Below are 521,688 nucleotides of genomic sequence, written 5' to 3'. Positions count from 1 at the left end.
TTCTGTGGCCCTGTTGTTTGCTTAGGTCCAAGTGAGTGTTTTGTCATGGCTGAACTCCACAGGGGACAAAAAATAGGGTGGGTTAATCTAAGAAACTCGTTTTTAAATAGCATTCTGTTTAAATACATTTACTAGGAAGCCAAGCGTCCATTCCTGATGTGGAAGCTTGGGAATCTGTGGCTTTCTCTGTGCACAGCTCTCTAAATGTTACTTATCTCTCATGTTACCTTCATTATAATATAGAATAGTTGACGAACAAGAATAAATCGTATAAAGCTGCTGCTACTTCAGGTCTAAAAGAAATGATTAATCCCTAGTTTTTAGAACAGATTATGTTAAATTAAAACTTTTATGTTGTTCCTGTGTAGCTTTGAAAAACAAGTTGTCTTTTTAATCTCAGACTGCTGCTGCCTGGTTCATGTCTTCGTGGGACACAGGAAACCAGGAATATCTTGTTTAAGGTAAAGCATACCCCTCCATTGACTTCTTTGGGGTGTATTTTATTACTTTCTTTTGCTCACCTTTGTGACTGGTGATGAAGAACAACACTCACGTGCCTCTCTGTACCTTTATGTGCCACTGACCAGTAAGCAGTCACAGACTGTGCCAAGCTGAGGCCTGACTGCAGTAAGCACTGTGAAAAATTAACCTTAGGGGGGAAATAACTGTGGAAAAGTTCCATTTCCTGGGTCAGAACCAGAGCAACTTGTGCGTGTTCAAGGGGAGGGAGCTGCTGGCAGCAGAGATGGGATGAGTTCTCCCTCTTCTGTTGGAACCCTCAGGGAAATGCAGCCATTTCCACGCAGGAGGCTCCTCAGCTTCAGCTCTGACCCAGAAATGCCAACCCATGGTGAAAACCGGTAATGCTGGAGTCACTAATTTGATGCCATTTAAAATGTCTGAACACCAGCTGAAGGCTCTGCTGTTTGCTTTGTGACAGGGACACAGATCCCCATTTTCAGCCATCTGAGCAGTGCCCCATTGGCTGTGCTGACGTGAGGCTTTTGCCCAAGTGTCTCTGAATACACTTTGCCTCACAATACAGACAACTTCTGTTGTCTCAGCAACTGACCTTTCAGAAATGCTTGAGGCTTTAAGCCAACAGCAGCCCTTCAAGGGTATGAGGTGTTGTCCACACTGGCCCTCTACTGACTTTAAGACCATCTGCTACATGTGCTTAAGAGGTCACTGCTTGCACTCCCCTGGTTTCCTGCTGTATTGCTCAGGAGCCATTTCAGACTGAGTTCTTAGCTGAACTGCCAAGTTAGTACAAATGGCTTCACAGCATTAACTTCCTATATCAAATTTCACCATCAAATTGTTTTTGCTCAAAGCCTTTGCAACACAATTTAATTATGAACAAAAATGGGATTCAGCAGCAGCTCCATAACTCAGAAGAGACGTACCTTAATCCCTCACACCACTGCCCTTACCCAGCCTTGGCACATCCCCTGAGGGCAATGCCTGAAGGCAGGAGTTAAAACTATCTGCTCCTGACTGAAATAGCTTACACTGTATACTTCTATCTGTAAGGATCACTGAAAATGTAGTTACTTAACTCGGGCTACTTCAGTGAAAGGCATCAAGGGTTCCAGGTTAAAGACATTTGAAGTAGTTAGACTGAACAACACTGTCACTATTGCTGTTGCCACTGTTACTGCACCTAACTCCTTCCTCTCACCAGTGTTTCCAGAATCCAGGTTATGCTGCAGGCTCAATTTCGCTGTCTGTTGTGACTCTGGCACTGCTCCGAGTTTACTCTGAACTCTGGGTACTACTTTGAGGTATAACGTATTAGTTCTTAAATCTCCTTTTTAAGGAAGAGAAAGCTTTGCTAACCATTATTCCCAGTGGGGTTTTGTACATACACAGTTGATTTAGTGTGAAAACCAAAACCAATACAAGCTAAACCCTCCTTAAATTGATTTAGCAACAGTTTTTAACAGCTTAAGTTTTAAAAGGTAAGGGAGGAGCTGTATTTACACTGCCACTCAGCTCCCAGGAGAGCATCTCTTAGGCCAAAGAGAAAACCCTCTTGGGTTGAAGGGATTCTGTTTCCCATGCAATCAATTCATCTTTTTGAAATATATTTTGGTATTTTTGGTGCCACACAAAACCAATCTGAAAGCCTCACTGGGACTGCACGAATCCACCACAGGGCACACTCCTCCTAACTGTGCTGTATAAAGTCAGAGCAGCACTAAATAAACAGCTGGATCGCCACAGGCAGAAGCACCTCCCGTCCTCTTTATTGAGAAGTAGCAGAGTCCTCATCGGCCCCTGAGAGGTGCATGAACAGTTCTCCCAGTTCAGTGACGTCGGTGTCCGTGCTGGGCACACTCCTGCTCTCTCTGTCTTCAATGAAGTCCCACAGGCGAACAGAATTGAAGAACTGCAACAGAAGAAGCTCTTGTCACAGTTCCATCAAATATTGTCCCTTCTCAGTCTTATTTCTTCATTAAAACAAGCCCAAAGTTGACCCTCAAGAGCTGAGTCTGCACTAAGGCTCCTGGCACCGCTGGCAGTGAAACCCAGTGACACCCCCTCTAGCACAAAGGTGACACAGAGCGAGGCAAACCAGCTGCACCAGCCTGCTGGAGCATGGCCCTGCCACCACCCTGCACCATGAGCTCCTCAGGTGGCTTTCACCTGAGGCAGGCAAGCAAGGCCTTTAACACTGCAGGGGAAAGCTTTAAAGGGCAGGACTCCTTTGGAGAAAGGTTTGCCACGAGGACTGCAATAGTAAACGTGAAATCAGAGGTGTCTTCTCCTTCCCTACTGCCAGGCCTTTGCTTCAGGGAAGACCCAGGGCTGCTGTCCTCGCTTCCCTACAGCCCTGTGGCATCCGACACACATCTATGCAGTAAGCTTCACACACACGCCATGGTTTAACCACCCCTGGGGAGTCCTCTCTTACCCGCACAGTGCCCTCGGAGCTGAGCTGCTTCCTTGGCTTTTCAGGCTCGGCTCGCGTCCCATCTGGGTAAGCGTGAAGGTAAAGACATTTCCCTCCGAAAGGGCACGTTCCCTTCCCTTGTTCAAAGTACTTGCAGGGCTTTTTCCTGGTGTAATTGGAAGAGAGGGTTATTGTCTGCAGGTAGGAAGGAAGCAGTGACTGTTCAGTCCTCAGGGCTGCTGCTTGCATCCTCAGTGGTGCAAAGTGAGAACCCAGCTGACAGCAGTCAAAGCAGAGGGGAAGGATTATTAAAAGCAAACCAATAGGTAAATGAACAGCATCAGAACTCAGAGGAATTAAACCATCTTAAGACACAGGAAGTGAAGAACGGTCCAAGCCTGTCACTGATCCTGCACACGTGTTTTCACCACACCCAACAAACCCACTATTCTTTCCTACCAACATTCCTCTCCTGTGCTTTCTAGCACTATGCTTTTATTGAGCCAGCTCCTCACCACCTCCTCTGGAGGGTCTGCAACACTGGCGTAGTTCAAGTGCCCACCAGCGTTGTCACTCATCTGCAGTGGAAACTACAAAGCAAATGCAGCTGACCCTGTAAACCTGATCTGCAGTGATGAAAGCAGGCAGACACGTCCTGGGCATTCCCAGGATATACAAGCCCAACAGTAACAAAAGCCAAACCCCAGCCAGGCAGCGCATTAGGAGCAGAAGGGGTTTGTCTGTGACTTCCAGGCTTCTAGGGCTGACTTTTTTCCCCTTGCTAGCACATGACTGGATTTGTGCTGGCCTGACCCTGCTCTTAGATTAGGCTTGGCTTTATTAGTGCCCTATTACCATGTTTTCATTCCATGTAATGTTAACCCTTACGTTAAACTGACTGCCAGGAGATCTGTCCATAGACTGCACCAACGCCGTTTCCTTCCAGGCAGTTCTAAGGGACCAGCTGAAACAGCATGAAGCTGATTTTGGCAAGTGAACTGAGATCACAGAGCACCGTGAGTCTGAACGATTTCTGAGCTATAATTACATGACAAACGCTTCTGTGGCAGGCCCCAAGTGACATCAAAGTGTTAGCAGAGATGATGAGCTTGCTGTGGGGCAGGTTTGGACCTCCAGAAAGCTAAAAGCACAGGCACCCCAGCTGACTTAAGGCCAGTGCAAACAGTGTGTGGCTGCTCCTGGACTTACTTACCCCACTCCCTGCTTAAATGCTTCAATCAGTTCGTTTTTCTTCTCCTGGTCTTCTACCCAGTACGTGCTGGGAATGACGAACTCGGAGATCACACGGCACTCGGGGCAAGACCTGAAGGCAAAGCACCAACGCTCTGTTATTTCCCAAGGGACACTCCTCAACAAACGTGCAGGAACAGCCACCTCCTGAGGGGCAGGGAGCTGATGCAGGCACCGCCTCACTACCGGCACATGTGCACCGCTGCCATGAGCATCAACTGAAATAACCTGATTCGGTGCAGCCAGAGCTTGTGCTTCCTTCTGCTTGTTTCTAGGCTCAGACAAACGTCCCAGCTATCTCCTCAGTACATCAGCACACGCTAATCCCAACACACAGCCATGAACCATCCCTGTTACCTGAGCGCTGCAGCCCCCACGCAGCAGAAAGCCAAAACAGCTGGGAAAAGGTCAAAGCCTTTGAGATGGCACCTGACATCCACCAGCAGCAATGAGCTGTCCCTTCAGTGGCTTTACTGGATGGATTTCTACATGAGGAACCAGTAAGATCAAGGATCAAACATGCAACTTCAGGTCCCTCAACAAGCCTAGGAAAGGCTTTATGACCCTGCCTGTCCCACAGCTGCTGGGTGTCCCCGCAGGCTGAGCCAAGTCCCTCCTTTAGCTTAACTCTGCAACCACCAGTACATTCACTGCAACCACCAGTACATTCAGTGTTATGGAGAAGGGTGAAAAACCATGTCAGAAGCATCTGGGTCAGGATTTAATCCATGTTAGAAGCATCTGTGCCAGGATTTAATCCATGTTAGAAGCATCTGTGCCAGGATTTAATCCATGTTAGAAGCATCTGTGTCAGGATTTAATCCACGTTAGAAAGAATCTGTGTCAGGATTTAAACCATGTCAGAAGAATCTGTGCCAGGATTTAATCCTTGCTCCAAATGGGAGCTGAAAACCCCCAGTTTTTCAGTGAAACCCTCCCCGAACACTGTGGTACCTGGCTGGGAACAGCTCAGCTCCAGCACAGGTTATGTCATGCCCTAAGGAGCCAACGTTCACTTCCATGAAATGGATAACATTGTGCAGAAACGTCTGTGCTAGCAGGAGACTGAAGAGAGTTCCCACCTTTCCCTCACCATGGCTGTGACTTGGGAGAGGTTTCCAAGAGGTGCTCAAAAAAGGGAACAGCCCCAATTCAGTGTCTGAAATTCTCTCCTCTGAGGAGGAGCGTGTTTGGAATACAGCTTTTACAGAGCTGGAGGATAAAGCATTTGCTCAGATACTGATAAATGTGTGGTTAGTGGGACATTTAACCTTGAGTAAGTTACAGTATGGAACAAACCCCAGTAATTCAGCAGATGCACAGCCAAAAGGAGGCACTGCTCCTGCACACAGGTTACTGCGAAGGGTGCAGGTTCACCAGGTCTCAGTTGCTCACAGTCCACGTGTCTACACTTTGCCCCCCATCAACACAAGACAGGGCTGTCACCAAGGGCAAGCTCTTCCATACAGGACCACAGTGAGAAAGCAGACTCTCACCAAGAGACATCCCACGTGTCCTGCTGGTCTTGAACACTGCTCTCCCAGCCCCACTCCCATGTCCTGGAATTGGCCAGCACTTGGACCAGGATTTTCTGAGCTCAGAACTTATTAATGGCTATGCTAACATTTACAGCAACACAGTCCCTAGTCACCAGTCATATTTCTCTAGGAGTCAAAGCACACCAGAGAGCCCATCTCACTGACCCAGCCACGGAAAGGAGACTCCGGTTAACATCCACTTACTTTATGATGGGATTCTCAAACTGCTTGGCACACCTCCACTGCCGGATGCAGGACAAGCAGTACGTGTGGTTGCAGTTGGAAAGGATCCCAAACCTCCTCTCGGAGGCCGATGGCTTCTCATACACCACTTCCATGCAGATACTGCACACTTTGTCCTGACTTGCCTGAAAGGCAAAGGCCTTCTCCATGTCGTGCTCAAATGTCGCCATGCACATCTGTCATGGGAGAGACATCCCTGGTTACTGCAGTCCACACATTGCCTGTTCCTCAACAGTGTCTATGGAAGGGACCTGCTGCAGGGAGAACAAGGCACGCTCGCTAACAGCATCATCCCTAACCTTCATCAGCAGAATTTAGTTTGAAGAACACCACATTCAATCCCAGATGTCAGCCCTTCAACGTCCTCTGCAGCTTCAGCAGTATCAGAAGGAACGGGCCCTAGTGCTTGTCCTTTACCCCTTTCTGTATCTCTGTCATGGCACATGCATTGCACCAGGAGATGCTCCACATCCCCTAAACCCATTGCATCCAGGGTCCAGCACAGGTGCCACACTCAAGGTGTTACTCTGCTGATCCTGAAGACCACACTCATTCACCACAGTAAGCTCTACACCAGCTAGGAATTCATCTCTTATTACAGGCTTTCCTACAGCCCCTCTCATCCTCTGTCCAGGAGGGACAGCCACTGCCAGTCCACTCACACACCACTACAAGGTGAGTTGGTGCTTACACCTGTGTACGTTCAACTCTTACAAGAGACCCAGAACTTGACAAGTAAAGGAAATCTAAAGGACTTTAAATCACACTACTACTGAACAAGGACACAGACTAATTCTACGTTGGTATCAGCACTGTGGCTGCTGCACCTTCTCAGTCCCACGCACCCTGCTGCTGCCAGAGCTGAGCCACGGTGGCAGGACACTGCCAGGTCCCGACAGGCTCTGGAGAGGAGCGAGCTCTCCACAGCAGCATCAGGGACATCCAAGCACCCAACACCAGAGAGCTTTAACCCCTCAGGTCCTGCCCCAGGCTCATGATTCAGTAACCACTGACGCTGCCCGTCTTGCTCCTCCTCAGCCTTGAGAACTGTTCCTGACTTGAACCTGGAAGCCAGGCAGGGAAAAGAGTAGCTCCTTCAGCCCACCATTACCTGACCAGTTCCTCATGTGGCCCCTCCAGCTCAGCTCCAAACCCTCCGCACTCAGTTCAGTCTGTCTCTACTTGACCCTGTCCTGACACCAGCCACAGCCAGGAGGAGACACCCGAGGAGCTGACTCAGGTGGTGAGCTCAGAACACACCAGCAGCCCACAATTCCTCTCCCCCACCATACATAGCACCGTGGAGATGTCATGGGAGCTGCAGAAGACATTGTCCTGAGGGAGCTTTTCCATGCTCTGGGAGACGCTGCAGGCAAGCGTCCGATAAGGATGAAATGGGAAAAGAAGTTGCTGTAAGAGGCTGTCTGCATCAGCATCACCAATTAAGCCCCAGATGCTTGAACAGAGCACTCTTAGCATCACTTTATAATGAGACAGCTCTTTGGACCAACAGGCTCCTACAAAACACACCTTTGGGTCTTAGAGCAAACCAACCAAACCTTGCACTGAGCAAAGCAAATCCCACATGGATCTCACGTCACTCTTACCATCTCGTGAGCCTTCCTCTGCTCCTGGTTGAAGGGGTGCAGGACTTGCAGCCCACATATCTCACACACGTCCCCGTGGATGTAGAGGCAGCGCTCTCCGAAGTGGCAGGCGCCCGCTGCAGCGTAGGGACACAACTGCTCTGCATCAGCACAGGAGCCTGCAGCCACCGGGTCCTCCAGCCCGCTGCAAATAGCTTCCAGGTAGGAATGGGGCTTCACTTCCACACTGTCGTTTTGGTCACTGCAGCACACCACGTCTCCCGTGCCACTGGGTTTGTGCTTCTCTTCAGTCAAGCCACACAGATCTTAAGGAAGAGAAATGTATGAGCCACACGAGACACGCCACGAGAGGCTCCTTGCCAATGCTAGCCTTTCTTTTTAAGAAAAAAGCCCTTTTCTTCTCAAGGCAGCCTCATCTCTGAGCACCTCTGACTCACAAACCACAAGAGCTGTCACCAGCTACCTCCTGAAAAGGTCGATTGCAAGATTCCATCAGTGAGAAGAGGCAGAAGCAGCGTGCAGGCGGCGGGGGCTCCCTGCCACCACGATGGGTGATGGAAGCACGATGGGTGCCTCCGTGCTTGTGTTCCTGAGAGCTGGCACAACCTCCACCAAGCACAAGCCAGGCACCATGGCCCTGCTTCCCAGCATTTCAAATGCCCTCACAGTGACAGCAAAACACGGTTTGTTGTGAGCAAAACCCCAGCCTGGTTTGGGTTGAAGGGACCTTAAAGCTCCTCCAGCTCCAACCCCTGCCACGGGCAGGGACCCCTTCCACTAGAGCAGCTTGCTCCAAGCCCCTGTGTCCAACCTGGCCTTGAACACTGCCAGGGATGGGGCAGCCATAGGCCCCAGACAAAAGCAACCCCTCAGGAACACCAGGTCAAAACCCAGCCAGCCAGAGAGAGCCATTACAGTACTGACAGGCAGAAGTGTTCCCAGGAACCCATCCAGGACTACATCCCCCTGCTCCTCTCAGCGAGCCTCAAGCAATAAAAGGAGCAGCACAACCCAGCAGCCCTCACAGCGTGAGGGCGAGCCCAAGCGCCACTCCCACTCACTTCTGTCCCTCAGCACCAGCGTCTTCTTCTCCCTCTTGCCAGCCTCGTGCCGTTTGCTCCTGGTGACCGGGGCGCCAGGCTCGGGTGGGTGCCGGGGGCCCTGCGGGGCAGCCAGCGGGGCAGGGGGTGCAGGGGCTGCTGCTCCCCCCGGCGGAGGGAGCCGGGTGTGATCATACCTGCCAGGGAGAGACAGAGCAGTGAGAGAGCTGAACCTGTGTGACTGTACCTGCCAGGGAGAGACAGAGCAGTGAGAGAGCTGAACCTGTGTGACTGTACCTGCCAGGGAGAGACAGAGCACTGACAGCTGAACCTGTGTGACTGTACCTGCCAGGGAGAGACAGAGCAGTGAGAGAGCTGAACCTGTGTGACTGTACCTGCCTAACAGAGACAGAGCAGTGAGAGAGCTGAACCTGTGTGGCTGTACCTGCCTAACAGAGAGCAGTGAGAGAGCTGAACCTGTGTGACTGTACCTGCCTAACAGAGAGCAGTGAGAGCGCTTAACCTGTGTGACTGTACCTGCCCGAGAGACAGAGCAGTGAGAGAGCTGAACCTGTGTGACTGTACCTGCCTGAGACAGAGCAGTGAGAGCTGAACCTGTGTGACTGTACCTGCCCGAGAGACAGAGCAGTGAGAGAGCTGAACCTGTGTGACTGTACCTGCCTAACAGAGAGCAGTGAGAGCTGAACCTGTGTGACTGTACCTGCCTAACAGAGAGCAGTGAGAGAGCTGAACCTGTGTGACTGTACCTGCCTAACAGAGAGCAGTGAGAGCGCTGAACCTGTGTGACTGTACCTGCCTAACAGAGAGCAGTGACAGAGCTGAACCTGTGTGACTGTACCTGCCAGGGAGAGACAGAGCAGTGAGAGAGCTGAACCTGTGTGACTGTACCTGCCTAACAGAGACAGAGCAGTGAGAGAGCTGAACCTGTGTGACTGTACCTGCCTAACAGAGAGCGGTGAGAGCGCTGAACCTGTGTGACTGTACCTGCCTAACAGAGAGCAGTGAGAGAGCTGAACCTGTGTGACTGTACCTGCCTAACAGAGAGCAGTGAGAGCGCTGAACCTGTGTGACTGTACCTGCCTAACAGAGAGCAGTGAGAGAGCTGAACCTGTGTGACTGTACCTGCCTAACAGAGAGCAGTGAGAGCGCTGAACCTGTGTGACTGTACCTGCCCAAGAGAGACAGAGCAGTGAGAGAGCTGAACCTGTGTGACTGTACCTGCCTAACAGAGAGCAGTGAGAGAGCTGAACCTGTGTGACTGTACCTGCCTAACAGAGAGCAGTGAGAGAGCTGAACCTGTGTGGCTGTACCTGCCTAACAGAGAGCAGTGAGAGAGCTGAACCTGTGTGACTGTACCTGCCTAACAGAGAGCAGTGAGAGAGCTGAACCTGTGTGACTGTACCTGCCTAACAGAGAGCAGTGAGAGAGCTGAACCTGTGTGACTGTACCTGCCTAACAGAGACAGAGCAGTGAGAGAGCTGAACCTGTGTGACTGTACCTGCCAGGGAGAGACAGAGCAGTGAGAGAGCTGAACCTGTGTGACTGTACCTGCCTAACAGAGACAGAGCAGTGACCTGCCTAACAGAGAGCAGTGAGAGAGCTGAACCTGTGTGACTGTACCTGCCTAACAGAGAGCAGTGAGAGAGCTGAACCTGTGTGGCTGTACCTGCCTAGAGAGCAGTGAGAGAGCTGAACCTGTGTGACTGTACCTGCCTAACAGAGAGCAGTGACAGAGCTGAACCTGTGTGACTGTACCTGCCAGGGAGAGACAGAGCAGTGAGAGAGCTGAACCTGTGTGACTGTACCTGCCTAACAGAGAGCAGTGAGAGAGCTGAACCTGTGTGACTGTACCTGCCTAACAGAGAGCAGTGAGAGAGCTGAACCTGTGTGACTGTACCTGCCTAACAGAGAGCAGTGAGAGAGCTGAACCTGTGTGACTGTACCTGCCTAACAGAGAGCAGTGACAGAGCTGAACCTGTGTGACTGTACCTGCCAGGGAGAGACAGAGCAGTGAGAGAGCTGAACCTGTGTGACTGTACCTGCCTAAGAGCAGTGTGACACAGCCTGGACCTGATGTCAGGACAAATGGAACTGACCTGAAAAGCTGCTTTTGTTTTTAAAGGGCTGTTCTGACAAGTCACCTGAACTGCTCAGCCCCTTTGGAAGCCACACTGAAAGGCTCCTCAGCCTCCAAAAGCAGATGCCTCCGAAAGCACCCCTTTATTTCTCTCTCCAGAGACACCCAGCACAGCTGGAAGAACACTATTTATGTGCACATTCAGTTCAGTCTTGTCACCCCTCTCACACCCAGGTTTCTGGCATCTCTCACATTGAAATTCCACGTGGGAGCAGTGGCATTTCGTGATCTGGGTTTTCCCCTGCAAGCACCAGCACTGGGACTTCATGCTCTGCCAGCAGAGCACACACAGCAGGTGACGCTGCTAGGAAAGGGCTCAGAACAGCTCAGGAAACACTCTCCTGCGGCAGAGCAGAGCCATGGGGCGGTGAAGGGGCCGGTTCAGCAAAGCCAGGGGCATACCCCAACACTGATGGGAACAAAACCACCCTCCGCATCTGTCTACAGCCCTGCACCCAGGACCTGCAGTGCCCACAGCCGTGCCGTGCACCTGAACCACCGCTGTGACCCCAGTGCCCCAACCTCCAGCCAAGCAGCTCGAGTACAACAACAGCGACCACCTGGCACCATCGCTAGGGTCCGGTCTGCACCCGCCTCATCCCGCGGCAGGACCACGCATCCCTGGCGCAGGGCTGTAACCGGGGCTCCTGCAGCGACAGCACTGCCCCATCAGCACCAGCTCCTCATCCGTGACCCACGTTGCCCCCCAGCATAGGCTGTAACAACACGAACTAACGGGGGGTCCTTGCTAAAGCCTTTCCCGAGAAGTTTTAACCACCAGAGCTCAGGGGAAGTTTCAGCTTCCCACCGGGAGCGCACGAAACCCCCTTTGCTCTAAGGCAGACGGGGCGGTTCTCAGAACCGTGCGCTGGATGGAACCTGCGCTGCAGCGCTGGCTGCGCAAGCCGGGTTTGGTACTGCGAGGAAAAGCGCGTATCCAACACACCGCTTCACTCCCTTTGCCGTCCTGCCGCGGGCGCTGGTTCCTGGCGCACCAACCTCACTGTTACACCCGGTTCTCCCCGTGCCGGGGCTGGGAAGGCGCGGGCTCCTACCTGCAGCGGGCTCCGTAGGCGCACTGCCCCTTCTGGTAGTACTTGCAGACGGTGGAGGACTTGCTGCTGGACAGATCGTGCGAGAACAGGCACTTGCTCCCCTCGCGGCACACTCCCTGCACGTAGTACCTGCGGGGAGCGCGGGGTCAGCGCTTCCGGGCCCGCTCCGGCCCCCGCGCCCCGTGGCACCCCCGGCCCGCACCCGGGCCCCGCTCTCCCACCCGCCTGGAGCGGAGCGCGCTCCGCTGCGCTGCCGGGTCCCGCACGGGGGAGGACGGGCCCGGAGGGGCCTCCGCGGCCGAGTGCACCGCGGGAGGCAGGCCGCGGCCCGAGCGGCGGCGCTCACCTGCACGTCACCTGCTTCGTGCTCATCCTGCCCGCTCCGCCCCGCGGCCCAGCGCCGCCCGCCGCGTTCCGCTCCGCCGGGGCGGAAGGGCGAAGGAAGGGCGGAGCCAAGAGGCCGCGGCGCCGCGCCCCCGCCCGGACGCTATTCAGCGGCGCACAGCACCACCGAGGCGCGGAGGAGCCGGGCAGGCTAGAGCGCCGCTCGGCCGCACCATAGAGAGGCGGCGGCGGGGCAGGCTAGAGCGCCGCTCGGCCGCACCATAGAGAGGCGGCGGCGGGGCAGGCTAGAGCGCCGCTCGGCCGCGCCATAGAGAGGCGGCGGCGGGGCAGGCTAGAGCGCCGCTCGGCCGCACCATAGAGAGGCGGCGGGCGGGGCGGAGCGGCGCCATGGCGGAGGCCGCCATTCTGCGGGTGGTGCACTGCGGCTCCGCCATCTTCTGCCGGCGCGCGCCCCCGCGCTGCCCCGTGTGCGGCCGCCCCCTGCCGGGCGGGCTGAGGGGCGCCCCCCTGCGCCTGCCCGCCCCCTTCCGGCACGGGCACCGCCAGCCCCGGAGCTTCCTGCTGCGGCCCGCGGCGCCCAGAGGCGGCTTCCGGTACCGGGCGGAGGGAGCGGGAGCGGGGCCGTAAGGGGAGAGCTGAGAGCAGCTCCAGTGCCTGAGGGGGCTGCAGGAAACCTGGGGAGGGGCTGGGGACAAGGGATGTAGGGACAGGCCAAGGGGAATGGCTTGAACCTGCCAGAGGGGAGACTGAGATGAGCTCTTAGGCAGAAGCTCTTCCCTGTGAGGGTGCTGAGGCGCTGGCACAGGGTGCCCAGAGAAGCTGTGGCTGCCCCATCCCTGGCAGTGTTCAAGGCCAGGTTGGACACAGGGCTTGGAGCAAGCTGCTCTAGTGGAAGGGGTCCCTGCCCGTGGCAGGGGTTGGAGCTGGATGCGCTTTAAGGGCCCTTCCACCCCAAACCAGGCTGGGATCCCACGGTTCTCCGATTCTTGGCCCTCGCAGCGTAAGCACTGGTACCAGCTCTGTGACACAGGCTGTCCCGGGACCTCCCACCTGTCACTAACATCCCTGTGTCTGCCTTTCAGAGGCTACGATGGGAACTCTGATCTTCACGTTGGAATAACCAATAGTAACGGTAAAAACTCTGTGGTTGCCTTACAAACAATGCCCTTGCCTATTCCCTGTGTTTAGTCCAGGTGCCCAGCTCTGCCTTAACTGCTCCCCCAAGGTGGGCCACACGGTGTGACAGTCATGTCAGAGCCATAACCCTAATGCTAACCCATTGCTCTTGTTACAGGAAACACAGTTGTTGCTATTTTCTTAACACCCCCCACACACACACTTTAACAAGCCCCATTAAAAACCAGACCAGGTTCTCCCAGAGCAGGCCCACCCTGCAGCACCTTACTTCAGAGGGTTATTTCATAGAAACATGGCCTGATTTGGGGGCTTAGGAAAAAAGCTTGGTTGGCCTGAAGTTCTTTTCGGTATCAGAAGACATCCAAAAAGACATTGTAAGATTGAGAACAGGTTTTGATGAGGGCAAGGACTGCATTTTCTATTCTCTAGCCTCAGAACACCACTGGTAGGAAGCTGTGGAATACTCTGGGAAAGAATGGGCAGATGGAAAAGTAGCAGCAGGTTCCATAACTTAATACAAGAAGTCAGATGATGGCTCTGATTCTCCTGACAGTGCTGCTTTGTACTTTCAGGGGTGGTGTATAATTATGATGAAGAGGGCATCCACAGAGATGAAGCTGGATGGGAAGAGTGCATCAGTATCCCACTGGTCCAGCCGGACATGTTTGAGCTTCTTGAGCAGTGGGATAAGCTCCTAGAGGAGTTTTCAGTGCGAGAGGCCTGGCTTCCTCACAGGTGTGCCGTGGTAAAGCCAATGCAATGGGGGTGTCGGTCTGGGACCATAAATTGGGCTGTTCTGCTTTGGGCCCTGGGAGGCTTGTGGTTCCTTGCTCCTTTAGGACACACGCTGCTAACAAAGCAGCCTCAACGATGCTGCCTTGACATTCAGCAGAAGGGCAGTATTTTTAAGCTGTAAGTAACAACTCATTTGCTGGAATTCCAAAGCTCTAAAATCAGAGATCCTTTCAGGGGAGCTTGCTTCAGTAACAAAGGCATTTTTCATGAACACCCCTCTCCCCACCAGACCGAAAGGAGTTCAGTGAGGCGTCACCTTGAGGAGGGTGCTGCTGAGGAGAGAAGCAGAGAAGTCCAGGCAAAACTCTATTTCTTCTAGGTTTCAACAGCATTGGATGTATTTGCATTTCTGACCACACTGATGGGATTCTTGCCCAGCTCTTAAATCCAGATGACTTCATGGTTGTCAGTGACGATCAGCGCTGGGAACCGAGCTCAGGCTCATTGCCAGCTCTTCCAAGCTGGTTCCTAACATTGCCTTGGAGAGAGTTAAATACAGAGGAACTTCCCCATCTTTGAATGGAACCAAGAGTTCCAATGAGAATGGTCACCCTGCAGCTCTCCTTGAAGTTCATGCCTGGTGACAGTGTTCCCAGCTCCACAGCCCTGCTCACACACACACTGCCACATCACCAAGGGCTCCCCAAGAAAACACCAGCCCTCGACCCTTTCATCAGGAACAGCGCACGTAACACACAGCCCACCCGAGCACAGCTCTGTGAGGGGTTCAAGTCAATAAACATAGATGGCATCTCATAGAAAAAAGCCCCCATCAAATTAAAAGCATTTTTTTAGCAATTTAGTATGTGCTTGACTATCCCATTTCAGAGTTAACGTATTATCTCCTTAGTACCAGGTGAAAGAATTTGACACAGACTTTTTAAAGGCTTACAGACCTTGTCTCTGATCCCTGTGCAATCCCAGCACTGGGACATTACTACTACAATTACCTTGCTGTCCAAAAAGCACTGGTAGAAGGTGGATGGATGTGTGCCTGCCACCTCCTGACAAAGTGACCTACTTCTCCCACAAACAGACCAGCCACCACTGAACTGATGTTAAATTCTCTCCTCCATTTGTTTTCAATGCATAGGAACTACACGAAACTAATCCTGTAATTCCTTTAGGTTCAGGCCAAGCCTAATTCTGATGTTCTGGACTGCTTTTCATTTCCTGGATGGTAGATGCTCCAAGGTTAGGGTAGCAGGAGGGAAAACAAGGCAAGGGTATTTTAACTGGCTACTCCTCCTATTCAGTTAGTGTGTCTGTCCCTGTGTGACTGGCACACTGTATAGCAACTGTATCAACATCTGAGTGACAGAATTCACTTGATTTTGAGTAAGTAAGTTTCCAAGTTAATGCCATGCTAAAGGAAGTGCACATGGTGGCACACAATTAACGTGACTGCTGCCGGAAGACGTGTTCAAGATAACAGTGACAATACATGGGAGAGCCAAGGTTAACACGGTAAATGCCAAGCAAGTATGAAAAATAACAACTCATTCCTGTACAGTCTGCAGCTCTCTCTCTGTTAGAGGTTTTATGCTTACAGTTGCTAGTGTCCCTGGCTGGAAAGTACAACCTACAACTTGCAACCAAGAGAAGAGAAGCCCCTGCATTAAAGGAAAGCGGCAGCAGTTCTTGGAAAAGCATGTGCTTATTTCACTCAGTAAAACATCCCTCCACGTGCAGCAATTAATGGATAGTGCTAAGTTACTAATGAGGTTTTTTCCCTAGGTATGATGAAAAAGCCCACAACTGCTACACATACGCACTGGCATTCATTAACAGCATCCTGACCACCCTTGGGAAACAGCAAATGAGCAAGAGTGAATTCACAGAGAGATTTGTGATCCCCCACACAAAGAGAGCTTCCAGATACATCACTCTGCATCAGGAGCTGACAGCTAAGGAGTTCTACATCGTACCCCTTCCTGAGCAAGAAAAGCAGTGCTCAAAATGACAAGCTGCTCTAGTCAAACTTTGCAACATGCAATAGGAAAAGAAGTCTTAAAACTCCACAACTCAGGGTTTCAGATGGATGGTGGATTAATGCGTTTACATGGTAAGCTGCACATCATGAAGGACTGGGAAACAACTGGTGCATTTGAATGAAATAGACACACACACACACACACAAAATATATAAATGCTATAGAATATTCCTATAGGAACTATCCATATGGAAAACCATCTTCCTGTCTGCAGTCATGACATGCTGTCTTCTGCCAAGACACTTAATACCAGAAATCACAACTGCTGTGTAATCGAGGGGTTTGACAAATGAACTGTAGTAATTTAAGACATAGCAAACCAAAGTGTTGGGTTTTTTCCTGTCAGAGTTGTTTACTGGGGAGTGAAAACAAGGGAATTAATGCTTGCATGCTGCTGGAATCCAAAGTCCATGATTTAATGCAGATTCACTGCCTGCAAAGTTATTTTTCCTTAATCGCTAACAAATATAACAAATAAATCCACCCTCTTTGCCAGATGTATTTCTCTTCCAATTCTTTACATTGTGCACATTTATTGCTCAAACCAAGGCAGATGCTTAGTATAAAAGATAATTTACTGCCTGCATCTCTTAGTGTCTGTAACAAGCAACAAACTGCTCAGGATTTAGCTCAAACTCTGTAACGTAACAAAAAGAAACATAAGAAATTAAATATCCTCCAACAGCACTTCCACCTGTTGTACATTACACACAAACGTATGCTGAGGCCAGAATTGTGCAGTTCAGAATCACAGAATGATTTGGGTTGGAAAGGACCCTAAGATCATCCAGTTCCAACCCCGTGCCATGGGCAGGGACACCTCACACTAGAGCAGGTCACCCAAGGCTCTGCCTAACCTGGCCTTGAACAGTGCTAGGGATAGAGCATTTACCATGCAGCCTTCTCTTCTCCAGACAAGTTTTTTAGCTCATCTTCATATGGGAGATTGTACAATTTTACTTTGTTTCCTTATATGCTAGTTTAAGAAAATAATTCCATCTTTTCTTCTACTAATATCTGCAAAGCCAGCTGGTGTTAGTCTAGGTGTAAGTCCTATTTTCTCAAAGATGGAGGAGTAATCATAAATGATGGGGGTTTTCTCCACATCCAGTTTGTGCTTTTTTATACACCAACTGCGTTAACCTTGCCCCTCCAATACTCTCTAGCTGCACACACATTTCACAGACTTTCCTCTGTGTTCTTCCACTTCTTGCTAAAGTCTAGGTGGTATTTCCTTTAAAAGGATATTTAAAAAGCACAACACTATTAGCCAGGACAATGAGCCCCAGATGTGCAGTTCTGCTGCTAGAGACCTCCCGTTCACTTACTCCATGATCAGATTTCTTCAGCTAGGATTTGGCTTACAGAAAGAAACGATGGTGTGCTATTTCTGAGTGACTCCAAATCCCCACTTCGTTGAAGTACTGCATTTGAATTGGCAGAATACAAGTACAATGGTAAGTACTATGGTGCAACTATTAATGTGAGGTACTTGGTAGAACAGAACTGAAATATGAAGTACCATCATCTACAGCTAGAAATAAAACACCTTGCCATATAGTCAACACATACATACCTGTTCAGCTTGAAAAAGCTATTGTGCAATTAACATTTTCACTTTACATCCTTCCAAAGTATTAAATGAAAGCAAAGATTAGAAGATCCTCCACTTTGAGGTGCACATAGCTTCCTGAATTCATGGCATGGCTTTACAACTAATACTGCCTCAGTAAATGACATTGTGGTTTGGTAGAAACAGCCTGCGTTGACAGAACTTCCACCATCCCTGGAAAGTTTCCTGTACCCAGGAGGCAACCCCCCTTTTATAGTGAATGAAAAGAGCACAGAATCCAGAACTGTGTCACTCTGAGCAGCTGTCATTTATCCTTACTGCTGTAGCAAATGTGTTCTTTCAAAACACAGTGTGTATGTGTGTGGAAGAAAAATCCTAACAGCATGGTGAAGCAAGGAAGCCAAGATGGAATTGAAATGCCTGAATCTAAAGCAGCAATACTTACAATGCAGTGTAGCTGATGCTTACTTCTTGGCTTTTCTTGAAAGACAGCTGAGTACCTGCTGGGTGGGTGGCTGGTTTGTTTTACAGAGGTAGCTTAGCAATAGGAAATACCACATTTGCACTCCAGATGATTTAAGTCTTACAAAAAGGTAGGAAAGACCTCAGTGCTGCTCCACACCTCCCTTGGTACAAAACACAGCAGTGCCTCCTAGTATGTGCTACAACAAATGACAGGCCAGGGCACAGAGAGCTACGAGTGCACTATGAAAATAAACTTACAGACTGCTGCAGCTGCTGGATGAAAGGGAAAAAGGCAGTGATGAAACTGCCAGGCTAGAGAGACTGACTTCCTCTCACTCACTCTGCAAACCTTCACTGTTTTCTGCATAGCATCAAAAGAAAAGGGCACGAACTTGTGGCTGGGGCATCTTGCTGTCACGGGGAAGGTCACGTCCTTACTTTCATGGAGGAATCTTACCCTGCAAATCCCAAAGAGAGACAAATACCTTACCACATGGGGAAAGGTGCCTAACACCTAACTTTTGCCCCAGAATTAGTTTAAATCCTTGCACATTCTGGGAAGACTTCCTCAATTCTGAGCACTGTCTGTGAAAAGAAGCCACTAATCCCAGCACTTTGGCATATAAGAGCAACGTGTGACAATGTTCACTACTGTGACAACCGTGCCTCTCCCCACATCTAAGTTTGTGCAACTTCATCAAGGCTGTGAAGTCAGGTTCTGGTTGGAGAACCAGAGGTATCCCAAAAGGTTATGTGGCTCACTGTAATTACCAACCAAAAACCAGCATTAAACTTGGAGACTCAAGTTGAAGCTCTCATTTGTGAAGACATGCCGGAGCCTGTGCTGAGCTGCAGAACGAAGTTAGCCTTCCAATTCCCAAGTTGAACTCTGACGAATCTGTGAGGTACTCCCAGAAAACTGTTTGAGCCCTCATTGCTTAGGCTTTGAGGCAGACATCTGGATTTGGGACTTCAGTGGCTCTGCAGGCTGTAGTGCCTGTTCAGCATTAACGTCAGAGTACTTCCAATACCACTACTAATCACTGCAGTGTAGCCAGCACTCAAACATACACTCTGGAAGTTTTAAGGAAACAAACAAGTTGTTTGATTTGGGACACAGCTTTAATATTTTCCCCTTCATATGTTCAGTTATTCAATACAACATCCTCTCCGGTAAACAGAATATACCCCATTTTAAATAGCATTTATACATACCAACTGGCTGTTTACAGAAACTCTCCTGAGGCAATGGTTCATCATGAGAAGATCAGGTAAAAAAATAAGAAGTGGCTTTAAGAAAAGAAGTTTTTCCTATCCTGTCAGTTAAAGTTCCTCTTTCTCACAGCGCTCACGGGAAGAAACCCAACGAGTTACAATCAGCTCCTGAAATAAAACCCAGCAGTTATTATGGGAGGGGGAAAGAAAAGAAAAAGCTACAGCTCTTCAGTGAGGGATGGGGATGAAGCCTTCAGCAAACTGATGTGTATTATGTGAGCCCTGAGAAACTCCAGTAGATGACTAATTTGTTTCTAAGTGCGCTGGTCTCTCACACATTTTTCTCCATTTTTAAACATGCATTAACTTCACAGTCTCCAGAAACATCCCTGTATGCCCATGCAAATGCTTACATTCACACAAGCAGCAACATTCTAATTTAGATGAGATCATCTTCAGTCTCTTAAAAGCCTGCAAGGCACTTCTCATGCCTTGGGGCACAAAGCAATTTAGTTATTTCATTGCAGCTGTGTGCAAAAAACAAAGCATGCTAAAAAGCAAGCAACAGTTCCAGGGGGCTCATAGGAGCAGCTGGACAGTCAACTCTAAGCAAAGCTACACAGCCAAAGGAGAGAAGTGGTTTCTCACCTGAACCTTAATTCTTTTCATACATTCTGGTGTTGACATGTCTTTTTCAGTCATGTCAGAAGGTTTAATCAAATAGCACAACATCAGTTCCTGTTGGTAAACAGAAAACATGAATACACAAGCTTCAACTGATTTCTTTCTATACAAGTTTTCACAGGCTGAGTTGGACTTGGGGGAGACCTTAGAGCAGCTCCAGTGCCTAAAGGGCCTACAGGAAACCTGGAGAGGGGCTTTGGACAAGGGCCTCTAGGAACAGGATAAGGGGGAAAGGCTTTAACCTGCCAGAGGGGGGACTGAGATGAGCTCTTAGGCAGAAGCTCTTCCCTGTGAGGGTGCTGAGGCGCTGGCACAGGGTGCCCAGAGAAGCTGTGGCTGCCCCATCCCTGGCAGTGTTCAAGGCCAGGTTGGACACAGGGGCTTGGAGCAAGCTGCTCTAGTGGAAGGGGTCCCTGCCCGTGGCAGGGGCTGGAGCTGGATGAGCTTTAAGTGCCCTTCCAACCCAAACTGTTCTAGGATTCTATGCACTTTTAGGTTAATTAGAAATGCAGATTCCAAGTTTCCTGTAAGATGTCTTCTGCAAGACCTGTATAATAATCATCTCTCCTTTTCCTTAGCAAAGCATAAACTAGAATTACAACACCTGAGCACCATGGCTGCAAGTATGGAAGCACTATATTTGAGGTTCCAGAGAGAAAATCTTTTGGAGACTTTCAGCATCACTGTTCAAAAGAAAGTCCTTATAGATGGAGAAGGTTTTAAAAACTTCAGTAGCAAACAGGAAACAAATGCCCCTTCATCTTTCTCCTGTTCATGACACAGCTTTTAACTTTCCTGCAGATGACAGAACTTTAATAAGCCTCCTCCAGAATTCATCTGGATATTGTCAAAAGGAAGCTTGTTTGCCTACTGGCAACTCCACGTGTTCTTCAGCAGACCAGAAACAGAAGGCTTCTCTATCCAGCCCCACTCGAACTCCCTGCTCTTCAGAACTAAACTGAACTTTTATCATTCTAAAGCTATTTTAAAACTAGCATCTGACACTTACCTTAGAAGCATTAGCAGTTGTTCTGTTCAACCCAGACAAGGTCTTCCAGCTGAGCGGTCTGCGAAGAGAGCCTTCAAAATTATCATCAACTAATTCAGCAATGACAGAATAACTGGAAAACAAGGAAAATTCACTGAAATAAAATTACCGTTTTAGGAAGATCACTAAACTTAAGAATTAAAGCCTAAAAACTGGTGTTAAACAATATGCTAGCATGCAAGAAACTTAAGTATCTTTCTACGAGGAAAAGAGAAGAGATAAAGCTGTGAATATGCTCACTGGAACTTTCCATTTGCACCCTTCTGCTGATGTTTGTAGCATTCTCTTACAGACACCATTCTGAGGTTTATAACCAGTTCACTATCTAGTTCAACCTGACTAGCTAACAAATAAAGACAAATGTCATCCCTTAAAAGGCTTTTTTCTTCCAAATTATATTAATGATCCCTGCCATGTATTTTCAAAGGTATTACTAAATCACTTTCCTGAGTGCATTCATCATATGAGTGCTAAATATGCTCATTGCAACTTTGCATTTTTAACATCTTGCTACTGCTACATAAGTTCAAGGAAACTGCATCATTTAGTACCTCTGCTAAAAGAACTTTTTCATTTCCAGTATGAATGCATCTGGCAAAGTATTGTGAGTGAAGAGTATGTGTTTAGCCAGGCAAGATACTAAGTTTGTGTGAAAGACTTTTATTCATTTGAAATTAAGAAAGTAGACAGAAACATGAGCTTCAAACCTTGCATGATAGAAGGGGGGGCCCTTTCGATACAGCACTGAAAGGAAAGAGAAACAACTCAGTTAGATAACCACAGAGTTCCCATCTGAGTTTAATGCTCCATAAATATTTTCAAATGCTTTGCAAGTTTTAACCACACACAATCTTTAACACCTGAATGCTGAGGGAGTGGGGGGGAAGGGGGGGAAGAGACAAAAAAACCCTGGGAGCAGCACAGGGGAGTAGCAGGCAAAAGATAAAGTAGAAGAGCCAAAGGACAGTCAGCAACTGCCACAGGAAGAAGTTTAGGATGCCTTTTTCCTTCAAGAGATTCATACTTTTAATACTGTATTTGCAACAGAAGTTGAGCCACTGGAGTCCAAGTAAAATATCACAACAGGCCATTGAATTTCTGTTCCAAGCAAGCATTTTCCACAAGTTTTAGGAGAGGCGCAGGGCACATGTTCTTAGACACTGCACCCCAGAACCACTAAAAGTTCCTTCTTATGGATATACAAGATTCATTGCAGCTGGACTGCTGTAACTGAGCTAAATGGTTACTTTTTCCATCTTCCCTTTGTCATGAGCACGTAAGAGGGGATTTTCTTTAACTATCACAGCTTTTCTTACGCAGCTGGCTAGCACAGACCTCTCAGGAAGAGAACAAGCAGCTCTTTGCCCCAGTGACAACCATGATTTGCAAAGTATCCATTATAAACAACTGCAGTAACATTGACTCTAAGCACGAGAAGTTAGCGGAGCTCAGGGTAAGGCAGAACTCCTGTCAGCCTTAAACTAATCCTTTGTCCGGCACAAATCTGAAAGGCAGTGATACACTAAACAACAAATTCATGCCAGAACACAAATGAATGGTGAGGAAGCTAGTATCATTTCATCATTCAACAGCAAAACCCCATCTACAACCCACGGTACTAAGAACAGTGGTGATGAATTCAGGCAAATCTACACACTGATCTGAATGACTAGCTCAGCGCAACCTAGACAGTCTCAAATACACAAACCCCCAAATGACAGAACCTTGTCAGCAGTATTAAAACACCCGCTGGTTTGCATGCATACATTAAAAACTATCCCCCTTTATGCACATTTTCCTGTAACAACAGGCATTACTGTACTAGGGCGGGTTTTTTTTGATGTAAGCTTAATGGAGCTCTTGAATTACTTAGCAAGGGATTAAAGACACTACTAATTATTTATGTAAGATTAGAAACTCTACCCTTAAGAAACAAGCAAGTACTTTCCCCCACCCTCCCCTGCAAAAAACAACCATACCATACAGAAACAGCCTTAGCTCTATGTTAAGCAGAAGTCCAGCTTCCATTAAATGTGATCAACACTGAGATGCATGGACTTTGATATGAATTGGGATCTAGATGCAAACCTGCTGTTCCAAAGACTGTACGTTAACAATGCAGATGTGTTCAGAAGGGGACAGAAAAACTTGGGAATTCCAGTATAACCCTCTATTAATTATTAACCTCATGAAGCAAAACAACCTTTCAAGCTATCTTTTCAGCTACTGGATACGTGATGTTGTCTTCCACTTACATCCCAACTCCTGCTGAAACACAGTCCAGCCAAGAATGCCTTTTTACAACTGCAAGTAGCAAAGCCAGCTCCTTATTGTTGAATTCAGCTTTGGCACTGGAGTCTTGCACTGCCTGAAAAGAAGTCAGCTGCAAATGATTCCGTGTTTTCTAAGGAAGCTACTCACAGAGATCAGTTCCATACTTGAGGCCGACCTTGGGGACCCAGCCCTTGCTGCGGAAGTAGTGATAGGCCATGTAGGTTGTTTTAAAATCAGGCTTCACTTCGCTGAAAACTTCCCATAGCTTCAAAATAGTGAGGGGCTCCTAAAAGGCATTAATATTAATATGTATTAATATGCATTAATATCAATCAGATCAATGTATTAATATGTATTAACATGTATTAATATTAATCAGATTATATGTATTAATATTAATCAGCTAGAGAATACTGTGTGTAGTAGAGCCAAATAACCAAATATCAAATATCACAGTCAACTGCAGAGAGCATGAGCTTCAAGCTATAAAATATGGAAATCCCTGGATACAAGACAGAAACCTGTTGCTGCATTTAGTGGGTGGTTTAGAGTTTCTTTAGCATTTCACTATCAGTCTCATAATGCCCTTGTTTAAATGAAAATCTAAATCTTAAACTAGAAGCATAGGTTTCAATTATTTGTCATTACATTAACAGTAGCTTGATATAGATTAATACTTAAAATGCCAAGGAATCTTTCTGTTTCAGGAAAGAGAGACTATTCGCCATATTACTCCTCCCAAACTTGCTTTCCCCTTATTTTCTGCCTAAGGTACAATCAAACCCCTTCTCTATAAAAGCTGTGCTTAAAAGCTTTCAGACCAGTATTTCATAAACAGAAATGCCATTATAGGAAGCTCCTAATTACTCTGTTGGGTATTTCCTCCTTCAGAATTAACAGCATAAAATATGTCGTAGTAGGTAAAAATTTCATATTAAAACATACTCAGACTAATGGTATCACTGGCAATCCAAAATTAACCCCATCTCTTACCTCACCATAATAAATGCTTAAACATCCCAGAGCATACACCAAGAAAAAAGCCTGAAAAAATAAACAGAGTAAGTTTAACTGACAGCTAGACTCTTCCTGTAACTTATATTCCATGCAAGAGCAAAGTCTCAAATTAATTTTACACAAGAATCCTAATGACATCAAGACAAACGATTTGCCTAAAAGTTTACTTTGAGATTTGTCTCCATGCCCTTTACATTTCAACAGAAGCATGGGCTGCAGACTCCTGAAGGCAGTGTATAAACTAGCACACGTGGGTGTATTTAGAGACAGCACAACTGAAACATGATGCATAAAATGGCATTCCTATACTGAAGCCCTACCCCTGGTGTCTGACACGTGGGATTATTCATGTAAAGCAAATGGGATTGGACCCAACTTTTCTTTATTTTTAAACCAGATCATGTAATTATCACATTTAAAATAAGTTTAATGACCAAGACAATCTAAATACTTAGGAGACACAGAAGAATCCCGTACCTTAGAAACAGGTATTAAATTACCTTTAACATAGATTAATGTTTCATTTTCAGATTAAAAGGGAAACAAGTTGTACTGTACTTGAATCACTGAAACATACCTCTTCCAAGCTGAGCTGTAAGTATTCAAAAATCCTAAATGGATTTCTTCGGCACACTAGTTTTTCCTTCTTGACAAGCTACAAGAAAATAAACAAAACCCAAAACCCCAAAACTCAATCAGTATTACATTAACCTGGAAAAAATACTGAATTCTGAAAGTGGTGCTGATATCACTCTTCTAAAAGATTAGGATACTCTTTATCCTTACGCTTTCTTGCCCATGAGCAGTCTCATCTTCAGGACATACACTGCATTCTTCTTCCTCTTGCACCAATACATATTCTGGAGCACATTCTTTTGACTTCATCATTGCACAAGACTTTTGCTCAGTGCTCTCTTCTGCCTTGCAGCCACAGTGTGCAAGAAAACCATGCTCCTGGCAAGACACTTCAGCTTTCTCTTTCAAGTCACTTTGTTCCTGTTTAGGGCCACATACAGGATCAAATGCTGGATCTCCTTCCAAACACGCTTTCTTGCAGCCGTTGTCCTCATCCTCAGCACTTGGGTCTACTACATTTCCAGTATCTGCAGAAAGCTGCCTGGAGAGTTCTGTGTTTTCTGTACTTGGGCCCATTCTGTTGCAACTAGCAGCGGTTCGTTTAGCTCCATCCTCTTCCAACAGTGGCAGCTCAAGAGGCTTAGTGTAATTTTCAAGAATTTTGGTAACTGAGCAGCCATCAAGTCCTTGCTCTTGCAAAACGCTTTTAGCCCACTGAACATGATACTGGTACCTAGCAAACAAGTAACATAAATGAGACAGTCTAGGGAATTGCATCCTTTAATTAACATCTTAAAAACAAGCATCTTAAAAAAAAACCCCAAGATTCAGCACTGTTCACAAACCAAATCTAAACGCACACCCCAGTAACTGCTATGCAAAATACAGGCATGCACAATGGAACAGGAATCCAGTCTTCAGGAAACTCTGCTATCTCTTCAAGACTCTGCTATCTTCTTTGGCTTTATTTTGCCTTTTAAGTTCCTGAAGTAACAAACACTGTTACTGACCTCATCGCTGCACAAGAACCACGCACTGAGTTTCACAAAACAAAACCCTCACCAGGCAAAAAGCTCCCTTCTCCCATGAAAGCATTAAGCCTTAATTCCCTGCAAAAGCATCTTGTTACCAGAACTTGCATGACTAAAACAGACAAGACTTTGCATATAGAGCTCTTGCACACTTCATCTATCATACAGTTAACTACTAAGAACAGTATCTTCAAAGCTCTGTTTTAGCTACCTTTGCAACAGCAATGGCATAGCGAAAACACCAGTGTAAAAAAATCTTCAACACAAACTACCTTCAGTTTTAAACAAAACCCTCCCATCCCTAAGAAACAACAAAAAACCTATTGGTGAGATAATGACTGAAAGCTGTAAATATTTCTAATATATTTCAGTTATGATAGGAGTTTTTCTTTTTATTTCTCCTTGGAAGTCAACATCAATGTCCAGCTGAAGGCATTAATCTTCATCCTGTAAAAGCTGCAGGCAGATGAATGCAGCTGTCCTTACCCAAACCTGGACAACTTTAGTATATTCTTTACTTCCCAAACCAAAATCCTAACATGGCAATTACAGACCATGTAATGAAGAATTACAAATGACAATTAAATGCAAATTTCATGCGTCAATATAAAATGTAAGTCCCTCTGAAGTCTCATAAGAAAGCTATATGATTCAGTACTGTACTTTGTGTTACAAAAAGTAGTTAGACTCCTCTTTCTCATGTGATTTAATTACCATATAATTTGCACTTACAGTTCTTTACCAAGATGGATCATGTTGCATTTTCTGCACCAATGTAATTACACTGCCATTGATGCTCAGCTGCATTTGCAGGCACATAAAACAGTCACAGAGTAGACTACTACTGCAGTAATATCGCTACTCTTTGTCTTACATAAAGTTGAGGACTGAAGGAGAATAACTTTTACATTTAAATAAAGTAAAATTTTTAGCATTATCGTAAGATTAAAGCAGAATATCTGACTGGCGCACTCTTAACACTTCATATGCTATTGAAGTGGAATGAAATAAAGATGTGCTCCAACAGTGCTTTGATAAGTGTTAAAAGAGACTCCTTTTTAAAACAAGGTAAAACGTTTATGTATCACAAATGTCCAAGAACTACTTCAGCTCACACTATAGTAATTCAGTAAGGAAATCAGAGTTACTTTAAATAACGTGCCCCAGAAACTCCTTTTGCCTCCTCAGCTGAGGAACAACTTTATTATGCTTGATATTATCATGAATTACTTACCCATACTACTATGTGTGCACTCAGTCTTGGCTTCTATTCAGCAATTAATATCTGCAAGCTTACATGAAAAGCCATGCTGAGTATCCCCTACTCTATTTCTAGTTTTAATAATGTGATTATAAATGAAGTAAAAAGAAATAGAAGTCATCATCATTTATACATCCCACAATCTGAAAGCCAGGAAGATGAAATATAAACCAGAATATTTTCTAAAACAACCAACCCCAAACCACCAAGAATAAATTAATGTAAATTAACTTACTTTTTAGCTGTAATTATAGGCATGTTTATGTTAGCACCTGTAGAAAGAAAAAAATCATACATTATTTCATCAATATAAAAGGTTTCCATGTGATTTTGATCACCAAGGTAAGCTGTAGCTAATAACTACTCCCATTCTCAATTCTTGATGCCATTTTGGTCCCACTTGTACTGAAGGACACAGCAGAAACAGAAAAAGCACAGAGGTAGCAGCCTGCACACAAGGAACAATTAAATGCACTATCTTTCTCCTGCCCGTAAAAAGACAATTATGGAGGGATATGATAACATCCAGATATGTCTACTGAGGCAGAACTGTCATGGAAAAGATGAATGAAGACTTTCATTACAAAATAATGTAATAAAGTAAATGACTACAGAATAAAGTCTGTCAAATCCAAAAGCAGACTAGATGCAATTGGCTATAAGCAGATTAAATTTTACATACCCTTGCCTCATAACTCCATGACACTAAAATCTACAGTAAACCCAAGAAAAAGTGGACAGCTACAGGAAGAAAAGTTCAAGGATGACAACTTCACTTACATAATTCCTAAGCAACAAACCAGTGAACACCAGGAGAATGCATTAAGGGTCTAGTGACATGAGTTTCCTGCTCCTGTGTTGTTCCTAAGCATCTTGTACTGGCTGTCATCAGGTATGAGGAGAGAGATCCTTAATCTGACCCAGTAGAGGTATTATTTTTCTATGTGCAACCTAAACATACATCTTCAATGACTGGAGAAAAATGGAAAGCACTATTGGAAGAGGATGGAAGAACAAATGGGCACAATTTACCTTGCCACTTGGAAACCAGTGAAGGATCTGAAATGCTGTACACTGGCCGACTTCTTGAAAGAATGCCTTTGCCAAAATAGCCCTTCAAAGAAAAGGAAAAATCCTGATTATGTCATGACACAAAAACTAACTTCTTTCCAAATTGTAAGACATTGCCTGCCAAGATCAGCTGAAAAAAACCCAACCCTGAAATTCTGCAGCATTTAAGCTTTGCCTAACACTTGCTGCTTAGGGTCTGGTACCTAGTTCAGTATTAAACACCTGCACTCAAAGACTTAACCAGTGGAGGGTGGTGAGACTTTCTCCTCCATCCTAAATATTTGTCAACCACCACCTCCAAGGAGACTTCTGAAAGCAGATGCAGAAGAAAACACCCATGTATCAACATGATGACAATGCACAACAGAAAACAAAGAGATGGCCAAAGCTATTGCCTAAGAGCAGTGGTGAAAGGGTACTCACAACATAAAAGGCTTCATTTAGGTTGATTTACCCCGGAAGAAATCACTCTGAAATTAAAAGAATCCTACAAGCATTTCTAAAACATTAATATTCCAACCTCCTAGGCTTTAAAAACAAGAAAATGCTTTTGCAAGGTTGAATAAAATGTTGGAAAAGAGAATTAAACATAACAAGCACAAAGTCCTGCAGGTGTTTTTCAGCTCACAATGTCACTTCATTCCCAAATGTATTTGCTGGGATAAGCATGAAATACTCTTCACATTTGATACAGAATATGTATTTTATAGCGATTTCAGGAGAGAAGGGAGATATGGACAGTTACAGGAGGCTGAAGGGGATTGAAGGCAAAAAGGCAGGCAGATTTTAACAAGCACTACGCTTTACCTATGTTTAAAACACCAAGAATACTTTGGAAACAGGGTACGGACCTTGTTATAAAGCTGCTTGATATCTTCAGGGTTCGTCACAATAACATTGTTAAGAAGGATTTCAGCCCGGCACATTCTGAAATCCTTCCCACCGACTTCCACGGGAAAGGGAGATTCATAGGACTCAAAAACTCTTCTTTTCCTTCTTGGGGGATGAAAAGCTGCTGCTGCCATTACCTAATATGGATGTTTCCTCCTATGAAGCAGAAACAAAACAGTTACTGTTGAGGAGTTAAAATTCACCCATTTTTATGCTTCAGCAATATTCATCTGTATCTATCTAATCTATCTCTCTACGTGTTTTTCCTCCTGGGCACTGCAGTGCCCCAGTTCTCAGCCAAGAGCACACTGAAGGTGAAAGGCGAGCCCTAGAACTGCTGAAAACGCTTCAAAAGAGCAGACGAATGCGCCGAGAAGCAAAAACCACGGCACGCGCGTGCCTCAGTATAACCTGTTCTGAGTAATGACGGCAACGAACCCCAAGGAAAGCGCCGCGGCCTGGCTGTTTCTCTTCCTTCCAGACGGAACCCGTTTCACAGGGAAGCCGAACCAGCCCCGGGATCTCCGGGACAGGAGCACTGCTAAACCCCCTCCCGCAGGCCGCGGCTCCAAGCGCCACCCCCACCGCACCCGCCTCAGGAGGCCGGACCCCGGCGTCGGAAGCGCGGCGCCTCACGGCCACACGGAGCCCGGCCCGGCCCGGCGCCAGCGACCCCGACCGCGGCGAGGTTCGGGGTGACCGGGAGCGGAGCCCCGCTCACCAGTCCGCGCCGCGAGGCTCCTCCCCGCGCATGCGCAGTGCAGGCCCCGCCCCCTCAGCGCCGTGAGGGCCTGGGTCCTGCTGCCCGCCTTGGGTCAGAGCGCGGGGTGACGGCGGGCTCCTCGGCGGGACCCGCGCGGGCGCTGAGGGAAAGGTACAAAAATAACGTGATAAATGAGAGCAAACTTCGCTTCTTCTCGTTTGATGCGCTGGGAACTTGTTACCGGTGTGAGCGTCGCTCGTTGGAGTTGTAATCATACGTGCAAATATGATGCAGCTACTCTTTTACTCCTGTTTTGAGGTGATACTATTGACGTACCGACATGTTTTGGCTTCAGGGAGGCTGACTCTAAGCAGAGAATTCACAGAATCCCGGCCTGGTTTGTGTTGGAAGGGCCCTTAAAGCCCATCCAGTTCCAACCCCTGCCACGGGCAGGGACCCCTTCCACTAGAGCAGCTTGCTCCAAGCCCTGTGTCCAACCTGGCCTTGAGCACTGCACCCTGTGCCAGCGCCTCAGCACCCTCACATCTCCTCATGTCTAATCCAGAGGTCAGTGAATTCACTGGTGAAAACCTGTAAAAACACCTCATTTTTATGAGGTATTTTACCTTTTATTCCCATTTTACAGACATCATGAGTCATGGGGATCAGCGTTATAAGGCCACACAGGAAATGTAGCACAACACATGAGAATGCTGAGGTGGTGTTCCTGCAGTTCTTTCCTATAGAGGTCACTTCATATTGCATCTGATGAGTATTAATTGAGTTTGGACATAACTCGCACACAAAGTGCTGGAGGTAAACCACAGAGGACCCTGCTGTGCTCCTGTCAGCAAAGCACACAGCAAATCCTCTGAGATGGTTCATGGAGCTCTGCTGCTAAAATACTTAAAGTGCTCCAGGTCAAAACATGAAAGCAAACCAGCATCAAAGATGTCGCCCTGTTTCAAAATTCCTTCTAAATTTGTCAAATCAAGTCCCATTTAAATGGCGTTTATTTATGCTAGATATACCTATGTTTTGTTATTGTGCAGACACATTACCATTAGGCTTAATGTTACAGCGAGAAGTAGACAAAACACACAAAACCTTTAGGTCAGTTGCTTTCCTTCACATCTCATTATCTTCATACAGCCTTGAGGGGGAAACCACAGCATACGCCACTCAGCCACTGCCCTGAGTCACGCACAGATTTCTTCAACCCCGTATCTGCTCCCATTGCTGTGAGCCCAGTCTGTGCTTCAGCCAGAAATGCTGCTATCTGAAGGACAAGCTTGCTCTATGATGAGTTGTTTTGTAGGCTGTCAGTCATTGTACAGACACTTTCACAGATACCTGCATTTCCCTTTTTGTGATGAGACAGCAAACGGCCAGGCAGCAGCTAAATGACTAAACCATAGCTCTGAAAAGCAAACCCTCCAGGCTGTAGTAAATCACGAACTGGGAATGAGTCAGAAATGTCATACTGCTGTCCGGAGTTGAGAAGAGATGAGACAAGAGTGACCTGTGAGGAAAGGCGGCAGTAGCTCAGTCTGGAAAAGGTAAAATGGGCAAAACAGACCATTGTGAAGAGGCAGGCACACTGCATTTAGAAGTAATGTTGTGCCTGTGAGGTGAGTTGCATTGCAACTCCTGAAGATCCCTTTCATGGAAGTTTACAGGTCTCTGCAGCTCAGCAGAAAATGTAGTACTGCCCTTGAGATGCTTTTGTTAAGTCATCTCTCAGCTTTCCATTTCTATGTTACAGCCTCTCGGCTCAGGAATGTCACTTTGAGAATAAACTGCTTCATGTTCTCTCTGCCTGATTCATTGCTTCTAGCACAGAGTACTTGATTGCACACTATTTCTTGATACTCAGCGGGGTTATTCCACTGCTCTTTTATACACCAATGTCAGACCAATGTCAGCTTTCTGAAAAGACCCTATTTTCTAAAGAGTGATGAGAACGACTTGGTTGCAACCCCTCAGTTCCAGAAATGCATTGCCTTAAACTTTGACACACTTGCCTTTGCTGCACAGTTTCCAGATATCTGTAGCCTGATCCTCCATGCCGTGTTGTTTCCACTGCCATCCCCAGAATTCCCTATAGAGGCGCTTCTGCTTGGGGACGCTGCTGCATGCCCAGTAGTGCATGTACCAGCAATATGCCTTGCCAGGGGGAAGTAGCTTCTGCTCTGTGTTGTTACAGTGTTTCTCGGTGGTGGAGGAGTAGAACTGAAAAACACTAACAGTGGAAACTGTCAGGCTTATTAAACTCTTTCTGTGCCCACATAACTGGTAATACCCTTTAAAATTTGCATAAGCATTTGCAGTCATGTAGTCTCAGCCTTTCTGTGGTTTACTGTGTCCTTCCACAATGACTGTTACATTACAGAGTACATCTGGAATCATTTCAATGAAACATTCTGTTTATAAAGAGCTCATTTAATATTTTATTAATGAATATTTTAAATCTAATAATAACTAATTTTCATGCTATAAAGATTCTGCTGCCAGTAAAATTAAGTTGCCGTGTGCAGGAAAGTGCCAGGGAGTTTGATTATCCAAGGTGGTTGTTTTCTGGATGTTTGGGGACTTTTATAGGGAGTTGGGAAGTTAATTCCCAGTCCTATCCCAGCCAAAGCATACAGGCCAGGTACTCCTTAAATACATATTTTACATTCTTAAGCTTATTAAAAGAAACAGAAATGTCAGCCTGTAAAACTATTTGCCTGTGTAGCACTCTCAAGGAAGTTAGTCATAAAATCATGAAAGAATGCCCTATTCTTGTAACGTCTTTAGGTAATTTTGGATTGCATGCCAAAAAAAAAAAAAAAGTCCTGGCTCTTCACGAGATACATTTCTGTCTCTGTTTTCCATGGAATTTTCCTGTAAAATGTTCTTATCCCAAACTGGTGGTAGTCCACAAAAAGGAACGTTGTGACACTTCCTTTTAACTGCAGCCTGTTCCCTTCTCTCAAGGTGATGTGAGGATGGGCTCACACAGCTGCTGGAGGATGGGCTATAGTTATTTACATTAGCCTGTTCCAGCTTCCACCGACTGACAGAAATTCCCATGGAAATTCTGGTTCCATTAACTTTGACAGAGATATGGGACTGTTTGGGGAAACTTTTTTAAAAAAAAAAACAACTAGGGAATACTTTTCATTTTTATTAATATTCAGTATCTTAATTTTGTTTATTAAAGAAATAAATCAAGGTTAGTTTCTGCTTAGTTTCAGATGGTTTCCACAGGAGACAAAAAAAAAGAAAAGTCAGACAAATATTGGCCAAGTATCAACCCAGTAAGAAATCCCATAAGAGCTGAAATCCCGAGGTGGGTGGCAATAAATTGGATAGCATGAGAAAAGAGAACATTGAAAATGAGTATCTAGTGCGCAGACTTACTTCAGACATGGAAAGTGATTTTGTGTTTTTGGAGATTAAATACACTTTTAGGGAGCCATCTGATCCAGGTGACATCTTACCACTCTTCTGCACGAGGTGAGCGAGCACTCTGCAGGCGTCGCAGTGCACAGCGTCCCTTTTCTGCCCTCATCACTGGCACTCAGTGTCTGTTACAGACTATATGCACTTGAAAATTATGTGAACATTAATTTTCTCTGCATCAAGCCTTTCAGCATCCCCACAGTTCTACCCTTGGAAATGAAGGCGAAAGATCTGAGCTTGCAATTTCAGGGGAAATTAAGGGCACTTACAACCTCTGGGTTTTGCCCATCCCTTGAGCTCCAGTATCAGATTTATTTACCTTTTGTTGAAGAAACATTTGTTCCTTCATGGGTCATTAGTTTTTTATGCTTCATCAATCACTCAGGTAAATTGTTAAATGACGCACAGCTTCTGTTTTGCAAAATTCTGACACTTTCACCTTCACCTTGTGCAACTTAAGCAATGGGCCAGGCAATGAAAAGCAAGGACAAAACTCCAGCAAGATAATCAGCAAAAGGCCATTTATTTTATTTCAGTGGAAAAGAAAACTGTAATAATGATAGATCCCCACTAGATGTCCATATTTCATCAATTTTCAATTACAACCTCAGTGAACACAGCAGCCCCGTGCAAACTGCCTGCGAACTTCTGTGCTCCATCGGAAGATGTGACTACACTATGGATTTCCATGTTAGAGAAGCTGTGCACCTGGTTTTTTGTCCAGAAAGGCACTGAACCTAGCGCCAAACACTTAACCCCACCTTTCACATGGTACGTCTCCTGCTCTCAAAAGGCAGCTGGCAGACTTTTCAGATACACTCTCCCTGGTTGTTTACAACCTTGCTTTTCTTATTCTTTTCAAATTATTATGTGCTTTTTATTAACTTGTAGGAATAAATAGTTGGAAAAAGCTTTCAAGCTTTTTAGTTTGGTTTTCTGTTTGGTTTCCTGTTTTTCACTGCATAGTTCCTTTTTGCATTCAGTTGTGTGCAGAATCCTAAACCACTGGCTCAGATTTTTAGATACACCTGCATAATCGTTAAATAATTTCTTTGCTCATTATATTTCTCTCCAAATATTGATGTCTAATATTTACCTGCTTTTTCTGGGTATCTAATGGGTGTTGGAGAGCACAGTTACGCTCATGTGCATGTAGGTACAGTAACTGAGCACACAATTTTAAACAAACTGGATGCAGACAGCTTTTTGGCCCTGCTGTTCATTTACAGAAGATGCTGCTCAGCAAATCTAGAGCATCATTATTATCATGCCAAATCAGTGTCATTCTTACTGCTTTCCTTGATGACCTGTAACACTGCAAACTGAGATGCTACTTTATGCTTAATATACCCATGATGTTTTTGCTATTGGTGTACCAGTTCATTAACAAGAGGTCAGAGACCAGAAATGAGGTCAAATGTTAGCCAATTCCAAGGGCTTGAAATGAAGGCCTTATTTAAGATTACTGAATTCCATGCTAGGAATAACCCAGAAGAAAGTCTTTTTTTCACTGTTTTTCTTCTGGTTTCCCAGACATTTTCAGTTTGATTAAATGTAAGGATGGAATAGATTTTAGAGAATGCTATGTACCAGACAGCTTCCAGGACCAGATGCAAACTAGGCCCTAGTGATTTATAACTCCCATAGATGTGAGTATAACTTCTAAAGCTGAATCTTTCTCTGACACTTTTGCCTTATTTACAATATTAAGGAAACAGAATAGGTTCCTTTTATTATAGAACAAAATGAAAATTTGGTGTCACTCCATTTAATCTAGACCATGCCCGATCCAGGAATGAGCTTTCACATTTAGCTGTCTCTAAGCACATAAACAATCCTGCTGGATTCAGCTATTATCTGAAATGTGTCTCAAAGCTCATCCTAAATGCTGTCTAGGTTCATGTGTCATAACTGACAAAAGGACAAAATAACAAGCAAATCAAGATAAATCCCTACATCATCACATTCTAAGAATGGAAATAAACCAAATAAATCAATTTGCTGCCAAAACTATATACATTTTTGAACACAAAAAGAAACCCAGAACATCCTCTTATGGAATATATCCCAATCTTGAATATTTACTTTCCGTTTGTTTAATAACAGGAAAAGGTTTGTAGGTCTTTTGTTGAGTTTTACTTGTCAGCATCTTAATATTCCTATGGTATTCTTCTTAAAACTATTAACAGGAAAAAAAAAACAGTGCCATGGCCTATACTAGGAAATGTTCTGTTTATTTTAAATGCATTTATGAGCACACAAAGACAAACAATTACCGATCATAAACCAAGTGAGCAACTTATAATGGCTTGGTGTCTCATTTGTACTTCTTTATATAGTTCCTTGGCTCATTTGTCCCTGCCCTTCCTGTGTTCTGTGTGTTACCTCTCCCTGTACCTTCTGAACTTGAGTGTGGATTAAATCCTTTTTTTTCATTTCCCCCTTACCTGCTGGGCTCTGCTTCTTTTGGTGTTGCAGCCATAACAACCATTGGGCTAAGGTTTATAACACAACTACAACGGGGTCAAGGGATTGTCACTAGCATGAATCCTAAAACTGAAGGGCTTCTTTTTAAGTACATAGCCCTTAGACTAGACTCTGACAGAAAGTATGACAAACAGCTTTCAATGATCATTGGACTTCTTACAGAAGTACTTCAAAATGTTTTGGCCTCGCCTGTTCCATTGTGGCAACTGCAGTAACCACAACCACTGCACCGAAAACTAATCATGTTAAAAAAGTAGGATAGTTCTGCTACTGCAGGATAGACCAAGCTATATCTGATGGGCTAGTTCTCTTCACATAGCTGTAATGTGATGTGGGCTTGTTTAAACAGTGAGTAAGGTACAAACAGTGACTGGATTCCCTAGGATCATAACTGTGGGCACAGTAGTGTTTGAAATTCATGCTTCAGATAAAAAAAAAAAAAAGACAAATAACTAATAAAAGGAAGTGCAAACAGTAGGGAAATCTTGTTTCCATCTGTCAAGCTGTATAAAAGACAGTTGTACTGGAAAGAATAGTTGGCATTGTGGAGGCTACTGGGGCTCAGGCTTTGAGGACATCTTACATACTTGAAGTAGTTGGGGGAGGATGCATGATCTTCACCCAGTTCATCTTCACTGACTTAGCTATACAACAGATCTTTGGCGCAGAGACCAAGTTTTCAGTGATAAACATCAGGCTCAGAGACCCAGGCTTTGTTGATCATATCTATTTCCTGATTATTGTCATTAAAATGAGATTTAGCAGGAAACTAGGATCATTACTACTCCTTTAAAAATGTCTGGTTTCTCAGCCATTGGATAAAAAAGCAATGCTGTTGAATTGAGATAGTTCACCAGTAGTTAATCTGGGAAACACCTCTCATTACTCAGGTGACTGTGACCAGTTATCGCTAGAATGGGTAGGTCAAGCACAACCTTTTAAAACTGTGTGCTAGTATGGGCATGCTGCTTCAGCTAATGTAGTCTTTACAGGAAGTTACTAGATCTTTCAAATGGAATTTAAACATTATTTGTTGTGAGAGCTCTGTAAGCAAGACATGATTAAGAAATCTGTGGGCAAAAAAGGAGATGGTCCAGAAAGACTTTTTATAGACTTTTTTAAAGGCTTCTTTTTGTTATGCTAAGAATTGAAAAACAAAATCGTATTAACCCTGATCATGAGCATGGTCACTGAAAAAAGATGGCTGTGTTAGTATGAACATATTTATAAGATCATATTAACAGCATGAGCGAATTAAAGAGAACTGCTTGGTCAGGACTTTTCTGAACCAGTCAAAAATGCTTCAAATCTCAAAGGGTACACTGTAGGTTGAAAATTACTTCTGTCAACCCATTGAAAGAGTGGCATTTTCTGTTGCACTTGACTTGGAAATGGATGAACTATACAGAAGCTATCATATCGCAGAAGGCTTTGTTTTCATTGCTCAAACAATGCTGGCTTTTACACCCTAGGATAAGTAACTGTTGGGACTGCTCTCAAGTATGAAGAGAAGACTAAACACTTCAGCATTACCATGATGGAAGTGTGCTATTATCCAAACCCACACTTGGAGTTGACCTCGGTGTGTGTAACTCAGTGCTAAACTGAAGTGCTTGGTCTTTTCTGTGCTTTGACCTCAGGGCTGCTTCTGCACGTTAGTTGCCACAAAGCAAAAGTCATAGCTTTTTTTTAGCACCTAAGTCAAGCCCTTACTGTATCTTTCTGCAAGGTTATTTTCACATGTGATACAATTTACAAGCTACAATTCTTTTGCTTCTTATACAAATCCACAGCAGAGGCATGGGGCCAAGCAATATGGGTGGCTGTATTTGGATGCAAAGAATCCTGTCATCACATTGCAGCGTGTTATGAAACCTACTGTGCAATGTATGACATGACTGGATTTCATATTGCAAGGGAAGAAACTGATTAACAGTCAAATGACTACTAGATATTGGTATTCAGGTTTGTAAAAGAACAGATAAAAACATGCAACTCATACATGTATAATAATAAGCAAAACTACACATAAACACCCCATTTCTCACATCCTTTCCCTGACTGTAGCAGGTGGAAAGCACACATGTAATCTACTGATCTAAAATGTATTGGCTTTCAACATTTATTATATTTCATATAAGTGTCCTGAAATATTAGAGAAAATTAGGAATATTTGAATTGTTTAATGCCTTCAACCCATCACAGATGGAAGAGTCCATCTATAGATGAACATCTTCCATTCATTGCATTAGATCCGCAAAGCCCCATAGGAGAATCACAGTTCTGCAAGATGCCATTAGGGCACTAGATTATGCGTTTGGGCCTTGGATTAGGAAAATTGCCTGTAACCAGAGAGCAACCTGATGAATACACCTCTGTGAAGGCTCACATGCATGCACTTAAAGTGTTTAAGGTCTGGAACAACTTAGATTTACGCAATGTTCTAGATAGAATTGCATCAGTTCAATATATAGGCTGCCTAGAACGATGGGATGAAACTTCCTGGTTTAGCACACCATTGCCTATCTGGGTTGAGCAGGGAATCATGGCGTGCTGGTACCTAGAACTTAATTATCTGGGAAATGGTAATACAATAATGGTGTGAACAGATAGTATGCAAGACACACCGATTTCATATCTCCATTTTGCATACATTCATATGACGTGCAAGTTGCTGTCAGGTGCCCCTTGTCAGCTGCAATTTGGGAGCCTGATTCTGCTATTGTATAAGGGGACATTACAACATTTAACAGACCTCAACCATACAATGACATCTGAACTTCACTACTTACATTACTGATGGCTGAAAGCTTAATTCTCTGTAGCTTTCAGATACAAATTTCTGTGTTTACTTCTAAAGAGTGTTACAGTTTAAACCATACATGCTTTACTTACTTTTTTACCAGATCCCAGCGGTCTGTGATACCTTTCTCCTGAAAACTGCTTCTTTATCTTTCTTTTCACTTCAAGGTACCTGTTTTCCAATTGGTATTGCTTACTGATGCAGGCCTTTAGAGATACCTACCATTGTAAAAATGTTTTCTGCAATGCAAGTATTCTCATTCCTAATGTTCTTCATTGCCTCACCTTGTAACAGCTACTTGTGCCTTGCCTTAACCTTTCCTAAGGCAGGGACTGTTTTCAAATGTAGCCATAGAGCAGCAGAGTAAAACCTTGTTCCTGCTTGAATCCCTAACACTGCTTTAATGCAAGTATTGTGGCAGTGTGTGTGTAATTCCTTAAAGCTAAAGTTACTCAGTGAAAAGTCTCAGGGGTTCAAAATGAGCAAAACTTTTGCAAAATTCCTATTGCTAATCTACGGAATTTCTAACAAAGGTGTTGAAATCACTTACGCTTTTGCTGACTCATTTCCCCCACGCGATAGGTGGTGACCTCAGAAATACCCTCACAGAAGTTCAGGGCGCATAGTTGCCATCTGTACCATAAAGAACACACTGAACTCTCAACTCCAGTTCATCCTAAAACTTTTGCTTCATATACTTTACTGCACGGCAAACCTGAGTCTGATTTCAAATGTAATTTCCTTTTATAATCTGTTCTGACTCAGATGCTAAGTAAGAGTGGTATTTACAAAATATCTGTATCACCATGCATTTATCTTGCCAAGAGAAGTTAAATGGTTACATATTAAAAAGATTTTATAAGCATGATATGCCACAGTAAACATCAGTAAAAGCTGTTCTAAAACTATTTCTGTCTTTTGTTGGGAAACAAATTATTGAGGCTTGAAGGGGAAGACTGCTTAGTTAAAAGGAAGGAGAATTAAACATACTGAGGTTTTAAAGGAACTCTGGTTTGCTGATTAAGTACTTTCTACAGAAATGCAGCTAATATTTCCTTCTTTTTTAATTTTTAAGTCAGGCCCAACTGCCAGTAAATTACTTTCTTTACTGTGGCTGGAGGTTTATTTTTAGTCACAAAACCAGTATAGATCAAGACAGGAGGCTGAAAAGCAAGATGTCTGCATGCTAAACAAACTGCTACTCTTGGTGTCAACTCATGCATCTCACTGTGGCTCAGCCTAACTTTCTGTTGGGAAGCAGCCATCTGCTACGGCCATAAAGCTGACTTATGCCAGAGTCCCTTTCCTTATCTTTCAGCTTTTAGGCTCCATGCCTTTGGTTTTATTGTGGTTGAATTTTGCAGTACTTTGAGACTCACGGTGGTGCTGGAATTTTGTCTTCTTGTCTATGAACTTTTGGTGGGCACTATGACAGCATTGCCTTTTAGAAACAAAATCTCAGTCTCCATATGTGATAATAAATAGTTCAAAACAAGTCTCCCACCAAATGTTTAACATCACCAGATGACAGCCTGCTAACCCACTGGAAAATGATAGATGTTTTAGATGTCTGCTGGGCTGTTTGTGCAGCTTCTCTGAGCAGGTTGTCACCTTATTCTAAATTGAGAGATCCAAGGCATCCAGCTTTTAAATGAATGCTTTTCCTTTGCTCTTGAAGGTCTCTATGTCCACCAGTGCTGTTTACCACACTGTAGTTTATGCTGAGTTACTACTTTTCCCTCCTGTTCCCTTGTGTTGATTCAACACATCAATAGAGAAATTAATTCTGATCAGCATAAAGTCAGCATATTTCATTACATTAGAACATTCTCTATCATGTCTCCTAGCTTTCAGAAGTATTGAAAGACTAAATCGGTTTATGCTTGAGAAGCTCCTTGAGATCCATACATAATCCATGGGAAATACGCTGTTTGGTTTAAATTAAGTGCAACTCTACTCTGAGAATAAGCCTGCACACAGTGCTGCTGCTTCAGTAGAGTTGTACTTTGTTCATAACAGCTGACCAGTTAAAAAACTTGCTTTTTCCGCTCCTCATACTGTAGAGTTAATACAGCTCCAAGTGAGTGAACTGCAGATTACAGTTCATGTTCTGAAACTTCAAACAGAATTGTTTACTGAGTTTCAATCAATTACACCTATACAAAGTCATTGTAAGTGACAGGTGGGTCAATGAGGGCATAGTTTGCTGATGTGGGGCATAGCATGGATAAATTTGAGGCTCTAACTTGATCTCTAGAAATTTACACTTTTGGACACATGCAAAACGAATCTGAAAGGCTCTTCTCTTGTGTTCCAGAATCTAAGCTAAATTTGCCAGGTTTGTAGCTGGCAAAAAACTGTTTCTGCAATGTCTATAGTCAGTATAACTTCTTATACACATAAATCTCGGACACATGATGTCATATGCATGGATCAGTCCTTGTTGCTTGGTGCAGAACTCATACAAGTAAATACCCATGGATTCTTGCAAAAATCAGGATTTGAGAGTGCTGGATCCTGTGTATATTAATGGCATGGTTATCCAGTGACAGCCTGATGTCAGTAACATATATTGAAGGAAAGTCTTGGGACTACAAACTAATAACACAACTCATTGCAAGACTGTAACACGATTGCATCAATTCCTGCAATGGGTGTATGAATCCCTTGAGTGAGCACTGTCTGATTAAAAACTGACTCGTGGTTGGATTTGAATACTTGGAATAAATAAACCAGCAATTGACTGTTATGCAAGGGCTATATACTTTCCCCATAGACTTTCACAAAATGCCACATTTCTGACACCTTTCCAGCAGGCTATTTAAAGGCACCATGGTCTAGGCAGTTAGGATGCTAGACTGCAAATATGTATACTGGGTCATGTTCCCCATTCTGACATGCACTTGGCAAATAACACCTCAGTTACTCAGTACCCTATTTGCAAAACAGAATGAAGCCACTTACATGCCACTTACTTTGCTATTAATAGAGCATGGGACTTATTTAAGACCTATTAGTTCTTATAATTCCTTTTAAAAAATCCTTTAAAAGTAATTATTTTACAAAAATTCATTTCAAAATGATTATGTATTCATTGGAATAGTAACATCTATCTAAATGCAAATGTACTGCTTCATCCTATTAAGTATCTATAATGCATATTTAAAATCTCAATAAACCTCCTTACCCCATAAGGAATATTCTGGTCTCATAGGTAAGCAGCAGGAATTTGAGGCAGCTTTCTGAGGCACCCTCATGGTCTGTATGAGGTTGCAGCAAATTGAAAAAACCCACAAAATGTGGATTAAAGTAACACTGCTCTTAAGGACAGAATTTAACTGTTCCTGCACCTCTACAACTCCTAAACAGCAGTAATGGCAGAAGTGCAGACTCTGAACTACAGACAAGCCCACTCCGTGGCATCTGATAAAATGGGAGTCTTGTATTTGTTTATCCACATCAGTTCTTGGGGTGTGTGTGTGTGTGTGTGTGTGTGTGTGTGTGTGTGTCTGAGGACCACCACTTGTTTACATTGCTGAGAAATTACTGTGTCAATTTAAACATGACAGGTATTCACACTGCATTAATTCCTTGCTTCTGCTTCTATTGTTTCTCCTTTTGCATAGCCAAGTGACACAGACTCAGAAGGGAGATAAAATAAGCCCATGCTCTGTTAATCAAAATCTTCCCATGAAACCCCATGCATACTTTTATAGATGGCAAATTTAAGCAGAAGTATCCCCTAAAACGCCAGGAAAACAGGTAGGAATTGCTAAACAGTACCAGGTCTTTATTATCAGGGAAAATTCCAGTGTGACCCTTCCTCCTGCTTCAGAAGGTGTGAAAAACGAATGTAAAATGTTGCATTTCTGCAAAAGCCACTGCCTTTGCTGGAATGATAACTGTGGTTGTGGAAAAAAATACGTGTGGTATGCTTAGCAAAGACCTAAACTTCATGGGTTTGAGCTCCCTCTCAGGAGGTAATCTCTTTCTCAGCACACAACTGAAACAGCCAGGCTACATTAGGTTTCAGAGGAAAGGAGTCCTTCTGTTGGTTCCAGTTCTGAGGCCATGGGTGCAGCAGAGCAATGTCTCCCCTTCAGACAGTGTTGCACCAGCTGGGATGGGGTTTGCATCTATTGTCTAGGCACCCAGTGCCAGCCCTGTTTCCCTACTGCTTGCACAGTCTTCTCAGAGGTGTGCAAAAGAACCACACATGTGACAAATGCTGAAAGGCTGAGTGGTATTGAGGCTATTACCTTCTCTCAGCTTTTAAATAAGAGGTTCAGGATTAGAAAAGCTCTGGAGCTCATCATTGTAATTTAGACTTCTGCATAAAATGTCCTTGTAGATAATGGTACTGGTGTTTCTTCCACATATCAGGACTTCAAGGCAAACTCAACTGTTTAGTCTGTCACACTGCTGCAAAGTTAAATAACGTCAATGTACATAAATAACAAATATACGGACTTACTATCTACAAAATAACAACTTTTATTTGCACCACAGGGTACCTAAATTCAGGCTGCTAACTGCTATTTGAAAAGATCTGTTAAGAGGTGTGATCTATATTACATTTCTGTGAGGCAATATGTATTCAGAATGAGCAGATTCTACTTAGCACTGAAGAAAGGAGGTAGTGGATAGCAATTTACTTCATGAGACAACCAGGAGTCTGCTATACTTACCACTGTGTAGCCAAAACAAAAAAGAGGTGCCAAAGTACTAGCTTTCTTTAGAGATACTCCACTGCTATCTGTCTAGTGCCATTGAACACAAGGATCCAGCGTCACTTGGGACAGACTGTGGTATACAATATTTTGGTTACATTATCAAGGCATGTAACACTGTGGAAGCCAAGGGAGTTCGTAGTCTACTACCTGTTTGCAGCCACTCTGGGGAGAAGAATTTCCAGTAGCACTCAGTTCGTACTGGCAGTGAAACAAAGCAAGTCTTCCAGGAAGAAAGGAAGCTCCCCTGCATTGACTGCAATGGAAAATAAAGGCAGACACAGTACAATGAGTACTTTAAAACTGGCTAGGAACAATGTTACTGTCATTCATTCCAGGAGGGTTTTTTTTTTTCATGCAAGTGGACAGAATCTTCATTTTATTAAATAAGTATTTACAACCATAAAAAGATGTGAAAGGGGGGAAATGGACTGTTAGCCCACACAGAGTTCTGCAGTAGAATTGCTAGCATTTCATTAAATTTGTCTTCAGGTCTGCACTGGTTATTTAATAGTTAGTATGTCCTCAGCCTAAACTCTCTGATGAGCCTAAAGAAAATTCCTCAATTCTGTTAGAATTGAAAAAAAATCATAAAGAACTTCAGGTTTGAATGCTGATGCTCTCTGAATCATCTCCCAGTCTGCCTTCATGCCATGTTTTTAAGCTTCTTTCAAGGCTAGAAAGTCTGCATGAATTGCTGAACTTCCCATAAAGCACCAACAATCATCTGTAAAATAAATCCTAGAAGAGCTCCTCATCATCAGGAGACAATCAACAACTCAGTGTTTCTCCAGCTTTGTGGAAGTTGTTCCCTTCTTTCCTGTAACAATACGACCCAGGCAGGCAGTCATGACTATGTGTTGTCCAAGCTTGCAGCCTGTGGTCTCCTTCACCCTTCCTGGCTCAGAGACATTGATTCACACTTCACGTAGCTGCCAGAATGGAGAGAATTTTCAGGGGGAAGAGAAATGGGCAGAGAAAGAAGAAGGAGGGGAGGCAAACATCAGGAATTTCTGCAGTTTACCACATAAGTACAGGATATTATCCTTACTCCTCCAGTAGCATCTGCCCTAGTTTTGCAAAACTCCCATATAAGAGTGAGAAAGAGGTGTCTCAGGAAGATTAAGGTGACTTTAAGGTTCACCATAACTACTAGGGTAAATTTGCTTTTTAAGATCCCAAGAAATGGAATTTAGCATGGAAAAAATATTCTTAATTTATGGTCTTTCAGATTTCCTTATTTTTTTAGCCAAAGTTCTTTTCCTTAATGGTGTTCCATTATTTCCAGTTGCATTTGCAAACACACTACCTTGTCTCCCTCCCCATAGGGATGCTCACTAACAACATAGCATATTGGTCACCATACTTCATTGCTGTCCCTTTGCAGGCAAGTGAGGGGCACCGAAGGCAAACAGAAAACAGCAGCTCTTCCTGTTCTGGAGTTGCACCAGACGTCTGCTACTCATGAAGTTCACGTAGCTTCCTCTGCTGCTGAGATGAGGTGAAACTCTTGTTGCCTTTTTCAAACACAGTCTATTGCAGCACTGCAGGGTCCTATTGCATCAAAATCGGGTTTCAAAATATAGTAAAACCAACTTGTCCCTAAGTTATTTATGTATTTGATACTGATATCTAAGAGAGCAGCAGCATTACTGACAGCAAGAGGATTCCAAGCATCTGTCCTTAGCTTTTCAGCGACCCTAGGGAAGCAATATATAATCCACATATTTTAATTGCCACAGGGGTTTGTGGGCTGTGGAGGGGTGGGAATGTAGACAAGCATATTTCTGGATCCTACTTGTATGTGTGTGATTTATATGACAGCCTCATCACTGTGGAAATAAAGGAGTTGTTATAGAGATGTGGAGGTATATTCTTTGAAGGAAGAGGTATATGTAAGGAATTTCACTGTCCTTAATGAACCATGCATATTGGAAGGGTTCTCTTAAAATACCGTAGCATACTGCCAAGAATTATCCTTTAGTTTTCTACGGCTTGAGGAATATTCCAAGAGTATCTCTAGAGTTTTTTTGGCTACAGATATCGGGATTCACCAAGAATTTCAATGGAAGGCTGCAGGAGAAGTAAGAGCTTGCACACATCTCAGTGTGTGTAAGGTGCCTCCAGCTGTTCTGACAGCAGAGGCAATTGAAGCACACGATTCCCTGCTCAGCTCTACTCCTTCCCTGAAGCACCCTGCCACCAGTGTTTGCCCCATTCTTCCAAAGGAGCACAGAAAGAAGGGAATGAGCCATCCTGCCACAACTTCTGTTACACTTTGGCATAAGGAGACAGGATGTAACCTGGCTATGATTTCATTTCAATCTCTTTTGAAACTTGCTCATCTTTTAAACAAAGTATTGGATATTTTATATTTTTCTTGTGCAAACACTGCAGCTTCATCCAGGATGATCTCCATTAACACAGAGTGTGCATCTTGTTTCAGAGTCAGTTACAGCACTGAGAAAAATGATCATACCAGGAGCATTCTTTTGTCATTAAATGTTTATGTACGTGCTGAGCCACATGTTTTGTGTGACCAAAAGCAAATGCTTCTACAGAAATATGTCATCTGAAATCTTTCTGCCCCCACCGCTTCCTCTTTTGACACACTGATGCTGAGGTGAGGCCATGCTGAGTCACCCACATAGTGACACAGCATATTTTTAGTAAACTTACATAAGTGCTTGTGAAAGATTAATTTCAGTTTCTAGGTACACTGCTTGACGAGGACCAGTTGCAAGAAACAGTCCGTTTTTATGGCTAGTCAGAATTTCTTTGCCTGTATTGTTCAGAAGAATAAGATGACTTCCATTCTCTGTATTGGAACTGCTGCCTAACATGCAAGGGAAAGAGATTTGTCATTTTGCTCCCTCAGTTAGCATCCTGGCATCCCTGCATATTGCCTCATCAGTCAGGCTGTATTCAAGTTACTAATTTGGATGCGAAGCTACACTTAACACAGTTGCATACAAATAGATATCATTTGCTCAGAGAAGAAATTATTCCATTTCTTCTCCTGTGAAAGCTTAAAAATTGCTATAGAAATTATCTGGCCAATATATAATTTTCTCTGATTAGCAGCAGCTCAGCTATGGCATTAGCTGCAGCTTCTAATATACAACATTACAGGGTCCAAATTCAGTGCTAGTGCAAATGTGTATAGTTTTCCTGGGAGTGTGGTGAGCTAGTACATGCAATACTGGCTGTGCTCTTTTACAGAAAGATTTCAGAATAGTACTGTGTTAAATTACAGTAATTCCAGAACTTAATCCTAATGTTAGAAAATATGCTAATGCTGGCACTGGGGAACCTCACATTGTGAAGCAGCCCCTTGTTTGCTTTATACAAATGCTGTGCTTCTTGAAGAATATTCTTTATTGAGCACAAACCAAAAGATCTTCCATAGACATCAATAAAATCACTGAATAGTGCAAAGGTGATGGAATATGAACAGCAGATATGTGTGTTGCATAGCACTTTGCGGGAAACAAATTGGTTTGAGTCCTGTTCACCTAGAAAAGAGCCCAGTCAACCAGTAACCCCTCTTGTGAATTATCTAGCAAAGACAAGGAGTGAATGGTTACAGATGCTACATTGACATGCACCCCTAGCAGTGGCTTTCCAGGATAGCCTGTAGCCATGAGTGACTCCACAAACAGGTACTCAGAGTCATGTTACTGGAATCACACCATTCTGTACGTAAATGGAGTTTAAGTTATCTCATATGTATAAACAGAGGAGGAAATAAGTAGCTAAAACAAAACCCTCGTAGGATTCCACAAATCCAGCCATTCTTTTTAAAACCTTGGAGGAACATGACAGAAGCAGCAGAGGATCCAGGCTGTTGATCCATTACAATTCATAGAGCTACTACTACTTAGAAAAATAGAGTAAAAATTATTTCTATCTAATATTCCAAGCTACTGGGTGGTTGTGAGGTAGAGTCAAGGTATTAAATCTGGTATATTTGATATCTAAAATCCCTCTGTCAAAGATGTGGCTGCCAGGAAAACAAGAAAACTCTGCATGTACACTGTTATGATGCATGTGTAGCCATTTCCAGAGCTAGGCTGAAAATCCACCCTGTCTCTCATTTCAGAAAGGATGCTTATCAATGCAGGCTCAGACTGAGGGCTAAAAGACACATTCTTTAACACGAAGGACCCTGTGGTCTCCTACCTTAGAGCACTGACTGCAGGAAAGGGTGCCAGCTCAGAGGCAGTATGGATGACATAAGAAATTTCAAATTAGTCATAATTTTCTTTGAATCAGGAAAAATAGCAAATACTCCATGAAGTAAATAATACTGTTCTTGTCTTCATGATCAGAACAACTTATATATAGCCATAAATTCAATGGTGCTCACTTTTCAGTATCTGGAGAGGCTTTTCCTGTTTGGAGGAGACCATAAAACAAAGTGAAACTTAAAGATCAGCCACCAAAATCTGACAGGCCTGCAAGACAGGGAGGCAGGAATAGAAGTCCCAGGAACAGAGCAGCTTAGCCCATTTAAGATGTTTAGATATCATCGAGCTGCTTGCTGAAACTGAGAGTGCAGTTTAGCAGTCAGAAGCCAGGACAGGTAGCTGCAGAGTTGGTCAGAAATGTGAGTCCAAACACTTACTTATTCAGTATTTTTAAAGCCAGTTTATCTGAATATTGCTGAGATTTCACACTGCGATTCTCCTTACAGATCTGTCTTAAACCAATCCAGCCTGTGGGATTTCCATCCCTTTCTTCCCTCTGGCTGGCATGCTGCCTCTCCTGTGTGCGAGCACAGGCTCTGCCATCCCTTCTGCTGGTGACAGGGGAGCTTTTCTTCTTAGTGTGAAGAAACAGGCAAGGGCACTGCCCCACTGGGCTTCTCTGCCTAATGTGTGGGGAAAGGAGGTGCTCAAGTCACCTCTCTGTACACAGAAAGCATGATGGGGATTCTTCTGTGTGGCTATGTTTGAGGGCATTCCCCTCACCCTGACTGGCTTAGGAACGTGAGCAGTGTAGCTTCTCATCCTCGGAGAGTGACTCAGGATGACTTCTGCTGGCATCTGAAGATGTTCAGGCAGAACGATTAACACATGACCTGAGGCCAACTACAGCTGAGATTTTGGATTAAAAATGTAAGAGGAACATTTGTCACGGAATACTCCATCCTTCAAGGAGCAGAACATTGTCTAACAGGGAATAAAAGCAGCATTTATTTTTCTTTAGAGTGCTTCTGTTTCACTAGTTTTTTCTGACCCTAAGAACAATCATATTTGGATGGAGTGCAATTCTCCCTCACAAGTTTGGCTTAGGGAAGCAGTCTGTGAAGCAACACAACGTATGTTCTTTCTCAGACTGGGAAAAGCTGCACCTTGCACTTCTGAGCAAAGTGGAATAAAGCAATTGGATTGAGATTCTTTACAGTAGATACACATGGGGTTGATATCCTAATGCCAAACAGGGTCAGAGCAAGGAGAAACATTTACACACTTGTCTTTGGAACAAATGCTCGGGGAGTGTCCAAGCTCAGTTTTATAAGGAGATTATCTACTTGGAGTTAATTGTCAGTCAGTTAACCAGAGATAAAATACTTTTGTGTGAATACAGGGCCCAAGCAGTGTTTTGCTCTGAGTGTTCACCTTATTTTCTGTAGAACTACTAATGAGGGAAGCTATGTTACGTGTGGGTGACAGGAGTGTGCACACAGTAGCTTATTCTTGGAAACAATCATCAGGTCGTGGAGGTTTTTGTTCAGGATCTGTTTTTGGGGGTGTTGTTTTTGTTGTGTATTTTTTGGATGATACCCATTTCTGCATTGCTTATTTCAGAATACTCACGGCACCATGACTGACCTTAGTAAATCTTGAGCTGCACAGTGTGGTCAAAAGCATAGGCAGAGGGCATGCTGTTCACTCCGTGCTATCTGCTTCAGTACAGCATTTGCTCTTCAGTTAATCAGTCACCTACTCCTTCTAGATGGCAGCTTCTCCAGGCCAGCGCCAAGGGGTTTGCTTTGATTCTGCTGGAGTTACACATTTACCTAGTTCTGTATTCCCCAGCTGGAGTCATAATCAGACATCAGTACAGTGTGTAAGTCACAAAGTTCTCCTGCTGATAATGTCGTCATTGCTTTATCATCTGGCAGTGGAGCACTGCTATCAGTTTAGTGAAAATCGAAGCAGTGGTATTCTGCTTACAGATTGTCACCCCAGTGTTTTGTCTATATGCCCAATCCTACACAAGCAAGCCAAGGAATTTTGCTAACTCAGCTACAGCACTTAAGCTTTGCAAAGCTCTGTAAGCACAAGTTCCCAGAGAAGAAATCCAAGAACACGTTGTGGGAGGGGGAAAAGTGTGTTTTAAATACATTTAGTGAGAATTACTTAAACAGGTCATCAATCAAGTGACAAACAAAAAGTAAGATCTTATTTATAATCCTTCTTTGCATTGGGTTTAGTAAAAGGTTAGTATATGGCAGGAAATTAAAATTGTATTTAATTTTTCCACCTGCTTCTTTCTATTATACCTTGGCCAACAGTGTGTAGTCTTAGTACATTCCGTAACAGACCTCAGGGCAATGTGGGAGCAATAATGAAACACCAGTATATTTTCTGGGAGCAACTGCAAAAGCTGTTGGCAAGACTGGAGGCTCACTTCAGCTATAGGTTATTGCACACATTTCTCAGACAGCTGCTAACAGGCAAAATAGCTCTGCTGGAGAATAAACAAACAGTGATTTCTCTGATTTGCTTCAGGAATGATTTCCAATTGAGTCAGAAGAATGATTTCTTTCTTATTGTTGTATTTTCTTTCTTAAGTGTTGAAATCTATCATCTAAATCAAAGAAAACCTATGGTGATTAATAGGCTGAAACCTTTAGTCTTGCTAAACTAGGCCAGTGTATTTTTTTGTCATATTTTCTGCTACTCTAAACCAGAAATGACATGGAAAACTCAGTAAAATAAAGGATTTGAGGCAAGAATGTGGTGTCCACTTTTACTCCATATAAAATGAATAATCAAGCTCTGAAGAACTGGAATTCAAAGAAGCAGTAAGGAGCACTTGGAATGTCAGGGTTAGATGTTGCCATTTAAGGAAAGTGGCCTGGAGGGGTTGGAGAAAGACCAGTTTGAAACAGAGAGAACAACAGTGCTAGAAGGGGTGGAAAGGTCTTCTAATCCATTCTCCTGTTCCAAGGCAGGAACTTGAACTGCTTGAACTGAGTCTTGAACTGCTCCTGACAGAGTGAAGGGACCAAGTAGAAGTTGGTGGTAGAGGTTGCTGCCGTAGATGAACCTTTCTGGAGTTTCCCTTTTTTTTGACTTAGGCTTGTTTGAGGTTAGATATACAAAACTTTGTGGAACAAGACACTGTTGTACAAGAGCAGCAGTAGCCTGTGCTTCTGCATCACCTCTTGCTTTCTATGAGCAAACCTGTGAATTGCACATTCCTGCGGGTAGTTAAGCATGCGGTTAATCTATTTGTTCTTCCAAATGTGGGGGATTTGCAGACTTTGTTGGCAGCTCCAGATCTAGAAATACTGTTACCAGTGAAATGGAAAAACCCAACACATTTAAGCTAATGAAAGGAAACACTTTGCTGAAGCACAATTAACTTGCAGCTCCTGTTATCACAGGACGTAGGTGAGGACATTTACATAGTAAGCTGTTTCTTTCAGTGGATAAGCCTTTGCTAATGAGAACAGTATGGACATAGAAGATGAACTTGGACCTGCTCGAGTGAATCCAAAGGAGGCCACGGAGATGCTGTGAAGGCTGGAGCAGCTCTGCTCTGCAGACAGGCTGAGAGAGCTGGGCTGGGTCAGCCTGGAGAAGGCTCCTTAAGGGGAGAGCCTTAGAGCAGCTCCAGTGCCTAAAAGGGTCTACAAGAAACCTGGAGAGGGGCTTGGGACAAGGGCCTGTAGGGACAGGCCAAGGGGAATGGCTTTAACCTGCCAGAGGGGAGACTGAGATGAGCTCTTAGGCAGAAGCTCTTCCGTGTGGGGGTGCTGAGGCGCTGGCACAGGGTGCCCAGAGAAGCTGCGGCTGCCCCATCCCTGGCAGTGTTCAAGGCCAGGTTGGACAGGGTTTGGAGCAAGCTGCTCTAGTGGAAGGGGTCCCTTCCATGTCAGGGGGTTGGACCTGGATGAACTTTAAGGTCCTTTCCAACCCAAACTGTTCTAGGATTCTATGATATGTATAGAACAAGTATTTTTCTCTTTGAAAGTAGTAACTAGCTCGTTTATAGGGATAAGCATAGTAGCACTATTTCCATTAGCAACAGCAGCTGATCTTGTATCATCTGTTGCTCTATTCTACCTGCTAAAGGTGTTTTGTGGTTTCTGCTAAAGGAGCAATTTCCCACATTTGAAAACTTGGACCATACCATAATAAGAAGTCTGCCTTGTGGCCTCTTCTCCACCTGTTCTTGGATGTACCCACCAAAAATCTTCACCTCACCCATCCATGGTTTGCCAACATTGCTGCTTTTTCCAGCCCTGATTGCATATTATCCCCATGGCAAATACAATTGCCTAATAGCAACAGACATTAAGAAAGCATTTAATGTATTGTTGCTTGTCCTGTAATAAGAAATGCAATAGCTGAAAATGAAGAGAACTGTCACCCAGAACAGCCAGTTCTAAGCAGCCAAGACTTTGGGAGAAGCTCCAATAACGTGCACGATACATTCTGAAATGAGCTCCCAGGCAAGACTGGATTATTTTTTGGAGAAGGCAAATTTGAACCCTTTCTTTTGAATATTAAGAGAAATATTACCATCAGATCACACCTGTATTACAAGCTCAATCTGATCCTCTTACGATGATTTCCAGGTGAATGGATTCATATTGGGAGTTCTAAATGTAAACTTAAGAGGGTGTTTGAGAACTTGATCCTGCAGTTAATTATTTTGCTTTCTGAAACTGCTGAATTCCTTTTACCATCTTCTTTTGCACATAGCACAAATGAGTGACACAGATCCCCCTCAGAGAAGCTCAGCACTGTGCAGGATGGAACATACATTACATAAAGCAAATCTCTCAACTATTTCATCAAGGTCCCTAAGAAAAGCCAGGGACAACTGACTTCTGTGATGTGAAATCACTGCAGGACTTGGGCACCCTGAAGACTTGGACATGATCTCCACTATGGGGAGAAGTATGTGCAATCACATGAAATTATCCTTATAGTACAGTATCATCTTAGATCCTTTCAGTCAGACCCAAAATTTCTTGTGCCTTGGGTTTCCTCTGTCTGACACAAAGTGATTGTGTCCTGGTTATTTTACAAGTCTTATGAATGTGAACATGAGAAGGAAAGAGGATACCAGAGGAGGAAGAGGAAGATAAGAGTTAACTAATGACATCAGCTTTGCTGGTTCCATGGACGTATGATATTATTTAGCTATAGTAGCAGCCTCCTTTAAAATTTTATATATTATATGAGAGAAAGAAGCCTTCTGTATAAGACTGGAAAGAAGATAAAGGGTGTCACATTATTGTGGAATAAACTCTGATTTGTGTCATTTTTATTTAGTCATTGAAAATTTACATCCATAGCCTGTAGAAGGAGCAGCATCTCCAGAGTGCAAGCCACATCACAGCCTGAAACATCCATCTTTGCAGGAGATTAATGCCATGCCAGACTCCTCCCTTTGGAGAAGGAAACTACTTGGATGCTTGGCTTTTAAACAGTCTTAATTTAAGTAATATGAAGTCAAGCCATAATATACATGTACATTATTGCCTTGTACATAACAGCATAGCTCGGGGAGAAGACCTAGAGGGGACCTAGAAATCCATTGCTGACAAAAAAGATCTGAGACTCTTTGGTATAACTTAAATGTCCTTTTTTTCCTACAGAAATGAAGCCCCGACAATTAACCAGGATATCTTTCCACTGCCTTGTGCCATAGGTTTTCTCTGCAGTTTTTAAATCATTAACTCCTGAAATATCAGAGAGAATGTTAAAAAAATTCTATTACTGCTCTAAAAGGAAAAGAATGTTATGAAAACAAACTGCGGCTTTTTAGGACTTTTTGCAATTTCCTGAGGCTTTTTCTTGAACTGGGGAACATCAAGTCCTCACTCTCCAGCAATTCGTGGGAACAGTGGACTATGCACAAGAGACTGGTTAGTGTAAGTCTGTTAGAGAGGGGGAGACATTAATACAACTGTGTGGTTTCAAAATGTCTTTCGAAAGAGGACTGCTGTCTCTAAAGTATACCCTGGATTTGAAGCATGGATTGTCAGCCAGTGTTGACATAGATATATTTGAAATGCCATCAAGAAAAGACTGGAGTGAATGTACTAGGAGCTGGTTTACTACTGACTTGGGAGGATGGTTTTCCTCACCAAGAAACAAAGTCTTCCTAGGGAAGTAAATTCACATTCTACATAAGAAATGAAATAAGGTGCTGGGGTTTATGTATTTCCCTGTTCTCCTTCCCTGTCTCCTTTTCAGGCACCTTAGGACTGTGCCATCTAACTGAAGGCAAGGACAACAATCATGGGTGGTGGTAAGAGTCAGTTGTCAGCCAAACAGATGTTTTGGCTACCAAACAGCGCCTGCCTTTTTTTAGCAACAGAATACTGCTGTGTATTGGGATCATGATTTGCTTCATCCAGATACAGTGTTACATTGCCAATTACTATACAGTTTGTAATGGCATATTGGAGTTTTCCTTGTACAGGTAAGGCTTCACATTTATGTTGGCTGAACTTCACTGTATTGATTCCAGACACTTATCCCAATAGCTCAAGACCAGGTCGGATTAAAATCTTTTACTCCAGAATGCTTAAGTCACTGTGATGCGATTTAGAGATGTTCTAACTGCACTGTGTATTTTGTCATGAAGCAGAACTTCAAAGCAGATAGGACCCAGAAAAGCTCTAGTCCAGGTGGTATGACAGCAGGCTATTGAGAAATGCCTTTTCATCTATTTTTGCACCTCTAATAGCTTCATCTTTCAATGCTGCACTAGCTTCTATAAATGGATGTTACACTCAACTGAGCAGAGTCATGTCATAGCACATCTACTGCTTTCCCCTTATTCGTAAGGCCAATTATTCTGTCAGAAAAAGGAAATTAAATTAATGTGGCATCATTTTAACTCTTGACAGAAATATGTGGACTGCTTATTATCTTGCTATTGGCTAGATAGTTACTTGAACAAATCAATAACCAGCCTCGTATCTGAAGCTACACTAACTGGTAATTCCCCTCGTCCTTTCTGTTTCCTTTAAGAAAAGGGGTGGGGAGAAGAAAGGAAAAAAAGAAATTTGTCCTTCTGAAGTCCTTTAAGCCCTCACTTTTCCATGATCCATGAGTCCTTAAAGATAATCATTTAATGGTTCAGATCGTTTCAGCTATTTCCCTAAATACTCCAGGGTAAATTTCCTTACAGCTTACTAATTTGAATGCATCTAACCCAGCTGAACATACTTAACCTATTCTTTCCCTACTCTCTGTACTCCACTTTGGTTAATTTTAATTATTCTAAGCATTTGGTAGGAATTAACCTTTTACTGTGAAGACTTAAGTAAAGAAAATATTAACCAATTAATCTTTATTCTTCTGTTATTTCCTCATCTTCCCTTGGTAGTAGTGCAGTTTCTAGCTTTTTGATATTTTTATTTTAATGTACGCAGTCCTTTCTCATCTCCTTCAATGCCTTTTGCAAACTGTAGTTTTTCATTTGAACATTACATCAATGGACATTTCCCATCATGGGTAGCTTTAATAAGTCTGCACCAACAAAAAAGAAACAATTTTAGAGCCAGTGTATAGGAGGGAAAAAGCTGTCCTATCGAAGAGAGCCCTGGTGATATGCTCTAGGCCAGTAAGTGGATGCATTACAGTGGGTAGAAAACATGTAATTACCTGGTTTCATTTTGGTTTGCTGTTTATTCAGCAGCTATACTGACCTGAGGTGGAGTGGTGCTGCTTCACAGGTTATCCGGGTACCCCTGCTCTTCTGTGAGAGCTGAGACAGTAGCAGGGGAAAAGAAGAGTTGCTCTCTTGCAAACAAACACACAACTGGGGAAATGGAATTTTAAAGGAACAGCCTGTGCTTAGCTTTCTTGTTTGTAAATGAAAACCTTTCTGGTGGTGTTTTATAGACAGCCAGTGGATTTTTCCTCCGAAAAAGAAACAATTTTAGGAACACTTCAGAAGATACCTAACAGGAGAGTAAGAATGAGGCTTTCTAGGGGAGCTCAGGCTAATCACTTACCTGCAGCCCCAGTGCTCCAGCTTCCCCATTAGCAAACTGAATCTAGCTGCTACTGGTTGCTGCAAAGCATTTTGAGCCATTGGCTGATGGACCACACCTGAATTAACTTTCTCCATTGGGTTTGTCATGCATGGTGGTGTAAAAGCAGAGAGCTGAGAGTGGTCTGAGCAGAGCAACATGTTTTCTTTGGTAAAGGCGCAGTGTGGAGGCTGAGATTTTTATCTTTGAAACCACATTTGAAAGACACGTTAAAATGCCCAATAAAACATGTTGGATTCTTAATCCGTTGAGCAATTATTCATTTCAAATTATAGCAGCAGCATTAAAACGCAGCTGGGGCAATTTCTAAGAAAATCAGAAGATATAATCATATGACAACATTCTTGTGCCCTGCAGTCCTCATATATGCAAAGCACCTTCTGAGCTTGACGTCCCATGTGTCTGGGCATAATGGAATAGGTTTATTTGGAAGAAGAAGTTCTTTACCATGCAGCTGTCTAAGCGAATTTCTGTTCCTTTGGATGACAAGCAGAATGTACCCACTGTCTGTGATTTAAGACTTACCAGGCATGCCAAGAATATGTTAGCTTACTCTTGGCAGTGGGAGTTGCATTTGTGTAACAAGAAGCTTTAAAACCCTGTTAAGAAACACTGTCTGATCTGTAACATGGGACTCATTCATTTTGTTGTTGTTGTAATTTTACTGAAAATCAAAAAAAGTGTGCACAAGACATTTCTCCCCAAATCTGTAGGGTACTTTGGAATCTCTTTTAGAAAACCCCAAAACCCAAACCAAACCACCAAACACCACAATAGATTGGGTAATAGCCATATCTGCTACTTAGTTGAGGCCTGCTTGTAATGTAAAGAAGAATGTTTGTTGTGTCTCCTGGACACACTACTGTCCATAAACTATCTCACAATATGAATTGCACAAGAATTTCAAAACCAGTGCCTAAAGTTAGACTCTTAAATCTATATTTAAGTATTCAGAGTCCAGTTGCTTATTGTTCAGCAGATATGAATACCAGCCCTTATATTCCTTTGACTAAATGCAGATCAGAGAAAGATCAGACAAGGGACAAGGAAAGGCCAACGTGTTAAAGCAGTCACCTGTAAGTGAGGAGCAAAGGTTTTAAGTCTCTGAAGTGTAACAACTGTCCTGTTTATTTCTGCAAAGCAAAAGAGGTCCATCAGAAAAAAAATGGAGAAGAAACCGACTGCAATGGGTAAGATACCTGCCCGAGCTCAGAACTAGATTCCAGTACTGTGGCTCAAGAATAGGAGTCTGAAGCTGGGTTTTCACAGTGGCTTTCCTCAGTACTCCATGAGAAGTTTTGAACTGTCTCATTTTTGTCCCAGTGCAGGCTAGAAGCTTATTTTGTGGGTTACATTTGTGTTGGCTTTTGCAGAAGTGCAGTCCTGTTTTCAGCCCCACTGCGCTGCTGTTAAAAACTCCATCAGGCACTCACACTCAGCAGGAAAACTGCCTGCAAGCTCTCACTTAGTCCTCCCCCAAGCAGAGCTGCTGGGGAGGAGATTTGCTGTCTCATGGAAATGGTGAGATGTTGCTTTCCGAGATGCCTTAAGGTTGCCATTGACCTCAGGATAGCTGCAGAAGGCAGGAGCAGCTGGGTCTGCGTAGCTCCCATCCCCTGGCACAATGGTTTCTGGGGAAGGAAATGCTGTTCAAATTTGTATCCTCAGCCCCTTGGCTGCTAACCAAACTATCATAACTCTGAGCAAGACAGACACTCACACCCAGCAAGGGCACAGGCAGGATGCAGGGAACAGGAACTGGGGACAATGGGAAGAATCTGGGGTGCAGCAGCAGCAGCCACAAGCTTTGCATTGAGAGTCAGCTCCTTGTGCAGCTACCTCTTTATGGAAAGGTGGGAATGAAGAAAGCCAGACACACTGCTTTGTGTGCAACAATTCTCCTTCTGGTTTGAGTAATGCCCACAACTGACTATTAATGTTCCTGCAAGTGGAAATTAGAGGATTCTTGCTGGTACAGAAGGAAATTTCTCAGTCAGGCTTTAGCCCAGGGCAAAGATAACTGAGTGCTGGCAAGAGATTCGTGTGGTGCTTGTTACAGAGCATGGGTATGTTGCTCCTAAGCAGGTGGTAATGGCACTGACAATCCCTTTCCTCTATTCTTAATGTCTATTTTCCTCTTAAAAAATACTCTGTCTTTCCTGTTCTTTGCAAACATCTTTTCTGCAGATTTGGGACAGGTGTCCTCAGTCTTCCATTTAGGATGGAATCCTGCTCACCTGGGGCACTAACACTACCCAGACAGTACCCACACTCCTTACTCTGACAACATAGTGAGGAGTTCAGTTTGTGAGTGATCAGTGTCTGTGATGGGTTGTGGTGCAGTTTGGGAGGCATTGCACAGTATGCAAAAGCAACACGGACGTTAAAGAATGCTGCTGACATGAGTTGGGATTTGCTCTCCAAACCACTCTGTCCTGCTTGCACAGGATGTATTTCTTTATACATGACTGAAGAGTGAATGCTACATTTCATTCTTGTTACTACATTCCATTCTCTGGAGGCTAATTCTGCAAGTAGTCCAGGTTCTAAGGTGATTTCATTAGGGCTGTGCACTGCCAGAAGCACTTTTGTGAGCAGAAGCATGGTAGAAATGGGCAGAGACAGGAATAATTTAAGAAGTATTATACCTGGAGTTCTTTTGTACTGTGTCTTCTCCTTTGCTAGCAGACCCTTTCCAATACTCAGCAGAGCTATCTTGCATGGAGAGTCAAATGGATGTGAGGTAAGGAAACATCCAAATGAGACTGAAGGTGTGATTACACTAGTGAGCTGAATGTGCCCAACTCCTAGGCACTGAAGCCAACTGGCATGAAACAGCCCATGCCTGTCCCACCAAACTCAGACTCTTGTCTGATTGAGAGCTGCCAGAATCCAAACCATGAGCACACAGGTCATGCCATGTCTAACACAAATGTGATTTTTCTCTGAATGAAATATACTTCCTTCTAGGCTTGATCCCAGATTTGGAGATTTTTCCTTGGATTCAGAAGGGTTTTAGTCAAAAATAACATTCCAGGCTTGGTATTAGTTAACGTATACAGTGTTACTGTGTACACAGAAGTGTTGGGTAGAGCGAGCATCAGTGAAATATTGCCTGTAAACATCTTAAGTGGGTGCTTTACAGCCCGTTGTTTCCTCCCTCATAATATATGTATTAAACTGTATAACCTCCAGTAATGACAATTTATTATGGTAGCACAAGGTACAAACACACCACACATATATTGTACTTTGCAGGTAAGCACCTCACAGTCTTCTATAAAGAGAAAATTTAAGGTTATGGAAGTCCAAAAATAGCTTACACCTGAAAATACCCACTTGATGAGTACAGGATTTTTATTGGGAAGTTCAGAACCTGGGCTGCCCAAATAACTCCTATATATCACCTTCACAACACTGCTGTGCTTTCAAAACCTGGTTTCTAGTAGGTTTTCATTTGGGTATAATGCCACTGCCTTTAACAACGTTATACCAGACTTGAATTATACTTGCAAGCAGGCTCTGCACCTTTGCATTGCAGTGGTAAATGTGACGATCATTTCCTGTGATCTTCTTCACTTCTGGAGGTCACCCAGAAATGAAGGTGGTAACTCCCAGTGACTTCAGTTTTCATCATCTTCTACACTTGAATTTTTCTCAATAGCAGATGCCAAGTGAAAAAATATATTCCTCTACTAAACATTTAATATGTTTCAATTTTAATAATAAAAAACTGCTCCTGATAGTCATTTGAATTATCTTTTTTCCACTCGATTGCAAGTTCAAGCTTAACAATAAGAATTGGGGAATTTTAATTCTTAAAAAAGGAAGCACCTTGAAAATCCAATTTTCCTTGAAGCTGGCTTTATTATTACCCTGGTTTCCATTGGATTGTAAAAATGCATAGACTACAAACACCTCATGTTTGTGCCTGAAAGCGCACGTGCAGGGTCTGGCTGCGTAGCACCGGATCTCGCTTGTGAGAGCTCAGCTATTACGTGTGTGATGGCCTCTGCCTAGGATTAATCTAGCAAAACCAAAAGCTGTTGTAAAATGTGGAAGAATGTGCCACCTAAACAAAAAGACAGTGTAAGAGATCTTCATCTAAATAGATCTTTTGATTGAAGTTCAGCTAAGAGACAGTAAATACAACCTGGATTCAGACCCACCGCAGCAAAACTGTTCTTTGATTCCCTGCACATTAGGGTGGACTCTTGCAATGGGCAATATCAGAACACATCAGAATCCACCACATTGCACGACTCTAATCATTCCTTTCCTTTTGGTTTAGTCTGTTTGGAGGCTGAACTGCGAAGGACTTCTGTGAGACAATGTTCTTTGTGAAAGAGCCTCCCCATGCAAATGGGCCACAACTGCAATTCCAGATTTGAACAGCTTTGAGTTTTCTTCTCTGTGTGTCTGCACAAATGTTTGGAACTCTGCATGCAGATTTGCCCCCGTGGTTTTGGATCTGGGTCATATGCATATAAAGAAGGAAACCTAGCAACCAGAGTTTCACCCGCGCAGCTGATTTGGAGAGCTTCCATTGAACAGTTTCAGATATTATCCTGTTATCAAAGAAAGGCCCAAATCCTTCTGTTTGATCTCAACCCCAAACCTTTGAGAGCCACCTCCGTTGCTCTGCCGGGATTTGTGTCGAGTACGACAGGAAGAAGAGAGCTCTCCTTTGCCAGCAAACAGCTGTCCACCAAACAGATTTTGCTAACTGATCAATTGCAAAATCCCTCCCTGCAATCCTTTATAAAATAAGATGCCCTCTGTCCTTCCTCCCACCCCAAGCTTAGTTGCCAAAACTTACATACAAAATTATTACTGTAATGTTTTATAGTCACTGGGAAAAAAATATCCATTTGGTCTTAGAGAATGATGTGAAATGAATCTCTGGCCTCAAAAGAAAAAAAAAGTCTATTAAAAGTAGTTCTTTTCCCTCCCTCCTCCCTCTCCCAGGCCCCTTTTGCTCCCCTCCCCCAACAATAAAGGATGTTTTGGAACAGCCTTTTCAGGAAACATTTCCACAGCAAAATGCAGCATCATTTATAATATTTAAAGCTACATTTTTGTTGAGATGGCTTGGCAGGCTTCGCTTGCAAATCTGGCAGGATATGGCCAGCTGAGAGTTAGCACTAACAAACTGAGGATATGCTGACACAACAGAACGCTTTAATCATCATTGCAGCAAGCAGGACAAGATCTTCTCCTGCACTGCCAGCTCTTCCCAGTGTGAGAACCAATGGTGCTCCGTATTTCTCCTTCCCTCCCCTGCCTCTGGAGACTGCAGTTTTCCCTTGCTGTTTCCACTGAACTAAAAAAACCTCGTTGGGTAACAGCATATAATATAATGAGCAATGGCTATTCCTCTTGGCCAATGCCGTTATGAAAATGCTACCCATTTCCAGCACAATAAGGAAGCTTCATCATTAAAAAGAAAGTCCTTAATCAGTATTGTGTCTCAGTGGAAGGGCTATTTTCATTTGCAGCTAAAGCTCTACTTCTGCTTTACCGTTCGTGCCCTTTTCTAAAGCAGGGCTGAAAGTTAGATTCAGTTTGCAAAATCTTAATTAGAAGCTTGTCCCATTTGCGAGCTGAGAACTGATTCCAGCTGTCTGCAGAAATCCATTCAAGTAAATCCATTTCTCGTTTAAAAGAAGTCCCGAAGAATTTAACTCTGAAGATCTGAGAGTTACTGCTTTGAGTAAGGCTTGCCCAGAGTAAGGCTTGCCCAGAGAATTCCCACTCTATGGGCTAGATAAGCTACAGCATGGAGACTATGTTCCTGCAGTAATTTAGCACATGATTTGATCCATCAAATGCCAGAGGCCTGTGCCATGAAGAAGACTGTGAATTGAACTAACCATTCGTAGTTTGGGGGCATGTTAATACATAGATGCTGTTTACTGGCTTTGTTGCACTAAAATTTCTCGCAAACACAATGACTAAGTAAAAATGGGAAGACCTATGAGAGGCAGCCCCAGCAGTCAGGCCGGGTGCTAAGCTGGGTGTTGTTCCTTCTCTGTGGATCCTGGTTAGGACAACATCAAATTCCCTTACTGCTCCCTCCCTTTGCCTGCCTTGTCTGGTGTTCCTTGGAGCAGTGCTGGTGTCTATAAGGCCAAGTACAGCAGGACTCCCTAATCTTGTTTAGGAACTTCAGGCGCCTTGCATACAGATACGTATGATTAGTATACATCCCCAAGATTACACATTACACGGGATACGTTCCCAACATGCAACTGTGCACGTTGGGAAGAACGATTGATATCGTTGCAAGTGTGCAGCTTTTATCCAGTACACGAAGGCCCAGACACTGGGGTATCGTAAACAGGGATACTCCGTGCAGTCCTTGAAACAGAGTGTGCCAGGTCTGGTGGATGGGCAGACGCAGTGAAACTGCACTGTCTGCATATCTGGAGCTGCTGTCGCTCATACCCATCTCCAGCTCAACAGCCAGGCTTGAGGATACGTGCATCAAACAGCTCACATACCAAGGAGGAATTGTTGCATCTTCAAAGCAGGGGTTTAGCAAAAGAGGGCTGATGAAACAGAGGGCCAGGTGGCAACGCAGGTTGATCAGAGGCAAAAATGCTTCTACCTAAATACTCTTTTTATCCTGGAGATACAGCGGGCTGTGTTTTGAGGCAGCTCTTAGAATGTATGAGCAAAAAGGTAACAAGCTGCAGTTATTTTTCACTGTCTGAAGTTCTTCCACCCACAGATTACTAGCAGGGGTGTCTGGCTGGGAGCTGTACTGTAAATGAGTGTTGGGTATGTCCTTGCTTATGTGCACATGTACACATGTATCATAGTACCGTATCGCATTTGGAATCCTTTCCTTACTTCCTGTTGTTGTTCGGTCTTTGTCTACTGCTTGTTTACTTGACGGCAGTGAGCAGTACTTGAGATGTGCTGCTCTAATTCCCTGTCTATACCCTGCATAACACAGTGAAATTCAGAAACCGTTTTCCCTACAGTTATCAGCATTTTCAGGGCTAGTTTGTGCTAATAAAGGTGAAGGCACAGTGTTCATATATACAGTATTGATATATACAGCTGCACTCCCGTAGCTGGAGACACAGCTATGCAGCTGGTTGTTAACCACCATAGGCAAGGCAGTTGGAATGGGATTTAAGATGAGGCACATAAGAAAACCTGAAGCATTTGGCAGGTGTATGGCTGAGCTGCTGACCCAGCTGGGTTGCTTTGACCCTCATTTTTGTTTTGCTTCTCTAAATCTCTAGCTGCAGCTTTGTGTTGCTTGTGTTTACAAAGTTGATGTTAAGGGAGAGATATTACCTCTTACTTAAAAGGAAGAATCCCCATTAAGATGTACTCAGCTTCAGGAGAGAGTTTACAATTGCTGATCAAATATTAAGCCCTGATCCCCCAGGGCTTAACTGTACCGCTGGTGAGCTGAAGCCTGGAGCACGTATGCTGAAGGGAAGGGGCAGGGAAGGCCTGTGGCACTTCCACAGCTTGGAAACACGAGTCATGGCAACAGTTATCAGGAAGGCCATTTTCTAGGCTTCGTTATTTCAGAGTACTGAAGGGCTGTCTGTGTTGGGAAAAGGTTATGGTAGGAACATGCAACCCCACTGCTTCCTGTCATGCAGTGCTGAAAGGCAGTGAGATACCTGCAGGTGTAGGGTAAACAGGTTTTCTTCACTGTTATGGAAACAGTGATTAAAATGGTCTCGGCTGCCTTTGCTATAATAATGGTGCTGTTTTTCTCTTAAGTTTTCATTTTTAGGCCACTCACAGCAATATTTACCGTAGAAATGGTCACCAATGAACTTTGCCTGAAGAAGGTAATTTCTCCTGTTACATAGAGACCCTGGAGCTTCCACAAGGAACAGTTTGATGACTGGCTGGTGCTGGGCACGGTGGGGGAAATGGGCAGAGTTGAGGATAGGTGTAGCTATACCAGCTGCCATTCTTTGAACAGGATCTACTTCCAGCATTTTTCTGCTGGAAAGCAGACGAGTGTAAAACCTAAGACAGAATAACAGCTCAGCTTTAAAGCCTGTGGGAACATACCAGTATTGAACTGAGCACATCAACTCTGAAGATGTTGCGCTGTAGGGAACAGATGGGTAAGGAAGGACAGTAAAACACAAGGCGAATGAAGTTCTTCAAAGGCAGGCATGTACCAGCTGTTTCTATTTTTGAGTTGTGAAATGGTTTTAGTAGCACTGGAGATCAAAAAACAAACTGTTCATTTATGGCATAGCCCATTCTAACCAAAACTCCAGAGAGCCTGGAAATATTACAGCCTACTTAGAAACTCCCATTAGCAAGTTCTTTTGTTTTTAATAAATAATGTCCCATAGAAACAGAAAGTATTTACAATTAGATCAAAATTCTGAATGTAATTCACAAGAGAAAATGCTATTTTTTGAGAAAATGTTTTCGTATCCTCATAACAGTCATTTGTTCTAAATTAGTACATAGCGATTGCCCATGAAATGAACATTTTTCCCTTAAGACCGATTTTTGTAGAGAAGTATTTTAGGCCAAACTTCCTAAGCATGATGTAACCGTTTTAAATCAGAACATTTCTGTGATTAGTAATTCACATGAAAATTAACATTTTCCATCACTTGAGGAAAACATGATGCATAATTATCAAAATGTAAGAGAAGACATGATGTGGGAAGAACAATAGTTTATTAGAGCCGCTTATACAGTTGAAAGAAAAGTATAGGCTTTGGGGCAGTCAGGGCCTTCATCCTAATAGAGGATAACACCTCTTCCAGCAAAACTGTCTTCTCTTTTATCCTATGAATATGATCATGCTGCCACTCTCAGAATATATGGATTGCATATGTCCATGTTGGATAGAATGGCTTAAACCCTAGCGCTGCCAAACTGCTACTGTCAAAAATACTACTACTTGCACTAAAGTGGGATTAAGCTCTTTGAGTTAATGTGCTTCTTGGTTACACAGTTTCTTTCTGTAACAATGTAATGGGCTTAATTTCGTTGTCAGTGCATCTCTTCCACTGTCCTTTGCAAACAAGTTTTAATATTACCTACACAAGAACGTGCCCTAGAGTTCTTCTTTATTTAAAACTAATTCTGAAGTCTCATTTCTAGTGAAGCCAACGAACGTGAAACTGGATTTTATTGCTGTGTGGTACTATTACAGGAATGCAGTGTTGGAGCTGTGGTCCATCTCAGAGCCAGTTAATTGTTGGTATGTCCTCCTACAGGGGCGGATGAACTCTGCAGTTAAGTAGAAGCTCTTCCACTAAGGGATAGATGGCAAAGTTTCAAATGTCCAGTGGAAAACAGCTTAAAATGAGAAGAGAGAACATATGTTCCCCTCAGAATCTGATGCTCTGCTAGCACGTGTCTAGCTTGAAATGTGCAGGAAACATGCAGTCTTGAGCATTAACATGCAATATTCCATTTGCTTTAGGCAACCCTTTCTAAGTTACCTGGAATGATCTCATTGTGAACTTGGTGAAGATCAAAGCTGTTCACTTTAGCCTTACAGTGACTTCATCTCAGTGCAATTTCACCTGTGGGTTTTAAACCTTGAGGCTGCATGATCCAATTCTCCACACTTCCTGGTGGACATAACTCCTACTACTGACCATGGGCCCGGAGGTTATCTGAAATTAGGAGGAAACGCTTCTAGGTGCAGAAGGCATGAGCTCAAGGATTTATTTTACTATTTGACTCTGTCAGCCTGTTTATTGCACAGTTTGCACCAACGCAGAACTTCAAGGTCTGCATCGGGGTTAAGGCCAATTTATCATCCCTGAAAATCCAGTCTGCTCACATCTACACTTACATTACCTCTTGGTCCAGTTACGTAGCACCACTGAAATTGTCTCACTAAGTTTAAGGCACACTTCTTGCTACATAAATAAAATGTGGGCATGGGGAGGAAACTAATGATATTAAACTGAGGATGGCTCCTTACTTCAATATAAACATTACAATTAGTGGCTTTTCCCCCCCAACATTCCCTCTTCCGGTCCACCAGCGTGGCTCACACCTGTGACTTTGTCAGGGGAACATTCACAAACAGCAGATGTGGGCATGCTAGACGTGAATCTAAGGGAACCCCACACCAGTCCTGAGAATACCCAACGAAGATAGTGTAAGTAAATTCACCTTCTGCTCCATTTATTCATTTCCTTGTGCTTTGCTGCCAGTGGAAACCTTGGTGACATTATAGGGCAACATATACAAAGAAATTAACAGTCTTAACAGCAGTGGACACCTCAAAGCATTCTCCTTGCCAGTGATAAGCAATGATGGCTCAAGTTAAACTATCACAGTAGGGTTTCCATTACAGGTGTATGTTTTGAAGAATGAATTTAAACCTTCCTTTAGTTTAGGAGGAGTCATGCAATTCCAATTCTCCTTGACATTTGGGGCTGAATATGCTGTTCAATGATAGGTCGGTCATCAAATAATCTGGGAAGGTCTCAGGCCAAGTGCTTTGCACAAACCAGCTGCAGACTCAACCAAGTGACTGAAAGCTGCATTAATACTGCCTGCTGGGGCATGGGCCTTGGGAAAAGACTCTGCTTCCCAAGAGCCATGAGCAGAGCACATGAATGAGTTCTTGAAATGGGATCTAGTTTTGGGGCTTGCCCACAGCTGATGGGCCTGTTCTTACACACAAACCTCTTCACAGAGCTCTCTCTCAGTGTAGGAATTACATTTGGGTAGGCACTTTTGCCCCTGAAACTCTCCTAGGCAGTTACACTCACTGTGATTCCATTTCATTGCTGCTGCCTTGGGAGCACAAAATCAAACATACTACTTCAAACATTTCCCTAGCAATGTTTAAGGAGATGTTTATTTCTCAGTTGCAAATGGAACTGCATGCTGAACCAACCCGTGAAGCATCAATCATACTGCACAAGCAATTGTAAGAAATAAGATATTTAAAAAATTACTTCTGAAAATACTGCCAACAATTTTATGATATAGATATTTTTAATATTAAAAGTAAATTGTAAATGTATCTTTATAAACAATATGCATAAAATAGATCTACTATACTAAGCTCTCTCTTTTTAAATGCTGCTTCACAGTAATTTCTTAGGTATGCAAAGTTTTTCCTCCAAGAAATAGTGCAATCTGAAGAACATACATTATGTCAGCGGATCAGAACTACTGTGGTCATTAATACAAGTCTTTGTAGATCTCTTGTAGGAGTGGATGAAGGCTCATGTCTGTCTCCGTTTTCTTTATGATTTGCAAGAGCTGCACGTGTTCCGTTACAATCTGTCTGAGGTCCGTCATTTTCTGCAGCAGCTTTGCAAAGAGCTGTGAGGATTCGGGGTGATTCAGCTTCAGCTGGAGCTCCAAAGCTTGCAACAGATTGTCTTGTATATCTTCAATGGGCTTCACATTTAACAAACCTGGGCGGTCTAGGGGGAAAGAGGGGAGTTGTAAGTTTATGAAGAATGTGGAAACATCGATCTCATCCCTTGGTTTCTTAAAGATTTCTTAGTGTATTGAGCACTTACACACAGCACTTCCTGACAACTCTTTGACAAACGGGTTTATCTGTAAGATTTTACTAGAATTTGCTCAAAGACATTTTAGAAGTAATCTCAGAAACAATCTGAGCATTTGTGCGGTGCAGATCCAGAGGCAGGTTCGTGCAACACAACAATGCATATTCCACAGCAACCTGGGAGTGTTTATGGAAAGGAAGAGTGATTTACAGTTGGGGCATAAACAGTCTGTGTCGATTAATTCACTTACCTGGCACATGAACATATCCTCAGATGGATTTGCATGTAGTTACTACCATTAAAAATCTCTCCTGCTAAGGGGGATGCTAACCTATCAAATGAAAATAGGCATAAATTCAACTTGTGCTGTCACACTGACTTGGGGGATTTAAAAACCACAGGCTCAGTTCTTCTCCACACCCGAGTTCCAGGTGCCATTAAGAAGTCTCACAGTAGCTTTCAGCATCAGCTCCTCAGCTCAGCCCCGAAGGCTTACGGAAGTGGAGGACGGAGAGATGTGGCTTGCACAGAAAATGCCTTTTCTGGGCTCATGCCAACAGGGAGTTCTCTCTCCTCCATAAGGATGTTTACAGCCCGGGTCAGCTACTTGCACTGCCACAGCTGCGAGGTCCAGGATTATCTTTGATGTATCTTATTCTTCAGCAACAAGCAAAATCTTTCCCTTTTAACCAGTAGTATCTTTCATCATAACAGCTATCCTGTTATTTCTGTCTGTCCCCAAATACCTTCTGAAGTGCTTGCAATTATTAGTTAACATCGTTTGTAACATTTGTTACAATGAATTACTTGATTCTACACCCATGAAAGTTGATAAAGTTGCTTAACATTACTAAATCCTCACAGATGACAATGAACACCAGCAATGTGTTATTGCTGAAGTAACTTCATACTGGGTAATGCATCCTGATCATCAGAATGGAAGAACAGTCAATGATTTCAATGACATTTGCTGTGAAGCTATATAGTCAATTTAGAATCAATAAAAAGCAGTGCCTGAAATCACTTCCCTAAGGCAATATTTCCAAATTTGAGCTATATTAAACCAGTGAAAAATAGGCTGTTATTTCCTGTGATCTCAGTAACCTTTCTGTGCATCCAGTTCTACTAACTCGGCCTGGCTTGTGCTGCATACTAGGAGCAAGGCTGAGAGAAAACAAAGCTCTTTATAAACACATTGGGGTTTTACTCCACAGACCAAAAACTGCAGTGTGAACTAAAACTGAAACCAAATGAGTATCCCAGCCATGAAGACACGCAGGTCAGCCATTAGGAAAGGACAGTTAGCTCTCAAAGAGGTGAAGCTGGGGAGAGCTTTTCAGAAGCTGGAATAATTGCAAGTTTAAATATGGAGCTTGACATCCGATGGTGGGTTTACGAAGTGACCGTGTTCAGTGGTAGGTGAGGGGACTCACTGAGCCATTTGGCCGCTGTCTCCATTTGGGGTTTCATGCTAATAGGCTGTGCTTGTCTTGCAGAGATCACCTCTTTGTGCCATGCCATGGCTAGTACCATAAAGCATGGCTCAGAAAGTCTGTGAGTAAATATCCTGCAAGCAGAAAATCGTCTCCAAACAAACAGCTACTTTACTAATGCCCTTTGGCAAGATTATCCAGTCATTTTTAGAGAAACTTACGAGAGTTTTTGGGAAATCTGAGGTGTTTCCTATTACCTCCATTGACTGGATGTGCTGGAAAACCACTGCCTTCTTTCTGCCTTTCAGAAAGTTCCCAGTTTCCAGGACGTCAAAGCTGTTAATGATTTTGGCTTTGGGGTGCGATAGCTTTAAATTTGACTTCTGTGCTGCAGCTGAACTCTGAACTACGTATGACTCAGTGCTCAGTGCTAGAAAAAATCAGAAAGCTCAAAGCCTGTGGCCTTGATTTCCTCTGAGATTAATCCCCCTTTGCCCCCTGCTCCTTTTATGATGGGAATTTTTAGGGTGTGAGGTTTGCAGCAGTGAAACCCAGCTCAAGCATTGTGCTCCCCAGCACAGCCCAGGAGGCAAACCCAGGAGATCAGTGCTGAGGCTGGGACTCGCCAAGGAGCCCCCAGATTGGGGTGCCCAAGGTCAGTTGAAGTTCAGTGAGACTTAAGCAACTAAAAGCCCTAAGCTCCTTTGAAAACCCCAGTCTAATGGGTTTATAATGACCCAGTGGGACTAGGGTCAGAAAAGATGACTATGACAAAAACCTAGGAGATAATCAGATGTTATTTTTAAATAAGCCAATTTGAGAGGAAGGAAAATTCCCATTGAAGGCAAGAGAGATTTTTCATGAATGAGAACTTTGGGATATGGACATTAGTTTTTGGGTGTTGACAGTTTGTTATACTTTCTCAGTAAAAACTTCTTACAGAGGAAAATACTGTTTCTCTTCCAAGAAACTTATCTAAATTGGGGGGGAAGGGAAGAAGGAAATAAGAGGCAAAAGCTTTAATATACAGATATTATGGTATATTTCACGTTGTTAAGATGCTCTTAACTATATATGCTCTAGATTAATTGGGCTGCTGCACCAAAACATGTACCAGAAATGGGGGTAAACAAGATGTGACACTGGTGGAGGCATTTGGAGAGGCTAAGAAAGAGAATTGCTGTTTGACAGCTCACAGAGAAGTGTGCAAGGGGGAAGCGCTGAGAGGAATGAAAGCAAGCCCCAGTGAGTGGCAGTAGGACTTTCTTACTATACAGTGACATTAGGCTGCAGAAGGCCAAAGGAAAGAGGGTTGAAATGATGATGGTGAGACAACTAAAAGCAAATTGAACACCACTGTTAAACCTCTCTGATACAGAAGACTGCTGATGGAAATTTAACCTTTTTATGTGCTATTTGTGACCTGCCTTTTATCCATTCAGACTATGCCAAGACAGTACCACATTTCTCTTTTCATTACTACTTGTCTTTATGAATTTTGTATCATTCATCATCATATGGCTGTTTCATTTGGTTTGGAAATTCTGCAGGAAGCTGTTCTAAGGAAGAAAATGGTCACAGAAGTGACCATTAGCCCCTTAGCTTTGAGTGCCAGCAATATGACTGCCTGAATTGATGTTCTATTCTGGGTCAGGGAAAAATATGTTGTTTATTTCCTTACAGATTTGGGTGCTTCTTTCCTGTCCCTAACAGTAATTACAATTTGATTTCTGTTCCTCACATGTGAAACTGCCATCTGCATGCCTTTCCCCCTACCTTTATATTTTAGTACCTGTGATCAAGTGCATTTTGCATTCAAATACACAATCTGCAATCTTAATACGATAAAACAGGCAAAGAGACGGGTGACTGCACAAGTGTGCTACTTCTTTTGCTGAGGCAGATATGACTCAGCAGTCCGAGGTTTTTCTTCGGGACTGTAACGTGTAGTGTAGTCCCCAGGACCGTGGTTCAAAGCCCACAGTGGTTATCTGCAGTTCTTGGTGTGATTATGAAATGCTTCTTTGCTCTTTGTGCTTTGCCAGAGCAGGATTTGTGTAGCAGTCAAATATGAGCTGTTCCTTGGTACTGTTCAGTGATAAAACTTCCGATTTTGCTGATCTCAGATTGTAGCAGAATGACCGAATGCAATGTTTAAGCAAGAGCAGTGGCTGCTGTGAAGAACACACCCAGAAACAGAAGTGAATGAACATTACTCAGCTCAGGTACCAGCCTGACTGCACCTCTGCGTAACAGAGTAAGAGTCTGAGCCTTCACAGGTATTCCCTACTACAGTTCCCAACCACCACTGTAGCCTAAACGCTGCAGCAGATCATATACAAAAGTTCAAGTCTATGTGGACATGCTACAAAATCACCTTTTGAGCTTTTCCTTTATTTAACAACAACCTGCTTGAGTGAGTTGCTGGTTGTAAATGTAGATTATCCTAATAGCTTGGACTACCCTCTTTCCTGCCCAAACACAGACATCCAGCTTGTTCTCCTTACACCTTCTTATGACAGACTTCATTTTCAGCTCTGGTGTATACCATGTTTTTAAAGATACTTCAAGTTCTTCAACGTTTATACCATGGCAGTAGCTACTGGCTGAGGGTATGCCCCAGTGGAATACAACAGGAAGGAAGAGTATCTACTTGAAAGAAGTTTTCCAAATCCCATCTTACCAAATGTACGTACTTATCAAAGTTACCATAAGTAAAAGGACATTGTAATGAGAATTTGGCATTGCTGTAAATGCCGTAAAGCATTTCTTGGGTAAAACCAAGCTAATATCCTATAATATCCTACCACTCACACACACAGTCTCTGTCTCATCAGCATTAAATTCAGGATACTAGAATTCATTGGCCATTTACACTTGTTTTAAAGCACAGTGAACCAACGTTAAGAATAACTCTTCAGCTTTGTAATGACGTGTTCAGAGTGACATTTGGAATCACTGAGCAGCTCAGGAACAGTCAAATGATTGACACTGGAAGCAGGAATACTTTCATTCTGTTGATGTTACAGTTAATTTGTCAGCCTATTATTGGCAGAGAAGTATTTTGCCTCTTCACATATAAGGCAAAACAACTGGTTCGCTGTCAAAAGGCTGAACTGTTTTATAGGATTTGTGGCAAAGTCCAAACACACTTCACAATGAAAAGCTTTCTACATGTCATGTTCCAGCTGGAATCATTATCTTTCTCTTTTCCTTCCCTCTGCTCTTCAGAGCTGCATAAGAGAGCGTGCCGTGGAGCTGCAGAACGGACATCATTTCACAAGGCAATGACAGACTCACTTCGAATCAGAGCTTTTGGTGAGGATCTTTCTGCGTGTCACAAACTGCTTTGCTTTTTAAGATCTTTGTGCACAGGATCTCTTGAAGTGACTTAAGAATGAGAGTATTCCTGCAGCCAGTAAAGGCCTTGAGGTGATATCATATGGCTTTGAAAACCAGTTTGCAATGAAATCATCCTGGCTCAATATTCCTACAGCTCTTGCAGAAACAAGAGCATCTGAGCCCCCTGAGGAATCAGATTTCAGTTCCATACCACACATTATAGTCCCCCAGAATGCATACAGGTCAGTCAATATACATCATACTTGACTGTAAGTTCTATGATAAAAGCCATTCTTTAATTCCCTGCCAAGCTTAATTGTTTTCAGAAGAGAAACTCAGTTTTTGCAAATAACTATCATGTTTTGGGTTTTTTTTTGGGGGGGAGGAATAAAAAGAGTTCTGAATAAAGACAGTGAGTGAGAGATCTTGGCTATCAAGAAATTAAGGGATTTTCCAAGAAAGGGGTGGTTGATTTTTATATGGATTTATATTTTTATCTGGCTTTGCTTCAGGGTTATTTAAGAACTATTAAAATTGAGTAGTTCTTTATGGACCTCTGTTTGCAAACTATCCTTTAAAAAGAGACTTGCTGATAAACCTGCTTTGACAGAGTCATTTTTTCCTGTAGATCACTGTCCTCCTGAGATCCAACACGTGAGATCAGTTCCATGATACCTGTTCCCTTTAATGCCAACCAGGCATCACCAAAGACCGAGCTTTGCAGGCTGCAAGGTCCCTTTTCTCACTTAGGAGTGGATTTTGAGAGGTCTGTTCCTCATCTGGTAGATTTCATTCTATTAGCAAATGCAAAATATCAGCATGTTTTGGGGGATGCCCCAAGAGGTTTAGATAATTTCTCCTCCCCCATCAAAGCCAACCAAAAATACACCAATAGCATATTTTCCCTTCCTGAATTAATTCAGAGTCCTCAGGGATCATTGTGTTCAAAGGTTTGCACAAGGGAATGGCTCCTGGGAAGCGCACTTGTTTGAAGTGGATTTTAGTTAGTCTAATAAACCAGGTTGTGATACCACATTTTTACTGAGTGAAACACAGTGCCAGGAGTAATTGTGTGTGATTTTACATGAAGGTATAGGTAACAATGCACGCTCAACATGTTTGGTTTCAGAACAATAGCAAGTGGTGGTTGTGTTTGATTGCTTAATCATAATGTAGTAACAACATACTCTGCATTTCTCTGTGGAGGATCTGAATTCAGAGCATTCAGCACATTCCTCCCATTGATAGCTGCAGAATCATTCTAAGCCAAAATACACACAAATCAGTGAGGTAAAATGTTCTTTGTGCGACATCACTAACTCAATGGTATTGGCTGAAGTAAGACCTTCAGTACGACCTGAACTGTGTGTCTTATACCTCAAATTCTCAATGGAGAGGTTTCATACGTGAACTAAAATTCGTTGGCAGTCAGTAATTCACAAAAGATAATAGCTACATCACCTCGAATCAGACAGAACACACTGACTGTCTTCAAACAAGCTGAAAATTCAGTGCCTTGTTTAATGAAGTGTTAGAATGCATGTAGTCTGAGACCTGGACCTGCAAGTTCATGTTTGCTAAAGCATAATGCATAAAGATTAATGCAGACAGAGCATCTTAGGAAATATGACCAGAGCAGACACACGATGCCTGCTTTTCTCAGCCATTAAGACAGCATAGTTTTCCTGAGGAATGCATTCTTCCCCTCTTTTATAGGCAAACCAAACCTTGCACGAATGAAAAAAACAACCATCAAAAACCCCATAACAATCCTGGAAGCCAAATTCCCCATCTATTTTGAAATAGTTATGGAGTCAAAGCTATTTGTGTACAATTAGCAAGCCACACAAGCTAATTGCAGGTTAAAACTCTCATGCAGAACTTTTTAACTTTCAGAAGCTCTTGCCAGTGAAATTCCACGCTTCCTGTTTTCAGGGAGGCAGGCCTGATTTTGTTTCCTAACTGAATGCACTGCTGACTCAGCAGGCATTTCTAGCTCCAGCATTAATAGCAGGTCATTTACATTCTCAGGTTCTACCTGAAACTGAAAAAAGGGCAAACAACATCATGAAAGCTGAAAAGGAATCAAAAGCTATATGTAAATCCAGTCCCATCCTGCAGCACCGAGCATTTTCCTGTTTGCACAGGAACGAAAAGTGTCAATTCGGTTATATAAAATATCATATCAAACAGGACAGCACTTACCTCCACTCAGTATAATGACAGCTATAAATATTGCCAGGTCACTGTCATCTAATTCCAGTGCATTGAACTTCACAGCAAACTCAAACTTGGGTTCCATAAAGTCACAAAAAGGTTTTCTCAGGCTCTTCAGAAACTCCCGTGTCATGAATCCTTGTCCGTCAGATACAAGAACTCCATCTTTATTCATCAGAGAAGCCAGGAGAGTATATATGATCTCATGGACCCCGTATTTCAGGAGAGTTACTTGATCATTCAGGTCAAGATTCACAAAACCTGGAATGTTCTTGGCAAATTCCGTGATCTCCTGCACTGCCTCCACTGAGCGGAACTGGCATCGCTGGAAGATGCGGATCGCTACCTCTTTGTTCTCCTCCTGCAGTGGGGACACGTGCTTGCACTTGATCTGATCTTCTCCCATCATTAAAGAGTTCATGTCATAAATAACAAATGGCTACAAATAAAAAGAAAAGACAATTTACTTTCAAATGTCCTTCCCATGAGCATTTGCCTCCTGAGAAACTGCAGCAGCACATAGAGGTGTCCCTCAGCCAAAACCACTGGGAAGTCTATGAGGAATATAGCAAGAGTAGCTGACCCCAAAGGCTCAAACCTTCATAAGGCTATTAAAATAAATATCCTCACAGTGTTAAAATGATTTACAGAAAGGCCAAATAGTTCTTAGGGCCTTCTCACGTGTTCCGTGAATCCAAGTTCTAAACCCAGGGCTTTGGCTGGTACTTTCTCACTAGTTGTGGGAGGGAAGTAAAGGACACGGTTTCAAAATAGCTGTTTTCTTTTCCCTTTCTTTTCATTGGTTTTCTTGTTTGTGTGTTTGTTTGACAGAAATTCTGTAACATCTGAATTTGAATTTGGAGTTTGGAACAAGGTTAAAATGTTCCTCCTTTTACCTGAATTTTAATGGCTTCTATAGGCCAGAATCTACCCAGAGAACAGGGCCATGTTTGCACTTCAGATGATACAACTTCTTTTCTATAGAAAGACAGAGTGTATTCACTCTTTGATTACTTCCTATACTGTCATGTTCTTTGGAAGTTCTATCCATCTAGAAGATGCTGCAACTAATATCAACTTTATAGTATTGGTTATCTGATAAATTTAACCTTTTGCTGTTAACTCCTTTAACAAGAACGAAGTTGGGATATATTTAAACTCAAACAAGCCGGCAGTGGGAAAGAAAACAACCAACGCGATACAAACTACAGGAGCACAATTCAGAGCACAGGAATGAGTCTGACTGTGAAATAAACTCAACTGCAATAAATCAATTTTGAGAGCAGACCAGGAAAAGTAGTGCCAGGAAAACTTTTGTTAGGATCTGGAAACAATCTGTTTCTGAATGTGCAGAAGAAGCTCCTGGTTTTAAAGGAATGGGTAAGTGGGGAATTCCTGAATTCATCTGAAGAATCCTTTCCTTGGAGGATAAATGACTAAACAGCTCATTGCTGCACTGAGAACTCTCACTGATGTGGATAGCTTTGTTAACATAGCTGATTAATTAATTTAAATACAATGAGTTATTCAACAAATGGACTAGAGAAATGCATTTTTTAACTTAAGATCCCTTGTGATTACATATCTAATTCATTCACGAGTGCTCTCTCTCCTGCTTTTGTGGTCACTATATACTGAAGAACAAGATTCCAAACCAGCCCAATCCTTCCTAACTGTAGTCAGCAGTCCTCTCCCACAGCATCACCTCCTGGAAGCTCCTACAGTTCTGTTCCTATTGGATGAAACCAGTTTTAAAGTCTTTTCAGTGCTAAATTACTATGGGACTCTTAGAACTGAAATCAGGTACTTTCTTTAGAGCCTGGGGATGCCTTTTGCCACCTGAGGTTACTACTCCCACAGTTCTGCCAATGGAGACTGTGGAAGTGTTTGCTCATCTGCCTCAGGCTAAATCAAACAGAAAGCTCCGACTGCTTTCACTGGGCAGGAGGGAGGGCTGGAAGCCGGCAGTGCTTCCCTAACCAGGAGAGCTGACTGGAAAACAGAGCTCTGGCTGTGAACTGGACCAATAGCATCTGCACAGGATGATTTCAGCTTTCAAAACAGGTTGGTTGAATCAATACTCCACTGCTTACAGGACCAAGGAAAGTAGTGCTGTGACTTTCCCAGTGATGACAGGCAAACATAGCTCCAGCCCCTGAGATCCAGTTGAACAGAGGGTGAGGTGTGACACTGTTTTCCTACTTGCACTAGGATTTCAGTGTGAAACTGAACAAATAAATATACAGCACTGAGAAAAGCCAGGAGGAGGAGGTGTCTTTCAAGATGCAGTGCTATTTTGGCATCAGAAAAAGCATTTTATACAGCTCTGTATATATGTGTATGCACACATATGTAAACTAGTGGAATAAAAAGACAAGAGGAAGCTTTTAAAATGCATGTTTCAGTACTAGTAGGTCGTTCCTTTGTTTTCTTTCTAGAAACTCCTAAATTGGGGCACCAAGTACAACCAAGTCATTAATTTTGTGCATGAACATGTCCTTTAGAAAGAATGTTTCCCAGTGCAGGTACATAGTTATTAGGATCACACTTAAAACCCCTGAACTGCTAAGTTAATTCTTTCCCCTGTTTCTGATATAGAGAGGGAACTGAGAAAAGAGTTGGAAAAGGCAGTGCCGCTCAAGTGGACCTACCACAGCAGCTTTCTGCAGAGTAAAGAAACTATGCTGGTTAAACCTTCATATACTCCATGATGAAAGGCTACTCAAATTGTAAGTGTCCACCACATCTGCATTTTGATGCGAGGAGTGCAACCAAATTAGAGACAATATTTGAATTATTATTTTAGCCACCTTTAAAGCCTAAAACGCCTCCGAATTCTTGTCTTTGAAATTATTAAAGAAAATAAACCCCAGTGTCTGTTGTAAAACTGACAATTAAAGATAAACCAAAGCAAGAGTTACCAAACTTGGAAAACTGGTTTTCTTCTTCAGTATTAAAAGAGTGACAAAAATAGAAACCTCCCATAATTATCAGTTATCCTTCTCACTGCTAGAAAAGATTGTTACATATTGTCGGTGAAGTTTCCAAACATATATATCCCTATCCCTTACTTTTCAAAGATTTTCCTGTATGTTCTCCTCAAATCGAAATTGCACCAGCACAGGATGCTGATCTGATCCAAGATAACCCCCTTAAATGCAGGAAGTCATCAAAGCTTCATAAGAATAAGCATCATATTTAAGGCTAGTAATGCTGTTGGCACTGGGAATCGTTTGACACTTAGGAAAAGAGCATTCCTTTGGGAACAGGTAGTACTGATAATAAGCTGTGATAATATGCTGTGATACAGATGTTTGAATTGCATAGCTGCCAATTCCTGAGCGAGATAGCCACCTTAACAGATGATGTGGCAGATAACCTTTGGGGGAAGAGAAGGAAAACGGGAAGAGAGGCTCAGAGAATACAAAAAGGTTAAGGTGACCTTCACATTCTTGTACTGGTTTCAAGTATTTTATTAGGTGAACTTGGAGTTTTTTCAAATAATGTTTACTTATCCTATCTAAAAACATTTCCTGTGTTTCAGACACAGCTTGAAATATGGAACTGCCAACAGCAAAGGGGGGGGGGGGGTTTCAAAGATGTGCTGTCTATGTAGTAAATAATTCACTCAAAAGAAAGGCAGAAAAAACCCAAAACAAAACAGAGGGAACTAACTGATTTGTCTGTCGTCTTTCCTGTCAAGATCGCCCTCGCCTTGGCTTTGGTCAGAGGGAAGGACTTTATGTATGAGTCATACAAATGCTTGGCAAGTGCTCGTAGATCAGCAGATTCGGGGTTTAACTGGTCGATGTCGCTGGAAATCTCTGCCAAGAGCTTCTCCTTCTCCGCTTGTGGCATTCGCCCAAACCTGATGGCTGAAGAAGATGACAAGCGATTACTACAGCTATAGTTGCACCTGAAAAAGCACACTTGAATTGCTTTTTATGTCACCTTTTGTTAGGAGCTCTTGAAGCCTTTATTAAAACAGTACTTAGGCAAGCAAGAAAAAGATGATTTTCCCCAGTAATATAGGCAAAACAGCGGAAGTGCTTTAAAGAAATACAAACAAACACATCCCAAAGAGGAAATCGTCTGTGTGCCCAAACAGTAAGGTTACAATATCTTGCTTGGAAATGTAAACCTGAGAGAGTTGCTGAAAACCACTGGTTCTACCTCCAATCTAAATAAACCAGAAAGAATCTTTAAGATATAAAAATCATGCTGGCTGAGGCTGGGAACCACTTTTCAGCCTTGTATTATTTTGGGCAAATCACTGTATGGAGCTCAGGTTCTTCATTTGTTTAGAAACAAAACACTGCCATGCCTTGCAGGAACAAATTCCTAAATAGTTCAGCACAACTTAGCGTGGCAAGTGCTATGAAATGTTACTAAATGAATTAAGGAATGAGAAAGAAGTCGTAAAGGGAATACAAAAACCAGAAAAAAAGTTCTTGAGTTCTTCATGTAACTCTATGTGCATGCAGTATTGAGAGAACAGGAAATGGTTCTACCTACTCATATGGGCTCACAATTGCTCAATACTGACCAAGGCAGGCTGTAAACCTCCCACTGTGACCCATAAGCCTCCTCCCCAAGACACTCTTCATTCATATGGGGACTGACTTGGAAAATATTTCACATGAGCTGTCAAGATGAAGCCTGATTTATTGCATGATAGTTCAGGAAACAGAATTTGGTTTATTTTACAGAAACAAAACAAAAGAGCATCCAAACAAACAACAGGAGGAAGAGATAAAGGTTTGCATTTTGGCCTTAGAAAGAGAAATATTCTAAATATTTTTGCAGTGATTAGTGTCTTCCTTGGCTAAAGCAAAAGTGCTGTTAAGATCATACATAGGGATGATCATACAGGGAACGTTTCATCTGGAAACAACCAGCCACTTTCCTTTCATGTGTTTGCTTGCAGTGTGCTGATGGACAAAAATGACACTTCTATTCAAGAGTAATTAGCTGTGCTAAGAAACAACCCCCAAACCCTACTTGTCAGATATACTTATTGATCAGTTCTCTTATTTCATGCCTCTAGAAACAAGGTGGGTTGTTTTTACAACTGCATTACAGCTCTCTGACAGCAGACTCTGTCTCTGAGTGCTGCATGCTCTGTATTTCATATCTGCTCACGTATTCTGTGAGTGTTCAGATGTCAGAATAAAAAGCTAATGGGTAGAAATTGAGATATTCTTTTTACAGACATTTCCAAGAGCAAAATATTTAAAGAGAAGTTATTAACTTCAGCTTAGTTTCTATGAGGTACTAGAATGGCTCAGACTGACCCCACCCTGAAAAGAAGCAGTGTGAAGGGGTGAGCGTATGGTGACATTAGTGATGCACAAAAAACTGATCTCAAACAAAAGGAGAGTTCATATTTGTACTGAGGGTAACTGAAATAAAAGAATGAAAAGATTCAGCATAGCTAGAAAGGAATTAAGTCAGCTCCATCTGCTGCCATGAGCACTGTGGCTCAACACTCCTTCGGTAGTTTCATTTTGCAGTTCAAATGGATTCTCTCACTAGTAACAATTCTTACTTGTAGTTAACACAAATCCTTTCAGTTTGTTTTTAAAAGCCATGCTCTGGAGGTTGGCAGCACTGAACCTTGCTGTGATCTCTGCATTTAGACATTCCTGAAGATGTAAAATGAACCAAGTCTGAGTGTTCTATGAATTAAATAGAACAAAAACTCACCGAGAATATTTTATAGCATTTACAGATCTTTTTTCTGATACTTAAGGACTGAGTCAATAAAAAGAATCAAACTGGCATCACCATAATAAAGCCAAAATACAGTATTACATAAATATAGTAAGAAGTTGTTACAGGGACAACATGCAGAAATAAAATGTGGGGTCAGGAAGGTGTTAACAATATGGCTAATAAAGGTGTTAAAGGTGAATTAGAAGTCCAGGTCAAACAGTGTGGCCCAGCAATTTGTGACTTCACATCTTCATTAAAAGCTCTTATGTTCTTCACTAAACCTGGTTTCAGATGTAACGTTCCTTTCATATTACATTTGTGGAATTCACAAGATGATGTTTTATGATCAATGTATCCACTTTTCAAATGTGCATTTTGCAATAGCTTCATCAGTGTAAAAAAATCCTGTTCTACTTTGATGATTCTGATTGGCATCTTGACAACAAAGTCAACTCCTCAACATCTGGTTTTGAGGAAGAATTGGCAAACTGGAGACCTAAGTGAAGCCTTAGCAAGACTTCTCACACTGTTACTCTTAATCTGGAAAGAAAGCAAGGCAAATATTAGCCTCATGTAAAGAACTTCATAGAAAAGGAAAATCAGAGTTGCCCATGTCTAAAACGTTCATCACTTCCAGAAACCTATGAAGTGCAATTTATTATGACCTGAAGTCCTAACACACAGTAAGAAGTCCTGAGGAGCTCTGAGGATCTATAAGTCCTTGAAGAGATTTCACAATCGGGTCAGGAACGAGGCGCTTTGGGCCAGAAAAATGTTTTGTTATGATAAATCCTACTTGTAAACTATTTTGGTATTGTAGGTGGAATGCATTCATAAAAATATTAAATATAATGTTATAATATGCATTTTCAACAGCCTGATGTCAACCCTATATGCTCAGTCTGTAAGCACACCAGAAGTATTATGGAAAGAGATGTTGACTGGACACCAGGGTGAGACATGATTCTGGAGAGCTGGGCTTTGCAGAAGCACATTTATAACCTGGAATCTCTCTGGCACAAGAGCCCCTGTCATCAAGGTTATTTTTACAAAGGGGATTAAAAAATGTAGCACAGTATATTCAGTATATTGCTTCCCCTTCCATAGTAATGTTTTAATATTAATTTAGCTCTAAAATAATTCATGCATTTCCCCGAGGCATTAAAAACAATAGGAATATATTTGTTTTTTTCTCTACACCTGCCCCATGTCAAATATCTACTGAAACATTCACAGTGCATATACCAGCTATGACACTGCCTAGGAAATAGAACTGTTGAATGGAGAGATTTGATGGCGAAGATAAAGGATTCTCAAACCAGAGATTGTTCTGTCAGTAGAGAGTAACTCAGCTGTGCAATTGTGTTCCTTCAAGGAACAGAAACTGGACTGATGGCAGACACCTTGCTAGAAACTCACATCAGGGGAACAGGCTGGTGCCTGCTTTCTCAAGTAGGTTTGCCAGGATTGAGTGGGATAGTTCCTGGTTTAAAACTTACGGCTGTTTTCCCCTAGCTGTTTCTATCTACCATTGCACTGATACTCCCAGCATCAAATAAGCTTAGTTCTGAGTATGAAACAACAGCATAGTACGTACACGATGTTTTCTGACTATGCTCCTATGTGCCTGCATGTCTCATCTCCTGTCCAAGAGTCTCTTGGGAAGTAAATGACAGTATTTGTGCTAGAAATTTGGTATTGCTAAAGGACATATTGTTGTCTATTCAAAGTTTTCAATAGCTCTAGTGTAGAATTTATAGTAGATGGCAACTCGCTCTGTCTTCATTTTTTTTAATGGAAAATAACATGGAGTACAGGTGTTTGGGAATCCTGTTTTTGGTGTGCTGATCTATCCTGACCAAAGGATACCAAATTGCCTTAGCACAGTAGGCATGGATTACAAAGCCTAGTGCTTCTAACATTTAGACTGCACTGGAGTTCATCATACTATTAGTAGTTCATTTACTGTGAAGAGTCCTAGAGTAAATGCCCTCTTAGCATTCAGTTTTGGTTTGGCTGTGATGGTGACACTTGTTTTCCTGCAAAGGGCTTTGAGAACTGTATGAAAAATGCTATAACCCCCAAATACTATTTATTCCTTTGCTGTTTCTTTCAGAGCTCTGCCTTGTTGGAATCAATTGGATTTTTTGTTTATGTGTCTTTATGCATAAATCTTATATATACATTCAACCCCCTGGGAACATCAGTGTGAAATCAGAGCATTGCCTTCACTGTGCTAAATTCTATGACTGCAAACACCCTTATTTATAATCTATTTTGGACTCAAAGCCCAAAGTTGCAGAGGAAGACGGTATCAAATGAAAAAGAAACAAAAAGAAACCACAAGGAAACACCAGCACAACTGCCAAAGAGAACCCTGAATTCTATAGCAGGTGTGTTAAAATGCTGCTATTACATTGAAAGAAAATTCACACATGTATCACTGTACAGTCAACTGGGTTCTAAGCACTAACTTCCATTCTGGAATGCTTGTGTGCTGCACTCCGAGTGCAGTCAGATACAGCAAACACTGCTCACAGCACACACAGCTCTCACAGCAGTGTCAGGGCAGTGCCAACCCGCTGCTATCGCTGCGTGCAGGGGCTGATAGCTAATCCCATCAGTGTAACAGGGTTATCTCTTACTGGCCTAAACCACCCAGCACTGGTTTGTCAGCACAAAGGATTGCCAGCTATCAGATCAGGGGTGGTGTTCAGCAAGACACCAGTGCTGGCAGCTTGCATCCTGCAGATAGGACCAAGTCTTCTGCTAAACATGTGAATTGACTGCACTAAGAATGGAAAGGAGCTCTTGCTGTTTTCAGCACTACATAAACCATTAGGGTGCACCTTGCTGCCTGCCATCGTAACGTCAGACTTCTACATAATGTAGCTCAGTAACACTGGAGCCCCTCAGGAATCTCAGCATTCTTTCTAGTGTTTAGTGTGTGAAAACTGTGCCTGGGGGAAGGCTTGTTCCACCTCTCTGGTTCTGTATGGATGGTATGATTATTGGCAATCTCTCTTTCCACATGTGTTTGTTTCTTTCTAAATGGGTGATCCATGCTTAAACATGGATCATCCTTATATCATGAACACCTGTGCCCTGGAAGGCTTCTGCTGTAAGTCAGGAATTCTGAGCATACTTTCCTAAAAAAAAAGGTGATCAAGACCCAAAGGTCTATGTTGTCAAATGTTATATTTATAATTAACTTTGTTAGTGACTAGTTATGAATCAAACATTTTTATCCTATAATTTGATGGGCAAAAGGATAGTTATCATTTGGTTTTAATGTTTAGAATGTGTTTTATAAAGATGCTATTAGTTGCAGCAGGTACTGTTCAATGTTTGCTAGCATTGTAGGCAAAATGTGGGGCAAAATTCAGTTTGTGGTACTGACCTGATAGCTTCCTGTTGGAGAAGTCACTCTCATTTTCAGGGACTGAGACTAAAGTCAGGGAGAGGTCAGGCACCAGGAGGGTTACAGAAGGAATTTGGAACATGGGATGTTGGGCGAGAGCAGAGGTAGGACACACTGACTGTACTTAGAGAGGTCAGGGTGGAAGAAGGAGAGTTCACAGGCTGGATAAGAATTCACAGCATTTCTGGTGGCTGAGGAAGATTTCAAGGATGGGTGGAATCCTTTTCTGCTTCTCTCTCAATCTCCCTCCTGTGACCCTGGTCTCATCTTCCATTTCCTGGCCCACTCATCCTCCTTGTTACTCTTATCTTCTCTCTCCTCCATCTACTCTCACAGCGGGCCCAGCTTCCTTATCTCCAGGGAGCCTGGGAAGTGAATCAAGGCAGGATCTGTAGGAGGGGGAAGAGCATGGACAAGCCAGCAAGCTGGTATAAGAGACCTGGAAGCGCGGCTTGCTGCTCTCACTGCAGGGGTGGAAGGGCTTCAGATGGCAATTGCTTCCACAGTAATAGCAGATCCTGAAAGTTTAGGCACGTGCTGGAACACGAGATCTCACTCTTCCCTTTGCCAGTTATTTCCTTTACTTGTGTTTAGAGTATTCTCCAAATGTCAGTGCCATAAAGCCAACAGTGAACATAGTAAGACACTACACACTACCTTATACCCTTTGCCTTTCTGTGGAAAAACTGGAATATTTATCCTTACACCACATTTTACAGCTTGCAGAAGTCTCTGTACCTACTCACAGACTGTTCTGTATAGCACTTGGTTCCTCTGATTGACCAAATTACTTCTGAGCTCAAATAAGTCCCCAAATAGACTGTAAGCACAGCTTCCTGCACTAGAAACATGAGGTAAAGCCTGGGTGCATGCCTGTCTGGGTTCACTGGAGGCATGTGCCCAGACTGAGCAGTTCATTGCTCCCAGCACTGATGATAAAGCCCTATTGCCATGTGTGCTCTTCTTTACAGTAGTTGCTTTTGTATAAATAGCGGCTTTGAGGAGAAGAGAAATGAATGAGTTTTCTAACATACAAGCCCCAAGCTTCTGCTTAGTGGTACTTCAGCACACAATGTGAGCAACTAAGGGTTAAACACAGAGCAGCACTGTGGCTGGAGAAGGAAAGGAAAACAATATTCAAGGCATGAGAACTCTACTGTCTTCTTTAACCTTCAGCCAAGTGGTATGTGGCGTTCCTACGTGAAAAAATGTGGCTGTAGCTGCTAAGGTCTCCCTGCATTCCCTGCTTCTCTAAGTCCCTCTTCATGTTGCAATAGTGTATCTATGCACAGACAGGCATAGGTTGGAACCCTCAGGCACAAATAATCCACATTCTCGTTTGAAATGCAGCTAATTTCACTACTCAAATGGGTGAAGAAGTGTAACGTAAAATGTGTTTGTGTGTCATCGGCAACACCCAGTGTTGTGTTTCTGGATGCTTCTTTATGCAGCACTGGGTCTTCAAAGGTGAAATTCAGTTCTTTTGTAAGCCTGATTGTTTATAAATGATGGAGGAACGAGGGTGTTTCATGCTATGCCATGAAACCAGAGCGGGTAGAAAAGGCAACAATACTTGACTACAAACACTCTTGACTCCCTGTTAGGTGAGGGCAAACAGCAGCATTCCTTTAAGCCCTGGGACACATGGCTTTGCCCCTTCCCAGACCCACACCCCACTGGTGCCGCAGCTCCTGCCTTGGCAGTGGCTGAGCAGAAGAACTGGGAGGGGAAGCGTTAGTTTGAAAAGTATTTCTTGGGGCCTTTATGTTACAAAGCCAGAGGGAACGGTCCCGTTCCCCTTCTTGGTAGGGCTGCACATGGCTCCCATTGACAGAACTGGGAGCTGTGTTGCTAGGTTGTAAATTTGGCATGCACCTTGAAAAGCATCATAATAAACTCTGCTGAATTACTATAAGAATACCCACAGTAGCATTTCAAAATTAGATTTATGTTAAAGTGTTGCTGTTGCACCCCAGGAACTTGAAAGGAAAACATTTCCCATACGCGTTATTCCCATACAATGCATTCAGTGCCTGTATTAACTTTGCAAACCACAGTTAAGCTTTCCTCTTGGGGACAGTACGCTCATTTTTTATATTGAAAATAATGAAAGGTCTAAAAAACCACAGAGAAGTTATTTTCCCAGTCATGTTTGCCATTTTTTACCCTTAGAATTACATAAGTCTCTGTTATGACATTTAATTCCTGTTTTTACTCCACTTTGCCAAAGCAAGGCAGCAAAGAATCTTCATTATGTGTTCCTTTGCAAACATTCATAACTATTTCCACATGAACTGATTTGTTAATTTTAAAGTTCAGGAGGACTTTCTTCTGAATTCTATGCAAGAGAGCAGGATCGTGATACACTTCATGCTATTTGCTTACCTACTCTAAAGAAGGCAATCACAGTCCCATACCCAATGGCAAACACCTTTGCTATGTAAGACTGTGACATATTCAGAACGGAAATGCTGCTCACAGTTCACAGATGGGGGGGGGGGATGTTCACCTCCGGGTGGGGGAGAGGGCAGAGAGCATGTATTGCACAGGAATCACAGCCAGACACACTATGCGATGGGAGGCTGACAGCTGAATGGGCATGCTCAGAAACACTGCACTCCTGCTTACCACACATTGGAATCTATGCCCAGATGTGGGTATCCTAGGAAGGAGGAGGAGGAGAGGGGTTTGTAAAAAAGTACAGAGTCTGGCCCATTCATCTAAAGTATGTTGTGTCCTAGTATGAGGAAGTGTTAACTTAGTGATGCTGACAGTCCTCAGTAAGTGTCCTATGCATCAAATTCAAGTTGTTATTCACAATGTTTCAGTAAAGTCTCTAGTCCATTTTTTCATGTTTAGGTTGAGCTCCAGGATGCCAAACAGTCTCGTCAGAAAACAAGACAATGGACTGAAAAACAGCAATAACACTAGGAATACAGTCAGGAAGAACAACCAGCAGTGTAACGGGCAAGAATAGTGCAGGGTAAAACCAGCTCATGTGTTGTATTATGTATTATATTGAGAAGTGCGGATCTCTACCCATCTGATTTCTATATTGAAAGCAATCTTCAGTCTTACACAATCCTGGACTCAGAGTCAGTCTCTGTGATATGCATTTCTAAACTGCCTCATGTAAAGATACAGGAGACTGCAGATGTCACAGCAGCACCCTCAGTGACCGTATTAACGTTTCATGTTATTTTTCAGTTGAAACATCATTAACGCACGCTGCGTGCACTTACCGTTATGTGACATTCCAACGGCAAGGCATTTCTGGAACCTGCAGTATTGACATTTATTCCTGCTTTTTTTGTGGATGCGGCAGTTCAGGTCACACCTGTCATAGATCAGCTTTAACCTGATGGTTCTTCGAAAAAAGCCCTGCAATCAACACAGAAGCACGTAAGAGGACACCAGAAACTGCAGTGTCATCACCTCACCTCCCCTGTGAGGATAAACCCAAAGCACCTTTCAGGACACACACTGAAGCTAACTTCAGTTTGGGCAGCTTTCCAAAGGAAGCAAGGCTCATGGGATCTGTGTCTGCTCCTCCGTGTGCTCCTGTTCGGATCTCATTAGCCATTTGCAACCTAGTTGGATGGAGGGGAACTGGGGAAGCTCATGGGGATCGGCGGGGTTTAAAGGACACAAGCTGGGAGCTCTACAGAACACTGTACCAAAGGAAGCCAAGCTCCATTTGTTCCACTGCTCATGGACAACTTGTTATGAAGTGACATTTTAGATTCACTAACAGGGGAGGAAGCTTTTCATAAATCACTGCCAACCAGAAATTCTGCCGACAGCAATCCGAGCTCAGGTGAACTGGTCACATTATGGGGTATTGTCTCCTGACAGTTTTAAGATGCTTTCCCACATCACTCAGAATCGATTAATAAATTTTACCCAAATTTACCTGCATTTGTCCCTTGTAACAATGAAGGTTTTCCTCACAATAAATGATATCAATAAATAAGTCACTGTAATTTAATTAATTAACAACGTACTTATTGCTTTATGTGTTCCTAATTCAGAGCTACGTGTTTTATTTCAGCTCTGCACTGGGTCTTTCCTATTAGTTCATTTCCTCTAGATATTGAAAACAGAGAAGATGAGAATTTGATGTTAAACTCTGTAATATTTTTCTTTGAGCTGAATGAATTATTATTCATTTCTTTCTCTGGCATTTCTTCTCTCATTCTTGAGGAAGGTTGAATCTTTACACCATTCATTTGGCCTTTTTGTGTTACAAACACTAAATGCCATTGACATAAAAAAAAAGCTGGTGGAGTTTTAAAGTGGAAAACCACATTCTTCCATTGAATTAGACTTTTCCATAGTCATCTAGAAATGTGTGAATTGGGTGAGGAAACCCTAATCAATCGGAATAACAGTCTGAAGTTTAAATTGTTCAGAGGACTGAGCTTTGGAGTTCGGCACGAGTCTGCTTTTGCTGCATGCTATGAATTCAGATTCTGCAATTGATCTCCAAGACAGCAGGAATTAACTAGAATTGCACAATTGCCAAAAGTAGAAGAAATGCACAAGAAATTACAATAGATCAGTAACATAATAAAAAAGGCAAATTATATTTAAAACCCCTCCTCCTACGAAGTCATAAAGTATCTGCAGTCTGTGGGGAACAGGCGGTCCTTTCCAACCCGAACTGTTCTGTGATTCTATGACTGTACTTCAAGAACTAAAGCTGTTCATAAAAGCACAGACCTCTGATTTTATCGAGGGATTATTCAGTATCCAGTCTTCCTTCAGAAGAGCCACTTTTGTGACAACTCACCTTGCAACCTTCGCAGGCATGCACACCATAATGAAACCCCGAGGCCTTGTCCCCGCACACACGGCATTCAATGGCCATAAGGGAGTTGGAAGTCTCCTCCTGAGGCTTGTTGTACAGCTGAACCTTTTCTGAAAAATAGGGTGGGGAAGGAGGCTCCATTTTGATTGCACCTGTGTGTAAAGAAGAGAGAAACTCAAATTATAATTAAACATATATAGGAAGAAACAAGGAATAATCCCAAGCAATCACAGTGAACATACCAGAGTCATAGCTCTGCTTCATAATACAAAATGAGTAGTAAACAGAGGACGTAAAGGGATGTAAACTGGAAGCCACTGTGTCAGGGGCAGTACATAGGCTGAAAAACCTGGAAGAGGCAGATTCTGATGTTGAATGTGCATTACAGATCCAGTTTTCAGCTCTGGAGGGTGGAACGATTGGAAGAAAGGGATATAAAAACGTATCTATGGAGACCTCATACTTGAAGGGCCTTCCAGTATCTAACCTGGTTGCATTACTTTGAGGTATTCAGAGCTACTGCAGGGAGATGGGCTGGAGTTGCTAATCTTGTCAAAAAAAATCATGTAAGTACCTACACACTGAATAATAGATAATTGGATAATATTGGATATTTAAAGAAATTGAGCTGTCCTGGGGAACACTTTGGATGCAGTTTAGAGATACATCTTCTCTTCTGAACGCTTCTCATTGAGAGAGCAATTGAATATCAAACAAGCTCAAACAACCAAATATTAGGTCCTTAAATCAGTTACTGGTCATAGAAGCCTCAGAAGTGATCTAAGTGCCACAGTGTTACAAAAGGATGAATGTTTTTCTCTTCCAGACTGGCTACATGGTACAAACTAGAAACTTTTCTTTCATACCCAAACTAGGAAGAAAGAAGAAAAGAGGAAATTTAATTAAAGATGACAAGGATTTATCCTACCTCGGCTCTACCGTACCCTACCTTGTTATTGGAGTGTTATGGACAGTTCTAACTGAACAAAAGGAAAAGAAATGCTTAGCTGGGAAAATGTCTTAATGTATTACATACGCAACCAAGAGGTACCCAGCACCTGCTTCCCTGTGCAGCCAGAATTAAACAGCACAGGATCGCTAGCACGAATACCCTTGAAGAATTCCTGGACGGATTGCTACAAGCAAAAGCAAAAGCGATGTCAAATCCAAGTAGGCTGAATGGATCTTTCAGACAGTTCCAGGCGCAGCAACCTCACGTCCCTCCTTGGAGCAGGGATGTGCAGTGACAGCTCACTTAAAAACGGTACACTTCTTAAAAGGAGCGTTCCCTCTTAGTTTTTTACTGTAACTGGCAAAGAGCAGCACTGTTCCTAGTCCATAACTAGTCCTAGCCTATGGAGCCTCAAGCATTAGGGACACTGATAAAAGTTAGACCAAAGCTGTGACTCAGGTGTAGCCAATAGCTCTACTCCAACACTTTCTTAGGCCGGTTGGCATTTCAAAGCTACACATATGAATTAGTAATATGCTGTGTAGGCTGGGGCATTTTTTAACATCCAGGATACTTATTCTGCACCATGTGCATAGAGCTTCAAAGAACAATTTACACATAAGCTACTTTAATAGGAAACTGGAAGCTTAAGAAAAAAATGGTGGGGTTCATGTGGCTAATAAAAAACATTTAATGTCATTTTAGCTACCTTATGATACTCTACCCAACCTCCAACTGCTGCTCTGGAAGGGTGAAGGGCTGCTGTATGCATTCTCTCTTTCCTATCTGCCTAAGGTGACACAGGATACAGCAGTTAAGTCACCTGAATACTTCTACAGCCTTTGGCTGGCAGGACACTTTCCAGAGAATGGAGCAGATATGAGCATGAAGGAAATACAGATTTTAAAACCAAAAGCATACTTTGGCAATCCTGGAGCTTGATATCGTATTTATAATCCATGCTTGTCTGATCGCTTCTTGCAAGAGGAATATCTTCATAGTGTGGTGAAGAAATGCTTGAAAAATCAACGGTGGTAAACGGCTTTATGTCGAAGGAATGTGTGTGATCTTCCATTGCAGACAGATCCACGGGGCTAATTCCAAAATTCATGGGCCAAAACGGCATTTCTGTGTCAACCATTGTAGCCCCTGAAAACAGAAAGACAGACATTTTGAAAGAGACTAGTTATCTCTGTGACAAGTTCAGGTCCAAAGGGGTGAGGTTCAAACCCTCAATCAGGTGCAGGTTTAGGCCCCATCTATCATTTGCCATGGGTTTGGCACCATACAACGTACTAGGGCTTATAGAAACATTGCATGGCTAACACTGAGCAGTTAACCCGGCTTTGAGGTGGCTCTTAGGGAGGCTCTGCCAGCACAAGCCATAAGAGCAAATGAGATGTTCTGACATCCCGGCCTCAAGCTAACCTTAGAACAGAACAACCGGAGAAGAGAAGGCTCAGGGGGGGCCTTATTGCTCTCTAAAACTACCTGAAATGGAGCCAGGAGGGGGCTGGTCTCTGCTCCCAAGGAACAGGGGATGGGACAAGAGGAAATGGCCTCAAGCTGTGTCAGGCAGGTTTAGATGGGGCTGAGGAACAATCCTTCCCCAAAGGGTGCTCAGGCCCAGGGCAGTCCTGGAGTCACTGTCCTTGGAAGTGTTCACAAACTGTGTAAATAAAGCCCTCCGTGCCATGGGTTAGTGGTGGCCTTGGCAGTGCTTGGGAACAGTTGGACTGGATGAGCTTAAAGGTCTTTTCCAACCTGGGTGATTGTATGGCTGTCTTCAGCATCCTGCTGGGCTGGACTGAACTGATCTGTTCTTCAGAAGGCAGCACAGATAGTTAGTGGGCTCACAGAACTGTGCTTAGGTGAATAACTCACAAAACCAGAGGGGAAAAATAACCAACTCACTAAGTGTGAATGGGCAGATGAAATACAGTTTTACCTGGCTATTTTGTACAATATGTATGTGCTTTAGTAAGCATGCAAGTCATTTAAAACAAAAACACCCCCCCCCAAACCCAAAGACAGATACCACTGATTTTAACTGCATCTCTCAATGGTGTGCAGATGAACAGAATCAGAAGTCTTCTACAGCTAGTTTTGCAGCTTTTTAAATTCTAATCACTCTCCCCAAGTGCCTGAAAACCTGAGGGATTTCTACACTAAGAAAAAATTAAAAAGGAGTTGGTGGTTTTCCTCCAAATAACCAGAAAAGTTTGAAATCTTCCCTCATTCAAGTGTGTCAAAAGCTTTATCCCAGAGTCTTCAACCCAAGCCTCAAGGAACTTCCATTTCTGACTTCCCACATTCTAGATCTCCTTGTGTACATCTTGAAAGCAGTAAACAAACCAAAAGCTTCCACCTGCAAAAATGGTCAGCAAATCAAGTGCAATGAGACTGAGATTTAAAGAGTTTTTCTGAGTCCTCTTCTGACACTTGGATGACCAAAATCCTTGATTCAGATGTATTTCAGCTGTAAAGGCTGTAAGTAACAGCAAGTGTAAACCACTGTTTTATAACCAGGGTTTGTCTTTCGCTTTCCATCATTTATAAAAAGAACATTCTGATCTAAAAATAGAGTTGATGTGAAGGAACTTCATTGACTTGGTCCCTTTGGCTGTTTAATTTGGACTTTAGACCCAATCAGGTAAATAGCCTTTAACCTCTAGATAACAGGAACTTTGATTTGATCCACTTTGAATCAAAACTACTTTGTCACACTGCCACAACTGTTGCAAAATGAGTATCATGGGACAGACCTGCTCTGTAACACTGAGATCATCCTCTGTTTTGACAGGCTTGCAGGTAAGTAAATCCATGACTGTCCTCCCCATCAACTGCACTGAGGTGCTAAGGTAGTAATGGCTAGAAAGGGTTACAGTTCTCTTGATCTTCCCTCAGGGAAGTCACCCTCATTCTTCCACCTTAAGGACTCACAGCACAACCTTTTCATCCTACCTTGGCCACAACAAAGGTTGTAAAATACCTTTCTTATTTTTACATTTCAATTCAGAAATTCTCACTGCAGTACTTACAAAAGGGATGCTACTCTATCCCATGCTGTGCAACATATGTGTTGCCTCTAGGAGAACAAAATGGGACCCTGTAGCTCCATACTGCCACTCCTACTACTATGTGACTGATGAAGTAGTCCTGTAGAGCAAAGTGTTGAGGGCTCACCATTGGCAAGGTTAGCCCAACGCTCAGCAGCTGTTTGCCTTCCCAAAGGCGTCAGCCATCGGATGGGAAGTGCAGGCTCACGTCACCCCTAATGAAAGCAAGACCTGCCCACAAGAAAAAATCAGAACTTCTAAGTGCCACGAGGGAAAGTTACCCTGTGAGAGTACGTGACAGGTTGTCAGAGTACCTTGGAGTTACACAGTCTGCTCCAAACAGTCAAGTGTTCTGGAAGCATGACGTGCAAATCCCTGGCCATCAACACTGGGAGCTGTCCTCATTAAACACACTTGCAAATAAAGCAGTAAAATAGAACAGACTCCTTCCTAAGAGGCCTTTAAAACAATTAAATCAAATCAACAAACATCTACATTTAAGCATCGGCTTATAGTCCTTTAAACATTGAGAGCTATGTCCACTGTGTATGTGGAGGGCTGCCTCAAGGGTGGATGAAGAAGAATGCCTGCAGGCCTGGCCCCAGTTATAGCCCCAGTTCATCCTGTGCAGCCCACAGGACTCAATACACCCAGGTGCACCCATGAGGTTCCTGTGAGGCCAAGACACAAGTGCAGGCATCCTCAAGAGGCAGAAGGACTCCTACTGACACCTGCCCTTGCACGGACACCTCCCCTGCACTAAAGGAGCTGAGGAGGTTTCAGTACGAGCCTGAAGGCAAGTGCAAGCTGAAGTCAGTCACCCACTGAATGATACACTGAATGACTGCCATTGAGCTCCATTGTTCTATTACACACAAAGCAGATGTTAAAATGAGTGTTCCTGCATCATCCATAAAACCTCTGTGAAGGCATCCTCACAGCCCTGAGGCATTATCACTTTGTATTCTCAATCTGCAAACCACTGCCAGCTAAACAGCAGGTTAAAGTTGGTCTATATTTCACTTTATAACACAGGGAACAACTGGGATGTTTTGGAGAAATTGATGATGTACAATGTGATTAATCCCGTGAAGCTCCCGAACCATTAGAAGACAATGTGTGCTTGACATTCACTATGTACAGATAGACACACCACAGCTTGGAAAGACTCCAAGAAGCATGTAAGCCCAGAGGTCTGGCTTGCAGGGCACAGGCTCTGAAAGGTGAGAGGGGACAGTAACTCCTTAGCATGTTGTGCTTTCACAGCACAGCCTGCTTGTTTCAGCAAAGTCTACCCATAACCAGAGGAGTTTCAGGGGAAAGGTATTTCTAGCACAGAACTGTAGATTTTTACTAGGTTTTAGGAGAAGTAAAACAAAATACATAACAAGTAACCTTGTTTTAACACTCAGTATGAGCGGCTGTGTTTCGTGCATGCTGTTTTTTCTCTACTAACTGTTGTTTGTTTCTCCTGTGCATCTGTTCACATCACACACACGCTCTGTGAGCTGGGGATAGAGGAAATACAAATGCCTAAAGTAAACTGAAGGGCAAACCAGGACATTTGGGTGCACCCATCAGCTGCCACAGGGCGCAAAGTAATTCCACTTTATGCTACTCATATTTCCAATCTAAGGTCATAAAATCTGGACTCAGAAGCCATTTACAGCCCTTCAAGGAAAAGCCTATAAACTCCACCCCTTCCAGAGGTGAACATCCCATGCACAACCAGTAATAGCAGCTTTTCTGATCTGCAGGCAACTAAAAAAGATTTGCTAAATTGTTCCATACCAAGAAATGTCTACTTAGAGGTTTGAAAAATCATTATGTTCAGAGAATCCAGCCTGGTTTGGGTTGGGTTGGAAGGGACCTTAAAGCTCATCCAGTCCCACAGGCAGGGACCCCTTCCACTAGAGCAGCTTGCTCCAAGCCCCTGTGTCCAACCTGGCCTTGAACACTGCCAGGGATGGGGCAGCCACAGCTTCTCTGGGCACCCTGTGCCAGCGCCTCAGCACCCTCACAGGGAAGAGCTTCTGCCTTAGATCTAACCTGAAATTATTCTGTTGTCCATATTATAATTCTGTCTACAGTATCCTCAAAGACAGGTAACAATGATACTGTGCATGTGCACATGCACAGAAGTGTGTGCATACCTGAAGCCTCCCATTGAAGTATAAGGTTCTGACATGATAAAATGCCTTGAGTAGATAGGATTGACTCAACACGAAGAAGGGTTTGCCTGTACCTGAGCTGCTTTCCTTACACTGGAAACAGTTACCTTTGGCTGTACTGTAAATCCCACTTGACAAGGCCTTAGCTCTGCTCAATTTACATGAATTTCATTCCCACTCCCAGTCCAGCATCAACCTGGGAGGGCTCACAAACACAGAACTTTTAATCTAACCACAGGGAAACATTCTGCCTCTCAGGCCTTGCAGATCAGGGGAGTACCTCTCTTGTGAGGGCCACAGCATTCTCCAGCAGCAGCACCACAAGACAGGACGAGACGGTGTTTATAGGCATGCATGTCTACATGGGCAGAAGTGGAGAACGTGTGGCTTCTACCTCGTCTTGGCTTCCCCACTGCTATATAACATAAAGCAGATTGGGTGCTCTACCCAGCGGCAGGGAGGATATTTCTACTACTTACTATGACACCTGTGCAAAGAGGTGGTAAAGGTTTATTGTCTTACTCGATTTCATGCAACAAAAAGACTAAAATGTTTGGCTTTCTCTCATTATGCACATATTTCTGATGTGTTTTGCTCAAGAAAAAGAAATGTATAAAGCAGCAATGTGACCTGGCATACAGATACACCACTCACTGCCTGTTTCTCGAAGACACCAGTAAATCCAAAGTTGCTAAAGGAATCCTGAAGCTGTCAGTGCAATAGGTTCTGTACTGTGAGTATATCTGTGGTCAAACTAAGCACAAGACAGTTGTTTTGTGTTTCTCCATTTCTGGACAACAAGATGCATATTATAGCATTTCTTTAGACAATAAAACAATGCTCCCAGATAAATACTATTCATAATAATTTCTGAATGATGAGAGTTTCAGGTTTGCTGTGTTGGGTATGAAAATCAAGGTGTTTCATTGCAGTTATAAAGTTCAAATCCTCACATGTAACAGCTAAGTCTTAGATTATGCAGACCTTGTTCAATTTACTGAAACCTTCTATTACACTGGAAACAAAATGGATTTTACTATTCAGACTAACTTAGATTGTGAATACTACAATGAAGTGCTGATTTTATTCCTGCGTTACTGAAAACTAAAGTGAAAACTGTGCCTATGTTTAAGAGTTTACAAATATTTCTATTCTGCGTATAACTTTACTTGATTTCTGCTGTGATTCTGTCTTTTTCCCTCCCCATAAAATGCGAATGCCAACATTGCCCTCTGGAAAACCTAAAAGTTAACATAAATAATGGTAGTCTTCTCATGGCTTTTTGGGAAAATGAAACCAACACCCAAACAGGCAAGCACCAAAACACCTAAAGCAGAACTCGAATCCCCAGACTACTCCAGAATCCTTTCCTAATGCTCACACACGCTCATGTGAGATCCAAGTAATAAAAAGATAACCTATATTGATCAAAATGATTTTCATGTGCAAAAATCATTCTCAGCTAGCCAAAGGCGACACAGATAGGCAGCAGAGATGTTATTCACATGAAGTCAGATGAATATGCTTTAGTGTTTAAATCATCAAAAAGAGTAGAAGTGGAAGAGAGAATCTGTTGAGATAATGTTACACAAGATATGAAACCAGTCTTTTAACTCCCTTGACTTGCATTTAATCTCAGGTAGCCAACTGCTAACTATTATCTACAAGGAAGCAAAGGAAGGCATATGAACTCATGCGACCCATCTGTATTGACTGCCAGCCCCAGCAACAGCTTACACTTGATTAATATGGTGCTGACTGTGAGAAGCAGCATCTCATTCAGCTGCTTCATGCAGGAGCAAATTATTTCCAGTTCATAAGAAAGTTATTTGGTGCATTTGTCATCTTAGGAAAACATGAAGTATAACATAAGAGATTATCATGGTATGAAAAACATCTTGGATCACAAGCTCCTCTCTACCATAAACACTGCCTGTGCTCAGTTAACCTGAAGGGCCTGTTGCACTACATTCTAGACACGCTCTTTCCAGACAAAACTACCAAAATATGACCCTAGAGGTATTTAATGAAGCAACCAGAACATCCTAACCTCGGATGAGATGCAGAAAATCAGAGGGGAAAAAAAAACAGTTGAAGCTTTGAAACATTACTGAAATCAAAGCAATGGCATAACTACACTACCCCGACAGGTATAAATATGGACAAATACATACATGGTGTAAATCTATTTTTATTTTTTAAATTAAAACATATTTCATGGAATAGTTTGGAAACAGTTTGATCCGCTGAATCACAAACCTTCATTTGTCTTTCAGGAGAGAATGCTGCAAAAGGGCTCTAAGAAGAGAAGGGACAGTCTCATGACAAAACTGTTGCATTCCCTTTCAATAACTCAGTTCTTTCATTGCCTCTGACACAGAAATTTGATGTGGCAATGGACAAGTAGCTCAAGCCAACATTTTCATCAGTGCTGTTTTCAGGTCCTCAATGTGAGGCATAGGGTCTGGCGATACACTGTGTTCAGAAAGTGATGAACTGGTGTCTCTGGAAGGTGGAGAGAGTCACCGATTGGAGTAAGACTTGGAAAAACAGCATCACTTTGTCCTATTCTTCTGGTTATTTAGAGAAAGTTGCATCATTTTACTGCATTTACTTTTTCCTGGAGAAAAACAAATGCCGCTGACTTTTGTCTCAGTTCTCCACTTGTGCAGGGAAAGAATATTACCTTTCCCCTCCCGTTCTCTGTGTTACCATTAAAACAGCCATCTTCTTCAGCAGGGATGGTATTACTCTACAAAGTTTTGATATTCCTGAGTATGTCTGAGTACAATGAAGCTTTAAGCTTACCTGCTTCAATCGCAAAAATGATATATTGTTCATTCATAGCATCTGTTGTTATAGTGGACTTTATCCGATAGCATTTGCATAAAATAAACTAATTTTATTTTAGATAAACCAAAGTATGTGCTTTTTTTTTTGCTGTCTTTCAATGACTCAAAGCACCTGGACATAGTCCTTTTAATACATTAAAACAACTACTGCATGGTCTCAGGTTCTTAAATCTAACGCAGGACCTGGCATACTTGTGTTCTGTTGCTGCAGAGTCAGCAGAGGGAGCACAACATAACTGAAAAACCAAACCTTCTTTCCAAGAACTCTGCCGACACAACCAGCGATGCTCTTCTACAAACAAACAAGCAGCAAATAAAGTACATAAAAAGAGCCGTGTTGACTGATCCACCCCCCCCCCAATTCAGTGTTTGATAAAATCAGTAAGCTTTAAATTGCAGTAAGAAAACCCAAGTAACAGCAACAAGCTATAAAGACTTGCTTTAATAACTCCAGTACAGAATTTTCTATGTTGTGTTTGCATTACCAAGACACAGAGATAGAGGATTTTTCCTTTTCATTCATCCACCTATTCTAAACACTAGCATAATTCAAGGCAGCAGTTGTTTCATTTCTGTGATGACGCACGCACTGAACAGCAATGTCTTGGTAGGAGTTATCCAAAGCAGTCTTTCCAAGCAAATGACAAACTAGAAAGCACTATGAGTGCAAGAAAAAGACCCAGGCTTCCTTGGGCAACCTTCAGGACACCAGGGCTAACTGGCTGTTGATGTCATCCGCCCCACTGCTCGACCACCCGCATCCACGAGCTCCTTCTGACAACTCGGTATTGCCTTTCAGTTTTCTTTTCAAGTATGATTCTATTCAAAGTATGTGCAGGAATGAAAATGGAGCTCACTGCAGAGGAACTAAACTTCTATGGATCTGTTTTGAGAACTCTAAAGCCCCCCTCAGTTTACCTGCAAAACCAAAGAAAATCCCTGGTGGCCTCTAGCGAATGTTGAGCATCAAACAAGTGACTTAATGAAGGAGTAAGCTGATGGAGCTTTTGGTGCGCTGCTTTTAACATCAGGCCTGACTCCAAGCACAAGTTCAAGACAGTGGATAACATTTTCTTCTCCGTTCCACAGAGCCAAACTTCAAGCTGAAAACAAACATGTCCTTTAGGAAAGATACCCCACAATACCATAAAGATGCAACATGGCCAATGTACTATTGAAGGAATGGGAATAAACAAGCCTGGTGGTTCTAGCCAAAATGAGTTTGTGAATCCTCAAGGAGAGGAGGAGATATGTATCACCCCTGTCACAGGGTGCAGCCACACCTCAGGGGTTAATCATGGAGTGGGAGGGGTATGAGCCCTGTACAGTCTACTGTACTAACCTGCATAACCAGCATGGGACCAAAATTCTGATAGCAAGAAGGAAAGCAATGAGCTGGGGCTGAGTGTAATGTTAAAGGTGTGACAGCCAACCCGATACTCCCAGGAACATCTTGAAGCACTGCCACTAGATGCAAGTGTCTGTCACATCTCCACAGTGTGAACCATGGAGGAGCACTGATGACTCCATGGCTTAAGAACCAGGCTGAGAAAACCAAGCAGTGCACCATCCATGGGCTGCAGAGAACAGCAACACCAAGATCCTTCAGGAAGCCAAATACAAAGTGGGGGGGGGGGGGGGTCAACCCTCTCAGCAAGGCTGCACAGTAAAACATCAGAAGAAGCTTGAGAAATGGGGTAAAGCCAAACACTTGAAAAGGCCAAAAGCAAGCAACTCATAAATCAGTAGGAAATGTATTTTACGCCTGTAACTGAATTACAGCTACAAGCTGTAATTACTAAAAGCAGAGTCCATAAAATTTACTACAATGTTTAGGAGGTAGCTGCTAATAGAAACAGCCCGTTCAGAGGACAACAGAGCTGTTTAAATGAAATATATGCTTTCTATTCTGTGCCTATGGAAGTCACACAAAATGGTAGCTGATCTGAGTTCTTACTTGGAATAGTAGCATTTTATGCCATTGCAGGGTCACAAATCATTGTAAATGTAAGTGCAGGTGAGAAGCAAGCTCAAAAATGCCAAGGGCTACTCAGATATGCTACAAATTCTACCTCCTATTTTAATTATTTAATGCAGGGTTTGCTGCATTCTGATACTGGAGAGATACTGATGAAACTTTAAGTTATTTCAGGATATAAAAGAAACTGATTGCAAGGCTGTGCTCAAATAATAGCTTAAATAGAAATTGAGAATATTGGAAAATTATAGCTGTATAAGAAGTCCTGATTTACATATCTGAAACACTTTGCGGACAAAGGTAGCTCAGATTTAAGGGGAACAGTACTTCAAACCCATGGAAAATAGAAGCACAAGATTCTGGAAGTGGCACGGTGTTGGACTCCTGGTGGTAAAAGAAGGACTAGAATAGAAATGAAAGGCTCTACTACAGCCACCAGACTGACAGAACGCTGAGCTGTAGACGTAATTTCTGCCCTGTTAACTCAGATCCAGAGTTTGTGGGAAAGGACCCTCAAATTGTTCTTACAAATACCTGAGCAGCAAAACTGCAGTTTTGTGGTTACAGGCAGCTGCAATCCATGCTTTGTGCGGTGCTGTGTATTGAAACTCGGCTGAACCCTGATAAGAGGCTTATCTTCCCAGGCCTTTTGTTCAAAAATGTCTTAAAAATACCTTCCACCCTTCATTCTGTTGGACAAAAACACCCAACACCCCCAGAAGCACAAAAATCAGACAAATAAGGTCTCATCTGATTGTTAATATAAAAATCAGAATGAATGTGTGCCGATTCTGTTGGGCAAAGATCGTATGTACAATACACCTACTTGCCTTAGGAGAGCTCCAATCTGGATCATTTTGGTTTTGAGGGATTTGAGGAAACCAGAAACACACAACATGTCTCCAACTTGCACTGGCAGTATTGTAAAACTACCTCATGATATAAAATGTAGGCGTTACTCTCTATGAATCATTGTGATTTAAAAAGGATACTGATAGATAGGCAATGAATCACATTCAATTTTGTAATCAGAAAAAGCTGGCTTCTTAAGAGAGACCTTTGCCCCTTTTGGCAAAGCAGAACAACTAAATGTGCCAAGCTACTGAGGAGGAGGTTGTTCTTGTCATGGAAGTGGCCTCGTAAGAGTGAAGGAAGTAATTGATTTTAAAGCAGACCAAAAATGCTGTGTTGTATACAAGATAGCAAAGCTTTATCAACGTGAAAGTCACAACATAATTCCATCGACGAGAGTGTTAATGTTCTCAGCCTGTGCTTGGCTCCAAGACTCAGTGTACCTTGTAGAACTGGCATTGATTTATAGTGGGCAGTCTTCACATTACTCAGGGCTAGTGAAAGTTTTACTGACTACAGGAAACGCAGACAGTTCAGAAAGTGTACATTTGTGCAGCTTAACCTACGCTGCTTTTTTTGCCACTGACTCATTAGGAGAGAAAAATCTACTTCCAGATTCTATGAAACTGACTTCTTGCTGTGCTAAAGAACTAAGTGTTCCGGAAGCCTTTCCATATATCCCAAAGATGCACAATAAGATAATATAATTGAATTAATTTTAAAATAGAATGTCATCTAATGGATATATAAGCCCTTTTTATTAACAGCAACAAAAAGAGAAATTACCAAGGAGATAAGAAGCCTTTTCATTCTCAAAGTTTTCAGTCAGATTTATAAGTTCAGTGCATGTCATGAAAAGGATTTTAAGGGGAAATTCCACATTTGGAAGTTTCATATACAGACTTAAGCAAAAGCTGTGACTGTGCTTTCAGGTGTCAAACTTGTTTTGAAATCAATAGAAGGCTTTATAGCTTCAATATAAATGCAGTGTTTAGGCCACAGTTGAGCAAAACACTCATATGTTTTATTTTGAATATTGTGTTATTGCTAATGGTATTAAACACCTCCTTAAAATGTGAACACTTTTAAAAACCCAGTTCCTGGCTAAGGAAGGACTTCTTTAGCCAGGATATATCAAATTCCGTATCATACACGTGTGCACACAAATAAACCAATAGATGTAATACAGATCTACAAGAAATTAGGATTTCATAAAGTGCCATATTTTTATGTAAAACTGCTGTTTCTCACTAACCACAGTGACAAAACTGCTCACAGTTCATCAAATAAACTCGACAGCTACCATGAAACACTGATCACAATGCTCAGCCAGATGCCTGCTGTATGGTTAGATAGGAAACAGCACTGTCCCAAGGTGCTCAAGTCTAGCAGGAAAGCTATCTAGCAAACTGATACTCTGCTCACACACCACTCATTATATGAGAACTTGCAAATTCCTCTGTGGCTTCATAAGCCTTCCCCAGATTATCAAAGATTGAAGCAATGTAGTATGGCAAAATGGGCAAGAAGACGTGTAAGAACTGCAATTCTTTACAAGACAACCTTCTGCTGCACTGTTTAGCTGGGTTCACTGGGTCATTACCACTGTGTCTTTTCATGCATTTTAATATACTAATCATGGCCCTTATTCTTTATAAATGGTGCTTAGTGAATAGTTATTAACTAAGGGACTAATTTAGCAAGAAATTTTAGACTATATGTACTCCCTTTTGGGATTCAAATCTGAATATGAAGTTTGTATTCCTTTTTGAAGTGTTAATATACAATAATCACTATGAAAGTTAATATGTGCACAATATACAGTTAATTTTTTTCTTCTAAGGCATCTTCAGTGCAATAAATGTTATACTAAGAGTGACGAATTTTTGTAATATGAATACTTAAATAGCCACATAACGCTTCCTCAATTGATTTGGTGTCTTAGACAAGTTGGTGGGATCTTTTCACAGAGGCATAATACTGTTGGTAAGGAGCTTGGGATTGTTTTCTTTCCTCAGCCCCTGCCATGTCAGTGCTTTTTAATGTTCACAAGACAGTAAACTGAAGTGTTGGTTCCAACAGATGAGCTAATAAGGCATCCAACTGTAACAGGGTAAAGTATACTTACTAATATCCTCAATGCAGTTCCCTGCCATGCAGAATACTGAATACTCCCACAGGAAGAGGAGGAGGAGAAACAAACGCAACATATGAGTTTAAACTCATTCCTTGAATTAAATCCCACTTCTACAGTTTTTCCTGGCAGTCAAAGACATTGCAAATTATCCATAAAAATGCTTCTCTCATACTGGGACGAGCTGTTTTCATCGCAAAGCTGTCATCTCTAAAATACTAACACTGTAATATGTATTTTAATATGGTCAAGCTATACATCGGGCCCGTATAATTCCCTGGTTTTTATATAATATCACTTCAAATATTTTAAGTGTTGGACAATCACTAAGTCCTAAAAGTTAAAAAGCCCCATGTTGCAAAACTGGTTCATTAATGCAGCCTGACGTTATTTGTGCATTAAATACAGAAAATATCTCAGCATAACAGGGAACGCACTTCCCTAGGTATAATTATTCTTATTTATAATTATATATAATTTCTGACACATGCCAACTATAAGATAATACTCTCTGCATACATGTGTGTACTGCCACTAAACTCAGTTGTGTCAAGCTAGATCACACACTTCAAAGCGTGAGAAAGCAGTATATAGTACCAAAGAAGGCTTAACATTTAGCATTCTGCTCTTCTAGATGCCCCCCAAAATTAATCTAGCACAGAAATATGTTCAAACCTTGTGTGGAATACACCTCTTTACACACTGTTACCGAAGTGTATTTTCATTAGCTGCTGAAACTCTTCTATCGGACATTTCTAAACGTGGAAGAGTACCACCAGGGATACGCATACCACTTCAAAGTGTAGTGTTGCCCAACACAGTGCTGAAGGACCCTACTTTTTACTCCATCTCAGTTGCTGCCATTACTTTGAGCAGATAAACACCAGGCAAAAGAAAAATGGGCACCCCACTTTGATTAGGTGTAACAGCAGGCTTTGTACCAGCCTACAGCGCCAGTGCTCAACTGAAATAATTCATTCCTAAAGACAGATGAACTTTTGTGCATCTATCATCTCTTGCACAAATGTATCTCTTTCATCTTTTAAATTAGCAAAGAAAAATTAACCTTCTCAACTGTACCGAGCGGCACATAACCTGCTCAGCCACTTTTCAGCAATAGAGCAATCTCTTGTCATCTGACTACTGTACTTTTGACCCTCCAAAATATTCCCAACTGAAATATGTTGACATGTTTTTACATGTGATTCAGTAATTATTGTTCTCAGTAGTGTGGGATACTTATCATATATTTGGATCGATGCTCTTTGCATCTCTTGTACTCCATCTTTCTAAATATTCACTTTTCCAAATGACTTTAAAACTATTCCATCAAGATGACTTCAGGCTGCCTACGCCAGGAGTGTAGAATCAGGTTATAAGTAGGTAAGCTTGCTTTTGTAACTGAAATTGCAGCATTGAGCAACACTGGGAGAAGTATTAATAAATACCAGTAAATTAACTATGAATTGTGTTCAAAATTTAAGTTACCTTGAACAGTTCCACTTCTGAACCCTCTATTGGACCACAAGGCAATGGCATCAAGACAGCCTTCCCCATTCTTGGTTTTTGGGGCGTCAGTATAAAATACAACTTCATAAAACTTTGTAGTTTGTATTTTATTCCAGAAGAAAAATAGGTGGAAACTTTCTGAAGGAAATTTAGCACTGAAAACAGACTATCATAGAGCTAGATATAAAACAGTAATTTTAAAACCTGCATATGACTAAACAATAGCAATTGGAGAAAAAGAATACTAGAGTACCATCTCTAAAATGTTAGGCATAAATTAGCACCAACTTACCTCCTTTCATGTTATGGTATTCCTTACTTTCCACAGAAATTATAGGAATTTTGTTAGGAATTGTCCATTTGATGCACTTCAGAAAAACTTTTTGTATACTGGAACTTAAAACTATCGTAACTGCTGAACCAAAAAAAAACCACCCACAAAGCAAACAGCCCAGGATTTGAGTTACTGGGATATAGATGATACTGAGAAGACCTAGAACAGAATAGATTATCTGGAGTTCCAAGCTAAATATAATGGGTCCCAAATATCAGTTTCTGGGCTAACAGTACCCCTGGCAAACTCTGTAGTCCTGGATGTCAGTGTGGGCAAATGGAACTATTTTAAATTATGACATTACTGTTCCTACCATCAAATGCTACTAAGCAAAACTCCCCTTACCACTCAGAAAGCAAATCTCACAGTACATGCAATCAGGTCATGGATTATCAGCACAATATTCTAGGCTAATTCAAAACAGGGTACATGCTCAGTTGTGACATGAGATCATTGAAGCCTTCCATTACCCACCCCTCAGGAGTTTTCCAGGAAAAGGCCCCTGTCACAAATATTTCTGAGAACGTGACACGAGTCCTTGGGAGTGGCACAGAATTTGATGGAGATATTTAACTTTTAAAAGCACTTTTCAGGGGGGAAACAACCCCAAGATACTTCTATATCCTTAAGAGAAAGATAACTTACTAAAACACAAAGGGTAAGTGCTGTTTGAACCTGAATAAAAAGACGAATATTCCCCTGCAGCCTTTTGATTTGAAAAAAGTAGACAAAATATTGGTGGGGAAAGAACACGATCTCATCTTTCATTTCAATATCATCAATGCACATCAAAATGAACTTAAACATAACCTGGATAATGATACATTAATGCAAAATTCCACAAGGTCCTGACTTTGTTACTGATGCAGAGACTTACTGGATTTTCTAATACCAGATCTGGCAAGGGTTGGATTTTACAGTGTGATTGAAAATTTAAAAGGAATTTCTTTGATCTTGTTTTCTGTTGGGTCATTCTTCCTCTATGCTATTAATAACCTAAGAATATGTCTGCTGTGAGTGGCCCTACTTGTGTCAAGCTTTCTATTTGGAAGTAATTTTTTTTCCAATTTGTTCATTGAAATTGCCTTGCTTTCCCCATGAAAGAATAAATGTTTTTACCTGGCAAAGTACGGAACATTATTTCACACAACTCCCTTGTCCCTTCATGTGAACTGTATGTCACTCCTGCATTTCCTGGGAGTGGCACTCACCCACAAAGCAGGGTATATTTATATTAACATTTAAGCAAACATATATGTCTGGCAATAAACTGCACTGGTTTAGTAGCTCCATGGCTTTTGCTACTGTTCTTTGCTTCTGCAATAAACTAACATTTTAAAACCTGTGTTTGATGTTATTCTTCAGTTCTTAGTGTTGGGGATCTTTAACCCAGAGAGCCCACGCACGGCAGCTCTCCCTCTTGTCACACACTTCGGCACTGCGAGTCAGCAGAGTTTAGCACAGTGACTGACTAAGTCATTCTATTAAAGGAAGATGGGAACTGGTGCTGCTATTTTTGACAAAAAATTTTCAAGCGTTCAAATGTCATCATTTTAGGACACCAAACAGAAAGTATCCACAGCTAAAAACAGTTCACTCTTAGGAAGAAATTAATTTCTAGTTTAAGAATTTTGTTATTTTTAACATCTAATGCTAAACAAATAAATAACCTAATGCTAAACAGTCACTTTTGTAGATTTCTTTGTTTCCAGCTGTAAAGAATCTACCACTACTTGACTTTATCAGTAAAGATTCTGAGTGCACTCTATTTTGTATATAAATATGCGGAGAGCGTGAAGTGTCTTTCAGCTCTAAGCTAGAAAAACTCCGTGAGTCCCACTCACCTATCTTCATCTGGATTTCATATTCTAGGAAGCTTTGTATCAGAGAGCGAGAATTGCATATAGGGATCCCAGTTCATGTAAACTTGCCTGCTTTCTTTAAAGATATCAACTGCCATTCCATTTGTAGCTTTGACAGCATCTGCTAGTTTCAGCTAAAGCAAGAAGTGTATAACCAATTCTAACAGTTTCAGGAAGATTAATAATTATAGGGTTATGCAACATTAACAATACTGCTACGAGCAAAGCAGAGATGTTAAATTTTAACAGCATTTAAAAGAGGGGAAGAAAGACTGAGAGAATTTCAGTTCCTTTCTGCGTCATGTGTTCTTGTCATCATCTTGGTTTTTCTATATTTAAAATACTTTAAGAATTTCTTCTGCAAGCACTCTAAGAGGACAGCTAGCAGCAAGTCTTTCAGATTCGTGTTATGGTAAGTCAATGCACACACCCCAATTCAAGATGACAATGTATATTTACATACTTACATTTATCGCTAACTTGTTGCATATTTTTCTAAAACATTTATGGAGTAAGTTAGTATACTGAAAAAAAACAACCAACATACTGGAAAGTGTTATTTTGAATAACTGCATGCAACTGTATTTCTTTAATCTAAATGTGCATGCCATTTTCACACACAAACCACAGATCATGCACTGGAGTTTTGCCCATGCTCTGGGATACTTGATAACTCGATGGGTTTGTTTTCAATTCAGCTATTCATCTGCAATTTGGACAGAATTTGGAGCAATATTTAACCTTGCAATAAATTAGATTGTCAGACCCTATTATTCTTTTAAGGGGATTCGTTTTCTAGGCAAGTGAGTTTAGTGTGAGGAACTAGAAGTTATTGCCATGACTCTTTGTAACCCCTAAAGCAGGCTTGTGAACAACTAAATGTCACGTGGCTCTGATACACACCGAGGATAAGTTACTGAGACTTTTTACTGTTCTAATGCTTTTTAGTTGCTAAAGAAAAAAAAATCATTTGCAAATTTCTAGATGCTGAATTTGAAGCATGATCACAATACAGATGGTTGATCTCGTCAAAGATTCCGTGGTATTTAAAAAAGAGTCACATTAAAATACTATTGGGATTATCACCAAAAATATCAATTCTTAAGGGACATCTGGATTACCTCCAGTGCAATGTACTGTCATACAGAGCTAAGTGTCAGGATATGACACTTCTTGCTTTCATGCTACATGTGAAACTCCCACTGAAACCTTTGGAAGAAGCATTAAAACAAGGGGCCAGAAGTGGTCTTCAATAGTACACTGCTTCCCACACCTTTTACTTCCTGTTCTTTGTGTAACAAGGTGTGAACATCTGCTGTAAACCTTATTTCTCTACTCTATACAAAATAAGAAATTATTCTGCAGCAGCTTAGCAATGATAGACTTGGTTTAGAGGAATATGACAAGGATGAAAATAAGGACAACAATAATCTAATTCCATTACACCCACCTAAACTGGGAGAGCTTGGGAATTTAGATCCTGGTTTGGATTTCTCACCTTCATTTTCTTCTGCCAATATATCAGCACAAAATACATTAAACGGCAAACTAGTGGCAAAGCAGAACCTGGTTTTCATTGGGTTACAAGAAAACAGTATTCACCTCACAGCTTTACACAGGCACACCTTTCCTACGTAAGGACGGGCTTGTAAATACGTGGGGAATACTGTGGAAAATTAATATATCTTGCACCTCGAGAATACCTAAACTCTTTCAGATGTAAACTGATACTGGACTTGGTTCATTGTTTGGAACTATGGAACATTTTGTCCAACTCTATCTGCTCACCAAGTCAGGCAAGATAATTTGGGGTCAAATACTGGCTCCCTTAAAATTGACTGTAAAATTTCTCTCGGTTTACTTAGTTTACCTTTTGTGGGATGCGACTGACTGCATGGGCTTTTGAAAAGGAATTCTGCCCCTCTTGGTCAATATTTGAACATAACATCTTCAAAATTGCTGCCAACATGAGCACATACCATACTAAACAGGCTCTCAAACTGAACCTCCCTCCTTCCTCAGACACTGGTCTATAACCCTAGGTTATGAAAAGTAGAAACTATTGATACTGAGACCACAATAATACATAAACTGATCAATAAATAGCTTCCTCACAAGATTTACATCTCGGTGAAAGCAGAAAAAGTTGCTGATTTCATTGTTTGTCAGATACTAAGGCCCCAGTTTCTCAATGGGCTGTGTTCTGTGAATTGCAGAGCTCAAGTGGATCTTGTATCTTGCTAGTTGTATCTGTATTTTACTATTTGCTCTCCGATGTTAAAACCACTATCGTACGCAGTTCAAAAATACATTGTTGGAGAATCGTTAATGCCCTAGTCATACAATGTCATTCTGAGGCTCCCTGGGAATTTCGATTCGCACAGCTTATTAGGATATGACCTTTCCCTTGATTTTTTATTTTAAGAGCAAGTTAACATGATATTTCCCCAGTGGGAGTTGCTGTGTTTCCTTCACAGATAAGGAAAAGAGCAATGGCAACTCCGTATAGAGACAACTTTCATACATTTCCACAGTACGGACGACTCTGTGGTCTTGACAGACATCCAAAGCATTCCTAGAGATTGAGAGGAAAGTCACGCGGCATCGTAACTAAAAAAAAAAACCAGGAACATAACAAAGGTATTTCCCTGGATCTTTCACCTGCTTTTTTTTTTTTTCCTCTTCCTGGTTTGGTTTTGTTTTTTTTTTCCAATGTGATTTGAGATTGAGCTTTGAGGAATTTTAAGTCCTGTGGACTCCCCGCATTCAGACAATCAGGGTAGCACTGCCTGAGATAATGGCTTGTTTGTGAAACACATTCATATTCCTTTGGATGTGCAATTACTAACTCTACAGCACTCTTTTTTCTTCATGATACAGATTTTGTCTCTCAAATGCACACACTTCAGCATTTCCATGCTTATTATATTAGCATATTTTTTTGTGGAGCTGATCTAAAAGCAGGAGGCTGGAAAAGCAGCTCTCAATGTTTTTCAATGTGACTTCCTTGGTGGTCAGTGAGAGAGGTTTCTCTAGAGATGGATTCAGAAGATCTAAGGTTGTCTCTTGCTCTAAATTATCTTGTAAAGGAGAGATCTTTCTTGTGATACGGGCTGATTATCAACTACCAAGAACAGTGTTTAAACACTTATATCTAATAAACATTTTTAATAGCTTAAGACAGGTATATTCAATGTTTCTCCACCCTTATCTTGACGAAGCCCATTTGAAGCTGAATGATGCTGCTTACACTCAAAAATATACGAATGGTCAAGATGGCAAGAGCTAACAACTGTTACTCAGGTTTCATTCAAGAAAGAATAACTTTCTCGCTAACAGTGGGTCAATAAAGAGCTTCTACAAGAAATTAAGTATTTTGCTTTTTGGATATTCAGGGAAAGGCTTCATACATTAAGCCTTTGCTATGCAAACAACATTTTTCCTTAACTACAGATACCAAAAGAAGAAAAGGAACTTATAATGAATTAAAATATATTACTTCTGTTTTTTAAGTTTTCATAGAAGTAGTTTGTTGACTTGGTACTCTGGGTAGGCATCCTTCATAGAAGGTCCTTATACTGATGCCACATTGTAATATAAAGTACTGCAGTATGATATAAATTCATTGTGATCATATTTGAATGTCATAGCAGTGACACATCAAACAAAACCATATAAAGGTTCAAATGATTCCTGAAAGAACTTCAGATGATTCCTAATCCAACTTGAGCCAATTTTCTGTTTCATTGGTCTGCAGTTCTTCTCACAGTAGCAAGGCACATTTTCTCCTGTAATCTGGTCATGATAAAAAATGCCCTTTAAATTTTCCTGCAACAGCTGTTAACAGGGGGATGTCCCCGCTTAATTACATCTGTTTCCAGAAACAGCCATTCCTCTTTCAACGACTGACAAGAGACACAGATTTACTACTCTAACAAAGAAGAGGCAGACAGTGTTAAAACCAATTTAGATTATAGGCAGACTGTAGGAGTTAGCTTGCAATTGATCTGAGGCTAATCTGTCTCTCTTGGGTAAGTAACCTACATCACCAGTTAAAGACCTCTATGACACTTACGTATCTAACAAAGGAGTAAACAAATCCAAACTGATACCATTTACTGCATATCACTGTAGAGTACACTGATGTCATATATACTTAACTTTTCTGCAAACACATCTACCAAGATTCTAGAAAAATACTAATAATATAGAAGGAAATAATTACAAACTGAATACTACAAACTTACAGGCAGAAGTCTATTGGCTAACATCATCCTGATGGAAGAGTGTATCAGCAGGCATGTTTGAGAAGTGATTCAACAGAAATGTGTATCTTTGTCTACTCTGGTGACACAGACTCTCAATGCAGATGCATAGTGTAAGCACTAAAAGTTTATTTACAGAGGGCAGGACGGAACATTGCATGTGAACTCACTCAGACCATGATAAAGAGCAAAAGAGGTTTGTCTCCCATTAGTAATTTAAAGAATTGTGATTTGGTACTCCCAACACACCTATAATTGAATTCCTCAGTCATAAAATCACTGGTGCCAAACAAGTTCTGATATCTTTTATCAAGCCTCTTTTTTCTTGTCATTTGTTAACATATTTCTTATGGAGCTTTTCTTCTTTTTTATAGATACATTTGCTTTAGTTATAAATTAACCCTGGAATTTACTCTCCCAGAGGCCACAAACTGCTTTTTAAATTCTCTTGAAAAACTTTCCATATGAATTTATGATTTTGAACAATTTTGAATAACAGTTGGTGGTTCAAATATAGAGTAAGGGAAATGTCAAAAGATTGACAAAGTAATTATGAATAAACTGAAAATGTTTAGATGTTTTTCTGTGCCTTCTGCTCCACAAGCCCTGATTAAGTTACCAAAAGGGGACATATTTGCCTGTGGGATTTCTGGTGCTTCCGGTTCCTTGTAGTGATATTAACTAAGGTACAGGCTCATTCTGAAAGGTCTTTTTAAGAAGTTCCATATTTCAGTAGGTCCTAAAAATGGCCAACACATGGCAAAGGTATGTAGAATACTTTAAAGTTTAAACTCAAGTGCAATTTGAACCATATCATTAAATCACCAATATTTTTTATCAGGGTGGTTCAAATAATGACCATTAATAGCCTGATTTTTCAGTTGATAAATCCTAAAGAAAAAGGCTTACAATATTTGCTGGCTCCTATTGTGAGTCTTTGTTGGCCTCTTTCTCTTTATCCCCAGTAGCTTTGGAAAATATTGGCTTGGTTCAGCCAGAATAAACTACAGTGTAGAAGAATTTTAACACAAGATGTCTAAATTGCTAGTGTCACCACTGAAAAAAGCAACAGTTTGAGCTCATCCTGTAATAAATATCAGAAAATCCAAATGAAAAATTCCTAAACGATATATCCATAAGAAACTAACTTTATTGGTTCTACTGTTCAAAGAGCAATTTGTGTAAGGACAGAAGAGCACTTTTTAACAGCCAGGATAATACACACAGTTTCTTCTACTGGTCCTTTTGTGCTACTCTTCGCTTCATCACAAATCAGGTAAGTTAGAAAAATGTGATTTGATTTGAAATAAGGACACCAGAAATCCATGGTTTAATGGATAAATTCCCGGTTTAGTTAAGACTTCCCAAGGTGAAGCAATTTGAAAAAAAATATGCCTTAAAGATTCAGAAAACAGGAAACGATCTTACGGAACTTTGCGTTCCTGGATTCCTCTTCCTGATCCAGTTCAGACTAGCTGTTGCTGTGCTGCTGCGTGCACTGCCTGTAACAGCGTGCTGACCTAATCCAGGGGGTGGTGGGTTACAAATGGCCCTGGTTTGGTTTTAACAAAATGCTTTCAAAATGACTCTTTAATTCAGAGTAACAGAAAGGATTGAGGAGCCTTGGGGCACTTTTTCCCCATCTCTGGTTTTCCATATTCAAGACAATGTCATTCCTGCTAAGGAAAACAGAACTTCCTTCTCTAGATGCTGTTTCTCAGATTGCCAGTCAGTTATTTGAAGTTAAAATAGCAAATTTTGTGTCTCACATTGTGCTTTGGGTCTCTGATTTGTTACATTTCTACTAGTGAGGGAGTACCACATCCTCTTGAAAAATGTTAGAACTTGCTTGATATTTCTTCTTGAATGTTTAAATCTATGTAGTTACCTATAGGAGGTTCTTGCCATATCTTTGTTAAGTCTAACAAAACATGGTATTTTCTGCTCCTTTAACTGAATCAATAATGACAGAGCTGAAAAGATTTTAACAGTCAAAATATTTATCAGTTTTTACAACAGAAATGGAGTTTAAAATAGTGGCCACACTGTAAAATATTTTAACTCTCAGCTCTTCAAGCTTTAAAATACACATCCATCTGTCTAAATTTTATAATTCTGTGCTTTCTAATTAAAAAAATTAAAATATCCATGACTTTTTCTGTTGACAGTAGTTGGGGAACATCACTCAGTCCGCTTTGGCCCTCCTATACCTGTGTTGTCCCATTAAAATCAATGAGATGGTGAGCGTAAAGGTCAGATTGCACCAACTACCCTGAAGGCTCAGCACCATAAATTATACACCGGTATAACCATCTCCTCTCACACCTTGTGTACACATTTCATAACTTTGTTTGCCCTGTGTACTTTCACTTGAGCCAAAAGGAATTTTCAGAGCAAACAAGTTGTAATGTATTCTTTAAAGGTGAGTTACAATGCTGGTTATCTATAGTTGTTGGATCAGACAGTAGGACATCAATAATTTCAATATTTCATATCTTTTTGAAAAATGACAGTGCTACATATATGTATTTTACTAATGTCTGCTCAGATCATGGAGAAATAGACAGCCAGTTTTGCCATCATGCAACACAAGCTCTGGTAACAACTTGATCCGTCACCAGGGGTTACAAAAAATTTCAGGAGTATTTTTAAAGATTTTAGGCTTTGTGATATATGCCCTTATATTAATTTACATGACAGCCAAATGGGTGAACAATATGGACTAAAATGACTTACATATATTTTTCTTTTCATAAAATGCCAACCAAATACAGCCTCTGCTTTGCCAGATACACAACTTCCATTACTTTCTTGCATGCCATAAGCTTCCAAACTTACAAATATCTCCAAGTTATGAATCATTAATTTTTTGCAGCTAAAAATCTATGAATGGAACATCAAGCATAGCTTGTCTGGGCCCATAGGCAGGGAGAAACTTATAAAGGAAATTATAACAAATCTGAGAGGCATTGAAGCTAATTCAGTTTCAGCTATACCAATAAACTAAAGCCTACCAGGACTCTCACTCTGGGCATCTTTGTTCTACTTGCATTATCAAACTCTCCTAGTCATAAAAACTGAGTGGCAATACCTAAATGGCCCATTGGAAATGGTCCACGGCCCTTGCTAAGTCCCAGAGTATTGCTGGACAGCGTTTGCATGGGTCTTAGTCGCCTGAGCTAAAACTGAACCAGGGACAATTCTAAGAATTTAACCACTTACCAGTCCAGTCCCTGAGCCTGTGCCCAAGTTACGGCACTTTTTAATTTCCTAGTATGGATCAAGCCTTTAAATTCAATTGGACTTCTCTGAAACAAGGGAATATAATTGCTTTGGGGTTTTGTTTTGTTTGTCCTTAAATTCAACACGATATTTAATTGTGTATTAGGTTTTTTTTTCTTCCTAATTTTGGTCCCACTTTCTGCCTGCAAGCTGACAATACCTGTAGCAGGTGCTCTTAGCTTTCAGAAAGCGAAGCACGCAACTCTGAAGACATCAGCATCAGTGAGAATGTGAGTAAAGCTCTAGAACTCCATAAGCCTCAGGGAACATACTTTTCCTTTGTACATCGTTTTATTGAGCACTAATATAAAATCTACTAAACCATTTTTCCCAAACTTGCACTTCATTTCAGCAAAATGAAATATTAGAATTATCTGTGCAAAAAGAAACTGCAGAGATGGAAAACTCAAAGACACAAGTTACATTCTTGATAATCAGACAGACAAACAAGTAAAATGATCAAATTCCAGTAATGGTCATGTAAGATTTACCTGTTTATCTTTGTACCACATGAAAACGGAAGAAATTTTGCTGCTTCAAAAGCCCACCAAAAAATGGCAATACTATAGCAAACTGGAAAGTGCTTCCTATTTATCTCATCACCTACTCTGAGAATAGGTAACACATACTGGATACAATTAGCACCTCAGAATCACCCTAGCTTCAAGGGGCTAAAACAACCTTGTAGAAGGCTTGTAGAAGAAAACTGACTATTCCTCAGACTGTAGAGCATCAAAGTGAATAAGGGAACATGTTGTGAATAATGGCTCATAGACAAAGGCAAGAAAATCCTGTGGGGTGGCAGTATCTTTTCCCAACGCATCACTCATCTCTGCAGTAGATTTCCTTTTTTTTCCCTCTCAAATTTAATTTCAGGAATTCTTCAGGAAGTCAGAAGATGCTTTCTTTGAGGAGCTCTGCAACAGTTTATATGAGCTACTCAAATTAGCAAATAGTGCCGTTCAGTATTTAGCCTGCATTGCCTTTCATTTCCATACTCGTAGCTAAGTGAGCACTCTCACCATTTTGAACTCCAAAGAATTCCTTTCTCCCACAGTGTAACTGCCAGGTATAATTACTACATTCATTAGCCCTTCCTGGAGTAACTGTCAGGAAAGCACAACCAAAGTGCACCAATTCCTTCTTCCTCCTTGCTTCTTTAATCTGCTTTACTTCCAGGACAATTAGTTTCTCCCTACTTTGTTTCTCCCCTTTACACTGGGTCTATCACCTTATTCACCTCAAATTCTTTCCTCCCTTTATTCCTCCCTTCAAAATGCAGATTTGAGGAGGAGGGGGAAAGATTGTCCTACTGTTTCTCGCTGTTTTCACGCCTACCAATTTGTTGTGGGTTTGCCTTTTTTGTGGGGGTTAGGTATTTTTTAATCTATTCATTTTGACAAAGGAGCCTCATCGTGGAGTTATTTCAGCAGTGACAACAAAAGAGTTACTCTGCTGTCTAAGGGTCAAGCTGCAGCAGAAATTTAAAATTGCCACATGCTGCATAACATTGTGCTGTGCCTTCCTGTTAGTGCAGGGGGGAGGAGACAGGAATCCACTGCACAGCCTGCGTCAGAGAATGTAGTCACACTACAGAGTAGCAACGTTAGTGTATGTACAAGTTATTGTTATTCTAAACTTACCTCAGACTTCAGCAATATTCACTGTCTGTTCTCCTGTCCTTAGTGACAGGAAAGCTGTCACTTGTTGTTAGCATATCAGACAGTTCCTGTTCTCAAAGGAGTAATAAATAAAGCTAGATTTAAAAAACAGAGCAAACTTGGGCAGAGAAAGAACAATGAGCAGGAATGCCAAAATACAGTGAGAGACCACGTTATGGCATTGTCAGCATATCTTAAACCAAGAAAAGCTGAAAAATCTCATAAGAGACCAGACAGAAGAATTCAAAATCAAGAAGGTTCCAACAATAAATGTTAAACTTCGAGAAAGAAATTCAAGCATCTGTGTTTTTAAAGAATTTCCCTGGGTTTTTTTAATACCTTCTTTGGCAAAGATTAAAAGGGATAAATGAATAAAAACAACAGTCTCAGCAAACCTTCCCATTGCCTTATTTACAAATGTCTTTCAATTAATTAATTTCCTTTCCTGATATTCACTGTAGACAACTTTGTTACTTTTTCCCAGCTCTCTTCTCCGCTGGGGCTCCGAAGTCCCACATTGACCTTAGAACCCTGTCTTAATCCACCACTGCATTTAATCTAATCATACTGAACACCAGTAGCCTCTATTCAGATTAAAGATATTCTAGTTATTTCCCAATATTTTAAAGCCAGAGCCTATCTTAATATCACACGTTACTCCACCTATTCTGCACAAATTTTGCTGCATGGCTATTTTTGTGTGTAAAGCAGCAAAACACTGTTGCTAATGGTTTTCTTTTTAAAAAACAGAACTGATAAAATCTACAGAAAGCAGTTTTCTGGGTTTTCGTTTGATCTCTCACCTACTCAGAACTGGCACCCTGGTGACCCAGAAGAAGAATGGAAAGAAATGCACATGACTTCCCCATCCTCAGTATTACATCATGAAGGATGAAACAGCATATTGTGTACAGCTCAGAGGGCTGCTGGCCTGCGTGTGACTCTTCTCTTGCATAAAAAAATGCCTTTCTTAACAAAACTGTGACTCATTAAAAATTTGACAGATACCATATTCCAATGCACAGACCAGGGAAAACAACGATAGACCATTAGACACATCATTTCACGATGGGCTCGGCTCTGCAAACTCTGACGTTAGCATCTGAAGGGGTTTTCTGTATAAATTAAAACATGAAGTCTGTGGGAAAAAATATCTTTAATATTCTATTTTTGGATTAAGTTTTTCATTGCCAAACATTTTCAAGAAAATATCTTTCTTGGAGGAAAAATGGGCTCTTGATGGTGAAGTACTTCAAGCACTGTCATAAATTCCTGCCTATGCCAACGGTGCTGTAGTAACTATTTCTTAATTAGTAATCCTGATCTAAGAAAAATAATTCCTCAAATGTCAGTACCTATGTCAGAAAGTAACTTGCATAACCTGACATTTTATCCCATCTAGGCTGAGTAAAACCTAAAGCAGTGTGATGATTTCGAGCGTGTATTTTATATGAGGTATAGGGGTATTTGATTACTGTAAACCCCCCCAAACTAAACAAGATCTTGTGAACATAACAAATATCCACCACACCCAGTTTAACTGGGTAAAGTTAGCCAGCCTGATCACATGAGGCAGACCCAAAGAACAAGTCTTTGGGCAGTGCCCAAAGGAAACTGTGCGAGGAACCCTCTTGGGTCTCTTATTCATCATGCCATAATGTTCTTCTCTGCATCACAAAAACAATTAACCAGTTCAAGACAATTGGCAAGCTCACATCATAGTTAACACTCCAAGAAGCTTGCAAAACAGAACCAAGATCAATTGGCAAGCTAATCATAGAAAGAAAGTGTGGAATTTGCTTGCAATAGCATTTCTGAAGTGTGAACATCCAAATAATTAAAAGAAAGGCAAGCTAGGAATTCCTAATTGAGCTTCCACGGGACTTTTGGAAATTATTTTGCACTGCCTTCATAAATACTTTAAAACCATTGTTACAAACCTGAACCTTTCAAAGTAATTCTTCAATGCTTGCTTATTTCCGATTTTAAATTCAAGAGCTGTCATACTAAACTTTTGGATTCCTGATTTTGAAACTTAGTTTGGAGTTAATTGTAACAATTCATACTTAGCTGAGATCTTTACTAAAATAATCTCTTCCAGGCCAGTTTAGCAATTCTGGCAATAGCTCTAGTGTAAATGTAAAAATAAAAGAAAGAAATCCAGGAAAAGAAAGCTCTCTAATGATGCTTATTTTATTCAGAGAAGTGTTTTCACATGGAATCTTTTTTGTTCTAGATAAAGCTTAAAGCTTCATCTTGTTTATCATCTCAAAGCATCTTCAGCAACAGCTGGGAATTCTGAAAGTGAAAGCATATTTGCACACCTTCTGTTTCCACACTCTTCAAACCATATTCTAGGCAAACCTCAAAATCCTACACCCTGCAATAGGCAGGCATTTGTCAAACACTTTTTCCGTTTCCAGTTCCTATGGGATATTTAAAATAAATCGAACACTACCCTGCTTTTCTTAACAATTCTGTTCATTTTTAAAATAAAATACACTAACATGCCTTGATGTACAAATGAGGCATCTCAGACATGCAGTTTAAGCGTAAATGATGGCATCCAGGAATGCTGATAGAGAAGTACAGTAAAAACCCCACAGAACTTTAGTGACTCAGTGAAGCAAATCCACCCTCAGTGGCTAACTTCAGGAGGATCGGAGGAAGAGCTAAATCACTAGGGCAGTGCAAGAACTCTGCTTCAGACATACTACAAGCTAGAAAGCAACTAAATAAAGTATGTTTTTCCTGGTCTGGGAGGGAATGAGAGCCTCAGCCTGTGGCCATTCCTCACGATTCCATTAAATATGGTCTGGAATAAGGTTAGAGAATACAGATAAAATTCTGTATAAATAAAGCAACCTTTTGTCCTCACGTACTTCTGTACTTGCTTATCTGTAGATTTCTCTGGGTGTAAGTGAAAATAAAATTGGCTTTATATTTTTCTTTACATTCTTAGATAGGATTAAAAATGAGTTTAGCAATATACCACATAATAACATACTTCTATTAAGTTTAAAAGCTGAGATTCAGCATAAAATTTTGTAGCTGAAATACCACTGTAGTGAACAGTGAACAGTAACTCCAAGTAAAACATATTCAAGATGAAACGATAAACTCTTCTTACTGTAGACATAAAAAGGCAGTACCTAAACCTATCAGGAGGAAATATGTACATTATGAAAGGCAGTAAATAGAAGTGGCCGCATTTTTCCACAAGCCCCCATATTAGATAGCACCACAAAGCACCAGGTCGAGGTAGTAAAACCTGTTTTTCTGACCACCCCTACTAGAAGATCTTGGTGTGAATGTTAAAGCCTGTAATTAACATTTTTCTTTTCATAGTTCTTTTTTTGGTGTAGCAGAGTGACTCTTTTGGTAGTCTGACATATGTTTCAAACCACCATGGTTGAGAACTGATTTCACAGAGGTATTAAAATATTCTCCTAGCTTAAATATTGAAAAAGTACATCATTCTGTTCATATACAGACAGCAACTTAAGTTCAAAGCCTCTCAAACTTCAAAATTGCTACTACACAACCATGAATAGTTACAGCAGTTACACAACATCACTGTTCAATAAATCTAAACAAACACACAAGTACTATGGACTTATAATGCAATATTATAACATAAAATCCTATTTGATGCAATGCAGTGTAATCACATATTGTGTAAAAAGTTTAAGACAAGATCATAATTCTGGGCAGGGCTACTTTGTTCAAATACAAAATTCTCTTAAAAGCAATTTGTTCAAACTCAGAGGAAAAACACAGGACAGTGAGAAAACTTCCATCACTCTTACTTATTCCCTATGCCTGTTCAGCTGAAAGTGTTTGTATGAAAATAACATATTGAGAATTTTAGAGACACACGGGTAAGTCAGAGGAATTGTAGCTGGAGGTCTCCTATAAAAGTACTATAGGATACTTGCAAAAGGGAATCTAAACCACCTCACAATCAGACTTGTGATACAGAGGAAAGCCATGAGTCCCCATGGAGCTCATGAAATTCCAATAACGCATAAAACAGCAAGAAGTATAAAATTTTCCTCCAGTAATAGCTGTTATAAAGGCAAACCTAGAACACTCCTCTAACTTGAAGGTCTGGAATAAACTAACACCAACTGCAGTGTCTGTATCAAAATGTTAGTGTTTCATTTAGAGCTAAAATACGTTAAGAAATTGATCACATAAATTCCAGAACAAAAGGCAGATAAATATACTACTCCTGTTACACTGGCGTTTCTTGAAGACTTTACAGAATAATATGTAGGACTTTTGCTGTAATATATATTCATGATTATTTAATTTCAGGCATTTAGTCTCACTGAGCAAACAGCAATTCATTTAGAGTCAGACCCTGTATTTTCAGTATAAGAAAACCAGAGTAAGTAGTAAGGAACGAGAAGCAAGTGTATACAGGACAGAATTTCTAAGCTGCACATAGCTTGCAGACCTAACCCTACTGAAACAGCAGAACTGCCACTGACCTGGATGAAGCTGGCACTGGCACTGCTAGACTCTATGCATCTTCCAATAAACCATCATCATCTTTCTTTGATACCGTGGAATGTTCTGTGTATTTTTCTGTTGGAATATTACCCAATATTTATTATACTGTTATCAGATGCTATATATAGCCTTTCAGCATTACTGAGATAAGCCATTCTATAACATAGGGTTAATATATTACCTGCACACACATACCCCCACAACAACACACATAACCATACATACATGTTCATCTCAGCAGCCATCAAGCGTACCTGTGCCTGAACATACATCCACAAAGCTACGTAAGCTTTGTGTTTTTTAAATTGCTAATTATCAACCAGCAGAGTAGACTTTGGGATTCATAGACTTGAATTCATAGACTTTGTCCTGAGTGTGCAGACCGCATGGCAAGGAGGTGATCTGCTTAGTCATGAGGGAAGAGGGTTGCTTATGCAAGTCCACGAAGCATCATCTGTGTGGCGATTCCAGAAATTCACAACCTGCCTTTTGAGGTAATTACCTATCTTCCCCTTTGTAAGCAGAATAATTTTTCTATTTGCAGTGAAATCTAGTGAAACTGCAAACTAAAACCAGCTTATATTTAGAGAATAGGTGCTGCTTAAAAGTTTAGGGTTGTTTTTTTTTTCTATAAGTTTGAGGATTTGACGTCATACACAAACCTAACTTTTTGTATTTGTTATGACACAGACTAGAATCTATTAACTTTGTAAGAATCCGTTACTGTTGTAAGCATAAATCAACACATTGAAATTTTAAATTAAAAGTTTTGCATCAATCTCACTACTGCAATGTGTCTCTCTTGTAAATCTGTAACTATACGCATTCTCATGCCATAGATAATGTAGTATCATGGATAGGTACAACATTGTCATCTGAGTGAGTAACAAGACGGCCCCAGTCTTGACTAGGCTGCTAGGTACTAATGCAACACAGGTAATTAAAAATATTTATATAGTTCATGTATCATGAATTTTAATTAGAGAATGATGTAATTCTTTAGTTCAGTTCTATAGAGAGGTTTAGGAGAGGACAAACAGGCCAAGAAATATAATGGAAGGTGTGGGTGGAGTGGGAGAAAAATGTGAACCTCATCAAACTGGCTTAAGGTCTGCAAAAATTCTTAAATATGAAGACTGCAGAATAGGCCTTGCTGCTGCTTTCCCCCCACCTCCAAACTAAAAGAATAAAAGCCTACAATAGGTTTAGTTGTATATTTCACAGAATGGTCTGGGTTGGAAAGGACCTTAAGATCAACTAGTTCCAGCCCCCTGCCATGCGCAGGGGCACCTCACACTAGTATGTTTCTAGGTTTTCTCTTTAAGAAAGCCTTGGCTTAACCTCTGCAGCAGCTCAGGTGGTGTGGGCTCTGCTCCACGTGCAGATCCAGCCCAGTGCCAATCCCTGCCTGAGTACATGAGCTTTGCCAGAAGAGGGGCAGGATCACACAGGTAACCAAGAAGAGCTGTTACTGTATGTATCTTCACATGAGCTGGGCATCGTGGTACATTCAGAAACATGATAGACTTTTTTCCCCTCCACTTTAATAACAAAGAATAAATATAAGCAAATATTTGCCTTGTGGTGTGAGAGGAGCTGACATCTTTGTAGTAACAGGCAAAAGAGAAGTCCGTATTGCAGTAAAAGACCTGATGCTGAAGTAGAAATGTAGTCTTTCCTATGGTTGCCACATGTATTTTCTCCTTCATGTCTCCTTATGCCTGCAAGATGTGAAAGCATCCCAAGCCCCACTCACCTGCATTTTCTACATGCTTTGACACTGGAACCTGACAGAAAACACAACCGAAAAAAAGATGGACTGTCCTTCCTTAAAAAAAAAAAAGGCAAAAAAAAAAAAAGCAGGTGTGTGTGGGGGAACAGACAAAAGAAGTGCAAGAGCGTTGCCATTGAATGTAGGACTCCATCTGCATTTCACAGCCCTGGGAATCTAAATATCTGACAACCAAATCTTACGGCTCTTTCATTTCTCGTTCTGCCTTGGAAAAGCCTCCCCCCCCCAAAAAAAAAAGGGGGGTGTGTGTGTGATGGGGAGCTTTTTCCAAGTGATCTGTAAGAGTTAAATGAAAACCTTCAGACCAGTTAACGGAAACCCCAACGTTTTCTTGTGGCATGGGTATGTAGGACCTGAGTTTACGACAATGTTCTCTTGCTTTGGATTGTTTCTAACTTTTTCTTTTGTTAGTTCACAGAAAGTTAAGTAATATAAAAAGAGCATTTGGTATGAAATAGATATAGGTATAGATTAGGTATGAAAAATAGATCCCTGCTGTTAAAGAAATACACAGCATTATGGAAATACAGCATGGAATTATTAGCACTCATCATGCAGTATCATGCTAAATTCAATAAGCCTATAAGTGATTAATAAATAAAACTAATAGCAATAACCAATGGGAAGGATTGTATCCATAACTTCAAAAGAACCTAGCATGGGGAGTTTCTAATTGTGTTTTAATTTTGCTTGAATAATTGCACTGGAAACTGTTTTACTGCATGCCAGAGGAGAATCCAGCAATAATCCTTGTGACAAAAGCTAGTAAAAGAAACTCAAATTTTGAATACCATAGGTGCACAACAAGCGATTTACGATTAGGCTATCAAAAACTGGCTAGAAAATATATTCAACACCAATCTTAACAGATTATATGTTAAAAAATAAATCCAAAAGAGAGCCTCAGCAATCAAGGTGGGGAAAAAAAATCATTAAGTATACTTTCATTATTTAGTCCAGCTTTGTTAAAGACAGTTTTTTTGTCCTACTTTTAAACTTTTCCTTGTTTTTACACTATAACTTTTTGTGAACTTCATTTAATTAGCCACTGGTATAAGTAGAAATATTGTACTGCGAGTAATTGAAGCTGAGCCTTAATTTATGTTATTGACTTTAAATTGGACATCTGGTTGTTCCAAAAAGCTCACAGAAGAGTCAGATTTAGAGGCAATGTTGAGAGCGGGTGTTTTTGTCAGTGCCATAAGGAAGGTTAAAAAGCACAGCTCCAATATTCTTCAATTAAATTCTAACATTTTGCCACCTTCATTCTTAGTGATAATGGAATTTGCATTGAATGCTGGTGTTTAACAAATTATATTATTCAGGAATTTGACATTTGAGGCATTTCTAAGAAATACATCCTCTCTTAAGGCTGTTTAGAAGTATATAATCTCTGAACCACTAAAAGTTAATAGCTATTTTATGAGACCGATGCCTAAGAATATTCAAATTCAAAAGTGACCTGTGTAAATATACCTTTAAATTGTATTTGATTGGTTATCATTCAAAGTCCATGCCAACTATTTTTTCAGCTGTGTCCCCTTGACAAGTCCATGCTTATACCACATGACTGAACACACCGCTGAGTGATTTCTTATAATCTCATAGTTAAATCTCTAAGCAATTTTTGCAGCAAGTTTTTTTTCTGTGACAGCCAAAGAGAATAATGATGTCAAACATGTGACTTCATGCAGCAAATTCTGATATTAATGGGAGCACAACATAGGAAACTTCTCTCCAAAGGAGAGCACTGAGTATCATGTGTCATAGTGTCCTGGGTTCAGCTTAAACCGTGACACAGTTACTTGGTGTACACTGGGAATTTTTAGTTAACTAGTAACAAATCATAGTAACCTGTTAAAAGGTAAATTACTGATTAAATTACAGACTAATTGGTACCAGATTTATTTTCATTTTTTAATGGCGCATTTCAAGCATGTTCCAGAGCAAAAACTTGTCAGAGATGGGGCAGCAGGTGACAAATACAAGGCTAGCCCACAACCCTAGATATTTCAAGGATAATTATAATCAATCCTTCTGATTTAAAGGAATCTAGACTCCACAGTGTATGAAGAAATTGATAAGTTCCTGGGCTTTTCATCAGAATAAATACGAGTCTTACATCACCGATATTAATAAATACATCACTGTTAACTCAGCCCTGTATTGTCATGTCCTGGGCTTTTCATCAGAATAAATACGAGTCTTACATCACTGATATTAATAAATACATCACTGTTAAGTCAGCGCTGTATTGTCGTGTGTACACAGTGCCCCAAAGTTACAACACCACAGGAACTTGCACTCTCCAGTTGTAGAATACCCTGGAGAGAAATGACACCAAGAAGATTACAAAATGCTCCTGCAAACCTGAGGCATGCCATCAAGACATACTATATTTCAACACAGCAACTCAGCTGTTGCAGGCTCAGAAAGGCTCCCCGGCTTTCTGCGGTTGAGAAATTTAAGTGTGTGAGGGGAACCAAAAAGATGGCTGTTCATTCATTGAGTGAGCCAGGTGAGCACCAGCGCTTCCCTCTGCGCTCTTTCCCCCGAGCGTAGCAGGAACAGGCGCCCTGCGGTGTGCCCCGAGTGCCTCCCTCCATCCCCGCCGCCTCCACCTCGGCGGCAGGTTATCCACCCGCTCCGCCGGTCGCAGGACCCCGCTCCCCTCCCGAGCCTCGCTCCCTGCCCGAGTGCAGCACCATGGACACAGCGCCCGGCTCCCGCCGCTCGGGGGAGGCCGCCGGGCCGGGCCGGGCCGGGCCGGGCAGCGCCGCGGGGCGCACCTGGAGGAGCCCGGGCCGCGGGGTCCTCCCGCCGCCTCGTCGACGGCCGCCGCGGGGCAGCCCCGGCCGCTCTCTCCCCGCCCACACGGACGCCGGCAGCCCGTGTCCCCTCAGGGCCGTGCCCCGCACGCCCCGGTTATCCCCGTCGCTCCGGGAAAAGCGCCTTAACCCCGCACCCTTCCCTCCCGCCACTCCGAGCATCCACAGCACCACAGCCTCTTACCCGGCGCGGGGCGCAGCTCCTGCCCGCGCACGCCTCCCCTCACCGCCGGCAGCCCCTCCGAGCTCCGCCACCCCTCTCCAGACAGAGGCGCCCCTCACGATGCACCCCCCCCCCCCCCCCCATGTCTCCCTCAGCGCGGGGCTCTGCCCCCTCACCTCAGGGGAAGGTCCCCCGCAGCCCGCACTGACCCGGCGCTGTCAAAGCCTCAGCGGGAGAAACTGTTCCCTTCTAGTGGGATAAACTCCCCCGCTCGGCCCGTCCTACCGGGCAGGCACCGCCCCTGCCGCCCGGCACCGCCTCCTCCGTCCCACACGGCCGGCGCTGAGGGGCGAGCCGCTGGCGGGAGCGGGGCGGGGGCTGAGGCTGAGGTAACCGCGCGGAGGGACCCGGGCTGAGGTACGGGCGGCGGCCGCCGGGTATGGCACCGAGAGGGACGGGGCGAAGCTGGCCCCGGAGCGCGACCCGGAGGAGGACGAGGACGAGGAGGAGGCGGCTGCGCTGCTCCTGCCTCTCCTCTTTACACCGCGACCGTTCTCCCGAGCCACTTCCCTCCGGGTCCGTGCTCGCTGAGCGACACCGCAGGAGTGTACCTGAGGGCAGCCCGCGGGCCGCTGAGCGGGTCTGGAATTTGATCTCTGCTCTCTGTAATCTCCTGTTAACTGAAAATGCAGGGGTTTGGTTTTTTTTTCCGGCTGCTAACTGCTTTCCTTTCGCATTCCCGTTCTGCAGCTAACTCCTCTGCGCTGCCTGTAGTTGGCTTGGTCACCTCACGGCAGCCTGTACCCCACTATGGCAGGAGTAAAGGCTTTTCTGAAACGATTCTTAGCAGTGACAGAGGTAAATGGCATTTATTTTTCCCTTCACTTTCTTATAGCTACAGATTATCTCCCCACCACCACCATTATCCCCCTTTCCCTCCTCCCTCCAGGAATGCAGAGAGAAATGGTACAGGCAGAGCTCGGTAAGGCTCAGTGGAGAGCAAGTTCCAACAAGCATGTAGCCTCCCTCTATTTCACCTCAGAATCTCTTAAAAAGAAGTTAGATGTGGAAAAAAAAGTCATAAGATCAACAGGCTTTAGGGAGTCATCTTGTAAGCCGAGATGCCCCAGGATACAACAGTTTATCTTTAAAAACTGTTGATCTCTTGGACATCACAAGGAGATTCAGAGGATCCGAACTTTACCTCATTATCGTTCTTAGTCATCAAGCATTTTGAAAGAGAGCCTACATTTGCTTCATTATTTGTATACTGAAGGCAATTTATAGATTAGAGTTGAATACGTCAAAATACCTGCTCTACTTATAGATACTAACATCGCCTACAGCTTTTTGTTTATGAGAACAGTCTTTCTGTCTGTAGAGGCTTGAAGCCTCGTGCTAATTTTGTTGAGAATTAGCTGTCTATTTGTATAGGCTTGAAGTAAGTGTTACTTCTGCCTTGACATATCAAGGGTTGGGTTGTTCTTTTTTTTTTTTTAATCCATGCTTTTCTCCCCATCCAAAATTTTTAGCCTGGAAATCCTTTGTAAACTGTTTGTTTGTTTGTTTAGCATACATCAGTAATACCTGTTCAGTAATACCCTGGCTCAGAATTAGGAGCCAGGTACTAGAAACAAGTAAAACAACACCTCAGAATTAGTACAAGATGCTATGGATGGATAAACAGGCAAATGTGGGTGAAATAACAACAGCACAGGGTTAAATACCAGAATTATGACTGTTTCTAATCATTTTACAGCAATGCCTCAGGTAGTTTCAATACAATGTTAAAAGAAGAAGGATCTTAGCTGGACACCTCCACAGAATCTGGGTCTAGCTCTGCTGAGAACAGAAACAACACTGTTCTCTGTGCAAACTGCTGAGGAATATACCCGTTTAGTTTCAGTGTCTGACTAACAGAGGAGCCCTCCCAAAAATCTGGGCTTTAACATGCAAATTTTTTAAAACTACATGAAACTGGGAGCATTCCAAAGCCTAACATATACTAATGGATATCCGACTGTGACCATAAACTCATACTTTGAGCCTAGACTCGAAATAAGTTCAGAAGTAAAGCAGAAATGCAAAGCATAGTTTAGATTTTAATTAAATTGCAAATAGGGGTATATCATTCAGTGAAGAGAAATCAGCCAAACAGAGCTTTCAGAGAAGTATTACAAATACCATATCATTTTATTTGTTATAAGCATTATGTTCTCTTAGCAAGTTCATCCTTTGTACGGAACTAATAAAATACAAAGCAGAAACAGTAATATTGACATATATACAAATTAGATTTTGTAAATGTATGTTTTAACAGATTGAGATAGAAAAGGAAAAATTACATTGATTTCCTGCTTAACATGGATTTTTAGGTAGTATTTGGTGCCTCATTAAATATCTCTTTTAGAAAGACAACTAATCTTAATTTGAAGAATCAAGAGATGAAGAGCCCATAAATTTTCTTTGGAAGTTAAAAATGTGCTTTATTATAGCTTGCGTTAATCCGGTTTTCTGTATTAACAGAGAGTGGGGGTTTTTCACACATGGAACACAGAAAGCCAATCATTTCATATGGGTAAAGAAATAAAACAGGCTACAAATATATTATCTATTCTATAATTAATTCTAGAGTTTCATTACACAGTATTGAAACGGTGATAATAAAGAAATTATTAATTTCTCATACAGCTTTTGTTTGCATTATTTCAATGCCTGGTTTTGCATTATGCAGAATTTCTCACCTACTTATCTGAGAGAATTCCTAAATTTGACTGGGATCTTCAAGCATTATGAAACAATAATAAAATGTCAGGGTTAGGCCTTCATGAGCATGAGCAATTCTTCCCTAAATTCAAAGACAAGCAGAAGGGCCTCTAAGCATCAGTTCTAGTTTTAAAATTAGAGGATAACTTGTCTTCACAGAAGATTAGTTATACTTGGAGTATTTTATTGACTATAAAATCCTTAGTTATCTCTTTCCATGTAAAAGAATCACATTTTATATTACTTTTAATAATTCAGTTTTTCATGGTAAGTCTTTTTGAAGAGTTTGTTGCCTCTGAAAAAGAAACCCTTATTTCTACATATACTTATTACTATTCATTATTAATTTCAATTATTCAGAAAATTTGAAGCAGGTTATATTGAATCATATGGCAAAAATAGTCTCACTGAAATGAGAAAGGATACATTGTGGAATCTCAAGGTGGATAAGGGTACTAGTATGGACCATACAATCTCTCTTAAATTTCTGTGCAACAGGTTCTAAGGTGTGCTAGGTAGGGTTTTATGGTTTGATCTGAGGTTAGAACAATCAATCTATCAGAGACTCTGTCTGTGATACTGTGATTTTTAAGATGACTTGAGAAGGACAGAAATCGTAAAAGCTAATAGAGGTGAAAGATTTATGCCTCCTTCTCTCTTTGCAAAAATATGCTAGTTCCAACTTTTGCTTAGTTATTTTGATGTTTCCACTGTGTCTATGCTCCAAGTCTCTAGATGCCTTACAGAGGTTTAAAATCACAAATCACACAGCACGTCCCATCTCAGTATTCTGGATGGAAAGAAAAATTATCTAGCCAAACTTAACATCTAGAGGGCAATCTCATGCACTAGCATGAGACTATCAGTGTGACTGTAAATCTAGCAGTCAGAAGAACAAGTTTTGATTGTGGAAATTGCATTGCTTTAAAGAAAGGGAGTTTAAGTAAGCTAGAATACTGTTACATTGCTGCCTTTTTTTGAAAGTAACTGTGTATTTTCTCTTGTGTTATGTAGTTTTTAGATTTATATATCTGGTGGTCTTTTACTAATAACAAGAACTTTGTCTTAGCATATCTTATTCTGTCTTTATTGGCAGGTTCACTTTGGGAAGATATGTTTGTTAAAGGTATTTTTGAATATTCCACTGTACTTCTGTCTTCAATTTTCACATTCTCTATATACATAATTTTACTTGAAGAAAATCAGAAGTTTAAACTATTGGTGGTGTTTTATACATGTGTGTAGCAAAGCCTATAGTATAAACCACATTTCTTGAAGTGATGTCAGAGATCTACCCCTTGGTATGATTCCAAACTCTTTGGAGATTGCACTCCGGTATTGTTATACTGCATTTAGCATGCTGTGCCTTGGATCCAGCAAAACTGATAGGACTAGGCGTAATACAGATTTTTCATAGATAACTGTAGAGCGGGTCAAAACAAGAACCCTGCCAACTAAACATAATCCTCTTTTTCCCAAACTTTGAGGCTTAGACAAAAAAAGAACAAAATCCAATCGTGCCTGCTTTAAATTCAGTAAAGCCATGATCATACCAGGCTTCCTACCTCTAATTATAATGGATTTTATCCTTCAGCTTGGGCTCAAGGATATCCCAAATTCTTAACTTCATTGATTTCATACTGTCTTGAAGATAATAATTTCCTCTCTAGGATTGTCTGGTTATTCTATGATTGGATATTACCTTCATGTGCTAGTCCCATTCTGATCAAACAGGTCCAAATTGCGTATCACGCACAGGTAGCAGGCAAAAGAATATACAGGAATGAAGAGCTCAAGTATATACTGCTGTCAGATTCGTTAATCCATCTGAAATTTATTTCTGAAGGAAAAACTTTAAAGTAACCGAAAGTTTATGACCATTTTGAGTCTCATTTAAAGACAGTTTATCCTGATTTCTCGGGTGATTAAGTTCAAACAGATTTATGAATGTGGGTTGCTCAACTTCATAATGTCAGATTTCTACAACAGTACATGCTTAGACATCTTAAATTAGCAGCTGATGCAACCAAGACTTAGAGTTGTGCTAATATGAGATAGGAAGGAGGTGGCTGCTCTTGTGGTTAAAGCATGGGACTAGCTGCTGAGAGGTCTAGGTTCTATTCCTGGTTGTGTCACTGACTTCCTGTGGGTCACTGAGCCACTTAGCTGTGTCTCTTTTACTTGTATATAAAATGGAAATAATGCTTACATTGCCAAAGTACCATGAGGCTGAACTTGTTAGTGTTCATGTAATTATTTTATGCTCATAAAAGGACTTATGTATAACTGTACCAGCAGGTCAAACCCTATATTCCTAATGTAATTCCTTTCATGTAATTTGCTATGTCTTTCTCACACAGCAACTCATTGATTCCATTGATTAAGACTAAAAACTCAAAAGTGCAAATTTTAAATTAGAACATCTAGAGAACTTTGCTTCCAGGTTCCGATCAAACATTTGTTAATGAAGAAAATGGAGTTATCTTTGTAAAACTGTGAGAAAGGTAGTTTTGTGGTGTTTACTCCCCCATAATTGTTAAAAAAGAATTAATTCTCTCCTCATACCATTGTTTTTTTTGGAGGATTGTGTGAAGATCTCTTGTTACTTCCATTTCCTATAACCTTTGTCCTGCTTTATAGTTTCTTACACATTGTTGTGATGGGATTAATTTGAAATACTATTTTTAAAATCCCTGCTTTTTACATATTTTACCCTAATCTCCAGGGTGCTCTAGATAGATGTAGGAAATAGTGTTGGTCAACTGATTCTGTAGAAAAGCAGTAGTAGTATACACTGCAGCTACTAAACCCCCGTGAAAGGCACAGGATCAAGAGCATCTCCTGGTATCCTGCCTAGCCCTAGGGATTAGTTCCTCAGCATTTCAGCCACAGTGGCATGGATCTCAAATTCATGCTATTTCTATTGCAGAGGGGGAAATCTGGAAGGGTTTAAACCAAGGAGATTGATGTGTCTTTCAAATAAATGGTAAATTAGGTTCATACATTTAGAGTCATAGAATAAGTTGAGTTGGATGGGACCTTCAAAGCTCAACCGCCTGCAGTGAGTAGGGACATCTTCAACTAGAGCAGATTGCCCAGAATCACATTCAGCGTGGCCTTGAACATCTCCAGGGGTGGTGCATCTACCACCCCTCTGGGCAATCTGTGCCAGGATTTTACTACCCTCATTGTAAACAGCTCTTGTCTCACAGCCAGCCTGAATCTCCCTCTTTCAGTTTAAAACCATAACCCCTCGTTCGATTGCAACAGGCCCTGCTGAAAAAGTCTCTCCCCATTTTTCTTATAGGCCCACCTTTTTTTTTTTACTTGCATATACTTATAAGCATTTTAAATATTTTGTGATTCTTTAGGACAGATATAGTTGTTACAGGCTGAAGAAAAATTAGTTGGCATGCAGACTATGCTATAGATTTAATTATGAAATACCTTCATTAGTCTTTGCGGCAGATGGGTTGCATGGCTTTCAATAACGAGTTAAGACTAAATAAAGCAGTTGGACTGCTAAAACCTCTTTTGTCTTTGTATATATTTTTTTATTATAATGCTATATAATGAACATATATTATTATAATACTACACATCCTAAACTAATGTCATTTGAGGAAGGTTCTGAAAGAATCACGAGGAGCAGTGGCATAACAATGACATGGAAGCATCCCTTCCTTACATCTCACAAACTGTATTGCTTCCTTTCCATGGAAGTTGTGACCACTGAGGTACACCCCAACAAAATGCACACAAAATTATTGACTTCTATGCCTGGATTCACAGGTAGCTGTGTGAGACTACTGACAGCAGCACAGTGAAAAAGTACATTAATATTTGTAGTGTTAGGGCATAATATTTTTCAAATGCTGTTTTGTGTAAATGTACACAGATGCTGAACTCAGAGGCCTCAGATGACAGTTTCTACTGCGTAAACAGTATCTGCTTACTCTGTGATTAAATCTTCATCATAAAAATGTTCTGCCAACATGCGTGGAATTTTGCTGGGTAGAGAAGCAGTAGCTTTAATCCTTACTGACTGTTGAATTTTGTTTTGCAGAAGCACAAGGAAATAAAATATGGTCAGGCAATACAGCTTGAAATAGCTGTTATTTTAAAGTCATCGTGCTTCATTCATGCAAATAGTTCCATTGGTTTGTGGGCTGCCCTTCTGACTCTTCTTAGTCGTTCAAGTAAATCATTATTTTGATCTACGATCTTAAAACTCTTAAAAAATAAAGTTTGGCTTTTAGTCTGTGCTAGCCATTTGAGGATGCCAGGTAATGTTAGGAGTGAATCAGGGGCTATTTTGGGAGAAAAATATTACAATAATTTGCAGGAAATAACCTTTTTGTTCCAAAACAGCTGTCATTGAACACTATTATATCTACAACAATTAAAATTATCTTTGGTAACTTTTAGTATTTGGCATTGCTCCATTATTGTTCAGTTAAATATTTTTCAAGTATGTTAGGACTTCTGCCCACTGTGTGCTTGAAACCCTCTATTATCAATACAGAAGCTCTCTCACTTTTGTCACATTGTAGCTTCTCATGGCAGGACATGCGATCTCTTCTGGGCAGATTCTTTGCCATTCTATAGAACAGCAGCAGGACTTCTACAGAGCACTGATGACTCAACATTTACAGTCGAGAATTTGCATTTTAATATGAAGTGTTGAATGCCAAAAGAAAAAAAAAATAATTAAAAAGAATGTGCTAGCACATATAAAGTGAATTAGGAAACGTGCGAACATCCTGGTGAATTTAAATAGCTGGTTGGATCAGAACTGGAGGAAAAATAACACTGGGTCAGGAACAAAACACAAAGCAGGCAGAAACCTTGTATTTGTAATTTAGGTTATAAATACTCACTGCTAAAAAATTCTGTGTTACAAAATGGAATTGATTAAAAAAAAAGGCAGGTTTTGAGGGTGCTGCTGATTGATGGCTTTAATAGGCTTCAAATAATAATTGAGAATATTTCCAGTGCTGAGACTTTGTGTTCACTCAGATCATAAGTAGTGACATAGTTTGTGAACTGTTCTTCAGAATGAAATCTGTATTATTTGTTTTGTAATAGCACTTGTGGGTCCTACTCATGGCTTTGAGTCCTCAGGATTAGCAGAGCAGAACTTTTCAGAGTCCTATGTTGTATGTGTGTAACATATAGTAATGTTTCATTAATAGCACATTTGCATGCTGTGATATGCTTACTTGCATTTGCATCACTATAAGATACTATAGAAGCATCCCTTCAATGGAACATGTATCAGGTGCCATCAAACTGATTTTTCTACATAAGATTTTACTCTGCAAACTTAATTATTTGTATTTTCTTACCCTATTCATTGTTGTGTTTGCAAAAAAAATGGGAACAGGCAGAGGACATTGTGCCAATTTTTGGTATTTGAGTTTGGTATATACCATCAAATAATAAAACGTAGCAGTTTAGTACACTGTGGACTGTAGCCTGGCAACCCACAGTTGTTTCAGTGAACTAAAGTAGACTGAATCTGAACTCTCCTGCTTGCTGTTGAAAATATCTGGCATTTGGGCCAGATCACCCCTTTGTGTGTTTGCTTCTGTGGACCTTTCATTATGCTGTGTACAGTTCTTTGGTCCAGCAGCTGAACCTGAAGCAGTAAACTAAAGCAGTTGAACCGAAGTACAGAAAATAGAGGTAAAATGGTACAATAGAAAATCTGATCAAACTGGAAAGCTGTAATTTACATTGATATTGTGTTTCACTTATTCCAGCTCAGATACGCTTAGTTATAAAGCATCCACATATAAAAAGGAATTTTGTTGTGTGGAGTTAGGCTCTGCTATTTTCTTTAAATAGACATTATAGGTAATTCAACTTGTGTCACTGAAAATCACTGAAAACCTAATCTTTTTAATAATAACATACAGATAATAAAGTGTATCAGAAAACAGAATTTTCTCTCTTAAGAGAGAAATTCTCTCTTAAGGAGAGCATAGCCCCTCTCCTTAAAGTATAACAGCACAAACTCAGTCATAATTAAAGTCACATTTTCAGTAACAGCTGTTTTTCCATAATTTGTTTTGTCAATGATCATTTACACGTTTTCAAATGACCACAGAGTGAGCAAACATCATTTGAAATGGGAGGGAAAAACATTGACAGCTACTTCTTCCAGATAGGCCACAAAGGTGTCAGCTCACTGGGGAATAGCCCTGATAATTTCACTCCTAGAAATAGATGGAGAGACACTGACAGAGCATGGAATTGGCAACAAAAAAGGTTTTGGGGGAAAAAATGGCTTGTTTGTACACTGCAAATTGGACAGCTTTGTCCTTTTCGCTGGCAGGATAGAACTACTTATCAAATTGTGCATGTATATAAGCAAAAAGCATAACAACAAATGTTCAAGATGTGAAAAGCAAAACTTAAAATTTTATATTCTATATCGTCATGCTAGATGCAGAGGTGGGGGGTTGTATGGTTTCATCTTTCATTGTGATTATTGGGAGAAAAAAAAAGATAGAAAAATTACTTTTATCTCTAGATATATGTCCAGAAGATTACTGTAGTGTTCTTGCTTGTGAGAATGTAGCCCATGCCTCAGAATTAAGTTATTAAAACTCCTAATCTTAGCTCAGAACCAAGAAGTGATTTAGGGTAACTGCTCTCACATAGGGCAGCAAACTCCTTCCATTCTATCTTTTCTGTCTCCAGTTTCCTGTTTACTCATCATGCAGTTCCAGCCTCTTTCTGTCAGGAGTTCTTTACTTGTGAGTGTACCTTTTTGGGGGTTGGAAACCTCAGCTCCATTTGTACAGGGTTTTACCTCAGTTTTTTTGTTATATAGTGTTCCCATTTTTTAAATTGTATGGTGTGATCTCTTATGGTCTGACCCATTTATAAGCTCAGGTTTTTAAATGTTCTCAAGCCTTTCTTTTATTTAAGGTTTCTACTTCTGAGAAGCAGTCCTTGTTCAAATATATGCATTTCTCTTACTGGCAGTAGTTTCTGAAACAGACAGCAGTAGATCTTATTGCCCAGTTATGTTCTTTTTCTTCCCTAACACTCTGAAACCATTTAAACTGGGAAAATAATGACTTCCAGTAGCCAGGTGAAATTAGGACTGTGGAAAAGAAACCCAGCCAATCTGCTGTGGATTTGAGGGAATGCCAGCAAAGCCAGAAGTTAAATTCCCCTCTTTCTGACTTCATTATCTTTCTGTCTTTTAAGAATTATTATCAAAATATTTCCTATTAGTGTTTCTGGAAGATCTGGTAGTGTTATTCGTAGGACTGTATTTGTGTATTCCTTCACACATCAAAAATTAATTATATAGTTAGTTATTCTCAACATTTTCAGTAGTGCTGACTTCCAGCTACACTTCTACTCTACACTTTTGTACTATACACTTTTACACTGTACTGCTTTTCCATATGTCAGTTATCTATCACCCTTAAACTTAAATAACATCAGCTGAAAAAAAAAGATAGAAAAAGGACTATCATCTCTAGATAAATGCCCAGAAGATTACTGAGATGTTCTTGGTTATAATTCCTCAGAATTAAGTTATTGAAACTTCTAATCTTAGCTCAGAAAACTTTATTAAATAACAGCAATTGAGCTAATTTTTTCCCATAACTAATTTCAAATTGAAATGTGTCCCTCAACCCATGTTAGAAGTAGAGAGTTGCCCTGGACATGAGCCAGTCTTTTAAAATCCTTTTTGAATGAGAAAGGACTAAAATTGTCTTAGTATCTTTGGTTTGCTTAACCTGTGTCTTTTAACCATTGGGTGTCATTTGGAGCAGCATTACCAGTCTGCCTGTGCCCCCAAGCTTTGGAAAAATCATTTCTTTCCACTTTTGCTTCTATTAAAAAGGCAGCCACACCACTCTTGCTGATGCGTTAAGACAGAGCACAAGTGGGCATATCCTGCTGTCAGAAATGTGCACACATGTGACTTACAACAGGAATTGTGTGGGTGTCTGAGATCAGAGCTTGGTCTGACGCGTGCTCTGTCTGAATTAGCATCCCCTTATGCTGTAGGGTAGTGAAAAACTTCACCCAAGGTCCAGAAAAGGAAGAAGCACATCGTGCTCTGTAAGTGTGCAGCAGGGGTCCCGGGGGCTGGCTGAAGCCCTGCGCTTCCCGAGAGGAGAAGAGGGAAAGGAGGGAATCTTTCTAATGAGGCTGATAAATTGTGTGTATGGTAGGGGTGGGATCAGAGCTGAAAGTAAAAAAAGGTTTCTTCTAACAAGGAGCAGATTTTCTGTGTTCTCCTGACCTCGTTGTTCCATTCACTGAAACACTGTCTTGATTTTCTTTCTGTGCTTGGGGAAGCAAGGAACTAGGAGGGCTTTTTGATCTCTCCTGGGTACTTCGGAGCAGGGATTCCAGGTGTATGCTTCAAAACACATCTTTTGGAGAAAAGGGCATTAACAAGAACCAGTTGTCTGTTTCCCCTGCTGGTTCTATCTATTGTTTCAATTAGACACTTCTGCTGTTCTCAACCATTGCTAAATGCCACTAAAAGGGGTTTCAGACTAACACAAACTTTCTGGATCTAGAAATGTATGTAGGGCACAACAATAACACCAAAAATCCCAAACATCAAACCAAAAGCAGAATAACTGTCAGAATCATGATTAAAAGGTCTATCTGGAGTCTTCAGATTGATTCACATCATAGAAAACCTTAAGCATAACCAAAATTCAATTTAAGAAGCATTGACTTCCTAGGTCTGCATTCACTTGTTTTCAACACAGATCTCTCTTTAGTTTCACATCCCTTAGACAGACCTATACTTCTATCCCAGAGGCACAACAGAAAGACACCTGGGTACACACCACAGGCTGCAGTTTGCCTGAGCTGAGGGAAATGAATCTGCTGGAATGCTGGAACTTTCTTCCCTGCCTGAACAATGCATCCTGACCCCCAGCATCCCACTTGTCCTAGGAAGAAACTGGCCAATCTAACAGTGGGAAATGAAATGCAGAGGAATAATTCCCTTAAAAAAAATGAGGACAGCAGTTAGTGGAAGAAGGATAGCTACAGTTTGATCAATTGCCTGCTAGCCAGTGATGTCTCAAAGACAGACTGCAGGTGGGGAAAACAGAGAGGAGGACCTTTCCAAGACAAGCATGTTCCTGGGTTTATGTCCTAATATTGTGCATCTAAAACCATTCACATCAGACCTTTTGGTGAGTGGTTTTTCAGCTATAGAATCTCTGGTTTCTTTGTAAAAGGTTTTTGTTTGCAGGTTTTTTTTGGTGGTGGTGTAGTTTTCTTTTTTGGTGCTAAAATTTTTAAGTCTGCTTTAAGCTTTCTTACAAGGACTGCATTTCTTTCCTATGTGATGTTACCTGTCCTGTGGCTAGGAAAACTGGCATTAGGGAGTCCTGTTGAAGAGAAACATACCTGACCTGCCTTTCGTGTTCCCTTAAGTGAATGTCTTTCCCTGGCAGTTTATGGGCAGAAACGTTAAACATTAAAAATCTGCTCAATTGTGTAGAAGATTCTTTGAGTAGATAAATGACCCTGTAATAACTTCAACTCTCCAAGCAGATGTTAATTAGGCTGTGAGTAATTTCTAAAGCATTGCCATAGTGATAGTTTCCAGAATGTTCTCTGCTCAAAGTAGAATTTGGGAAATTCCTTTTATAAAGGGGTTTTAGTTATTCCTGGAATATAAGAGAACAAAAATGTTTCCAAAGATTATTACTTTTTAATGTTATTTTATTCACTTAAACCAGTGAGGTGATTTGACCTGTTTATGGACTTCCTTACAGGATAGAGCTGTATTCTGAATGATACAAGAGTTGAGGAAGTTTTCTGTGTTACTGAAGATCTTGTGGATTAAAAGTGGCATTGTAGTACCAGCACTTCGACCACAACTCCACATTTGTACATGTCACTACCATGAAACAACTTCCATTAATGTCATTATTTGTATGTGTGTATCAATGAGTGCAGGAATCAAGACTTCATTTTAATGTCTGACAGTGAGATGAGCAGAATATAATCTCTTGCTCATTTTCTCACAACTATGGGTAGCCTCTGAGGGGTGCTTTGCCCCATCTCTGTTTCGGTTAGTGGTCTGCAGTGCATTATGGAAAACAGACAAGTTCTTGTCTGCAACTTTGTTTCCCAACTCTGGAAAGCTGTTTCAGACTCCTATGGAACTATAGGTGCCTGCCTGAAAGCTAGAAGCAGACAGAACTGAAACTTAAAACGTACATCTCACACCTTCAAAAATGGCAATGATGAGTGACAACTTTTGCTTGGACTTCTAAGCACACACTTCCTAACTGTGAGGGAGGGGAAGATGCTAGGAAATGGCAAACTCAAGAAGTAAGAGAAGTAGCTTCTCTAAAGATATTAAGTTCCGATACAATTGCTTTGCTCATGTGTTAATTTGTGTCTGAAAATGACCCTCAACTTGTCCTTCTTATGGACAATTTTTTCTCCAAACCTTCTCCTTTTCTGTGCACACTGAGGTGTTCTTATCGTTTCCCCTGGATAACTGCGTGTCAGGTATTTTTGCCTGCTTTCTTTGTTGGTGGCTTATGATAAAGTGTTAAGGCTGAGAAAAGGTCCTGGCATCTTTCTGTACAGAAGCAGAAAGATTTTGTTGAGGTAGTATTCTGTTTTGGCTGTGTGTGCCAGAGTGGATTTATAGACATAAAGGAGCATTTAGACATAAAAGGAGCACCTTTATGCTTGATTTCAACACCACCAAAGAATTACCAATGAGATAAGAAAAGATGGAGTACTAGTAAAAATAAGTGATGTTTTCTAAATTACTTAACAATTTAAATGGGCTCCTCCGTTGCAAAGACCACTGGAGGACTATTGATAACAGTTTAAGTGTAATGGTATGTAGGAAGCTCTGTTAGGAGACAGTAAGAGAGCTGCACTACACTTTACAGCATTGTTACGACTTGTAGATATGAGGGACTTGGACCAACCTGTAAAAGGCAAAGGTCACTTGACTCAGTAACTATGTATGCAGGGAGGGCTCTTCTAGCACTGGAAACTGGAGAAAGAGGTAAAAGATGTAATATTTAATTCAGAGTAAGAACGTAATTGGAACCAGTCATCCAGAGAGTGATGTATGACTACCCAGAGCCTGCAAACCAAGTTTTAATAGATATCTAGAAGATATGGTTGATTATCAAGAAATAGTTAAAGGCTTGCTAGAGCAATACCTGGGGAGGTTTCTATGTCTTTGTATTATGTGGGAGATCAAATCAGATAATAATGCTTTCTGTCTTTAACATCCACAATATCTTTCTTTATGTGCCTGAATTTTTGAAGATTCGTAGTACCAAGCAATTATTTGACTTTGTCTGGAGTTGCTTTGATGCATTCTTTCCACTATGTTAAATAGTATATTGAATAGTAAAATCCATGTAACCTTTCTCTTAACATCACCTTTATCATCTGGGTTGGTTGGTTGGTTTTTTTTTCTCCCCTGTACATTTCCTTCATTCCTTCCATAATCTAAATGAAAGACCATCAATGCCTCCAGAGCTGTTCACAGCAACACTTTGTCTTTATAGTTTAATTCTGTGAAACTCTGTATTTAATCTTAGCTTTCTAAATGTTTAGATTTGCCACTTTCTGGTTCTTCTCTAGTTTTATATAAATGGGAACCATTTGGCATGTCTGACATCACATGTTCTGCCAAGCAGCAGAGAAGCTAATTGAAATACTCTGAGTATTTCAATTGCAATCTGTTGGCCAAATTCTCAGTTGTCAGCAACTCAGTTGTCGTAATCATGGAGCTCCACAACAGTACATGGAAATATGCCGACACAAATTGAGCCCACAGCCCATCTCTGTGACTGAGATCCGTTGTTTCATATACTGATGGAAAGGAAATTTTTTTTACATCCTGACACTGTTTTCTCCAGCAACATGGTTTCTCAGGAATTGCCACCTTTGTCCTCCTCATTATGGAATGTGCTATATCTAGCAGCTAAGATGAACTGTTGTACCATCCAGGATTGAATGGGGCAGCGGTCACATCCACTCTTGGCAAATAGTTTCAGCCTTGGATCCTGTTTCTTGTATCCTGATGCTGAGAGTTCTGTTTACTACAGTTTTCACAATAGGCTTTGAGAACGAGTACTCTGGGAACACAATAGTGTACCTCCCGAAGAGTTGCCAAGAGGGGAAAAAAATAGACTTCCTTCTTTGGCAGTGGCAGAATATAGGTAAGGCTAAGCAGCATTCTTAGCCAGCAAGAATGGCATAACAATATATTTTGACTCCAATAGCTCAAATGAAGGTTCCTTTGAGAAAATGCATTTTTCTTGGGCAAGGGGAGTCTACAATGGCTTTTCTTGTGAAAGAAGAATGCATATGGAGGTAAAGGAGAGGAGGATGGAATTCAAACATTGGAGGAGAAAGGGAACTATGAACATCTCGATTCTCAACCTGCTATAGGCCATAGGTAGCAAGAAATGCAATTTAAAGTAGAGGATACCGTGAGTGTCTACGAAAAATAGTAGGACATCCTGATTATAGGCAGTGAATCACAACTGCTTAAAGTCATCAAGAGGCATTCTAATATGAAAAATAGACTGTGATATCATGAATACCCATGAGATGTTTCTGGAAATATAGGAACAGTGACAGAAGGAACCAAAATGCACAGGACTGCTTCTCATCATCAGGCAGACTGATGCTTGATCTACTTCCCAGGAGTTGTTTTCTTGTATGGGAGAAGGACAGAAGGGTTGTGGTAAGAAGGAAAGAGAATATCCATCCTGCTTTTTTTCCTCATCTTCCCTGGAGAAGGAATAGTGTACCTGCCACTGAGGCTGGGCCTGGCCATCAACCACAACTCCTGTCAGAAGCAACGTGGCAGAGATAATGGTACTAAAGGACTGGGAATGCTCTTATACTGTAAGGGAGAGTGTACCAGTAAGGAGCTGGAAGCATAAAATCTAAATGAGGATACTTCACTGGGAAGGGGAAACAGAAGAGACAGACAGAGAATAAGGAAAGAAATAGGAAGAGCAAATAGATGAGTAGAGAAACTCCAGCTTCTGGATTTCTAGTCATTATGATTTCCTTACAGACTGTTACAGATTTTAGCTGTATGGGTGCTGATTTTGGGTCACCTAACAAAAAGGGGAGCTATAGCCTCATAACTGAGGCTCTAGCCTGATTGTGCCTCTTGTTTATACATGAGGCTTTTTTCCCTTTTTTCCTCAATCATAGTGTCAGTTTTGCTCATCTTCAGCAGCATTCACAACAGAATTAGTCAGACTTCCACTCAAAAGACATGTTTTTTAAATTAAGCTTTGACCAAAGAACAAATGGATTTAAAACCCAGGAAAAAAACATTTCATAGAACTTTGAGAAGTTCAGTAAAGCCCCAAACTTATAAATTCCACAGGTGTGATGAACCCCCCTTACTCTTGCCTGATATTTTCCTCGTCTCAGCCAGCGAAGGACTTCAGTGCCCCTGCTTTAATTCCCAATGCCTTTAAAATCAGACAGGACTTGTGCCTTAAACACACCTAATCTTCCCATAGCTCACCCCTTCTTTATTCAGAGCTTTTAATGTCTGTTTCAGTAATCACACAGAGGGTTCTGTAAACTGTGACAGTACCAACACAGTACAGTTGGGATGTCCACGGGTCATCCGCAGGGCAGGTGTACCCTGGGAAGACACACTGCGAACTCCCCCCGTTCCCCTGGCCAGATGCAGGATTGCTCTGGGGAAGGGGAGGATGAGCGCTGCTGTGGGTGGTGCACCGCAGCTTGCGCTGGTTGGCTGCAGCTCCCCTCGCACTGGAATATGCTGACTTTTGTATGTATGTGATAAATGTGTTTTAAGAATAGCAGTGATTTCTTAATCCAGTTTTGCAAGTACAAACAATTACAATGCCTTGTAAAAGAGTTGCTTAGATTCCATAGTCCCAATGTAACAAAGATCAAACTGCCTTGCAGCTTCTGTTGATCGCTTTTCTTCCTGCTCGAAGGAGGAGGGAAAGCAATACCAGAGTTTGAAATCTATATCTTAATTTCTTTATATGAACTTCTAGGGAAGAATATCAGAAATAGATCCTACAATTTTATTCTTTATTAATAGATGGTAGTAAGAATTGGTGGCTTTAAACACAATTGCTGTTTTGTGCTAGCAGTTCAATATGAATTTTCTAACAACCCAGTGTATATTGAAGAAATGAAAAAAAAAGCATTTTAGTTCCTCAGAACAGAGCAAACCAGTTTTTTTCTTAACACTTTCTACATTAGTGATGGGATTTCTGAATTATGCTGTTCTTTTAAGACACATGGGAGATTAAATATTTTATTGCTGTATGTGTGCAGCTATATTTCAGTTTTGAAAGGAAAGCCTAGAATGACATTTAAGCTCTATATGCCCAAAAGAACCCAAATCTGGATCTTCAGTTAAAACAAGAAATATGCGTTAGTGGGGTATTCTCTTTTTAAACCCAGTCCCTCATGTGCAATGCTGCAGTGGCATATGAAAACACACAGAAAATAAATCAGCACAATGTGACACTGTTGGCAGGAATACCTTTTTGCGTGTAGAAGATAATCCCAGGACTGATCTGGCATATGCTGTCTGAATTGTCTTGCGTCCCGAGGGTGAGTTATTCTTCTAACACAAGGCTCAACATGGAAGGTGTTTACCCTTTTAAATTAGGGATTACAGAATCTACATACAAAACTACAGGGTAAAAAAGTGATGAAAATGTGTTTTGGTTTGTTTTTTTTTTCAACTGGGATGCTATAATGTTATGAGTTTAGATGAAATTGTATCTTTCCTATAGGTAGCGTAGCCAAGATCTGTTTCAGAGCCCACGGGTGGAAAAAAACCAAGCCCTGTTTCTCTTCTTTCTCTGTTCCCTTATTTCCCTCCCTTCTCCCTATTGTCAACTGGGGGAAATTGGCAATGAGGTTGCATGTGCGTGCACTTGGGTTGGGGCCAGAGGAACAACCCCAAAAGCCTCCTTCCTGCAGCTGCAATAAACAAGAAAGTGAAATGTAGTGTGTGCATACACTCAGCCAAAGAACTTGACTTGAACATTTTAATTGTGGGGGTGCATTTTTACCTTTTTTCTTCTTTTCTAGAGTGCTATCTAAGATTTTTCCGTTACAGCAAGCTTTTAAAATCCTGCATTGATTTTTAAAAGGATTTTTCTATCATAAGCAAAATATAGGACATGATTTGGCTGTATTTTTGTCAGCCATTCAGTTATTTGTAGCCTACTGTCTCTCTATTACTCAGATTATTTCCTTTTTTTACCAACCCTTTTCATAAGACTTCTCATTGTCTGAAGGCGGAAGTTTCCAAGCTAGTGCTGCCCAAGCTGCGTTTCACAAGAGTAAAAATGAGGAAATGATTAAATGTATTTGAATTTTATCATGCTTTCAGTTTTAATAGCATTGGGACTCTTGTCGCTGTACCACATTTAGTCATAACCTCGAATTTCCTTATGGCTCTGGGCAGTAGAATTTGTCTGATGGAGAAGCGTGTCCTGCCAGTGCTCCCTGAGGAGCGAATCCCCTGCCGCTGCGAAGCGCCGGGCTCATGGCGTGGGATAAAGCAGTTGTATGTGCCATTGCCCCCTGCTGGAAAGCGCCTGGAATACTGATTTCTACGTAAAACACACTGCGCGACAATGTTTTCTCGGTTACTCAGGGATTCCTGTCGTGGTAGACATGTTCTTCATCGAAATTGATGGGCCGTTTCTGTTTCCAAGATCGAAACTGCACTTAGTAAATACATTCAATGGCAGTATCTCAAAACATGGTATTAAGACAAAGGAAGCTTAATTTTAAAACTAGAAGAGAACTGGAAACTGCCTGATTGAGATTTGTTTCATATATCCACAGTGGTGATCTTCTAAAAAGCATTTATTTGGCTTTTTCTTTACAATTCTCCATTTTGACATAATAATAAGCACTCTATCAGGCAATAGGAGTTCAAATTCAAAACAGAGGTGTAAAGGTGCAAAACTCTTACGAATAGTTACAAATGAACTAAGATTAATTGGCAGCCATCTCAAAAAATCAATGAGATTGATCTCCTGCGTGTTTGCATCACACAGAAATGGTATCAGATGTCTGATGTTGGTCCAACTGGGTGTGGTAGTGGTTGCTGAACTGGTGCAATGCCTTAGCTTTTAGTGATTAGTGTAAAAGCAAGGAACTTGAAACACGTGAACATTGGATTAACAGCAGCTCAGCCAACAGTGAATGACTGAAAGGCATTGAATGGCAAATCATTAATTCAGAACATAAGTACTACTTTCAGGATCTCTGTGCATTGCAGAAGGGATAAGGGATAAGATAGCAGACAACTTAATGTATCCTAATAATTTTCATTTTTTTTTTTTTTATAATATTGTAAATGGTTCAGTATCTTTACAGAAATTTTCACTGTAAGTTTTGGTTTGGTTTTTTTTCCTTCCAAAATATGGTAATTATATTAATATCAGGAAGACAACAGCTGAAGAACAGCTACGGAGTATCCCTAGTGAGAAGATGTCACTAGACTTGAAAATCCATTCTAACCAAAGAGAGGGGAGAGGATAGGCCTTTTATGCTGAAGTGAGTTTTTGGCATACAGATTCTGTACACTGTTACAAAAGCTGATGTGCTCAGAGTAAGAAATAATACAGGTCTCTGAGTGCAATCACTTATGAATTACAGATACTGTGTGCTTTGTGAAGCAAGAGGCTGATGTGAGCTGTCTTTTCTCTTGGTAATTGAAAAGCAAGTATTTGGAGTAAGAGACACAGAGCTAGTAAACATCCATAAATACATGCATAAGGTTGAAAACTATTCCACTGTTCAGAGGCAGGAAAGATGTGCTGGGACCTGGGGCCCCTTCTGTTCTTCTAGATAGAAGATGGTACAGAAGGACCAAGTGCAAGTGCACTCACATGCCTCTCTGGCCTTTTGCCACTGCAGCTGGCCCCACAGAACCTGCAGTGCCCCAGGGCCCTGCCATGGAACAGCTCACCTACTGCTCTTCAGTGGGTTTCTTGAAAGGGTCCTACAGCCGATTGGTCTCTGTTAGGGACCTACGTTAGGTCCCTGTGGTTTCTCTTTCACAATGGAACATGTATATGAGTGTTCTGGTATGCTGTTTCTTTCACTGCCACTTTTCCTGTAATGCAGCATAACTGGTGATGTTTACCTGGCAGTTACCTGCTTTACAGGATTTTTTGGTAAAATAACTCTTTGAGAAGACAGGTGATGCTTTGGCCAGAAAGGAGACTTCTGTTTTTTTTTTAAGCAACATCTTTCTACCCCTCTTTAGCCCTGAAATTCATATTGGTATGTTGAAAATGATGGAGCACAGTATTTGCATTTGGGTAGCAAGTATTTCCTCCACTAAGAATATACTGACATGCATGCTAATGCACACTTCCAGCTGCTTAAAATGTAAATGGACCTTGTGCTGGGTTAGCAATCAATTTTGCAGCATTATGGCCTTTACTGGCTTAAATCCTCCTTATAGAACACACCTGATTTTTAGCCTCCCTTGATATTAAAGTAAGTGCAATTGCCTTGTAAACACCTTGGACTCCTTTTGGTGTGGGTTTCATGAATAGAACATGCTTACCGTAGCAGCAGATCAGGTGCCAGTATTTCGCATAGAAAACCAGTCTCCTCGAAGCCCAGCCTAAATCAGCTTGTTGTAAACCAGCTTTCAAGCTGTTGCAGCAAGATCAGCTAAATAAGCAGAAAGTCATTTAGCCTTTTGTGTGTGTATCAGAAGCTAAGTAACTGGGGTTCTGATCAGTTGTGCTGGTAAATCACTTTCGATGCTAATTCAACACAGCATGTTGCTGAAAACCAGAGCTGGCATTACGATACTTTTCTGCATTAGATGATGGATTGTGTTTTAGAACTGTATTGTGCAAACTGGGCACAAAAGTTAGTCTTGACTTCATCATTATTTCATCACCTATTTCAGACTTACTGAACTTGATGCAAATGAAATGGCAGACTTCAAACACAGGTTTTAGAGTTCCTTTCAAACTTCATGGATAAAACCTGGAATATGCAAGGTCTTATTTCAGGAGGATGAACAGGCTTTCTGGAACACGGTTGTATATTTGACAATGATTGATTGATTGAAATGAATGTTTTTTTCTTGTCTGTGTCAGTTTTATCCCCATATGTTTGTAGCTGTTAGGTATCTTTTCCGAGTTCTTTTTCAAGAGCAAGCCTTACTGGAAATGTAGCTTTTAGATTTTTCCAGTTCTTGAAGACCAGTTTTTGAATGTAGCATAGCTCAAAGGAAATGGTTGGTCTGTGATTGTCTGATGGTGAAATTTAGTCAGTGAAGGTCTTGTGATACCTTGTCGAAGTGTGCACAGATTGTAATTGCTTCCTGGCAGTGGTCAAGGAAGTGATTTATATATTAGAAAGCATCGACAGAATGGAAAGGGAGATGTGGTGGCCTGAGCTGTAGTAAAGGGTCCTGTAGTTTTGAGAGCAGAGGTGCCAAGCTCGGCTGATGCTGAATGGTGAGGCAGAAGTGTAGATAAAAGGCCGGATACAAAGTGCCTGTAGCTGGATGTTGACTCTTGTACTCAATGACAAGCCAAACAAACAGCAGAAGTCTCAGGAACAGAGACACGATTTCCTGATTCTACTCTAAAACAAACTGACTGATTCTCTGCAGGCCAGGATCAAATATCTGGGTAGATTCCCTCAGTTTTCACAAGCCTTTCTTGTGAGGAAAGAACGTAATTGTGCATTTTCACAGGTAACTTGCACAGTTGCTGCCAAATTCACTTTAACTTGGCTGGCTTCATGTTATGGGTGCATTGCTTAGAGGGGAGAAAGACCACAAGAACTGTCCAGCTGGGTTAAACCAATGGTCAATATAATTCTCTCGCTGAGTAATGGCAATATGAGAGGATAATAAGAAAAAGATGTTTTATAGAGTGAATTTTGACTAGTGAGTAATGAGAATTTCCTGAGATGTTCTATTTTTTTCTCTCTGAAATTCCACAGAATGGGAAAAAAGTCTGGTTCGAGAGGGCCACAATCACAGAAAAAAGGACAAATCATCAGACCTACCAGAAATGTTTGCTCTCACCATTAAATCTTAACTCCAAATTTGAATTTCCTCTGCTATGTGTTGTACTAACTTGCAGAAATGAGCTGGAAACTCACTGGGGAACGGCTGCTGAGCTGCTGAACAAATTTCCTTCTCCTACTGCACAGAAAGCATGTGCTACAATGGTATGAGTGGACTTTGTATGGCTCCTGTACTTGAATAAAGGCTGTTAAAGCTATTTCTGACAAATCTAACCCCCACTTTGCCTCTTTCATGGCATTTTAAGAGAAAATATTAGTGAAGGTTCCCCATCTTCCAACCGGAAAGAAAATAGAAACACATTCTTCTGAATTGCTGAGTCACTCTGACACTCGGAGCCAAAAGCTGATGCAATTCATCTTTTATCACCGGAAGATCTCTTTGGTAATCACAGACACACCTCTTCTTTCAATAGCTTCTGTAAGGGACTGCTGATTCCTCAGACTTAACCCAGCGTGTACAAATCACAGTTCTGTTTTCTAGTCCCATTCTCTAAGAATAAAGGTTTAAACTTCAGAGACTGCAGCTAAGGAAATTTCAGTCTTTCGCCATGGAATTGCAAGGTGGCTTATGCACAGAAATCCAGAGCAAAAGCACTTGTAAAACATGGAACGCTATTCTAGTGTTTTAATATGTATTTAATTCTTAACACTGGTTAAAAGTCTTACTTTTGTGCTGTTTGCCACGATGGTCTGTTTTTAATTGTAGCAGGAATTGTTTGAGCTTTGACTGAGTGGAAATACAACCAACAAGTTCTCCATTTTCAGTCACTTCTCTGATGTCATACATAATACCAGACTGCATCATCACAACTAAGCAATTTCTGTAGGTGACTAACGCAATGTTTCATTACCAATGGAAGGAGGACCAGCAATGCTGTTCCATTCACTTTCTGTCACCAGCTTGATTAAGGAGAGGTGATGCTGTCCTAAGAATTTCAAGCTTGACCTGGTAAGAATTGTAATACAAATTTTGCTAACTTCTGCATCAAATGAACAAGCCCAATGTTAGAAAAATGTTCAGCTGGCATTCCAGTTGTCTATAATATTAATTTAAATGAAAAATTACAGGCACTTGCAGGAGAGTGAGAGAAAGAAGAGATCAATGTATTGCTTCTTTTACTGTTAGCAGCTCTCCAGTTGAAGAAATAATTGATATTCCTTCTTCCACACCCTTCTGCCATAATTATGTAAAGAATCTGGATTATGCTTCCGACTTGATTTAACTGTTTTATAATAAGTCACAAGCATACCTTGCCTACTTGATGATATTCCTTTAAGGCTGTGCCAGTCTTTCCATTATTAAATCATGTTTAGTGTTATATACTGGTTGCTTAAAAAAAACCCAAACTCACTTCAAGCTTGAACTTGCTATGCATTCTCAGCTAGCCATATGTGTGAGGGAGCAAAAAAACCATCAGTGCTACTCAGCAACTTAACACACTATTTTTCATTTAACGGGAATTTTGGCTTTTCTTTAAAAATATGGAAAAAAAAAATCCTAATGAGGGCTTCAGCGTGTTAGTGGGGAGAATAAGCATAAAAATGCTGAAGATCTGCATGTTGTGTATATGGTCTACGGGCTGCCCCTACACGTTCCTTCCTTCCCACTCCCCATCATAAATCTGACCCATCTGTAGAAACTTCAACTTTTGGTTTGAACAGGAAGCAGGCGACTAAGAAGGAAGATGTGTGTTGAGAGTAGGAAGCAGTGTAGTTTTAAACACAGCAGTTCCGATACACACAGGGGTACAGGAGGCCCAGTCAGCACCCTGCTACTCTCCTGTCTTGTTTATCTGAAGTTCAGGATTTGAGGAGAACTGAAAACAACACTGGGGCTTTTTGTAACCTTTTAGTTACCGATTTCCCCTGCACACCACCCATCCCCTATATCCCAGAGAAACCCAAAGACTTTGCCACTTGGTATGACTTGAGCAGTCCACGGAAATTTTTAGTATGGAATGCTGTTTGTGTTGTAGAACAGGGTAGAGACTTCTAATAGCTGAATTCATTTTTGTGGAGCGTCCAGACTGAAACACAAAGTCCCTAAAGGGTCACTGCGGAGAGGTCATAGCTGGTTAGGGTATTCGCTCCCCTCCAAGTTTTATGCATTATCTACTGAAGGTCAAAAAGAAATGTTGATCTGAAATGCTGATGCCTCAAGATGATACACTAAAATGTATCGGAAAGAGTTACTGTAAGGACAGTAAAATTCCTCTTCCTGGCTTTGTCCTGAATACCAGGTAACTTCATCCAGCAGCTCCATTTCCCAGTATACTTCTGCTGACTCTAGTAGCATTCCAACTCTAGTAACATACAGTCCAAGTGACCTGGTCTGTAGTCTTTCTTGGACAGAATTACCATTTACTCCCCATTTTCCAGAACAGAGGATTGAATTCAAGTCTTTTCCTTCATTCAGTTTTTATTATCTGCTATACATAAAGAGAACTCAGCCTACTTATGCCTCCAGTTTGGGGGGTTCTTTTTCCATGAGGGAGAGGAAGGGCAGCTTTGGGGGTTTTTTTAAAACCTGTTCTAAGCTTTTTCTGCAGACAGAGGATAATAAAAAGGATAAAAGGATAATAAACTCATCCTAATATCTCTTTGGAAGGTGCATTTATTCTATTGGTAAGTCTGATACTCTGAACACCACCCTCGCATCCAAGCTCTCAACCACGAACGCATCCTGTACCGATTGCTGCTATGTGCAACTGCCAAGTGGGCTCTTATCTCAATACTTACTAGGCTGGGGACTGCTTAATCTCCGAGATCAGGGAGACTTATTCTGATGTGGCTGCAGACTCTAGACAGCTAAATTTGCAGAAATCCACTGAAGGCAGTTTGCTTTTCAGAAGTTGCTGAGGGCATAATTTGGCTTTTTGCAGTTTGAGGGTGGGCTGTTTAACCTGAACAAGTTCCAGCTTGCTCAATTGCAATTTAGCAATATATTTTCCCTATACTCGCTGTGTTCCTCCCAAGAGATGCTTGCACCTCCTTGATGCATGAAAGGATACTTGTATTTAATGTGCATATTAAATACGTCTGTAAAGTAAATTCTCACATAATTTTACATTTAAAAGTACTATTTGAGGTGTGTGTGTATATATAATTGTTAGATGCATGTATAGAAATAAAACAGTCTTTGCTCTTCCCTTTTGTACCTCCTCAAGACATGTAATCTACAAAGCAGGAGAATTGCATGATAAAATGTGCCAGAGTGGAATGCATAATTATTCCAGAGGAGGGTAAGTCAGTTCAGAACTTGTACTAACATTCTTAAGGGCAGCAGGAGTCTTCTTGCCATGAAATTACATCAGCTCTCTATGGCCCAGAGTCAATGCACATGCTTTCCCTTTCTAGTAAAAAAAAAAAAGGTGTGAAAAATGCTAATGTCTTCAGAAATGTACCGTAGAACAAAGCTGAGTAAACGAATATGTATTCTAGTGTGATGCTCACCTGTAAGTGAACTTGAGTTGGAGAGATTGAGACACTGTACTTTTAAAACAACCCTTTCTCTTTTCATAGATTAAGCCATGACTTGCAAACAGACAAAAACCATCTAAATAAGAAAAAGAATGCTTCCTTGATCCTAGTTCAGAGACATTCCCCTAACAGGTGGGGCATAGGCCTTTAAATTACAGGTCTCCTCTATATACCCAAATTTGTTACAATGCCATCAAGCAATGAGAAAAGCCATTTCACAGTAAATAGCAGTGGATGCGGCCAGCAACACCTATTTTCAGGGCTGTTAGAAGATGAATAATGGTCTGGTTGGGATTGTGTAGACACAGTATCAGAAGGAGAATCTGTTCATCTATATGAAAACACTTCTCAGTTTCCTAGGAGTCTTAGGATGAAGCATAGAGCACTTACTGCTACCTAATGCACCTAAAGTGTCACCAAGGCAAACAGTCAACAAATGCAGCTCAGCACAGTTCTGACCTACTGTCATTTCCATTAGGCCTGGTTCAGCAAGTGGATAGGAAGTGCTAATTTCCATTTCCTCACAAGGAGAGGAGAGGAAAGGAGCATTTCCTTTTTCTTGAGCAAGAATATCTGTCACTTAGATCTGTTTGGTGCATCCATTGTGTGAGACAAACCATATACATAGACTGCAAGCTGATATGGTGCCTTGGCAGCAGAATTTGTTTGCACGCTACATTCTAGTGTCAGTCTCTTTAGTAGCACCCCATGTTTCTTTCTGCATGAGACCAGTGGAGTATGTGGTCTCAGAATAAGTATGACTGCAGGAAAAAAAGTGTATGTGGGGAAAACATGCCTAAAGATCTATCCATGCTCATGACACTACTGTTAGTGAAGGTTGCAAAGAAAAATGTGCAAAAAGCAGAGACTCCAGCAGTTTGGCTTGAACCAGCCAAAACTATGAAGTATTCAGTGATGATAGATATAGTCAGGATAGTAATCTACTGTTTAAAGGGCCCATCTGGAAGATTTACATAATCATCAGTTGGAGAGATCTGTACATTAGATCTCAAGTCAGAGCACACTTGGCAAGTGAAGTGTTAGCTTATGGCATTCTGCACTTAGTGAAAGGATGCTTCACCCCATCTTCTTTCTTTGTGTTAAAAATTCCCCCTAACTTTAAGGGAGGAGGCATCTTAAGAGTGAAGCTGCAAGATGATCACGTTTTATTACAGCGGGTGGCAGTGAAATACATGTATCTTTCTCTCACACCGACACCTTTTTCTGACTGTCTGAAAAAGTTTTGCTCACCAGCTCTGGTTTCCACAAACAAAATTCCAGGAAATGTAAGTGGCAGAATTTTAAGTGAAAAACTTGAGGGGTAGAGGAAAAGCAGCATCATCTTCCCCTGGTTTTTCTTAGCAGCAGCACTACTGAAAGCCTAACCTGCATAGTAGTTCTGTGGGTGACCGTCTTCACTGTTCCGAGTTACAGTAAAATCAGACCCACACATTAGGTTCAGCTCCAGCCTCCAAAGGGCACATGGCATGCTAATGAGGAACAGCTCTTGTCAATTTTAGTCTTATGCATCTAAAGTACTGTCTAGAGCTTCATCAGTACTGCAGTAATTCTGTAAGTGATGGAGCAGACCTAGCTGTAAATCCCTACACTAGATCACCTCTTAAACCAAACACTTGTAACAGGCTTCTGAGAAACAGCTCACAGCTTTCAAAGTGGTCAAGTACCAGCCCACATGCACTACTACTTCTTGCTTTCATTTCTCACCTGCACAGACACAAGCTCTTTTTTGCCTGTCTTGGTGCTTTTAAAATCTACACAATCTTTTACAAGTTCATTCTTGGTTAAGAACAGTCAACCTTCAGTTTTGTGCTACTTACTGTAACTGTTGTCATGGTGTTAGAAGGCATATAGGAGCGCAGTGCAATCATGGCAACTCTCAATCTTGCTTTCAAACAAAAACCTAGCTGCTTCTCCAAGCTTATAAATCCTTAAAGTAGCATTTGGCTGATAGGGATTGGCCAGAAAAACAGGCACATGTGAGAAAAGTAGAGATAGTTAGGAGGAGAGCAAAAATGCAAACAGAAATCATGTGTAAAGAGTTAAGCTCCCAATTAATCCCTTCTCATTTTGCCAGGTTAGCTTACATTTTGCCCAGTTTCTGTTACCATCCATCACTCCTATAGAACAAAGATTTAGTTATAAAGCCAGGTACCTTCTCCTCCATAATACATATGCTGTAGTGGGAAACTTGAACATCAAGTAATGTGAAGTGGATTGCTTTTTAAACACCGCAACCACCTTTGGAAGTGCTGAGCAATGCCACTGCTAATGGAAGTCAAAACTCCAGCCCTGGTAATCCTAGCAAAAAATACAGAATCTGTTGATTCCCCTTTCCTCCCCCCAAGTGATCCCGTTTCTAATTCTTTGTAGCATGATCTGTGGGGGAAAAAAACAGTTTCTCTTTTACTCCTGGGCTATCTTCAAGTGAACCAGGGGGATAGTCTCCCTGTTGTTTTGTATTTAAAGAACTCACTTGATACTTCAGACATTATTTGCATTCTTTCTTGAGGTAAATTTTGAGCTGCAAGACTGTAACTACAGAGGAGCAAATCAGGGTTTCATGACACTTAATTGAAACTAGCATCTCGAGGCAGGATATTCTTCCACAGAAAATGAGGATGAATTAGAGGAAACAAACCCCAACATTGTGCAGATTTGGCCGCTTATTTACATGGCTGAATATGCACTTGGAAAACTAATTCTGAGCTTTAGGTACCTATTTTGAAACTCCTGAGATTTTAAAAACTCCTTAAAAGAAGGAAAAATTTGCTTGTTTATAAATGTATGTCTAATAAAAAAGCAAAGCAGAGCTCAACGAAGTTGCCTCTTAGTCCATGCTGTAATGGTTACAGAAAAGGAAACTCAGTCCCAACTACTGGCACCTGGTGCCACTGTAGATCACCTTTGTATTCCCTGCCTTGCTTCCAGCTGCCATTTTGGCATAGCCCGGCTCACCCACAGATCCCATATCATATCTGCCAACCCTTGTGTGGCTATCTTGGTTACCAGGATAGGCATCATGATACCAGATCTAAAAAGGCACTAGACAGCAGTTAGGACTTACTCAGCCACCTGCATCCTTCCCAGCCTTGCTGGAAGCTGCTGTTGATGGAAAACTTGCTAGGAAATTTACTTGTAGCATTCATCCAAATACTGGCAAGAACCAAGTCAGTGCACAACAATATGCACTGACATTTTCCCTTTTGGAAACAGGAGCTTTATTGTATGTGATCTGCTCACTGAGACAACATTGGCTCGGAGAAGTGACTTTGTTCTTGTGGAGTAGGAAGTATACAAAGTACACACAATATTTACAAAGTACCTTAGTACTATTTTGACTAATTTTGACTGGAGAGTTAGTGGTTGTTTCAAAGCTAGATTAGTCACTCTGTCCATAATTACAACCTCTTGAAATCTGCTTCGGTGTTTTGAATTGGCTTCAGGGCTAATAATGGTCAGAAAATGGTTCCATCTCAGTCTTAAGACTGAACTTACATGACTTCATATTTTCCTGATTTTTAAGTGAAAGATGAAAAAGAAATGGAGTGCTGTGCATAGAAACCTGTGGCATCCTAAGATGCATCTGCAAGGAAAAGGTGCACATGAATACAGACCTGATGTTCCTAGGCTTATGCTCCTGAAAAGGAACAGGAACAGACACTCCAATTATTTCAGTAACTATTTGTGCAACCTGAGAGAGCGCTGTATTGGATAACTGGGTATTTAGGGTTTGCACCTGAACTCCAAGTACAACAATCTATCTAACGAAGTACGACAAAATGGACAATAAAACTTCAGAACAGACTTTTTAGAAAACCTCGTTTTTCCTCATTAGTATTGTGAAGATATGTTATAGATTGCTTAGAAACGTCTTAACCATGAAACGCTGCATAAGGAACACAAGCGTGCATCAGCTTGCGTGTGACACGCTTTAGCACGCTTGGAGGTATAAAGAAGTCTTGGCATTGTGGAGAGGCAATGTGTTATGTACATTGTGTGGGAGGATACACCATGCAGATTTGGTTGCATCATCTTGCTCTCTTTTTTTTCTCCTTCTTTCTTTCTTTTTTCTGTTCCAGATGGTAAAACAAAGGCTGTAGTGAAACCCGTCCTCTCCCAGGAAGAGGTGGGAGGGAATTTTATATGAGCGAGAAACTTTGCCTCAAGTCGAAATCTGGGGCCTGGACTAATGAACTACCTGTAATTCATATTGTACTCAATATTGCTGAAACTAGGCATGTACTAATCCTGAACCATGCCAAACTATGCATAATTACCATGCTTTCTCTGTGGCAGTAATTAATTTGCGTTAGCAACTTTGATTAATCTTTCTAATCTAAAAGTAAAGTGCTTCTCAGACATGAAAGGCTCCGTAACTGCTCAGGGTTGTTATTGTAGCCCAGTGAAGGGTGTTTCGAGCCGATGGGGGGCAGGAGGGGAACAACACTTAAAAAAATTAAAGTATAGCTGATATTTATGAACTCAGGACTATTATTAACAGTTAATGCATTCCGTTTTGCCACAGAATTCACTGTCTGAAATACAGGCTTCTGTACACAGTACACTCCTCCTGGAAGAGAATTGTCATTAATTCGTTAAGAAGGCTTCTCTGAGGGCTGTTCCACAAAGATGAGGTTACATGCCAAACAGAGGGACTGAGATTCCATCTTTAGAGGGCAAGGTTACGTATTTAAAGTTTGTAACGTTGCAGAGCAAACTTACGCATATATTCATTTTAGTCTTAACCTGGAGGACAGCATTGTTCTAGGCATGGTTGTTCAACTGACTCAGTCTTCATTGCCAGGCCAGAAAGGGTGTCAGCTGGGGAGTGATTTGGACATGCCTGCTTTTCAGGAAATATGGATGCTAACATCATTAACTTAGTCTATGTTGACAAACAGAGAGCTATCAGATGCTAACCTACAAACTAAATTCTGACATCACTGGAGATCTAAGTTTCCATCCTTCATTGTCAACCTCTTGGCCCAAGCCACGCTCTTCACCCAAAGAATCCAAAGCTGCTGAAAGGGCTTATGTCATCAAGTGGTGACTGTGATTTACCTAGACTTCATAAACTGTCGCATCTACCAAAGGTAAAATTGCTGAGGCAAATAGATGTGGCTCTACAAACCCATTACAAATACTACAGGGGTTTTAAGTTAACATTGTGTTGCTTGTTTTCTCCCTCAGACATGCTAACATTACAGTTATTTTACTCTGGTTCCCCTGTGAGCACTGTTTCCTGGCAAGGAATACTGCTGCATGTAATTCATGATAGGCAGAATGACATGATAATCGTTTGGAAAGTGATAATCTAGAGATTAGTAATGAATTTCACTTTGATTTAGATGAGTTTAAAAGATTTGCTGCTATTACCTTCAAGTCTGGGATCAATTCTGTTTCAACAAGTGAGAGAAGCATTTTTAAAATACGTAACTTATTAGAAAATGTAAATGTGACTCCTGGAATTTTTATATATATATTTCGTGCTGATTCAAAAAGGGAATTATTTGTGATAGTTTATTTTCTTATAGTTGTGGTTTGTGTCCAAATATTTTATAATCATAAAGCTACCCTTTGGCACCAGTCAAAATAGACAATATATAGTGGTGTTGAAACAAGCTTTGTAGAAGACATATTTTTAAATCAGGCATGGGACTTTACATTTATTAGAAGGTGTTCACAAAAATAAGGGTAACATCATGCATATTCTTTGCAACTAAACCCAGTTATGGTTACAATTTGGAAATAAATTTAAATAGACATATGGCGATACAGTAGTACATATACACTCTATTTAAGACATTAAGTTAGTGTACTGGTAACTCTCAGCAATACATCAGAAGTCTACAACCAGCTGATGGAAAGATTGTATAAGGAGGAAGAAACTGCTTCAATTTCTCACATTATTTCTGTGGCTTGACAAGAATGTCAGTGTGAATTGCCTCCTAAATTTGGGAGGCAAGAACAAGTCAAGACTATCCTTTAGCAGTACAAAACATTTACACACAAAATACACATGCATTGCAATGCATTGGGAATGGTTAAAGCAAGGAGAACCCCATCACTCAGTGCTTTATTAACACAGTTCTACAAAGGAGTCTCAAATAGGATTATATAGTCACAGTAAGGCCACAATATTACAATGGATAAGGACCTTAGAATTCAGCATTCTGTGTTAGCAATAGAACCCTTCCTTCTTTCTATACCTTTCTACATGTTCCTGAATGGTATCTCATCAGTCCTTCTTCTATTTTTTAACTTGTTTTTTCCTGTAAGTTTAACATATTGCTTAATACAACAGTTAGCACAGTAGAGAAAGTACTGCCACAGGGAAAACAAAACCTAGGCAACATCCACAGAGTTTTGAGACTATATGCTGGCTGCGTTCAGGTGGAGCTGGCTAATCAGAAAAAAGGCTAGCAAAGGATTTCCTCAAGTTTCGAATAGTTTCAGCTTTTGCTTCATCTTCATTCACAGACGACCGGAAGAAGGATGATTCTGTGAAACTGAAGGCATTTGTCAAAGACTGCGACTTGCTGCAAGACAAAAACGCAACAAGTTTTGCATGGTCATATTGTCTATGTCCACCCACATGTAACTCGTATAAGCGATGAGAAAAGGAGCAATGCCCGTAAGATGTAGACAGTGTGCATATGAACAAAGTGCATGTCCAGCACAAGCAGTATAGTGAGCAGTATACTAGCAGTATAGCACACAGAGCTGCTGCCACACAGCACCTTCCCTCCACATTTGATCTAAGAGGATAACCTTTTCTTTAGGCAACACGCTGCTTTTCTTACACACCTGAAACACTGTATGCCAGTAAATTGGATGACGTGGATTAGTACTTGAGGAAAACGTGGGCCTGCCTGCTAAATCCAAATCACCACCCAACACGGGATGATTAACAACTGTGTTCATTGAGGCTGCAAACAGTTATAGCCACAGAAAAATTATATATGCATTGGCAAGAGTTTGAAAAATGAATCCTGAAGTTGTCATGTGCTCTGTCTGTATATGTGTTTGATAGCTGAACCTTCATGGAGACTTAATGACACTTTATGCCTTTAAGAAAACACCCCAAATCAGATACAATTTTGCTTGTCTATGAGCAGCTAGTCTAGCAATGCTATTCGGGTTTTTAGTGCTAGCATGTAACTATGGTCTAAGTTTCTGTAAGCATGAACCAAACAAGAAACAAGAAAGAAAATATCTGAAGCTTAAAACCTTAACTCCTGACTTGTCAGATAAAACAATATTTAAAAAGTAGGCTTGAATTTAAATAGAAAACATTAATGAGTTGTAATCTTTTTACCAAGGCACCCATGCATTAGTAAAACTAATGTGATTTTGGTTTTATCTCAGTTCTATAATAGGATTTGAGTTTTGGCTATAGTAAAACCGACACATTTATTCAGATTCTTACACTCTTCATGGTTTGCAGCTTCTCTCCCTCTAAACTAATAATGTACAGCAAACAGTGCTGCAGGCGGTTTAGGTTTTTCATAAATTATAGTTGTGCTAATGAGAATAGACTGATAAATGTTTGTTTGTGCTCCCTGAAAGAGGGAGGGTGGGAAGCAGCACTTGACTTGATTAGTAACACAATAAGTAGCCTAATTAAATATTTATTCACAGATTAATAACATGTACATACAGGTTAGGCAACAGCATGTGGGTGAATACAAAGCATACACATGCAAATAGATAGAGTTAATCCTACAGGCAGGAGATCTGAGTCTTGAAAGTTAGGAAAACTACTCCTATTATGGCTTGCATCTTAAAAACTTTCATTTCTCCTTTTTTATTTCATTTTAAATAGAGAGTATTCTCTCCTGTTTGAAGAAGAGAAAAAGGAATCCAGATTTGAACTAGGAATTAAAGGAAAGGGACAAAGCTGAGAAGCAGTTTGTGCTACAATTCATTCTTAACTGGTTTTCTTAAATGCCAAAAGTTCACAAGTTAAATTTCAAACTATAATGTAGTCTCCATCTTGCTTAAGAAAACCGACCTTCCTGTTTTCTACCTATACTTAAATAATGGATGAATTGAGTTTTAGGATCATAAAACAGAATAAAGAAGTACACTGTCCTGGGAAGGCAAGGAAAACAGAATCATCTTTGCATACTGATCCCTAATACATCTTTTCCACTGAATTATGCTCAGGTGAGGACTCAGAAGTGGTTCACACAGGTATAAGCATGTGAGTGGGTGGAAAAAGGGGATCTGTGTTACCTGGCTAAAACAAAGACTGCACACCAGCCTTTGTACTTACCATAGGAGGTAGAATGTGTCTGTGACTCTACCAGCAATAGCATGTGTCAGGATTGCTATGTTGAAAGACAACAAATCACTGCTAACACCTCCCCATGTTTTCTGTTGGCTGGGTTTAGGCTGTTAAGAGGAGATACAGCTCCAGATCCTTCCCATACTCTTTACTGCAGTATGCGACTGGTGAGATACAGCAACAACAGGATGCTGTGCTTTAAGGATTCTTCCAGTAAGTGAGAGAACTACAGGCAGCTTCCTGTGGAAGGGCTGAAAAGGGCGGGTGTGAACTGCTTGTGCCGGGCACTCAGTGGCAGTGTACAGCCACAAGCAACGTGTGACCATGAGCAAGCACAGTTCGGCAGCCAGCGTCCAGCGTGTGCACTTGGATTGTTTCTGAGACAGGCCTTTGAAACTGGAATCTGTTGTCTCAGCGACTGCAGGGTTAAAAGTTTACATAGATAAGACTTCCTTTTTTTCTGTGCAGGCTTACAGCACACCCAGATTGTGAGTCAGTGACATGAAAAGAGGACAACAAATATGAGAAAGATGATGAGTTTTGAGACCCAGTTGGGGCAGAAACTGCGCTACTAATAAATGAACTCTTGTGTGGTGCTTAGGATATAACTAATGATGCTGTCTTACTAATCACACACAGAGAATAAGCTTTCTGGAATGTTTTAACCTCATTTTTGACTTGGGAACACCTGTACATTTTATCCTGAATACAAGACCAACTCCCAAATTACAGCTACGGCAACAGAATCTGTGTTATTAGAAAAAAAAAGAAAATGGATAAAGTGAATCTTACTTCAGCTGGGGATGAGACTGAGGCTTCTGTTGTGGAGCAGGCTGTGGAGCAGGCTGTGGAGCAGGAGGTGGAGCTGGCTGTGGCTGTGGCTCTGCTTCCTTTGATAACCGGGTGCTGGCAGGACCTTGAGCCTGGGGACGTGGCTGCTGAGTTGTAGGTCCGGGCGGACGCTGGGGCTGGGAAGCCGAGGGTTTTGCTGCCTGCCCAGGGGGGTACATGCGCTGGGGCTGCAATGGCTCCTGGCTTTGTGATTGCATTCCTTGGGGTTGCACTGGGCCCCCTAGGTTCAGTACAAGAAAAACTTCATAATGTTATAGTATCAAAGAGTCCTTATTAGATCTCATATCCAACACTTTAAAATAATCCTCACTAGAGTGATTAACTCTACTTTTGAGTTCGATTCTATTCTAAATTCTAGTAACATGGACTGCAGTTTCATGTAGGCAATACAACTAATCACAGTCGGTACATTAGTAACTTGTTTGGAGCCCCTATGATTCACTCTTAACATCACTAAGAAGCACCAAATTATCCCAGCAGTGGTGGTACTGACTTAAAATCAATGGAGTTACACCCCGTATAACTTTGTCTCAGTACAAGGAGAAGCCATGAGATAATCGAATATACTAGGTAATACCTATTTCAGCAATACAGCTCCTATTTTCTGTGTAGTTATTGCAGTTTTGTTCCTCCAAAGATTCAAAATCATTTGTTTTGCTCCCCTTAGGTTCACTCTTATAGCAGTAAAAGAACTTTATACTGACATTTTCCTGCTAACTTAAACTTATTTAACCCCTTAGTGAAATACGTTAACAGCATTACAAGAAAGTCATTACTAATTCTTTACCAAGGAGATCTTGCCCCTGAGAAGGACATATATTGGCAAAATACTGTATTAAGTGTGAAACTACAGCATGTAGTAGAGATTTAGGTTGTGAAACCCACAGCTGAAAGATGCTAAATCATCATACAGGGTGGTTTTTGCTGCTCTCTGACTGAGATAGTGCTGTGTCAGATATCAGCGGGCATGCTGCTCTTAGATCAGATGTCTGCATGTGGTTTTGGGGGCTGACAGCTGTTCTAACTGAATATTCTCGCGTGTGACAAAGCACACAGGACATCTGAGTCAAGGGGTAAAAAAGGACAAGGTGAAATCCTGAGCAGTTTGTTTGGATAACTTTTCACAGAATCACAGTTTTCAGTCGGGGCAAGAGCTTTGCTGAACAGTAAATATTATAGAGGACAACTGATCTAGATGTTCTGAACAGTGGGGAATATTTAGTCTTACGCAGATATTTAGTGCAAGTAAAAGACATCTCTAAAAGAAACCCTTCATCTCTGAAAGTCCGGCTGCAATACGTGATCATTATTAGGGTTTGGGTTTTGGAAATTGCTATTATAGTTTGCTCTCCACTTGCTAGAGGAGATTCCAGTGTGTATGTCTGGGAACAGCACGTACTAATGCTTCAATCAGTTTTAATACAGTTGTAGCAGTGTGTTGTGGTGTAGAAAGATAAATAGCACGTACTGTATGTTAAGGAATGTGCCTTCATTGTTTATTAATTTGAACCGCTTTTGTAGGAAATATTTGAAGGTGATAACATGGTCTTGCAACATCTTAATAAAGATCACTTTCTTATTAGTCTCCTTTCACTCAGTATTGAAACCCAGAAAGGTTTCTTTCCCCCACTTGTACATACAGGCTTGAATGCCAGAAACTTTACACTGAAGACAGATATAACTTTCTTTTATTGCACATTAAGCTGTACAAGATATTTCACATAAAAGATATACTGCTGTCACATTTCCAGCATTTGCTCACTTTCTTGCAGCTGGGTTGTACAAAAGGCAACAATCATGAAAGAAACTTTTACCAAAAATAACTCAACAAAACTGAACATTAAGCCTACACTGTAAAACATCTGTTCCCTGTTACCCACAATATTGCACCTAAGCATGCTTACATGCAGAGAGACATTTTGGCTTGCTTCTCGTCTGTGGTATGTAGTAATCGTGTGTGCCCTTGTAAATCCTTTACAGTCAACAAGCTGAAATCCTATCTGAAACACACATCTCTTCTTTGCACACACAACTCACCAGTGTCGTGTGAAAAGCACTTGTGAATACTTGTACTACTACATGCAAAAAATACCAACTGCTTTAAATGAAAATCAATCATCAGATTCATTTCTCCACCCCAGGGCAGTATGGTTTATTCCTTCTTACGGTGTCTGGAGGTAAGGATTTGTGAACCTGATTCTAAGTGGATTTTTCTTAATATAGACCAAAATAGCCAATGCCATCATTGGAATGATCACTGACCCAGACAAATGCTGATCACTAAAGCAAAATATTCATGTAATTTACTGATAGGTAGTAAACAGTAGCACTCACCACAAACATTTAAATAGCTAATAATTAATTCTCATCTTACCAGCCAGCTTGTACAAATGAAAGAAACACTACGAATGATGAGTCTCACTGATAATTTTTTCCAGTGTTTGTAGGGAAAACAGAAGTCCAACATAAGGCTGTTTTCCCTTTAAACAAAATTGTTTGCACTAAACTCATGGCCACTACTCATCTTTGTACATATTCAAGATTCAAATTATAGTTCTGTGGCTCACTTGCAACTAAGCTTTCTGGTATGCTAGCGGTGTGCAGCTTGTGAGCCTAGGCCAGACTTCTCACAGCAGATCAACTGCCTGCCTGTGCACTTTTCATAATGCTACAGTTCAAATCTGTTATGCAAAAAGCAGAAATCATTTACCTACAGAAAATCCAGCAGTCGTCAGGCATCTCGAGTCTTTTGCCATGTTTCTTGTCAAGCAATGACTATAAACCCTGTTTATGTGGATAACATTGGGACTGAATTTTCTTTCTCGCTATCTGGATATTTCTAGGTTTAAAGTAAGAGACCTGAGTTGATAAAGAAAACCACTGACGTTTTTGTCTTGCATTCCAACCAAAGGGCAAGATCCCCAGCTGGTTAAAGGAACCTTGGTTGGTCTGCCATCTCCTAACATCTCAGTGCTTGAAACAAAAAGAGCTCTTACAGGAAGTTTAACAGTCCTTGAGGTACTTCCCACCAAATAATCTGGGATTTAACACTTAGGTAAGCATCAGATTTTTGAAAGTCTTTGCATTAGTTTTCATTAAAAATCTCCATTGATTACTAATTCAGAATAACAACAAAAGGTACTACTTAATCAAAATAGGATACATAAAATACTCACACTTTCACTGAGATATTGCACATAGGTGGCCCATTTACATAGCTTTGTAGCTAATAATTTAATGTAGAATACTAAAAATATGAATACCAGTATGTAAAATAGAAGCTATTTTAAATATTCCTTGGGAAGAACTGTATCTTACGGAGTCACTAAAATATTAGACTTCCAGTTGCGCCTAACTCAAATGTTAATAAACTTTATAAAATTATAAATAAAAAGCCTCACCAGCAAATTCGACTCTAGACTTTTAAAAATATCTCTGGATCACCTATCTATTAGGTCATGCACACGCACAAAAAAATAAAGGCTATGAGTACAGTGTGCACACACTCACAGAGTAAGCAAAAGTATTTCGATTTGAACCTGGTGGCATTTTACTTAACGATATAGAATACTCAAAAATACTGTCTAACCATCCATAACGTCAGTTGCACTGGGCTCTAAAGAGGCACATTCTTTGTACACTGTTGACAACAGCCCTGAAATCACAGATTTTACAGAGAAAGGTAGGTAAGCATTACACGCACAGACATGAACAAGTAAACAACCAGACGGTATAGTTGACACTGCATAGAAAAAACACAGTCCAGGTCAGCACTGAAACAATGCGAAAATCGAACAAAACTGGTACGTTTGCTTTTAAGATTGGGTGTTTGATTCTTTTTTCATTCTGGTTTTTTTTTTTGCTTTAACCCTTGCTTTTAGTCTCAATTATTTAAGTAGCCTGGACTTGTTTTGGTCCTACTGCAACGCCATTACAGTCGAGAATGTACTGTAAACAACCTTGAGGTGGTGGTCGCTGAGGTGGGATTTTGTTTGGCTCTGGCTCCTTCAGTGATCCACTCTGGAAAACACATTGGAAAACAGAAGAGAAGAAAATGAAAAAAAATTAGAGTAGCTTAGTTCCAATTCCCTGCTAATTTGTCTTTATTTCCATTAGAAATCTCTTTATTGGTTGAGGCTCAACATATACTTTTAATTTATTCCAGATAACATTTTCTAATTTAGTTGCTGTCTGACATGATATATGAATCCTGGACTAATCCAAAGCCAAGTTCTTCAAACCCCCTTGTTTTTCCCTTTGCAGCATATGATCATGATCTAAGGAGTGCCTTCTCAAATCTTACCTCATTTGTGTACAGTCTTTCTTCAGTTCCTAGCACCTTGAACAACTTTCCTGTCTCTTACTGCTTCTGCTTGCTTTCTTTGGATAGACTGAAGAGAAAATGGACTTCGACAAATGCTTTTGTGTAATTTAAGGAATAATTTCTTTTTAATTGCATTCACTCTCATCTGGAAGCACTAGCACAGATTTGTTTGCTAGTGCTAGTTTCGCTTTGATTCACTGACTGTAAATGGGCAGGGAGATGGACTACTGTAGGTTGGCTGTTTTGCTAAGCAAAATGAAAGAAGGAAGCAAAACCCATAGACAAATAACAAAAATAATTGAAGTTACTTCATGCTACTCCATCTGACACGCTATTAGAAACACATGGAATACTTAACTTTTCAAACCAGGAGATTTATTTGGCAGTATCCTTTTCAAATGTGTACTTGTCGAGAGGAAAAGATGGGCCTGAACCAAAACCCTGGAGCAGAACACCCTCTGGGAACATCGCTATTTGAATCCAAACTTTGTCTTAAGCCCATCTCTAATAGTTTGAAAAGTGAAATATGTTAACTCATTGGAGAGCTTGGGGTATTTTTAAGGATTCAGAAATTAAATTGCCATCTGTCAAGAGGGAAAAAATCCCAGAATGTATTAAACAGTAAATGTAAAATTAATTAAGCGTGTTTCTTGCAAAGCTCACTGGGCTTTTTTTCCTGGTATATTTGTATTTGATCTTAGAACTATAGAAATGAAACTTACAGCGATGTGAACTCCTGCACAGCGCCTAGAAGTTGCACTTTATAAATGCCACAAGACAACACCACTATCCTATGCAGCTGTCCCAAAGCGCTTTGCTTTAACTACACAAATAAAAGGACATAGGGTAGGTCCAAAACTCGTATTATTCAGTTACCAACCTTCTTAAGACTAAATGAGGAGTAGAAGTGACAACTATAAAATGAATGAGGTGAAATCTGATCCTTACATTAACTGGCCTTGATAAGCATCACTGTAAGGATGAAGATATGTAGAAGAAAATTTCATAAGGAAAAGACACAGCCATTAGAAAATTTCAAAGTGCTTTAGTGTGGGTCAAAGTCTGCTCTGTTTTGTTTCTCTCCTTCCTCTAATTTTCTGAGCCACATGTAAAGGTGCCATTCTATCCTATGCATGTTTCAGGCTGAGTGTTTGTGGTATCTGTTCTGTATAATGCAGTTGTGGCACGCTGAAACAATACGCATTTACATCAGTAACTCCTTGGATACTGGGGGAATTAACCCAGATTCTTCCAAACCTTGAAAAGTTGCCCTGGAGGAGATAACTCCTTTCATATTCTAGTACCATTGTTCTGAGGCTCCTGGCAGCCTCCACACAGCCTTCAGGGCATCTGAGTGCTCATCTCTGGTGGTGGAGTGTGACACATGGAGCCTGCCCTTAAAGGGAAAGCGTTAATACCTCGGCCTAAGGACATCCAAGCGTTTCTTTCTGGAGGACCAAACAGATCATGTAACTTCTGTTAGAAAGCATGCCTAATTTCATATGGAGCATTACTCTGATCCCCATGTGACAGACTTCCTACCCTTGCAAAAGGCTGTAAACCCTTTGCAGGGCTCTCTGTGCTGCCACAGGGTGACTAGGGCGAATCCGAGTGTTGCTATTCTTCTACTAAAACAAAACTAAAGGATTCTGTAGGTAAAACGCATTATTTATTCAGACACTGAAACCAGAGGGAAGCAGTTTAAATTCACATCTCCTTTAACAGTAAAACAACATCTGCAGGGCCTCCATCTCCTCCATGCCTTGAGGCTGAAGCAAACCTGCCATTTGCTCTCGCCCTGGTCTTGGGGTTTATCGCACACGCCACGTCGCTGACTTGACACGGCAACATCATGCAACCTGCATATCTCTCCATCTTACACAGAAATCATCTTCTCCTAAATGAAGCCTTCGATCACCCTCACAGAGCCACTCCTTACCTCCCCACTCGGAAGGCGCTGCTGAAGATGTGCTTCCCCTCACCAGCCACTCACTGCAGCTGTCCTGATTTACCACCCACACATCCCTTTTTTTCACCATCTATCACCTGGTGCTTCCAGGAACCTCACCCACACTCCAGGCCAATCACATGGGTATACTGCTTTGGCTAATTAGCCAACCCACCCAGGCTGACCCAAAAAGACTCATTAGCATTACATTCCTAATTGAGAACTCTTACTCATGGTTGCTCAGTGGTCTGGAGTAATCCAGGCCTTTTCAAGAGTCCCTCTTTCAGACAGTCAGAAACCTTGATACTTGATATTAAAGACAGGCTTTGAACCAGTCTTGTTTGCTGCCCTGAGCCAAGGCCTTTAATAAAATCCAGGCTTCTTCTAAAACACCAGCTGTTGGCAAATTAACTACAGACTGTTACTTCTCACCTCTCCAAGATGGTGTGCCAATGTAATTGTAAGAGCTGCTAACTCCTTATAGGCAACACAATCTCTCTGAACAGAGATGCTGGACTAGACCTGTCCTGCAGATGTATTCACCCCTCGTGGGTTTTTTTCTTTCCTTTTTTCCCTTTGTTGCCCAGCCTAGAAGCTCACCCTCCTCCCTCTTTCTTTTAGCACAAACATGTTTTCCTGTAGTGCAGTTCTGATCTACGAACTTGCCTATTGCTTAGTTCAAACACTGCAGGAATTAAGGATTAGAATGCAGCATCTATCATGGGAAATGACCCTGAACAGATTCTTATTCGGATGCTGAAGAACAGAATTAGTAACACAGGAGACAGAAATGACAGTGTTTAGTATGTTTAGGATTACCTAAGTGAGGTGTGGTAACTGCTGTTGTAAGGAGTCCTTTTGGTTTTCATTTTATGCAACACAACTTTCATATCACATCCAAATTCCCCAACAAGAAGGGATTGCTGATGTTGATAGTAACACTATATAGAACTGATTATGGAAGCTCTCCTTTACCAAGGGGATTTACTGTTTATACAGCTGTTCTAAAAGAGAAATACAACCTTACTTATGGAAACCTCTAAGCCACTGCTGCAAGTATACCATAGTGATTTCTCAGCTCTGGGTATAACAATTGATGCTTTGGTTGCATAATGGTCTTTGAGAATATCAGCCAAGTTAATTATAGCCAAAGCAGAAACCCCACTACTTATCTAGAAGATAGATGTCTCCAGATGTCTCCGTGGCACTTCCTTCCTTTCCACACTTACCTCAGTCTCCTTTAAATTTTAGGGGTAGAGCTGGAGGAAAGAACTGTTTGTTCTTCAAAGCGTGTTGTATTAGAATCTCATCAGTGGCATTACTTCTTTTTCTACCTTGTATATTTATATAAATGCAGACTGCATTCATATATACTTGAGTTTTGAATAGTCTGAAGAATGTGGAAATGGGTGGGAGCAAAAGCAGCAACTTGGCAGAAAAACAGCCCCTGGGCAAAAGAGATGCTAAACTGAGTCCCGCAAAAATGGATTTTGATTTGGCTGAATGTGAAGATTTTGTGGGCTGTAGTTGGAGCCTGTATCATTGGTTCGGGGTTCTGTTTAGTTTTCTTTGCAATGCCATGATAGAAGCTTTTCGTAGGTATTTCAATATTTGAAGGGAAAGTCATGCTTTTCAGGTTAAGAAGTAGAGGGATTCACTAAGAATTGCCAAAAGATGAACTGAGTTACAACTCATAAAGGAACCAGAATAAATAGGGAAACAATTAAGTAACAGGAGAAGTAAGAAAAAACGTGATTGCTCAGGAGAGAGGTAATTCAGATAATTTAAGTAGGGTGTCAATAGTAAATGAATGTTTGAAGTGTCAGAGATTATGATAAATACAGGAGCAAGGGCAAGGTGCCAGGTGGGATAAAAGCTAAAAATGAGATGGAGGCAAAAATCAAAGCTCTTCCTGGGCTCATATTGGTCCAACAAGATATTCTTCATCTCAGAAATCAAAACCAGCTGACTCATGACATGCAGGATTCCACAGCAGGTATCTGTAACAACTGGAAATGTACGAGTTACACTGGAGAAGCTTAAGCACTAATACTACGGGAATTACACTGTGGGTAAGGAAATAACTACTGAGGAGATACACAGTTATTGAAGGAAAAGTAATGAGAAGGATATAACTGAACTCAAGCTGGCACAGAAAAACCAGGTGTGCGCTACTAAAAGCTGTAGATGATACAGAGTTGGAAGACTGCAGGACGAAAATATCCTAAAGAAACAATGAAATCATTGATCAGCAGAGTTTAAAAATGAAGAAACCAGCAAATTAAATGCTATGTCCAAAATAATTTATTTATGGCCCAGTAAAATGCATCTGTCAGAAATGCAGAGCTCACCAACTGAAAGCTAACGGGAAAGACTGAAAAACCCCAGCACTTTATCACACATTCAGTGAAATATTTCCAGGAGATGTTAGGCATGATGCTGTGTGTCACTGACATCACCCCTCCTCAAAAGCCGAAGGTAAGCTGACCAGGCAGATGGAAGAGCCTATCCCTACAGCATTTGGAAACATATGTCTTGCTCGGTCTAGCAAAATGAAGGCTTGACTGCAGAACAGTTGCTTTTTATAAATATACTGTCGTGGTGAAGAACTGGACAAAATAAGTTAGACTAAAGGACAACATGAACCAAGGGGGAAGGGGTAGAAACTGAGTAAAACTGGAAATGAGCAAATGCTGTATAATTTAGCAAAGCAGTGAGATGTTGAAGTGGCTTTCTGATAGGAAATATCCAAAAATAAGAAACTCCTTGGCACCTTGTTGCTTACTGCTTTATCCATCTAATGTGTAGTGAGTACAGCAGCCGTACCTAGCAGCCGGGTGAATAGGTGATCACATAGGTGATGTATCTGCTTCGCTGTGTTGCAGTGGTGCTGAGCAGGACTACAGAGGTTTTGCTACTTATTGCATTATATATTCCCTATGGACTAGGGAAGGCAGTGAATCAGACCCAGTTACAGTTACAGTGGAGAGAGGTGGTAAGGAACACCTTCAAAGAAGTCACCTTCACCTTATGCAAAGGGGCAGGCAGAGAGCAGATGGCTTCTGCTTTTTATGGGTTTTTTTGGAGTACCAGTGTTCAGCTTTGCCCTTCTCCACTGAGGAAATCTGCATGGAAAAGATACTCTCAGAAAAACAGATGCCAGCCTAAGGTTTCTTCATGTTGAAGTCGTGATAAAGAACCTGCAAATTTAGAGCAGCTTCAACCATGGCTCTAGCAACTTCCCAAACTACCTGTGCAAAACCTATCAAGATCTGCCTCTGAGTAAGAAGGGAAATGGCTGCAAAGAGCAGACACAGTGGCATTTTCACTTGGAATAGTACTTACAAAATGCACTGAAAAAGGCCACCAAAAAGTATTTTAACTTAGATTCTGCAGACTGTTTTCCATTGCCAGATAACTGACTACTTCCTAGAAGCAGCTTCCTTCTTGAATATTCTTACATACGGTATCAATATGAGTACCCTGGTATGGACTCACGGCTCCAGTACTGTCCCTGAGATACCCACACAGGCGACCTCCCTTTGTCCATTTCAGCCCTAATTTCTATTATGCTGCTGAATAACAATAATCCCACCGCGCAGAGATGAGCCTTCTAGAGAAGCAGGATGTCGACTTTTAGGGAAAAGGAATTTCTTAAGTAGCATCTCCTGCTGAACCTAGGTCCCTTTCACAACCAGTCAGGAATTCTAATGGACAAGGATGCAGCCGTATTTTATTGCAGTTCTTGCTTGAAGAAGCCAGATTTCAACTTCTGTTTTTGCAAAGGAAGCATTAAAAGCATGCAGCTGCTCAGCAGCTCTCGAGCAGCTCTTTCCAACAGGCAAGGAAGGAATGCGTGGGCTATGTGATAGGAGAGAGCTCCCCCTGTGTGCTAAAGCAGCGGACACCACACGGACAGGCAAATGCAAGTGGCACAAGGGATCTAGAAGTGTGCAGCTACCTTACACCTTTCTCAGTGTGCACAGACACCTCTCTGTAACTGGACCATAAGGGACCCCTTGGGGCTTGACAGCATCAAAATCCCGTGCTGCTGCTTGAAGTTGTAAGGAATGTTTTGATCCTTGAATGCAGGGACTTTGAGGCTGGCTGATGCTAATGCTGCATCTGCTCCTCCAGTCGTAAAGCAAAGCGCAACAGATTTTGCTTGTCTGGTTTTTGGGGGTTTGTTTGTACATACGGGATGGATGGCAAGTGATCTTTGCATGAACACGAACAGATTAAGAGCCACACAACTTCACCTTGAGCCACAAGGATCCAGTACTGATCTGGAAATTCCTGCTTTGAAACAAGGGAGTCTGGAAAAAAGCTGGAAGAAGCTGACTCAAGCGCAGTCTTATAATCCCTGATTTATCTTAATAGCACTGCACCACTGTGGCAGAACAGTGGAATTCTAACACATATTTATGTGCGGGAGGAACTACAATGCACCGAGTTCTGTCTGGGGACAGATGATGAGCGAGTTGAGAGTCTGTGGGTGAGAATTAAGGGGCAGGCTGGCAGGGGGGATACTGTTGTAGGTGTCTGTTACAGACCACCAGATCAGGGTGAGGAAGTTGACGAGGCCTTCTACAGGCAGCTAAGAGAGGCCTCACAGTCACAGGCCGTGGTCGTCATGGGGGATTTTAACTTCCCTGATGTTTGCTGGAAGGACCACTCACCAACCCAGCCGCAGTCCAGGAGGTTCCTCCAGTGTATGGATGATAACTTCCTCCTGCAAATGGTGGATGAGCCGACCAGGAGAGGAGCACTGCTGGATCTCATCCTCACTAACAAGGAGGGTCTGGTTGAAGCAGTAAGGGTAGAGGGCTGCCTTGGTTGCAGCGACCACGAGATGGTGAAGTTCAGGATCTTGTGTGGTAGGACTAGTAGAATACCAAGTAGAATTGCAACCCTGGACTTTAGCAGGGCAAACTTCGGCCTTTTCAAGCAATTGCTAGGGGAAATCCCATGGGCAAGGCTGCTTGAAGGAAAAGGGGCCCAAGATAGTTGGTTGACATTCAAGGACTGCTTTTTCCGTGCTCAAGATCGGAGCATCCCGACACGTAGGAAGTCAAGGAAGAGGGCCAAGAGACCTGTGTGGCTAAATAGGGAATTGCTGGGTATGCTCAAGTGGAAGAGGAGAGTTTACAGGTCATGGAAGGAGGGGCTGGCCACTTGGGAGGAATATAAGGCTGCTGCTAGGGGATGTAGGAAGGCAGCTAGGAGGACTAAGGCTTCCTTAGAATTAAACCTGGCAAGAAGGGTCAAGGACAGCAAAAAGAGCTTTTTCAAGTACATGGCAGACAAAACTAACACCAGAGGCAATGTAGGCCCACTGATGAACGGGATGGGTGCCCTGGTGACAGAAGATGCAGAGATGGCAGAGTTACTGAATGCCTTCTTTGTCTCTGTCTACTCTGCTGCAGGCAGTCCTGAAGAGCCCTATACCCCTGAGACCTTAGATGAAGTCAGGTCGACGGAGCGGTTTGCCTTAGTCGATGAGGAATGGGTTAGAGATCAGTTGAGCAATCTGGACGTCCATAAATCCATGGGTCCAGATGGGATGCACCCGCGGGTGCTGAGGGAACTGGCGGAAGTCATTGCTAGACCACTCGCCATCATCTTTACCAAGTCCTGGGAAACGGGAGAGGTGCCTGAGGACTGGAGGAAGGCAAATGTCACTCCGGTCTTCAAAAAGGGCAAGAAGGAGGACCCGGGTAACTATAGACCGGTCAGCCTCACCTCCATCCCTGGGAAAGTGATGGAACACCTTGTCCTTGGTGCCATCTTAAGGCATATCAAGGATAAGAGGGTTATGAGGGGCAGTCAACATGGCTTCACCAGGGGGAAATCATGTTTGACCAATCTCTTAGCCTTTTATGAGGAAATAACACGGTGGATGGATGATGGCAGAGCGGTGGATGTGGTCTACCTTGACTTCAGCAAAGCCTTTGACACAGTCTCCCACAGCATCCTCACGGCTAAATTGAGGAAGTGTGGACTGGATGATCAGGTAGTGAGGTGGACTGTGAACTGGCTGAAGGAGAGAAGCCAGAGAGTTGTAGTCTATGGGGCTGAGTCTAGTTGGAGGCCTGTAACTAGTGGAGTGCCTCAAGGGTCAGTACTGGGACCGGTATTATTTAATATATTCATCAATGATTTAGATGAGGGAATTGAGTGTACTATCAGCAAGTTTGCTGATGACACTAAGCTGGGAGGAGTGGCTGACATGCCAGAAGGCTGTGCTGCCATCCAGCGAGACCTGGACAGGCTGGAGAGTTGGGCAGGGAATAACTGGATGAAATATAACAAGGGAAAGTGTAGAGTCCTGCATCTGGGCAGGAACAACCCCAGGTTCCAGTATAGGTTGGGGAACGACCTGCTAGAGAGCAGTGTAGGGGAGAGGGACCTGGGGGTCCTAGTGGACGACAGGACGACCATGAGCCAACACTGTGCCCTTGTGGCTAAGAAGGCCAATGGCATCCTGGGATGTATTAGAAGGGCGGTGGTTAGTAGGTCGAGAGAGGTCCTCCTTCCCCTCTACTCTGCCCTGGTGAGACCCCATCTGGAATATTGTGTCCAGTTCTGGGCCCCTCAGTTCAAGAAGGACAGGGAGCTGCTGGAGAGAGTCCAGCGCAGGGCAACCAAGATGATTAAGGGAGTGGAGCATCTCCCTTATGAGGAAAGACTGAGGGAGCTGGGTCTTTATAGTTTAGAGAAGAGGAGACTGAGGGGTGACCTTATAAGTGTCTATAAATATATAAAGGGGGAGTGTCACGAGGATGGAGCCAGGCTCTACTCAGTGGCAAACAATGATAGGACAAGGGGTAATGGGTACAAACTGGAACACAAGAGGTTCCACTTAAACTTGAGAAGGAACTTCTTCTCAGTGAGGGTGACGGAACACTGGAACAGGCTGCCCAGGGAGGTTGTGGAGTCTCCTTCCCTGGAGACATTCAAAGCCCGCCTGGACACATTCCTGTGTAACGTTATCTAGGTGTTCCTGCTCCGGCAGGGGGATTGCACTAGATGATCTTTTGAGGTCCCTTCCAATCTCCAGCATACTGTGATACTGTGATACTGTGATATTTAGCACATGGTCCTTCCCCAGAATAAACGGTGGCAACGACTGCTGGGGAACAGGACAGAATCCTTTCAGGTTAAACATGGAGTAAAGCCTAACAGCTTTGCTTAACAGGTTAGGATTTTAAGGTCAGAGAAATCAAATTTAAGAGTCAAGTAGGGACAGAGAATGATAACAAAAAATAGAGAGGAAACCCCCAGCCCCGTGGGAAAGGAAAGGAGGGCAAGGAAAAGCCTCCAAACAGTAAAAGGTATTTCTGTTAGGTTCAGCTGAAATAAACAGTATCAGAGAGTATAAACAGGTGGAAAACAAGATCAAATAAAAAAGTCAAAATTCTGTTATATGGTTTTAAAGACAAAAGCAGAGAGGTCTAAGGTAGACCCTTCCTTTTCTATTTGTGTACGTGGCAGCCGCTGCCTGTTCTGAAAGGATGGGATTACTTTTTTTCCCTTGTTTCGGTTTTGCAAAGGCTGGGTTTGCTCTGCAATGGGACAAGGACATGTTTTGAAGTCTTCCAAAAAATGCCTGTGGGACAAAAAGCTATTTCTCACCCAAGTCTACTAGAAACATACAGGCTACTCGCTAGCGGTGGGCTCATGATGACTTAAACATTACATGTTCTGTTTGTTCTTTGTACTACTTTGAGGGTAGTCACCATGGAGTTTCAGACTTCCCAAAGATAGTGTCTGCTTCTGCCAATACAACTGGTACACTGGGAGGTGGTGAGAAGGTCATCTGACAGAAGATAATACAAAAGTTAACAAAAGCATCATTTATTGTGTGAATGAAGACAAGAAGTGCTGTTGTTGTGTTTATAATAAATGGGGAAAAGTATCTATTAACCACTAACAATTGTTCTGTTCTTCAGTTTTAGCTAGCATTTTGTTACCTTCTGTATCATACCATTATTAGCACTGAGGCTAAAGCACTGCAGGATGCTACAGGAGACCAAAGCCACCCTAATCACCCTGGTCCTGAAGCTTGACTCTGTCAGCTTGCTGGTGGAGCTTTTCCTTTGGGCTTCTCTTCTAAAGAGCACTTCTGTGAGCAGCTCTTTCTCTTACCAAGTTTTGCTTGGCTTGTCCACAGGGACAAATTCCTGTTGATGTCAGGAGAAATTCTGCCTAATAATCCTAAACCTTTATTAATGCCCCTTAGTTGATTCTCTCCTACAGTCTAAATAGCATCAGACCCCTTCAAAAAGGGCATTGTAAAGGCACACTTGTTTAGATCTTGGTGCATTATTGAAAACAAGCTAAGAGAGATAAGCAGTTACTAGTGTTTTGATTTAACCATCTTCAGTGAGCGGATACATTCACAGCTAACAACCAGAACCGTTTATGTAGGCATTTATCACAAGCAAATATCCATCAAGCTATTTAGCTTACGTCTGTAAGACTAAATAAGCAACAGAATTGAGCAATACCTATGTACCTCCCTTAGTAATGACTCCATCTACTGGTACAGGATCCCAGTAAGTGTTTTAGAATAGGTTATCTTAACTTTCACGATCAACTTGTTAGTAAAATCTCTGCTCAACATCTGTGTGCTTGTCCCACTGTTTTTTAGTTACTGTCAGCATTAAAAGTCTCAGGATGTATTCCCCTACATGAACTCTAGTTTTAATATAATACTTGAATGTTAAGTTCAAATACTTCAAATAAATCAAGCTTTGTGTCATGAAATAGCCACTGTTTTAAATATATGGCCATCCTTCATCCAGCAGTTCAAGTCTGAGTCTCTGTTGTGATCTCTGTCATGTACATGAAGAACATCTGCCCTGAATAGGTGTCTCTCACTCAAAAGGTGGACAAAACATCCTTGGTGTAGAAAAACCCCAACCCCTCCATCATTATATACTTGTGATAAACTTGACTGGTGTAAGTCCTCCTGGAACGGAGCGTGCCTCCACTGTGGCCTGCTGCCGGGATGTGGTGAGCTCAGGGTCCATATGTGTTTATTTAATTCTGCTTTCCTTAATTCCATACATTTATATGAGGATCTAAAAGGATAACAGCTGTTGCATTTTCACAAACAGAAAATAACTAAAAGGTTAAAACCCCACTTTGACTACAATAAGCATCTCCTCTTCCAAATAGAAACAGCTAAACACTGTGTGTATATCTGTATACACTGATATATTTGTCCACGTTAAGGCAGCACATTAAAATTATTCCATATTGAAATAATGCAGATAAATGAAATAAATGCATAACATGATTTTAAAACAGGGAGCACGTAATATTTGTTAACAGTATGCCCAATTCCTTGTTGAATGTGCCGCACCTTCTGGAGTATGCTGGAATACGTTGCAATGCGAAATAATCCGGAACTCTCAAAATCAGGACTCCCACAAGAGAGGAAGCCACAAGATGTCGCTGGGCTTCACATAACCAACGCTCGCTGCAGTAAAAGGGGTCAAGAGAATCCCTTCAGTATTCCCAAACCTCTTCAAGGTGACAGCTTTCAGAAGGGCTGGTGGCTTCTAGAACCTTCGAAAGGTATTGCGGTTGTGTTCTGGGCTGTGTGCACGTCCCAGCAATATTCATTATTCCCTATGAGTTTTGATTATGATGTTTTAGATTCATCTTGCTGCTGCCTGCCTAATTTTCCTTTAAGTCACAACAATAACTCCATGAGCATTTTAATATGGAAAGTACTTTGGCTACTAGGGACTGTGATTTAAAAGAACTTTTAGGCTGATGGATCATGTAAATGGCAAACAATAACGACTTTCATTTTGTTTGTAGGCACTGGTCACTGGCAAAATGCTTACAGACATTCTGAGGCAAACAATGAACAGAAAAAACCTGACTGATTGCTAATGCAGACTACAGAAGATGCTCAGTTAGTATCTACAGAGATCTGACAAGATATAGTGCCCTGTTTCTATAGGGTAAACCAATGTGTTTGGAAAGGTAAACAGTTAAAGAGGCACATAGCAATACAGTAAAATCCTGTCAGACTTTTTCCAGGGTCTTTGTGCTCCCCTGCCCAGAGGACAGAGAAAGTCAGGTTAATCCCTGGGCTCTATTCAGGATCTTGGCTTCCATCAGGCATTATGCCACACAGATCTGGGTATGTCAGCTTTACAGTATCTGAAGGGGGCTTATAGGGATGCTGGGGAGGGACTCTTCATTAGGGACTGTAGTGACAGGACAAGGGGTAACGGGTTAAAACTTAGGGGAAGTTTAGATTGCATATAAGGAAGAAATTCTTTCCTGTTAGGGCACTGAGGCACTGGAATGGGTTGCCCAGGGAAGCTGTGAATGCTCCATCCCTGGCAGTGGTCAAGGCCAGGCTGGACAGAGCCTTGGGTGCCATGGTTGTTGGAACTGGATGATCTTAAGGTCCTTTCCAACCCAAACTATTCTATGATTCTATGTGATGCCATAGCTGCTGTTTATCTCCTATTTATGTGTCATCCTAAAAGAAAGAAATATACCATATATGATTTTAGGGATCATGAAATCATTTAGCAATCTTCTTAAGGCAAGCTGTTCTTAAATTACTCCTGCTGCCTGTATAGATCTATAGATGTAACTACACCAGGGAACGATTTGCTTTGCACCAGTTCAGCAGGATGCTCAGATGCCAATACTGAAACTCTGTATTTACCCTCATCCATGCAGAATGCTTTAGTGTGGTCTGTTTATTTGTTAGGCAGTCTCTCCTTCCAGACATGAGGAAGAAAAATATGTTCCTGCAAGTAAGTGCCAAGGGAGCATGACAGAAAGAAAAGTGTCGAGGAGGATGTTAACTGGTGGTATGAACATGGTCTGGTTAAAGCACGTAGACTGAGCACAGACTGAGAAGGATCACACAAAGCAAACCTACACGTCATGGCCTTGTTCCTTTTGCCCTAATTAATGGTTCCAGGTATTGGGCAGAAGCTCTTCCCTGTGAGGGTGCTGAGGCGCTGGCACAGGGTGCCCAGAGAAGCTGTGGCTGCCCCATCCCTGGCAGTGTTCAAGGCCAGGTTGGACACAGGGGCTTGGAGCAAGCTGCTCTAGTGGAAGGGGTCCCTGCCCATGGCAGGGGTTGGAACTGGATGAGCTTTAAGGTTCCTTCCAACACAAACCAGGCTGGGATTCTATGAAACAAATTGCTACTCACTGTAAGTAGCTTTCCATATATATATATATTAAAAAACAAGTAAATCCAAGAGGTGGAAGGTAATAGAACTGTGACTACTCTTATGGAAGCCCAAGAACAGGTAATTTGACAACGGTCTGCTTTTCTCTCTGGAGGTAATACTTTTTGTTATCTCCACAATGCTCACATTCAGTTCAATTTTCTCTCTGAACATTGAAAAATAAAACTGGAGAAAACTGTGGCTCAGGTCGTGTAAGGGGTCAGGGAATGAAGAATGAGTAAGAAAAGAGAAAAACAGGGAAAACGTAACTAAATCAAACCAGCTCTTTAGAGCTGAAGATAGCTGAGTAAGGGCTCCTTGACCCTCGTCTCTACTGAACGTGGTGCAATCGTACTGAACTTCCCTGCGGGTGAGGAGTGAGAAGGTATTAACACATTCTAGACAAGAGTGTTAGGAAATTAAACTGAAGTGTTTAATTCTGCTTTTCTAGGCTCGAAACGATTAAAGTACCGTCCTCTCTGCTTCTGCCTTGTGCATTGGTTTAGTGCTGGGGTGCTACTCCTTTCGCTTAAATCAGCCAGAACCAGGATGTAGCTGGGAGTGCTGTGCTCTTTGTGATCTTATGTCATGAGGGATATTGTGTGCACAGATTTCCTCCTTCCATTAAGTATAACAAATTCCTTGTCCTTTTGTGGATAATGCAACATGGTCTCAACAGAGCTGTACTGGAACAGCATTTTCCTCAGGTGATTTTCCTTAGCTTCAATTGCTAACATGACCCTAACCATTTGCATTTTATGGTAATACTCATGCACAATGTAATGTTCTACAGAGAATTCAGTTCAACACAATTCACTTCATGACCTGATACGCAGCTCTGAAGAGATGTTTTACTATCATTGCTTAGATGCTTTACTAATCTTTTCTTATATACAAGCATGAAACACCCTGCACTGAGCAACCACCTGCAGGGTTTTGCGCATCCGGGCAGCAGAAGTTTTGGCAGTGATCTTTCCTATCAACAGATGGAGACAGAGATAAGGGGTTCCGCTGGCTACAACACTTCACTGGGTAGTTGCACCTACTGGTTGGCTTTTTGGGGGAAAAGTCTGAAAAAGGCCTCTCAAAAGATCTGTCAGAGCATGCAAAGAGGTTACAAAAGATGGAAATTCAGATTTCCCCCATTTTATTGCCTGCAAGCACAGCAGGCTTGTCTCATGGAAAACTCGTATGAGAATCATATTCCCACATAAAGTCCTACCATATTTTTTCATCGTGGTTGTGAGTAAAACAAGTTGTCATGGTTTCAAATGAAACAGAAACAACTTCTTTGACCGTATGTAGTTCTATCAGGTAGAACTTCTCCAGAAGTGCCCAGGGACTCTCACTTTTCTTTGTGGTGGGAGCACTTGTAAAGTAGCTGATGAGAGCAAAACTGGCAAGCTTTGAATCCTGTCGTTAAGAGCCCTTTCTGCCCCAACACAGTTCAGTCCTGCTGTCAAAGGCACACAGTGATCTGTAGTGTGGGACCACCGGGGGGAAGCTGAGACACAGTTTGCTGGCTGCGGGTGGTGAGAGGTGCAGAACCCCAAGCTGCAAAGCACAGCTTCCCTCCTGCACAGGCTCTCTGGGTACCAGCAGAGTCTGTGCGAGCGTTTACAGATAAATCAGTAAAAATGTCATGTTCAAAATACCTATTTAAATAACCTCAATGTATCTGATAGCACAGATCATAGATCTAATGGGTTTAAGAATCACAGGATCTGCACTTCCAAGGTTTCAACATAAGCAAGCCTGTTGTCCGAGGTCCCTGCCTTTGGCATTTGCTCCCTCTGGAACTCTGACAGAGAGAACTTTGCTGGCCTTCAGAACACATTGCAAGGCCAATCATTTCCATCAAGATTTGGCTTCCTTGCTCTAAACAAAGCCTTATTTTCCTAATCACTGATTTGTTTTCTGATGGATAGTTAATTGGAATAGTGCTGCCCACTGTGGGCAGTCATAAACTGAAGCATTCTCTTAGACAGGGTGCACCCAGTGCCACAGCAGTGTGGAGATGATGAATGATTTTTAAACTCCACACAGATAATAAGGGAATTCAAGCCATGGCACACCTACAGCTGTACTATTGACTGTAAACTGTTCCTTTAAAAGCAGAAGTAGCAAAACACACAGATTACTCTTTGATATTTATATTACTTTGGTTTCTAAGACCACACGTACATATGCACATAGTTGATTTGGGATAAATTACTGGCTTTGCATTTTATGTGACCTGTAGAAATATGCAGTATCCCCCTGCCCCACAGATGAATGGACTGTATTTCCCAAGCAAAAGAACTGATTTCTCAGATTAGAAAAGGAAAAGGCTGTTCAAAGATGAAAAGCACAGCTTGTTTTAACAGGCTGGTCTTGTTCTTGGGAAAACAACCCAGCTGAAAATTAAGTGCACATGGGAAGATACCTGATTTAAAGACTACAGATCTGTTTCATAGTTGTCATTTAAAGCTAGGAAGATTGATGGGTATTTGCAAACTTATCTTCTGCAGAAACTCGGATCCCCTTTGTCTGTTGTAAACTGGTAGATAATAGAACAGGGAAAAATTTAAGGAAGCACAGTCTGGTTAACTGAGAGGACAACTACTAAATACTGCATGTATTCCAAAGGGATATCCTGGGATATCTTTGATCAACTGCAATCCAGAACTTAAGGATAGGATAAGGAAAAGAGGATTAGTGTTGAATAACATCCTTTTGCCATTAGCAAAGGCTGATTTCTTCAGAAACCTAAACTAGCAATCCAATAGACACTCAGAAGCCGGGGGAAAATAATTTGGGGTCATCCCCAACTTTTTTCTTTAAGAGTGAAAAGCCCTTTTCATGGACATGATGAGTGACAGCAATGACTGAGGAATTCAGAACTTGCTTAAGATGTCTTTATGTCTTATTTTCATCCTGGACTTACATAGGCAGTTTTTTTCTTTGGCAACTAGTAAAGCCTTCATTTACACACAACACTGCTTTTGATAGCACCAGTAGTCACAAACATCCCTGCTCCCTTGCCACCTTTAAAATCCAGGAATCAGACATCCTCAAGGGATTGTATTTTTATCCTCAGAATGTGAACTATCAAGCTCTCCAAATGACTTCCAAATGAACCGACGAATGTTACAATAATGTCTATTACTGTTTTAAATTCAGATTTATGTTAACTTGTATGCTCTAGGCAACTCTAAATTTGACTCTTTGCTTCATTTTAATATACAGCTCATTTACTAGCCCCAAAAGAAACTGTAATTTGGTATAAGGTGATTTATTTTTTTCCCCTCTAGACTTTCTTTTTCAGTGCCCTTTACAATGGACTTGAGTCATGTTGGATGGAAACTTCTCCATTGTATGTGGTTCGGTGGCTGAAACAATTTTGTGCTTAGTTTCAAGTGGCTGTAATATAAATAGAAGCCACACCACTTTTTTATGTGGGATGGTGTATTTTTATAACTTAAAGCCTGATGATATATTTGAAGAACAAATTAGTCATTCTGCCTCAAGAACTAGTCTGTCTGAGGTATGCCACAAAATTGGTTTCAAATTGTTTACCTGCTGTGGAGCCTACTGGGAGTAAAAAAAGATTCTTGATTTAGGCTTGGTAATTCCTGTATTACAGTTTGGCTCCTTCTGTTCCTTAACTGATTACCATGGAGCTGCACTGGTACAGAGGAGCAATACAGTCCTTAATAGTTTCTTCTCAGAATGCATTGTCATGGTTTGTCCCTTCAGTATATTAGAAGTAGCTGATAATGCTGCTCTTTGATCAGACCTGCTGCCCAGCTATGAAAATATAAAAGATGCTACTTAGCATTTATATAGCACTTTTCAAAGAATCATAGAATGGCAGAATGCTTTGGTTAGAACAGAACTTTAGGTCTAGACTAGATCTAACAGACTAAATCATCTAGTCTGACCTCGGACCCTTCTCTTCTCCAGGCTGCCCCAGCCCAGCTCTCTCAGCCTGCCTCCAGAGCAGAGCTGCTCCAGCCCTCGCAGCAGCTCCGTGGCCTCCTCTGGCCTCGCTCCAGCAGCTCCACGTCCCTCTTGTGCTGCTGCCCCAGAGCTGGACCAGGACTGCAGGGGGGGTCTCCCCAGAGCGCAGCAGAGGGGCAGAATGGACAGCAGCCCTTTCCTCCAGCATGTCAACCGCATCACTCAGCTTGGTGTCCTCTGCAGACTTGCTGAGGGTGCACTCAATGCCGCTACGTATGTCATTAATGAAGATGTTAAACAGGACTGGTCTCACTACTGACCCTTGAGGGACACTGCTTGTTCCTGGTTTCCATTTGAACACTGAGCCATTGACTCTAACTGGACAAAGTCATCTGGCCAGTTCCGTAACCATCTAATAGTCCACCCATCAAATCCTGTCTCTCCAATTCCGAGGCAAAACTTTCACTTTTTAGAGCCTTTTACAAAAATACCACACTCTCAGAAGTTATTTAAAGGACCAATAAAATAAACTTCACATTTCCCAAGCATGGAAATGGAAACACAAAGATGATTTCCAAAGTCTGAAAGCCAGCTGGTAGCAAGGCTAGGGCAGAATTCTGCATCCCCACACTTTAACTATCAGGCCATGTAAGATAAAACAAGTGAAATCCATCTCTTTTCAACCTTAGACACTAGTTTTCCAGTATGCTAAACATATTTCAGGAAGTTCCTAGGTCTGTAAGGTATTTCTGTGAATTGCAGCACACAAAAGTTTATCATGTAATTCATTTCTTACAAGAACAGTAACTATTGCCTTAGTATTCTTTCTGACATCGTCGGGGCAGAGATTGTCTATGACAGTGCTTCTTATTATTTCCATTACAGATGTAACTGGAACGAAACAGTACAAAGCCTGGCAATTCACTGAATCCAGTTATCATTTTACTGGTAAAAACACACCAACACTTCCAATTCTTGATTATATCTGGAGATGATCTCATTTAATACGACAAACCTATAAAACATGTCGAGAAGTTCTTTAATCCTTGTAGTTGAAGGTATGTCTGCACAGTTTTCCAGCCAAATTCTTTGAGGAGAACTTTGAGCTTAAAATTATGGAATAAGATGCCCTATTTTACAATCAAAAGTTTCCTACCTGGGGCTGCTGCGTGGCAGTGGGTCTCTGAGGAGATGGTATAGGAGTTTTGGACAACATTTGGTTCATTTTGCTTACGACTAGTTCAGTTATATGTTGCCGGTCTTCAGTCTGGTGCTCACCGATCAGAGGCATTGCACAGTCCATGACCTGCAAAATAAGGTCATACGTCAGCTATTGGGAAGGCACCACAGTAAACTTATCCCACATGTCCTTCAATAGGTGTCAGGTCACCTATTTGCACAGCTGTTTTTAACACAAGTCAAACAGGTCTGTAGGAATGCTGTATGTTACATCAGAAAAGCAAAAGCCCGAGCGCAGGATGTGGGTCAGCAGAGCAGGAGAACAGCAACATTACAGTGTCATCCCTTCCCAATCTCTAGGCAACAGACAGGTTCAGGATGACACGTGGGCATACACGCTCTGTGGGAAGCACAGAGCAGGTAAGGAACATGAGATTTCTTGGGCTATTCCGTGCTCTGCTGAACAACTGAAGGAATTGCGTGTGCTCCAAGTGACAGCTCTGGAAATCTTCTCTCTTAGGTATTTCTGTGGCTCATACCATGTTCATCAGCTGATTAGAACGTGAAAATGCAAACTAAAACTTCATCTTCCCAGCTAGTGTTGGATTTCTGCTAGGGAAGACTGGATCCGTACTGATAAGGATAAAAATTGACATAAGACCTTGTTATTATTGATATGCCATCCTGAAAAGCAATGTGGCTGCAGTGCAGCTGATGCAAAAAAAGAGGTATTTCTACAAAGAAAGCAGGATATCAGAGAGGCAAAGAAAAACGGGCAAATTTCCATTCTAAATGTGCAGGCTACTGGTGTTCAGCAAGTATTTAATTCAGCTGTTCAGATAAGTAAAACTCATCCTGAATTCAGTCCCTTCAGTGGGCTATAAGCATTTGTTATTTCTACAGAACACTTGTTGCTTCTGCAGTGCACCTGCCTGGGGAGCATCTGTGTTTGTTTCAGGGGAAATAAAAGCATAACCACCACAGCTATTATTCACAATGGCACTGGCCATTTTTGTTTCAACAATAAGAGGAGTTAATTCACTCTTGCGAAGCCGCAATCCCTCTGCAGTACGTGTCAAGGCTATTAAGGCAAGGCACCTGCAGCCCTGCATGCTGGTGTTTCTCATAGCTATGGATCACAAGTGACAATAAAAATGATAGTATTAATAATTAAGAAGGAGCTGCCAGGCATACAGCAGTTGGACTACATTAGCAGTAACACACTGCATGGATGTGCTTGTATCTGACCCAGTAGGAGTCTTTGTACGAACTGGGTTGTGCCCATCTTTCAGGCTGTGGAAAGCTGCCTACCTGCCAAACCTCACCCAAGGTTTCTCCCCAGTGTAGCAAATTCTGCAGCAGACACCCATCAGCTGTGCTGGTAAGAGAGAAGGCGGTGGGTGAAGAAGGCAAGAATCAATAGCAAGGGATCCTCCTGCCTTCTGCCCAGCTGCACAAGGACCAGTGAGTTTTACGAAGGTGTTTCGGTACTTGCAAAATGCACAATCCCTATCTCTTTGGCTTCGGAAGTTCCTTCTTTATTGCAGGTAAATGGGACCTGAAAAGGTCCAACAGAGTCAAAAAAGTGCTGGAGGACTCTTGCAGCCTCAAGCTACTTACATGTAAGTACTAATGGCCAGTGAAAACTTTAAACTTCTCTCACTCCCATCCAATCCCTAGCAAAAGGACCGGAAATAGAGCCCTGCTTTGGGAACTGGCAGGGCTATTTTGGCTAGAGAGGGTGACCCTCAGCTCCTCAGTTGGGCATTCTGCTGTAGGCTGGTGCCTTGGCTATTTGTGTTAGCTCCCCAGCTTGTGTAGTTGAAGGGAAGATGTTGAAATCGTGTGGCAAGACCCGATTTCAGGGTGTTATTAATGACTGACTGTTAGAATGCGTTGATGGCAGTGTGACGGGCATCGGATGTTTGGTTGTCCAGTACAAAACATATGATTTTCAGAGAGGAGTTTTTCCCCCTCTCACTATATTAACCTTCCCACCCCTTACCCAACCACAGAAGCAACAGTTCTGTGCTTCACAATTGTGTGAAGAAAACCTCACTTTGCTCACCTTCCACTTACATTAAAATCATTATTTGGAATGCCTGTGAAACAAATTGCCTCAAGCAAGGTCCTGCCAAAGGATTAGACAGGATTAAGGTCTGCAGGACGGGGTTCTGACCAGATTGCTAGGTTTAAATACTTCTATGACTCCAAGTTTATATATAAACTTTCTTTAGGAGGCACTGCTGTGTTCAGCAGAACATGTGGGGGAAGCACAGTTCTATGGCTAGGGATAAAAAGAAGCAGCTTTGAGAGCTCAGAACTTCATGTCCGCTTCAGTAGAGGAGATGCTCTGTTTCTTGAAGACAGTATTTTCAAGCATAGCTGCCCTTTTCACACCCTGAGGCGGATTCAAATGCTCATGGCATTAAAAACCACAGCCATGTTCCCTTGATGACCTTCTGTCACTTGGCCAGGTTTTGATGTTGTTGAAATCCCCTGACTGCCAGACTTGAACAAATACTGTTGGCCAAAGGTACACGGAACCTAACAGTGAACAAGTGCTGAGTCAGGTGCCATGTCTGGAATGACAGGAAGTTATGGTGTGTTTTGGTGTTTTACTGAGTAGAGGATAGGAGCCAATGTGTATAAAGAGAAAGGAAGGCACCAGGTCATCAAGATCACTGCTGCTCCCAAAGTGAAATGTCACAAATAGATGAGTAAAAGATCAGGAAGGCTTAAAAGCGGTTCCACTGCAGGACATTGTTGGTCAGTTCAATACCTGACCGGACCTGGGAGACAGCCTGGTGGAGTGGAAGTCATGGGTTGCTGGAGCTGGAGGGGCTCTTACCACTGGGAGTGCTGGGAGGAAGCAGAGCACCAGTTCACACCCAGCACTGCATGGGCTCAGCCTCCCCTCCTGCTACTGCTGCTGGGACTCTCGGAGAGACCTGAACCTGCTATTCCTTGGCAAAGATGCTAACAAGGTGACTGTTCCACATTGGGAGGGTTTTGTTGTCTTTTTGTCTTTAAGAGAATGCAGTCCAATTTCCTTCCTGGTAAAACAGGTAATGACAGTTAGCAGCGACCACTAATGTTTTATGTAAGAATTAAAACATACTTTGGGTAACACCACCCGTTTTTAAAAGCTGTGAGTGACTAACAGGAGTGTCAAACTGCCAGCTCCCCCACTTCAGAGGACTTGACAAAGTTTAAACATGCACAGAGCATCCTGTTTACAAACAGTCTATTTACAGTCTGTCCTAGTTTTAAAATACCATTTTAAAGCAGGCAGGTTTTATATTTCTCTCAGCACCTCGTTCAGCTCTTCAAAATCCTGCAGTTTCCACTAGGAAGGTGTCATAGAAAAAAGACATCTGTAATTCATAAAATCAAATACGTTACTTTTGCAGATGCCAGTAAAACCATGGGGCACTCTAATGACGCTCACTTAATTCACAGCGCTTCTATCTTTCATTGATAACACACTTCGGTAACCAATCCTATGGAATTAATTCCTCTTACCACCCAAAAACTGTATTTTGAGATGCACTTAACACATATTTGCATGAAACTATGAGACTGATTATATATATCAGCAGTACTAACAGAAACTACATGTTCAGTTCAACACAACACTGTGACAAAACAGAACACCTTTCAGTGATAGGGCCCTTTAATGAGTGCCCTCTGCTGCTACTGTGGCTAAGGCAAATACTTGAAATTTGGGCTGCAAGAATGAGAGATGCTGTTTAACTCTGATGAATACGAAAGGCAATGGGATGGGATTACTAAAGGAGCCAGGGTAATTATAAGATACCAGTAACTGCAAAGAGATCATCATGTTTGAAGGAGAAACTACTCTGCCATTGCCCAGACACAGTTCTCTTACACAGTATGTTTGATACTGTAAGTATTCAGAATGATCCCTTGCTTAGACCTTTATGAAGACCCAGCCTAAACGGTGCTGGGAAAGACAGAGTTGGGGCAGCTGAAGGAAGGGTAAAGAAAGGTAAGGAACTCTTGTCATGCAGTGGAAGAAAAAGGGTTTGTCAGGATGCTGCAGTACGAGAGGATCACATTGGGCAGACAGAGGGCTTGCAAGTCACAGTGCCCAAGGAGTCTGAGAGAATAGTGATACATGGGTTCCATATGGAAAAGAAAAATGAAATACAGAAGATATGATAATGACTGGTAAGTGCAGAGCAAGGAGGAATGAGTTTCACTGCAAATCAGGGGAATTTTTAAGGTCCATGCTTTGGTCTGTGACTAAGAGAAGCAAACAGGCTGTGTTGCTGTGTTACACGTGTTACTTCCCTGTGCTGCTTTTTCTGGGACCTGGATGTCTCCAGCTGTGGTGAACATTTAAACTGTACAGGCAGAGGCTGATACAGATTTTAATTTAAGAGCTCTAAGTATGGGGAAAGTAACTGACATTACAAGAAACTAATAGTTTGAGGTGGTCATTGAAGACTGGATGGGATGTAAGAAAAGATGCTGTGACTTCTGAGAAGTAAGGGAGTGACTGGAGATGAAGTAATCCCGGGGCTTTCCCTGAGGCCTCGATAGGAGATGCAGGAATGGTTTGTAATTGGAAATGTAACCACACCTGAGCAGTTGGGAGGGGAGAGTACAGCAGCAATTCCGTGGTGACTGGTAGGAAAGTGTTACAGTCCCTCCTGTAGTGGGTGAACAACATCTGCACTAAAAGTAAGGACAGCTGGGAAAGTGAATCAAGCATTCCTAGATGAAAGATCCAGTGCCTATAGACACATTTATATGCTCTTGGTTTAATCTGTAATGAAAACAAACCAAAGAAATGATTTCAAAGTCCCTGCATGAAGCTGAATTTGTATGTTGCAAAAGCAGTAGATTGAAAAACTGTGTAAAATATATAGATATCTCTGAGAAAAATGCCAGGACTTTGAAGGGAATGTGTAAAACAGATTGGTTTCATCTGTAAAATAACAGTTGAACATCACAATGAATTTTACCTGTATTCACCCCCTTATTAATAGAGTATGGTTCATTGGGTATCAAAGACAACATTAAGATGGTCACGTATAAGAAGTGTAGTTGTTGCTAATTTAAAACATAAAAAGGTATTTGTCAGGTGTTTTGACAAAGGATACAGAAATCATAACTATTATGGGGAAAAAAAATGGCGAGTAACTGTTCCTTGGAGGAGCCCAGAATACTAATGTTGTTCATGCAGGCCAAGAGTTACTGGTCCGTTCGAATGGAAACTCGTGTCCTAGCAAAGCACATTTGCCCCCTTCATTAACTACGTCACATAATTGACTTTTCTGCGTAAAAGAACAGCTGATGTCATTATTTCTGGAAGGGTGTCTGGAAAATGTCAGGGGATTCAATCTGTTCCTCTCAAAACAGAAAGAAAAGGCCCAGAAGAGTTCACTGAAAAAGCTGAATTTTTTCTTATTAAGTCCTATTAGGAATAATTAGGCTATATTAAGTCCTATTAGGAAATGTAGGAATGTTCCTTGGTTTGGAAATAGGAATCTTAGCTGATAGATGTGGTCTTAACTGTAGCTTTGTATCACCAAAAGAGTAATTTTAGACTCCTAAATGTTCAAAATTTCTAATATCAGAACAGAAAAGGAGAGACTTCTGACTTTATCAGCTATTTTAGCTGGATTTAGTTCCCTTACTAACCTGAATAGAGGATATTCTTTAATGGATGGAAAGCCACGTACATGTGCAAAGAACAATGTCCATGCTTATTTGCTGCTTCTGCACACATTTACCTGCCAAATCCCAGATTTAGAGATGCAGCTATGTTTCAAGAGAGGTTTTAAGATCTGTTTGTTATAGGAGACCGGTACCTATGACATTGGCAGACATGGTAAGAAATGAAACACCTCCCTCTCTTCTTTCTGAGCAATGTTGATGTTCATCATGCTTTGGGTGGAAAGTCGGGCTAGGTGAACTCCAGAGATCCTTGCCAATCTGAGTATGCCTAAACCCTGTGATACACCACTTAGATGGGCACTACCAACTGGTTCTAGCAGAATATATCTTCATGTCTTTGTCCAGTCTTTGGTACTGGAGTTTGGAAATGCGTGCTATGAAGACAGAAGGATAAGCAAGCTCAGGAACTTCGGGGCAGTCAGAAGTACAGCATTAGAGGCTGGTGCTCACTGAACCAGTGCCGTAGCACTGGTGGGGATCACTGCCCCTTACGCAGTGGATGTGGTACATGTCCTAGGAGGCTGACGGACTGCAGCATCTTCAGAAACAGTATCTATCACACCAAGACTTAAAAAAAAATATATAAAAATTAATCTGTTTCTTCATTTCTTACATTGGTTTACAATGGCTGGAAACATTCTTCGTGAAACCCAAATGGTTTCCATCTTTCTAGGTTATAGAACACTTGGAAGCTAATTTTAATACAGCTTAGGGTAAAATTAAGCAAGTAGAAATAAGACACCTGCAGCAGCCATCCACCCATTCAGTTCTGAGCAAAACTTGGGAGACTGCCTGTGAGGCCAGTTCAAAGGTTCTGTTACATTTATTCTCCTTTACTGCATTCAAGCATCACGATAAGAGCTTTTGTTTAGCTTCCCAGAGCTCTGGTTTTCCAAGAACGAATCATGAAAGATAATCAGTGGAGTCAGGAACATGAACAATGTGCAAGTTATCTGTTTCTTCTGGTATTAAAACTACAGAGGTGTTAATTTAAAGATTAAAAGTCTATTTAAGAAGTCCAATGGACCTTAATTTAACATCTTACTAGCAAGAATTGGTGACACAGTTAAAAAGTTGTATGTTGCAATGTTGTGTTAATGAAATTTCTGTTTCTACAGCTTGTCTCTGGCCCCGTGATGCTGGGCAGCTGAGTATTCCAACTGAGGTGAAAAGAACAGACCCTAATGAACAGCTGAGGCTGTTGCACAGTGTAGTAACTTGGTCTTCCTCCTGATCAACCTGACAACCCTTCCTTCAAGGTGATTCTTTAATTAGCTTACCGCTCCCTAGTAGGGGTTTGGAGATAGTTCTTTGGAGTACAACAGTACAAGACAAGAACCACTTCTCTTCTAGAGAAGGTGATGTCTTCCAGGGAACAGCCTCTAGGAAACCATGCTCTTTTAAAAATCAGTTACCTCTTACAGTCCCCATCTAAGAAAACTGCAGAAAGCTTGCAGCTGCACAGAAAAACACAGGTTGTATTGGGCTTGAATAATATTATGACCTCAATATTTTGCCCTTCCTGTCTTCATATTAGTCTGTTGTTTTTTTCTGGGGATGCATAAAGTATCTATCTCCCACCTGCACTTCAAGAAGTGGACATCCGTCAAAATCCCCCTACACTTACAGCAGTGTGGGAAGATGAAAGGTACACTAAAAATGTATCCTTCTTATAAAGTTTGGGAAATAGGAGTAGTATTTGGCTTGAAATGTTGCTCAAAAGAAGCTTGTTCAAATGTCCACAAGTCTCTAGATGGCTGCAGAAACATGAAGATAGTGATACACAAAGCAGCACTGGAAACTGACCCAAATCTATAAAATGGACCCAAAGCTATAAAATGTGAGAAGCTATACTTACACTGCAATTTCTTGGTTTTCTATTACATTGAAACCTACTTGGCCTCATCCCATGAGGGAGACGTCTACAAGAACCTAACAATAAGGAAGATTTGCATATTTATTTCATAACAAGGTTTATGTAAGCAGAAATCAAGTGTCTACAACTATACTGCAGTGTATTAAGGTTTTCCTTCACTGTGGTTCAAGCCTTCCATATTATTCCTGAACAGCCATTACTCTACTTACACAGCAAGCACACTGCAGAATGTGAATGGCAATGAGGCTTTAAAAGAAGAGCAAGTTATTGAAAAGATCTCCTCCTTTCAACCAAATATAGATACAATAGAAACTATTACAGAAACTAGAAAAAACCATGGTGACCTTATTGAAGAAGTGGAGCAAGATGCCTGGACCCAACATTAAGAACCAATGCATTCTTACCTGCAATGTGAGCATAGCACACTAGAGCACTGATAAAGAATCACTTTCTAGTGGTGTTTTTTAACAAGTACAGCTACAACATCAGACTGATGAGGCACAGTGTTGTGCTGATTCTCTAATATCAGCCACTGACACAATTTGTTGCTCCATGATTTGGGAAATAAAAGAAAGCAGAATGTGAAACCAAAGAATGACAAAATGACCATTACAAATCAACTGAATGGCTGCAATACTAAACCAATCAAATTATTGGTATAGGTTAGAAAAGGAACAATATGAAATTAATTAGTAACTTTCCAGAAACAGTAATCTAAGAAGTCACTTACATGTTATGTTTTCTAACATTAGTTAAGAATGGGTTTTTGAGCATGTCAGTTGTTACATGTAATATTTAAACACTGTAGATATCTTAAAACTACTGGCTTGGATTATGCATGTCCTAAAGCTCTTGTCAAACACCTTTGTCAAAACATGTGCTATGTACCAAGCAGCTAGTCTGTAAAATGCTGCTTTCCCAACCGTATTACAGAAAATCCCTCTGAAGTTAACTTCTGTTCATATAGGAATAAATGAAGGATCCTTTAGTAGAATTCTACCCTAATTCACATTCACTCTGAAGCTGGATGACATTTAGACCTGCTTTCCTAATGGGTGTTACGTGGGTTGAATGTTAACTAAAATACCAGGAAGAACATGTCTGTATACACCGCTCCATACATTAGGAAGTGTGGGTGTTCCCTGCAGAACTAGGTAAACCCAGTATTTATGGACTGACTGTCCTGCTCAACCGCTGGCTCTTTCAATGCAGCACATACGTGCTGGCTTTAATAACACATTTATTTTCCCATGCTGAGAGTAGACAAAAGGCAGTATTTTTCCCTTCCACTGGTGCAGACAGTCTTGTACTCTTTGTTGTACGATGGAATTATAGTGCAATAACTGCTAAAATTATACTGTAATAACTGTTGATGTAAGATGGCATTTTAGTAGCAAATGATCATAAATTCTGTAGATGTTGTGTTGGATGTGAACTGTGCAAACAGTTCTACATTTCAGTGTCTTGTACAGATTCTAAATGCTCTTGCTGGTGTGCATTACCATCTTCCAAACAACTCATCTGATTCTACAGAACAGCAAGAATTATCACTCTCCATCCACTCTTTTAGTTGCAACATCTATTATGTACTCTACTTAAAATGCCCCACAAACCCAGTTCGTCACGTCTCCTGCAGTCCTTAGGATTCTGGTCTTTAAATACATGACAGTCTCTCGCATGGAAAACTGGGGATTTATTCTGAAGCAGGCAGTGAGGTGGTCTCATGGTCAGTTTGCACTGGCTATTTCATTCTCAAAACCCTGCAATCCTACTCTAGTTTTGTATCTTCCTGCATGCAATCTTTCAGTTTTGAACTACTATCGTATGAGGTAAGACAACTAAGATCTTATGTCTCAAAGTCATCTACATTTATTTTATAGTTTAAGTAGTGGGGTTGATATTTATTGGACTAAGGCCAGCCAAATCAGCATGAACTATCTCATAGGTACAGATGGGTGCATGCAGAAAACGCTGAGATCCATCCTTGCAGACGTTTAAGGGCCATGGGAACTGCAGATCTCACAAAGCTTTAAATGGCACAAGGGAGGCTGCCAAAGCCCAGCTGCCAGAGAGGAGCTTACTTGTGAGCAGCAGTCAGTACCTTCCCAGTCTGCAGGTATGCCTGAGCTGCACACAGGGCTGCCCCCAAGCTGTGAAGCAGCACACAGGACAAGTCTTGTGTTCAGGAACCTCCTCTATATTGTATCACCAGAAGTCAGAGCGGTCACTCGCATCTCATCCAGGTTTCACTGGGTCAAGCATTACAGGAATCTTGGGGTGCGGTGCAAGGGAAAGACTGCTCCTATGTGGAGAAGCAACAGAGGAGGCTCTGTATGGAATCCTAAATTCTATGCTATGGTGAGTTCTGACAATCAGTAAGGCACAGTGAGCTCTGATCTGGCCAAGGAAATGGGGTTTCTTGAACTCTTCCTCAGTGTCTCAGGAGGTAGGGATTAGTGCTGCCCGTTTTGCTGACGGTTTAATGCTGCAGCCTGCTCAGTGCTTTGAAGTGGCATTGATTGATACAGGAATTATCAGCAATTGCAACAGTGATAAATACATTTGTGAAACCAGAAGAGAAGGAAATGAGCTGTTTGACACTGTGACAAAACAAAGAGTGTCACTTCTACACAGCTCTTCTGTTAGAAACGGACACAAAGAACGAGAAAGGGTTAACCCATCATCTCCAGGTTACTCTCATGGCTTAGAAAAAATACTCTTATTTACTCTCTTTAGCAAACACTCTCTTTAGCAAAAATCAACCTCTTTTGGAGTGGGGAGGTTCTGAGGACCCTTGCCTACCTCCTGAATAAAACTGTAAGAACATGAAAGATGCTGAAGAAATCCTGAATTGTGTGATAGGCCCATGATAGGTTGTTTATGGCCAAAGTTATCTTTAGCCATAATAAACTCCAGGTAAATGAAAAACTTCACAAAACTACCCACAGCAGAAACTTCTGATTCAGAAGGAGTCAGATCTTAATGGTAAAACTTAGATTAGAAAAAAGTAAAGTTGTTTCCACTTCATCCTTAATTTCCCTCTCCATGTAAAGGTATAATTTTGTTGGGGTTCCCTTGGGATAGTGCTATCTATAAACCTTCCAGGAAAAACTGCTAAGCCTGCTCAGGAAAGGGATCGTAAGGGCTGGGAAAATATGACATCCACATTTGGTTTTGTTTTGCAGTTTGTGTACATTTCCTCAAACACTAAAAGACATTACCAGCCATATGGTTACATTTTCCAGCAAGTGCTGCCACTACCTCGGACATGTGGCTTTGTATGATGATGCAAACGTTGCTCCAAAATACACAGCCCTTCCTGAAACACAAACAAGCCACTGCCTATCTATCAGGAACGTTCTTTACTTGGGGGGGGGTTGTAATATATAAAAGCATATATTGAAAAGAGAGGATTGCTTACCTCAAAAATATAATCTTTTCCATCCTTTCCATGCACAGCTTTAACAGCACAGATGTCCAAACCACCAAATATTTCAGAACAGGTGTCAACCCACAGCTTGTACCTGTTTCGTAAAGACAAGTTGCTCTGTGAGTATCTCATCAGGCTCCCGTCTGCCCCCAGGCTCACCCAGGGATGCATTTTACAGACCATTTGCCCTAAATGCACAACTATCACTTGATTGTCAGTTTTACTGATTTTGTATTTCCCAGAACAGTGGCTGAGACATCCTGGCCTGGTCACTCGGCTTTCCCCCAGTAATATCCAGAAAAGCTGTGGCTCTGTATCCTGACCCAGTGTGATGCTGGATTCTATCCCAGTTCATACTGGTCCAAACATGCGTCTGCTCTAAACAGTGAGTAACTTGAAGATAATACATGCTGTTTGAAACACAAACAGCACTTAGCTATAGCCCACCCTGCCCCTCCAGTGCCCTCATGCAGGTACAGCTTGCTAGCTGTGGCTGTACTTCACAGAAGGAGGGTTCATCATCTGACCAGATTTTGTGGCTTCAGCGTGCCAAGGGGCTTTAGAAAGTCAGGAACTGGGCTTTTATTTTCCTGTGCAATTCAAACACCTGCATCTGTGCACACATTCAGGTGTGATAATCCTCTTCCCTACTATGCTTGGGGGTGTGCTTCATTATAGATGGGTTTTATACTTTCATCAGCAAAACCAGAATGAGAGTCTCCATGTTAATTTGTGGACCCAACTGTATTCCAAAGTAGTGACAACAGCTTTAGATGCACATCATGAACCAGACAGAATAAAAAGCAAACCCACCCTACAGATGATGCAAGAGGAACAGACATACACCACCATGTAAGTTACGCAGCACACAGGCACACAGGCAAGGGCAACATCCTTCGTGTGGGGTTACAGACAACCCCAGCAAAATTCAGCTGCAGGGTAGAATTCCTCTTAGTTCTTTACAACTCCTAAAAATGGGCAGTGTTTCGTACAGCACTGAACAGAACTCCTCCACTCATTTTCAAACCTCGTGGTGAGAAATACAGACTGAGGAAAGGCCAGTTTACCCTGTCTACATGGAGTACCAGGGGTTATTTTTCTTTCCCTATGAATAGAGAGATTATCTGACTAACAAGGGAATGAAGTGGGACTTACTAGAGAAAGAGTGAGGCAATTCCTGTGATCAAGCACCTAACTGCTGGGACCGAACAGGGAGCCATAATGCTTTGCTGAGAGCATGCTGAGGTGATGTAAGCTGTGCGTGTTTGCTTAGGGGCAAGGACTGACTCACACGACACAAAACAGCATTGAGAGCTTTGATTAGCTAATGTCCTAGCTGTGCATGGGCACTGGGAAGTGATGAGATGATCCTGAAAGGTTAGGGAGGCAGACAGCACAGCTCCACCAAATGAGGGACATCTGCTTAAACCCCCAAGTTTTAAAGCAGCCATTTATCATCAACTTTTTCCTCTTTCATTGGCCAGCATTTGAGTATAAATGAGAGCTATTTCCTCTCAGAGACCCTCTCCTGAGCCAGCCTTTGAGCCACGATGATGGATTTGCCACATCACAGTATTTTCCATTGCAAAAAAACCCTGCTGTAATAAACATAGCATTTGACTTCACTGGAGGATCAAAGGGAACTCGATACTGGGCTGGGAGTCTTATTCATAAATAAATATCTTCAGTAATAGCATCCTTTCCAAGTAAACTTATTAGGTCACATTCGCTCTTTTCTGATATCAAATCTGTTCCAGTGGAAAAGGTTTATTTTAAGCAGAATACAAAGACATCCATACAAGTGTTTGAAAAGATCCTGATGGTAATATGTTAGCAAGGAAAATAAGTTTTTTCCTGTGAGAAACATGTTTTTTGTCCAAAGTGAGAGGTTGCTTTGGATGCCTGACAATTTCAACATCTGAAGATGCACTGACTGCCCAGGCTGCTTGCGTGGTGCACTTGCTTGTAAGTAACTTTTGCTTTGCTGTAAAATACCAATGTGTATCTCAGAAGTAGCTTAGGAAGTCCTGAAGGCACCAAAACTTGTCTTTAAGAGTAAATATCTGGGCTTCGTATGAAAACCAATGAAGACATTTTCTTTAAAACACTGAAACATGAATGAGATCTATGAAAGGGTTTTTAATTGTCTTCTGCCAGCAAACACAGAGCTGGAAAAACACAGCTACATTTGGAAAGAGAGGTCTTGGATGGAGCAGCTTGTACTGTTTTAAACCCAAGGCTTGCCCAGTAGGTTTGACAAGAGGTCACGGTTTTTCTTTTCCAGAGCAGATACAGTGTGCAGCAGCCTTGGAACTGGCAGATCATGAACTACTGCTCCTTGGGTGTCTGACGTGACAGATCTGGTGTGCCAGAGGAGGTGGGCACAGTCACATGGGTCTCTTCTCATCCTGCCTGGGGAGCAGTGCCTCTCTGAAATGGAGGGGCCAGTAACAGTGTGCATCACTGAAACAGGCTTCTCCACCTTGCCATGGTCCCTCACTGTGCCACATTCTTCCTTCTTTTCTAAATGTCTAGACTAAGATTTGTATTCAGCCAACAATGTCAACTGGGGCAGTGTTTTCAAAGCACTTCTTCCTAATTCATGACATGCTCTGTGCAGGAAATGCATGTGCATCACATTGGGTGGCTTCTGAGGTGCAGGTTAAGCTACCTCCACTCTTCAGAAAACTTCAGTTTGCCCTCCTCTTCCTTGCTCTGTGTTGTGCGCTTCAGTGGGTAATCAGACAAGAAGCGGAGCTATGTGATACATACCCCTCTTTGTTAAGAGACAACGTCCACCTTTTCCATGCTTTTTTCTGCATCAGCATAAAAGAAGTTCTGGATTGTTGGCTAGCATTTTTTTAATGGGAAAATACCTATTATGCTCTACTTGTCTTACATTCAAAAACAGAAGCAGAAGCGAAGCACAGAGAGCTTTTACAGCGAGGCAGCTGGGCAAGGTGAGTGTTTCATCCTCATTACCCTCACTTGGTATTGTTTAGTTTTCCTTATGGCAAGACTAAAGTGCCTGTGTTTGTACAGAGGAATGCACTGTAATCACACACACTGAAGCACTTTCTTCTCCCTCTCTGCAAAGACATAACCTCACTTTCTAAAGGAAGGTGAGGGAAATGAGAAAGAGAAACTAATGTGGCTCCACTCCATCCCCAGAGGAGAGATCAGTGAGGACACAGTCTAGACAGGGGTTGGACAGCAAGGAGCTGTAATTCCCATCTTATTTGTTTTCACCTTTCCAGGGCAGGCAATGGTTCAGTTCCTGTGTCGCCCTCAGCTCATAAGAGGCACTGACTTGTAGGTTTCAGGCTTTAAAACAAAACCAACCCACAAAACAACCAATTCCTCCCCCCCCAACAGCAACAGCCTACTGTTGAACATGGAAACACCTTACAGATTACACTGCTATTGTACGGGCTTTTTTCAGCTTCCAGTGATAGCAGCCTTGGAGAAGCTGAACAAAAGAAAACCCAAAGCCACCAAAAAGCCCCCCAGATTTCTTATGGAGGGAGCAAAGGCTGTATGTTGTGGTGACCTTGGAGCAAATGAGCGGTAAGTGAGAGGAGGTCTATCAATGGGAGACCTGAGCTTCCAAATGGTACTGCAAGGAGAATGTTTCTGACTGGACTGCAAAGTATCTAGCATAGGGATGGGAGAACAAGAAAAGCACAGTAAACCGAAGCAGAGCTGGAATGATGACATGAGGAAAACGAGCTTCGGTATATCCCAGCATCTGGGTAAAGCCTCACAGTGCAGGTCAGTGGAAAAGTCCATAAATGAAAAATAAGCAATGTAGCAGGACTGAAAAAAAAGAGAAGAGAAATATGATTTAAACGGGCAAAGTTAAGACCAGGGCGCTTGGTTAGAACAGATGATGTAGAAGGAAAACAGCTTCAAACACTGTAGCATGGGGTAAGACATGGGGAAAAGGGCAAATGAACCAGAGGAAATGGCTGACAGGTTGAATCCAACAAATGGAATTTTCTGAAGGGAATTGCAGTGGTTTTCTAGGTGCAGATGTGGATGTAGGAACCCAAGGGTGCAGCACCTAGTACTATACTAAGGCTAGTACCTAGTTTGGGTAGTGAACACTGAGTCAAGTCATTTGGAACTCGTGGCTCATGTTCATGTTTCCACACAGAACAAGACACATGCATATCTGTGCACTGCACAGCAACAGTGCAATGGTAAAAACCTCATTGCGAATAAAACCCCATTAGTTTGGGGTTGTTTTATTTTAATTACCTTGTACATGAGACTCGACTTACTTATCTGACATAGCAATTTGTTCCAGCATTGCAGAGCCCGTGTTTGTCTTCCAGTTTCCGGATATGGAAGTTCTCCTGAAAGGGGGAAAATATTACAAAGACATCCAGTGGCTTTGTATTTTCACTCTCTCTTAAATCCCTCTGATCATCCCATGAACACTGCAGCAGTATTTACACCTTTTTCACCCCTGGCAGCTTGTGACAGAACATCTAAAATGTGAAGACTTCTAATAGGCATCACAGTGTCAGTAACACCCGCTCTGCCGTAGGCACATTCTGCAGTAGGACAGTATTGAGAACTGCTGTTCCTCACTCAACTTCAGACCTTCCTTTCTAGAAAAGCTCCTGTGATGAAGTGAAAGACTTAGCAAGAAGCTGTTACTGGTTATAAAGGGTAGACTGGTTTGTAACAAACTGGTACTGCAAATGTCAGCAAACTGAAGCTCCAGCTTCTCATTTCAACTCCATACCCCTGCAGGGCTAGGTCCCACTACTGGAAAATCAAGACAGCTGCATTTTTAACACCACTGAAGTCATCTCAGAGCACTTTTAGAGCTGGATTTTGCTTTATTCTACAGCTTTCACTCTTTGCTAGTTTACGACTATAACCCAAATGGTTTATGTCAGTGCTTGAGTGCACCACCTTCCATTTAATCCCTAAGAAAAAAAATCATATAGAGGGTATTTCTTCCCAGATCAAGCACTGCTACCAGGGCTGAGGAAATTACTGTTCTCTGAAACCTAAATGTCGTACTGGGAATAGGCGAAGGATACAAATTATGAGGTGTTTCCAGTTAGTAAAATAATAGGAACATCTGTAATGTATTAAAAGTATATTAGGCAGCAGCTGTAGTTTTCTCTCCATTTCTCTATTAACCTAATGATGAGGGTCAGTAGCAGCTGTGGGGAAACCCCAACTTGTCTATGCTGTGTTCTCTGTCGGTGTGGGAGAAGGGGGAACATGCATGTTGAGTGCTGTGTGTAAGTTTGCTCAGTAATACGGCTATTTAGTGATTTCTGTTTAATTATCTAAGGTTATATTTATATATACCCCTCCCTGGCAGTGTTCAAGGCCAGGATGGATGGAGTCTTGGGGGACGTGGTTTAGTGTCTGGTGTCCCTGCCCATGGCAGGGGGTTGGAGCTATATGATCTTAAGGTCCTTTCCAACCCAAACCAGTCTATGATTCTATGATCCTAAATGTGTCTACTTACAAGTGAAAAATCGTAAGTTCATGACTACTCTGCACACATACTCTGCACCAGAGAGATAATACTTCTCACAAATCACAATTCAGATCTGCTGTAGACTTCTCGAAGGCAATACACTATTTAAAGTGTCTTTTAGGAAGCAAGATGTGACCAAATCAGAGATAAAAAGAAATTGTTAAATTGCCCTGAAGCCTTTTAACAAGTATCTAGTTCAATATCTTCACCTGCACTGAGGCAGTCTCAGCACTACTGTCTAGAGAAGAAAACGTGGTTTGCTTTAAGCCATGCTTTCAGTCAATGATTTGAAAGGTCCCTGTTGAAGCTGAAGCAGTCTCCTGACCGGCTGCTTGGCTGACTTCAAGGATGCTGCAGGTACCAGGTGAGGCCTGAGAGGAACACTATGGACACAGACCTGACTGGTGCAATCTCAGCAGCTTGTGGGCTGGACAAAGAACTCCAGGGAACAACAGGGGTTCCATTAGACCATGGTTAAGTGATACAAAAAGCACTCAACCAGATCAGCTGGCACCTGAAACCTTAGGTATCATTTCTGTAACTCATAGATGGTTTCCTCTACTGAAACACAAAGATTCCCCTCCTTCTTTCACTTCTGTTCTAATAATTGCTAAGGGTCTTTCACACTGTCATTTTCTCCTTTTTTACTAAACACTGAATAATATACCAAACAAACCCTAACGCTTTTGAGTGCTTCACATTTAACCTGTTTTCACTCGATTAGGTCTTTGCAAAGAAGAATGAACTGTTTTAAAACTGGGGGAAAAGGAATTATGATTAGTATAAACAATTCCTAGTAACTTGTGCTTCCCCTTCTCCAACACCTTGCCTTCTTTAGTACCATTTAAAATACAAACTGCTGGGACAGGGGCTTGTCATCAGAAAAATGCATAGAAACATCTGCCTGCAACTCCTGTGTAGGCAGCCTGCTTAGGGTGTGATTCTATAGCTCTGCTGCTCTTTGGGTAGATCTGCTCTCCTTTCGTTTTACTGACCTTCGGACCAAAGTCCAGTAAGTTATGGATTTACAGTACTGCTTTTGGAGAGAAGATCTGGATGCAGTGGTTTTGTATTGCTGTTTTTCTTCATTGTGTGTGACCCTTTTAACTCTATTTCCTTGAAGTCAGATGAATGCTGTAATGGTACCAAGTGCAGTTAAATATGCGTCACACAGCGCTTTGAGGAGCTGTGGTATTTAGAGGGATTCAATGCTGCATTCGGGCTATAATCTCTACTGACAGATGATAAGCACCAGTGTTTTGTGAGTCATGGATCCACTTATACCACAATTTCCCACAGCATTATAAAACTGAAGCTCTTAATAACTCTCTTTAAACTACAAACCCAAATGTTTCACTGGTATTTTTTGTGGTGGCTCTCTTAAGTACTCTGTTCCTGTGTCACAGAACAAAATGAGAACCAGCTGTAAAATGATATTCTACTGACATAATGTATGTGTGCGCATATGAAGAATTTTGTAGACATTTGGTAAATCTCCTCTTCATGATGCTTTGTAGCACTGGACTGGTACTGCATTTTGGGGTGTGATTTAAGTGTATGAAAGAATCTGGAGACCAAAGCCTGCTAGGCTTTTAGCATTTGGATGAACCCATAGTTTCTGAGTAGAAACTTAAAAATAAATAAAAGGTAGGAGGAGCAGGCTGTCTTTTTAGCTTATTTTTGCTGTCCCTTAGGCCAACTGCTTCTTCTGTGAAGAAACATTTGTGTTTGAAAATGATACATTTACCATTGGCTGACTCTTCCAGAATTACTCCAGATACTGAACAGCATTTAAATTTCCAGTCAAAGAAAAAAACAGAGGGCTCCCTCCTATGAAACGCAGGGTCCAATTTGTACCGTAGGGAATGAACCATCAAGTTACTAACATTGCGTCTGAGTGCTGGTATCTGGTGGTGTGTCATAACCATTGAGAGCTGGGCCTTAGCCCTAAGACTCTGCCACTCGGGAGCTGTAAGACAGGCAAATCAACTCTGTTTATTATAAACAACAGAGGAGGGGTAGCACAGCATGAGAAATCTGCCTGTCAAAGCTCCAACGAGAGAGGAAAGTGCTGGCCTAGCCTTGGAGGGGCAGAAGCAGTACGAAAAGGTCTGAGACAGCAGAAGGAGGCTGACTGCTGACTGGAAGGAGCGGATGCTGAATAGCACAGAGTAGAATAAAAGGGGCAAGGGAGAACCCACAGCAATGAAAAAGGTTAGGCAGAAGGAAAGGATTAAAAGCCACAGAGTGGTCTGGAAAAGAGGTGGGACTGGATCAAGCAATGGTTTGGACAGAGAGGAGAGGGGTGACCTTGGGGTGTAACAGTATGGTGCTGTTCAAAAACGTAGGTTGGATCTCTCCGGACATGGGGCTAAAGCCACCAAAAGTTAACAGTCTGGAGCACCAATGTAAGCCAAACAAGCAGAATTGGGACTAACTTCCCTGGAGAAGCCAGGGGCTAGAGGCTGTATTGCCTATAGGGAGAGGTGGGGTGCACCCAACACACCTACAATCCCGTAGGGAGCTTGAGTCAGCGTTTCTGTCAGAACACTGAAAGTCACCAACAGAGGATTCCAGAAACCCCTCGATCCTCACAAGCTTTTTGAGTCTTATGCCTTGTCACTGTGGACAACGCAGATTTCCAACACGCTTCTTTTGCAAAATGTAGGTAATTCTGGGTTCAGAATAAAGCAGAAGGATTGAGTGTCCATACTGCTGGAGGGACCTGACCTACAGGAAGGGTATTTCCAGCAGCACTGTGTTGTGCTTTGATAGGGCGCCTCAGGTGCACAGTGAGAGGCAGATGAACTGGAGAGTTGCTCCTGAAAGGCCTTATCTTTCGTGTTCTTATTCCAATACCCCTTAAAGTCATATGCCCGGAGAGGCCAGCAGTGATTCATGCAGTTTGGATCTTGTGACCGTCATGTCTTAGGGGAGAGGTAAGAGTATGTGGCCTTCCAATATCAACCTAAGGTGAAGTATTTTGCCCCTTCTCCCAACCCTGTGCAGGTTTTACTTTCTCACAGAGCCTGTTGGCTGTTCCTGAATCATTGACACTTAATGCTAACCCTGTCCTTCACATTATAAAACATTTTACCCATTTTCTTTAACACAGCTCCAACTTCTGCTTCTCTTACGGTTTATGGGTTTGATTGGAGTTCAGTTGTTTCTATTGAGAAAGAACTTGACTGTACCTTATGAACATCAACATACAAAGAATCTCTGATCCCTCCAATGTTACAGGAGTTAGAGAAATATCTTTGCATGTGTGGTGTGCATATGTCAATGCATGTGTGTATTTTTATCCATGTTTTGTTGTATTTTTTGTGCCTCAGAAGTGTAAGCATGAGGGAGAGAAGATATGAGATGATCTAACTGGTCTATAAGACAAGAATGAAATGAGTGTATGTCAGATTACATTGCTTGATAATTGAAACAGACTGAAAATGTGTATAAATACAGTTACCATAGCTCAGCTACTATATGATAACCTACTTTGCTCCTGTAGTTTAATGTTATCTGTGCAACTGAAACACCCTTGTAGACTGTTGTATAGTAGGATCCTTAAAAAAACACCTGGATTCTAAAGTTAGAAGAGATTTTCATCCATATATGTGAAGGTCACTGTGAGATTAGAACTCTTCCTACATGTGTTATGTTAAAAGGAGAGTACTTTGTTGCATTAGAGCGCTATGATTCACGTTTGTGCAAATGAATGCCACCTATGTCCTTAGAGAAAATTTGACCCTAAGTTGTTGAAAAGATACAAAGGAATCTGATTTACCAAGCCCTCTACAAAAACAAATCCCCTTCCAAATGCTCCTTTCAGTAAATGAAAAAATAAGCCAAGGTTAGCAGGAAAACCCCTCTGGCAGGCTCACCTGGCGTCTTATTCTCCTCCTCCCAGCCACAACCAACTCAATAATCTGGGTAAATCTGGATAAATCTGGAAGTCTAAAACACTGTCTGTCCAGAGAGGCACACCAGCTCAGAGACTCATCCAACAGGCTTAATCTTATTGGTGCTTATCACATTTGAAACAAAAGGATGAAAGAACATAAGGTATTGGCTCACATGTATGCTTTGTAGTTACTGCCTATCTTTTGGATCCTGATGTCATATTTGGAGTCTATGAAGGGTTCAGTAGTGGCGTAGGTCTGAGTAAGTGCTACCACGCTGGCTATGTCCTGAAAATCGTAGTGGTTTTCTACCTTGATCTGCAGCCATCATACCACAAGTAAACAACATATACAAAAGAAAAAAGAGCAATTAGGAATAAAATGTAGAATTCAGTTGCAAATGGCATTCATGAGAAGTATGGCTTTTGACAGCATCAGTTTATTAAAAAGTATTGGCTATTCGATCTGATTTGTAGATTCGGTAACATTCCTGCACTAAAGTACCTATTTTTTACACAAAGTATTACCCATCGTCTGTAGGAAGCAATCTGTAGACAGTGGAATTTTATGTTGCTTTTCAGTTTTGTTAAGCGGCAGTCGTTAATGTGAGAGCTGGAGGCTTCAGGGGTTTTCAAGGTGTGCTGATCTGCCACAGTGACTGATACACAACCCTTGTTCACTCTCTAAATTGCTGATGTAACAGAGCCCACCATGACTGTCACATCACCTCTCTCCCAGGAGGGAGGAGATGAAGGGTCCTGAGGAGCGAACATTCACACGGAGCACTGAGGGTTGGCTCGAGGCAGTAGGACCAGTTTTTTCCCATTTTTCTCACTTCTCTGCAAGGAGTCAGGCTTTTAGAAGTAGGATTTCCCGGTTGTGGAACACTGTGGTGAATGGTATGAAATCCATCAACATCCTGACACAAGGGGGAGGTGGAAAAATTGAGGGGAATACTGATTTAGGGGGCGAGGGAGGAGGAGACTGTAGAGGACAGAGGCATCACTTCTGGACAGGGAAGGCACATCTCTCCAGTTGACTTAAAGGAAGCAGGCTGAAATGAGGAGAAGAGAAGCCTTAGGGCTAGTAGAAAATGGGAGAGGAAAACTGGATGTCCAACATGCTGACTCCAAGTACAGTTCACATGGGTGAGGAAAGGAGGCAGGGATTAGTATTTCTCATGTTATCTAATATTAGGAGAGTTTGGAGGTCTTTGCAGGCCCAGCATCTTGTTTGCTTCCACTGTCACCTGGTACTTAAAAGGGAACCTGCAGGCCAGTGTGCCCCAGCTGACAGATGGATATTAAATGGAGTCTGGTGAAGCTAAAAGAAGTCATCAGGCTTAAGTATTTGCTCTCAACTCTCAGCTGGAGAACAATACAGAGTAATTTGCCAGTTGAGAGCCACAAAACCAGACACAATGGCTGGTTTCAACCTGGTTTCTGAAAACTTCATAGCATGTGTAAGTCTAATTACAACCAATGGAACCTCTACTCCTTGTAATGCCTGTCAGGAGGACAACCTCTGTTTGGACTCTGAAGTAAGCATTGTACTACAAAAGACCAGCATTTAACCTTTCAGGATTCAAAATCTTTTATAGCTAAAAATATCTATTTCTAGACATTTGATGTGCTGAACATTTCTGTGCATTATTTCCCTTTTCTATAAATGAGAGGTGAATATTGGAAGTACAATACGAACATTCTAATACTTCACATATGCAACCCACAGAACCTGCAGTTTAAGGAATCACTGGTTAATTCTGCTCTTAATTCTGATGGATTTCCACTGACTTACTAAAGGTGAAATAAATCAAAACAATCAGAGGCAAAAGAACATAGCATACAGTACAACTGCATAATTACTGAGTAAAATACAGCTTAATCAGTTTTCTATTTGTATTCCTAGTGGCAAATGTTATGTTCATGGAGCTTTTGGAGATTCAAGATGATAAATGTAATTATTCTCTGATGATTTGGTTTAAAATATAAAACTCTTACACCACTGAAGTGTTTTCAGTGACAGAAAGTGGTTAATCTATAATGACTAGGAATGTCCACCTCTACCAATGACAGCCAGATTTACATCATTTCCCCCTGAACCAGCATTGTGAGAGAAGTGATATCAAAACAGCTGTACTCACCACTGAAATGCAATTACTTTGGAGAAAGAAAGCAGCAGTTATATAGCGGTATGAAACAATCACAGAGAATACATTAAGATAGGAAATGAATAAAAGTTCAGTATCAAGCTGAAACTAATAAGAACCAAGGCAAAACCTTTCTATGCTCCCAGGTCCAGTAAGCTGGACTGTGCGAACAGACCTTGACTCTTACATAGTTTCATTTCAGTCAACTAAATTCATACGTAAGGTTCTGCTTTGAGAAAGCATCTCAGCATGTTTCAAAGAACGCCCTAGGGAGGACAATGCGTAAACTGAAAAGGCTTCAAAGTGAAGCATTATGGGTTTCACATTTTCCTAAAGAGAGATGCCTTCTCGACTAATGTACAAGCGGGGATTTGCAGGGGTAGAGATCCGAGACAGAGTTTGGACAATGAAAAGTTAAACTATCCAGGAAACAACAGAACATGCGTGTTATTTTAGACAAACACCCGGCCTCCTAACATGCAATAAGTAGCATCTGCACCTTTCCCATGCCTGAATGAGCATGTCCAATCTTCACAACAACAGGAAATGTTGGCATTGTTAGCTAAGGGGGAAAACAAGAGAGACGTATTAGAGATATTAGAGACAGCAACCAGGGGTTAAATGATTAAACTACATCATTTATGAAAATTATTTAAGCATGACCATAATGCAGCAAAGCTGTTCTTGCCATGGGGTTACCTGAACCGCTGCTCAGCTCCATGCAGCTATGTATGCGCTGATGAGATACTGCATGCGTTTTCAGTGTCGTTTTATTCCCAGTACATCCAGCTGGTGTGCGAGCATCTGAACTTTCTTTTGACTTCACTTTTGGAAATGAATTTCTGCTATTTCCTATTTTATGGTTTGTTATGGTGTTTTCTGACCCCTAAACTCACACTCTCCAAGGTTATGACCATTAATGATGACAAAGTAATCACCTTCCTTATTTTCCCCTTTGACTTCTATTATTTAGCAAGGCTGCAAATTCTTTTTGTGACCACTTATAAAAGCAACGATGTCTAATTCACCAAAACCCCTTTCTTTAAAGGCAGATCCTAGCTTCTGTTCCCGAATAATCCAAGTTCTATAGGGAAGGCTCCAGCTTCTGCATGGAATGCAAGTAATAATTCAGCCATTGATTAGGAAATCAAATATACAAAGACATATGAATCTGGCTCTGTCTCTCAGAAAGCTCTGTGAATATCCAGTTTTACTTTCATCATTCATTTGAAGCAGTTTTAGATCTCTCAATCATGGTATCTCCTGACAAAGCATAAATACAAATACTGAGCAGAAAAGGATTGTAACTAGAAATAAAGACCTGAACACCTTTGACATGTACTTACACTGGGCAGCAGCAGCAGCACAGAAGTGTTACAGGGTCTGAAACCTTCATTTAGTACCAAACTTTAACACAGTAAACACAATCAAATGCAAAGTTGATGCTTGAGAAACTAAACTAAGAATTCTCAGAGATCTTATGAAAAAATGACTTTCCAAACACTTTCAAAGGATTATCAAGAGGTTAAGTGGTGTTCACGCTTATCCCACTGTGCTCTGCACAACACTGCACAGCAACTCACAAACACAAACCCCTATCTAAGGGGAAAATGTCCTGGGATTCCAAAGACTGACATTAAGATAAAGAGAGAAAGCACAGGAACGTCACTCCGCTTGTGGTGACATCCAAACCTACTTGCAGGGTTATAAAGCTAATTCAGAGTCACATACGCTTTTCCTATACTTTAAACATGTATTTTCAGAATGATTTAAGGATTGCTGCTTTAAAACTACTATAACTGAAGGCAAACCTGCACAAGAACAAGTGAGCACTCACAGCCAGGTCCCTATTCTACACCACTTACCATCAGATCCCACATACAATACCCAGATCTCTTTCTTTTCTTTTTAATGGGCTTTCTCTGACCTTCCTAAAATGCAATATAGGTTATTCTGACTTTGTTTTTACAACACAAAAAGGACATCCACAAAACACACCATGCCACTGCTTCTTGTTTTGACAGAACATCAGTTTCTGGTCTGCCTCATCAGAAAAAGGAGGAATCTTTGCATCAGCCCTTTCAATGTACCAGAGTTTTCAAAGCACGAAACTACAGCCGTCAGCTATCCAACACAGGCCATGGAGGTTTGTCACTATCTCTGCATCAAACCTCGAGCTAGTGCTAGTATGTCTTCTCAGGAGAAAACTACATTTGATTTAAAGACTTGCAGTCACACAACACTTCCTATAGGAAATGCAGTGTTTGGAATCCCAGTTAGTTTTGTACATTAGTTAAGTGAGGATGTCATCTATCTTCTGACAGGGCATCCTCGAGGTCTGAAGTCAAGGATTACCACCACAGGAGAGCAGATCATTCTGAAACCCATCTCTTGGTGCTATTTCATGAGAAACTGTGGCTGCCACATTTCAATGCCTGCATAAAGTAACTCAGATCTTAGACTAACGCTGTAGGACTCCGTAACCATGAAAACTGAAAGTCTTTTACTTAACTCTCATTTAGGAATCACTTTAAGCGTTGGTCTTTAAATCTAAAATACATTTAACTGCTGCTCATGGATCTGTTTCAATCTAACCAATCTAAGGCACGTAGGCATGAAAACAATTGATGAGTTTCAAAATAGCCAAACACACATCCAAAAGCATTATACAGTAAGGGTCACCTCTACAGCAATTTAAGAATAAAGTTCCTGCTAGACAGTAGGAAGGCAAAGTCCTGCACAGTCACCGTCGAGACACTTATTTACTGCTTTCAGGTTTTAAAACTAGACACCTTTTCTCCAAAGGTTTTGGGGGAGAAGGAGGAACAAATGATGCCTGACTCAACCTTCAGAGGGGCAGCACCACATTTTTAGGATTGAGCTATAAACCACTGAACCGAGTGTGTAATGGAAATGTTGGCAGACCTCTACTGCAATACTGATGGCACTCCCGTAATTAAGAGGACCACGTATCTTCCCATGATTCCAAAGCCATGGAATCCTCCATGTGCCACAGGAACACTAACTCAAATTAGAAAAAAAACCCAAAATAAACTAACAGCTCTGCTTCCTCCCTCAGAAAAATGCACTGACATCATTTGAGACACCAGAGGTCATTTTGCCCTGGAGTCCAGTACCCAGATTTCATGCGGATACCACATCCCAGCACAGACTGGGATGCCCTTTGACAGGAACTTCTGCCTTAACAGAACAGGCAGTCTCAAGACTTTTCATACATCTGGGTAAACATTCTGTACAATACAGATGTGACGGTATCAGTGAAAACTTCCCAGCTCCATGGGTCTCCTTTTAAGTTACATTATAATTACTTGGCAGAGAGATACCTGGAAAGAAGATCTAGCAGGTACCAACGGACCCACTCCATTTAGAGCTGATATTAACAGGACTCATGTTTTCTTTGAAATGCATTGTTGGGGGGGGGGAAGCTGTTTTACACAAAACCACTGCTTATTTTTCAAAGGTTTTCTTGAATTCAGAAAGTATAAATTCTACTGTGACAGTTAAAAACTGGCAGAGATGGAAATGGACTACACTGCGTGACCCTTTGCACATACATACAACAGACATGAAATACATCTCAGTATTAACAACAGCAACAAAAAAGATAAACAGGATCTCTATTATAACTTAAAGAACAATGCAACAAATGATCATTATTAGTTAGAAAGCAGAATACATGTCAAGCATGCGATACAGTTTTCTATAGTTACATGTGAGTATGATCAGATTGGTAATAAGTATTAGCAGCAACTGGAAAAACTGTCATGGCTCCTTGTAGGAACATATATACCAGCTGAGATGCATTACTAGTATTTGCTAATACGAGACCATTAACCAAAATACTGTCACCAAGGGACTGATGGAAATGTTTCATCAGCTCCTAAAGAGAGGGATTCAGCTGACACTTTCATTTTTGTGGTTTTAACTTCTTATGTCGTTCTTTTAAATACACATAAAGTCTCATTTCAACGGAACCTTAACTTAGAATAAGTTGCACAGCTTACTTCCACGACTGGACTAGGTACTGCTACCAGTAGGTACCACTTTGATCTGTAAACTTGAAGAAGTTCCCCAGGAGAGCAGAGAATAGACTGTATTTTGCAGATAAAAGGCAGTAGTAAAAAATCGTTTGAAGCAAAATCCTTTTAAACCCTGGGTAACAGAAGTCAATCCCTAACTTTCAAACAGACACACTTAGCGTGGCAATGAAATGTCCTAATGGTTTCTGTCACTAATAGTGTGAATTACATTTACCAACTTAATGTCCAGGCAAATCTACTGGGTGTGAACACCTTCAAGCTGCTGTTCACTCATGACTGATGCGATCTGAATGAGTACAGCAGTAACACTTTAAACCTCTGGCAGAGCAGGCACTTCCCAAGTGCCAGCACTCCAATCCTGTCCTGAGGAACGGCACTGCAGAGGGTTCAAGGCCAGAGGAGAATGAGGGATTGAATATTAGCAGTGATTAAATCTGTCATGGAAATCCAGCAGTAGATATGGCCTTAAAGTGTGACTGTAATATCCTGTCTGAAAAATCTTCACGTCTTTAATAACATGTCTATCTTTTCCCTGCCCGAAGAACTTTATATTAGTATTTTCCATTCAAGAGCTGCTGTGTATCTGCGTGCTGCTTATTAACTCTTCACTATCACTTTATTTTACATCCCTCCCAGTTATTTCACTACTTTCAAGGCAGTACAGCTGAAAATAATTCTTGTAATGGTGCTGAGTGCCAGTGACTCTGTAACAGGCCTAATCCAGTTCTTTAGGTGAACACATTTGAAGTTAATCGTGGTCCTCACAGGAATGGTTTTTCCAAAAGGAGTGGATTTAATTTTTCAGCCACGTCCTTGCACTGGGACTACAGGAGCTGACAAACAGGCTCAAACTCCAGCTTCTGAATCCCATGAGCTCTGGACTCCATCATCTCCGCAGGCAGACTGGAGACCAATGTACAAGACCGGTATGTTCAAAGCACTCATAACAGCAACTCTAATATTCTTTCTTTTGAATTCCTGGTAAGAATACAGGCAGCAAGCCCTCTGCACCCCTCACTGGCTCAGATCAACCATTCATGCTTCACCAGGTTCACTAATGTTAGTTTCATCAGAGCCAAGAGAGTACAGAAGGAACTCAGGACAAACATTAGTTCTCCAGTTTCCCACTTGCTCTTTATGTTTCCCACACCATTGACAGGCAACTAGCAAATCATTACAGCTGCAACGGAGCTCTTTAGATTTACAAACAGGCAAAGAACTATCTCAACCAGGATTTATACTGATGGAATTACTGAATCCAGGCAGAAATTTGACCCAATATTCTGAAGTTGCTGAATAACTGCGAATTAAGACAAGTGTGCATCACAGCAGCATGTTTCTCATGTCATCAAGTCTCACAATCAGGTCATGTAATCTGTTGAGTTGGCTAGTGTGATACCACAAAGCTATTTGAAACTGCTGGTGTTGGAAGCAGTAAGTTATCAAATCATCCCCATTAAGGTTTTAACTGTTTTGGATTTTTACTCTTCTGTCGAAATAAGTTATTACATCCAACATTCCTTTTCTGTGATGCTAGGATGATTTGCAAATCGGATTCAAACACGAATTATGTTCAAAGATTTATTAGTTACTGGTCAGAATCCATTTTAAAAGCACGAAATCTGCAAAACAACACTGTACTGCTCTTCTGAAACATCAAGAAGTTTCCAATATGTTGTATGTGTTGTTTTCCAAACAGATTTAGGGCTGACATATCTTCTGTTCTCACCCCACATAGTAATAATTACACTGAATGAACACTCATCAAGTGACATAAGTGCTCAAAAAGAGCAAGAAAGTACAGTGAGAAGAGCTCTTGACACACCAGACAGTCATTGAAAACATGGGCTCCAGAAGACTTCAGGAACACAAAAAGCTTTGAAAGCTCCTGACCTCTGATCTGGAGATGCACAGTAGCAACCAGCCAACCTGGCTGCGTTCAGGACAGATTTCAGATTCAAAACTAAGCACACCCTGCCAGCCAAAACCTGAGAAGAACCAGATAAAGGTAAAACATACGGTTACTGCCTTCCTTGTGTCTCAAAAGTTGGTAGAGGATTTGTTCTTGTTGAGAAAAGGAAGGAATCCTTATTCTTCTGGAAGACTTAATTTGTAATCCAAACATTAAGTGCTTGTAAAAGTACTCATGAGCATCACTCAAAACACCAGGGTATATCCATGGGGATATAACAGTACACGGCACGCCAGCCTTCCCACGCCTGGGGTGCTTGCTGTGCCGGGGTCACCATGGCCCTGCCGCATAGGCTGTGTGGAAGACCCAACTACACACAGTTGGATGTGACATGTTAAACAAACAAACCAATCGGCCAACAACCCAAACCAAGGAACAGCACAAAAAGTGCTCTGTGGAAAGGAAGTGTCGTGGTTTGAGCCCAGCCATTAACTCAGAACCACGCAGCCGCTTGCTCACTCCCCTCTTCTTCCCCCCAGCTCCCGGAGGGATGGGGAGGAGAATCAAAAGAATGCAACTCCCACGGGTTGAGATAAGAACAGTCCAGTAACTAAGGTATAACACAAATCACTGCTGCTGCCACCAATGATAATAATGATAAGGGAAATAACAAGGGAAGAGAATACAACCGCTCACCACCCGCCGACCCATACCCAGCCCAACCGAGCAGTGATCTAGCCCTTCCGGGTAACTGCCCCCAGTTTATACAGTGGGCATGCCGTGCTGTGGTATGGAATAGCTCTTTGGTCAGTTTGGGTCAGGTGTCCTGTCTCTGCTTCCTTCTGGCTTCCCCTCCTCCCTGGGAGAGCATGAGACTGAAAAGTCCTTGGTTGGAGTAACCATTACTGAACAACTACTAAAACCATCGGTGTTATCAGCGCTGTTCCCAGGCTGAGAGTGAAAAACACAGCACTGCACCAGCTACTAAGAAGAAGAAAAATAAGTGTTACACCTGAACCCAGGACAGGAAGGTGTTGAAACAGATGCTGCAACACTGGCCACTGGGCAGCTAAAGAACAGAATAAGCTCATGAGCAACCATCTGATAGATGCTACACTCATGCAGAAGTGCCCTGTTTTTACACTATGCTGCTACCTGTATTTTCAGTGCACTTTCATGAAAAATAAAAAGCAAAATCGGTAGTTTGCCATAGTACTTCTTGTTAAGAAGTACTTCAAACTTCCCTCCTTCCTGAATTCACTGCTATGATTTCCTTCCAACAGAAATGTGTGCACTGTGCTTGCAGTTCCCCTGTAGCAGCAGCAGCATGTGAAAACCTCCTGTTACTTGAACATATTAACAAGAGTTATGTCCTCCCAGTGAACCTGACAAAATAAGCTCCACTTGTGTTTTACAAAGAAACAAACCACACATTGCAACTAGAGGCAGCTGGTAGCACCATCACTGTGATGAGCGTAGGTTCACTCTAAGATGTGTGTAGATCCGAGGTTTGACGTCCCCTTCTTACAAACATACTCCTGCCCCATCAGTTTATTCTTTACTAAACTCCAGCCAAACCTGAGGCTCTTGGGCAGAAATCCTACCTCACGTTTTATTTTTCAGTTGCAGGATGCGACACAGTTTTGCCACAGTCATTTTTGAAGGAATTGTCTGATGAGAGATCAACTTGTCAACGACAGAACACAGACACCCAGTCCTGTTAGGTACCATGACCAAACCTCCCCCCGTCCCATTCATACATACCCAGGGAACCTGCTGGTCACTGGCACTGCAGGATGGCAGCACTGCCCCCAGAGCTCTACACACAAGACAGTGACTAGTCACCAAAAATACTTCCTTTGGAATATAACCGAGCTATGAAGCCCATTTAGTTTAAGTTTGAAAATTAAATGCCATTTGCTAAATTCTGACCATTATAGACAATACAGTTGCTTAATTTCTGAGTATAAATTTCATGCATAGAAGTTACCTGGTAACAACAAAGCTGACTTACAATTAAGAGCAGTTTTCCTGATTAGACGAGCATGAAAATCTAAGCAGCCAGTTAATGCCATGGTTCTCTTACTGACGTCGCAACAAGGACAATTATTATTGCTGCTTAACACGCTGTCTGCATCAATGTCTTAAACTGAAGATTCCTTGTACTATGAGCTTACAGAGATATGGATTGATTTATTGTATTAATCTTTAATACCTGACCACCTAGAGATTTCATTAATCTGCTTATTCTGCTCTTTACTGGAGAAGGAAGTATCCCAGTTTGACATACACAATACCTACAGGCACTGTTACCATCTTCTGTCATCTGAAGTGAAGGTTATGGACTTAACCACTGAATGACTGCACAGGTAACCAGCACATTCTCCACCTGTATTATTGTCTGCGCTCCTCCGTATGTCATGGAAATCATAGCAATCCTTTCCTATCTCAGCAGTTTTCCTGGAGTTTAAGTCTGGTTTATTTGAGTGTCATCCTGTGATTTCTTCAGTCTACTAGTTTAAAATAAATCCTTAAAACTTAAGCTTCATACACCGAAGTGCTCAAAGGTTTAGGAGTTCTGCAGTGTAAGATACTTGAGCAATTCTCAGAGGTACACAGTAGAAGCTGGTTTATTCCCAAGAGCTATCATTTGAGTTCTTCAGAATTTACTTTGAATTCTTCTAACCAAAATAAAACGCGAGATGTAATTCAAGCTGTATGCAAAAGTAAAAGGAGGCAAAGATCATGTGCTCAGAAAAGAGCAAAGCCCTCTGCAGGCAGCCACAGAGAAAGCCCAGTCTCTGGAAGGTGGTGCTCACCCCGGCTTTAACGTCCTCGTGGTTGAGCTGAGTCGAAAAGCCACAATGGGGAAAAAAAAGCAGGAATAAAAAGTAGCAACAAAACCCCCAGATGCTGCATAAACATGACTTACCTCAAGAGCAGTGTTTAAATATTTATCTTTCCAATAATCCCCAGGCAAAGTTCATTTACCCACGCTAGCTCCATGTAATTTATTTGTGGAATATGCATCAGACTCAATCTAATTTTGGAGAAAGGAAATTAAGAGTGAAATAATTTAGGTGGCCTTTCATCCAGCTTTGCCTTCCCAGAAACAGGCAGGAAGAGCCCTAAATCAATAAACAAGCAGCAGAAGATGTCCTTGCTCCGCTCTCGTTGGTTTTCACAAAGCACACAGTCCCAGGATAGCCGGGGCTCAGCCACCAGCAGCTCTCGGCACTGGCAGGGCTGGCCCTGCAGGAAAGCAGCAGCTCCACACGGAAAGCACTGTTTGTCCCAGCAAGCACCAAGAGCGATGCAGAAACGTTGAGTCAGATTTTCCACTGCCTTGTACCTCGACTGAAGAAAGCAGGTCTAAAATCCTATCTGTGTGCAGTGACGCTTTACACAAGTGGGGAGCCAAAGGAGAAGCTGACAGCTTTTGTATCATCTTTTTAGAAACGGGGGCATTAAGAAATCTAAAAGCTGAGGTGGATGAAAAGAGCAAAGCTTTAATTTAAATGAATTTTAATACACACCTTCTTATGCTTGAATTGGATTAGTGTGCTGGATAACCAAGAAGAGGCAAATGTACCTCAACTCTGATTTCTTCATTCAAAACAGGCTTATAAACTATAGAAGTGTCCTACAGAGGCAGCAAAATGCTGGGCCACATCACTTCCCACCACATGGAATGGGAGTTGGTTTGACACTGGCTATTCCAACCAGCCCCTGCACAGCAGAGGCCTCCAGCTGCCAGCAGCCCCACCTCGTAGGGCTGGGTCTAAGGCACCAATTTCCCTGGTAGTCACTGACATCAGTACAAGTTTTGACATGATCTGAGTGTGTAAGGACACTATCAAGTAAATCTGAACCTGGAAATCAATCTAAAACACCTCTGTCCCCACAACTGGTTTTACCTAATTCAACACAGAGGCAATCTGATGGGAGAAAAATCTTCTGTTTTCAATTCCTGTACAGCAAGAAACCAGAAACTGTCATTAAGATAAAACACATGAAGTATAATGGCAGTGAGTCAGAAAGAGCAGTTCTCACAGATCTCTCATAGAAAATCTGGAGAAAACTTGTCTTCCCCAAGACAAATTCCATTTTGATTATATTCTATTTTGATTCTAGCATGTCAATTCCTATCATTCTAGCAACTATTTTAGCAAACTTCTGCCTCTAAAACCAAGCAGCATTTTGCAACCTTATAAAAACAATCACCCAAACTGCTGTGACTATAAACTGTATGGTGTTTTTTTACTGCAGTATTTTGGAAGCGACACCTATAAATACCCTCCCTTTCAAAGCAGGCTGCAGGACATATGGAGGCACTGAAATTTAAAATCCATGAAAGCTCATTTGCTTTGTGAAACAGTATCCTAATTTGGAATTTTCTACTTGATTGTAAAGGGTTTTTTTTTACAGGATGTGTACCGTGGTCGTACTGGGGGCAGCACTGAGAACTCAAGGAAAGCATCAAGAAAGCACCAGATAAACTATGACTGTGGCAAATCCTGCCTATCGTTCTAAAACAAGATCCATTTGCCACAATGGAGAGAAACCAGATTGATACAGATAAAGGCTCATGCTCTGTAGGCTGCCAGAAGCTCATGTACAGAGCAGCGAGCCCAGCCAAATGACCCTGTGTAGGTTCAAACTGCTTGAGAGCTGGAAGGGGCCCAGGCCAGGCAGAGGTGGTGCTGCAGGGTTGTCCTATGGACACATGGCTGCCAAAGGCTGATCCATGAGAGCAGAGGGCAGGCACTGGGAGGAAGGGTGGGAAAGCAGCACACAGCATGAGTGATGTGGCAGTGCTGCCTCCCCCCCGTCAGCTCTTGGGGTGATGCGCCTCATTCCTCACCTTTTGTCCCCAGTAACTCCTGGGGAAGAGATGAGAGCATCAGGAAGTCAACATGAATCTGTTCTGGAGCTCAGGAGGAGCTGTGTTTCAGGGCTCTGTGGTATGGCATCCAACAGAGGAGACTTAGTGTCTACTGCAGGTCTCTGGGGGTGTTAGAACAGAAAGAAACAGTGGTAATTCATGACCAGAATGCTGTTGACGGATGCTAATGCTTCAGAGTAGAAATTAACAAGGATCATGAAAACCCACAGTACAAAAAGCTCCTCCAGAACCAAAAGTCCTGCACAAAACTGGAAGTCCTATTGAGAAGAGATGACACTGATCATAAACTTGACTGTAGGCAGGTGTCCTGCCTTGTTTTGATGTTGTGCACATCAACAAATACAGATTATCCCAATTCCTGTCTATTTTCTTGCATTTTACTAGAAATCAGTTGTTCAACACTAGACTTATGCAGCTAGACAGAAATGAGAACGTGCCACATGTTCTTCCTAGGGTGTCAATAATGAATGGAAGGAACCAGTGACTATCCCTTGATAAATGAACTTTGCTGTTATTACCAAGCGTAGGCTGTATCAGGATGTAACCAGGGAGTGGGCACTATTTCATCCTTTACTTGTGTTATGACATATTTTGCTATGATATCATGGCAAGGAAAACTGGCATCAAAACACAGAGCACAGTGCAAGAAGCCCTGTACTGCTGGTCCGCATACACAAATAATCGAAAGACTGGGGTTTTGTTCAATCTGCTTATATTTATAAAACCCTGGCAATAACTACTGTACTATTATTTAAAATACAAGATTATTCTGCTTAAAAGTTAGTCAAGGAATATTTCTGTGTCTTTTGGGAATGGTCTTTGTGTTTTACAAGGTCAAGCTCTAACTGTGATACAGACTGGCTGCTGAGCTTAGGGTTTCTTTTAAACTCTGTAGAAGTTATTTCCCTAATACAATGAGAACTCCTAACCAGATACAATATAAAAAAGGACAATGCAACTTCAAGCTAAGATGCTTGCTGATACTGTTCAGCAGTAACAGGTACTCCAACACTGCGCTGCTAGTGGTAGAAGCTACAACTATCAATATTTATCTCCTCTGAGAAATGGACTAAAAATGCATTTCCTTGCATTTGGGAGAGCATGTTCCTGAGCATAGAGATTTCCAGGCTCAGCAAAATCCCTTTCAAATGCTATGATGGAAATACGTCTTTGTCTAAATGCTGGTGGTAATTTGACAAAACTTACTGTTTCAGAATGAAGCTTTATCAGAGAACAGGAGTTCTGCTGAGGCCTTAAAAACTGTTGCCCTTTTACGTTTTGATATGACTGTGTCATGAAGAAATGAGAGATACACCTACCAAAACCCTGCTCAGTCGCTGGACCTGCATGGGAAGCAGAACAGCCAGTTTTAAGGGCTGGTTTTGAATGAGCAAGTCCAGGTACCCTGGGACTGACCGTGGCATGTACCTGCCTTTCTGCTCTTGTGACAAGTTGCTTCATGTTGGGGTTGAGAAACTTTCCTAGCCACAAGCTTCTCTAGAACCCACAGCCCCACTGAAAGGTCCTGTTGTGTGCAGCATGTCCCAAAGCATGTCCCTTCCATGCTGCCTGGGTGTACACACACCTACAGGGACCGTGGTTATCGACATTTCTGATGGCCACTGGGTTCTTGAAGTGTGATCTTGCTGTAAATCCTCCATATACGTTCAGAATGCTTTGCAAGACTCTTGAAAACCCAACTGGATTATTTCAAGGGTAGCTGCAGGCTATATAAGATCATAACTAAAAGGTGCTTGCATGGCCTTTGCGAGGTCTTGGGTTAGGCATTTCAGTTGAAATGATTTAATTCTCAGCTATTTCTGAAAGTTAGTTGTGAATTTTTAACTTGTCACAAAACTATTTTTGTTATGAGCCTAGTATTTTTAATCTGATTGTACAATGAGTATGTACAGGACGTGCAGAGAGTAGTAGTTTGATGTGCTGATCTAGACAACCTTAGGCAAACCGTGCCTTAGTTAACCACGAAGAGGTATGCCTGGGAGCTCAATGTTACAGAAGACACTTTGCCCAGCATATTTCTTCACTGCAGTAATCAACTTGGTCTGTTTAGATCATCTACAGCAGTAGCCATGGAATACCACCTGGATATCAACCAATGGCCCTCAGTTTGTTCATCACTTCCTAGTCCTACTGCCCTAAGTCAGACTTGAGAATCAACAACATACAACTACTGACCGCAGAGGCCATCGAAATACGTGCTTGGATTTGGTCTTGTTCCATGCCTTGAACTTCCTGTGTAAGGGTACAGCCTCACATCTTTTTTACCTTTTCACTCACATAAAAAGCTTCCTCTAGGTGAGAACAGAGTTGGCAACAGGTCTAAATCCTTCTCAGGTGTTAGCCCTGGATTTAGGTCCAGCCTTATGATTTAAAGCCAAAACTTCAGGCTGGAAAAATAAAAACTAACTATATGAGGACGCAGGGTACAATATGGTGAGCTCAGATTTGAATGTGGATCTAAAATCCAGAAATGAGACCCAATTCTAGTAATTCTGGGTTTGTTTTTGACAGACTGAGCATGTCTCTGCAGGTGATGGGAGGAATAAAAAGAAGAATCAGAGCACTAATAGTTGTAAACCTAACTTCGCACTGTTCAAAACCACAATCAATCTGCCGCTGTGAAACATGCCCCCATGTACATACAGAGAGGTGAGAAGCTACTTTGTGAACACCTCAATCCCAGCCTCACAAAGTCAATTTCCATGCGTCTGGACTGAGATGGTTCAAACGACGGCAATGAATTTACAATTCCTAAACTGGATTTGTGAAGTGACAAAACATGTGATTCTTGAAGCAGCTCTGTCCTGCACGGCAAGCTATAGCTGTATGCTAGTGCTCTCTAATCAAACCTTATGCTGCTCCCTCACAAAACAACCTTACAGAAAGAGGATGTATGATACCTGTTCCACACATCCAGATCGCTACAGCAACAAGTGATCTGAAGCTGAAAAAGAATTCCAGACTCTTGTATTCATGTCTGTGTCCCATGTATAACGTGAGTCGGAAAACCCAGATACAGATCTGGGGTGATTAGCACTTAAATTAATAAGGAACATAGAGAAAGAGCTGTGCCTAAAACATAGCACCACAGAATGTTTTGGGTCAGAAAGGACCTTCAGCTCATCCAGTTCCATACACCATCAGCACATTCTTCCTTATTTTAAGTTAAATCTGTTATTTTAAATAAAATCTGTGATAAAATCATTAAAAATATGCCTTTTATTGCAGCTTTTCTTTTTAACCCAGTATCCCTTGATAACTACCAGTTGTTCAGGGTTCACAAGCAGAGCACTGAAACGGTGCCTTTCCATGAACGAAGTTCTGTCCAGGCTGCGAACAGGGACATCAGTTGAAGAAAACGCGCCCAAGTGCCGGGGAAGATCAGGGGCTGCAAATGCAAACAGAGCTGGGAAAAGGGCGGCTTTGTTGACCAAACCAAAGCAGAGGAGGCGGCAGGAGCAGGCTTGGAATTCAAACGGGAAGGAGATTTACCGGAGGATGAGAAAATCTTTCATCTGCTCAGATCGAAAAATCCGCTTGAGAGACTCATCAAAGATGGTTTTGTGAAGGCGGTTGGTCACGACGAGCTCCCCTAACCGGTACCAGCAGCGCTGCAGTGCTCCCGAAGGTAACCTCTCCTCCGGGGCAGCAACTTTCGCCAATGATGTGCTTTTGCCTTGAAGGAAGGCGGGGTTAGGAGTCAGTGTCGGGGCCATAAATACGAGGGTCCTATGTCAGGGAAGCAGAAGTCAGTGCACAGCACAGAGCCGGCGTTAGAGGGATCCCCGAGCCCGCTGCGCCGCTCGCTGCCGGCCGGGACCGGACCCGACCCGCTCCGCTCCAGGCGTCATGAGCCGCGCAGCCGCCGCGCTGGGGCCGCTGCCCGCGCTGCTGCTGCTGCTGCTGCCGGCGCGCACGGCGCTGCTGGCTGGGGCCTGCAGTTGCGCGCCCGCGCATCCCCAGCACCTCATCTGCGACGCGGCCCTGGGTGAGTGCGAGCGGCGCCGGGAGCGCGGGGCTGTGGCTGAGGGCGGTGCGATGCGATGCGGGGAAGCACGGCCACAACCGGCCGAAACGGCTGCATTAGTTAGTGACTTCTTACTCTGAACCAGAACTGCTTCTCTACTGCGTCCTAACGTGGAGCAGGCAGGGGGAACACCTGGACTTTCACATGGCTGCTGTTAACAGCACCCGTAGTTACTAGAGCCGCTAAATGCTCGCTATGTATAAACCATGCATAGGGGTGTTTTACTAACAAATCGGGAGGACGGCATCCCCAGGACATAAAATAACAGCCCCCGGTGCTACGTATTGAAACACTCGGTCTCTGTTCTGCTCCACCCCAACTGCTTTAATCGGCTCCTGGATTACTTTGTCATTTTCTAATACTTGAGCAGGACAGTGATGGGCTCTTTATTCTCTACAGCCAAACTGGCAGCAGCACCGCTGTACGAATGCAACTTCCCATCGTTAGGACAACTGTGTCTCATGATACTCACTCTGCACTGGGGTTGGGAAGCAACTCACAGAAAGAAACTCAAGATCTCAAAATTAGGGATAAGAAAATGTGTCATTTTGCAGTCCTTTGATTTCCCAGCTCAAGCTAAGGCTGGTTTAGCTTCCGTCTAGTGTGGCCAGTAAATGTAGAACATGAGTTTCCAAAGTGTCACAAAATTAGCATCTCTATGGGCAGGCAGTACTTTCTGCATACTGATTAATGGCTTTTATACCCTGACACAAAATCTTTGTGGCCATGACCGACTCTGAGCTCTGTTTGTGGCCATCAGTTAAATTGGGTTTTAATTTGCTCGTGTTAAGCAGTGTTTTCCATGGAGTTACCTCCACCAAGCATTACAAACTTGGGCTTGTTTAAGGTGGGACAGAAAACAGAACTTGTGCGACCAGGAGCTTAACTCTGTATGTGCACATTGAGCCATATTCCTCTGCTGCATTCCTGGACATCAGAAAGTGATGGCTTTTAGACTTATTGTAGAGATTTTCCCAAACAAAAAAAAAAATAAATCACAATATAGAGGAAACTCAAAATGCTCATTCTGAGGCATCTTCCTCAGGAAAGTTATTCTGGCCATTCCTATGGCAGATAGTAAGATTTATTCTAGTCTTAGATTCATTTTACAAATGGCAGCTATAGGCTTTCATATCTAAATACTGAAGCTCGTAAAACACAACTGCTTTGTATTTGGACTTGATGCCCAAGCTCTCACGTCTATAAATGTTCCTGTTTAAGTAAACTGCTCCTTTTGGCTACGGAACATTCATATCAAGGATCCCTTTGTTTAATATCTGTCACTTTAAAACAGTATTTCTATATATTATAAAATGTCAGAGACATGTAGGTATCCTTTCATATAAATATGTGCATACATGGTTTTATACATTCATATGCATAAAACCTGCCCTAAAGTGTTTAAGGGTGAATTATTTGCTTTCCTGTGGCAACACCATCTTCCATAAACAAAGTCACTTTAAAGGATCTGTGGAAGACCAGTGGAGCTATGTGCCCCGTGTAAGAGGAATCCCTCCTAACCAGGGTGCCAGAGGTGGCTCCTCCAGCCTGCTGCCTGCAGCCGTGGGTTTAGATGCCATGTGTGGGAGCAGGCTGCAGGCTGGGGCTGCCCATGGGAAGGGGCAGCACCATCCCCTGGGAACTGGGGCTGGGCCTCTGCTGTTTGATGCATAGTGGGTCTGAAGCCACCTGGTTCTGAAGAGGGACTGGGAAGCTCACACTGTGCCAGTAAGCATCCTGTGCTGCAGCATAACTGAAACCTCTCCTCCATAGCACCATATTGAAAGATATTTGGAGGGGTGGGGGGGTGGGTGTTTAAGATGTAATAAGATTAAAGATTAAACTGAAAATCCGTACTCCCATTTCAACACTTTCATACTTCCAAAAGGTTAAACAAAGGGACAGCTCTTCAGCTACCAAGATCTATGGGAGTCGAGTGTTAATCCAGCTGTTTGCTGAGACTCTTCTGTTTTTTCAGTGATTGAATTCATCCATCCATCCATCCATCCATCCATTTACCCACAAACACATTCAAGTATTTCCTCACAGAACATCCAGCACATCTCCTTTAGAAGAAAGAAACCATGAGATGCCTCTAACTTCCACAGCAAAATAAAAGCTGAGACAAACCCAAAGCACACACTTGGGTCACTGCATTATTTCTCAGTTCACTCTCTACCATTTTACATTTCCTTTGATCACTTGTCATTTGGGTGGAGTGAAAATGGAGGTGGAAGGGGCTGAGTCATTAGACACTACTTTAGCCATTAACTGAATGTGTGAAGCCACTCAGCAAGCTTAGCATTTATATGAGAAAAACAACAAGCTGATAAAGTAATTTAAGTCAAGGACAAGCTCTTCTCACTTTTTTTGTTCCTGTGATTAATGCTGTGATACCTTGGCTTTTACTGCCAGGAGGGTTTTGTGGCTCTGTTCTCTTTCTAAACACCCACACAACCTGAGTAACTTGATAGAAGTAACAGGCTTTCGACAGACCTAGAGTAAAAGAGAGCTGCTGGTCCTGCTGAACCTAAATAAGGAATAAGTGAAGAGCCCCGCAGGTGTTACATGGCTGTTAACACTGCAAGGATGGGTATGTAATGATGGGCAGTAAGTCAGGAGTGCCATGGCAGTCCTGCCATCTATCCGAGTTTGTGAGTTCATCTGCCCACTTAGCTGTACCAGGGTGTGAATTTGTACAAATCTGAACTTCTCAGTAGCCTTAAACTTCACAGAGAGGCCAATCCTCATTTGAAGGAAGTGCCTGGCACCATGAAGATACACACCTGTTATCCCTCTTGTGTTCTTCTAACTGGTGCCCAGGCCCTCCTAAAAGGTGCTGAATGCCTCCAAACCCCAAAGAACACCCATATTTCTCAAGAGGACTTTCACTGGGCATGGAGCTGGCAGGTTTGTGACACTGCAATTCCATGCACTGCACTGCTCATTGCCAGTGCTGAGCCCTGTGCCCCTGAAGCATCCAGGAGGCCTTCTCCATACTGCAATGAAACGTGGTGAGGACATGCTGGTTAAGGTTTCAAATCCAGTAGCAAGGCACCATAGTGTCAAGCCAATGAAAGAAAATTCCTCTGATAATGGCTCTTTTTGGAGAGAACCATGGATGCAATTGAGTTTATCAGGTAGTGTTGAGATACCAGATTTCCCTTTTACCACTGACTTCAGTCTTCCTATACTAACCCAAACCAACCTTCACATCAAATTAGACAATCTGGAGAGAGAAATGGTAACTGAAGAGAGGACCAATTCCTTTCCAAAGTTGGACACTTTTAAATCATGCTGGCTTTCCCCCTTAGGCATAAGCAAGGTTATATTTTGGACAGCAGGATGAACGTGTAAGCACTTTGCATTTCTTAGATATATAACACCAGTACCCTCCCTTTCAAGTCAGATGTGTTCTTTCTGATTTAAACTGTCTTACTGTTGTTTCTTCTTAAACATCTATATAAAAATGGTATTTTTCTTGAATACTGGGCACCACATTCCAACAGAACTGAAAGACCTCGAGTACAAATCAGTATATAATATAGCTTCAGAGCACAGTTCTATAGCTTTGGAGAAGGGTGGCACATTTCAAGTATGAGGGAAGCTTTACAGCTGGAGCTTGGCAGCATTTTCAGCCTGTTAAAATCACTGAGATCAGGCATTGTAAAGATGTGCGAGATGATAAATCGGGTTTTAATCACATATAAAAAGAACAGTAAAAATCATATTTAAGCACACCAGAATTAAATTTGCAAAGTCAGCTCCCCCAGGATAAAATTACAATACACTATGTCTTTATTACTGCATTTCCTAATAAAAATTCCACTGCTCAGTGTCCCCCAGTTTTGCCTCTCTGCATCATAATATCTAGTTTTGTACTGGAGTGGATTAATTTGTACATTATTAGAGAGGGAAGTAACTGCCCTGATGGGAAAAATCAGCGTTGGAAAACGTATCAGAAATGCAGACAGTGTTTCTTCCAAGTTAGGTGAGAGAAGGTGAACAGGGACACGAGAGTAGACTTTTCTGTTTCATTTTTACTGTATTACGTTGCAGGCACTCACCATATTGTTAATCTCAGAGAGACTACTTGCTGTGAGCAGTGTGATTATGCAGATAGGACACCTGCATGTTCAAGCTGATGAGCACCTGCAGTGGGGGTTTTGACACAAAATGAAGCAGCTCTGTAATGAATCTTCACGTGGTTGGGAGTAGAGCATTCACACAGCTGTAACCACACCATGGACCAGAAGACCATTACAGACAGGAATGCAGACCTTCATCTTCAAGGGGGGGGGGTGTCAGCAGTGCCCCAACACCTCCTGACTCCTGAAGGCCATGCTTGAGGGAGCAGGCAGAGCGTGGCACATCCTAGGTCACAGACCCCACTAACAGACCTGGGGTCACCTAGCTTATAGCACAGAGTTGCCTACAGTCTTTTAGACTCTCCTCCATAGCACAGAAAGGTTAAAGCACTTGGCATATGATCTGCATTTACATTATTGTCTTGCCAAAGGGAGGCTTCCTAGCAAGGTCCTTCCTCTAGAGTGAGCAATCGGTGACAACAACGCATAGGTTAGTCCTGAAGTAGCTTGTCACCAATGAAAGGAATTACACAGCTATCATTTCTCAGGGGTCCCATTCCCCCAAAATGAAAGCCGAGTTTCTGTTCCAAGAGTTGTGACTTCCATTATAGCAATAATGCACTGGACTTTTGCTGTTCCTATTCTCTCTCAAACAACAACAGCACTGCACCTGAGCATCCTTCTTGCACAAATAATTACGAGAAAGAAGCTGTGAGACTCTATTACCATAGATAATCATAGAATCCCAGACTGGTTTGGGTTGGAAGGGACCTTAAAGCTCAGCCACTTCCAACCCCTGCCATGGGCAGGGACACCTTCCACTAGAGCAGCTTGCTCCAAGCAACCCGGCAAGATATTAGTGCCATTGACAGAGCATGCTGCCAGAGCAGTATTTTCAGAGCCCTGACTATATTAACCAGTGAATCCTCTTAAAACCAGCTAGAAATTATACTACACTCAAAAGCGATGTGATTCCTGTTTGGTAGGTTTAATGCAGAGGTGCTGAAAGCGAACAATCCTCTCAGCCTCACGTCCTCAGCAAGTGGCTGAGAAAAGCTGAATTCAGTCCTGTGCCCAGCTGAGCCCCACGATGTTCAGAGAGCAGTGCTGGGATGTAGGGATCAGAAACAGTCGCACCCTTCCTATGGCCACTTTTTGTTATAGGACTAAGTTCATTAATAAAAATTATTGAGAAATAGACATTTTACTGTTAACACACACTTCAACAGACTCATAAATGATGGAGATACCAAACCTACCGTTCACCTATTTTGGCTGGACAACACCCTGCCGAAGTCAGTTACAGAGAAGGGGATAGTTTTCCTTACTTCTCCAAGTACGAAAGAAACACATAGTGACATTTTTCACTTGTCTCTGATGTATACTTTTATATACATCTATAGTATTCACAATGAAATTTAAACCCCCTAGACAATATGAACCCTCGGGAGTTATCTAATTTGAAGTAGCTACTGATGCACTTCAGTGAAGCTCTTAATACAGTACCCGCAACCCTGGAAAGGCCCATCCCTGGTACAAACTGCCTCTTACAACACAGTTACAACTGTGGTACATACACATTCGTGGCATCAGAGCCTGACTTCTAGATGCCATCCAAAAACCCCCAAACTGCCTGCAGTGACTGCAGAGATACGGTGCTGTTAATCACTACTTACAACTGCACGTATTCGTCCTAGTCTTTGCTGAATGTTCAATAGAGCACCTCACTATTCACTCTCGGTGAATAGCTTTAGTGCTGCTATGGGAATAGCAGTATGAGTCCTTCTGTTTGCAGCTAACACTTGGCAAACTCTTGGTGAAACAGCTTTCTAGGATAAAGACCAATTTCCTCTTTAGGAGGAGGAAGTATTACCTGAATTAGACCTACAAATAACCCTACATCGGCTCGAGGTTTGGAGACAGAAGCAAGCATTTTGAGAACTTACTTCAGAATCCCATGTCTAGTTAGCTTCCTAACTTACTTGTCAGTTCTGAATTCAAGACTAGACTGGCATTGCCAATAACATGGAAGCCTAAGAAGTAATTTCCCATCTCCTGCAAATTACTGCTCTTAGAACCCTGCCATACAAGCATGAAAACAGGGCTCTCTCTGTAAAAACAGTCACTCTCCTTCCCTTTGCTCACTGGATTTCTTCATGGCAGTGTTCCCAACAGCTTCAAAGCTGTAAAATGAGGTGGCATCATGAAACTGAACAACCGGACAGGATTCTACGGAGCCAAATCCACTGAGCACGACCCTCCTGTCAATTAGAGCACGGCTGACAACCGCAGAGTAACGTAGCTTTCATGGAAAAACCAGAGCTGAGCATGGTGTAGAAACATGAAATCGCAGAAGAATTATGCTGATTTAGGAGTACCTCAGTAACACTGACTCATTGCTGAATATGCTGTAAATGCAGGATAAGGAAATTCAGGAACTGGGGGACTTCTATTGAAAAGCATGCATTGTAATGCTCAGAAACTCAAGCCCAATATTCTATACACACACTGGGGGGAAAACACAATTCAAGATTAGAGACAAAGATTAAAATATAAATAAATAATAGAAGATGAAAGACTGCCAAACTCTTAATCCTATTAATTCACCAACCTTAATCCCTAACTTCTTCATTAAAACATATCTCAATAATGCGGTGTTTCTTCTGCACGGAGGAAGGGGCATGCAGCTATGAATGGAAATCTACAATAACATTATGTATGTTGCTCTACAGGCTTTGGAGTATAAAGAGAGTGTTATTCTTCAGCTGAAATTAGGCAGATGTTGATTACCAGTCAAATGATGTGGTATTGAGGCTTGCAAAGTATTTCTGGTAACATGAGCAGCAGCTGTAAAAACAGCGCAGGAAAATAAAACTGACCTTGAACAACATTAGGAAATCAGGCTATTTTTAAGGTTACATTTAAGTTTATCTGTTAAAAACACACTCCCCTCCTCTGTCTGGAAGTCTGTAAAAACTAGATCTTAAACTCTCACTCTCATAAATTGAATCTACTCTCCTAATTAATAGGAAATAGAACCACATAATCCTCTGGTTTAACTGGGAAGCCAAACTCCATCAACTCCTGCCTTCAATACAAGGAATTTTTGGATCCCGAGCCAAAAACACACAGAGAGTCACAAAATCCTGACCTACCTGAGAGCCCTAATGAGCTTAAGCGTAGGCCTCCTACGTTCTGAAAGCATCAGATGGAAATGCATTTTGGCTGCAGTTTGGTAATGCAGTTTTGTGTTACCAAAACACGAAAGAGTAACTGAATTCTACAAAGCATTTACATTGAACAACAGTACCATGCAAACTAATATCCGTATGAAATGGTAGTAACATAATCCTTGGTATCTGCTTTATTGACTTCAGAAGCATTGCTGGGTTTTTTGGGACAGTGAGTAATTGCAGTAATTCTCAATAAAGATGCCATGAATAATGAATGATGAAATGTCCCCACTTACCATGTCACAAAGAAAGGTGTTTCACTGCTGTTGTCTATAACTAAAGACTAGTGGCTAGGATCAGTTGGTAGAGGGACCCATACTGATCGACACACAAAACCTTTTCCAATGTATTTGGGACCTATCCCTTCAATGTCCAATACGTGGCTCTATCTCCTTATTTCTCTCCTAGTTTTCTATTTTGGGTTGATGAATGATGAATGACGAAATGAATGATGAAATATCCCCACTTATCATCTCAAAAAGAAAGGTGTTTCACTGCTGTTGTCTACAACTAGAGACTAGTGGCTAGGATCAGTTGGTAGAGGGACCCATACTGATTGACACACAAAACCTTTTCCAATGTATGTGGGACCTATCACTTCAATGTCCAATATGTGGCTCTATCTCCTTACTTCTCTCCTAACACAGTTACAGATGTGATTGTTAGGTCACCACACTTACCCTTCTCATGCTGGAAGCACCACCAGGACTAGGCAATACTCTTCCATACACTGCTTTCCATAGAAGAAAGGAAAAAAGCCTACTATTGTTAAAGTTATGCTCTTCTGCAACATGAAAGCGCCTTCAGATCCTAGCTGGCATAAACATCTTTTGAACTAAAGATTCCTTGACTTTGGGTCTAGGAGCTGTGGAGGCAGAGTGAATATTAACAATGTGTAGACTTACAGATCAGAAATCCATCCTGCAAACACAGAGGAAAAGAGTTTTTCAGATCCCCTCAGTACTGGGCCAGCTTTGCTCCTGGTACATTCCGTTTATATCTAAAATTGAACTAGTAGAGCAGCTTCGAACATCTGAGTTGGGTTAGAGACTGGAAATGAAACTACTGTTTGCTGATCTGTCTTGTTGAAAGGAGAATCGATAGATGAGCTGTTTGCTGAACACACTGGCTCTTTTTCAGCTGTTTAAAGCATTCAGTCACACCTTGCTCGGCTCTCGAAAGAGAAAACTGTTAGGTTTCCACTGCCAGAAGAGTAAGTATGATCTAGCACCTCAGCAGATAGCCTGAAGTAATCATCTCTCTCTCTACTGAAGACTGAAACAATTAAAAGCTTTGCATAAGGATTCAGAAATCAACACCACAAAAGAATGGTTGCATTCTCCTGCATGTTGTAAGCATCAAAAGCAAGAACTGTGTGGACAAGTGCACTGGATAGCTGTGACAACATCAGACATGGGCCAGATGTGCCAGATTTATCCTCAAAGCAGTGTATTGTTAGATCTGTCTCATCACCAAGCTGGTGTTGGCGTCAGTTGTTTGTCAGCACTCCCACGGGGACCGAGCAGTCATCTTTGCTGACTTTGATCTTTGTCCATTCTGACTTAATGCATCAGTTTTCATGCAGCCCCTAGACTCAACTTCCAACCTACCTCCTCCCTCCAAGATCTGCTGTAGAAGAAGAGAAAAATACATGAATCCTATCAAAAAAATACATGAATCCTATCAAAAAAATACATGAATCCTATCAAAAAAATACATGAATCCTATCAAAAAAATACATGAATCCTATAAAAAAAATACATAAATCCTACTGGGGTGATGATGCTGGCCAGCAAACTTTGATTAAAAAAAACCCTCAAACACAGCAAAACCAACTGATGGTAAAGCATGTGGACACCCATGGCAGAAGTGCTCTCTAGATGATGCCATAGAAAGAATCACGACTGTTGTAAACTATAAAAGCATATCCATATAAATAGAGGAGCAGAATGAAACAGGCATGTTTTGAATTAAAAGAACAGAGCCTAAAACACATGGATGCCAAATTCTTCTTTAAAGAAGTTAAAAGTAGTCCAATAACAAACAGAAGATGAAGCCCTTGCAGTAAATTCCTAACAGCCAGATTCTGAAAGATCACAAATAAATCTGAGTCAATTTGCTAAGTGCAAGCTGCCTCTGAGTTTAACTCTGATTAGTTATCCTGAATAAAGATAAAGATTTACATGCCTCCCAGTGGAAAATCAAGTAACTGTAGCAATGAACAGAAAATTAGGTTTTGAAGACAGAGTACAGACCTTTCTGCATGCAGTACAGGTCATTTCAACTCAGAATCTGTGAAATGGAGTTACAGCACTAGCAGAGCTTTTTTTGGACTCAGAGCAGAGAAAAATGAAGAAAATTGTAAGTGGGAATGGGATAAAAAATGGCATTTTTATGAGCCTGCAGTTGGCAAATGGTTCAGCATGAACAGAGAAACCAGGGGATTTGCTGTTAAAGGACGTGCTTTCAAAAGGCCTTAAACATTTCAGGTTAAGGGCAGCTTATTAAGCCATAACATAATTCTCCTGGTACTGGCACTTGATACTATTACTCATTACTTTGTTTCATTGAAAAGCAGCAGATGCCATTCCTGCTCCAAGCAACGCATGTAACACAGGCAAAGATTTCCACAACTACGTCCCACATCAATGGACACACGTGTTCTCTTACTTAGTGACTAGCATGTCTATGCTACAGACACATGTGCTGCATTTCCCACCTCTCTTTTCAGAGGTTTCAACTAACCCAGATGGCATTTCATTTGGATACAAATCAAATACTGCAATACAATGTAAGGAAAATCTCTCCATTCTCTTAAGTTATTTCTAAGTTTCCAAAACAATCTGCTTTAAAAATATCAGTGTATGTAAAGCTGCACATTAGGCAGGTAATTAAACATTTTAAAACATTGTGTTCATGTCAATCAATCAGTAACTTTTGTCTTCTTTTGGCCAACTTGCCCCCATTCTTTTACAGAATACAAAATGTTTTAGCACTTGTATCCTACAAGGAGGGGATGGTCCTGGATTGCACTGATCACTGATAGAGGAGCAGTGACAGGGTGTTAATAAAGCCCATTCTTAATTCTATAGGCGAACACTCTGAAGACAGTGCAACTCTTGACTGGGTTTTGTCCTGGCTGTACTGTAACCTGTGGCACTACCAGCACTGTCCTGCAGTCTCTAGTTATTGCAAAGTAATTTAGCCCAATATTCAAATGACAGTCATCAGTACTATGTCACTGATTAGTTGATCAATTCTGGAAGCTTCCCTTATGATACTGCAAAATAAATCAAAGCACATAAAATTAATTAAGCCTTTTATAGTTAATTTAAATGCTTTTAGAAACAGGCATCTGTTCATCAGATGGCGTGAAGCTGTATTAGCACCAGTGAGACATGCAGCTAAGAAGGGAGATGATTCCCATTTCATAGTGAGGGCTGCAAAAAGAGCATACAGACAGTTTGACACCTGTTTTAGAAGTCCTTCCCCTCTCCTCTCTTCAGACTGAAGGATGGAGATTGTAGACTGAAGGATAAAGTGGGCACCCAGCAGTCACACAAGCCTGTCACCACAGCACGGGAAAGGCCACTCGCAGAGCACCCCTGGGTGGCCCGCAGAGCCCAGCTTCACTGCAGTTGTCTCCTGCTTTACTGTGCAATTACTTCCTGTGCTGGATCTAGAAACTTCACCTTTACAGCTCCGAACGAACAACTTGGGCTCTGTTCTCCTGATGTTCTTTCCATAAAGACTTTCAGCGAGCATATGAGATGCACTACAGCCTCCGTCACATTCCAACCATGGTTTCAGGAGCCTATGGCCAGAGCAGCAGAACGGCTCGAGTGTAGGAACAGAGGCAACTTCTGCATGCACTGGTATTTACTTCCTTTGGTTATAGAAAATAGTGCTGGATCTCCCAGAAGTGTCTGCAATGAGGCCAAATCCCGAAAGCAGACCTTTCGCTAACCCCTTTTGAGAAAAAGTCTATATAAGCTTTTGATAATACCCCCCCCCAAGAAACCCTCCTCCCCCCAGAAAATCCACATGGCTTTTGGACAAGAAGAATTTTTGAACTGAAACATCAGGTTCTGAATAAACTCAACATCTCTGTGGATGGGGCTCCTGCACTTGTTCCTGTGCATATATTTCCCTTAACCCAAAGAAGTTCTGATAGACAGAGACGCAGGCAGAAGTTTTAAGTAATCCTTGAGCAGAAGGCTAAGCAGAAACAGCTGCATCTTGTGCATGTGAATGTTTTCATTCTGCTAAAAGGACCTATTTTTATAGATAAAAGTTCATTTGAATACAGGGGTTTTCAAAATGACATAGAGACATATTATGTGCCCATAGCTCTATTTCACCCTGCATACTCTGATAGTAATTTCAGAAAAACACTTGGGTTTTCTATTTTTGCACACCTATTTTTGCTTTCTTCTGTTGTTCCCATAAATAATAAGGATGCTGTCCTCAACCCATCCACCACATGACCTTACGCTTTGATTTAGATCCCTCTCCTTGTGCCACTTGTTCCTTTTCCCTACAAGAGCAATAGTGTCTGGCAACACCTTGATCAAAGTGTCAGGCATTAAAGAGACAGGTAGAAGTAAGTGCTCAAAAAACACTCCTCATGTTTTAGGTAATTAAATGTAAGGGCTAAAGCGAGACAATAAGTGTAAGAAAAAAATAATAGCCACATGAGCCATTATTACAACCTTGTTCATAACCTTTTAGTAACTTACACCTTTCTCTTCCTGTCAACGTAGTTTTTGAAGTCTCATTTGTAGCAAAGATGATGCTGATTATAAGGCTTATAAAATTCCCTGATTTCTTGAGACAAAGACCACTTAAAAGCAGTGAAGATTAAATTTCTGCTCAGGTAGCTAGATAGCTAACGGAGCCTGAAGTAACCTGGAGGCTACAGCTGAAACACAGACGCCTGCTGGAAGGATGTTGCTGCTCAGAGGCGGCAAGTTGCCACTACGGATTCAGCATAGCTCATGGGAGCCAAGAGCTGCAGCGTGAGTAAGGCTCTGAGGCTCTGCCCAAGCCCTGTGTGGCTTCCATCACATCAACCTCCTTCCACTTCAGTCACCTGAGACAACCTTCAGCTCCACGGTGGGGAGGAAGGTTTACACTGTAGGAAAGTACCGTGAGTTAAAATAGGAGCTCAGCAGAAACACAGCGTCCCACCACTGGAATCCTGGAGTCAAATACTATGTCTTTTGGAAAACCATACATATTTTTAAGGCAGAACAAATCTGCAGCAGACTGAATGACTGACATTAGAACATGCAGACCACGCAGATGTATTTCATACATGCAAATTTCTCATAAGGAACCAATAACAGTCCAAGATAAAATGACATTATTACAATAAACAACCACAGGTTGTTCTCAGTCGAACAGAGGAGAAGCCAAGTCATGGCATACTTGGAACTATGTCTTGAAAAGAAGTGCAGACGAGGAGGAATTCTAAGCTATAACCACCATCTGAACCACGAGTGGAGTGAGGGAGATGGTGGGGCCCAGGAATGCTGCATCAGGAAGTGCTTGTGGTTAAAAACAGAAGCAACCACATGAATAAGAGGTTTCAGGAGACAGCGAGACGACACTGATTGCAAAAAAATATTAGAGCACAGAAAAAGAAAACCAAGAATTAAAAGGCCCAAAAAGATCCGTGCACATTTGAGTCTGGTTTCAGGAGAACAGAGAAGTAAAACCCAACTAACTAAAGATGTAGGCATCCTGTAACAATAAAACTTTCCCTTCTTTGAAAGAAATCTCAGTTTGGTCTTCCTTCCCCATCTGGAAGCTTTCTCTTACACAAACAAATGAGTGAAAGCACACAACATAGAACAGTTTTACTTTTCTTCTGCATACCCAGTAAAAGATCCCTTAATGACAACCCCCCCAACGTTACACTTTCAGCCTTGCGTAACTCTGTGGAGACCCTTTGAGCTATCACTGATCATCTGGAAGGTTTCTCTCAGATGTTAACATGCGGAATCTAATAAAACTATGAAAATGAGTAATGTTTCAATATTAAACACAAGGGGGGAAGCAGCTTTAATTATCCCACAAATGTTTGCATTGAGTAGGCAGGAAAAGATTTCCTGCGTATAAACCATGTTATGGTATTAAGAAACTAATGGAGCTTGCTCCTAGCTGCTGTCTCAGCCCTTACCTTTTACACTGAATGAACTCTTTAATGAGAGGACCTCTTTTTAGAGCAGTCAGGATGCAAAGGAAAGCATTGCAAAACAAACCAACATGATTCTAATCTGACCTTTGCAGCAGCACAGTACACACAATCCACAACACTTTTTATCTGAATTAGATCAAATATTTAAGAAGTACTGTTAATTAAAGAGATGCTGCCACTCACCATTTGAAATGAGGAATTTGCTGTTCATACTTGAAAGAACTCTTTCCTTCCAATCCAACCCATAAGTCTAAAATGCTTCTTTAAAAGAGTTTAAATGGCTTGGGAGGAGGAAGCATCATGCCAAAAGACAGAGGACTCAAGCTTTGAAGCTGTTGGCATCTGCAGCATGTTGATTATTACATCTACTTTGGTCTGCTAATAAGTGAGGAAATGAGAACTGACCGTCACTGGGTGGGACTGACCTCTATTTGGCTGTAAGGAAAACCGCAAACTGTGTTTCTTGTTCCTTTAGGTATGGTGTTTAGTGGTCAACACATTGAAGAAATGTTTGGGGGGGGGGGTTGGAAAAGCCAGATGCCAGATTTTCCTCTGCATCAGCCTGAGACATTTTTCAGGGAATGAGAAGTATGAGGATTTCACTGTAAGAGTGGTCAGACCCTGGCACAGGGGCTGAGGGAGGCTGCAGAATCACCATGCTCACAGACAGTCCGCACTCAGCTAGGACACAGCCCTGATTTGAGCTGGGCAAGAGGCTGGACCAGACTACCACAGGCTCCTTCTAACTGAACTTACTCTATGAAGCATCATGGCTGATTCACACTAATTTTGACAGAAATGGTCCCTTTCGTCATAAAAAATAAAAGCAAAATAAAACAGGAGTCTGAGAGCTGCTCTCCTACTGAAGGATACTTCTGGTCCCTGCAGATGCAGATGTCTTAGCAGAGATCCATCTCTGCCCAACTGCAAACTCAACATAGAGTTGAAGTGGGGTCTGAGGTTTGACTGTTGGTTGCTCGTCTCTGCCAGCATTCCTATCTCCCTGCAGATACAGCCTGTTCCAACAAGTACTGCATCTGCAGAGGAGCTGGAACAGTGGCATCCAGAATCAAGCAAAACCAGGACTCTGAATTCTCTGGGGGGAGAGGAGTCCCCAGAGAACATTTTGCCATATACCATGTTCTTAGAATCCTATCATTCTCTGTGCCTAATAGTCGTGGTGTATGTTAAAACAGCATACACAAGAGAGATGCCTCAAACAATCAGATTGGAAAAGAAATAATTTCCTCTTCCATGAAGTCGCATGCTTTCCTTGGTTAAAGAATAGGAAATGAGGGGCTAATTGATTTATACAGGGCAACACAACTAATGATGTGTTAAGAAAAGTGCTAAAAATCTGTAGTCTCAGAGAAGTGAATGAAAGAAGATTCTCTTCTTGTCCTCTGATTTCATGCACAAAATTGATGTTTTCGTCTTGCCTGGCATGGTCTTTCAGAGGGTTAGCTTCAAGTCTATTCAACTGATCAACAGTTCTTCCATCACCAACAGCCATGTCATTTCCCTTGCTCACTGACTGTAATGATGATGGTTTATAAAATTTTATGGGATTCAAGCCTTAAAATCTACTTCTAGGTGAAGTGTGAAACAATGCTAAAACCTATCAATGTATTTTTTGCCTTTGCTTGTAAAATCAGGCATACACTTATTTGCATTTAAATCTTCTTCTTTATTACAGTGATTCGAGCTAAAATATCCAGTGAGAAGGTGGTTCCTGCCAGTGATAATCCTCTTGATACCCACAAAATGATCCGGTATGAAATCAAACAAATAAAGGTACATGGAATCACTAAGCTATTTTGAAGTTCAATGCTGATAACCTATGCATATTACTATAGTCTAGTCCTTAAAGGCTTTAAGATGGAAAAGGCTCCAGCTGGCTCTCACTGATGTAAAACAGATCATGAACTACCTGCGTTGGGAATACACAGGAAACAGGTCATGTCTTTCAGTTAAAAGTTGTTGATGTGCATTGGTGGGGATTTTGTTCGTTGGTTGGGCTTTGTTTCTTATGCTTCCCAGGCTGTTTTATCTCTAGTTTTCCATAAAATATTGTTTCATGTTATTTGTATGACATTATATATAGATATATATATATAGATGTAATGACATTGACTGCAACCCCTTAGCAGATCATTATGAATACTACCTGTTTAAACAGTAAGTAAGCAGTCCTTCAAACTGTTATCAGTTGATCATCTCACAGGAGGTTTAGCAAGAAGAACCTATGGTAAACAAGAATATCACAAAATATTCCCAGGGGTGCTTACCACCCATAGATTCTGAGAAGGTTTTATAGTAATTTTCACAAGCCAGTTCTTTCTACCTTGCTGAAACAAGCCCCCAGTCTCTTCACCATCTGCCACTTTGTCTTCTTAAAGTATTGAGGATGTTTTGAAACGTTTCTTTACAGAGGTAAGCATATACATATCAGAGCAATTCTCTTTCCTTCCATTAGCACTTGAATCTTCTGTTGCTACTCTGCAATACTTCAGTAACATTAGAGAAATGCAAATAGCCTTGTACTTCACAAAAAAAAAGACTGAGAAGTCTAGTCTGTGTTCCCATTCTTCAGTGACAGCATGCCAAAATCTCTGATACAGATCTATACACTGGACCTGCTTTGGAGCTTCCCCCAAATTTGTCTAAGTGAAGGCCTGTTCAAAACTCAGGCATCAGTACGAGAGCTCTACTTAATTCTTCTGAGCTTCAGAAGGCAAGTAGCTGGGACTGGACAAATCAGAGAGATTTGTTTTCTAGTAAAAGATGCTCTGCATCATTACATACAGGTTTAGTCTAAAGACAAATGGGTTTTAATAGTCCCACCCTGCAACTTCTCACTTCTGGCCAGAAGAGATTCAAGAAGAGGCAGGAGCTGAGAAGATCAAATATGGATTATGAGTTAAACAAAAGATTATCATCTTAAGAAATGCTTTAACAAACATCTATGTTCAAAGCAGAGATAGCTCAGTCTTTGATTTAAAAAAAAACCAACAAAACAAACACCAAACTCATTAAATATTAACTAGATCCCCATTATACATTGCTATGGAGATATAAATATATATATGTCTTTAATAGCTAAATCAGTTTGTGTTACCTGCATAATGCCTCTTCAGTTAATTTAGATGAAGTGATGAGATACCAAAAGAAAAGCCGCACTCTACTATACACTGTAGCCCAACCCCAAGTTTCCTAATGGAGAGAGAACTCAAATCAGACAATACTGTCATAGTTACTGTGTACTAGACACCCGTGTGTAGCACCCACACCCTCAATAAGGTAGACTGAAGTGCAGCAGAAGGAGGGGATGCAAGTTTCAAAGACGGCAGGCTCAGTGTGTTTGTTTTTCCTACTAGAGTACTTCAAATTCACATCTAATCTTTTTGGATAAGAAGTCCAATGACAACAAAACTTTGGCTTTTTTTACTCCATAAATAAGGCTTCAGAAAAATGAACACATTACAGTGTATTCTCTAGAGCCCTGTACTATTTACGTCCCTTGAGGGGACTCAAGTAACTTCATTTTCCAGTGACACGGCTGTCCCAAGAGCCCCGTGACCGACGGCCGCGGCTGTCAGCACACAGCACAATGTCACCCTGGTGCTGGGGTTTCCGTGAGCTCGTTTTAGGAGATGACAGCCATGCTGAGGGTGATCAGCATCTTACGGTGCTTTCTTGCTTTTGGGCACGAGTAAATTGGTTTTGATCTAATGGCTTATATAAGAATTCTTGTCAGAGTTGGAAATGCTGGTTATGGAGCAGTGACCTGAACACTGCACAGGCTTTGATCCTGAACCCATCCACCCTAGCACTGCAGGCTAGGAATGCCAAGAGTTGGGTCCCGTTTGCCAACAGTTATTTGAGAAGGCTGCATTGGGCAAAATTCTGGCTGTGGAAAATGATGCTGCAGCACCTTGCTTAAGATCACAGAATCAAAGGATGGTTTGGGAGATGAATGCTGCCCCTGCATTACTCTGTAAATGGAGGATGCCAGTAGAAAATAAATTGAAGAGAAAGCTGCAAAAATCCATCAAAACCACTGAAAAAGCACAGTTAAAACCCCTATAATTTGAAAAAAATAAGACCTAATTTCCTTCTAAAAATGAAAAATAATGGACACATTTCGTTTAGTGTGGAGAAGAGGTCCAGTTGTTGGTATGTCCTCATATCAGTTCAGATGTTAGAACCTTTCTTGAAGGGATGCACCGTGTATTTCTTTCAGCTGTTGTTTGCAACTGCTTATTCCTGTTTTCCACTAGTGACTTTCCGTGTCTGATTGTTTTCAGATGTTTAAAGGATTTGAAAAGGTCAAGGATGTCCAGTATGTCTATACCCCTTTTGATTCGTCCCTCTGCGGTGTGAAACTAGAAGCTAACAACAAAAAACAGTATCTTTTGACAGGTAAAGTGTAACAAAACTAACGCACCCACAGAGCCAGAAGTAACTGCTCTGATTGACTGCAAGAATATGCCAGCCCTTGTGATAAAATATTTATGTTCTAAATAACACAAGCACAATGAAATGTACAGTTGTGTAAAGCTGTAGTTACACTGGGATCTGACCTGGTTTCCATCCTTCAATAAGCTTAAAGCAGTTTCAAAGGAAGGTCAGTAACCACGCCATTAGTAAATAGGAAGCATGGCATCCTTATCTGTTTAAAGCCAACAGCAGTGCTTGTCCCAGGAGTGGCAGACGTGCTTAATGAGACAACACATGCCCACACGTATGCAGACTGGGGTTCTAAGTAATTACAGATTTTTCCAGGGAGCCCCGAAAGCTAGTTTAACCTCCTGCTGCATTTGCATCCAGCTCTTGCTGGCAGATTATGAGCATCTTCTGAAATCTATTCTTAAATCTGTTACATTTATTTAGCCCCATCAGCAGAATAGTTCTCTCAGGTCTAATGACATTCCTTGAAGAAATTGTGAAACACGACCAATTTGGTGGAGTTAAAAACTTATATAGGATTTCTATACCCTATAGGTTTTACATAACTTATATAGGGGCTTTTTTAATAAGATATTCTTGCAGCTGATTTCAGTATTCAGAAAACAGTTTTATTTGCTTGCCTGATTTTTCTCATTTTCCATGCTGTAGGCCAAATTTTAAATGATGGTAAAGTCTTCATCCATTTATGCAACTACATTGAACCATGGGATGACTTATCCTTGTCTCAAAAGAAGAGTCTTAATCAGAGATACCAAATGGGCTGTGGCTGCAAAGTAAGTATAAAACAGAACACTGGCTAACAAACAGTGGAGCCTCCTCACAGGCACCAGCAGCTCTCCCTGCTGGGAACCATTCTGTACATGAACTATTCCATATTACATGAGAATAAATATTGTTTAAATGAAACCTGCAATGTGCTGACTTCATGCCCTATTTCACGTCTAGATTACGACCTGCTACATGGTGCCCTGTTCCATCACTGCACCGAACGAGTGCCTCTGGACAGACTGGCTGATAGAAAGAAAGCTGTACGGGCACCAAGCCAAGCACTATGCCTGCATCAAGAGAAGTGATGGCACTTGCAGCTGGTACCGAGGTGGTCCTCCCCCAGAGAAAGACTTTATTGACATCAGCGAACCTTAAACCCATCACTTTCTAGAAAGCCTCGGAGGCTAATTCTATCAAACACTGCACGCTCACAGCTTTGAACTGCCATCCTCTAATGTATCTGTTGCTTAGAAACAAAAACAAATTGTCCTGTACAGCTAAAGTACGAGTCTGTGGAATTGGCACTCACGCAAGATGAGGAACAAACCTCCTGGAAGTAGCTACTCTGTAAAGTTACGCTTTGTACAGAGAGGCTCAAGCTGAGAATGCGCCTCTGTGTCCTCTAAGGCACAACAAGTTTCCCTTTTACCAATATGAATGTACAAGAACAAAAGAATTGCCAGATTTTTTGTCCCCTATTTCTGTTAACTTACAGAGTTTCATTCCAGCCCCATGTTTCATTCCAGATCTTGCTGATGAACTACAGAATGTTTTATAGAACTATTTTTTCTGTATGGAAGCCTTCTGATACAAAAGAATTATTGTACAGTGTATATGTAATGTGTTATAAAAAAAGATTAAAAAAATCCCTCTATCTCCTTATCTATTGAAACAAGTTGAACAGTTTCCTGATTCAAACAATCTATGCTCTGTATTTTGTACATTACTTAAGTCATAGCTTTCTTTATCTACAATTTCATGGATAACTAAGTTAAGAAACAGCTTTGATAATCAAAATCCTCTTACCCAATTCAATATTTCTATGGACTAGGTATATTTTGGTGAAAGAAAAGCCACATGTTCTAATGCTTCAGCATTTCATGGAACCTCCACAAGTAACAACAGGCTAAAACTGCACATATTTACAGAAACCATGTGGGGCATCACAGCAGCTGCAGCACCTGATAATGCCTCTCTAAATATGTGACTAGATCATTGTATTTCAGCACTGTTAAAAGCCTTGGCTTTAGAAACTCATGTAAAAAACATATGCAATAGATACTGAATAACTTACACTGCAAGTGATTCCTTTTAAGCTCTCAACTATTCGATCATATCAAATAGATTAAATTTACATTAATGATTCACGAATACCCATCATACTCTGTCATACAGCATTCAGTAACTCATGAACTAGAGAAGTGTTACAGTGTACTTTGCTTTTTAGCGTCTTAACTTTTATGAATCGATTAGTGTAGTTCATAGCTAATCCCACACATACTTAAGTTACAAAAGTAATTCAGTTCACAGTGGTAAAACTCATGGAATTCTGTCAGTAAATGCCAAAGTTCAGACAATTATACAACTGCTCATTCCATAAACTGGATGAGACCCATCACACAGGGTATGAATCTGCAATAGCTGCCATTTCTGATGTATTCTACTCTCTCCAATTAGGTTTCTTTTACTTCATCCCAGTTTTGGCTAGAAACAACTCTCATGTATTCCTCATAGGCAACTTCAGAACAACAGGTGGAAATTTAGGCAGTTCTGTTCTCCTTTGGTTAGATCAGGTCTATTTAAACACTGTGCTAATTCCTGCTAACCAGTGTGACATTTCCAGCCCATGGGCTCACCAGGTATCAGAGCTGTTACTGCCTATTGGTTCAAGGGTCCGCTTTTCCAAATAGTCCCTTACTCTGTTTGCTTTAGGGTCCTTATAAAATCCCTGGGACTTCAACTTGCAAAGAAGATATGCACATCTTGAATGGAATTAGAGGGGCCTATGCACTTAAATTTGATGAAGTAGTAGTCAGGACATCAAATGCAGCATGTTCACACCCTGAGTTATGCTGTATTGGATATACAGTGTACACTTGTTAAAAACCAACTGTATGAATGATTTTGGTGACATATTCTGTTCATGTTTCTAATGTTTATTTTGACACTTGCATGAATCCCTATTTAAAGGACAGGTTTCAAATGCTCTTGTGAGAATAAATATTCTTACTCTTTTGGTGGCTAAACTTACACAACTCCAATGAAGCACAAACGGAGCAGTGTCAATGGGAAGGCATGCCGTTATTCCCTTGAGGAATATATACCCCATAATAGTCAATATTTCTCTTTTTTATTTACTGGAAATCACTTTTGCTCTTTTAATTTACAATCCCAAATTAAAACACTATCTATCTGTCCTGCCAAAAGTAAAGCCCAGCTCATTTTCTGCTTTGCTAAAGGCAAACCAAAAATTACCCAGCACTAATTTGGACCACAGACTTACCATGGCTGCTTACATAAATGAAATACAAAGGCTGCATTTCTTCCCAAAAAGAGTTGATCTTGCAGCTCCTATACTGACAGTGCTATTTACTGTCAGTGCTGAGCATTTATATTACTAATTTACAGGAAGACTTAAAAATGAGGCTGTATTTCCTCATGTCAAACCAAAAGCACTCCTAGACAAGCCTGCAAGAGTTTAATAACCATACAAAGGCTGAATCAAGAGCATGGCTAATTACTATTCAGCACATGTACAGTGGAGCATTTGTTTCCAAATCCATTTTGATGCAATGGTGTTTTCTGAATAGCACTGTGCAGCAAACAGATATTTCCTGCTTTTTAACTCAACATAGTTCTGTTTCTGTTTCAGTTTTATAGTGATCAGAACTTAAACACAACTAATCCGACTGAGAATTGCCTTCTTCATGTTCCTTGTAAAAATACGTGTTTTCTTTGATATTTATGAACAAACTGTATTATGAATTGTATGCCATAAAAACATTTTATATTTGACCTGCCATAAAATATCCCATATGAGATGCGTCAAAAGTAATAACCGTCCACTTTGATTTCTGTCTGGGCATACATCTAGCCAAATTTCCTGCAATGGATGGTACAAAGATGTTGTTTTTTTTTTCTCATATCAGTAAACACAGCACTAAAAGCTTTACAGAAACCCGTCTCAGAATGAGGTTTTACCTTCCCTGAGATTCAGCAGTGGTAAAGCCTATGAAAAGGATTACCTACAACACAGCATTCCCAGCATGTTATTTCCCTAGCAAGATTTTTACTGTAGTGGCATTGATGTATTACCAACAGTGGATTATTTTTACAGCATTTTATTTTCACTTCTTGAAACTGTGTCCGTGCCATATGAAAGGCGAGAGCAGAAATACAGCCTGGGACAACTTTGGATTTTCATTTGAAAATGACTCACATGACTTATGGTAAGAGAAGGGAGACTGCACAGGTGAACAGTTGGAAAACCAGCACCCTGAATATTGCTGGCTTTTGCTCAATATTCCAGTTAAGTTTTCATTAAGTTGTCCAACAGTTATGTTGAAAAAGCTGTTTTGTTTTCATGACAGAGAACGTAAGAAGTGGGAATGTAGTGAAATAAAGGGAACTAATTACTGAGGGAAAGGCTGTACATAGCACTCGACTCGCACTGAGTTCAAAAGGCCTTACAGCATTTTGTATAATCAGTCTGAGATGAATGTTTCTGTTTCAAAAAGTGTTTCATTAAAGCAGCTCCATTTTTACACAAAAGAACAGCATCTTTCTTTCTTTACCTTTTCTTGCCCTCTGACGGCTCGGTACAAAGGATCACTGCAGTATGACAGAAGCAAAAGGAGCAGAAGCACAACCCTACCTCTGGCACGCTCAGCTGGAAACTCAAGTCACAGAGATCTGGAGCTTTCCCTGCTCCCCCCCACCCCAGCTGGTTTGCACTGGAGGGGAGGGAGAGAGCTCTAGGTTACAGTTTGGAGAGTAAGAAGGGAAGGAGCAAACACAAGAGAGACTACAACAAATGACTCGAAACTGTAAATATCAAATTCTATCAAAGCAAACACAAGTGAGGCTAGCTGTGTGTTAAAACCAGCAACATTTAAACAGGATGATGTGATTTCAATTCGTAGAATCACAGAATCCCAGACCGGTCCGGGTTGGAAGGGACCTTAAAGCTCATCCAGTCCCACAGGCAGGGACCCCTTCCACTAGAGCAGCTTGCTCCAAGCCTGTGTCCAACCTGGCCTTGAACACTGCCAGGGATGGGGCAGCCACAGCTTCTCTGGGCACCAGAGCCTCAGCACCCTCACAGGCAAGAACTTCCTAACATCTAAATCTACCCTTATCAAACAAAAGACTCTTGATACCCAGATCATCTTACAGCCCATCTAGAACAAATAAAATGTGAGCTTGTGCCATGTTGTCCGATTGTTTTTTCCATAAAGTTCCAAATAATTTCTTTAGAAGGCAAAACCAAATGAGCTTCATCCCAATCAGCTACTATAGCCCATGTAAACCCTATATGGCACAACCAACACCAAAGTGCATTTATTTTCTCCAGATTAACATTCATTATATAGAAATACGTAAGAAAAGATACTCAGCTGTAGAGAATAGTAACATTTAGGAGTTCCAACAAAAGACAAATAGCTTATCAGTTCAGACATTAATGAGCAATGTAGAGGAACAAGGGGAAGAGGGGGAAACCCACTCAAATAGTTGTTATACTCTTAAGCAAAGTAAGCCTTATAAACACACACGTGTATTTCCTGTTTGTGGTCTATTACTGAATTTGAATTCAGTTGCTCCAGACAGCAGATTGCAATTGCATGGGTAGACACTATGTAAAAATTAAAAGCTTAACACATTAATCCTTGTTCCCACGTTATAGGATATTTTCTTTGTTTTTAATGTACTGTAATTTAGCACTGCATTAAAAAGGCTTGCTTTTTCAGTAAGATTCTAGAACCACTGAGTATCTCAAGCTGGAAAGGACCCATAAGGATCATTGAGTCCAAATCCCTGCTCCTTGCAAGGCCACCTAAAACTAAACTGTCTGACTATGATCATCATCCCAAACTCCTTGAACTCTGACAGGCTTGGTGCTATGACCATGTCTCTGGGGAGCCTGAATAATAGCTGATAAAATAACAAAGAAAGAACAATATTATGTACAAGAAATGATACACCAGCTTTAACCTTGGGCATTCTTAGGAGAATAGGGAGGTATAAAATTTAACACCATTTTAAAAAGCATCTTTCAAAATATGAGACATGGTTCTGCTTCTCCACGTGTTACAAAATAAATCATAAAACACTTCCTTTGCATAGAGAAACCCCAAACCAAACAAACCAAAACCAAATCAATTTTATAAAGCTGTCTATTTTTGTGACAAATCCATCAACAAAAAACCCTGAGATGATGTCTGGGGCAAGATTCAGATCTGATGCTCCACATCAGCACCATTCTCATCTGCCTCTACAAAACTCCTGTGTAGTGAATTTACTGAATCCACACCACTGTGGTGAAAGCTCTTTGCAGAAGTGTTATATGTGACAGGAGAAGTGGAAACATCTGTGAGCCAACAGTCCAAAGAAACCAGAGAGAACTGGGGAAGCAGTATGAAGAGCCATCCCAACACTCTTGCACTACATCAAAAAACAGAGGAACTGCACCATACTGTGTTTACCACCAAAAGATGAGACAGTCGTGGGAGGAAGGAGACTTCAGAAGAAATCTTAGTCAGCTGCTGTCACCGAGGCTTATCTTAGATGCCACCTATGATAACGAAGTGCTAGCCAGATTCCCAAGGCAGACACACAGCAATTACAGCTTGAGGACCTTACATAAACAGCTAACTAGCATATTTGTCACGACCTTGCACTGGTACTTGAATCACAGCTGTGTGACATTTGCTGAACAGATTATAGTCTAAAAATAACTGATGCTTCTCTCCTAGTCTATTCAATCAGCAAATAGCCTCCCTCCAGTTTCTCACAGTGCTCAAAGTATTTCCTCTAGGAAAATATACTCTGGAAAGAATTTCTGATCAGAAACCATAAGAAAAGTAAACCAAAAATGTCTGCAGCATAAGCCAGGTCATGAGGAAAGGTCCTAAGTGTTGTTTCTATGAATGCACTTATGCCTGTGAAGGACTGGAAATCAATGTCAACTCAGGTACATGAAGACCACAGAGCATAACCACCCTGATTTTAGATGAGTCCAAAGCTCTGCACTGACAGGCACACAGCTCCGTGTATCATCTACAAAGATAATGACTTTGGACATATAATGAAGGACTAGGTTGAAAACAAACCATAGAAGTAACTCTTGCACATTAAAAGTTCTTTAATGTCTTCGTAAGTATTTAAGCTCTCTAAGACCTGAATTTTGTCAGCTGGAAAATGACGACCTTCACATCTGAAAATCTTCCAGTTAACCATCACAATGCTTTCAAGTGGTCACCCACCTCATCCCTCCAAAAGCTTCCCAAATGGCTTTTAAAATAGACAGTAAGTGGGGAAAATGAATTGTGTGTTTACAGTTCCTGCTCTACAGTGAAAGTAAGCAAATTTAGTATTGGTGGCTGCACGTACCATTTCCTTGTGATTTGGGTAGAAGGTTTGCTCAATTAAAGGGAACTTCTCTGGACCCAAAGTTTTGTAGACAGACACCAGCTGGGCAAACTGTAAAAGAAAGCAAAACAGAACAAAAAGCTTAGGAAAGAAACCACATTCAACCAAAATGATCTCATACTCAATCAAAATGATCTCATCTTAAACCACAACGTACTGTCATTTTGCTGCTTGTCTTCTGTGTTTCATAAACCCAGCAAATTCACAGGAACGTTCAACACTTGCTCTCTCCTCCCCTCTCATGCGCACACCTTTTCAAACCCTCCAAGCTTCCTGAACAGCTCCACAAAGAAAAGCCTCTATGAGTTAAGCCTTCACTTGTGCAGAAAATGAAATACACTGGAATACTGCTTTTCAGATATCCTGTCTGTATGTTTGTGGTAATAAAATCATTATAATTTTGCATTTTCTATCATCTTTGATCTAAAGATCAGACAATTGGTCGTATTTGATACTTCACAGACACTAAAATACCCTTTTGCACAGGGAAAAGCAGTAGCCGCACCATATGGAACAAGTCAGGTGAAGGACAAAGCAGAGAAGTTTGATTCCCTAGGCTCTAGCCATGGCTATTCTTCCCCAAAATCAACAGAGATGCTGGTAATTTAAGCAGCTACATGTTATTGCCATTTCTACTAATGTTTCTTTCAGTCTTTCTTCTCCAAGATAGTCAAGTCTACCTATACTCTGGACTGTCAGAACCTAATGCAGAAAGCAAGGCAGGATTTAAGCACAACAAGACAAAGAGTTCTTTATTAAACAGAAACGCATTTGGGGGCTGCTCTTTCTCTCCAGTGAGCAGATCAACTCTCCTGTTGTAACAGTTCAAAAAGCAAATCACTCTTGAGATCCAGGCTTGGCAAGTGAGGTTTCTAGGGAGCAAAGACAGCTTTGGCAGTCAGAAGACCACTATTGTTTCAAGCCTCCAAAGCTCTGGCTTGTACATGCCTGTGATGTGTTTCATTGTCATGATGCCAACATGAGACATAAACAACTTAGCACAACAGTGTGAATAGTGGGGTTTGCTGGTTACAAACAGGAAAAAAGCAAAGAACAATGAAACTCTGTAATGCAGTTAGTTAGATAACATACCTACTCTAATGCAATTGAGAGTGCAAGGAGAACAAAAACTGTCTAAAGGGAAGAAAATGATGAAAGCTTTGCATCATATTTCCAGATGGCGCAGAGAATTTGTTCAATTTTGTGGTGTTTACTCGGGGTTGGTAAAACACATATTTAGATTTTGAAGTCCAGTGGAAAATACCTTAATGATGAGTAGTTTCCACCAAAGCCTGAAGAAATTCTAGCTGGATAGTGTGCTGTACAAAACTAACCCCAAGCAAAGGAAATATTATCACAGCTACCAAAATAAGGTGGTTTGTGAACAGGAATCCTGACAACTTACTATTTATGTCTGTTCTTATCCAAGATCCAAATTCAAAATGCCATAAGCAAATAGTGTCCATTGAATGCATAAATTTTGCCAAACAATTGTTACGCTAAAATAAATTTATTTGCCTACCTTAAAAAGTAAAAAACTTTACTTAAAACGTAAAAACCTTAAAAAAAAATATATAAGTCAGATGATTGCATTTCCTGGGATTCTTTCCTTATTTTCTTTTCCAGTTTCACTGAAAGCAAGCAAAAGAAACTGACACTGCTTATAGGTCATGCGGTACTCACTCAAGAGGCAAGAGAGCCAAGATAACTGAGATTAATACTAGCAAGTATTTGTTTCCTTAAAATCATGTCGACCACAGAGAGTACATGTGTATCATGCTAAAGTACACTCCCAATTAGCAAATAAGCTATTAAAGAGCATGGAAGAAAAGCAGGTTTAAATTTCCTGATGGAGAAGAGAGGAATAACACGGCAAGGTTTATGCTTTGCCCCTGCTGGGACACTGCTTCACCTCTGCAGCTACAGTGTTAGGGATCTCTTGCCAACCTTTTCTCCCCTCAGAGAAAGCAAGTTGATAAATTCAAGCCAGATTCACCCAACCAGACCACTTGTGGAAATCCTGCTGGACCTGGACAGACTGGAGGCCACATGGTGCTTACAAACAGGCTGAGTACAGAGGAGCGGGTTGTCTGCCCTTCTATCCAAACCGGGTTTAGAGGGCTGCTGGAAGCTACACTAACAAAATGGATTTGATATTTCACAGACTTTTTAAATCATAAAGAAACCAAACCAGACCATACAGACCAGATTAATGCTTTGCCTTGATTACAGTTCATTAGAGTTTATAAAATTCTTTCCTGGGCAAAAGCAGAATTTTTTTAGAGTATAAATTACTCAATTATCATCCAATCCAATGGTGAATGTTTTGAGATGTTCATGAAATAGAGAATACTGGTAGAGCCGCTCCAGACTTCAATATTTTATATGGATGCCAAAACCCCTTGGGAGATTTAACAATTATCTAACAAAAAGAAACTCACAGGGCTCAGTATTCCAGCAGTATTCCATCTTTGCAACATCTTCAGAGAAAACAAAATGGAAAGAAGGTCTTTTAACTCTTATTTACTTGCTGAATTTACTTCTTAGTTCCAAATTTTGTGTCTTATTTTCAGCTCAAAGAGAGATATTCTTAGGCACATCTATTTATGGTTTTCAGATAGGCTTTCTTTAAAGGAAAATAGCGGGATTTTGTATCATTCTTTAGAATGTCAGCTCTTCTCTGTTCTACCAGGCATTAAAAGCTTCCACATCTAGGCCTATGGAGTGTTCCTGTATCAAAGAACAGGAGGGCACCAGCTACACTTTTTCTCCTCTCAACAAAGTACGATACAGCTTAAGAAGAAATACTTAGTCAAAAAGACACTTATTCCCTTTGATTTCACATAAAAGCTTTATGGGGTTTCATCACACTCTACAGATTTGACTGCATAGACTCTACTGTAACCAAACAGCACACAGTTATGGAAATCACTTTGCTAACTTCATAAAGATCTGAATAATGACTTTGCTTATCACTTGAGATGAGTTAAATTGTGCATAATTACATGCATGCCATCCCCAAAATGCTCAGTTTTTCCTGAACAAACTGCACAAGCATTCTCCTCAAAGATAATTAGATATGAGATTGAAAATTAATCACTCCAGATGGTGCTTTGTGTTACCTTTAATTCCAGCAAGCTCCTCATCTCTCTTGCCAGAGTGAAGGATACGTATCATTGACCATTCCCGTGGGGAATTTCCTGGTATGTCAAGTAAGATTTCCATGGAACGAACGACTTCACCTTTGTCTGCAGTTGTTCACTATTAGGGAAGTACAACTGAGCTGTGTAACCTTTTGTGTCTGAGATTTCCCTTTGTTGTGAGTATTCATTATCTGTCCCCTTTACGAGTTAAGGCTTGCTTCTATTGGCAGTGGAAGAACTCCAACCAGGCATCTAATACTTCACGGTAACAACTATAACAATCATGAAATTCTCTGGATAGTCTGGTTCACCAAAGCAGAGAAGCTGGTACTCTCTAGCACTGAAGAAACAGTAAAACTTTGATGGATGAACACTTTCTGAATCCCTTTGTCATTATAAAAATAGCACTTTTAGCTGAGATTTAACTTATCTTTGACTGCTGTAAGGTGTGGGCACATCTGAGGAGTGAAGGCATCCCATGCAATACCAGTTTACTTCTGGATTTCTCTATATAAATTTGCCTTTTACCAAATGTATTAAATGTGTACCAGTGATTGTGGCTGAAATTACTACAGTAAGAGTTCTAAGTTTTGAATACAATCTCAATATTCAGTACTGCTGCAAGCTTGCTTTGAACATGTGTTACTTCAAAGCAGGTGACACAAAACAGTTTAAAGACTGGGCTGTTATGCTGCTCCTGACAGAGTCCAAGTTTCATCCTGCTGTATACTGAAATAATTCCTTTGTAAGATGAAGAATTGATGAAAGGCAGCTTTCCATGGAAATGCTGCAGAGGTTCCCAGTATTCCTCCGTGAACTGCACAACACAGGAAATTATGCCTGAATATATATTATACATCATGACACATGAGTGTGGATGGGGGCCTCAGCAACTGGGTTCTCCCTTTCAGCCTCGGTGGCCAACAGATTGAGAGTCAAACACTATAGACCCTTCAGAGGGAGAAGAAACGGAGCAGTTGTGTGGAAAGGGCCAGGAGGGTACACTGGACACATGTCCTCTGTGGGGGCCAATTCCACCAAGACTTCCACCACGCCTGTGTTTTAAACACGCTTTGGGTTTGGCTTTGTGGGGTTTTTCATTCATTTTATTTTAAGTGACTATACATGGACAGTATCTGTGCTACTATTCTATGCTATTCATGCGCCGCTTTGTTGCCGTCGGCCTACCTTTCTTCTACTATGCTTTAGTAAACATTAAATACTTCCCCTGAAGGCTGAGTACATACACATTTGCTTTGCTCTTTGATACCCAACACAAGGATCAAGGGGAACAGACTCCTGACTAGCTTAGGTACTATCTGCCAGCAGGAGCTGACTGACAGCTTAATGAAAGCAGTCAAACGTTCAAAGTCAATGCAAAGTTTGCCATAAAACTGAGCAATGAAACTGTCTACAGATCAGTTTGGGCACATGAACAGAATCCAGAAAAGATGGGAACTGACAAAAGAACTTGATGTTCCTCCAGTAGTTTCCCAGTATTACAATGCAAAGCCAAAGGCACCACAGTTGGTCTGTGATTGGAAAGATGACTTATACGGACCCTGTATCATAATTCAAGTTGTTTCTTAACACAGAGGAGTTGATCCGCTATCCCTGGCGCAGCCCAGCCTCACAGCAGAACACGGTGAGGATCTCCTCCTCTCCAAGCTGAGCTGCTCTCCCCCACTACATCTTTTAGTCAAATCCTGCTGCTTTACTCACCAACCCTGGGACTAGCAGCATCTCTTCCTTCCATCCCTGACTGCAGCTGATGTTTTCTCACCTTCTTTACCTCCAGCTCCCTCCTCACCCTCTGCGGTGCTTGTCTGCACCTAAGGCTACTCAGCCTGTGTGGGTTGTGCTGACCCTTCCCAGAACTGCCCCATGTTCCCCAGGATTTCCAAAGGGCATTTGTTTGACTCCTGCAGCTCCCCTGCAGCATGTGTGCTGCAGCCTGTGCTGCCTCGGAGAGGCACATCTCTCCGATTAGCCATCACTGCTGTAATTAACCTACGGAAGACTTTCACATCAGGATTACACCTACATACAAACCATTAAGAATTGCTGCAGGATTCAAAAAATAAAGCTTTAAATAAAAAGCTCATGCCCTTGGAAGCACCGGATGCAGAACTCTTGCTTACAGACTACCAGAGTGCATCCGCGAGAGCGAAACAGTTTAATGCAACAGTTAGAAAAGCTGGATCTAAAAAAATAATCAAAACCACCGGAAAACTAGCAGAGGGGCAGAGTCAGAGACACAAAAGCAGTCCCTCTTGGCTTGCAAAGTTGGGTAGCAAGGCACCTGGCAATGAGAAACACCTTGGCTAATGAAGGAGCCAGTGACAAAATGCATAAACAGTGAGGAAGTGGAGATTTCAAGAAGATAGGTGGATTAAAAAGAAGGAAAAGTAGCTGACGAGCATAAAAGGTTGAAAACAGACAAGACATGTTTGTTCCACAAGAATTTGCAAAACTAAGTACTGTGAGGCCGAGATCAAGAGGCCTTCTGGAACTTTTTATTTCAGAATGAGAAGTTACAGAGGGGAAAAAAAAATTAGTTTATGGAACTGAGTCACCGAAATAAAAGCTACAGGGGCTCCTGCCTGGGTGCACTTGGCAGCAATGAGAATGTGCAGCTTATTCCATTATGATGGGAACATGGAGTTCAGTGTCTCGCCCAAGGAAACATTTCTGCACCTGGTAATTTTAATGGTACTTGGGCAAGTGCATAAGCACTTCTCAAAAGGGTTTGGGGCTCACCACAGCAGAAAGATTTTATTGCTTTGTGGGACTTCTTTTAGAGATAGTAACATCCTGAGACTTTGCAGCTAAAATAAGGTTTATAAAAATACTTAATTCAATAAGACTTCACGGTACAGGAAGAAATCTACCTTTTAATGCAAACTGTGTTTTTACAGATATAGCCCTTCCATATTCATTGTTAAGGAGTCTTATAGTTCATTGCCTTTTGTGCAGGTATTGAGATGTGTATGTAGGAAGTTATCTTCAGGAAAAAAAGCATTATTTATGTATTTAACCACTGAAGTAAAAAGTAAAGCCCATTTTCATATTGCTAAAATACATCTTTTTCCTTTGACTGAAATTGCACATAGATACAATCAGGTGCATCTGCAACTCTGTTCACAGAATTCAAACTCAGTCAAATCAGGCTTCTTACATACATGGACTTTCCTGTCCTGAGATCCTGCCCTCATTTCAGCAAGATAATGGTGTTTTGTATTTCAGTGCTGCAGCAGAACCAGCAGCTAATTCAAAGGATATGACTTTAGACTCCTGGTTTTCAGATTAATCTTACAGCCTTTATTTAAATGAAGTTTCTGTCAGTAAAAGCTAAGAAATGACTGCAAGTCTGTTGCAATTTTGTGCCACTAGAACCGTTCAATGCACTGAAAGTCTTAAAGAGATGTCAAGAGCTCCCAGTGCTGCCCTTTAGTGCAGGGAAGAGCAGGGCAAGGTGGCAACAACCTACCACAGCATTCAAGAAAGCCATACAAAAATTTGAGTTGACTTTTGCATTAAATTAGCCTCATGGCAGTAAATGCTGGTCAAAGCAAAATATACATATATATTTAATCTATAAAGTATTTAATAGTTCAAGATTGATGAACACAGAGCTGTGAGAATTACTTGTATGGAACAGAAAAAACCAAACATCACACTGAGGTATATTCATTACTCAAGGGTACCTGCTTTTTTCATGGAATTTCAGGTGAGTTTACATACACAGGATCATTAAGAGAGTCTGTAATATTCCCTTTCTGTTTTAAGAACAGATAGCTTAATATAGCTCTATAAAGAGGTGCAATCTTACAAGACTGGCTGAAACCACGAGGAAACTCAGTGATGGCTCTAGGTTTTATCTGATGAAATACATAAAACTATAGCCACCAACTAACACATAGGTCTTAACATTTCTGATGTTAACAGACGTTAAATCTGAAAGCCTCTGAATGTCTTCCCTATCTGAGTTGAAGCCAGATTGCACGTACACATTCTTTACCCTTGACCTTCAAAAAGATATCCTCTGGCACATAGAGAAGTGAGTAATCAGCCAAATTCTACCCTGTTGTTCAATATTCCTATTTGTTGTACAAATCTTCCTTTTGGAAATGAGCATAGAATTTTCTTATGGTGCAATAAAAACTTCTAATATCTTTCTCTAAGAGGCATGGAATAGCATTGAGATGTCTCATAGATTTACAGTAAATAGGTTTTCCAAAGACTTTCCTTCTTGCACTCATCCATTTCATTTGGTTTTCATTCTTTCATTTCAGAAGATACTCGGACACAATATTGAAACTCATCTGTGTGGCTGTGTCTGCCTATTAACATAGCTTCAATAATTCATGTCAACAGGAAGCTGGAATGAACAGAGCTCATTTCTTTCACACGCTCCTCCCTGCAGAGTGCCTACAAGTTCCCTGCCAGTGTCCCAGTCTGTTGCTCAAGATTATGAAGTGTAGCTTGAAGGGGAAAAAGCACAACAGTGCAACTTCTAACAGCAACACATGAAGGAAGAGAAAACAAGGTAGGGGAGAGTACTCAATACCATCAGAAAGCAAGAGGCTGCCGCTAAAACAGAACGAAAGGTAAGGGTAGAGAAATGAAACGTTCAGTCAGAGTAGGAAGATGAAGATAGCTGAACAGAAAATCATCTGCAAAAGAAACAGAGCAAACTACAACACACGAAGGCACAGGATGATGTAAGCTTGGCAAAAGGAGCAAGAGAGGAAAATGTCAACAAACTTGCAAAAATGTATTTGTCTGTCCTCTCCCGAGGCACAGAGAAACAAACAGAACTGCGACGGCTCCAGCACTACCAAGTTTACCAAAGGGAAAAGCCATGACCAGCCTTCCCTCAGAATGATTGCAGAGATGCAACCGAACAAATTTTGGCATAACAAAGTGTTCTATGGCACTTCTCTTACACTTAAACCCCTTAATAAGAACAAATTCCTACAATGAAGCAGACAAAGTCCCAGTGAGCTTTTGAAGATGTTTCAGTGCAAGACGGGTTCACATCTAGGGCTCTATGTGAAAAACACCCTGTTAGGGTGGTGAGGCACTGGAATGGGTTGCCCAGGGAGGTTGTGAATGCTCCATCCCTGGTGGTGTTCAAGACCAGGTTGGACAAAGCCTTGGGTGCCATGGTTTAGTGTGAGGTGTCCCTGTCCATGGCAGGAGGGTTGGAACTTGATCTTAAGGTCCTTTCCAACCCTAACTATTCTATGATTCTGTGATCTTTCAGCTGTCTCTACATTCATACAGGTGTCTCTGTTTTCTAGGTCTCATTTCCACTCTGCAGCTTTTGATCAGAAAACAGTTCCTGGTGTTTTTCCTTTATTTCCCATATTACTGAAGTGGTGTATCAGTTTGCCATTAGACCAACAGAGTTTACATCCCATGAGGCCAAGCCTGCTCTGCACCCAGCTCTCCATCCATGCAGTGACAGACATCCCTTCCCCAGGTGGTACAGCTGTGCAGTAGCTTGACACACTACCCTACATCCCCTCCTTGATTACATGAAGCCAGTGTTTCAAGCTCCATACAGAGTTTTCCACAAGCGTGGCAGCAGCTAATTGAGGTCACTACTCACAAATGATTTTGTAGACCTGTTATTACGCTGTAGATTGTGCCATCACTGCCTTCACCAGTGTAAATGTGTAATTAGTGTCTAGCAGATCCTTAAAGCCTTCTAAACCAGTCACTGTTATGTAGCCTCCCAAGGCACACTAACAAGAGAACAGATTTGCAGCCAGCTGCAGATGCTGCTAGGTAAAGCTACTATCATGGAATTGGATGGAATCCAGCAGAATGGATTTTATGAGAATTTTCTTTCTCTTCAGTCATACACATTTGGTCTACACAACTACAGCAATTCTGTGATCTCTGCAGTGTTGAAATGCTGATCACTATCTGTGGCATGAGATATATAAAACAGCAATCCAGACCGTATTGTGTGTAATTGGTACTTCACAGGCCAGGTTTAACTGAAATAGCGTTACCTATAGCAGTCATGGACCTTGAACTGCGTGGTGGTCACTGCTGAGTCAGGGTCTGCATCTTTAGTATGCTCCAATTAACTCTACCTCACCACAGTTCCACGTATTAGCAGTGCTGTACACAGTGTGGGTGAAGAGCTAATAACCTGTGGCATTCCGAGACCTGCCACCAGAGTCTGCAACTCAAGATCAGGGTTCAGCTGACGTAAAGACTTAAGCATGCTAATTCCACATAAATCTTACTGGGAAGCATGAGAAAGGATGTGTGCAGGGCAGGAGAAATTTTTTAAAAATTCAACTGGAAAAACATGGAATTATTTTTTTTTTTAATATATTTTCCCAGTCTGACTCATAAGTAGGGATTTGACCCATTGCTGCAAGCACTGTCCTTATCACATCTTCCAGTTACTTCTGGAATTAGTTCCCTCTCCGCAATTACTTCCCTTACCTACATCATTTACTACAGGAAAGTTTACACCAATTTTCTAAGCTTCAGCTAAGGAATATCTCATTTATTTCTTGAATTACCTTTTCTAAAGGAAAAGAGAGATAGTAAAGCATCTAGATTCTAGCTAAATAATACCAGGTCATACCTTTGGGTAAGTAATTATGCTCTTTTTTCTTTTTACTATCATAAAACTTTCATAAGTACTTTACACCAGGTTCTACAGACCATTTTAGACATGAGTCAAATTATGAGTCACAAATCCAACAAGGAAAGTATACATTTTTTCCTCGCTTTAACTTGCTGCAACTATAAATTAAACTAGGGAACATTCTTGGCTCATTTGAAAGGGATAAGTCATGCACAAGACTATCGCTTTGCAACACGACAATGCAATGAAATGTTCCAATGTGGTAAGACAAGGCATGAGCCTTAAAACAGTTACTCTGCAGCTCTGCATGCATTCACTAATAAAGAATTTAGTCTTTCTTTATAAAAGTCATGTTTTCCCCCTAGGTAAGAAGCTTTCTGACATCCTCAGTAGTGTGTAAGAGAATACTCCTCTCACAAACCAGGACGATGACTTTTTCCCAAGGTAGGTGCTAAGTATTATCAGAGAAGTGAAATAATGGGAGCCCAGTAATAATCCCAAGCATTAGCATATTTCAGCAGGCAAACATCTCACCAACACACTCATTTCAGTATATTTTTTGCCTTCCCAACTTTTCAAAGGGTTATCCAGTGCTTTGAACTTTTGACATGCATTCGAAGGAACTAGGTACGTCCTGACACTGGAAAATAGAAGCTTTAAGACTTGTTTCAGAAATGTTTGGTGTGTTCCTGGCAGTCTTCCACCTTTCAATAAAATACCTCACATCAAATGCAAATTGTTCATTGGCAAAGGCCCAGAAGCCCACACTTGCCTGCAGGCACAGGACAGCAAGAGTTCTGATGAAAAACTAAGGGCAGGTGCGCCAGCTTCTAACACAGAGAGCATGAATCTACCCTCGGGGTTGAGAAGAGATGCTGTGCATCCAGAGCTCTACATTCTACAGAAATGCAAAGACCCTATACTCTGAACAACAGCAACTTAAAAACCAAAGAACTTGTATGTTGGATTCTAACTCTCACTTTATTCTTGCCTGACTTTCCCTCCTAGCTATTCTATCCTACTCATGATTTTACCTTGCAGTAAATAAGAGCAACTGCCCATGACTAATTCAATCATTTTTCATCCCTTAAAGGCATATTCCATTGGAAACCCTATATTTTTAAATTCTGTTACAGAAATTACCATTCATTTCTACCACTCAAATTTTACCTACAAGGAAGTGAATGAGATTGTTACTCATTACTTTATTCTGCTTCCTGATTTTTCATAAGGCTTTTGAACCTGTAATTTTTATAGAAATAGCTTTGACACAACTATCAAGTCACCCATGTTAAGAAAGGATTATCCATAAAGGCATCCTTTACCTGCAGTGAAGACGGGGCTGACTGATGGCAAGTCCAAGCATGTGCTTGCAAACCTGACAGGGACACTCAGGGCTGCTGAACATGTTCCCTGACAACCTGACATAAGCTGTACTTTATGAAAAGATACAGATGTGGATGAAGTGGAACCCAACTTTGCATTTGAAATGGCTGTTAAGGCAACAAATGATATAAATTGGAATGGGAATTGGAGTGTATTTTATTATTTAAGCTATGATGAAAAAGAAATTTAAACGAAAGGGGTCTTCACTGAAAACATACAATTGCAGCTCCAGCAAATCAGTTCTGTATGTAACAGATGAGCCTGGCAGGTGTTTCAATTCCTTTAATCAGTGCTGTAAATGTTGAGCTGATTTCTGATGAAGGAACTTGCAGAATAATTCTGCTAGGGTTTTTTTCTAGTTACAGTTTAAGTAAGCATATATCAGCTAAGCTTAAATAGGTGGGGAACACTGCTTAAGTCACTGGCCCGAAGTACATCTAGGAACACAGTATGAGCATCGGTAGTTCTTAGGCTTAGTGCTTCCATGCAGCGACAGATTGAGAAGAGCACCCCAAGGCATCCAAAACTAGACCACAGTTTGCAGCAGGGATTGCACAGAGGCAGGGTAGCCTGTATGGGTTAGGTGTAATCAAGCAAGTTAGAAGATAACATTAGCAAAACCAACAGTTCCTGGGTTCTGCTGCATTATTTGAATATTCATGACATGGGCTGAATCAAAAGGAGCAACAGATTTTTACCCTCAGAGTATTTCTGGCATGGGTCGAAACGGGTTTGCAGGATGTCTTGCAGTGCTTAGTGATGAAGATTCCATGATGCTCTGGGATAAGCATGGCTGTCTCTACACCTCCCACTACCACAAAGAACAGAAGTCAGGATATTCCAAGTTAAATGCCCAAACAAACCCCCTTGTGCTTGTACAGAAACTTTTTGTGCTCAAATTAAAAGTCCACCCTTCTAAGTAGGATCCAGCTAAAGTACAGCATCATCACAGAATGGGAACCAATCTCACATTTACAGGCTTAGCTTATGGTCACAGGTAGTTAAAACCCAGAACTGAAGCCACTGCTGGAGCAAAGAACAATCATGTTCACAGCAGGAGTGTTGCCTGCTCAGCCTCACTGTCCATGGACTTGCAGGCAGGGTGTGTAGGCTCCAGCCCTGCTCTGTTACACACCTTAATAAAACAACTTCAGGGAACCACAGGAAAAAGGTGAAAGAAGCTAGTTTTAAGCATGTCGCCTGTTTGACGCTACAGTTTCTCTAGAACAGTCATTTCTGAGAGGAAGACCTGAAAGGGATGACACGGACTCTCGCTGAGGCTGGGCAAATGGAGTATTTCAAAGGAAACCCATTTTGGCTCTCAAATGTAGAAGTGCAAGGTAGGAAATTTCAAAGGGAAAAAATATCATTCTTCGCTACGTTCAAACAAAATAAGATCAACTGAAAAATATCTTCATTTCACTCGTTTCTTGGCTGAGACAAACTACAGACATTTCAGCCAAAATGAGAATTTTTGCAAAAACCGAACATACAGATTCTTCTGGCAATTCAGAAGGCAGTCATTTCATCATGAGCTGTGGTGTCATGGAATGGGTTGGAGGAGATGCTAAAGCTCATCCTGTCCCAGTACCCTGCCACGGGCAGGGACCCCTTCCACTAGAGCAGCTTGCTTCAAGCCCCTGTGTCCAACCTGGCCTTGAACACTGCCAGGGATGGGGCAGCCACAGCTTCTCTGGGCACCCTGTGCCAGCGCCTCAGCACCCTCACCCCCTTAGAAAAGCTCTACCATAATTCAAGCCTATTTTAAAATTACTATAATTCTAAATTGAAATAAGACCTTATAAGCATAATACTTCATTATTTGTGAGGTATATTATGTGGAACAAGAAAAAGATATGGAACATGAATTAATCCTTTCACACACTTAGATTTATATTTGCTTTTGCTCGGTCTTCCACCTGTTATAGTAAATATTCCTATAACTTCCACTTACTCCCAGTTAGAAGAGTGAAAAACCAGCACAGAAATTTTATGTGAAACAAGGCCAATGGTAAGAAAGAGCTATCTTTATCAGTTTGGTGGAAGAACAGCCATTTCCCTAATGCCACCACAAGAATATTACAAGGAGGAATTATTCATTTTCTTTTTACTGCATCCTTCTTGCGTATCAATGCTACTGTTATTGCTCTACCACCCAGCTTTACAGTATACAATCAATCAAAGGAGTAAGAAATGCCCCACAGCACAGAAAATGCGATGTATTCAAATCATGGGTTCAGCAATGTACAATATGTATTCTCATAAGGTATAAACATTCAATCAAATATGTATGCCCCATTGTGGTTTACTGCAACATAAGCATATAATAAAATTAGCTGGAAGAAATATATGTTAAAGTCTGCTAACATTTTTTTGGAGGAATTTTAATAATAAATGTGAAAAAAAAACATCTTCAAGGCAATAAGAAGTATTACAGTAAAGCTTCCCTTTGGTATGAGAAGTACTGACAACTGTAATGATGTTCTTTTCTTACCTCAACAACAGAGTTAAAAATGATGAAGCTTTGTCCCTTTGTAACAAGTGGTATTCTCTGAAGTTTCATTAGCTCTTGGACAACTGAATACACGTATTACAGGAACAGTACTGCACCATTCATCATCATCTTTCTTAGCACTACATTTTACCTCGTTGCTACTAATGTTTAGCTCTCTATGAAGCAAGATCACTGAATTCTACCTCCATCATTACAAAGCACGTAATGAAAAACTGAATCTGCTTCTGCAGTAAAACTGATACACATCAGTGATTCTCCAGTGTACTCATTACTCTAGGTGTAGCAGAAAACTCCTAACCCCATATGCACAAGATTATGAAAAGAGCTTTTAAATGAGGAAACTAATAGCTCCAGATTTCCTTGCTAAGGCATTGCCCCAAACGTTTCACAGGCATGTGGAAAACACTGGCTAAAGTCTGTTTGAATTAAGTTCAAAACCACAAATATGAAAAACATTCTCAGCTTGCTTTTCCCAAGTTGCAAATAAACACTCTCTTCACTTCAGCACGTATGCTGGCAGTGGGCAGGCTTGCCATTGGCTTCCTCACTTAGTTCACTATTTGCACTACAAACACTTTTCCTCTGTCTCCGCACTGCCTGCACGGCTCTGCTAAGTACCTCTGCAGTTTGATACTTCAGTGTTCACCAAAGGGACCTAAACAAGCAAAGAAAACGTCACCAACTGCTTTTGCACCAGGAGAAATTGCTGGTGAGTGACTTACCACCCACGGTTTGTCACAGAAGTTGTAGATGGACTCCAAGGAGTTGACGCTGGGGATGCCAGCGTACTGCATCCCGATGATCAGGTTACGGAAGTCTTCGTTTTCTGCCATGCTGAATGAATGCTGTCGAACCAGGACAAAATCAGGCCTGAAGGACCTAGCAGGAAAAAAGATACATTGCTAATGGCCAATGATCAAATGTGTTTTTTTCCGTCAACAGCCCAGTCTTAAAAGGGAAAATGTCTAGCTGATGGATCCATTTAGCTGATGGACAGAGACGTACTAAAAGAACACTCAAAACAAAGGTAAATGCTAAAAGAGGGAAAGAGTTATTGTGGCTTTATGAAAATCTGTCCTGTATCATTTCTCAACCATCAGCTGATGGTTGCTCAGAAAATATCAGCATCCAGTCAATAATGTGACTCCATTCAGAGCAGAGAGACATTATCACAACTTCTCAGGTTGTCTTCCAACTGAAAGATAAATCACACATATGAAGTCTGAATACGTACTTAGTCTATGCACACTGGCTCCTAAGCAATGACAATCAAAACCAAAGCAGGCAAATGTCACTGCCAGAAACTTCAGCTTCTTGGGAATAACTGTTTTCACAACTATTGTCAGACTTTTTAAAAGACAGTAAAAGGTGAAGCAACCCCATTGCTTCCAAAAGGCCCTGGAGATAATCACAATCCAAGTTCTGATCAATGCACTTGTCAAAATGAATTCCTAAACTTAAACCTGCACTTTGTTGTTTTCCTTTTCTCTCTTGTATCTAATCAGAATTTCCCCTGTTGCAGCCTCCATGGATTACTGTCCTATCACCGTGCACCTTTAAGAACAGTCTGACACCATCTTCACCTTACTCAAACCCTGACATTTAGTTACTGAAGAAGTTTATAAAACGGAGAAGATATAACGCAACTGGAGGGAGCCACCAGTACAGGGCAATTTGCTCATAATCTTGCCTGTTGAAAGATTCTCTGCTGGTGGAAAAACACTGACTAGCTTGAAGCTATCGACCTCCTGAAAGAGGCACAACTGTAGGGTAAATTAAATTAGAGCAGTGTAATTATTTACACGCCCTGACTAAATATAAGCTCTTTGCTGGAGTGCAAAATTCCAAAGATTACGAAGTCATTCCAAAATCTCACTCTAGTAAAACAAAGCCAAACCAAACCAATTAGAATTCACACTGAAATTGCCTTAGCAGTTTGGAGATCCCAGCCCGAATGCAGTAGTCAAAGCAGATTAGCTGGAGCCTTAACCAGGCTTTCAAGAGTCGTTACAACAGCACTGTGGAGTAGTGACCACAACTCCTTGAGAACTGTAGCCTTTAAAGAAATTCCCAAAACCATGTTTGTAGCATAGGTCTCAGAATGCGTGATCTAGGTTTTTAGGGTGGTGGGTCAAGTGTTTGAAACAAGGCAACTCAACTGAGGAGCGCAGCAAGAGTATAATCCTTGGAGGACTAATAATGCCTTCATCAGAACTGCAGACCACTTGGTGCAAGAAGACATCACCTCTGTCATTTCAAGCAGTGCTCAGGGGATTGACTATTCATCCTCTCAAAGCCAGAGCTGTGTTTTTCAATAAAAGAACAGGAAGTGGCCATTAAAGTGCCAATTTAATGAAACAATTGGGGAATTGAGGGAATATACTTTATAAAAAAACCCCCAACAACAGTAAAAGAATGTATTTTGTTTTGCACAATCTCCTCAAAGGAACATGATACGTTTGCATAACTGTTCTAGATGTGTGATTACTGCTGGACACAACGACTCTGTGCAGCAGAATGTCATGAGAGCTATGTTAATCCTGGCTTAAGCATTTGTAAGATCCCAAATCACAGCATTACATAACAGAAGGTATCATCTTCCATGGATCGATTTTCATTCACAAAAATGAAGCAAGCAGGTGCCCGTTTCCCTTTTCCTCCTAGACAGCAAAATTCTGTCACTGGGATGTCAGTGATTTTGCTAACTAACACTTTACTCATAGATCTATGATACAAGGTCACAGTGGGCCTCAGATTAGTAACACAAGAATTTTCATCTCAATAGTCAGTGTTTATGCCTTTTTAGTGATAGGCTCATAGTCCATATTCAATATGAACTTTGATACCAGCAGAACCAGCAGTTTCTCCCGTTGCTCTTGACAGCTGACAGACAGAACCAAAAGATCAGGACACAGATCCTACTGTCTGACCCACATTTAATGCTGGTTTTCCAGCGAAGCTTCTTATCAGCTGAACATGGAAAGTAATATCCACCAGTAACTGCATTCCTTAGTGACAGAAGGAGCATATTTCAGGCTTCAGACAACTAACTTCACAAACCAACCAGGCTTAAAGCAACGTAAAGACCAGCACCCATCTGAAGCCACAGAACAATCCTGAAAAATCCTTCCGTGTTTCAAAAATGGCCTGTATCACCAGGTAAATTCCTGCAGAAACAGAGAGCTGCATCATGTCTGCATGCCCTTCTCCCAGCAGGTCCACCTATGCATAGACTGGAGTGGAATTTATCAACTTCAGGTAGTCCTATTCTGTTCAATTACTATGAAACTTATAAAATGGCAAGATTCTTTGTCATCTCATTATCGGAGCCCTTTGATGACACAGGATTTGTTTGTTAACACAAGAAGCAGTTTCACCAGGTTTTCTCATAAACTGCAAGCACACATCTTTGTAGATGCCGTTTTCTGGAGGTTCCCAAGTATTGGCATGTTTTGATGCTAACTTGGCCTCAGTATTTCTGTTCTGTTTGGAAAACTCTCTCCAGAAAAGCCGCTAAGGAGCGGCAATCAAGGTTTCCTGGCTCCAAAACTTGTATCTCCAGATGAAAACACAAACACAACCCCAAAACCCCTAAAAAAAAAAACCTGAAATCTCTTACTCTTCTAAAGAAATAATCTTGTCAATTTGGCATACGTGGTTCTCGGATTAAAGTGCAGTAATTTCTAGAACACACGAGGGATTAAGCACTTGTGAGTTTTAAAGCATAAAGTAAACTGATTTCAATGGGGTTACTTTTTTTGTTTATGTGAATGAGCAAAAACTTCCTAATCTCTTATTTGGCCAGACGTTGTGCAAAAGCAGGAGGATACAAGCCATGCTGTGTGCTGTCCAGCCCCCTGGACTCCTGCCGAAAGGGAAACATAAGCAGTAAACTACCAGATCTCTGTTTAGGGGCTTGATCTACCCTTCTAAATGCAACTGCTCAGCTGAACAACTGCTATGCTTAACTCATCCTGAACTTCACTGGCCAAAATAGGAGGAATTCCCCAAAATTAGGTATAGAACTGCCTGAAATAATTTTGCTACTACTTACTTAAGCTTTTACTTTGCCCAGTCATACTCCTGTTTTCTCCCCTTCCATTTACAAGGCTGTTGATGTCCTCACAGGAACAAAAAAAGAAAAGGCAAAATTACCCTGCCTTCAATTGGAATAATCCTTTTTGGACAATCTTACTGGGAAATCTCAGGCTTTTAAACTGAAATCTTTCAAACAGATGGTGATATTCCAGGAACTATCCTATGAGAATTGCTACAACACGGCCTGTTTCAAAAGAAACTATTCCATGTTGGAAATGAATACTGCTCATTTGGAACAGCCTGGCACATACAAAATCACCAAGATTGCTGTTATCCTGCAGCAAAGATAAACCTCCATCAATAACCCTAACTCCCCATCATGTATTCTTTATACCAGACTTTATTCTCTTCTCAAGCAAATCCATCTTTGATGCAATCAAGAAGTCCCCCCTGTCACAAACAGGACTTAACTGCACTGATCAGACACTCTATTTACCACTTTTCATGCCAGCGACCAAGGAGTGTTGCATCAGTCAGAATCCATACTGCACACAGACTGAAAATCATCAGTACCTTTTGCATGCACACTTTATCATTGCAATGCTTTTGCTGTCACTCAGTTTAGCTTTTCTTACCTGACAACTTTAGTGCCATTTCGAAATACTTGGATATCTACTGCATAATTGCCATCAGCATGGGCTATCAAGTTGATCTCTGAAAATTCTGCCTGTGAAAAGAAAATTCACATTAGTCAGTCTGGTTTATTTTACTTTTGTTTTCCTAAATCCCTTCCTTTAAGTATTAGCATCTGAAGTGCCGACAATATACATTTGGAATATAATGAGCATCAAGAGGATATTAATCCAACAGTATTTGCCACATCTGACACATCACATTTGAACAAATTCTAATCAAAGAAAACAGAAAATAAAGAAGACTTTATGAAAAAAGACTGTGGGAAGGTAGCAAGTGCATCCACGCCATGTTGCACGCAAGCATAGAGATTGTATTCTTGCTTTGTATGGGGTTATCAAAGAGATAAACACAGACTCAACAAACACCTGGCGTTCTGAAGAGAACAGTACAAAAGCAACATTAATATGTGATAAAGAGAACATTTTCTTACAGCATTTTGTGTCTCTTCATATACTTTACCCTTTTTATTTCCTTTATATGCGTTTATCCTTTTTAAAAGATCTGGTGCCAATGAACAACTGACTCGCAAGTAAAGAACTTTTTCAAAGTATCTTCTCACACTGGAAATGTGAAATGTAAAGGGAATCACTTCCATACTCTGAATCTACAGTTATTTGAAAGGAAAGGACAGGATGTTTTTCATTTATCCACAGTCTTTCATCAGCTTAGACTCTCAAGGCACTTTACAATAACATTACACAGCTGAAAAATTGAAATGCAGCCAAGTGTCTTCTAGGGGATAAATAAAAGCGTCTTTGCTATCCTGGACACTAACACAGAATAGTGTCAGAATTCTCATTAGTCTCCTCTTGAAAAATGGTATCACTGAAAGTCTTGTGAAGTAAATCTGTGTCAGGCTTTCAGAATTTAGTGCTCAGTTAAGGCAAGTGCTGACTACTCTTGCTCCAGCCCAAGAGCTTATGGATGTGCTTGTGTTCAAGCACGGAGATCTCTTCATTCAATTCCATACACTTAAATACTTCCAAGGATAAGCCTTGCAGCATTTTAAACACAAGGGGCAGCTTTAAGATTATGGCAAAATCAGTACAAATGATGAGAGACAATTATTTAAGTGCCAACAATGTTAAAGAATCATTTAAAAACGTATTTAATGTGAGACTGAGAACTGATCTCCGCAGTTACTAACTCATATTAAACAGGGATTCACAATATAGATTCTGTAGTTCAAAAGCTTAGTACATGATAGAAAATATTGCATGTTAAGATAGGTTGCTGTAAAATTAAAAATGCTCTCCAGTAATAGCAGAACACTAAAGTAGTTGTAAATATCTATTTGTACATGATTGTCACAGTGCTGATGTTACCAAGTGATAAGTAGGGCTCAGAAACTTTCAATCCCTTACTGAGTGAAGGTGTTTCTGCTGCTACAAGAGACTATATGAAGGAAACTCCAGGATTACACAGACCCTTTCTCAATACTAAAGAGACATTGTGTGTGTTGTCAGCCACAGGGTCTGATGTAGGTGTGAATGGCATTTGGGGACAAAATAGCTTGTCTTCTTTTTCCTGTCTCTCCCTCAGTACTCTTGAAGATCCCTGGCAAAGCTTTCCACGTTTCCAAGCCAAGAACATCAGCAGATATTCAATAGTGTAAAGAATGGGGGAGAGGATCAGGACAAAAGTGAGGAAACTCTTGGGTTGAGATAAATACAGTTTAATATGTAAAGCAAAAGCCATGCACACAAGCAAAGCAAACCAATGGATGCATTCCCTGCTTCCCATCACAACTCTGTGTTACCTACACCCCACATTGCCACCTTCACCATGTCCTCAAGTGCCACATAAAACCATAGAATCATCTACACTTCTTTTAAATACCTCCAGGGAGGTATGTACTTATACACATACATGTACTTGCATAAATACACAAATATGAAAGTAACACTCAGGTTAAGTCATTTAGTTACCTGTTCAACCTTTATGTCATACTCTCCATGGACCTTTTTTCCACGAAAAGCCTTGGCCCTGCAGGAGAAAGGGAAAGAGAAAATCAAGGATATATGTATCTGTTATCATGAGCTACACAAACACTTCCTGTATGGCCTTCAGTGCCTTAGAATTACACGAGTGCTAATTAAATAGACCTGCTACACATACAGAGTTCTCTTTTCTTTCATGTCCTTGTATCATTAACATAGAATCATAGAACAGTTAAGGTTGGAAAGGACCTTAAGATCATCTGGTTCCAACCCCCCTGCCACGGGGGCAATGCCATCATTGCCATCAAGGGCAATGAGAAACCACACCAGACATACAGCATCCGTCCTAAAGGAAAAAGTCATTCTGCTGCTCAGTACCACCCTCTGAGGTGCCCAGATCACTGAAACACCCATGGCAGTGTGTTCTGCACCACCACCCTTGCAGCTTGACCTTACCTGAAAACACAACAGTCATTAGCCAAAACCCTGAATACTAGACCCAAAACAAAGCCTGGGGAGCCACATCCCTTTAGCCTGGCAAGGAGCCTTGGGATGACAAATACTTTTGGATCCTCAGCATGAATGTTTTTTTCCTCATCCATATTTCTCACACTTGCACCCGTAAGTGCCACATGTCAAAACCACATGTTGTGATAAAAAGCATAACGTTATTTCCAACACTGAACTGTATACTAAAGGATACACATATTTCACAATTAGTTATTTATATAAAAATATATATATATAAAAAATAAGTACCCCTAAAAAGATGCAATCTTGCTCTTGTTAAAGTCAGTGGAAGTTCATTTCCATGTGAACAACTTCCTAACATCCACTCATGTTAACCTTTACCCCATCATGTATTCAGGAAACCGTTTACTGGAAACACGATGCTCAGAAACTTTATCTTCTTTTTAAAGACAGTATCAGAAGTCCTGGAGATTGCTTCACCGAATCTGTCCCCAATTTACTAAGTCAGTGTTTCTTTGTCTAGACCACAACTTCAGACAATGTAACTAATCTGAACGAGAGTTTGAGTAATTCTTATGTACCAGGGATGGCTGCGATGTAACAGAACAGAATTCACTGATCCAATCTCCCAGGCCTAACAAGCGGACATCATTCTAGGAATACCAGCTGTATACCTTAGGCAGCACACTATCTGCTTTGAACTAAATGGGGATTAAGAGGGAACTACCCTAACACTCTGAGGTTGGGAAAGGGATATGGTTATCAGCCTCTTCACACCTTCTTTGCTCATGAGCTAATCAGCTAATCCCACTGAGACAGAGAACAGTTTCTCCACTGATTTCAACAGTAGAAGAACCAAACTTTACAATAATCAACTGAAAACACTGCTTTTGGCAACACATTTAAGGATATCTTAGGTATTAATGGATACTGGATGGTAGAAAGCAAAGAAGGAGTTTTTACTGAAGTGACACAGTAAATATGGCCAAACAATTAATTCTGTACAAACACACATCTGGTAAGAAAATAACAGTGAAGAAAGCATTCGCATTACTGGTTTACACTGGTTTCTTGCAATAAATACGCAGCCATCAGTTTACTATACGAGGTAAATACTCAGCATAAAGTTATCAATCGTTTTTGACAATAACAGAAGTTAAATATCCTGTATCACAAGTCTAACTTAAAGAACTATTATTAAGCACTTCTTTTTCTTTCCAAGTCTGTTTTGACATTCCATATGGGGAATATGAAAATTATCTCAAAAACTTTGAAGATGTCTGGATATGGCTTAAGTTTATAATGTTGTCTATGTCGAAGCATCAGCCGGACCAAGAAGCCCAAGGACACCTGTTCTTTGAGAAGTCCACCAAAGCCAAACCAGAGGGGAAGGTCTTAAAAGATAACATCACATCTGCCTCAGGAGAAAAGCAACAATGGACGACTGAAATGGCTCTTTGAAGACTAATATTGACCACTTGGAAAAATACTGAAAGCTCCCATTCTGATCCCCAGGAATTTAACAGTAATGTTATTGTTTCATTTTACTGGGAGCAGGATGAGCTCCTAGATTTTATTTCTGATGCAGCAACAGGTGAGGGAAATGCATTACTGGATGTCACAGAACACAAGTTTAATTTAAACAGAATTATGTCTGCTACATAATAGAATCATTGTCACGGTGAAGCTGCTTCTGGAACACTGCAAAACAAGCTGAGAGTAATACCCTGTTTCTTCAAAGCTGAATAGTAACTTGAGCATACGCAGAGATTAACCCTCCCACAATGCTCCCCCTAACAACAGCAGTGGATTACTTCGAGAGAGGAAATACACCCAGGGAACCACAGCAAGCCAAAGAGAGGCTCTTCTGTTCTTTAGCATGAAGTCCATTGCACCTATTGGAATGTGCTTGAAACATTAGTTAACCATTATTTAGTGAGATGCTATTTCTTTAAACTCAGTCGTTCTACTTCAACATCATTTAGATGAGGCAACCTTTAAACAACTGAACTCTGGCACGATTCACATTTCAACAAATGACTTCAGCTTTGAAAATAAACAGTAGAGTACTGAAGTGAAGCAATCTGGGGCTTGAAAACAAACATGACCTTTAATCAATTTAAAAGCCTTTATTTTAAAGGAGCTTTAACCAACAACCTCTATAAAAATGTATTGGACTCAGAAATTCTCCAAATGTTGAGCCACAAACTAGAAGAATTGGTGCCTTTACAAAAAGGTCTCACAGCAGAGTCATGACTCGGTCATAGAAGAGGTCCTTTCAGAACAAACTCCAAGAAGTTCTTTGCATGAGTTTCTGTGAAACAGAACCTACTTTTCATTTATTTACTATATGTAGCAGGAAAATACTCTCATGCCCTGCTTGAGTCATTTCCCATTTGCAACAAGAAGCATGCAATTGTATCACCAAGGCTTTTATTACACACTTACTATTTGGTTTACTGAGGAGAGGACAGGGAACAGAATTCTCTGGTGCTGTTGGTCTACAGACTTCCACTGAACTGTAGCTTCACATTCCTGCTACAATGGATCACTCCTCCCAGCAGTGAGCATGGAATACCCGCATGTTGACTCTCCCTAGAAAGGAAGCAACGCTTCCAAGGCAGGACCTCTGGGCAAGGCCTTTGAGAAGAGCATGAGGACAGCTGTCAGCAGGAGTGAACTCAGCAAACCCACTTGATTCTAGTCACATTTGGCTGCTCACTGTGGATAAGCTCTTGCATTGTATGCAGGGAAGAGAAGACAGTGGTACCTTTAGTTACCTGAAACCCACCACGCAAACAGTTGCTTTCCAAAGCCTGAATGTGGAGAAACCAGACAGCTGCTACCAAATGCCACCTATTGGCATTGGTTACTGGTGGTGGCATTGGTTACTGGTGTGACCTCTTGAAGGCAGGATCTTTTCAAAATATGTGAAATACTCATGCATTTCTTGCTTCGTAACTCATTTTCTGGACAAAAATCTTGCACATTTAAAATTAAACAACAGAATATACAGTTGCCTTACATGCAGCCTAATATGAGCTCATACTACTTACTGAACTCTAGCAAGGACAATGATTGAAGTAGTTATCGCTGAAAGTGTTTCAAATGTACAGAAGAATCTGACATATTTCCCTCTTCAACTACATAGCATGTACATCCATTGCCATGGGATGGAGCTGTGCCATGAAACCAAGGTGGTTTTGTTGTGGTTTCATTTCATGGAAGCAAACAAAGCATTAAAAGTGGTGCTACTTCTGACTGACAGCAAAATCAAGAGGAAAACCATTTCCTAACATGCACCAGGTTTATACTCCTTCAGTTTGCATTCTTTAACACTACGACGATGAGCTAATCGGCAAGTCTTTAGTAAAGCCAGAAGCACAGGAAACATGGGGCCAGTCCCTCAAGCCACTGCTCTGTAAGTCTCCCCACAACACTGCAATTGCCCAGCCTAGGGCAGCACTCACCTCACTTTTGCACCCCTTGCGCTCAGGATCAGTTCCGGTTTTCCACCAATTTCCAGGCATGGCTGAACAGTGGACTGGGAACTAAATACTAACCCTGTCAACAAGGAGACTGCATCCTCCAAAAGAATTGTAGTGTTTACTACAACAGGGCAAAGGTTTGCTCATCCTTTAGAACAGCAGCACCCTCTTGAGCGCACAAACTGCAGACTGTCAATGTTTATAAACAGCACAATTCAGGGAAGGTAACATACATCTAGATATACAAATAACAGTCAAATTAAATTCGTTCATTACAACTGCCATATGCATGGAAAGATCATAGACTCACAGAATAGCAGGTGGAAGGGACCTCAAGGATCATCTGGTCCAACCTTTCTAAGCAAAGCATGACCAAGCACTCTGTCCAGCCCTACCTCTAGAAGCATCCAGTACTGGGGAACCCACCACTTCCCTGGGGAGCTGATGCCAATGGCTGATTGTTCTCTTTGTGAAAAACCTTCCTCTTGTGTCCAGTCAGAATCTTTCCAGGATTAATGTGTGCCCATCACCCTCACCTTTTCTGTGTGTCTCCTTGTAAAAAAGGGAGTCTCTAGTCTTCTTTGTAGCCACACTTTAAATACTGGAACCTGGTGACAAGGTCTCCCCTGAGCCTTCTTGTCTCCAGGCTGCACAAAGCCAGCTCTCTCAGCCTTTCCTCACATGCTGCCCAGTTCGTGGATTATCTTTGTGGCCCTTCTCTGGACCTCCGCAGCCCATCCACACCCTTTTATAGTGGGGACCAAAACCGAGCCCAGTATTCCAGGTGTGGTCTGATAACATACTTCTTCTCAATATGAAATCAAAAGAATATGCCAAGGAAATAAGGGCCTTAAAAACATGACTGCATACATATGAAGCTGCAATAAAGAACCATTGAAAGCAGTAAGATTATTACTTCTTCCCTTCACTGAGGGCTTATTAGACTGCTACGCAGACTTCTATAAATATGACAACTGTAAGAAACCGTTATCAAAAGTAAGCATATTGCACAGTGGTTTCATTTTATGTGATCTAATCCACAAGCTACTGAAGCCAGTGGGAATTTCTCTATCAACATCAATGGGCTCTGCAACTGTGTGACAGTACAAACATTCACTAAGCTGGCTTCTAACCCATCAGCCTAGCTAATAAAACTCATCCTTTGGAACTGCTATGACAATGCTATCATGACTAAATAGAAGACATTATTAAGAATACTGTAAACATGCTGGTTTATAGACTTTAATTTACTTGTTTCATGTTTCTTCAATAGGAGACTGATAAGAGACTCCCCTAAAGAAAACCCCCAACATCCTATTTAAAACCTCTCTCTTGAAGACCTTGATACTCCACTGTGTGTTACTCAGATTCTGCAAAGACCTATTTTCTTCTTCTGCAGTGTGAAGTTATACTTTTGGCACTTGATTCAATCACTATTTCACTCTTACAAAACAGTTTTCTCAAGCTATTACTTCACACAGAAATCGTCTTAAAAGCAAACCACCACCACAAAATAAGTGATAGAAGGTAGCAAATCCATGACTTAGTTTTAGTAGGGCTCCCTGTTGAGCTGTATTTCATTAGATTAACGATAATCTCCATTACCAGAGGCTGTAAATTCGACCAGCAGCACATCCTCTTGGCTCTGAACTAGCACAGCTTATTTAACAGGTTCCATAGCTCACATTCATATCAGGCCAGCTCGGTTTTGCAGTTCATCCCTCACTTTGATGAAATGTTGTATTCAGTAGAAGCACTGGAATAGCAAGGACACGTGGATTGCTCCTTCCAGTACTCACTGTGTGACCTGACAATTCACACGAAGCGTAACTGAAATTAGATTCATTTCATATAAGCATTTTTCTTCCCAGTCTCACAGGCAGGACACAATTAATGCAGCTCTTCATTTTAAGTTGTAGCTTAGCCTTCCGACAGGGAGAATATACTGTTTATGTAAGAAAAAGGGCTAGCTCCTGCCAATAAGGTAACACACAAACAATTGCATTTTAGACTATTCTTTAATCTACTGAGGCCACAATAGAAATGATTTCTGGATATTTTCTTATGTGCCCAATGGCACAACATGGTCATTTATTTTTCCTTCCATATCATATTGTTTCCACTTGTACAATGTGTCTCAGCTTTCACTGTGTATCTTTACCTGAAACCACCAACTCTACTGCTCCTACACCCATCCTATCAATTGTAACAGGTGGAGAGAACTACCAGAAACAAAAGCAAGCACTTACAGTCCCAGTGTATCCTGGCATATGATGGAGTCACCCCACATGGCCTAATATCAGAAGCTATAGCGTGGTTAATTCTATCAAACCACAGGATTTCTTCATTACTGACCTGGCAGCTTTATTGAGCACCATGAAAGCACAGCTACTCGAGTAGTTCAAACTTAACCTGCAAGAAACACTCCTCCTTTGGTACCAGGCTTTCCCTCCCTGACTTCTGTAACTTGGAGCAAAGAACTTTGTTAAATACTTGCTTGACAGCAGAGCTCCTGCAGCCTTTCCTCTGCAGGGGCACCCAGCAATCAACACCCTTCCCACTCCCTTCACCAGTGATGGCTAAACTTATGCGAAAGCAGAGAGTAAACACTTCTCAGTGGAGGATTTTCCTGCCCAGACAGTAGAGAAGCTGCCCAAAGAGGTTCAGCTCTAAAAGCTTACCAAAAAAACAAAGCAAAAAGAACCTAGAAACAACACAATCTTATTAAGCAGCAGTTATTCCATTTCCCTTCCTATGCTGCATACCCTCTTTGCTTGAAAGATTTTTTCACAACAGCTTTAGATGTGGCACCTCCAAAGGCTTCCACAATCTCTGCTGCAACCCCAACTTTTTTCTCAAAATTTATGGTTAGCTTTTTCTTTTATAACAAATTATCCCATCCCCTAGCATATTTCACTAGTTATCTCCTCTACACTGACCATCTGAACAAACAGAGCCATTCTATTCTTTCACAGCACACCCTGAGAACCACCTTTGCTGTTTTAATCCAGATCCCTTCTAATTGTCCCTCTGTCATGGGCGTGAACACAGTTTCCACTACAGATCTAATAAAGAAGAAGGTGCCTCCTCCTCCTCAATCCGAGTTTACATTCCCTCGCTCTTCTGAACAGCCTGCCTTACTGAACGTGCTGCCTTTTCTGCCCACTTTGGGCAAAACAACTGCTCTTTCATGACCAAATGCTAGTCTGACTTTCTGGTCATGTCCCAGAATCCCACACCTCCAATTATGTCATATTTACCATTAGCCAGTTACTGCTGTGCCAGATTTATAGCCATGACATAATTTCGGGGGGGCTTTTTTCGGGTAAATTAAATGACAAATGAAAGTGTTCTGAAGCGTTTGTTTCCTCCTCACTGGAAGACCTCATACGTGATGCAAGACATCATAACCTTTTCCAAATCTGGTAGACTCATTACAACTGCGCCGCTTTCCCATGGCTAGGTTTATACAAATATTTTGTACTCAGGAGATGAACAGAAAGTCCCAGCTTCTGTACAGGAAAACATCACTCGCCAAATTCCAAAACACCACGGTTCTAAATAGTGGTGAAGGTTTTATTTAATGGTTCTGAGTGCTATGAAAACCCTACCTTCCACACCAGTTGCTGCCAGTTCCTTCATCTTACCTTCTACAAGCTAATGTGACAACACTGCAGGCTGTAACAAAGTGAACTTTAGCATTCCCAAGCCTCCATACCAACTAAGAAGTCCATTTCTTCCCACTTCGCATTCTGTTAACAACAGAGATAAAGCAGTGCAAGCTGCTAGCGAGCAGCTCCACTGTTCAGAAAGGCACTCAGACTTACCTTGAGTAAGCGTTCAAAACGTCACACTGCAGCCACTGGTGGGCACTTTATGACAGAAAAAAACCCAAACCACCTAGAAAAAGCATCTAGAGATTTTAGTTTGCCTTTTTCCTACCGAGGTAAAGCAAACACAGTGAGCCAACAGGGCTTCACACTAACAAAAGGTAATTCCCGACAGTATCTGAAACGCTACGGAAACCAGCAAGGGGTGAAATGTCTTGAGTCTGAATCCTGTCATTGATAAACTCATTCAGCAGGAATTTATCTGCCTTTCAATTTCTCTATTTATACTGAATTCTCTAAGGTGTTTTAAATGCCTCTAAGCAAGATGTGTAACACTGAGGTGAGAAAATGTGTATCATTTATGCCTGGAGACATTATAGGGTCAGAGACATACATAACATGTCGGGCTTTCATGTTGTTTGAGTTTCCACCTGTGAGGATCCTGCACTTCATACAGAAACCCTATCTTCAAACCCTCTCTGCTCCTCACAGCTCCACACTGTGCTTGTCTCCTAGATGAGATTCTGAGCAAGCCAGTCACCACGAGGTAAGGAGGGGAAGCGTGCAAGTCGTGCATGTCTGCAGAGAAGGTGGGAGAGACAGCACACGGCTTCCCCCCACGGTTTGCAGCTCAACCAGATTCGGTACATCAAACCTTCAGTCTTCAGTCAAACCTTAAATCTTCAGCCCCACACAGGGACAAGACCTAGGGGAAACAGGAGTAATGGGAGAAGAAAGGATTGCTGCAGGTGCCAGATCTTATTAGAGATACATGCACATCTACACACACACACAGATCCAGCTCAATGCAAAGAGCAGCCTTTGCAGAGAAGGGGAGGGACAGCACAGGCAAGCCTGAGGCTGTTTTTCCCAACTGGACCCCCGCAGGCATTTCAGAGCCTTGCAATGATACATCTGTGGCCCCACCAGTGCTGAACTAGACTTAAATGAGTTAAGGACCAAAAGATCTTTGGCTCAGAGATCCCTGCACCTCCATCACACAGATCTGGAGTCTCTTCCAATTCTATCACTAGCTCACATTACAGGAGTACTAGAGACCCGTTTGAATCAAAATCCCAAATAACGGGTGTAAACCAGCCTTTGATGTTTCAATTTCTTTTCACACAGCTGGAACTTGTTCTTTTATGCTTATACTTCAGACAGCTCTGTGCTGCCCTGTGTCTCTGAGTAGATCAATCCAAAAACCTAGTCTGCATACCTCTACTGAAGTAACTGGGTTTAGCATCTTCATAGAGGCAGTAGAGTATATGGCTTTTGCTGCCCTCTTCTGTAGAAATAAATATATATCACATTAGCTAAAAAAATTGCTTCCAATCACAGACAAACGTAGATCCATGGTGATCTTCGTGGCTTTCCTGGCTTTAAGGGAGCTGCATGGGATCAGCCCCTCTTTGAGATGGCAGCCAGGGCCAGGCAGCAGCCGCACACAGGAGTGGGCTGGGAACAGCAGGAACACTTCACTGCCATAGCTCAGGTGTATGCCTCTGCTTGGTGAGGGGTGTTATGCATGTCACAAAGCATGAAACTAACTTGTAAGTAGTTTTACATCTACTAGAAAAAGCATATTAACAGCACGAACGCTTTGTGTATTTAACGCAGCAATAGCAAAAGCCCACAAGGATATTAATCACCGACACTGACCTGAACTAAATTACCAGTAATTGCTAACACTTTCTAATGCTCCTCTCCTATTTTGAATGGACATACACACATACACGCACATCCACACCCTCAGTTTCCATTGGCTTCAGGACAGTCTCCTCTGACTCTAAGGCAGATTCCCAGCACTGTCAGAAGGCTGCATGCTACCCGCAATGCAATTCCCCCCCCCAGGAAACCTGGGTTTCCTGCACTGTGCTCAGCAGAACAAAAAAAATCATGCATCAGTTCTAATGGAAGAATGAGCCTCAGAAACATGCATTTTATGTACTCCCCAGCTTTGGAGGAAGGTCCAGAATGCTGCTATGAGAAACCAATTGCTTCAAGGTACTCAAGTTACAAGAGTCATCGGAAACACATTGTACCGATAACGCTCAGCAACAAAAGAGACCAAGAAAGTAGAAAATACTTTAGCCAGTGTCACTTTTTGACCATTTTTAAACCATATTTTATGCTGTATTCTGCAGGTAAGCATGAAATAGTGGAGCAGAGTAACACTTTACCAGCTCCTGGGTACCTCCATACATCCCTGCTCCAGTCACACTGGTATTTTTACCCTAATGAAACCCCACTAGAACTTGTTTCCAACAGGATGCTATGTGACTGAAGACATGGAACTGCTTGTTTATGAACCCCTGCAAAATGTGCATGAATGGGTTCTTCTGAAAGTACGGCAAGGAATATATTTCAGCAATCCTCTAACCCTTTCTCTCAGAATTAAGCTTCCCAAGTATGTTACGAAACTAAACTAACCACCCTGTGTTTTAATACTATACTTTAAAAGTATAATCATTATGGGTGTTTTAAGTACAGACAAATTTGTTTGGTTTATTGATTTTAATATTCTCTGAAAAGTCACATAACTAAGAGCTGGGCTCCCGAGGATTTCCAGCTTCCCACTATAGATTAGAGAACAAAATAATTTCCTAGTATGCTGAAGCTAGCAAATTGTACCTTTCTCTAGCGAACTGGCATCACAACTGATACACTCCACTGGGATCATTCCCCACCCCTTCCCAAAGTGAAGCTGACCTTGGGAATAGCTTCAGAGCCTCTTACACAGGAACAGCTCATAAAATGGTCCCTTCTATTGGGATCAGACATACCACAAGTCTCAAGGACATTGTGACAAATGCGAAACCACTGAAAATGAGAAACACTACCAAGATACACAATAATAACGTTCTACAGGTCAGCAGCTCTGCAAACACTTCATTTGCTTATAGTGCATCTAACTGGGAGCTGAATTCAACATTCATTTCAGTCCAGCTATGCATTGCAATAATACAAACCCCCACAACTGCTCACACCCTCCTCAGTGTTTGTAAAACAAAAGTGATCTGAGTTTTTCGTGCTTAATGAATGCTGGAGCCAAACCAGTCCCATGCTGTTCTAAGTGCCGGCTGCACAGCTGCATGGGCTACTGCATGCAGGGTCTGCATCACACTTGGGTCACGTTCAGCTCTGGAAATGGAGAAATATGTCATGGTATAGCATACCCCAAACTTGGGATTTGGAAATTCAGCAGTGTGCCAGTCTCCTGAGCAGAACCTGCTGCTGAGGCTGCGTCACAAGCTGCAGAGCCCAGGCTGCCTGGCAGCACCTCACTGTGAGGAGCGGAGGCAACTGCTGACCGCTGTATTCCAACATCTCTTCCCCATCCCAGATGAGCGCTGTCAAATATCAGATTTACTGCCCCAAAATGGCAGTGTAACAGACATGAAACCACCAAGATGCAAACAAGCATTCTCTTTTGGCACACACTAATGCACAGCACTAGCTGGAATCATTTCATGATTGAAGGATTCACATTGATGGGATTAAATAACATAAGGGTGAGAACAGGACCTGCACGCAATAGCAAAGGCTGTTCCACACTCTCAGAGATTTGAGCAGACCTTCTTTCCAGGAGCTGTGCCATTGAAAAGCTGCTTTACATGCAGCTGGTGACACACAGCACTTTAGACAAGGATGCCCAAGAGATGAACTGGATCCAGCCCTACGTCATGCTGTGGGCTACACCTGGCCACTCGGGTCCCTAATGGGAAGAGGCTAGCTTATGCTATTAGTCACCTCCCCACTAATGGCTCCTCGGGCAACCACAAGTCTGCAGTCCATGGCACCGATTCATCTGGATGTGAGTCCTTAGAGAAGACGAGGGGAGTACTTTTCCCATGAAGACACTGCCATTTGGCAAAGCTGGGAACAGCAGGCATGTGCAAGCCCTCCTTACGTAAGACCCAAATCTGCAGCTAGTTACTGGTAAATATTTTTGCTGGTGAATTTATGACTGTGGGCAAGGCTGATCATCCTGGTGAGTAAACAAAACATGAGCAAATAACAGTGCTCAGAGTCGGAATATTTTCTTGATTATTCCACAGCAAGGCCTGTTGGGACAAAAACTGAGGCTGTGTTGAAAACCTTTCAGAATTACAGACCCAGGGTATCCACTCTGCAAGTTTAATTTGCTTAAGAAAGAAAGGCTGCTGCACTCACTCGAGCTTGCTACTGTGTCAACACAAATTAGTCTGTAGTTGTATCAGTGATTGCTTTGAGACAGCTCTTGTATCAAAATCCCACAGAATGGCAGACCGCCAAATTTCTCTAAACCAATCTTTTTTTCCAGTTATGAGCTAGGAAAAAACCCAACAGAACAAAAGAGAACGAGCAAGTAATCCCTGCACTGCTAACAGCTCAATCAAAAGAGAATTCACCGGGATTTGCAGACATGGCTTATTAATTTTTTCAAAGCAAATCAGCCAAATGCTTCTGACTAGTTTTGAAGTCAGTATTTTCTGCCTTTGGTCCTGTGCATGCCACTGCAGAGGTTCATTCCTATCCCCACTACTTTTTATAGCTTGATTTTCTATGCCAACATCTATGTTCTATAGCAACCAGCGACAAACCTGATGAGCGTTATGTTCATTAAGTTCACTTTAAGCTGCTGCAGTCTGATTTTCTCCATTCTAGGGAATTGCTTGCCACATCCCATTCTCCAGCAGGTAATTCAAAAGAAACTCACACTGTTGAGTTAGAGACAGCATCTTACGTAAAAAGATACTTTAAAAGATTTTTAGTGGATCTCATTTTCGATAATATAGTTGTAACATGCATTAACAGTGTGCAGATTCCTTCACCAAGATCAACAAACCCCAATCTGAGTGTCATGACACCGGCACTTTTAAATGCATCCCCAATTCTGTCAATTCAACCAGGATTACTTCAGACCAAACACCCACATCTCTCTGTTACTCTGTATGTCCAGTGATTCCATTAAACTCCGTGAGAATGCCCAAAAACACTAGAAAAGGGAAGCAAAGCAAACCAAGCTTCCTCTCTGCAGCGTCCGCGCTGATGACGGTCTGGAAGCGAAGCGGAGCTCCGGCGGAGGTCCAGCCACGCAGCGCGGCTGGGAGCAGCCCGGCCCCATTCCGGTCAGGAGCTGCCATCTGCTGGGAGCTGCAGCCCCAGCACAACGCAGCCGCGCAGGGAAAAACGCTTGGATTCCGCAATCAGAGAGTATCCGTTAAAAGCAATGGTGGCTTAACTACCAATTGCTATAAATAAAGGTGGAGCAACTAAAAGGAATTCCATTAGCAATTTCCATCTCTTTACTCCTGCTGTAAATTGTAATTCTGTTTCCACAACGTTTCTGAGGGCAGTAAAAAAATAGCTGGAGCATTTTGTCAGCTGTACCTTAGATTAAAATAAAACAGATGAACCTAACACAGCCCAGGCTATAGCACAGCGTTTCACAAGATACACGGGTGCAGTGCTGGCAAGAGCCAAAAGCCCCTGATGTTTTTAGTTTTTACATGTGACCTCAGTTTGAGAGACTAAAAGAAAGCAAAATAGAGTAAATAAATAAAGTAAAATGACAAATCAGGCATAATTCTTTACTAAAAGTACTTACAGGTAGATGAGAGTCCCTAAAGGGTTTTCCTTCCCCCAGCACAGAAAATCTCCTGACAGGTAGGGTTAGAGAGAAAGAGAAGTGGCAACCTGGTGCTCGTAAATGAATACAAGGCAGGTCAAGATGTCAGAAAAAGGGAGACAAAGGAATTCCCAGGACCAGTTTATGACCTTTTTGGTTTTTTCATCATTCAGCTGGAAGAAGGAACAGGACACACAGTCACCTTTAGTCTGGTTTACCATTGGATACCCATACAAACAATAAAGAATTAAGCAAAACTCCCCGATTTTCATAATTTGCAAGAGACTGAATCCTTCTTTCTCATCCAAATGAGGAATTTGCCTTGTAACTGCATGTCAGCATCGTGACAACAATCCTCAGTGACAGAAAGGACACAAAACAGACTGGTGATGGCTGAACCCTTGCTCCTCTCCATCTTCCCTTACTAACCTCCCCTCAGACTACCACTTCATCCTTAGTACATACTTCTTGCTGCAAGACGGCGTATCTCAAAGCAATCCAGAACACCGTATTTTCATACTTCCACAGTTTTGTCACACACTGGACTAGGTTTGCACTTCGCTGCTGAGGCAGAAACTAACTGGGAGCAGCTTAATATTGCCCTTTTCCTCAAGGATGTTCCATAGCCTTTAATGACATTGCGCTCCTTCAACATGCTCCAGCACACCCAGAAGTACAGAGCCTATAGAACAGCTCAGGCTGGGCTGCTGTGTGGTCAACAAGCCTTCTTCTCTCACTAGGCAGTAACAAACATAACCTCCGTTTGCTAAAAAAAGCCAAAGAGCTGCTATTTCACAAAGCAAAGTAGGCAAAAGAAGAGAACCGTGGAAGAGCAGAGCCTTGCTATGCAGCTATTCCAAGGAATCTTTTTTTTTTTAACTGGAAAAACATGAATTACTGTGTCATTTTCATCAGCACAAACAAGCAACAGAGCAACACCATCCAAGACAACACAGTGAGACTGAGAAGAGCCCCTTCCTGACCTCTACATCTGAGCTTCCAAGCTGGAAATGAAAGGTAAGCACAGGGTCCTTCACAGCAAATGAAGAGAAGGATTTATAAAGCAACAGAAACAGCAAATGCAAATATTTCTACATCACTGCTTTTTAAAAACACATTCTCAGAGGTAAAGGTCAAGTCTTAAAACACTTCACCCGTTCAATACTTGTGTGAATCATCATCTTTTGAGCATCTGTTCTGGATTTGATAGCTTGAAGAAAGTCCTTTTAAGGGCTTCATTCCAACCCACAATATTATCTCAGTTCTAATATGAGACAATAATAATGCATCACTTGAGTCTTTTCTTTCTTTGTTTTTTGCACTATCCCCTTACAAAAGGTATTACAACTTTTTGTCTCATCCCTGGATTCACACATCCTTAGTCCTTTTCCCTTCTTCCCACCCACCCCCTCATATTTAAGACTTGAGAACTCGAACATCTCTCAATTACGATGTTTATGCAAAGTTTATATTTCATCATCACACATCTTTCTCTTTCTGTAGGCAGCCCTATGGTTCACTTCCATTTTCCTGCAAGAGGATCTGAGATTATTTATCCTATTTCCCTAGGATGGAGGAGTCCCGGTAAGTTCAGTGGACTCCAAGGACTAGTGGTTTCTTGAGATGAAATTTCCAACTCAAACCCTGCAATATGCTCCTTTCTGAGTCTAGGCAGAAAACCCATTACCCTGAACAGATGGGAGGTAGTCTGTGGGAAGACAAAATCTGCTCAAGCAAAAACTTAGAATACAAAAAATAATCAAAATATCTGAGTCACAGGCCTGATAAAAATCACAAGATTGGCTTCAGAGATCCCTAAATTTTAAGAGAAGCACCTTTTAAGGAAAATGGTGTACATGGTTCTTTTTATTCATCTTGTGCTTTTGATTTCCTTCAAGGGAAGTGGAAGCCTATTTACTTGAAAAGGGAGCTGAGATTTTGACTCAACTACAAAAGCTGCAACCTTAATTAAACCAAGAAGATGTTTGCAAGAACATCTGGAGTGCTCCCAATATCAGGACAGTCAGTGAACGGTGCTGGCCACCCTGAAGATCTGAACAGCAATTGTCAGGCAAATGCAATGGTGACTTGAGCAGTCTGCACCACGACTACTGCTCAGGTCTAATTCAATCTCAGCACGACCTCACTGGAGAGCAGTAACGACAGAGGTCAGGCCCCAAAAATGCATCCTTATATTCATTAACTGGTAAGCTTCCTCGATGATACAGGAACATGTGTTTTAATCTTTCAACTTGCTGAACCATATAGTTTGGATTGACAAAACCTTATTCCATGAATTTGAAATCACTGCTGCTTGAAGAGATTGGCATGGAATTCACAAGTACAGCAAAAATAGATAAAACTCACTATTCTTTTAACCGATATGTCCTTTTTCCCAGGGCAGTCCTGGAAGATCTTTTAGAATGACATGCTGAATGACTTGCTGACACTGGTACAAACCAGTGGAGCCTCCTACTATCAAAATCAGTTACTCTGGACAAAAGTCATACCATTGGTCTTAGACTTTCAGCCCCTCCACAGCTGGCAAAGCATTTTGTACAAAGTGAAATACAGACTAAGCCATTTCCCATGGGCTTTCTGCTGTCTTCCTTAAAACAATGCTCCCCCCCTTCTCCATGTCAACAGTGTGTCAGGGCAGTCACCACCAGCCACATTCCCAGCTTCCTTTCCCCCCTCAGGTTCTATTTCCTTTACACTAATTTTCCTTTCTGCTGCTTTATTCTTTTTCAGGCTGTTTGAGGGGTTTCTTGCTTCCACCCTCCTTCTATGGTCAGCAAAGCACTTTACATCAAATCAACCAAAGAATTCCGTAACAGGTTTGTGCAGTTTCAACTTTACTTGCAGTACTTCAGGTTCATTTTAAATTAGCCATTTCAACAACAGATGTCTAATCTAAAATTGAAGTGGTGGGTGTATGTCTGTATATGCCTATATATATTATATACATACACATGCATACGTGGGTTTAGAGGTCTGCAAAAAGAGCATGTCCCCTGTCCTTTACTGACTCTATAAACCTCTGGTTTTCTTTTAGAGAGCAAGTATTGTATCAGAGTCAAGAATCATTTATGTGCTATCTTGCAACACATCACCAAGAGGACAAAACATATATTACCCCAGTAAAACCTCTGGTAACAACCATTCCATCATCTCTTGCTTGACTTCCAAATAAAGACATAGCAAAAATACACTCAATAACTAGGCTGGGTTTTGGTTGGTTTTTTTAGCCCGCTATACCAACAACTTACAGCTTTCTGCACAAAGCTTACTTGTGTTCTTCCTGGGCTTCCCATTTCTGATTAAATTCACCCTGGAATGTACAGGCATGTGCTACTGTGCAGTCAGGGGGAACTGGATGGACTACCCACACAAATATGACAAGGAAGCCGCAATGTGGGTACTGACAGGCATGAAGATAAGGGTGCAGGAAAAGGTAACCTTCAGTAAACTGAGGAGGAGCGAGTCTGGAAGGAAAGTACCAGTATTGCAACAGGGACTATCGCTCAAATCAACCCACTGATGACTTCGTATCAACCCTCCCTCAAAGGAAGGCGATGAAGAAGGGACACAATGCTGGACAAGTGGACTTCACAGAAGAGAAAGAAGGAGCCACAGAGGAGCAGTATAAAAAAGCACTACAGCAAATGGGTGTAATGGCTTTAACAAGTGCCTTCTTTTAATGAGGATTTCTTTATATTAGTCAAATTTCAGAGAAAACACATTTACTAGAGTGAAATTCATGCCAGGGCAGCAGAGTCCAATGCTCCCCATGGGGTGTGACTCACCAACTCTCTGAAGATCTTTATCATCTGAACTAATACAAGCTCTCAATGCCTACTGCATAGCCAGTTATTCCCGTGTTGTGAGAGGAGACTGAAACAAAGCTATGGAAAAGAAAAACTCAACCGATTTCATTGGAATAAGGGCAGAGTAACAGCACTGAATTTTTTAGTGCCATAGGGTAAAGGCGGCTAAAGACTAATTCCGAATTATCAGTGGCATTATCACCACCTAAAGTTTAGCATTATGAAATCCCAAATACCGTTACAAAGAGCCCTTTAAATAAATCTCAGTTATCAGCTGAATATAGATGAGGATAACGGTTGTGCTCCTCTTCACCTGCAGTAAGGTTAAGGTGTGCCAAAACACATGAGAAAGCTTTCTAATAAGCTAAAAAGAATATAAAAGAGGAGGAGACATAGGTTTAAGACACCCATGCAAACAACAGAGCTCTCTTGCATGCTCTCTCCAAGAGACTTCTAAGCAAGCCAATCCTTCAGCCAGATGAAAGCACACAGTTTACATAACTGATCTTCACATGTTAGACATGTTCCTTGCTCTGAACTACATCCGACTACAGGACACATGCTTTCTCTTTTCACACTAGAAATTCATGGGTTGAAACTAGAAAGGGCAGGAAAATCATCGCAAAAACACAGGTCAATTAATAGAACAAAGGAAAAACCTCCAATCGTCGTTTTATTGGCACAGGGAACAAGATGATGCCCTTAAGAAAACTGAAAGGGTAACTCCCTAACGTATAGTCCTAGGTAAAGCAATTTATTTCCCTCTACATAAATCTTGCTCTATTGAAAAAGAATGGCATTACTTCAGGAAGCATTCATTTCTCAGATGAAAAGAAGAAATCAATGCAAGGTTTTGATTATGTAAAATATGAAACCAACATAATTCCATCCCCATTTCTGCCAGTGACTCACTGCAGAAGCTGTACCATGTGCCTGAGTCACCTGCACACTACTCGTGCCTCAGAAGGACACATAAATTATGAGTCGGTTATAGCTGAGTTAACATAGTAATAGTAGATCACCATTACCCTGTTCCAACAAGCATTTAAGTATATACATACAGAGTAATTTATGGCAGCTCATGAATATGTCTCTTCTGACAAATGGTCATGACCATTAATTTGAACAGAACACATTTCCCTACTGCTCTGAATAACGAGACGGGCAGAGTTCCCATGACACCAGAAGAGGTCACACCACAAAGCCATCCCAGAAGGAAGGCATTGCATCTTTTGGACCAATAGCACAAGTAATTTCAATATGGGTGACCTTGGTTAAAGGAAGGTTTTCTGTCTCAGCTGAAGGCAGAAAGCTGCCAGGAGCAGAGATGTGAATATCCAGCTCAATAAGAAAAAGGTGAGAACACTAAGCATTACTCATTTTTACCCACTGTATCTTTTATCTGTGCAGTTTGCTTAGCCACTCTGCATATGAGCACCTGTGTGTCACAGGCCACGTGTGCCTAAATTCTAACAACCAAAGAAATATGTCTGCCCAGAAAAGCCTTTACCTCAAAACATATTCTATGCAGCTTCCAAATACCTGGGAAATCATTAACACAACTGATACATATTCCATAAAAAAGATAGGCCAGATTGCTCAAGACAATTTAGGCAGCATGATAAATAAAAATCCAGTACCAAACTATATATAGACAGTTTATATACACTTTTAACAGACTTCCCACTTACCAACATGGGCTTTGAAAATGGTAAGTCTCAATAGCATATTTATTATTAACACCATAATGAGAGGAGAATCTAATTTACAGTAGATGAGAATGGGAAAGACAAGAGGTATTATACTTGGTGACACTTAGGAAAACATGATCTTTCAAATAGAAATAAGAAAATAAATATTTGGGTTCATGCGCCTTCATCCTCTTCACTCACATATTGTACAGCCCTGTATGTTCCTATCAAGTACCCGTTTCTCAGGGACTTGATTTCTTCTGAACGCTTGCAATCGGCAATGCTGCTGGCTTGCCAGCATGCTGGCGAGCATGAAGTGACCTAGACAGAAAGGAACACCTATATTTTTCACTGCTTTCTTCACTCTTGGGAGACTGTTCTTATCTTCACCAGAACAGAGAAGCGGGGATTACCCACAGCAAATAGGCCATCGCTCAGTGTGGTTTTTTTTCCCCTGCTGAAATTTATCTTATGGCTTCAAAGAGAGCCTCATTGCAGAGATTCCACAGCTGAAGGCAAACCAGCAAATGCCTGTCCCTCCCCCCTCCTGGTTACTAAAAATGTGCTGACTTCCTTCTCTGCCTACATATGGCTTCCAGCCTTTTTCAGTGAGAAACCCTGTCCCAAAGAGCACACAGCCGTTTGTACGTTACTCTACCCTAAGAGAGTAGTAGACAGGGAGCTGTTTATTCCTCCTTCCTCCCATATAATCACAGATGCTATTCTTAACTGCCACTCTCACTTTGTATTGTTCACGTTGTGTGGGACGAGGCTGGTTCTTTCCTTAAAGCCATGCTCGCTACAAAACAAAATGCCACCATAATTTCTTCTTTGCCAATTGCAAGTGTATTTTCAGATACCAACTGGCTTTAAAAGTAGAATATTTAATGAGCATTTAGATACCATTTATCAACCCACTCTGGCTATGGGGGTCTCCTTGGTTTTAACTCCTTTTGCTTGGGATTCAATGCTTATGGCCACAGCTAAATTTGACAGGTTTAATTGGAACAAAGCCAGTCCAGGTCGCACTGCAAGAAATCCCACAGAGAGGAAAGCTCAAAGGAATTAAAACATACAGAGCAAAGTGTGGGTTGAATGACAAAGTGCACTTAACTGGAAGGGGAGCTAAAGGGACACTGATGAAAGGAGATCGAGACAGTGCCAATGCATTCGGAATATTAACATCAGAGACTGCCAGCCATTCTGTGAAAGCCGGTGACTCACACCTCTTTCTCTCCGCTCACCGTGACGTGCCTCAAACCTTATTCACTTTTATTACCATCTCTCCAATTTTGCATTCCTTTTACTCTCACAATGAATATGGTACAAGCTGATAGGAAACCTGATGAAGGCGAGGACATACTGAAAGGTCTGCTGCAATGAGACACACCAGGTACTTTCACAACAGCACTAAAACCTGACAGGACTTTCTCACACTATTTTGCTGCTCTGTTTGAAACCAGTGAATTTATTCCACCTTAAGAAAGAATAGGTGGTTTTCTTCCCTCTGTGACCATAAAGGGATCCAAGCATGTTACACCCATTTCCTTTCTTTTACAGCCACACAACCTTAATAAAGCTGACATTTCTCATATGGAATTACAAGAAAATAAAACCCTACCCTTTAGAAAAGTACCCTTATGGCAAGTCATCTTTAAAACAAACTGTTCTTTCTAGCCTGAATTTTCTAATCTGAACAATTATTTCATGTATCACAAAAAGACATTTCAAATGGCTGCAGGACCAACGTACAGAAAAAGTTTGTTAAATAATGGCCTTTGGTTTCCAGACAGGATCTGTATTTGTAGTTCTAATAGCTGCCAGTTTTCACCTTGCTCATTAGCAAGAGAGCAGACCTGTCACAAAGCACGGCTGATGTCCAAGTGACAGGTGCACACATGTTACCTGGCACACAGTATTACTGCTCCTACATTCTAATTTAACAGCATTGCAGCTCTCCTCTGCAGGTGCTTTTGTGGTTCCTTAGAAGGGGTGATTAAAACGTAGAGGACTTGAGGTTATCAAAAAGGTGATTGGTAGTTGCAGGGTGTGAAGTTCAAATCACACTAATAACAACAATACTAAAAAGCCACACACAGATCCAGATTCCATTTCTACCAGTAACTCCACAACAAAAGAATACATATTAAAAATAACAGAAGAATTCCACTGCTGATGTCATAAACTAACTTCTGCAGAACTATTTTATCTGCAATTTAGCAGCACCTGAAATAATCAGTGATAACAAATGATGGATTATTCCATATTGTCACACAATTGCATTGCACACAGGAATTCCGTGCCTGCATCCTTCATCTCCCCTTCGCTTCCCTGTAGTGATCCAGTAGGATGCTTTCCTGAGACCTTGGAAAAGAAGGGATAGCACTTAGTTTCCAGGGATAGGATTTTCCAAAATTCTGTTTGGTTGCTTTTTGCATTCCTGATGAAATATTTTGCAGCAACACTAATTCCCTGTTCGGGTGAGCGGTAGCAAGCTCTGTGAATCTGTAATTACCCAGAGAGCTAACAAATAATTACATCTGGAGACAGACTGCAATTTAAACATCTCCCATTTAGAGAAACGTTGCCCTTTCATCACAAGCAATGTTCCACCAGTGTAAAATAATGACAACTTCTTAAAAAGCAGCATGAAAAAAAAGGTAGGGAAACATCTGCTGTGTACAGCTCGAAAGGAAAAGCCATGCTTCCTCCATACCCCCAAATCTAGCTCTTGCCAGCGCACGTGAGCATTAAAAACCATACAATCCTCACTGACTCTACAGAAATGACTGGCTATTTTCTATTGCCTGTTTGTTAGAATACATGAACATCTTTCATGTAAAGAGCAGAATCATGCTGCTTTCTCATACTTTGAGGCTGTGCAAGAGCCTACTCAGTTCAGTAGTCAGCCCAAATACACAGATTCTAGAAATACATGGGTTTTTGCAAGCAGGAATGAATTCACTCTACACACACCCTGAGCCAGTTGGAAGCCATCCACCCACAGCTACGCACGTTGACAAGGCCAGTTCAAGTCCCTATTTTATATACGCTTACACAGCCTGCTTACACACACACACACACACACACTTGGTATGGAGATGCAAACAAAGGTGCAAAGTATGTTATTCCACTTTGCCTTCTCCAAAAGTTCCCATGTGGTACAGACAGGGACATGTACTGTCAGTTAGCTGCACACAGATTGACTCATGAGAGACTAGGAAATTAAATCCTCCCTGAAGAAATAGTCAGAGCTGCGTGTTCTGCAAGTATAAAAGAGGACCACAAGTAAAAAACACATAAATAAAACACATTCAGTCACACATCATGAATTTATATGCAAAATATTCCCCTCTACTTGTCATCAAAAGACACCCCAAGCTGAATTGGATATAAAGCGTGTGTTGACTTTATTGCCTGACTCACTCAGGCTTGTTTTCTAACAGATGGGAAGTGCTGAGCTCCGACCACGGCTTCCCCCTCCAGCAGCAGCTCACTGAAGCACGGACTTTCCTGGTGCCCAGCTGACTCAGATGCTGCCACCTGACTCATTTTGCCCAAATGCTACATAGACAACTAAGATGCTACAATACTTCTTCTGCCAACAATTTATGCCTGAAACACAGAATCATAGACTCACAGACTGGTTTGTGTTGGAAGGGACCTTAAAGCTCATCCAGTTCCAGTGCCTGCCATTGGCAGCGACACCTTCCACTAGAGCAGGCTGCTCCAAGCTCCATCCAGCCTGGCCCTGAACACTGCCAGGGATGGGGCAGCCACAGCTTCTCTGGGCACCCTGTGCCAGCGCCTCAGCACCCTCACAAGGAAGAGCTTCTGCCTTATGTCTAACCTGAACTTCCCCTGTTTCAGTTTAAACCCATCACCCCTTGTCCTATCGCTGTAGTCCCTGATGAGTCCCTCTTCCAGCACCCTTGTAGCCCCCTTCAGATACTGGAAGCTGCTCTAAGGTCTCCACACAGCTTCTCTTCTCCAGGCTGAACAGCCCCAATGCTCTCAGCCTGTCAAGAACCACGAGAATCTATCATCTACATTCAAACATACTTCTGAAAATCACTAACCAACCAAGGCAGCTCCATTAATACATTTCTGCACTCTCACAACTGTCAGAGTTTAACCACAAGTAACTAGTGATGCCGAGGCCTGTGGCCATTCACCCAAGCAGAGCAAGGCACAAGCCCATGCTGGCTACAAGCGGGGCAAGCAGAACAGTAACACAACAAAGAGCAATTGCCTCCACTCTCTCCTTCATCACGCCCTTGCCCTCAGAAGAGCTGCTGAGGGAAACCCAAATGCCTCCCCTGCTGCAGAGCATCATTTTGGCACTATGCATCACTGCTATAACGTTACCACAGCCACTTTTTGCCATGTACATCTGAAAAACTATTTACATGAGTTCTTGGTGCATAGTGTCATGCACACGGACATTGAGCCTGGCTGGTGCAAGAAACGGAGGTGAAAGACTGCAGCAACCAGGGGCGTGTGCCAAGCATCATTCAGCACACCAACCTCAGCTAGGAGAAAGAGGGACCGAGATACCTCAACTGTCATGACTCCACTCCTCTCTGGAAGGCTGAGGACATGTGGTCAGTGACAGACGCAGATTATCCCTTCACTGAACAGGACATGAAAATGAACATAAACACCGAGTACTATGTAAAATACAATATAAGCTATCAATCACTGAAGCTTCTTACATGCACTTCCCCCTGCGCAACATATATTTAGTAAAGAGCTGCAGTGTTTTTCTCTCCTCCCTGAAGCTTCAGTCCTATAGCACAATATTCGCTGTCATCGTGCCTCAAGTTCCAAGATTGAGGCACTTTGGCATAGAAGTGCCTAAAAATAAAGCAAGTACTTCCATGAGCAGCAGCACTTGGCAGCAGAGAAAAATCAGGCTTCGTATTTAAATTATGCTTACTAGGGCAGAATCTAATCTTCCTACCTGCTGAGTACCAACCTTGCTTACCTCACTCCTGTCTTCCTCACATCAGCAATGATAATGGCATTATTTGGGCACAAGACGTACTGGGGAATTTCATTACTGTCAAATCCTAAGTATTGTCCAAGTATAAATATCTTAAAATCCTATTGTAAAAATCAGAAATACTGTAAAATACTGAACAGTTGGTAAAACCAAACCCAACACAATGAATGAGAAATCCTAAAAGGGAAATTAAACCAAAATAATAAACTCCATATCCAGGGACTAACCAAAACTCCATATCCAGGGACTAACCAAAACTCCACTTGGGAGGAATCAAGCCTATAGGTTATAACTGCTACAATTCTGCTCCTACAGTTCCTGGATGCTGTGTGTTCACTGTGCTGGACAGAATATCCAGCATTAATCTTGATGCTTCTGGACACGTTGAGGGTACTTCACACAGACTTCCACCTGCCTGGAATCATGCTGCTAGCTCTTCCCAGCACCTGTGCACCTGCACATAAACCACCACGTGCCCATTGGCAGGTACCACTACTAAAGGAAAGCTCTTAAAAAGACACCAAAGCAGTGCAGTGAATGATACCCACCGTAAATAATGGGAACTCTGTGCATGTGCTCACACTGACTGAAGTCTGAAGATATTATATTCATTTTAAAATGAATATATACAACCCATTAATATATTAATAACAAATACCCATATAGCTCATCTGGTTTACAGAATTAAAACTCCATCACAAAACACAGAGCAGTTAATATAAAATATGATACATTTTATATCATGTCCTGCCACTGGATCTTCAGGCAAACATAAATTCCAGTTTTTAAAGTGATCATTTCCCAGTATCAGTAGTTGCATCTGGCACCTAATGTGTGATAACAGCTACACTGCATTTGATATCCTGACAAATACCTGGAAGAAAAATTACTCTCATGTGCTCCTCTCTGACAGAGGGAAAATAAATCAAAAAAGAGACAGAATGTGTATTTACACCAATGAGTCTCATGCACACACAGTTTTTTACTGAAAGAGTTAGCTCAGTTTCCCATAAAAGCAAGGCTTATGTGATCTTAGAATCACAGAATGGTTTGGGTTGGAAAGGACCTTAAGATCATCCAGTTCCAAACCCCCTGCCATGGGCAGGGACACCTCACACTAAACCATATCACCCAAGGCCCTGTCCAACCTGGCCTTGAATACTGCCAGGGATGGAGCATTTATCACTTCTTCAGGCAACCTATAGCAACACCTCACCACCCTCACAGGGAAGAACTTCCTTATATCCAGCCTCATATAAGGAAGGTTCATATATATATATATAAACCGTATCCTGTGCTGCATCAAAAGGAGCGTGACCAGCAGGTCCAAGGAGGTGATCCTGCCCCTCTGCTCTGCTCTTGTGAGACCTCACCTGCAGCATTGTGTGTAGTTCTGGTGTCCTCAACATAAAAAGGACATGGAACTGTTGGAACAAGTCCAGAGGAGACCACGAGGATGATCAGGGGACTGGAGCACCTCCTGTATGAAGACAGGCTGAGGAAGTTGGGGCTGTTCAGCCTGGAGAAGAGAAGGCTGCGTGGAGACCTCATAGCAGCCTCCCAGTATCTGAAGGGGGCCTATAGGGATGCTGGGGAGGGACTCTTCATTAGGAACTGTAGTGACAGGACAAGGGGTAATGGGTTCAAACTTAAACAGGGGAAGTTTAGATTGGATATAAGGAAGAAGTTCTTTACTTCTAAGGGTGGTGAGGCACTGGAATGGGTTGCCCAGGGAAGTTGTGAATGCTCCATCCCTGGCAGTGGTCAAGGCCAGGTTGGACAGAGTCTTGGGTGAGATGGTTTAGTGTGAGGTGTCCCTGCCCACAGCAGGGGGGTTGGAACTTGATGATCTTCAGGTCCTTTCCAACCCTAACTATTCTATGATATATATGTGTGTGTATATATATCCTGCACCCCTGGTAATTTTTAAACCTTCTGGGCAATTCCAATCAAATCTGAGGGAGAGACAGTATCTTACAATCCAGTGGCCTTGTGAAAATTAAAAAAGCAGTAGAAAAATACTAAAACCAGCATCTCTTCAAAGAGAATTAGCTTAGAAACATACTGGTAATTCCTGCCAGTCATTATGCATGGTTTCGGACGCTATTTTAAATCCTTCAGTTCTTCTGTGTTTATCTTGAAATTATTCACTACAAAAGTACTAACAGATCTCTTCATAAGGAAGGATATTGTGCTGGGACAGGGAAATTCCCAGCTGGCTCTTCACTTCTTACTGAGCAGCAATCAAGAGTACCAGAAAGGGATAGTCAAACAAACAGATCTTTGGAGCACTATGAATCTGAATTTGCTCTGCTATTTCCTTGCAAGCATCTCTATCCACATATGGTACATCCTAAAACCCTGCTGCCAGTTCCATGCTGAGCCGTTCCCACCTTCCATCCAAGTGCTCAGCTGAGCGCACCTGCTGCCCTGCATTCCTCTTGCCCTTGGCAGCGTTACACCCCTCAGTACCACGTTATGTTGGTGTGTGGAGAAAAGAAACATTTACCAAGTAGTTTAGGCAGGATGCTGCAGGACAGCGACAGCCAGAGAAATAAGCAATGCTGCCTGCTGTGAGAGAAGGCTGTGCGTGCGGTGGATCCCTCTGGAAGGCAGGTCTCCACCTCCCTAGAATGACTTCAGAAGTCTTCATCCATTTAGATGCTTCACATATAGAGGAAGCAATAAAGCTTCAATGAATGAGGTGGAACTTGGCGCCTTCTTTAGTCACCTTCCACAGACTCCTTTAAAATAACCCACGTGCTAAGCAGCCAGAGACAGCAACTCTTCAAGTACGTCCCTGCTACAAACCTTGGAACTTTTGCTCTCTTCCTTGCAACATGCAAATTACTTTGCTCTCATAGACTACATTTCAGCTGATATCTCATGTAGTCTCCTTGACACCCAAATTTCTTGCAACCAGGCTCCCTTATCAGCTATTTGACTATACTAGAGACAGGACTCCAGGATCTCGCTCACCTCTGCATACATCCATCAGAAATGACAACTACCAACGGCCTTGCACAAATTTTAGTACCATCTGCCTCTCCCCTAAAGCTTTCACACCTCAGTTCTCCAGTCATGACAAATTCCCCAGTGCTTTTCCACTGACTGATACATCCCAGCTGCTTACTGCCTGGAGTCTGAAAAGAGGACCATGTACTGCGGCATCATCACCTCTCAATGATCCTTACGGGTCCACTCCAACCTGTGATAGCCTATGATTGTCTCTGGCAACTTCAGACTGCCAAAATGAAATCACAGAAAAAAACCTGTATCAGACTAAGCATCACAATCAGATATGTGAGCATATGCACCCCATGAACAGAATACAGTTTCAGAAACACCCAATAGCAGTTTTACAGGAGAAAAATCAATACTGGTCACATGCAAATAATAAATGAATTCCAGAATACTGAGTAACCTGTCAGTATTGATAGGAATGATCAATACACATGTATCAGAAAGAAAAACAAAGCATAAAAAGGTATAAATATATATGTTTTATCTTAAAAACATTCAAGCAATGATCTCTCCTTCCATTTCCTATAAGTATTCTCATATAAAAAGTAAAAAATACAAAGTCTTTCAAGCACTATTTCTTGTTCTTCATTAAATGGAAACTCTGCTTAATGGAAGAAAAGCTATTGCTTTATCTAAGTTCAATATCTTCCCTCCTTCTGGAAAGGGATTAAAAAGCAGAAAACAAGTGTATGAATGTTTGAATTTTGACAGAAGGTTTTCCATCAGCATAATATTATACAGGATCCATAAAAAGCTCAGAGAAATAAAAACAACAGTAGAAGCGATAGTGTTTCACATTTTACAGCATCTTTTCAAATAAAATGAGAAAACTGTCGCAGAAAATATGGACCATATAAATTAGGCTGTAGGAGTAAGAACACTACTCAGGATTAGGCTTCCTTCTGACACGCTGCAGTGCCAAAGCCAGCTGACAGCAGGGAAGCATCAGAGCAGGATGGCATACACAGAAGACAATGGTACAGACTCCCTGTGCATAGCAAAGGGCAAACCACCTCCTGCTACAATCACTGCTCCAAAGGGCTTGGCACATAAGGCAGGAGGAGAAGGTGAAAGGTGAGTATTCTCTATATAGTTAGCAATAAAAATGATGTTCATGAGCACTATAGAAGTCTCATGCCTGCTGCACCTGCTGGAGATACTTAGAGGTAGGAGAGCAGCACTGCTTACTGTATAAACAGGGTTAATAAAAGGTAAATTGAAATAAGTATATAAAATAATGATTGATTTAAATTAGATCGATCAAGAATCTTTCTTCGTCCACAACAAAAGAACAATGGTTTCTCACATTAACCCAAATTAATCAATCCAAATTGCACTTGGAAGGAATAAATCTGTTTGAATCTGTAAAACATGATTAAAGAGCAACTACCATTGCCACAGGAAGTGCCAAGATGTTCACAGAATTAAAAAGAGATTAACCGTTCCTATTAAAAACACTCAAAGCTTCTGTAATTTACAGAAGCCACAGTGGAAGAAATATTCCATTTTTAAGTTCAGGACTGTAGTCAGCCATGCAAGGAGAATGTCTATTCTGGCTTATACAGAAAGGAACAGGATGTTTTACCCCTTGATCTTTCACATACAAGTTTCTGACAGGCTTTTCCCTACAGTATTTGGTGTTGCTTTGATTGAAATTATTGGCCTAAACAACTGGTATGATCTATAGGAAAAGAGATAGGTTAAGTTTCTTAGTGCTAACAGCAGCATTATTTCCAATAACAACAGAAATGCAAGCAGATACCAGACAACCACATACATGCTATTGACTCGATTCATTTATACGATGGCTTGTAAAAATTACATCTATAGCCACGCTGTTAAAATTCAAACCGCTAAGTAGCTCCCACGCCAGGGAAAGCAACTGCTCATGCAATCCGATGAAGCAGCACACAATGAACTAGACTACCCATCTCACCTACCAGCTAGGAGCTGTCCTGAGCATCTGACTGCTTCGTTTCACTTATTTCACTCCCTATCCAGATTTTTGTTTCCAGGCAAAAATAAGCCAGTACAGAAAGTAACTTCTCCTCCCCTCCACTGTTCAATTCCTGTAAGTCAGGAATGCTCTCTCCACCTGCCTACTTCCTCAGCAACTACATACATTCTTTTCTTTTGCCTTCAATTTTCCAGCTCAGCATCATATGCCCTTCTCAGAAGGTCACCAGCAGTTAGTAACAACTCAAGGGTATCAGAGGAAGATGGAAAAGAACAAGAAAGGAATAACTAAGGCTCCATAACAGGAAACTATGAATTAGGTCCCAAATGCAGAGATGAGATTTAATAGTTCCCTTGCTTTGGAAAGGTCTGAACCAGTTCTGACTGACTGTGGTACCACAGAGGCATCACTAGGATGTGAACCCACAGATCAGAAAATTCTACCAAAGGGGTAGAAACATCTTTTTCCTTTGTCAACATCCTGGGTATAAAGAAAAAAATGCTTGTCTTGGATAATCATTCACACACATGTCTATACAGATAATATTAAGGCCTTTAATAGCATCTCTTGATTGCGACTGTTAAACCACCAGGTAGTTCTTTCATTTCATAAATCCTGATTATGCAAAAGAAATGAAGAGTGGGTATGTGGTACAGAGAGAAGGAACTTCTAAGAAAAATCTGCTAATGTTAGAAGATCTATTATAGCTTCAGGACTTCGTCAGGAAAAAAGAAAGTCGTGGGATTATGCCACAGAGCCTGATGTATACACACATATCTTCGAGAATCATGTTAGTGTGGGGAAAAAACATTGTCACAGAGATGGGTGTAAACTGCTCAATCTCAGCTGCTTGCACACAGATCAGGATTCTTCTCTTCCACAGTATGCAGATGCAATAGCATTTTTATGTATTAAATGAATACTTCAGAGGTTAAAAATCTGTATTTTTACTTGCTCTAATTATGAAACAATATTTGGAGGGAATATTAATCTTCTGATGTAAAGAAATAGAATATCCTCTCTCATCCTCCCCCAGTCCCCCCCGGCCTCTTGGATATTATTGACTGCATACAAGGACTTCTTGTCAATCAATAGCTTTTTCACGGCTTTGTGTTGCTATTTTGTCTTTTCAAAGTTTAATATTGTTCATGCTGAACCCAGGGACAGATTATTCAATGACTAAGCAAAAACACAAAACCAATATTGAAGCAATTTCTCAGAACAGAAAGAATAAGCAATTGCTTTGATTTCCAAAACAACCATTCCCTCCAACACAACCCTTCGTTACTTGATGCAGTCCTGTCCTGCAGTGCTCACAGGGTCTGCTGGAAGGCTGGCATACTGACACCCATTCACACGGAAGTCTTAAAATACAACTCCAAGTCCACAGCATTGTGTTTCTCAAGTCCTTTTTGCAAATCCAACCCCGATTAGGACACTGCTCCACTTGGGAAGACTCTAATGGTGCTTTGCAGCAATCAGCACAGGCACAAGTCCACAGATTCAAAAGCCATCAGCAAGCTGGCTCGTTTGTAACAGAACATTCTGAATAGAGCTGAACGCTGGCTGTGCCTTGGAGCTTGTTTGTTAACACTTCAACTCCATTTTTAGAGCTAACAAAAAGAAATTATTAACCCAACCTGTAAAATCTGCTGGTTTATTATGGCCAAAATCAAGCAGTCGCTTTCTATCCCTGGAAGCACGTTTGCTATTGGAAAAAAAAAAAAACCTCTGGAAGGAAACTGAACAATATTCTATACAAGATTCATTGAGGGAAACAGATAAATTTCTATTGCCCGATTTAAGAGACAGATTTAAGGGCTCTCACACACAAACAATACCTTTTTTAAAAGAAGGATGTGACCATTAACAGTCATGGAAATAATATAAAAGGAAATGAGACTTGGGGGTGAGCCTCCGCAGTACACATGACTTCAAGAGCCCCAAATGACAACTGAAAGCAGCAGATCATTCCCAGCTCCAAACCTAACTGCTAAAACAATACCTCCTGCAATACCTTAGCACTTGAGAGCTCCGTTTCTGTTCTGCCCCTCCCAGCACACCTTGCCTCTTACAAACAGATTGCTTTTGTAGTTATTTGTAACTTTTACTATTAGTCAAATCAAATTTTCCACTACCACCAGGCTGATCCAGGTCATGTAAAACCACTGGGATATGATGTTTAACCTACTGGAGGAAAAGCAAGTCAAACAGCACTAAATGAGCCTAACAAACACTGCCCTTTAGTCTGAAAATAGCATGCATTATTTCATACAAAATCACGTTGATCATATATTTAAGCAGAATACATTACTTTGAGGAGATGACAGACACAGGCACCAACATGCCAGTACTTGGGAACTCTTCACTGCCTTTACTGCTGACAAATTTTAGGATCTGGAAGTGTCTGCAACATAGAGCCACTATGTTGCTAACAAAGATTTTATTATGGCATGAGGAATAGAGAATTTCTTCAGATATTAAGCTAGGACTTCAAGAAGTGGATAGTTTCTCAGTGTACAGACACGACAGATGGGATTTGCCCTAGTGATGAGGTTACTGTATCATCTGACACAATATCCTGCTGGAAGAATTCCGAAGGGCACACAACATTTGCTGTTCATATCTGCAAGTTTCTATTAAAACCAATGACGACGACGACAAACTTTTAGCAGGTACCTCTGACACTACCAGACCTCAACAAACGAGCACAACTGCCAATCTGCCAACCATGGCACAGATTAACGCAATCCTGCATCACACCTTGAGAGGGTTTCACCTTAGGTGACACACGCACTTAGCAGCTCCTGCTAGGTACACTGAGCTCTCTAATGAGTTCTTTTACAGTTTGAACTCTTAAAAACAACTGAAAAATGTCCTGGAACTTGCATGTGCCTTTCTCAAGGAAGAACAGAAACTACAGCAAACGTGAACCCCCTCTGCAGCCAAGGTTTTGCTTGCTCTTAAAGGACAGCATGTTTGCAAAAGCATTTGCTTCTAACTGGTTTTAATTGAGAAATGAACTACAAATGAATCCTGAAGGAGCAAATAAGCTCTCAGATACCTCAAGTCCTTTTAAGTCCTTTTCAGTCCATTTTGCTGTGACTACCACTATGATTATCCTCAGATGTCAAGATGGCCTTTGATAATAAAGATTTCGTATTAATTAGATGCAAACTGCTACTTGACAACCAAAACGAAACTAAAAGGTTGTTACTCATACTGCATGTTACCTTTGCTTTAGTATGTTAAATGTACAACTTGGCTCCCACAAGGATTTCCCATTTCCTCAACAACCAGAATCATTGTATTAATTTAAAAGTTTATTTTTACTTCCTATGATTATCATCCTCTTGTGGAAAACATAATCAATTAAAACGGAAGGACAACTCAAATGTGCTGGTCTTTCTTTCAAACTATACACTTGGAAAAAGCCTCTACATGAACCTTAACCTCCTACCTATGAAATGCATCCTATGTGACAGGTTAGGCTGCAGGACAGTGACCTGGAGTTGACTACAGATACAACCTTCCAACACAAGACTTTCCCAGGATCTGTGGGACTGCAGTTGTTAGCTCATCTTAGAAACACACTCCAAGAACTGATGCTCTCGAGTGCTGACCTCACCTATGAGAGCTGCATGCTGATTTTTGCCTCATAACATCGTACACTGGTAACCTCTGGAGGCTTTAACTGTCTCACTGGTTTAGACCCTCGTTTTGTAGACATCTACAAACAAAGAGGCAGTTAGAGCAGAGGGATGGGGTGGTTTATTGTTTGCTTTTTAGTTTCTTCTTTACCCAAGAGTTTTACAAGTTCATGTTCAGGCAAACAGAAATCCTTGTATCAATATGATGAAAAAAACAAAGGAAATGTTATTAAAACCTTTTGACTCCCAAGAAGAGTATTTCTCTGAAACAGTTACCCACAGTTCTCTTGGATAAAGAGAAAAACATCCAAGTGTGCATGACGGAGCTGTATCCAATAATGGCTCATCCTCCACTGTGGTTGGCATCACAGAAAGAATTCTGTGAAGATTCTTTTCCTTGCAAATTTGATGCAGTCGTCACTGAGACATCTGTTTCTCTTCTAATTCCTCCATACATGATTGAAGTGTGCACTGCTATTACACAATACTAACACATCAAACGTGCTGTTCTCACCTCCCACTGTGACCTCCTCTGCTGCTCTACTTCTCCAGGTGAAGTCCTTTCTTGCTCCAACCCAGCCTATCAGATTCTGTCTCAGTCTGATCTGCCTATGAACTAACATGGACACGTGCAGGAACATCCCTATTTTCCCACAGAACAGAGTCTTCTGCCTAATGTGAGGTATTGGCTGAGGCAAACAGACTAGGAACTGACTTGTAATGTGGCAAGAAAACTAAGGGTTGATGAAGTCTTCTGATGTTAAGTATTCAAAATAACATCATGCTGCACTACTTCCTTTACAGGCCTGACATAATTGCTACAGAAATTACATGTATTTTATATATTTATAACCACTTAGCACAACTATACATTCTCTGTTACTTGCAGGACTGCTGCTTGTTCAGTTCATTGGTTTTCTGCAAACTGGGTAAGAGTTTGTTACTGGGTAAGTCTAAGAAGATTCTAATAATACCATACCACAGGAAGCTGAAAATCTGCATTACCCTAAAGACACATATACTTTAATGTGGCCAAAATTGCTTATAGGGAAGACTTCCATACCAGTTGTATTTTCAACCTACCCTGAGCTTCACCAGTGCTTTCCTTTGACGAAAAGCACATTCCAGAAAGCTTGTGAGTTGACTCATATGCTCTACTTAAATCTAAACTGAACGTTCCTCCTTTGAAGTCTGCTGACTCAAGGCTTTCTAAAATCCACAGATTACCATGCACATTAATAAAAGATTTGACATGACTGCAAAGCTTGATTTTTATATAGGACTCTGCTTCTAAAAATGCAATAGAAGAATTAGAAATGATTTTCTGTTATTAAGATAGCTGTCAGATTGTGAGTATTTAAGAACATGGAAACAAATGAAGCACACCAGAACCTCGGGTTTGCAAATACAGGTATAGCATTGTTAAAGGTATGAAAGCAAATCCCACCACTGCATTTCTATAATACAGCTTCGCTTCAGCTACAGCCAACATGATGTATTTTCCTCTTATTTCTGCCTTTTAAAAAATAGGCGCATACTTGCTGGAGGCAAAATGCTCCAATACAAATGACTCAACCCTCCATACCTGCAATGGGCAGGACTCTGAATAAGGAAAGTTGAGGCATGAAAAAACCCCAAAAGTTTCATACAACTGATCAGCACAGCACCCTATCCTTGAGCTACGCTTAGAAATAAGTAACATAAGTGCCCACCACTTGGCTGTAGCACTCTGAATAATTGCCATATGCTGTGTGTGGAAAATACATGCAAATAGATCATGTGCAGCATAAGTAGATACTGCCATAAACCTGTGTGGGGTGGTTTTTCTTTTGCCTATCATGGAAACACCAGTAAAGCCCATGGTTAACATTCACCAAATTACAGACATTCAATGCCACCAGATTTAATTAGCGTTAGTAGCTAATTTTGTTTATGTTTCTGAGGTTATTTTCTGTGCTTGAGGAGCTCAAAAATGCAAGTTACTAGAACCTGGAACACTTCTCAGTAAATGGCATTGTTGCACAGGGGCCAGGTGCCCAAACCTCCCTCCCTGTGTTTTAAAGGCTTTGGTAATATAGAACCTGAGCTGCCACACAGCGGGTAGAAAACTGTCTTACAAGTTCCCCTGATGACAACACATGGAAATTTCAGCTGATCCAATTATACACTCTCAGGTGAAATAAATACTTCTGTTGGGTGAGTCAGTATTAGCACAATTCTGCTCCAAGCAAAACCCGAGGTTGTAGAAAACCCACTATCACATTATCAGACTAAAGGTACCTGTTGCACTCAATTGCTCATTACTGAAACCAGCTTTCCAGCCCATGGAATAAATTGTGCTGCACTCCAGGAAAGACATTTACTAAATGACATTTAGAAGGTGTTAAGAATGTAAACAAAATAATTGCCTTCCTACATCCCATCTCATTATAACCACAGAATTGGGGAAATTCATCCTTAATAAAGTAAAAAAAACAACAAAAAACAAACTAAACAATCCAAAACCCTAAACAGAAAAGCCCTGATTTTTAATCTCATCCTCTGACTTGAGTTACAGTGCAATCACCCTTCATAAAAGCAAGGAGTATAGTACAAGAAAGCATTTATTCACTATTATCAGATTATCAACAAGTCTAATAAGCCCCACATTTCTAAGCAGACACTCCCCTCTCTCAGGATTTACCCAGCCTGATGCCCACAGCCCAGACTTATTTTGTTCAAGCTGCCACCTGCATTTATTGAAGAGGATCCTGCTTTAGGGACAGATGTTGGACTGTATTGCACAACTGTTCCTGAGCTTCATCAACATTCAAATCTTCTTCTGCCAAAGGAAGTCCTAATGTCACAGACACAACCAGGTAACTTAAAACCTTTCCAGCACATTCCAAGTCTCATGCTCCCTACTCACAGCTATATGGAATAGGTAGACTGTAATCAGAATTTACTAACAGCTTGAAAGAAATAGTCCATCGTTTGGACAGAATTGTATCCCCTCTAAATAACAACTACCACTTTATCAGTTCATAAGCATGTGCAAAACTTTCCTATGTAATCCCAAAAAATGAAGTAAATTTGTCCATAACAAAATATAAGGGAAGTTCCAGTCTCTGCTTCACCCATGAAGTCATTCAGCACTTGGCTGGGGTTTTTCTGCCTCTACCCCTTCCCCAGAGGTACCAGTTCAGCCAAAGCACTGTCAGATGTGAGTTGCCATGCTGAAGAGCCAAGGATGGGAACCCAACATTGGCCCTATGCTCAAGGCTCAACCCCTCTCCAAGGGTGCAGCTCAGCTTTGCATTTTGTTAGTTGAGCTCCTTTCCACATCTCTGTGCAAGCATACTTTCCTACCATTGTTTTTTACTAGACCACACCATGTGTATTAACAGAAGATCAAGGAATCCTCAAAAAAAAACAAACACATCTCGGGCCATACTGGTAAGATGGTTCACTACTGTTTTTACAACTGTTAAACTGTTCTCTTGCTCTTACAGAACCCTGGAATAACTTATTTGAAAGCAGGAGGGAGAAAAGGAAGGTGTGGAATTGCTGGAGCAAGTCCAACAAAGGGCCATGAAGATGACTAAGGGACAAGAGGAGACTCAAAGAGCTGTGACTCTTCAGCCTGGAAAAGAGAAGGCTCAGGGAGAGTCTGATCAACGTATATAAATACCTGAAGGGAGGGAGTAAGGAAGATGGAGCCAGACTCTTCACAGTGCCGACCAGTAAAAGCACAAACAAATGTAAGAAGTTTCATTTAAGCATGTGATGCTGTTTTGTACTTATTGCAATGATTATTTAGCTAGTAATAACTTAAAATAGTCTTCAAATCATCTCTCTACTGATATGACAATGCGTTTTGAAATCGAAGCTCAGTTCAGAAGGGAAAGGACCATATTTATTCTGTACCTTAACAGCATCTAGCATATGCCATGTGTGTCTGCTTCAAAAATCAAGCCCTTCATGTCACAGCAGAGAAGCCCACTGAGGACAACCAGCATGAAGATCTCTTCCAAATGACCTCAGAGCGGCATGGGGTCTGACAGCAAATCAAGTGCCTGAGTAGAAGCAGACTCCCTCCTAGCGTGTCAAACAGTTTTAACTTCCCTGTCACTATCAGACCATTCTGACACTTTAGGTATTATTGCAGTAATTTCTCATTAATTAAACCAAGTAACTTATGCAGATACAGCATAGTTGAAAATACAATAACTGTATGCTGGAACCAATTCTTATTAAGGGTTTGTGCAAATAATTTTATAAAGGCTCTTCCTCTATTTAAAGAGAGGGTATTTTCAATACCATTTCTTTACATTTCTTCTTTTAAGTACACTTATCTCAGGAAATAAACTGCCGAGAGCATAGCTCACGTTCTTCTTGCCATGAACTTCAATCAGGGGAAGTGGAAATATACCGAGCATCTACTCAGCACAACTCTAAATACAATCTCTGCGTATCAGAGAAAGCTCCAACCCCATTCCACTCAAACAGCTGCAACTGAGTAAGCAATTTGTATATGAAGGAGACAAAAATCAAGGCAATAATCACTGAAGCAGGTGGACAGTTACTGCTGTGGAGGATTCATTTCCTTTCCTGACCTTTTAACAAGAGTGTAAATGGAGAAGACCAGATTTTGTTTTTCCTACAGAGTCTTTTGGAGCCATAACCCACCCTGTCATTAGAATAAGTAAATCATTTCCATTTCTCTTCTTGTTCCTCTTCTGTCTTTTAACAAGAAGGCCTTTTGTCACTGATACGGCTTACTTTGCACTAACTGAACTGATATTCCTCTTAGATTTCCCAAAGGCAAATGTGACCAACAGTGGCTTAAGTTCTGCTTAAACAAGGTTTAGGTACCTCAAAACGGTCATTCAAATACCGGTTTCCAACTTTCTTGGTTCCACATGTGTACAGCTCCTGTAATGGAAACAAAGCTCGTGCTGGAACCATCCCAGTTTATCAGCAGGTCTGCTCACTCATTTGATTTGCTTCCTGAGCTGCAGAACAGCAGATACTAAAACCACAATTTGTTTTCATTTGTTGATTGAAACTTTAATGGATTTTGAGACATTTATAAACGCGTCTGACTGCTGGAAAGGCCAATATAACAAACTGCATTTGGATTGAGTCCGTTTTCCTAACAGGCATAATAAAAACCCAACCAAACACAACTATTCCTCAGCTTCACGGCCACAGCAGCCTGTGTTCCCATCTGCAGCTGTGTTTTCTCTCAGCCCTGCAGACCTTTTCTTCCTTCTCTTCCCCATCAATAACACCAACTTCCATTAATCCTTTTTTTCCCCTCCTTTTTCCATCTTGCCGTCTGCTGCTAGCGTCACGCTTTAGTGGTAGACTTTGCAGCATTAGCTTTACGGTTGTGTTCAATCTTAAAAGGTCTTTTCCAACCCAAAATGATTCTATCATTCTACTATTGCAAAGAACTAAGAGCTCTACTGCAGAGGACTTCCTCAGAGAGCACCAGGCCCCAGTACATAACACAGGAGGAAAAGTACAGAGGCAGAAAACAAAAAATCCTACCTGCTTTCCTTTCAAAACGTTGTACAATGCTTTAAATGTCGATATTGAAATACTAATTTCTAAAAGCATTTATACCAACAAATATGGCACAGTTTAGCAGCATAGTTACAGTTGTGTCTTGACTCCCAGCTTCGCAAATCCTTGGTACAAGCCCCCTACTGACAGATGTCTATGACCTAGCCTGAGGATGTGGGATGTTGCATGCCAAAGTTTCACCCTTGGTGCTTCCCTGAGTCTGAGGAGTTGAGTGAGTGAGGCCTCCAATCAGCATCAGTTCATCCTGAGTAGGGTTTGTATAGCCTGAATTTCAAGTAGCCCAAATGGCTTTCAAAGCTGTGAGACACAGACTAAAGAATCCAAGTACCCCAACAGTACCCAAGTTATTAAGGCCACAGTACACAAATGTGGTCATTCACATAGAACTGAACATTTCTGCAGCTTTAGCAACTTTCAGATTAGATTTGCTCCACACATCAATGAAGTCATCAAGATATAAGTGTTATTTAAGCAAGATTATTTTTAAAGCGGCAAACACTGTCCTCTTTGCAAAAGCATTTAATCAACAAGAACCTGATACTTCACCAGAGAAAACTGTAAAACCTACAAATATCCTCTGAGAGAATAACTTGAAACAGAAGACCTAGCCCATCCTTAGCTCTGAAAAGCACACAGTAGCAATGTGGACCAGCTAAAACAGCTCCCAGTTCACAACTTGTGCTCTTTTCCTGTGTACGTGTGACAGCAGGTATACTTCTCTATTATGAATTCTAGAAAAAGCATGCAATAGCTATTGTACACCACCTTCATGCTTCCAGCTCTCACAAGAGACAGCCTGTGTTTCAAGGAGCCCAAGCAAATCTACAGTGAGCTATATTTCCTGGTTTCAAATAATGACAAATCAAAGAATCTATGGGCATTTAGTAATCATTTAGCACATAATATTGTTTGTATATTTACTAAGATACACTGGAATTTGCTGAGTTTCAAATCTAACCCTTTTTGCAGTTCACCAGTACGAGAGACGAGTAAGAGTGTGGCAGAGCTGGTTATCAAGTCATATTGTGTCAGCACCACACCACCTTGTAATGCAAAAAGAAATCATCTTGCAGACTATCAGACAGTCTAACTTATACAAGTCATTTTTCAGAGATGAATGATTTCTACTCTTACAACAACACATCGAATCAGAAGTATCTGTGCAGTTTATAATTGCCTAAATTCTCCATTTGGCATTGTCAGTACTGAAGTCTGCTGTCTTTGTCCCTTTTTGTCACTTTATGGGGAAACCGAACACAGGAAACATACTACAGAAGACATAGATTTATTCATACCAGAGTAACTCCAACATCATGCACAAACTGCAGTGGGGTGATTATATTACAGGAAAGCATAGCATTTGCAGAAAAGAATGAGGATTGATCAACACTGATGTAATTATCATAGCTGGAAATTCATTTCTGTTTTTCCAAGCCTGTTATCAGGTACAGTCATTGACAAAACACCTGACTGTCACCTATTACTCACTATTAAAATGACTCGGGAATGCCACAGCTGTTCATTAAAGTAAACAGCAGGATGAAAAAGGGTTGATGAGAGGCCAGGTTTTTCTTCTGTGGTACCTCCCCTTCTCTCTTGCAGAGACAAGCAAACTCCTGCATGTTGCTAAATGACTAGCTTATAAGGAGCCAAGCAATGTACTAAACATCCTCTGACTTTGGACACATGAACAATATGGCAGGAAGCCTGGAAATACAGGAGTGACAGTGAAATACAGACAGGCTTACATGTACCACTGTGGGAACAGCGAAGACAAGAACTGTATGCAGTCTAATATGCACTCAGGCACACACACAGATTCCCAGAATGTGCTCAGTGATTTTTACAACTCGTGCTTTTAGCAGTAAAGAAAGGCAAGTGCAGTCTTCTGCCATGGCAAGCAAATTCCGCTGTCAAAAGCTGTCTTCTGGAAACCTTGTTAATGTATTTGTATCCTGGCTAGTGCAAAACCCAACTAGTCTAGCGGGGCAATTAAACAGGATCACAAGCTCCTGGTTTTACTTCATAAAGTAACAGGTTATGATTGTTTCAGGGTTATTGTGAGTATTTAGGCCTGTTACATTTCCCAGGTTTCTCACCAGGAGAACTATTGAATGAGAAGTTTCCAGTCACACACACAAGCTCAGCAAGGCATCAACTCACAACTAAATGTTTAGGATGACTTGTGTACCTATACAGACCATCTCCTTAAATTGAAGGGGTAATTTCATCAATAAATCAAGTTAAATCTGGTGGGTTTAAACCAGATATTAGATCAGCCTTTTTTTTAATGCCGATCACTTTTTCCCATGCATTCAGAGCCTTTGTGACAGTGCAGTAGCATCTGAAACATACATTGCTTACAGAAAGAAAAATAATGGATTAAAAGAAATGTTCCAACAGGCATGTCACTACACAGGAAACTACAGCAGCAATTGTTTCAGAAATGGAGGTGATTTTGCCTCCTGGCTTTCTTTACAAATCTGTTCTGGCATAGCATTCATGTTACCAGAAGAAACTGCTGTTTGGGGTTTAGACACAAAATCAACAGGACTTGGTCTTATAACACTGTCCTTTACATAATAAACTTCTCTACATCCCTTCATATGTTCTAATAGTGTAGGATGCAACTGAGAATTAAGCATGCCAGTATAAGCAGACAATCCAAGATTTGATCCTTACAGTAACTCCTAACCAACCTGCCTGAAGGCTGGAGGGACACGCATGTGTTATATAGGTCAACGCGTGAAACTTGCTTATTTTAGATACCATTTCCGCTGGCTTTTACAGAGCCCAAAGGGAATACGAGCTACTGAAACAAACCGAGACCTAACCAGAATGGGGGAACTACACACAGTGAAGATGTCTTTACAGCCTGAAGCAACACTTGTCCACACTACCCAACTTTCAGATAGTGCAGGGAAAAAAAAGTTTTATGAAGTCAACAGTAACCTAGTGCCTCTCAAGAACCATTAGTATTTGACTGACCTGTTTGCTCAGCTACTCTATGTCAAGAATGTTGTGTGTCAATGGTCTGAGAAAAACCTTTGTACGCACTGTAAATCCACCTAACACAACCATTACTGGCAGTCTTGTTTTCAAGATGGTTTCACACATACTTTGCAAACCATACTGTTAAGGTAAATGGGTGTTACTAGCAGGAAGAATCAGGAAAGAAATCCCGAGATGCAAATTCCATGTTTAGCTTGTAGTCCTGTAGCAGCAGTTTGCTAGGAGAGACTAGAAATAACTGCCCTCGTTTTAAACTGCTGAAAAAAGAACGTACTTTCCTTTTGCACCAACAGCTTCTCAAGCCAGAGCTTCTTGCAAATGAACTATGAACTCCCTCAGAAACACAGTTGGAGTCTCCTTCTGACACAACCTCCACCCATCAGCTGTGATTCCCTCCGTACACAGAAGCAGTCTCCCTTTGGTGTAGCTACTATTACTTAAGGGCTAAGCCAAACACAAAAGCTGTAATATAGCATACCTTCAGAAAGAGAGACATTGCATTTATTTTGGCAACTAGCTCACTGCTACTGTTTAACAGGGATGCAATGGACCCATCTCCAGGTGCCCAACTACCACCAGGAAAACGAAAAATGCCTCTTGCAAAGGCAGCAGCTGACATGCTGAGAACAGGGCGATGGGGCGTGTTTACTTAGCAGGGCTTTGACAAAACAACACTGTTCTTCCTCATAGGAGGAGCTAATAATAAAGATATTCCCATTTCCTCCAAATGTGAGCTGTCAGAATGGACACAGCTAAAATCTTTCAACCTAAACTGTTTCTTCTGGTTTTCTATAGATCCTTGTCCCAGTGTCTTCTGATTTAGCTTTGTTTCCAGTATCAGTCTTACACAAGAGACTCCATTCATAGAAGTTCCCTGTATGTCCATAACAACCAATACTTCCTCTTTAAGAGTGTGTAATAAAACATTAAGCAATTCATTTTTTAGATGAGATTCTGAACTCGCTCAGATTCAACGACTTAAGTTACAGAAATAAGCAACAGTACTTTTAATTAAGTGCAAGTTATGTATATTTAGTCTTGTAATTGCTGTTACATTTACATATAACCATAGTCCACCATTTCCTTCTTAAGGGAAAAACATGCTCTTTGAAATAGAGGTTTAATAAAGAAAATTCCACATTTGCTATAGTTTTGTAAAGCCTAATAGCTATTCACAACAGAATTGTTCCAGAAGAGAAAAACTCATTACTATTCTCATTATGCTTTTTAACCCATGCAAAAGTAAGCATTCTTCTACTTTCCCTCTTTCACCTATATAACTGTAGCCCACTTGGGATTCTAGGTTTAGTGCTTGCCAGAGGATCACCTTCAGAACAAAAGAAGCCCAAAATGAGGAGAGCTCCTGAGAGAAAGACAAAATGCCTGTAAAACAAGAAGAAATGTATCTCCAACATCTACTATTAACTAAGCATTATCAGGGAAAAGGTAAAGTTGCCATAGGAAGCTGCTTACTGAGCTGAGCTGCCAGTGTTATCTGCCTGGGATCCTCTATGCCAAAAATTCAGCCTGCCAAGCCTTGCTCTTCCAGCTCTCCAAAATTCACAAGGAGGATACGGTGAGTAATACTGTACCCATTCTTATGTACAAAGTACCAAGTACCAAGAGAAAAAGGAATTTCCTCCAAAACAGAAAGATTCAAGTCTTGCATCAGAGCCATTCTAAAGGTTAATGAACATAAACTGAAGGTTATTTTCTGATATAGGACATTGCAAAGATATTAATAAGCATAATTCATGTAAAAAATAGACTCCAAGCACAAAACCAACACAACAGAATTTTATCAAGAGTTGAGAGAGAAGCAAAACACATGTAACAGACCTGACTGCAGAGCTGGAGGATGAACCTCAGTACACACAGGTTGGCATCACAAAAGGAAATTACTAAGAATTTCCTTGATCTCTACAAAGACACAGGATTCATTTGCTGTTTACAGCTATGCCCGTTTCAAAAATCCCACTAAATATTGCAGTCTTTGGCACTTTAGAGAGAGGAAAAGTGAGTCACCACGCTCAGCTGTAGATGTTAATCTGAAATACATAGTTCACCTTACTGATGCCACGACTGCTACAGCCAGTGACACCATGCTTCTACAATCTCTGTCCACTCTGTCCTGGCTAGCAGAGTTAACCACTATGCAGAAAGTACAGCTAAAAATGTTTTCACTGTAATTTGTTCTCTTTCCATTATTTCTACTCTCTGTTACATAATTTGTAAGATCCCTTTATGTACTACCCAGCCATCCATTGGCCAAGCACAACCTAATTACACTGGCTTTGGCAGTGCTTCTTGGCTCACTTCCTTCTGCAGATGTAGGCTGAAATTATTTAGCAGCACTGCTGCCAGCACGGCCACCATTTGAGAGCCATTGGGGCACTGCTGAAGGGCAATACATGTGGGAGGTACAGATGTGCCCAAGCAATGCTCACGCTCCTAACCAGCCAATTGCACACACTTCTGCATGGATGCCAACGGCAAAGGGAGCGAGGTACACGAGTGTTAAAAAGGGCAAACATACAATTACATTATGTTGTATCACATATCTATATTTTTTGAACAGAACAAAACCAATGAAAACCTCACTTCCTCACAAGATATCAAATTGTATTACTTGTAATATTAAAAGTGTGACACCTTTGCCAATTCTACTGGTTGAAGTCTTAGTGCCAAGGTGCGCTACAGTTCTCCTAACAGTTAGTAGTGGTATAAACTTGCATTTTTCCCTCTAACAAACATATCTGCACTGCTGAAAAAAATGGCTGCACACCTTACCTGAATACCCAAAGGCTCTGCAGGAATTATGAGCAAGCAGTGTTTAACGTAATAAAGCTTAAATTTTTGGTATTTTTGTCACTAAGTTTTTATTCCTTTCTTTCTATAACCAATTCAGATATAAAAGTTAGCTTACAGAAATCAAGTTACCTCAGATAAAACAGCCTGTTATTGAGCCTTGTGGTACAGACTTTTTGTTGTGTTAACAGTAAATGTACTTAAATATGAACACTTGTTTTCCAAACTGCTTTCCATTAATGACAATACCCAGAACACAGCTCTATTATAGAAGAATAAGCTTTGCATTAGTGCTACCAGATGCAGTGTGTTGGATGACACATCATGCAAAACTGCTCTCATTGCGCTGGAAAGAATAAAACCAAATCCTGAAATTTTTAAATACACATTTCAAAGGTAAAGTCCTATGAAAAATTCAGCAGAAAACTTGGTTTAGTGCCACTTAGAAAAGGAAAAACAAAAAGCATAAAACCACCAACTCTGAACAAAATACAACGAAAACACAAGTGCAAACCTCAAAGATGTGCTGCAAGAACTGAAAGGAAACTCGAAGTTCATGTCTCCAAGACTTTACATCAGCAGACAACAGGCAATTTCTTAATGCCTGCCTTTCTGAACTAAAACTCAATACATCTGTGACCATTCAGTTCAAGGTTACTCTTTGCAACCCATGCTTCAATATCATTGCTGCTTCTGACAAGAACTAAAGCTCAAATATGACTCTTCCTAGTTGCAATAAAGCATTGACCAAAACTGTCTGCTGTCACTTGTTTATCTAAAATGGACCCAGAAATCAAAAGCATCATCTTACCCATCCACATAACCCGTCTGAATCACTTCCCAGAGAAAATTTAGCTGGAACCGAAAATGCTTAGAAACATTCTGGCCAACTCTTCCATAGCTCACCATCTTACTGTACCAAAGCACTTCTTAAGAGCAATCGACTGGGGAAAACTCTTCTGCAATCAGCTGAGATGCAATTGATTAATCACTTAAATTAGAAGAGGCTATGGAGCACGGAGAACTGTTTGTTTTGCCAAGGAAGCTTCTAAAGAAAGAGCAAGAGTAACTTGTTAGCTAACATGCAAACACTTTCACAGAAAGCAATCTAAAGCTGTTATCCTCTAAACCTTTCAGGATCTCATTCCACAGCTCCCAAAACATCTTCCCAACAGATGCTTTATTTGAAGTATCTCAAACCTGTCAGATTGGCATCACCTTGTAAGCAAAGACCTTTGCCGCACACCCGGCTTCTACAAAACAGTGTTTAAAATATCAGTACCACCAAACCACTCATTACCCTCAGAATTCACAGGAATTCAAAGAGGAAACAAAGCTTAAGCTGTCCAGTAAATGTAGAGAAGAGGAACTGCTCAGGGATTAAATGATGTGGAAGCCAAACCAAGTAGCCTCAGTTTAATCCGCTAAGCATATGTGTGACTTCAAACAGGAGCATTAGGAAAAGCTGATCCCCAGCTACCTGCCGTACAGCAAGTACCTGGATGTAATGCAGAAAATGGGGACCTGGGCTGCAGGGCATCTCCCCAGAGTTGTACTGAACTTTGCTAAAGCATTTGGTCAGCGACACTTGACTTCAGCATGAGCAACTCTACCTGATAAAATGCTACTACTGATTAGAAAACTCACAAGATCTTCAAGGTCAGAGTCACATGGTGAAGGTGTAATACACATGCCATTGGTGCTACATCCCTGGAAGCCTGGGAATGGATGCAAACAAGGGCACACAAACACGTCCTTGGTGATTGCTAAGCAGAGAGATACAAGTCAGTAAATCATTTCCATTTTTGTCATTCTACCTATAAGTGACTGTTATCATTTAGTTATAAACTTGGAAAAAAACCCCAAGCATTAGAACAGGAAATGAATCAATTCAGCAAGAACAACTACCATACTCTGTAATACAAGTAATACCCATTTTTCCTCTCCATTTCATTCAGAATGACACAGCAATGCAGAGCCTGGGGACTGCTTAACATTTGATGTTTTCCCAAACCCCCAAGCAATCCTGACTTTCCCCAGCTTTCCACTTCTCCCCTCCCAAAGACTCTGACAGTTATCCATCACCTTTGGCTTTTTAAAGAAACACAGTTTCTATAAAACATCCGATAGCTTCTAAGACACTGCTGGATATTTTAGCATGAAAAAAAAAAAATCAGTTTAATTTTTGTCTGATTTCTTCTGAATAATAACAAAAAACCCAACATCCCTGCTGAAAAATAGATACACTTCAGCCTGGGAATGTGATAAATTCCTAGTGTTTACAGAGGACAGAGACGTCCCAGTGCTCACATTAAAGATTTAACTTGTTTATGTAGATATTGCTCCGCCATCCTGACTAATCTGCTTTACAAATGTGCTTTGTTTAAAGCAATAAACGTACATCTCCTGAACACGGAGAGAAGAGAATCTCCTGTACCCATCTTCCTAGTGTCGAAAGCAGCCCCTGATGTGCTGTGCGGAGGCAGGAGCAGGCGTGGGAGGCAGTGCCGGCAGGGAATGCTGCAGGGATGGCTGCAGCACAGACACCCCCCCGCCTGCGACGGGAGCGGAGCAGCGGCTGAGTCACGGCCCCGCTCCCCACAGAGGGATTTCTCTGAGCATCAGCTTGGTTTTCAGATGCCAGTTCCCAGTGTTTCGACGTCTGGTTTAGGGCTGCCTCAGAACACAGCCGTACTCCTATTTGAATGGTTAATGCTGCCATCCACCTATTCCAGCCTGATCTCTCTAAGACCTTGACTCAAATAAAATGCATTTTCACTAAAAAAAAAAACAACAACTGGTGGAAGCTTTCAGGTCCACTGATTTCATACAAACAGCCACACTCACTGAAACTACAAAGTATTTGCCCTGTACTCCTGTTACATGGTACAAATGCACAATGGCATGTTAATCAAAATCTTTACCAGCTCTGGAAATTCAGAAAACAGATCCAAACTCTGAACTTTTGATGCTATAATTGCTCGCAACAGAAGCCTGTACTCTCAAAGTGTGGCCAATCCAATTGTTTGCTCCAGCGTAAAAGTTCAGTCTTCACTGTCCATCAGCTGTCAGAAGGTCAATGTCACCTTTCCTGCAAGGAGTTTCAAATGACAGGGAAATTGAAAGAAAGCCACCTCCAAAGGCAAGGATCAGAACTGCAGGAATTCCACCATCAAAGAAAAAAGGTACAATTGGTTTTTAGAAGACACATCAACAAAATATTCTCTTTGCTACCCAAAGACCTTTACCATTTCAAGCTGATTCCCATACGGCACTCGAGACTGAAACCTCATTATAATTACATCGCTGGAAATTCTGTTAGCATTGATGTATTTAATTTGAAGTTTGGTAGACTCCAGTGGGGATAAGTATGTTTTGCTACCCCTTGTAGAAGGGTTTGAAAAGCAGCAAACAAATAGTGGTAAATACTAATTCAATGCAGAAACTGTTGTTCTTGTTAATTTTAAATCCCACTGCTTTGTACAATGTCACTGCATCCCACAAATGTCTCATTTACCAAAACCAAGCTACTACAAGTCAACCTGAGTGCATATACAGCAAATTAAGGAAGCACTTTAAAAATGCTAGCTATTTCATTCTTACAGTGCTCTTGATGGAACGTAAAACAGGATACCTGGATCCTGAGCACAGTGCGATTCAGAACTTACACATTATTTTTTATTACCTTTCTTAATTTCCCTGCATTTCCCAGGATTACCATGCACAAATTTGCACACCTGAGCTGTGCCCTGCACCGTGCCTGCTCACTCCTTACAATGAGGGCGGTAAAATCCTGGCACAGGTTGTCCAGGAGGGTGGTGGATGCCCCATCCCCAGAGACATCCCAGGCCAGGCTGCATGTGGTTCTGGGCAACCTGATCTAGTTGAAGATGTCCCTGCTCATTGCAGGGGGTTGGACTGGATCAGCTTTGAAGCTCCCTCCCAACCCAAATTATTCTATAATTCCATGATTTCCAGTCCTGCCAATTCTGCATGGCTCCTACTCAACTTCGCTGAACTAACACACGTATGTTCAGCTGAACCGCATTCTTCCCTCTCTCCATACATCTTGGGGAAACTTGGCTCCATTATGCGGGTATCTGACTAGGATTTAAGTCCACATGCTTCACTGGATGGAATTTCTCATTCACAGGGCAATTCCTTATTGCTAAGTTTGAAAAAACAAAGACAAAAACACAACCAAAACCCAAACACATCAGGTTCTTCCCCACATGTCGCTACCAAGAGCATTCCTGACTGGTAACAAAACCAAGAAGGACAATAGTGGTTTACCTGCAATTCCTATATTTGTTACAAATATGAAGATGTGCTGCTGGGTAAATATAGATGGTAACTATTGCCATTGGTCAGTATTAACTGTGCTCATTCTTGTGGAGCTGAAGCAGTAACTCCAAGTTGTCCCACTCAATTTCATCCTGCTCCAGAATCCTTTTGTGATTTCTAACACTGCCCTATGAATCAGTCAAAGCCCAAGTACTGGTCAACAAGTAACTGGGTCAACAAAGCTCTGCTCTGTTTAAACGGTGAATAAGCTGTTCTCAGTACATCCTCCCATCTGCCATCAGGATTTGCTTCAATAGGAACTGCAGATCTTAAATGTAAAATATAATAAGCTGCTTATGAGTGTTATTGCTTCAAGCATAGAATCATAGAATCCCTTCCCCTTTTGTTGGAAGGGACCTTAAAGCTCAACCACTTCCAACCCCTGCCACGGGCAGGGACACCTTCCACTGGAGCAGCTTGCTCCAAGCCCCTGTGTCCAACCTGGCCTTGAACACTGCCAGGGATGGGGCAGCCACAGCTTCTCTGGGCACCCTGTGCCAGCACCTCAGCACCCTCACAGGGAAGAGCTTCTGCCTAAGAGCTCATCTCAGTCTCCCCTCTGGCAGGTTAAGGCCACTGCCCCTTGTCCTGTCCCTACAGGCCCTTGTCAAAAGCCCCTCTCCAATGCATATGATTCTGCCCTTAATCACAACCAGAAGTCAGATGAAAACTTTGAGGTTATTAATGTTCATTCATTCTCCCCAAGTATCTGACCATATACTTTAGTACCTGCTCAGTCTCCTCAAAGGTTGAACTGCTCAAATCCTAAAAATGTACCAAAGAAAAGGGCACGACAAATTGGAAGTGACTGATGCAATTTTCAAAACACTCCTATGAAAATATGGTTTCAATATTCTTCCAATTGTTCTTGGAAGTCACTTGTAAGATAACAGTTCAGAATACTAGATATTCTTTTTTTTCTGCATAGTGATATCCAACTGCAGGGAACAAACTATAACCAACCTGCTAACTAAAGTCTGCTTTACTACTGAAGCTACAGGATGCTTGTTAGCACAAGGGAATCGACATCTTAATTTAAGTACTATACGTATTTCCTTGGTTTTATTCTTTTTAATCATGAAGATGATCATAGGAAATCTGGCAAGTCATTCTGGCTTTAAGAAGGGAGTTCAGATTGGGATAAATGGGAACATGAATTTGAGTTAATAATAGATTCTCACGATAAATAGTCTAATGAAGTAGAAGTGGTGGTACTTTAAACTTGCCTTGATAAATTTTGTTACAGAGGAAAAGCTGATTTTACATAGACAGCAAGAGCACAAGGACAGAACTTTGAAACATGACAGCCTAAATGAAAGCGACAGTGTAGTTTAAAATTCATGGCAGAAAGATCATCTATTCAGGTACTGAATGTATTTCAACATATCACTGGTGCATTGAGTATGTCAATAACCAGTGATGAGGATTTTAAAATCCATTATTATAGCTTGACAAAGGACAGTTTATTCTACTTCATGAAGCAAATTAGCTCCATGCCCTTTACAACAAGCTGAGTACTTCTAATCACTGACAGCTGAATGACCAAAGGAAAAAACCACCCTGCATAGGAGAGGGGAAGGGATGAGGACGGGAAAGCAAAACAAACCCTCAAGAAACACGTATTAAGGAAAACTCTGCTCTACTGTGAAGGTACATATCAAAAGGAATTGAGGGAGCAAAGTGAGCAGAAGAAACAGCTCATGGGAGTTCAAACAGAGTGCTCGAGTTCTATTGCCTTGCATGGCTTTGGTCTAACCATCATTTGTATTCATATTGCTCTTATAACAGGCTCTTGAAGGCTACAGAAATATGAAAATATGATCCCCATTATTCCAACGGAAAGGAATTCCAGCAGGGATCTATCAATGGCCAACTAACAAGTGAATTGCAAGTCTCAATCATGTGATACATGAATTTTCCAAAACAAGTGCTGCTCCTGGAGACATACAATATCACACAGTGAAAAAGGCGTGCAGTCAAACACACATTTATCCCACCAAAATACTTGGAGAGGGAAGCTGAACTTTTCATTTTTCTAAATCAACACTTGCATTAGCTGCACTGATACTTTATTTAGGAGTCAGAAAGGTGCTCCTGAGGAAATGTGTTGGAATCCTGGCAACTATTTTATTTGTTGGCAAAAATACACACCCAGTATTTGTTGGCAATCATTTTAAATGCATGCTAAGAATTAGCACTCTTCATTCTGTGATCAATTATTGATCTAAACGTCTACACTAAATTTTCCATTAACTTCCAACTTTTCCATAAGAGGACTCTAGAAAGAAAGGTAGGCAAGCAGGAAAAGAATTTCCTAACAGAAAACTCCCAATGGAATCTGACTTTCAGATTCTCTGTATTCTCTATCCAGCCACTCAGAGGTGCTGAATCTGCACCGATGCTCCACAGAATTCTATGCATTTACTCTAATGCATTTTTTATCTGCTTGAAAGAGCTTCAGAGTATTTTGAGGCATTTACCTTAGTTTTTGGCAACGTTAGAAATTTATGACCAACATGTCATAATTTGTTCCTATTTGAAATAAAAAATGATATTAAAGTAGGGAATAAACTTTTCACAAAAATCAAGTGATCCCTAAGCAGCAGTTTGAAACGGCTCTGTTCAGAAGTACAACTAGCACAGCTTTCATGGCCAACCTCACCACACTGCTGCTCCAAATCACCATTGCTGCCAGAGGCTCACATGGAAAAGTTACAAGACTAACTAAACACAGGTATTGCCACTTGGTAACTTCATGCTCTGGTTTTAGCTTCAACATAAGGGTCAGATAAGTGGTTAATAAAAGAGTCAGTGACATGAAAAACACAGATCCTTTGATTATTTTTTTTTTCCCCTCATCCTCTCCAAAGCATTTCAGTAATGGCTGAGCCAAACAAAAGCAAGTTCTGACACATTCTTACTAAATAAAAAAATTCAACTTGTCAATAGTCCTAGAAGTTTGCTGGGTTTTGTTATCATAGTTCAGCTGACTGCAAACTGACCTCAAAATGTAGTTAGCAATATTAGGGGAGACATCTGACAAAGAGAATGGTGAAAGACAGTAACTGTGCATCACATTATCTTGGTTTAATTTGAACAGGAAAAAAAATCCCAAAACCATTCCATTTGAAGAGAATAAAAGGACCCACACAGGCAGGTCTGTGTACTGGCACCTAGAAAGGAATTTTCAAGTGTATTAAAGATGACTGAATATATCTAATTTTAACTATCTGATCAAAGCTGTTTCTAATCAGTTTCTTTTCCATTTACATACTGTCAGAACTGCCACTAGCCTTACAGTCATGGATTTTACCCTGAGTTTTCAGGCAGTGTTTCAAACAAAACAAGGATTTGTCCTCATTATACCTTGGACAGCTCTTTCAGGAAGATACCGCTGCAAAGAGAAGCATACACATGAACACCCCTGCACACACCCCCATATGAAGCCCTCTTGGTGCATAAAATGAAATTCATTTTGTATGCTAACTAGATGATCACTTACAATACACTAGTCAAACAGATGTAGCAGAGATGTTGACTTTGATCAACCACACGCTACAACAAGCTGCTTTTGCTGATTAACATAATTTACTTTGATTAATGTATTACACATAATCCTATTTTCCACCATAAAAGTTATTTGCTGAAGTCCTCAAGATGAAAATACTCTCTTCTCTTCTTGAGGAATAGGGTGTCTGGATTTAAAGGGTTTCTAAATCATCTAGCAAAATACTATTCTGAGATGCAGGCTAATTTAAGAAATACACAAGTATACTCTCTATTATTGTAATACTTCATCTACAGATAAATCTTCCAGGAACCTAAGCAGTAAACAGAGAACTCTTCCTGTACGTTTCAGAGTGCAGCAACAATACTGACTTTTCGAAACTTCTCTTTTGCTTCCTCAAGTTTTCCTTTTTGCTTCTATTCAATCTATTTATTAACTTAATCCTATACTCTAGAACTACTAGTTATGGTAACAGGATGATCACAATGTCTAAGTCCCTCCCTGTCCAAGCTACAGATTTTGAGACACGACTATCTTTTCAGTGGCCCAGCTGATGTTTACTTTTTCTGGTAGTAAGACAAGACCATACATAGAAACTTTACTACTTTTTGTTCTTCTCTTTTTCTTTGTGCAACTTCACTATTTGCAGAAGTGCTCTGACAAACCTGCAAGCAAAATAACCCAGTGCCAAGGTCCTGCGTATCACTGGCTATGGTCAGCTATTGGTCCTCAGTTCAGCATCTGGACAGACTGCCAAACGAGGGCACAGCGTCACCCCCCAAGATGTCACTCCACGCTTACTACAATCAGCAACAAGATCGCTCATGTATCACTGTATAACACTGTATTCATGGACATAAATGCACTATTATATGAACAATAATCTTGTGGTTCCAACTGGATACTGCTGATGATGTAAGGCATGATGTTAGAAGAGTACCTCAGCTATTCTTAGCTAAGATCCCACTACTGGCAAATACACCAAGGACGAAATTTAAGTTCTTTGAGTTCTTCATCAAGTAATTGAAGAACTGACAGTTTTAATAAGAAGTTTTAAAAAATCATTTCCCATTTATCACCACCATTGCCTCAGGGCAGAGCTCTACATACAAACAACCCAATAACATACTTGAAAAGTTGCGGCTCTCTTCTAGAATTACAGTTTGCCCCTCAAAACTAAACTTTTTCTCACAATCAATTACGTTCGATTCCTTTCAAACATCCATTTGAAAATCTACAAACTGGAAACGAGCATTTAAATGAAGTAACATGTGCTTTGAATCCTACACTCGTGTTTGTTAAGCAGTTACAGGCACAAAGCCTTCATTCCATACTGACAGACAGATAAGTTTGCCATGTTTTTTTAAAGGCTGAAACCAACGCTGGAATTCTGCTCCATGGAAAGCATCATAAACGCATTGTTCTAAATCACCCAAAGAAGAAATGACAAATGCTCAGGAAAAAGCCTATATTAGCCCAGTCATGAGCTACCTCAAGCATAGCAAACTAGAAAATACAGATTTAATTATGTTGTTACAACACAAACTCACACACAGCCTGGATTTCAGAATAACAATACCTGGTGTGCTTAGTTGTTTGGGTTTTTTTTCCTTACTCAAAAGCTCCCCAGAATACTGCTCTTGACATATATGGACATTATCACAAAGGGACACGGACAATGCACCTGCAAAACCAATCACACCGTAACGTCTCAGTTTCGTCTGAAGTAGCGTTTTAGTCTGAAGGCTACTTTGGACCTTGTATGGCATCAACGCACAACCTAATAGTGAAAGGTTTGGGCATCTCAAATGTATACTGCCAATGGGTTACACTAATCAGACAAGGAAAAAGGAAACACAATATAAAACCCCAAGCAACCCCAAAGCCTCCATCAGCAGCCTCACTTCTTGGAAAGGACTTCTACCAAACAAAAGCCTAGGCAACCACTGCAAGACTTCAATTAAAAAGGACTGCCGTAAGATCTTCAGAAACCTGAACACAACACAGACTGCAGTCTGCTCCTACCCACCCGCTTCATGAACAAAGACCAATCCAGTGGAAGTTATTTTAACAGAGACAATGTAGACCATAATACACAGTAATTATACTTCGTATTAGTGTCTCTTAACTCCTCTGAAGTATTACTACTGCCAAGAAAATTCACCTTGTCTGTTGACTTGCTGCTAGCTCAGACCAGCCATTTCTCCCTCAGTAAGAGAATGGATCTACACAAAAATCCTAGAACATGGGGTCCAACTACATGCCTGTAGGAAGAGCACAACCTCATACCAAATACTGCATCTGAAGTGCCATGCCTTCTATACCGACAATCCATGTGACCTGTATTCAACAGCACCAAGTGGCACATCGAAAGAGCCTCCTTTTATCCCCACAGCACGCAGGGCAAGAAAACCATAACGACAGAAATAGTACTTATCTGGGCAACACTCATCAGTGAAAATTCCTAAAAATACTCAACATTCTGTTTTATTCTGATATTTTAAAAGTGCTCCTATAAACACTATTGTAATTCATTAATACAGAAGGCAGGCAACAATTGTGGAAGGCTCAGGAAAATCAGGTTTGGTTATTACTTTGGTTATTGACAAAGGCCTCATAAAATAAACAGTTTTCCTGATTAAAAGTATTCCTGTATTTTTTACTTACTACAAACAGTAGATGGCTGAAACAACTAAGTATAAGCAGCTCTGTAGTCACAGCACCTCTGTAATTATATTGCCACTCAAAGGAATCAGATTTATTTAGCATGTTTTATGATAAAACCTTTTCATTACCCTCCCAGAATCCCAAATTTGAGATGATGGCTTTTCTAATATTAACCATTTTTTTGGTCCTACAAAGGAAAGAGACCTTTGAAAACTTTTAAAGCTTGATGAACCATCATAAAATGTGCATATACATAAAAAGGCTTCACTAGAAGCGATCTTCAAAGCAAAACAAATCATTGACGCAAACCAAGAGGTAGTCAAATAGGGATGAATCTTCCTCTTTGGAACCATCCTAGTTTCTTCAAACAAAATGTGAGACATAAGAGACTATGACTGGTCCCATTCTGGAGCTTAACCTACTAAATCTGTACTGTTTCAGTACAATTATAATAAGTTTTTATTAGTAAGAAGTAATAAACAAGAAACAAAGTTAAAGAGAACAAAACTTCAGTTAGGCATAGAGATATGTAGACAAAGACAAGAAGGTCATGTTGCTACCTTGGTTTTGACCTAGAAATCAGCAACATTTTCTTTCTCTATGGAATTCACTTTAAACTAAAATAAGAGATATTTTAACTTTTGTTGGCTTTTTTTTCCCCTCAGGCTTGTTTTTATTCCCCACATACATTCACACACTCACCCTGGTTTCTCCTGTGAGAAGTCAGTATTAAAAACCATACCAGTGAGAGTGCAGCTCAACAGATTTCAGCCCCTACAATGCAGGAAATTCAGTTAAAAAAAAAGCCAATGGTTCATAACAGGTATCAGATTTGCAAGGTTAAAATGAAGAGATTTGCCAGCACTTCTGGCACAAGAGAACCACCTGATTTCCAGATATGCATGGAAGGAGTATCTAACCTTACACTCTTTTGAAATTCCTTCTCCGGAAGTTACTGGGATGCAGATGCTTTTGACTCCTAAAGATGGGGACACAGCCACACACAAATATAACTTAGGTTTCAGCTGTGCCACAAGCTTGCTTTTATTCTTTCCACATTCACCTTCCCAAATGCTGAAGCAATTCTCTGCAGGAGCTTTACAAGGAGCAGTACTCACTGCTGATGTTTCGGTTCACCTTCCACTTGAAATTACATAAAGCCACACTCCCCTATTCTAATGCTTCTGTAACAGAGAAAGACATGCTGCATATGCAAGCTGAAGACAAATCAGCTGAAATCAGAAACATGGAAGCCTAAAGGTTAGTGTCACAATAAAGGACAATGTATCAGTAGCCTATCAGGGTCTCTGCAAACAAAGCACAGCCTGACTCCATGGCATGCTGCCATGCCTGAAGGGATAAACCCAAGGTTCCAGACAACCTTCCCTGTCTCCTTGTGCTGCTGCTGCTCACAACTCTTCAATCCACTCTCTAAAAACACATGACATGTTCTTTTGTTATTAAGTTTCTCAATGAGTTTTATAACCTTTCTTCACTTGGAGAAGTGGAAACAACTTCTTCAACAAATTTTACATACTTGTGAGGGAACTGTACCTATTGCACCTTAAACGAAAATTGTCTACATTTCCATCTGGTCACTGTGAGATTCCCCAATGCTTAGTCACTCACAGCTTATTGCTGCTGGGGTTTAGGATAGGCAATTATAGCATTATTTTTTTTTTCTTAAAAGTCATATCCATGTCATTTAATCTATTTCTCTAATAAAATTATTAAAATATTTTAATACACTATAATCTATAAATAGGAACATTAACTCTAATAAACCTATTAATTTATATCAAATGATTTTATGTGGGTGCTTTAGAACAGAATTCAGATATTTAAAAGACTATCTAAGGCTCTGCTATCACATTTAAGTCACTTAAATATACATATGTTTTGAATCTCATCAGGTATTTGTTAATAACTCCTACTAGCAATCAGTGTCTGTGATGTATTACAAACACCAACACCCAACTGGGATTATAGAGATTGAATGGTAAATCAAGAAAGGTCAAACATGGTTCAGTCATCACAAAAAAGGAAAAGAATGGTTAGACCCAAACTGCCTTCCACAGCAGCTTCTAGCACCTGACCAGCTAGGGTTTGCTCTCCCTATCTACTTGGCTGGGAGCTGAAAGAAAACCCCCAAAACACTCTGTTAGACACCAAGCCTCCAGCCTTGGGGGGTTTTAAATGAAAGGAGAGAAGTACATTTATGTCTTCATCTGCACAAGCTGGGACTCAGGCCCTCATTTCCAGAGGGAGAAAAGACCTTTTATTCTCCTGCCCCTACCTCTCATCTGAGGGGATCACAGTAACTTACAAAAACAGACCAATTCCAAGCAAACACAGGTGTTCAGAGGTGAAAATAATTAAGGGAATATTGCTGACACTCCTCCTCAGCAACAACACTCTGACATCCCATGTGTCTTCAACCTACTTCAACCACAGATACACAGGGAGAAGGATAAAGATACCTGCAGCACACAATAAAACCAGAAAGGCTCTCCAAACCCTGAAGTTCCATGTTCTTGAGCAGGGTCTCCAATCCATCAATGAACTGAATCCACCAACATTTGCAACTCAGAAAAGAGCAGAGCAAGCAGATAGAGTCTGGCAGCCCTGATCAGCTTGTCACAGTCACAGCACAAGCCCCAGACATCCCACACTCCTGCAGAACACAGGTGCCCAATCAAGGTACTGCTGAGGGCTGGCCCTGCTCTGCTTTAGACACCACAGCTCTACAGGAAACCAGAAACAGCCTCCTCAGGTTTAAGGCTCAGTATCCTGAATCAAACACTCCTACTACTTTTGCTTGCCAATACAGGAACAAGGATCTGACCTTAATCAACAACTTTTTCTTAGGAATCAATGTATTTGTCAACAGGAGATCATTAATATTGCTGTTCCAGCCAGGCAGCGACACACAGAGGTGGTGAAAGCAGGTGTAGTAAAACTGACAAAGCCTTTGCAGTTTTTGCAAAAGCTTAAACTAGACTACAGTTCATGTTAGCATGAACTCCCACCATTACTCTCCTCCAGCTGTCAAAATGCATGTCAGCTTTCCTCTGAGAAGGCAGATTTTACTCAGCACAGATAAAGCTATTTAATTAGCAAAAGCAGCAGTGCACTAAAGCAAGCATTTTGCACTCCTGACCAAGATACAATGCTGTCCTCCCCCTATAGCATCTTAGAAGTCTTACAACCTCAGTGCACATGTTTTTCACTCCACAAGCAAGCAGCCTTGTCATTGGAAGCGCTATCATAATTCCAAGTAACCTTTCACAATGTGTTGCTTCACTTTTTGTCATTTTCAACATAACTTTTTGCCAATTTCCTCTTTTCAATTCTTTGCACCTTTTCCACCTAATTGTATTTACCCTTTGGTGATGTGTTCAGCCAGCTGAGTCTAGAATCCTTTTTCGGTTTCCAAGTCAGACATCCTGTGTTTGTCCTTCCCTTCTTCAGTCACAGTTTCATAGTCGAAAAAGCATTTTCACTAGTCTCAACACATTTTTAATGCAGACTGCAATACAACTTTTCTAAAAATGTATAAAACCACAAACCATCAGCCTATTTCAATTCTATTAAGCCTGTATTCCTGTAGTTTAGAGCATTCACAGTGGGTAGGCTAGCTGAAGAGCTAAAGGTGATAAAATTACATGACACTGCATGAAGACTGCTGTGCGTGACTACTGCATGGTACTACTAAGAGCTGGGTACTAAGAACGCTTACAGTGAAGTCACTAAAAGAATATATTGTTATTCTGAGAATATTTAGCCTTAATCTTTTGGAGAAACATGGTTTCAGTAAAAATGAGTACAGTCTTGCAGCATCCTATAGTGGTTACAAATGACATCCAATCAAAACAGGTACAGCTCAAAACACAGGAAGTCCTCTCAACATGCTTTCTCAAGACGTCTAATAACGTAGTTTTTAACAACCTTTTGTTTCATACTTTTCCTGTCTCAACAGATTACAATTTGCTACTGACAAATCATCATCAAATTCTGAAGGGATTCTAAGGAGAAGTTCTTATTTTATTTGAGTCTGAAGTGTAAAAAGCAATTTATTATTCCTTTTACCTCTCACTTCAGTCTTGTAACTTTGAAATATACCCACCTAAAATCCATTACTTCTGTGCCAACTTTTCCTTTTCCTTTCTATTAGGGCAAACTTTAGGATGAAACACTGGCAAACCCAGTTAACTAAAACATTGGTAAACAGTTAGCTAAACATGTTACTATAGGTTTCATTAAGCTTCAGAGAAGTTTCTGAGATAAGGAAGGAGAAAAAACCCAAAAAGATTCACTTGGATTCTGTACGTGGGGGCAGGGAATGACACCAGATACAATCTACCTAAAATAACATTACAGCACGTGAGAGCTTGTTTAGACAGAGTAAAAATACAGAGGATGGAAAACAAAGCCTTTTCCCCTAAAAGCTTTTTTCTTTTTGATATACATACCCAGTTAAAAAGGTTATCTCCATCTGGGCTGTGTTTTGCTATTTATACTAATATAGCCAAATATTATATGACAGAATTGGAGATAAACACAAAAAACTGTAATTTCTTCCTAGATCATCTTAGCCTACTAGCACACAGAGTCTGGTGCAGCACCGTGTCAGCTGGACATTGCTGAGAACAGATGTGAAACACAACTTGCATGAGACTGCTGCATGCCACACACGCACATTACGTACTTCAGCTAGCTCAGCTGCCTGTCCTTGTGCCCAAGCCCCTGCCCAGCATGGGCTTCGTGTTTAAAACATGGACAAAGAACAAATAACACACTGCCCAACGAGCCATGCTTCTACCCTTTAAAAACGCACATTCAGTTGCTCACACCTGATAAGGAGACAGAATACAAAATAAGTTCTACAGAAACTTGGTTGTTTCACCTGCGTGCCCCAGCACACCCTGCCAGGCAGCAGAGCAGTGCTGCTCACACAGCCCCTGCTTGTGCCTGTATCCCTCCCTTGATTATGTTTCTATTTTGACTGCAAAAATGGAGAGCCCTTAATGCAGAGTTGAAAGCTGTAATGCGTGCTGGGAAGTAGTGCTGATCTAATTACCTGGTTGTAAGAAGCTGTCTAAGCACATACTGTCTTCGTGTACAATCTGGCTGCCAGCCCCCTTCTGAAGCACTGGAACTCACCAGTCCAAAGGCCACAGTTAGATCATTAGACCACCACATACCCCCTCTTTGGGGTTTTTTTTGGGTTTGTTTTTTACAATTCAGATGAAGCTTCTCACAGAAAATAGAGAGAAATCAAAGACATTAATCACTCTTGCTCTATTTCAGGGGTTTTAAGGAATCTATTGCCTCCTTAAAAGGTCACAGTGTTGTACCAAGGGCAAGGTTACTTTTCCTCTGAGTTTCCGGTTGCAAAGGCACAGCAAGTTTTAATTAAAATTAATAAAAGCAACTTAGTATATACCTTTTCTTCCTATATAACAAACACATATTGACAAGATTATTTTCCTGGAGGCAACTGGCCTTTGGTCGGTCTTCTGAGCTTAGGCCTTTCAAAAATCAGTCTCCTTATACCTCTGCAACACAGCTGTACCCTACACCTTGCCTTGCTTTCAAGAACTCTCCCCATCAGCCCCCACACTAGTGCCAAGGGATCCTTCCAGTCCTCTCCCACTGCCCACTCGCTACTAGTTCCACATTTGCCCATGTGCAGCATTTCCCTCCCCATCCTAGAGTATGGCTTTACACCCTGTAGTAGCAGCAGGGTGCTCTGCAATGCCAGGGGGCTGGTAGGAGCACTGCCCTCCTGGACACTGTTATTCCCAGAGGGCTGAGAGCACACACAAAGCAGGAGTCCTCATTTAGGCATTATGAAAAACTAAGCACACCATCCAAACTGGAGAACTTGCAATCCAAAGACTCTGACTGAACACAATAGAAACTGCAGTTACCAGATCAACATGTTACTAACAAATAAGATAAATTAGAATTCTGGTTCAACTGGACTTGGGAAATGCTCACTAGTTATACACAAGTGAACCATCTCACTGAACAGGAAAACCGTGATGTATTTTGACTGTAGCATGCAAGTTGTTCGGTAGTTGCCAACCAAAAAAACACGAAACGACCACACGCACTTTAAATTCAAACTGGTGTCCACCTTCTGGTAGACACACAAAAAAACACCCCAACACCTAAACAAAAGAAGAAACCCATTCTGCTCAATTCTATAAGTGTCTGGATCATAAACCAGCATTTTTCTGCGCTATGCCAATAGCATTCATATTAAAAACCTTTATGATGAGCAAAGTTTGCCCATAAATGACTCAGTGATTTTACACCAGAAAGTTTGCTCCTCATACAGCATTTGTCCCAGCCTTTTGGAAGTTACCTTTTGAGCCTATCACAAGATAACTACTTAAGGCAGTAAACATTATAAGAAATGCATAATTCTCTGGGGAAAAAATGTACCAATGTTTATAACAAGATCTGGGCTTAAAAAATACAAGAATAAAATTTTCCAACTTGAATCTTTTTATAGTTTTATCTTTGCTGCCAACAAGTCGCATATTCAAGCTTTAAAGCACAAGAGAGACTACGAATAATTAATTTTCAATATTGAAACAGCTTTCTAAATATTACACATAAGCTTTTAATAAAGATAGTAATCCAGACACACAGCACTCTGACACCTTGCCATTGACGTATGGTCTCTAATCTCTTGCTAAGCGCTGAACACCAAACAAAATGGTTATTTCCTGAGGAAATCAAATACAGTTGAAAATAAACCTAATCTAGCTGAAAATTTTGGACGCTTAATGCAAATCAGTAGCCAGGAAAGGTCAGTTAAAAGAAAAGGTTAAGCAAGCTGCCTAGGTTTTATTTTAGTTCTGTCACTAGCTTCTTGAATGACCTTGAAAAAAGGCTTTTACTTCTTAGTTTCCTCCATTTGTAAAGGTACCAACAAAGATACCTAAAGCTGTAAAACAATCATTGAAGTCTATACACAAAATCATTATTAAACCTAACGAGTGGTTCTTTAGTATTTCCCCTCCCCAACAGATCCATGAAACGCCCATGAACCAGACCGCTTTCCACTCTGGAACTGGATGTGGCAAGTCAGAAGAGGGTTTCTGGACAACATGAAGGTACTGAAAACGTCTGTTCAGCACACAGTTGCAGATGAGAAGAATGCGACATTAAAATGTGTAAGGAATATACAGAAAATACAATTAGCTTTTCCAATGCCTTCATAGAGATTAATAGCACGCTCCATCCGAGGAGTGTTTGCGTTACAGGTCACCCCTTCTTTATGGCCATATTGTGGAACAACAGAAGGTCTCAAAGATAACAGGTGAAAAGGATCACTAGTTGTTGCATCAAAGGATCATTTGTTGTATGAAGTACGTAACAGAAAGCATCCCATGAGAACCAGAACCGAAGAAAGCCACTCACATGGATTTGTCTCCGACAGCTGACTACAAGCTTCCACCTCTTTTTATCTGTCACATGTCACTTGCATGTATAAAGCTCCCAGCTAGTAGAAAGTCTTTGGTACCAGCTTCTTTTGCAGTCCTGCCTTCAGTAGAAGCCCTTAGAGATCTCTCTCATCTACATAGCTGCAAGTTCCCAAAAAACATGTAAGAAAATAATTGTCTTTCACAGCTCTAGCACATCTTTAGTGCCACTGGAGAAAGGAGGCTGGTTGAACACAACTGCATTTGCTCTCTTTCCTTGAGAGGTCAGAGAATATAATGTGGTAAAAATACACAAATTAGTAGAGATAAGTTAATTTTTCCATTTTTTCCCTGTCCTATACCATAAAAGTAAAGAAGCCAAGAAATATTTCAAAGCTCGTAATAGGACAAACTTCTTTGGGCAAGAAAATGAGGAAAAAAAAAAAAGTCACTGAGATCAAGATTAAAAAATGCAAGCAACTGAGCTCTATCTATACGTAGAATTCCATTATGATACTCCATTAGTGACAATAATGATTTTGGGTTACTAAATCTCAGACTTGAAGTACAAGTCAACCTCTAATAGGAATAAAAGATTTTCCTTCTGCTGCTAGAGGTAAGAGACAATATCCTCTGCTGACACAAAACTGTGCCTAATGCTTCCTCTGGCCCTTGCTAAAAAAGGGATACTGAATTAGCAGGATTTCAGTGCGTTCCTGACTGAAATTACATTGATTTCTATTGAAACTGCAAAATCCAAAAGCAATGCGCACACTCTCATTTTAAGACAAACACAATGCAGCTCAAAATCCTACGAAAACCAACACCCAGCACATGATAAACCAACTGAAATTGTTCCTCAGGAGGCTCTACAAGATTTATCCAGTACTGGTTTTCTTGTTACTGACAGGCTTGGGTTAGTGCATCACATGACAGCAGTTCTACATACCTCATCTTGCTAAACCATACGTCAGTGCATCATACCAGGCAGGGCAGCTACTGTGGTGCCATCAGACCTTTCCAATACATCTCCTGCCACTCCAATCTTCCAACATTTCTTTCTCAAATGATCATACATGTTCCATGTTAGCTCACATAGACAAATTCTATGGCAGTTCAGTGCATGTCAGTATGGAGAGCTGTACCTCCAAAGGTATGAAGCAAACTTTTCTGCATGTGTTATCAGAATACACATATCTATGTTTTTCAGAAATCATTTTAAAATCTTTAGTTGCAAAATGATCAGCTTTTTGGAGGGGAAAGAGCCAGTACAACAACAAACTGTTCTTTCCAGAACTACCACATATCCATGTCACGTACTATGAGAAATAAGGGGGAAAAAAGAAAACACCCCTTAAAAAAGCAGCAGCACCAGGCGTAAGTAACTTGCACGTATTTGTGTCTGCACCTAGTCTCCCACTTGGAATGCTGCTGGCGGCATTCACCATGCAGAGGTTGAAAAGCTTTGCTACTGCCGAAAGACTAATGTTGAGTGCCTTTACCAAGAACACAAAACGTGCTGCATTTACAGTACACAGGATGGCTTCAAGCAGCACTGAAAAATGCTACCAGAAACAAACTTTATGAACACGTACAGTTCTTAATTTACCCAGCAGATCTGTGTGCTGTAAAGTATTAAATAAACAGCTGTATCTGCAAGGCAGTGAGCAGTGTCCATGGATGCATCTCCGTGACGTAGGCACAGAGGCTGTCTTAAGCCAGCAGATACAACCACCTTCCCCCCCCCCCCCGAAAAAAGAAAAAACACACATAAAAAAACAACCACAAAACCAAACATGGGGGGGGGGGGGGGGCAACAAGAAAAAAAAACCAAACCATAAAAACCATCCACCCAGATAACATTATCTTAACATTAATACAATATTCCCTATAAAGGCTTACATTTTTGTCTCATGTATTTTATTGAAGTACCACTTCAAAGCAAATTGTATCAAATCAATCTGCACAAGTCCATCTAGACAGGAAGGCTGTAAATCTAAGACAATAAAATCACAAACCCACAATCCATTACTGCATGATGTCAGTGGTATAAAACATACTTGTTTTACTCTATTATTTTGAGGCGCTATTAAGAACTGCAACTAGCAACAGCAAATAAAAGACGACTCGCATCTTAACGTGAAAACACAGGGTGTAGGGAAGCGAGTGAGGGAGTAGGTACTCGTTCTTCGTGTGCAACACAGCCCCACCAGAGCCGAATGTGATAAACACGACTGAAACCGGTGCAACCTCTCCTGCGGGTAGCAGCCAGGCACAGGAGGAAATGAGCTGACATACAAGTTTCATGGTTTTCTAAACCTCAGTTTTGATGGTGATGGTGGAAGTAAAACACCCCCCACAACACACACACCGACCCAAACCTGCGGTGTTAATTAACCTCACGGCGCTAATTCTCAGGGCTAAGGCGAAACTGAGAGCTGGTCCTCAGTATCCTCAAGGACCTTCACTCAACCACGCATTCCAGACGCTGCAACAGAAGCAGCGGGATCCGCATGAAAACAAGCCCGCTCATCAATATGAATTAACATACGTAACGCTACAACCACACGCAGTTCAACACGGAAATTCGTGCCTAGGACACCTCAAGCCTACCTGCACCTATACATGAGTTGCTTAATTCGCTAGAGCACACAGGCTATGGGGGTTTGGGGCGCGGTGGATGCGTTCTATTTAGCGTTTTGACGGAAAACGTTTTTCGTCCCCAGCCAGGCGCTCCAGCGCTTGCCGGTTTTCCCTCCATCCCCCGGTCGGGAACGCTTCGCCTCAGCCCTCGGCTGCCGCCTCAGCGAGGCCGGGCGGCGGGCACGGACCGTCAGCCGCGGAGAAGGGAGCCCTGTGCCGGCGGGGAGAGGGACCGCAATGCGAGGGAGGGGAAGGACGGCGGAAGGAGGAGGACGCAGCGGGGCATGCAGCGGCGCGGGGGCACCTACCAGTCCGTGTGCGGCTCGTCGATGACCAGGAGCAGCTTGAACTTTCTGCCGGTAACCGAGGAGACGGCGGAGGAGGCATCCACCAGCCCGGCCGAGGCCGCCGTCTGCTTCACGGCGTTGGACAGGGAGCTGAAGAAGCTGCTGCCCGTGGACTGCTGCGGCGGCGGCGGCTGCTGCTGCGGCGGCTGCTGGGGAGGCGCCGGCTGCGGCGGCTGCCGGCGCTCGGCGGCCGGGGAGGCAGAGGCAGGGGCCGAAGATGCTGAGGGAGGCGGCGGGGGCGGCTGCTGCGGCTCCGGCCGCTGCAGGTCGGTCATGTAGCCATTGGGCAGGTTGGCGATGAAGCTGCTGTCCGAGAGCCTGCGCCGCAGAAAGTTCATCATCTGGCCGGGCGAGGGGAAAGCGAGGCCGAGGCGAGGAGCTGCAGGAGCGATCCGCAGCCGGGCTCGGTCGCAGCCCCACTGCCGGCCGCGGCGGGAGGCGCTGCCGCCCCCTCACGGCGCGGGCACCGCCGCCTCACGACTGCCTTTAGGGGGCGGCCGCGAGAGAGCCGGGAGCGGGAGGGCCGGGCCGAGGGCGGGGCTGAGGGGGGTGAGCGCGGCGGCGGGAGCGGTGCGAGGCCTCCATTGAGCCACAGGTGGGCTTGGTGCCGCTCCCCACCGCTCCCCACCGCACCGCTCCGCTCCGCACCGCCCCGCACCGCGTGGCTGCACCGAGCGCTCCCCGCACAGCGACGGGCGGCGTTGGCGTGAGGGTGAAGAGCAAAAGGCTGTCGTGAAGAGCCCCTCGCGGGGCAATCGCTCTGCAGGAGCAGAGCAGCGGCCGCCGCCGAGCCCCGGTGACCCGCTCTGGGGTACGCGTCCGACCCCATAAGTCTCTGAAGCGTTTTCCAAGAACAACCAGTACCAAGGGGAAAGCTCACGGGTTTGATGAAGGCAGCGGTGGGTAGCATCAGGCCATCTTACACTGTCCTGGAGAATGACGGATGCCTTCGCCTATCTTAAAAACTGGGTTTTCTTTGAGAGTGATTTAAAGTCTTCTCGCCGCGTTTTAACATAAAACATACTGTCCGAGATACACATAGCCACACATCACTCTGCGGTTGCTCTTCCGAGGCTGTGCTGCATGGAGCACTGTACGCAGCAACTTCATGCAGCAATCTCTGTTAACGTTAGAGATTTGATAAGCTTTTCCTGATGCTAACACTTCCACAGCTTACAGTTCACATGTCCCAGGGTAGAACATGCACAGGATTCTATAACAAATCCCTGAATTCAGAAACATTCATGTATGATTTAGCTGGATGATCTTAAGGCCCTTTCCAACCCTAACTATGATTCTATCATGACAGAAAGCAAAATACCAGAGCAGATGCACTTCAAACACCGCAGGCACCCTGGGGAATGGCAGCTCTGCCAAGCCAAGGGATGGGCCACGCTCAGAATCCGCCTTTTGATCCAGGGCACCGGAAACCAACATGAGCGGAACCTTGCTGGGCTGTGGCTGCAGTGGGAATGTGCCTGCCGCTTCATCAGCCCACGGCCCGTGCCAGAAGAGTTGTGGAACCACGCTTGTACCTGGATACGTGCAAGTCCCGTGGGATCCGGAGAGAATCACTTTCTCTCAGTAGTGTTAAGATACCTGGGGGCTACTTGTATTCCTAAAAAGCTGCCACGTAAGCGCAGTAATGTGAGTTAAATCGTCTACAACGCATGACACAGAAGCAAGTCGCTTGCAGACAGAGGTGGAATGTTGCAGTTCACCATGGCACGGGCTTGTGTATCACTTCCAATATTACATAGGTAAAGGTGACAGAAATCACGAGACTGAGGGACTGTTTAATTCCTCCTTGCTTGAATAGCTGGATCAACAATCCCCCCTCCCTTCTCCGCTAAAAAGCAGGTGGGCAAAGGAAAAGGGACTGCTTATCCATCTCAAACACAGATTTTTGTACAATGCGAACTGTTTCGTCTTCCCTGCATAGAGATCACCGAAAAACCCTTTTAAGCAGTCTGACACTGCCAGATCATAGATGGTTTGTACATTACTGTTCAGGATTGATTGTATAAAACCGACCCCCTCTGGACTGACAGCTTTCTACGCATCCTCAGAGCCTGAAGGTTTTCCTGACTGACAATAAAGTTTTCCTGATGCTCACACTTCCATGGTTTAAAGTTTACATGTTCTTTAATGAATCCCTGACAAGTCAGTCACTCTTGCAGAGCCAAGCTAACCACAGCAGCATGAGCTGTGCTACATCCTGCTCTGCACATCAACACGAGTGTTAGCCAGGCTGAAATCTGCCTGACTTCAGTGCCGCCTGTACTCTCGGATGCAAAGGCAAGGGACACCTAGCAAACAGAAATGACAGGGAGCAATTTGAATGCTGGGAGCCATTACTACAAAACAAAATAAAACCATGATTAAACAGAGTGCTTTGGCTGCTCGTGTTTCAGTGGTACAAGATCTATCCATGTTAACGTGTTTGTGTGGAAATCTTGGTTTCCGATTGATGAAATCCGATTCCTGTCCATAGTACTTTCTTGTATATTCACAGTCCAGCCAAACAATTACTTTCAGATCCTATGGAATGATTTTGTGATCATTGCCAACAGACTCTCCAATACGCTTGCCCTTTATGGTCTCACAAACTGTGAGGTATATCACACACTGTCAGAGTATCAATAGAGTATTACAGGGAACTTGCTAAACTTAATAGCACATAAAACTGTGCATGGAAAAGAGCTACCAGCACTTTTTGTCTAATCTACTCTGCATAACACTTCAACATCTCACAACACATTTGAGATAGTTCAACGTGATTACATCTATTAGGAAGCAAGAATACTGAATCACTAGTATATTAAACAACAGTCAGCATCAAAGCAGTGAAGACAATAGCAAATTTAAACCCAGTTTTGTTTCCCAACATTGAAATCAATGAAAAAAAAAGAAAAAAGGTGGATTACTAGGGATTAATGTGTTGGCAAATGGAGGGGAAGGGAAGACAAAGAAATGCTGAAGCATCCTACCTAGTACACTTCCACTGAGATTCATTAGGCAGCTTCACTGGACTTCTCCCAGAACTCCTGCTGTTACAATGACCCTGAAGCAAAAACATGTCAGCTTTCTATTTCTGGTCTTCCTTGCATTTGGTTGTCCAAGGTGGCAGAAGTACAGTTAAACCATATGAAGATGTGACAGAAATAGGCACACTGCTTCAGTTACTGCTTTAGAAAGGACACAAAATGAGTTTGAGCCTCCCTTCCCAAATCTAGGCTTTGTGTTTTGATTTATGAGCACCAGCAGAGAACACAAATTAACCAGAAATTGGGGGGGGGGGGAGGGGGGGGGAGTGTTGTTCATTACCATGTTGGGAAATTTGACTTCTAATTTACAGCAAGTTCACACCAAACATAACAGGAACTTGGAATACTAGCTGAAAATGTTTGCAGGGTGCTATGCAAAATTGTTAAGTAAATGTTTTAAGACAAAATAAGGGCTCTGTTTTATTTATTGACAGCTATTTATTGACATAAATGAATGTTTAGTAAATATGTACATCTGGCCTTAAGTAAGTTCACATTTTCTAAGCATACCAATTCAAAGAGTTCTGTATCAGCATGAAATACACTGTACTTAACTGACAGTTTTCTAGCATTCACAGGGAGGACCTGATGGCTATAACAGTATGTAAGGATGCTACAAAGCATGCCCTGCTCCCACGCCCCAGGAAGGTGGCTAAGAACCACTCAGCTTCTGTACTCTCTCAACAGTAGCTTCTCCCCTGCCACCAGCTACCCCAGAGGAAGGTGAGCAGGAGCACAGGAGGCAATGCCCTCATCTCCAAAGTGCTCAGTGGCTGAACTAACCTACCCTGCCAGCAAAGGGCACATCTCATCTTGTTAGTACTGAAGTCAAGGACCCTGTAGTAGCAGTTCCTTGCATCTGAAACCACACAGCATTCCTGAAAACAAAAGTACGATGTACTGTATTATACATCCTCGGTGCTCAGCAGTCTGTCGAATCCAACATCGAAACCCCACCACATTTTATTTGATAAACCATAATTTATTAGAGACTAGACTCTTACCTTCACAAGCTTTGAACATGGATGAATTCATGCTGCAGAAGAGGGCTTTGTAGTCTCATGAGTAATGCTTGCCAAGATGTAAGAGGGAGTTAAAACACATTCTGTATGTGGCATGAGAACAACCTGGAACAGAAACAGGCTACAATCTGAGTGGTAACTACAGTTCAAATAAATGATTACAGGAGATGAAAGTCTATTGAAATTGTTTGTCTCTGTTCTGAAATCTGAAGTTATAATAGCAGCAACATTTATCTTTCCATTTCCTACTAAAATACATCTGCTTTTTTGATTTTTTTTGGTTCACTATGTCCTGTGCTGTAAGGATTTAGTATTTTTTTTTTTTAATTTTATCTTTAACACAAAGGAACTTCAAGCACTTTTTACCATGTAATTAAGGCTCAGATACTGCTGGCCCTACTCCGGCTGAAGGCTATCTATCTTGTACATGTTTCAGAATTCAAGCCACAGAAGTCAAAATAATTAACTTCTAAATACACTTTATAGCAAAAAAAATCAACCATTACGCACATGGACTGACAAATTGAATATATAAAGAGGCACATTTAATAAATGTGATAACATACATATATTAAAGTGCATCTAAAATACTGCTTCCTGGCATTGTATTTCTAGAGGAATGCAGCAATAAATGTGGTATGACCTGCTGTATTTCTTGAGTTTCCTACTCTTGATTTTGGGACCATAGCCTTCATCATACTAGTGATCTCAGAAACAGGTAGCTCATTTCTTTGCATTTCAGCAAGCAGTGTTTCCTCTTACAATGTGGAAGATTGTTCTGTGTTACAGAAGAATCAGCAAACGGACTGATACAGAAACCTCAACTAGTAAGACACAGTTGGTATTTTGCAGATGAGACAAACTGTTTGTACACTGCACATACTATGCAGGGAGGATCCTATCAGCAAAACGTGGACATTTCTCAGTGTGGAGGGGAACTACCACTATGGAAAAGAATAAGTAGCAGATGTTAGGAGTAACAAAAATAAAGACATAGTCACAGTGAATGTTCCACTGGAATGTGAGCAAGGCAGAAGAATAAAGATATTTCTAAAAAGCAGAAAATGAAATAAATTCCTTATAAGCTTTACTTACTATATCACTGCCTACTCATGTGTAATTTAGAAATGGACTTTGATATCTAAAACCAAAAACTAGCAAGGAATACCATACCAATGCTGTAGGAAAAGCACAGAAGACAAAAATGTTCATACTAAGGACACAGCCAAAGGCTAGAGCTCCACTAGATGCATACATGCATACACTCAGAGGGATGGTGCTCACACAGGAATAGGCTTTTTTGTCCTTTAAAACCTGAAGATTTTCCCTAATCAGAGAACACCCAGTGCATGTGTAGAGGGATAAGGCATTAAATACTATATGGATGTCCTGTGAAGATCAAAAAGTCTGCCAGCAAAGTCACACACTAAGTCAATTTAATTGACACGGAAGAGTTTTGGTCTGTTTGAAGGTTTTACTTCTGCAGATTTTTAATTTATGTTATTAAATTCAGAGTGAAGGTATCTTTCCATTCTGACTCATATCCTAATTGACTGAATGCATAAATGTGAGATCAGCTGCCACACAGTTACGGAAAGAAAAATAAACCTAGGAAGGGGTTCTAATGGAAAAGAGCAAACCACCGTAAAGCACAAGTGTAGATGCAGCAAACAAAATATGGCACTTCCATCCAATCTGGCCTGCACAATAAGACCGTAATTTTCTTTTTAAATAACTTCTGAAATGATTAAGATGAATGCACATTTACCTAATTAATTGCCTGCTTTAGTTACCACAAATTCATTTTGAATGCCACGCATGTGAAAACCTGATAAGCCATTAATGTGCAATATGCAGGACGCACAAAGAATTGAAAGGACGACAGCGCATGAGCTGAACAATACAGTTACGCTTTGGTACTAATTTTTCCCTCAAGTGAATTAAAAGCCAGTACTATGCAGCACGGGTAGGATTCCAAAATTACCTTTCATCTCACCTTTGTCAATGAACACTGAGCTGGTTTATAAACTAAGCCATAGAAAGTGTCAACTGCAACATAAAGAATTAAAACGCAACAATTTTATAAGCAAACTATACAATGTAAATGTGAAAACATCACTGCACATATGCTTGCACATACAAGCACATATTTTAGATATTTATATATATAATCATAGAATAGTAAGGGTTGGAAAGGACCATAAGATCACTCAATTCTAACCCCCCAGTATAGAAATTGTAGACATTCACTGCAAAATTGCATTCTGTCGTACTACCTTTACTACACCGTGTACAAATCAGTGCAGGCCTCAGAACTAACCCAAGTACAAAGTTTTACATTCTTTCTCAAATTATAACCAGATGTCAACATTTCAGTCCCAAATAATCTCCTAGAAGACACAAGTCACAAATACTGACTACCTCATTGTCTATAAACCAGTAGTAAATGAGTTGGGACTCGAACAGAGGAAATACACTATTAATTCCATGATCAAAACGACAAAAGTTCATATGCATATAACATGCTTTTTAACCCAAAATCTTCTGTCTCAGATACCTTTATATAACAGCACTGAAGACACAATGCTACGTCAACATTCTTAGACATTTTTAAGCAGTTAAGCATTATTAATTCCTGAAAATCATGCTTAAAAGAGAGAGACTGGATGTATGCCCACAAGTATTACAGAGATGCACCTAACTTTGGTCATTCTCACTGCAATTACATGCAGCAAGCCCCACATTTAAAGCTGTTTGGCCTCTTTCGTGTCACTTCTTGCAATACTGCCAGATACACTATTATAGCCTTCAACGTTCTGTACAGGTTTTGTGACATCTCTGTTCATGGGTCGCTTTAGAAAATTATTCCCATTTCGCTCTTTGTAGTGAGTTTAGTATCAGCCATTTGCTATGCAATGAAAATTCTGCCTAAGAATTTTTAGCCTAGAAAAAGGAATAAAATACAGGGCAAGTGATCTGAAAAATCCAAAGAATAAATTTATTAGAGTGTATCATACTGTGAAAGTTGGCCTTGTTGCCCATTAAAATCATGTGAAATGGACAAACTATTGTTCAATGAACAGCCAAAGAAGATCCTCTTCTCTTTTTACACATGCATAGAATTTAGACAGACTCTCCTTCACAGAGATTGAAAAGCCTGAATGTCCTTACACATAACCACACAGTAAGGCCAAGTGAGAAAGGACATTTCTCTTGCATTGAAGTTGACTGTATCTGCCAATAACATTGTGCTCAATTCTTGATTAAATCTGGTCAATAGAGTGCACAATAAAGGGTAGCCCAATGTATTTGCTGCTCTCTGGTAATGTTCATTTTGAGTTTCACTAGAGAACTTCAGTGCTAGCTGAGGAAATTTAATATTGTAAAAATCATTCTGTAGTAAGTTCTGTATTGAGAGAAGCACTCAGTCATCATCTGTATAATGATCATTTATGCCCTGAAATATTCTTATGGCTTACATAGGATAAAGAGGTTGGAAAAGACCTTTAAGATCATCAAGTCCAACTGTTAGCCCAGAACTGCCAAATCCACGACTAAACCATGTCACTATCAGTATAAATATATAACCATCTGAAGAAGTGCAGCTGCTTTAGTTCCTCACTAGGGAGGAGAAACTATTTCAGAGGTTCCTAATGTCACAGGGCAATTGAGAAAGGCCTCTGTTCCAGCCCACACTTCGTGGACTCATAAAGACTAAGCAATATTGCAGCACAACCTTAAGCACATCTTCTCTACTCTCGGATGTAGAGCCCACTATTAATCAGCTGGACATAAAACACACATCTGAATGTTTTCCAAGAGCACATCTTTATAATGTTCCTAGTTAAAAATACTGGAAAACAGCTATGCAAAATAAGGATACCAGGCTACCCACTGTATTTTCATATTGTCAGGAAGAATAGTGCATCACAGTGACATGTTTATATGATGTTGTGAATTGAGCTCAAAGTAATGGCTGTTAGCATGATGTAACTACTCTTAAATTAAAAAGTTGATGTGAGTTTTTATCTGTTTCATTAAGTGCTATACTCCTTTCAGAGACCACAGATGAATAGAAGCTGAAAGAAATCGCTTTCCCAATGTGTCTTTAAAATCAACAGGTCTAAAAGATGAAGATGCAAGACGGGCCAACAGGTTTAGGTCTCTATCAGTATTTCTGGATAAGGAATTGGCTGGATGGCCGCACTCAGAGAGCTGTGGTCTCTAGTCTCATGAGACACATACACTCCAGCCCACACACACACAGTCGTGCATGAGCTCCGGAGACCCAAAATAAGAAGGACAAGGACCTGTTGGAGTGAGTCCAGAGGAGGCCACGGAGATGTTCCAAGGGCTGGAGCAGCTCTGCTCTGGAGCCACGCTGAGAGAGCTGGGCTGGGTCAGCCTGGAGAGGAGAAGGCTCCTGAAGGGGAGACCTGAGAGCAGCTCCAGTGCCTGAAGGGGCTGCAGGAAACCTGGAGAGGGGCTTGGGACAAGGGCCTGTAGGGACAGGCCAAGGGGAATGGCTTTAACCTGCCAGAGGGGAGACTGAGATGAGCTCTTAGGCAGAAGCTCTTCCCTGTGAGGGTGCTGAGGCGCTGGCACAGGGTGCCCAGAGAAGCTGTGGCTGCCCCATCCCTGGCAGTGTTCAAGGCCAGGTTGGACACAGGGGCTTGGAGCAAGCTGCTCTAGTGGAAGGGGTCCCTGCCTGTGGCAGGGGTTGGAACTGGATGAGCTTTAAGGGCCCTTCCAACCCAAACCATCCAGTGATTCTATGATTTGAATGGCCTAGCAAAACAGGAAGACTTTCGAACTTCTAATACATTATAGATACTTCATCATGTAGATGCAGAACACTCATCCTGTATTTTAAGTCACTCTAAGGGTAATTGTGCTTTAAGCATTTAATTTATTGGAATAATTTTCAGGTTTAGAGGTTGTTTCTTTTTCTTCTATAGAACTGAAACACAGCAAGAGAATCTGTGATGTTCCACACTGAAATGCTACAAGGTTTTTTAGGAGTTCTGTAATAACCCTCTTTCCCATCCTTTACAAGAGTGCTCTGGTAAAGTATTCCTCTTTTCAGTGTGAAAGAAAACTAATATAAGGTACATAAACTAAATTAAGTTACTCCTGCTTACACAATATTTCTTTACTTAAGGATTAATATTAGAGCTTTTTAAAAGTAATGTAATAGCTTATGGAACTCCCCAAACCATATACCTCTAGAAGTTACACAATCAGCCATTGACCTTTGCTTGGTTGTAGTTCCTTCTAAGCTGTTCACTTGAATTTGAACGTAAGTCATTTTGCAATGGTCTGGGATGAAAAACCCAACCCCTTCACAGGATAACTAGTCTAGCTTGTGAGTGAAAATCAAACCAGAGCATGGCAGATGTATGACACGTCATGAGAAGGGAAATTAGGGCTGAGATAAGAACCCTTAAAGAAAGCTTTCTCTTAAAACAGGATATTAGGTCTTGTTCAAAATGGATTTAGCTGGCTTATTTCGCTGATGTTAGCTCTCACCTAGAAATGTGGGCAGCACTCTAAGGGCATACCTCTTTCTCTGCCATCTGTTACGACAAGGAGACACACAACTTGGACTCACTTCACGCCCTCGCCAGTAAATAAGCAAATAAATAACTTAGACATCTGAGAGGACACTTTCCAGGAGAACACTGCAGTATGAGAACTGCCGCCCCCCACAACACCTGCTGTCTCTATAGCATACAAGGGAACTCACACTGAAAACACAGGTGGGTTCCTCTACAGGAGGAATCCTAAAATGATAACTAGTTGTGAGACAGCATCGTTGCTGCCAACCCGGAAAGCGATGGGGGAGATTCTTATTTCAATGCCTAAGATTTTATGTATAGAAAACCTATTTGTTATTTGTCCTGTGTGCACAGCAATTTTCACTTTCTGTCAAGGATTCGTGATGCTTTCCATAAGCCTCTTTCTCACATACCAAAATCCATGCATAAGTCAATGCTAAACATAAGGCAACAAGAGTGACTGGGAAAGTCAGATGCTTACACATCTTGCAACAAATCCAGCTTTATCACGGAATTCAGAGGAGCTGAAATTAATTACCCAGTTATATATGTAATTAATGTAGATTTTCTTTGGAGATTGGTTATTTTTTACAGAAATCCTCTGTTTTGGTTCCATGTACAGGGAAAAGATTGAAATGCAAGGCAGAACAGCCAACAATTTAGATTAGCTGAGTCACTGTATTGCAGCAACAGTCCTCTCTCAGTAAGAAGCAAATAGATTAGCTAGCTTCACCCAAGAGATGAGGGCATCACCATCACCAAGGAATACGATTAGAAACAGAAGCCAGAAGTCTTGCATCTTTAGTAGCAAGGACATTCAGTCATATCCTTAAAAACAGAAATAGCATCTGCATAATACAGAGCTGATTAACAGATGCAGTGCAGTAAAGGTTATGTCATAAAAATAGACAAGTTCGCTGCACACAAGGAGTGTCAGTCAGTGCTGTATTTATGCAATAAGTTAACCCTTAAATCTGATGTCTATCTGCAGGAACCCTTTACTGTTCCTTACAGCCCTCAGTCCATTAATGAGGTAGCACAGCCTTGTCTTTTACCTAGTAGTGGGTCTGAAGGCTCACTAATAGTTTTGATTATAGCTCTTAAAAAATAAACTAAGATAGGATGATGAATTAGGTTGAGTTATCTGGTTTGAGTGCTAGCATCTTGCACCATACATTAGGCTTCTAAGACTTTCTGTGGTATTAGTATTACTACAGGAGTAGTCATTCACTAGTACTATTAAATAGTATTTGTGGTTTTCAGCAGCTGCTTCTATATGGTTTCTTCATGTTTCAGCTGGATGTCTGACAAGGTGTTGTCTTTTCACATGCATTTATGATTTAGATGGTTGCACTGCTATACTACTGCATCATTTTTAGGCCTGAAATGACCTCGTGTGTCACCTGCAACACAGAGGGAGTACTTTCAATGCAGTTAAGCACACAATACCTGCAATATCTCCCTGTCAAGTAGCTCTCTCTCACATTAGATGGATGATGGATTCACAGAAGGGCCTCTTAAACTGTTCAGAGTTCTATAGTTTTAAAGAATTCACCTCTGGTAAAAGTAAATAGCTAGGAAAAATAGATCTTCGTGTCCTGACTCGGTGAAGTGTTTCTCTTTTATTCACTCAGGCCACTAAAAGCTGCATTTCCCTGAACAACCAATTCATTCCCAGGGTTCCGTATCAAAGAGCAGCAAAGAGAATACAAATCCTAGACAACTATCTCACCAGGTTAAGAGGTTTAAGCCATGCAGGGTACCTAGATGGAGGTGGACATGCCAAGTCTAGTTTGTTTCATGCTGCCTGGTCTCCTGACAGACACACACAAGGTGGTGCCCCAGTCTCTGGCATGCCACCACACAGGCAATTTCTAATTGCACCTGAACCCCAGCTTTGCAAATGCATTGAATTTTGTTGAGGGGAGGGGATGATAATTACAGCACAAAAGGAAACGTAACATTACTCTCACAAAGGAAAGGAAAGTGCCCATGGAGGTTGTGAATGCCCCGTCCCTGGCAGTGTTCAAGGCCAGGTTTGACGAAGCCTTTAGGGATGCTGAGGAGGGACTCTTCATTAGGGACTGTAGTGATAGGACAAGGGGTAATGGGTTAAAACTTAAACAGGGGAAGTTTAGATTGGATATAAGGAAGAAGTTCTTTACTGTAAGGGTGGTGAGGCACTGGAATGGGTTGCCCAGGGAAGCTGTGAATGCTCCATCCCTGGCAGTATTCAAGGCCAGGTTGGACAGAGCCTTGGGTGAGATGGTTTAGTGTGAGGTGTCCCTGCCCATGGCAGGGGGGTTGGAACTGGATGATCTTAAGGTCCTTTCCAACCCAAACTATTCTATGATTCTGTGATTCTATGAAATGCAGTGGAGTGATCAGAGAGGGGCATGGTTCTGTTGCCCACTCCATCACTGCTCCCCTGGGATCACTGGGGTTTGTATCCACATACACAAGATGTGAACAGCGCTTACTAGTTTTTGCAGTAAAATCCAGTACCCCTGGGGGGCTGAGGGAAGGCAAGTAGAGACTTGAAAATATTCCTGCCTTTCCCATACAAAGTCACGTTTCCTCACTTGGCGAGTCTTGATCAAGTCGGGAAGCAAATTTTTAACAATGTTTATGAATCCCAGGAGAATAAAAGTTTTGTTGAAGAACAGAAGATAACTTTTCTTGTGAATCTATGTCAGCTTGATGGTAAGGTGCAACCTAGCACCTTATCATCACGTACACTACAGGCACCTACACTACAGCAGCAGCTCATATGAAAAGGCATAATGCCACATAGGTACAGAAGGTAAGAATACAGTCTGATCCACAAGCACACATTACAGGTCTGCAAGCTGGGCATTCAGTCAGTAACTAACATATAACAAACTACAAGATCTTTTCCTAAAACACTAGAGATGAAGGCACAATTCTTAAATTTATGTCAGAGAAGTGATTTTCAGATTTGTGACAAGTCACAGTTTTGTGTCATAATATAACAGTATGTGCTTTGTAACAAAGCTGATGAGAACAGATTGGGCAGTTTTGTGTGATTGTAAAGTCAAGTGAAAAGTATTACCTGGTGGACAGCACACAGGTACACCTTCATTATATTCCAGAGTCCAGGCTTTACTTCACCCAGAGACAGTCCTGCCAGGTGTCAGGGCCATATAGAGTCCTGCAAGATGTGAACACAACGAAAAAGGTGTCAGTAACTGTGCTTGAGACTTCAGAAAAACAGAATCAACTTATAAAGAGAAGTATTCCATCATTTCAATAGACATTACCAGGTCAGCCAGGATACCTTCCCTGTTAACACTGCTAATAACTTGTTTGGATCATGAAGATCTGTTCCATATAATGAAGATAAGATATATACGGTCCTGTCTTTACCAGGTTACTGTGGTTAATTGGGTTGAGCCTTTCACAGCTAGTAGATGCTGCACTCAATGTAACTGCATTAATGCCTAGATCTTGAGTCATCTACTTTGTATATTTCTCAAGATAGCAGTTCTGTTTTACTAAGCAACTTGTCTGTCATAGCCAAAACAGATGATATATCCAGTATATCTACAAAAACATTAGTAGACTGTCATTTGGAATATGCTATTAGTTGTGCTAGCTAGCAAACCGATTTAAAGCACAGGTCAGAAATACCCACTGAAATTCTTCATGAACCAGATGGCTCAGTCATAGTGCTGCTGCATGTTACAAACAGAGCTCTCGTTACACCAGTGTCCTGGGAATGATGTTTCTCTCAAACATGGGAACAGGAGGATGATCCCGAATTTCTGCATTTGATGTTCAGATACTTATAAATGGGAAACAGAAAAGCAACCATCATTCATTTCATTGAAACTCACACATGAGCAAAGGAACCACTTACCAGTCAATCAGAGTGCTTAGCTCCAGTTGTGGGTTATTCCACATGGTGTGCTTTTCCAGTTTGCCTTCACCGGGTGCCACTCACGGACAACCATCCTGGTTTGCTTGATCCATAGCTATTGTACTTGTGGCACAGAGAGACAGGGAATGGCAGAGAAAGACAAAACAAGGTCTAAACAAGCGGCTGTTGGGAGAGGTTCGATAATAACAGTGGAAGTGCAGTTAAAAGTTGATTTCAAACTGATAATCCAAAACATCCATTGCAAAAAAAAAAGTTAGGAAGCTTAAACAAATGCGTTAACAGATGCATAAAGGTAATCACAAATAATTCTTGCAATAGATATAGATTTTACAATGGTAAGCCACCTCAAGGTTGCCCTCAGTTACTGGTGCCCCCAGTATACCTGTTCACACAAGGGGTAAGGGGAAAAAACAAAACCTGAAACAAAACCAGACCCCAGCACTAACAAAAAACCTTTTCATTCAGAAGCTTATTGGCAATTAAGGCAAAACTGGTTTCTTAGAAATTCACTTGAAGGGTAGTTTTAAGTAAATTTTGTATCCCAAAATTATAGAATCAAAGAACGGTTTGGGTTGGAAGAGATCTTAAGGACCATGTAGTCCCAACCCCCTGCCACTACATGAGGTAAATGAACACTTAAAGAGAAAAATTAGAGAATTAATGACAGATGGGCTGGAAACTACAAGATTCTATATTGTAACTCTGTATAACTCCATATTCTGATACTGTATTTCACACCTGGAGAGGTCTGTTAACGGTCAAGTTAGGCCTGTACTGTGGGCTCAACAGGGAAAGAGAAACAGCCCTGTGGATCTATGCAACGGGGATAGAAGGAAGAACAGGAAGGGAGGACAAACAATAACATAACTGCAAAAACCTGGGGGTGCACCAAAGAGAAAAACCTAGGGAGGAAGCACTGGGAGGTTCTGCTGAAGAGGATTGCACAGCGGTGGTGGTACAGACTGGGGGACAGTTCATGAAGGTTTGGGAGGTGCTGCTTCAGTGCGTGTGTGCACTTGTAGAATCGTAGAACCATAGAATAGTTTGGGTTGGAAAGGACCTTAAGATCATCAAGTTCCAACCCCCCTGCCATGGGCAGGGACACCTCACACTAAACCATCTCACCCAAGGCTCTGTCCAACCTGGCCTTGAACACCACCAGGGGTGGAGCATTCACAGCTTCCCTGGGCAACCCATTCCAGTGCCTCAGCACCCTCACAGGAAAGAACTTCCTCCTTCTTTCCAGAAGTACTCAAGTTCTGAGCTAGAAACAGAGCACTTGGTGGCTGCTGTAACCTAAGGCAATATCTGCCGGCCCTGTCAATCAGTTTGTTCAGAAAGGTGTGCTTAACTTCTGAATTTGTAGCTCTGTTCTCAAGTACTGGCAAAACTTGACTTGAACCAGGCTGATGCAAATTGCCTTCCAAGATTTGAAGCAAGTTCCCAGTTTACTTCTACAGGCAACAGGAGGAACAGAGAAAAATAAAGGTTTTGGTGTATAAACCTATAAAATTAATATTTTTTTAATTACAGCAACTAAAGTAAGTGAAATAGAGGAAACAGCTCACTCATCCAAGACAAAATACCTAAGGAGATACTACGAAGTGCATAAGAATACTGTTTATTAGGCTGCTTTAATAAAAAAAGCATTTAAAATTCTAACACAATAAAATTGTAACTACTTGTCCTGGGTTCAGCAGTAGCAGTCATTTTTCCCCTTCTTGGTAGCTGGTGCAGTGCAATGTTTTGACTTTCAGCTCGGGAACAGAGCTGATAACAAGCGATGTTTTGGTTTGGCCAAGGACTTTGTGAGCCTCATGCTCTGCCAGGGAGGAGGGGAAGCAGGAAGCAGAGACAGGACACCTGACCCAAACTGACCAAAGAGGTATTCCATACCACAGCACGTCATGCCCAGGATGTAACTGGGAGTTAGCCGGAAGGGCTGGGGGACTGCAGGGTTGGAGGAGGTATCGGTCAGAGCTTGGTCGGGCTTGGGGGGCGAGTTATCGGTCGGCTGGTGGTGAGATGATGTATTCTCTTCCCTTGTTATTTCCTTTATCATTATTATCATTGGTGGTAGCAGCAGTGATTTGTGTTATACCTTAGTTACTAAACTGTTCTTATCTCAACCTGTGGGAGTTGCATTCTTTTTGATTCTCCTCTCCGTCCCTCCGAGAGCAGGGGGAGGGCAAGAAAGGGGGGGAAGTGAGCGAACGAATTACCTGACTGGGTTTAAACCACGACACTACTCAAGTTTGTCAAAATTAAAAGGAGATTGAGACAGATGAGACAAAACTATCCTCCAGTATTTGCTGAAGGCAGAGGATACACAAATCCTACTTACTCCATACTCTCTAGGTTTGTCCTGTCCTTGCTTGGTGAACTAAAAACCTCTGCTTCAGTTTCAGTGTACTTTCCTGGTTGTTTCATGCCAAAATCAAAAATAGATAGGATTTACTGGAAATCTGCATTTAAAAATCATTTTACCTTGCTTCATGCTAATTTCTCACAGTTGATGGATGTGGGAAGGCAATAGAAAAAAGCCTGCAGCTTTGTAATACATCCCTTTTGCCCTTCATTCAGCTCAGTCAGCCACGTCACCTGCACATTTTGTGCATGAAGAGGCCACGTCTAAACCAGAGCTGAACATTAGTTTTGCCTGATTTTTTCTGATCATTTAATTGCTAGTGATGTGTTAAACAGGATATCTTACTGCATTTAAACCAAAGGCTTCACAGGTCTCTTCAATCACGCAGCTTGATTTTACGGAAGAAATCTGCTGAAACCTGCTCCCGAAGTAAAATTTGCTTCACTAATAGGAAAGCACGCATGGGTTCTGTGACAGTAATTCCGTATGCATTAAGAGAAGTTAAGACATAATGAAAACCAACCCGTGCTCGGTGGAAACACGCAGACTGACAGAACATTACTAGGCCAGTCACAGGAGTTTAATGGCAGTCAATGGGAAGAGAAGCTTCCATTAGGCAGTAGAATCTTACTGTAATTAAGCTGCACATGATGAAAGCCAGTCCCTGCAAACCAGTAGCACACCCTGAGTGATGGATTTAACTTCACTGGCTATTGAGGAATGAATGTCTTTGGAAGCAGAACTTACTGAAACGTTGTAGAAACATGCTGCACATGCCTATCTGTGTGAGCACAAAATGAGATTTGCTGCTGGCTCTGCTCTGCATCTTACTGCTCCCATTTGCTGGTCCTGCTCTTATGTTGTACGTTATCATTAAGAGAGAAAAATGTCTGTGAAAGCATTACCTCTGAGATTCCTTTCATTACAGCCTGCAGATAGTAGCATAATAAAAGTCATCAAGTAGACTATTGGTAAAACCAACTAGAGTAACCTTGTCAAAAACAAGGATAAGCCACTTAAAAACCGTGTAGATAAGAAGTCTAGGTTTTATACTATCAGTGACCAGAAGATTCCAGAAGCTTAGTTTTCAAGCAAAAATAGAAACAGGAGAAGTTCAACTTAAATACAAAGATTGAGTTTTATATATTTGCATAGAAAATATAAGGGAGTGGGGGGAAGAGGCATTTTCTAGTTTCCCTAGGAAACTCACTATTACACTTGGTCCATCCTCCCAGCTTCTGTTGTGAACCTACCAGCCCTGCCAAAAACCTTTTTCTACTTCTGGCAGTATATTCCATTAGCGAATCTCAGTCTGGAGGCAGACTGGAAAGTTCCACAAGGTTCCAGTGCTGTTTAGATGTTGGAGAAATGTGCCTTCAGATAAGATATGAGACCGCAGATGCAAAGCTACCAGCTGTTACAAAAGCAGCAAAAAACGTGTGTTACTAGAACTAACATTAATAAGGGAGCCAGGGGGATTTCATGGACACATTAAGCTGATTTAAGCTGAAGAGATTTGGTTCAAAGAAAATTTCTAATATTTCATAAATGAAGTATTCAGTGGAGTACTTTAACATGCCCATGACAATTACTTTGCCCTGAATAATCAGCTGATAGGTGATGCGGATGCGCTGCCTCCAGTTGCACTGCAGGATGAGTCACTAGCTGAGATAAAGAACAGAGCCCCAGCAAGACTGCTAAAAGCTGTAACATGCTCAAAGTGTGCCTACTCCAGTGATACAGCAAGAATGATACCCTCCTGTCTGGCTGGATTTTCAGTGTACTTCATCTTCTCCTGTGTAGTCAGTGCCTAGTGTGTTTTCTCTCTGACAAGCCAAATGAGCTACTCAGTAAAAAATGCTATAAAACCTTTATTTCATGCCTTTGTCTATCATTTTCAGACATGTTTATGGCATTTCACATCAGCTCTTCTATGGGAAAACCTTTAGAAGAGAGTGTGTTTGTATAGACATATGTAAATAATGCATAGGCATAATTATAAAACAATGAGTGACTGAAATTGCAATGCACAGCAGGTAAAAACCACACACTTGTGGAGAGAAGTCCCACTGGAAATGTGACTCTCTTAAAACCTCATCCATTTAATTACAAGCTATGGATATTGCACACATCTCAAACAAACACATTATCAGGAGTGATGAGAAGGGAAGACTGACTCCACACACAAAGGTTCTGTCCTATTTTGACCTGCTCTTTATCACCTCCCTTCCAGCCCTGTGTGAGGGTGTGTGTACAACAAGGTTACACAGAGATGGGGACTTATACTTCCTAACTGCTGCACAGCACAAGAATCTATTGATGGGTTCCCACACCTTGAGTGTATGCTCAGGGAGGGCTGAGAGATGCTGGAATAGAGAAGAGGATGAACAACTGCCCCCACTGAGCTAGAGACAGCAGAGACAGCTCCATCATGCCAAACGGCCCAAGTACAGAGCATTTCTCCAGTAACTGTATTTGAAGGCATGATAATATTTGTTCATGGTATGACAGACAGTTACAGGATCATGTACCAAGTTATGGCTATTCAAGATGTAGGTACCTGAGTCAGTAGGACTCTAACTGCATCCTTAAAATGAAGGCTTCATTAAAGATCTTTCTCAGTCATTCCTCTCCCTGTCTTCAATGACAGGTCCAAGCCAACTAAACGCTCTCATTATTTCTTTTGGATGTATGCTATGCTAAAAGAAAAGTCCCTGAAAGAATGGAGGCATTGAGACCTCAGTTAAGGATAGATCTTGTGAATTAACATCCACTTTTGATACGTAATCTTTGTGAGAAGTTCATGGAAATAGTTTTCAAATAAATGGATTAATATCATTAATACTTCACAGCTCATTTTCATTATTTTCATTTCATCTTTCAGAAAGCATTCAATTATTTCAAGCTGCTGTATTCTTCCATTCCAAGTTCATTCTTGCCTCTGAGGGTTTATGCTGATTTTTCTTTTCAATAATCTTGTCCTAGTGCAAAGAAGTGTTGAAACATTGACAACCAACTTCACAATATCTATCCCGTTTATTTGTATCCCATCTCCATTTTCAATATTTTATGGCTGTAGAAATGATACACCCCAATCAAAAGGAAGTGCTGACAATTTTACTTGCAAGTATAATGAAGGCAGTCCATGCTTAAATGCAGCTATATCCCCCTGGTGTTTTGCCTGAGTCACTTAGCTGAGGATGGTTTAAATCAGTTTGGTTTAAGCTTTAGTAATATAAAAAAGTTCTGTAATCACAATCAAGTGAACCTGCACATTCTCCACAGTCATTTCTCACCTTCCCTGCCAGCAAGATGAGCTTCACCTTGACACTTTCCTAAGAGCATCCCTCAAATCAGGGTAGCCAGAAAGGGGTAAAAGAATAAATCACCACCCACAAGAGACCTCCAGTCCCAAATGTAGCACACGGCTTCTAGTAAAACCTGCTCCCTTTGTAATAAACTTGAGATACCCATCAAAGCATAGACATTTGTGACCTCAGCCATCAGTCACAGCCCCTCAGTTTACCCCCTAGAGGGATCCATCCTGTCTTTTCACAACTTCTTACAAGTCCCATTAGGGAAATTCTAGTCTGATTGCAGTATTATTTCACTCTGTCTTTATGGCCCTACTGTTAGAACTCTAACGTGACTGCTCCATTAAACAAACTGATTGTAATATAGGTGGTCTAAAGAACTTATAGAATAATTATCCAAGACTGAAGTGATGATGGAAGGCTTTGCTGCATTGGAGATTTATAGAACTAAAGCTACACTTAAAAGAGGTTGGGAAGTTTTGGCAGTAAGAAATTTCCTTCATAGAATCCCAGCCTGGTTTGTGTTGGAAGGGCCCTTAAAGCTCCTCCAGCTCCAACCCCTGCCATAGGCCGGGACACCTCCCACTAGAGCAGCTTGCTCCAAGCCCCTGTGTCCAACCTGGCCTTGAACACTGCCAGGGATGGGGCAGCCACAGCTTCTCTGAGCACCCTGTGCCAGCCCCTCAGCACCCTATTCCTAATGTCTAAGCCAAATCTACCCCCTTCCCATTTAAAGCCATTATTTCTTATTTCATCATCTGATATTACTCCCAGGGGAGAAAAACTCAGGGGAGTTACTGACACTCAGACTGCTCAGTATTATCAATGTGCAAGAATATGACCAAATAACTCAGATGTATGGGTCAGCGCGAGACATTTGAATACACTTAAGTGTTTCAAAAAACCCCACGTAAGTTTCCTTAAGTGTAGAAGAGAAACAAAATACAAACCAACATCAAAGCCCCAAACCAATCAACCAAAAAAACCCTGTACACTTTCTCCTTCTTCCTTACCAGATTCTGCAGCCAAAATATACAGCAAAGAGGAAATACAGCCCAAGAAACAGTGATATAAACTGAAAGGGGGGGGAAGTTTAGGTTAGATATAAGGAAGTTCTTCCCTGTGAGGGTGCCGAGGCACTGGCACAGGTGCCCAGAGAAGTGGTAAATGCTCCATCCCTGGCAGTGTTCAAGCCCAGGCTGGACAGGGCCTGGAGCAACCTGGTCTAGTGTGAGGTGTCCCTGCCCATGGCAGGGGGTTGGAACTGGAAGGTGTTAAGGTCCTTTCCAACCCAAACCATTCTGTGATGCTATGACATAGTATTAATCAGTATTTTGAAATACGGAATCACTGCCTTTACCAAAGTCTCTTTTAAAGTCACATCCAACCAAGCACGGAGGGAGGAGTGGGCAATACAAATGTACTTCGTTCACATCCTGCAGCTTTTGCCTTGTAAGTAGACATTGAAATAAAACAGCCCATGTCAGAAATAATTTCCCCTTGAAGTAGCTCTGCAAACTCAGGAGCTGAAAGGGACTCAGGTAAGCATTCAGATGTGCTGGGATTGTGGTTGGTTGGTTTAGTCTGGAGTCCCCCAGGTCAGTCAAGCTGATCGTCACAAAACAGAACATACCAGTTCCCATTAGCCCAAAAGTAAATTTGCTTTTGGAAGTCATTTATTACAAATGGAACAGCTTTAGGGGCTCTTAGGGATAGTTATTAAGTGTTTATATTTTTTAAATCAGGCTTCATTTCAATGTTTAGCTATTGATTGATGCTTACAGATTGATACTGTCTCCTGCTGGTGTCATAATATAAAGCAATGAACCAGTGAAGATTCCTGTTCTTACATGAAAACAGAACCTAAAAATGGAATTTAAGTGAAAGCATAGCGTATTCAAGGCTGACGTCCAGCAAAGCACTGAAACACACACACATATATTCTCAATTAACTCAATGAGACTATGCCTGTGTCTTAAGCAGTTTGCTGGATTGCGGCCATCTACAAAACTGTTTCTGCCCCAAAGATTGCTCAAAAAGTCTCTATAGTTATCATGTCTGTCCTCTCTAAATATTTAATTTCCATTAAAGCCTATTCAGTACCTACCAGTTTCACTCCCAACCTATTTTGTAACAGTTTTCCTCTCCAGAAGCATTTAACATGTAGAGTTTATTTAAAATAAAGCAAATGAAGGAGGAAATGCACTAAAACATGTGGTTAGTGGGTGTACCTCAGCAAAGGTGTGTGGAGGCATGAGCCAGTCCCTGTCCTTCACTACTGCAAATCCAACACCGAAGGAAACCCTGCACATGGGAAGTTATCCATTAAAACATGGCCTGGGGGAGACCAGGAGCAACTTTAGAAGATGTAAATATCGACAAATCAACCCAGTGTTACCCCTTATTTCATAGAATCATAGAATAGTTAGGGTTGGAAAGGACCTTAAGATCATCCAGTTCCAACCCCCCTGCCGTGGGCAGGGACACCTCACACTAAACCATCTCACCCAAGGCTCTGTCCAACCTGGCCTTGAACACTGCCAGGGATGGAGCATTCACAACTTCCCTGGGCAACCCATTCCAGTGCCTCAGCACCCTCACAGGAAAGAACTTCTTCCTTATATCCAATCTAAACTTCCCCTGTTTAAGTTTGAACCCATTACCCCTTGTCCTATCACTACAGTCCCTAATGAAGAGTCCCTCCCCAGCATCCCTATAGGCCCCCTTCAGATACTGGAAGGCTGCTATGAGGTCTCCACGCAGCCTTCTCTTCTCCAGGCTGAACAGCCCCGACTTTCTCAGCCTATCCTCATACAGGAGGTGCTCCAGCCCCTGATCATCCTTGTAGCCTCCTCTGGACTTGTTCCAATAGCTCCATGTTGAGGACACCAGAACTGCACACAATATTTCTCTAGGAAAGTGAGAGAAGAAAGCATGAGGAATTCAGCACATCATCCCCTTCTCCTTCATAGACAGAGCAGGAGGTGCTCTCATCACAGGGAGCTGGGCAATGTCCAGTTTGGATCACTTTGTGGGGAAGCTGTAAGCAGCTGGGGGGGCATGGCGAGTCAGGGAAGGACAGACAGACACTGAAGTCTGATTAGTCAATATGGAGCAGAGAAGCTGGGAGACACCTCCATGTTTTCTGAAGCTGGACAACCTCACTGCTCCTTCCCTGATCCCTGAATAAACAGGGGAGCAGAGGCTGATGGGGGACTCGCCTCAGGCCTCCCTCACCTGCCAGTGCAGCCTCTCGCCTAGGTCCAGTTCTGCCTGATCAGATAAATCGGGCAAAGGCTGATTCATTCCTAAGTGCTGCCCTATCAGTGAAGGGGCTCTGGAGGAGAGATTGCTACCTGAAATTACAGCAAGTGTGGTGAGGTGGGAGTTCCCACGTGGCAAAAGCTTGTGAAATAACATTTAGGTCTTGCTTCAAACTCCTTTCTCAAATAATCCCAGGGGAGCCCAACATTAACCTGTAACAAGGACAGCTATTTGCACGATGCTAGATGGCAGGGGCAGGCTGGGAAATCCCATAAGCAGGCTCAGCCATTAGCTGGAATTGTTTTGAGACAATTGTTATGAAGTACTTGGGACAAGAACGTACATATGAGACATGAAAAACTGAGGCCTCTGTTGAGCTTGTAAAGTATATAGTCACAAGTACGTCAGAGTATTTACAGCACATGCTGCATTTGAAAGTAATTCAGTTTACTCTCGGCAAACAGACTGTATGAATGATCCCTGTGAGTGAAAGTCCTCAAAACACTGTTTCTGGGGAAAAGGGGGATAAAGGGTGGATAAAGAGTGATAAAGGTCCTCATCTGTCCTCCTCTCATGGCTCTACACCATAAATGGATGACATAGAAAAGAAATACGGAGGGCTTGCCATAGGGACACAACAAATGTCAGCACCTTTGCTTTCTAAAAATCTCTTAAACCTGAGAACTGTGAACTGATGTCAAGCTGCTGGACAGAATGTTTTTCAGTTAGTCCCAGTAAAACCATCAATTCCTTAGTGAAAAGCAAAGAAAGGTCGATCCTGAGTAGTTCTTCAGTTGCACGACAGAAGAAAAGCTTAGCTAGGAAAAGCAGTGCAGGCAGAGTGGTGAAAGAAAAACTTAGAAAACCTGGTAAGTTCCAAGGGCAGCATTAATAATAAATCCATACTTCTGTAATTGCATAACAAACCTGCCCACATCACTCAGGGCTGCAAGTATTAATTAAGCAATATAGCGTTCCTGGGAGGAGAAACTGATACCCGCTTCACTGCGGCACCAAGAGGTTACAGCATGACTGGGCTCGGGGTTTTCATTTTGCTGTCTTCCTGGTAGGCTGGGAAATTGGACTTTAATAACCTCTAATGGCTTTGCATGGACTCCTTCAAAACTGATGGAGACACTAATGTTAAAGCAGCGTACTACAAATTCAGTGGCTTATGGATGTAATAACACAGCTAAACTTAACCATTTGCTTCCAACCTAATGGGTCAAATTCGGTTTATTTTGATTTCTCCCAAGATTCTGAACTGCCGTAACACAGCAGGATTCTGCAGTTCTTACCAAATAAAAGGATACAGTGAAAGTACTTTGGGTGGGAACAGACTCACATTTGTGTGTCAGGTGACATACAGAAAGCACAAATTGACACAAAACATACATGCAAGGAAGCTGTAAATCACAAAGCTATTGGATTCAAGGAGAGAGAGTGGGCTAAGAGAGTTAATCAGCTTCCATCACCCCTGCTCCCATCCTCTGCTCTCACTCCCTCCTCCTGTTACCATCAGCTGGTGTAGTGCAACACAGCAAATGGCACAGTTTGGTTGGGATCACATCCTCTGTGCAGCTTCTCCTGCAAATCCTACTTCTTTACTCCAGCATTACTTTAATCTGTTCAAGCATGTACGAATACTAAACTCAAACCAGTCTCCCTCAGGTCTGTATACATAGCTCACCACTCAGTTGTGTTACTACAAAAGACCTTCTCCTGTTCTTTGCATTTAGGATCTTCCCCATTTGTCATTTACGCTTCAGGTTCTGTGTCCTAATTCCCCAGATACTGTGAAATGTGAACAGCCCTGGTTCCACACTGATGGTCACCTCTGCCTCCAGTTGCTCTGTGCAGTTTCTTCTTTCAGATCCTCTCTCTTTCTTCAGCCATTTGTTAGATTAGTCTTTGTTAAGCACATCCTCTCATTTTGTTTAGTATTTTTGTCACCCTTTCTTCCATTCTTAGTATTTAGTTTCTTCAGTCCTAATTTTCAGAACAGTTAATGTCTACTCATCTGACATCCTTCCCTTCACATCAAAATACACGGCTTCTTTACCCTATCCTTCCAACATTAGCTTACAACTTTATTCATGACATCCAGTATCTCAGTCTCTGATACAACCCGTACCAGAAAGCGTGCATTCTGAAGCAAAGGAACCAACACACCATCAGACTTTGCACCCATGCTCCCAATCCCCAGAGAAAACAAAGGCTATGTCAGAATGTGCCATGTGCTTGTTGGTTTTCCATTCATCCTTCCATCACCTTCCATGACCAAAGTAGTCCTTTTTCCTTCTTAAACCTGGCACCTGTATCCCGCAACACTCATTGCCCGAAAGCACTCTGCTCATCTAGCTTCTTTACAGACATGGCACTTGACAAAGCTTCCTTCCACCTCCGTGCTGGTAAGCACAAACTTCCCTGTGTTACACCCCTTAAGTTGTACAGCTTCCCCAATATTACCATATAGAAGCTCTACTACGTATATGGCTTTTGTGCCAGTAAGTTATTTACTGTCTCCCACTTTCACCAGCAATGCTACAAGCAAGTGGGAGTATAAACAGGAGTTTTTCTTTGACCATAGATCTACCTTGCAGTCAAATTAAATAGGTCCAAACCTAAGAAACTAGCACTTTCTTAATCTTCCTTCAGTTTTCCACAATTCCCTTAAGCTTATTCCCACAACCCCTGTAAAACACAATTTTGTAAGTAAGTGGTTTCCATGGACAGAAATCAAAAGGACTTAAAAATTAACTTGAAAGGTCCGCATTGAAATAAGTCTGAAAAACTTTCATCCCCCACAACTGGTAAGTCCTCACCATTCACAGTCCCTGTAAAGGCTGGGGTTCAAAACTTGACCACAGAACTCTCACTTTTTTTTCAGTGCTATTTTTAAACTCAATTCCTTTATCATGCACATGATGCTTTGCTAGGCAGGGAAGCATAATTATGGTTATGTCTCTCAATATGCTATTTCCAACCAGGGCTTGCTATGCCATAACTGCATTCTGTGTGTGGATAACCACGTTAAGCTTTATGAAAGCTCTCAGCTTATTAAAAGCCCCTGCCTGGAAATGATCCCAGCTCCAACCTGAAGAGGAGGGCTTCTGCTAGGTCCACACTCAGCTCCTGAAGGAAGTGGGAAGGAAGAAGCAAGACGCCACTGAAATACAGTAGTGCCATGCAATGCCTGGGGCTATGGGAGATCTGCAGTGGCCTTAGATGAGAATGGGGTTGTTTCCCTCATCTTCTGTATTCCTTAAATGAGCCAACACCCTAAGGAATAGTTTTCCAGTTACCTCCTGGAGCCCGAATATAATGTCCCAACCAGCAAGGCACCGCTGTCACCAGGCTTGGCAGGCACAAAGCCTGGTCATGCAGAGATACTTCAGTAAACTCCAGCTAAAGCCATGACTTAAACCCTCCCCACAGTCATATTAAGGGACTGAGGAGGGATGTAAAGAGCCTGTGGGTCCCCAGGAGCTACAGTCACCTCAGCAGTGAACGCACCAGGCAGGAAGGTCAGCAGCACAGCCGCAGCCCACAGCACTGTACGTACGTGGAGGGGACAAAGATGATCACTGGCTTAAGCAGCTTGCAGAGGCATCAGAAAACCCTGTGTTATAACTTCCCATGAAGTTTTTAAATGCTAGCACTTTCACGTTGTCAACAAGTCTGAATCAATGGAAAAACATTCTACGCAGAAAATTCAGTGCCTTGATCCTCTATTCCGATTTACATATGCAAACAAACATACCAGGACAGGATCCCAGTGAAGACAACAGCATTTTGTGGGAAGTCATGTGGGGCAGAGTACAGAGCTGGTTCCAGAGCTTCTCTCTATAAAGAGGGGGGAAAGGGAGTGGGAGGTTAAAGAAAAGAAAAAAAAGGGGAAGGGTAAAAACATTCTGAGCCTTAGTAAAGTAACACAATGAGAAGGCTGAAAAGTATTTATTCATAGTGGAATATTCACTGATTAATTCTTGAGAGTACTGGTGTTAGTCTCCCAGCTATCGGAAAGCAATTTTGTTCAGGGCAAGGATGATTTTTGTTGCTTGGTTACCCTACTTTTTATTCTCGAAGAGAAAACCCATTGCATTGTTACATAAGCAGCAGTGTTTCATCCACCCTGGGAAAAACATGATACAAACCTGCCTGACTGATAGAGAGGCTCAGGAAACAGATTTACATGAAGAGCACAGCGTCTGTGTCGATTTATTCCTTTGCACACAGCTTTGCTCCAGATGGTCTGGAAAATGCTCTAGATGTAAATGCTACAGCAGAATATGCTAGCAATAGAGAAGACCGTGGAACCTCAGAAAATCCTTTGGTCTTTCCTGCAAACATAAGATAGTTTAACATGAAATAGACTAAAATGCAGTGTTATCCTATCCCAAATGCCCTCTGCACATCAGGAGTAAACTTTCTTTCAGTCCTATTGCTGCCTATTAGAATAAAACAACAAAACCAGCTCAGTGAGAAAGTGTTATTAACAAAACAAGATTTCCTTGCTTTGTCTTTTCTGGTTAGAGTTAAATGGCTGCTTATTTATCGATGTAGAAGCTCTGTACACAAAACAACATAAAAAGCTTGTTTTGTATCTTTATCATTAAATGCAGGGAATTAAATACACATGCTCTTCTCTTCCCTCAAAGCTCAAGGATCAGTGAAAGGATTTGGAAGCTTGGTGTTCTTCCTGCCAGGTGTTGATATAGCTCTAGATAACACAAAGCCTGTTATGCAATGCTATTGTAGCATAACCCCATTCACTTCACTTTAACCTTCAGCATCATCTCTGTGAACTTGCTGACTTTGAAGAAGAAACAAAGAGTTAAACAATACCAAGAAAGGTTGTTCTGGTACACTCAACATGACCATGACAGAGTAAAAGAAATGAATGAAAATGGCTTCCCTTATGTAAGTGGTATCTTTGGATTTTAATACATGAAGGGAAGAGAATTTGGCTTTATCATGAGACCATTATAGTCCTCACCTTGGAGATACTGCATATGCGAAGTTCAATCTATGTGCAGCCTCATTAGTGACATAAAATTCAAGGGAGCATCGGGTTTCAGTAGATACAGTTTGCTTCCAAAGTCTGAGAAGTTAATTGCTGAGGAGTTAATAATCTGAGGAGAGACTTTTACTCATAGCTACAAAAAGTAAAATGTGACATCGTAGTGAAGTAAAATCCTGACTCATTTCAGGAACGATGACAACAGAAACATGTGAAAACAAACACTGCCTTTTTCTATCCTGTTCTTCTCTAAAACTGACTTAATGGCTTCTTCAGGTCATTAATGAAACCTTCAGAAATGACCATCTTCTCAGTGAAATACCGCAGCAGTCTCGAGAACCAGAGCCAGCACATCAAGTGCATGCAGCCCCTAGCTTACATTAAAGGTCTGTTACAGTGTTTAACATACGCTGTTTAAAACCCAGTTTACTGTAGAACAGCCAAAATCATCCTCTCTAAAACAGAATGGGTTTTTTGCCTTGAAATATTATGTGGCAGTAGGTAAATGAAAGTCCAGACAGAGGAAGGCTCAGAGCAGCAGAAAGCTTGTGAGAATCACTAAGTGAAGACTGTCAGTACATCTTTATGACGATATTGTCTTTTTTGTTACCCAAGCAGGACACTTCTAAAACAACACGTCACGAAGGATGAAATAGAGGATGAAGTAGTTTTACCAACTATTCTACAGGAAATATCTAACTTGGAAGATGGCAAGTTATCACAAGTGAAAGTTTTGCTAGGAATCTTACCTCTTGACTTAGGCAGTTTGCTGATCTGGGCACGTTGTTTACCAGATTTCCCTTTTACTGTTTTACAACCTGCTCTGCATTTACTGAGTGCATATTTTACTGCACAGCATTGAATATGGTGTTATTAAGGCAAACGGGATTTGTGTTCGGTAGAGAAGCAAAGCAAGAAACTGGCATCTTAGTGCTAGCAGTGAAAGGACAGCAAATCCAAGAGCAGTTTAGTGCTTTTGATTTTAACAGATGAGCTCTCTACACGTGACTTCTAATTTTAATCTATTATAAGGTTAGATGAACCTCAAACCCACACATATCTACCTAACCATGAAGAAAAGCTACAAGTACTATAAATTGATGCTGCACAGTATCAGTATTATCAAAGGCTCATCACACAAGACCCACTTCTGGTCAATCTATATTTTAAGAAGTGATTACTATTTAGTTTCTGGAAGAAAACCAGGCGTTCAATCTGGCTGATCCTGCAAGCCGTTCATGTTTGGCTTCCTGGGATGAAACCCAAGCACAGCATAGTGAAGAAGGCAAGGCAGTTAAGATACCTGAATATTTAGTCTTAGTTCTTATTGTGTGTTTGTCAGACAGGAAGGAAATACTCTCAAAAGGGACTGTGCACATGCTGTTCTGGCATTCTCTTAAAGGCTAATAATGCTACTTTCATGTTCTGTAAGCCAGAAGCAATTTGACTTTAGTAAATGTTGCAGGAAGCAAAAAGCTGACTTCTGCTATATTCCTTGTTCCCTTGTAGGCATGTTCTGTGACCACTGCTCATTAACCATTCCATATGTGTCTCAGCTCAGCATTGCACTTGAAGCATTGCAGCTTCCATCTACTGGTCTGAACATTTCTTATATTCATTAGCAGAATATTGTTTCCTATGGAATTAGAAAGACTGAGTGCCAGGCTTTATGGAGAAGAGAAAGTCCCTATAGATAACAGTCATTTGACAGTAGTATGTTGTATAGGTACACTTGCTCTCAGCAGGGAGAAGCACTAAAATATGGGGAGTTTAACCAGTGAAATAAAGAATAATAGCTGTTCATAATGTTCATACCTTGGTAGATGGGAGCTTGTACCCTGTAGGTGAAACAACAACATAAGTTACGTTCCAAAGTTAATATATGGTTGCAATAGTCATGTATGAAACTACTTCTGTCAAGTGCTACCACATTCATTTCTTCACAGTGTTTATCACCCCATCGCCCTGGGGCTCTTACCTGAGTCAGATTATATTGCAACAGTAAGTCTCTAAAGAGATGAAGGTTTCGCCAACAGATCAGTGCTGGGAGAGGAACAGCACTTTATCACTGCAGGAAACTCTGAACAATGATAGAGGTAGAATTTGAGTAAGATACAGAATAATCTTTAAACATTGCCATCGGTGCTACAAAGATAGACGACAGGTTCCAGTTTACCTATTACCTGTAATCTTTCTGTCATCAAAGCAAATACATCCCTCATTTTTCTCTTCTACTTTCAATAGTTCAGTCAGGAAGGCAGTAAAATGTACTTAAACACCCTCCCTTACCTGTATGAAATAGCATGACTGACTCTGTTATGTAAAGTTTATTTCCTCTCTCATTGTCTGTCCACAACCATGTCACCCATGGTACAGCATACTTTAAACTGGTGTCTGATAATGCTGTTATGTGTTTATGCTAGTCAAGAAAACATGGAAGAGTTGCACTTCATACTCGCAGTAGAAGATAACAAGGTTTGCAATAATCCTGTTACTGGAATTCTGTATGGTCTCAAAGTGGGAGATTTAAATGTTCATAAGAAAATAGCAATATGTAAAGAGACTCTCTGTAGAAGTGTATCCTGCCTGGGAAGTTTTACTTCCTATAGGCTGATCCTACTGGTCAGACAGCTGAGATGGAATTCATTCTGAAAAGCAGAGGGTAAGCATTTCCGACTGATTGGCCCAAGTATTCCACCTTTTCTGTTTTCAGTTCCTCGTACATGTCACTGACAATCTTACAGAGAGTGCTATGTATTTGATTAAGTATATTAAAGCTGTCCCTTTCATTTTCCCACATAATTTCAGAGTCTCTCTGTAAAACTCAGGTGTTTCCTCATCATTAAGTAAAAAAAAAGACTAAGACTTCATAAGCAAAAGATACATCAGTTGATAAAAATGTTTCACATGATGAAAATTAGCAAGACACAAGTGACTCAGTCACACTAAGGTTGAAAACAGCATCATGTGGGTAATCTCAGAACACCTATTGTGCAGAACAGTGCTAAACCACACTGCTAGGAAAACCTGAAAGCAAGGCAAGGGAGAGACATGTATTTCTTGCAGAAATACTTCTGGGTTTAGTTTATTTTAAGATCTGTTCAAAGTGAACCGCATAAAACATACATCAGAATGAGCAGATTTAGATTAGCTATCAACAGATGTCTCCAAGACAAACAGCCGCAGAACTCCTCCAGAATGTCTCTGGACACCTGTAACTCGTGGTTGAACAGTAATGAAGCCCAAATTAACACAGTATGCTGCCTGCTTTCCCTAGCACTGCAAGCCTGGAAGCATTTACAACTTGAATCCATTGTTCAGTGACAGCAAAGAAAAGAGTCTCCAGGTCAGTATGGATACACCTGATCTAAGGACAACTGCAGAAGGACTGGCTACAGCTCCAGTCTCAAGACCTGCCAACTGAATAAACAAGTCTTTTAAAATGCATTGCTTGTACTGTACGGACTGGCTTCAGCTGGTACTGAATCTTCTATGCTGGGCATAGTCCAAAACACAAAGTTAGGTCCTGACTTGCAGTCGGGTGATGAAGAGGTAGAGAATGGAGTCAGTATTTCCCTTGACAAATGAAAGTGAAGAATAAGCAGCAAATGAGTTTTCCAAGGGCACAGTCATTATTCAATGGACATGCACAATTCCAGACAGGCTTCAGTAACAAGATTTCCTTTCCTCTCTAAGAAATTATCAGTTAAATCTATTTCAATTTTTAACGGATGGGGAAAGTTCTCTTAACCTGATCCCTAACCGCAAGTGCCTTAACTGCAGAAAGTATCTGCTACTGATTCACAAGGAATTAGTACATTATGAAAATTAAATGTTAGAGTAGCTTTCAAATCTGTTCCTAACCTTACAGGTTTTTGCAAAAAAGGCTTTTAGCTGAAATACAGTATCTATACTGTAAAAATTAGACTTGTATTTGCTTTTTCCTTGAAACTCAAGCGGACAAACAGCACCAAGATTGCACCCTTGCCACCATCACCACCAAAGAGAAGCCTGCACCTCCCCCTGGGCTGCTGAGGTCTGACTATGCTTAGCTGGAGTTCTCCATGCACTGGAATACAGGCATAGTATGGATCTTGCAGGAATATGTTGCAAGGAACTGTTTAAAAGAGAGAAGACCTAAGTGTCAGTCGCTTTCAGCTTTATCTGCTCTGCACCATTTTCAGTAATACCTTCAAAATTGCCTTTGAAAATGCAATATATTAATGCTTAGATAAATTACTTGAGGGAATTCAGTGATCCTAAAAGCTTATGCTAATACAGACCAATTCTAATTTCTACATGAGTCAGTGTGGACTCCCAAACAGGTGGCAAAACTGCAGTAAAAAGGTGAGGGTGTCGCACAGTTTTTAATCAGAGTTTTATTGTGAGGCTTGATCTGCTAACAAACATCTCATCGCATGAGGAACATTGAAAAAAATCAAGATATGCAAAGGGAGAGAGAAAGAACATATTCCCTGGTTTGCCTGAGGATTTGAGTCTTGGATAAAGTGTAAGTGGGAGCAGGCTGCTTAACAATTACTTGTCCACACTGCCATATCCTCAGTGAGCTTTCATAAAATGAGAGAGAAAAAGCAAATATCTTTCCTTCTTTCCTTCTCAAGTATTTACATAATACCCATTGACTTGCCTGTGGCTATTTGTATCCAAGAGCCTTGAATATTTATCATTAGACATACACCAGGAGTAATGCAATGATCTCGATAAAAATTGGACTGTACAATTCTGTTTCTCAGTTTTCTTAGTTCTTCAGCTTCACTCTGTTCGTACTGGTAAGATCCGTATCCTACACAAGCTCCCTTCTCCCTGTCAAGCTTTCCTGTTACAAAGTACCTGTTTTCTTTTTAAAATAGTTATTTCAATTGTATAACTCAGGTCATCCTATCAGGACACGCTATGACAAATAGGTTTTTTAGTTACAACCCAAAACCACATATAGCTGGTTACAAAATCCCATGGTGCAACTAAAAACATACATAGAGGTGAATCTAAATAGCTAACATAGTTTCAAGCAAACCCAGTTCTGGACAGTAGTTAAGTCCACTTTGAGAACAAGAAGGTGAAGCTTACTAAGAAGGAAGGTTGCTGATGGTTTATATTGTTTCTCCTCAACAATTCCCTGATACCACTGTCACGTCCCAGAACTTAGGCACATAGTAAGATACAACAACACTCAGCGACAGATTCAGTTCTTACAGAAAGCGTCAGGGAACCTCAGTACACTGAGCTGTTTCACATGGGAATCTCAAAGTGCAATCCTGGAATTTGGTCTGGATCTTTGATTACAAAACTGAAACAGTTTTTAATGGCCCTGTTTGAGAATGGTTCTAGTGATGAGTGCCACAGAACAGATGGCTACATAGGGGAAGGCAGCAAACTCTGCTTGCCTCTAGTCTTATAACTAGTATCTTCCTGATCTGCCCATGATATTTTGGGGTTTTGTCTAAGGAATTGAGTAATGAGAGTTTAAAGATCCATGATGAGAGCCAATACACATGACAAAGGCTGCCACAGCTCCGATACCCTGACAAGTAATACACAGGTACACACAGACCCAATACACCACATCAACAATGAACCTGGTATGTCAAATAATAAAAGCACCATAATAAGAAAGCAACTGCAGCACATGGTGTGACAAGGTGCGCTGCACACAGAGCACAGCCAGTGCTTCCTGCATACATTGAGCTGATTGCAGCCACACTATTCTGCCCGCCTGCGGGAAGGATTGTCACTGTCTAACAGTCCTGAGGCAGCTAAACTACTTAATAGTGCTGTTTCCACAGCCCAGTGTCCAGCAGCCAGGAAAATGCAGTCACCTGCGCAATAGCTTTGCCTGTAAGACAAGGATTTGTACATGAGAGCACGGTTATGGTGCTCCGTAAGAGGAGAAACCAGTGAAGAACAGCCACATGACAGCAGTGTGAGGCCACCGAAGATGGACAGAGAAACAGATAAAAATGTACATTTCCATTCCTTCTATTTCAGAGAAGTTGCTCAATCTTTAACGAACAGGGGTTTTGGTTTGAGAATAAAAGGGCATCCAAAGCAAATCAATATACGTCTGAATTAGTTTTTAGGTGTCTTTCCAGCAGCAAGTTCCAAATCTTACAGGGCTCTACCTGTAGCTATATCTCTAGCCATTTAGTTCCAAAAGAAGAAAAACGTCAGCCTGAAATTTCTCTTAGACTTTGCTAATGAAACCATGTACCAGCCTTCAAACAGATATATAGAGTACATCTAAAGACAGTAGTACAAATTCAAGAATGAATGTTTTACTGAAGATAAATATGCACTTGAGAAAAATCAATTCTATTTACCTTCTTCAAAGGAAGAGACTCAACAGAACCACCCGTTATGGGTAAGAACCAAAGAAGGCAATACAAGCAAGACCGAAACTGATGATTGTTTTACCCTAAAGAGCAGAAAAGCATCCCCCCCCCAAAAAAAAAACAAAACAAACAAAAACCTACCAAACCAAACACAAACCCAAAACCTTAGTAACAGCTAAACCAAATCTTAGCTTCCAGTTATACATACCTTATTGTAAGGCCTGCTGCAACAAGCCAAGTAACAGAAAATTGCTAGGGCAAGCTAACCCCACCATCTCGGAGCATGCTGTTCTCAGAGATGGAAGCACTAGACACTTGCCAACAACATATATCAAGCTATGTTAGAAGTGTCGCTGGTGTAGGACACGTTGCTCCCAGCTTCAGAGTGCTCCTTTCCATTCACCAAATCTATGCTAGCTTTTCTCATGGTGATGAAAAAAGTTCAATATTCCCTCTTAACCACAGTGTTCTCTCTAATTCAGCCCTACAGTCACTTTGGATTTGTTTTTTTAAGTTTGGGAGTTTTTAAAAAGCAATTACCATACCTGGAGTGCTGCAGAAACTATGCCTGAGAAAAAGACCTCAGTCTTTTATTTCATGCTGTTTTCCTTCAAAGCAGTCACCAGTTGAATTGTCTTATTCAGGTTTTCTGTTGAGAAGAACAGATTGCCCCTACATAGCAGTACTGTATAGCTTCTAACAGGAAATAGTCAAGCTTGTAGCTAGTTAAGCTTTTAGATTAGACCATCTCTTTTAACCTCTGATAAAACATGAGCAAATCCAATGTTGTCATGGGCCAGTAAGCTGGAATTGAACTCTCTAGTGAGATTGCTGGTATTCAAACAAAAGAAGAAAACCTGGACTTTCAAACAGCTGAAAGATTAATTTCGATATGGTGGTAGCAATGTAAAGAATCTGGGTGCTTGAACAGCTTTTTGTGGGAAGGATTGGCAGGTAGCACCAAAGAGATGCCTACTTGAACCTGCAGGAAGAGCAGGTTAGCCAGAGGTTTGGTGCTTCTTATAATTAAAAGCTTTTCATAGAATCATAGAATCGTTAGGGTGGGAAAGGACCTTAAGATCATCCAGTTCCAGCCCCCCTGCCATGGGCTACCTTACGCTAAACCATGTCACCCAAGGCCTCATCCAATCTGGCCCTGAACACTGCCAGGGATGGAGCATTCACAACCTCCCTGGGCAACCCATTCCAGTGCCTCACCACCCTCACAGGAAAGAACTTCCTCCTTATATCCAACCTAAACTTCCCCTGTTTAAGTTTTAACCCATTACCCCTTGTCCTATCACTACAGTCCCTAATGAAGAGTCCCTCCCCAGCATCCCTATAGGCCCCCTTCAGATACTGGAAGGCTGCTATGAGGTCTCCACGCAGCCTTCTCTTCTCCAGGCTGAACAGCCCCAACTTCCTCAGCCTGTCTTCATATGGGAGGTGCTCCAGCCCTGATCATCCTCATGGCCTCCTCTGGACTTGTTCCAACAGTTCCATGTCCTTTTTATGTTGAGGACACCAGAACTGCACACAATGCTCCAGGTGAGGTCTCACAAGAGCAGAGCAGAGGGGCAGGATCACCTCCTTCGACCTCCTGGTCACGCTCCTTTTGATGCATCCCAGGGTACAGTTGGCTTTCTGGGCTGCGAGCGCGCACTGCTGGTTCATGTTCATTTTCTCATCAACCAACACCCCCAAGTCCTTCTCCACAGGGCTGCTCTGAATCTCTTCTCTTCTCTTCATGGTCCAATATAATACACCAGCTCATTACTTTGTACTTCCTGCCTATTTTCCCAAGGGATCCTGTTACTATGAAGCCAGCCTTAGTTAACAGTGTCTTCATCTGGAAGCTTCTCTTAATAGATATGAGTACTAAATTTGTTTTTCCTTTTGGTAATAGCTTAAAGCCTAGAGCAGAGCTCTAGTGAAAAAGCTGAGGAAACCCCACAGAAGAAATCCTCAGCCTGTAGGGCTCTGGTGACACTCTGTGTTTTGGGGATATTCCGCCATCAGTCACGTTCTGATTCACATTACATTGCTAGCTTCCTTCCCACGTTGCACGCCACAATAAAACAATATTTAAGACCCTTTCAGTTACAGGGGTTACACATTGTAAGTGCCACTTATTTATAAATCCCATTTCTGCTGTCTGTAACTGGCAAATCCAGCAGGGATTGTTTGTTTAGAAGCTATTGATCCAAATCTGTGTTTCAGTGAAAAAACAAAATTAAATTGAACTTTAAAATGCTTCAAATTGTGACTGTGCATCAGCACTGCGCTCAGTGAAGAGTGGTTTGGGTTTTTTTTATTGACTGGAATGGGCAGTCCTACATTGCAGCTGCAGCCCAGAACAGCATAAGTTACCATGAGTCCTTTCTTGCCTTTGAGATCCACAGTTTATTAAACTTCCTCACAATACTATTATTGTAACTGATATTTCTGCTGCATAGTATCTCATGTATTTGGAGAAAAATAAAATCAGGGATTATGCATTAAATTGAACCCTGTGATAGGTTTTTTTCCTCCTATCATCAGTGAGGAGCAGCAATTGTAATTGATCGTAAATAAAAGTCTTTGCAGTCAAATGCCCTACCTCCAAGGCTGTCGTGACTTAAAGGTATGGTAAGAGGAACACCAAGGGATGGGTCCTTTCCACTCCGATTCTGTGAGTGATAAACTGTAGTGATAGGTAAAGAATTTCTTTTGAGAATATTAATGTATTTCCTTTCCACATGAAAGTCTGTGACAAAACTGGAAAATTAATCTTGTTTCACATAGAAAGCTTATTCACATGTCAAACTAGCCCATAGAGAAGGATTCTGATTCTTTGCTCATCCAAAACCACCAACATTACTAGAAAACATGAGAAATCCTTCATTGTTTACCCTGCCTCAAGATAGTGATATTTTTATGTCAAGATTCTCTCATTAAAAACATTCCTACCCTCTACCAGATAGTTATGAAATAGATTGTTCTCTAAGGTCTTGTGCAGGGAAGGTGGGAGTGGGATCCAACTCACAAGCTATCATAAATTTCATCATCCCTCCTTCTGGAAACCAGTCATTTAAGTGGGTTGTTTCTCCTTTAATTAGAATGTAAAGGGCAGAATTGAGAAACTGTGGCACATTTATCACTCCATATGCCAGTGTTAGAGATACTCCAGCATTTTAAAAGAGAAATGTGTCAGAAGTGTTTAGATTAAGCTAAACAAATATTTTCATCCTGTTTTAAATCAAAACCGCTCTGATCATGAAAAGGTGTTTTTCTCTCTGTCACTTTTCATCAGCATTTACTACAACCACTGTGTTTTAAAGTCAGTTTAGCCTGGGGTTTTTTTTCAACCTATAAAAAGGCAGTTGTGTCTTAACAATACTCCTTTGATTCTATTTTATTGTTTTAATTAATGGCCTGCATGATTCACGACTTTTCTCATGCTTTTAGCAGTCTGTCCAGGCAGTCTTTTAAGCTGTCAATGTTTTCCAGCAACTGGTCTGTTATGGCAGGCTTCAAAACCATCTTCAAACCCTTCATCCCCTTCAAAACCACTTCTACGATTTCAAACCGATGTCTGGTTAGACATAGGTGATATCACTTTTTTTAGCATAGGAAGAGGAAATTTAATAGTCTCTGTTTACTGAACAGCTCTGACTCATCCTGTTCAAGCTGTCTGTGCTCTCGCTGAGGTAGAGGCATTCTGGAGGGGAGGAGTGTGTGAAAAAGCAAGAGAAAGCAAATGTGATTGTGTCGTTAAGAGACTGTATTCCAAATTATACACAACAGGGAGCTGAATTAAGATCTTAAATCCCCAGTGTTAAGCGCTCTATTTTGCATGTTCAAGGAGCAAAACCATGTGCTGACATCCTAATTGGTACTTTAGAAAGCAAATATACAGAGGAGAAACAGCGTTGCTTGGATAGGAAGCTGAATACTTGTTCTGCATCTTCTCACAGGCCTGTCTGCAAGCAGCGTATTTATGGTTTAAAATATGGCATACAGACATGCTAACTAGTTATAGAACACTTTTGGTTTGCTTCAAATTTTGACTGAAATTCATCTCATTATATCTAGCAGGTAAAAATTTAAATGTGCACTTTATTCTATTGCTCTAAATAGCCTTAAATCCAAACACATCATTGCCTGTACACTACATCCCTCACAAGAGTCAGAACGTCAATATAGGAACGTGGCTAGAAGTGACTTGCAATACTTTCTTTCAGAAGTGTGGCTGGTCCCCTTCAAAAACACACCAGGAATTGGTCTTCCAAAACTTGACTGCTATAAGCAGTTCTGTAACACTCCCACAAACAGCTCAGCCCTGCACACAGCATTGGCTCAGCTTTCAGAGCAAACTTCTGAGTGTCAATCGCACAGCTTGTCAGATGGAAGGGAAAATAGCATTTCTACCCCATCTCACCCAGTTCATTGCTGTACACTGCCATTTAGCTTTCCCTTCAGTACGGTAGAAGATGGATGGATAGATGATTCAGATCACAGAACAGACAAATGCGGGTAAGGGCACCAGGAAGAAAATCTTTGATTGCAGACAAAGCATGAACTTGGTGAAGCCAGGTTAGTGGCCTAGGTTCCAAGTAACAGTATTCCTAACTTCAGAAACACTAAGTCATTAAGTAGGATTTCAGATTACAAATCCTTTTTTTTTTTTTTTTAACTAATTTTGAGCCACAAAGAAATTAATGGCTAATGAATTAGCATTAGCACTGCAATTAAATCACCCTCTGATTTCTAACTGCTGTGGTAAGGATGTCTGGAGCAGGCCATACAGCCTTGTGAGTTACTGTACTGATCCAGTACTTCCAAAACACCCTCTGGGAATACTTTGGATTTTTTCACTCATATCTGGAGAAATGCTGTAACTTGGCACAACACTCTGCTTTCCCCATGCTACTCATGGGAATGGTGGAGTAGCAGAGCCTGTATTTCTGACTCCAGTTCAGTCTTTTGCCTTGATATCTTAGGACTGTAGCTAAACTGTGATCTCTGCCTGCACTTGAGCTGGTGGAAGCTGTGAAACTGCAGTTTGTGTAGTGCCAAGCCCAAGATAAAGTCTCCAAAAGCAGGCCAACGATGGTCTTGTCTTCTGCAAGCCCAGAAGGAGTAGCACAACCCTGGGAGAAATGCCTTTTAAGATTTATGTGGTGAAGATGTGCCTTAAAAAGGCTTTATTTACATCTGGGCCAGCAGCAGCGTCCTGCAGTCATTCCAAGAGACATCCCCTCCATCCAGGGGAGAGCCAGCCTTTTAAAAAGTGTCCCGCCTGAAATGCATGTTTGTTTCCCTTTGTTCTAGGGGGGCTAAATTTCAGGGTTTGGGTAAGATCAAGGCAAAGCTGCTGCACTAATTCATTATAAAGTGGATCTATCTCTTTGCCATCTAAGATGCCCATACACTTTGCTAAAAGGTGTATACCAGAGTACATTAGCTCTGACTCAGCACGGTGGTAGACATTATCCCAGCTCCTGCTCAAGGTGCTAACAGTGTAAAGGGAAATCCTTGATTGTCAGTTCCAGAAGGATGAAAAGACCAGTAGTAACTTGCCAAAAGAAAGAATTAGGCCCAACAGAACCACTTTCAAGCTTGTTTGGAAGCACTCTTTAACAGTTTTCTCAGCTCTCTTGCTGCTATTTGCTACCGCAACTCCCTGTGGGAATAGACTAATGAGCCTCCAGACAGGATGCCTAAATAATGCAAGTGTAAGAAGTTCCAGTGAAGTGACTAAGGGAATGCTGGCTTAGCTCTGCATCTCCCCTCTTTACCAGAACCATCCCTGATAACAATCACTGCCTTGAGTTGTAACAAAATCTCCATCTCTCATAACTACATTTTCTCTCTGAGAATCTGCAGTATTGCTCAAAAACTGGTTCATCTTATTAGTGCTAAGCAATAAATAGGTACATAAGTGATCAGTGAATCTAGAAAGATCATTTTAATCTGCATGAGGTTTCTTTGCTGTATCATGTTAGTGAAAGGAAATCCTTCCAGAAGTAACATAATGAAATTGTCAATACTGATCCATCATAAATCCTGCTGTACTGGCTGCACCAAGTTCCTGATTCTTGCCCCTTATGCACATATCCTCTTCTATCCAAAACATATTCAGTTGTAGGAAAATAAGTGCTGTAGGGCTGCTGGGAAAACCCTTGATCTTCAGCTATCGAATGACAAACAAAAGCTTTCCAAATATTTGTATAAGTACACAATTATATATTAATACATCTACTGTCAGAATGAAACAGCAGGTTTCTAAAGTGCTCTGCAAAGGAGACTGATTTTGAAATTATAGATCCAGCACCTTATTAGACCCATTTAGTTTTTCACAGAGCACCAGAAAGACCTGGAGTTATTTTCATCCTTCTCTTGGTGAGTCACTGCTTGTGACAGCAAGACATTGTGCAGACTTAGTGTCTTTATGAAGATTAAGTAGTCTTATGAAATGCAGTTAGAATGAATTTGTACTTGTCAATTTGTAATTACATTCAGAACAAACTTTACGTTAACAGCAAAATTAGAATGTAGAAAGAGAGAAATATAGTCCGCCAGGTGATATCTGTCCAGTTCATTTCCCTGTAGGAGTAGGCAGAGATTCAGAAGACAGCATTCCTTTCCAATTCCAGCAGCAATCGATTTATGCCCTGAAGTAAAAAATGGTATCATGCAGACAAGTGCTAGGGCTGTCTCCAAAAACACAGGGTTATCTGGCTCATGTGGCTGCTGAATCAGACACACCTCACTGGCTCTGTTGAAGAGAACTTCTGAATAATCCAGCAAGCCAGCAAGCGAGGTCTGAGCAGGAAGAGTTCTGTGAAGAGCAAAACAAACTCCTCTTTACTGTTTGTTAGATTAGAAGACTTGAGGTTTGGGTATAACCTACAGAATGCACTGCGCAGGCGAGGACAGACATGCAGTTTGCCCAGGCCTCCACCCTTAGATTTCTTACAAGTCTTAGTCTAGATAACGAAGATTGATTTATTTTTGCTATCTGATAGTATTACTTATCATTCATCTTACCTGTTTTTCTTTGCAAGGCATAGCATAGATGTTTAGGGTCACTATGAGGTACCACAACTACTATTGCCACTTCCTCTGCTTTTTGACTTGCTTCTGTCCACCACTTGGGCAAAAACCCCACACCAATTTCTTTAGGCTTTCTTTTAAGGACAGTTTCCCATCAGAAAGCTCCAGTTTGGCTGTTCTGCAGTAAGCTGATGTTTATACAGGGGACACTGCTACAGGATTGCCAGTGCTTACAGCCACGCCTCTAGCACAGATTAGATGTACCGGCAAAAGACAGTACTTCCTCAGCTCTCTGAAATAGATGACTCAATCTAAAAGCAGCACTCAAAACATTGCTTTGTCTGGTAGTGTACAGCATACAGAAATAAGGAGTGCTCATTACTATGCTCAGCACAATCTGTTTTAAGGTAAACTATTTAATTACCCAGCTCCCTCAGGAGTTCTGCACTACATATTAATACTACAGTGAAATGCACATGCATGCAGTAAAATGCATTGACAATGTTCAGAGAAGGCTTTAATTAGACATGGTCAGGAATCTGCCAAAACAAATTTATATAGTGTGATGGCTGTGACAATGGACAACAGTGTGAAAACCACTGCTTCCAGTCCCTGTTCTATCATTCTCCCGTATTCCAAGGTAGAGACCCAGCCAATGGCCTGGTCTGTCCAGCTTCTTAAAACATTTCATCCTGTGCAAATATTCATGATTCAGAAAGATTTTCTGAGCATGAATTTCAGGTACTTAGATTCTTGGCAGTAGAAATACTTACACAGAGCTATATAGTTCCAAAAGCAACAGCTGTATGGAAACCTCTCCCAAAACTAGACAAGGTATCAGCTGTAATGGCACTCATTCATTATAATGGGAGACCACTGTTTCTGGGGAGAGCACAGGTCTTAATATGGATACAATGAATAACCTGAAATATTTTCTTACTCTTCTCAAAAGTGTTTTTAAAAGTCTTAGCATTATCCCAATGAAACCCGGCCATTTTTTCATCCAAAATTTGGTAAAATGAGTGTTTCTGTGACCAACTTTTAATAAACCCTGTTTGTACTTACGCACATGCAAGATTTTTGTTTGCTCATCCTCATATGTGGTAAGGAGAATATTGCAACTGCTAAAGGCTACAGACAGCATTAAATAAGAATGACAAATACTCCTGAACTTCTTATGTGATTGGTTTTGCTTAAATATGAATTATCTTCAATTGTAAAGCCTCAAAAAAATCTTTGGATCTTACCCAAGTTTATTCCCACCCAGATATTCCAACCATGTTTGATGGGTCTGGAAAGAGTCGAGAGAGAGATTAGTCTCCTATTTCCTTCAGAAAAAGCTAAGGCAAACAGTCCTTCATTTTCTTCATTATCATGCAGCAGTTTGCAGTCTGTTCTGATGTTCCCCAAGGAAGCTGTAATATTTACCTAGAGCTTGTACCAAGTATGAAAAACACTATTATCTGTTAAATTGTTTACTAACAGAAACTTACACTGTGCTCATCATAATGAATATGAATGTACAACTGACTGAAGTGCCCCTATACTCTATTCCACCACCTTAAGATTCAAATTTACTAGGTACAGTCTTTATGGTCTTTCTCCTTGGATCTTATAAAGTGGCCAGAGTTCTGCTTGAATTTCTATAGCATTGGGTTTTGTTTCACTCTAGTTATAAGCATTTGAGTATCACCTGCATACCAAAATACTTACTGATCCGTGTAGTCTGCAATAGAGGTTTACAAACCTGGATAGGAATGCACAAAACAAAATTCCTACTGAAAACAGGAGTGCAAGTTACTTGAAACATTTCAAGAGAACATTCTGTTTTCTATTGTGCTTTACAGTACTCTTGTCACAGTTTACTTGGAAAAATAATGGAAGCGTTGCACAATGGAAAATACATTTGCTCTAGCATGCAAGACATGTTTAATGCTTTTACTGTCTGACACATCAAATGAGAGATATTAAATACGTGCCAAGCATCAGCAGAAAGAAAGCACAAGTGACAAACATAGGAGGATGGAAAAAGCACTGGGGTTTCAAGGATGTGGTTCTGCGTTTTCAGACACGATGCTACTTCGATGAATTTATTAAGCCAAGAACTCTATTCATGCTAACAAGTTCTTTAGGACATTTCCCTTTGCTTAATCCTGTATAAGGCAACTTGTCTTTGACCAAAGCTTTCAGTGCCATATCATGCAAACAGAGCACTGTTTACAGGCCAATTATCTTCACATCAAGAATTAGAGAATGCATTCTCTACTGAAAGAGTATTTTACTGCAACACCTTGTTTCAAGTTACAAGGAGGTAAACTTTTGTTCATTCCACTGTCCTTCCTATCAGGGGGCAAACAAAAGCCAAGTGTTACGGACGTTGCCCAAGATTCCCATTTGGAAACAGAAGAGCAACTTCTTCTTCAAGGTCACATATTAAGGATAGTTTTACAAACCAAGTTCCAAGTTCCAGTAGTTATGCAGAACTAGGCACATCATCCTGCCGTATATGTCATAATTCCTAGCAAGTAACAATAGCTATGGGAAAACAGCCTTCTCCCCCCAAAACCATGCTCCTGCCTTATTTAAAACCCATTTAGCCACTCTTAAAAGGAATAAATACTTTCAAGTGATGTGTGAGCATAATGACCAATAATATAACAATCGTGCCTCTGTTGATACAGTATTTAGTATTGTCTGAAGCTTATACACAGACACTGAAGAGAAAGCAAACTTGTGATTTCTGATGTATGGAAGTATTTGTTTTATTTAGAGGAACTTAGATGCTAGTAACTGAAATTAATATTGTAGGCAAATTATTCATAGTAAATTTGAAGTTTCCCAACCCAGCTGATTTTCTAACATAACCCTGAGATGTATCATGTCTGAAAGGGGCCTACAAGGATGCTGGAGAGGGACTCTTCATCAGGGGCTGTAGTGATAGAACAAGGGGTGATGGGTTCATACTGAAACAGGGGAAGTTCAGGTTAGATAAAAGGAAGAAGTTCATTACTGTGAGAGTAGTGAGGCACTGGAAGAGGTTGCCCAGAGAAATGGTGAATTCTCCCCCCCGGCAGTGTTCAAGTAGCCAGGCTGAACAGAGCCCTTGGACAGGGGAACATGATGTAGTGACAGGCATCCTTGCCCATCATGGCAGGGGGGTTGGAACAGAATGATCTTAAGTTCTTTTCCAACCCAAACCATTCTGTGATTATATGATATGTATTTCTACTTATTAAAAAAAGAATTAGGCTTTACAGTTTGGCTTTGTGCTTAGGCTTGGGCTTCTTTCTGGAGATGTCTAGAGATAGACATAAAGATGTCTATCTCTATATGCTGGATATGATATCAAGATGAATTACCAGGAAGCACTCTTCAAAGATTTTTTTTTTAAAAGAAATCAGTGTTACCTGTTAAAAACAAGATTAAAATACAAATAAAAGAATGAAAATTTCATTTTTGATAGAAAACCTCCCTTCATTTTCACATTCTAAGGGAAAAAAAGAGAAAGAAATCCAGAGTTTCTGGATTACCCAGCAAGGGACAGATTATCCCCCCCCCCCCCAAATTAAAATTTGGAAGTTGCACTGCAATTTTTAAATTGCATTTAAAAAATTTTAAAGTTAAAATAGGGAGCACTAATTTTATTCTTGAAGTACTAAATTAGCTTAAACAAATTCCATTATAATGCAGACGCTTGTCCAGGCAGGGAACACAAGGCATACAAGGGAAAGGAAGTCAAATGGAGACAGAAGAAGCTGCACTATAACAAATAGGATTTATACTTCTATTACCCAAGTACTCTACCCGCACCACTCATAAGTGATAAGGGGAGTCCAAATAAAGTCTGTTTTAGCATTAACTCATGTTATTCAGCTACTGCAGGCAGTCATAAGCTATGGTCCTTGTAAATGCTGTACACAAGCAAAGAATTTAACTCCTGGACCATAATGAAAGCAGTCATGAACGCATCAAACTGAAGAATTCTCCTGTATGACTCAAGACTATTAGAGAATTATGCAAATGCTCAGGGGGCAGGGAGGAGAGGGGAGAAGGGATGAGGGAAGAGATTTTTCCCAAGTTACTAATTTATAATTTGCCTTTAAAAGTCCTAAATGAAAAATCACCTATACATGTATTTGCAAACATCAGCAACTTTTAAGATGAAGACTGTTACAGACAGAAATGAAACCCTAAACTGATTTGGAATTCTCTTCTCCTAGGGAAAGCAAAATAAGCTCCTTGCTGTCCTGAAACAGGAAGACTTTGTTTTCCTCTCCCATCTGTACAGCTTTCCTAGCTCCCAAACACAGTCACAGGTATTGCTTGCCTGAGGGCTGTCTGATGCTTGTATGCTGATGGATGCAGTGACATTCAGAGCTTGCCCTCTGCCAGGCCATAGGACTGACTCAGCCTAGCTTGCCTTTAGGCAACTCCAAGGGCCAATCTGGAAAGGAGATGTGGGATCACGGGGGAGGAAGGCATGAGAATGAGCAAGTCATAAAATATTCTTCCTTCAATAAGTAGAGCACTGTTAATCCAGTTCACGTCCATCATCAAATTATATCTCTGGTTAGTACTGAATTTAGGATTTCCTCAACACATAAGAAGGAAAAGCAGATTATATATGTTATACCATATGTAAGTATCAAACTGGAGATTAACAAATGCTAAACCCATTGTCTTCTCTCAGGGTTTGAAAGGTTAACCATCTATTCTGTTTCTCATCCTGGACATGTTGTATTGCTAAAGTAGTTCATACAGCTTTCAACACAAACTATAATTTTGTCAGCTGTGAGTGGTGCTGCAGCATTTATATTAAACTTTAGAAATGGCACTGACACAAGCCCAGCATTTAGAGATGCCTGGGTTTCCACTTCTATTTGAAGTTCTGGCTTGCGCTCTTTTTCACAGAGCCTTTCCAACTCTTTGCCTTTTGGCTTCATTAGGTTCACTCCACTGTAGAACAACAAAGATGCACATGAGAGAGACTGAGGTTTTCCTTGCATGTTTCGTTGAATGAAACTATCAGATACACAGCTCTGTTCACCAGAAAAGCCTACTACTCATAAGCACTCCAAGTTCATCTTACAACAAGGAGTACTAAAAAAACCCCAAACCAACCCACAACCAACCAACCAACCAAAGAGGCTTCTTTAAATTCTCTACAAAAAGCCTCTTGCCAACACCTCTCTATCTGAATATCTGGTTGATGCTGTAACCTCGTGAAGTCAGACACACTGCTTCTGTAACCTCAGCTGCTTGGCACACTCACCAGTGAGGGCAGGCAAGCTTTGGGATTCCAGAAACTTTTGCCAAGAAACAAGCAAGGGCACCTTAACAAAGGGCATTCTAATGCCAGACAGGAACTATGTCCTCTTACTCATTACGTGCAGCTGTCTCAGAACCCCTATTCTTCATATCCATCCATTCTCTTTTTTTTTAAACTTACCTCTTGCTTTTGTTTGTTTTTAAGGTTTCAGTATAGTCTATACAACATGGAAGCCCTTCCAGACTGCATATGTTGCTATAGGAACAGATTATTTCACTTCCACAGGTCTCAAGTGGTCAAATTGAGTAAATGGAGAAAACAACTGCAAAACTGAACTGATTACTCTTTTCAAGTTCATTTTGAGCATACCGAATTAAGAGCAATGAATCAGCAAGATGTGGCAACTGAAGGCAAAAATCAGATCTGAAGACAACTTCAATGGGCAGCTTCAATAGTATCTTTAAATAAGCTTGATATTGAAATCTGATTGCTACTCAGCGCATTATTTCTGAATTTATTTCTTACTAGAAAATAATCTTACAGGACAAGACCATATTTTGCACTTCTTGAAGAAACCATCACAGTATTTCAGTGACATTAGGCAATACATACGCATGAGAAGATGTCAGTCAGGCTAGGTAAAGTGAAGTGAATGCATGTATGTCAGGCAGGCAGTGATGACTTGCAGTGGAGCAAAGCAGCACAAACCCCATGGTTGGCTCCTAGTGAACTCCAGGCCATGAAGCTGCCACCTCCACATAGGTTGCATATATTGATGAGGAATATGTTCTTAGTCAGTAAAGAAAAGTCTTAAGGAAGTTCCACAATATCCTTTTGAATAAAGGAAATGATGAGATTTAGAACAACATCAGATTCTGAATTTGAACAGTTTGTTGGGTTTTCTTTATTTTTTCAAGAACCAAAGGCAGAACTGTTTGTATAAAGCCAACCTGAGAGAATACACATTTCTCACAACTTTTTAGTGCTCAGGATATTTGATTGCCACCAATTTCCTGTTAAAATTAAGTGAGGAATGGGAACTTCTTTAGGAGAACCATTTTAATTATTAAATCATGTGCTGTAATAAGGGTTATATAGAATGACTACGGGGAAAAAGGCCAAACCCAGTGTTTCTGATGAGTATTCTTTGGGTATTCATAATGTATGATACTGTTCAAATGTAGTAAATACAGTATCGACACTGGGGGAAGATGGGGGGTTTGCTGTCATTATCCCATAGCCAGAAAATTACAACAATCTGGAATTCCACAGAAAACTTCACAATCTACAAGCAAATAACTTGAAATTTTCTGATGCTAGAGGTTATAGACATTATTTCAGGGATAAAATCCATAAAGTCAGGATTAAAACCTGTAACTGAAAGCCACCCAGAAATAAAATGGCTATGTTTTCGTAACGTAACACACAACCACCTTAACCACCCCCATATATTTCGAAAGAGTTTGTTACCAATGGTATCCAGAGAATCCTGTGGTAATTTTGGCTAAAAGAACTTTGGATCTGAGAACTTTTTCAGAGTGTGAGTGTTGTTCATATACTCACCAGCAGGTTACCAGAAACCTCATGTAAAACAGCTTCCTATGAACGTTTGTTTACTAGCCTGATTCCTGATAGCCACCCTCCCACAGGAATTGAGTGAAGGGTCCACAGCTGCTGGAAAGAAGAGTGTAATATTTACTTCAGAAAAAGAGAAGATGAAGAAGAGCCAGTAACTGTTTTCATGCACAGAACTGCAGGTGACTGTTTCTTTTGCCTTTCCTATTGGCCAAGTGACCAGTGAGGATGGGGCCGACAGATGAGATGGTGATGCTTCATCCAAGTGAATGCCAGGCTCACCCCTAAGCACCCTGCATGGAGTTTCTGGGTTGCCTTGTGCAGTGCAGAAGGTCATCAAGGAAACTGGAGCAGCTCAAGATGAACATGGCCAGAATCTACAGTGCAAGATGTGGGAGGTGAGGCTAGATTTATCAGAGCTTGTAGAAAATGGAAATATAAAATATGGAGAGTTATATTCTTGAGAGGAAACTGAAGTTTGCAATAAACTAGAGAGATGAAAGGCAGGCAACGGTACACTGAAGGAAGAGGATGAGAAAGGGGCAGGGGGGAAACACCAAAGGAGGGTACTGAAATAAAACACTGGCAGCCTTATGTAATGAAAACTACCCCCAGAAAGATCTGTACATGAACAATTTTGGACATTTGATTGAAGTAAAGGTGAACATTCTTCCCTGAGTAAATTTTTGACAGGAATTGTGTTTATGTCTGTCTGAATCCAAAATCAGCTTTTGCCACCTGCATGATACACAAGACTTGAATAAAAAGGGGATCTGACTGCATTTTCAATTCTAGTTCTGCTGCAGATGCTCAAGTTGTTCTGCAGCACTTTGGCTATTTCATTTTCATGAATTCAGTATAAGACAAGTATTCTTTCTTGCACATTGTTTTATTATTCTTCATCCTAGAGCTGCATTAAGAACCTGACTCGCTCAGTAAGCTGATTCTCACATTTTAGTCATTTTCTAGCTGGTTAGATTTTAACTGGGTATCCACAGGGTGTGTCACAAGCAGGAAAAAGTTTGTTTTGCCCAACCAGAGGCAGTGTAAATGCTTAAGCTCTCACACTCCTTGGCAGGTCTTCCCATTGCAGGCTGGATAAACTCTTGGCTACATGGAACTGATGGGATGGACCTGCTCAGATGAGACCAAAAGGAGCCGTGCTATAGGCCAGCGGAGATTTCCACAAGACATTAAGAGTCTTCTGCTGAAGACAACCTATACAAATATACTTTCCTCTATTGTGATACGGAGAAAACTCCAGGAACAAACTTGCCAACAAAGTTTTCAAGCTGACAAGCAGGTATTCTTTATTGAGGCACCGGGAGACACAGGGGATAGCTCCTCCTAACGTGTGTCTCCCCATTGCCACACAAGCCGTCCTTGTATAGCCACTGGGCATACATACATATTCATGAGGCTACGTATGGATTACATCATTTTCCAGAGAGTTCCTCGCATGCATACAGAACTGTGGTGGTGGTCTCTGAGGGTCGTTTGCTTCCTCCAACGATCTTCATCACTTTTGGCAGCCTTTGAAGCACGCTCAGTAGATGCTCATACCAGTTTAATTGGTTCATTAGCGCCAGGACAGAATAATCCCCCTATCCTCCTACTTATCAGGTAGTTTAACTGCAGCCCATCCTGGACACCTGCGGTTCCCAGATACTCCTTATCCTGTGTCCTGTTCTTCTAGACAGTTTTTCTTTAACTATGTCACAACTATAATGATTTATCTTGTGAGAATTCTCAGCGTGTTCTCTAGCTGTACTCTATATTTTTCTCTATGTGTCATGCACCTCAGTAATTTTCCATTGCTACTGTTACAAAGCCATCAAACTTAACATGACTTAAATCTAATTCTAAAGGTTTCTATATTCCATTTTGTGATTTTGTGCCCCCTTGTTTCAAATTCCCCCCTTTTTCTGTCCTTTTGCAAATTCTTTTGCAACATTTTATATATCACCATTACCATCAAAATTCTTTCTGAAATAATTTCCTATTTCTACTTGGCGCTTAATTTCATTCCTTTTCCAATCATAGACCGTTTACAATACCAGAGGGAACATTGTATCATACCACAAGTAATCAATATTAAAATAATTAACATCAATATTCCTGCAACCAGTTGCCTCAACCAGGAGAGATTGGGTAACCATGAAGTTAACTTTTTCCCTATTTCTTCAAACCCCCAGGAGGTGTCATCCATGGCCAGTTCATGAAATATCTTAGTTTGTTTCCAAATCTGCTCCAGATCTGTTTCGATTCTGCCACTTTGGTCTATATAGGAACAACAGCTTTCACTGATTGTGGAACAAACCCCTCCTTGTGATGCCCATAACATGTCTAGAGCCATTTGGTTTTGTAATACCACTTTAGACAGGCTGGTTAAAATTGGGTATTACAGCATCTAAGGTGCATGCCCCCTTCCAGTTGGGGGGGTAGAGTCTTATAAGCATTTTTTCCACATAACCAATACCATCCTTTCCCTTTAGGAATGGGCCATCACTGAACTACGATACCATCTATATTAATAGTATGATTGCAATTTGAATGGTGACCTACATCTGTGGCATTTAAGCAAGGCTTCCTACCCTGGTTCCTGGTGTTCCCTTGTTTCAATTGGTCCTGTGAAAACATTTCTTGGTATTTTGCAGTTCTGTTTTTTTCCCCCAGTTCTGCCTATAAGTGAAAAAAATCACTCGTTTCATGATTCATTCTTGTCTGAGAATCTCTGCACATGTCACCATGTAAGAAAAGCACTTGGAGCCAAGCTGCGAAGTATCCTGTACTGCCAATGTGCTTTTAGTATTTGGTTACTTCGGCTACATACTATTTTTTAAACCCCAAAATGAAATCTTTGCAAATCACAGAGGGCTTTAAAATACAGCCCTAAATAGTCATAAATATCAGTTATCAGTTAGGAGTAAGGAAAACAGTATTTTTCATTTTTTTTATAGCTCCCAAAGTCAACAGGAACACTTGACATTGATTCCAGCTCTGGAATGATGGAGTCTCACTTAAAGAAGTGAGAACTAAGCCAAGTTAATTGCCTTGAATTCTTTACAAACCTGGCTTAAAGTGGGTGAACTGCTCAGTCAATAGAACATTTTGGGAGGCTGTGCATTTTATTCTGAAAACATGAGTTTTAAGTGATGACATTTCAATTGTTTTGGAAGACATCAGAAAAACAGATCTGACAATGAAGCCTCCTACATGGCTGGAGATCAGAAACAGAATGCACAAAGTAGCAGTACAAACTTCTTCTGTGCTTCTATCACTGATCTGCAGATATGTCCTTGAGAAATACATCCCAACATGGCTTATTATCAGATTAATTATTCAGACTGATAGTAAATGTAAAAAAGAACACATTTCATAGGAATGCTTTTTCTGTGGATATATATGCGAACATCAAGAACTAGTTATGATCTGGACAGGTCTTGCATAGCCAAGCCTGGTCACCTTCCGTGCAAAATGTATTCCAGTCACTGGACAAACAGTGGCAGTGCCAGTTCTCTTTAACGATCCAGTACACATATGTACAGGATTCTCCCTGTTCTACTTTTTAAGTTCAGGGTACCTGTAAAGATGAAAGATGTCTTTTATTCAGCTATCACAGGAATCATTCTGCTTAGTAATTAAGGCTGTCAAAAAGAGCTACCCTATAGACCTGTTGGCAGCATGCTGAAATAGAAACCTTAACGGAAGCAATTGCCCCTAAGCAGACTGAAATAAGAGAAGTGTAAGGACAGGAATCTAGTCCTTACCAAATCTTTAAATCGGCTCTCCAAAATCCAAGAAGAATATCAGAATATCAAATCTGGGCATACATTGCCTATATAATCATACCTGAGGAAAACCAAGCAAGTTAACAGCAACTTCCCATGGGTCAAACTCAAAGTATCAAGGGTTTTGGTCCGTGTATGCATTGAATAATTATGCCATACAACATTAATGAACCTCCATACGGCTGAATTCTGTGGTAAAGAGTTAGCAGAGCTGCACATCCTTTCCCAAAGGCTACAGAAACAGCCTTAGTTTCCTGAAACACCCATATACATCTGAACTCTGGCATCAGAGTACAGAGTGACCCTTTCAAGAGCTGCCATCACATATGTTTTTAGCTTTACAGAAGCTGACCTACATCATTAGGAGATGAGACTGTTTCCAACAGGGAGTCAAATACATGCACTTGTTATTCTCACTACAAAGATGAGAGAAACAGCTAGTCCAGAAATCAGCTGAATTTTAACTGTGTTTTAAGACATCGCTAATTAGAGCCTAAGAAAAGCACTAAAAATACCCAGACATGAGCCTGACATCTCCCTGACTCAACGTGGGAACCTTCTGCACCAAGTTAGGAGCAGTGACTAACACAACCACTTTCAGCGCCTGCTTTTCCATGAACAATGCCATGTACAAGAACTATTCCTTCCCTAAAAAAGATGGATAACCAAGACCAGTAGATTTTCCCCTGCCCCCTCCTGAAAACAAAGGATTGCTGGGTCATTCAGGAATTCAATGGCTGGAGCAAACGTACAAAACTTCATATATCCAGAAAGCAGGAGATTTAAGTTGCTGGGAAAACAACTTTTCTGAGCTATATTCCAGGTCCATCAACCGTAAGTGATTTTTTCTTCTTAAACAAAAGCTTTCTTGCATTTCTAGGCTTCTGGTCACAGTTTGTGGTTTAGCTCTGACAAAACACCAACTGAAAAAAGCAATAGCTTGAGAAATAAATAAGAAGAAATACCGAAAATGCAGAAAGAATGGGACTTTTTGCTCTCTGCATCATACAACACTTGAATATTCACTGTTACTTCAGGTTAAACTGAAATATGATATTATCACTTAGGAGGTTTTACTGGACACAGGATCCATATGCCTGTATTATTCAATTAGTCTTCAGTTTTCTCTAGCTCTGCGACTACTTACACCCACAGACAATAGCTCAAAATCTCCATTTAGAGAAAATTCTGGAGCAATCAAAACACAAGCAAACCATCCCTTTTCATTTCTGACAAAGTGAGATTTGGTAGAATAGGCTATGGCCCTATTTTTCCAATTTTTCTTAACACACAAAAGGGAATCAAGACAATTTTCAGACACTCAAATATGTAGTTAGAACAAAGATAAATTAGAAAGAATTAATTACAAGTTACTGGGCAAAACTAAAGCAAAGCAAGGTACCAGCCCAGCAGGAAAAGGTGCCTAAATCTTGTGAAAAAAAAAAATTGCTTCTAAATCTATTACTCGTTTAGGCTGACAAGAGTAGTTTTAGAAAAGAACTGAACAAGAATAGATAATATAAAGGGTATGTAAGACAAAAATCCAGGTAATAGAGTGTATGCCTCTTAAAAGTTATCACTTTAATAACCCTGTATATAAGTAAACATCAGTTCTGTTACAGAAAAAGCATTTTATGTGCACTTGAACAGACCAAGGTGATGTGCATACTGATCCTTCAGTTTTCAAAGTTCTGATTCTCTCTCTTACTAATCCTAAACATCATGACAGTAGAGCATCATGCAAATGGTGCTCAAACTCAAGTTACCAACTTCGAATGCCTCAGCTTTAGAGTTAAGAAAAAATTGCAAAACTACTTCAAGTGCCTTTAAAAATCTTTTATTTGGTTTTGCAATTAATTGCTTCTCCACAGTTTGCTTCTTTCCACTGGATTTCCCCTTTGGAACACAGGATTTTTGTGAAATAAACAAGTGTTTAAGAACTAGAAGTAAGGAAAACTTCCCCAACAGCAGACTGTTCATCTTTCTGTGCCTCCATCTCTACAGCAAAGCCACAGGGCAGCTTGCAAGGCCAGGGCACAATAAGCTCATCTGGATTTTTGCAGCAGTTTTGAACCTTTGAACAAAGAGAAATACCTTTTTAACAGGAATTAAAATTCAACTGCTTCTCTTTTCTATTTGTCCAATCATGAGTGCACCGAAGCCTGAACCAACTTGCAGAACATAGTGTCTTAAAGATTTCCTAACTACAAGAGAGACCAGAAGAAAAATATTCACTACAGAAGAGATCTAGCTTATAATTGCTGCTCTGCGAAGTAGTTCAAACCCTCTGAGATTCCACTAAACAAGCAAAACAAAGCCTTATGGAATTAGATGCAGAATAAGAGAGTAAATATAACCCCTACTCGGGCTGAACTGCCTTTGTGGACTGCAGACCTTTCAGACAGATCTACCTAGGCACTTCAAGAAGCAGCATTTATGGTGAAAGAAATGAAACATTAACCCTACAGAACTGAGTAGCTACATGAAAATGCCCTTTGAATATATCTCATTTCCACTACAGATATCAGAGGCCATGTGAAATGCACAAAAGTATGGTAATTTCTAAAATTACATACAAAACATCAAGAAATAGATTCTCAGGTTTTGGCATTATTGCCATGGCATTATCAACCATAGTCAATATGAAAAGCCCCAATTCTCACAGAATATTAATTCCACTGATTGCATCTCCTACTATAATCAGTTCCAAATACATCAGTTTAGGTAATGGAAGAAGAGCCAGGATCCAGTGATAACAATGGAACACAACTGAATATTTTCATAAACAAGGAACTAGAATGACAGTTTACCCTTTCATCTATGGAATGAGATTGTTTATAACAACATTGAGCCTCCACTTGGACTAGAGCCTAGAAAGGATAAAGAACATAAACTAAGACTTTTTGAGGGGTAAAAAACCATCCTCCTGATTAATATCAACCATTTATGAAAATGAAGTAAGTTGTCTTAAAATGACATTTTGAGGACATGGTCATTAACTGTGTGTCAGTCATCTTCTAGGTCAACACTCCTCTTTACCCCCTTTTTGCAGTACTGTCACCTGGCTCTCCTCCCTCTCTTGCTTCAGGAAGTGAAGGGCCTTACCTTGCTCAGCCAGGTAAAGGGAAGCAGCAGTACAAACTACTCGTTTAGTTGCAAAAATGCAAACAGCATCGTAGGAGAAACTCTTTGTGCTTTCACACAGCCCACACAAGCATTAGCTTAAAATATCACTGAAATGTATTTTTCAGTGTCACTTGCTGTTTATTCTGCTTAATGATCCTTTTTTTCCCTGTGTGTGTGCACAGAATTTCAATACTGCTTTAGAAACAGATGATGATGGGAATATGCAGTTTAGTGGCTACAGTTATTAGGCTAATAAACAATGTCCTGCTTTGAATCTATAACTGCCTTGCTTATGAACAGATATAAAGGTATTAGTAATAATTTAGGCAGATAAACACACTTGAATTAAAGCTGTTGTACAATAACATTCCTCCAACACACAAATACAAGCAACCTACAAGATCTCACTCACTTTCACAAACTACTTTGCAATGAAATGCTGTAGCTAACAAAAATCAAATGAAATATATCAAATGACATACACAGAAATGCTAAAGGACTTCTCCAGAATACACGGCGAGCACGCAGAGCCTCAAATCATCACACCCTTAGTTTAACACATTTCACATGGCTTACTACCATCTACAGATAGCACAGGAAAAAAACCCAGTCCTTAATAAATGATATGGTTAATCAGGCAATTACAATTATAAGTACTTGAAAAATGAAACTAAAATTAAGAGCAATAGAGACCCATACTATTACGGTCATTGACACTGAAACCACCAAAATTATTTGTTTGTGATGTTATCTTCAGGTGGTATTTCATAATTTCCTTCACTACTTCCAATGAACCAAGCTGTTAGTGAGCCAGAGTCTGGTACTGCTGGAGGTTAATTCTAGAATGGTTTAGCTTGGAAGGGACCTTAAAGCTCATCCAGTTCCAATCCCCTGACACAGACAGTGACACCTCCCACTAGAGCAGCTTGCTCCAAGCCCCTGTGTCCAACCTGCCCTTGAACACTGCCAGGGATGGGGCAGCCACAGCTTCCCTGGGCACCCTGTGCCAGCGCCTCAGCACCCTCACAGGGAAGAGCTTCTGCCTAAGAGCTCATCTCAGTCTCCCCTCTGGCAGGTTCAAGCCATTCCCCTTGGCCTGTCCCTACAGGCCCTTGTCCAAAGCCCCTCTCCAGGTTTCTTGTAGCCCTTTTAGGCACTAGGAGCTGCTCCAAGGTCTCCAGGCAGAACCAGTCCACCTCTCTCAGCCTGTCTCCAGAGCAGAAGTGTTCTGGCCTTCAGAGCATTTTCCTAGCCTCCTCTGGACATGCTGCAACAGCTCCATGTCCTTCTTATGTTGGGGGCCACTGGGAATACAGCTAGAGTTCTGTCATTTTTTTCCAGAGCCAGGGTTGTTAATAATTCAGGAGCACAGAGCTGAAATAGAATGCATTGCACTGGGGATAACCTTGACCCCTATTTTTTCCATCTTACAAAGGCACAAGGGAGCACCCAAAGTTGTTGCCCCTTGATGTCTCCACGGGGGGGGGGGGGTGTGGGGGTGTGGAAGTGTGGCTTTGTTTTATCACTCCTTATACAGACAGAAAATAAGGTGCAACTTCCCTAAAAGCTTTCAGGTGGGATAGTAGTTTAAAGCATCCAGTAAGCATGACAGGGCTAACGGTCACTTCTGCAAAACAGAGGCCCCTGCCTCCCACAGGATTCCACGGGCAGTGCATGACACTTGGCTTCATCCAGAGGTCAGTTCTCCCTAGCTCAGAAGCTGCTGGAGACAAAATCACTGCCCGGCCTCGGGCGAAGCAGCCTGCAGTACACCACCTGCAGGAACACATCACGATTTTTGTCTCACAGTGTTTCACTGCATCCCACAGAAGGATTACTGTTGCCATGTAAAAATATGTTCTCTCGCACATTGCCAATCTGTCACAAAAATCCCTTCCTGACTAGAACAAGCAAGCAAATAGAACCAAGGTGAGAAGGAAAGCCACAAGTTTCAGTACTTAACCAACTTTTATGCTCAATTTTATTTCTATTAGCTTGACTGCTATTGTTGCCTAGCGAAAAGCCATGCACTGATTGATTGTAAGTGTTGCCTGGTAATAATCTCTCAGCAAGAAAAGGGAAAGCCTTTGTGTGGTGATGACTGAGCTGAATGCAGCAACAGGTCTGGAGGAGACACCTAGAAATATCCAGCTATTTCCCTGTTCTTGTTGGAAAATAATCTCTTGGATACAGATGCCATGTTTGTAAAGAAGCTTAGAGGGTGGAGAAGGGGGGCTAGCTCCACTAACACACTGTAACAAGTAACACACATTCCCTAAGCACTTCCAAGTGGTTTCACAGCTCAGTCTCTTCAAAACTAAGCAATAAGGTTGGTGTGTGTCATGTCGTCGTGTCATGTGTCGTTCCCCTCCCCCTTGGTTTGCTTAAACATCAGTATTTTCGGTCAGAATCCAGAGGAGGCTTTCCAGGAGGTAATTCGGTCCGATACAGAAACAGAGGACATCTGGTGGTGTTTAGCTGCCAGTGTATACTAACAGCAAGGCAATTCGAGTGTGTATGCAGCTGCACCAGCAGCAATTCACATAAGCCACGCTTTAAATAAAACTAGTAATAAAAAGTTACATAGAACTTAACATAACTGCAGAAACAGAGTGAAATTTCTAATGACCAATATAAAAGAGTTTCTGATTCCAGCTGCTGCTACTACCATACAAAAATTACTCTATGAAGAGTTACACTGGTTACACATAAGGAGTAGCTTCTCTATGACTGTAAGAGGCTGCCACTTCCAACAGACACATGCTATGGTAAAGCAGGAGATACTCCTCACTACTGAAATACTAGGGGATGCAAAGTTGTCAGTTTTGATGGTGGAATCTCCATGGAAGCAAGAGCAGGGAAAGAACCACATGAGCTTACTCTCAGGAAGCAATACCACCACAAGTGAGGTGCGTATCATCACCCAAACCACAGCATTTTTGACACTGGGGGAAAGAGCCACTGGTCTACACACAGGTGCACAGGGGAACTGAGCCCAGTTCCAAACTGCCACATCAGCTCCTGGATGGACAGACCATAAGCATTCCGATTTCCATGTCCTTAGTGAAAATTGTCATTTTTAGCTGAAGATGCTGCCATTAGGGTGACTCTGAAGATCCAACACTGAGACTTTCTGTAACATGATGCTTAGCATACGCTTTGAGTGGCATAAACCACTTAGACTTCAGACACTGAACAAAGTCAACCTCTGTGAGACTCCTTCACTCTAAGAAGCTAGAGAACATAGTGGCAAAGTAGGAACGAGGCCCACACTTGCAGATAAGCTTTCTAGTTACATGGGGGCCGTTCAAAGTACGTGTTTTATTGCTAGTGGCAAAACCAAATACAGGCTTAAGATCAGACTCCTGTCGTGCTCTCTCATGAGAAATATACTGCAATAAGTATTCAAACATACTTGACTGAAAAAAAGAAGAAATGAAAGCAGAAGACAGCCGTGTGACATACAGAATATTGTATCCCTCCTTACATAACTTTAATGCATGGAATCAATCACAGCCAAGACTCTAAGCATGAAAATCTCATTAAAAAAAAACAAACAAATCCCAAGTACTTGTATCTTTTGAACCAACACTGGCAAAAGAAGAAGAAATCTCATAATCTCTTGCTTGTACCAGCGCAAGCATGTGTGGTAAAGCACACTGGTGACCTGCTTAAAACTAGACTACTTAGAAAGATTAGTTTTAAGCTACATCAGTTCCCCAATCTGTTCTGATATGCAGCCACAAAACCACCTACACTGATACAAGCAGCTAGAAGAAAACTGCTCCCTTCAACAGCAGTGCTGGCTGAAAGTGTAAATGAAACTTAAGACCTTCTGGTGTTTATAGATTTTCTTACTAAAGTTAGCAAAGCAAAAGTTAGACTGAAAAACAGATTAGAGACCAAGTTCAAAATCAGCATGAGACATAAGATAACTTTACAGGAACTTTCAGGTAAGCTCTTTAGAGCCTCTCAAACTTTTGTCCCAGATCACAAGCTATTTATTAGTCTCAAAACTAACTGCACTATTGGAAACAAACCCAATTGAAACATCAGTTATAGATACAACAAAAACCTTCTGATACCACCTAAAATACCTTAGAGCCAGCTAAGGAAATAAACCAACGAACACATTTCCAGACAAGTCAGAAGATCAGGGCTTTAAGTTACACCAGTAAAATCCATCTTGAAAACCTCAAAAAGAAGTTTTGAGCTGGTGAGTTAAAGATTGAGATGGACAACTCCACAATACTGCAACAACATTGTTCCCTAGATTTTCTTTAATACACAAATATTCAAGCAAAAGTGCTCCAGATGTCATTCCCCCTCAAGAGCTTGCTTTGTTACCTTAAGTATCAGACAACAGTATAACTTCCTTCTGAAAAGATACCAGTCCATTCATTTTCAAGCCAGCTTTACTTATTAGAGTAAGTGCATCCTAGGTCAATACCACCCATTAAAATATACTTAACGACCTTTTCCTTTTGTTTTGATTTCATGAAATTAAGCTTACATTAAGAAGATAGAATAAAAGATACCTATTTTTCAGAGCTCAGGGTTTAAGACTCCCAAGCAAATAAGCATTGTAAACTCAGTAACTTCTCAGAAGCATGACATTCTTTTACTTAGCTCTGACCAACTTTCATTTAGTTAAGCTCCTGGATACAATTTAAAGGCATGCTAAGATGGGGGTGTGTGTGTGTGCATGTCTTCCTTATTAACTAATAATTTATAACATCTTATCTCTATTAAACATATTTATACCTTCTCTTTACTCATGCTTTCCTCCAGATGATTCTAATGGTGTCATTGTTGTTCTGCTCTCTTCTGATCTCCAATAAAGCCAGTGATGGAGAATTACAGATCTCTTCTTTTCTTGAGTTTGCAGGTAGCTGTAAAGAAGGTAAATAGAGTTTGGAAAATAAACTTCCTTAGTGAGTGAGTGTAGATATTTTGAAAGCTTTCCCACTAAGCTTTCTAAGTGGTGATAGAAAGAATTAGCTGAGCAATACCAGCTACCAGCAGCACCTTTCTTTGTCAGCTACCAAATCAGATTATTTGCTAACCACAACTTGTCTGCTGAGCATAGAACTTGTCATTTATAGCAGCCTGCAGCAAACACAGCCCCACGACTCTTCTAAATTTCAACAAATATACTAAAAAAAAATGGAACATGTAGTAAAATTGTTCACACTGGTGCTTAAGAAAGTGTTAAATAACTAGTTAAAAAAAAAAAAAGCTATATAAAGCCCATACTAACATGGGTGAAGCGTTGTGCCACAACATTTTAGTCAGAACAAATATCAGCTATTCCCCCCCAAATGTTTCTTTGGCTGCTTCCATAAGTTGTGCTTTATAATTAGATCCTCCTCTCAAAAGTAAAGCAAAACCTTTTGCTAATCTAAGCGATACAATGGAATTTTGAATGTGAACTCAACAAATCTACTGCTCTTTATATTGTGTGCCATGAAGTATTTAAAACACAAATATTAAATATAATTAATATAAAGTAGTATGTTAATATAATAGAATCCCAGACTTGTTTTGGTTGGACCTTAAAGTTCATTCAGCTCCAACCCCTGCCACAGGCAGGGACTCCTTCCACTAGAGCAGCTTGCTCCAAGCCCCTGTGTCCAACCTGGCCTTGAACACTGCCAGGGATGGGGCAGCCACAGCTTCTCTGGGCACCCTGTGCCAGCGCCTCAGCACCCTCACAGGGAAGAGCTTCTGCCTAAGAGCTCATCTCAGTCTCCCCTCTGGCAGGTTAAAGCCATTCCTTCTTGTCCTATCACTACATGCCCTTGTAAATATTCCTCTCCAGATTTCTTGCAGGCCCCCTTTAGGCGTTGGAAAGCTGCTATGAGATCTCCAGCATCTGTTCTCCAGCCTGAATGTAATTAATGATATACTATTAATACAATAATAATAATAGTAATAACCAGTGCAGAGACACTACTACACAACATACAATCTAGTGGAAAGCAAGTGTCTCCAAACTCCAGCCATAGTTGGACCTTTGGGAGCTTAGTATTCAGAACAGTTCAGTTACTTACAATGGATTTCTAATTAACACATGATTATTTTCCACAATTTATTTCTAATAGAACACATTCCTTTCAGTATACTACAGTTTTTCCTCTGCAAGTGAGTATTTTGGGGGGAGACTTCAGAAGGAAAGGTCTGGTTCTCTGGGGAATTTGGAGAAGAAAAGCTCAGAAGTGCAAGATGTGATGCAGTTGTATGATGGCACCCACCTCACACAGTTCTGTATTATTTGCCAGCAGTAACAAGGATTGTTCTCCTGCCTCAGATACTCCTTTCCAATATGGCCAGGCTCACACAGAAGCTAATTTATCATATGCTACTTTATCATCACAAAAACACTGGTATTGACGGAGACTTCACTATGCATATCTAACTGTGTTTTCTGCAACAGATCCTTTCCTATGTTGGTTTTAAGCAGACATTACGAGTCCAGTGATGTCTAAAGAGCTAACTGTGTTTGAAGTTTAGGTTGGCAATGCCTCAGACTGGATGTGGCCTGGCAGAGCAGCATACAGCATAAAGAACGCTATAAAACCAAGGAAGAGAAAATATGACCCTTAGAAAGACAGATGCAGAAAACCATAAAATCATGTGGAAACTAACAGTCTTGTGAGCCATTTTTACTCATTTATAGTCTTCTTTGTTTCAGATGTGTTTATTGGGTAGGACTTGTAAAGAGAGGCAGCCTCAGCACGAGGAGAGTGTGAGACAACCGTGAGCACAAATGCGATGATTAAAGGCTGTGGGCTGTGTTCAGAGGATGGGCGATGTGTGAAGGAATACAAAGCTGGTGACAGCTCCTGAGGGAAGCCTCGGTGCAAAATATGAGGGGAAAAAAAAACACCCCAACCCACAAAAAAAAAAGAGGGAAAATGATCGAAGAATGGGCACAGAACTGCAGTGACCTAAAGAGAGTAAACTGGAATATGGATGGGGGAGGGAAGACTAGGAAAGTTAAACCCATTTGATGAATACCAAAGGAGGACATGGAGTTGCTGAAGCGAGTCCAGAGGAGGCCACGAGGATGATCAGGGCTGGAGCACCTCCCGTATGAAGACAGGCTGAGGAAGTTGGGGCTGTTCAGCCTGGAGAAGAGAAGGCTGCGTGGAGACCTCATAGCAGCCTTCCAGTATCTGAAGGGGGCCTATAGGGATGCTGGGGAGGGACTCTTCATTAGGGACTGTAGGGACAGGCCAAGGGGAATGGCTTTAACCTGCCAGAGGGGAGACTGAGATGAGCTCTTAGGCAGAAGCTCTTCCCTGTGAGGGTGCTGAGGCGCTGGCACAGGGTGCCCAGAGAAGCTGTGGCTGCCCCATCCCTGGCAGTGTTCAAGGCCAGGTTGGACACAGGGGCTTGGAGCAAGCTGCTCTAGTGGAAGGGGTCCCTGCCTGTGGCAGGGGGTGGAGCTGGAGGAGCTTTAAGGTCCCTTCCAGCACAAACCAGGCTGGGATTCTATGGTGCTATCAATATCACTTGGCTCAGCCTACCGGGCCCTCCTGGCTCGGGCAGGACAGCGCAGCCTCCGCAGGAACCCGACCTGAGACACATCGGAGCCCTCCCCCTGACCCCCCAAGGGGCCTGGCCGGCGGCACCGCACCGCCCGCCGCTGGGGGAGGCCGCAGATACCGGCCTCGCTGCAGGAGGCTCCGGCGCCGGCCGGCAGGGGGCGCTGTGTGCCGGCGGCGCCACCACCCTCTGCCGGCTGCGGCCGCGCTTCCCCGCGGCGCCGCTGTCTCAGTGGGTAGGCGGAGAGCCGCGGGCCGGGCCGGGCCGGGCCTTGCGCCGCGCTATGGCGCTGCCGGCGCTGTCGAGCTCGGGGGTGAAGTTCCGGCGGGTCCTGGCGCACTTCCCTCAGGAGCTCAGCCTGGCCTTCGCGTACGGGTCTGGGGTGTTCCGGCAGGCGGGGGACAAGGCCGGGCCCGGCGAGGTGAGCGCGGCGGCCTCCCCCGGGCCGGCCCCGTGGCTCTCCCCAAGCCCTGGCGTGTGGCGGGGGGGGGGGTGGTGGGACACGCTCTGGGCCTGAAGTGGCGGCGGGACCTCCGGGCCCCTGAGCGGGGGCGGTAGCGCCGGAGCGTGGTTCAGGGCCCTCCAGCCCTGTGTGCGCCGGCGTTGGGCCGCCCCGCTGCGGGTTAGAGCGAGTTACGGCTTGGCTGGGCACCGCGTGCTGGTCACCAGCGGAACACGCTGCAAGGGGCGTGCTTGGCGCTGCCTCAGCGTTTGGGGTCGGGTTGCTCGGAGATAGTGATTTGATTTTATTATGTGACCTTTTAAAACTCGTTAATCAGCAGCATTGCTCGTTATAGCTGCCTCTTAAGCAACTCCCCGCAGACGTGGTTTCAAATGTGCCTGATTTTCCTTTCTGAAAAGAGGAAAACAGATGATAATAAGACTGTCAGAGCTCTAACAGCATCCCGTCCTCCCACGAAAGAATGTGTTGGGGTAAAGAAGCAAACAGACTGTCTTTTTAGTAGTATTAACTGATGAGCTGAGGTGCTGCCTGGCATCAGTAGACCACAGAGAGAGGCAGGACTAATGAATGTGAAGCAGTGTCGTTGTAAGTATTACTGTTGTGCAGGCGTATGTCGTAAACTTCCATCTGCGGTGTCTGTAGGAGTTTGTGTGGACTGACTCCTTCAGAAGAGCAGTGCACATCTTGTACCTTACAAACCTTTGGGGCTTGGATTGTTCTATCGACAAAGGAAATGAATGTACCTGAAGTGCGGTTTCTTGCTCAGATGCCTTTACCCACCCACACCTCCCTGTTCACAGCCTTGTGTATCAGCAAAAGTCCTGTTTGTTGGCAGCCTAAGCTGTTAGCTGAGCTGGGAACTGGGATGATGCAGATCCTCTCACCTGCTCCCTTGTTTTGAAGGGTTGAAGGTTGGTCCCTTGACCAGGAGAACAGGAATATTTAGTCCATCACTGCTAGGCTGGTTAGAAAACATGTAACTTCATCAGAACTTTAACCTGGATCTGACACTAACATGTGGTTTGGATTTATTACAGTTTTACTCAGGTGGAAAATAATTAGCTGGAAGTTCGATACTGTGTATACCTTAGATCAATATGGTTACTACTGGTTGCTTCCTGACACAAAAACCCCAACACTTCTCTCCTTATCCACAGAACAACATGCTGGACTTTGTGTTTGCTGTTGATGATGCTGTGACGTGGCATATGATGAACTTAACAAAGAACAGGAGTCATTATTCCTTCCTAAAACTTTTGGGGCCAAAACAGATAAACAGTGTGCAGAATTACGGAGCAGGGATTTACTACAATACGTTAGTGCCATGTAATGGTAGGGTAAGTACAAGTAGTTTGAGTAAGTGAAGTCAAATTTTTCTGTGTGAAGTATTGAAATGATGAGCTTAAAGTAGATTTCTGTGCAGGAAGTGAATCTTGTGGATTGTGACTGATTCATAACTCGTATCTACAGTATTTATGTCTCAAAACCTTCACAAACAGCATATTAATTACAAAGCAAACAGAGCAGCTGCTCTTGCACTTTAAAAATGCGAGCAATGTTTGTATTTTCAAACTAAAGCACTACAGAAAGTGGTTTTATATTCCTTATTACTTGCTGTCTGGCAGCTTTGGTGGTTGTAAAGTGTATTGTGGGGAAATGGGGCCTTAATTTTAGCAGTTGGGCATGTAATAATTGCCAAGTGGATTCTTACTGTTCGACATAAAATGAAAGTATTTATCATAGCAAGTTGAAATTTACATCTGTGTTTAATGGCTCAGGTCCTGACCTGTGAAGCTTGGGTATGATTAATAATTCTAGGTAAATAGTACTTGTTCAGCAAGTCCTACTCCTGCATCTACTTGTAGGCTGTGTTTGGTAAGGAGAAGTGCAGATAGGAGTCAGAGGAGGGATACGCTGCATCTGTCAATCTTGGTGTTGATTCTGAGTAACTTTTGCCCTGTGGTAACAAACTGTACATAGGGAAAGCAAGTTCTTTTAAGACAGATGGGAAATTAAAAGAAATGAAGGACAGGCATGGAAAAATGCCATATGAGCAATATATACCTAATGGAAGTTTCTCGGGACATGCATGATTGCAATAATGTTGGATATATGTCAGAATTCTTCCTAGAAAGTTGGAGAGTTAGATGAAGTAGTCTTTTACATACTTGCTATTTTGGTTAAAGGCATCTGTATGAGGCAAGAATTTGGGGTTTAAACCTTATTCGTTTGGTGTAAAAAGGGATTTTAGTTTTAAGAACCAGGGATCTTTGCTATGAAATTCTGTCCTTGGCTCTATGCCCTTAATCGTACAGTAATGACCTGTCATATCACTGTGTATGAACCTCTTTTATCCAGAAATTCTGGAGCTGGCTACCTTGGTGTGGTGATAATATTTGGGAACATAAATCGGTAACAAGCTGTTGAAAGTTCATCTTTTTCCAGTTACATAAAATAAGCTACAAAATCACAGTTCGTTTTCTAACATCAAAGAGCAAAAGAGAAAACTCCCTGCTACACACTGCACCACCACCACCCCCCCCCCCAACAGTACACAGAAATGTGTAGGGGTTTTGCTTCTTTTAGGTCTCTGACAAACTATTTCTTGAGAGCTTTCAATATCATGAAGGATACTGTGGATCATATTGTATCATTTGACTGGTAGAAAACTGATTGTAACCTTTCCAAAATCTTCTCATAAACAGTTGTATCTCAGTGATCAGATCTGTTCTGTTTTAATGTCTGTCTAGACTAGGTTTCTTTGGGATTTGAAGTCTTTTGCTGTAGTGATTGATTCTGGAGTGACTTTATTGTAACTTTGATTCTAGAAAGGATCTGAAAGAGTTTTGTGCATTCCACTTTTTTTTCCCCCATAAGTTTGCATGTAAATAGCACTTTTTTTGTTTCCTGTGTTCATAAAACCATAAATATGATTTCTTGTTGTGCATCCAGTTTTTTATTGGAGGTGTGTGTTCCTTAGAATTAATGATAGTTCCAGTGAGTAAGTATCATGTAGTGAAAATGGTGCAGGTGTGTGGTTTTCTCAAAAGCCTTTGTTTTCCTTTTTTTCCAGATGATAAAATATGGTGTAATTAGCACTGATACCCTGATTGATGATTTACTCCACTGGAAAACCCTCTACGTGGCTGGACGCCTACAGAAGCCGGTAACTGTCGGTCTGTTCAGTTATCTGCCTTGAAATGCAGGAAATCACAGGGCTGCAAAATTATCAGTTGTAGTTTTAACTTTAACTGTTAAGGATCTGTGCATCAGAACCGAACAAATAACCTGCCCTGATTTAGGAGTCTAGGCCTAGAGGGATCATCTCTCAGAAAGGAAGTGAAATGTTGTCCTTAATGATATTCTGTGTTCTATGGAAAAAATCCACCCCCAAAGGTAATCACAGTTTTCTGCCTGTAGTAAATCTCGAATAACTGGACTATGTTAACTCCAAGTCCCTTTCATGTTTAATGCCATATTTACCTTTTATAACAAATTATAAGAGTCACCAAAATGTAACCCGAGTAATGGAAATCTTTAGAGATGAAAGCTGCTTTGCTGTTCAGTTACTGTCTAGTTAATTGTGTGAAAAAGTCTGTAACTGACTGAACCATGTGTTAAACATGTTGGGTTTTCTCCGCCATGTTTGTGTCAAAAAATGAGGCCTCTACTTTTCAAGGGAGCCTGACTCGTGCTTTCAGTAGATGGCAGCAGTGCTAAGCCCTTCTTCAGAGGAGAAGGGGGGGAAGAACTCTGTTCAAGCCTTATAACAGGAGTTAATTAATGCTTTGAACTTAATATTTGAGGTGAAAGTTTGCATAGATTGTCTCAGCACTACTGGCTTTTCTGTGTCTCTGGAGACCTATTACAGCATGATACAAGTTAGAACAGCTGTTACCTTTATAAAGCATGATACTTAATACATTGAGAAAAATAATTGAAGGAAGAATTCTGAATTTCACATTAACAGTGAGTAGTGACTATTTATTTTCAGTGTAATTGCATTTTTCTGCTGCCTTGCTTTATTTTAGGCTTTTTCATCTTCTTCATACATATAAATTGTGCTTTGTATCTTTTGATTAAGTTCAGCGGGAGTATGTACTTGCACGAGAAGGTGGAATTAGGTATTTTGTTTGGTGGCTAACAAGACAGCAGAGATATATTTGTGCATATTTAATAGATAAAAGAAGAAATCGGTCCAAATTATTTTCCTAATGCTCAGGGGAATTTGCATTCAGTAAAGACTACAGGACTTACAGAACAGGTCTGAAAGAATACTTGGTGAATGTTTAAACTGCCTCTTCCTGTAGAAGCTATAAAAATCACTAACTGGGATTTTGAATGCTACACCATATTGGCCAAAAATGACCAAATAATTTGCTTAGCTCTGTGGTGTGGATGTCAAATGTCTGCTGGTTTTGGCTTTGATTTGATGTTTTATGTTATAAGTGGCAGCGATAGAAAGCTTGCTTTACCCCCTTAAAAATACACAATAAGCCTCTTTTAGAGGGATCACAGGGTTAGGTTTGTTTTCTGACGCATTATAATCTCTGACATACCATTTACCGTTTGTGCCAGTTCTAGGCACAGCTGACTGAAGCCAGATTAATATTGTTTAACAGTTTGTTTGGGAATTTTCTCCTCACTCTTATATAGTAGAGGAAGAGCTCAGTGCCTTTCTGGTGTTCCATTACAAAGCTGTCACTCTGAGTGAAAGCTATCCAAGATATTCTAGCACATGAGCTAAAACATTTGCTCTGGATTGAAAATCTTGGTTTAATTTTCACTGGAGGTTTTGTTTCTGTTATAAACTGGTTGCCTCGACCAAGTAATCTTTCCAGAATGTTTGGCAGAATAGATGGAGTTTGGAATTGCCACTTGGAAATGCTGACTTTTCTTCCCAGGCTTCTTTGTTTGTGTTAGAAGTTTATTGGCTTTTCATCCTGTATGGTATTTCTGATGCTGATTAACTAAATTCCCATTTTACTGTACTGAAAAACTGAATAAACTTAGGTTGTAATTTCATCATAGCTGAGAGGTTTCCTTGGCTGCGAAGCTGCCATACCTAAAAAGTAAAATAAATAAGCACACGTGACATATAATTCCTTTTCAGAGGAAGAAGATTTTAAAAAGCATATGAAGTGTTACTGAATCTTTTGTTCAACATAGCATGTAACAATGGCTTTGGTGTAAGCAGCTCTATTTACTGTTGTTCTGGAGCAACTGTGAAGAGAAGGAAGTGTTTAATACATTGAAGTGAGGTGAGAAAGAGAGGAGTATGAATGGTGTATAGAAATATCTTGTATTATTTTAGAGAGGTGGTGGGAGGTTTGGTTTTTTCTATCCTAGAATTCCCACGGAGGAGTGGCAGAGCACAGTTTTGTTTACAGATTTTTTCCATTGTCCAAAACTGTAAAAACATCTTTTGAAAGAGAATGGAAAAATCCTGTTGTGATATTTAGCAGTGTAGATGTGGCTAACTGGCGAATTGCAATAGTGCTCTTAGCATCTTTTATTCGATAATGATACTGGGTTTGTGTGTTTTGTTTGTCTGCAAGTATCTTTGCACATGTCTGCAGTTTCTTGTCTGTGAATTTTGGAGCAGTGAAGGTAGAACATTTCCATCTTTAAACTGCTGGTTTACTTCACTAAGGCAAGTCTGCAGCCTTCCATGAGGAGGAACAGCATCTTTGCTGAGTTTCACCTTTGGAAAAGCCTGTAACTGTGGTGTTTTAAAGCTAGTTTGTACCTTGCTGTTATTTCCAGGGCTAGCCTAAGGTATAAGTAGTGGGTGGGCCTGCTTAGGGTGCCACAGGCTTCTCTCTTGTCTTTCCTTAGAGTTTTCTTGTGGCAGCAAGTTAGGAAAGTACGTGTAAGTGAATGAGGTGGTGAGATTTTAACTATTAGTTTATCCTCATGAGCAGTGTGTCTTGTTTGTTGGGACTTACTTGAGCAAGTCTGCATGCATTCAGTAAATTCTCCCATGGTTTTCAAGGAAATAAGATTTACTCAGGGCAGATGAATCTATCCTATTTTAATGTGTTTGAGCATTGTCTTCATTCTGATGCTAAAAACCACAAAATAACTTGCAGGAGAAGTTAGGAAGAGTTCTGAAATGTTTGCTTACACAGTGATCTGTGTTTTTAAAGTGAAAAACGAAGAAGGGAAAACATCCTTCAGAAATCCACCTGGGACCAATTCCAGACTCTCATACAAATTTGATGTTAGGCAAACCCTTGCAGAACGATTGGAACGAGCAGCCTGTATACTGTTGCATTCACCATCACATCAAAATGAGATATTGTTCCTAGTCTTATCCCTCTTAAAGTACTTCATAATTTGAAAGCATGTTTTGAATACCATATTGGCCAGCCATGACGTTGCTTTGTCAACGTCCTTTCTGCCACAGGAGTTTTGTGTAGCCAGTATGCCTGATTCTCATACTTTCTTCACTGAGTCTGGGTTAGTTGGGTTTTTTGTTGTGTGGTTGGGTTTTTTTGTTTTATTTTTTCTTCATTAACAAAGCATATACATTCATAAAGGAAAATACTTACTTGAAAGGATACCTTAGCTGTTTCAGGTTATATGTGGGGGCAAAGCTTCAAGTAATACTGCAACTAACCTGTGTGTGAATGGGCCTTAGGGGAGGAAAAGCACATTGGATATGTTTGTTAATAACTGCCAGTGGGTTTGCATTTTAAGATATTCTAGAGTAAACAAATGTTCAGCTGCCCTTTATAAGCAAGACAGTATTGCTCAACCAGAACATTGAAAGAGACAGGAACTCACAACATGGAGGTATTCTTTGGAAGAGTTGTTTCAGAAAGAGCACAATTAGCCATCTTGTAAACCAGGCTGACTTCATCTGTCTAATGTTCTATAATAATGTGTGTCTATATTCAGTTCTTACTGAAGACCTGTTTTTTATTTAGGTATATTTCCATATCCCAAGTGACTGAATTCTGTAGTGGGTCTTGGAACAGTTTGTATGTTTCTTGAATACAAACTTTTCCTTGTGGCACATAAACGCTCAACTGCAGTGATCTTCATGTACTTGTGAAGCTTCCATTGAGTTCATGTTCTGCTCATGCAAAGTGCAAAATAAAGAAATAAAGCTCTGCTGCTTTTGGGAGAACAACTAATGTCTGACAAACTACTTAAAGCATGCGACAGAAGAGTCCTCTGTTAGAAAAAAGAACAGAATACAGATGAATGGGAAAACCTCTCTCTTTTTCTGTTATTCTGTTCTTTCAGTGTGATAGTGGTCTTTTCCTTATTGCATAATCACATGTGAATTGTTTCTGTTAGTACATTCATGTTTACTGTTTTGATTAATCTTAAATTTATGACTATGAAGAGGTGAATAGCTCTTTAGGGATTTGTTAGTGACTGTTGCTTATAGCAGCCCTTTGTAAAAACAGCCTTTTGTAGCAGGCTGCTGAACTGTTAAGATCTCTCCCACTGTGTAAACACAAGGGGACACTATTATTTTTTGTACCAAAATAAGAGGATCTTATCTTAAATAAATTTCTGACTTACTTTCATGATGGATTGAATAACATTTCTAGGTCTATCTTCAGTAGCACTTCCCTGAAGTCTTGCTTCCAATGACTCTGCTTTTTCAGGTGAAAATCCTGACACAGAATGAGAATAGCAAGCTACAAGCTGCTCTTGTGAGCAATCTGAAGAGTGCAGTCACAGCAGCCTTTCTCATGTTACCAGAAAGCTTCTCAGAAGAAGACCTCTATATGCAGATTGCAGGACTCTCCTATACTGGTTAGTATATGGTGTCTGATGTCACTGAAGAGAAAAGCTGTAGTTGAAGCTGTTGTAACACAGTAGGAATTCTAATACATAGTAAGTCATCTGCGCTCTTGCTTTGGGCCTACGCTCTTGCATGCTTCAGCAACTGTATTTTAATGCTGTGTTTCATAACAGCTTGGTAAGACTAATTGTGCTGATTCATAGAATGCAGGTATAGGTGCATAAGCAAAACCTTATACCTGCTTGATTTATGAACAGCTAAGTATGGGTGATGGAAAAGGGTGGAAAATATTTTTTTTTAATGTTTCAAAACTTTGGCAGAAATGTCTTACCACTCTCAGTGTGATGTTGATTCATCTGATAGCCTGACCCATGCTTTGTTATCTCTTACTTTCTTAATGTGTTGTGTTTAGGCTTCTTTAGTAAACTTAAACAGGGGAAGTTCAGGTTCGATATGAGGCAGAAGTTCTTTACTGTGAGGGTGGTGAGGCGCTGGAATGGGTTGCCCAAGGAAGTTGTGAATGATCCATCTCTGGCAGTGTTCAAGGCCAGGTTGGACAGAGCTTTGGGTGACATGGTCTAGTGTGAGGTGTCCTTGCCTATGATTTTAATGTCCTTTCCAACCCAAAGCATTCTGGCATTCTGTGATCCAGATTATAATCCTCCAGTGTACATTTAACACTCACCTCCTCATTCGTATTTGTTCACTTTTTTTTGTAAGAGAATTCTCTCGTTTCGTTATGAGATCAGTATGAATTTCTAAGGGAAAAAAAAGTAAGAAATTACTCCAAGCGACTCTTCAATACAACACTTGATTGTGCTGAGAGCGGGCTGGCTAAAGGGTGCTAACTGGGGATGTTTGGAACAGGGCTGCATACCTGCCTGCCTGAAACTTACCCAGGAATGTCATTAGATTCTTGGTGAGCACTGCCGACCAAGATACACTCTTTTTTATATATCCTCCCAAAACCATGGGAGATCAGTTACCATGCTGTAAGCTGAAATTGGCTCTGCTGTGTGAACAAAGCTAAAGCACTAATTCCCAGTTGGGAATGTTCAAGAAAGACTGTTGATAACACGTTTTTTTTTGCTGCCGGTTTAGTTAAGTCTTTCAGAGGCTGTACTAGTAGGCAAAACTGATTTTATGGGTTACTTCAATCTGTCTCCTTGGAAACTGCTGAAGAGAGTTGCTCATGCTTTAGTTTGGAAAATGTTTATCCTTTTATTTTTGTATGTTTTTGAGAGCAGTGAGTCAGTACTGCTTCTATGGGAAGTGTTTGTTTTGTGGCTTGGCATAAATTGAAATAAACTCAGTGATGTAGCAAGTTGCCACCTTGCAACAACATTTATCTCCTGCATGTGGGAAGTGGGAAAATGAATTGATTCAGGAGTTTGTTTGTTCATATGTGCTGCACAGAGCCTCTAACTCCTGGTTGGTAACCCTGGAAGCTACCAGGGTAGCACCCAATGGAGGTAGATGAATGCTCTATCACAGACTGTCTTTTAACTTACTCTCTTTGAAACTTTTCAGTCATTTATCATAAAAGGAAATGCAAAGGTCAGTAACCGGTGTTAAAAGGAGCTGCTTTTTGAAACTAATAACCAAATAGTAGGGTGAAAAGTTGATGAGTAAAAGATGATACTGTGATCTTTCCATGACACCATTAGCAGGTACTGCCCTTGAAGTGCAGAGGCAATGCAAATTACTTTCTTTCAATACTGGAAAATAGAAGGTTATTTGTTTCTGGATACAAAAACTTGGGGCTGGTCCATTTGTATATTCTGTTGAAACTGATGCATGGTTCAAATACAATTACTACCTCTTTCAAGGTAGATTTTTCTTTTGTTGACCAAGGGGTAATGTGGACACATGGGTTGATGATGGTACAGCACACAAGAGGGCACATAACAATTTTGAGTCTTATTTTCTGTGCTTGAAGGTATTTGAATAGTATTTTTTGGCTGTTGGAAGGTGAACCTGGTAGTGGATTATATAGGTAGAATTGGAAAATAAAGTTTTAGACTACAGCTTTTTACTGTGTTTGTTTCTCTTATATTCTTTTTGAGTTTCCATTTTTTCCTAATGAATTGTTTCTCTTTTCTTGACTAGGTGATTTCAGAATGATAGTAGGAGAAGACAGATCGAAAGTGCAGAACATAGTGGAACCTAATGTTCCCCATTTTCAGAAGCTGTACAGTAACATACTACAGGACTGCCCTCAAGTGGTATACAAGCACCATCTGGGAAGGCTAGAGGCAAGTGTTCTTCACAACATTTTTAAAACAAGCAAGTGGAAGTGCTTTATCACATTGACAGAAGGCAGGAATTCTATTGTACACTAAGAGCAGTTGTAGTCACTGTACTTGCTGTTTGTTATGTTTCTGTTTAGTTAATTCTGCAACCAGAAGACTTGCCTTAAATACCAGTCTCTGCATATGTAGTAACTACTGTTCATTTTGTTTGAGTATGGGCATAGAACTAGAGCCCTAGCAAGGGAACAAGAGAAGATCATTTTAAAACGCATGCTCTAATGACTACCATATGAAAACACCAGTCTAGGAAGTGCTGAATAAACATATGGGTTGTGTTAAAAAGATTAGGCTGTAACTTAGAGGTGCAACTTCTTAGAGCTGCAATCAGAAACTGCATCTGACAAAAAAACCCTAGAGCGCTAGCTATGAAGATCAGTTGACTAAACCCAGATGAAATTCTGGCATTATCTTTAAGTACCCATACTAAGCCATTTTTTCCCTAGTTTTTGGGAAACAGGTATCCAAAATTACCAGTATCTTGAATTCCACCTTTCTGGCATAATGTGTGTGATTGCAATTAGGGGAGAGATGTTATATTCAGGGGTTCAGTAGCAGTTTTTCCTCTTCCAGTATTCATGTCCGTGTGTGGATATTCAAGTGTGATATGCATTTCAACATGAAGTTACAGGTAACATGGGTTGTCTCATGGATATGATATCTCTTCATCCTCAAGTTACCTTGGTCATTATCTCCCAGGTGTCTCCTTTTAGGATGTGTCTTTAGAAACTGAAGTTCAGATAGAAGCAAGCTTGAGTACAGTAAACAATTTTACTGCAGTGCTTTGGAGTACAGCGTAGGCAAATCTATTATACTGCAGCTGTCTCCATGTTTTCTTATCAGTGTGCTTTTGAACAGTTCAGTGGAAGAGCTATTTAAATGGCTTTTGAAAAGAGTCAGTAATGCTTTGTCGAAGGAAATGGCTAGTTAGGTTAATCCCTGTTGTGATACCTTTAAACAAATCCTGGTAGCATACGACTGATAAATTGTTGAATAATAAATCTGGCCATAATTCCATAGTAGTCATCAAAGCTGTTGATTAAATGCCATCATTTTACTGTTGATTTTGAGCAAAGTGCTTTAAAATGTTATTCTTCGCACCTTGGTTTATTGTTGGCAGTTACCCCCCATCTGAATAGGATAACTGCTATCAGGAGTGCTGTTTGATGCAGAACAGAAACCTCTTCTCCAAGTACACATTCTCAGAGTTACAGAGAAAATTCTTTCTTAAAAGATTCCTCAGAAACAATTGAAGGCAGACACTAGCTCTTACAGTTCTGGTTCAGGCGTGGATTCCTCCCACATAATGTTAAGAGGCTGCTCATTGTCGGCTCCCTCTGTAGTCAGTGGGTGATTCATCTGGATATCATTTTCCCCTCATTGACTAAAGGGAGTGTATAGGACAGCTAGACTCCTGTCTGATGTCTCCATGAACTGTCTAAAACATTGTGTGGGAGGAATTGAGCTCTTCATGTTTTCCTTCAGTTTTGGAGAGAGCTGCTCCTTTATGCATTTTTCAGTATTTGTGCTTACCTGGTGTATAAACATGTACAGGCCTGCGTGCTGGTATCCTTGTGTTCAAAACGGGGTCACTGTATTTCTGACTTAGATTGGAAAATGTGGAATGAATGTTTCCTTCACATTATAAAAACCAGATGTGGTTTGAGTTTAAAGCAGAGAAAATGTTTTTCAAACTAAACTTGTGTGTGTGTGCAGTTTGATTATGTTCAGGCAGAAGAAGCTGAGCTAAGTGGTCTTTTGGGAGCTTTGTTTTTCTCATTGTAGTGTACTTATATTTCCGAAGGAAATTGGATAGAGCAGAAATGATACAGTTTCAATGAAAAGTTGCTTGCAGAGGCAGCAAGATCATATGTGTACATTAGTCTTCTCTGGATGAAAATCAACATCTTTGCAGTGAGTTAACTTTTCAGGTTCAGAACTGGGATACTGCATTTCCCAGTGCTTGGGAAGTTTTCATTAGCATTGTCAGTGACTCCTCAAAGTGAAATGGATCATCTTCTGGGAGATATTTATCAGAGGTCAGAGACAGTCAAAAGACTTTTCTGACTTCTTTGAGAAAGTGACTTTGCTTTATTAACACGGGATGTTTTTGCTGTTTTATTTTTTCATAATGTTCAGATAGATAAAAGTCCAGAAGGACAATTTGCACAATTGATGTCTTTGCCAAGGACTCTGCAACAAAAGATAACTTCTCTGGTAGACCCTCCTGGAAAAAACAGGGATGTGGAAGAAATACTATTGCAAGTTGCCCATGACCCTGACTGTGGATTTGTGGTACATCAAGGTAGGTCTAGATCAGTGCCTGTAAGAAATCCTATTGCAAGTTGCCCATGACCCTGACTGTGGATTTGTGGTACATCAAGGTAGGTCTAGATCAGTGCCTGTAATCTCCTTTAAGACATGATGGATTTACAGATCCATTGTATATTTTCTGCTGAAATAGTAGCAAATAGCATTCCTACTGATACAGAAAGGTATGTTTTGGTTTAGTCCTGAAAGAAGTAGTCTTTGGGTATTAGTGTGGCCTCCTTAGACCATGGCAACAATCTGACTCTATTTGGGATGTTTACATCTTTAGGATTTTATTGGCTGGCATAATTTCAGCTAAATACTAAGCTATATATATATATCCTACCAGTCATACGTTGCGATGCTACATCCATTTTCTGGCTTGCTGACATTCCTCTTCCCAGTCATCATGGTTAGCCCAGCTCTGGCAGAGAGCTCAAGCTTTGAAGAGAAAGATTGAGGTGTTTCTCACCATCACAGTCTCTCTGAGGCAAGATTATGCTGTACGAGCAAGTTAAAGCTAAAGCTGCAAACATCAGTGTTTTATTATACTGAATTAAAAATGGAAACATTTGGTACCTGAAGAGTCCTTTACATCCTTAAAGAACTTGGCACATCTTAGTTCCAGGTGGACAATTTTGCAGGCTCCTTGGGCACAGGAAAAATTCCCTGGGTGCCGGAGAGCCACTTGACACTAGCCGGCTCCTGAGGGAGCTCCTGAGCATTGCAGTGCTCCACTGAGAGTACAGGATGAATTGCACCTTGACATCAAGGTGTCCACCTTCTCTCATGTTAAGTCTATGGCAGCTTCTGTGCTGCTATGGTTGGACTGCAGCAGTAATGTGACAATAGCTGAACCTGGTAGCAGGAGCTGCAGTGTTGTGAGCTGCAGATAGTTTTAGAGCTCTGAGTTGTCCATCCTGAGAGAACTCTCCTTGCAGCTGTGTTTTGGTGGGGTATCGCAGGCAGGGCTGTGACTGTATCCATGCACTTTGTACTCTTAAGAGAAAAAATCAAAACCCCTCTTTGACTTTTATGTCCAAAAGATTTTCCTAATTCAAGAATCTAGATAAAAGGCAGGACAAGCCATTTGGTAATCCCACAAGGCAAAGTTGGTTACTCAAGCTGAATTGCATTGTCCCTAGGTATTTTACTAGCTCAACATGATTTGTTTCCTTCCCTTCCCTACCCCCCAAATTATTTTTTGATGGAATACTGTGTTCCTTTTTTAAATGGATTTCCTGAAGTTTTGTTCTTCATTATAGTCGTAGATTTGAAGGAATTAATATTTGAAATTATAGTCTACACTCTGGTTAATGCAGAATAACTTTCAGTTTGGAAGGGCAGCTCAGGGGCTGCCTGCGTTTTTACATTTCTGAGTCTGTAATAATGTACAGTTTTTGTCACAGTTTTGTTCTGCACATGGCAGTCTGCTTTACAGATGTGTTCGAATAGATAAAACCTGAGGCCTTTCAAAAAAGTTTTCATGTCTTATATTCTATTCCATTAATACTTAAGAACTGCTGGACAATGAGAACTGAATGTGCCACAGTGCAAAGTGCTAAACCAGCCTTATCTCCAAAGCTGATAACTGAAACCAGCCAGACAAGCACTGCACAGTACAGGCATCTCTGCTTGATCAGAGAAGAGCAAAATGCCGATTTCACACTGAAGTAAACAATGAATAGAATTGGTTCTGCTCTAGAAAGTCAATATACCAGCAGTTAGATGAAAGTATTCTGGATGCCTTGTGACTAATCATTTTGGTAGAGAAATAGTGGGAACACTAAATAAATTAATTAGATTAATTCCTACAGGTTATCTGGTTTAATATTGACTTAGGGCTTTTTCTGTATGTTATACTTAAAAAAGCTTAAAGAATTTTTTCAATTAGTGTGACAAAGCAGAACAGTTTTAAGTGTATGTTTTCCTTTCAGTCTGGATTTATTGTAGAAGTGGAAAAATGTTTTAACTTTATTTGCATATGTTGGAGGATGAAAAAAACCAACCCACAAAACTCTGAAGATGGGTAACATCTGTGTGCTTTTCTGTCTGCAGGCATTTCAAGAATTGTGAGATCTTCCAGTGTAGTGCAGAGTGCTAAAACCATACTAACAGCTGGTAAGAACAAGTGTGATTTCCATCAACATAGGCCTTCTGATTTCACAGAGTAAAAATCATAAGGCCCCAAGACTGGCTGCAAGAGTTTAGAGAATAAACTTTTTGGGTGTCTAATTGAAAGCCCCTGGAAAATAAAGGTAATGTTTAAAGCAGGAGCTTTATATAACTGTTGAGAAACTGTAAAATGCCAAAAGGAATTGGAGTCTATATGACCCTTAAACAAAACCGTCCAACAACCCCAAAGTAGCAAAAAACCAGCTTCTGACTTCAGTTTTATTTTATATGTGGGCCAGATTTGGCTATGTGCGTGACTTCTGCTCTGTCCGTATTAAAAAACGGAAACAAAATACTTCATAATTCACTCTGGCTTTCTATGTGGGAGTGGATCCCTAAATGATCAGTGCATGGTATCAGTGTGTTATGTAGTCTGTAAGATTATTTCATCATAAAATAAAGGAGGGAATGAGTTTTGAGGGAGAGAACTTTGATAGGATCTGATGTTTTTGTCAGGCTTGGAAGACAGGTCTGTATATGAAGACTTCAGGTGTTCAAATACCAGAGGTATTTGAATACTATACTTGGTGAGCATTGGATATTACTGTAACTCTCATACCTCACAATTAATCACTTCAGAAAAAAGACTTGAATATTATAAAGTCAATGAGAGGGAAGGTTAGAAGGGAAAGAAGACTTGCTTGTGTAGAAACTAGGAAATGGGAAACTAGGGATGTATTTCAGCTATCCGGGTCTTCTGAACTAAATGAAAGTTACTGCCAGTTGCATAGCTGGAGCTTCATCATTTTTTCTGGGTTCTGGGATATATCTGACTTTAAGGGGACCTGATTTTTACAGTTTAAAAAGCTGAAAGCGCTGCAGCTCCATTTGAAAGAAATACTTGAGACCTAAGCCTTCATTTTCTTAAAACTGATCAGGAGCTACTCTGAATCCCTGTAAAGTGAAAACTCCTTCATGAAGCTACTCAAATAATTTTCTGAACTCATTCATACCTGTTCCTAATTCTCCCACAAAAGCAATTATATACAAATGATGCCATTACTGGTTTTAAAAGCAGCTGTATAATTTCCTACTGAGCAGTCCTTAAACCAGACTTCTACAGGTGCTCTTCCCTTCCCATTTAGTATTAAAGATGGTTGCTCCATGTTACACTTCCTACCTCCTTGTAAAGAAACACCAATTGCAGTATTCAGGACTGTTAGTGGTCTGCTGAGTAAAATAAGCAGGAGCAATTGTACTTTTTATATGATTCTGTTAATAGTCTAGTTCTAGATTAAAACTTTGTTTGGTAGCTGGAGGAGACTAAGGACTTAACTCCACCTGAGAAAACAGTTGTTTGTTTTATATGAGTTAGGCATATTGCAAGTATTAATTTCTAGTTGTAAGGTTTCCAGCCAAATAGCTGACATTTTTCTTCTAGGATTTGTTGTCAAAATTACCAGCTAGTGGTCAAGACTTCTTGTATCATAACATGCCTCTTGTAGAAATGCCAGCTTGTAACCGATCTGTTTATAAATCCATGGTGAGTAGATTTTGTAGAGTGAAATAATTGGAGGGAAGGGTCAAAGACAAAGATATCACATAATCCCAGACTGGTTTGGGTTGGAAGGCACCTTAAAGCTCATCCACTTCCAACCCCTGCCACGGGCAGGGACCCCTTCCACTAGAGCAGCTTGCTCCAAGCCCCTGTGTCCAACCTGGCCTTGAACACTGCCAGGGATGGGGCAGCCACAGCTTCTCTGGGCACCCTATGCCAGTGCCTCAGCACCCTCACAGGGAAGAATAATTATCCTGTTGAATTTGGTGCTTGTGGAAGTCAGGAGTCTGACTGACCCATATAGCAAAGCAGGTTGTGTGTAACAGCAAGAGTATGAATAAAAACACATAAGCTTTGTCAGATCCTTTATGCTTCCCTCTGTCTGTTCCCATAAACAGAAAATCACCTCTGAGAATTGTTAGCTCCTTTTGTGTGTCACAGAGTAAATCACACCCTATATCATTACTAGGACTTCGGGGGCCTCAAATGCATCTTTTAGTAGGACTTGTAATTTTCACCATGTTTTCTGCTTTGTGCATCCAAGAGTAGGTATTTGTGAAATGCCTTTTCTTGCCTTGAAAGTCTTAACTGCTTTTTGATTCACATGTTGTGGTGCTTTATATTTTTTCCCTTTAAAACAAACTCTAGTTGTCCTCTAATCAGCCAGCTTCATAGAGTAACACAGTCAAAACCCATGTTGTTCCTACTAGTGCATTTTTTGCAGTTTGATGCTGGTAGAGCAAAGTGATTGTGATCCTTTGCCTCAGCTACGAGCCAAATTTGAGCAAGGATGCCTGGGAGAGGTGTTCTCTTACTTTTAGCATAGTTTAGCTTTGTTTATTTTAACTGTGTTTATGCACTTCTGCAAGTATCTGGCCAAACCCATTAGCAGCAGAATTCAGGAGTGATCCTTTGGGGGTACTCCAGATGATGTGCTGAGGGAAATGAGTTAGATTTGGAAAAGGACCATTTCTGCCATTTCCTAAGCTCTGGATGTCATTTGATGAACACAGAGCTTGCCTGTAGGGTGACCTTCCTGAGCCACCCTGGCTGGAGAAAGGGAGTCCTGCAGCTTCAGACGGACCAGGAGCGTCTGTGACATGGGTGCTGCACCCAGGGTGAGCGTTGCCTCCCCTGCTAGTTCAGGAGCAGCCCTGCTTCCCAACAGGCCTGTGTGTAGGCCTCGCTAGAGCTGCCCCTGCTTCACTGCTGGAGGTGGATGGAAGCACAGGAATAGGGCTTTTGTAATCAAAATCCCGACATTGTAGTGCACATCAAGGAAGAAATGAAATTTAACTGACCAGGCACATGACCTCAGCATTCCATCAGGTGTGTGTTGGTGTGATCGGCCCTGGGATGGAGGAGGGATGGGCTCCCATGGGGTTAGGGCTTGGTCGAAGCTTTTCGCATGTTGTTTGTGGGGATTCTTTTAATGTTTCTCTCCAGACATTTCTGATCGAGTTTATGTTAATTCTCACTGTATCCTCTGGTGATGTTTTCTCCCAGTTTCCTATTGTGAAGCTTGGTCACTAGAGGGCAGGCATTAATGCTGAGCACCTCACTTTGCCATTTCCTGGGGCTCTGATCAGCTCCTGTTCATACAGATACACATGTACACAGACAAAACGTTGTGCTTCCTACGCTGAAAGTATTTGATTGACTCATGAAAGGAATGTGTTTTGTAGGAAAGTATTGAATTTTAAATGCAATCCCTAAGGATGCTGCATTCCTTTCTTCAGTCTTTAACCAACTCTTGTCTAGTGTTCTGTTCCCCTAAGACTTATTCTCACGCTTTCTAATAGAGATTTTAGGAAGAGTATTATGGCTCTGTCCCTCTGTGCTGCTGTAAAGAATAGTTGCTAAAATAAGAGAATTATGAAAGATATTCTTGAAATCAGTGGCTCCACTAAATAAGCTCTATTTTTTCTTGCTATTCCTAGTAACTGTACAAATACTTTTGTCCTGTGTCTGCTTTCAAAAGAATTAGTTCTTACTGCATGGCCATCATCCTTTTTGAAATGTAATGGGAGGACACAAAATGATTTCCTAGGCTGGTTATTTTATCAGCAACAAGAACTAGAATAATGCCTACTCTCTGGTTGTAGCATGATAGCCCAATGTACAGCCTGTTAGTAAACGAAATGTTAAATGGGCAGTACTCATTGCGGAGATGGCGTGCTGTGTATTAACATCACTGTCAAGGAGCACAAGCAAAATAAAGAATTTCAACCCATTTAGGAGAACCTTTTTTGTCTTTCTGTGCCAGTGTGGTTTTAGAGTTGAGCTCAAGCTCTGTGTTTTTGTTTGTTGTTAAATGCCCTATTTAGTTTTTGAATATGTGCCTGTGCATCTCTTCAAGTCTGTGGTGGGATTGCCTCTCTGTTTCCCATTAGGGATGGCACCATCGCTTGATTTATTTTCCCACATAGCCATAGTCTGCACAGTCTTTGGGAACTAACTCTGAAGTTCTTATATTTAGCTCCTCTGAAGGAGACGTTGAACTTCTTTAGCTTAGATTTCTTCTTTGTGTCTTCCTAGAGGAGTGCTGCAGCCTTGAAAATTACTTGTAAATAAGATACTATGCATTAAAGCGTCAGTTGAAGCAATCGTTCAGGATGCTGTTAAGTTAGAACGAACGCTTGTAGCTGCTCTGAATAACACTAGTTTACTTAGAATTGGGATGTTAATATCCTGTGTCTTTAAGGGATTTTTTTGAACTATAAGGAGGAGGTTTACATACCGAATATTCTGTATATTTGTGATAGCTGCTGTCTTCATCATCTGCCGGAGCAGATACTGCATACACCACTGCATACACCACTGCACTGTAAATGTTTAAGAGGTTTGCATGTGCATGAAACACTAACGGCATGTAACTGTTTGCCTCCACATGCCAGTTCTTCAGCAGTATGTGCATTAGTTTTTCTTTTCAAAAGGAAACACAGAATATCACAGCCAGGCATATCTATTGGGAAACTGTGGGGGACTTATAGCCAAATTAATGTCTTACAACAGTGACGCTTCCAAAAAAACGAACATGGATCATTAAGTAAAACCAGATACAACTGCTGTTTACTCTGAAATGCTGTGGTCTTGATTCCATGTGCATTAGGTCTTTGTTCTGTAGCATATAGTGGAAAAATCTAAAGGGGGGGGTGGGGGGGGGGGGGTGGAACCACCAAGTCATAGGTTCATAGCTGAAGTAGAAAGACATTTTCATGTGGTCCAACTGCTTCAGATGCTGAGACTGCACCATAATTGCAACCATTAACTTTTACTACAGCTGTGACTCATCACCCTGAGGGCTGCTTTAAGAAACCAGCTGTATGTACAGATCTGTATTTTGCTTTGTAGCCTGATGTGCCAGGGCAGAAATGTAAGCATTTATTACATAAGGCTCTGGTGGGTGGAGCTGAGGCGAGTGCTCCCTGCAGGGGGAAAATATGGAGGAGAAAAACCTCTTTATGTGGAGCTGCTGCAAGAGGCAGGGTAAGTTGGCAAGCTGATGGAACAGGCTGACTTGCAGGCTGCAGTGCCAGCACAGTTAATTACAGTCCTGCAGGGCTGTATCAGCTGTCTCACTGTTGATTTGCCACATGCTAAACTGCGCTTCCAGAAGTACACTGGCTTCGTTGGAACAGCAGAACATTGGTTCTGGCAGAGCAACTCCAGCATGTGAGGGGCTGTATCCTGCAAAGATAGTACCTAGGAGAATGGACGGTAATTTCCAAAGCTGTACACTTACATAGTTTTAACTTTGGAGATTGGAAGCACTTCTCTCATTTATGTGCTCTGCCTGAGCTTGGTCTGGCCTTATTCTGCAGCTGGAATTCTTGCAACTCTGTGCAGTTTTAATGCAGATAATGTGAGGTGCTTCAAAATTTACATGATTATTTACTTGTTAGTTGAGATGCTGTAAAGAAAAGTCCATTGTGAGTTCATTAGCGTGCTTACTTTTAGCAAAAACCTATTAAATATAGGGAAGTTTGAGCTTACATATGGGATGCACATGTTGAAAAGTAAATGTATGGATGATTCCTTACAAAAAGTACACTTGAGTTTGTTTAAATTGCAATTAGAGACAGTGCAAAACTGATCATGTACAGCATATTTGTTGTGATAGGCTTTTTGCTGTCCATCATGTTCCTTCAGAAATGGAGCATGCACTTCTCCTTATTGCTGCATACTCATTTGACTTCTTGTGACTCTAGACTGCTGATGCTGAGTGCATCTTAAAATACTCAGTGTTAAATTGATTACTTTCTAAGGTCTTTTCAAAATCAAATGTTATCATACCCTTTCCCTTTCCCCACCCAGTAAAATGTCCAGTGCAGCAGATGGCTAAACTTGGGTCAGAAGATCTTCCCTTGTGTTCTGTGGTGTCAGACTGTGATTTTTGGCTACATTGCTTTTCTGTACTTTTAGCAAGTTTTGTCAGGCAAACCGTGTTCTATTGAATATAAGAAGGATTGCAGTTAAGTAAAACAAAGTATACTTCTTAGTCTGTGCATGTAAGTGTCAAAATGAAAGCTGTTTGTGCAGCATTAAGAACTTGCCTTTTCAGTTTTGTGTTTGTAAGGGTGTGATTAGACTGTTGTAATCTGGAAAGTCACTCTGGTTTTTTGTTCTGGGGTGATTTTTGTTAATCAGAAAAATCTGGAAGGAGGAAAACCAAGGAGCTGCATGGATTCGGATGTCCGAGCCCTGTTGAAATGCCAAGACTAACAGCATTTCAAGTTTCCAAATACTAAATGACTAAACCCAGCAAAAGGCTCCATCTTTTTACTCTCTGTCTATAAGGGAAGGCTCATCTCTGGTAGAACTTCAGCAGTGTTTAAGGGTAAACCATATAAAATTGTGTAGGAATCATCCTCAGTCCCTTTCTGTCTACAACTTGGAAAAGCTTGGGGGCAGTGACTGCTGCAAAATCCTTCTGTAGCTTTACTGAAACTGAGAAATGCCTTCCTTCATTGTAAGCCTAGCGTAACAGTGTGGTACTCACCAGAGCTCCCTACTTGTGAGCTACTGCAGGGTGGTGCTGGAGCATGACAGCTATTCTGGCTTCGCATGAGGTTTATTGTAAACAAGAGACAGGCAGGTTAGTTCGAAGCAAAAGTGGTCCAGGCAACATCCATGTGGCAGGGTATTCACACTGGTATATTTCTGATACTGGCAGTGTTGCCAAATTCCAGTTGTTCGTCATCATCTTGTTATTTCCAGCTCTTTCAGTTCACCTGTGTATATGCCTTATTAATCTGGTTTTCCATACCCATCATCGTTTCAGTATTATCTAATTTTACCTAGGGACACAGATGTCATTTTGTTACACAAGTCAGGCAGTTTTGTTCTCTTGCAGATGTGCTGCTATTCTCAGTTATGAAATGGTAGCTGCCATTAGTTAGGATGAGGCAATAACAGAATCTTCAAGGAGGTTATAATGTACTTCACACCTCATTGAAATAATTTGATTTCCACCTCAACAGTCAGCAACACATATCCTGTGAAAAAACTCATTTTTTTTTTTTTAACTCACAAGCCTTTGCAGAGCAATGCTCTGGGTTGGTACATTTCATCAAGATGAGCATCAGCATGATGCTTCTGAACTCTGTGTAGAAATGCTCTACAAGAAGGCAGTCAAGTGCCCGATGTATAGCATCAATCAAGGCTAACTAAAATCTGGTTACCAGAAGTTGTCGAAGTAGGATTTGGAAGTATAAAGCTTGTTGTGTACCAGTCATGAGGAGTTTGCTTGTGTTGCTTGAGAAGACTCTTCTTTTGTCTTGGTTCACCCTTCTCTCTCCTTCCCCTTTATCCCTTCAGTAACATTTTGGCTGCACAGCTGTAGCACAGCTGTGGTTCTTGATTAGGCCTCATCTATCTACAGCATCTGGTGGTGGGCTTCTGTCTTAAGAGCCAAAAGGCTTCAACAACTAGGTGGTTTTCACAGACGTGGCCAGCTCATTAACCTGCACACCTAACAGCCTGGATTTCTCTGGAGAGTCCTGCTTGGGTCCTGTGGTGGAATATAGTCTGTCAGGTTGATGGTGTCCGTTACCAGGCGAGAGTAGAGCCTGACAACCTATCTAGCAGTAGGTCAGAAAGGACATGGAAAGCATCACATACTGGTTTGGTGAGGGTCTGCAGCAGACAGAGGTGGTTTAAAACCCTGCCTGTATTTAGCATGTAAGAGTTTTATCATTCTGTACATTTGCTATACCTTGATCATTGTCTATACAGTATGCTTGTATGCACCATTGTCAGGTCTTCAGAATGAAGCCACCCTACTTTGCATGCCTTGATACTATGAAAACTATTTTTCTGTGTCATTATTCAGTGTTATGAATGTGACAAGAAGCTTATTTGCATGTCTGCCTGATGGATTAGGCTGTCATTCTTCTAGGGAATACTTAATATAGTGAGAACCTTATTTTTGGCAATCTTATTGCAATCTTATTACAATCTTATGTCTCTTTTTGGTGTTCTGTTTTTTAGGGGCAAAGAAATCTGTAACTTACAGCATGAAGAAATTATATAAAATGACAAAGGGATGGTTGAGGAAAACATCTTGAATCTTGACATACTGTGTATGGGTAAATAAATGGTACTTTTTCACTGAATACTTTGCAGATGTTGCTTTGCCTACTTGAGAAGATGGTATATTTAAGAAGTCTGTTTGAATAATTTACATGCTCAATTTTAGTACTGAAAGAGGGCTTTTGTTAGTGGGGGAAGGTTCCACGGTGATAGGGCAAAGGAATTATACTCTGTAAATACTGTGATGAATTCTCCTGTACACTATAGCTTGGATTTTCAGAAATCAGGTTGTACTTATGAATTAAAACCCAAAGCCACTCCTTTTCTATGCATTGCTAGCTTTATTTTCCAAGGTACCCTCAGGCTCTTTCAAAATATTCACTGTCCCAGGTTTAGTTCTGCCAGGGACGTGTGGAGCTGGAGTCCATTGAGTTGTAAGTAGATATGAAACTGTCCTCTTAAAACACGTTATTTCTTCATGTACAGGTTCAGCGTTAGGATTCTTTTGAGGATGTTTACTGGGTGCTTCTGCAGGGTGGACTTCAGGAAAAGTCAGGGTTTTCCCAGATGTGTGACATGCTGAATCTAAAAACCCTTAGCCATGACTTTCAGTGTGAGAAAGAGTGTTTGAAATGAGAGGCTTGTCGCATATCAGATCTTTTCATTCAAATTGGATGTTCCTTTCCCGAGACTGAGAGGACAACTGCCCAGTTCATGGCTAAGCATTGCCAGAAGTGTCCTCATTAGAAGGAAAGTGACCTTCGGGAGCTACTTAAACGGATTAATGAAATGTGTGTTGTTTGGCAGAAGATTCTGAGTCCTTTAAAGTTTATGAACAAAAGTACCTATTATTTAATTGATTCCTTATTCTTGTTTTCCTGAAAATACTGTCCACAAAGATAACATTGTTCTCCCTTGCTTAATTCAATTAGCTAACCTAAAGAAAACTGGATTTGTACATAACATAGTACATTAAACATGCCGTTAAAGAATGGACATTTCTGGCAGTATTGATGTGCTGGAGCACAATAAATCTGGAGCATCTGTTGTCAATAGAATATTTCTTGCCCTGAGTTGGGTGGGCTTGTGGATTTTGGATGTTTTTCTCAATAAAATAAATGGCGAGAACATTTCACTTGTGAGAGTGTCAATGCTAAAAATAATTGAAAGGTAAAAAATGGAAATAAAATGTACCATTCCTGATCAGCATCTCTGTATTTGTGGTGTATTCTGTGATCCATAGGGCCATCTCTCAAGCTACATTTGTTTGAGTGATCTACTTTCAAAAGAAAATATTGGGATAAAATTGGCTGCTAATGATTTCCAGGGAGCAGTTCAAAGCCTAAATTTAAGCGAGAAGACAGCAAATATATTATCGTGTGTAACATGACTCAGGCTTTCTGTAATCACAGGGGACCTGTTAAATATCATTTCTTACATATTTGAGTTTCAAGTGGCAGAATTTGAATCCAGAGTCAGGAAATGTGTCCCTCTTACTCTCATTTTTTTACTTTCTTGGAAAATACTGTTACTGTTCAGTAGTAACTTTCTAAGGTCACAGGCAGATTCCTAACATGTTGCATTATCTGTTGATGGTAGATCTAGAATTTGTAAGACAAATCCCATCAAATGCCTCTTTTTCTGATAGTAGGAGGCTGATTATCCTTATTATGGTGGCATATTCTGCATAAGAAGTAACTTCAGCTAGAGAACGTTTGTATGTACAGCACTAATACTCTGTGTCAGTAAAGAGGCCAAAATCCCCAACTTGAGAAGTTTCTATTATAAGAAATGGAACTAGTGAATTGAAGCCACTGCTTAAATTAAATTAACCTTGGGTTTTGGCTGGATAGTCTCGAAGTCTCTTGTACAAAAATATACCCTATCCACCTTAAAATTAACTACATATGTAGTGAAGACTTGAAATAGCATATGATTTTTTACATTTCAGCATAACCTCTAGTAAAAAGAAATCTGAAATCAGATGTTGACTTACTTAGGTGTGCTTGGTGGAAAACTCGTAACAACAGAGAATACTGATCCCAGTGGTAGAAACAGACCCCAACAGATACAAATGAGCAGCACAAGGAAAGATTCAGGATGGAGTCATGACCTTCTGAATGAAATAGTTCCCAGGTAAGAAGTGCAGTGCTGGCAGAACCGCCTGGTTGAGTCATCTGACGAGGTAACAGCTTGTATTTTCTGTCCCAGATGAAGTACACTGTAGGGGAAACTGCATATGGGCAGGAGCATGGACAAAAGACTGAATGTTTTTACACCGGTAATTTGGTGTTAGTAAAGTCTTAATGGGGTCCACTGTATTATTTGGAACTGTGAAAGTCTTTGGGATACAAGAAAACTTGGAAAGTGAAACAAAGAGCACATCATGTCCCATCTCCTTGTAGGAAACAAGACCACTTCGAAATAACCCTCTGCATGAACAGTCAGCAGAATGATTTATTTATTCTTAATGTAACTGAATTTTATATGTTCTGGGCTTTCTTTTGTACTTGTGTTTATTTTCTTTTAAGGCTGTGTGGGAAACGGTCTCAGTGGGCCTTAACTCCATCTAACGGAGGGGATGCTCACTGCTGGTGAGGATTCATCCATGACAGATTCAGTGAGATCCCTCCGAGTGAAAGTGTATTTTTCTGTGTGTGTGAGTTAGGGGGGGTGTATGTGAATTCTGGAATATGAATACTGTCAGCAGGAAAATATAGTTGCTTTTTAAAAAATGCCAGCTGCTGCACTCTGGATTGTTGGGAATCTGTTCCATGTTCTGAATACATTTACCAGAAAATGAAGGCTAACAACTGAAATCGTACTCCAAGTTTTGCCTCATTTATCTTCTCTTTATGTCTGTAAATGAAAATGTAACTATTGCATTTTCGTAATTCCCAGAATTCCTTCAGGATGCAGACTTTCCTAGGTGCTGCATAGAAATGTACAAGCTGGAAGAAAATAGGACATCTGTGGTGCACAGATGGAGCAAAAACTTATCCAGGGTAAGCAATGTGACCAAATGAATTACAGAAAGTAGGCAGTGGCAAAACTAGACTCTCTTACCTTTTAAGAAGCTAATTCCCTCCTCCTGTAATAGTGCAGCTAAGTGGAGTTTTACATAATGAGCTTTACTGGGAAATAACAGTATTGAACAAAACCATCCTGACCAACCTGTGCTGTATTTAACAAAGGCAAGGATGGGGCTCCTTAAATCTGGTTAAATAACAGCACCACAGGATGTGAAACCACTGGCTCATAAATTATAACTGCTTCAAGCAGTGGTTGAGAGAGATCGTGTGTCGTCAGATTGCCCAACATCTGGTTGAGAATTCTTACTAACAGAGCATTTAATCACATGCTTGACTTAAAATGCATACATTACTACTGTTACTGAATAGGTCTGCCATTCCTTTTTGAGAGTAATGGCAATATATAGCTTGGGCTTGAATCTGCAGAAGTTGCAAACAAAATAGCGTGATGTCTCAGTACAGTTGGGCACTGCTGAGCTCCTCCTCGGATGTGGCTGCAGTGTAAGTGAAGGCTGGATGCTAACAGCTTGTTCCCTTTGGTGGTTCTTGTTACCCTGAAGTTGTGGCTGTTTTCCCTTTATTCAGAGAACCTGGGAGATGTCTGTGTACCAGAGCTTTAAACAGAATATCCTATGGGGACATCTCACATCCGGAGAGGCTAGGTGTTTCTCATCCTCTGCCATTCCTCACTGCTAAGTTTGGGGATGAGCAGTGGTTAAATGTAGAATTTCTTTAAATGATGAAATGCAGTTGTAACTCTATGGAAGCACTTAAAAGAACAGCTTTCATTTCGAAGCCATTAGCAATGTAGTTCATGTTCTGAATATTAAAATAAGACACATTTAGAAGTGGGTTTGTTGTTCAGAAGGTGCCTGCTACTGAAATGGTGGTTCAGAACGTTAGAAGTCAATTACAAGTCAATCTGATGTGTGAGAATGGGTTGGCCTCGGCTCCCATAGTGAAACAGTTGTCTTCATTCTGAACCTTGCAAGCTAAGCAAGGGCATTTGTTCAAGAAATAAGGTTCCTGTAGGAAACCCAGGCCTGTAGTGCTTGCTGGTTAGCAGCTAATTAAACATTTTTATGTGCAGCAGATGCTGCATGGCGTCAAAGCCTCCCAACCTTTAAACTGCCTGTCATGCTGCCCCTGGACCGGTCCTTCCCATTGCAGGTGTTACTGTACAGTTTGTAACCTGAACTGGCCACGTCTGTCTTGCGTGGCTGAAATACCCATTGCATATCTTGATTTGGCTTTATGAACTTGCTTTGTGTATAGCAATGTCACGGGTCATTTCTTGCTCTTTGGAGAGAGTTTTGCAAATCCCAGTTTAATAGTTCCTAGTTTGCTCCATCTGTTGACACGCTGCCAGCATTCAAGTCTCCGCAGTAAATCTTTTGTGGGACATAAGAAAGTCCTTCCTCATCATCCATATAGGCTGAAATCTTAAACTGTGTTCTGTAAATCATTTATCTCTGTGCTTTTTAAAGAGTGGCCTACCTTTCCCCTTGAGGCCATTGGTCTTGAATGTATTTATTTTTCTGGCAGAGCGCCATGAATGAATCATGGCCTGGAGCAGCTTACGGTCTGAACTCCTCTCTATTGTTAACCTAAAATACTTCATGCAGTTGTTACAGCGTTTCGCTATGTAAAACTTTTAATAGAAGAGAGATTGATTTCAGACTTGTTAGTTGCTTTTGAAGTTCCTTGGCACTATGTGGAAATGATTTCTTATGGTCATACAGCTGTAGTCCTCTAAAACAACTAGTGATTGTTGCACGGGAAGTTAGTACATGGGAATATGTTACCAACTCTTTGTTGTAATGAGGTGTGTTTGTCCTTTTCACAACAAATAGTCACTTTAGCTTTTCATTCCATTTGTACTTTTCCTGTTTATGCCTTCCTGCTTCATTTCCATATTGCTTTATTGTTTTATTGTTTCTCTTCTTAACTCTCAAGTCTTTCATTCTGTTCTTCAGACATTCCTCTCTTCTGGTTCGCCTGTTCTATCATGGATATTGTTTCATGCTCCATTCCCTTTTTTCCTGTGTAACAGTGCTTTCATTAAAGGCAACCAGGCAGATGATTTATTTCTTGATGTCTTAAAAGGCTTCTTTGTAATGAAGAGCCTGGACCTAATCAAACTACTAAGGATTTCCATAGGTGAGTCAGCAGCATGGGCCTCGCTGGCTCTGAGGGCAGCAGTGCCAGTGGAGTATGTAACTCATACTTCAGAGGGAATAAACCAGATGACACAGGATGAATGGGAAATCAAGGTTTGACTGGATACATAACCACAGATTCTGGTTTCCAATTCTCTTTACAGTCTAATCTCAGTACTGTGTCCCTTTATTAACTCTCCTACCATTGTGAGCAGCCCATTTGGCTGCTGCTACACTTATGATCTGGGGAGTGCATGAAGCTACCACCCAGGATGCTGACTTCCTCTGTCAACATGCGTAAGGTGTGTTCCTTATCACTTGCTCATTTCCCCTTTTTCCAAGTATTTGAGCATTGAGTTCCTCCAGATGGCTGCTATGTGACCCTTCAGTATCAGCTCCATTGAATACACTAGACTTAGTTTCAAATGTAGAGGTTGTATTTCTCACCTGTGCTTCAGTAAGGTTTCTCTTTAGATTTGCTTGACCTTCAGTGTCAGTGAATTTGGTGAACAGATGGAGAGCAACAGCTGCAGCCTTATCATAAATGAGGTGCCTCTAGGTTTGGCTGAAAAAGTGCAATCCCTTCCTGTTGCAGAGCTGGACTTTACAGTATCCCACAGCTTCCTGATGTTTGCAACAAACACCTTTGCCAAACTGGGAAGAGAAGGATGGAGCTAGATGCCAGTATTGCTGGGTGGCTTATGGAACTGAACTGTAGGGTCCATGTTCTTTAAATCCATGGAGGTGGTAATGCTAGAGCCTGTTCTGACTTGGGAAACTGTAGAGTAAACATAGCACTTGGTGCCTGTCCAGTCGAGGGGGACCCAAGCAGGGTGGTGACTCATGCCTTTTCCCAGCAATTACTTTAAAAATAGAATTGAAATTGAAATATGCATTGCAGGTCAGGATGTCAGGTCAGTGTGTGTGATAGTTTTTCATGGGTAAGGTGCTGACAGAGGACAAAGCATTCTTCATTTTCAAATTCACTTCTGCTGGCCACGTAGTCTGAATGTGTGGAAAATGAATTTTCTTTGTACTGTCTACTGCAGGAAGAACAGCTGTTACCTTTGTAAAGCTATTTTCAAGTATATTTTTGAGTGAACAGCTGCTCTGTCACTTTTGATACTGTAGTTTCGTACAGTTCTGTAGTGACCTTATTTACCTGGTTTTCTAGATAAAAATCTACAGTGCAGTTGTTAACTGATCCTGAACTTAATGACTGCTTTAGGGAGTCTCTTACTCTTGCATGTTTTAACCTCTTACTCAAACTTGTTAAATCACAAATGTTAAGAAATTGATTAGGTTTTAGTACAGGAACATGAAGCTTCAGATTACACATCCTGGAACTGGTCATGAACACTCCCCAAGATTTCAGTTACATCTTTAGTCTCGGAACTTACATGCCATTTCAACCTTCAGAATCCACCGTGCTGCCCAAGCCTTTTCATTAACAGTGGATGGCTGCTTTGACAGTGAATCACGTACTGTTTCTGAGGAAATGAAAGTCATGCAGCTGCAAAGACCAGTATTCTGACCTGCCTGAAACTTCATGCCAATGTAATGGCTATGCAGGACTTTTCCTGGTTTTAAATTTGAGTAGAACCGGATTGTGAGGAGTTTGCAACCAGAAGGGGCTGCCTTTAAAAAATAACAATAAAAAATACCTTAAAAAGGTATTAAAAAGTTATCATATTTCGGTTGTCTTTTGGTTCCTTCACTTGCCTTGGTTGTACCTAGAGGCCTTCTTGGAAAGACTTCAGCCTGATGTTTAAGATGCCTCCCCTACTCAATTAACCAAGCTAAGTAAATAGTTTGGTTAGATATCTCGTTTTGCCTTTATTAAACTCATTTGTCTGACTTCTCTTGCACGGAAGCGCTTTAGCTCTATGGTGCACTTGGTAAATTTGAAAGCTGCTGTTCCCAGACCATGGGTTATATTTTTTAATCTCTGCCTCCTGCCAAGGTCTCTCCAAAGCTCCTGTGTTAAAATTAGATGTGCGGCATGGGAAGGGGGCAGTGTTTCTGGGGTTTGTTTGTGGGTTTGGATTTTTCTTTCAGTGTTGCCATCTTCAAGTTGTCTTGCTCTTCGGCAGTGATGAAATGCCTGACTCACTCCCTGTACGAGACAACAGTGAGAGCCAAGAAGTTTGTAGCTTCTTAGAAGGCTCCAAGCAGTGGTGCGGGAGGGGGAAGAGCCGATAGGAAGCAGCCTGCCAATGTCTTTCTCCTGGTGCTGTCGCAGAGCTTTGGCATTACAGGCTGGGGCAAAGCCATTTAAATCCAAATGATTTTCACAACAAAATCTACCCAATCTTTCTTTGTCTTCTTTTTGTTCCCTCCTTGCCTCCCAAGTCTGGTAATGGGGCATAGAGCCTAAAGGATGGATGAGGCTGTGCACACTGCACACTGCTGTACTCTGACTCTGCATTTTGTCAAGTAGTTGACTGAGTCAGTAGCAATTTGACAGTTTGAAAGTGAGTTTGTACAGACAGCAGTCGATGATGAACTACATCACTGTGCTGTAAGTTCTCATGACATTTTAAAATGGATTACATTTAAAGGTTGTACTTTCGTAGGTGCTTTTAAAATAAAGGATCTGCTTTCTTCTGCTCTACTTTTTGTTAAGGATGTGTCTCCTCTGTTCCCTCTTGAATTTATTTGTGACTGACTAATTTCAGTGGGATTCTTTTTCCAACATAAAACTGAAATTGTGTTGTTTGTATTTAAAACAATAGAAAACCTCCCAGAACCCCAGACCCTTCTACCCTCCTGATTTCATGACTGAACTGAGCTGGTGGCTGGCTGATGTTCCACTTGGATTAGCGCAGCTGCCCGAGTGGTGACGTGGTTCTTGTCCCCCATAAAGGCAGGGACTGCAGCAGTGAGGCTGTGCTGGGGTCACCTGCAGCCTTCTGCAAGCCCTTCCGAAATCACAGTGCACATCTGGAGACCTGCAGGGACGCCAGCTTGTTCTGGTGAGGTAACTGACCTTAGACTAGAAGTTACTAGTCAGTAAGAACTTCAAGTCCTCAGTAATTCCTAATATCAGACCATAAGAGCTATAAAGTTGGCACATCATAGAAACAGTATGGTCTCATCCAACAAATGTGGCTAAACTGGATTCTTCCATTGTGATTCCCTGATGCATCTTGAAGCTGACAGTTTGGGATATTCAAAAGGGCTTTAGACAGCCTTCTGGTGTCCAGTTCCTTTAAACAGGCATGTTATTCTTGTCCAGCAACCCACTGCTGGTGTCTTTGGTTTAGAAGGAATTCTGGTGACTAAATAACTTTTTCTTACAGCCTTGAAATGTCTGTAAGTTCTGTAGCTTACAGTGAGTTACTAGGCAAACTCTGAGAATAATTGCACGTCTTACCATGAACTGCAACCTGTTTGTGATTTTAATGATCCCAGTTGCACGGGTTTCTCTTGTTCTGTGTGAAAGTTAGGATACAAATCTAGTAGGGAGTTAAATCTAGGGTGTATTTACTGCACAAGAAGATGGGCAGAATCAGAAAAGAAGTGGATAATGAATGGAATACACTGAGTATTTACCTACATCTGTGCATCACTGATTAGACTGACTTTTCTTTTACACTGAGTTTGTTGTTTGGAGTTTTGCTGTGAACCAGTTGTGGTTATTTGCTTGGTGTTTAACAGAACTGTAACGAGTGAAAGGCAGTGGGTTATGGCCAAAGGGGCCTTTTCATTTGTTAATCCAATGCTCCTTTTTCCCTTTTGTTTTTTGCTCAGCTATCTTGTCTGTCTTCATCTTCTGGGAACCTCCATAGGGTGGAATCTTCCTTTCTCTGGAACAAAGTGAGCAGAAAGTAAGTGTGGTTAAATGTTCTGAAAGAACAGAGTTAGTGGTGTTCATATTTCTGTTTGACTCTGAAAGTATCTCATTGTTTGCTTGAAGATTATGCTGCTGTTATGACCCTGCTCCAACTGAAATTACACTGTCTCTTTTAATCTTCCTTTGGATGATGGGGCAGACAATTATGAAGAGGGCAAGCTTTGTCTTGAAGCAGGTAATAAATAACCATCTCCATCAACTTACAGTTTGGATCAACTTGTCTGTCTGGAATTACTGCAGTTTAACACATTATGGTCTAATGAAATAATAAACCATCTTCAAAAAAATGTAAAGTGTCTTTTCAAGCCTTATGTGCCAGTGATGTGAATTCGGGTGGTAGCTTTGAGGTGCAGTGCAAATGAATCTGGCTTTTTACAGGGAAGAGTTTGAGATTCAGAGTTCAGCAGGATTAGCATTGAAGAAGAGATGTTTGCTTGTGAGGCTATGTAATTTTTATGATAAAATGTATTTTGATACAGGATTTTAAAAGCTGCTGTCATTTGGTGTATATCCAACCTATTTTGGTAAAAGGAGGTGTGGATAGATAGAGATATGAGTTGTAATTGAAGCAATGTCACTTTATGAAGCCTGTGACAAATAATGTGCTTTGGGAAAAGTTTCTCCTTTGGGCACAGACGTAATCATCTGTGAGCAGAGTTCAGTGTATCTTGGGCTTCTCTTCAGACTTAAGGTAACCGTGCATTCCTTTGTGTTGTAACACAAGTATCTGTGTTGCTGTTGTTAGAAAAGCAGAAACGAGGTTGCAGTAAGAAACTGGGAGAACTCTGATAAAGTCCTCTCTCACATGAAGACAGGCTGAGAAAGTTGGGGCTGTTCAGACCAGAGAAGAGAAAGCTGCATGGAGACCTCATAGCAGCCTTCCAGTATCTGAAGGGGCGCTATAGGGATGCTGGGGAGGGACTCCTCATTAGAGACTGTAGTGATAGGACAAGGGGTGATGGGTTAAAACTTAAACAGGGGAAGTTTAGATTGGATATAAGGAAGAAGTTCTTTCCTGTGAGGGTGGTGAGGCACTGGAATGGGTTGCCAAGGGAGGTTGTGAATGCTCCATCCCTGGCAGTGTTCAAGGCCAGGTTGGATGAAGCCTTGGGTGATACGATTTAGTGTGAGGTGTCCCTGCCCACGGCAGGGGGGTTGGAACTGGATGATCCAGTTTTTTGAAGTTCCTTGGCACTATGTGGAAATGATTTCTTATGGTCATACAGCTGTAGTCCTCTAAAACAATCCTAAAGGATTTCCAACCTTTGCTGTTCTATGATTCTATGCAGTGACTGCCAGCTGGCACATTACTTCCTCAGATGGGCACCTGAAGAAAAAAGATGCATCTCTTTGTAGCTGTACACTTAGTCTTGTTGATGGACACAACACATGCCCCCTGCTGATAGTCTTACAAGCTGAAACCACTTGAAAATAGTTCAACAAATTATGTGTGAGTCTCTTTCCACATGGAGATCCATGTCTAGTTAATGCTGACGTTTTTCACAGTAGTGAGGCATATCGCTGCTGTGGCCCATGTGTAGGGAGATGCTTGCCCAAGGCGTTTAACCAGCTGTTGTTATAGTGGAAATGTTTTATTTTCTTAGTTGGACATGGAACAGATGTCAGGCTTCATTTCAATAATAATTACAAGATTAATGGTTGAGTGGGGTCTATAGAACTAGGCTATCAGATCACCCTACAGACTGCAACTGCACTTGGTGTAATACCTCCCCCCCCCATTAAAAAGGAAAATAATAAAACAAGTTGTGAAACAGTGGTAACTGTTGAAAGAAATGTCTCAAAACATACCCAGAAATGACCTAGCAGCGTTTGTTGCTTGTGAAATCGGTGTCTTTCTGTGGAGCTCTGCTGACATGTTGGTCTGCAATGTTCAGTGGGCCCAGGGGATGTGGGCTGTCACACAGACTTGGGGTAGGAAATCCTTGCTTGCTGAGCATCCTCCACAGCAGAGAACCAGGAGCCTCTGCTGGTGCTAGCACAGAGAGATGGGGTCACTCAGTCCTGGCTCCTTCACACGGTTTCCTTGGCTGGACTGCATGGACAATGTCATTTCTCAGTGATGAAGGCATATGGAGCAGGAGTGGCAACTGGAGTCTGGCCCAGGATTTGAGTTGGACCTTTGGTGCTCTGCCTGGGTGCATGGGCTTGGGATGAAGCACTTGTGTTCTAGTTCAGGTACAAACCCTCAACTATCCGGGTCAGTTTGTGTTTCAGCAAATTATGGTTTCACTGGTATCTGAGTCAGCGAAGAGCCTTTGATATCATTCAGTTTTAAGTGCAGAATGAAACCCAAGTTTGAATCCCAAGGCAAACCAAAATACAGTTCATCAAACAAGATCGGGTTTGCTTTGCTAATTTGTGAGTTTGCCTTTTGAGCAGCTTGGCTGAGCATTAGCATGTGCTGAGTTCAGCAGCTTCAGCAAGGTTTTCTCATGGTGTGTTAGCTGGTAAGAGTTGTTCTCAAAGATTTCCAGCATCCGACAGCTTGCACTTTATTATGTCTCGTGTTAACAAGCATTCCACCTAACTGCAGTGGAGCGGTCTGTCTGTGCCGACGGGGTTCCTGTGGGAATGCACAGGGTCTCCGTTCCCCGAAAGCCGATGTTCCCTCAGACTCTTCAGCTGTTTAATAAATATCCTGCTCCAAAACACTGGCTGGGAGCTGCTATAGCGTATCCAAAGGATCAAAAGCTGTTTTGACGGCTCCCTTTTCAAGCTCCTCCTTGTCCCAGGAGCTCTGTCTCTTTAAACAAAGAAACTGCCTACCTCTTCCCTTCCAGCGCTTACAAACAGGAGTGGCATGCTTTTTTCTTGAAGATACGCATTAAAAAGGTTTGCAAGTAGTTTGCAGCAACTCATTGTCCTGATATGTACCAATGTCTACTTCAGATCTTTTCTCAGTGCCTGTGGTTTGGTTTTTGGTTTTCTGTATTTCATAGTATTTTTCTTGTCTTTCTTTTTTTTTCAAGAATTTATTTCAAGAATGTGTTTTTACATTATTATTTTGACTACCATTTTTTCAAATATTAGGTCATAAACTCCTGCTTGCTGGTAATGAAAATATTTTCTAGTAGTCTGGTAATACAGTATCAACTTTAAAAAATAAGAATATCATACTATTTATAAATGTCATAAATAGAGAGTTTAAGAAATGTATAAAATAATGTTTATGGTTGTTCTTAGACTATGTGCCTTTCAGCTTTGTAGCAACTGAAATCTTTCTATTCCATATACTGTGTGTGCTGAGTCGAAATCTGGATTTCATTTGGTGTTTGGAATGCACTTTTGGCTAGCGTGTGACAGCCCTGAGATCTCATGACCTGTCCTTGCAAGGATGTGAAAATGCTTCTGTATCAGTTAATCTTGCATGATTTTGATAGGTTTTGAAGTTGGAACTGGACAGCACAGACCCTCTGTGGAATCAGAACCTCTGATGGCCTCATTCCCATTCCCATTCCCTTCCTGAGTGCCTCCCATGCTGCTTGGCTGCACCTCTGGGCAAAGGTGGGAACCCCCTCCACTGTTTCCTATGGAAATTGAAGTTTTGCGATCTAAAATCAACCTTACTGCGTCTTGGTACTTTTTTCCCCTGGGAGAACAGACAGTTGTCCTGCCATTTATATACCTGTGCATTTATTATGGTAGCGTATATGTTTGTTGCATTGAAAGGAGGAGGAGTTGAACAGGAAACACCATGAGCAGAATTCTACTGCAATTCTTTGTATTTTCTTTGTGCTGTGCACTTCTTGGGTTCCACCACAGACCTGCAGCCCTACAGAGCTCTGTGGCGGGGCCCCGGCTGGCCTGTCATCCCTCTGAAAGTGGCTCATTCGTATGTATAAGCTGTCATCAAATTACTCAGAACAGGCAAAATATTCTAGCAAGATGTGCTCCTAAACTGCCGGAGTCCTGAAAATACCAAACACGCTCTGAGAATCCCAGCCTGGTTTGGGTTGGAAGAGACCTTGCCACGGGTAGGGACCCCTTCCACTAGAGCAGCTTGCTCCAAGCCCCTGTGTCCAACCTGGCCTTGAACACTGCCAGGGATGGGGCAGCCACAGCTTCTCTGGGCACCCTGTGCCAGCGCCTCAGCACCCTCACAGGGAAGAGCTTCTGCCTAAGAGCTCATCTCAGTCTCCCCTCTGGCAGGTTAAAGCAAGCACAACCCAACGCACCCACACCACGTTCATTTCCCCGTCGCTCTGACCCCCGGCACCCAGCCCGGGGCGGGCACTGCGGCTGCTGCTCCTCCTCCGGCTCCGGCTGCCGGGCGGGGCGGGGCCTGGCTGCCGCAGTCCCGCTTCCTGCCCGCCGCCCGCGCCGCGCTCTCTTTACCTGCGAGGTTATGATGTCAGCGGCTCATTACCCTAATTATGCTGACCTCATAGCCGGGCCCAGCCAATGGGGCCGCGGCGCTCTGCCCACCTGCTAGGAGGAGAATTCCATCATTCCTGGGATTCTTCCCCGGGCCCGTGCAGCGAGCGGCGCCGGGGCTCGCCGCGCCTGCTCCGCCTCGCCGCCGGGGCCCCGGCCCTGGCCCTGGCCCTGGCCCTGGCCCTGGCCCGGCAGTAAACAACCGGCTCTCCAGAGCGCTGTGCTGTGCTGTGCTGCGCCCCGCTCCGGCCCGCCCGCCCTAGACACGCCGCCGCAGCTGCTCGCCGTCCGGCCGGGAGCACCCTGGTGAGTGACCCGCGGAGCCGAGCCCCGCCGCCGGTGGGACGCTGGGGACGGGAGTGAAGGGGACAGGTGCTGCCCCGAGGGTGCGGCCCCGCCGCCCTCCCCGAGCGGGTCCCCTTGCTCCGGCCGCTGAGGGGAGCGAGCATCGCCCCGCCGGCGCTGACAGGCGGGACGCGGCGACCTCACGGCCGGGGCAGCTCCGTCCCGTCCTCCGCGCTGCGGGGCTGCCTCTGGGCCGGGCACCGCGCTGGTCCGGGGGCCGCCGTCACCCTGAGGGGCCCCCGGTGGGTGGGGAGCGTGGAGTTACCTCAGAGAGCCCCCTCAGGCCCGGCCGCGCTGTCGGCAGCGCCCGGGCCGCCCCGCTGCCGCGGGGGTTCGCAGCTCTCCGCCGGTGCCCCCGGGGGAGGGACGGCGGTGTCCGGGGCTGCCCAGGTAACGGCGGGAGGCGCGGGGGAGCTGCCGGGAAACGGCCCGCGGTTACCTGCGGGCAGCGGCTGACTGCCATCTTAAAGCCGCTCCTCGGCCTGCGCCGAGCGCACGGAACAGCCGCCGGTGGCACAGGGTCCTGTGGTGGAGCACCCCAGAGCTAGCCCGAGGGCACTGCCGGGGTGTTTGCGCCTGCTGTGTCCATCTGTGGGGACTGCTTAATGTACTCCGGAGCAGCGCGGCTCCGCTCTGTTCGGTCAGGCTGTCCTTGTGGTTCCCAGCTGTAATCGGTAGTAATTAATTGTCCGAGCCCAGCTTACTGCACATGGCAGCCGAGCACCTCTGTCCTGAGCGGTTTAACCACTGACGCCTGCCAAACCGTGCAGACAGCTACTTACAGCTTTACCCTGCTGGTGCTTCGGCATTATCGGAACTAATGGAGGTTTTTAAGTTAAACCGCAGAGGAGACTGGTTGATCAGGATCTCCAGGCTTCCTCCTGCAGGGTACTCTGATTAGATTTTCTCCAGCTGTGCGGTACGGAGTTGTTAGAAGAGCGGTTCTGGGGGAGGAACAAAGTGGAGGTTGCGAGAACTGAGCGAAATTCTCCTTGCAGTGCTATTAGTAACGCTTAGATCGGCAGCAGTCTGCCTCTCCCGCCTTAATGATGCATAAACTTTCTACTTTCAGGCTCTTCTGCGAACTTCTTGGCCTTCATTTGTATTTTCCTGCCTGCAGACTCGCGAGGGTGTTTTCCATAAATTCCCTACAGCTCTCTTTGATTACCCGGTTATAATCTTGATGTTCAGGATCAGGCTGCGAGGCTTTTGGGGAGCAGTTACAAGAGCTGCTTTCAGTCACAAGTAAAGCAGCTCTGGCCCGTTAGACTGCTGGTGGAATTCGGGTGTGCCCGCGCTGTGCATGTGCATTGGGTTTGGGAGCAAACTGCTGGGCTGGAACAGTTGTTGGATCACCAGCATCCTGGAGGCACGCTGTGGGGAATGGGGATGGCGTTTGCGTGCTGGGTGCTGTGTTTCTAAGCCTGCCTTACCTCAATGAGATGAATGCTACCGACTAGCTTTAACACCCACCGTAGAGTAGGGGTTAGGTCAGTGCTAAGTGCTGAGCGCTGAGAAGTGGTGCTGGAAGGGGTGCATTGAATAGTGGGGTAGTATAAAATACACCCAGTCGCTAAACCAGCATAGAAAATCACTGGCAAAGGCTTTTGGGGCATGTTAACCAAAAAGCACTTTCACATTATAAAGCATAAGGAGGCGTTTTTTTAAATATGTGTAGCTTTGTTAACTAATACAGTATGGAGACACTGAGAAGGCAAACTGCTTTCGGTTACATTTGACAGCGTTCTGTAATAAGAGGCAGTTTCAGTTCAGTTCTGTTTTCTTTGGTTAGATGTTTCATAATATGTTTGCAGCAGAATGTGTAACGGAGGATGGACTGAGCAGTATTGTAGATATAAGACGTGGTCAGGTTAGACTTCTCCTCCTTCAATTTCTTATGTTTGTTAGCATCTAATTTGAATACCACTGCTAATAGCATTCTTTTTAGAATGTTACTTTGGTAAGGAGGATTTATGCAACAAGCAAACAAAAAACACAAGGTAAAATGCCAAAGCTTTGCTTTAAGCTTTTAATTTTCTGTGTGATAAGTTAAATTGGGAAGCTGTTTCTGCTTGAAGACTTGCCTGTTCAAACACATTTTCCATGCAAAACAAGCATGGGGAAAAAAAAACAACCAACCAACCCCAACCACCAAAGTACTGAATAAATACATTACAAAAAAACCCTCACCAAAAGGGGTGTTCTGAGGATTGTTTGGTGGAGTAGCATGAATTCACTCTGAAGACTGGGAGTTTAAATGCAGAAGGATGATCTGTGCTACATGACAGTCGCACTTAGGGTTAACATTTCACACAGGTATCTCCACAGGGTTTATGTACCTGCAGGGAGAAGCTCTGATTTAAGTGCGGTTGAAGGAATTTAAACGTGTTGTGGCTATTGAGGACACATTGAATACAACATGCTTATTGTTACTCTCATTCACAGTCCAAATATGCTTTACTCTCTCCTTTCGTAAAAAATGAGAGATGTTGACCTAGTTTGCATCAAGCTTATGCTTTATCTTCCCTTACTCTGTAGACTTATTGATTGTGCTGATAAATTGTGTCTGCATTTCCTCTTCAGTTTAGCTTTCTTCTACTTCAGTCAGCTGGAGACTCTCTCTAGGTGCTTCTGGTTCTGAACTGGACAGGAAAATACCATGCCTGTACCTTCCTGGATGTGAGCCGCTTTTGACCTGTCTGACACTGATCTTCAGTTAATCTCGTTTTCCCAATACTTTTGTTTATCTACACTTCACTTAAGTCCTCACTCTTGATTGTTTCTTGAGTGTCTTGTTGGTCCTCTCTCACTTTCTGGTTGTTATAATGGGCTTTGTTTATTAATCCACTTCTTCTCCCTCCAACCTTATCTCTGCAATTTCACCAGACATATGAATTCAAGTACCAGACTTTTCTCTACATCATTGAAGGGTTCAACCTTTCTCTCTCCTTGGCATCATGTAGATGTCTATCTCTAGTTCACACTTGCCAAGCTTGAGAGAGCTCTTTCTAGTGTCTGCTTTCAGATGGTTCTTATTAATGTGTTAGCAATGGCTGTGGGCCATGCTGCTGTTCTGTCAGTCAGACTTGTAATCCAAGTATCTTTATGACTTTGACCTCTTTTTAGATCTTCGTGTCCAAATGACATATAAACTCTTCAGATTTTTCTTATCTGCACAGCATGCCTTTCATACAGGTCTTTTGTTCTCATCGCCAAACTTTTTCCTTCTTTCTGTCATCGAAGGTGTTATTTCAGTTACTCGTTAACAACTGTTACACAAACTCCATCATATCTCCATCATAGAGACTGCTGCTGCAAACAGAATCTTCGAGGTTATGTCAAATCTTATCTGTCTCTTTGCTATCCCCCCTTTCTTTTGTTAATCAAGTAGAAAGTTCTTCTCTTTATTTGAAATCTTCCCTGACATACCCCCCTGTGAATAATAACTTTGTGGGATTAAATAAACGCCTCGTTGTTCAGTCTGCAGTTAGTCTCTGGTGCTGTTTCTCTACTGCCTGTTTACTGAAGCTTCAACCAAGCAACTTGAGGGTTTTTGCCTGCATGCTTTCCCTGCTGCTTGGAAGGTGCGGTACAACCCAGGAGTTGCTTAACTGTTAATTTTAACAAGATTTCTTTTCTCCATAGTCTTAAAAAAAAAATAAAAATGTTACCTGGCATTCACAGAGCTGAGAGTACTCCATATGTGCATGGAATGTGCAAAAGATTGAAAAGGAGAGGGAGAGTAATGTGCTGTTTCATTCCACTAATGGGTGTTATGTTCTTCAAGTGTTGCATAAAAAACCCGCAGCGCATCAGTGTTTAGTAACTTGCCTGTCAGATGTTGTGTCTCTGATTTGATGTTCCAAGTCTTTGCTGTGTTTTCAGAATGTTTCTTCACTGCAGTGTAGGTGAGATGACAGATCAGGGGGATGTTGAGTGGAAGCAGTAACTGATAAATAAAAGGATTAAGATATTAAACTAATACTTGAAATTACAGTGGGTAACACTATTTTGAATGCTTGTAAAAGTACTTTTGGTTTGTGTCTGTAACAGTTAAGATTTTGTAACAAGTGAGAAACTTATGAAACTGTTCCCACAGTATTTAAATTGGAGCTATCCAGGGGAGGTTCAGTTTGTGTTCTCAGTCTTTGCTAGTCACTTGTTTTCCTTTTTGAGTGTAGAGCAATATACTTGCACATAGGCTGGAGAGCTGGGTTTTTACCCAGTTAGGGATGCTAACAAAATCCAGCTTAGATCCTTGTTGGTTTCTGCTGGACAGATGGGTTTCTGTGCCTCACAGAGAATTAGCTGCCTTTCATCACAAGTGTGTTGGCTTTTTTTTTTGTCAGAACCCTGGAAATTGAGCTATTCTTTCATTTCTGAAGCATGAGGCCTTCTGAGGGTGACTGGGCTGTTCTCTAAAGGCTGCCATGGAGTAGCTGTAGCAGTCGCTGTCCTTGCCGCGATGGAATTAGGGTTTTAGGCTGCGAACTAAGAAAAGATTCCTCCTCTCTCATTCTCATAGGCAACCTTCATTTCTTTCCTGAACTGTTATCCCTGGCTTGTGAATTTAGAGAGAAAGGTATTTCATATTACTTGAAAAAATAATCCAGAAGTTGGTAGCTCCTTGAAGGTGATTTTCAGAACTGTAAATGTGTTCAGCATGTTTAAAAGTCACAGTACATATGGTATGGCCCCCTGGAATTTGCAGATCTCTTGACAAACAGTGTGGCTTCAAGGAAGCTCTTGAATGACCACAGCATTCTTCACAAGACCTTAACTGTTAGGGAAGTACTTCTGCAGCTCTCTCATGATGTGATCTTTAACAATATGCAAAGCTACAAAACTCTGTTAAGGCCAGTTTTAGTGAAGTTGTTTTTAAAGTGTCTAATTTCCTGAACAGAATTAAGACTTGGTTCCTGTTTCCTTCTCTCAGTGTGGACTTCTGTCACTAGCTAATTCTCTTACTAGGAGCATGTTCCGGAAAGGGATTGGGCATCTGCTAGTCCCATTATTTGAAAAGTTCTGGAAATCTTAAAGCAGCAATTTATTTCCAATGAGACATATTATTATCCTTCGTATTGCTCTTTATCAAGAGGGTTTTTTTAAAGAGTTGACCAAAAGCTGTGTATTGCTGGCTTTGAAAGGTAGGACAGAGCTGGTTATTACTAAATCATGAGTTAGCCTTTGGTTTGGCATAGCTACATCATCTGTTCATATGTGTGATCTGATCAGACATGTTCTAATCATTGTTCCAACAGAATTTTCACTCTGATAGAGGAATGTGTGTGAAAGGGTTGGTAATTGACAGCCTGGTGAGAAATAAAGTGGTGCTATTTTAGATTCTGCAAAAACAAAACGGGAAAGAAACCAGTCATCAAGGTTGAAGGGATCAAAGTGGAATGATGCTGAAGGCTTCTTTAACGAATGCTCTCTTCCAAGTTTTTGCTTTGGTTTGGAACATCAAATATTGTATAAAGAAATGTTTAATGAAGACACACTTGGTAAAATAAGAATCTAACATCTTGTTTCCTAAAACCTCTTGCCTGCATGTACTGTCTTTAAATGAGAGAGTTAATTGATTTTATAAGTTGGGTTAAAACACTGTTCTTGAGCAAAAGCTGATTCTGACAGGGAGGGAGATCCATAATCCTCAAGTGCTATGCTTAGTTATTTTAAGTACGTCTCTTCCACTTGCACAGTTCTGGGCAAACAAGACTGGATTTATTTTTTTTATTGAAAAGAGAGGTTTTAAATTTTAAAAATACTTTCAAAATACTTTCTGTTTCAAAAATCTTTGTTTAGTTTTCAAGTCTTTGACATTATTTAGGCTGAGGGAGGGAGGATAGGGAGGTTTATTATTGGTAGTGCTAAGTCAAGGAAATTGCTTCCCAAACATATGCTTGTTGTTACGTCCATATACATGTGTTTGAGATTTAGTAGTTGCCACTACCTCTTTAAGCTCATACTGTAAAGTCAGTTCCAGTAAGCAGTTCTTATGTCAGACCAGCATGCTAGTTTTGCAGGGGAAAAAAACAACAAAACTCTTAACAGTCTGTCCTGCGTTCAGCAGTAGCGGTCATTTTTCTCCTTCTTAGTAGCTGTTGCAGTGCTAGTGTTATCAGCGGTGTTCCCAGAAATGGGACCCACCGAAATGGGGCTCATTTTCATGTACAGGAATTGTGTGCTGTATGGGAAGCGAAACAGGGAAAAGCTCCGAGGTGTGATTGTGGTTATACAAGTTAGTTTTCTGTTTGTGTTATTACAGACACACACACACACACGATGTTTGTATGTTCATGAGTAAGAAAATGTCTTAATGGCTTATAAGCTTTGGATGATTCTACTTTGGCTTAGGAGAGTATGGAGTGCAAGTCCATTGAATACTATGGATCTAACGCAGCCTTACCCTCATGTAGGCAGTCAGGCCAGCTGTCATCTTCACTTCAGATGAGTTGCATCTTTTGATATTGTCTCAAGTAGCTATTTATTGGCATGGAAGGCTGGCATGTGGGAGGGAAAATTGCCTATAGCACATAACCCTTCTGCAACCAAATAAGCAGTGATCACCAGCTTCAGTCAAATACTTGAGAATTTGGTCTTTTGGTTTGTTTTGGAGGAGTAGTTGGTGGGAAAGCTAATTCCAGTGTTCCTTGTTTTCAGCAATGACTTAGTTTTAACAAATCATGTGGTAGTTTAACATGAAAAAAAAGCAGCAGAAACCTGCATTTTTGATTCTTTCTGCTGTTGTGCTCTTGTTCATGACTACTTCGTTCTGTAAAATGTGGTGTGTGTGTGCTATGAACAACTGGCATACTACCTAGGATGATGTTTTGTGGTAAGGACTCGGTGAGTTTACTCTTTGAAACTTTGGCTCTGAATTTTCCAGGATCCAGAGAGGAATGGAGACTCCATTGGATGTTTTGTCGAGAGCAGCATCTCTAGTACATGCTGATGATGAGAAACGTAAGTCTGAAATTTAGTTCTCTGCTTTGTTGAATCCAGATGCTTTATGTTTATGCTGTATATCAGCCTAGATGTTGTGTTCATCCATCTGTGCATCCATCTGAATCCAAGACATGTAGAAAAATGTCTTCAGAAGCCCTTCAAAGGTTGTCTTCCTCACGTCCAAAACCAATACATGGCAATTAAATTAGTACACAAGAGGGAATCGTTCCTGTGTTTGGAAAATGTACTTAATGACTCGTATAAAGGTGCTCTCTTTTCCCAGCTGCATTTGCTTTGTTAGTGAACAAAAAGTTATAATGGAACTGGTGTTGAACTGGAGATGGTTTGAGAACTCATGCTGCTTAATAATGTCTGGTAGACCCGTTCTTGTTTAAGAACACATAACTGAGTGGGCTTAAGTTTCCACCCGCACATAACTGGGTGGGCAAAGATTCCTTTTCAGCTCATAAAAACTAAGAGGTGGACTATTATCAGTAATGAGCACTTCATTTTCCTTTCCCAGCCAGCAAAAGGTGAGTACAGGATTTTAACATAGCAATTATATCAGCTCCAGCTACAGAGACTCATGATGCCAATCACTGCTTTTAACATTCACAATAAGTGTTTAAGATGGGTTAACTAATGCTAGAATAGTGTTTTCAGGTCAGACAAGTTGCAGTACTACTTTGTAGATCAGATTGCTCTCTCCATGTTTAGTAGTTTTGTCCAAGTAGTGTAAGCACTCAAGGAGTGTATGTATCTTGGATATCAAGCTGTACAGATGCTGACTAGAAAATGCTAGTTTGGATTTCAGACTGCTTTTGTGTGTAGCTTCTATGTATAAAATCACCTTCTAAGACAAATTCAGCTTTTCTTTTGGTCTTTGTTCCTTTATTCTGTCTATATTTTTTGAAAAGCAGTTGCCTCAAATGTTGAGTAGAAACTGATTTACTGCTGTTGAACCTTCTAAAATAACTGCCAAGTAAACACACACGGTGTATTGGGGCAAGTCCCGGAATTTGTGTGTATGTTCAAATAACCAAGGTAATAGTGGCGCACTCTTCCAGAGGTTTGTAAAATGAAGGTTTCATTTCATGGCTCTTTGCTTTATAATGGGTATTGGGTTTGGTGTTCTTTCATGTTCACCTCACTGGGGTGCATACCAGTTTTACAGATCCCACTGTAATAGGTTGACTTGGTTGTCTGCTAGTTACTTACTGTTACTAGTAAAATGAGCAACAGGTAAAGTCCTTGAGGAACTTCTCTGGCCTGGAGGCTTTCTCTTATAAGCTAGCATATATCTGTAGGAAAGGCAAAAGTTTAACTTACTTTCTTTTCAATACATTTTCTTAATGCATTTTGAATATGTATTCTCCATTTTCTCAGCTTAGATGCATTCTTTCTGGTTAACTTGCCTAAGACTCTAGTTTGAATTCCACAGGGTAGGAATGTTGGGCTGGATTTAGAGAATCCAGAGGAAGTCTGAGTCAGTGCAACTTGCATGTGAGGAAGCTGATCTGTATCTGGTTCTAATTTATGTTCCTTTAGTCTTACCACTTAGACTTAATTAGATTTATGCCACTCTGCAGCTTCTAACTGATGCTGTCTCTGAGTTTGTCCTTTTGTTGTGCATATTGCACACCAAGAATGCTGGAGTACAAAAAGCTGCTAAGAGGAAGAAATGAGACTGGTCACTGAACTTACACTTCTTTTGTGTCAGCTTTTGTGGAAACAGTGCCAGCTGAACCTCACTGTGTGTTACAAAGTAGGTACCAACACTTGGAAGTTATTCTTAATCTTGAATTTAGCAATTATCCTCGAGCTTTCCAGTAAGGTGCCTGGCTTGCTGCTTCTGGAATTCTGTGGTCCTGTCTGTACTTCTGTGTCCCCTGATGGGAGAGGATAAAGATATTTCCTAATGGAGTTCATTGCTTACGTACTGTCCAAGCTTGGTCTTCTGTTTCAGTGGAAGGGAAACATATAGTGGTATAATTATCAGCCAGTCACCTTAAAGGCTTGTCACTAATTGCGTACTTGTCAAAGTAAGGGGAAAGGATTGAAGAAGTCTGTGCTGTTTAGGAGCTGGTAATGTGCAACTATTTTATCTGTAAGTAAGACCACAGTATAAGCTGGTAGTGTTTAAGTAAAGACAAAGAATTACTGAAAGTACAGTTCTACTTCCCATAATTGCGTTGAACAGCAAATGTTTAAACATGAAGGAGAATTACAATTTTGTATTTCTCTCACGTGAAAATAAGGGGTTTGGGAACTGGTCTTCCAGTTATCAAGTGTTTTAAAAGCATAGTCTTGTTAGTGAGAAAGTAGTGAAGGAAAATGCTTAACAAGGAGTTGCACTTGCAGAAGCTGATAGCACTGTGTACGCAGTCTGTGCTGATTTTATAGTAACACTTAACTTACACTTCCCTCCAATATACAACTCCAGTTTAAGAATGTGGGAACGAATGAGAGAAACATGTTTCTCACTCTCTTGGGGTAATATAGTGAAAAGTCTGCTTTTGGCAAACGGAAGAAAATGTACTTTCACAAGGAAATGAAAGGTTTGGAAACAGCTAGTTAATGCCACAATAAAGTCCTAGGTAATAGCTTTGAATTCATATGCATTGTACCAAATCCATACCTGTTGAGTCTTGATTTATGTTTTGAAAAACTGATACAGGACTTAAAAAGGTGATCTTTGATCAAGCCATGCTTCTTACACATGTACCATCAGTTGCATGTGTCATCCTTGTGTGAATGGAAGCCTGCAATTGCTATTCCACACTTTTTGCCTGTGAACACTGTTATTATTTGGCAGCAGTTTCTTTTATGTGGTTTAGTTTAATCCACTTCAAATAATTAAGCTAGACCATACAGTTGATATTTCTAGTACAGAAGAATTATTGTGCTTTAAAACCCATGCCCTAATCCCCTTTGTGATAAAATCCTCATGTAGACAAGCCCTACAAATCAGTTTTTTACTCTTCTGGTCTTCATTCATATCAGTCAGTTCAGTGAGGGAATGAATCTGTCCTGGCTACCATCTCATAATTAATAAATATGCAATGATTAGATGTTTTGGATAACTGATCCTAAAAGCATGTCACTTTAAGGCTGTGTTAAGAACGACTGATTATTTTTTAACACTCTTGGAGAGGATGATGAATCTGTAACCTGGTTGTCTTTAAATACAAAACAATCTATAGTAGAATTAGACATGAGTGTTTCTGTTAAAGATACTCACGATGAAATATTTCTAGCATCACCACGACTTTTCACCTGCACTACTGTTTGTTTTGTAAATTGATAGCAAATTATGGGCAGCGAGCTTAAGGTAGGTTTTAATATCAATGTCTGCAGAAGTTTAAATAGCTTCCATCCTACTGTGTGAACACTTAAATCAGCTCTGAAAACATTTATGATACTGAAGGCGTTTTGACTGACTGAAAGTGAGGAGTTGCACAGAACTTGCTGTGTGAATGCAGTCAGTACAAAGACAGTCTCGACAATCAGTTTCATTTGAGGTGTTGGGGGTTTCTTGGGACTGTGTTTTGGTTGTTGTTTGGGTCCCCCCTACCCCCACTTCTGCTTCAGAAGTGAAAGAGCAGTATCATGTCACAGTCCTTGTTCATTTTCTACTCACAAGTTCACCCCATCCCAAGTACAACTGGGAAGAATAACACGTTTGTAGTAACAGTGTTTTGATTGAATGCTGTTCTTCAGTGCTTTCAAAGTCTGGGGATTCTTCATCAGGGTTGGTCAACTCTTGGATGTCTCTTACCAACCAGCCCAGTGCAACTTTTCATTTAGAGCTTGACTCTTCTTCAGGAGACTTTTCCCTTACTGTGCGGAGTTGGAGGGTCAGAAGTGCTTTCTCATTACTTCCCCACATGGAAATGAGTGGACTTGCCATGTGAATGTTTGTTTCTTCTTCTGTGGCAAATCAAAATGCTGATTGGGTTTTTTTTTCTACCAGGTTAGTGATTGGATGAATATGTCTGTTGGTTCAGAAACGGCACAGGGATTTGATACACACAAATACTTAGGCCTTGAAAATTAGGAGTATGGTTTGACTCTGCTGTTCTGCAACTCAGTTTAATAAACTGAATAATTGCAGAAATCGGTGCACAGTTAAGGAATTGAATAGCTTTTATGAATTAGCAACTGTGCTTGTGGCGAGAGCTTATCTCTGGTGTCCAACAAACAAAACCCTTCAGTTTTCTGGAGGAAAAAAGAATTTCTAATTGGCAGTATCAGCAAAAATCTACATCTGTAATCCCTCAACAGCTATGAGAGGTGTTGAAAGTAGATTTGTCAGTCATTTACATGGTTTTTGATCAGTGGGAGGGAAGAGGGGGAGTCCTGTTAGTTTTGGAGTGGAATATCTGGCACAAATAATTATGTATTTTTTCTTGAAAGGGGGAAAAGTCTGGAAGTGTGATGTTTCAGTTTAGTAATAATGTGATAGAAAACCATATGTGGTTCAATCACTGAGATGCAGCCTGAAGCATCTGTTGTTGCTGTGTGAATACCAAAAGCTTTAAATAATAAAACTGAGAGTAATGACATGCCTAGTGTTCTACTTTTAAATTTATCAACTACACAGATTGGAAAATATTACTATCTGCTCTGGTTAAAATATCAGTTAATCTGGTTTTTAGTAGAACACCTGAAAGGCTGAATTCCTGGCCCTCTGCTTTTTGTCTTTCAAAAATCTTCAGCTTTTCGTATTGCTTAGTATTTCACAGGGAAGCTTCCTGTAAATGGTGTCAGGGCCATCCCCTCAATTTTAGGGTGTTCTTGAAACTAGAAGTATTCAACAGGATAACTGGTTGGTTGGGTTGGGTTGTTTTTTAATAAATAAATTATTCTTACCTCCAGAAAGCTTTGCCCTTTTTTTCCCTCAAAGCTTATTGTGGCAAAGAAGTAAAGAATGAGTAGAGTTATGTTTTCAGCTTGTTAAATAGGCTGGAAAATGGGGCAATTGTCTGCTTGGCGCCTAGATGTATTTTAGTGGCAGTAGAGCACCATTAGCATGAGCAGTGGAGGGATGGTAATGCCTCCAGGAACAAAAGCGTCTAAACATTTTAAACCCCCAAATTTGCAAGAGGTTCAGCTGCCTACAGTTTGTAAACATGTTGTAGCATCCTTCAGCATACCAGATGTTTCTACCCAAGCTGTGCTAGCTCAGGAAACAGGCTACTCAGAGCTCCTGAGCAATGTCAGCCACACAATGTGGCTTTTCTTTCTGAGTCCTTCTTAGCTAATTGGTGCTCAAATGCTTGCAGTGATTGGTGGCATTACCTCCAAGGAAATGATGCTTACAGAACCACTCTATAAATGCTGTTTGGCAAATGGAGGGGGAAGAGTCTTCTTCCCAGAATGGAATTTGTCATCGGATACCAGGCATTGCTCTGAAAATTGCAGCTGACCGAATACCATACTGTTAGGCGTGATAGCACGTACGCTACCGCATGGAACTTCTCAACGGCTGGAGTCTCCAAAATGCTGTGCTTTGTGCTCAACTTGCCTACTTTGCAAAAATAGATATTTGTTATCTCCTGAATTTTGAAACAATGCAGGGAAATTATTCAGTCGTGAGGCTTTGTCTGTGAAGTTTTCTGGTAGTGACAGAAACGCCATAAATGAACTGTTTTTTACAGGTAGGCAGAATGTGCTGCATGTGAAAATGTGGCCATTCCTCATGTGGTAAATCTTCGTTGGCTTATTTCATTATGAAAAAATTAGTTCATTAATTAGGAGGACCGCAGGGTGCTTTCCCAGGTTGTTCTTTCCACATCTTTAAGAGCACAGAGAATCAGGACAAGCCTGGCAATGTCAGTGTCGTGCATGAAAAACTAGCGTTTGTATGGGGCAGGATTAGTAACAGGAAAGGCGTTAAATCTGAATTCTTTCTGGATGGTTTGATATACTTACTATTGCTTATCTGCTTTTCCTCCTTTAGTTGTTTTTGTAGGTACTTCTTTCAGCACTTTATCCATGTGCTTTACAGCTTCCTTCTTGCCTCTGCAGCGCAGTATGTTAAAACAGTGTTAACGTGGTCAAGTCAATTGTTTCAGCAGCAGTGCAGTGTTAAAATCGAGTTGGCCCTAAACAATCTTTACTCCTTTTTCAGTTATACAGTCTTTAGTGAAACGATCATGGAATATTTACAGGTCTGTTGTTAACAGAAATAGGCAAGTTCTCAGTTACTAAGCATACGTTCGGTATTTTCATTTGCTGGGAAACCCAGACTATTCATTTGGTATGCCATTCAAATTTGGACCTGGAGGAGGAGGGATCTGAACAAGTCCAAGATGAGTGTCCTAATTAATGGTGTATAAAATAAAAGGAGGATACAGTCAATTACCACACTCTGTTTTACTAACTCATGCCTGTTGTTCTGCTTCAGAAAAAAACAAAAGGCAAGAAAGAAAAGCAGCAATGCTTTGTTTCAGGCTGAAGAGAACATGTTTCTCCCCCAGGAAGCAAACACTGAAGTTACTTGCTTGTGTTTTTTGTGTTACTTGTGTTTTTTTGTTTTTTTTTTTTTTTTCCCCTCTTTTGCTGCTGAACCAGAAATCAGTTGCTTGTGTTAGCATAATTCTGGCTACAGATCTGCTGTGCAGCTATAAACAATGTCGCTACAGAAACTTCTGTCATCCATAAGCTTAAAAGGAGAAATGCTTCTTATTTAGCAAATAGAACAGTGAAGAGTGATTTATTGCTCTCCTCTGACTTTTTCCCCTTCTGTTCTGATTTTAAACTTAATGACATATTCATTGAAAGGTCCCCAAAACACTACACAGCATTACAAGAGTATTTATGTCCATCCACTACAACGGTATTGTATGAGGTTATAATACTTTCAAAACACTGGAATTAAGTTTGCTTTAGATATATATTTGTTGCTTTGTAAAAGAGAGAAATTATAAACAGTAGTTGGACAGAAATAGCCTTTTCTGTTCTTTTAAACAGAATAATTTTAGTACATGCACTAGGCTTACTTTAACTGAAACTTTAACTGTAAACTGCTTTTATTTGCTGGGTCTTGCCCATGCTGTCTGGTTCATGTGAAAACATCTGTGTGTTACAGTTGCAGCTTTATTGCTATAAACCTCTGGCCTTTATTGCCTTTCTTTAGAGCCAGCTCCATCTATCCCTCTCTCCACTTCTTGTACCTTAATCTTGCTTAGCTGTTTTAAGAGATTGCATTTTCCAGTGCTACTGGTAAGATTTCAAAGTTGACTTTTTCTTTTCTAAAGACCCTCTCTTATAATTAACCATTGTTTAATGAAAAGATGTGGCAGATACGGAAGGTTCACAAAGAGTGCATGCTGATCCCTGCTTTGTAATTATTTCTTGGTTTTCTCTTTATTCTTAGATTAGTTATGTATCGGTTTTGAGAAGGTAGTTTAAAATGTATTCTGGAGTTATGTTACCGAGAGTAGTATTTTGGCTTGATGTGTGCTTTATTTCACTTTCTTAAGCCAATGCTTAAATGCAAACATAGGAAGGAAAACACCTACCTGTATTCATAAAAAAAGGCAAGATTAAATAGAGCAAGAAGGATCTGTTGTTTATTGTAACCCAGGAACAGCTTTTAGAGGATTCCTATTTGTCTGTGTACAAGTGTGACAGTGAAATATGCCTGTGCATTCAGCCTGAGATTGTGAAAACAGTAATGATCGCGTGCTCACGCTCGGGGGCAACTCCAGCTGTTTCTGAACTAGAATTGCTGCAAATCCAGACAAATGAGTGCATATTGGTCAATGGTTTATAACAGGTTTAATCCTGGGAGGGACTGGGGAGATGTGTCCCTCATCACCAGAAGGATGTGCCAGGATCCCAAGTGGACCCAGCTGAGCTGCTGCCAACCCCATGGCCAGGCAGCTGCAGGCACTGTGTGTGTTGGAGGTCACACGCATGTCGGTATACTTTACGTGATTCCTCACATGAGGTGTGCATCTGTGAGAGCTGCATTCATTCATAATCCCTTCAGCAATTGCTTTGTGCCCTGCAAAACGTGAAAATAAGCTTTGGTATTTGTGATAAGCATATGAGATTCTTCCCCAGAATCAGCCCTCCACGTTCTCTGAGGTCTTTCTCTCTGTTTTCTTTCTGCCTGCCATTGTGGAGGCAGTACTGTGTGGGTATTTTTCTGTTCTTTGTGTGTGCAGGTAGTAGGTCACAGGCTGAAAATGAAGGTACAATTTATTGTTGGAATGAAGTTACATGGGCTAACTATGTCGATAAATGTTCAATGTAGATTAGTGTCCTTATGCTGTTGGTGTTTGTATGGCCCTACGGAAATCCACGTAGTGTCATTTGTGAAGTAACTGAGATTAATTTCAAGAATTTGAAGTGAAATTAATTGTATCAATGTAATAAAAGAGGTGAACTATTTAATGCCTTTTTTTTTTATGTTTCTTTTGCATTTAGCTGAAATAGAAATAATTTGAAGATGCTTGGTTTCTGTTGAGAAGGTGTTCCTAGAACAGCGACATAGAGGTCTTGTGTCATCAGCTTTAACCAACACATAGTAAGTTTAGTGGTTGGTGTTTTGAAGGTACATTGCTAACAGGGAGTGAAAGATGTGGTGAGAAATGTAGTAACGTGGGGTGAAGGAACGATGAGGCTGTCCTGTGTTAGAACATCCTTGGCACATGTAGCACAATTTCTTCACAGTGGTGTGTTATTGTAGCCATGCTTCATAAGAATTTAGGTATATACATATTTATAAGGTATAATATCCAGGTCAGTCTGAAGTAGCTGTATGAGTAGAAAACTGGAAAAGCATAGGGAATTCTCTGGGGAATTAAGATGGAGGTTAGGGGGTAGGAAGAAAGGAATTGATGACTTAAAAGACCCTTTAAGAGCTGCAATATTATTTCTTAGTCTACTACAGTCGTATTTTAGCTGATAGGTTTGTTTTTCAGATTGTAGGGTTTGGTTTTGTTACTATGAAATAGGTACTGAGTCTGTTACAATTTAAATCATTGCAACAGTCTCTAACTTCACTGGTACAGTGTTAGACAAATGTGAGGAATAGAATTAACACAGTGCAGCGTGGTGACTGTTCAGTTTCTGTTGAATTTGAGATGTGAACTCAGATTTCCTTGCTTTATAGATGGCCAGACTACAAACAGCTTTGGTAGCTCACTGTATTTAAGAATCATCACTGTTCTTGAAGCCGTTTCCTACTGTGCATGTAGTGCATGCTAAGTGCAATGTCAAGCTTCATTCCTAACTTAGCTTGCAACTGTGTAGAGAACCTGTAAAGTATCATACTTGTAACAAGAACTGGCCAAGTGGCCACGGGCTTCAGGCTAAACTTCAAACGAGTGTTAGTCACTGGTTGCATGACAGATCCGTGTGTTTCTTCATGAAAAGATGTTTCGGGGGAAAGCAGTGAATGGGTTGTGCCTCCTGCTCTGCCAGGAATCCCTGCCTTGCACAAAGATTGGTTTATAGGCTCTTTCCCAAAAGGGGGTCAGAGATGCTTGCCTCCCCCAAATGGTACCAAGGAATTTTCCTGCTTTTTATTCTTTGAGGCCAAGTCAGCCCTGCTGCCAGAGGTGTTGGTTTTTTCCTGACTCCCTTCCACCATGCACACTGAAGAAAGTGAGACTCCTAAACTGCAACAGAATCTGATTTGATTTAATGTTTAAATCAGAATTTATTTATTCAAGCAGTCAGATACTGGTGTCATACTTCCTCCCAGTTCTGTTTTAAGCTGTGTACTGAATGTTATATCAGTTTTACTTGGAAACCAATACAATCCCAAACTTTGTGGAGCTGGTGCAGACCCTGATGATGACAAAGTTGTGTCGGTTCAGAGTTTACTCCTGTGGCCAACAGTCAGTTGTGGCTGCATCAATATACAACCATCTGAACTGATTCAATAGGGCTTCCTGCACTTGAATCGAATCACAGCAAGAATAAACTTTGACTCTGGAATCTTAAGAGGGGTATACATGTAAATGTGTGAAGAGAGCTTCATGTTTCTGTTCTGTTCTGTATGTGCCTGTTTTGTTTGGGAGGCCTCGCTGTCATCTACTGCCACTCCAAGCTCAGAGCTGTTTATCTGGACTCACTGTCTTGCCGAGTCTACGGTAAACAGCACTGCACAAGTCCTTGCACAGGCATCCAAAGATGCACAGTTCATTTTGAATGTTTGTTGACAGCACCATTACCTGAGTTGTGTCACTTTTTAATAGTCATTTTTTTCCCTCAAAACTTTGCAAATGGTTTGATGTATAATAACCTCTGACCGTGCTCAAATAGTGTTCCTGATACTTAACTCCAAGCCAACTGCTGTACAGGCTGGTGTGGCTAATGAGTTTCCTTGGGATTGTCTTCACTGCACAGGCGTTCCTGACTCATACTCCATCTTCAAGCAAGTAAAGGAAACCCAAATCAAGCAGGCTTTAACCTCAGTTGGTTAGTCTGTCTGGGAGTACTTAGCACAACTCCTGTAATACAGAAACCTGTTGCTCAAGTATTATTCTCTAATGTGATGGCAATTGCTTCTGTTAGTCTAACTGAAGAGAAGTTTCAATCAGCATGGACAGTTTTACCAACTCTGCTGAAGCCGTAAGAGCTCTGAGTGTTCAATCTTTAAGTACATGGAAAACCTTGGCAGAAAGTGGTGTATAAAAATGAATCTACTGCTGCTTATCAGTAAATAAGAGCGATTTGAGAATAGCGACCGCAGTGGAAGTAGAGTGTAACTAGTAGTTTGTGAAAGTTGTGCTGAACTTTGTAATTCATGTTCCACAGGTAGACATCTGTGTTCAGAGAACAATGGAGCAATGTAGACAAGGTCTATAGCTTGTGAGAGATGGATTTCTCTGAGTACAAATTTGAATAGAAATAAAATCAGACCGCAGTTTTGTCAGGGAATAATGTTAGTCTTGTTTTATACCAACAGTTGGTCTGTTTTATAATCCTGATGACGTGAATTTACTTGTGTATCTGCTGTGGTCTGACAAAATATAAAGCACTTCCTGGCTTTTGTGTTGGGAGGATTATTCATTTAGGAAAACGGACAGCACTCTGTTTCTGTTCCTCGGGATACCCTGTGAAGGTACTTTTCCCTGAGGAAGTGATGCTTACACATGGAGAGCTATGTTGGTATGGATATCTGATGTAAGTCTGATGGTGTGTTTCCCTTTGTAGCTGAATGCTGTTGATAAGTCTGTAAGGTGAACTTTGATCTTGGGATCATCTGTACTGCAGATTTTGTATCGAGCCTGCAGTCTTGCCAATGCTTATTCCCATGAGCTGTATTGTGACATTCTACTTAGTGTGATGTATGTGGATATGGAGGCTCATTGTTACTAGTTTGCTTGTGTTTGATCCTGGCAGAGTTGGATATAGCCCAATTTAAATGCAAAGAAAATGTGAAAGGATGTCTTTCAGAGACCAAAGTCAGAACAGTGCTTTCTCTGGTTAGTTAAGAACTAGATAGTGCTCACCAAGATGTGTGAAGGTTCACAAGCAGAATACAAGAGTGTCAGGAGATACATAATTCAGGCAGCTTCCCAAGGGCTGTCCACAGCAGGGGTTAGTTGATGCAATGTTAGGCTTGCAGATCAGGACTTACAGGCAAGAATGAGCTGCCTTCACTTGCTTGTATGAATCTAGTTGACTTTGCAGATGGTAAATGCATGCTGCGCTTACTTGTGAGGAGATCACATCTTCTCCCTTGTGGTCCCTGGAAGAATCTGAACTGCAGCAGTACTTTTCCTAGGAACTTCTACCACTCTCAAATATTTTTTTTTATAAACTGAATTCTGTCTTGATCAGAGAAGGAGCAGTAATACAGTTCTGTATTTTTTTCATAGAATCACAGAATCCCAGCCTGGTTTGTGCTGGAAAGGACCTTAAAGCTCATCCAGCTCCAACCCCTGCCACGGGCAGGGACCCCTTCCACTAGAGCAGCTTGCTCCAAGCCCCTGTGGCCTTGAACGCTGCCAGGGATGGGGCAGCCACAGCTTCTCTGGGCACCCTGTGCCAGCGCCTCATAGGGAAGAGCTTCTGCCTAAGAGTTCATCTCAGTCTCCCCTCTGACAGGTTAAAGCCACCGTCCCTTGTCCTGTCCCTACAGGCCCTTGTCCAAAGCCCCTCTCCAGGTGTCTTGTAGTCCCTTTTGGTTTGTTTCCTAATGACTGAATTAATTTCTTTCCCCTCTTGTAAGTAATGTTTAGTGAAGGCAATCCCTCCTTGGAACAAGAATCTGGCACAGTGTCCTCCAAAGCTAGAGAGAATGGCCTGCAGAACGACCACAGTCCAGAGTAAGGAAAAAGAAGTAGGGATTCTGCAAGAAACATGTAGCACCAGGATTCTTTTAATGCAGGTTCCCCACTGGCTGTCTTGTGACTTTTTAAATACATTGTCAGTAAATTAACAGGTCGGACAGGTTCTGTCTGAAAAGAATATACAGACCACAGATTCTTTTATTTTTAATTACTAGAGTGGATGAAAGCAAGGTGTGGTCTTTGGCCCAGCACAGAGTCAGGAACTGACTAGCTTCTGTGCCTTCAGGTGCATCTCATCTTCCTGCCTTGATTTCTCCAGCTGCGATAGAGGTGTGATACTTGCCTCAGGAGGAAACTGAATGTATTTGGGTTTTCAAAGTTCCTTGGAGATAGAAATTCTATCTACATAATATTTCTCTGTATTAGATGGTAGAAAATTAACCTTTTTATTAAACATTTTAAAATGAAAGTCCTGATCACAATGGCTTCAGTTCAGTTTAGCTGCGTTTCTTCTTGTCTGTGTGGAAAGTAACTGGAAAATGCCCTCTGAGAACCTGCCAGAAACATTTCCATGTGGTAATTTCTTCAATTTTGTGCTATGGGTGTCTGAGTATCTGACCTCAGAGAAAGATGAAGACAGTGAATTTGTCCTGAGACCGGACATATCTAAATGATCAAGTGCATTTGATGAGACATCTAAGAAGGAAACATATTTTTCCAGTCTTTATCCATCTACACTGTTCTTTAGTTCTGTGTTCTGTCAAACCCAAGCAGTTTTAGCACTGGAAGATTGGCCTTCAGAATTGTGAGAACTTGGGTTGGGAGTCCCTGCTTTCTAATTTTGAGCTTTAGGACTCACTTTGAGGCATAATTTACGTCTTTGTTTATCTGTTAGAATTAAAAACTTGAAAGAAATAAATCGTGTGCAATGTCTTGAGATGCCCTTGGGAGAAATGGGGCTCTAAGGAAAACACCAGCATTGCAAAACTTGCAATATTATGGAATTGCAACATAAAGAACACGGGGGGGGGGGGGAAGGGCAAGGCTAGCTGCTTCTGGTTTTTCCTTGTTTCACTCACTCTGCACAGTCTGTTGTTACATTTGGAAATACAAAACTTTAAATACTGTTCTGAGCACATCAGGATTTTGTTGTGTCGACCTGAGCACTGTTGTATCTCCCCTTAACTTGATTCGTCTTCAGGCAGATGTATGAAATAGTTGGAAATCTTTGTTAGTTGCAGTGCTGTGGGTTTACATTGTTATTCATCCACATATCTGGTGCTTTGCATTTCATGTGACTGCAAGTGTGGACAGGAGCGTGTGATATCACTGTGGAGGAGCAGGGTTTAGCTGCTCTCTCCAGCTGTAGCGGCGCGCTCTCGCCCTGCCCTAGAGCTGGTTCCGTAAGTGCTGTCAGCTCCTTTGGTGGAGCAGCATCCCAGCCAAGGGAAACGTGTTGTGAGCTGAAGCTGGGGCTGGTTCCACAGCTCAGCCGCAGACAGCTGGAGCACAGTTTGTCTCTGTGCAGAGGGCTTTCTTTTGGATTGCTTTTATTCTTTAGCTCCAGCTTTGCCCCTTAGATGTTTAAATCCGCACCCAAAACGACTGGCAGAGGAAGGACTCGGATAAGCTGCTGGGAAATGGAGGCTGTTTTCCTGGGGTTTATGCATCTCTCTTTTAGTTGCAAATAGTTGTCATATACTTTGTAGGCTACGCCACGTGCATACACATCACAGGGGTTTATTACTCGGTGTGACAAACACATCCTGACTTGCAGGAGATGCAGTGAATTGTTTCACTAATCCTCTTCCACTATAGCCTGTAGGATTAATTTTGGTAGCAATATTTGCTTTCCTTTCTTTGCTATGGGATTTTAACATCATTTCATGGAGCATTTGATTTATGCATACATAGATTGAAAAACTGAGAATAATAACTTGAGGTTTTTCTTGTTTTAAACAGTTCTAACACTTCTTGTCCTTATTCAACTGAGCAGCACTCTCAAAAGCATATTTTAAAACACTTCTGAGAACATGGAACAATTTAGTAGAGTATCTACTTGAAAAAAGTCTGTGATAAATGAAATAGAGCATTTCCAAACCTAAGGAAAATGGATCTTCAATTCTCTTTAAGCTGTATATTGCTAAGGGTTTATTCCTTTGGCTGTTTATTTTCAGTTAAGCCAGTACCATGCATGGGGAAATGTATTTCACATCAGCTGTTTTAATCAGCTGAGGCAATGATGGTATGGAGAAAAATTAGCCTGTTTTTTAGAAGTCATTATAGGTACACATGTGTGTACGTATACATGGATGTACATGTCATAGAATCATAGAATAGTTTGGGTTGGAAAGGACCTTAAGATCATCAAGTTCCAAACCCCTGCCATGGGCAGGGACACCTCACACTAAACCATGTCACCCAAGGCTCTGTCCAGCCTGGCCTTGAACACTGCCAGGGATGGAGCATTCACAGCTTCCCTGGGCAACCCATTCCAGTGCCTCACCACCCTTACAGTAAAGAATTTCCTCCTTATATCCAATCTAAACTTCCCCTGTTTAAGTTTTAACCCGTTACCCCTTGTCCTGTCACTACAGTCCCTAATGAAGAGTCCCTCCCCAGCATCCCTATAGGCCCCCTTCAGATACTGGAAGGCTGCTATGAGGTCTCCCCTCAGCCTTCTCTTCTCCAGGCTGAACAGCCCCAACTTTCTCAGCCTATCTTCATACGGGAGGTGCTCCAGTCCCCTGATCATTCTCATATATATCCTGCAACTTCATTCAGAATGAGCTGCCTTTTTCCAAAAATAAGATACAAAATAATTGGATATTTCTTTGTCCCTATTTAAAACCCCATTAACTCTGGTGACCTGCTGTTCTGGAAGAGGGGGTTGAAGTCTGATCTCTGTGCACTTTCTCCTGCCCATGTAAGAATCTGTTTAATGAGCACCTCGGTGGTGTTGGCCCTGTTCTGGCTCTTTCTGCCTACACTGAACATGCCGCAGGTGAGAGGAGCTGCCTGGCCACAGGGTGCAGGGCAGAAGGGGAATGGCAATGTTAGCCCCTGCTCAGGGCCTGGCACTGCACAAGAGGAGCTGCCTGGCTTGAGCATCTCCAGCACTGACCTCCTGAGGTGTGAGCCCAGGGCAGAGGGGGGGGAAGCGAGCCCAGGTGAGGTGTCTGAGCCGAGGGCGTGTGTGGGAAGGCAGGAATGGATGTTGGCAGGAGAACATGGCAATTGGGGCTGGTTGGGCAAGAGCCTGGGACAAGTAGGTACTAGTAAAGGAGTACTGGAAATGAAGATGGGAGTGCGAGGCTCGGGTGATAGGACTAGCTACAGGAGAGGAGTGAGGCTGGCATCAGCGGTCACAAACCAGCCTAAGGGCAATACTGTGGGCTGAGAAGGGGACACCACAGAAGGCTCTCGTGAGCATTTTGCCTGTTTGGCAGGTAGAAGTAGTTCAGCCAGTAGTTAATACCTGTGTGGGTACGAGTTTTGTGCCGTAATGGGGATAGTGCTTGGGTGGCTCTGTTTTATTTTTTGACTCGCCCCGTTAGGGAACTCCTACTGAAATACTGTGTTAGAGCTTTGAATTTTGATTCTTGAAGACACAGCTTCTCTGTCAAGAATCCATGGTGTAGAGCAGTCCTTATCATAAGCCACTTTTTACATAAGGCATTAGTCTTGCTTACTGAGAGGGACCATGCTTACTGAAAGAGCTGGGTGATATTTGGGTGGGTTTTTTTCCAGACTGCTTAGTGTGAAGCCTCATCTTCATGTGTGCCCACTACTCAAACAAAGCTCAACAGGCAGGGCTTTTCAGTTCCTGGTAGTTTTTTATGTGGCACTTATCGCTGAATTGACACAAAGCTTCATAAACCTTTAATTAATCTTTACACCACCTCTTTGATATGATTCCATTTAATCATTATTCAGGACCAGAGCCAGTAAATCTTTCTTTACCCAAAGTGAGGTGAGGTCCTGTGGGAATTTAGCCTGCAAGGTAACCAAGCAGAATCATGCACTACAGCTGTGTATGGGTGGCACACCAGGGTGACCCCCCAAAATCTTCTTCCTGGCATTTTTTAACTTGCGTTGGATTTTTACAGCCATTGTGACACTCTTTAAGCATTTTTGTATGCTAAAAAGCATCTGTAACGCTATTTATCCTGAAAAAAGCTAGCTAAGGCTTGTAATGGAAGGAGTAGAACATCCCCAGCTCAGGGGGGTTGGCTTTTTAAATATATTTTAATTTTATTTTTGGGTTTTTTGTTTTTTTTTTTTGTTTTTTTTTTTTTTTGTAACCTTTTTGCTACTTCCTTTAAAGCAAATCCCAGCTCAGCTAAGAATAGCAGCAAACCCAGCATTCAGCCTGGTACATGCGTGCGCTTTGGGTGCCATGTAGCTCACCAAGCAGTTTAGTCCGGGCTGCTCACTCCCATTGGAGTTGTGCTTCTAGGCCAGTTACCAACACTGACATAAACTAAATTATGCTGAATATTAAGGTTGTAAACTGAGAGCCTGTGATTTTTGGGGATAGAGTACCATACTTCCGTGCATGGTTTAAATGCCTGTTGGTACATGTTGTGCCTATTTGCTTGTTCATTTATCGTCATTTCAACAGATCAGCAATTCAGACCAATGATGTGATTCCTTGTTTCACAGCCTGAGCAATCATTTTCATATGATGGTTCAATTTCTCTACCTTCTGGAAACAGGAAGCACAGAATTTTGGCAAGAACATGACTTGTGTCATTAGCTCAGCTCACCCCCTACAGCTCATGTTTTAGTTTTTCCGTGCATGGGAGCTGGGATCTGCCTGTTTACAATGGGATTTCCTTTACAATGGAGTGTTTATCAGAAGGAGATACTGGGACTATCAGGACCCCTTCCTCTTTAGCCACCAGACCTGTCCCAAAATAATGCCCTTTTTACCCTCTCAGAGTATGTAGACTCCGTTATACCCAGGAGGACCCTGCTCTTTTCCAGCACTTTGGAAGAAGATGGTATATTATTGGTCTTGTAGTAGCACAGTAGGAAAAGCTCATGCTGCTTCCACTGAAAAACAGTTTTCATGGAGAATTTTGAGCAGCCTCTACGTTTGATTTTGGGACTAAAAATTACTTTTCTGGAAGGAAAAATGTCTTCCCTTGTGTTCTCCTAGAAGTGGAAATGGTAACTTTGATCCACTGGGAAAGAGTAGGGTTTCACCTTCCTAGTACTGTAACAGCATTCACTGTCAGTACTTGTCAGGGCCTGAGAACATGAACTTTTGGAGCTGATGTTTGTGTTTTGGAGCAGGGAGGGCTGACCCCTTCTGAAAGGTTTTCCCTCGGACCTGTGCAGGCAGCAGTATAGTTTCCCTGAGAGCTGTGAATTTGTACAGGCTTTCTCTGCAGTGAGTAAATACACCCTCTAGTAGAATCAATACCATTTTCACATTCCACATGCGTGCCACATACTACACACATGCACACATATGATGTGTATAGATATGCAGTTAAAACATTTCTTCTTGTACTGCTACTTTAAGCAACGCAAGGGCAACGCTTTGGTGGTTGAATGTGGTGGTTCTTTTCTCTTGTGCTCTTCTAGTGGCTTTAGGGGACAACAGACCCCGTCAGCATCTTGAGCAAGGGTGCGGTGCTGTGGGTGGCTGGGGTTTTGTGAGCACTGCAATTGGTAATAAGTGAATGTGTGTTTAGGGTGGCGGGGTTTTATAGTGTGATAAAATAATTTATTAAGGTCAAATAGTGTTAAAATTGTAGAGAATAAGACCCTCAGTTGGAAAAGGACTTCAATGAGATTTCATTTTAACTTAATGAAGTAGTAGGTTGCAAGTTATAAAATCAGGTGCTGTAATAGGTACGTATTAACATTTCTATCCTAACATTGAGGATAAGTAATTACTTTAATGTTTAAAAGCCCAAATTAATTTATTCTATAACAAAAGCTGTACTTGGTTTTACTGAGTGGTTCTTAGCAAGACAGTGTGGATTCATGGTTTTATCTCACTTACATGGTTGTCACCTGTGTGGCCTATGATACTCAGTCTTTATGGAAGCAAGGTAGGTCAACTCTGCACACTGAAGTAGGTGTCCGTACATTTGACATGGAACTCGAATTAGGTCCTGTGAGTACATTTTATGCATTGCCAAGCGAGTTATGAAGGGGGAAACTTTTCAAAGACTTCAGCAATCATTGAGCTCTTTGCTTTATGTTGAAGCCCTGTAATTAGTGGTTTCTTGAAACTGGATTTGCTTCTTCCCAAAGCTGAGGGGTATGCACAGTAATTCTGAAATTAGCCTCTAAACATGGTCTGGCTCAGAACTTCTCTAAGTAAGAAGTGTTTTAGATGCTCGAGCACCAACCAAGCTGACTTAGAATTGGCTTTATTTCTTTAATACACTCTCTTTTCTTACTTTTTTTTCCTTCTTATTTCTCATAATGGAAAGATATAAAATCTTTTCTTTGCCCTGGTTACACAATGTTAGGGCACAGCAGAGTTAACAGTTCACTGTGTGCATCTAGAGGCTTTGACTGTGTTTGAGACTCTTTGTAGTTTGAGATAAATTACTTTTGTGATTATATCATCAATCCTTCAGAAATTTAAATTAGTATGCAAATAACAGGGAAGATTATCAAGATTTTAATTAGCAAACAACAATTTTTCAACCTAGATAAACTAGATTTATCAGTTATGTATTCTAGCTGCCTTTTTTAAGTGTTCTCAGCCCAGCTGAAGAGAACAAAGAGGAAAACGCCAGCGAATTGTGAACTGCAAAGTACTACTGAGGAATGAAAAATATTCCTGGTAAACCTGATCGTCCCAGCCTGCTGTTCAGTTCACGTAAGCAGGCAAAGAATGCAGTCAAGTCGAATCAGGTGCCATTGAACACTTCTCAGTTGTATTTCACCTTGTAGAACTTGGAAGATACTTGGAAGAATCACCTGGCACATCACCTCCACTGCCCTGCAGTCCTTAGCGACTGCAGCATAGTTCTTTAGCTGTAACAGGATCAGCAGAATGTGTACTCGGCATGCTCCTGCTCACCATGCATTGAAAAAATCTTACACACACTCTGAGCTTTGAAATAACCAGGAGTTACAGCTTTGTGCCACAGTGAGGGGACAGAAGGTAATCAAAGGACGTAGTTCAAGTCCTGGGTCGGCATGATCCAGCTGATGGAAGCGAAGTCTGCTGCTTCCTAAATTGCTGTCTGCTGCTTTCTGGAGACAAGAAGTACCTGCTAGGGCAGCAGCTGCTGCCAGAGCCATCAAACACCATCTTCTGGCCTATTTTAGTTTGACCCAGACAGCTAAATGTAGCTATTGCCAAAAAAACCCCAACCAACCAAATGCAGGCTTCAGCGGTGGCTTGTCTGTGTCCCTGCCTTTGTTCCTGTTTTTATTGTCCTGTTACCCTTGCTTCACTTCCTTCATGTAAACAGTCTGTGGTACAGTAGAAGAGTGCATTTAGTTTTGGAGTAGGAGACAATAGCTTTCTGGAGGTGTGATGGAGGGGTACTGGAGAACAGAGGGAGCAGGCTGTTGCTGATGAGAGCAGGCTTTAACTAACTGAAAGCTTTTTGAATTGATAAATGTCTTGGAGGTTTTTGATCTGGCGTGAAAGGGCTGCTTCTAAATGGCTAAATCTTTACAAATAAGTGAGCTGAATTTTGTATTTACATTCACAAGGGAAATACATTTTTTAAATGTCTTCAAAAAAGTGACTAATAGAGAATAAGAGCCGCAGGACAGCTAAACATGTAAAAACATCCAGCCCCCAGTGCAGACAAGCCAGTCTTAAGAGGCTTGCAACTCAAGATAGTTTTGGTCATCACTGTGTTTTTTATTTCCATGGCAGTTCTATTCTTACTAGGCCAGCAGGGCGCTGAGAGCAGGATGTCTGCTGGCTCGGTCCTTCAGGCAGTAGAGAGCTTCCTATCTTGAGTGACCCAGTGGCTTATGATGGATGCAGACAAGTACACATGCACACTCGCAAACAGATTTCCTTGCTAGATATGACTGTTTTCTAAGCAGGATTGCCTAAGTTAGGGTATGACAAGAATGAAAGAGACCATACAAATTCTTTTGCTACAACTTAATATCAGGCCTAAGGAAGTCCACTGGTAATAATAAAAACATGTTCATGTTCTATAATGTCTGGCATACTGTTGAAACCTTTGGCTAATAGAGGGCTGGTAAAACAAGAAGGAATGCACTGGTTTTCATTCAGAGATGTTCTTCCTGGTAGGGATTGCTTTTATTGATTTGTTTTCTAGGGTTGTGAAAAAGAGAAGGTAGTTTGTGATCAAAGATCTTGAGATGGCTGCTTGTAAGAAACTAGAAATGTCATTCTCCGTATCATGCACCTCTGAGCATCCTGTGCATTTAATACATTTTAACTGTATTCTTTACTATATCTGAACGTATTTAAAAGCAAACACCCCATCTTGATTAAATGAGACTTTTCCTTTACTTTTTAGCTATGAAATGTATTCTAACTGAAGTAATAAAAGCCGAGGTGGTTAAGTGTGGCAACTGTGCAGCTGGGTGTGTGGAAAACCAACAGCAGTGTTTTCCCTTCAGGCACATCGCCACCTAGCAGCCGTTAACTACAGTTTGCTCATGTTTTGGCTGAAGAAAAGTAGTAAAACCTGTAGCTAAGTACTCCTGCTTTATTCCTCCACCTCATCCTTGGAGAATGGTATCAGCTAAAAGGCAGTGTATCATAAATACCTCTCTGACCTCGGGAGCTGCAACACATATTTCTGTCCATTCAAAAATGGAGTTGTCCTGAGCAATACTGGATGTTGTTCTACATCACAGTGTGTCTCACCTCTATAAAGACTGTTTTGGATTTTTTTTTCTACATTGCAAAATTGGTCACTGTAGAAATAGTTCCTGCTGATGATCAAGGTTGAAATGTCAGCTGTGTCCAAGTGAATGGCTTGAACATTGTTCTTTTATGGTGTTAATTCTCAACTGGTGTCATGCTGAAAACAGAGTGGTCTGGGTTGGAAGGGACCTTAAAGCTCATCCAGTTCCAACCCCTGCCATGGGTAGGGACACCTTCCACTAGAGCAGGTTGCTCCAAGCCCCATACAGCCTGGCCTTGAGCACTGCCAGGGATGGGGCAGCCACAGCTTCTCTGGGCACCCTGTGTGTCAGCACCTCAGCACCCTCACAGGGAAGAGCTTCTGCCTAAGGCCTGACCTGAACCTCCCGTGTTCACAGTTGAACCCATTATCCTTTGTCCTGTCAAAAATACATATTTAGCCTCCTAGTTTTGACAGTGGTGATTGACCTGTCCTTTAGAACTTCCTTTTGTTTGGTCGGTTGGTTGTTTTTTTCCTCATTTGCTTTCCTTGCCTTGGAATACTTCTGTGATAAGACATTCGTGTGTGAAGACTGAATTTGCTTTCTGTATTAAAGTGCGTTAGAGCTTTAAGAGGTTGATCCCATCTGCTTTATGGGATGCTGAGAATCAAATCCAAGGTACTTCAGTGTGACCTCGAGAGGGATCCAGGACACGTGTGGCTTTTCAGCTACCTCTAGGGGATGCTGTTGTGTTAAAAGTTCAGTGTTTGAAACATTTTGTTCATAGATAATGGTATTTATCTGCCTTACAGAAGAAAAGTGTGTGCAATCCTGTAAGAAGTATTCTAGCTAATATGAAGCAGAGATACTACAGCATGTAACTGTGTTTGCAACTATCAATATGTAGAACAGAGTGAAATAACACAGGCCCCAGGGTGATGTTAATAGCTGTTTTTTTCCATGTATATTGCATTTAACCTGCTGATGCATCAATTATTGCTTCCAGTTCAGTGAATGGTATCTCACAGTGGTGAAGTGTTTGATGGACAGCAGTCTGAATCACACAGTTGGGAATTCTTTGCTGTCAAGAACAGAGTACTTTAGGGTGACCCATATTTAAGTCAGTATTTAATGTCTGCTGGTTAATGTAGCTGTTTTCTTTCGAAGAATGATTTCTTATGAATGGATTGTTGTCTTAGAATGCTTGAGATACATTACTTGTGTGATTTCTCCCCCTGTTCTTTCACTAGGCATTGCCTTTCAGTATAGATATTTTAATTTAGAAATTCATAAAGTTCCCAGGGTTTGGTACCAGTTTATTATTATTTAATCTGAAGCATCTAAGTTCATTACACAACACCTGACAATGTTAATCAGTGTGTCCTGCACTGCTGAAAGCCATTCATTCACATATTAAAGTGATCACTGCTTTCTAAAAACCTGTAGACCACTGTCTACTATTCTAATGAAGAAGAGTTAACTTCTTCATTAGCATCTGCCCAACACTACTGAGTAGTCAGGGAGCTGTAGGCAATCCCCAGCCTTGCTTTTCCAGGCAAGCTGAGAAATATGTATCTTTGAATACAGAGGGGAATTCACACTGGACTTTGAACTGTAATGCCCTTCTGTAGCTAACACACTGTGTGCAAGCCCTCTCTTGTAGACCACTGCTCTAAATAAGTTTAGAATATTCATTTCTTCCTCATCACCTGCGTTTTCTGGAGAAAAAAGTCAAGTATGTTAAATTGGAAAAAAAAAAATTCTTAGCTCTTCTTATCCTTCCCAAGCATCTATTAAATGTGTTGTATTAAGTGATTTCATGGAAGCTCTCTATAGTAAAAACTGAACGTATCAGGAATACTTTGTCATACTTCAGTAAGAAACATGCTTCTCTTTTGTTAATGTTGTAGGTATGGACTTTTGTTGCAGTTTATATCTTAAAGGACTTAGGCCTCTCTTGATGCCTTTATGAAATGGCTCATTTAATCTGAAGCATTAGCATAAAATATCTTTGAGTAGGCACAACATGATCTGCTATATAAAACTTCTAGTCCCCTTGCTTAAAAATCATAATGTTCTTTATTAAGGACATTTCCCTTCCTACAAAACAGCACACACTCCTTTGGGCTGGAGATGTGTGGTGCAGCTTTTGTGGTGACAAATCCTTGTGAGGCAGAAAAGCAACTGCAACCTTTTTATTAAGTACCATCCAAGTAATGTACTGTTAGTGAGGAGAACCCATAAGTTCTTACACCATGTTGAAGTCTCAAAACATTAACTGCACTTCCAATTAGGAGAGTGCCCTTGTTGCATATAAACAATCAATAAAAGGCCTTCATCTTGACCTTCATCTTCCCAGCAGCGCAGAATTCCAGTCAGGGGATTTGTTGCCTGCTGTGTTGAATTCAGCTCTGTTGGCCTTTCTCCTGCAACTGAAGCATGTGGGTAGGACTACTTTTCTGTATCTCAAGCGAGGAAAAACCTTATTCGGGTTCTAGGGAATCATCCCTGGAGATGAATTTTTTATTCCTGTTTATCAGTGTAAGGCAAGTTGTCTGGTCCCACTGAAATACCCAGAGCATTCAAACAGTACTTCTCAATGTCTTGACAAAATGTTGCTTCACAATTTGCCTCTGTAATGTAACCCAAACTATTCTGTGATTCTGTTCTATGGTAGTCCCCTTTTCTAACAGAGGGGAGAAATTCTCAGGTGGAAATGGAAGTTTGTTTGTGGTTCTCAATGAGTCTTTGCTCCTGTGTGTCCTGTTAGAACTCCTCACCCCGGTAGGGCAGGATGTGTTCTGAGCCAAATGGGCAGAGGGAGGCAGGGAGAAGATCAGAACTCCATTAGCTTTTAGCTTTTTCTTTTCTGCTCTTTCCTAGTATTCATTTCTCTTTTATTATCAACTCAGACTTCAGGTGCTGATCAGCCACAGGAAATGCAAACTGATGCCCATCGAGTGAGCACATGCTTATTACCTGTGCCGGTGTTCTGGACCCTTACGATAAGCCTCTGTGGCTGAGGGCTGGGCTGTAGAAGGGCAGCCCCAATCTGAGGGGGGAGCAACTCCTGCAACATTCACAGACTGGTTTGTGTTGGAAGGGACCTCAAAGCTCCTCCAGCTCCAGCCACTAGAGCAGCTTGCTCCAAGCCCCTGTGTCCAGCCTGGCCTTGAACACTGCCAGGGATGGGGCAGCCACAGCTTCTCTGGGCACCCTGTGCCAGCGCCTCAGCACCCTCACAGGGAGGAACTCCCCATCACCGGTGCCTTCGAAACTGGAGCTTCAGCAGCTGTTAGAAGTGCAAGATGTTTAACTGGCTCTAATAACTTCACCGTGCCTGTGTCCTGGCGGACCTGTGGCACTACGTGTGTGCAGTGCATGCCCCCCACACCTCATTTCTCCAGCTTTAGTTGTCTTTGTCGCATCGGAGCTGCTGCTCTGCTCCGGCCACGTAAAACTGTTATTTTCACTGCACCAGCACCGGCCTCGCCTGAGGCCACGCCAGGAAATGAAGTGAACGCGCAGCAGCGCTCATCTCACCCCGACCGACGGGCCCCTGCTCCTCTGCCCCGCGCAGGCCGCTCTCCTCCCCTCAGCCGCCCGGCGCGCTCTGCGCATGCGTGGCGGGGTGCGCGCAGCCCGCGTGTCCGCGCAGGCAGGCAGGCAGGCAGCGCGCGGCGGGCCGCGGGCGGGACCGCGCCTTTGTCCTCGGCGTCCTCCCGGGCCTCTCCTCCCCGCGCTCCCTATGGAAGCGCGCAGACCGTGGTAGTGCCCCGGAGCTCGGCAGGGACCGTGTGTGCGCTGTAACCCCTCCGCGCTCCCCCCTCACCTCACCCCACCCCCGGCGCCGGTCCGCGGGAGGCTGCGCCCCGCGCTGGTACCGCTGCAAGCCGGGCGCGTCCCGGCCGCCCCCTCCCCGAGCTCCGGCGGCAGCGAGCGCGCTGGTCCGTTCTGCCAGCACGATAAATGCTGTTGATGAAGATGGACCTGTTGAACTACCAGTACTTGGACAAGATGAACAACAACATCGGCATTCTGTGCTACGAAGGTAATGGTTCCGCGCCGCGGAGCGCCTTTTGTCGGTGCGGGTGCTGTTCGCAAGCGCGATTTCTGCTCTGGGAAGGGAATCGCGGGCGGTCGGGGGCATCTCGCAGTCTGTGCTGCTAAAGCTTGGTTTGGAGAAGAGGGGTTAGTTCTTTTCAACTGCCTTCTTTTGGGGAGGGAGGGGTTCGTAAGGAGCATTTTTACTGTCAGGTCCCGTTTTCTCGCAGACACGGTCCGTTCGGCCGCGCTGCTGCCCCGGCAGGCAGCGCCTGCAGCTGCACCAGAAGTACTTTGTCAGCGGGTGCGAGTTACCCGGCGTCAATCCCCGTCACCGGGCCCGCTCTGGGGCCAGAGGCGGTTCCGCGGCGGGTGGGCCCCGAGGCCCGGCGCTGGGGCCCGGCCGGGTCCCGCGGGCCGGGCCCGGGGCTGGCGAGGCGCCGGCGGCAGCACAGAGCCGCCCATTGTTCGGCTTCTCCTTCCCCGCACGCCTCGCAGAGCCCCGGCGAGAGGCCGCCCCTCCTCCGCCCCCCCAGAACCGCCCCACGCTCATGTCCCCGGGGAAAGAATTACACAACTAGTTGGAAAACGCAGGTTTTCTGCTCTTCCCTGCGCTCTGAATCTTCCTTCTGTTGTCTTCAGCTACGGTTCGTTCTGCCTCTTGTTAGCATTCACAGCCCTCCTTGGAAGTTGCTTGAGGTAACGGGGTGAAACTCTTACTCGAGTGGAGTTTTATCTACGTGCAGTTTGAAGAAGTGGTTATGGCTTGGCTTTGACTGGAAAGAAAGGCACCATTGAGCTAATTCAGCTTGGCAGTAGGGCTGTTTTTGCTGTAGCCGCACACAAGCATTGCAGAAATCTTTCTTCTGATTCAGCAGGAACATTTTCCGCGTTCATCTGGAAAACAAACTTGCTGTAGTTGTCAGGGAAGAAACAAGAAGGGGTGTGCATAGGATTGGGAACTATCTGTTCACACCCTTCAGAAAGAGCTAGGCCAGAAGGCAGGGAGCTGAGCCTCGCTTCGCAAAACACCATCTTTTCCATCATTAAACTAGCATGGCCACATAGCTGTCCTTTGGGAAGTGCAGGGGCTGCCTGTTAACATCTCTGTTCCATTTTTTCCCTTTTCCTTTTCTTTCCTGCACAAATATGTATATATTTGCTTGAATAAAGCTCTTTTACAAAAGCTTGAGCTTGCCCATTAGTACTGAATAATACAGAGCTGCGATTCAATAGAGTTCCATTTCCAAGCTCTTTTTTATTCTGTGCTTTCTTCATTACAAGAGGAAAACTAGTTAAAAAAGGGGGAGAGGAAGAGGAAAAACAACTTTCAGGGTCCTTTAACTTTTTCATGGCTCTCTGCAGTAACCAGTGTTTTCTTTGGAAGCAGCTGACAACTATTGATGTAAACCCTGAAGTTTTGCATAAAATTCTGTTTACATGGTACATATTCCTGAGTGTTTTGTTGACTAAGGCAGAAAAACTGTCGTTTTGGCTCATTAGTTCAATTCATTATAATTATGCCTAATATTTATAGGAGGTTTTTTCCAGTTGCTTTTTCCCCCTACCCGCTTTTCCAATAATTGTTACTTAACTAGATCTTAGCTTTAATAGCTCAAAGGCAAAGGAACAGCTTAAGGAATACACTCTACTGTAACAGTCTTTGTTTAGCTTGAACATCTGTTGCTATTTTCCTTATTCTGGAAGTTAACATTTTTAACACTAAAATAAACACACACAAAATGAAGAAAAGAAAAGCAAAACTTCAGTGGTGTTTATAGTGAGGTGTTTATATCCCAGTGGCTTAAAAAGTATAAACACTGGCAACATCTGCACTGAACTCGAAGAGTGTTTTGGAGATGCCTACAGATCTTCCATACCTCTGCCATAGTATTTATTTTAGAAGTGAGTTGTGTCAGCAGAGATGGATCTTGTCTTTTCAAAGACACTGCTGCTGTAGTAACTGTCTTGACAACAAAGCACCCTTTCAAACTCAATTAATTGAAGGTCATACTTGAACTACTTATAAATAGACGTTTTCGTGAAAAGTACTTTTGCAGATGTAGGATAAGATGCAAATACATTGTATGATGAGAAAATAGGTTTGAAATTTCAGAGGAAAGAATTATGGGCCTATATGCCATGAGAAGTAAATGAGATGGGCTCCCTATTCCTTTAGATTTTCTCTCCAAACATTTGCTTTTGCTTATTGAGATAACTGGCACCTCAGTTTAGGAGGTGTACTAGCGGTTTTAATCTTTCACCTCTGCCACAAGCCACTGGAACTGTATGCTGTTGATTTATAGCTGCAGCTTATGGATAAGAGATACATTGGTATGTAAGAAGGTGGAAAGGTTCTTCCATCATGTGCATTTGGCAGCCCTTTGGTTCAGCACGGAGAAGAAGAATGTAATCTGTGTCCCATGACAAGCCATGCTTTTTCTTGCCCAGCAAGAGTTATGGATAGCAATTTGTTATGTGTAAGCTTCAGGTTACTGGGTTAATGCCAGCCCTTGGTGAGTCTTCCTTGACTGGTAGGTGCAAGAAACCTCAGCTGTGCCTTCATTCTGTTCTAAGTAGCGTCATTCATGATCGTGCTCCATTGACTGTGGGGGCCTTTATTGACAGAGTGCTGTTTATCTGCCCTATGGACAGAAGAGTGTCCTTTTGTCGAGGCTGGTGGAAATAGTTGATCTGGAAGTTCTCCTTAGCTGTTAAGAAATAATGGCATGTGGCAGATGGAGCTGACTGCCTTGTAATACGGAACCTTAACTGAAGTTTGCCTTCAACCTTAGTTGAAGTTACCTCAATGCTGTGAGATTAGTCTAACCCTGGCACAGGCTGCCTAGAGGGGTTCTAGAATCTCCACCTTTGGAGATGTTCACAACCTGACTGGAAATGGCCCTGAGCTACCTGTCCTAGTTGAGCTTGGCTTTGAGCAGGAGGTTTGGACTAAGATGGTCGCCAGAGGTGTCTTCTAGGCTCAGCACTCCTGTGATTCTATAATATGATGGAAAGTTCTTCACACTCATATAATAAAGAGCCACAGCCAGCAAAAGGATTAGAACCAGAGATGAGAGAGCTTTCTGAAAGGCTGTCCAGAGTTTTGAATCGCAGATTAAATCAGTTTCCTCCTCTTAGAGTTGTTTGTTTCATACCCATAGTTGGTGTCCTTTTGAAGTGTTTTCTTAATATCATTGCTAGTTTTGAGCTCCTGGTGATGCCCTGTGATAATCTCAAGTCTGATTGATACTTTTGGAGGAAAACGTTAACAACCTGGTGGTTGTTTTTTTTTTTTTACCAAGTTGCATAAAAAAGACCATTTGAGTTTTGTCTCCCTCTCCAGTGAAAGAAAAATTTGAATCATTCAAATGAGAATGTTCAGTCTTTGCCAGTGGGAAAATGACAGTTGCATTGGCCATGATCAACTGTTTCAAGCAATTTATTATAAGATACTTAGTGTAGTAAGAAAGAAAAGAAGAAATAATTAGAGAATTGTCTACTTGTCATCTGGATGTTGATTTTTAGCATGAATATATCTGATATCCTCCTACTAAACATTTGCTGCCAGTTATCAACAATGGCCAGTTTAATAGTAGTGCTTTCATATTATTGTTTTCTCACTAATGAGCTCAGAGACATCAGAAAACTCTTGGGAGACTGCTGTCCTCACCAAGGTACAAAGGCCAAGAAGCAGAACCGTTCTATACCAGTCTGTAGTCTGCATTCCCAGTGCTTCGTATTGAATAACAAGTGCTTGATCCGGGCATGTATTCAGAGGTGGAACATCTGCATCTTGTTTTGCAATGGAAACTCACTTAACTTTAGCTTAATACTCTTTTTTTCAGAGAGCTTTGTGTGTGAGGTAATGGCAGGAGGGCTCAGTTAAACAAAACAAATCACAGGTGATCCTGCTCTTTGCCTGGTGCTGGGGCAGTCTGGCAAGTTTTGGCTCCTAGTTTCCAATAGAATATGTATGGGAAGGTGCAGTCTCCGAGTAGTTGTTTATCTGAGGGAGTGTACAGATGGTTGTATGTTGGAAAGCAGATTTCTGTCTTCCTTCCTCTCGCTCCCATTTTCAAATGCTTTGTGTTATTACTACATTCTCAAGGCCTGAACTGCTGTGCTGGGAAAGGTATAAAGAAATGCAATAAGATGCTAAGAAATCCCCCAGGCCTGTTATGAGACTTGGAGCACATGAAATAGTTATAGAGAGTTCCCTGGACAGAGAAGACTGGATTTCTTCTTATTTTTTTATTTAATGAAGAAAATTGGATCCAGATTGATAGAAAACCCACCCCTTCTTGCTTTCAGGACACCTTACATTAGTCAGTGGCATTACATAATTACTTCACTGATTTCCTGTAACAATGGAGCATTAGTTGGCTTCAGCACCGAGCTTGCATATCTAAATGTCACCTTAGCACACTGCAAGGCAGTTTGAATATATGCCTGTCTTCCTCAAAGCCAGTTGAGATGTTTGATACCAAACGAGGAGCCTGAAGTAGATTCTGTTAACTCCACTTGCTTTTTAATGAAATGTGATGTGTTTTCTGAAGTTCTAAAGAATAGTTTCCACCAGTTCTCTTTGCTGACCTTACATTTTACTCTGGGTTTTATAACATCGCTTTCTCCTGTTAGCTCCGGAGTTTGGTTTAGTTTCTAAATATATAAATCTACTTTAACACTATTCTCCTATTAAGAATCAGTGGAATAATAAATGGGATAAAAATCTCCTTCATGGTGAATTACGTGTTCTTACTTGTAATGCAGTGTAAAATTTCTGTTCAAAGTCATGTAAATGAAGTTGCACCTACATAATGTTCCCCATTTATAGAACGTTCTGTGGGGTTTGCTTTTTCAATGTCTTTTATCTGCAGGAAAAAAACAAAGAGCTCCAACTTCACAGTTGGGCTTTTCTTACTCATTTCCTCTGAGCATGAAGTGGGGAATATCCTCTTTAGTTACTGACATCAAAATTCAGTTTATTTTCCTCATTCATCAAAGGCAAGATAGATTTATGTCATACTTAAGCATTTTTTTCCCCCTGGAATTCTGTTGCTCTCCTCACCCTTGCTGCTAGTTGAGCATTTGTGCTCAGAGCTCAAACAAGGAAATTAAAACCCAAGATGTAATAGTGGGTTATCCCACAACTTTCAATAGATAAGAGAGGCAGCACCAGTGAGGATTGTAGCAGTAAGTTGAATTCTCTGTTAATGAGCAATTTGGTTAAAGGCTGTAACTTGTTACTCACAAGTCAGATTTGTTACAGTGCCAGGTCTCTTTGGATATAAATCCAGGGGTTTTAGGAGACATTGAAAAAGCTTAAATTGCTCCGGAGTTTGAACAATGCACTGCATTGTATGGAGAACTGTTAGGGGAAAAAATAAAGCTTAAACAACAGTCTTCATTGTGTGCTATCTAAAATTATGAATGAAAAAGTTCATCCATATGTATTCGGCTTGCCTTTTTTTTTTTTTAAATATCTACTTTGCATGAAAATAGTTGTCTATTAATTTCTGCTTGAGGATTAATACAGATGGGCCTTTATATTTGATTTGGGATGAATAGACTCCAGAGTTTTAGCATGCTGCATGCAGACGATGTGCCAAGCAATTTAGCAAAGTTGTTTACACGAACAATAATCCAGCAGGACAGAGCCTATAATTTTTCACTGATAATAGTATGAGGTAGTGATGAATACAAGGTTCTGGAGGAGTGTTTACAAAAACGCTGTTATACTTTTTCAGTGTTAAAGAATCAGGAGTGCTTTTGGTTTTAATTTCTTTCTTAAAGCCAGCCAATTTTTCCTTCATCATGCAGTTTGTATCATCTCCCTGAAAATTACTTTACAAATCAGCATGGAACGATTGCTGGACACACGGAGCCATTGTTCCCTTCTCTTTTGGTAACAGCCATGTGCTTTGGGGAATAACTGGCTGTGCACTGCAGCACTGCTAGAAGCTGGTGTGTGAGCCCTGTGCCAAGGCTGGGGGTGCAGTAACCTATATGCTGTGAGCGCCACAGTCCACGGTTTTAATTGCCCTTGGTGCTTCATCTGGCAGCTTTAAGATCAAGCAGGCATTCTCGTGCCTGTCCCCACCAGTCAATGTAATGGCGCATGTCGCTTCTGAGGACCAGCATGTACTTCTGGAGCCTTGGTGGGACAGAAAGCGAGGCCATGGATCATCCAGCGCAAGTGTGGTTTCCAACACGCAGTTGGACTCTTAATTAGGTTTATCTGTGTCAGCTTGTAAACCTCGTGTTACGGGTGGATGGAGTTGGAAGAATTTTATTCTTAATATTAGTAGTAGTTTGGCACTAATTGGAAGGTAAGGCAAACTTGGAGCATTTTAGTTGTTAGGACAGAGCTCCAAACAGCTTTTTTCTTGCATAGCCTCAGTGAGAGTGAAGTAACAGTGTTCTTAGGAGCACCACAGCATTTGTTCTAGCCAGAGAATAAGTCATCCAGAAACTTCAGTGAGGTAGTTGGTGAGTCTTCATCAAAGATCTTTAGGTGCCTAGTTTTAATAGGAATGTAAGTCTGGACAGTCTCAGGTGAACAGTAAAAGGAGAATGGGGGACAAAAGTGTGAAAGGAGTGTGGAATGTTTCCTTTGCCTCAGTTTCACAGCACTGGCTGGTAACAGAGTTTTTAAAGTAACACTTTCGGGGTAACACTTTTGGGTTTTCTTCACTTTTTAGCTTTATTGTTGCTAGTGTTAAAAACAAGAACTTGTTACAGATAGTGGTGCATGGTTCAGCTCAGCTTTTCCCTCTTATAATGTAACCTCACACTGCCACGTTTTGTCATTGAAGGAGAAGATAATCCACACTGGTGTACGTGTATGCGGGTAGATAATATCTGGGATAAAGTAGAATGTTAGAGCTTTTGGGGCATAGGAGGAAGAAAGAAAGTATGCCTTCATGAGAAATGTGCCTCCACTGCAAGAGTTTATCTTTCATTATTTTAAGACATGTTCTTTTTCACTCCTCATCATTTTGGAGTGTTCCTTGTCAACTGTGAGAATCAAGCATTGTAGTGTAGAACTTTCCTCTTGTTCTTCCAAACTTTGCTAGAAGGTTCCAGGAAATATATTTGCTCTCCCGTGAAAAGTTTGGAACCAGTTGTGTTTAAAAATCAGTAATTTTTCATGGAAAACCATTGGAGAGGAGAGACATGGAAACCACTGAGCGTTACACCTCCCTGGTTTGCAAGGCCTAATATTTATCCTTTCGCATGCAGAAATAGGTTGTAGTGAGAAGTGATTGAGATTTAGTAGATAAGGCTTTCTTTTCTTTTTTCTCCAGGACAGGAATGGCACTGCTTTATGGGAATATAACTCAATATCAAAATATTTATTAGGTTTTATTTTAACTGTAACAGCAAGTAACCATAACCCAGCAAGCTTTTGCTTTAAGACGAGTGAAAACCAAAGCTGTTCAGTGGAACTTTTGGAATAGCTGTTGTCTTTTTGGGCATGAGTATTGACTTGCTTTACAAATGGCATTAGAGATGGTATTGTGACTTACAGTTTTGTTATTGTTCATGTTTAGTATGTCTCACTTCTGAAAGTAAACTCGGATATCTGTAAAATCAGCAGCTTTTGACTCTTTCAGAGCAGAAGCATTCAGAAAACTGTTGTCTCTTGGCTCCAGTGTGCTAAATTGGTTGGAGCTGTTTTCTTGGTGATGCATTGCTAATTGTAGTGAAATGGCCAAATGAAGAAAATAAAAGTTGTCCAGTCATAAGGAAACTATTTCCATGAATCTGAATTATCTGGGAAGAGCAGTAAATGGCATGTGGGAGCTAGCCAAGTCAAATAAGACTATTTAGTTGTTCTGTTTATGTTTTTTGGAAAGTAATCCGTTCTAAAGGAGCTCTACAAGAAGTACTCTTAGCATATAGAAAAAGAAGTTGACATAACTATGGCACCTCCTTTGTGGTGGTTTTATACAGAACATGTTAAATGAAGAGGGAGTGAGGGAAGTGCTGTATGATTCATGCAGGACAAGTTTGAACCCAGCCAGTTTCTTGGATTTAGTATAAATATTTATGGCATTGAAGGGGATTTTTTTTCTTTTTTTTAATATGCTTCCTTGTGCTCTGGATCTTTTAGATGTCCTTCTCAGACATCTGGTGTGCATTGCTGCTTGTTTAACCCCCACCCTTCACTTCTCATGCTGTGGCATCTTGGAGAGCTGTAGCAGTTGCTCTGTGGTTGCTGTAAAAGAAATCTCCTAGAGCCAGCTGGGAGACTGCTGATGTGCACACTTTTCCTGCTGAATCCTCTAAAATCAGTGGCTGCAGTTAGGAGAGGTGAACACTTTACTCTTGTCTTGTTACAGATTCTTGGCTAGTTTCAAAAAGCTTTCTTATCAATGTTATAAAATCAATGTATCTGACTCGGCTCAACTGCCAAAAAAATTATCTTCCTTTAAAAATCCTTAGAAGTCCTAATTTCTCGACAGCGGGAGCTTTGAGGTACTTGATACTTGTCTTACTGGCTGGTCTTTGGATGTACTGAGGTTTTCTTTGCAGTACAGTAAATTGAACACTACCCTGTTTGTTTTCAAGTGTTTCTCAATGAGTCCATTTAGAAGCAAGTATGGCAACAAACATTTTAATACTCATTGTAATGTAAGTGTGTGTGTGTGTGTGTGTGTGTGTGTGTATAATTCTCTCTGTAGAATCCTAGTCCTCAAGGAAGCCTACCTCCACTAGTGAATGCTACAGGGGAAAAAAGAGCTGGAATGAGTTAAATTCACAGAAGTAAGGGATAAGGTAGACAGCAGCATCCAGAGTGCCTTGACTTCAATAAATTGCTGTAGCTGCTAAACCTCACTGTGCTCTGTTAGTGAGCAGAAAGTGTTTTTACCTATTTGTTTTGAGATGTGCAAAAAATCCTGTAATTAATGAGTTTAGCAGATTAAAAACTGACACTTGAACTGAGGATACATGACCTAGGTGCTCTTTGGTCAGCAGCCGTGGAGCTTTTGGGCTAAAACCTGTTGTGACTGTAGTTCTGATCTGTAGTGGACCTGTTCTAAGTTGAGGTGGTGAAATCTGTTTTGGTGGAAGTAGTTGAGTCTGTTGAGCTGGTACAAGGAATGAGATTCTAGAAAGGATAGCAGGGTGGAAGACTTTTGGGTGGAAGTTCCCCTGTTTGAGCCGCAGGACCTTTGCAGGTCTGTTCTTTTATATCTGGGACCTGTTGAGTTGCATAAAAGGAATGTGCCCACTTATGCTGGTGGTTGATTTTATATTCTCTTCAGAAGATGAGCTGGGGTAAGAAACTTCAATTCAGTAGCACTCCAACTGTGATAATGTCACTCAGGCATGCTGATAACCCATTTCTGACCTAAAGCAGTGCTTCCAAACCTTTTTAATTAACACAGTATCTCACTGCCCTGAGGTACTGTTTGCTTTCATTCAAAACTTCACAGTGGTATTTAATAGAGTGCCTGCCTAATTATGGGGTTGAACATCTTTAACGTGTGATGGGGGTAGAAATCTGCAGAAATGTTGAGCTTGTACATCATTCAGGTAAAATGGGGAAGGATTTAACAGATATTTAACTGAAGAGTGATATCATAGTAATATAGTGAGAGATTTAATCCTGTGAGTGGTGGGTCACAGACATACAACTGTCATTTTTTGTTACCTTGGTTTTATCAACCCATCTGCACTTCCCTGCCTGTTCTGTGTTTGGTCAGGAATGAGGTGCTTCTGCAGCTTAGAAATGAACAAACAAGGAGCCTGGGGTTAAGTTAATCAAAGGGGAGATTCAGCTAAAGACTAGCTGGTATAGGGGGGAGGAAGACAAAGCCCTAATTAAAGAGCTTTGAAAAGTAGTGTCCCTTTGGTACTGCTCACCCATTCCAATCTCGTGACTGTCAAGATCAGTTCAAAAATACGAATTTCTGCTTGTTCCTTGCTCTTCCAGGAGTTCTGGAAAACCTGCCCTCAGTGCCCAGAAAACTGTGAGAAAGGCTATCCAGGCAGCCTGTCATTTCTTGGGAGCAAGCACAATCCCTCCCTCTAGCTTTCCAGCCTTGTTCCCCTTGGACAGAACATGTATTTTAAGTGACCCTGCAACTTGGCCCCATAAACCACCTCCTTCTTGCGAAATAAGCAGTCCAGCTATGACTTGGACAATGCTTCCATCTATCCCTTAGCGCCGTGGGGTGCTAGATGCTCCCTTTTATCTCTCTGAATCTGACAACCTCTGGCTATCTCGGTCACTGGATAGGAGCGCTGACTGTTGGAGTGGATAGGAGCATTAACTCAAATCCATTATCTTCAGTCCTCTTGAGGAGGAATTAATAATGTTCTCTGGTACCAAGTTTTCCCCAACTGAATCTTACAGTGAAACAAGGGCTTTCAAGCTCTTTCACTCTGTGGTTACCTGACATTTTTTTTGTGGATCTCTTCATAGCCAGTTGTTTTCCCAAGAAAATCACCTACCTCAATTGTACATCACGAACGCTGGATTAAAAACTCCTATGTCAGAGGCACACAATTAGTTTTCTCTTTTTCCTGGGTGGTGGCATGTACCTGTTTGTTTTGGAAAGACAATCCTTTGAGCAACAGTGGTGATATTTTTATGTACATTTTCTCATACCAGCACCCATGCTCCTAGACGAATTATATGTGACATCCTTTCCTCTCCATCGCAGGAGCCACGCTGTTCTCTGTGCTATTCTAGAAGATGAAGCCCTTACAAGTTTTTGGTTATTAAAACACAACATATGAGCAACATCTGAAGGCTGCTCTCGGGTTGTGTCTCAGAATAACACAAGGCCAGCGGGCTGAAGGATCTACATCATCCAACCTTGTAGATCTTAGAATGAGCTTGAATTCATTCTCTTCTACTGGCTGAGGCACTGGCTGGGTCATATCTCAGCCTACTGCCATCAGTTACAGTAAAACCCTGCACGCAAGGAGTTGGCAAGCTGACACATCCTCCTCATTTTCTATGTAAATAACATGATCAAAAGACTATCTTGTTTTCATCTGAATGGCTCGTGTAGTTTGCTGTTGGATTCAGAGTGCTTGACTGCACAGTTGTTACTGCTCTCTTGCTTTCCCTCTGTGGAAGGGATTTTGCAGCCCATTTTGAAGGACAAAGGGATGTTGTTCTTTACAATGGATTCTTTGTGGAGATGGGTTGGAATTGTTCTGACGCTCTGTGGATTAAAGTCTTCAATATTCTGCCCATCTTGGTTGAAGGGACTCTGTGTTCTTAAGTACCGTGAGTCCATTTCAGACAGGCCGCAGTCAGGTAGCAGAAAACCTAAACTGGGATTCAAGTTTTTCTGGCATTCCTTAGGCCAAATGGCATTTGCTCATTTCACCTCGGTTTAGGAAGACATCATGTTGGTGACAGTGAAGGCAGCAGCAGCTCCTAGTCATGTGTCCATGTGCATGTGATGATGAAGGCTTGTGTCCAGTGCCATCTCCTCCTGCCCTGTGGCCACAGTTTCTGCTGCTTGGCTGCTTGGCCATATGCCATGTGGGGAAGATACCGTAGCTGAGATGTTTTTGCTTGTTGATGACCTTGGGTTATGTTTCTAACTTCCCATCTTGAGGCTATGTGTGTGCTCCTAATAGGAATCCAGTCAGGGAACAGAGCACTAAGCTTTGCAGGACCTGCACACAGTATAGTGCTCTGAACAGTGACCCTACTTCATTCCAAATCCATTCCGAAGGGAGCCACCCATGTGTGTACGTCTTTTACTAGCATTCTGAATATATTTGCTTTTGTGTTTGTATTTGAAAAATATAGGACTTGTATTCTCTCTCTTGAGGGCCTTCTTCCTTTCCGGTCGGGAGCTTTGGGGAAAAATAAGATGGGAATAAAAGCAACATTGCTTGAAAGTGCAGTATCAGATTTCACAGTTCTTGTAGAAAACTCATTTTCTTGATGTTGTGAAATTTTCCACATGTAGCATAGGAGAATAATGTGAGAAAAGGTGTTTGGAGCATGTTTATAGCAAACTACAGTAAGAGCTTTCAGTATATCTAAAAATAGGCTCCAATTTAAATAAGTGGAACATTTCATAGCACCTTTTGCTTCAAACCCTTATGAAAGAAACTACAATTTATTTGATTTCATTGTATTATGACCCCGTTACAAGCAAACAACTCAGAATCAATGTTTTAAGCATGTTTGCCCTAGAACATGCTGACTGTGCTCGTTTCCACAAGGGGCACTGATTACCCAGAGCAGTAGAGTTTATGTCATAGGGTCATATCTGTGAAATGTCATCCAGGCAGAGCAGAAGGTGATGTTTCAGACCACCTTCTATCTACGTTGCTGTCCACTGACAGAAACTATCAAAAAAGCCTCAGGAGGGTAGCAAATACTTTCTGCCTGCTTAGGAAGAGTTACTCAAATTTGAGCTTTCACAAACTGAATTTCCTATTTGTGTCTTTGCTGTTGCATGAAAATACATGGTTGTATTGTTTAGTATGTTGAAATATTGCTTAAGCACCCACTCTAACAATTTTTTGTGCTATGACCTTGCTGTGACTTTGGTTTACTTTTGAAATAGATGGCAGGTCTGCGAGCTTTGGCTATTTCAGCTAAAAGACAGAAAGCCTTTGATCCGTTTAGCTTTCATGTAACACAGTCATTTAGCTGGGTGACAAAAGAAGGAGCACCTAGATCTGGAAACCGCCATTGTTCTGGAAAGCAGCATCTCCGAGCTATTGACTCAGTCATATTTCATTCACAGTTCTTTATTGATAGTGATTTTCCATTTTTAATAAAACCACATTATCACACTGATAAAAGTAACCCTTTTTATTTGGGAACTTTTAAAAATCCGGAGATTTAAGAGAATGACTTTATAATAGTTTTGCAAATAAATGAAAGGAAGCTGAATTCTGTGTTAATTATTTAAACTTTTAATGGTGGTAGTTTTAATTACATATCCTGGAATTACTGTCTGTGTTAGGAATTCCTGTAACCACCTCTGTGGTGTTTGTTTCCCACTTTCTCAAGTGTGTGTCCCAGCAGCATTCCAGTCAGGTTATGAGGTAAAGAGTGTCTTATCTCAAGGCACCAAGACTGGTGGGACTTAACCTCCCTTCATGGGTCTGTGCTGCAGGCACCTGCCTAGAGCCATTAGAGTTCAGCTGCATGGAGGAGAAAACATGACCTGCCCCTGAAGTTTCAGTGTTACTGTAAATGGAGCATGGTGTAGAGATACACCAGGACTCCTTCAAGAACTTAACAATGCTGAATGTTTTTCCTGGGAGCTGACTGGATCATCTGTCTTTTTGCTGCCCAGTAAATAGGAATGTTGTGTTCTCTAAGCAGATAGAAGAATATGAAAATCACTGTTTCCTGCAGAAAATGTAAATTATGCTTCTCCCTTTGTCTTCCTTTTTCTTTTACACTCTCACTTTGGGATGCCCTTGTTGGGTCTGTTCTGCACCAAGTAAGTCACCTGTAGCCTTCTACGCAGGAAGTACTATTAGCCTGAGGAGTAAAGCAATTGTATGTCCATCAGCTTACTCGGCTAGGTATTGTCAGTTCTGAAGTACCTAACACAGTGCTGTCAGTTGATGCTCTTTCAACAGTTCCCTTTTTATGTACTGGTATGTTGACTGTTGTAGCTTTTACCTGAAGGAGGACTGTGCATATCTGCACGTATACAATCACAGGGCAAGGCCAGCCAGTGAGTGACGATGTACAGGTCTAGGACTCTCCACTCCTCTGTAAGTACTTCAGGTGTCTCTTGCACACGCAGGCCCATGTCCCTGGGCAGGGCTGGGTGGCCCAAGGGCAGCGCCATGTTGAGACACATGCTGCTGGTGATATGACACATGCTGGAAACACTAAGGTTTGCTAGACCAAAGAATTTCATTTTATTCCATGCTGCTCTTTTTGTGGCATTATCTGCTGCCCTTCTTCTTTCTGTGTCATCAGTTTCTGGCCTACTTGCCAAGGGTACTCTTTCAGTTGGTATCTGGGTAGCAGGGTGAAGAGAATTTATTTCAGTCATATTTTAAGTGGTCAGCAGAGACTTTCACTTACGTTTATCAAGTAGTTTGTAGAGCTGAAGCAGTTATCCATGTAAGTCAGTGGATGTAAGAGAACGTAAGAATGTGCTATTTTGTGCATGTAGGCTTTTACAATAAGAAAGAATTCAAGATGAGAGTGTTTCACAGTACAGTTGAAGGAGTAAATACAGTTAGGTTTGGGGAGCCAATTTTGCCCTATTCTGCCTGTCACAATTAGCATTTTCAAGACCTATTAAGTTGAAATCTGCTTTCAGCTGTGCTGCTCGGCTCTGATTAACAATATGTGATCTTTGGAAGGATCCTCAAGCAAGCTCTGCAAGTGGTATCGCTGTCCCTAAACTCTGGCTCCTTCCTGTGTGCAGGCCTTTGAAAGGAAGAGGAGGAAAAAGTGGGTGGAAGTGATTGAATGCAGAGGTCACCGTTTTATGTTCTTCTTGCCATGTCAAGCATAATGTGTCCCTTGTTGGCAGGCATGGTCAGATGGAGGAGCCAGAGCAGAACAGTCAATTTAATCACTGGATTTTGGGTTTGGCCGTGGATTTTCTGGCATCCATGTGTCTGCACAGTGGTAGCCAGAGCTTGGCTCCAGGAGTGCTTTTCATATATTTTGTAAACGGAGGAGAGCAGGCTTTTGCCAATTTTTCTGTATGTGTGTATGTGACTTTTTGGTTTCCTAAATTAGCTTTTTGTCATCTTGCAAGAAAGTCAGTAAAATATCTGTCAGATAAGTGAATCACTAAGCTGGCCAGTGAAAGAAATCTATTAATTATAATGAGAAATATTTGGGAAGCCTGATTCATAGCAGTGTTTTATGATTAGGCTGTTCCCATTAATATTTAATTTTCTGTCGTTCCTCTAGTTTGCTGTTTTATTATGCTCTCCAGGTAGGCTGTTTTATATGCTCTAAAGGAAATACAGACTACTGTGACTTTGTTTGCGGTGTTTGGTGGACTGATTCCCAGAATTACCTTTTATTTAAGCTCAGATCTCTGATAGAAATAAAGCAGTGGTACAAAATGATGGGTTTACATAAGGGACTTTGAGTAGGGGATTGTAGAAATGTTCAGTATCTACATAAATGTGTGGCTGCTGCTGCTTAGGATATCTTTTATTGTGAACCAGAGATTTATCACTCGGGAGTCTGGATTAATTAAATGTCTTTGGGCAAGTAAGTGAAGTAAATCTGCCTCAAATTACACACTCTTAAGACTGTCTGTAGTCTATTTCACACAGATTTAATTTCTAGGGAGTTTCCCAGTTTCAAGGGTATCAGTCCTCTTACAATACATAGATGTGAAGTAATACTCAAACTAGGCAGCTGACAACTTCTGCGGATTAATTCTCTGGTGCTGTATTATGATTCTTTTGTTTTGATAACTTGTTTTGATGACTCGCTGAATTGAGTAATTTGTGGCGACTTCCGTGCTTGGTACTTGATATCTGAAATCATGTGCTTTTTGTGCATGAATTGGAAATTTTATGCCATTTATCCCAATTTATGTTGGCTCAGTCTGAATTCTGTGTTTGAGATAGTGGAAGAAAGCATGCAATAGTTCATAAATTCATTCCAGTCTATTTGCAATTTAATCTCCTCATGACTGTTAGCAAATAGGAATAGAAAATAAAAGGCATTCCATTTTATAGCATCCTTTTCACAGATATGCAGCTTTTCAGCATTAATGTTTCGTGTGTTGTGAGAGTTCAATTTTGATCTTGAACCAGCAGAGAAAATGCCCTTGAACATCTTCATGTGCTGTTGATTCCTGGGATGTCTGGCCCTAAGAACATGGGGAACCTCCTGTTTCTAATGAGCCTGTGTCTGCATGGAGGTATTGGAAAAGTTAATTAAAGGTGCAGTGCACATTAATTGAAGTCTGTTAAACTCTGGTGCCCATGATTTTATTAGCTAATGGAGTGGCCTGAGGTCAGGGTAATTTAATCCAGGACTTTAAAGGTAAAGTACCCTGCTGACAGACACCACAACCAAGAAAATTTTCTTTAAAGTTGGTAAATGTGTCATGAATTCACTCTTGAGGGCAAATCCCTTTGTCAGATGCAGAATGGAGAAGTAAAATCGTCAAGGGCAGTGCTGGAATTGTCTTTCAGGGAGTTCTAGTTTGATCTGTCTTAAGGTCTGTATAATGTCAGTCTTCATCTGGAAAGATGAAGCCTTTTGTTTCTGGATTGTGATTAGTGCTTGGATTTTAGGCACTAATAGTAGCCAGCGGGGAGAGGAAATTGGGAGGGGGAGTAGGATAGGGTAGCCTTGTCTTAGTGCAGCCCGTACTGAGTTGCTGGGTCAGAGAGGAAGCAAGCTCACTGCAAAAATGGTGTATATTCCCCCCCAAGTCTTTGGTAACTCCTGGAGTTCTCAGGCATATTCTGAGCCTTCTCTGGTGTCCTGCTATCAAATCCACACTTGTAAAAACATGACTTTTGCTGTTGTGATGTTTGTATTGTGCGAACGTTTCAGAAGGGATGCAGATATTGCTGACTGCACTGCAAGAGAAACGCAAACAGTGTGGAAGACCCACTGTTTACAGAGCACTGTCCTGGTGGTGTACGGGTCTGAATGTTTTACAAACATTCAGTTTGCACGTGTTAATGTGAATCCCTCTCCCATCAGGAGTGTAGGCTCCTGAGTGGTTAAAATAAAGAACATTCTTGCTGACTGCATGGACTTCTGTCGACTGAGTGCACTACTGCAGTACTGCTATATAGGCAGACACTACGTCACGTTGATATCTTTGTTTAGCTTGTCTGTGCTTTATCATGTTGCCTAACAGTTTTAATAGAAAAGGGGGGGGGGGAAGAGACCAGTATGAATAGTTGTAAGTAGAAGTATCTGAAAGCAGCAGATCTGGAGTGCCTTACACCATCTGCACACTGAAACAAAGAGGAGTATTGAGAGAGGCACAATAAATGTGTTTGCTATCTCTGCTTTCAGTCGCAGTGCAGACTCAAGCCGTCACAGTAATGAATTTTGAAGCCTGGAGTTTGGACTCAGGGAATTTTATAAGACACAGTTGTTTTATCAGAGTGTTGTCTTGCCAGCTGTATGATGCGAGTCTGGTTACCATGGAGTGTGGTCAGTTGGAGGAGACAAACGGAGTCAGTAAAGCAGCATTCTGTGTGGTAGGCTCTGCTGTGGTTTTGCCCTCTCTGGTTTAAATTCAAGTTTGGTAAGCAGGAAAGTAGTGGGGGAGAGAAGTTGCCTTTTTATTTAAATAAAAAGCAGTTTTAGCCTTAATCAAACATACAGGCCACATGAAAACTCATGGTGCAGTACAAATACAGTATACAAATGTGCAGTTTATCCCCATAAACAACACAAGAGATATTTTTCCTCTTGATCTTGCCCTGTCATCTGGACTCTCTTGTTTGGTATTGTTCTCTGCTTGCCTGGTGTCTGCAGGGTGGGCTGTGCAAGATCATAGAATCATAGAATAGTTAGGGTTGGAAAGGACCTTAAGATCACCTAGTTCCAACCCCCCTGCCATGGGCAGGGACACCTCACACTAAACCATATCACCCAAGGCTTCGTCCAACACTGGCCACTTGTATCTTCTTATGAGGAGGTGCTCAGATCTTCTTGCCTGTTCTGTAAGAGATTGAGGATGTAAGAGCTTTTGCTGCTCCTGCCTGCTCAGCACTGCCATCTCTTTGAAGCTTTGTTAATTAGATTAATTGTGGCCAAATGGCCCTGTGGTGCTGTGGAAACACTGGGCAGTTTGGTGTGGTTACCTGAAGGCACTGGTATCCCCTGCATAATTACCACGTTTCCATATAATGAGGACCGTGTATTACCAAATTCGACAGGCTTTAATTTGAAGCCATTTCTTTCTTTGCTAGATTTCTTTCAAATGGGTTTCTTTAATTCCAGCATCAAATAGCGATAGGGCTTTTACCAGAGTTTGTGCTCAATCTGGGTATTAATACAGAATCATAGGATCCCAGCTTGGAAGGGGCCTCAAGGATCATCTGGCTCAGCCTTTCTAGGCACAGCATGACCTAGACTAGATGGGCCAGCACCGTGTCCAGCCCAGTCTTAAAAGTGTCCAATGTTGAGGACCCCACCACTTCCCTGGGGAGCTGATTCCAATGGCTGATTGTTCTCTTTGTGAAAAACTTTCCTCTTGTGTCCAGTCAGAATCTTCCCAGAGGAATATCTATAGATGGTGGTGTTACCATGCATAGAGTAAGATGAATGTGTATTTTGAATTTATTTTGTATTTTTTTAAGGACACACATACATGCACACACCCCCATTGAGGTAACTGTATAGAATCAGGCTCCTGAAAAACAGAAAGGTTTCTAACAGCATGTAAAGTTCTTTTGTCTCTTGTAAACACCAGTGTTAGTTTTACATGGGTGTTTAAATTGCCTGTGTTCCCATGAGGAGTTGCTCAGAAGTCAGTTGGAGTTAAATGCCTGCATGGAATTTGTGATTCCTGTAATGGAATTTCGTGTTTGAGCCTTCAGAAGTGATCTGAGGTCCTGCAGAGAGAAGTGTGGTTGCATACAGGTGGGATGAAAGTATCACAAACCATAAGTGATCAAAAGTTTTATCTTTTGACTTTGGTATTAACTTATTTTTGTCAAAGATAGAAGTGCGAGAGGTTCATCACTGGGGAGAAACTGGTATGATGTGGTTTACATCTGGAGTTTGGAGTATGAACGCTATGTAGGTGGAGGTTTCTCCTGGCAAAATACAAAGGCTGAAGACAATATTCAGAAATTTTACTGATACAAAGATTATTTCATGAGAGGTCTTTTTGCTTAAAGCTTCACAGTGGGGCAGTTGTGGGGCTAACACTTTGGGTGTTAGGAACAGGAGAGGGGCTGGATGTCTGCCTCGGAGCATTTGCAGTAGAGCACAGTTTTTACTATTTAAAGCTGAGATGGAAAGTTCCTATTTAGATTTGGTGCCAGAGTCTTTAATAGAAATCGTGAATTGTGGTGTATTATAGGTCGGTGTATATTTGCTAGTTTATATTATGCTGACTAAATTGGCAAAATGCTTATTTTTACTGGTAAACATTCAGGAGGTTTTCTCCTCACTCGTTCCTTTTCCAACAAAACACTGTTTGTCGTGTGTGGAATTAGGGCAGCATTTTATAAATCATCTGTCATGGCGATGATGTGAAAATGTGTGGTGGCATACAAAGATTTCCATTGTCAGGTACTGCAGATGGAGTTAACTTGATCCTAATTTTAGCTCTGGAAATTACGGCCCTGTAGAAAACAAATGTGTCTGGCAGTGTAGGAAAAATACAAATTCTAAACTCTAGCAAAAGTGGCTATTTCAGGGGTGTTACCGGAACAGGTAACCCTGGTTAATTCAGCTCCTCTTCAACGCCTTTATGAAGTCCCAAAAGCGTTGTTTTAACATCTTTGAATCCCCATGAGGTCTAAATACAACCTGTGGCTGTGAGGATGTGAGTTGCAGTCAAGTCCATAGCTGCTGCTGAAGCAGCATTGTGCTTTAGGGAGACGTTTAATTGAAATGGGAAGAGTCCTGTGTGCTTAGTAATGAAATGGGATGTGTTTTTGTGCAAGCTCATTGTATCAGTTCTGGAATTATTCATACACAGCTCCTGCATGCTATGAGTGGCACTTTCTGGTTAAGTGTAGATTTATATACGATTTATAATCTCCTCAGTACTCTGCCACCAGTCTGCCTAGTTGAGCATTAGCATTCTTACAGTGAAATGTTGTCATTCTTATGCTGAAGAATTGTGCTGTTCTGTTCATTGCTCCAAACGTAGTTTAAAAGTACAGAGCAGGATGTTTAAGGACAAACTTAAAACTAGAACTTGCTGATGTAGATTTTTCTCCCTAGTTTTTGCCTTGCACAGTTATATACCAGAGAAGCTTGGTTTGGACAGCGTTTCACAAAAGGAATCGTTTGAACATTTATTCAGTTTTAGATCTTGAGTATTTGGCATCAGTGTGATCTGTAGCCCTGGAATTTATAACCACAACCATAAGGAAAGGAACAAAGCTTATTTCAGTGCGAACAGTCATGCTTTGCAGAATGAGGTAATGAAAGTTCAGTGTTGGAGCTGCAGCTTGTAAGAAGGAATGCTTCTGAATAAAACTGCTGTTGGAAAAGCTGCGTTAGCTCAGCCTTTCAGATTATCTGGGGTGAGTTGACCCCTCCCTTACTACCTTTTGTGGACTGTTGATTCCAGCATAAAACACTGGAATATGGTTTATGATACTTTATTTATCTTACAGCCATGTTAAATGTGCCTGTGCAGACCTGATGTCTGTTTGGGAGGGTTTTGTGTGAGAATGTTTTCAGAGAGCATATTGTTTTACCTCTCTTCTCCCTGTTGTGTTCATTCTCACTTGTCTTCTTCCTGCAGGTGAAGCAGCCCTAAGAGGTGAGCCCAGAATGCAGTCCCTTCCAGTGTCCTCTGTTCTAACCAACCATCGAACAGGCCCTCCTCCTATCAGCCCCAACAAGAGAAAGCTGAGCATGGACCAAGGGGACGACGAGCTAGACTGTGAAAATGACCACGTTTCTAAAATGAGTCGAATGTTCAACCCCCATCTGTAAGTGTCTGGCTTCTGTTTCCTCTGCTTCACAGAATGTAGTGCTATCCTCTTCGTCTCTGTGTGTGCTAAAATCATACTGCATCCAAAACTTTGGGCTGGGTTTTTCCTTTGTTCCAGTCTGGAAGATCTGCACAAAGACTGGTGTGATTTGGTGGGTCATCTTGTTTTCTTTTGTTTTCATACAGCATGAGGTAACAGGAATTAGCTCAGCTTAACTATTTATAGTAAAACATACGTATTCACCTCGCGATTTCTGAAGTATTGTTCATTTGTTCTGCGTAATCTGCTCCTTTCACTTCCCCTGATTCTGAGCTCTGCACTCTCTGCTGGTGGGGGTGGTGAGGCAGGAGGAGGAGAAACAGAAGTGCTTTGCATTTTTTCGAGGCCAGGATTGTGAGCCAGCTGCTCTGTAGTCTGCCTTGACAGCTGGGTAAGCTGCAGTTGTTACTAAACATTACTTAAAGGATCGTGCCTCAGCTCTGACAGTCAGATGTGGAATTTTTCCTACAGGTAAAGTGTAGATGAGTTAGGTGCCTGTGTTGGGTAATCATCAAATGCCATTCTTGCTCTGTTCTCATTCCTGGGAATGCAAGTCTGCTTGGCATGAAGTACAGGCTTAGAGAATTCCTTTCATTCTTGACTGGAGGAAGTGATTGGAGCGGTTCAGCAGTCCAGGGCTGCCTGATAGCTGTGTGCCTTTCCCTGCTGCCTCAGCTCCTGCAGCCTCGGCATTCCTCGCATTCCATGCTGCTGTGGACTGTTGTGTTCAGTCATAAGATGCGGACAGAGGTATTTAGCCTCAAATAAATCACCACAGTGTTAGTCAGAGGCTGGGCCTGTAGTCTGCAGTCTTGGAATTTGTTACAAATCAGGAATCCAGCACTGAAGTAATGCAAAACAATAGAAGCTCACAAGCAGAGGGGAGACTTCTCATTTACAGCATACCCTGCTCTTTCTTCTAAAAACTTAACTATTTATAGCCCTTCTCTGGAGCTGAGAACGCTGGTATTGGAGAGAACTGTGTGCTGCATTTCTGTGGCATACATGCATGAGAAAGAAGTCTATGGCATTTTTGAGTTGGTGTGTTTGGATTGTGGGAAAAGGTGTTATTTTCTTTAAAACCCAATTGCTGATGACGGAATCAAGCACAGCTGGCAGTTACATACATTATACCACTTTATACAGTGGAGGCCATAAAAATAATGAAGTCTGAACGAGCAGACTCATGTTTGACTAACGTTCAAACCTAAAAGATAGGGGCAGTTAGTTACTTTATGTGATTCCCTCAGGTGTATTTGAAAGCTCTTTGATCTTTTCCAGTATGGAATGTTTTTACTCGGTAGATTCTGTGATTTTATTTTTTTTATGTATGAAATGTGCATCTTTTCTTCTTTTAATGAAAAGCACTGGTTGTCTGCCCAGTGTTCATGTGATGGGACGTAATTAATTTCAGTTAAACCTGCACATGAATCCTGACCTGAAATAGCATATGTGAGGCCATCTTTTTTCTGCTTTATTTTGTAAGTTTTATCTGGCCATATGAAAATACACTTTCAACTGAATATTGCAAAACTTCAGACTTCTGTGATGAAGCTGAAATAACTGAATATCAGTGGATTTCAAATACAAGGAAAGTTCATGCATGTTCTCTGAATTTTACTGCCACTTCCCTGCCACCACCACTAATGAGGTTATTTTTTCGAATGGTTTTCATATTTTCCTTCTTTTTTTTCGGATGAGGATGTTCTGGCTTAACAATAGAAATGAATTACTCAAACTGTGTGCAGCTGTCCTAAAAATGCGTGTTGGGCATGGGCAGCGTGTTGTAGCAGCTTGACTTGTTTACGCTGAAGACAAGGCAGTAGATTTGGGGAAATAAATACTTAATGGAACAGAATAATGGCAGCCCCACGGTAGTGACTTGGAGGTTTAGAAGCATGAGTTTGACAACATTCGGTTTAGAGACCCAGCTCCGTAAGAGATGTGGAGATGGCACGATACCTTCGCTGGTAGCAAAGGCGTTTTGTGTGATTCGGACTGTAAAGGTGAAGTTTAGAGTCTGCATTTTGAACTTTTCAGGACAAAGTCCTTGAAAGCATAGGGTGCATGAGTTGGTGCCACACAAACTGGGCACAGCTGCCCCAGTCAGTGCTAGGGCTACACCTTTGCCATGTAGTGGTGTTTAAATGTCCAGGTGGGCAGATATTTTTCATTTGGAAGACGAGGGTTTATCGCCACAAGCAGCTCCTGTTCAGACATTTGGGTCTGTGATGATGTTGGCAGAACTGTGCTGGTGAGCAATTAATACAAAACTGCTTCACACTGTGGTTGGGACATCATTGAACAGGGCAGGAGCTGTGTGCTGTGGTTCATTGTAAATGGTAGAACCTTTTGTTAGCAATTGGATGTTAACTCTTAAGTACCAGCACCCTAGCATCTCAGTGGGAATAAAGCCATTTCAGTGCTTTGGAAGCATGAGGAGCAATCCAGCGATGCCAGCCTTTAGCTTGGAACGGAATGCACAGAGATAGGCGCTGCTCAGGTGTAACTCCCCAGTGTGTTGTCTTTGATTTGTACTGGGGTATGTTTACTTCTGTCATGGAAAACACAGCTATTGGCCTACAGTCTCTGGAGCAGAGTGAATCAAATGGCCTGGCAGTCCTCCTGGGTTTGTAAAGTATGTCATGGAATTCCTGTGCAGAGAACAATTTATCAAAGGCTCTGTTTTTTCAGGGGAGATAATTCTCAGCTGCAGGATAATAAAATACCCTTGAGACCTTGTGGATGACTTAAAAAGTCAATATGTGAGACTGCCTGCCTTCCTTACAGCAGCATACAGGCTCTATTTATACAGCTTCTGTGTTTTCCTGGCCATAGAGATTACATCCATAGCTCCTTACTTGGGAAAAGGAATGCTTCCACCCCAACTTAAACCCCAGCTATTGTCATATGAAACTGCTTTATTTGCATTTTACACTTTCTTATGTGTCCCTCAAATGTATTACTTAAAATGCACTGGTTAAAGTGTAATCTTATTGAAGTAAAACATGCTTTTTTTTTTACCATGCTTTTATTTTCTGGTGCTTTGTAAAGAAGCAGCGAGCTTATTGTAAGCCTCGAGTTGAAATATGCCTTTCTTTTAGTATGTGTAACTTCACTGAAGTTGCCTTGGTTTACAGAAGAGCAGTCCGGGGGGTGATTTGTTTTTCCCTTTGCTCCATGGAGCTGCAGGGTGGACATCAGCCAGTATGTGGCCCTAAGAGTGCTGCTGGGGGCCCTGTGTTACTGGGGAGCAGCGGCGGGCTGAGTGTTCTGGAGGAATGGCACTGGGCTGATTTAGCTGCTCTGATTTCGAGTAGGGAGTAGCTCTTAACTGCTCTTAGCTAGGGACAGTTACAGCTAATAGCATAGAATCATGGACTCTCAGACTGGTTTGGTTCCGAAGGAACCTTACGAGTTCATCCAGATCCAACCCCTTGTCAGAGGCAGGGACAGCTTCCACTAGAGCAGCTTGCTCCAAGCCCTGTCCAACCTGGCCTTGAACACTGCCAGGGATGGGGCAGCCACAGCTTCTCTGGGCACGCTGTGCCAGTGCCTCAGCACCCTCACAGGGAGGAACTTTTGCCTAAGAGCTGATCTCAGTCTCTGCTCTGGCAGGTTAAAGCCATTCCCCTTGGCCTGTCCCTACAGGCCCTTCTAAAAAGCCAAATAATTTGGCTTTTTCTTGTAATAAAAGCAAGGTCTACCCATCAGAAAGGTAGTTCAATGTATATCTTGTAAGATGATGTTTAGTTTTAAATGTACCCATATATCAGACCCAGACACTTTTGATACTCATTCTGGGTTGTGTCTTCACTTTTATTGCAGTGACCAATCTTGGCAAATCTGATCTATAAAGCTGAATTTGATTCCTGGAGTTTGGAAGCTGCCATATATTATAAGGCTTTTGCCATGACTATTCAGTGGAGTTTGCTTGCTTTAATGACACTGTCAGAGAAATTATCCTGACATCCTTTTAAAAAAATCTGCCCTAAGCTCTATGGAAAGTTCCCTGGACTCGAAGACCATGGGGTAATTCAGGTTAGAACAGGCTTCAGGAGACCTTTCCATCCAGCTTCCTGCTCAAAGCAAGGTCAGCTCTGTCCTCATCAAGCTTGTAGTGGCTCAAAGCAAGGAATTTTGAGTTAAGATCTGGAGGACTCTATCCCCCTCCTCTTTCCGTCCTCCCTGACCCTGGCTGAGATGCCAGGTGGAAATGTCTTGCAGAACACCAGGTCCCTGCTGTGCTGGAGGCTGGCTCCGGCTCCAGGAAGGGCTCAGAAAGATTTAGAACTGGGTTGCAGAGGTAATGTGGCAGTTTTCAGATAGCTCTTTGCTGTAACTGCTGCTTTTTGGGTTCCAAGCTCCATGGGGGATTAAGAAGCATGTTTACACCGTCTTTTTATTGTGACAAATTGGAATTGGAAAAAAAAGAAAACCCCAACACACAGAGCTCAGAACACCCAAAAGGTCTCTCTCATTTGGTTGTGCGCATCTTCACTCGGTTCTCTTGGCACAAATATGCCTTTGAAGTGTTTTAGGATTAACCTGGTGTTTGCAGAGCAGTCCTGGTGAAGCTGAAGTCCTCCCTGTTGCCTGTGGAGCTGTTACAGTGTGCCTCCTGTTGATGACTGGGCAAAGGAGCAGGATTGCAACTGCTTTTCCCATGTTTTCTTCTTTCCATATATACATTGTTGGAATGCTGGACCAAATCTGATACATTTTCTTGTTTATTAATGAAGATTGTGCATCACACAAATACTCTTAAATTGTTTCCAACACATATACATTAAATTGAACCTTCAGGGGCAGGCTTGAAAGAGCAAATGTATCCGAGTTAATGTTTAACACAGAGTTTTGCAGAAGTTCTCATCCAAGGGAGAATTTCAGAAAGCACTCAAGTCCTTTTTAGTTGAAGAGAGGGTAGGCAAACACATGTGAACTGGTTGATAGGAGCAGTTTCAGGGCTAAAAGTTGATGGATAGCTTATCAGTCCTTCCCCAAAGGACCCCATCTGCCACAATATGGGTATATGTTTGAGTACTTGAAAAGTGAGGTGATGTTAGCTCAGGTGTCTCCTCTTGCCAGCAGCAGGGGTTTGTTAGCTAGCTCCAACATTGACCACCAATCCAAAGTCTGATAGCTAAGCAAGAGAAAAGAACCAGTAACATTTAGAGACACATTCTAGATGTATATCCTAACCATATGGAAACCAGGATTTAATCTCACTTCTCATTTAACCGTTTTCCCAGATGTTTCCTGCAGTTTGACAGATGTATCATTTACTAGAAAGTTGCGCTCTTGAGAATTAGGATGTTATGGACACGGTTGCTATAGACAATGGCTCTGTAAGGATAAGATTTGGAATAAAACATTACATTAATTTCTGGTTGAATAAGTACGTTTTTTCCCCAGACTGAAAGCTCTGGCCTGGGCAGTCTCCTTTCATTTTCTCTCATGTTGTAATGCGCTACACAAACACCCAGCTGGCTTTAACTCATTCCTGCAGCATTGCTGAGTGCTGACTGGACAAATGGCATTATTTCTCAGTGTTGAAAGGTGAACAGTATTCCTCTGGCTATTTCTAGCTGTACCTAAGTCGAGTCACCTTCATGTTTTGTGTAGAGCTCTGCCAGCACTGTTAGAGCTCAACATAAAACATAAAGGTGATGTTTCCATTGTGCTGCATGGCCACCCTCCTTGTGTGGCTGGAGCACAGAATGCCTGATAGGAAAGAAAGAGGGAGGGTGGGATGAGTTCGGTTTAGCCATGACAAAAACCTCCCGAACCATCTGGGGAGAAGTCTTGGTGCACTGCAGTTACTGTTTCACATAGTCTTTAACGTGGCACAGATCTGCAGTTCCTGTAGGTAATGGAGCGCTTGCATACTGCAATCAAGTTAAGTTGAGTCATACATTCCTGTAAAAGTCCTGTCCTAAAAGGCCTTGTCTGTCAGAGCTGTTTGTGGGGTGTGTGTTGGAGCTGTTGTCTGAACCATAAGAAATGGTGCTTCATGAATCTGTTTTTAATTAGTAATTTTTAGGGTTCATAAATCAGGACTTTAAAAAGAGGGGGAATTAAAGCCCCCCCAAACACTTTTGCTTGTGATTTGCTTTTCTAACTGGAGTCTCCCTTAAACAAGAAGTTGTTCTGAGAGGATACTGTGGATTGCAGAATTCAGTGGTTAACTTGGGCATGTTAACTCCAAAGTGTCCTTTCAAACCTGCTACTGTTGTGGGTCAGTTTGGTTATCAGCTCCTGAAAGGAGCTGTTTTACTATATTTGTATGAATAGTTGTACAAGATACAATGAAACTGTTATTGTATTTATAGTGCTTCCAGGGTTTAGGTAATTCAGATTTTATTAGTGATTATAAACAGTTTCAATACACTTTTAGTGAAATCTTTATTTTATAAAACAGCCCATGAAAAGAAATCTCATCAGCTAATGTTACATGGTGTATCTGATGGATAGAGACGATCATTTGTAAGCTTTCATGATCCAGGGCCTTTTCCCTGGGTGATTCTTTCTCATAAGAACCATTGAAGCTGGAAAAAAAAGCTCTATCATCCCATCTCCTGACAGTCTGACATGGTTAATTCCAGCACTGTGACCTTGTTTCCAGAGACTGGCTTGTGTTGTTAAAGCTCTTAGTAATAAACGTGCCATTTCCAGGTTGTTGGGATCTTTTACTTCCCCCATGATCTATTTGAAGAAAGTGATTCATCAGCTCCTCTACCATGAGATTCTACTCGATGCAGTCTTTCAGGTGACTGAACTAAATAAACTCATGTAAACTTTTGAGAACCTGAGGATCACAGATTGACTGAAGCTGGTACTTGCTGTAACACAAATAGTTCCATGTCAAGCACTGGGTGAGGAATGAAAGTATTTTTCCAAATAATGTGGAAAATATTGTAAGGAATAATGCAGAAAATACAGTGAGAAAATGTAACAGCCGTTTTTTATTTCCTCTAACAGTTCTGCACAGTTTCACCATTGAGTTTCACCACCTTCAACTTTTCCCAGAGCCTACAGAACAGCCTGATGTCCCCTGGCGATATTGAGCACGCATGTATGTGGTGAATCTTGTTCCACTAGGACATGCCCTGCTGCTGTCTGCATTTTGTGTATGAGCTTTCTCCTGACATTGGCCCATAGTTTTCTCTGTGTGATCATAAATAGTTCTTACAGTATTTTCCAGTGACTCAGTAGAAAAGGTTTGTTGCATGCGCCAAGTATGACTTCAAAAGGATGTTAATATGGCTGAGTTATAAACGCTGCATGTGACCCAGCACATGAATTGGTAGAATGGAAGAGGAAATGTCTGCCAGAGGTGTTTGGGTGGGCGCTGCAGTTAGGTACAAGTTAATCATCTTACAGCTATGTCTGAATCTTTCCAGTAACCCCCCTGACCTTCCAGCTGCCTTCATGGAAGACTCTGCGCTTCCCTTGTACTGTCAGATTTTCCTCCTTGTTAGAAACTTTCCCTAAAGTTTGGAGTGTCCCTTTAACCTCATTTTCTGTATCGTTTGCTTTTCTGGATGTTTTTCCCCTCCGAGCCATTCCAAGTGCCTTTCATACTTGAAACAGTTCATGCTTCTGCAGGGATACATTTAGTTTCCATTCCAGCGGTGAGTTGCCATTCTAGATGATGTTCTGTTTGTTTCAGTATAGGCAGTAGCCTTACTTGCTCTCCAGATGTGGACGTTGGCAGGCTCTGCTGTTTCACTGGCTTCATTTGACTTTCTCAGAATAAGACTTTTGTGCCTTCAAGTGCCCATATATGATGTTGACTTCTGCACAGTTTACCTTTGCGCTAGAAATGAAACCTTAGTTCTTGTTCCTAACTGGCAGCCATAGCATTGAGTTTCTGGTGTGTGCTGACACGTCTGACTTTTACAGTTTTACTGAAACTCTCTCGCAAAAAGGAGCTCTCTGGAACAGTAGCACCAGCACCTTCTAAAGGCAGACCATATCCTGTGCTGCAGCTGAAACGCTCGCATCTCCTGCCTTTTGGTTTTCACAGTTGGTAGAAATAGTTTTTCATGTCTGTGTTTTTCTAGTGTGTTGTGCTGGTTTTCCCAAAGGCCACTGTTGCTCTTTTGAGAGTTACGGGTAGGAGGCTGGATCAGGCAGATCTTCAGCGTTTGGTCACTTCTGTCCCCTTTCCAAGATGGGTGCTGTTCCTGCTCTTAAACAGTAGGTAGAAGAGGGAGGCCAGTGGTGCTGCATTGCAGGTCAGAGGACCAGAAGGTTTCTTTTCTTTGCCTAATGCAACTGGCAGGAGCCTGAATATTTTTTGTCCTCAGTCTTTGAAAACTAAATCCAAGCTGATGGGAGTTGTACTGAACTTGGTGTCCACCTAGATACAGTTAAACACAACTTTGAAGGGATGAAATGGGGTTATGTTTACCCTTTAGAAACCAGGGTGCATTTTAGGAAACTTGTATAATTACTGCAGTGTCCAGTTGTACCAGGTCACTTGTTACTGTGGTAATACTGAAATGCTGGAGCTTTCTCTTGTTCTAGCTCTACTTTTGAGCCATTAGTGATTTATTTTCTTTTCCTAACAGGCTAATTCATATTTCCAGCTGCCTCAGCAGAATCAATGAGGGTTTCGCATCTTCCCCACGTATTTACTACATGTTAAAATTGAGTTATTTCCATCTCGGGTATGGCCTCACATAAAACCTCTTCAAAATATTCAAGTGCTTTAAAATAAGCCATCAGGTCTACCTCACCAATTGAGAGCTGAACCATAGGGGTAGGAGGTGGGCAAGCAGGCAGTGGAAGTGCAGGGCAGAGAAGGTGGTGGGAGAGCAGAGGTCTTAAGTTGACTTGGAGGGTCTGATTTCCCAGCTAACCTGCAGTCTGTACCTGTTGCAGGGAGGTAACTTTGCTTCTGGATTGTACACGTCTGCGTTCCAGCAGTGACATAATGTTTCAGTTAATTAATCCCAGAGTTTTCCTTAGGGACAGAATGAGTGATTGCCATTATAAAGCAACCCGTGCTACCTTTGAAACCAACCCTGTGAGTGCCAGAGCAGACACAGCCAAACACTAAACAAACACCCCATGAGAAAAATAAGTAGGATCCGAGATTGTGTAAATTGATTTTACTGTACATTAGATTTAGATTTCAGTTTTGTGGCTTTGGCTTTTGACTAAGGTCTTACATCATGTGGTTTCTCTTGCGTTCTTTCGTACTTGAGACTATTAAGCCTTCAGGAAGGGGAGCTCTTCCGTGTCTGAGTGTGTTTGCTTGGTGCAGGCAGGCAGCAGTGGGATGCTCCTTTATTCATTTCACAGTTTAGTAGTAATTTGGTGTTTTTACTCTGTGAAATCTGCCCTCCTGGTTGGTTACATTCACAGGTAACTACCTGGTCCAAGATTTTACCTCGAGAAATCTGGCTTTGGTGAGATAAGAAAGTCTGACCTAGGTTTGTTTATATGTAAGGTTACCCTATTTCTTGTTAGTTTGTTCTCAGCGGTTTTTGACTTCTCATCTCAAAGGTGTTTCCATTGGCTGTGTCACTGAGCTGGAGGAAAATCTTTGTGAACTGAAAATTCTTAAGGATTCTGGCTAGAGAGGAGTGGAGAGGGCAGGGGAGAACAGGTACAGTTGGTGCCCATGTATGTACTTATGGCTCTGAAGGAACTGGTGTGAGTTACGGTGCTTAGTGCTCCAGACCCGGCCTGATGCTCAGGCTGAAAACTTCTGAAGAACAAAAGCTCTTTTCTGGGAAGAGTTAAGTGTGATTGTTGGTAGCTGGAGAAGCTTTGAGGCAGTGCTCAGAATCCTGCTCCTCCTTCCTTTGCTGAGCTGTTTCTAGCCTGAGGCAGAAAGTGAAGACTTTGCCACCTGCCTCTTCCCTTGTTAACCACACTTGAAAGGGGGAGAAGTGGAGGATTTTCCAGCTACAGACCTCACTTGAAGAAGGCTTTGTAGCCAGCTGGCTAACAAAGTGCTGTTCTGGGCTCCTCCGGAGCCAGTGCAGGAGGCATAGCTGCCTGGAGAAGGGCGTTAGTGGGAGATCAGTTGTCAGCTTTATCTGCACGTTGGTCTGAACACGATCTTTGGTTTGTCCAAAAGATTTCCTGCAGGGGGGAATATGCTGTACAAATAATGCTTAAATCACAGCAGTGGCAAAAAGGGAAGGGCGTTATCTTTCTCAGGAAACCTGAGAAATCAGATGGGGCAGAAGTGATTCTTGCAAAGACAAAAATCTCTTGCAAGTTGCCTGCTTGAAAGCTGTTTGGGATGGAGTACTAAGCTGTAAAAGGAAAAGGCTACTCAAAGTAACAAGGAAGTGTACAGCTAGTAAAATGGAGTGGAGAAAGGGTTCTGTATTTAGGTGGCAGCCATTCAAAGTAGACGTGGTTTGAAGAGTGTATTGGGCTGTTAGGAGGGTTTTTTTCGTGTTATGAGTCCTTCAGATAATTGGCTGACACTCAAGAGAGCAAACTGCTAATACTTGCAGGTTTTGTTTGGGGTTTCATAGTGAGTTTGGATTACTTAAATAATCCTGAGTAAGGATTTTTCTCTTTGGAAATACATATTTTGAAATATGACCTTAAATACTTGTATTCCCACCTCACAGTGACAGAATCTATGTATACAAGTAGATACTTTTGCAGGAAATGATCCCCATAACGTGGAGAAGATGTTTTCTAGTGGTGGGTTGTAAATCCTTAAGTAGTCTGTAACAAAAGCAGCTGTCTTCTTTCAGACCTAAGAGTTTGTGAATAAATAAAGTAAAATATGTTAGAATAGGTGCATTATAAAGATGCTGAAAATACTTAAAGTGTATTTGAATTAGGTTACAGAGATGAAAGTCTGCTCTTAAGCAGTATTGTGCGCTGTGTATGTTTAAAGAAAACATCTAACATGGCAATTAAAAGCACTGTAAGTGGATACTTGTTCTTTCTGTGAGTGAAACACACTCCTACAGTACAACCATTCCAAGTTGGAGCTCTATTTCTGCCAAAGGGAGTGTGAAACGTCTGTGATTTCTTCACTTGGAGGTACAGTAATACTTTTGGCATCTGTTCCTTAAGGATCTGCAGGCTGGAAGTGAGTGCAAGCAAAACTGTCCCCTTCAGTGGGCCTCTTTCTTTCCCTTTTCCTTCAGCAGCTGGCAGAGCGAGCTTGTTCCTGTAGGATGAGTGTGAATTACCGCCGCTGTGTGCCAGGGCGCAGAACAGCCACATTCAGAGGTTGTACAGCAAAAACAAAATCCTCAGAACAATGCATTTGAGCTACCTTTGAACTGGCTCCTGAGGAGGGCTCAAACATGGCTTTCAATTAACAAAAGGTATTTAGAACCCCGCTGCAGGACACTTGCAGCTCTCAGTCAGGATGTGTGTGGTTTTGGTATGACATCCATCTGAGCACATGATGCTTGGTAAGTGCTGGAGCCTTGGTTATGATTCACTGGGGAGAGACATGGAAAACAATGTCTGTTTTTCAAATGCTGGAGAGAAGAAGTTAAGGTTGGAATGGTGTAGAATTTTACTAGAATAAGCCTGCAAGCAGCTTGCCTGCCCCTGTCAGCAGGGAAGGAAGGGTGGTAGGCATGGCTGAGGTGACTGTCCCAGTGCCTGGGCTCGGTGGCTCTCACCACTGTGAATAGAGTGCACTGACATCTGCACCACAGGAGATGGAGTCCAGAGTCACACATGCTGATCTTTAGGGCAGCGTGGAGCTGGGGGATGGTAATGCTGTTTGGACAGCTGGATTTATTTGTAGCATGTATTTTTAAGTGATTTTTTTCAAACATGGTCAGAAATCCTTTGTAATTTTCTGCTCTTGTGTTTGAACGAAGAGATGCCTCTGCCCTTGTTCAGTGCGGGGGGATTTGTTAAGCTAACTGACTTTAGTGAAACGCAGTTCTCTTCAAACAGGCTGTTTTGATTGCCCCTTCAGGCAGAGCATCTGAGATCAAAACAAGAATGGCTTCTCTCAAGTATGGTAATAATATTAATAATACTGTAGCAAACCTTCGGTTTCTAATCTAAAACTGGTTTTGAAGTTGTATTTTCAACTGAAATTATTTAATAGCGTGAGACTGCTAACTATAAATAATTTTCTGCCCAATTGTTTTACGAGTGGAGTCAGATGCCTGTAGGATTTGCTATTTATATTTCAACAGGAGGGACTCAGAAGTGCTGGTGTGTTTTCACAAGGACAGAGCTATCATGTTACTGTTCCACACGGTGCTGTAGCGTTTTCAGCTGGGCTGATGTGGAATTGAAGCTTCAGGTGTTTCTCGTTTTTTGCCCAGACTCTGTAGGTGAAGGTAGATGGACTGAGGAGCGTTGAGGAGCGGGGTATGAACAGCTCCCTGCCCGGAAGAGGAGTTGTTCTAATTCGGGCAGAGGGAATTAACGTGCCTGCAGAAGGGGCTGGGGTGTGGTGTGCTGAGATTGCTGAGAGCTTCCTAAGTCTGGGTATCTTTCGGGAAGGTCCCTGTGCTGGGCTGTGCTGCCTGGCCTCAGCCTGAGCCCGTTTCCCACTTTCCCAGTCCCTGCTTCCAAAAACCTCTGCAGAAGTTTTCTTGGGTTGTTTTGATTTTGTTTTGCTTTGCTTTGTGTTTTTTTTCCCAGCAAAACCTCCAAGTTGACCAACACGTAGGGCTGTGGCTGTTTGTGTGAAGTAAGGAGCAGTGAAATAGGTGCTGTTGTGTAAGCTGGAAAATGTCTTTTGCTTGGGAATTTCAGGAGCTTTTGTCATGGCCGGTCACTTGACAGCCCTGCCCCCCAGGAAATGCAGCCCTGAGTTGCTGAAATCCCCAGTTCTCAGGAAAAAACCCAAGCAACTGGTGTGGCTGCATTTTTTGCTTCATTTTACAGGCATTTTTGGGTGGAGGAAACCAAGTTTTTTCCTTTGAAAACTCAGCTTGTGCTCGTTAAGCCAAAATACAGTCCTGATGAGAAGGGGTTACTTTTTTCCTTTGAGGCAGTGAGAAGCAGGAATGTGCTGGAGCTGTATGTGGGTTTGCAGCCTCCAAATGGTTACTTAAATTGTAGTAGAGCAGATAATATTTAGTTGAACAGTAAGATCTTGGCTTGCAGCCACCAAAGATAACTGTGCTGCAGCAAGGAGAGGGAGTCCCCCTCTCCACAGCATTGCCTTTATCGCCTGAACAATGATTTTAGCCATGTCTTTTCATGTTGCTATTTCCCAGGCTATCTCGTGGCTGTTGTCCAGGTACAGACCAGCCAGCAAAGGCACACTGTGAAGCCCATCCTTGCTTCCTCAGGGGTGGTGATGGATGTTGCTGTTGTGCTCGGTGGCTGCCTCAGTGCTGTAACTCTAGATGAGGCTACTGTACTTCAAATATAGTCTGTTGTGCTGCCTCAAGTCACACATTTGCATCAGTCATTAGCTCAGAGCGCTGCAATTCTAAACGTCTTTCTTGTGAATGCTGATACTGCAGAGTAGTCTTGTGAATTGAAATGGGACCAGCGCTGGCAGGAGAGGGAAATGTAGCACTGTGAGAATGTTATTTCCTAGTGGTTTGTGTGCTGCTCTTTTGTGCCTGAATCTGGCCTGCAAAGGAGGATTCGGGAAACACATGATGTTCAGAGAACCTCTTGAGCACCAGCTGTGAAACTTTAAAGGTTAGTTTTTATGGTCGATGCTGCTGATCAGCAGCTCCTGATTTGTCATGAGTTAAGAGGGACAAGGGATGCAAGGGGGGAGGCAGAGCTGGGGGATCTGAACAGTTATGTATTGTATTATTCTATTGACTGTTCCCTCCTAAGCACATCGAGGGAATTTGGCAGAGAGAATGAGCTGTGTCCTGAAGTCACTGGTTGCCTGGCATCGTATTAACCCTAACTTCCACCGTGCCAATTGAGTTTAGGTTCAGGCAGCAATAGCAGATCTCTGTACAACCAAGTGACTGCTGAGCAAGCTGGGGAATAGCTGATTAGTTCAGCAAATGTCCTGTTCGTGAATGCAGCCAAGATCTGGACCCTCACCTCAAGAAAGATTGAGGTGATAGAGTGAGCTTCTCTAGCTCTAACACAGGTGGGGCCACAGGGGTGACAGAGGTGTGGGAACAGTTTGTACCTGAAGGAAGTATTACCTGGGAGAAAAAAGGTTGTTGGACAGAGATGGACTCAGGAGGGGTGTGAAGATGATCAGCAGGGAGCCATGGCTTTGCCTCTCCTGATACAAGAAGTAGGTGACAGCAGAGCACATCAGTAGATTTCACGGTTAAAAGAAACAAAACCAGCCTGTGAAGAAAAGGTACCCAACAAGTGTGTAGTTTAAATGGAAGAATCCATTGCCACTGGATGCTGTCAAAGCTAATGGTTTATGTGGTCTCCAAAGGCGCTTAAACAAATGCTGTGCAACTCGGTGAGCACCCTGACTCCTGGGGCACTCCTGCAGGTTTTTCCTGTAGCATTTTGGTTGGTAAAGCTTCAGGGTTCCTCATTTCCCTCTGCTGGCAGGGCTTTGGCTTCTGGTCCTTTTCCCCTCAGCTGTCAGCCTGCCTTCTTGATCCTTTCTCTGATGTTGCAATAGGAAGGGGCTTCTTGGAGTTGTAGTTTACTTCAATATTGAATACTCTTCATAGATCTTCATTTCTAGTACTATGGAAAACGCTTCTCTGTTCCTTTTCTCTCTCTGCCTAATACTCATCAGAGCATTTTTAAAGATTGCTCCTGCATATTAATATATGCTTAAAAAGTGGGGAAAATACCTTGGATTTTACCCACTTACACACAGGACACTTCCCTCTTGCTTCAAGAACCTTCTGAAGACAGAATTGTATGTTGCATAGAAGCAGCCTTCTCCTCCAGTGCTTTCCTGCGTGAAAGATGGACTGGGTTTGCTCTGTGGCACTGAGGCACTGGGTGCTGCAGCACGTGAACCCCTCACAGTGCTGTATGTCTGTGGCTCACTGCTTTGCCTTTCATGTGTGGAAACTGAGATGTCTCACACATAAGCCCCACATCAGTATTATTTTAATTGCAGTGAGTGATAGGCTAATGATGCGAGGACATTTACTGAGATTTATTGTTCAGTAGTAGTTTGAAATGATTCTTTTTAAAGAATGGCTTAATCCAGTGATTCTGGGAAAAGTGCAGTTTAGCTTTTCCTTCCTTTTCTGCTGTGAAAATCCTGCTTCCTGCTGTGACTCGCTGTGTTTTGCTCACAGCCATGGCTTTTGAGGAAAACAGACTTTGCATGGGCTTAATAATGCTTAGAGAATATTGCAGTGTCAGGAGACAGAGTGGGATTAATAGTATGTGAAATGAGGACGTGTCTGATCTTAACAGAGGTGTTATTTAAACTCAGTGCATTTAGCTAAGGATCTGAAGGAATTCCAGGCTGAAGAAAACTGTTGGCTGCCAGAGCTTGCAGATGCAAACCACTGGCTGGATAGAGCAGGGGTACCTCACAGAGGGGTTCGCTGCCGTCCCCACAGGCCCAGCAGAATGCATTGCCTCCTGCCTCTTGAAGGGATTCAGTGTTGTGTACCTCGCTCTAGCTTGTAACCATAGTGAGTCCTTTGATCTTGTTTTTCTTTCTTGCCTTAGAAACAAGACTGCCAATGGAGACTTTCGGAAGGAGCACAGAGAGAGGAGTCGCAGCCCCATAGAGAGGGCTGCTGCCCCGACAATGAGCCTTCATGCCAATCACATGTATGCCTCAATCCCAAGCTTGACCATGGATCAACCTCTAGCACTGACCAAAAACAGCATGGATGCAACCCGGACAGTTGGCATCACACCTACACTGACTTCTGTGGAACGGCAGCAGGTACTGGCTTCTAGCTGACAAGCAGCTGTGGGTGGTTGTATGAATCCTTGCTGTAGACACAGTGAGGACTGCGCGGGTGTAAGCAGAACGTATTGCGAGTTACAGTAGGTAGGCAATGCTAGTCTTCAGACAAAACGTGTTTTAAAAATGCACAGGGAATGTCCCAGCTCATTGTGTTGGATGTGAGGTGTGTCAGTGTCACACGCTGACACACCTTTCTCTGATGCTCTGCTAAGCTTGTGAATGCTGCTTTAGTTGGGAATGCAAAGTCTGTGGTTGAACAGAGCTCCAGTGCCTGCTAGGCAGTAACCGATGCAGCTTGCAGGTAAAGCAGGTATTCACTTGATCTCCTCTTGGGACTGCTGTAGAAGAGTTGTGAGACAGAAAGGGCATCGCAGAGAATTTGTCACTGAATTTTCCAGGTGAAAGAAGCTGGAAAGACCTTGGTTGGTTTAGCCAGCCATAAGCATTCATTGTGTTGTTCAGAGCAATGTAATTTCGCTCTTCTGCAGTGACTTTTCCTAAAGTAATTCTTTTCTATTATCATTTATTTCCATATGCTGCAGTGTTCTGGTTTGGTTTTGGCTAGTGGTTTGGTTTTTGGCTTGCCATCTTGTATGTTGTGTTTTTCTCCAGAACTGCTGAAGATGAGCTATCCCTATGCAGGTTAGACAGTAATAGTTTCCTTCTGTCATACTTGCTTTTATCCCAAGTGAAGAGACAAAGCAAGACAACTGAGTTGTGATGAGCTGCAGTGTTGAGAAATCAAACTAGCCCAAGCTCTTCCTTCCTGCCTTCTTCCCTCCCCTGCTGTGATGCCCTGCAAAGGGTAAACACTTGGAGCAGATACTGTTTCAGAGGCTGGGGTTTTCATATACAATGTATGAGAGCTGCTCTTCACCAGAGCTGTGTGCTTTACATCTGCTGTGTGGGTTTTCACAGGGGTTGCCTGTGTACACTTGTCTCTTCCATTTTGCTTTCCCAAAAGGCCGAGCTCTGCACTAGTGTGGCTGCTCTCTTGCATCACTTGGCACACAGGTTGCAGAGCCATTGTTCTGTGCAGAACGGCTCCTCTTTGCTCTCAGTGTTGGGTGGTGACAGAGGAGGAAGGGCCTCGCTGCCGCTGACGACACTGGTGCCCTTTGGGCAGTGTCCAGAGCAGCCACCACCTCTGACACCAGCCTCTTGGGGTGTTTGACTTGGGCCCATTCCTGGTGCCCGTTACCAGCTTCCTCTCTCTTGTTACCTTTGACATTTTGATCTAGGTTACAGTCAGTTTTCTTGGAAAATTGGATGTTGAGGTTAGACCTTGCTAAGAACACATTGTAGAAATCATCCAGAGCCAGAAGTGTATTGGAAAACCCAGCAGAAACCCAGCTTTGACAATTTGTTCTTTTGTTGGGTTTGGATTTATTTATTTATTTACACCTCAATATGTTCAATGGGATTTTTATCTTGCCCTGTTTCTAATAAAGAGGTGGGAAAAAATACCTTTGTATTTCAGCTGCTGTAGTCACTAAGTTCTCAGCTTTTCTCAGTATTCTCATCTAAATCTGTGTGGTCTGCTCCGTGCTCCTGTACACACAGAACTACACATGCCTTATCCTGCCTTGCAGATCCTCTGTGGTGTTGGGATCCTTGCTCGCTTCCGAACGTGCATCCTTGTTTGCTGCCTCACTCTGTCTCCACTTCCCACCTCTTGGATGTCTAAAATACTCCTTTAAAAAGAGAGCAGCATATATACATTTTGCTTCATAGATGTGCAAAGTCTTGGTCCCTAAAAAGAAAACAAATGCTTCGGGAAGAATCAAGTAATTCTTCATTTACTTTTTGTACTTTGCTGCAGTGCAGTAAGATGTGAATGGCGTCATTCCTGTTGTGTCCATGCAGTGTTAAACCTTCCCTTCCAGACTCTCACTCTGGCCTTGCTCTTACTCTGTACACTAAAGTACCACTACACAATGAAAACTCTTTCCTTCCTCATTGACTGTATGTGGTGGTAGGTAAAGCAGTGATTCTTGTGGGCTTGCTGCACACAAGATGGACAGGAAATTAAAACTGTGTTAATTACAGCAATTCAGTTAATCCTTTGGACACTTACCAGTGAACTTGCATTGGCTGGAGCAAAATGGACTCCTTGCACCATAAAATAGACCAAAGATGCAAAGCAAAAATACTCTAATCCCCTTCATTTCCCTTCAGCCATTTGAAAGACTCAGACGTTCCTCCTCCTTAGGCCTTGTTTCAATGCAACATCTGCATAGTGAACAAGTATAAGAAGAGTGTTTTACCATTACACTGTGCAGAGTATCCATTGCAGAATTCAGGTTATGGGATGAACGCTTTGGGGAGTTTGCATGTGTTGAGAATGAAGAAGGGTGATGCATTAAGCAGCACTAGAAAAGCAGATTAATTACAACAGGAAAGTATTTGTGGTCAAGGCTCACTCAGGTGCTCTTTATCATTTAATCTTATGGGCTTATATTTTGCGCCCAGAGTAGGGAGTACAGGATCAGCCAGGCTGGGAAGAGTGAGCTCCTGAAGGAAAAATGGTGCCATCAAAAACTGAGTAACACTAAGGAGGCAAATACCTGCAACATGTGTAAAGCCTGGCTGAGTCTTGGGATCACAGGGATCTGTGGCACCGGAATGGAACAAGCGTATGCTGTGTTGACGTTAAGTTCTACGTATGTAATGTTGTCTGTGAAGTTGAAACAGTTGCTGTAAAATCACTTCAATGCTTTTAATTATTTGCTTTTACACTGCACTTTTTGTGTAGGGCTAAGACAGGCTAAGAAACAACAGCCAAGTATTTTGGGGTTTAATGCTCGTTACTGAATTGGATGGTTTATGGGTTATTTCACTGCTGGGATTCTGTTCAGTGCCCGCACTCTCAAGTGCTGCTGCAGTGAACTGCTGCTGCTACAGCTTTGGCTGACAGTGACTGACAGTTTCTCTCTTGTCCCCCTCAGAACCGTCCCTCGGTGATCACCTGCGCTTCCGCCAACAACCGCAACTGCAACCTGTCCCACTGCCCCATCGCGCACAGCGGCTGTGCCTCCGCCGTGCCCCCGTACCGGAGGCCCGCCAGCAGTAAGTGTGCACCCTGCGCTGCCCCTTGCACCCTGGGAGAGCAGCACAGCTGTGTTACCCTCCGCCCAGTGCAGGCACTGATGTATTAACAGACAGGGGCAAAAGGAGGCGAAACAACAGCCACCTCTCTGCAGGCTTTGTAGCTGCCAGTCCCGTGCCACAGTGGAGAGACCAGTTCAGAATTAGGGAGAGAGGGGTTCTTTCTTGTTCTGAAAAGCTGCTTTAAACAAACACACACCCCACACAAACAAGTCCTTAGTTACTGTCTAATGGACAGCAGATCCAGCCACATTGTCACTTGAGGTGCTGCAGTTTCTCCGCTCCTTCAGGAGTCAGTAGATTGAACTGCAGTCACAAAACCCTCTTCCTGAAGGTACAGATACTCTTCCGAAGCAAATACCCTCCACGTCTGTCTGTGTGGGTAGCACACATTGCTATAGAGGGCAGCTGCTCCCAAGCAGGGAGCGTCAGCTTTCTGCCTCCTGTACACCAGCAAGACAGAGGTAGGGCCCTTGAATTCCACAGTGGGGGGGGTGCGTGTGTGGTTGTTACTCAAAGAAGATCCCTGTATTGTTGAAACCCGGAATTAACAACTGAAGCGGCACCCTGGAGGAGACCTCCACTGGTGTGAAGGACCTGAGAGGACACAAGTTTGCTAGAAACCTGCTGGTATTTGTCCAAGGCGAGCTCCCTCTTCGAGCCCCAGCTGTATTTACATGGGCTCTGCAGCAGTGGTGGACGTTGTCAGAGGATACTTGTCTCATGTCGCTTGAACAGGTCTTGGGGGCAATGCTCCGGTGTATTTTGGGATCAGTCAAGCCTGTCTGTGGCACTAAGGGCAGTCGCGTGGATCCTGCCAGTTTGAAGGGGACTTTAAAGATGAATCTCATGTAGACACAGACGATGTTTCTAAAGCACAAAACTGCAGCTCTCTCACATGGAGCCTGAAGAATTAACTACCATTGTTGCGCAAAACCTGTTTTTAAGGTTGTTTCTCTTGCGATACTATGATGCTGTTTTAATGCTTGCAGTATCTAGTGCAGAGGTAGTGAATCAGTCAGCTTTCAGGCTGGCTCCCAGCACAAAGTATGTAGAGGAAGATGATACCCTGAAATCAGCGTTTGGCACAGTGTAATTTAGAACGAGGTCTCCCCACATCCAGCTGGTATCAGCAGGCTTGGGAGCTGATTTTAAAGAACTGCTTCCATCTTTAATTCTGTTTAAGTCTAAATAGGACTTCTATGGGATTGCTTGGGAGAGCGTTTCCATAGAACAAGAACTGTAGTCATCACTAGCCTGAGGAAGAACTAAAATTGTATAGAAAACGCTTAACAGCTGCAGGTTGCAGAAATACAAAGATATGTAACTCCATTTATTACTTTTCTTCATAGTAACCCCTTCCATCTACTCCCCCCATTCACCAACAGCTCTGTACTGCTGTAAGGTCTCGCTTTATGCTGAGGAAAACGGGATTCTGCCCTGAAATAACACACTCTCTGCCTCCTTTCCCTGTGCAGCTACCACTGCCTGCGACCCGGTGGTGGAAGAGCACTTCCGCCGAAGCCTTGGCAAGAATTACAAGGAGCCTGAGCCAGTGGCAAACTCCGTGTCCATCACAGGATCGGTCGATGACCACTTTGCCAAAGCACTTGGGGATACGTGGCTGCAGATCAAAGCTGCGAAGGACGGCGTCTCGAGCAGCCCCGAGTCCGCGTCGCGGCGGGGCCAGGCTTCCCCCTCCTCTCACATGGTCAATCATAATCACTCGCCCTCGGTGGTCTCCTGAGGAGGGGACCGGGACCCTTGTGAATTTGCATGGTTTGACTGAGCTTTGAACAGTGCTTACGGTAGTGTCGGGGAAGGGAGGTTAGTTTTGAACACATGTTTTGTGTACTCACTTTGTTTGTGAAAGGGTGCCCTTAAAGATGATAGCAGGAACTATTTCATAACGATTCATCTGATGTAGCATCCTTTTTTCCTGCCTCAATTACCAAAGAAACCTCTGATGCAAATCTGCTGCCCCTTAAAAAAAACTAATGCACGCTAATCCACAAAAGCCATCACACTTAGTTGGTTGACCCAAGTGCTTTCCGCTTTTATTAGCTTCTTGAAACTAGATTTGTCTGGTTTGCTTACATTGCTTTGGGGTTTTTTGTTTCGTTTTGGTTCTTTTTCCCTCTGTGAAGTAACGTTGTATGTATATACTTGAAAAGAACTGTCATGTATGATTTGCACTATTGGAGGAGGACTGAAGTTGCATAGCAACTTTCTGGAAGACGCTAATATTTTGAGGGCAAACTGCTGAAAAAAGGGTTTAAGGATGACATTTCTATCAGTTTGATTTATTTTTTTCTTAAAGCAAAACAGCTTTGGAAGGGGAAGTCTCATACAGGTTATAGGTCTTTCTCTCTTTAGATTTCAGGTGCTTAGTGCTTGCAACTGGACTGCATAATTTACAGAACACGGGCATTTTTTCCTAAACACTGCAGTTTGCTAGAGTAGAGCTGAGGTCGGAGGGTTCAATAGTGCTTAACGATGCATGTTTTATGAAAAATAGCTGGTATCTATTAATGTATAGACAGTAAGAATCATAATACTTATTAGCTTTTCTTCAGAATTAGTTTATTTTTGTCAGTAACAATCCTAGATATACTTACTGCTGGTACAGTTGTACTCTATGATATTTGTATTTGATATTCACTTTAGTAGCAGCCAGCAAAGAGGACAGCCTCAGGCCAGGCCTCGGACGACGCAGTCAGAGATAGATGGTGCGTGGTACAGGATGCTACAGCTTTGCGCAAGACCGAGTCATTGTTCCTGTCTGCTTAACCAGGGATTTGCTTCCTGACCCCAAGTCTGTGTAATCCACCTTGAGCCAGCTGCAGAAACGGTTACCGTGACGTACCTTGGCTGGACAACAGATTGTTACAGTTTGTGAAATATGATCTTTTAGGGTTTTTTTAAGCTTCTCCATAAGCCTATGCCAAGTTGCAGCATACATTCCTCCAGTAGAGAACTTTATACAGGTATTACTGCGTTTATTATCATTTGCTATATTAATAGCTACTAACTAGAAAGTAGGCGATAGAGGCAGGCGTAAACCCACAGCTGGGCTAGTAAAGAGCTTTTCTTCTTGTTATGTGTAACTGCTCTCCCCCAGACATTCCATCTTCCCAGTACAGTTGCAACTAGGGCTTTGTTTTTCTACTGGGTTACCTGAAACAATTGGTTCAGTGTAGAAGGTTAGAACTAGCTGGAAGATGAACTACGTGTGATGTATTCTGGACTACGTTACAGTATTTGGGTCCATTGTGGCTTTTACTTCTGTGTTTTTGTTTTCTTTTTTAAGCTATTTAATTTGGAAGGATCGGGAGATTGGCTCTTGCTCTGGTTGAGAAGGTGGCTGCTCAATTCTCTTTAACAAATGAAACCCCCACCACCTAAGCCCCCCAGTTTGACACATTTCACTACCATCCTACTGGGTAGTCAACGCTTCCTTGCTTTGGCATTCAGTACCCTACTCTCTGTAGGAAGATTGTTAAAAGAACACTTTTTTATATAGGTAACTTTAAGACCATCGTTACGCTGTGCGTAAAGAATGTACAGAGAAATTTGTAGGTATTTTTTGAGGAACAATTAATTTGTTAATGATATGTAGCTATTTAATTTTTCCCTTTCCTTTATTGTAATCATTCTTTTTTGTTTGGAGAAAAAAGTTGATCTTTTTTTTTTTTGTTGTAGATTTGTCTGTAATACAGTAAAAGTGCAGGAACACAGTTATTCTATGAGAACACTGCATTAGCATTAATAGCCACTAGTTTGTTATTGCTACAGGCTACTGAGCATCGTAACATTAAATACTAATGCTGTAGATTGACTCTGTGGAAAATGTGACTCCTATATTTCTTTGTAAACACAAATGAGATGATGTTTCTAAAGCTAATGTTTTCAATAAGAGCTGTTTTACAAGGTTACATTTACTTATCTGAGATAGGTAAATGGATTTGAGGGCAATAAAGACGTAATGCGATCTGTCCGGTAAACCATGTATTAGACACAATGTCCTGAGAGCCAAAGGGGGGGTGGGTGGTGGGGGGGGGTGGAAGGAAACTAAACCACAGTCACTGCTGTGCGCGGTGGTGGTTCCCTCACAGAGCCGGGTCACCTACAGCTGCGTCTGGCAGACTCTGTGTTTGTAAATGTGTAAAATAGGTCTCCCGCGGCCGCATCCCACCGGGACTGGGGCGGGAAGAGACAGCTGTTTGGTTTTGTTTTGTTTTGGGGTTTTTTTGTACTTAAAAGTAGCCTTAAAGAACAATAAAAGTGCTCTTAAATCACCGCGCGTCCGCCTCCGTGCTGCGGGCTGGGGCTGGGGGGGGTCAGGGACCAGGGAAGCCGGTTCCTGCACCACTCATCAGACACCAGTGTCCTCATCTTGTTCTGTCCCTCTTCGAGCTCTGTCCTGAGGACAGGAACTCCTCCCTGCTGGAGGCAGCTGTATTTCCAAGGTAGAAATCCAGGGGCTTGTGCTTCCAGTGAGTGTTTTCCATTCATTCATTCATTTGACTGGAAATGGTAAATCCTTAAAATCCTGATTACCTGATTTTGAGGAAGTTTGGTGAACCATGCGCAAGCCTTCAGAGGAACTTCAAGTGAATGTAGGAGAGCAATCTCTGGAATTAGAGGAGGAGACCCTAAAACCAAGGAGACACAAAGTTACTGTTGTATAAAAGCCAGGTAGGGGTAATGGATTTCAGTGTCACTGGAAGAGGTGAGACTGTTCCAGTCAGTGGCTGGGTTTAGGAGGTCCCATTAGGACACATCCAGCATGATGAGTTTAACACAGCTGCGACGCAGCCGTCCCCCATGTCCATGGAAAGCAGCTAAATACACACTTCAGGAGCCCTTGGGAGGGAGGCTGGTGACACAGAGCCTCCCAGTCTGCTTCCTGATGGGAGCTGGCTTCCTGTTAGGAAAAAGCATCCCTGCACCAACATTTTGGGGCCTACGTGAAGCAGGACCAGCAGCATGGCTGCCTTTCAGGTCAGTAACTCGCTGTGCTCTGTTCTCTATGTGATAAAGGTTAAAAGACACATTTTTCTGCCACATAATCTTTCTCATTAGCAGTAATGTTACACAAAGGGTGGCACCATGGCCTACAGAAACTGGACCCTACACACATGCTTCACATGATTATGAAGTCCTACGCTATTTGTCGTGGCTTACCTTCTCCTGTGACCTAAACAAAAGGTAACTCCCCACTGTGCATCCGTACCCTCACCCCTGTGCATACACACAGACCACATTATTTGTGTTAATTCCATTCAAAGCAGGGGTTTAGTTTAGAAACCAGACCTGACATCCCAAATATGCCGGGGATGGAGTTCACATCTTTCTGCATCGTTCAGCGGTGCATCCATCGCTCCTGGATGCAGTTTCTATGTATTTCATTTTAGCTGTGTACAGCTATGCATTTCTATGTATCACATTTTAGCTGTGAACATGAACTTCACACACAAACACAAACACAGACAGTGATGGCTTGATGCAACAGGAGTGTACATCATCTGTGTGTGGCACACGGGCAGTGCTGCTGTCTGTGTACTTACTAAATCTGTACCAACACCAGATGTGTGCAGCACCAACAGTGCTGCTGGTACCTGACCATAGGGAACCTTCCCATGGGATTTTCCTCACCCTGTGGGGTTGTTGGGACCTTACTTGCACAACGGTTAGCCCCTTTCCAACCACAGCAGCAGGCAGCAGTGAGGGGAGCTCACAGGCAGCGGGTACCACACCATGGCCTGTGCTCAGTAGAGGTGCACTGGTGTCCGATGGATGTTGAGATTCCTGCCACTGCTGCAGCAAACCCTGCAAGGAACTGCTGCTGCTGCTGCTGCATGTAAGGCAGCCACACTGACACAGTGCAGCTGACCTGTTGGACCTTACAACTGGACTGTTCACAACACCGGAAGGTGTAACCAGCTCAACACCAGAGATGGAGCCGCACAGGACGCTGTGGACATCCTGCTCCACAGGCTGTGCTGGGGCCAGTGGGGAAGAAACCAGGTCCTGCCGGGAGGCCAAAGCAGCCCGTGGTGACAGCACACCAACGCTCCCGCAGCCCTGTTCCAAAGGCCTGTGTGCAGCAGCAGTGCTGGGACCCATCCACGAGGGCTGCAGGCATGGAGACAACCCCACACCACTGAGCTGCGTTGCTCAGCGTGATGCCCTGGCACCACGCGGCGGGAGCGTTTCAGGTGCAGGTTGTGTCAGGGCCGTACTCACTGGCGCTGGCCCCCGTCACCACTGTCTTTAGATCCTTCTTGAGGAAGAGTGAAGGAAGAAACCAACCAGTCTGCATCCTCCTGACACGGGAGCTTCCCCTTCCTCTAGCTCCAAGTACACTAACACGGTGTCTCCAGCTCTTCCCCCAGCAGACAGTGGTGAAGCGTGCTTTATCCTGAAGGGCCAACGACAGAAAATGCACCAATTCAGTAACTAAAATACACTGCTATAATAATTGTTAAAGCTCTCCTTCCATGGGAACATGCTGCCCCTCTCTGCGGAGCAGCTCTCTCAAGTGCTGTGTAGAAGAGCCAGAACAGATAAATTGCTTGGTTTTAACTGCAGCTACGTACAGCTCCACAGCAGCTGCCTTGCTCTTCGGACAAAGCTCTCCCATTTCCCCTTGGTGCTCTCCTGTCACAGCACACAAGGCCACAGCCCTCTGCATCTCTGGTCTGTGCAAGGGAGTGCCCTGTCCCAGGGCTTTCCTAGGGTTGCTCCACCCAAGATTGGTGCTGGGAGGCTCCCGCAGGCACCGCTCCACACAAGTGACATCCAATGCACTGCAGGGCTCCTGCCCCACAGCAGGGCACAAGCCTCAAAAGGGAGCAGCAGACCTGGGCAGATCTCACTCACCTCTGAGCGATGGCAAAGCCAGGAGTGAAACCATGCAGGTACGAGGCCTTCCCCCGGTGCTCAGCCTTCAAACCTTTGGGACTGTGGCGAAGTCCAAGCTGAACCCTGCCCAAACGTGGACCCAGGGAGACCCTGCTGCTCCCAGTCGTTTCTGGGGAGAAGGTGAGGGGAGAGGAAACCACTTCATCTGTGATCGGAAGCCACAGACACTGCTGCTATCTCCAGTTCTCTGATGTCACGCTTTCCCTGGGGCATTTAGTAGTTCACAGCAAGCTCACATACACCTTAGGGACACCCTCAGCACCAGCTGAAAGCAGCTGCGGGAGGAGGCAGAGCCCAGCATTGGACAGTTGCTGCCAGTGGTTCAAGTGCAAGACAATGAACTAAACGTTGTATCTAATTAAAACTCCAAGGGTGAATCTGTGCCTGGACACAGAGCTGGGAGCCAGAGCACCCTGCTGCTGCGGGAAGCGTCTGCGCAGCGCTGCAGCTTCTCATTCTCAACTACAGTTAAAAAAGCCTTCAGTCTTCCCTAAAGCAGCTCTGACGGGGGGATGCACGTGCCCAGCGTGTGCCCACGGCCACCCTGGACCAGCTGGGGAGGCTGGCACCAGGTCTGAACTGTGCTCAATTCTGCTGTCACACCTGAGCCTTCACAGAGACCCACGCGGAGGGGAAGGGACGTGCTGAGAGTAGAGCAGGGCCCAGCCCTCTGCATCGGGCCCATGGGACCCCTGCCACAGGCAGAGCCTTGGCTCCTTGCTGACACCCTCGGCATCCATCTACCTCACCCACAGGGTTTTCCCTCTCCTTGGAGCATTCACACCAGTGAACACGGACTTACTCTGCCACAGGACACAGAGGGACTGCAGAACGCCAGGCTCTCCCCAGGATGAGCTCCTCCTATGTGGCTCCTGCTTCCGGTGCTAGAAGTGGACCCTGTCATGCTGGAGGCAGCCCCCAAACTCACCTGACAACAGAATCCACAAGGAACATTAAATAGGAAACTCTCATGTTTTCCTTTGTGACCCAGCCATCACAGGAACCCAATCCATCAGACCACCGTGTGCTGTAGGGGTTTTATAGCTGCCAACTGCTGTATCACTTAAGCATCTCCACCTGTTGGCCTGGGATTCGTCTCAGTGGATGCTCAGTGCCATGCACCAAGATTTTAACAGAGTTGGAAAAAGCAGAGTTCCTTCCTCTATAGCTTCTAAATAATGACAAAGCAGTTGCTGACTCCCAGGAAGAACTCACCTCATGACATCCACATCAGGCTGTCCCAGCTTGCAGGCTGGCCACTCACTGCTCTCTGCTGCACTGTTCACTCTGATTTCACATTTCATCTTGCTGAGCAGCAGCTTTCTTACGTGCCAGGGAGAACATCTGTCTTCTCTCCATCACAAAGGCAGCTGCCAACATGAAGCTGTGTCAGCCCCGGGCCTGCTACATTTAATAGTCAAAAAGCTGCTTATCTCAAGACTGTTTACTCAGTTCTCAGCCTAAACCCAGCCTTTCACCCAGAAACGTTGGGTTGGGTTGGTTGGTTTTTTGGAGGGGGAAGTGGGGATGACAATAACGGAAAGAACTAACAGAGATGAAAGCAACGGCCTCGCCTTTCCTTTGCCTGTTTCCTTTTCCCTTTTTTTCCTTCCAAGTGACAAGCTCTTGGGCTTCTGTGAAGGCTACAGAAATCCTCAGCCTTAGCTTCGTGAGCAGCACAGGCGTGTTTTCAAGCAGTACCACAGGGAAGGCAGCATTTGCTGTGTGGTTTACAGCAGCAGCAAAGTCCCTTTCCCTTACCTCCACTGTGTTTATAAGTCCCTTTATTTAACCTGATGTTCCTTTCACTCCTCACACATCTCCTCACGACATTCACAGTTACCGGCACTGTGTGGCTGCTGCAGCCTCCTGGTCTGGGACACAAACACACTGTTGTGAAAACAAACCCAAGGGAACAGAGCAGCAGAGAGCTGAGGTCTCACCTCCGACGCTCCCGATGCACAGCAGCACCATGGCCATCACCGCCTGCAGAACACGCGCTTCGCCCCGACCTCTTCACAGCACCACCAACCTGCTCTCAAAAGGAATTACAACAGGGACATGATCCCATAGAATCACAAAACAGTTTGGGTTGGAAAGGACCTTACGATCATCCAGTTCCAACCCCCTGCCACGGGCAGGGACACCTCACACTAAACCATGGCACCCAAGGCTCTGTCCAACCTGGCCAACGGGCAAGAAACAACCCCAGGGAGAAAACTCCTGCCCCAACCTGACCCCTGCCAACGGAAGCACTGGGAAAAATAAATGGGAACCGATACCAAACTGATGATGACTGTTCTTCCCGGTGAGGGTGCTGAGGCGCTGGCACAGGGTGCCCAGAGAAGCTGTGGCTGCCCCATCCCTGGCAGTGCTCAAGGCCAGGTTGGACACAGGGGCTTGGCGCAGCCTCTAGTGAAAGGTGTTTTGAACGGCTCCTGTCATTTCACGCGTTCGCTAACTTAGCCTTCAGCTTCCCCAGCCTATGCAATGGAAGGGCATCAGCTCAACTGCTGAGTTTTGAGGTGGGGAAATGAAGAATACAAGTCCTGCAAAGCAGCACCCACAGAACATGGGGGGATGCAGGGCTCTTGGTTTAAAGCTTTTCATGGCAAGAGCAGATTTCCTCACAACACACAAATGATGCTTTTGTTATTGCCAGGTTTGCAAATGTAGCCTGTAACGTGAGTCAAGCTGTGACCTTTCAGGATGATGCAAGATCAGCAGCACTAAATCAAACGCTGACACTTTAGTGATTAATCCCACAAATACAACCATTTCTGCTTGGAAATGCAGACAGAGGAGTGTGGGATCTCCTGCTCTGCCTTGCTACAGCTGAGCTGAGTGCAGTTCTGTCCTGCCAGCTCTCACAGGAAATGTGAAAAGGCCTGGGCAAAGGCTGAGGATTGAAGTCAATAGCAGCAGACCTACCAATAATACATCATTAAGGAAAGAGAGGCTAACGAAGGCAGGAGGAAATTTTCTCCTGTTTATATGAAAAGTCGGTTCCTTTTACAGTTGTCCCTGACAGATCCCATCTTCCCTCCCCTCTGTCCTCCTGGGGCATCCTCCCAGATACATTTTCCCCTAAGGGAAGTGTTAATTTTATCAGCACGGCCAACCCAGCTCACACACCAATCCCTGCCCTCCTCTCCCTGGGTCTGCTGCTGGCCCCTTCCCTCCACCTGCACCACATGTACCAAGCTGAGGTACAGCACCAGAGCCCCTTCACACCACTGTGGCTGCTGAAGCTGCAGTAACCTGGCACAAAGTGCCTTGGGGCTGCCATAAAACCAGAGTAACTTGCCAGACTGCACCAGTGACATCTGCCCAAGGCTCCCAAAGCTGCAGCTGTGCAGAGCTTTCCTTGAACTGACTTCTACAGTGCGAGTCCTTCCTTTGAGCCATTAACAGCAATGAAACCTATACTCAGAATGCAGATCTCCAGAGCTCAACAGAAAACTGTGAGTGCATCCAATCTGATTTGCTGCCCAGAATGTAACATCTAACGCTGGTATACTGACACATAAAGCATCATAGCTGCCAACTGTGTGCTCTTGCTACTGGAGAATCAACAGCACTTGGACTTGGGGACTTCTTTACACTACTCCACAGCCATTCAAAACTGTTTTTTCTGCCTCTGTAGTACTAAAGAAAGGATCCAGACCATTGCTTTTGTATTACTTGCACAAATCTCAGCTGATTTGCTGGCTGCTTGCCCTCACAGATACCAAGGCATAACACGAATCAAAGCGTTGCAGGGACAAGGAAGCCTTCTCTGCCATGCAGGTATTTTGCCTGTAACTTAGGTGAGCAATGGTAAGGTGGTAAGGCAGTAGCACCAGTACCTCACCACAACCCTGTTCTGTACTCACAGAACTCCCTGAAATCATGAGAAACTATTCCACTTGGATTTTTCAGAAGCCAAATTAAAATCAGGTTATTATAAATAATTACAGTTGGGAATCATTCTGTTCTTGAGGCCTGTGGCTTCACATTTCCAAGTCTTGCTGCACAGCCACAAAACAGATGTACTCATTTTGAAATTAAAGAAAAAATAAACCAGATTCTTGGGAACCGAAGGAACACAAAACAAAACCCCCAGTGTTGGGAGACCAGCAACAACATTCTGAGAGCTGAGAACACTCTCATCCACCCCACTGGTCAGACTGGAGAACAGTAAAGAGCCTCTCCTCAGGAAGCCTCCATTGCTGAGCTCTGCAGCCCTGATGTGGGAATCAGCTACACTACAACCTCAAACCAAAACACTCCAAGAACTTCCACACAGGATGGTGTTTAAGCCTGCTTAAGCAAGTGTATTGGTCTAACTCCTCTGCAGGTGCACATTAAGAATGTTCCTCTCCTTCCTGAGAGCACCAGAAAAGTGGGGTGACAAAAGAGAAGTAGCAATTTCTGCAACAGAGAAAGGGAGAAGCAGAAAGTGTCTGGCTATCCTCTGCTCCCTTAATAAGCTCTGAAACCCTATAGCTTGAGCAACCCAAGAGGAAGCCCCAACACAGAAGAAAACTGATGCTAAACCTTAGGAGAACTTCCCATAGATGGACAGGCCCCGACCAGCAGAAGGGCCAAGACCTGTCAATATGCATGGAAACACACTGAAGCTCTTAGGAGGAATGTAAGTTATTCCACAGCAGTGACAATACCTCTGAGGGGAAAGCTCCCAAACTGGGGCACCCCTGATCCACTGCTCCTAAAGCCTCCAATAGGAAGCCAATCTCTTGACAGCTGTGTGTCCTGGCTCTCTTCCACGTTCCTCTGCTTCTGGCACTTCTGCTTTTCTTCTGCCCCTTCATACCCTCTCCCATCTAGAACGGAAACAGAGGAAGAACAGAAAATACTAGCAAGGTAGGACAGAAGAATTGCTGGAGCTTCATTACAACAGCGATTTGGGGCAGTGATTTCACAGGCTCTCAGTTCACTTGCTCTTCTCTCATAACTAAAGTTTTGTATTTCTTTTTGTGGAAAGTTTCACTGGAGAAAACAGCCAATGACTGAAGTGTGAAAGTCCAGTAAACCACACAAACATCACTGACAACAAACTGCAGGTCCTGGCAACTTATTTACACCTGGTACTTGGTTCGGGACCAGTTCTCTGCACTTCACTCAGGAAATGGACAAGGAAAGGGTTTTTTCTCCCCTGGAGAACAATTCCACTCTAGGGTGAGATCTAATCAGAAATGCTTGGTAATTAAGAACATTAAAAAAAACCCAAACAAGTCCAATTCTTACTTGCTTCTTGCTTCTTCATTCTTCTGTTCCAATACTGAAGTCAATGCACACCTTCCTCCTGCAAATGAACCCAAGCCTTTAGTTCTAGGGGACAGAAACGTGAAATGGCAGCGCAGGCCTTGGAGAACACAACTGACATTGTTTCTAGCCACTCTCAGAGTGGATTGCTATATTGCTACCCTGATTTCCAGTGGTGCTAACAACCCAAGCTGAGTGCGGACCCGAGTCCCTTAGGGAGCAGCATGCACGTGCTGTGAGACAAACAGTGAAGTGTGCCCCAGCCAGACTGGTAACAACCAACACAAGCCTCAAAACCAGGGACTCATTTTAAGAAGTGCACTCCACTAACTTCTTCCTTTTCTGTGTCTCTTTTCCACGCGAATAACAAAGCTCTTTTATCCTGGTAAGCATATTATCCAGCACATCCATGCAAGAAAGAGCAGAACTGAAACAGCAAGCAGTTAAAAGTTAACACATTTATTTAATCCTCTGCTACACAAATAAGGTTTTTAAAATACATGCTTAAGACAAGATTCTTTTTTTCTTTTAGAATTCCAAAACCCAGTTTAAGACATCATCAGTCTGGTTTAGAGCATCCAAAAATCAAGGCAAATGAATTTCACTTCTGTCCAAGCTGATTAAAAGGTATTAAAAGACAATGCTAGAGATGAGATATACCTGTATGATCTCTGTACGTGTCCTGTGTCAATGCCTAGCTGACTCAGCCAAGGTTGGTCTTGCTGTACTATGCACTTACTCAGCAGAAGAGGCTCCACCAAAGCATGCTTAGACAGAGGATGGGAGGTGGAGATGATGTGACTTTCTTTGGCCTCACTGGACCTCTGTGGTACAGCCTGTATGTGCTGCCTCAATCCATCTTCCCATGTCTATGAGTACTACGTAGAGGACAAAGCTGCTCTAAATAAGCAGCATTTTTAAAAGGTAATCTGGTCATACTCTGAAACAATGTTCTGCTGCATGTCCTGTGGCATGAATGTCAGCCCCTCTCCCAACACTCAGGTGACATTTAAACCACATTCTTTTCCAGTATCTCAGACCAACAGGTATGTTGTTATTTGCTGTTCCTACCTGATTTTTAAGCACTGCATATCTTTGACATTATCTACCAGAATCTCTTCATGACATTTCCACATACTAACAACAGGAAGCTAAATTAAGTGGCAGATACTGTAAGTGCTGGAAACGAAATGAGAGTACCTGCAGCAAAAGGGGAGCGTTGCACACACACTAGCTGACTTGCTCCCTGTTTCTCCCTGTCAAACCAGAGTGTGGTTAACAAAGAAGCCTATGTCAAGTTTGTAGTGTCAGTACTAGTGAACTCCAATGAAATGCAGTTAGCAAGTAATGGAAATGCCTTACCCAGGACTGCTGAGAGCACCAGTGACACAGTGTCAGGCAGTGGGTGAGCATGATTTAGCTAGGTACTGCACCATCAGCTGCTGCCTGCAGGGCTCGGGGGCAGATCAGGTACAGCTCACTCGCTTCTAACTGCACACAAGCAACATACAAGAGTAAGCTTTTAATTAGTTAATTAGTTCAATTAGTGGAAAATTGTCTTTAGGTTTGTGTGACCCAGTAATCGTCTCAAAGCATACTGGTACTCAGTACCAGTAACAACACACAGCTATGGCTCTAACAGCCACTGCCACAGTCTGAGTTTTTCCAACAGAAGCATGCATGACCCCTGCACAAAGGTAATGTAGAAAAGAAAGGAACCAAAGGAAGCTGAACAAGAACCTTAACTGGGAGACAGACCATTACTGACACCACCTCCCAGAACACACGGACCTTGAGTTTTCCTTTCAAGTAGAACCCCAATGGCACTGCCTGCTGCGTGAGAACCCTACAATCCAAGCACAACCAAAAGACGTACCTAAAATCTCTGCTACACTAATTTCTATAGATCCAAAACTGCTCTATTCAAACAAAAGGGCAGCACTCCTCTGCCCATGACAATACTACCTCACTGTAATACTCTGATAGCCTATCTGTGAACACTATGAATAAATGACCTGGACAGACACCCAACTTGTCACATTCCGCTGATGGCAAGGATTCCTGAGCAGGAATTAGCAGCAGTTTAACAGCCAGCTCCTCCAGTGACATCACTGGGGGTTGTCCATGGAAGAAAGGCAGCTGCAGCCACTGCTTGCCCCCCCTCCCATGCCTCCCTGCCCCAACCCCTGCTCCTGCTGCCTTTGGAGGCACTGCAGAGGAGCCAACTTCAGTCTGGCTCCTCCTCTTTCACCCCTGTGTTTATACAGCATTATCATTGACAAGTATCAGCTGCAGGAAAGGAAACACTGAAGTCAACCAAGAACCTGCTATGGTGCAAACACACTCTACTGAGAGCAGTGAGGGAGATCCATTAAAACTGCCGAGTAGCAGGAAAACACATTTCTTCTCTTTGTATTACTTCCAAAGTAATAATGGAAAATTATGCTCAGACCTTTTCCTTCCCCCATGCTGTCCCTCCTCCAGACCAGGAGCGAATTAAGAATGCTTTGTAACAACAGAACCTCTGCAAAGGCCTGATCACAAATCTTTCATTCATAAATAGCTTGTGTAGAAACGTGGATCTCCTGCTTTAAGTCAACATCAGCGATTCCAGTGATCTGAAGGGGTAAAACACACACAGTGTGGTTACTCGCAACGGCCAGGCTGCCTTAGGTCATTAAACCCCCTCACTTCCCCCTCGTGAAAAAACAAAGCTGCAAGTGCTAGAAGAACAGCCAACAGCCCCTGCTTAGGAAAAGGGCAACTGGAACACCCGGTGATGTCATCTCATTTCTGCACTGCCTGAGTCACAGGTTCCTGAGGAAGTGGGAACACCTACGGCATCGCTGTATAAAAGTATGGAAGGCTGGAAAAAGTCTGGAAGCATGAAATGGAAACACTCACAGACAAAGCAAAACCTGCCAGCAAAATCACACCTACATTACAGAGCTCCCTGCCTCTTACGCCAGTCTGAAAGGAGATAAATTAATGCGCACGTCCATCAGCAACTCTCCTTTACAGGGAGGCACTGAGCACCGCGGTGGGAAGGAGATATTCACAGGGAGAGAAAAACACAGAGGGAAGGGACACCAATTCACTAGCTGCCAAAAACTGGAGCTCAAAGGCTCTCTGTGGAGTGGAGCAGGCCTGGAACCTCCACAGCCCTGGCCTGTCTTCCCAGGCCACTGACAGGACGTGGAACAATCCGAGCAGTGCTCCTTCGTGCATACTGGTTTTGATTTCGGTTGTAAAACCACTGCAGAAATGAGATGCCAGCTTGCATTTCCAGGGCAGCAGCTCCTGCAGTGCTGCCTTGCAGGAGGCATCCACAGCAAGTTCTGTGGAGGGGGCACACATGAGACCAGAAGGGAAATTGAGGGAAAGACTACTGACCTCCTCCGTGTGAAGGAAACCAGACCAATGCCTCTCCTTTGTGAGTTACGCAGTGCACAGTAGTGGTTCACTAGCAAATCAAACAATGAATCACTCTGCTGAGATCTTGCAAAAATCAAATGTCCTGGTGCCAAAAAAGCAAGCTGAAGTTACACACAAGCCTAAATTTTTGGATACTCAAGAACTACTGAAGCAGCCATCCACAGCCAAAGAATGTAAGAACAGAAAGTGACTGTATGGGAAAGGAGAGAAGTTACAAAGAGCGATGTTAAAAAGCCCGTGCTTTTGATTTGCAGCGGTACAACACTGTGCATGCTGCTGTCTTTTCCTGTTAGCTCACTAAAACATGTTGTTAAGAAGGAATTTGAATTTTTCAGCATTTTCAATGAAATGCACATGTGCGTATGACCTTCAGTTCCAGAGGCAAAGTCCATTGTACTTTATGTCAATGTCCTATATAAACATCTATTCAAAGATCGAGAGGAAACAGGCATTTAGACAGCTACAGCAGATGGAAAGACAGTGTGTACTCCACGCCAGTCAGGAAACATAACACACTTGTTTTTAGGACTCCCGATTGTCCCTTTTTATCCCCAGGTCCAAGGCAGCATTGGCAAGGAGCTACAATGGCAAGGGAGCCCTGGCCTGATTAAACAGAATGAAACCATGCTATTTCATTTGCAAAGTTCCAACAAACAGCTGAGGGGTTCTGAGGATCTCTTCAGACTGTCCTAAATAATGCCACCAGATTAGGAAAAAATGCTACGGTGAAGTTGCAACAGGCAGATAATGTTGTCAGGTATTGAGGGCAACAGCTGGAACTTGAAATTACATGCGGCTGGAGTACTCACCTGCATCCTTATCCTGGGTGAGATCACCTGTACTGGGAAATTAGGTGAAAATACTGCTGCCCTAAGATACAGAATACCTTAAGGTGCTTAACATCATTGCTACTCGAGCTTAACGCTATTAATTCTTTTGGGAGTAGGTTCAGTTTCCCTCCCGCAGTGCCAGTTTCCTTGGCCAGGTTAATATAATCCTCAAGTGACTCACTCCAAAGACTTCACTACAACCTGGATGAAACCCCAGTGGACTGGCTGGTGGAAGAACAGGAGTCGCTGAGTCTCAGCTACTGTACTTATGAGAAAAGTGGCTACAACCTGGCACAAGCCATAGCCTATTCTGGTTAACTTTATGCAACAACAATAGCCAAGAATACATCAACAGAACAATGGGCCAGAGCGCAGACCAGTTTCTTTGACCCAGGATAACTGAGAATGAAAACCATAGATCCAGTTTCCAGACATTTTTTGGTTGGGGAATTAAATATAAAGCACGGAGTCCTTTGCTCTGTCCTGTCAATCACTGCTCACTAAGAAGAGCCACTGTTATCAGCAGGAGGGAACAGAAGGGTATCAACAAAATGAGAAAACACTATCAACAAATTGTTAGGGGGTTTTACTGCAAAACCTGTCAAGTGTTGCACAGACATGATTAACTGATTTAGAAATAATTACACTGGATAGCTGAGGTGGTAATAGAGAGGGTATACTAACTGCAACCCATATATATATATATATATATATGTGTGTGTGTGTGTGTGTATAACCTGTGTGTGGCCACAGTATTTTTAACCACTGTTAGGTTTCTGGAGAAGGTCCAGGCAGCTGCAAAAGGGAAAGAGAGCTGGAGCTGACATGGGACAGGTAGGTAGGGGTTTGTAAGTTAGGAATTTACACTGCTGTGACAGTCCTAAGTCCTTCTAATGTGGTTATTTCTGTCTTTAAAAACAGTGAGTCCAGGTGCTCTAAAAGACAGAAGGTGCACAAGATTCTCATGATGGAAAGCTCCATTTTGGCAGGATGTGCATGAGTACAACATCTGCACTGAAAATTGAAAAAAGAAAAAAAGAAAAACAAGAAAAGGAATTAATAAAACCATGTCAAAAGATTCAGGAAAAAAAAATGCTAAGAGGCTCGGGACATCATCCACACTGTGTTTCTTAGGAAGTCTGCTACAGTTTATCATATTACAAATACTTCTTTAAAGGCTCTCTTTGGAGTATAAATGCTCATTTGCTTCTAAGGAAAATATTACATTAGTATTAAAAAAATTGGGAAAAGTAGCAAGGAAAAATGCCCATCTAGCTGCCCATGCTCTCTTCAGCTTTTGTGTACTCTTAATGCAAAGTCCCAGCACAGCCAACCCCAGATCCATGGGGTCTGCAGCACAGGAATGGCTATTTGCACTGCTGGCCTCTCATGGTTGGCACAGTGACAGGGAAGGCTGGCTGTGTGTTAGCTTGCAACATACTCATTTTTTACAGGAATGTTAGCTATCCTTCCTATTCCCATAAGAACGGAGAGTCAAAATTCTCCTTGAACTCTAAAGATATGATTTTACTCTGAAAAGAAAGTATATAAATACATCCTCCTGGCTTCTGTCATGGCTCTTAATGATTCTGGTAAGGCAGAGTTGTTGTTGATCAGCAGCAGGAAAGCTGGCAACAGAAACTCAGTGATCTTTTCACACATTACTGGCATTAATGAGAATCCTACATACCAAAGTCTATTCTCAGTCACACCTCAGCAATCTCACTGGTTTTATGATTTGGCTGGAAAAAGAGGAAGAAAACTCAAAGGAAAGTTGGGAGCTGGGTGAGCTCTTCATGGCCCAACACTGTCCCACAGTATGCAATGATGAAGCAGCTACTGGTGGACTCGGCAGTGCTGGGTTAATCCTAAGGATCTTTTCCTACCTAAATGATTCTATTAGCAATTCCAATTAGACTAGTTAACATGCATTTAGAAGGAATTTGTTCAGTAAGAGGGAGAAACAAGTGCTATGATATGATTATTCTACATGCACAACGTAAAGTTCAGAAATACATAAAACCCATTTCGTAAGACTTTTCTATGGGAGCACAGGTGAGAAACTAAAAGAAAACGCTTATGTATAAAAAAATACTCAATTTTGATAATACTTCTCTTGCACATATTTAAGGTGAGAAGCCAAATCTTATACAAAGAAACAGAATTAGAAAGAACATTAGATGGGAAGTGAAGTAAGAATAGCAAAGATGACAAAAAAGAAATTTTAGCTTATGTCACAGGACACGATACCAAAGCCATACAGAACACAGGGAAAGGAAAAGTATTTTTCCAGGCTCAAGCTTAATGATTTTAAGGGCTGGAGCAATCACTACAGTTTCCTTCGATGTGCCAAACTAACTATTGTGCCATTGACTTCTGCTGAAGCACCATCTCCCTTTAGATCTTGGGACTTATCAGCTTCCTTGGAATATAGATCCTATGGTTCCATTCCTCAGTGATTTTCTCAACCAACCTGTCGCGGCCATCCAAGTGCAATTTCATGGATGTAAGTGTGATTTTCAAATTTGTGCCCTTTCTCCCTTATAAAGCCCAGCATTGAAGGCTTAAGACTCAAACTAGCCCCATGCTCCACGCAATAGTCTCATGTGGGCTAAATCACCTACTGGCTACGATTCTGCCGCCTTTAATGGCACCATGCCAGTTTACACAACAGAAAGGGCATGCCCTAAGTGAAATTTAATCCCTACCGACAGTCCATGACACTAGGGAAGAAGACTTCACAGCAGACTGTGAAAGCATGGATGAGAGCAAGTGAGGGCTTTAAATAAGAAAACGCTCACACAAAATCTCAGGTTCTTCACTCTCCTGACGGCAGTGCTATTCCATAACAAATTCTGGTCCCCAGCCAGCAGACACAGTGAAGGGAGGGATGACATGAAGAAATATTCTAGTTAGTAGAAGTGTGAAAGCAGAGCAGAGGCTATCATTCCATGAGTTTCTGTAACACTGAGCACAAAAATGATGTCAACAGCTCTCTGTTAAGATCTGTGATCTTCCAAGATTATTAAATGCCCTCAGATGTGACATGCAGGTGTTAGAGCTGCCTTCTGTGAGCTACAGTCCCAACCACACAGCCATACAGGGCCATTGCACTTGTGTTGGATAGCTGAGGAAGATGAGTAGGTTCCTCTGAGGCTGTTCACTTCCCTCTTCCCAACACATTAGGTTTATTTGGGTTCTACAATGGAAGTTAGAGCTTGGGCTCTTCACTGATGCCTAGGAGGGCATGGCAGCACAAATCAAATTTAAGTCCTGCTTCTTTCATGAAGAGAAGTAAAGATTAGCTTCTCCCATTGAACAGCAATAACTGGAACTGCGGACTGTGCTGATATCCTGCCTTAGTGCACACAAGCCAGTAAATAAATATTTTTATCCATTAATAGTATCTGAACGTGCATTCATTCATTTCAATGGACTCTCATGATCTCTCGCTCAGTAAATGCCTAGAAATTGCTTAAAAGCAAAGAAAGAACAGTTCTGGTCTGCAAGGAGAAAGAAAACAACATTATAGTTAGACAACGGAAGTTATTCCAAGTCCAACTGAAGTGTTTCTGAGCATCAGAGACATCTGGGAAGCATATGTACAGGAAACTGCTCAGCCTGAGAGAGTTGTGTTACTGAAATTACAGAGGTAAGGAAACATTACATTAACCCTGAGTTTCGAACCTTTCAATCTTGTATCCTTGTGCAGTTGGATACTTTCAACGTAAAGCTACAGGGTGACTTCAACCTGACAAGCACAGTTTCGGCTGCTTAAGAAATTATTGTTCATCAGTTTTCAAAAAGATGTCTCGATTTTAACTTTTAGATAACCAGAAACTGCAAAGACATTTTCACATGTTATGGCCAGCAACTCCAAGAGATAAAAATACACATCATTCCCTTTCAGCTACCCAGTACTGATTCATGATTCCTGCTGGACTATGGCATGGCCAACAAAATGGAAGTCATTTGAGCTCATAACTAATTATGTACATTAACAAACTGCTTTCAAATGGTCATAGCACGTCATCAATCTTACTGTCCACTGCCTGACCACCAAATGAACAGTTTCCTTTGATTATTAATCTTTCAAAAAATATATTTCATTAATATCTATTTTTATATTACAATGAAGTTAGTTAAACATGACATTCCCTTAAGGCTTCTTCAGAAATCACATAAACACAATGAATATGATAGTTAAAATAAATATAAATAATAGCTATTTTAGATACTTGATGCAAACCTCAGCATGTTTCAATAAATCTTCTTTCATGACTGGAACATGGGAGTTGCAGATATCCTTGTTTCAGGCAAACATGACCTGACAGGACTTCTTCTGATGCGGCAAAAGAGAGAAGCTGTGACATTATCTCCACCAAATATTCAGAGCTTATGTTAAGGAAGGTACTGCAAATAATTGGACTGACCAACTAATTTTCATAACATATACAGGAAATAAAGACTGCTTGGCAGATACAGTAGTTTGCATTTTTTCTGAGTGAGTTAGCCCAGAAAGCCCACAACAGAAAGCTATAAAAGGGATTTCAAATACTCTTTAAAACATACTCCAAGACAAAACCCAAGAGATTCACTTTCAATTTTGTAATAATGCATTTGGGTATTTCACACATCCTTTTTTCTCAAGTTACCTTTTCAACACAAGGATTCTCAAAGTACAGTTTGTGCTCAGCCATAACCCCTGAAGCCATTCCTGCTGCTGCAAAAACTGAAAAACTTCAAATCCAATCAAAAAGGACATCAGAATTGCTCTACTGGAACACCTGTGAAGCGCTGAACGGTGGCATCCAAGAACAGCAAAGTCAAAGAACCAATTTCTTATTTCAGTTAAACATTTCTCTATGAATTTTGACTGAATCAATGATCTGTCCCCCAAAGCAATTTTTGCTATGTAACTGAGCCTCCTCTCTAAACTTTAGGGGAGCCTGATCACGGTACCAATGCATTTTGGTCTTTCCTGTCTGAAAATAAGTCAAACCACATTGTTTCCATAGCATGAAATTGTTAGATCTCTACAGAGAATAACACCTCCA

The 521,688-nt window shown here is 41.8% G+C and overlaps 8 protein-coding genes and 7 long non-coding RNA genes across 23 annotated transcripts; 7 read left to right on the top strand and 8 right to left on the bottom strand.

The window, feature by feature from the left end:
* Nucleotides 1-2,224: 2,224 nt before the first annotated feature.
* On the bottom strand, nucleotides 2,225-12,278 carry MKRN2 (makorin ring finger protein 2). Its single transcript, XM_062620681.1, has 8 exons — nucleotides 12,135-12,278; nucleotides 11,789-11,917; nucleotides 8,597-8,772; nucleotides 7,536-7,840; nucleotides 5,890-6,104; nucleotides 4,110-4,220; nucleotides 2,918-3,062; nucleotides 2,225-2,392 (listed from the first exon to the last, which is right to left on the bottom strand). The coding sequence occupies exons 1-8, from the start codon at nucleotides 12,158-12,160 to the stop codon at nucleotides 2,249-2,251; spliced, it is 1,251 nt and encodes a 416-aa protein (XP_062476665.1). The 5' UTR covers nucleotides 12,161-12,278; the 3' UTR covers nucleotides 2,225-2,248.
* A 227-nt stretch (nucleotides 12,279-12,505) lies between these two features.
* On the top strand, nucleotides 12,506-19,512 carry MKRN2OS (MKRN2 opposite strand). Its single transcript, XM_062620334.1, has 4 exons — nucleotides 12,506-12,726; nucleotides 13,216-13,265; nucleotides 13,843-14,005; nucleotides 15,803-19,512. The coding sequence occupies exons 1-4, from the start codon at nucleotides 12,521-12,523 to the stop codon at nucleotides 16,026-16,028; spliced, it is 645 nt and encodes a 214-aa protein (XP_062476318.1). The 5' UTR covers nucleotides 12,506-12,520; the 3' UTR covers nucleotides 16,029-19,512.
* Nucleotides 19,198-29,355, bottom strand: TSEN2 (tRNA splicing endonuclease subunit 2). 2 transcript variants are annotated; one of them, XM_062620314.1, is made up of 11 exons: nucleotides 29,126-29,352; nucleotides 28,236-28,317; nucleotides 27,439-27,475; nucleotides 25,122-25,644; nucleotides 24,913-24,990; nucleotides 24,312-24,362; nucleotides 23,466-23,604; nucleotides 21,752-21,788; nucleotides 21,006-21,117; nucleotides 19,961-20,050; nucleotides 19,198-19,480 (listed from the first exon to the last, which is right to left on the bottom strand). In XM_062620314.1, the coding sequence occupies exons 1-11, from the start codon at nucleotides 29,297-29,299 to the stop codon at nucleotides 19,421-19,423; spliced, it is 1,383 nt and encodes a 460-aa protein (XP_062476298.1). In that variant the 5' UTR covers nucleotides 29,300-29,352; the 3' UTR covers nucleotides 19,198-19,420. The 2 variants fall into 2 exon arrangements, 1 of the variants encoding a protein (XP_062476298.1); XR_009965166.1 differs by lacking the exons at nucleotides 19,198-19,480; nucleotides 21,752-21,788 and having other exon boundaries at nucleotides 29,126-29,355.
* A 1,186-nt stretch (nucleotides 29,356-30,541) lies between these two features.
* On the top strand, nucleotides 30,542-31,695 carry LOC134164490 (uncharacterized). Its single transcript, XR_009965164.1, has 2 exons — nucleotides 30,542-30,684; nucleotides 31,021-31,695. It is a non-coding gene; the product is annotated as an uncharacterized LOC134164490 (long non-coding RNA).
* Nucleotides 31,696-66,410: 34,715 nt separating this feature from the next.
* On the bottom strand, nucleotides 66,411-124,575 carry PPARG (peroxisome proliferator activated receptor gamma). 2 transcript variants are annotated; one of them, XM_062620644.1, is made up of 8 exons: nucleotides 124,422-124,575; nucleotides 119,441-119,537; nucleotides 89,907-90,134; nucleotides 88,016-88,185; nucleotides 86,466-86,604; nucleotides 77,763-77,962; nucleotides 74,076-74,526; nucleotides 66,411-67,005 (listed from the first exon to the last, which is right to left on the bottom strand). In XM_062620644.1, exons 3-8 carry the CDS (start codon nucleotides 90,124-90,126, stop codon nucleotides 66,758-66,760), a joined length of 1,428 nt encoding a protein of 475 aa, XP_062476628.1. In that variant the 5' UTR covers nucleotides 90,127-90,134; nucleotides 119,441-119,537; nucleotides 124,422-124,575; the 3' UTR covers nucleotides 66,411-66,757. The 2 variants fall into 2 exon arrangements, with proteins under 2 accessions (XP_062476628.1, XP_062476637.1); XM_062620653.1 differs by lacking the exon at nucleotides 119,441-119,537.
* Nucleotides 124,576-124,671: 96 nt separating this feature from the next.
* LOC134164728 (uncharacterized) lies at nucleotides 124,672-190,894 on the top strand. Its single transcript, XR_009965225.1, has 6 exons — nucleotides 124,672-124,885; nucleotides 124,996-125,103; nucleotides 128,108-128,137; nucleotides 182,915-182,989; nucleotides 188,195-188,335; nucleotides 190,425-190,894. It is a non-coding gene; the product is annotated as an uncharacterized LOC134164728 (long non-coding RNA).
* Nucleotides 141,764-155,061, top strand: LOC134164738 (uncharacterized). The gene is made up of 2 exons (XR_009965230.1): nucleotides 141,764-142,650; nucleotides 153,693-155,061. It is a non-coding gene; the product is annotated as an uncharacterized LOC134164738 (long non-coding RNA).
* On the bottom strand, nucleotides 143,574-152,162 carry LOC134164747 (uncharacterized). Its single transcript, XR_009965232.1, has 3 exons — nucleotides 151,431-152,162; nucleotides 144,623-144,682; nucleotides 143,574-144,163 (listed from the first exon to the last, which is right to left on the bottom strand). It is a non-coding gene; the product is annotated as an uncharacterized LOC134164747 (long non-coding RNA).
* SYN2 (synapsin II) lies at nucleotides 155,252-329,970 on the bottom strand. The gene is made up of 13 exons (XM_062620632.1): nucleotides 329,470-329,970; nucleotides 264,601-264,658; nucleotides 262,612-262,703; nucleotides 258,661-258,817; nucleotides 244,237-244,326; nucleotides 204,439-204,501; nucleotides 201,966-202,108; nucleotides 196,666-196,740; nucleotides 192,374-192,476; nucleotides 181,345-181,494; nucleotides 162,715-162,775; nucleotides 158,696-158,975; nucleotides 155,252-156,152 (listed from the first exon to the last, which is right to left on the bottom strand). Exons 1-13 carry the CDS (start codon nucleotides 329,847-329,849, stop codon nucleotides 156,017-156,019), a joined length of 1,788 nt encoding a protein of 595 aa, XP_062476616.1. The 5' UTR covers nucleotides 329,850-329,970; the 3' UTR covers nucleotides 155,252-156,016.
* Nucleotides 218,571-238,992, top strand: TIMP4 (TIMP metallopeptidase inhibitor 4). Its single transcript, XM_062620762.1, is given in 6 exon segments — nucleotides 218,571-218,666; nucleotides 218,668-218,827; nucleotides 234,086-234,183; nucleotides 236,697-236,811; nucleotides 237,508-237,632; nucleotides 237,805-238,992. Coding segments are annotated over 6 exon segments (792 nt in total). The 3' UTR covers nucleotides 238,003-238,992.
* LOC134164326 (uncharacterized) lies at nucleotides 287,472-288,742 on the bottom strand. Its single transcript, XR_009965103.1, has 3 exons — nucleotides 288,249-288,742; nucleotides 288,091-288,166; nucleotides 287,472-287,552 (listed from the first exon to the last, which is right to left on the bottom strand). It is a non-coding gene; the product is annotated as an uncharacterized LOC134164326 (long non-coding RNA).
* Nucleotides 329,971-333,230: 3,260 nt separating the features above from the next.
* Nucleotides 333,231-391,805, bottom strand: LOC134164719 (uncharacterized). Its single transcript, XR_009965222.1, has 6 exons — nucleotides 391,687-391,805; nucleotides 388,919-389,046; nucleotides 356,136-356,325; nucleotides 355,746-355,826; nucleotides 350,950-351,022; nucleotides 333,231-333,433 (listed from the first exon to the last, which is right to left on the bottom strand). It is a non-coding gene; the product is annotated as an uncharacterized LOC134164719 (long non-coding RNA).
* A 152-nt stretch (nucleotides 391,806-391,957) lies between these two features.
* TAMM41 (TAM41 mitochondrial translocator assembly and maintenance homolog) lies at nucleotides 391,958-427,425 on the top strand. 6 transcript variants are annotated; one of them, XM_062620700.1, is made up of 9 exons: nucleotides 391,958-392,126; nucleotides 393,326-393,505; nucleotides 395,242-395,334; nucleotides 399,794-399,944; nucleotides 402,043-402,188; nucleotides 404,382-404,547; nucleotides 406,611-406,673; nucleotides 416,760-416,895; nucleotides 427,208-427,425. In XM_062620700.1, the coding sequence occupies exons 1-9, from the start codon at nucleotides 391,989-391,991 to the stop codon at nucleotides 427,212-427,214; spliced, it is 1,080 nt and encodes a 359-aa protein (XP_062476684.1). In that variant the 5' UTR covers nucleotides 391,958-391,988; the 3' UTR covers nucleotides 427,215-427,425. The 6 variants fall into 6 exon arrangements, with proteins under 6 accessions (XP_062476684.1, XP_062476675.1, XP_062476711.1 ...); XM_062620691.1 differs by lacking the exon at nucleotides 427,208-427,425 and adding an exon at nucleotides 417,291-417,375; XM_062620727.1 differs by lacking the exon at nucleotides 427,208-427,425 and adding an exon at nucleotides 414,718-414,815 and having other exon boundaries at nucleotides 416,760-416,847.
* Nucleotides 427,426-428,433: 1,008 nt separating this feature from the next.
* VGLL4 (vestigial like family member 4) lies at nucleotides 428,434-504,175 on the top strand. Of its 2 annotated transcripts, XM_062620281.1 has the most exons (6): nucleotides 428,434-428,507; nucleotides 435,436-435,512; nucleotides 481,027-481,216; nucleotides 496,817-497,039; nucleotides 500,012-500,132; nucleotides 501,650-504,175. In XM_062620281.1, the coding sequence occupies exons 2-6, from the start codon at nucleotides 435,449-435,451 to the stop codon at nucleotides 501,916-501,918; spliced, it is 867 nt and encodes a 288-aa protein (XP_062476265.1). In that variant the 5' UTR covers nucleotides 428,434-428,507; nucleotides 435,436-435,448; the 3' UTR covers nucleotides 501,919-504,175. The 2 variants fall into 2 exon arrangements, with proteins under 2 accessions (XP_062476265.1, XP_062476256.1); XM_062620272.1 differs by lacking the exons at nucleotides 428,434-428,507; nucleotides 435,436-435,512 and adding an exon at nucleotides 460,392-460,628.
* On the bottom strand, nucleotides 502,738-504,836 carry LOC134164489 (uncharacterized). Its single transcript, XR_009965163.1, has 2 exons — nucleotides 504,732-504,836; nucleotides 502,738-503,042 (listed from the first exon to the last, which is right to left on the bottom strand). It is a non-coding gene; the product is annotated as an uncharacterized LOC134164489 (long non-coding RNA).
* Nucleotides 504,837-521,688: the final 16,852 nt, after the last annotated feature.

Source organism: Pezoporus occidentalis, unplaced genomic scaffold, assembly GCF_034315485.1.
Source record: "Pezoporus occidentalis ecotype Australia unplaced genomic scaffold, CSIRO_AGI_Poc_V1 ctg106, whole genome shotgun sequence".
NCBI classification, from domain to species: Eukaryota; Metazoa; Chordata; class Aves; order Psittaciformes; family Psittacidae; genus Pezoporus; species Pezoporus occidentalis.
Note: the sequence above shows the minus strand (reverse complement) of the source record. Positions and strands in the feature narration are given on the sequence as shown.

Excerpts from the sequence above, each read along its gene's own strand:
- MKRN2 (XM_062620681.1), bottom strand. The coding sequence starts at position 12,160 with ATGAGCACGAAGCAGGTGACGTGCAG. Across the intron at positions 4,221-5,889 it reads TTTGAGAATCCCATCATAAA|GTCTTGCCCCGAGTGCCGTG; the intron begins GTAAGTGGATGT and ends CTTTGCCTTCAG. Across the intron at positions 2,393-2,917 it reads GCTCCGAGGGCACTGTGCGG|TTCTTCAATTCTGTTCGCCT; the intron begins GTAAGAGAGGAC and ends CTTCTGTTGCAG.
- SYN2 (XM_062620632.1), bottom strand. The coding sequence starts at position 329,849 with ATGATGAACTTTCTGCGGCGCAGGCTCTCGGACAGCAGCTTCATCGCC. Across the intron at positions 196,741-201,965 it reads AGTAACTACAAAGCATACAT|GAGAACTTCCATATCCGGAA; the intron begins GTGAGCCAATAC and ends TCCCCCTTTCAG. Across the intron at positions 181,495-192,373 it reads GAAAAGATTATATTTTTGAG|GTCATGGACTGTGCAATGCC; the intron begins GTAAGCAATCCT and ends CTTATTTTGCAG.
- TAMM41 (XM_062620691.1), top strand. The coding sequence starts at position 391,989 with ATGGCGCTGCCGGCGCTGTCGAGCTCGGGGGTGAAGTTCCGGCGGGTC. Across the intron at positions 392,127-393,325 it reads ACAAGGCCGGGCCCGGCGAG|AACAACATGCTGGACTTTGT; the intron begins GTGAGCGCGGCG and ends CCTTATCCACAG. Across the intron at positions 402,189-404,381 it reads ACCATCTGGGAAGGCTAGAG|ATAGATAAAAGTCCAGAAGG; the intron begins GCAAGTGTTCTT and ends CATAATGTTCAG.
- PPARG (XM_062620644.1), bottom strand. The coding sequence starts at position 90,126 with ATGGTTGACACAGAAATGCCGTTTTGGCCCATGAATTTTGGAATTAGC. Across the intron at positions 77,963-86,465 it reads CGTTGGAATGTCACATAACG|CCATCAGGTTTGGGCGAATG; the intron begins GTAAGTGCACGC and ends CATCTTCTTCAG. Across the intron at positions 74,527-77,762 it reads GAAAGACGACAGACAAATCA|CCATTTGTTATTTATGACAT; the intron begins GTTAGTTCCCTC and ends TTTTATTTGTAG.
- MKRN2OS (XM_062620334.1), top strand. The coding sequence starts at position 12,521 with ATGGCGGAGGCCGCCATTCTGCGGGTGGTGCACTGCGGCTCCGCCATC. Across the intron at positions 12,727-13,215 it reads GCGCCCAGAGGCGGCTTCCG|AGGCTACGATGGGAACTCTG; the intron begins GTACCGGGCGGA and ends TCTGCCTTTCAG. Across the intron at positions 14,006-15,802 it reads GAGGCCTGGCTTCCTCACAG|GTATGATGAAAAAGCCCACA; the intron begins GTGTGCCGTGGT and ends TTTTTTCCCTAG.
- TSEN2 (XM_062620314.1), bottom strand. The coding sequence starts at position 29,299 with ATGGCAGCAGCAGCTTTTCATCCCCCAAGAAGGAAAAGAAGAGTTTTT. Across the intron at positions 27,476-28,235 it reads ACTGGTTTCCAAGTGGCAAG|GTGCTAACATAAACATGCCT; the intron begins GTAAATTGTGCC and ends TTCTTTCTACAG. Across the intron at positions 24,991-25,121 it reads CTGCTCATGGGCAAGAAAGC|CTTGTCAAGAAGGAAAAACT; the intron begins GTAAGGATAAAG and ends ATTTTCTTGTAG.
- VGLL4 (XM_062620272.1), top strand. The coding sequence starts at position 460,547 with ATGCTGTTGATGAAGATGGACCTGTTGAACTACCAGTACTTGGACAAG. Across the intron at positions 481,217-496,816 it reads CGAATGTTCAACCCCCATCT|AAACAAGACTGCCAATGGAG; the intron begins GTAAGTGTCTGG and ends TTCTTGCCTTAG. Across the intron at positions 497,040-500,011 it reads CTTCTGTGGAACGGCAGCAG|AACCGTCCCTCGGTGATCAC; the intron begins GTACTGGCTTCT and ends TGTCCCCCTCAG.